The sequence below is a fragment of the Larus michahellis genome, chromosome 1 (assembly GCF_964199755.1).
Source record: "Larus michahellis chromosome 1, bLarMic1.1, whole genome shotgun sequence".
Classification (NCBI taxonomy): domain Eukaryota; kingdom Metazoa; phylum Chordata; class Aves; order Charadriiformes; family Laridae; genus Larus; species Larus michahellis.
In genome coordinates, this window is record NC_133896.1 from 213,623,607 (window position 1) to 214,172,152 (window position 548,546).

General features: G+C 61.2%; 21 protein-coding genes and 2 pseudogenes across 52 annotated transcripts in view; 12 read left to right on the forward strand and 11 right to left on the reverse strand.

Moving 5' to 3' along the window:
• Nucleotides 1–5,493: 5,493 nt before the first annotated feature.
• On the reverse strand, nt 5,494–9,356 carry LOC141737468 (uncharacterized). 4 transcript variants are annotated; one of them, XM_074572176.1, is made up of 4 exons: nt 8,254–9,356; nt 7,197–7,520; nt 6,846–7,078; nt 5,494–6,687 (listed from the first exon to the last, which is right to left on the reverse strand). In XM_074572176.1, the coding sequence occupies exon 4, from the start codon at nt 6,627–6,629 to the stop codon at nt 5,706–5,708; it is 924 nt and encodes a 307-aa protein (XP_074428277.1). In that variant the 5' UTR covers nt 6,630–6,687; nt 6,846–7,078; nt 7,197–7,520; nt 8,254–9,356; the 3' UTR covers nt 5,494–5,705. The 4 variants fall into 4 exon arrangements, with proteins under 4 accessions (XP_074428277.1, XP_074428276.1, XP_074428275.1 ...); XM_074572175.1 differs by having other exon boundaries at nt 7,197–7,517; nt 8,254–9,350; XM_074572174.1 differs by having other exon boundaries at nt 7,197–8,408.
• Nucleotides 9,357–14,670: 5,314 nt separating this feature from the next.
• On the reverse strand, nt 14,671–30,520 carry LOC141737644 (F-box only protein 39-like; annotated as a pseudogene).
• A 26,713-nt stretch (nt 30,521–57,233) lies between these two features.
• LOC141737469 (uncharacterized) lies at nt 57,234–60,415 on the forward strand. Its single transcript, XM_074572179.1, has 4 exons — nt 57,234–58,709; nt 58,838–58,903; nt 59,028–59,070; nt 59,229–60,415. The coding sequence occupies exon 4, from the start codon at nt 59,360–59,362 to the stop codon at nt 60,395–60,397; it is 1,038 nt and encodes a 345-aa protein (XP_074428280.1). The 5' UTR covers nt 57,234–58,709; nt 58,838–58,903; nt 59,028–59,070; nt 59,229–59,359; the 3' UTR covers nt 60,398–60,415.
• Nucleotides 60,416–81,969: 21,554 nt separating this feature from the next.
• LOC141737645 (F-box only protein 39-like) lies at nt 81,970–85,870 on the forward strand (annotated as a pseudogene).
• An 18,292-nt stretch (nt 85,871–104,162) lies between these two features.
• LOC141737470 (uncharacterized) lies at nt 104,163–107,857 on the reverse strand. 5 transcript variants are annotated; one of them, XM_074572184.1, is made up of 4 exons: nt 107,679–107,857; nt 105,866–106,186; nt 105,515–105,747; nt 104,163–105,356 (listed from the first exon to the last, which is right to left on the reverse strand). In XM_074572184.1, the coding sequence occupies exon 4, from the start codon at nt 105,296–105,298 to the stop codon at nt 104,375–104,377; it is 924 nt and encodes a 307-aa protein (XP_074428285.1). In that variant the 5' UTR covers nt 105,299–105,356; nt 105,515–105,747; nt 105,866–106,186; nt 107,679–107,857; the 3' UTR covers nt 104,163–104,374. The 5 variants fall into 5 exon arrangements, with proteins under 5 accessions (XP_074428285.1, XP_074428283.1, XP_074428281.1 ...); XM_074572182.1 differs by having other exon boundaries at nt 107,644–107,839; XM_074572180.1 differs by having other exon boundaries at nt 106,923–107,835.
• Nucleotides 107,858–112,644: 4,787 nt separating this feature from the next.
• Nucleotides 112,645–114,699, reverse strand: LOC141737646 (F-box only protein 39-like). Its single transcript, XM_074572586.1, is given in 3 exon segments — nt 112,645–112,890; nt 114,005–114,094; nt 114,097–114,699. Coding segments are annotated over 3 exon segments (939 nt in total).
• Nucleotides 114,700–122,804: 8,105 nt separating this feature from the next.
• On the forward strand, nt 122,805–125,637 carry ART1 (ADP-ribosyltransferase 1). Of its 2 annotated transcripts, XM_074572186.1 has the most exons (5): nt 122,837–122,914; nt 123,205–123,693; nt 123,850–124,072; nt 125,008–125,046; nt 125,139–125,637. In XM_074572186.1, exons 2-5 carry the CDS (start codon nt 123,286–123,288, stop codon nt 125,219–125,221), a joined length of 753 nt encoding a protein of 250 aa, XP_074428287.1. In that variant the 5' UTR covers nt 122,837–122,914; nt 123,205–123,285; the 3' UTR covers nt 125,222–125,637. The 2 variants fall into 2 exon arrangements, with proteins under 2 accessions (XP_074428286.1, XP_074428287.1); XM_074572185.1 differs by having other exon boundaries at nt 122,805–122,914; nt 123,205–124,072.
• A 674-nt stretch (nt 125,638–126,311) lies between these two features.
• IL18BP (interleukin 18 binding protein) lies at nt 126,312–128,294 on the reverse strand. Its single transcript, XM_074572187.1, has 5 exons — nt 128,262–128,294; nt 127,562–127,630; nt 127,286–127,351; nt 126,877–127,006; nt 126,312–126,768 (listed from the first exon to the last, which is right to left on the reverse strand). Exons 1-5 carry the CDS (start codon nt 128,281–128,283, stop codon nt 126,582–126,584), a joined length of 474 nt encoding a protein of 157 aa, XP_074428288.1. The 5' UTR covers nt 128,284–128,294; the 3' UTR covers nt 126,312–126,581.
• A 3,315-nt stretch (nt 128,295–131,609) lies between these two features.
• Nucleotides 131,610–149,731, reverse strand: RNF121 (ring finger protein 121). Of its 8 annotated transcripts, none has more exons than XM_074572194.1 (9): nt 149,419–149,731; nt 142,277–142,314; nt 140,072–140,213; nt 139,080–139,234; nt 138,538–138,645; nt 137,630–137,750; nt 135,112–135,245; nt 133,100–133,201; nt 131,610–131,985 (listed from the first exon to the last, which is right to left on the reverse strand). In XM_074572194.1, the coding sequence occupies exons 3-9, from the start codon at nt 140,195–140,197 to the stop codon at nt 131,865–131,867; spliced, it is 867 nt and encodes a 288-aa protein (XP_074428295.1). In that variant the 5' UTR covers nt 140,198–140,213; nt 142,277–142,314; nt 149,419–149,731; the 3' UTR covers nt 131,610–131,864. The 8 variants fall into 8 exon arrangements, with proteins under 8 accessions (XP_074428295.1, XP_074428293.1, XP_074428292.1 ...); XM_074572192.1 differs by lacking the exon at nt 149,419–149,731 and adding an exon at nt 149,320–149,415; XM_074572191.1 differs by lacking the exon at nt 149,419–149,731 and adding an exon at nt 149,287–149,389.
• Nucleotides 149,732–149,772: 41 nt separating this feature from the next.
• Nucleotides 149,773–155,121, forward strand: XNDC1N (XRCC1 N-terminal domain containing 1, N-terminal like). The gene is made up of 10 exons (XM_074573000.1): nt 149,773–149,884; nt 151,272–151,380; nt 151,676–151,814; nt 151,902–152,057; nt 152,380–152,543; nt 152,732–152,808; nt 152,939–153,141; nt 153,598–153,682; nt 153,891–154,021; nt 154,604–155,121. Exons 2-10 carry the CDS (start codon nt 151,336–151,338, stop codon nt 154,786–154,788), a joined length of 1,185 nt encoding a protein of 394 aa, XP_074429101.1. The 5' UTR covers nt 149,773–149,884; nt 151,272–151,335; the 3' UTR covers nt 154,789–155,121.
• A 258-nt stretch (nt 155,122–155,379) lies between these two features.
• Nucleotides 155,380–179,611, reverse strand: NUMA1 (nuclear mitotic apparatus protein 1). 2 transcript variants are annotated; one of them, XM_074572198.1, is made up of 26 exons: nt 179,250–179,611; nt 175,194–175,266; nt 174,512–174,600; nt 172,361–172,440; nt 171,569–171,651; nt 171,408–171,488; nt 171,032–171,116; nt 170,144–170,273; nt 169,369–169,526; nt 168,589–168,706; nt 166,805–166,922; nt 166,363–166,503; nt 166,114–166,236; nt 162,504–165,653; nt 161,845–161,886; nt 160,372–160,440; nt 160,117–160,227; nt 159,804–160,022; nt 159,551–159,708; nt 159,174–159,417; nt 157,671–157,950; nt 157,419–157,555; nt 157,065–157,268; nt 156,621–156,731; nt 156,360–156,527; nt 155,380–156,059 (listed from the first exon to the last, which is right to left on the reverse strand). In XM_074572198.1, the coding sequence occupies exons 2-26, from the start codon at nt 175,233–175,235 to the stop codon at nt 156,024–156,026; spliced, it is 6,177 nt and encodes a 2,058-aa protein (XP_074428299.1). In that variant the 5' UTR covers nt 175,236–175,266; nt 179,250–179,611; the 3' UTR covers nt 155,380–156,023. The 2 variants fall into 2 exon arrangements, with proteins under 2 accessions (XP_074428299.1, XP_074428298.1); XM_074572197.1 differs by lacking the exon at nt 179,250–179,611 and adding an exon at nt 178,207–178,364.
• Nucleotides 179,612–179,869: 258 nt separating this feature from the next.
• Nucleotides 179,870–183,181, forward strand: LRRC51 (leucine rich repeat containing 51). 4 transcript variants are annotated; one of them, XM_074572201.1, is made up of 6 exons: nt 179,883–179,915; nt 180,813–180,910; nt 181,666–181,850; nt 181,931–182,079; nt 182,161–182,312; nt 182,554–183,180. In XM_074572201.1, exons 1-5 carry the CDS (start codon nt 179,890–179,892, stop codon nt 182,273–182,275), a joined length of 573 nt encoding a protein of 190 aa, XP_074428302.1. In that variant the 5' UTR covers nt 179,883–179,889; the 3' UTR covers nt 182,276–182,312; nt 182,554–183,180. The 4 variants fall into 4 exon arrangements, with proteins under 4 accessions (XP_074428301.1, XP_074428302.1, XP_074428303.1 ...); XM_074572202.1 differs by having other exon boundaries at nt 183,062–183,168; XM_074572203.1 differs by having other exon boundaries at nt 182,536–182,656.
• On the reverse strand, nt 183,108–190,053 carry LAMTOR1 (late endosomal/lysosomal adaptor, MAPK and MTOR activator 1). The gene is made up of 5 exons (XM_074572199.1): nt 189,784–190,053; nt 187,043–187,188; nt 186,322–186,399; nt 184,530–184,656; nt 183,108–183,716 (listed from the first exon to the last, which is right to left on the reverse strand). Exons 1-5 carry the CDS (start codon nt 189,955–189,957, stop codon nt 183,624–183,626), a joined length of 618 nt encoding a protein of 205 aa, XP_074428300.1. The 5' UTR covers nt 189,958–190,053; the 3' UTR covers nt 183,108–183,623.
• Nucleotides 190,054–193,508: 3,455 nt separating this feature from the next.
• TOMT (transmembrane O-methyltransferase) lies at nt 193,509–196,439 on the forward strand. Its single transcript, XM_074573001.1, has 3 exons — nt 193,509–193,770; nt 194,820–195,016; nt 196,119–196,439. Exons 1-3 carry the CDS (start codon nt 193,509–193,511, stop codon nt 196,437–196,439), a joined length of 780 nt encoding a protein of 259 aa, XP_074429102.1.
• A 235-nt stretch (nt 196,440–196,674) lies between these two features.
• On the reverse strand, nt 196,675–198,719 carry ANAPC15 (anaphase promoting complex subunit 15). The gene is made up of 4 exons (XM_074573002.1): nt 198,494–198,719; nt 197,612–197,671; nt 197,182–197,319; nt 196,675–196,978 (listed from the first exon to the last, which is right to left on the reverse strand). The coding sequence occupies exons 1-4, from the start codon at nt 198,611–198,613 to the stop codon at nt 196,931–196,933; spliced, it is 366 nt and encodes a 121-aa protein (XP_074429103.1). The 5' UTR covers nt 198,614–198,719; the 3' UTR covers nt 196,675–196,930.
• Nucleotides 198,720–200,642: 1,923 nt separating this feature from the next.
• On the forward strand, nt 200,643–203,089 carry LOC141737983 (folate receptor gamma-like). Its single transcript, XM_074573003.1, has 5 exons — nt 200,643–200,847; nt 201,005–201,155; nt 201,292–201,480; nt 201,576–201,711; nt 202,666–203,089. Exons 1-5 carry the CDS (start codon nt 200,801–200,803, stop codon nt 202,944–202,946), a joined length of 804 nt encoding a protein of 267 aa, XP_074429104.1. The 5' UTR covers nt 200,643–200,800; the 3' UTR covers nt 202,947–203,089.
• A 1,755-nt stretch (nt 203,090–204,844) lies between these two features.
• On the forward strand, nt 204,845–234,588 carry INPPL1 (inositol polyphosphate phosphatase like 1). Its single transcript, XM_074572204.1, is given in 29 exon segments — nt 204,845–205,050; nt 212,313–212,376; nt 214,803–214,953; nt 215,044–215,155; nt 215,242–215,379; nt 215,476–215,566; nt 216,619–216,708; nt 217,362–217,460; nt 217,814–217,964; nt 219,511–219,617; nt 219,883–219,985; nt 221,300–221,496; nt 222,499–222,616; nt 223,980–224,076; nt 224,181–224,319; nt 224,410–224,509; nt 225,597–225,685; nt 225,794–225,875; nt 226,975–227,064; nt 227,200–227,225; nt 227,227–227,314; nt 228,370–228,458; nt 228,588–228,675; nt 228,812–228,967; nt 229,078–229,162; nt 230,294–230,443; nt 230,612–231,356; nt 231,937–232,064; nt 232,969–234,588. Coding segments are annotated over 29 exon segments (3,849 nt in total). The 5' UTR covers nt 204,845–204,865; the 3' UTR covers nt 233,060–234,588.
• A 3,297-nt stretch (nt 234,589–237,885) lies between these two features.
• On the reverse strand, nt 237,886–244,288 carry PHOX2A (paired like homeobox 2A). The gene is made up of 3 exons (XM_074573005.1): nt 244,069–244,288; nt 240,752–240,939; nt 237,886–238,329 (listed from the first exon to the last, which is right to left on the reverse strand). Exons 1-3 carry the CDS (start codon nt 244,286–244,288, stop codon nt 237,886–237,888), a joined length of 852 nt encoding a protein of 283 aa, XP_074429106.1.
• Nucleotides 244,289–253,444: 9,156 nt separating this feature from the next.
• CLPB (ClpB family mitochondrial disaggregase) lies at nt 253,445–359,330 on the reverse strand. 4 transcript variants are annotated; one of them, XM_074572209.1, is made up of 17 exons: nt 359,050–359,289; nt 358,340–358,768; nt 354,266–354,314; nt 339,315–339,401; nt 325,027–325,130; nt 318,569–318,697; nt 294,816–294,913; nt 287,595–287,709; nt 277,917–277,994; nt 274,691–274,746; nt 269,429–269,473; nt 265,350–265,511; nt 261,544–261,700; nt 256,961–257,034; nt 255,575–255,694; nt 255,024–255,128; nt 253,445–254,160 (listed from the first exon to the last, which is right to left on the reverse strand). In XM_074572209.1, the coding sequence occupies exons 2-17, from the start codon at nt 358,764–358,766 to the stop codon at nt 253,909–253,911; spliced, it is 2,058 nt and encodes a 685-aa protein (XP_074428310.1). In that variant the 5' UTR covers nt 358,767–358,768; nt 359,050–359,289; the 3' UTR covers nt 253,445–253,908. The 4 variants fall into 4 exon arrangements, with proteins under 4 accessions (XP_074428310.1, XP_074428309.1, XP_074428307.1 ...); XM_074572208.1 differs by having other exon boundaries at nt 354,266–354,317; XM_074572206.1 differs by having other exon boundaries at nt 354,266–354,317; nt 358,340–359,330.
• Nucleotides 359,331–365,671: 6,341 nt separating this feature from the next.
• Nucleotides 365,672–376,461, forward strand: STARD10 (StAR related lipid transfer domain containing 10). Its single transcript, XM_074572210.1, has 6 exons — nt 365,672–365,879; nt 372,351–372,498; nt 372,823–372,926; nt 373,024–373,141; nt 373,660–373,712; nt 375,959–376,461. The coding sequence occupies exons 1-6, from the start codon at nt 365,718–365,720 to the stop codon at nt 376,184–376,186; spliced, it is 813 nt and encodes a 270-aa protein (XP_074428311.1). The 5' UTR covers nt 365,672–365,717; the 3' UTR covers nt 376,187–376,461.
• Nucleotides 376,462–382,407: 5,946 nt separating this feature from the next.
• On the forward strand, nt 382,408–441,105 carry ARAP1 (ArfGAP with RhoGAP domain, ankyrin repeat and PH domain 1). Of its 9 annotated transcripts, none has more exons than XR_012585184.1 (35): nt 382,408–382,542; nt 391,590–392,345; nt 399,484–399,611; nt 402,331–402,395; nt 402,627–402,730; nt 406,088–406,228; nt 408,475–408,544; nt 410,408–410,528; nt 410,644–410,852; nt 411,215–411,321; nt 413,041–413,240; nt 413,351–413,436; nt 415,001–415,183; nt 416,610–416,784; nt 420,167–420,322; nt 420,618–420,753; nt 422,328–422,430; nt 422,519–422,714; nt 423,536–423,581; nt 423,808–423,971; nt 425,132–425,344; nt 426,769–426,874; nt 427,144–427,291; nt 427,600–427,683; nt 427,849–427,917; nt 428,091–428,208; nt 429,689–429,802; nt 430,905–431,061; nt 432,352–432,384; nt 433,218–433,300; nt 437,092–437,142; nt 437,411–437,474; nt 437,648–437,803; nt 439,369–439,407; nt 440,472–441,105. XR_012585184.1 is itself a non-coding variant. In XM_074572211.1 (35 exons), the coding sequence occupies exons 2-34, from the start codon at nt 391,675–391,677 to the stop codon at nt 439,384–439,386; spliced, it is 4,461 nt and encodes a 1,486-aa protein (XP_074428312.1). In that variant the 5' UTR covers nt 382,408–382,542; nt 391,590–391,674; the 3' UTR covers nt 439,387–439,407; nt 440,472–441,105. The 9 variants fall into 9 exon arrangements, 7 of the variants coding, with proteins under 7 accessions (XP_074428312.1, XP_074428318.1, XP_074428314.1 ...); XM_074572211.1 differs by having other exon boundaries at nt 430,919–431,061; XM_074572217.1 differs by having other exon boundaries at nt 430,919–431,061; nt 437,648–437,715.
• Nucleotides 441,106–461,771: 20,666 nt separating this feature from the next.
• Nucleotides 461,772–532,487, forward strand: PDE2A (phosphodiesterase 2A). 2 transcript variants are annotated; one of them, XM_074572219.1, is made up of 31 exons: nt 461,772–462,025; nt 494,894–494,954; nt 513,370–513,459; nt 516,217–516,305; nt 517,016–517,125; nt 518,871–518,926; nt 519,012–519,071; nt 519,161–519,320; nt 519,420–519,472; nt 520,026–520,100; nt 520,235–520,276; nt 520,376–520,444; nt 520,598–520,728; nt 520,956–521,067; nt 521,154–521,193; nt 524,178–524,241; nt 524,376–524,454; nt 524,584–524,761; nt 526,341–526,453; nt 527,099–527,176; nt 527,404–527,526; nt 527,728–527,798; nt 527,905–528,027; nt 528,132–528,219; nt 528,336–528,383; nt 528,522–528,596; nt 528,761–528,860; nt 529,044–529,156; nt 529,442–529,480; nt 530,233–530,339; nt 530,568–532,487. In XM_074572219.1, exons 1-31 carry the CDS (start codon nt 461,958–461,960, stop codon nt 530,788–530,790), a joined length of 2,838 nt encoding a protein of 945 aa, XP_074428320.1. In that variant the 5' UTR covers nt 461,772–461,957; the 3' UTR covers nt 530,791–532,487. The 2 variants fall into 2 exon arrangements, with proteins under 2 accessions (XP_074428320.1, XP_074428321.1); XM_074572220.1 differs by lacking the exons at nt 461,772–462,025; nt 494,894–494,954 and adding an exon at nt 495,995–496,103.
• An 8,097-nt stretch (nt 532,488–540,584) lies between these two features.
• Nucleotides 540,585–548,546, forward strand: part of ARRB1 (arrestin beta 1) — a 19,572-nt gene continuing 11,610 nt past the window's right edge. Inside the window, exon 1 of the mRNA XM_074572221.1 lies at nt 540,585–541,071. Within this exon, the coding sequence (XP_074428322.1) occupies nt 541,052–541,071 (20 nt within the window). The 5' untranslated portion in view covers nt 540,585–541,051. The remainder of the gene's footprint in view (nt 541,072–548,546) is intronic.

The window sequence follows — 548,546 nt, forward strand, 5'->3', positions numbered from 1 at the left end:
TAAGAAACGCCTAGATTTGGCACTTCAGGGCATGCTCTAGTGACAGAGATTGTAGGGGGTTTTTGTGTGTGTGTATGGTTGGACTCGATGATCTCAAAGGTCCCTTCCAACCATGAAGATTCTATGATTCTATGAGGTGCATATCAGAGCTCCCCATCCTTCTGCATCACCTGCCAAGTGCCCCCAGGGCCTTAGAGAACCATAGGTGGTGTTGGGTTGGAAGGGACCTTTAAATGCCATCTAGTCCCACCCCCCTGCAGTAAGCAGGGACATCTTCAACTAGATCAGGTTGCTCAGAGCCTCATGAAACCTGGTCTTGAATGTCTCCAGGGATGGGGCCTCCACCACCTCTCTGGGCAACCTGGGCCAGTGTCTCACCACCCTCGTTGTAAAGAACTTCTTCCCAATGCCTAATCTAAACCTGCCCTGCTCTAGTTCTCTCTTCCTTAAGTGAAAGCAATCCCACAGATGGGTTTGCCTTTGCCCGAGGCAGGACTAACCCAGACTGTCTTCCCTGACATACTCTTCATGTGCACTACGGGGACTTTATCCCCTTCTAGGGTACGTGGAAGTTCTGATTGGGCAGGACCAGCTCAATTATTAGATCCCCTGGTGTTAACTAGCCAGGTGGCCTTTGCTAACTGTGTATCCCATTGTTTTAAGGTCCCACCCCCCCATTGTTCTCAGGGTAGTTTTTTACAGCCCGTTGTATTGTTCGATCTTCCCAGAGGCGGGCGAATGGCAGGGGCCGTGATATACCCACTCAGTGCCACACTCTTTGGCCCAGGGACCTGAGAGTGTTTTGGAAATGAGTCCCATTGTCCGACTCGGTTCTCTCTGGGGTGCCATGTCACCACAGGACTTGCTTGTCAAGGCCCAGGACAGCGTTCCTTGGAGCGGCACGGGGCACAGGGTATGTTTCCAGTCATCCAGTGGTTGCTTCCACCACTGTGAGCACATGGTCCCCTCGGAGAGCGTCCCGCTCATTGGTGAGCCTTGATGGCACCCAGGACCATCCCATGGGACCAGGGCATCTGCACCGGGTGGTGGGCACCCCCCCATGACAGGGGGGGGTTTCGATGCGGGGAGGTGCGCACGGGTCTCTCCCCGCCCCGCTGCGGCATCACCACCCATTACCCACGCAGGGAAGTACTACATCGCCACCATGACCATGATCACGGCCTCCACCGCGCTGACCATCTTCATCATGAACATCCACCACTGCAGACCGGGGACCCGGCCCGTGCCCCCCTGGGCCAGGCGGCTCATCCTCCACCACATGGCCCGGCTCTGCTGTGTCTACGAGGTGGGCGAGAGCTGCAAGAGCCCCCGGTGGGTGCTGGGAAGGCGGGTGGGCAGGGAGGACACTGGGGGGCCAGGGGAGAGCCCCGTGGAGGGGGAGGTGGGTGCCGAGGCAGGGGGCTGTCCCCGGGACTGCTGCTTGTGCCACCACGATGACATGCTGAGGAATGTGGGGGTCACAGCCCCCCGAGCAGTTGTCCGGGTTGTGACGTATAGAAATATAGATGTAGAATCATAGAATCACAGAATGGTTTGGGTGGGAAGGGACCTTAAAGATCATCTCATTCCACCCCCCTGCCCTGGGCAGGGACACCTCCCACCAGCCCAGCTTGCTCCAAGCCCCGTCCAACCTGGCCTTGAACCCCTCCAGGGATGGGGCAGCCACAGCTTCTCTGGGCAACCTGGGCCAGGGGCTCACCGCCCTCACAGCCAAGAATTTCTGCCTGAGATCTCAGCTCAATCTCCCCTCTTGCAGTGGAAAACCCTTCCCCCTCGTCCCATGGCTCCCCTCCCTCATCCAGAGTCCCTCCCCAGCTTTCCTGGAGCCCCTTGAGGGACTGGAAGGAGCTCCAAGGTCTCCATGGAGCTTTCTCTTCTCCAGGCTGAACTTTTCATGGACTCACAGAATTTCAGATTTGGAAGGGACCTCTAGAGATCATCTATCCAACTCCCCTGCTAAAGCAGCATTGCCCCCAGCACATTACTCACGACTGCATCCAGGCACGTCTTGAAAGTCTCCAGAGAAGGAGACTCCACAACCTCCCTGGGCAGCCTGTTCCAGTGCTCTCTCACCCTCACCGTGAAGAAGTTTTTCCTCATGTTAGATCGGAACTTCCTATGTTCCAGCTTGTGCCCGTTACCCCTCGTCCTCTTACTGGCAACCACTGAAAAGAGTCTGGCTCCATCCTCCTTCAGCCCACCCTTTAGATACTTGTAAACATTAATAAGGTCTCCCCTCAGCCTTCTCTTCTCCGGGCTAAAGAGTCCCAGGTCTCTCAGCCTTTCCTCATAAGGGAGATGCTCCAATCCCTCAATCATCTTTGTTGCCCTACGCTGGACTCTCTCCAGAACTTCCCCGTCTCTCTTGATCCGGGGAGCCCAGAGCTGGACACAGTACTCCAGTTGTGGCCTCACCAGTGCAGAGCAGAGGGGGAGAATGACCTGCCTTGACCTGCTGGCCACGCTCTTCCCTGTGCAGCCCAGAATTCCGCTGGCCTTCTTGGCGACGAGGGCACATGGCTTGCTCATGGATAATTTACTGTCTACCAAGACCCCCAGATCCTTTTCTTCAGAGCTGCTTTCCAGCCGGTCCACCCCTAACCCATACTGCTGCCTGACACTCTTCCTCCCCAGCTGCAGGACCCTGCCCTTGTCCTTGTTGAACCTCATTAGGTTCTTCTCTGCCCAGCTCCCCAGCCTGTCTGGCTCACGCTGGATGGCAGCACGGCCCTCTGGGGTCTCAGCCACCCCCCCCAGTTTGGTATCATCAGCGACCTTGCTCAGCACACACTCTCTCCCCTCGTCCAGGCCGTTGATGAATACGTTAAACAATACTGGTCCAAGTATTGACCCCTGCGGGACACCACTGCTTAGAGGCCTCCAACTCGACCCTGCTCCATTAATGACGACCCTCTGAGTCCTGTCACGCAGCCAGCTCTCCATCCACCTCACTGTCCCCTCGTCTAGTCCACACTTCCTCAGTCTCCTAAGGACGATGTTCTGACAGACAGTGTCAAAAGCCTTGCTCAAGTCAAGGTAGACGACATCACAGAACTGCAGAATGGTTCGGGTTGGAAGGGACCTTAAAGATCATCCAGTTCCAACCCCCCTGCCCTGGGCAGGGACACCTCCCACTAGACCAGGCCGCCCAAAGCCTCATCCAGCCTGGCCTCGAACACCTCCAGGGATGGGCCACTGACAACTTCCCTGGGCAACCTGTGCCAGTGCCTCACCACCCTCACAGTCAAGAATTTCTTCCTGAGAGCCAATCTAAATCTACCCTCCTTCAGTTTGAGACTTTATCCCCTTCTACGGTACGTGGAAGTTCTGATTGGGCAGGACCAGCTCAATTATTAGATCCCCTGGTGTTAACTAGCCAGGTGCCCTTTGCTAACTGTGTATCCCATTGTTTTAAGGTCCCACAGCGGCACGGGGCACAGGGTACGTTTCCAGCCATCCAGTGCTTGCTTCCACCACTGTGAGCACATGGTCCTTACCTTGGTGGGTTTGTGGCAGTGTGGTATCGTCAATCTGCCAGGCCTCCCCATATTGATATTTCAGCCATCGGCCTCCATACCACAGGGGCTTTCACCACCTGACTCGCTTGATTGCAGGGTGTGGAATAAATACTAAATTGGCTAAAAATACAAAAGTACAGCATTGTTCACACATGAAGGAAAAGTAGAAAATCAAGAGGCTTCTGAGGTAGAAAATGGCCGCAGCTGGCATGAAGGATACAACACCTGTGGTTCCCTGATAAGCTACATGAGGTACGGGACGGGATGCAGTTATTCCGCGGCTTTACCTTAGGATGTATAGCGGATACGGGAATGGGATGATACCAGGAAACAGATAAGTTGCCAATTAGCTGCCCGCTCGATGCTCAGAGCCAACATTTTGTCAAATTTTGATGAAACGCTGTCCTTTGTGCGAACTTTGCTCATTAGAATGTCATTATAATACCAAACCACACCTCCACCCCGAAGGCTACCCGCCTCCAAGGTGCGACCGCTCCTTCTTGAGCCTGCGCCCTGAGCTTCTCGTAAACTACACCTTTAATTGTGAAGCGAGAAAAATTTACACCAATCATGATAAAAGTATGTACGACTAAAGTCACTCAAACTCCACCTCGAAGATAACAAATAGTAGAAAAACAGCCCGAGAGAGGGGGGATACCCAGGGAAGACACCATCGCAAAGAATTCCATCACTGGCTTCTGGGAGCAGGCGACGGGCTGAGCCTCTCTTCCCCCCATAGGGACGCCTTTGGGTAAGACTTAGATTATACCGAGGGCTTACTCGGGAAACTCAGAAATTTCTCTAGAGACTCTCTTTTCTACATGTATAGCCAGGCTGTATCGTTAGAACTTTGTCCCGCGTTTTGTAGATGTAACAATACTTTCATTTGCACGTGCTTTGCAGACAGTGTATTTATCACCGGCTGCCCTAAGAACCTATCTATCTGTTGTTTAAATAAAGTGCACTTTTTGAAGTAGCTCGTCCTTTTGGTTTCTCACCGAACGCGACCAAAGACTCGAGAGTGGCCGTGCTAGTTCACGAGCACGACTAGACGGAAGGTGCAGTCCACTATTACTGTGCCCAAATCGTAACACTTTAATACACATTAAACGCCATTGGGCTGATACTGCTGAATTGGGCATCCCTCAGGATTTAAACCCAGCCGCACCTGGCCTCCCACCTCGGTGAGGAGTGTTAGAACGCAAGGAGGTTCCTTTTCTGCCAAAACCGCTTTGCCCCTTTTCACGCGACACCCCCGACCCGCCCCCTGGGCCCCAGCCTGGCGGCCTCTGCAAGGGTCCCGAGGGCTGGGCTGCCTTTGGGGGGTTGCGCTGGTCTGGGGGGGCTGGGCAGGGTTGAGCTGGACGCCAGCGGTCCCAGCTCATTTTGGGGAGGGCTGTGCTGCTTTGGGGGGGGTTGGAGAGAGCTGAGCCGGTTTCCAGTGATCCCAGCTCATCTGGGGGAGGACTGGCTCATGTTAAGCTGGCCGGCCACCAGCACCCCCAGGTCCTTTTCTGCGGGGCAGCTTTCCAGCCACTCTTCCCCAAGCCCCTGGCGTTGCTTGGGGTTGTTGTGACCAAAATGCAGGACCCGGCCCTTGGCCTTATTAAACCTCATCCAATTGGCCTTGGCCCATCCCTCCAGCCTGTCCAGGGCCCTCTGTAGAGCCTTCCTTCCCTCAAGCAGATCGACACTCCCTCCTAGCTTGGTGTCATCTGCAAACTCACTGAGGGTGCATTATTGTTACACATAATAACAGATGATCTGATAAAGATAGTAAACGTAATTAACAGAAGTTGTCTATCTCTTCGGGTGGGGTGTAATGCGCAAGGGGCAAGGGCCCCCCCATCTCCACGGGACAGTTGGGATTACTGGAGCATATACTGTTGTCCTTACACAAAACTGATTCTCTGCCTCTGTCAAGGGACAAAACTGATCTGCTGACAGTCACAGGGATAGAGAAAATATTGACTTTTTTATTGGTTCAGAAGAGGGGCACCCCAGGGGGTTCCCGGCCCCACCCGTCCCACCCATTGCGGGAAATTGCTGAAGCAGACGCGGCGCGGCCGGCAGCAGCGTCTCCAGCAGTCCTTCAGGCGGTGCCAGAGCCGGGTGCAGCACTGACACAGGCACCGTCCTAGCGGGCACAGCCCTGGGGACGCCTGGTCACACTCCCTGTCCACGACCTCGCCGTGCTGCTGCCTCTCCTCCTCCAAGGTCTTGACAGTGTCCAAGAGCTCCAAGTAGAGCAACTTGTCGTCCGTGGCCTTGGCTGGGGGGCTGCTGGGCGGCGGAACCACATTCACGGGGCTCTGCGCCCTGTCCCTCCTCCCTTCCGCATCCGTGGGGGTGCTCCTGCCTGAGCCTGGGGGGCTGCTGGTGCTTGGCCCCATGGAGTTGTTCTCGCCCGGCCCCGTCTTGCTGTTTCTCTTCACTTCCACCAGGCTCCCCCTGCCGAGCTCCACAGGGCTGCTCCTTTCCTTCTCCTTCACACTTCTGTCTCGTCCTGTGTCCTTCTCCTTGTCCATGTCCCCAATCTTGAGACTTATCCATGTTTGCACCCACCCACGGCCGCTCCGCTTCCAGGTGCTGGGGCTTCACTGTGGCCCCCAGCTGCTGCTGCGCCTCCATCCTGCCCAGGGGATGGAAGGGCTCCCCGGGGAGGTTCCGATCACAGGCCCCCGCTGCCCCTTGCCAACGGGCCTGCAGCACCTTCAGCATCTCACAGCACTGCCTGGCCATCTCCTGGGTGCACTCGAAACAGCGGAGGAGCTCCATGACCAGCTCCCCTTGGTCCGAGGCCATGGCTGGGGGGCTGCAGGGTGAAGGCTGCGTGTCCACAGGGCTCTGCGCCCTGTCCCTGCTTTCCCTGGGGACCGGCTCTTGCTTGGTCCTTGTTGGCAGTTCCAGTGGGGGCTCCTGGCAGAGGGCTGGCCCTGGCTCCTCCACCCTCCCCTTGACAGCCCTGGGGGGATGGCGTGGTCCTGAGCGGTCGAGTGCTGCCAGCTCCGCCATCGCACCAGGCCGGGGCTCCGGGAAGGAGTAGAGGGAGCTGAAGGAAGAGGAGCCTCTGTCTGTCATGGAGTCCATGGTGGCCAGCGGGGCTGGTGGGGAGCGATGCTTCCTCTTTAAGGCCTCCACACTCGCCCTGCAGAGGAGGAGAAAGAGACCCCGCTGCAACCCGGAGCCCAGCGGGACCCGCGGGCAGCACCCCCCTTGGCTGGCGGTCAGGGCTGCCCAGCGCAGGCAGGGGCAGGGCACGGGGTGAGGGTCTGGGGCAGCATCTGGGGTCTCCCCCACACTCACCGCTTCTCCTGCTTGGGCCGGGATTTCTCCACTCCTCCATCCACTGCCCGAGAAGTTGTGGCGGGAGGAGACAGAGTGATCAGCTGGTAGCCCCCGGCACAGCCCTGGCTCAGGGCTGCCCTGGGGTGTCGGCCGTTTGCAGGGTGCTCGGTGCTGGGGCCACTTACAGCTCTGCCACCTCTGGCTGGGCTCTTGTTTTCTTGTCTGATGCTTCTTCTTCTTCTTCACCACTTCTGCAAGGTCCCCAGGAGCTGGGTGAGACGGGAGTACCTCCCAGTCCCACACCACTGCCCCCCACAGCACCCCTCGCCCCCCCATGCCGCAGCACAGTGTGGTGCAACACTCACCTACCTGAAGCCGCTTGCTCTGCAGCACAGCTGAGAATACGCTGAGTCCCATCACAATCAGGAGGAGAGGGCCCAGGGGAGACACGGCGTCAGAGCGCCCACGGCACCGACTCCGGTGTGGCTGCGGTGCTCCCAGTCACCAGCACAGAACCACGATGTAGCTCCCCAGTGTCCTCCTGGGACCCCAGTGACAGGACCCACAAGACTTCTGGGGCCGAGGTCTCCTTGCCGCGGTCTCGGAGCCCTGAGCCCTTCCCTTCCTCCCGAAGCCGCAGCGCTCGCACTGTCCCCCATTGGCTGTCCCCTGCTGGGAGTGCACGGCTTCCTGCTGATGGAAGGGGCTGGGTGTAGTCCTTGGGTATTTTATATCGTTATCGGGATTGACACTGCTTCTTTAGTGTTATTAATGTTAATTCTTTAGTTTTATCCTAGTAAATCTATTTTTATTGCAACCCTCCTGTTTCCTTGTTTTTGCCCAATTCCTCTTCCCGGGTGGGGAGGGGTCATCGGGCGAGAGAGTAGTTGTCTAAAGGACAAGAAATTGTGGTGGGTTTCTCAAACCATAATAAGAAGGGAGGGAGAAGGAGAAGGGCCCCACCCCTTCAGGGCATGGTTTGGGTGGGAAGGGACCTTAAAGGCCACCCAGTGCCACCAGTGCAGGGACACCTCCCACCAGCCCAGGTCACTCCAAGCCCCGGCCAACCTGGCCTTGAACCCCTCCAGGGATGGGGCAGCCACAGCTTCTCTGGGCAACCTGGGCCAGGGGCTCACCGCCCTCACAGACAAGAATTTCTGCCCGAGATCTCAGCTCAGTCTCCCCTCTTGCAGTGGAACACCCTTCCCCCTCGTCCCATGGCTCCCCTCCCTCATCCAGAGTCCCTCCCCAGCTTTCCTGGAGCCCCTTGAGGGACTGGAAGGGGCTCCAAGGTCTCCATGGAGCTTTCTCTTCCCCAGGCTGAACTTTTCATGGACTCGCAGAATTTCAGAGTTGGAAGGGACCTCTAGAGATCATCTATCCAACTCCCCTGCTAAAGCAGCATTGCCCCCAGCACATTACTCACGACTGCATCCAGGCACGTCTTCAAAGTCTCCAGACAAGGAGACTCCACAACCTCCCTGGGCAGCCTCTTCCAGTGCTCTCTCACCCTCACCGTGAAGAAGTTTTTCCTCATGTTAGATCGGAACTTCCTATGTTCCAGCTTGTGCCCGTTACCCCTCGTCCTCTTACTGGCAACCACTGAAAAGAGTCTGGCTCCATCCTCCTTCAGCCCACCCTTTAGATACTTGTAAACATTAATAAGGTCTCCCCTCAGCCTTCTCTTCTCCGGGCTAAAGAGTCCCAGCTCTCTCAGCCTTTCCTCAGAAGGACGATGCTCCAATCCCTCCAGCATCTTTGCTGCCCTACGCTGGACTCTCTCCAGAAGAACACCTCCAGGGATGGGCCACTGACAACTTCCCTGGGCAACCTGTGCCAGTGCCTCAGCACCCTCACAGTCAAGAATTTCTTCCTGAGAGCCAATCTAAATCTACCCTCCTTCAGTTTGAGGCCGTTACCCCGTGCCCTATCGTTACACTCCCTCAGCCACAGTCCCTCCCAATCCCTCCTGGAGGCCCCCTTGAGGGACTGCAAGGCCGCTACAAGGTCTCCCCGCAGCCTTCTCTTCTCCGGGCTGAACAACCCCAACTCTCTGCTGCTCTGCCCTCTCCCTGACGCTCCGCAGCCTTTCTGCTCCCTCTTTGACCTCTGCCGCCAGGCCGAGCGGATCAGCCGCCTGCTCGCACCTCACGCACCCGGCATCCCTTCTACCCTCCGCTACCCGGGAGAGGTGAAGGCGCTCCCTGCAGACACAGCCCGGGGGGGCTGCAGGCGTCCAGGGGGGCTCTGTCTGCGTGGCCGCGTCTCCTCTGGAAAGTGCGCAACACGCGGGAGGCTGCGCCTTTCGGGTACACGCCATGGCTGAGCTCCCCCGCCTCGCCCTGCCTCGGCGTCCCGCGCCAGCTGAAATCCCGCGCGAACTCCACTCTCGCGTGAACTCCCGCGCCCTGGCTGCTCGCCCCGCTCCTGCTCCTGCTCCTGCTCCTGCTCCTGCTCCTGCTCCTGCTCCTGCTCCTGCTCCTGCTCCTGCTCCTGCTCCTGCTCCTGCTCGCCGCCCTCCCCGGGGCCGCCTTTGACGGGGGTGGGGTCTGGCCGCGGCGGCTGCAGGCTCCGCCCCCGCCTCGCCCCCCGCCCTCGCGCCAGCTGCGGCCGAGCTGCGGGTGCCCGCGGGCGAGCTGCGCTTCCCCGCCGCTGCCCGGGCTTGTGCCGGCCTCAGCACAAGCCGCCTGGGTGATGCTGCCTCTAAGGGAGCCGGGAGAGAGCTGGGAGCCGCCCCCCCCGGCACTGCCTGGTGGCCCCCGCAGCCCCCGCCCTCTCTCCCCAGCTGTGGCTGAGCCCGTCCCCGCCGGACGGGGGCTGAGATGGGGCTGGGGACCCCCCTGCCGCTGCCGGGACCTGGCTGTGCCTGGGGGCCCTGCTGGGACCCCCCTGAGCAGAGTCGGCGCAGGGCTGGGGTCTCGGTGGGACCCCCGTCCGCGCTGCCCTGCGCTTGCCATGCTGCCTGGCCCCTTTGCCTTCCTCCTCGGCCGCTGGGGCTGCCCTGGCCGGGCTCCCTCCTCGCCCCGGGGCTCCCCGCGGGGACAGCGGCTCCTTCCCCTCGCCATGTCCCCCCAGCCGGGTCCCTGCACTCAGCCGGGGGCGGTGCTGCTGCCCCCCCGCGCTCCCCTCGCTACGGCCATCCCTGCTGCCAGCGTCTGTGCGCCATCCCAGCCAGCCCGAGGGCACTCCGTGTCCCCCGCACCCTGTTCCGGCTGCCCCAGCGCCTCCGGCTCTCATCCCCAGGTTCCCCCATCACCCACGGGTGTCCCCCCGGCTTTGGCCACTCTCCCCCTCCCCACCAGCTGATCGGTCCCCTCCACCGGTGACAAGGTGACAAGATGGCATGAGCCCCGAGGCCTCCGCCAGCCACTCTGTGGGCTGTGGGGCAGGGATGGGGACGAGGGGCCCAGCCCCCCCCGGCACAGGCTGTCGGGCAGGGTGAGCGCGGACCAGCCGCCGTCGCTGTCGCAGGAGAAGAGCCAGAGGTCACTCAGCCAGAGCTGATGGAGTCGTTATTTTATTGAGGACGGATCAGTAAATGCAGGGGGGTGAGATATTCCGTAAGCCCGGATGGATCGGCAGGAAATGCTCCGCTATTTACCGCACGCAGGGTTTGGGTGGGATACAAAGGTCCATGCTCTGTCACCGAAGGTGTCGAGGGCCAGACCCCTCCGTCCCTCCCGGGCACCATCCTGGCCCCAGCCAGCACCCGGAGGGGATGGGGTGGGGGCTGCCCTGCTCCCCTGGGACCCTCACCAGGGCTGCCGGACACTGGAGTGGCATCTCGGGGGGCTGCAGCAGACCCGAGCCCTGGCCAGGCAGGGTGGCAGTTACCGGTGGGGACACAGGAGGAGTGAAAGGTGTCTATGCGTATATCTATATGGTCCAGAGGAGGCCTCGGAGATGCTGGGAGGGCTGGAGGCCCTGTGCTGTGAGGACAGGCTGAGAGAGTTGGGGAGGTTCAGCCTGGAGAAGAGAAAGCTCCGCGGAGACCTTGGAGCCCCTTCCAGTCCCTCAAGGGGCTCCAGGAAAGCTGGGGAGGGACTCTGGATGAGGGAGGGGAGCCATGGGACGAGGGGGAAGGGTTTTGCGCTGCAAGAGGGGAGATTGGGCTGAGATCTCGGGCAGAAATTCTTGGCTGTGAGGGCGGTGAGCCCCTGGCCCAGGTTGCCCAGAGAAGCTGTGGCTGCCCCATCCCTGGAGGGGTTTAAGGCCAGGTTGGCCGGGGCTTGGAGTGACCTGGGCTGGTGGGAGGTGTCCCTGCCCAGGGCAGGGGGGTGGAATGAGATGATCTTTAAGGTCCTTTCCCACCCAAACCATTCTGTGATTCTGTGATTCTACATCTATATTTCTATACGCCACAACCCAGACAACTGCTCGGGGGGCCGTGACCCCTCAACCCTGCAGCTGGGGCAGCCCCGGCCGAGTCAGGGTCCCGCTGTCAGGCTCCTCTTCCCTGGCGCTGGTGGAGCTTCCACCCTGCAGGTCCATGAAGGGCCAAGGGGTGCTCAGGACGGGCCACCCTCATGGGGCACCCGTGGCCACCACTGTCCCTGGGGGCGCTGAGTCCACGGGGCCATCAGGCAGCATTGCGCAGGACCAGCACACTCATGAGGAAGACCGTGAGGAAGAAGACCCACATGAAGAAGCGGTCCATCACCTTGGCCATCTTCTTCCACTCAGCGGTCCCGTGCTGGGAGTCTCGGTGGCGCCGGAAGCAGCCGGCGATGTAGCCCACATTCCTCAGCATGTCATCGTGGCGGCACAAGCAGCAGTCCCGGGGACAGCCCCCTGCCTCAGCACCCACCTCCCCCTCCATGGGGCTCTCCCCTGGCCCCCCAGTGTCCTCCCTGCCCACCCGCCTGCCCGGCACCCACCGGGGGCTCTTGCAGCTCTCGCCCACCTCGTAGACACAGCAGAGCCGGGCCATGTGGTGGAGGATGAGCCACCTGGCCCAGGGGGGCACGGGCCGGGTCCCCGGTCTGCAGTGGTGGATGTTCATGATGAAGATGGTCAGCGCGGTGGAGGCCGTGATCATGGTCATGGTGGCGATGTAGTACTTCCCTGCGTGGGTAATGGGTGGTGATGCCGCAGCGGGGTGGGGAGAGACCCGTGCGCACCTCCCCGCATCGAAACCCCCCCTGTCATGGGGGGGTGCCCACCACCCCGGTGCAGATGCCCTGGTCCCATGGGATGGTCCTGGGTGCCATCAAGGCTCACCAATGAGCGGGACGCTCTCCGAGGGGACCATGTGCTCACAGTGGTGGAAGCAACCACTGGATGACTGGAAACATACCCTGTGCCCCGTGCCGCTCCAAGGAACGCTGTCCTGGGCCTTGACAAGCAAGTCCTGTGGTGACATGGCACCCCAGAGAGAACCGAGTCGGACAATGGGACTCATTTCCAAAACACTCTGAGGTCCCTGGGCCAAAGAGTGTGGCACTGAGTGGGTATATCACGGCCCCTGCCATTCGCCCGCCTCTGGGAAGATCGAACAATACAACGGGCTGTAAAAAACTACCCTGAGAACAATGGGGGGGTGGGACCTTAAAACAATGGGATACACAGTTAGCAAAGGCCACCTGGCTAGTTAACACCAGGGGATCTAATAATTGAGCTGGTCCTGCCCAATCAGAACTTCCACGTACCCTAGAAGGGGATAAAGTCCCCGTAGTGCACATGAAGAGTATGTCAGGGAAGACAGTCTGGGTTAGTCCTGCCTCGGGCAAAGGCAAGCCCATCTGTGGGATTGCTTTCACTTAAGGAAGAGAGAACTAGAGCAGGGCAGGTTTAGATTAGGCATTGGGAAGAAGTTCTTTACAACGAGGGTGGTGAGACACTGGCCCAGGTTGCCCAGAGAGGTGGTGGAGGCCCCATCCCTGGAGACATTCAAGGCCGGGCTTCATGAGGCTCGGAGCAACCTGATCTAGTTGAAGATGTCCCTGCTTACTGCAGGGGGGTGGGACTAGATGGCATTTAAAGGTCCCTTCCAACCCAACACCACCTATGGTTCTCTAAGGCCCTGGGGGCACGTGGCAGGTGATGCAGAAGGATGGGGAGCTCTGATATGCACCTCATAGAATCATAGAATCTTCTTGGTTGGAAGGGACCTTTGAGATCATCGAGTCCAACCATACACACACACAAAAACCCCCTACAATCTCTGTCACTAGACCATGCCCTGAAGTGCCAAATCTAGGCGTTTCTTAAACACCTCTAGGGATGATGACTCAACCACCTCCCTGGGCAGGCCGTTCCAGTGCCTGACCACTCTTTCAGTAAAGTAATTCTTCCTACTATCTAATCTAAACCTCCCCTGCTGCAGCTTCAGACCCTTTCCTCTGGTCCTGTCGTTATTCACCTGGGAGAAGAGGCCAACACCCACCTCTCTCCAACCTCCTTTCAGGGAGTTGTGGAGGGCAATGAGGTCTCCCCTCAGCCTTCTCTTCTCCAAGCTAAACATGCCCAGCACCCTCAGCCTCTCCTCATATGACCTGGTCTCCAGACCCCTCACCAGCCTGGTAGCTCTCCTCTGGACACGCTCCAGCACTTCAAGGTCCCTCTTGTACAGAGGGGCCCAGAACTGAACACAGTACTCCAGGTGAGGCCTCACCAGTGCCGAGTACAGAGGCACGATCACTTCCCTACTCCTGCTGGCCACGCTATTCCTCATACAAGCCAGAATGCTGTTGGCCTTCTTGGCCACCTGGGCACGCTGCTGGCTCATGTTAAGCTGGCCGGCCGCCAGCACCCCCAGGTCCTTTTCTGCGGGGCAGCTTTCCAGCCACTCTTCCCCAAGCCCCTGGCGTTGCTTGGGGTTGTTGTGACCGAAATGCAGGACCCGGCCCTTGGCCTTATTAAACCTCATCCAATTGGCCTTGGCCCATCCCTCCAGCCTGTCCAGGGACCTCTGTAATAGCCTTCCTTCCCTCAAGCAGATCAACACTCCCAGCTAGTTTGGTGTCATCTGCAGTCTTACTGAGGGTGCACTCACGCCCCTCATCCAGATCATTGATAAAGATATTAAACAAAACTGGCCCCAAAACTGAGCCCTGAGGGACACCACTGGTGACCGGCCGCCAAGAGGATTTCACCCCATTCATCACAACTCTCTGGGCACGGCCATCCAGCCGGTTTTTTACCCAGCAAAGAGTACACTTGTCTATGCCGCGATTCGCCAGCTTCTCCAGGAGAACACTCTGGGGGACGGTGTCAAAGGCCTTACTAAAGTCCAGAGAGACAACGTCCACAGCCTTCCCCACATCCAGAAGGCGGCTCACATGGTCATGGTGATCTGACCGTGGGTGAGACAAGCCAATGAATCCATTTGTGTGATGTTAATTGCTATATAGCCCTGCCACTCTGTGTCATCATTATTAGAATTGCTAGATGCCATACCAATGGGACTCCAGTAAGAATCACCCAAAACAATGTCAGATGGGCTTTGATGAACGTAGGGCAACCAAGATGATTATGGGACTGGAGCACCTCCCTTATGAGGAAAGGCTGAAAGAGCTGGGACTCTTTAGCCTGGAGAAGAGAAGGTTGAGGGGGAACCTGATTAATGTTTACAAGTATCTAAAGGGTGGGTTTAAGGAGGATGGAGCCAGGCTCTTTTCAATGGTTCCCAGCGACAGGACAAGGGGCAATGGGCACAAGCTAGAACATAGGAAGTTCCGTTCAAATACACGGAAAAACTTCTTTACAGTGAGGGTGACAGAGCACTGGAACAGGCTGCCCAGGGAGGTTGTGGAGTCCCCTTCTCTGGAGATTTTCAAGACCCGCCTGGATGCAGCCCTGAGGGATGTGCTTTAGGCAATCCTGCTCTAGCAGGGGAGTTGGACTAGATGATCTCTAGAGGTCCCTTCCAACTCTGAAGATTCCGTGATTCCGTGATTCCGTGAAGTCTTACCTTTAGAGTAGCCAAACTGCTTTTCCTTTCTGCCCGGTTTTGGAGCAGCCTCTCCACGGGGGTGACACTTAGAAAGGCCCACACTTCCAGAAAGAACAGCCTGTGGCATGACAAGGTGAGCTGTAGCAGCTCATCGTCCAGCAGCTCACGGTCATTGTTCCACTGAAGTGTTAATTCCTTCCAAAAAGAACAAAAGTTGTTAGTGCTACTCAACAGAACTGGTGAGCGCAGTAACTAGAATTCAATAAACAAGTTTCCCAATACTACCAACAGAAGGGACTGGCAGCAGATCAATTTTGTCCCTTGACAGGAGCAGAGAATCAGTTTTGGGAAACGACAACGGTAGATGCTACGGTAATCCCAACTCTCCCGTGGAGATGGGGGGCCTTGTGCATTGCACCCCACCCTAAGAGATAGACAACTTGTGTTACCGTTAGAAGATGCTGCACCCTCAGCTCATGCCATGATCTTATTTGACATATTGGAAATTATCCCAGGTACGAGAGTAGATCCAAAGACAATTTCTAGAAAGCTTTGCAGATCCCGGCTGTTCATTGGAAGCTCTGCAGCGCAACAGAACCTAAAGAGCGCTGTCAGCAACCATCAGGCCGTGTGCTTCCCTCAGGCGTGCAAAGACCTGATGCTCATTGACGCGGGTCAAGGCTGTCGCACACCTTTGGTGGCACATCCTGCGTGACACCAAAGGGCTGTGACATGGGCACCAGTTAATTTACATCTGCTGTAGACGTTTGTGTGTTGCCAAAAGGGAGCAGAACCACGAGGGCAGGCTGATGCAGGCTACAGCTCCGCAAGCAAACAGGGTGTACAGACTCTTCTCCTCATACGCAGATTTCCCTGCAAAAGGGTGGGGTTCAGAAACATCGGAAAGGACAAGCAAGTTACCAGTTACTAAACGTGAACATGTCTAACTAGAAGAAGCCTAAAGCGGTTTCACCAAACTGAGGTTTTCCTGCCTGAAAAACTCTTTTTGCTCACAGCTGACATCCCAGCACCAGTATTTTGGGTGTTTTAGCTTTTTATGAGGGCAACCTGACATCAGCCTGACAGTGAAGACTGGCATAACGGGCATCGCAACTGGACAAGGACAACGACCTCAACCAGGCTAGAGTGGAACACCGCAGTGGCTCGCTTATGAAAATGACCCTCTGGCCATAACACTGAAGTGGTCAGGAATTCCTCCTGCTGAGCGCTGCTATGCAGAAGGCCTGGAGGATTACTTTGCTTAGCTTTGTGATACCGCGGTGAGATGTCCCTCTGGGTTCCCGTACCTGCAGAACACGCCAGGAGGCTGGGAGGAGGTTGGTGAGGGTGCGTCTCATTCTCCAGCCTGGGTCTCTGAAACTGTAGCTCCGCAGACTCTTATGCTGCTGACTGGCATCTCCGCTAGCAGGATCCTGGCTAGGTGATCGTGCTTCGTGACTCTTTCAAAGAAGAAGTTCACGCGCAGTTTTGGGGCTCCCTTGGCCAAGTTGGCCCACGACGTTCCTCTGACCACTTGCCCATGAGGGTCGTGGATATGACATTGGATATTCAAGGTGCACAGGGAATGAGCGCTCTGCTCCTGCAGGGTGTTCAGCAGCTCGTCAGAGATGCAGTTGTAATTGAAAGTCAGGATGACCAGGCTGTGGAACTTGGCCATAGTTTGGTGGAACAAGGCGCTGCTGAAGACAGGAAGGTGGAGGCTGCAGAAATTCTCGACACCGATTTCAGACGGAGAGCTTTCATTTGTCAAGCAGCTGAGAGAATGCAGAAGCTCACAGCCTTCTTCCAAGGTTACTCTGGCTCCTTTCAAGTTGAGAGAATCAAGCCGTTTGCTCATTCTTTTCAGGAAGGTAGAGAAGTTCTTGAGAAACTGAGCCCTCGTCACATTTTCCCGGATCAAGGGGTCTAATCCCAGGTACCCGATGCTCAGGGACACTAGGCGACTGTTACACTCGCCCAGGCGTGAAAGAAGATCTCTCATAGTCCCGTGACATTTTGGGGTAAAGCCAGTATTGCAAGGATTCCATAACTTGATCTCAAGGCGCTCCAGCTACTTGCCAACTTTCCTGAGGCACTATAGCACACTCTGCAACTCCAGTGTGTCCTCCCTTCAGGGCTGGCCGTAGAAGGTGCTGGTTCTGCTTTTCCAGAGGGATCCCGAGTGCATGGCCCAATTCCATTTTTTACTGACCAAGGCAGCGTTAGATCTGTCCCTGTCGTCTGACCGATGGAAGACACGTCTCAGACAGACATCAGGTAGGTGAGCCCAGGGGCTCTGCTCAGCTTCGCTGTCGTGTTTCGCTGAGAAGACAGTTTTTCACTTCTCTTCTGGGTGTTGAGCCAAACCTAGATGAAGAAAGGTGTGGGTAGATTTCTTGCCATTCCCAACAGCATAGGCTTCCAAGCAAACGCATGAAAGTTTGCTTCTTCAATGGCCTGGGGGGCACAGGGAGTTGGGAGGGGACAGAGCCAGGACAGCTGACCCCGACTGAGCAAAGGGACATTCCGTGCCATTTGACGTCACGCTCAGTATATAAAGCCGGGGAAAGAAGAAGGAAGGGGTGATGTTCAGAGTGATGGCGTTTGTCTTCCCAAGTCACCATCACGCTTCCGGAGCCCGGCTTTCCTGGAGATGGCTGAACCCCCGCCTGCAATGGGAAGCAGCCAACGGGTTCCTTGTTTGGCTTTGCTTGTGCGCGCGGCTTTTGCTTTGCTCATTAAACTGCCTTTCTCTCACGCCACGACTTTCCTCCCTTTCCCACTTCCCATTGTAAGAAAGGCAGGTGTTGCTTTTGCAGAGGAGAAAAATCGTTTCCATCAGAGGTGACACGATAAGGGAATGACTGAGACAAAGGGGCTCCAGCAAAGGCTTGTAGAACATCTCTTATCACACAGACAAAAGGACAAACTGATTCCTACTGGATTAGTGTCTAGAAGGGTGGTCAAACATTTAACCAGGGCTAATGACATTTTTTTACCAAAAAGGAAAGAAATCAGCCAGTCAGATAATCCCTTTAGGTGTAGCATAAAGAGAAGTAAACAGCGGCAGGACATGCGGGAAGAATGTTAGGCGCCTCGCACAGACTGTGAACCCTGGAGTACCCAACCAATGGGAAACAGGGGAGGGAAAAATTCGGCCGGGATTAGGAAATAAAAAGGTGTGGTGTTTCAAGAACGGAAAGTGTGCCTACTTGCTAGGTCACCCGCTCTTGCAAGAGCATGAACAAAAATGTGCTTCCCAGAGGATTCTGCCTGAGCCTATTTCATTCGGACCGGAACTTATTTCTCCCACCATTCTGTGTGTCCAGAGAAGGGCAAGGGAGCTGCTGAGGGCTCTGGAGCACAGGCCACGGCGCCGGGCCCTCAGCCGCCCCACAGCCGGGCGCAGCCCCGCCGCAGGCCCCGGCCCCGGCACCGGCCCAGCCTGGCCCACAGCGGCGGCCGATGGCGGCGCTCGGGGGTTCCCTCACTGGACGCAGCTCTGTTCCCCCCGCTCCGATTATTAACCGCTCCTAATTTTTCAGACAGGCAGAGATGATCTGTTACCAAGAGTCCCAAGGGAGATCAAGAGAGACTTCTGGGCCTTGGGATGACTAGTTAAGGGCTCAGGAGCGCAAGTCGTGCTCTCCTCTGTCGTTGCAGGCACAGGGAAGGATGAGGAAAGCAACAGGAAGAGCCCGCAGATCAATACCTGGCTGCGAGCCTGGTGTCAGCGGCAGGACTTTGGGGTTTTTGATCACAGCATGGTTTACAGGACAGCAGGCCTGTTGGAGACAGATGGGATACACCTGCCTCAAAAGGGGAAAAGGATCCTTGCACAGGAGTTGGCAGGGCTCATCAAAGGGGCTTTCAAGTAGATTTGAAGGGGGAAAGGGATGAATGCAGCAGCAGAGACGCAAGGGTCGTTGGTGGGCTAGAAACTATGGCTGCTCCTGGGAACGGTCAGGTAGGAGTGAAGCCTTCTTCCAGCAAAATGTGTCAGGACCAGTAGGCCAGCTGAAGTGCTTCCACACTAATGCCTGCAGCATGGGCAAGAAAGAGGAGGAGCTGGAAGCCATTGTGCAGCAGGACAGCTATGATGTAGCCGCTGTCACGGAAAGGTGGTGGGCTGACTCGCACGACTGGAGTGCTGCATTAGATGGCTACAAACCCTTCAGAAGGGACAGGCAAGGAAGGAGAGGAGGTGGGGTGGCCCTGTATGTTGGGGAGTGTTGTGAACATCGAGAACTTAATGATGGTAAACACTGGGGTTGAGTGTTTCTGGGTAAGAATGAGGGGGAGGGCCAACAAGGCTGATATGACGGTCTGTTATAGACTGCCCAACCAGGACGGAGAGGCAGGTGAAATATTCTGTAAGCAGGTGGGAGAAATCTCACGATCACTGGCCCTTGCCCTGGTGGGAGACTTCAACCTACCAGATATCAGCTGGGAACACAATAGAGCTGAGAGGGAAGAGTCTTGGAGGTTTCTGGGGTGTGTGGGGATAAATTCCTGACACAGCTGGTGAGGGAACGCACTAGGGAAGGAGCCCTGCTGGACCTGCTGTGTGTGAACAGAGAAGGACTTGTGGGGGATGTGATGTTGGAGGCCGTCTTGGGCACAGTGACCATGAAATGACAGAGTTTTTGATTCTTAGGGAAGCAAGGAAGGGCGTCAGCAGAACTGCCACCATGGACTTCTGAAGGGCGGACTTTGGTCTTTTCGGGAGCCTGCTGGAGAGAGTCTTCCTCTAGGTTTGGCTCAACACCAGAAGAGAAGTGAAAAACTGTCTTCTCAATGGAAGACGACAACGAAGCTGAGCAGAATCGCTGGGCTCACCTACCTGATGTCTGTCTGAGACGTGTCTTCCATCGGTCAGACGACAGGGACAGATCTAACGCTGCCTTGGTCTGTAAAAAATGGAATTGGGCCCTGCACTCGGGATCCCTCCCTCCTTCATGAAAGATGAACTAGAATTTGGACTACTGGAGGAAACCCCGTCTTACCAAGAAAATACTCAATGGCTTTGGCTAGGCGGTTTTGTGATAAAACACATGGACGGGTGACAATTTTTAATCCGATTGAGAAAATGTGGACAGCCCCCGGAAGACATATGGCAGTAAAGGGGATTGTGAGTTCTTGGCCCACATGTTGGAAGTTTTCCGGTGCAAAACCCAAGCAGGAGGCTGGAGGTCAACCATGGTCATACTTCCCATTCCAAAGGCTGCAGATGGGTTATGCTGACGTGCCTCCTGTGGGAGGCGTTAAGCACCCGCTGGTAATCATGGATCAACCCTCAGGAGGAGTAGAAGCTTTTCCTACCAGGAAAGCTGATCCCCCAGGAATGGTCAAAGCACTTTTGTGGGAAATCATTCCCAGATACTGACTGAAATGAAACCAGAGGATCAGACAGGGGTTCTCATTTTTCAGCAGGAATACTAAATAATATCTATAAAAGTTCAGCCGGGAGAAGAGAAGGCTGCGGGGAGACCTTGGAGCCCCTTCCAGTCCCTCAAGGGTCTCCAGGAAAGCTGGGCAGGGACTCTGGATGAGGGAGGGGAGCCATGGGACGAGGGGGAAGGGGTTTCCACTGCAAGAGGGGAGATTGAGCTGAGATCTCGGGCAGAAATTCTTGGCTGTGAGGGCGGTGAGCCCCTGGCCCAGGTTGCCCAGAGAAGCTGTGGCTGCCCCATCCCTGGAGGGGTTCAAGGCCAGGTTGGCCGGGGCTTGGAGCAAGCTGGGCTGGTGGGAGGTGTCCCTGCCCAGGGCAGGGGGTGGCACTGAGTGGCCTTTAAGGTCCCTTCCCACCCAAACCATTCCCTGAAGGGGTGGGGCCTTCTCCTTCTCCCTCCCTTCTTGTTATGGTTTGAGAAACCCACCACAATTTCTTGTCCTTTAGACAACTACTCTCTCACCCGATGACCCCTCCTCACCGGGGAAGAGGAATTGGGGAAAAAGAAGGAAACATGAGGGTTGCAATAGAAATAAATTTACTAGCATAAAACTAAAGAATTAACATTAATAACACTAAAGAAGCAGTGTCAATCCCGATATCAATATAAAATACCCAAGGACTACACCCAGCCCCTTCCATCAGCAGGAAGCCGTGCACTCCCAGCAGGGGACAGCCAATGGGGGACAGTGCGAGCGCTGCGGCGTCGGGAGGAAGGGAAGGGCTCAGGGTTCCGGCACCGCAGCAAGGAGTTCTCTGCACCGCCGCCATCAAGGGAGAGTTGAACTACACAGCAAACTTTATAATTTGTACTGAATGTGATGTTCGTGCTATGAAATAGTCCTGTTGTCAGCCTGGGGCAAGTGCCCTCCTTGTCTTGCTCTTCCTCATCCCCTGCTGCATGTCACCAAGGGGGGCTCTGACTGCCTGTGATGTCACAAAGAAGGGCTCTGACTGCCCCATGATGTCACAAAGGGGGGACGTGCCCCCCTGCCGCACTATAAAAGGGGGACGCGGTCCCCGCTGGAGCCATCAGCGGATGCTGGGCACCGCAGTCTGGCATTGTCTGGGCAGACTGCAGCCTCGGCCTCTGACACCCCAGCAGTCTTGCGGGTCCCGTCACTGGGGACCCAGGAGGACACTGGGGAGCCGCATCGTGGTTCTGTGCTGGTGACTGGGAGCACCGCAGCCACACCGGAGTCGGTGCCATGGGGCGCTCTGACGCCGTGTCTCCCCTGGGCCCTCTCCTCCTGATTGTGATGGGACTCAGCGTATTCTCAGCTGTGCTGCAGAGCAAGCGGCTTCAGGTAGGTGACTGTTGCACCACACTGTGCTGCAGCATGGGGTGGCGAGGGATGGCATGGGGTGGTGTGGGGTGCTGTGGGGGGCTGTGGTGTGGGACTGGGAGGTGCTCCCGTCTCACCCAGCTCCTGGGGACCTTGCAGAAGTGGTGGAAGAAGAAGAGTAAGAAGCAGCGTCAGACAAGCAAGACAGGAGCCCGGCCAGAGAAGCAGAGCGGTGAGTGGCCCCAGCACCGAGCACCCTGCAAACGGCCGACACCCCATGGCAGCCCTGAGCCGGGGCTGTGCCGGGGGCTGCCGGCCGCTCAATCTGTCTCCTCCCACTGCAGCTTCTCGGGCAGTGTATGGAGAAGTGGAGAAATCCCATTCGAAGCAGGAGAAGCGGTGAGTGTGGGGGAGACCCCAGATGCTGCCCCAGACCCTCACCCCGTGCCCTGCCCCTGCCTGCGCTGGGCAGCCCTGACCGCCAGCCAAGGGGGGTGCTGCCCGCGGGTCCCGCTGGGGTCTGGGGTGCAGCGGGGTCTCTTTCTCCTCCTCTGCAGGGCGAGTGCGGAGGCCTTAAAGAGGAAGCATCGCTCCCCACGAGCCCCGCTGGCCACCATGGACTCTGTGACTGACAGAGGCTCCTCTTCCCTCAATTCCCTCTACTCCTTCCCGGAGCCCCGGCCTGGTGCGATGGCGGAGCTGGCAGCACTCGACCGCTCAGGACCCCGCCATCCCCCCAGGGCTGTCAAGGGGAGGGTGGAGGAGCCAGGGCCAGCCCTCTGCCAGGAGCCCCCACAGGAACTGCCTACAAGGACCAAGCAAGAGCCGGTCCCCAGGGAAAGCAGGGACAGGGCGCAGAGCCCTGTGGACACGCAGCCTTCACCCTGCAGCCCCCCAGCCATGGCCTCGGACCAAGGGGAGCTGGTCATGGAGCTCCTCCGCTGTTTCGAGTGCACCCAGGAGATGGCCAGGCAGTGCTGTGAGATGCTGAAGGTGCTGCAGGCCCGTTGGCAAGGGGCAGCGGGGGCCTGTGATCGGAACCTCCCCGGGGAGCCCTTCCATCCCCTGGGCAGGATGGAGGCGCAGCAGCAGCTGGGGGCCACAGTGAAGCCCCAGCACCTGGAAGCGGAGCGGCCGTGGGTGGATGCAAACACGGATAAGGCTGAGGATGGGATCATGGAGAAGGAGGAGGACACAGGACCAGACAGAAGTGTGAAGGAGAAGGAAAGGAGCAGCCCTGTGGAGCTCAGCAGGGGGAGCCTGGTGGAAGTGAAGAGAAACAGCAAGACGGGGCCGGGCGAGAACAACTCCATGGGGCCAAGCACCAGCAGCCCCCCAGGCTCAGGCAGGAGCACCCCCACGGATGCGGAAGGGAGGAGAGACAGGGCGCAGAGCCCCGTGAATGTGGTTCCGCCGCCCAGCAGCCCCCCAGCCAAGGCCACGGACGACAAGTTGCTCTACTTGGAGCTCTTGGACACTGTCAAGACCTTGGAGGAGGAGAGGCAGCAGCACGGCGAGGTCATGGACAGGGAGTGTGACCAGGCGTCCCCAGGGCTGTGCCCGCTAGGACGGTGCCTGTGTCAGTGCTGCACCCGGCTCTGGCACCGCCTGAAGGACTGCTGGAGACGCTGCTGCCGGCCGCGCCGCGTCTGCTTCAGCAATTTCCCGCAATGGGTGGGACGGGTGGGGCCGGGAACCCCCTGGGGTGCCCCTCTTCTGAACCAATAAAAAAGTCAATATTTTCTCTATCCCTGTGACTGTCAGCAGATCAGTTTTGTCCCTTGACAGAGGCAGAGAATCAGTTTTGTGTAAGGACAACAGTATATGCTCCAGTAATCCCAACTGTCCCGTGGAGATGGGGGGGCCCTTGCCCCTTGCGCATTACACCCCACCCGAAGAGATAGACAACTTCTGTTAATTACGTTTACTATCTTTATCAGATCATCTGTTATTATGTGTAACAATAATGCACCCTCAGTGAGTTTGCAGATGACACCAAGCTAGGAGGGAGTGTCGATCTGCTTGAGGGAAGGAAGGCTCTACAGAGGGCCCTGGACAGGCTGGAGGGATGGGCCAAGGCCAATTGGATGAGGTTTAATAAGGCCAAGGGCCGGGTCCTGCATTTTGGTCACAACAACCCCAAGCAACGCCAGGGGCTTGGGGAAGAGTGGCTGGAAAGCTGCCCCGCAGAAAAGGACCTGGGGGTGCTGGTGGCCGGCCAGCCTAACATGAGCCAGTCCTCCCCCAGATGAGCTGGGATCACTGGAAACCGGCTCAGCTCTCTCCAACCCCCCCGAAGCAGCACAGCCCTCCCCAAAATGAGCTGGGACCGCTGGCATCCAGCTCAACCCTGCCCAGCCCCCCCAGACCAGCGCAACCCCCCAAAGGCAGCCCAGCCCTCGGGACCCTTGCAGAGGCCGCCAGGCTGGGGCCCAGGGGGCGGGGCGGGGGTGTCGCGTGAAAAGGGGCAAAGCGGTTTTGGCAGAAAAGGAACCCCCTTGCGTTCTAACACTCCTCACCGAGGTGGGAGGCCAGGTGCGGCCGGGTTTAAATCCTGAGGGATGCCCAATTCAGCACTATCAGCCCAATGGCGTTTAATGTGTATTAAAGTGTTACGATTTGGGCACAGTAATAGTGGACTGCACCTTCCGTCTAGTCGTGCTCGTGAACTAGCACGGCCACTCTCGAGTCTTTGGTCGCGTTCGGTGAGAAACCAAAAGGACGAGCTACTTCAAAAAGTGCACTTTATTTAAACAACAGATAGATAGGTTCTTAGGGCAGCCGGTGATAAATACACTGTCTGCAAAGCACGTGCAAATGAAAGTATTGTTACATCTACAAAACGCGGGACAAAGTTCTAACGATACAGCCTGGCTATACATGTAGAAAAGAGAGTCTCTAGAGAAATTTCTGAGTTTCCCGAGGGAGCCCTCGGTATAATCTAAGTCTTACCCAAAGGCGTCCCTATGGGGGGGAAGAGAGGCTCAGCCCGTCGCCTGCTCCCAGAAGCCAGTGATGGAATTCTTTGCGATGGTGTCTTCCCTGGGTATCCCCCCTCTCTCGGGCTGTTTTTCTACTATTTGTTATCTTCGAGGTGGAGTTTGAGTGACTTTAGTCGTACATACTTTTATCATGATTGGTGTAAATTTTTCTCGCTTCACAATTAAAGGTGTAGTTTACGAGAAGCTCAGGGCGCAGGCTCAAGAAGGAGCGGTCGCACCTTGGAGGCGGGTAGCCTTCGGGGTGGAGGTGTGGTTTGGTATTATAATGACATTCTAATGAGCAAAGTTCGCACAAAGGACAGCGTTTCATCAAAATTTGACAAAATGTTGGCTCTGAGCATCGAGCGGGCAGCTAATTGGCAGCTTATCTGTTTCCTGGTATCATCCCATTCCCGTATCCGCTATACATCCTAAGGTAAAGCCGCGGAATAACTGCATCCCGTCCCGTACCTCATGTAGCTTATCAGGGAACCACAGGTGTTGTATCCTTCATGCCAGCTGCGGCTCTTTTCTACCTCAGAAGCCTCTTGATTTTCTACTTTTCCTTCATGTGTGAACAATGCTGTACTTTTGTATTTTTAGCCAATTTAGTATTTATTCCACACCCTGCAATCAAGCGAGTCAGGTGGTGAAAGCCTCTGTGGTATGGAGGCCGATGGCTGAAATATCAATATGGGGAGGCCTGGCAGATTGACGATACCACACTGCCACAAACCCACCAAGGTAAGGACCATGTGCTCACAGTGGTGGAAGCAAGCACTGGATGGCTGGAAACGTACCCTGTGCCCCGTGCCGCTGTGGGACCTTAAAACAATGGGATACACAGTTAGCAAAGGGCACCTGGCTAGTTAACACCAGGGGATCTAATAATTGAGCTGGTCCTGCCCAATCAGAACTTCCACGTACCGTAGAAGGGGATAAAGTCTCAAACTGAAGGAGGGTAGATTTAGATTGGCTCTCAGGAAGAAATTCTTGACTGTGAGGGTGGTGAGGCACTGGCACAGGTTGCCCAGGGAAGTTGTCAGTGGCCCATCCCCGGAGGTGTTCGAGGCCAGGCTGGATGAGGCTTTGGGCGGCCTGGTCTAGTGGGAGGTGTCCCTGCCCAGGGCAGGGGGGTTGGAACTGGATGATCTTTAAGGTCCCTTCCAACCCGAACCATTCTGCAGTTCTGTGATGTCGTCTACCTTGACTTGAGCAAGGCTTTTGACACTGTCTGTCAGAACATCGTCCTTAGGAGACTGAGGAAGTGTGGACTAGACGAGGGGACAGTGAGGTGGATGGAGAGCTGGCTGCGTGACAGGACTCAGAGGGTCGTCATTCATGGAGCAGGGTCGAGTTGGAGGCCTCTAACCAGTGGTGTCCCGCAGGGGTCAATACTTGGACCAGTATTGTTTAACGTATTCATCAACGGCCTGGACGAGGGGAGAGAGTGTGTGCTCAGCAAGGTCGCTGATGATACCAAACTGGGGGGGGTGGCTGAGACCCCAGAGGGCCGTGCTGCCATCCAGCGTGAGCCAGACAGGCTGGGGAGCTGGGCAGAGAAGAACCTAATGAGGTTCAACAAGGACAAGGGCAGGGTCCTGCAGCTGGGGAGGAAGAGTGTCAGGCAGCAGTATGGGTTAGGGGTGGACCGGCTGGAAAGCAGCTCTGAAGAAAAGGATCTGGGGGTCTTGGTAGACAGTAAATTATCCATGAGCAAGCCATGTGCCCTTGTCGCCAAGAAGGCCAGCGGAATTCTGGGCTGCACAGGGAAGAGCGTGGCCAGCACGTCAAGGCAGGTCATTCTCCCCCTCTGCTCTGCACTGGTGAGGCCACAACTGGAGTACTGTGTCCAGCTCTGGGCTCCCCGGATCAAGAGAGACGGGGAAGTTCTGGAGAGAGTCCAGCGTAGGGCAACAAAGATGATTGAGGGATTGGAGCATCTCTGTTATGAGGAAAGGCTGAGAGAGCTGGGACTCTTTAGCCCGGAGAAGAGAAGGCTGAGGGGAGACCTTATTAATGTTTACAAGTATCTGAAGGGTGGGCTGAAGGAGGATGGAGCCAGACTCTTTTCAGTGGTTGCCAGTAAGAGGACGAGGGGTAACGGGCACAAGCTGGAACATAGGAAGTTCCGATCTAACATGAGGAAAAACTTCTTCACGGTGAGGGTGAGAGAGCACTGGAACAGGCTGCCCAGGGAGGTTGTGGAGTCTCCTTCTCTGGAGACTTTCAAGACGTGCCTGGATGCAGTCGTGAGTAATGTGCTGGGGGCAATGCTGCTTTAGCAGGGGAGTTGGATAGATGATCTCTAGAGGTCCCTTCCAACTCTGAAATTCTGCGAGTCCATGAAAAGTTCAGCCTGGGGAAGAGAAAGCTCCGCGGAGACCTTGGAGCCCCTTCCAGTCCCTCAAGGGGCTCCAGCAAAGCTGGGGAGGGACTCTGGATGAGGGAGGGGAGCCATGGGACGAGGGGGAAGGGTTTTCCGCTGCAAGAGGCGAGATTGGGCTGAGATCTCGGGCAGAAATTCTTGGCTGTGAGGGCGGTGAGCCCCTGGCCCAGGTTGCCCAGAGAAGCTGTGGCTGCCCCATCCCTGGAGGGGTTCAAGGCCAGGTTGGCCGGGGCTTGGAGCAAGCTGGGCTGGTGGGAGGTGTCCCTGCCCAGGGCAGGGGGTGGCACTGGGTGGCCTTTAAGGTCCCTTCCCACCCAAACCATTCCCTGAAGGGGTGGGGCCCTTCTCCTTCTCCCTCCCTTCTTGTTATGGTTTGAGAAACCCACCACAATTTCTTGTCCTTTAGACAACTACTCTCTCACCCGATGACCCCTCCCCACCCGGGAAGAGGAATTGGGCAAAAACAAGGAAACAGGAGGGTTGCAATAAAAATAGATTTACTAGGATAAAACTAAAGAATTAACATTAATAACGCTAAAGAAGCAGTGTCAATCCCGATAACGATATAAAATACCCAAGGACTACACCCAGCCCCTTCCATCAGCAGGAAGCCGTGCACTCCCAGCAGGGGACAGCCAATGGGGGACAGTGCGAGCGCTGCGGCTTCGGGAGGAAGGGAAGGGCTCAGGGCTCCGAGACCGCGGCAAGGAGACCTCGGCCCCAGAAGTCTCGTGGGTCCTGTCACCGGGGACCCAGGAGGACACTGGGGAGCTACATCGCGGTTCTGTGCTGGTGACTGGGAGCACCGCAGCCACACCGGAGTTGGTGCCGTGGGCGCTCTGACGCCGTGTCTCCCCTGGGCCCTCTCCTCCTGACTGTGATGGGACTCAGCGTATTCTCAGCTGTGCTGCAGAGCAAGCGGCTTCAGGTAGGTGACTGTTGCACCACACTGTGCTGCACCGCACTGCGCCGCAGGATGGGGTGGCCAGGGATGGCATGGGGTGGCGAGGAATGGCGAGGGGTGCTGTGGGGGGCTGTGGGGGGCTGTGGTGTGGGACTGGGAGGTACTCCCGTCTCACCCAGCTCCTGGGGACCTTGCAGAAGTGGTGAAGAAGAAGCATCAGACAAGAAAACAAGAGCCCAGCCAGAGGTGGCAGAGCTGTAAGTGGCCCCAGCATGGAGCACCCTGCAAACGGCCAACAGCCCACGGCAGCCCTGAGCCAGGGCTGTGCCGGGGGCTACCAGCTGATCACTCTGTCTCCTCCCGCCACAACTTCTCGGGCAGAGGATGGAGGAGTGGAGAAATCCCGGCCCAAGCAGGAGAAGCGCTGAGTGTGGGGGAGACCCCAGATGCTGCCCCAGACCCTCACCCCGTGCCCTGCCCCTGCCTGCGCTGGGCAGCCCTGACCGCCAGCCAAGGGGGGTGCTGCCCGCGGGTCCCGCTGGGGTCTGGGGTGCAGCGGGGTCTCTTTCTCCTCCTCTGCAGGGCGAGTGCGGAGGCCTTGAGCACGAAGCCCCTCTCCCCACGGGCCTTGCTGGCCACCATGGACTACATGACAGACAGAGGCTACTCTTCCTCAGCTTCCTTTACCCTTCCCGGAGGCCTGTCCTGGTGGGATGGCGGAGCTGGCAGCACTCAACTGCTCAGGACCCCGCCATCCCCCCAGGGCTGTCAAGGGGAGGGTGCAGGAGCCAGGGCCAGCCCTGTGCCAGGAGCCCCCACTGGAACTGCCAACAAGGACCACGCAAGAGGTCTACTTGAGCTCTTGCGCATTTTCAAGTTGTGGGGGGAGAGGCAGCAGCGCGGCGAGCCCATGGCCAGACTGCCATGGCCAGACAGCCCATGGCCAGAGCCGGCTGCCGGCCGCGCTGCATCTGCTTCAGAAATTTCCCCTAATGGCTGGGAGGTGTGGGGCTGGGAACCCCCTGGGGTGCCCCACTTCTGAACCAATAAAAAGGTCAATATTTTCTCTATCCCTGTGACTGTCAGCAGATCAGTTTTGTCCCTTGACAGGAGCAGAGAATCAGTTTTGTGTAAGGACAACAGTATGTGCTACACTAATGCCGACTCTCTTGTGGAGATGGGGGGGCCCTTGCCCCTTGTGCATTACACCCCACCCGAAGAGAGAGGCAACGTCTATTATTGCGTTTACTATCTTTATCAGATCATCTATTATTATGTGTAAGAATAATGCACCCTCAGTGAGTTTGCAGATGACACCAAGCTAGGAGGGAGTGTCGATCTGCTTGAGGGAAGGAAGGCTCTACAGAGGGACTCCAGCTACTTGCCAAATTTCCTGAGGCACCACAGCACACTCTGCAACTCCAGTGTGTCCTCCCTTCAGGGCTGGCCGTAGAAGGTGCTGGTTCTGCTTTTCCAGAGGGATCCCGAGTGCAGGGCCCAATTCCATTTTTTACAGACCAAGGCAGCGTTAGATCTGTCCCTGTCCTCTGACCGATGGAAGACACGTCTCAGACAGACATCAGGTAGGTGAGCCCAGCGATTCTGCTCAGCTTCGCTGTCGTCTTCCATTGAGAAGACAGTTTTTCACTTCTCTTCTGGGTGTTGAGCAAACCTAGAGGAAGACTCTCTCCAGCAGGCTCCCGAAAAGACCAAAGTCCGCCCTCCGGACGTCCATGGTGGCAGTTCTGCTGACGCCCTTCCGTGCTTCCCTAAGAATCAAAAACTCTGTCATTTCATGGTCACTGTGCCCAAGACGGCCTCCAACATCACATCCCCCACAAGTCCTTCTCTGTTCACACACAGCACGTCCAGCAGGGCTCCTTCCCTAGTGCGTTCCCCCACCAGCTGTGGCAGGAATTTATCCCCACACACCCCAGAAACCTCCAAGACTCTTCCCTCTCAGCTCTATTGGGTTCCCCGTTACCCCGTGCCCTATCGTTACACTCCCTCAGCCACAGTCCCTCCCAATCCCTCCTGGAGGCCCCCTTGAGGGACTGCAAGGCCGCTACAAGGTCTCCCCGCAGCCTTCTCTTCTCCGGGCTGAACAACCCCAACTCTCTGCTGCTCTGCCCTCTCCCTGACGCTCCGCAGCCTTTCTGCTCCCTCTTTGACCTCTGCCGCCAGGCCGAGCGGATCAGCCGCCTGCTCGCACCTCACGCACCCGGCATCCCTTCTACCCTCCGCTACCCGGGAGAGGTGAAGGCGCTCCCTGCAGACACAGCCCGGGGGGGCTGCAGGCGTCCAGGGGGGCTCTGTCTGCGTGGCCGCGTCTCCTCTGGAAAGTGCGCAACACGCGGGAGGCTGCGCCTTTCGGGTACACGCCATGGCTGAGCTCCCCCGCCTCGCCCTGCCTCGGCGTCCCGCGCCAGCTGAAATCCCGCGCGAGCTGAAATCCCGCGCGAACTCCACTCTCGCGTGAACTCCCGCGCCCCGGCTGCTCGCCCCGCTCCTGCTCCTGCTCCTGCTCCTGCTCCTGCTCCTGCTCCTGCTCCTGCTCCTGCTCCTGCTCCTGCTCCTGCTCCTGCTCCTGCTCGCCGCCCTCCCCGGGGCCGCCTTTGACGGGGGTGGGGTCTGGCCGCGGCGGCGGCAGGCTCCGCCCCCGCCTCGCCCCCCGCCCTCGCGCCAGCTGCGGCCGAGCTGCGGGTGCCCGCGGGCGAGCTGCGCTTCCCCGCCGCTGCCCGGGCTTGTGCCGGCCTCAGCACAAGCCGCCTGGGTGATGCTGCCTCTAAGGGAGCCGGGAGAGAGCTGGGAGCCGCCCCCCCCCGGCACTGCCTGGTGGCCCCCGCAGCCCCCGCCCTCTCTCCCCAGCTGTGGCTGAGCCCGTCCCCGCCGGACGGGGGCTGAGATGGGGCTGGGGACCCCCCTGCCGCTGCCGGGACCTGGCTGTGCCTGGGGGCCCTGCTGGGACCCCCCTGAGCAGAGTCGGCGCAGGGCTGGGGTCTCGGTGGGACCCCCGTCCGCGCTGCCCTGCGCTTGCCATGCTGCCTGGCCCCTTTGCCTTCCTCCTCGGCCGCTGGGGCTGCCCTGGCCGGGCTCCCTCCTCGCCCCGGGGCTCCCCGCGGGGACAGCGGCTCCTTCCCCTCGCCATGTCCCCCCAGCCGGGTCCCTGCACTCAGCCGGGGCCGGTGCTGCTGCCCCCCCGCGCTCCCCTCGCTACGGCCATCCCTGCTGCCAGCGTCTGTGCGCCATCCCAGCCAGCCCGAGGGCACTCCGTGTCCCCCGCACCCTGTTCCGGCTGCCCCAGCGCCTCCGGCTCTCATCCCCAGGTTCCCCCATCACCCACGGGTGTCCCCCCGGCTTTGGCCACTCTCCCCCTCCCCACCAGCTGATCGGTCCCCTCCACCGGTGACAAGGTGACAAGATGGCATGAGCCCCGAGGCCTCCGCCAGCCACTCTGTGGGCTGTGGGGCAGGGATGGGGACGAGGGGCCCAGCCCCCCCCGGCACAGGCTGTCGGGCAGGGTGAGCGCGGACCAGCCGCCGTCGCTGTCGCAGGAGAAGAGCCAGAGGTCACTCAGCCAGAGCTGATGGAGTCGTTATTTTATTGAGGACGGATCAGTAAATGCAGGGGGGTGAGATATTCCGTAAGCCCGGATGGATCGGCAGGAAATGCTCCGCTATTTACCGCACGCAGGGTTTGGGTGGGATACAAAGGTCCATGCTCTGTCACCGAAGGTGTCGAGGGCCAGACCCCTGTGTCCCTCCCGGGCACCATCCTGGCCCCAGCCAGCACCCGGAGGGGACGGGGTGGGGGCTGCCCTGCTCCCCTGGGACCCTCACCAGGGCTGCCGGACACTGGAGTGGCGTCTCGGGGGGCTGCAGCAGACCCGAGCCCTGGCCAGGCAGGGTGGCAGTTACCGGTGGGGACACAGGAGGAGTGAAAGATGTCTATGCGTATATCTATATGGTCCAGAGGAGGCCCCAGAGATGCTGGGAGGGCTGGAGGCCCTCTGCTGGAAGGACAGGCTGAGAGAGTTGGGGAGGTTCAGCCTGGAGAAGAGAAAGCTCCACGGAGACCTTGGAGCCCCTTCCAGTCCCTCAAGGGGCTCCAGGAAAGCTGGGGAGGGACTCTGGATGAGGGAGGGGAGCCATGGGACGAGGGGGAAGGGGTTTCCACTGCAAGAGGGGAGACTGAGCTGAGATCTCGGGTAGAAATTCTTGGCTGTGAGGGCAGTGAGCCCCTGGCCCAGGTTGCTCAGAGAAGCTGTGGCTGCCCCATCCCTGGAGGGGTTCAAGGCCAGGTTGGCCGGGGCTTGGAGCAAGCTGGGCTGGTGGGAGGTGTCCCTGCCCAGGGCAGGGGGGTGGAATGAGATGATCTTTAAGGTCCCTTCCCACCCAAACCATTCTGTGATTCTATGATTCTACATCTATATTTCTATACGCCACAACCCAGACAACTGCTCGGGGGGCCTGGACCCCTCAACCCTGCAGCTGGGGCAGCGCCGGCCGAGTCAGGGTCCCGCTCTCAGGCTCCTCTTCCCTGGCGCTGGTGGAGCTTCCACCCTGCAGGTCCATGAAGTGCCAAGGGGTGCTCAGGACGAGCCACCCTCATGGGGCGCCCGTGGCCACCACTTTCCCTGGGGGCACTGAGTCCACGGGGCCATCAGGCAGCATTGCCCAGGACCAGCACACTCATGAGGAAGACCGTGAGGAAGAAGACCCACATGAAGAAGCGGTCCATCACCTTGGCCACCTTCTTCCACTCACCGGTCCGGCGCTAGGAGGCTCGATGACGCCGGAAGCAGCCGGCGATGTAGCCCACGTTCCTCAGCAGGTCATCGTGGTGGCACAAGCAACAGTCCCGGGGACAGCCCCCTGCCTCGGCACCCACCTCCCCCTCCATGGGGCTCTCCCCTGGCCCCCCAGTGTCCTCCCTGCCCACCCGCCTACCCGGCACCTGCCGGGGGCTCTTGCAGCTCTCGCCCACCTCGTAGATGCTGCAGAACCGGGCCATGTGGGCCAGAGTTAGCAAAGGGCACCTGGCTAGTTAACACCAGGGGATCTAATAATTGAGCTGGTCCTGCCCAATCAGAACTTCCACGTACCGTAGAAGGGGATAAAGTCCCCGTAGTGCACATGAAGAGTATGTCAGGGAAGACAGTCTGGGTTAGTCCTGCCTCGGGCAAAGGCAAGCCCATCTGTGGGATTGCTTTCACTTAAGGAAGAGAGAACTAGAGCAGGGCAGGTTTAGATTAGGCATTGGGAAGAAGTTCTTTACAACGAGGGTGGTGAGACACTGGCCCAGGTTGCCCAGAGAGGTGGTGGAGGCCCCATCCCTGGAGACATTCAAGGCCGGGCTTCATGAGGCTCGGAGCAACCTGATCTAGTTGAAGATGTCCCTGCTTACTGCAGGGGGGTGGGACTAGATGGCATTTAAAGGTCCCTTCCAACCCAACACCACCTATGGTTCTCTAAGGCCCTGGGGGCACTTGGCAGGTGATGCAGAAGGATGGGGAGCTCTGATATGCACCTCATAGAATCATAGAATCTTCATGGTTGGAAGGGACCTTTGAGATCATCGAGTCCAACCATACACACACACAAAAACCCCCTACAATCTCTGCCACTAGAGCATGCCCTGAAGTGCCAAATCTAGGCGTTTCTTAAACACCTCTAGGGATGGTGACTCAACCACCTCCCTGGGCAGGCCGTTCCAGTGCCTGACCACTCTTTCAGTAAAGTAATTCTTCCTAATATCTAATCTCAACCTCCCCTGCCGCAGCTTCAGACCCTTTCCTCTGGTCCTGTCGTTATTCACCTGGGAGAAGAGGCCAACAGCCACCTCTCTCCAACCTCCTTTCAGGGACTTGTGGAGGGCAATGAGGTCTCCCTCAGCCTCCTCTTCTCCAAGCTAAACATGCCCAGCTCCCTCAGCCTCTCCTCATATGACCTGGTCTCCAGACCCCTCCCCAGCCTGGTAGCTCTCCTCTGGACACGCTGCAGCACTTCAAGGTCCCTCTTGTACAGAGGGGCCCAGAACTGAACACAGTACTCCAGGTGAGGCCTCACCAGTGCCGAGTACAGAGGCACAATCCCTTCCCTACTCCTGCTGGCCACGCTATTCCTCATACAAGCCAGAATGCTGTTGGCCTTCTTGGCCACCTGGGCACGCTGCTGGCTCATGCAATTCTCATTGCAATTACTGAGACGTGGTGGCACAACTCGCATGACTGGAATGCTGTCATGGATGGCTATGTCCTTTTCAGGAAAGACAGACCAGCGAGGCGAGGTGGTGGAATTGCACTCTATGTGAGAGAGCATTTGGAATGCATCGAGCTCTCACTAGGGGCGGATGAAGAGCGGGTTGAGAGCTTATGGGTGAGGATTAAGGGACAGGCAAATATGAGGGACACTGTTGTGGGTGTTTATTACAGGCCACCTGATCAGGATGGGGAGACTGATGAGGCTTTCTACAGACAACTGAAGGTAGCCTCGCAAGCGCAGGCCCTGGTTCTCATGGGGGACTTCAATCACCCCGATATCTGCTGGGAAGACCACACAGCCAGGCATGCACAGTCCAGGAGGCTCCTCCAGTGCATTGATGACAACTTTTTGACACAGGTGGTACAGGAGCCAACAAGGAGAGGAGCACTTCTAGACCTGGTACTGACAAACACAGAGGGATTGGTGGAGGACATTAAGGTTGGGGGCACCCTAGGTTGTAGTGATCATGAAATGATTGAGTTCAGGATCATGGGTACTATCCACAAAACAACAACAAGAAGTAAAATTACAACCTTGGATTTCAGGAGGGCTAACTTTGACCTCTTCAAGAAACTGCTTGGAGAGATCCCATGGGCTAGGGCTCTGGAAGGCAAAGGGGCTCAAGAAAGCTGGTTGATATTCAAAGACCACTTCCTCCAAGCTCAGGATCGGTGCATCCCTAAGAGAAAGAAATCGGCCAAGGGACGCAGGAGACCTGCATGGTTGAGCAGGGAGCTTCAGAAAAAGCTCAAGTGGAAGAAGGAAGTTTATAATAAGTGGAAGAAGGGACTGACCCCTTGGGAGGATTACAAGAATGCCACCAGAGCGTGCAGGGATGAAACAAGGAAAGCCAAGGCCGCCTTGGAATTAGACCTGGCTGGGGACATCAAGCACAACAAAAAGAGCTTCTACAAGTATATTGGAAGCAAAAGGAGGACCAGAGAAGTTGTAGGCCCACTGCTGAATGAGGCAGGAGTCATGGTGATGGAGGATGTGGAGAAGGCAGAGTTACTGAATGCCTTCTTTGCTTCGGTCTTTTCTGCTCGGCCCAGCCCTCAGGAGTCCCAGGCATTGAATAAAGTAACAGGGAAAGAAGACGACTTCCCTTGGGTTGAGGAGGAGCGAGTGAGGGACCAATTAGATCATCTAGATATTCACAAGTCCATGGGCCCTGATGGGATGCAACCGAGAGTGCTGAGGGAGCTGGCAGAAGTCATTGCTGGGCCGCTCTCCATCATCTTTGAAAAGTCCTGGAGAACAGGCGAGGTGCCTGGGGACTGGAGGAAAGCCAATGTCACTCCAGTCTTCAAGAAAGGCAAGAAGGAGGAGCCGGGGAACTACAGGCCGGTCAGCCTCACCTCCATCCCTGGAAAGATGATGGAACAGCTCGTTCTGGGTGTCATCTCAAGGCACGTGGAGGAAAGGAAAGCTATCAGAAGTACTGAGCATGGATTCACCAAGGGGAAATCATGTCTGACTAACCTGATAGCCTTCTACGATGGCATGACTAGATGGATAGATGAGGGGAGGGCAGTAGATGTGGTCTACCTTGACTTAAGCAAGGCGTTTGACACGGTCTCCCACAGCATCCTCATAGGGAAGCTTAGGAAGTGTGGGTTAGATGAATGGACAGTGGGGTGGATAGAAAACTGGTTGAAAGATAGAGCTCAGAGGGTTGTGATTAGGGGCACAGAGTCTAGTTGGAGACCAGTGACGAGTGGTGTTCCCCAGGGGTCAGTACTGGGTCCAGTCCTGTTCAACATATTCATCAATGACCTGGATGAGGGGATAGAGTGCACCCTCAGCAAGTTTGCTGATGACACCAAGCTGGGTGGGGTGGCTGACACACCGGAAGGCTGCGCAGCCATACAGAGAGACCTGGACAGGTTGGAGATCTGGGCAGAGAGAAACCTTATGAAGTTCAACAAGGGCAAGTGTAGGGTGCTGCACCTGGGGAGGAACAACCCCATGCACCAGTCCAGGTTGGGTGCTGACCTGCTGGAGAGCAGCTCTGTGGAAAGAGACCTGGGAGTCCTGGTGGACAACAGGATGACCATGAGCCAGCAATGTGCCCTTGTGGCCAAGAAGGCCAATGGCATCCTGGGGTGCATCAAGAAGAGCGTGGCCAGCAGGTCAAGGGAGGTCATCCTCCCCCTCTACTCTGCCTTGGTGAGGCCGCACCTGGAGTACTGTGTCCAGTTCTGGGCTCCCCGGTTCAAGAGGGACGGGGAACTGCTGGAAAGGGTGCAGCGGAGGGCTACAAAGATGATTAGGGGACTGGAACACCTCTCTTATGAGGAAAGGCTGAGGGATTTGGGTCTCTTCAGTCTGGAAAAAAGACGTCTGAGGGGTGACCTTATCAACGCTTATAAATACTTAAAGGGTGGGTGTCAGGACGATGGGGCGAGGCTCTTTTCAGTGGTGCCTGGGGACAGGACAAGAGGCAATGGGCACAAACTGGAACATAGGAAGTTCCACCTAAACATGAGGAGGAACTTCTTTACCCTGAGGGTGGCAGAGCACTGGAACAGGCTGCCCAGAGAGGTGGTGGAGTCTCCAACTCTGGAGACATTCAAAACCCACCTGGACGTGTTCCTGTGTAACCTGCTCTAGGTGACCCTGCTCTGGCAGGGGGGTTGGACTAGATGATCTCCAGAGGTCCCTTCCAACCCTATGATTCTATGATTCTATGATTCTATGTTAAGCTGGCCGGCCACCAGCACCCCCACGTCCTTTTCTGCGGGGCAGCTTTCCAGCCACTCTTCCCCAAGCCCCTGGCGTTGCTTGGGGTTGTTGTGACCGAAATGCAGGACCCGGCCCTTGGCCTTATTAAACCTCATCCAATTGGCCTTGGCCCATCCCTCCAGCCTGTCCAGGGCCCTCTGTAGAGCCTTCCTTCCCTCAAGCAGATCAACACTCCCACCTAGTTTGGTGTCGTCTGTGAACTTAGTGAGGGTGCACTCAATCCCCTTGTCCAGATCATTGATAGAGATATTAAACATACCAATGGGACTCCAGTAAGAATCACCCAAAACAATGGCAGATGGACTTTGATGAACGTGAGTAAAGCGCAGCGGTGATGGGATCACACCTGACCTCAGCAACTTGCGCCCAGCAACTTCCTCAAGATTGACATCTTCAACCTGCAGAACCTGGGAAGGGTCCGCACCAGCTACACCAGCTGCGAGCTCTGGATACAGCATGCAGGAGTCCAGCACCACACACCATCTCCCCTGCCCTGAGAGACTGCTCTGACAGAGGGAGCCCAAAGCCATGGGTTAAATGAACTCAACCTCAACAGACATTGTCGAGGGATGGCCCAAAGACTAAGGGTCGGTCTCTTCTCTCAAGGAACAGGCGATGGGACAAGAGGAAATGGCCTCAAGTTGCACCAGGGGAGGTTTAGGATGGATATTAGGAAAAATGTTTTCACCAACAGGGTTGTCATTGGAAGAGGCTGCCCAGGGCAGTGGTGGAGTCACCGTCCCTGGAGGGATTTACAAGCCGAGCAGACGTGGTGCTGAGGGACGTGGGTTAGCGGTGGTTTTTGTCAGTGTTGGGTTGATGTGTGTATATATCAAAGACAGGGAAAAGCGGTGGTAATTCATTGGAAAGTGTAAGATCTGGGCATGACGTTGAAGGTATAGAACAAAGGGTGGATAAAACCCGGTTCTGCCAGCAATAGGGTCAGTTTTCCCAAGGAGCTGGCACGGGACAGAGGTACTTCCCGGGTCCGGTCGGTGAGCAGCGGTACATTCATGGTGTTTTGTACATTCCTCTAACAGCGTTATTGTTGTGGTTTTCCGCTTTCCTTCGCTGTTCTGTTCAACTGCCTTGATCTCAACCCACGAGTTTTGCCTTTTTCTTCCCATTCTACCCCTCTCCCGTGGTGGGGGGGAAGCGAGCGAGCAGCCGCCTGGTTCTTTGTTGCTGGCTGAAGTTAAACCAGGACATCACCCCACGTCTCGGTTTCCCTCTTTGTAAATTGGAAACAGCGCGCTGGGCTTCATTGGTAAGGTGTTTGAAGCTCTACAATGAGAGGTGCTGAAGAAAGAGGGGGCCTTATTTTCCCTAGAGATGCCCGTAAGGGTGGAAAAGGGCTCGCTGCTTCCTTTGGTTCCGGCGAGGAAAAACAAAGCAAGGGTAAGAAGAAATGATGCTGGAGATGTAGGAGGCCCGTTCCCAAGTCCAACATTTTAACGCGTGGAGCGCAACCTTGTCCCTTGCCTCTGTCTTGCTGTAAAGGTCTCTCTCGTTCAGAGGCACTGCTGTCGAGATTCAAATCCCTTCCTAGAGCCCTCCAAAGGATGCATTCATTGCTTGCAGATGGCACCGGGTGTTCTTCTCCCTTCCTCTGGCTTATGCCATTGGGTAGACGACAGCAAAATGATTAATCTCTGAGTCAATCAGGTATTTGAACCTCCTCTAACTAGCGTGCAAGAGCTGAGCAAGGCATTCGACACGGTCTCCCACAGCATCCTCATAGGGAAGCTTAGGAGGTGTGGGTTACATGAATGGACATAGATATGGTGGACAGATAACTGGTTAAAAGACAGAGCTCAGAAGGTCGTGATTAGGGGCAAAGAGTCTCGTTGGAGGTCAGTGACGAGTGGTGTTCCCCAGGGGTCAGTACTGGGTCCAGTCCTCTTCAATATATTCATCAACGACCTGGACGAAGGGATAGAGTGCACCCTCAGCAAGTTTGCTGATGACACAAAGCTGGGGGGGCGGGTGGCTGACACACCAGAAGGCTGTGCCGCCATACAGAGAGACCCGGACAGGTTGGAGAGTTGGGCAGAGAGGAACCTTATGAAATTCAATAAGGGCAAGCGTAGGGTGCAGCACCTGGGGAGGAATGACCCCCTGCACCAGTCCAGGTTGGGGGCTGACCTGCTGGAGAGCAGCTCAGCTGAAAGAGACCTGGGAGTCCTGGTGGGCAACAGGATGACCATGAGCCAGCAATGTGCCCTTGTGGCCAAGGAGGCCAATGGCCTCCTGGGGGGGCATCAAGAAGAGTGTGGCCAGCAGGTGGAGGGAGGTCATCCTCACCCTCTGCTCGGCCCTGGGGAGGCTGCGTCTGGAGTACTGGGTCCAGTTCTGGGCTCCCCAGTTCCAGAAGGACAGGGAACTGCTGGAGAGGGGACAGCAAAGGGCTACCAGGGTGATGAGGGCACTGGAACACCTCTCCGATGAAGAAAGGCTGAGGGACTTGTGTCTCTTTGGTCTGGAAAAAAGACGACTGAGGGGGGATCTTATCAATGCTTAGAAATACGGAAAGGGTGGGTGTCAGGAGGATGGGGCCAGGCTCTTTTCAGTGGTGCCCAGCAACAGGACAAGAGGTAACGGGCACAAACTTGAGCATAGGAAGTTCCAGCTAAACATGAGGAGGAACTTCTTTCCTGTGAGGGTGGCAGAGCCCTGGCACAGGCTGCCCAGAGAGGTGGTGGAGTCTCCGTCTCTGGAGACATTCCAAACCCACCTGGACGCGTTCCTGTGCCGCCTGCTCTGGGTGACCCTGCTCTGGCAGGGGGTTGGACTGGAGGGTCTCCAGAGGTCCCTTCCAACCCGACCATTCTGTGATTCTGTGGGCCTCTTCACTAGGCTCTTGTCGGGCTGTGTAAATCCCGACCTGTACGAATGAATGAGGGTCGTGTCTCTCAGATAAACGGAGCACGCTCAGCCCGTTAAATTTCATGACAACAAGAAGCCTCTGTGACTAATGAGGAACCCAGAGAAGCCAAATGCCTTGGCTTGGAGTAAAATCTTGAGGTGTTACTGTTTTCACTCCAAACTGACGGAAAACACCATCTCCTGCTGAAGAATCCCTGGGGAGAGCCAGGTTCGTTTTACCCCCAGAAGCGAGGCACCCCTGGGAGCTGCACACATCGGGGAGGATCCACTGAATTCAGCATCTGGCATGCAAAGCAGCATGACAGCATGGTGTACACCAGCCACAGTCGTGGTCTGGCCCAGTTCAACACAGCATCCCTAAAGAGTGAGATGTGCTTCCATCTTTTTGCAGTTTAGTGGGATTCAACCCCCCGGCCTCGACTTAAGCGTAGACGTAAGCGCCGGGGCTGGCAGGTGACTCAGAATCCCCAGCTTGAACTAGAGGAGACAGAGGGACCCCCAGCCTAGGAAGGACTCGTGGAACTGCTGGGGCTTGTTGTTCAGCCTCTGCAGCATTCTGTACCTGGCTGAGGAGGTCGGAAAGCCCCGTTTCTGCGAGTGGTTCTCAGGCTCGTTACAATGCTAAAACGTAACCTAGGGAAGGTAGTTATGTTAGCATTTCCGTAAGCGCCCTTTCTCTGGGCCTGGGGACCTCACCTTTCTCTGGCTATTGGAGAGAGGAAGGGAATGGGAGTTTTGAAGCACAAAGTCTTACCTTTAGAGTAGCCAAACTGCATTTCCTTTCTGCCCGGTTTTGGAGCAGCCTCTCCACAGGGGTGACACTTAGAAAGGCCCACACTTCCAGAAAGAACAGCCTGTGGCATGACAAGGTGAGCTGTAGCAGCTCATCGTCCAGCAGCTCACGGTCATTGTTCCACTGAAGTGTTAATTCCTTCCAAAAAGAACAAAAGTTGTTAGTGCTACTCAACAGAACTGGTGAGCGCAGTAACTAGAATTCAATAAACAAGTTTCCCAATACTACCAACAGAAGGGACTGGCTGCAGATCAATTTTGTCCCTTGACAGGAGCAGAGAATCAGTTTTGGGTAACGACAACGGTAGATCCTACGGTAATCCCAACTCTCCCGTGGAGATGGGGGGGCCCTTGTGCATTGCACCCCACCCTAAGAGATAGACAACTTGTGTTACCGTTAGAAGATGCTGCACCCTCAGCTCATGCCATGATCTTATTTGACATATTGGAAATTATCCCCGGTACGAGAGTAGATCCAAAGACAATTTCTAGAAAGCTTTGCAGATCCCGCCTGTTCCTTGGAAGCTCTGCAGCGCAACAGAACCTAAAGAGCGCTGTCAGCAACCATCAGGCCGTGTGCTTCCCTCAGGCGTGCAAAGACCTGATGCTCATTGACGCGGGTCAAGGCTGTCGCACACCTTTGGTGGCACATCCTGCGTGACACCAAAGGGCTGTGACATGGGCACCAGTTAATTTACATCTGCTGTAGACGTTTGTGTGTTGCCAAAAGGGAGCAGAACCACGAGGGCAGGCTGATGCAGGCTACAGCTCTGCAAGCAAACAGGGTGTACAGACTCTTCTCCTCATACGCAGATTTCCCTGCAAAAGGGTGGGGTTCAGAAACATCGGAAAGGATAAGCAAGTTACCAGTTACTAAACGTGAACATGTCTAACTAGAAGAAGCCTAAAGCGGTTTCACCAAACTGAGGTTTTCCTGCCTGAAAAACTCTTTTTGCTCACAGCTGACATCCCAGCACCAGTATTTTGGGTGTTTTAGCTTTTTATGAGGGCAACGTGACATCAGCCTGACAGTGAAGACTGGCATAACGGGCATCGCAACTGGACAAGGACAACGACCTCAACCAGGCTAGAGTGGAACACCGCAGTGGCTCGCTTATGAAAATGACCCTCTGGCCATAACACTGAAGTGGTCAGGAATTCCTCCTGCTGAGCGCTGCTATGCAGAAGGCCTGGAGGATTACTTTGCTTAGCTTTGTGATACCGCGGTGAGATGTCCCTCTGGGTTCCCGTACCTGCAGAACACGCCAGGGGGCTGGGAGGAGGTTGGTGAGGGTGCGTCTCATTCTCCAGCCTGGGTCTCTGAAACTGTAGCTCCGCAGACTCTTATGCTGCTGACTGGCATCTCCGCTAGCAGGATCCTGCCTAGGTGATCGTGCTTCGTGACTCTTTCAAAGAAGACGTTCACGCACAGTTTTGGGGCTCCCTTGGCCAAGTAGGCCCACGACGTTCCTCTGACCACTTGCCCATGAGGGTCGTGGATATGACATTGGATATTCAAGGTGCACAGGGAATGAGCGCTCTGCTCCCGCAGGGTGTTCAGCAGCTCGTCAGAGATGCAGTTGTAATTGAAAGTCAGGATGACCAGGCTGTGGAACTTGGCCATAGTTTGGTGGAACAAGGCGCTGCTGAAGACAGGAAGGTGGAGGCTGCAGAAATTCTCGACACCGATTTCAGACAGAGAGCTTTCATTTGTCAAGCAGCTGAGAGAATGCAGAAGCTCACAGCCTTCTTCCAAGGTTACTCTGGCTCCTTTCAAGTTGAGAGAATCAAGCCGTTTGCTCATTCTTTTCAGGAAGGTAGAGAAGTTCTTGAGAAACTGAGCCCTCGTCACATTTTCCCGGATCAAGGGGTCTAATCCCAGGTACCCGATGCTCAGGGACACTAGGCGACTGTTACACTCGCCCAGGCGTGAAAGAAGATCTCTCATAGTCCCGTGACATTTTGGGGTAAAGCCAGTATTGCAAGGATTCCATAACTTGATCTCAAGGCGCTCCAGCTACTTGCCAACTTTCCTGAGGCACTATAGCACACTCTGCAACTCCAGTGTGTCCTCCCTTCAGGGCTGGCCGTAGAAGGTGCTGGTTCTGCTTTTCCAGAGGGATCCCGAGTGCATGGCCCAATTCCATTTTTTACTGACCAAGGCAGCGTTAGATCTGTCCCTGTCGTCTGACCGATGGAAGACACGTCTCAGACAGACATCAGGTAGGTGAGTCCAGGGGCTCTGCTCAGCTTCGCTGTCGTGTTTCGCTGAGAAGACAGTTTTTCACTTCTCTTCTGGGTGTTGAGCCAAACCTAGATGAAGAAAGGTGTGGGTAGATTTCTTGCCATTCCCAACAGCATAGGCTTCCAAGCAAACGCATGAAAGTTTGCTTCTTCAATGGCCTGGGGGGCACAGGGAGTTGGGAGGGGACAGAGCCAGGACAGCTGACCCCGACTGAGCAAAGGGACATTCCGTGCCATTTGACATCACGCTCAGTATATAAAGCCGGGGAAAGAAGAAGGAAGGGGTGATGTTCAGAGTGATGGCGTTTGTCTTCCCAAGTCACCGTCACGCTTCCGGAGCCCGGCTTTCCTGGAGATGGCTGAACCCCCGCTTGCAATGGGAAGCAGCCAACGGGTTCCTTGTTTGGCTTTGCTTGTGCGCGCGGCTTTTGCTTTGCTCATTAAACTGCCTTTCTCTCACGCCCCAACTTTCCTCCCTTTCCCACTTCCCATTGTAAGAAAGGCAGGTCTTGCTTTTGCAGAGGAGAAAAGCCGTTTCCATCAGAGGTGACACGATAAGGGAATGACTGAGACAAAGGGGCTCCAGCAAAGGCTTGTAGAACATCTCTTATCACACAGACAAAAGGACAAACTGATTCCTACTGCATTAGTGTCTAGAAGGGTGGTCAAACATTTAACCAGGGCTAATGACATTGAGCAATTTTTTTACCAAAAAGGAAAGAAATCAGCCAGTCAGATAATCCCTTTAGGTGTAGCATAAAGAGAAGTAAACAGCGGCAGGACATGCGGGAAGAATGTTAGGCGCCTCGCACAGACTGTGAACCCTGGAGTACCCAACCAACGGGAAACAGGGGAGGGAAAAATTCGGCCGGGATTAGGAAATAAAAAGGTGTGGTGTTTCAAGAACGGAAAGTGTGCCTACTTGCTAGGTCACCCGCTCTTGCAAGAGCGTGAACAAAAATGTGCTTCCCAGAGGATTCTGCCTGAGCCTATTTCATTCGGACCAGAACTTATTTCTCCCACCATTCTGTGTGTCCAGAGAAGGGCAAGGGAGCTGGTGAGGGCTCTGGAGCACAGGCCACGGCGCCGGGCCCTCAGCCGCCCCACAGCCGGGCGCAGCCCCGCCAAAGGCCCCGGCCCCGGCACCGGCCCGGCCCGGCCCACAGCGGCGGCCGATGGCGGCGCTCGGGGGTTCCCTCACAGGACGCGGCGGTGTTCCCCCCGCTCCGATTATTAACCGCTCCTAATTTTTCAGACAGGCAGAGATGATCTGTTACCGAGCATCCCAAGGGAGATCAAGAGAGACTTCTGGGCCTTGGGATGACTAGTTAAGGGCTCAGGAGCGCAAGTCGTGCTCTCCTCTGTCGTTGCAGGCACAGGGAAGGATGAGGAAAGCAACAGGAAGAGCCCGCAGATCAATACCTGGCTGCGAGCCTGGTGTCAGCGGCAGGACTTTGGGGTTTTTGATCACAGCATGGTTTACAGGACAGCAGGCCTGTTGGAGACAGACGGGATACACCTGCCTCAAAAGGGGAAAAGGATCCTTGCACAGGAGTTGGCAGGGCTCATCAAAGGGGCTTTCAAGTAGATTTGAAGGGGGAAAGGGATGAATGCAGCAGCAGAGACGCAAGGGTCGTTGGTGGGCTAGAAACTATGGCTGCTCCTGGGAACGGTCAGGTAGGAGTGAAGCCTTCTTCCAGCAAAATGTGTCAGGACCAGTAGGCCAGCTGAAGTGCTTCCACACTAATGCCTGCAGCATGGGCAAGAAAGAGGAGGAGCTGGAAGCCATTGTGCAGCAGGACAGCTATGATGTAGCCGCTGTCACGGAAAGGTGGTGGGCTGACTCGCACGACTGGAGTGCTGCATTAGATGGCTACAAACCCTTCAGAAGGGACAGGCAAGGAAGGAGAGGAGGTGGGGTGGCCCTGTATGTTGGGGAGTGTTGTGAACATCGAGAACTTAATGATGGTAAACACTGGGGTTGAGTGTTTCTGGGTAAGAATGAGGGGGAGGGCCAACAAGGCTGATATGACGGTCTGTTATAGACTGCCCAACCAGGACGGAGAGGCAGGCGAAATATTCTGTAAGCAGGTGGGAGAAATCTCACGATCGCTGGCCCTTGTCCTGGTGGGAGACTTCAACCTACCAGATATCAGCTGGGAACACAATAGAGCTGAGAGGGAAGAGTCTTGGAGGTTTCTGGGGTGTGTGGGGATAAATTCCTGCCACAGCTGGTGGGGGAACGCACTAGGGAAGGAGCCCTGCTGGACCTGCTGTGTGTGAACAGAGAAGGACTTGTGGGGGATGTGATGTTGGAGGCCGTCTTGGGCACAGTGACCATGAAATGACAGAGTTTTTGATTCTTAGGGAAGCAAGGAAGGGCGTCAGCAGAACTGCCACCATGGACTTCTGAAGGGCGGACTTTGGTCTTTTCGGGAGCCTGCTGGAGAGAGTCTTCCTCTAGGTTTGCTCAACACCAGAAGAGAAGTGAAAAACTGTCTTCTCAATGGAAGACGACAGCGAAGCTGAGCAGAATCGCTGGGCTCACCTACCTGATGTCTGTCTGAGACGTGTCTTCCATCGGTCAGACGACAGGGACAGATCTAACGCTGCCTTGGTCTGTAAAAAATGGAATTGGGCCCTGCACTCGGGATCCCTCCCTCCTTCATGAAAGATGAACTAGAATTTGGACTACTGGAGGAAACCCCGTCTTACCAAGAAAATACTCAATGGCTTTGGCTAGGCGGTTTTGTGATAAAACACATGGACGGGTGACAATTTTTAATCCGATTGAGAAAATGTGGACAGCCCCCGGAAGACATATGGCAGTAAAGGGGATTGTGAGTTCTTGGCCCACATGTTGGAAGTTTTCCGGTGCAAAACCCAAGCAGGAGGCTGCAGGGCAACCATGGTCATACTTCCCATTCCAAAGGCTGCAGATGGGTTATGCTGACGTGCCTCCTGTGGGAGGCGTTAAGCACCCGCTGGTAATCATGGATCAACCCTCAGGAGGAGTAGAAGCTTTTCCTACCAGGAAAGCTGATCCCCCAGGAATGGTCACAGCACTTTTGTGGGAAATCATTCCCAGATACTGACTGAAATGAAACCAGATGGTCAGACAGGGGTCTCATTTTTCAGCAGGAATACTGAATAATATCTATAAAAGTTCAGCCTGGAGAAGGCTCCGCGGAGACCTTGGAGCCCCTTCCAGTCCCTCAGGGGGCTCCAGGAAAGCTGGGGAGGGACTCTGGATGAGGGAGGGGAGCCATGGGACGAGGGGGAAGGGTTTTCCGCTGCAAGAGGCGAGATTGAGCTGAGATCCCGGGCAGAAATTCTTGGCTGTGAGGGCAGTGAGCCCCTGGCCCAGGTTGCCCAGAGAAGCTGTGGCTGCCCCATCCCTGGAGGGGTTCAAGGCCAGGTTGGCCGGGGCTTGGAGCAAGCTGGGCTGGTGGGAGGTGTCCCTGCCCAGGGCAGGGGGTGGCACTGGGTGGCCTTTAAGGTGCCTTTCCACCCAAACCATTCCCTGTAGGGGTGGGGCCCTTCTCCTTTTCTCCTTCTCCTTCTCCCTCCCTTCTTGTTATGGTTTGAGAAACCCACCACAATTTCTTGTCCTTTAGACAACTACTCTCTCACCTGATGACCCCTCCCCACCCGGGAAGAGGAATTGGGCAAAAACAAGGAAACAGGAGGGTTGCAATAGAAATAAATTTACTAGCATAAAACTAAAGAATTAACGTTAATAATGATAAAGAAGCAGTGTCAATCCCGATATCAATATAAAATACCCAAGGACTACACCCAGCCCCTTCCATCAGCAGGAAGCCGTGCACTCCCAGCAGGGGACAGCCAATGGGGGACACCGTGAGCGCTGCGGCTTTGGGAGGAAGGGAAGGGCTCAGGGTTCCGGCACCGCAGCAAGGAGTTCTCTGCACCGCCGCCATCAAGGGAGAGTTGAACTACACAGCAGACTTTATAATTTGTACTGAATGTGATGTTCGTGCTATGAAATAGTCCTGTTGTCAGCCTGGGGCAAGTGCCCTCCTTGTCTTGCTCTTCCTCATCCCCTGCTGCATGTCACCAAGGGGGGCTCTGACTGCCTGTGATGTCACAAAGGGGGGCTCTGACTGCCCCATGATGTCACAAAGGGGGGATGTGCCCCCCTGCCACACTATAAAAGGGGGACGCGGTCCCCGCTGGAGCCATCAGCGGATGCTGGGCACCGCAGTCTGGCATTGTCTGGGCAGACTGCAGCCTCGGCCTCTGACCCCCCAGCAGTCTTGCGGGTCCCGTCACTGGGGACCCAGGAGGACACTGGGGAGCTACATCGCGGTTCTGTGCTGGTGACTGGGAGCACCGCAGCCACACCGGAGTCGGTGCCATGGGGCGCTCTGACGCCGTGTCTCCCCTGGGCCCTCTCCTCCTGATTGTGATGGGGCTCAGCGTATTCTCAGCTGTGCTGCAGAGCAAGCGGCTTCAGGTAGGTGACTGTTGCACCACTCTGTGCTGCAGCATGGGGTGGCGAGGGATGGCATGGGGTGGTGTGGGGTGGTGTGGGTGGCTGTGGTGTGGGACTGGGAGGTGCTCCCGTCTCACCCAGCTCCTGGGGACCTTGCAGAAGTGGTGGAAGAAGAAGAGTAAGGAGAAGCGTCAGACAAGCAAGACAGGAGCCCGGCCAGAGAAGCAGAGCGGTGAGTGGCCCCAGCATGGAGCACCCTGCAAACGGCCGACACCCCACGGCAGCCCTGAGCCGGGGCTGTGCCGGGGGCTGCCGGCCGCTCAATCTGTCTCCTCCCACTGCAGCTTCTCGGGCAGTGTATGGAGAAGTGGAGAAATCCCATTCGAAGCAGGAGAAGCGGTGAGTGTGGGGGAGACCCCAGATGCTGCCCCAGACCCTCACCCCGTGCCCTGCCCCTGCCTGCGCTGGGCAGCCCTGACCGCCAGCCAAGGGGGGTGCTGCCCGCGGGTCCCGCTGGGGTCTGGGGTGCAGCGGGGTCTCTTTCTCCTCCTCTGCAGGGCGAGTGCGGAGGCCTTAAAGAGGAAGCATCGCTCCCCACGAGCCCCGCTGGCCACCATGGACTCCATGACAGACAGAGGCTCCTCTTCCCTCAACTCCCTCTACTCCTTCCCGGAGCCCCGGCCTGGTGCGATGGCGGAGCTGGCAGCACTCGACCGCTCAGGACCCCGCCATCCCCCAAGGGCTGTCAAGGGGAGGGTGGAGGAGCCAGGGCCAGCCCTCTGCCAGGAGCCCCCACAGGAACTGCCTACAAGGACCAAGCAAGAGCCGGTCCCCAGGGAAAGCAGGGACAGGGCGCAGAGCCCTGTGCACACGCAGCCTTCACCCTGCAGCCCCCCAGCCATGGCCTCGGACCAAGGGGAGCTGGTCATGGAGCTCCTCCGCTGTTTCGAGTGCACCCAGGAGATGGCCAGGCAGTGCTGTGAGATGCTGAAGGTGCTGCAGGCCCGTTGGCAAGGGGCAGCGGGGGCCTGTGATCGGAACCTCCCCGGGGAGCCCTTCCATCCCCTGGGCAGGATGGAGGCGCAGCAGCAGCTGGGGGCCACAGTGAAGCCCCGGCACCTGGAAGCGGAGCAGCCGTGGGTGGATGCAAACACGGATAAGGCTGAGGATGGGATCATGGAGAAGGAGGAGGACACAGGACGAGACAGAAGTGTGAAGGAGAAGGAAAGGAGCAGCCCTGTGGAGCTCGGCAGGGGGAGCCTGGTGGAAGTGAAGAGAAACAGCAAGACGGGGCCGGGCGAGAACAACTCCATGGGGCCAAGCACCAGCAGCCCCCCAGGCTCAGGCAGGAGCACCCCCACGGATGCGGAAGGGAGGAGGGACAGGGCGCAGAGCCCCGTGAATGTGCTTCCGCCACCCAGCAGCCCCCCAGCCAAGGCCACGGACGACAAGTTGCTCTACTTGGAGCTCTTGGACACTGTCATGACCTTGGAGGAGGAGAGGCAGCAGCACGGCGAGGTCATGGACAGGGAGTGTGACCAGGCGTCCCCAGGGCTGTGCCCGCTAGGACGGTGCCTGTGTCAGTGCTGCACCCGGCTCTGGCACCGCCTGAAGGACTGCTGGAGACGCTGCTGCCGGCCGCGCCGCGTCTGCTTCAGCAATTTCCCGCAATGGGTGGGAAGTGTGGGGCCGGGAACCCCCTAGAGTGCCCCTCTTCTGAACCAATAAAAAAGTCAATATTTTCTCTATCCCTGTGACTGTCAGCAGATCAGTTTTGTCCCTTGACAGAGGCAGAGAATCAGTTTTTTGTAAGGACAACAGTATATGCTCCAGTAATCCCAACTCTCCCATGGAGATCATAGAATCATAGAATCTTCATGGTTGGAAACGACATTTGAGATCATCGAGTCCAACCATTGTGCAGCAGGACAGCTATGACGTAGTCGCCATCACGGAAACTTGGTGGGCTGACTCGCACTCCCTGCGGGAGCACAGCGCTCATTCCCTGTGCACCTTGAATATCCAATGTCATATCCACGACCCTCATGGGCAAGTGGTCAGAGGAACGTCGTGGGCCAACTTGGCCAAGGGAGCCCCAAAACTGCGCGTGAACTTCTTCTTTGAAAGAGTCACGAAGCACGATCACCTAGGCAGGATCCTGCTAGCGGAGATGCCAGTCAGCAGCATAAGAGTCTGCGGAGCTACAGTTTCAGAGACCCAGGCTGGAGAATGAGACGCACCCTCACCAACCTCCTCCCAGCCTCCTGGCGTGTTCTGCAGGTACGGGAACCCAGAGTGACATCTCACCGCGGTATCACAAAGCTAAGCAAAGTGATCCTCCAGGCCTTCTGCATAGCAGCGCTCAGCAGGAGGAATTCCTGACCACTTCAGTGTTATGGCCAGAGGGTCATTTTCATAAGCGAGCCACTGCGGTGTTCCACTCTAGCCTGGTTGAGGTCGTTGTCCTTGTCCAGTTGCGATGCCCGTTATGCCAGTCTTCACTGTCAGGCTGATGTCAGGTTGCCCTCATAAAAAGCTAAAACACCCAAAATACTGGTGCTGGGATGTCAGCTGTGAGCAAAAAGAGTTTTTCAGGCAGGAAAACCTCAGTTTGGTGAAACCGCTTTAGGCTTCTTCTAGTTAGACATGTTCACGTTTAGTAACTGGTAACTTGCTTATCCTTTCCGATGTTTCTGAACCCCACCCTTTTGCAGGGAAATCTGCGTATGAGGAGAAGAGTCTGTACACCCTGTTTGCTTGCGGAGCTGTAGCCTGCATCAGCCTGCCCTCGTGGTTCTGCTCCCTTTTGGCAACACACAAACGTCTACAGCAGATGTAAATTAACTGGTGCCCATGTCACAGGCCTTTGGTGTCACGCAGGATGTGCCACCAAAGGTGTGCGACAGCCTTGACCCGCGTCAATGAGCATCAGGTCTTTGCACGCCTGAGGGAAGCACACGGCCTGATGGTTGCTGACAGCGCTCTTTAGGTTCTGTTGCGCTGCAGAGCTTCCAAGGAACAGGCGGGATCTGCAAAGCTTTCTAGAAATTGTCTTTGGATCTACTCTCGTACCTGGGATAATTTCCAATATGTCAAATAAGATCATGGCATGAGCTGAGGGTGCAGCATCTTCTAACGGTAACACAAGTTGTCTATCTCTCAGGGTGGGGTGTAATGCACAAGGGCCCCCCCAGGCGCCTGTACAGAACAGATATGGGCCTCTGGAGATAGATGATGAGGGAACTAAGGATACTGACAAAGCCCCATCCAGGGAGTTGCCAAAGCAGCCAGCTCCACGCATTAAGACTGCTTCTGTGAAGAGCAGGAGAAGGGCAGTAGTCATAGGGGGATCCATTCTGAGGGGAACTGAGGGTCCCATATGCAGGCCGGACCCTTCCCACAGGGAGCTCTGCTGCCTCCCTGGGGCCCGTGTTAAGGATACAGCCAGGAAGCTTCCTGGCCTGATACGGCCCTCAGATTATGACCCTCTTTTGATCTTACAGGCAGACAGCGAGGACCTGGAGAGTAGAAGTCTGAGGGCAATGAAGAAAGATTTCAGGGCCTCGGGACGGCTTGTCAAGGGTTCGGGAGCACAAATTGTGTTCTCCTCTGCCCTTCCAGTTTTGGGGACTGACGAATGGGTGAACAAGAAAATCGGACAGATCAACACCTGGCCCCAAAACTGGTGCTACGAGCAGGGCTTTGGGTTCAGCGATCATAGTTTGATCTGCAGGACACCGGGCCTGCTCGCTAAGAATGGGAAAAGCCTATCCCAAAAGGGGAAAAGGGGACTAGGCGGAGAGTTAGCGAGGCTCATGGACAGGGCTTTAAACTAGAATCGAAGGGGGAAGGGGATAAAACCAGGCCCGCTAGTAATGAGCCTAGGGATAAAGGACCAAGGATGGGGACGCAATCGGTAGCCCAGCTCAAGTGCATCTACACGAGTGCACGTAGCATGGGCAACAAACGGGATGAGCTGGAAGCCGTTGTGCGGCAGGAAAGCTATGATGTAGCTGCCATCACGGAAACGTGGTGGGATGACTGTCACGACTGGAATGCTGCGATGGATGGCTATAAGCTCTTCAGAAGGGATAGGCAAGGAAGGAGAGGCGGGGGTGTGGCTCTGTACATCAGGGAGTGTTTTGATTGTATAGAGCTAGATTCCAGCGATGATAAAGTCGAGTGTTTATGGGTAAGGTTGAAGGGGAAGGGAAATAAGGGAGCTGTTGTGCTGGGAGTATGCTATAGACCACCCGACCAGGATGAGGACACAGATGAAGTATTCTATAAGCGGCTGGCTGAAGCCTCGCAATCGCCAGCCCTTGTTCCGGTTGGGGACTTCAACCTGCCGGGTATCTGCTGGAAATATAACACAGCAGAGAGCAGGCAGGCTAGGAGGTTCCTCGAGTGCATGGAAGATAAATTCCTGACACAACTGGTACGTGAGCCTACCAGGGGAAGTGTCTTGCTAGACCTACTGTTGATAAACAGAGAAGGACTAGTGGGAGATGTGGCGGTCGGAGGTCGTCTTGGGTTTAGTGATCATGAAATGGTCAAGTTTTCAATTCGTAGCGATGTAAGGAAGGGGCTTAGCAAAACCTCCACCTTGGACTTCTGGAGGGTGGACTTTGGCTTGTTCAGGACGCTGGTTGAGAGAGTCCCTTGGGAGACAGTCCTGAAGGGCAAAGGGGTCCAGGAAGGCTGGACACTCTTCAAGAAGGAGATCTTAAAGGCCCAGGAGCAGGCTGTCCCCAAGTGTCGCAAGTCTAAAGGGCAGGGAAAATGGCCAGTCTGGATGAATAAGGAACTTCTGGTGGGACTTAGGAATGAAAGGAGGGTTTACCACCTCTGGAAGAAGGGACAGGCAACTCAGGAGGAGTACAGAGATCTCGTTAGGTTCTACAGAGAGAAAATTAGGAAGGCAAAAGCCCAGCTGGAGCTCAACTTGGCCACTAACATTAAGGACAACAAAAAAAGCTTTTATAAATACATCAACAAAAAGAAAGCCAGGGAGAATCACCATCCCTTACTGGATGCAGGGGGGAAAGTTGCAACCAAGGACGAGGAGAAGGCTGAGATACTTAATGCCTTCTTTGCCTCCGCCTTCAATAGTCACACCAGCTATCCCCAGAGTGTTCGGCCTCCTGAGCTGGAAGGTAAGGATGGAGAGCAGAACAACCCACCCATAATCCAGGGGGAAGTAGTCGATGATCTGCTTCTGCACCGAGACGTACATAAGTCTACGGGGCCGGATGGGATTCACCCAAGAGTACTCAGGGAGCTGGCGGAAGAGCTCGCCAAGCCTCTCTCCATCATTTATCAACAATCCTGGTCAACAGGGCAGGTACCAGATGACTGGAGGGTGGCTAATGTGACACCCATCTACAAGAAGGGTCGGAAGGAGGATCCGGGGAACTAGAGGCCTGTGAGCCTGACCTCGGTACCAGTGAAGCTCGTGGAGAGGATCATCTTGAGTGAGCTCTCACAGCAAGTGCAGGGCAGCCACGGAATCAGGGCCAGCCAGCATGGCTTTAGGAAAGGGAGGTCCTGCTTAACCAACCTGATCTCTTTCTATGACCATGTGAGCCGCCTGCTGGATGCGGGGAAGGCTGTGGACGTTGTCTCTCTGGACTTTGGTAAGGCCTTTGACACCGTCCCCCACAGCATTCTCCTGGAGAAGCTGGCGAATCGTGGCATAGACAAGTGTACTCCTTGCTGGGTTAAAAACTGGCTGGATGGCCATGCCCAGAGAGTTGTGGTTAGTGGGGTGAAATCCTCTTGGCGGCCGGTCACCAGTGGTGTCCCTCAGGGCTCAGTTTTGGGGCCAGTTTTGTTTAAAACCTTTATCAATGGTCTGGATGAGGGGCGTGAGTGCACCCTCTGTAAGTTTGCAGATGACACCAAGCTAGGTGGGAGTGTTGATCTGCTTGAGGGAAGGAAGGCTCTACAGAGGGCCCTGGACAGGCTGGAGGGATGGGCCAAGGCCAATTGGATGAGGTTTAATAAGGCCAAGGGCCGGGTCCTGCATTTTGGTCACAACAACCCCAAGCAACGCCAGGGGCTTGGGGAAGAGTGGATGGAAAGCTGCCCAGCAGAAAAGGACGTGGGGGTGCTGGTGGCCGGCCAGCTTAACATGAGCCAGCAGCGTGCCCAGGTGGCCAAGAAGGCCAACAGCATTCTGGCTTGTATGAGGAATAGCGTGGCCAGCAGGAGTAGGGAAGTGATGGTGCCTCTGTACTCGGCACTGGTGAGGCCTCACCTGGAGTACTGTGTTCAGTTCTGGGCCCCTCTGTACAAGAGGGACCTTGAAGTGCTGCAGCGTGTCCAGAGGAGAGCTACCAGGCTGGTGAGGGGTCTGGAGACCAAGACATATGAGGAGAGGCTGAGGGAGCTGGGCATGCTTAGCTTGGAGAAGAGGAGGCTGAGGGGAGACCTCATTGCCCTCCACAAGTCCCTGAAAGGAGGTTGGAGAGAGGTGGCTGTTGGCCTCTTCTCCCAGGTGAATAATGACAGGACCAGAGGAAAGGGTCTGAAGCTGCGGCAGGGGAGGTTTAGATTAGATAGTAGGAAGAATTACTTTACTGAAAGAGTGGTCAGGCACTGGAACGGCCTGCCCAGGGAGGTGGTTGAGTCACCATCCCTAGAGGTGTTTAAGAAACGCCTAGATTTGGCACTTCAGGGCATGCTCTAGTGGCAGAGATTGTAGGGGGTTTTTGTGTGTGTGTATGGTTGGACTCGATGATCTCAAAGGTCCCTTCCAACCATGAAGATTCTATGATTCTATGAGGTGCATATCAGAGCTCCCCATCCTTCTGCATCACCTGCCAAGTGCCCCCAGGGCCTTAGAGAACCATAGAAGGTTGGAAGGGACCTTTAAATGCCATCTAGTCCCACCCCCCTGCAGTAAGCAGGGACATCTTCAACTAGATCAGGTTGCTCCGAGCCTCATGAAGCCCGGCCTTGAATGTCTCCAGGGATGGGGCCTCCACCACCTCTCTGGGCAACCTGGGCCAGTGTCTCACCACCCTCGTTGTAAAGAACTTCTTCCCAATGCCTAATCTAAACCTGTCCTGCTCTAGTTCTCTCTTCCTTAAGTGAAAGCAATCCCACAGATGGGTTTGCCTTTGCCCGAGGCAGGACTAACCCAGACTGTCTTCCCTGACATACTCTTAATCTGCACTACGGGGACTTTATCCCCTTCTACGGTACGTGGAAGTTCTGATTGGGCAGGACCAGCTCAATTATTAGATTCCCAGGTGTTAACTAGCCAGGTGCCCTTTGCTAACTCTGGCCCACATGGCCCGGTTCTGTAGTGTCTACGAGGTGGGCGAGAGCTGCAAGAGCCCCCGGCAGGTGCCGGGCAGGCGGGTGGGCTGGAGGAAATTGGGGGGCCAGGGGAGAGCCCCATGGAGGGGGAGGTGGGTGCCGAGGCAGGGGGCTGTCCCCGGGACTGCTGCTTGTGCCACCACGATGACCTGCTGAGGAACATGGGCTACATTGCCGGCTGCTTCCGGCGTCACCGAGCCTCCCAGCACTGGACCGGTGAGTGGAAGAAGGTGGCCAAGGTGATGGACCGCTTCTTCATGTGGGTCTTCTTCCTCACGGTCTTCCTCATGAGTGTGCTGCTCCTGGGCAATGCTGCCTGATGGCCCCGTGGACTCACTGCCCCTAGGGACAGTGGTGGCCATGGGTGCCCCATGAGGGTGGCTCGTCCTGAGCACCCCTTGGCCCTTCATGGACCTGCAGGCTGGAAGCTCCACCAGCGCCAGGGAAGAGGAGCCTGAGAGCGGGACCCTGACTCGGCCGGGGCTGCCCCAGCTGCAGGGTTGAGGGGTCACGGCCCCCCGAGCAGTTGTCTGGGTTGTGAGGTACTCCTTGCTGTGGTGCCGGAACCCTGAGCCCTTCCCTTCCTCCCAAAGCCGCAGCGCTCACAGTGTCCCCCATTGGCTGTCCCCTGCTGGGAGTGCACGGCTTCCTGCTGATGGAAGGGGCTGGGTGTAGTCCTTGGGTATTTTATATCGTTATCAGGATTGACACTGCTTCATTAGCGTTATTAATGTTAATTCTTTAGTTTTATCCTAGTAAATCTATTTTTATTGCAACCCTCCTGTTTCCTTGTTTTTGCCCAATTCCTCTTCCCGGGTGGGGAGGGGTCATCGGGTGAGAGAGTAGTTGTCTAACGGACAAGAAATTGTGGTGGGTTTCTCAAACCATAACAAGAAGGGAGGGAGAAGGAGAAGGGCCCCACCCCTTCAGGGAATGGTTTGGGTGGGAAGGGACCTTAAAGGCCACCCAGTGCCACCCCCTGCCCTGGGCAGGGACATCTCCCACCAGCCCAGGTCGCTCCAAGCCCCGGCCAACCTGGCCTTGAACCCCTCCAGGGATGGGGCAGCCACAGCTTCTCTGGGCAACCTGGGCCAGGGGCTCACCGCCCTCACAGCCAAGAATTTCTGCCCGAGATCTCAGCCCAATCTCCCCTCTTGCAGTGGAAAACCCTTCCCCCTCGTCCCATGGCTCCCCTCCCTCATCCAGAGTCCCTCCCCAGCTTTCCTGGAGCCCCTTGAGGGACTGGAAGGGCCTCCAAGGTCTCTGCGGAGCTTTCTCTTCTCCAGGCTGAACCTCCCCAACTCTCTCAGCCTGTCCTTCCAGCAGAGGGGCTCCAGCCCTCCCAGCATCTCCAGGGCGTCCTCTGGACCATATAGATATACGCATAGACACCTTTCACTCCTCCTGTGTCCCCACCGGTAACTGCCACCCTGCCTGGCCAGGGCTCGGGTCTGCTGCAGCCCCCCGAGACGCCACTCCAGTGCCCGGCAGCCCTGGTGAGGGTCCCAGGGGAGCAGGGCAGCCCCCACCCCGTCCCCTCCGGGTGCTGGCTGGGGCCAGGATGGTGCCCGGGAGGGACGGAGGGGTCTGGCCCTCGACACCTTCGGTGACAGAGCATGGACCTTTGTATCCCACCCAAACCCTGCGTGCGGTAAATAGCGGAGCATTTCCTGCCGATCCATCCGGGCTTACGGAATATCTCCCCCCCCTGCATTTACTGATCCGTCCTCAATAAAATAACGACTCCATCAGCTCTGGCTGAGTGACCTCTGGCTCTTCTCCTGCGACAGCGACGGCGGCTGGTCCGCGCTCACCCTGCCTGACAGCCTGTGCCGGGGGGGGCTGGGCCCCTCGTCCCCATCCCTGCCCCACAGCCCACAGAGTGGCTGGCGGAGGCCTCGGGGCTCATGCCATCTTGTCACCTTGTCACCGGTGGAGGGGACCGATCAGCTGGTGGGGAGGGGGAGAGTGGCCAAAGCCGGGGGGACACCCGTGGGTGATGGGGGAACCTGGGGATGAGAGCCGGAGGCGCTGGGGCAGCCGGAACAGGGTGCGGGGGACACGGAGTGCCCTCGGGCTGGCTGGGATGGCGCACAGACGCTGGCAGCAGGGATGGCCGTAGCGAGGGGAGCGCGGGGGGGCAGCAGCACCGCCCCCGGCTGAGTGCAGGGACCCGGCTGGGGGGACATGGCGAGGGGAAGGAGCCGCTGTCCCCGCGGGGAGCCCCGGGGCGAGGAGGGAGCCCGGCCAGGGCAGCCCCAGCGGCCGAGGAGGAAGGCAAAGGGGCCAGGCAGCATGGCAAGCGCAGGGCAGCGCGGACGGGGGTCCCACCGAGACCCCAGCCCTGCGCCGACTCCGCTCAGGGGGGTCCCAGCAGGGCCCCCAGGCACAGCCAGGTCCCGGCAGCGGCAGGGGGGTCCCCAGCCCCATCTCAGCCCCCGTCCGGCGGGGACGGGCTCAGCCACAGCTGGGGAGAGAGGGCGGGGGCTGCGGGGGCCACCAGGCAGTGCCGGGGGGGGGCGGCTCCCAGCTCTCTCCCGGCTCCCTTAGAGGCAGCATCACCCGGGCGGCTTGTGCTGAGGCCGGCACAAGCCCGGGCAGCGGCGGGGAAGCGCAGCTCGCCCGCGGGCACCCGCAGCTCGGCCGCAGCTGGCGCGAGGGCGGGGGGCGAGGCGGGGGCGGAGCCTGCCGCCGCCGCGGCCAGACCCCACCCCCGTCAAAGGCGGCCCCGGGGAGGGCGGCGAGCAGGAGCGGGAGCGGGAGCGGGAGCGGGGCGAGCAGCCGGGGCGCGGGAGTTCACGCGAGAGTGGAGTTCGCGCGGGATTTCAGCTGGCGCGGGACGCCGAGGCAGGGCGAGGCGGGGGAGCTCAGCCATGGCGTGTACCCGAAAGGCGCAGCCTCCCGCGTGTTGCGCACTTTCCAGAGGAGACGCGGCCACGCAGACAGAGCCCCCCTGGACGCCTGCAGCCCCCCCGGGCTGTGTCTGCAGGGAGCGCCTTCACCTCTCCCGGCTAGCGGAGGGTAGAAGGGATGCCGGGTGCGTGAGGTGCGAGCAGGCGGCTGATCCGCTCGGCCTGGCGGCAGAGGTCAAAGAGGGAGCAGAAAGGCTGCGGAGCGTCAGGGAGAGGGCAGAGCAGCAGAGAGTTGGGGTTGTTCAGCCCGGAGAAGAGAAGGCTGCGGGGAGACCTTGTAGCGGCCTTGCAGTCCCTCAAGGGGGCCTCCAGGAGGGATTGGGAGGGACTGTGGCTGAGGGAGTGTAACGATAGGGCACGGGGTAACGGCCTCAAACTGAAGGAGGGTAGATTTAGATTGGCTCTCAGGAAGAAATTCTTGACTGTGAGGGTGCTGAGGCACTGGCACAGGTTGCCCATGGAAGTTGTCAGTGGCCCATCCCTGGAGGTGTTCTTCTGGAGAGAGTCCAGCGTAGGGCAGCAAAGATGCTGGAGGGATTGGAGCATCGTCCTTCTGAGGAAAGGCTGAGAGAGCTGGGACTCTTTAGCCTGGAGAAGAGAAGGCTGAGGGGAGACCTTCTTAATGTTTACAAGTATCTAAAGGGTGGGCTGAAGGAGGATGGAGCCAGACTCTTTTCAGTGGTTGCCAGTAAGAGGACGAGGGGAAACGGGCACAAGCTGGAACATAGGAAGTTCCGATCAAACATGAGGAAAAACTTCTTCACGGTGAGGGTGAGAGAGCACTGGAAGAGGCTGCCCAGGGAGGTTGTGGAGTCTCCTTCTCTGGAGACTTTCAAGACGTGCCTGGATGCAGTCATGAGTAATGTGCTGTGGGCAATGCTGCTTTAGCAGGGGAGTTGGATAGATGCAATAAAAATAGATTTACTAGGATAAAACTAAAGAATTAACATTAATAACGCTAAAGAAGCAGTGTCAATCCCGATAACGATATAAAATACCCAAGGACTACACCCAGCCCCTTCCATCAGCAGGAAGCCGTGCACTCCCAGCAGGGGACAGCCAATGGGGGACAGTGCGAGCGCTGCGGCTTCGGGAGGAAGGGAAGGGCTCAGGGCTCCGAGACCGCGGCAAGGAGACCTCAGCCCCAGAAGTCTCGTGGGTCCTGTCACTGGGGACCCAGGAGGACACTGGGGAGCTACATCGTGGTTCTGTGCTGGTGACTGGGAGCACCGCAGCCACACTGGAGTCGGTGCCGTGGGTGCTCTGACGCCGTGTCTCCCCTGGGCCCTCTCATCCTGACTGTGATGGGACTCAGCGTATTCTCAGCTGTGCTGCAGAGCAAGCGGCTTCAGGTAGGTGACTGTTGCACCACACTGTGCTGCGGCATGGGGGGGCGAGGGGTGGTGTGGGGTGCTGTGGGGGGCAGTGGTGTGGGACTGGGAGGTACTCCCGTCTCACCCAGCTCCTGGGGACCTTGCAGAAGTGGTGAAGAAGAAGAAGAAGCATCAGACAAGAAAACAAGAGCCCAGCCAGAGGTGGCAGAGCTGTAAGTGGCCCCAGCACCGAGCACCCTGCAAACGGCCAACAGCCCACGGCAGCCCTGAGCCAGGGCTGTGCCGGGGGCTACCAGCTGATCACTCTGTCTCCTCCCGCCACAACTTCTCGGGCAGTGGATGGAGGAGTGGAGAAATCCCGGCCCAAGCAGGAGAAGCGGTGAGTGTGGGGGAGACCCCAGATGCTGCCCCAGACCCTCACCCCGTGCCCTGCCCCTGCCTGCGCTGGGCAGCCCTGACCGCCAGCCAAGGGGGGTGCTGCCCGCGGGTCCCGCTGGGCTCCGGGGTGCAGCGGGGTCTCTTTCTCCTCCTCTGCAGGGCGAGTGTGGAGGCCTTGAAGAGGAAGCCCCTCTCCCCACGGGCCTTGCTGGCCACCATGAACTCAATGAAAGGCAGAGGCTCCTCTTCCTCAACTCCCTCTACCCTTCCCAGAGGCCTGTCCTGGTGCGATGGCGGAGCTGGCAGCACTCGACCGCTCAGGACCCCGCCATCCCCCCAGGGCTGTCAAGGGGAGGGTGGAGGAGCCAGGGCCAGCCCTCTGCCAGGAGCCCCCACTGGAACTGCCAACAAGGACCAAGCAAGAGCCGGTCCCCAGGGAAAGCAGGGACAGGGCGCAGAGCCCTGTGGACACGCAGCCTTCACCCTGCAGCCCCCCAGCCATGGCCTCGGACCAAGGGGAGCTGGTCATGGAGCTCCTCCGCTGTTTCGAGTGCACCCAGGAGATGGCCAGGCAGTGCTGTGAGATGCTGAAGGTGCTGCAGGCCCGTTGGCAAGGGGCAGCGGGGGCCTGTGATCGGAACCTCCCCGGGGAGCCCTTCCATCCCCTGGGCAGGATGGAGGCGCAGCAGCAGCTGGGGGCCACAGTGAAGCCCCAGCACCTGGAAGCGGAGCGGCCGTGGGTGGATGCAAACACGGATAAGGCTGAGGATGGGGACATGGAGAAGGAGGAGGACACAGGACGAGACAGAAGTGTGAAGGAGAAGGAAAGGAGCAGCCCTGTGGAGCTCGGCAGGGGGAGCCTGGTGGAAGTGAAGAGAAACAGCAAGCCGGGGTCGGGCGAGAACAACTCCATGGGGCCAAGCACCAGCAGCCCCCCAGGCTCAGGCAGGAGCACCCCCACGGATGCGGAAGGGAGGAGGGACAGGGCGCAGAGCCCCGTGAATGTGCTTCCGCCACCCAGCAGCCCCCCAGCCAAGGCCACGGACGACAAGTTGCTCTACTTGGAGCTCTTGGACACTGTCAAGACCTTGGAGGAGGAGAGGCAGCAGCACGGCGAGGTCGTGGACAGGGAGTGTGACCAGGCGTCCCCAGGGCTGTGCCCGCTAGGACGGTGCCTGTGTCAGTGCTGCACCCGGCTCTGGCACCGCCTGAAGGACTGCTGGAGACGCTGCTGCCGGCCGCGCCGCGTCTGCTTCAGCAATTTCCCCCAGTGGGTGGGACGGGTGGGGCCGGGAACCCCCTGGGGTGCCCCTCTTCTGAACCAATAAAAAAGTCAATATTTTCTCTATCCCTGTGACTGTCAGCAGATCAGTTTTGTCCCTTGACAGAGGCAGAGAATCAGTTTTGTGTAAGGACAACAGTATATGCTCCAGTAATCCCAACTGTCCCGTGGAGATGGGGGGGGCCCTTGCCCCTTGCGCATTACACCCCACCCGAAGAGATAGACAACTTCTGTTAATTACGTTTACTATCTTTATCAGATCATCTGTTATTATGTGTAACAATAATGCACCCTCAGTGCGTTTGCAGATGACACCAAGCTCGGAGGGAGTGTCGATCTGCTTGAGGGAAGGAAGGCTCTACAGAGGGCCCTGGACAGGCTGGAGGGATGGGCCAAGGCCAATTGGATGAGGTTTAATAAGGCCAAGGGCCGGGTCCTGCATTTTGGTCACAACAACCCCAAGCAACGCCAGGGGCTTGGGGAAGAGTGGCTGGAAAGCTGCCCCGCAGAAAAGGACCTGGGGGTGCTGGTGGCCGGCCAGCTTAACATGAGCCAGTCCTCCCCCAGATGAGCTGGGATCACTGGAAACCGGCTCAGCTCTCTCCAACCCCCCGCAAAGCAGCACAGCCCTCCCCAAAATGAGCTGGGACCGCTGGCGTCCAGCTCAACCCTGCCCAGCCCCCCCAGACCAGCGCAACCCCCCAAAGGCAGCCCAGCCCTCGGGACCCTTGCAGAGGCCGCCAGGCTGGGGCCCAGGGGGCGGGTCGGGGGTGTCGCGTGAAAAGGGGCAAAGCGGTTTTGGCAGAAAAGGAACCCCCTTGCGTTCTAACACTCCTCACCGAGGTGGGAGGCCAGGTGCGGCCGGGTTTAAATCCTGAGGGATGCCCAATTCAGCACTATCAGCCCAATGGCGTTTAATAGGTATTAAAGTGTTACGATTTGGGCACAGTAATAGTGGACTGCACCTTCCGTCTAGTCGTGCTCGTGAACTAGCACGGCCACTCTCGAGTCTTTGGTCGCGTTCGGTGAGAAACCAAAAGGACGAGCTACTTCAAAAAGTGCACTTTATTTAAACAACAGATAGATAGGTTCTTAGGGCAGCCGGTGATAAATACACTGTCTGCAAAGCACGTGCAAATGAAAGTATTGTTACATCTACAAAACGCGGGACAAAGTTCTAACGATACAGCCTGGCTATACATGTAGAAAAGAGAGTCTCTAGAGAAATTTCGGAGTTTCCCGAGGAAGCCCTCGGTATAATCTAAGTCTTACCCAAAGGCGTCCCTATGGGGGGGAAGAGAGGCTCAGCCCGTCGCCTGCTCCCAGAAGCCAGTGATGGAATTCTTTGCGATGGTGTCTTCCCTGGGTATCCCCCCTCTCTCGGGCTGTTTTTCTACTATTTGTTATCTTCGAGGTGGAGTTTGAGTGACTTTAGTCGTACATACTTTTATCATGATTGGTGTAAATTTTTCTCGCTTCACAATTAAAGGTCTAGTTTACGAGAAGCTCAGGGCGCAGGCTCAAGAAGGAGCGGTCGCACCTTGGAGGCGGGTAGCCTTCGGGGTGGAGGTGTGGTTTGGTATTATAATGACATTCTAATGAGCAAAGTTCGCACAAAGGACAGCGTTTCATCAAAATTTGACAAAATGTTGGCTCTGAGCATCGAGCGGGCAGCTAATTGGCAGCTTATCTGTTTCCTGGTATCATCCCATTCCCGTATCCGCTATATATCCTAAGGTTAAAGCCGCGGAATAATTCCATCCCGTCCCGTACCTCATGTAGCTTATCAGGGAACCACAGGTGTTGTATCCTTCATGCCAGCTGCGGCTCTTTTCTACCTCAGAAGCCTCTTGATTTTCTACTTTTCCTTCATGTGTGAACAATGCTGTACTTTTGTATTTTTAGCCAATGTAGTATTTATTCCACACCCTGCAATCAAGCGAGTCAGGTGGTGAAAGCCTCTGTGGTATGGAGGCCGATGGCTGAAATATCAATATGGGGAGGCCTGGCAGACTGACGATACCACACTGCCACAAACCCACCAAGGTAAGGACCATGTGCTCACAGTGGTGGAAGCAAGCACTGGATGGCTGGAAACGTACCCTGTGCCCCGTGCCGCTGTGGGACCTTAAAACAATGGGATACACAGTTAGCAAAGGGCACCTGGCTAGTTAACACCAGGGGATCTAATAATTGAGCTGGTCCTGCCCAATCAGAACTTCCACGTACCGTAGAAGGGGATAAAGTCTCAAACTGAAGGAGGGTAGATTTAGATTGGCTCTCAGGAAGAAATTCTTGACTGTGAGGGTGGTGAGGCACTGGCACAGGTTGCTCGGGGAAGTTGTCAGTGGCCCATCCCTGGAGGTGTTCGAGGCCAGGCTGGATGAGGCTTTGGGCGGCCTGGTCTAGTGGGAGGTGTCCCTGCCCAGGGCAGGGGGGTTGGAACTGGATGATCTTTAAGGTCCCTTCCAACCCGAACCATTCTGCAGCTCTGTGATGTCGTCTACCTTGACTTGAGCAAGGCTTTTGACACTGTCTGTCAGAACATCGTCCTTAGGAGACTGAGGAAGTGTGGACTAGACGAGGGGACAGTGAGGTGGATGGAGAGCTGGCTGCGTGACAGGACTCAGAGGGTCGTCATTCATGGAGCAGGGTCGAGTTGGAGGCCTCTAACCAGTGGTGTCCCGCAGGGGTCAATACTTGGACCAGTATTGTTTAACGTATTCATCAACAGCCTGGACGAGGGGAGAGAGTGTATGCTCAGCAAGGTCGCTGATGATACCAAACTGGGGGGGGTGGCTGAGACCCCAGAGGGCCGTGCTGCCATCCAGCGTGAGCCAGACAGGCTGGGGAGCTGGGCAGAGAAGAACCTAATGAGGTTCAACAAGGACAAGGGCAGGGTCCTGCAGCTGGGGAGGAAGAGTGTCAGGCAGCAGTATGGGTTAGGGGTGGACTGGCTGGAAAGCAGCTCTGAAGAAAAGGATCTGGGGGTCTTGGTAGACAGTAAATTATCCATGAGCAAGCCATGTGCCCTTGTCGCCAAGAAGGCCAGCGGAATTCTGGGCTGCACAGGGAAGAGCGTGGCCAGCAGGACAAGGCAGGTCATTCTCCCCCTCTGCTCTGCACTGGTGAGGCTACAACTGGAGTACTGTGCCCAGCTCTGGGCTCCCCCAATCAAGAGAGACAGGGAAGTTCTGGAGAGAGTCGAGCGTAGGGCAACAAAGATGATTGAGGGATTGGAGCATCTCTGTTATGAGGAAAGGCTGAGAGAGCTGGGACTCTTTAGCCCGGAGAAGAGAAGGCTGAGGGGAGACCTTATTAATGTTTACAAGTATCTAAAGGGTGGGCTGAAGGAGGATGGAGCCAGACTCTTTTCAGTGGTTGCCAGTAAGAGGACGAGGGGAAACGGGCACAAGCTGGAACATAGGAAGTTCCGATCTAACATGAGGAAAAACTTCTTTACGGTGAGAGAGCACTGGAAGAGGCTGCCCAGGGAGGTTGTGGAGTCTCCTTCTCTGGAGACTTTTAAGACGTGCCTGGATGCAGTCGTGAGTAATGTGCTGGGGGCAATGCTGCTTTAGCAGGGGAGTTGGATAGATGATCTCTAGAGGTCCCTTCCAACTCTGAAATTCTGCGAGTCCATGAAAAGTTCAGCCTCGGGAAGAGAAAGCTCCGCGGAGACCTTGGAGCCCCTTCCAGTCCCTCAAGGGGCTCCAGGAAAGCTGTGGAGGGACCCTGGATGAGGGAGGGGAGCCATGGGACGAGGGGGAAGGGGTTTCCACTGCAAGAGGGGAGACTGAGCTGAGATCTCGGGCAGAAATTCTTGGCTGTGAGGGCGGTGAGCCCCTGGCCCAGGTTGCCCAGAGAAGCTGTGGCTGCCCCATCCCTGGAGGGGTTCAAGGCCAGGTTGGCCGGGGCTTGGAGCAAGCTGGGCTGGTGGGAGGTGTCCCTGCCCAGGGCAGGGGGTGGCACTGGGTGGCCTTTAAGGTCCCTTCCCACCCAAACCATTCCCTGAAGGGGTGGGGCCCTTCTCCTTCTCCCTCCCTTCTTGTTATGGTTTGAGAAACCCACCACAATTTGTTGTCCTTTAGACAACTACTCTCTCACCCGATGACCCCTCCCCACCCGGGAAGAGGAATTGGGGAAAAACAAGGAAACAGGAGGGTTGAAACAGAAATAGATTTACTAGGATAAAACTAAAGAATTAACATTAATAACGCTAAAGAAGCAGTGTCAATCCCGATAACGATATAAAATACCCAAGGACTACACCCAGCCCCTTCCATCAGCAGGAAGCCGTGCACTCCCAGCAGGGGACAGCCAATGGGGGACAGTGCGAGCGCTGCGGCTTCGGGAGGAAGGGAAGGGCTCAGGGCTCCAAGACCGCGGCAAGGAGACCTCGGCCCCAGAAGTCTCATGGGTCCTGTCACTGGGGACCCAGGAGGACACTGGGGAGCTACATCGCGGTTCTGTGCTGGTGACTGGGAGCACCGCAGCCACACTGGAGTCGGTGCCGTGGGCGCTCTGACGCCGTGTCTCCCCTAGGCCCTCTCCTCCTGACTGTGATGGGACTCAGCGTATTCTCAGCTGTGCTGCAGAGCAAGCGGCTTCAGGTAGGTGACTGTTGCACCACACTGTGCTGCGGCATGGGGGGGCGAGGGGTGCTGTGGGGGGCAGTGGTGTGGGACTGGGAGGTACTCCCGTCTCACCCAGCTCCTGGGGACCTTGCAGAAGTGAAGAAGAAGCATCAGACAAGAAAACAAGAGCCCAGCCAGAGGTGGCAGAGCTGTTAAGTGGCCCCAGCACCGAGCACCCTGCAAACGGCCAACAGCCCACGGCAGCCCTGAGCCGGGGCTGTGCCAGGGGCTACCAGCTGATCACTCTGTCTCCTCCCGCCACAACTTCTCGGGCAGTGGATGGAGGAGTGGAGAAATCCCGGCCCAAGCAGGAGAAGCGCTGAGTGTGGGGGAGACCCCAGATGCTGCCCCAGACCCTCACCCCGTGCCCTGCCCCTGCCTGCGCTGGGCAGCCCTGACCGCCAGCCAAGGGGGGTGCTGCCCGCGGGTTCTTCTGGGGTCTGGGCTGCAGCGGGGTCACTTTCTCCTCCTCTGCAGGGCGAATGCGGAGGCCTTGAGCAGGAAGCCCCTCTCCCCACGGGCCTTGCTGGCCACCATGGACTCCATGACAGACAGAGGCTACTCTTCCTCAGCTTCCTTTACCCTTCCCGGAGGCCTGTCCTGGTGGGATGGCGGAGCTGGCAGCACTCAACTGCTCAGGACCCCGCCATCCCCCCAGGGCTGTCAAGGGGAGGGTGCAGGAGCCAGGGCCAGCCCTGTGCCAGGAGCCCCCACTGGAACTGCCAACAAGGACCACGCAAGAGGTCTACTGGAGCTCTTGCGCATTTTCAAGTTGACGGGGGAGAGGCAGCAGCGCGGCGAGCCCATGGCCAGACTGCCATGGCCAGACAGCCCATGGCCAGAGCCGGCTGCCGGCCGCGCTGCATCTGCTTCAGAAATTTCCCCTAATGGCTGGGAGGTGTGGGGCCGGTAACCCCCTGGGGTGCCCCACTTCTGATCCAATAAAAAAGTCAATATTTTCTCTATCCCTGTGACTGTCAGCAGATCAGTTTTGTCCCTTGACAGGAGCAGAGAATCAGTTTTGTGTAAGGACAACAGTATGCGCTACAGTAATGCCGACTCTCTTGTGGAGATGGGGGGGCCCTTGCCCCTTGTGCATTACACCCCACCCGAAGAGAGAGACAACGTCTATTATTGCGTTTACTATCTTTATCAGATCATCTATTATTATGTGTAAGAATAATGCACCCTCAGTGAGTTTGCAGATGACACCAAGCTAGGAGGGAGTGTCGATCTGCTTGAGGGAAGGAAGGCTCTACAGAGGGACTCCAGCTACTTGCCAAATTTCCTGAGGCACCACAGCACACTCTGCAGCTCCAGTGTGTCCTCCCTTCAGGGCTGGCCGTAGAAGGTGCTGGTTCTGCTTTTCCAGAGGGATCCCGAGTGCAGGGCCCAATTCCATTTTTTACAGACCAAGGCAGCGTTAGATCTGTCCCAGTCCTCTGACCGATGGAAGACACGTCTCAGACAGACATCAGGTAGGTGAGCCCAGCGATTCTGCTCAGCTTCGCTGTCGTCTTCCATTGAGAAGACAGTTTTTCACTTCTCTTCTGGGTGTTGAGCAAACCTAGAGGAAGACTCTCTCCAGCAGGCTCCCGAAAAGACCAAAGTCCGCCCTCCACAAGTCCATGGTGGCAGTTCTGCTGACGCCCTTCCTTGCTTCCCTAAGAATCAAAAACTCTGTCATTTCATGGTCACTGTGCCCAAGACGGCCTCCAACATCACATCCCCCACAGTCCTTCTCTGTTCACACACAGCAGGTCCAGCAGGGCTCCTTCCCTAGTGCGTTCCCCCACCAGCTGTGGCAGGAATTTATCCCCACACACCCCAGAAACCTCCAAGACTCTTCCCTCTCAGCTCTATTGGGTTCCCCGTTACCCCGTGCCCTATCGTTACACTCCCTCAGCCACAGTCCCTCCCAATCCCTCCTGGAGGCCCCCTTGAGGGACTGCAAGGCCGCTACAAGGTCTCCCCGCAGCCTTCTCTTCTCCGGGCTGAACAACCCCAACTCTCTGCTGCTCTGCCCTCTCCCTGACGCTCCGCAGCCTTTCTGCTCCCTCTTTGACCTCTGCCGCCAGGCCGAGCGGATCAGCCGCCTGCTCGCACCTCACGCACCCGGCATCCCTTCTACCCTCCGCTACCCGGGAGAGGTGAAGGCGCTCCCTGCAGACACAGCCCGGGGGGGCTGCAGGCGTCCAGGGGGGCTCTGTCTGCGTGGCCGCGTCTCCTCTGGAAAGTGCGCAACACGCGGGAGGCTGCGCCTTTCGGGTACACGCCATGGCTGAGCTCCCCCGCCTCGCCCTGCCTCGGCGTCCCGCGCCAGCTGAAATCCCGCGCGAACTCCACTCTCGCGTGAACTCCCGCGCCCCGGCTGCTCGCCCCGCTCCCGCTCCTGCTCCCGCTCCTGCTCCCGCTCCCGCTCCCGCTCCTGCTCCCGCTCCCGCTCCCGCTCCCGCTCCTGCTCCTGCTCCTGCTCCTGCTCCTGCTCCTGCTCCTGCTCCTGCTCGCCGCCCTCCCCGGGGCCGCCTTTGACGGGGGTGGGGTCTGGCCGCGGCGGCGGCAGGCTCCGCCCCCGCCTCGCCCCCCGCCCTCGCGCCAGCTGCGGCCGAGCTGCGGGTGCCCGCGGGCGAGCTGCGCTTCCCCGCCGCTGCCCGGGCTTGTGCCGGCCTCAGCACAAGCCGCCTGGGTGATGCTGCCTCTAAGGGAGCCGGGAGAGAGCTGGGAGCCGCCCCCCCCCGGCACTGCCTGGTGGCCCCCGCAGCCCCCGCCCTCTCTCCCCAGCTGTGGCTGAGCCCGTCCCCGCCGGACGGGGGCTGAGATGGGGCTGGGGACCCCCCTGCCGCTGCCGGGACCTGGCTGTGCCTGGGGGCCCTGCTGGGACCCCCCTGAGCGGAGTCGGCGCAGGGCTGGGGTCTCGGTGGGACCCCCGTCCGCGCTGCCCTGCGCTTGCCATGCTGCCTGGCCCCTTTGCCTTCCTCCTCGGCCGCTGGGGCTGCCCTGGCCGGGCTCCCTCCTCGCCCCGGGGCTCCCCGCGGGGACAGCGGCTCCTTCCCCTCGCCATGTCCCCCCAGCCGGGTCCCTGCACTCAGCCGGGGGCGGTGCTGCTGCCCCCCCGCGCTCCCCTCGCTACGGCCATCCCTGCTGCCAGCGTCTGTGCGCCATCCCAGCCAGCCCGAGGGCACTCCGTGTCCCCCGCACCCTGTTCCGGCTGCCCCAGCGCCTCCGGCTCTCATCCCCAGGTTCCCCCATCACCCACGGGTGTCCCCCCGGCTTTGGCCACTCTCCCCCTCCCCACCAGCTGATCGGTCCCCTCCACCGGTGACAAGGTGACAAGATGGCATGAGCCCCGAGGCCTCCGCCAGCCACTCTGTGGGCTGTGGGGCAGGGATGGGGACGAGGGGCCCAGCCCCCCCCGGCACAGGCTGTCGGGCAGGGTGAGCGCGGACCAGCCGCCGTCGCTGTCGCAGGAGAAGAGCCAGAGGTCACTCAGCCAGAGCTGATGGAGTCGTTATTTTATTGAGGACGGATCAGTAAATGCAGGGGGGTGAGATATTCCGTAAGCCCGGATGGATCGGCAGGAAATGCTCCGCTATTTACCGCACACAGGGCTTGGGTGGGATACAAAGGTCCATGCTCTGTCACCGAAGGTGTCGAGGGCCAGACCCCTCCGTCCCTCCCGGGCACCATCCTGGCCCCAGCCAGCACTCGGAGGGGACGGGGTGGGGGCTGCCCTGCTCCCCTGGGACCCTCACCAGGGCTGCCGGACACTGGAGTGGCGTCTCGGGGGGCTGCAGCAGACCCGAGCCCTGGCCAGGCAGGGTGGCAGTTACCGGTGGGGACACAGGAGGAGTGAAAGGTGTCTATGCGTATATCTATATGGTCCAGAGGAGGCCCCGGAGATGCTGGGAGGGCTGGAGGCCCCGTGCTGTGAGGACAGGCTGAGAGAGTTGGGGAGATTCAGCCTGGAGAAGAGAAAGCTCCGCGGAGAACTTGGAGCCCCTTCCAGTCCCTCAAGGGGCTCCAGGAAAGCTGGGGAGGGACTCTGGATGAGGGAGGGGAGCCATGGGACGAGGGGGAAGGGTTTTCCGCTGCAAGAGGGGAGATTGGGCTGAGATCTCGGGCAGAAATTCTTGGCTGTGAGGGCGGTGAGCCCCTGGCCCAGGTTGCCCAGAGAAGCTGTGGCTGCCCCATCCCTGGAGGGGTTCAAGGCCAGGTTGGACGGGGCTTGGAGCGACCTGGGCTGGTGGGAGGTGTCCCTGCCCAGGGCAGGGGGGTGGAATGAGATGATCTTTAAGGTCCTTTCCCACCCAAACCATTCTGTGATTCTATGATTCTACATCTATATTTCTATACGCCACAACCCAGACAACTGCTCAGGGGGCCGTGACCCCTCAACCCTGCAGCTGGGGCAGCCCCGGCCGAGTCAGGGTCCCGCTGTCAAGCTCCTCTTCCCTGGCGCTGGTAGAGCTTCCAGCCTGCAGGTCCATGAAGGGCCAAGGGGTGCTCAGGACGAGCCACCCTCATGGGGCACCCGTGGCCACCACTGTCCCTGGGGGCACTGAGTCCACGGGGCCATCAGGCAGCATTGCGCAGGACCAGCACACTCATGAGGAAGACCGTGAGGAAGAAGACCCACATGAAGAAGCGGTCCATCACCTTGGCCACCTTCTTCCACTCAGCGGTCCGGTGCTGGGAGGCTCCGTGACGCCGGAAGCAGCCGGCGATGTAGCCCACATTCCTCAGCATGTCATCGTGGTGGCACAAGCAGCAGTCCCAGGGACAGCCCCCTGCCTCAGCACCCACCTCCCCCTCCATGGGGCTCTCCAGGGGAGAGACCCATGCGCACCTCCCCGCATCGAAACCCCCCTGTCATGGGGGGGTGCCCACCACCCCGGTGCAGATGCCCTGGTCCCATGGGATGGTCCTGGGTGCCATCAAGGCTGACCAATGAGCGGGACGCTCTCCGAGGGGACCATGTGCTCACAGTGGTGGAAGCAACCACTGGATGACTGGAAACATACCCTGTGCCCCGTGCCGCTCCAAGGAACGCTGTCCTGGGCCTTGACAAGCAAGTCCTGTGGTGACATGGCACCCCAGAGAGAACCGAGTCGGACAATGGGACTCATTTCCAAAACAGTCTCAGGTCCCTGGGCCAAAGAGTGTGGCACTGAGTGGGTATATCACGGCCCCTGCCATTCGCCCGCCTCTGGGAAGATCGAAGAATACAACGGGCTGTAAAAAACTACCCTGAGAGCAATGGGGGGGTGGGACCTTAAAACAATGGGATACACAGTTAGCAAAGGCCACCTGGCTAGTTAACACCAGGGGATCTAATAATTGAGCTGGTCCTGCCCAATCAGAACTTCCACGTACCGTAGAAGGGGATAAAGTCCCCGTAGTGCACATGAAGAGTATGTCAGGGAAGACAGTCTGGGTTAGTCCTGCCTCGGGCAAAGGCAAACCCATCTGTGGGATTGCTTTCACTTAAGGAAGAGAGAACTAGAGCAGGGCAGGTTTAGATTAGGCATTGGGAAGAAGTTCTTTACAACGAGGGTGGTGAGACACTGGCCCAGGTTGCCCAGAGAGGTGGTGGAGGCCCCATCCCTGGAGACATTCAAGGCCGGGCTTCATGAGGCTCGGAGCAACCTGATCTAGTTGAAGATGTCCCTGCTTACTGCAGGGGGGTGGGACTAGATGGCATTTAAAGGTCCCTTCCAACCCAACACCACCTATGGTTCTCTAAGGCCCTGGGGGCACTTGGCAGGTGATGCAGAAGGATGGGGAGCTCTGATATGCACCTCATAGAATCATAGAATCTTCATGGTTGGAAGGGACCTTTGAGATCATCGAGTCCAACCATACACACACACAAAAACCCCCTACAATCTCTGTCACTAGACCATGCCCTGAAGTGCCAAATCTAGGCGTTTCTTAAACACCTCTAGGGATGGTGACTCCACCACCTCCCTGGGCAGGCCGTTCCAGTGCCTGACCACTCTTTCAGTGAAGTAATTCTTCCTACTATCTAATCTAAACCTCCCCTGCTGCAGCTTCAGACCCTTTCCTCTGGTCCTGTCGTTATTCACCTGGGAGAAGAGGCCAACACCCACCTCTCTCCAACCTCCTTTCAGGGAGTTGTGGAGGGCAATGAGGTCTCCCCTCAGCCTCCTCTTCTCCAAGCTAAACATGCCCAGCTCCCTCAGCCTCTCCTCATATGACTTGGTCTCCAGACCCCTCACCAGCTTGGTAGCTCTCCTCTGGACACGCTCCAGCACGTCAAGGTCCCTCTTGTACAGAGGGGCCCAGAACTGAACACAGTACTCCAGGTGAGGCCTCACCAGTGCCGAGTACAGAGGCACGATCACTTCCCTGCTCCTGCTGGCCACGCTATTCCTCATACAAGCCAGAATGCTGTTGGCCTTCTTGGCCACCTGGGCACGCTGCTGGCTCATGTTAAGCTGGCCGGCCGCCAGCACCCCCAGGTCCTTTTCTGCGGGGCAGCTTTCCAGCCACTCTTCCCCAAGCCCCTGGCGTTGCTTGGGGTTGTTGTGACCAAAATGCAGGACCCGGCCCTTGGCCTTATTAAACCTCATCCAATTGGCCTTGGCCCATCCCTCCAGCCTGTCCAGGGCCCTCTGTAGAGCCTTCCTTCCCTCAAGCAGATCAACACTCCCACCTAGCTCGGTGTCGTCTGCAAACTTACAGAGGGTGCACTCAGTCCCCTCATCCAGACCATTGATAAAGGTTTTAAACAAAACTGGCCCCAAAACTGAGCCCTGAGGGACACCACTGGTGACCGGCCGCCAAGAGGATTTCACCCCACTAACCACAAATCTCTGGGCACGGCCATCCAGCCAGTTTTTAACCCAGCAAAGAGTACACTTGTCTATGCCACGATTCGCCAGCTTCTCCAGGAGAATGCTGTGGGGGACGGTGTCAAAGGCGTTACCAAAGTCCAGAGAGACAACGTCCACAGCCTTCCCCGCATCCAGCAGGCGGCTCACATGGTCATAGAAAGAGATCAGGTTGGTTAAGCAGGACCTCCCTTTCCTAAAGCCATGCTGGCTGGCCCTGATTCCGTGGCTGCCCTGCACTTGCCGTGAGAGCTCACTCAAGATGATCCTCTCCATGATCTTCACTGGTACCGAGGTCAGGCTCACAGGCCTCTAGTTCCCCGGATCCTCCTTCCGACCCTTCTTGTAGATGGGTGTCACATTAGCCACCCTCCAGTCATCTGGTACCTGCCCTGTTGACCAGGATTGTTGATAAATGATGGAGAGAGGCTTGGTGAGCTCTCCCGCCAGCTCCCTGAGTACTCTTGGGTGAATCCCATCCGGCCCCCTAGACTTATGTACGTCTCGGTGCAGAAGCAGATCATCGACTCCTTCCTCCTGGATTATGGGTGGGTTGTTCTGCTCTCCATCCTTACCTTCCAGCTCAGGAGGCCGAACACTCTGGGGATAGCTGGTGTGACTATTGAAGGCGGAGGCAAAGAAGGCATTAAGTATCTCAGCCTTCTCCTCGTCCTTGGTTGCAACTTTCCCCCCTGCATCCAGTAAGGGATGGTGATTCTCCCTGGCTTTCTTTTTGTTGATGTATTTATAAAAGCTTTTTTTGTTGTCCTTAATGTTAGTGGCCAAGTTGAGCTCCAGCTGGGCTTTTGCCTTCCTAATTTTCTCTCTGTAGAACCTAACGAGATCTCTGTACTCCTCCTGAGTTGCCTGTCCCTTCTTCCAGAGGTGGTAAACCCTCCTTTCATTCCTAAGTCCCACCAGAAGTTCCTTATTCATCCAGACTGGCCATTTTCCCTGCCCTTTAGACTTGCAACACTTGGGGACAGCCTGCTCCTGGGCCTTTAAGATCTCCTTCTTGAAGAGCGTCCAGCCTTCCTGGACCCCTTTGCCCTTCAGGACTGTCTCCCAAGGGACTCTCTCAACCAGCGTCCTGAACAAGCCAAAGTCCACCCTCCAGAAGTCCAAGGTGGAGGTTTTGCTAAGCCCCTTCCTTCATCGCTACGAATTGAAAACTTGACCATTTCATGATCACTAAACCCAAGACGACCTCCGACCACCACATCTCCCACTAGTCCTTCTCTGTTTATCAACAGTAGGTCTAGCAAGGCACTTCCCCTGGTAGGCTCACGTACCAGTTGTGTCAGGAAGTTATCTTCCACGCACTCGAGGAACCTCCTAGCCTGCCTGCTCTCTGCTGTGTTATATTTCCAGCAGATACCCGGCAGGTTGAAGTCCCCAACCGGAACAAGGGCTGGCGATTGCGAGGCTTCAGCCAGCCGCTTATAGAATACTTCATCTGTGTCCTCATCCTGGTCGGGTGGTCTATAGCATACTCCCAGCACAACATCTCCCTTATTTCCCTTCCCCTTCAACCTTACCTATAAACACTCGACTTTATCATCACTGGAATCTAGCTCTATACAATCAAAACACTCCCTGACGTACAGAGCCACACCCCCGCCTCTCCTTCCTTGCCTATCCCTTCTGAAGAGCTTATAGCCATCCATCGCAGCATTCCAGTTATGACAGTCATCCCACCACGTTTCCGTGATGGCAGCTACATCATAGCTTTCCTGCCGCACAACGGCTTCCAGCTCATCCCGTTTGTTGCCCATGCTACGTGCACTCGTGTAGATGCACTTGAGCTGGGCTACCGATTGCGTCCCCATCCTTGGTCCTTTATCCCTAGGCTCATTACTAGCGGGCCTGGTTTTATCCCCTTCCCCCTTCGATTCTAGTTTAAAGCCCTGTCCATAAGCCTTGCTAACTCTCGGCCTAGTCCCCTTTTCCCCTTTTGGGATAGGCTTTTCCCATTCTTAGCGAGTAGGCCCGGTGTCCTGCAGATCAAACTATGATCGCTGAACCCAAAGCCCTGCTCGTAGCACCAGTTTTGGGGCCAGGTGTTGATCTGTCCGATTTTCTTGTTCACCCATTCATCAGTCCCCAAAACTGGAAGGGCAGAGGAGAACACAATTTGTGCTCCCGAACCCTTGACAAGCCGTCCCGAGGCCCTGAAATCTTTCTTCATTGCCCTCAGACTTCTACTCTCCAGCTCCTCACTGTCTGCCTGTAAGATCAAAAGAGGGTCATAATCTGAGGGCCGTATCAGGCCAGGAAGCTTCCTGGCTGTATCCTTAACACGGGCCCCAGGGAGGCAGCAGAGCTCCCTGTGGGAAGGGTCCGGCCTGCACATGGGACCCTCAGTTCCCCTCAGAATGGACCCCCCTGTGACTATTGCCCTCCTCCTGCTCTTCACAGAAGCAGTCTTAATGCGTGGAGCTGGCTGCTTTGGCAACTCCCTGGATGGGGCTTTGTCAGTATCCTTAGTTCCCTCATCATCTATCTCCAGAGGCCCATATCTGTTCTGTACGGGCGCCTGGGGGGGCCCTTGTGCATTGCACCCCACCCTGAGAGATAGACAACTTCTGTTACCGTTAGAAGATGCTGCACCCTCAGCTCATGCCATGATCTTATTTGACATATTGGAAATTATCCCAGGTACGAGAGTAGATCCAAAGACAATTTCTAGAAAGCTTTGCAGATCCCGGCTGTTCCTTGGAAGCTCTGCAGCGCAACAGAACCTAAAGAGCGCTGTCAGCAACCATCAGGCCGTGTGCTTCCCTCAGGCGTGCAAAGACCTGATGCTCATTGACGCGGGTCAAGGCTGTCGCACACCTTTGGTGGCACATCCTGCGTGACACCACAGGGCTGTGACATGGGCACCAGTTAATTTACATCTGCTGTAGACGTTTGTGTATTGCCAAAAGGGAGCAGAACCACGAGGGCAGGCTGACGCAGGCTACAGCTCCGCAAGCAAACAGGGTGTACAGACTCTTCTCCTCATACGCAGATTTCCCTGCAAAAGGGTGGGGTTCAGAAACATCGGAAAGGATAAGCAAGTTACCAGTTACTAAACGTGAACATGTCTAACTAGAAGAAGCCTAAAGCGGTTTCACCAAACTGAGGTTTTCCTGCCTGAAAAACTCTTTTTGCTCACAGCTGACATCCCAGCACCAGTATTTTGGGTGTTTTAGCTTTTTATGAGGGCAACCTGACATCGGCCTGACAGTGAAGACTGGCATAACGGGCATCGCAACTGGACAAGGACAACGACCTCAACCAGGCTAGAGTGGAACACCGCAGTGGCTCGCTTATGAAAATGACCCTCTGGCCATAACACTGAAGTGGTCGGGAATTCCTCCTGCTGAGCGCTGCTATGCAGAAGGCCTGGAGGATCACTTTGCTTAGCTTTGTGATACCGCGGTGAGATGTCACTCTGGGTTCCCGTACCTGCAGAACACGCCAGGAGGCTGGGAGGAGGTTGGTGAGGGTGCGTCTCATTCTCCAGCCTGGGTCTCTGAAACTGTAGCTCCGCAGACTCTTATGCTGCTGACTGGCATCTCCGCTAGCAGGATCCTGCCTAGGTGATCGTGCTTCGTGACTCTTTCAAAGAAGAAGTTCACGCGCAGTTTTGGGGCTCCCTTGGCCAAGTTGGCCCACGACGTTCCTCTGACCACTTGCCCATGAGGGTCGTGGATATGACATTGGATATTCAAGGTGCACAGGGAATGAGTGCTGTGCTCCCGCAGGGAGTGCGAGTCAGCCCACCAAGTTTCCGTGATGGCGACTACGTCATAGCTGTCCTGCTGCACAATGGTTGGACTCGATGATCTCAAATGTCGTTTCCAACCATGAAGATTCTATGATTCTATGATCTCCATGGGAGAGTTGGGATTACTGGAGCATATACTGTTGTCCTTACACAAAACTGATTCTCTGCCTCTGTCAAGGGACAAAACTGATCTGCTGACAGTCACAGGGATAGAGAAAATATTGACTTTTTTATTGGTTCAGAAGAGGGGCACTCTAGGGGGTTCCCGGCCCCACACTTCCCACCCATTGCGGGAAATTGCTGAAGCAGACGCGGCGCGGCCGGCAGCAGCGTCTCCAGCAGTCCTTCAGGCGGTGCCAGAGCCGGGTGCAGCACTGACACAGGCACCGTCCTAGCAGGCACAGCCCTGGGGACGCCTGGTCACACTCCCTGTCCACGACCTCGCCGTGCTGCTGCCTCTCCTCCTCCAAGGTCATGACAGTGTCCAAGAGCTCCAAGTAGAGCAACTTGTCGTCCGTGGCCTTGGCTGGGGGGCTGCTGGGTGGCGGAAGCACAGTCATGGGGCTCTGCGCCCTGTCCCTCCTCCCTTCCGCATCCGTGGGGGTGCTCCTGCCTGAGCCTGGGGGGCTGCTGGTGCTTGGCCCCATGGAGTTGTTCTCGCCCGGCCCCGTCTTGCTGTTTCTCTTCACTTCCACCAGGCTCCCCCTGCCGAGCTCCACAGGGCTGCTCCTTTCCTTCTCCTTCACACTTCTGTCTCGTCCTGTGTCCTCCTCCTTCTCCATGATCCCATCCTCAGCCTTATCCGTGTTTGCATCCACCCACGGCCGCTCCGCTCCCAGGTGCTGGGGCTTCACTGTGGCCCCCAGCTGCTGCTGCGCCTCCATCCTGCCCAGGGGATGGAAGGGCTCCCCGGGGAGGTTCCGATCACAGGCCCCCGCTGCCCCTTGCCAACGGGCCTGCAGCACCTTCAGCATCTCACAGCACTGCCTGGCCATCTCCTGGGTGCACTCGAAACAGCGGAGGAGCTCCATGACCAGCTCCCCTTGGTCCGAGGCCATGGCTGGGGGGCTGCAGGGTGAAGGCTGCGTGTCCACAGGGCTCTGCGCCCTGTCCCTGCTTTCCCTGGGGACCGGCTCTTGCTTGGTCCTTGTTGGCAGTTCCTGTGGGGGCTCCTGGCAGAGGGCTGGCCCTGGCTCCTGCACCCTCCCCTTGACAGCCCTGGGGGGATGGCGGGGTCCTGAGCGGTCGAGTGCTGCCAGCTCCGCCATCGCACCAGGCCAGGGCTCCGGGAAGGAGTAGAGGGAGTTGAGGGAAGAGGAGCCTCTGTCAGTCACAGAGTCCATGGTGGCCAGCGGGGCTCGTGGGGAACGATGCTTCCTCTTTAAGGCCTCCGCACTCGCCCTGCAGAGGAGGAGAAAGAGACCCCGCTGCACCCCAGACCCCAGCGGGACCCGCGGGCAGCACCCCCCTTGGCTGGCGGTCAGGGCTGCCCAGCGCAGGCAGGGGCAGGGCACGGGGTGAGGGTCTGGGGCAGCATCTGGGGTCTCCCCCACACTCACCGCTTCTCCTGCTTCGAATGGGATTTCTCCACTTCTCCATACACTGCCCGAGAAGCTGCAGTGGGAGGAGACAGATTGAGCGGCCGGCAGCCCCCGGCACAGCCCCGGCTCAGGGCTGCCGTGGGGTGTCGGCCGTTTGCAGGGTGCTCCATGCTGGGGCCACTCACCGCTCTGCTTCTCTGGCCGGGCTCCTGTCTTGCTTGTCTGACGCTTCTCCTTACTCTTCTTCTTCCACCACTTCTGCAAGGTCCCCAGGAGCTGGGTGAGACGGGAGCACCTCCCAGTCCCACACCACAGCCCCCCACACCACCCCACACCACCCCATACCATCCCTCGCCACCCCATGCCGCAGCACAGTGTGGTGCAACAGTCACCTACCTGAAGCCGCTTGCTCTGCAGCACAGCTGAGAACACGCTGAGTCCCATCACAATCAGGAGGAGAGGGCCCAGGGGAGACACGGCGTCAGAGCGCCCCATGGCACCGACTCCGGTGTGGCTGCGGTGCTCCCAGTCACCAGCACAGAACCGCGATGTAGCTCCCCAGTGTCCTCCTGGGTCCCCAGTGACGGGACCCGCAAGACTGCTGGGGGGTCAGAGGCCGAGGCTGCAGTCTGCCCAGACAATGCCAGACTGCGGTGCCCAGCATCCGCTGATGGCTCCAGCGGGGACCGCGTCCCCCTTTTATAGTGTGGCAGGGGGGCACGTCCCCCCTTTGTGACATCACAGGCAGTCAGAGCCCCCCTTGGTGACATGCAGCAGGGGATGAGGAAGAGCAAGACAAGGAGGGCACTTGCCCCAGGCTGACAACAGGACTATTTCATAGCACGAACATCACATTCAGTACAAATTATAAAGTTTGCTGTGTAGTTCAACTCTCCCTTGATGGCGGCGGTGCAGAGAACTCCGTGCTGCGGTGCCGGAACCCTGAGCCCTTCCCTTCCTCCCAAAGCCGCAGCGCTCGCACTGTCCCCCATTGGCTGTCCCCTGCTGGGAGTGCACGGCTTCCTGCTGATGGAAGGGGCTGGGTGTAGTCCTTGGGTATTTTATATCGTTATCGGGATTGACACTGCTTCTTTAGCATTATTAGTGTAAATTCTTTAGATTTATGCTAGTAAATTTATTTCTATTGCAACCCTCATGTTTCCTTCTTTTTCCCCAATTCCTCTTCCCCGGTGAGGAGGGGTCATCGGGTGAGAGAGTAGTTGTCTAAAGGACAAGAAATTGTGGTGGGTTTCTCAAACCATAACAAGAAGGGAGGGAGAAGGAGAAGGAGAAAAGGAGAAGGGCCCCACCGCTACAGGGAATGGTTTGGGTGGGAAGGGACCTTAAAGGCCACCCAGTGCCACCCCCTGCCCTGGGCAGGGACACCTCCCACCAGCCCAGCTTGCTCCAAGCCCCGGCCAACCTGGCCTTGAACCCCTCCAGGGATGGGGCAGCCACAGCTTCTCTGGGCAACCTGGGCCAGGGGCTCACTGCCCTCACAGCCAAGAATTTCTGCCCGAGATCTCAGCTCAATCTCCCCTCTTGCAGTGGAAACCCCTTCCCCCTCGTCCCATGGCTTCCCTCCCTCATCCAGAGTCCCTCCCCAGCTTTCCTGGAGACCCTTGAGGGACTGGAAGGGGCTCCAAGGTCTCCCCGCAGCCTTCTCTTCTCCCGGCTGAACTTTTATAGATATTATTTAGTATTCCTGCTGAAAAATGAGAACCCCTGTCTGAACCTCTGGTTTCATTTCAGTCAGTATCTGGGAATGATTTCCCACAAAAGTGCTTTGACCATTCCTGGGGGATCAGCTTTCCTGGTAGGAAAAGCTTCTACTCCTCCTGAGGGTTGTTCCATGATTACCAGCGGGTGCTTAACGCCTCCCACAGGAGGCACGTCAGCATAACCCATCTGCAGCCTTTGGAATGGGAAGTATGACCATTGTTGACCTCCAGCCTCCTGCTTGGGTTTTGCACCGGAAAACTTCCAACATGTGGGCCAAGAACTCACAATCCCCTTTACTGCCATATGTCTTCCGGGGGCTGTCCACATTTTCTCAATCGGATTAAAAATTGTCACCCGTCCATGTGTTTTGTCACAAAACCGCCTAGCCAAAGCCATTGAGTATTTTCTTGGTAAGACGGGGTTTCCTCCAGTAGTCCAAATTCTAGTTCATCTTTCATGAAGGAGGGAGGGATCCCGAGTGCAGGGCCCAATTCCATTTTTTACAGACCAAGGCAGCGTTACATCTGTCCCTGTCCTCTGACCGATGGAAGACACGTCTCAGACAGACATCAGGTAGGTGAGCCCAGCGATTCTGCTCAGCTTCGTTGTCGTCTTCCATTGAGAAGACAGTTTTTCACTTCTCTTCTGGTGTTGAGCAAACCTAGAGGAAGACTCTCTCCAGCAGGCTCCCGAAAAGACCAAAGTCCGCCCTTCAGAAGTCCATGGTGGCAGTTCTGCTGACGCCCTTCCTTGCTTCCCTAAGAATCAAAAACTCTGTCATTTCATGGTCACTGTGCCCAAGACGGCCTCCAACATCACATCCCCCACAAGTCCTTCTCTGTTCACACACAGCACGTCCAGCAGGGCTCCTTCCCTAGTGCGTTCCCCCACCAGCTGTGGCAGGAATTTATCCCCACACACCCCAGAAACCTCCAAGACTCTTCCCTCTCAGCTCTATGGTGTTCCCAGCTGATATCTGGTAGGTTGAAGTCTCCCACCAGGACAAGGGCCAGCGATCGTGAGATTTCTCCCACCTGCTTACAGAATATTTCGCCTGCCCCTCCGTCCTGGTTGGGCAGTCTATAACAGACCGTCATATCAGCCTTGTTGGCCCTCCCCCTCATTCTTACCCAGAAACACTCAACCCCAGTGTTTACCATCATTAAGTTCTCGATGTTCACAACACTCCCCAACATACAGGGCCACCCCACCTCCTCTCCTTCCTTGCCTGTCCCTTCTGAAGGGTTTGTAGCCATCTAATGCAGCACTCCAGTCGTGCGAGTCAGCCCACCACCTTTCCGTGACAGCGGCTACATCATAGCTGTCCTGCTGCACAATGGCTTCCAGCTCCTCCTCTTTCTTGCCCATGCTGCAGGCATGAGTGTGGAAGCACTTCAGCTGGCCTACTGGTCCTGACACATTTTGCTGGAAGAAGGCTTCACTCCTACCTGACCGTTCCCAGGAGCAGCCATAGTTTCTAGCCCACCAACGACCCTTGCGTCTCTGCTGCTGCATTCATCCCTTTCCCCCTTCAAATCTACTTGAAAGCCCCTTTGATGAGCCCTGCCAACTCCTGTGCAAGGATCCTTTTCCCCTTTTGAGGCAGGTGTATCCCGTCTGTCTCCAACAGGCCTGCTGTCCTGTAAACCATGCTGTGATCAAAAACCCCAAAGTCCTGCCGCTGACACCAGGCTCGCAGCCAGGTATTGATCTGCGGGCTCTTCCTGTTGCTTTCCTCATCCTTCCCTGTGCCTGCAACGACAGAGGAGAGCACGACTTGCGCTCCTGAGCCCTTAACTAGTCATCCCAAGGCCCAGAAGTCTCTCTTGATCTCCCTTGGGATGCTCGGTAACAGATCATCTCTGCCTGTCTGAAAAATTAGGAGCGGTTAATAATCGGAGCGGGGGGAACACCGCCGCGTCCTGTGAGGGAACCCCCGAGCGCCGCCATCGGCCGCCGCTGTGGGCCGGGCCGGGCCGGTGCCGGGGCCGGGGCCTTTGGCGGGGCTGCGCCCGGCTGTGGGGCGGCTGAGGGCCCGGCGCCGTGGCCTGTGCTCCAGAGCCCTCAGCAGCTCCCTTGCCCTTCTCTGGACACACAGAATGGTGGGAGAAATAAGTTCCAGTCCGAATGAAATAGGCTCAGGCAGAATCCTCTGGGAAGCACATTTTTGTTCACGCTCTTGCAAGAGCGGGTGACCTAGCAAGTAGGCACACTTTCCGTTCTTGAAACACCACACCTTTTTATTTCCTAATCCCGGCCGAATTTTTCCCTCCCCTGTTTCCCATTGGTTGGGTACTCCAGGGTTCACGGTCTGTGCGAGGCGCCTAACATTCTTCCCGCATGTCCTGCCGCTGTTTACTTCTCTTTATGCTACACCTAAAGGGATTATCTGACTGGCTGATTTCTTTCCTTTTTGGTAAAAAAATGTCATTAGCCCTGGTTAAATGTTTGACCACCCTTCTAGACACTAATCCAGTAGGAATCAGTCTGTCCTTTTGTCTGTGTGATAAGAGATGTTCTACAAGCCTTTGCTGGAGCCCCTTTGTCTCAGTCATTCCCTTATCGTGTCACCTCTGATGGAAACGGCTTTTCTCCTCTGCAAAAGCAAGACCTGCCTTTCTTACAATGGGAAGTGGGAAAGGGAGGAAAGTCGGGGCGTGAGAGAAAGGCAGTTTAATGAGCAAAGCAAAAGCCGCGCGCACAAGCAAAGCCAAACAAGGAACCCGTTGGCTGCTTCCCATTGCAGGCGGGGGTTCAGCCATCTCCAGGAAAGCCGGGCTCCGGCAGCGTGAGGGTGACTTGGGAAGACAAACGCCATCACTCTGAACATCACCCCTTCCTTCTTCTTTCCCCAGCTTTATATACTGAGCGTGACGTCAAATGGCACGGAATGTCCCTTTGCTCAGTCGGGGTCAGCTGTCCTGGCTCTGTCCCCTCCCAACTCCCTGTGCCCCCCAGGCCATTGAAGAAGCAAACTTTCATGCGTTTGCTTGGAAGCCTATGCTGTTGGGAATGGCAAGAAATCTACCCACACCTTTCTTCATCTAGGTTTGGCTCAACACCCAGAAGAGAAGTGAAAAACTGTCTTCTCAATGGAAGACGACAGCGAAGCTGAGCAGAGCCCCTGGACTCACCTACCTGATGTCTGTCTGAGACGTGTCTTCCATCGGTCAGACGACAGGGACAGATCTAATGCTGCCTTGGTCAGTAAAAAATGGAATTGGGCCATGCACTCGGGATCCCTCTGGAAAAGCAGAACCAGCACCTTCTACGGCCAGCCCTGAAGGGAGGACACACTGGAGTTGCAGAGTGTGCTGTGGTGCCTCAGGAAAGTTGGCAAGTAGCTGGAGCGACTTGAGATCAAGTTATGGAATCCTTGCAATACTGGCTTTACCCCAAAATGTCACGGGACTATGAGAGATCTTCTTTCACGCCTGGGCGAGTGTAACAGTCGCCTAGTGTTCCTGAGCATTGGGTACCTGGGATTAGACCCCTTGATCCAGGAAAATGTGACGAGAGCTCAGTTTCTCAAGAACTTCTCTACCTTCCTGAAAAGAATGAGCAAACAGCTTGATTCTCTCAACTTGAAAGGAGCCAGAGTAACCTTGGAAGAAGGCTGTGAGCTTCTGCATTCTCTCAGCTGCTTGACAAATTAAAGCTCTCTGTCTGAAATCGGTGTCGAGAATTTCTGCAGCCTCCACCTTCCTGTCTTCAGCAGCGCCTTGTTCCACCAAACTATGGCCAAGTTCCACAGCCTGGTCATCCTGACTTTCAATTACAACTGCATCTCTGACGAGCTGCTGAACACCCTGCGGGAGCAGAGCGCTCATTCCCTGTGCACCTTGAATATCCAATGTCATATCCACGACCCTCATGGGCAAGTGGTCAGAGGAACGTCGTGGGCCAACTTGGCCAAGGGAGCCCCAAAACTGCGCGTGAACTTCTTCTTTGAAAGAGTCACGAAGCACGATCACCTAGGCAGGATCCTGCTAGCGGAGATGCCAGTCAGCAGCATAAGAGTCTGCGGAGCTACAGTTTCAGAGACCCAGGCTGGAGAATGAGACGCACCCTCACCAACCTCCTCCCAGCCTCCTGGCGTGTTCTGCAGGTACGGGAACCCAGAGTGACATCTCACCGCGGTATCACAAAGCTAAGCAAAGTGATCCTCCAGGCCTTCTGCATAGCAGCGCTCAGCAGGAGGAATTCCTGACCACTTCAGTGTTATGGCCAGAGGGTCATTTTCATAAGCGAGCCACTGCGGTGTTCCACTCTAGCCTGGTTGAGGTCGTTGTCCTTGTCCAGTTGCGATGCCCGTTATGCCAGTCTTCACTGTCAGGCCGATGTCAGGTTGCCCTCATAAAAAGCTAAAACACCCAAAATACTGGTGCTGGAATGTCAGCTGTGAGCAAAAAGAGTTTTTCAGGCAGGAAAACCTCAGTTTGGTGAAACCGCTTTAGGCTTCTTCTAGTTAGACATGTTCACGTTTAGTAACTGGTAACTTGCTTATCCTTTCCGATGTTTCTGAACCCCACCCTTTTGCAGGGAAATCTGCGTATGAGGAGAAGAGTCTGTACACCCTGTTTGCTTGCGGAGCTGTAGCCTGCATCAGCCTGCCCTCGTGGTTCTGCTCCCTTTTGGCAACACACAAACGTCTACAGCAGATGTAAATTAACTGGTGCCCATGTCACAGCCCTGTGGTGTCACGCAGGATGTGCCACCAAAGGTGTGCGACAGCCTTGACCCGCGTCAATGAGCATCAGGTCTTTGCACGCCTGAGGGAAGCACACGGCCTGATGGTTGCTGACAGCGCTCTTTAGGTTCTGTTGCGCTGCAGAGCTTCCAATGAACAGCCGGGATCTGCAAAGCTTTCTAGAAATTGTCTTTGGATCTACTCTCGTACCTGGGATAATTTCCAATATGTCAAATAAGATCATGGCATGAGCTGAGGGTGCAGCATCTTCTAACGGTAACACAAGTTGTCTATCTCTTAGGGTGGGGTGCAATGCACAAGGCCCCCCATCTCCACGGGAGAGTTGGGATTACCGTAGCATCTACCGTTGTCGTTTCCCAAAACTGATTCTCTGCTCCTGTCAAGGGACAAAATTGATCTGCTGCCAGTCCCTTCTGTTGGTAGTATTGGGAAACTTGTTTATTGAATTCTAGTTACTGCGCTCACCAGTTCTGTTGAGTAGCACTAACAACTTTTGTTCTTTTTGGAAGGAATTAACACTTCAGTGGAACAATGACCGTGAGCTGCTGGACGATGAGCTGCTACAGCTCACCTTGTCATGCCACAGGCTGTTCTTTCTGGAAGTGTGGGCCTTTCTAAGTGTCACCCCCGTGGAGAGGCTGCTCCAAAACCCTGCAGAAAGGAAATGCAGTTTGGCTACTCTAAAGGTAAGACTTTGTGCTTCAAAACTCCCATTCCCTTCCTCTCTCCAATAGCCAGAGAAAGGTGAGGTCCCCAGGCCCAGAGAAAGGGCGCTTACGGAAATGCTAACATAACTACCTTCCCTAGGTTACGTTTTAGCATTGTAACGAGCCTGAGAACCACTCGCAGAAACGGGGCTTTCCGACCTCCTCAGCCAGGTACAGAATGCTGCAGAGGCTGAACAACAAGCCCCAGCAGTTCCACGAGTCCTTCCTAGGCTGGGGGTCCCTCTGTCTCCTCTAGTCCAAGCTGGGGATTCTGAGTCACCTGCCAGCCCCGGCACTTACGTCTACGCTTAAGTCGAGGCCGGGGGGTTGAATCCCACTAAACTGCAAAAAGATGGAAGCACATCTCACTCTTTAGGGATGCTGTGTTGAACTGGGCCAGACCACGACTGTGGCTGGTGTACACCATGCTGTCATGCTGCTTTGCATGCCAGATGCTGAATTCAGTGGATCCTCCCCGATGTGTGCAGCTCCCAGGGGTGCCTCGCTTCTGGGGGTAAAAGGAACCTGGCTCTCCCCAGGGATTCTTCAGCAGGAGATGGTGTTTTCCGTCAGTTTGGAGTGAAAACAGTAACACCTCAAGATTTTACTCCAAGCCAAGGCATTTGGCTTCTCTGGGTTCCTCATTAGTCACAGAGGCTTCTTGTTGTCATGAAATTTAACGGGCTGAGCGTGCTCCGTGTATCTGAGAGACCAAAGAGACTCAAGTCCCTCAGCCTTTCTTCATCAGAGAGCTGTTCCAGTCCCCTCATCACCCTGGTAGCCCTTTGCTGTCCCCTCTCCAGCAGTTCCCTGTCCTTCTGGAACTGGGGAGCCCAGAACTGGACCCAGTGTTCCAGACGCAGCCTCCCCAGGGCCGAGCAGAGGGTGAGGATGACCTCCCTCCACCTGCTGGCCACACTCTTCTTGATGCCCCCCCAGGAGGCCATTGGCCTTCTTGGCCACAAGGGCACATTGCTGGCTCATGGTCATCCTGTTGCCCACCAGGACTCCCAGGTCTCTTTCCACAGAGTTGCTCTCCAGCAGGTCAGCCCCCAACCTGGACTGGTGCAGGGGGTTATTCCTCCCCAGGTGCCGCACCCTACGCTTGCCCTTATTGAATTTCATAAGGTTCCTCTCTGCCCAACTCTCCAACCTGTCCGGGTCTCTCTGTATGGCGGCACAGCCTTCTGGTGTGTCAGCCACCCGCCCCCCCAGCTTTGTGTCATCAGCAAACTTGCTGAGGGTGCACTCTATCCCTTCGTCCAGGTCGTTGATGAATATATTGAAGAGGACTGGACCCAGTACTGACCCCTGGGGAACACCACTCGTCACTGACCTCCAACGAGACTCTTTGCCCCTAATCACGACCCTCTGAGCTCTGTCTTTTAACCAGTTATCTGTCCACCATATCTATGTCCATTCATGTAACCCACACCTCCTAAGCTTCCCTGTGAGGATGCTGTGGGAGACCGTGTCGAACGCCTTGCTCAGCTCTTGCACGCTAGTTAGAGGAGGTTCAAATACCTGATTGACTCAGAGATTAATCATTTTGCTGTCGTCTACCCAATGGCATAAACCAGAGGAAGGGAGAAGAACACCCGGTGCCATCTGCACGCAATGAATGCATCCTTTGGAGGGCTCTAGGAAGGGATTTGAATCTCGACAGCAGTGCCTCTGAACGAGACAGACCTTTACAGCAAGACAGAGGCAAGGGACAAGGTTGCGCTCCACGCGTTAAAATGTTGGACTTGGGAACGGGCCTCCTACATCTCCAGCATCATTTCTTCTTGCCCTTGCTTTGTTTTTCCTCGCCAGAACCAAAGGAAGCAGCGAGCCCTTTTCCACCCTTACGGGCATCTCTAGGAAAAATAAGGCCCCCTCTTTCTTCAGCACCTCTCATTGTAGAGCTTCAAACACCTTACCAATGAAGCCCAGCGCGCTGTTTCCATTTTACAAAGAGGGAAACTGAGACGTGGGGTGATGTCCTGGTTTAACTTCAGCCAGCAACAAAGAACCAGGTGGCAGCTCGCTCGCTTCCCCCCCGCCACGGGAGAGGGGTAGAATGGGAAGAAAAAGGCAAAACTCGTGGGTTGAGATCAAGGCAGTTTAACAGAACAGCGAAGGAAAGCGGAAAACCACAACAATAACGCTGTTAGAGGAATGTACAAAACACCATGAATGTACCGCTGCTCACCGACCGGACCCGGGAAGTACCTCTGTCCCGTGACAGCTCCTTGGGAAAACTGACCCTATTGCTGGCAGAACCGGGTGTTATCCACCCTTTGTTCTATACCTTCAACGTCATGCCCAGATCTTACACTTTCCAATGAATTACCACCGCTTTTCCCTGTCTTTGATATATACACACATCAACCCAACACTGACAAAAACCACCGCTAACCCACGTCCCTCAGCACCACGTCTGCCCGGCTTGTAAATCCCTCCAGGGACGGTGACTCCACCACTGCCCTGGGCAGCCTCTTCCAATGACAACCCTGTTGGTGAAAACATTTTTCCTAATATCCATCCTAAACCTCCCCTGGGGCAACTTGAGGCCGTTTCCTCTTGTCCTGTCGCCTGTTCCTTGAGAGAAGAGACCGACCCTTAGTCTCTGGGCCATCCCTCGACAATGTCCGTTGAGGGTGAGTTCATTTAACCCATGGCTTTGGGCTCCCTCTGTCAGAGCAGTCTCCCAGGGCAGGGGAGATGGTGTGTGGTGCTGGACTCCTGCATGCTGTATCCAGAGCTCGCCGCTGGTGTAGCTGGTGCGGACCCTGCCCAGGTTCCGCAGGTTGAAGATGTCAATCTTGAGGAAGTTGCTGGGCGCCAGTTGCTGAGGTCAGGTGTGATCCCATCACCGCTGCGCTTTACTCACGTTCATCAAAGTCCATCTGCCATTGTTTTGGGTGATTCTTACTGGAGTCCCATTGGTATGGCATCTAGCAATTCTAATAATGATGACACAGAGTGGCAGGGCTATATAGCAATTAACATCACACAAATGGATTCATTGGCTTGTCTCACCCACAGTCAGATCACCATGACCATGTGAGCCGCCTTCTGGATGCGGGGAAGGCTGTGGACATTGTCTCTCTGGACTTTGGTAAGGCCTTTGACACCATTCCCCAGAGCGTTCTCCTGGAGAAGCTGGCGAATCGCGGCATAGACAAGTGTACTCTTTGCTGGGTAAAAAACGGGCTGGATGGCCGTGCCCAGAGAGTTGTGATGAACAGGGTGAAATCTTCTTGGCGGCTGGTCACCAGTGGTGTCCCTCAGGGCTCAGGTTTGGGGCCAGTTTTGTTTAAAACCTTTATCAATGGTCTGGATGAGGGGATTGAGTGCACCCTCTGTAAGTTTGCAGACGACACCAAGCTAGGTGGGAGTGTTGATCTGCTTGAGGGAAGGAAGGCTCTACAGAGGGCCCTGGACAGGCTGGAGGGATGGGCCAAGGCCAATTGGATGAGGTTTAATAAGGCCAAGGGCCGGGTCCTGCATTTTGGTCACAACAACCCCAAGCAACGCCAGGGGCTTGGGGAAGAGTGGTTGGAAAGCTGCCCCGCAGAAAAGGACGTGGGGGTGCTGGTGGCCGGCCAGCTTAACATGAGCCAGCAGCGTGCCCAGGTGGCCAAGAAGGCCAACAGCATTCTGGCTTGTATGAGGAATAGCGTGGCCAGCAGGAGTAGGGAAGTGATGGTACCTCTGTACTCGGCACTGTTGAGGCCTCGCCTGGAGTACTGTGTTCAGTTCTGGGCCCCTCTGTACAAGAGGGACCTTGAAGTGCTGGAGTGTGTCCAGAGGAGAGCTACCAGGCTGGTGAGGGGTCTGGAGACCAGGTCATATGAGGAGAGGCTGAGGGAGCTAGGCATGTTTAGCTTGGAGAAGAGAAGGCTGAGGGGAGACCTCATTGCCCTCCACAACTCCCTGAAAGGAGGTTGGAGAGAGGTGGCTGTTGGCCTCTTCTCCCAGGTGAATAACGACAGGACCAGAGGAAAGGGTCTGAAGCTGCGGCAGGGGAGGTTTAGATTAGATATTAGGAAGAATTACTTCACTGAAAGAGTGGTCAGGCACTGGAACGGCCTGCCCAGGGAGGTGGTTGAGTCACCATCCCTAGAGGTGTTTAAGAAACGCCTAGATTTGGCACTTCAGGGCATGCTCTAGTGGCAGAGATTGTAGGGGGTTTTTGTGTGTGTGTATGGTTGGACTCGATGATCTCAAAGGTCCCTTCCAACCATGAAGATTCTATGATTCTATGAGGTGCATATCAGAGCTCCCCATCCTTCTGCATCACCTGCCAAGTGCCCCCAGGGCCTTAGAGAATCATAGAAGGTTGGAAGGGACCTTTAAATGCCATCTAGTCCCACCCCCCTGCAGTAAGCAGGGACATCTTCAACTAGATCAGGTTGCTCCGAGCCTCATGAAGCCCGGCCTTGAATGTCTCCAGGGATGGGGCCTCCACCACCTCTCTGGGCAAACTGTGCCAGTGTCTCACCACCCTCGTTGTAAAGAACTTCTTCCTAATGCCTAATCTAAACCTGCCCTGCTCTAGTTCTCTCTTCCTTCTATCTATCTGAAGGGTGGGCTGAAGGAGGATGGAGCCAGACTCTTTTCAGTGGTTGCCAGTAAGAGGACGAGGGGAAACGGGCACAAGCTGGAACATAGGAAGTTCCGATCTAACATGAGGAAAAACTTCTTTACGGTGAGGGTGAGAGAGCACTGGAACAGGCTGCCCAGGGAGGTTGTGGAGTCTCCTTCTCTGGAGACTTTCAAGACGTGCCTGGATGCAGTCGTGAGTAATGTGCTGTGGGCAATGCTGCTTTAGCAGGGGAGTTGGATAGATGATCTCTAGAGGTCCCTTCCAACTCTGAAATTCTGCGAGTCCATGAAAAGTTCAGCCTGGGGAAGAGAAAGCTCCGAGGAGACCTTGGAGCCCCTTCCAGTACCTCAAGGGGCTCCAGGAAAGCTGTGGAGGGACTCTGGATGAGGGAGGGGAGCCATGGGACGAGGGGGAAGGGGTTTCCACTGCAAGAGGGGAGATTGAGCTGAGATCTCGGGCAGAAATTCTTGGCTGTGAGGGCGGTGAGCCCCTGGCCCAGGTTGCCCAGAGAAGCTGTGGCTGCCCCATCCCTGGAGGGGTTCAAGGCCAGGTTGGCCGGGGCTTGGAGCAAGCTGGGCTGGTGGGAGGTGTCCCTGCCCAGGGCAGGGGGTGGCACTGGGTGGCCTTTAAGGTCCCTTCCCACCCAAACCATGCCCTGAAGGGGTGGGGCCCTTCTCCTTCTCCCTCCCTTCTTGTTATGGTTTGAGAAACCCACCACAATTTCTTGTCCTTTAGACAACTACTCTCTCACCCGATGACCCCTCCCCACCCAGGAAGAGGAATTGGGCAAAAACAAGGAAACAGGAGGGTTGCAATAAAAATAGATTTACTAGGATAAAACTAAAGAATTAACATTAATAACGCTAAAGAAGCAGTGTCAATCCCGATAACGATATAAAATACCCAAGGACTACACCCAGCCCCTTCCATCAGCAGGAAGCCGTGCACTCCCAGCAGGGGACAGCCAATGGGGGACAGTGCGAGCGCTGCGGCTTTGGGAAGAAGGGAAGGGCTCAGGGTTCCGGCACTGCAGCAAGGAGTTCTCTGCACCGCCGCCATCAAGGGAGAGTTGAACTACACAGCAAACTTTATAATTTGTACTGAATGTGATGTTCGTGCTATGAAATAGTCCTGTTGTCAGCCTGGGGCAAGTGCCCTCCTTGTCTTGCTCTTCCTCATCCCCTGCTGCATGTCACCAAGGGGGGCTCTGACTGCCCGTGATGTCACAAAGGGGGGCTCTGACTGCCCCATGATTTCACAAAGGGCGGACGTGCCCCCCTGCCACACTATAAAAGGGGGACGCGGTCCCCGCTGGAGCCGTCAGCGGGTGCTGGGCACCGCAGTCTGGCATTGTCTGGGCAGACTGCAGCCTCGGCCTCTGACCCCCCAGCAGTCTTGCGGGTCCCGTCACTGGGGACCCAGGAGGACACTGGGGAGCTACATCGTGGTTCTGTGCTGGTGACTGGGAGCACCGCAGCCACACCGGAGTCGGTGCCATGGGGCGCTCTGACGCCGTGTCTCCCCTGGGCCCTCTCCTCCTGATTGTGATGGGGCTCAGCGTATTCTCAGCTGTGCTGCAGAGCAAGCGGCTTCAGGTAGGTGACTGTTGCACCACACTGTGCTGCAGCATGGGGGGGCGAGGGATGGCATGGGGTGGTGTGGGGTGCTGTGGGTGGCTGTGGTGTGGGACTGGGAGGTGCTCCCGTCTCACCCAGCTCCTGGGGACCTTGCAGAAGTGGTGGAAGAAGAAGAGTAAGGAGAAGCGTCAGACAAGCAAGACAGGAGCCCGGCCAGAGAAGCAGAGCGGTGAGTGGCCCCAGCACCGAGCACCCTGCAAACGGCCGACACCCCATGGCAGCCCTGAGCCGGGGCTGTGCCGGGGGCTGCCGGCCGCTCAATCTGTCTCCTCCCACTGCAGCTTCTCGGGCAGTGTATGGAGAAGTGGAGAAATCCCATTCGAAGCAGGAGAAGCGGTGAGTGTGGGGGAGACCCCAGATGCTGCCCCAGACCCTCACCCCGTGCCCTGCCCCTGCCTGCGCTGGGCAGCCCTGACCGCCAGCCAAGGGGGGTGCTGCCCGCGGGTCCCGCTGGGCTCCGGGGTGCAGCGGGGTCTCTTTCTCCTCCTCTGCAGGGCGAGTGCGGAGGCCTTAAAGAGGAAGCATCGCTCCCCACGGGCCCCGCTGGCCACCATGGACTCTGTGACTGACAGAGGCTCCTCTTCCCTCAACTCCCTCTACTCCTTCCCGGAGCCCCAGCCTGGTGCGATGGCGGAGCTGGCAGCACTCGACCGCTCAGGACCCCGCCATCCCCCCAGGGCTGTCAAGGGGAGGGTGGAGGAGCCAGGGCCAGCCCTCTGCCAGGAGCCCCCACAGGAACTGCCTACAAGGACCAAGCAAGAGCCGGTCCCCAGGGAAAGCAGGGACAGGGCGCAGAGCCCTGTGGACACGCAGCCTTCACCCTGCAGCCCCCCAACCATGGCCTCGGACCAAGGGGAGCTGGTCATGGAGCTCCTCCGCTGTTTCGAGTGCACCCAGGAGATGGCCAGGCAGTGCTGTGAGATGCTGAAGGTGCTGCAGGCCCGTTGGCAAGGGGCAGCGGGGGCCTGTGATCGGAACCTCCCCGGGGAGCCCTTCCATCCCCTGGGCAGGATGGAGGCGCAGCAGCAGCTGGGGGCCACAGTGAAGCCCCAGCACCTGGGAGCGGAGCGGCCGTGGGTGGATGCAAACACGGATAAGGCTGAGGATGGGATCATGGAGAAGGAGGAGGACACAGGACGAGACAGAAGTGTGAAGGAGAAGGAAAGGAGCAGCCCTGTGGAGCTCGGCAGGGGGAGCCTGGCGGAAGTGAAGAGAAACAGCAAGACGGGGCCGGGCGAGAACAACTCCATGGGGCCAAGCACCAGCAGCCCCCCAGGCTCAGGCAGGAGCACCCCCATGGATGCGGAAGGGAGGAGGGACAGGGCGCAGAGCCCCGTGAATGTGCTTCCGCCACCCAGCAGCCCCCCAGCCAAGGCCACGGACGACAAGTTGCTCTACTTGGAGCTCTTGGACACTGTCAAGACCTTGGAGGAGGAGAGGCAGCAGCACGGCGAGGTCGTGGACAGGGAGTGTGACCAGGCGTCCCCAGGGCTGTGCCCGCTAGGACGGTGCCTGTGTCAGTGCTGCACCCGGCTCTGGCACCGCCTGAAGGACTGCTGGAGACGCTGCTGCCGGCTGCGCCGCGTCTGCTTCAGCAATTTCCCGCAATGGGTGGGACGGGTGGGGCTGGGAACCCCCTGGGGTGCCCCTCTTCTGAACCAATAAAAAAGTCAATATTTTCTCTATCCCTGTGACTGTCAGCAGATCAGTTTTGTCCCTTGACAGAGGCAGAGAATCAGTTTTGTGTAAGGACAACAGTATATGCTACAGTAATCCCAACTCTCCCATGGAGATCATAGAATCATAGAATCTTCATGGTTGGAAACGACATTTGAGATCATCGAGTCCAACCATTGTGCAGCAGGACAGCTATGACGTAGTCGCCATCACGGAAACTTGGTGGGCTGACTCGCACTCCCTGCGGGAGCACAGCGCTCATTCCCTGTGCACCTTGAATATCCAATGTCATATCCACGACCCTCATGGGCAAGTGGTCAGAGGAACGTCGTGGGCCAACTTGGCCAAGGGAGCCCCAAAACTGCGCGTGAACTTCTTCTTTGAAAGAGTCACGAAGCACGATCACCTAGGCAGGATCCTGCTAGTGGAGATGCCAGTCAGCAGCATAAGAGTCTGCGGAGCTACAGTTTCAGAGACCCAGGCTGGAGAATGAGACGCACCCTCACCAACCTCCTCCCAGCCTCCTGGCGTGTTCTGCAGGTACGGGAACCCAGAGTGACATCTCACCGCGGTATCACAAAGCTAAGCAAAGTAATCCTCCAGGCCTTCTGCATAGCAGCGCTCAGCAGGAGGAATTCCTGACCACTTCAGTGTTATGGCCAGAGGGTCATTTTCATAAGCGAGCCACTGCGGTGTTCCACTCTAGCCTGGTTGAGGTCGTTGTCCTTGTCCAGTTGCGATGCCCGTTATGCCAGTCTTCACTGTCAGGCCGATGTCAGGTTGCCCTCATAAAAAGCTAAAACACCCAAAATACTGGTGCTGGAATGTCAGCTGTGAGCAAAAAGAGTTTTTCAGGCAGGAAAACCTCAGTTTGGTGAAACCGCTTTAGGCTTCTTCTAGTTAGACATGTTCACGTTTAGTAACTGGTAACTTGCTTATCCTTTCCGATGTTTCTGAACCCCACCCTTTTGCAGGGAAATCTGCGTATGAGGAGAAGAGTCTGTACACCCTGTTTGCTTGCGGAGCTGTAGCCTGCATCAGCCTGCCCTCGTGGTTCTGCTCCCTTTTGGCAACACACAAACGTCTACAGCAGATGTAAATTAACTGGTGCCCATGTCACAGCCCTGTGGTGTCACGCAGGATGTGCCACCAAAGGTGTGCGACAGCCTTGACCCGCGTCAATGAGCATCAGGTCTTTGCACGCCTGAGGGAAGCACACGGCCTGATGGTTGCTGACAGCGCTCTTTAGGTTCTGTTGCGCTGCAGAGCTTCCAAGGAACAGCCGGGATCTGCAAAGCTTTCTAGAAATTGTCTTTGGATCTACTCTCGTACCTGGGATAATTTCCAATATGTCAAATAAGATCATGGCATGAGCTGAGGGTGCAGCATCTTCTAACGGTAACAGAAGTTGTCTATCTCTTAGGGTGGGGTGCAATGCACAAGGGCCCCCCCATCTCCACGGGAGAGTTGGGATTACCGTAGCATCTACCGTTGTCGTTTCCCAAAACTGATTCTCTGCTCCTGTCAAGGGACAAAATTGATCTGCTGCCAGTCCCTTCTGTTGGTAGTATTGGGAAACTTGTTTATTGAATTCTAGTTACTGCGCTCACCAGTTCTGTTGAGTAGCACTAACAACTTTTGTTCTTTTCGGAAGGAATTTACACTTCAGTGGAACAATGACCGTGAGCTGCTGGACGATGAGCTGCTACAGCTCACCTTGTCATGCCACAGGCTGTTCTTTCTGGAAGTGTGGGCCTTTCTAAGTGTCACCCCTGTGGAGAGGCTGCTCCAAAACCGGGCAGAAAGGAAATGCAGTTTGGCTACTCTAAAGGTAAGACTTTGTGCTTCAAAACTCCCATTCCCTTCCTCTCTCCAATAGCCAGAGAAAGGTGAGGTCCCCAGGCCCAGAGAAAGGGCGCTTACGGAAATGCTAACATAACTACCTTCCCTAGGTTACGTTTTAGCATTGTAACGAGCCTGAGAACCACTCACAGAAACGGGGCTTTCCGACCTCCTCAGCCAGGTACAGAATGCTGCAGAGGCTGAACAACAAGCCCCAGCAGTTCCACGAGTCCTTCCTAGGCTGGGGGTCCCTCTGTCTCCTCTAGTCCAAGCTGGGGATTCTGAGTCACCTGCCAGCCCCGGCACTTACGTCTACGCTTAAGTCGAGGCCGGGGGGTTGAATCCCACTAAACTGCAAAAAGATGGAAGCACATCTCACTCTTTAGGGATGCTGTGTTGAACTGGGCCAGACCACGACTGTGGCTGGTGTACACCATGCTGTCATGCTGCTTTGCATGCCAGATGCTGAATTCAGTGGATCCTCCCCGATGTGTGCAGCTCCCAGGGGTGCCTCGCTTCTGGGGGTAAAAGGAACCTGGCTCTCCCCAGGGATTCTTCAGCAGGAGATGGTGTTTTCCGTCAGTTTGGAGTGAAAACAGTCACACCTCAAGATTTTACTCCAAGCCAAGGCATTTGGCTTCTCTGGGTTCCTCATTAGTCACAGAGGCTTCTTGTTGTCATGAAATTTAACGGGCTGAGCGTGCTCCGTGTATGTGAGAGACACGACCCTCATTCATTCGTACAGGTCGGGATTTACACAGCCCGACAAGAGCCTAGTGAAGAGGCCCACAGAATCACAGAATGGTCGGGTTGGAAGGGACCTCTGGAGACCCTCCAGTCCAGCCCCCTGCCAGAGCAGGGTCACCCGGAGCAGGTTGCACAGGAACGCGTCCAGGTGGGTTTGGAGTGTCTCCAGAGACAGAGACTCCACCACCTCTCTGGGCAGCCTGTGCCAGGGCTCTGCCACCCTCACAGGAAAGAAGTTCCTCCTCATGTTTAGCTGGAACTTCCTATGCTCAAGTTTGTGCCCGTTACCTCTTGTCCTGTTGCTGGGCACCACTGAAAAGAGCCTGGCCCCATCCTCCTGACACCCCCCCTTTCCGTATTTCGAAGCGTTAAGATCCCCCCTCAGTCGTCTTTTTTCCAGACCAAAGAGACACAAGTCCCTCAGCCTTTCTTCATCAGAGAGCTGTTCCAGTCCCCTCATCACCCTGGTAGCCCTTTGCTGTCCCCTCTCCAGCAGTTCCCTGTCCTTCTGGAACTGGGGAGCCCAGAACTGGACCCAGTGCTCCAGACGCAGCCTCCCCAGGGCCGAGCAGAGGGGGAGGGTGACCTCCCTCCACCTGCTGGCCACACTCTTCTTGATGCCCCCCAAGATGCCATTGGCCTCCTTGGCCACAAGGGCACATTGCTGGCTCATGGTCATCCTGTTGCCCACCAGGACTCCCAGGTCTCTTTCCACAGAGTTGCTCTCCAGCAGGTCAGCCCCCAACCTGGACTGGTGCAGGGGGTTATTCCTCCCCAGGTGCCGCACCCTACGCTTGCCCTTATTGAATTTCATAAGGTTCCTCTCTGCCCAACTCTCCAACCTGTCCGGGTCTCTCTGTATGGCGGCACAGCCTTCTGGTGTGTCAGCCACCCGCCCCCCCAGCTTTGTGTCATCAGCAAACTTGCTGAGGGTGCACTCTATCCCTTCGTCCAGGTCGTTGATGAATATATTGAAGAGGACTGGACCCAGTACTGACCCCTGGGGAACACCACTCGTCACTGACCTCCAACGAGACCCTTTGCCCCTAGTCATGACCCTCTGAGCTCTGTCTTTTAACCAGTTATCTGTCCACCATATCTATGTCCATTCATGTAACCCACGCCTCCTAAGCTTCCCTATGAGGATGCTGTGGGAGACCGTGTCGAACGCCTTGCTCAGCTCTTGCACGCTAGTTAGAGGAGGTTCAAATACCTGAGTGACTCAGAGATTAATTATTTTGCTGTCGTCTACCCAATGGTATAAACCAGAGGAAGGGAGAAGAACACCCGGTGCCATCTGCAAGCAATGAATGCATCCTTTGGAGGGCTCTAGGAAGGGATTTGAATCTCGACAGCAGTGCCTCTGAACGAGAGAGACCTTTACAGCAAGACAGAGGCAAGGGACAAGGTTGCGCTCCACGCGTTAAAATGTTGGACTTGGGAACGGGCCTCCTACATCTCCAGCATCATTTCTTCTTGCCCTTGCTTTGTTTTTCCTCACCAGAACCAAAGGAAGCAGCGAGCCTTTTTCCACCCTTACGGGCATCTCTAGGAAAAATAAGGCCCCCTCTTTCTTCAGCACCTCTCATTGTAGAGCTTCAAACACCTTACCAATGAAGCCCAGCGCGCTGTTTCCATTTTACAAAGAGGGAAACTGAGACGTGGGGTGATGTCCTGGTTTAAGTTCAGCCAGCAACAAAGAAACAGGCGGCCGCTCGCTCGCTTCCCCCCCGCCACGGGAGAGGGGTAGAATGGGAAGAAAAAGGCAAAACTCGTGGGTTGAGATCAAGGCAGTTTAACAGAACAGCGAAGGAAAGCGGAAAACCACAACAATAACGCTGTTAGAGGAATGTACAAAACACCATGAATGTACCGCTGCTCACCGACCGGACCCGGGAAGTACCTCTGTCCCGTGACAGCTCCTTGGGAAAACTGACCCTATTGCTGGCAGAACCGGGTGTTATCCACCCTTTGTTCTATACCTTCAACGTCATGCCCAGATCTTACACTTTCCAATGAATTACCACCGCTTTTCCCTGCCTTTGATATATACACACATCTATAGACATACAGCTATCATAGAACGGTCGAGGTTGGAAGGGACCTTTCAGATCATCAAGTCCAACCATCAACCCAACACTGACAAAAACCACCGCTAACCCACGTCCCTCAGCACCACGTCTGCCCGGCTTGTAAATCCCTCCAGGGACGGTGACTCCACCACTGCCCTGGGCAGCCTCTTCCAATGACAACCCTGTTGGTGAAAACATTTTTCCTAATATCCATCCTAAACCTCCCCTGGGGCAACTTGAGGCCGTTTCCTCTTGTCCTGTCGCCTGTTCCTTGAGAGAAGAGACCGACCCTTAGTCTCTGGGCCATCCCTCGACAATGTCCGTTGAGGGTGAGTTCATTTAACCCATGGCTTTGGGCTCCCTCTGTCAGAGCAGTCTCTCAGGGCAGGGGAGATGGTGTGTGGTGCTGGACTCCTGCATGCTGTATCCAGAGCTCGCCGCTGGTGTAGCTGGTGCGGACCCTGCCCAGGTTCCGCAGGTTGAAGATGTCAATCTTGAGGAAGTTGCTGGGCGCCAGTTGCTGAGGTCAGGTGTGATCCCATCACCGCTGCGCTTTACTCACGTTCATCAAAGTCCATCTGCCATTGTTTTGGGTGATTCTTACTGGAGTCCCATTGGTATGGCATCTAGCAATTCTAATAATGATGACACAGAGTGGCAGGGCTATATAGCAATTAACATCACACAAATGGATTCATTGGCTTGTCTCACCCACAGTCAGATCACCATGACCATGTGAGCCGCCTTCTGGATGCGGGGAAGGCTGTGGACATTGTCTCTCTGGACTTTGGTAAGGCCTTTGACACCATTCCCCAGAGCGTTCTCCTGGAGAAGCTGGCGAATCGCGGCATAGACAAGTGTACTCTTTGCTGGGTAAAAAACGGGCTGGATGGCCGTGCCCAGAGAGTTGTGATGAACAGGGTGAAATCTTCTTGGCGGCTGGTCACCAGTGGTGTCCCTCAGGGCTCAGGTTTGGGGCCAGTTTTGTTTAATATCTTTATCAATGATCTGGATGAGGGGACTGAGTGCACCTGCAGTAAGTTCGCAGACGACACCAAGCTAGGTGGGAGTGTTGATCTGCTTGAGGGAAGGAAGGCTCTACAGAGGGCCCTGGACAGGCTGGAGGGATGGGCCAAGGCCAATTGGATGAGGTTTAATAAGGCCAAGGGCCGGGTCCTGCATTTTGGTCACAACAACCCCAAGCACCACTAGGGACTTGGGGAAGAGTGGCTGGAAAGCTGCCCCGCAGAAAAGGACCTGGGGGTGCTGGCGGCCGGCCAGTTTAACATGAGCCAGCAGCGTGCCCAGGTGGCCAAGAAGGCCAACAGCATTCTGGCTTGTATGAGGAATAGCGTGGCCAGCAGGAGTAGGGAAGTGATGGTGCCTCTGTACTCGGCACTGGTGAGGCCTCGCCTGGAGTACTGTGTTCAGTTCTGGGCCCCTCTGTACAAGAGGGACCTTGAAGTGCTGCAGCATGTCCAGAGGAGAGCTACCAAGCTGGTGAGGGGTCTGGAGACCAGGTCATATGAGGAGAGGCTGAGGGAGCTGGGCATGTTTAGCTTGGAGAAGAGGAGGCTGAGGGGAGACCTCATTGCCCTCCACAACTCCCTGAAAGGAGGTTGGAGAGAGGTGGCTGTTGGCCTCTTCTCTCAGGTGAATAATGACAGGACCAGAGGAAATGGTCTGAAGCTGCGGCAGGGGAGGTTTAGATTAGATAGTAGGAAGAATTACTTCACTGAAAGAGTGGTCAGGCACTGGAACGACCTGCCCAGGGAGGTGGTTGAGTCACCATCCCTAGAGGTGTTTAAGAAACGCCTAGATTTGGCACTTCAGGGCATGCTCTAGTGACAGAGATTGTAGGGGGTTTTTGTGTGTGTGTATGGTTGGACTCGATGATCTCAAAGGTCCCTTCCAACCATGAAGATTCTATGATTCTATGAGGTGCATATCAGAGCTCCCCATCCTTCTGCATCACCTGCCAAGTGCCCCCAGGGCCTTAGAGAACCATAGGTGGTGTTGGGTTGGAAGGGACCTTTAAATGCCATCTAGTCCCACCCCCCTGCAGTAAGCAGGGACATCTTCAACTAGATCAGGTTGCTCAGAGCCTCATGAAACCTGGTCTTGAATGTCTCCAGGGATGGGGCCTCCACCACCTCTCTGGGCAACCTGGGCCAGTGTCTCACCACCCTCGTTGTAAAGAACTTCTTCCCAATGCCTAATCTAAACCTGCCCTGCTCTAGTTCTCTCTTCCTTAAGTGAAAGCAATCCCACAGATGGGTTTGCCTTTGCCCGAGGCAGGACTAACCCAGACTGTCTTCCCTGACATACTCTTCATGTGCACTACGGGGACTTTATCCCCTTCTAGGGTACGTGGAAGTTCTGATTGGGCAGGACCAGCTCAATTATTAGATCCCCTGGTGTTAACTAGCCAGGTGGCCTTTGCTAACTGTGTATCCCATTGTTTTAAGGTCCCACCCCCCCATTGTTCTCAGGGTAGTTTTTTACAGCCCGTTGTATTGTTCGATCTTCCCAGAGGCGGGCGAATGGCAGGGGCCGTGATATACCCACTCAGTGCCACACTCTTTGGCCCAGGGACCTGAGAGTGTTTTGGAAATGAGTCCCATTGTCCGACTCGGTTCTCTCTGGGGTGCCATGTCACCACAGGACTTGCTTGTCAAGGCCCAGGACAGCGTTCCTTGGAGCGGCACGGGGCACAGGGTATGTTTCCAGTCATCCAGTGGTTGCTTCCACCACTGTGAGCACATGGTCCCCTCGGAGAGCGTCCCGCTCATTGGTGAGCCTTGATGGCACCCAGGACCATCCCATGGGACCAGGGCATCTGCACCGGGTGGTGGGCACCCCCCCATGACAGGGGGGGGTTTCGATGCGGGGAGGTGCGCACGGGTCTCTCCCCGCCCCGCTGCGGCATCACCACCCATTACCCACGCAGGGAAGTACTACATCGCCACCATGACCATGATCACGGCCTCCACCGCGCTGACCATCTTCATCATGAACATCCACCACTGCAGACCGGGGACCCGGCCCGTGCCCCCCTGGGCCAGGCGGCTCATCCTCCACCACATGGCCCGGCTCTGCTGTGTCTACGAGGTGGGCGAGAGCTGCAAGAGCCCCCGGTGGGTGCTGGGAAGGCGGGTGGGCAGGGAGGACACTGGGGGGCCAGGGGAGAGCCCCGTGGAGGGGGAGGTGGGTGCCGAGGCAGGGGGCTGTCCCCGGGACTGCTGCTTGTGCCACCACGATGACATGCTGAGGAATGTGGGGGTCACAGCCCCCCGAGCAGTTGTCCGGGTTGTGACGTATAGAAATATAGATGTAGAATCATAGAATCACAGAATGGTTTGGGTGGGAAGGGACCTTAAAGATCATCTCATTCCACCCCCCTGCCCTGGGCAGGGACACCTCCCACCAGCCCAGGTCACTCCAAGCCCCGTCCAACCTGGCCTTGAACCCCTCCAGGGATGGGGCAGCCACAGCTTCTCTGGGCAACCTGGGCCAGGGGCTCACCGCCCTCACAGCCAAGAATTTCTGCCTGAGATCTCAGCTCAATCTCCCCTCTTGCAGTGGAAAACCCTTCCCCCTCGTCCCATGGCTCCCCTCCCTCATCCAGAGTCCCTCCCCAGCTTTCCTGGAGCCCCTTGAGGGACTGGAAGGAGCTCCAAGGTCTCCATGGAGCTTTCTCTTCTCCAGGCTGAACTTTTCATGGACTCACAGAATTTCAGATTTGGAAGGGACCTCTAGAGATCATCTATCCAACTCCCCTGCTAAAGCAGCATTGCCCCCAGCACATTACTCACGACTGCATCCAGGCACGTCTTGAAAGTCTCCAGAGAAGGAGACTCCACAACCTCCCTGGGCAGCCTGTTCCAGTGCTCTCTCACCCTCACCGTGAAGAAGTTTTTCCTCATGTTAGATCGGAACTTCCTATGTTCCAGCTTGTGCCCGTTACCCCTCGTCCTCTTACTGGCAACCACTGAAAAGAGTCTGGCTCCATCCTCCTTCAGCCCACCCTTTAGATACTTGTAAACATTAATAAGGTCTCCCCTCAGCCTTCTCTTCTCCGGGCTAAAGAGTCCCAGGTCTCTCAGCCTTTCCTCATAAGGGAGATGCTCCAATCCCTCAATCATCTTTGTTGCCCTACGCTGGACTCTCTCCAGAACTTCCCCGTCTCTCTTGATCCGGGGAGCCCAGAGCTGGACACAGTACTCCAGTTGTGGCCTCACCAGTGCAGAGCAGAGGGGGAGAATGACCTGCCTTGACGTGCTGGCCACGCTCTTCCCTGTGCAGCCCAGAATTCCGCTGGCCTTCTTGGCGACGAGGGCACATGGCTTGCTCATGGATAATTTACTGTCTACCAAGACCCCCAGATCCTTTTCTTCAGAGCTGCTTTCCAGCCGGTCCACCCCTAACCCATACTGCTGCCTGACACTCTTCCTCCCCAGCTGCAGGACCCTGCCCTTGTCCTTGTTGAACCTCATTAGGTTCTTCTCTGCCCAGCTCCCCAGCCTGTCTGGCTCACGCTGGATGGCAGCACGGCCCTCTGGGGTCTCAGCCACCCCCCCCAGTTTGGTATCATCAGCGACCTTGCTCAGCACACACTCTCTCCCCTCGTCCAGGCCGTTGATGAATACGTTAAACAATACTGGTCCAAGTATTGACCCCTGCGGGACACCACTGCTTAGAGGCCTCCAACTCGACCCTGCTCCATTAATGACGACCCTCTGAGTCCTGTCACGCAGCCAGCTCTCCATCCACCTCACTGTCCCCTCGTCTAGTCCACACTTCCTCAGTCTCCTAAGGACGATGTTCTGACAGACAGTGTCAAAAGCCTTGCTCAAGTCAAGGTAGACGACATCACAGAACTGCAGAATGGTTCGGGTTGGAAGGGACCTTAAAGATCATCCAGTTCCAACCCCCCTGCCCTGGGCAGGGACACCTCCCACTAGACCAGGCCGCCCAAAGCCTCATCCAGCCTGGCCTCGAACACCTCCAGGGATGGGCCACTGACAACTTCCCTGGGCAACCTGTGCCAGTGCCTCACCACCCTCACAGTCAAGAATTTCTTCCTGAGAGCCAATCTAAATCTACCCTCCTTCAGTTTGAGACTTTATCCCCTTCTACGGTACGTGGAAGTTCTGATTGGGCAGGACCAGCTCAATTATTAGATCCCCTGGTGTTAACTAGCCAGGTGCCCTTTGCTAACTGTGTATCCCATTGTTTTAAGGTCCCACAGCGGCACGGGGCACAGGGTACGTTTCCAGCCATCCAGTGCTTGCTTCCACCACTGTGAGCACATGGTCCTTACCTTGGTGGGTTTGTGGCAGTGTGGTATCGTCAATCTGCCAGGCCTCCCCATATTGATATTTCAGCCATCGGCCTCCATACCACAGGGGCTTTCACCACCTGACTCGCTTGATTGCAGGGTGTGGAATAAATACTAAATTGGCTAAAAATACAAAAGTACAGCATTGTTCACACATGAAGGAAAAGTAGAAAATCAAGAGGCTTCTGAGGTAGAAAATGGCCGCAGCTGGCATGAAGGATACAACACCTGTGGTTCCCTGATAAGCTACATGAGGTACGGGACGGGATGCAGTTATTCCGCGGCTTTACCTTAGGATGTATAGCGGATACGGGAATGGGATGATACCAGGAAACAGATAAGTTGCCAATTAGCTGCCCGCTCGATGCTCAGAGCCAACATTTTGTCAAATTTTGATGAAACGCTGTCCTTTGTGCGAACTTTGCTCATTAGAATGTCATTATAATACCAAACCACACCTCCACCCCGAAGGCTACCCGCCTCCAAGGTGCGACCGCTCCTTCTTGAGCCTGCGCCCTGAGCTTCTCGTAAACTACACCTTTAATTGTGAAGCGAGAAAAATTTACACCAATCATGATAAAAGTATGTACGACTAAAGTCACTCAAACTCCACCTCGAAGATAACAAATAGTAGAAAAACAGCCCGAGAGAGGGGGGATACCCAGGGAAGACACCATCGCAAAGAATTCCATCACTGGCTTCTGGGAGCAGGCGACGGGCTGAGCCTCTCTTCCCCCCATAGGGACGCCTTTGGGTAAGACTTAGATTATACCGAGGGCTTACTCGGGAAACTCAGAAATTTCTCTAGAGACTCTCTTTTCTACATGTATAGCCAGGCTGTATCGTTAGAACTTTGTCCCGCGTTTTGTAGATGTAACAATACTTTCATTTGCACGTGCTTTGCAGACAGTGTATTTATCACCGGCTGCCCTAAGAACCTATCTATCTGTTGTTTAAATAAAGTGCACTTTTTGAAGTAGCTCGTCCTTTTGGTTTCTCACCGAACGCGACCAAAGACTCGAGAGTGGCCGTGCTAGTTCACGAGCACGACTAGACGGAAGGTGCAGTCCACTATTACTGTGCCCAAATCGTAACACTTTAATACACATTAAACGCCATTGGGCTGATACTGCTGAATTGGGCATCCCTCAGGATTTAAACCCAGCCGCACCTGGCCTCCCACCTCGGTGAGGAGTGTTAGAACGCAAGGAGGTTCCTTTTCTGCCAAAACCGCTTTGCCCCTTTTCACGCGACACCCCCGACCCGCCCCCTGGGCCCCAGCCTGGCGGCCTCTGCAAGGGTCCCGAGGGCTGGGCTGCCTTTGGGGGGTTGCGCTGGTCTGGGGGGGCTGGGCAGGGTTGAGCTGGACGCCAGCGGTCCCAGCTCATTTTGGGGAGGGCTGTGCTGCTTTGGGGGGGGTTGGAGAGAGCTGAGCCGGTTTCCAGTGATCCCAGCTCATCTGGGGGAGGACTGGCTCATGTTAAGCTGGCCGGCCACCAGCACCCCCAGGTCCTTTTCTGCGGGGCAGCTTTCCAGCCACTCTTCCCCAAGCCCCTGGCGTTGCTTGGGGTTGTTGTGACCAAAATGCAGGACCCGGCCCTTGGCCTTATTAAACCTCATCCAATTGGCCTTGGCCCATCCCTCCAGCCTGTCCAGGGCCCTCTGTAGAGCCTTCCTTCCCTCAAGCAGATCGACACTCCCTCCTAGCTTGGTGTCATCTGCAAACTCACTGAGGGTGCATTATTGTTACACATAATAACAGATGATCTGATAAAGATAGTAAACGTAATTAACAGAAGTTGTCTATCTCTTCGGGTGGGGTGTAATGCGCAAGGGGCAAGGGCCCCCCCATCTCCACGGGACAGTTGGGATTACTGGAGCATATACTGTTGTCCTTACACAAAACTGATTCTCTGCCTCTGTCAAGGGACAAAACTGATCTGCTGACAGTCACAGGGATAGAGAAAATATTGACTTTTTTATTGGTTCAGAAGAGGGGCACCCCAGGGGGTTCCCGGCCCCACCCGTCCCACCCATTGCGGGAAATTGCTGAAGCAGACGCGGCGCGGCCGGCAGCAGCGTCTCCAGCAGTCCTTCAGGCGGTGCCAGAGCCGGGTGCAGCACTGACACAGGCACCGTCCTAGCGGGCACAGCCCTGGGGACGCCTGGTCACACTCCCTGTCCACGACCTCGCCGTGCTGCTGCCTCTCCTCCTCCAAGGTCTTGACAGTGTCCAAGAGCTCCAAGTAGAGCAACTTGTCGTCCGTGGCCTTGGCTGGGGGGCTGCTGGGCGGCGGAACCACATTCACGGGGCTCTGCGCCCTGTCCCTCCTCCCTTCCGCATCCGTGGGGGTGCTCCTGCCTGAGCCTGGGGGGCTGCTGGTGCTTGGCCCCATGGAGTTGTTCTCGCCCGGCCCCGTCTTGCTGTTTCTCTTCACTTCCACCAGGCTCCCCCTGCCGAGCTCCACAGGGCTGCTCCTTTCCTTCTCCTTCACACTTCTGTCTCGTCCTGTGTCCTTCTCCTTGTCCATGTCCCCAATCTTGAGACTTATCCATGTTTGCACCCACCCACGGCCGCTCCGCTTCCAGGTGCTGGGGCTTCACTGTGGCCCCCAGCTGCTGCTGCGCCTCCATCCTGCCCAGGGGATGGAAGGGCTCCCCGGGGAGGTTCCGATCACAGGCCCCCGCTGCCCCTTGCCAACGGGCCTGCAGCACCTTCAGCATCTCACAGCACTGCCTGGCCATCTCCTGGGTGCACTCGAAACAGCGGAGGAGCTCCATGACCAGCTCCCCTTGGTCCGAGGCCATGGCTGGGGGGCTGCAGGGTGAAGGCTGCGTGTCCACAGGGCTCTGCGCCCTGTCCCTGCTTTCCCTGGGGACCGGCTCTTGCTTGGTCCTTGTTGGCAGTTCCAGTGGGGGCTCCTGGCAGAGGGCTGGCCCTGGCTCCTCCACCCTCCCCTTGACAGCCCTGGGGGGATGGCGTGGTCCTGAGCGGTCGAGTGCTGCCAGCTCCGCCATCGCACCAGGCCGGGGCTCCGGGAAGGAGTAGAGGGAGCTGAAGGAAGAGGAGCCTCTGTCTGTCATGGAGTCCATGGTGGCCAGCGGGGCTGGTGGGGAGCGATGCTTCCTCTTTAAGGCCTCCACACTCGCCCTGCAGAGGAGGAGAAAGAGACCCCGCTGCAACCCGGAGCCCAGCGGGACCCGCGGGCAGCACCCCCCTTGGCTGGCGGTCAGGGCTGCCCAGCGCAGGCAGGGGCAGGGCACGGGGTGAGGGTCTGGGGCAGCATCTGGGGTCTCCCCCACACTCACCGCTTCTCCTGCTTGGGCCGGGATTTCTCCACTCCTCCATCCACTGCCCGAGAAGTTGTGGCGGGAGGAGACAGAGTGATCAGCTGGTAGCCCCCGGCACAGCCCTGGCTCAGGGCTGCCCTGGGGTGTCGGCCGTTTGCAGGGTGCTCGGTGCTGGGGCCACTTACAGCTCTGCCACCTCTGGCTGGGCTCTTGTTTTCTTGTCTGATGCTTCTTCTTCTTCTTCACCACTTCTGCAAGGTCCCCAGGAGCTGGGTGAGACGGGAGTACCTCCCAGTCCCACACCACTGCCCCCCACAGCACCCCTCGCCCCCCCATGCCGCAGCACAGTGTGGTGCAACACTCACCTACCTGAAGCCGCTTGCTCTGCAGCACAGCTGAGAATACGCTGAGTCCCATCACAATCAGGAGGAGAGGGCCCAGGGGAGACACGGCGTCAGAGCGCCCACGGCACCGACTCCGGTGTGGCTGCGGTGCTCCCAGTCACCAGCACAGAACCACGATGTAGCTCCCCAGTGTCCTCCTGGGACCCCAGTGACAGGACCCACAAGACTTCTGGGGCCGAGGTCTCCTTGCCGCGGTCTCGGAGCCCTGAGCCCTTCCCTTCCTCCCGAAGCCGCAGCGCTCGCACTGTCCCCCATTGGCTGTCCCCTGCTGGGAGTGCACGGCTTCCTGCTGATGGAAGGGGCTGGGTGTAGTCCTTGGGTATTTTATATCGTTATCGGGATTGACACTGCTTCTTTAGTGTTATTAATGTTAATTCTTTAGTTTTATCCTAGTAAATCTATTTTTATTGCAACCCTCCTGTTTCCTTGTTTTTGCCCAATTCCTCTTCCCGGGTGGGGAGGGGTCATCGGGCGAGAGAGTAGTTGTCTAAAGGACAAGAAATTGTGGTGGGTTTCTCAAACCATAATAAGAAGGGAGGGAGAAGGAGAAGGGCCCCACCCCTTCAGGGCATGGTTTGGGTGGGAAGGGACCTTAAAGGCCACCCAGTGCCACCAGTGCAGGGACACCTCCCACCAGCCCAGGTCACTCCAAGCCCCGGCCAACCTGGCCTTGAACCCCTCCAGGGATGGGGCAGCCACAGCTTCTCTGGGCAACCTGGGCCAGGGGCTCACCGCCCTCACAGACAAGAATTTCTGCCCGAGATCTCAGCTCAGTCTCCCCTCTTGCAGTGGAACACCCTTCCCCCTCGTCCCATGGCTCCCCTCCCTCATCCAGAGTCCCTCCCCAGCTTTCCTGGAGCCCCTTGAGGGACTGGAAGGGGCTCCAAGGTCTCCATGGAGCTTTCTCTTCCCCAGGCTGAACTTTTCATGGACTCGCAGAATTTCAGAGTTGGAAGGGACCTCTAGAGATCATCTATCCAACTCCCCTGCTAAAGCAGCATTGCCCCCAGCACATTACTCACGACTGCATCCAGGCACGTCTTCAAAGTCTCCAGACAAGGAGACTCCACAACCTCCCTGGGCAGCCTCTTCCAGTGCTCTCTCACCCTCACCGTGAAGAAGTTTTTCCTCATGTTAGATCGGAACTTCCTATGTTCCAGCTTGTGCCCGTTACCCCTCGTCCTCTTACTGGCAACCACTGAAAAGAGTCTGGCTCCATCCTCCTTCAGCCCACCCTTTAGATACTTGTAAACATTAAGAAGGTCTCCCCTCAGCCTTCTCTTCTCCGGGCTAAAGAGTCCCAGCTCTCTCAGCCTTTCCTCAGAAGGACGATGCTCCAATCCCTCCAGCATCTTTGCTGCCCTACGCTGGACTCTCTCCAGAAGAACACCTCCAGGGATGGGCCACTGACAACTTCCCTGGGCAACCTGTGCCAGTGCCTCACCACCCTCACAGTCAAGAATTTCTTCCTGAGAGCCAATCTAAATCTACCCTCCTTCAGTTTGAGGCCGTTACCCCGTGCCCTATCGTTACACTCCCTCAGCCACAGTCCCTCCCAATCCCTCCTGGAGGCCCCCTTGAGGGACTGCAAGGCCGCTACAAGGTCTCCCCGCAGCCTTCTCTTCTCCGGGCTGAACAACCCCAACTCTCTGCTGCTCTGCCCTCTCCCTGACGCTCCGCAGCCTTTCTGCTCCCTCTTTGACCTCTGCCGCCAGGCCGAGCGGATCAGCCGCCTGCTCGCACCTCACGCACCCGGCATCCCTTCTACCCTCCGCTACCCGGGAGAGGTGAAGGCGCTCCCTGCAGACACAGCCCGGGGGGGCTGCAGGCGTCCAGGGGGGCTCTGTCTGCGTGGCCGCGTCTCCTCTGGAAAGTGCGCAACACGCGGGAGGCTGCGCCTTTCGGGCACAGGCCATGGCTGAGCTCCCCCGCCTCGCCCTGCCTCGGCGTCCCGCGCGAGCTCAACTCCCGCGCGAAATCCCGCGCGAGCTCAACTCTCGCGTGACCTCCCGCGCCCTGGCTGCTCGCCCCGCTCCCGCTCCCGCTCGCCGCCCTCCCCGGGGCCGCCTTGGACGGGGGTGGGGTCTGGCCGCGGCGGCTGCAGGCCCCGCCCCCGCCTCGCCCCCCGCCCTCGCGCCAGCTGCGGCCGAGCTGCGGGTGCCCGCGGGCGAGCTGCGCTTCCCCGCCGCTGCCCGGGCTTGTGCCGGCCTCAGCACAAGCCGCCTGGGTGATGCTGCCTCTAAGGGAGCCGGGAGAGACCTGGGAGCCGCCCCCCCCCGGCACTGCCTGGTGGCCCCCGCAGCCCCCGCCCTCTCTCCCCAGCTGTGGCTGAGCCCGTCCCCGCCGGACGGGGGCTGAGATGGGGCTGGGGACCCCCCTGCCGCTGCCGGGACCTGGCTGTGCCTGGGGGCCCTGCTGGGACCCCCCTGAGCGGAGTCGGCGCAGGGCTGGGGTCTCGGTGGGACCCCCGTCCGCGCTGCCCTGCGCTTGCCATGCTGCCTGGCCCCTTTGCCTTCCTCCTCGGCCGCTGGGGCTGCCCTGGCCGGGCTCCCTCCTCGCCCCGGGGCTCCCCGCGGGGACAGCGGCTCCTTCCCCTCGCCATGTCCCCCCAGCCGGGTCCCTGCACTCAGCCGGGGGCGGTGCTGCTGCCCCCCCGCGCTCCCCTCGCTACGGCCATCCCTGCTGCCAGCGTCTGTGCGCCATCCCAGCCAGCCCGAGGGCACTCCGTGTCCCCCGCACCCTGTTCTGGCTGCCCCAGCGCCTCCGGCTCTCATCCCCAGGTTCCCCCATCACCCACGGGTGTCCCCCCGGCTTTGGCCACTCTCCCCCTCCCCACCAGCTGATCGGTCCCCTCCACCGGTGACAAGATGGCATGAGCCCCGAGGCCTCCGCCAGCCACTCTGTGGGCTGTGGGGCAGGGATGGGGACGAGGGGCCCAGCCCCCCCCGGCACAGGCTGTCGGGCAGGGTGAGCGCGGACCAGCCGCCGTCGCTGTCACAGGAGAAGAGCCAGAGGTCACTCAGCCAGAGCTGATGGAGTCGTTATTTTATTGAGGACGGATCAGTAAATGCAGGGGGGTGAGATATTCCGTAAGCCCAGATGTATCGGCAGGAAATGCTCCGCTATTTACCGCACGCGGGGTTTGGGTGGGATACAAAGGTCCATGCTCTGTCACCGAAGGTGTCGAGGGCCAGACCCCTTCGTCCCTCCCGGGCACCATCCTGGCCCCAGCCAGCACCCGGAGGGGACGGGGTGGGGGCTGCCCTGCTCCCCTGGGACCCTCACCAGGGCTGCCGGACACTGGAGTGGCGTCTCGGGGGGCTGCAGCAGACCCGAGCCCTGGCCAGGCAGGGTGGCAGTTACCGGTGGGGACACAGGAGGAGTGAAAGGTGTCTATGCGTATATCTATATGGTCCAGAGGAGGCCCCGGAGATGCTGGGAGGGCTGGAGCCCCTCTGCTGTGAGGCCAGGCTGAGAGAGTTGGGGAGGTTCAGCCTGGAGAAGAGAAAGCTCCGCGGAGACCTTGGAGCCCCTTCCAGTCCCTCCAGGGGCTCCAGGAAAGCTGGGGAGGGACTCTGGGTGAGGGAGGGGAGCCATGGGATGAGGGGGAAGGGGTTTCCACTGCAAGAGGGGAGATTGGGCTGAGATCTCGGGCAGAAATTCTTGTCTGTGAGGGCGGTGAGCCGCTGGCCCAGGTTGCCCAGAGAAGCTGTGGCTGCCCCATCCCTGGAGGGGTTCAAGGCCAGGTTGGCCGGGGCTTGGAGCGACCTGGGCTGGTGGGAGGTGTCCCTGCCCAGGGCAGGGGGGTGGAATGAGATGATCTTTAAGGTCCCTTCCCACCCAAACCATTCTGTGATTCTATGATTCTACATCTATATTTCTATACCTCACAACCCAGACAACTGCTCGGGAGGCCTGGACCCCTCAACCCTGCAGCTGGGGCAGCGCCGGCCGAGTTAGGGTCCCGCTCTCAGGCTCCTCTTCCCTGGCGCTGGTGGAGCTTCCACCCTGCAGGTCCATGAAGGGCCAAGGGGTGCTCAGGACGAGCCACCCTCATAGGGCACCCGTGGCCACCACTGTCCCTGGGGGCAGTGAGTCCACTGGGCCATCAGGCAGCATTGCCCAGGACCAGCACAATCATGAGGAAGACCGTGAGGAAGAAGACCCACATGAAGAAGCGGTCCATCACCTTGGCCACCTTCTTCCACTCACCGGTCCGGCGCTGGGAGGCTCGGTGACGCCGGAAGCAGCCGGCGATGTAGCCCACGTTCCTCAGCAGGTCATCGTGGTGGCACAAGCAACAGTCCCGGGGACAGCCCCCTGCCTCAGCACCCACCTCCCCCTCCATGGGGCTCTCCCCTGGCCCCCCAGTGTCCTCCCTGCCCGCCCGCCTGCCCGGCACCCACCGGGGGCTCTTGCAGCTCTCGCCCACCTCGTAGACACTACAGAAGCGGGCCATGTGGGCCAGAGTTAGCAAAGGGCACCTGGCTAGTTAACACCTGGGAATCTAATAATTGAGCTGGTCCTGCCCAATCAGAACTTCCACGTACCGTAGAAGGGGATAAAGTCCCCGCAGTGCACATGAAGAGTATGTCAGGGAAGACAGTCTGGGTTAGTCCTGCCTCGGGCAAAGGCAAACCCATCTGTGGGATTGCTTTCACTTAAGGAAGAGAGAACTAGAGCAGGGCAGGTTTAGATTAGGCATTGGGAAGAAGTTCTTTACAACGAGGGTGGTGAGACACTGGCACAGGTTGCCCAGAGAGGTGGTGGAGGCCCCATCCCTGGAGACATTCAAGGCCGGGCTTCATGAGGCTCGGAGCAACCTGATCTAGTTGAAGATGTCCCTGCTTACTGCAGGGGGGTGGGACTAGATGGCATTTAAAGGTCCCTTCCAACCCAACACCACCTATGGTTCTCTAAGGCCCTGGGGGCACTTGGCAGGTGATGCAGAAGGATGGGGAGCTCTGATATGCACCTCATAGAATCATAGAATCTTCATGGTTGGAAGGGACCTTTGAGATCATCGAGTCCAACCATACACACACACAAAACCCCCCTACAATCTCTGTCACTAGAGCATGCCCTGAAGTGCCAAATCTAGGCGTTTCTTAAACACCTCTAGGGATGGTGACTCCACCACCTCCCCGGGCAGGCCGTTCCAGTGCCTGACCACTCTTTCAGTGAAGTAATTCTTCCTACTATCTAATCTAAACCTCCCCTGCCACAGCTTCAGACCATTTCCTCTGGTCCTGTCATTATTCACCTGGGAGAAGAGGCCAACACCCACCTCTCTCCAACCTCCTTTCAGGGAGTTGTGGAGGGCAATGAGGTCTCCCCTCAGCCTCCTCTTCTCCAAGCTAAACATGCCCAGCTCCCTCAGCCTCTCCTCATATGACCTGGTCTCCAGACCCCTCACCAGCCTGGTAGCTCTCCTCTGGACACGCTCCAGCACTTCAAGGTCCCTCTTGTACAGAGGGACCCAGAACTGAACACAGCACTCGAGGTGAGGCCTCACCAGTGCCGAGTACAGAGGCACGATCCCTTCCCTACTCCTGCTGGCCACGCTATTCCTCATACAAGCCAGAATGCTGTTGGCCTTCTTGGCCACCTGGGCACACTGCTGGCTCATGTTAAGCTGGCCGGCCACCAGCACCCCCAGGTCCTTTTCTGCGGGGCAGCTTTCCAGCCACTCTTCCCCAAGCCCCTGGCGTTGCTTGGGGTTGTTGTGACCGAAATGCAGGACCCGGCCCTTGGCCTTATTAAACCTCATCCAATTGGCCTTGGCCCATCCCTCCAGCCTGTCCAGGGCCCTCTGTAGAGCCTTCCTTCCCTCAAGCAGATCAACACTCCCAGCTAGTTTGGTGTCATCTACAGTCTTACTGAGGGTGCACTCACGCCCCTCATCCAGATCATTGATAAAGGTTTTAAACAAAACTGGCCCCAAAACTGAGCCCTGAGGGACACCACTGGTGACCGGCCGCCAAGAGGATTTCACCCCACTAATCACAACTCTCTGGGCACGACCATCCAGCCAGTTTTTTACCCAGCATAGAGTACACTTGTCTATGCCGCGATTCGCCAGCTTCTCCAGGAGAACGCTCTGGGGGACGGTGTCAAAGGCCTTACCAAAGTCCAGAGAGACAACGTCCACAGCCTTCCCCGCATCCAGAAGGCGGCTCACATGGTCATGGTGATCTGACCGTGGGTGAGACAAGCCAATGAATCCATTTGTGTGATGTTAATTGCTATATAGCCCTGCCACTCTGTGTCATCATTATTAGAATTGCTAGATGCCATACCAATGGGACTCCAGTAAGAATCACCCAAAACAATGGCAGATGGACTTTGATGAACGTAGGGCAACCAAGATGATTATGGGACTGGAGCACCTCCCTTAGGAGGAAAGGCTGAAAGAGCTGGCACTCTTTAGCCTGGAGAAGAGAAGGTTGAGGGGGAACCTGATTAATGTTTACAAGTATCTAAAGGGTGGGTTTAAGGAGGACGGAGCCAGGCTCTTTTCAATGGTTCCCAGTGACAGGACAAGGGCCAATGGGCACAAGCTAGAACATAGGAAGTTCCGTTCAAATACACGGAAAAACTTCTTTACAGTGAGGGTGACAGAGCACTGGAACAGGCTGCCCAGGGAGGTTGTGGAGTCCCCTTCTCTGGCGATTTTCAAGACCCGCCTGGATGCAGCCCTGAGGGATGTGCTTTAGGCAATCCTGCTCTAGCAGGGGAGTTGGACTAGATGATCTCTAGAGGTCCCTTCCAACTCTGAAGATTCCGTGATTCCGTGATTCCGTGAAGTCTTACCTTTAGAGTAGCCAAACTGCATTTCCTTTCTGCCCGGTTTTGGAGCAGCCTCTCCACAGGGGTGACACTTAGAAAGGCCCACACTTCCAGAAAGAACAGCCTGTGGCATGACAAGGTGAGCTGTAGCAGCTCATCGTCCAGCAGCTCACGGTCATTGTTCCACTGAAGTGTTAATTCCTTCCAAAAAGAACAAAAGTTGTTAGTGCTACTCAACAGAACTGGTGAGCGCAGTAACTAGAATTCAATAAACAAGTTTCCCAATACTACCAACAGAAGGGACTGGCAGCAGATCAATTTTGTCCCTTGACAGGAGCAGAGAATCAGTTTTGGGTAACGACAACAGTAGATGCTACGGTAATCCCAACTCTCCCGTGGAGATGGGGGGGCCCTCGTGCATTGCACCCCACCCTAAGAGATAGACAACTTCTGTTACCGTTAGAAGATGCTGCACCCTCAGCTCATGCCATGATCTTATTTGACATATTGGAAATTATCCCCGGTACGAGAGTAGATCCAAAGACAATTTCTAGAAAGCTTTGCAGATCCCGGCTGTTCCTTGGAAGCTCTGCAGCGCAACAGAACCTAAAGAGCGCTGTCAGCAACCATCAGGCCGTGTGCTTCCCTCAGGCGTGCAAAGACCTGATGCTCATTGACGCGGGTCAAGGCTGTCGCACACCTTTGGTGGCACATCCTGCGTGACACCAAAGGGCTGTGACATGGGCACCAGTTAATTTACATCTGCTGTAGACGTTTGTGTGTTGCCAAAAGGAAGCAGAACCACGAGTGCAGGCTGATGCAGGCTACAGCTCCGCAAGCAAACAGGGTGTACAGACTCTTCTCCTCATACGCAGATTTCCCTGCAAAAGGGTGGGGTTCAGAAACATCGGAAAGGACAAGCAAGTTACCAGTTACTAAACGTGAACATGTCTAACTAGAAGAAGCCTAAAGCGGTTTCACCAAACTGAGGTTTTCCTGCCTGAAAAACTCTTTTTGCTCACAGCTGACATTCCAGCACCAGTATTTTGGGTGTTTTAGCTTTTTATGAGGGCAACGTGACATCGGCCTGACAGTGAAGACTGGCATAACGGGCATCGCAACTGGACAAGGACAACGACCTCAACCAGGCTAGAGTGGAACACTGCAGTGGCTCGCTTATGAAAATGACCCTCTGGCCATAACACTGAAGTGGTCAGGAATTCCTCCTGCTGAGCGCTGCTATGCAGAAGGCCTGGAGGATCACTTTGCTTAGCTTTGTGATACCGCGGTGAGATGTCCCTCTGGGTTCCCGTACCTGCAGAACACGCCAGGAGGCTGGGAGGAGGTTGGTGAGGGTGCGTCTCATTCTCCAGCCTGGGTCTCTGAAACTGTAGCTCCGCAGACTCTTATGCTGCTGACTGGCATCTCCGCTAGCAGGATCCTGGCTAGGTGATCGTGCTTCGTGACTCTTTCAAAGAAGAAGTTCACGCGCAGTTTTGGGGCTCTCTTGGCCAAGTTGGCCCACGACGTTCCCCTGACCACTTGCCCATGAGGGTCGTGGATATGACATTGGATATTCAAGGTGCACAGGGAATGAGCGCTGTGCTCCCGCAGGGTGTTCAGCAGCTCGTCAGAGATGCAGTTGTAATTGAAAGTCAGGATGAGCAGGCTGTGGAACTTGGCCATAGTTTGGTGGAACAAGGCGCTGCTGAAGACAGGACGGTGGAGGCTGAAGAAATTGTCGACACCGATTTCAGACAGAGAGCTTTCATTTGTCAAGCAGCTGAGAGAATGCAGAAGCTCACAGCCTTCTTCCAAGGTTACTCTGGCTCCTTTCAAGTTGAGAGAATCAAGCTGTTTGCTCATTCTTTTCAGGAAGGTAGAGAAGTTCTTGAGAAACTGAGCCCTCGTCACATTTTCCTGGATCAAGGGGTCTAATCCCAGGTACTCGATGCTCAGGAACACTAGGCGACTGTTACACTCGCCCAGGCGTGACAGACGATCTCTCATAGTCCCGTGACATTTTGGGGTAAAGCCAGTATTGCTGAAAGGTGTGGGTAGATTTCTTGCCATTCCCAACAGCATAGGCTTCCAAGCAAACGCATGAAAGTTTGCTTCTTCAATGGCCTGGGGGGCACAGGGAGTTGGGAGGGGACAGAGCCAGGACAGCTGACCCCGACTGAGCAAAGGGACATTCCGTGCCATTTGACGTCACGCTCAGTATATAAAGCCGGGGAAAGAAGAAGGAAGGGCTGATGTTCAGAGTGATGGCGTTTGTCTTCCCAAGTCCCCCTCACGCTGCCGGAGCCCGGCTTTCCTGGAGACGGCTGAACCCCCGCCTGCAATGGGAAGCAGCCAACGGGTTCCTTGTTTGGCTTTGCTTGTGCGCGCGGCTTTTGCTTTGCGTATTAAACTGCCTTTCTCTCACGCCACGACTTTCCTCCCTTTCCCACTTCCCATTGTAAGAAAGGCAGGTGTTGCTTTTGCAGAGGAGAAAAGCCGTTTCCATCAGAGGTGACACGATAAGGGAATGACTGAGACAAAGGGGCTCCAGCAAAGGCTTGTAGAACATCTCTTATCACACAGACAAAAGGACAAACTGATTCCTACTGGATTAGCATCTGGAAGGGTGGTCAAACATTTAACCAGGGCTAATGACATTAAGCAATTTTTTTACCAAAAAGGAAAGAAATCAGCCAGTCAGATAATCCCTTTAGGTGTAGCATAAAGAGAAGCAAACAGCGGCAGGACATGCGGGAAGAATTTTAGGCGCCTCGCACAGACTGTGAACCCTGGAGTACCCAACCAACGGGAAAGAGGGGAGGGAAAAATTGGGCCGGGATTAGGAAATAAAAAGGTGTGGTGTTTCAAGAACGGAAAGTGTGCCTACTTGCTAGGTCACCCGCTCTTGCAAGAGCGTGAATAAAAATGTGCTTCCCAGAGGATTCTGCCTGAGCCTATTTCATTCGGACCGGAACTTATTTCTCCCACCATTCTGTGTGTCCAGAGAAGGGCAAGGGAGCTGGTGAGGGCTCTGGAGCACAGGCCACGGCGCCGGGCCCTCAGCCGCCCCACAGCCGGGCGCAGCCCCGCCGCAGGCCCCGGCCCCGGCACCGGCCCCGGCCCGGCCCACAACAGCAGCCGATGGCGGCGCTCGGGGGTTCCCTCACAGGACGCCGCGGTGTTCCCCCCCTCCGATTATTAACCGCTCCTAATTTTTCAGACAGGCAGAGATGATCTGTTACCGAGCATCCCAAGGGAGATCAAGAGAGACTTCTGGGCCTTGGGATGACTAGGAAAGGGCTCAGGAGCGCAAGTCGTGCTCTCCTCTGTCGTTGCAGGCACAGGGAAGGATGAGGAAAGCAACAGGAAGAGCCCGCAGATCAATACCTGGCTGCGAGCCTGGTGTCAGCGGCAGGACTTTGGGGTTTTTGATCACAGCATGGTTTGACAGGACAGCAGGCCTGTTGGAGACAGATGGGATACACCTGCCTCAAAAGGGGAAAAGGATCCTTGCACAGGAGTTGGCAGGGCTCATCAAAGGGGCTTTCAAGTAGATTTGAAGGGGGAAAGGGATGAATGCAGCAGCAGAGACGCAAGGGTCGTTGATGGGTTGGAAGCTACGGCTGCGCCTGGGAATGGTCAGGTAGGAGTGAAGCCTTCTTCCAGCAAAAAGGTGTCAGGATCAGCAGGCCAGCTGAAGTGCTTCCACACTAATGCCTGCAGCATGGGCAAGAAAGAGGAGGAGCTGGAAGCCATTGTGCAGCAGGACAGCTATGATGTAGCCGCTGTCATGGAAAGGTGGTGGGCTGACTCGCACGACTGGAGTGCTGCATTAGATGGCTACAAACCCTTCAGAAGGGACAGGCAAGGAAGGAGAGGAGGTGGGGTGGCCCTGTATGTTGGGGAGTGTTGTGAACATCGAGACCTTAATGATGGTAAACACTGGGGTTGAGTGTTTCTGGGTAAGAATGAGGGGGAGGGCCAACAAGGCTGATAGGACGGTCTGTTATAGACTGCCCAACCAGGACGGAGAGGCAGGTGAAATATTCTGTAAGCAGGTGGGAGAAATCTCACGATCGCTGGCCCTTGCCCTGGTGGGAGACTTCAACCTACCAGATATCAGCTGGGAACACAATAGAGCTGAGAGGGAAGAGTCTTGGAGGTTTCTGGGGTGTGTGGGGATAAATTCCTGACACAGCTGGTGAGGGAATGCACTAGGGAAGGAGCCCTGCTGGACCTGCTGTGTGTGAACAGAGAAGGACTTGTGGGGGATGTGATGTTGGAGGCCGTCTTGGGCACAGTGACCATGAAATGACAGAGTTTTTGATTCTTAGGGAAGCAAGGAAGGGCGTCAGCAGAACTGCCACCATGGACTTCTGAAGGGCGGACTTTGGTCTTTTCAGGAGCCTGCTGGAGAGAGTCTTCCTCTAGGTTTGGCTCAACACCCAGAAGAGAAGTGAAAAACTGTCTTCTCAATGGAAGACGACAGCGAAGCTGAGCAGAATCGCTGGGCTCACCTACCTGATGTCTGTCTGAGACGTGTCTTCCATTGGTCAGACGACAGGGACAGATGTAACGCTGCCTTGGTCTGTAAAAAATGGAATTGGGCCCTGCACTCGGGATCCCTCCCTCCTTCATGAAAGATGAAACTAGAATTTGGACTACTGGAGGAAACCCCGTCTTACCAAGAAAATACTCAATGGCTTTGGCTAGGCGGTTTTGTGACAAAACACATGGACGGGTGACAATTTTTAATCCGATTGAGAAAATGTGGACAGCCCCCGGAAGACATATGGCAGTAAAGGGGATTGTGAGTTCTTGGCCCACATGTTGGAAGTTTTCCGGTGCAAAACCCAAGCAGGAGGCTGGAGGGCAACCATGGTCATACTTCCCATTCCAAAGGCTGCAGATGGGTTATGCTGACGTGCCTCCTGTGGGAGGCGTTAAGCACCCGCTGGTAATCATGGCTCAACCCTCAGGAGGAGTAGAAGCTTTTCCTACCAGGAAAGCTGATCCCCCAGGAATGGTCACAGCACTTTTGTGGGAAATCATTCCCAGATACTGACTGAAATGAAACCAGAGGATCAGACAGGGGTTCTCATTTTTCAGCAGGAATACTAAATAATATCTATAAAAGTTCAGCCGGGAGAAGAGAAGGCTGCAGGGAGACCTTGGAGCCCCTTCCAGTCCCTCAGGGGGCTCCAGGAAAGCTGGGGAGGGACTCTGGATGAGGGAGGGGAGCCATGGGACGAGGGGGAAGGGGTTTCCACTGCAAGAGGGGAGATTGAGCTGAGATCTCGGGCAGAAATTCTTGGCTGTGAGGGCAGTGAGCCCCTGGCCCAGGTTGCCCTGAGAAGCTGTGGCTGCCCCATCCCTGGAGGGGTTCAAGGCCAGGTTGGCCGGGGCTTGGAGCAAGCTGGGCTGGTGGGAGGTGTCCCTGCCCAGGGCAGGGGGTGGCACTGGGTGGCCTTTAAGGTGCCTTTCCACCCAAACCATTCCCTGTAGGGGTGGGGCCCTTCTCCTTTTCTCCTTCTCCTTCTCCCTCCCTTCTTGTTATGGTTTGAGAAACCCACCACAATTTCTTGTCCTTTAGACAACTACTCTCTCACCTGATGACCCCTCCCCACCCGGGAAGAGGAATTGGGGAAAAAGAAGGAAACATGAGGGTTGCAATAGAAATAGATTTACTAGCATAAAACTAAAGAATTAACGTTAATAATGCTAAAGAAGCAGTGTCAATCCCGATATCAATATAAAATACCCAAGGACTACACCCAGCCCCTTCCATCAGCAGGAAGCCGTGCACTCCCAGCAGGGGACAGCCAATGGGGGACACTGCGAGCGCTGCGGCTTTGGGAGGAAGGGAAGGGCTCAGGGCTCCGAGACCGCGGCAAGGAGTTCTCTGGACCACCGCCATCAAGGGAGAGTCGAACTACACAGCAGACTTTATAATTTATATTGAACGTGATGTTCGTGCTATGACATAGTCCTGTTGGCAGCCTGGGGCAAGTGCCCTCCTTCTCTTGCTCTTCCTCATGCCCTGCTGCATGTCACCAAGGGGGGCTCTGACTGCCCGTGATGTCACAAAGGGGGGCTCTGACTGCCCCACGATGTCACAAAGGGGGATGTGCCCCCCTGCCACACTATAAAAGGGGGACGCGGTCCCCGCTGGAGCCGTCAGCGGATGCTGGGCACCGCAGTCTGGCATTGTCTGGGCAGACTGCAGCCTCGGCCTCTGACACCCCAGCAGTCTTGCGGGTCCCGTCACTGGGGACCCAGGAGGACACTGGGGAGCCGCATCGCGGTTCTGTGCTGGTGACTGGGAGCACCGCAGCCACACCGGAGTCGGTGCCATGGGGCGCTCCGACGCTGTGTCTCCCCTGGGCCCTCTCATCCTGATTGTGGTGGGACTCAGCGTATTCTCATCCGTGCTGCAGAGCAAGCGGCTTCAGGTAGGTGACTGTTGCACCACACTGTGCTGCGGCGTGGGGTGGCGAGGGACGGCGTGGGGTGGTGTGGGGTGGTGTGGGTGGCTGTGGTGTGGGACTGGGAGGTGCTCCCGTCTCACCCAGCTCCTGGGGACCTTGCAGAAGTGGTGGAAGAAGAAGAGTAAGGAGAAGCGTCAGACAAGCAAGACAGGAGCCCGGCCAGAGAAGCAGAGCGGTGAGTGGCCCCAGCATGGAGCACCCTGCAAACGGCCGACACCCCACGGCAGCCCTGAGCCGGGGCTGTGCCGGGGGCTGCCGGCCGCTCAATCTGTCTCCTCCCACTGCAGCTTCTCGGGCAGTGTATGGAGAAGTGGAGAAATCCCATTCGAAGCAGGAGAAGCGGTGAGTGTGGGGGAGACCCCAGATGCTGCCCCAGACCCTCACCCCGTGCCCTGCCCCTGCCTGCGCTGGGCAGCCCTGACCGCCAGCCAAGGGGGGTGCTGCCCGCGGGTCCCGCTGGGCTCCGGGGTGCAGTGGGGGTCTCTTTCTCCTCCTCTGCAGGGCGAGTGCGGAGGCCTTGAAGAGGAAGCCCCTCTCCCCACGGGCCCCGCTGGCCACCATGGACTCCATGACAGATGGAGGTTCCTCTTCCTTCAGCTCCCTCTACTCCTTCCCGGAGCCCTGGCCTGGTGCGATGGCGGAGCTGGCAGCCCTCGACCGCTCAGGACCGTGCCATCCCCCCAGGGCTGTCAAGGGGAGGGTGGAGGAGCCAGGGCCAGCCCTCTGCCAGGAGCCCCCACAGGAACTGCCAACAAGGACCAAGCAAGAGCCGGTCCCCAGGGAAAGCAGGGACAGGGCGCAGAGCCCTGTGGACACGCAGCCTTCACCCTGCAGCCCCCCAGCCATGGCCACGGACCAAGGGGAGCTGGTCATGGAGCTCCTCCACTGTTTCGAGTGCACCCAGGAGATGGCCAGGCAGTGCTATGAGATGCTGAAGGTGCTGCAGGCCCGTTGGCAAGGGGCAGCGGGAGCCTGTGACCAGAACCTCCCCGGGGAGCCCTTCCATCCCCTGGGCAGGATGGAGGTGCAGCAGCAGCTGGGGGCCACAGTGAAGCCCCATCACCTGGGAGCGGACTGGCCATGGGTGGATGCAGACACGGATAAGGCTGAGGATGGGGACATGGAGAAGGAGGAGGACACGGGACCAGACACAAGTGTGAAGGAGAAGGAAAGGAGCAGCCCTGTGGAGCTCGGCAGGGGGAGCTTGGTGGAAGCGAAGAGAAACAGCAAGATGGGGCCGGGCGAGAACAACTCCATGGGGCCAAGCACCAGCAGCCCCCCAGGCTCAGGCAGGAGCACCCCCATGGATGCAGAAGGGAGGAGGGACAGGGCACAGAGCCCCGTGACTGTGCTTCCGCCACCCAGCAGCCCCCCAGCCAAGGCCACGGACGACAAGTTGCTCTACTTGGAGCTCTTGGACACTGTCAAGACCTTGGAGGAGGAGAGGCAGCAGCACGGCGAGGTCATGGACAGGGAGTGTGACCAGGCGTCCCCAGGGCTGTGCCCACGAGGATGGTGCCTGTGCCAGTGCTGCACCCGGCTCTGGCACCGCCTGAAGGACTGCTGGAGACGCTGCTGCCGGCCGCGCCGCGTCTGCTCCAGCATTTTCCCCTAATGGCTGGGAAGTGTGGGGCTGGGAACCCCCTTGGGTGCCCCTCTTCTGAACCAATAAAAAAGTCAGTATTTTCTCTATCCCTGGTGCTGTGGTTCATCCACCCTTCCCGCAGTTGGGGGTGTTACCCCCTCAGTGCCCAACCCCAGTGCGACAGGCTGGCACCCACGAAACTCGGGGGGAGGTGGTGGCTGATACACCCCAATGGGTGTGTTGGCGCCTGACCCCTGTCCCAGTTGAAGTGGCTGCAGGTCCCCCCGGACAGAGGGAGATGGCCAGGAGAAGGACCCAGAGGAAGACGGCCGGGACAGGGACCCCGGCACAGCTGGGGATGCTGAGGATCGGGCCCTGCTCCTGGCTTAAGGATGCGGAGGAGAAGTGATCACCCCGTCAGGTGCTGCCCGTGGGTCCTGCTGGGGTCCAGGGTGCAGAGGGGTCTCTTCTCTCTCCTCTGCAGGGCGAGTGCGGAGGCATTGAGCAGGGACAGGGTGCAGAACCCTGTGTACATGAAGCCTTCACCCCAGAGCGCCCCACCCCACCCCACCGCCCCCCAGCCATGGCCACGGACCAAGGGGAGCTGGTCATGGAGCTCCTCCGCTGTTTCGAGTCCACCCAGGAGATGGCCAGGCAGTGCTATGAGATGCTGAAGGTGCTGCAGGCCCGTTGGCAAGGGGCAGCGGGGGCCTGTGATCGGAACCTCCCCGGGGAGCCCTTCCATCCCCTGGCCAGGATGGAGGCGCAGCAGCTGGGGGCCACAGTGAAGCCCCAGCACCTGGGAGCGGAGCGGCCGTGGGTGGAGCTCCACAGACCCGATGGCTGCGGGTATTTAGAGCATCGAGGGGTTGAGTCGTAGTCGGGTTTTCTGCTGCGTTCAGGCTGTTTCAGCCACTTACCAGCCCGATCTCCAGCCGAAACAGGGCTGGGTTTTGGTTTTGGTGCTGAGCTCTCGCTGACGGCCTCACGCAAGAGCATTAACTTGGGTTTGGCTGAGCATCTGCCTGCACCCAAGTGCGGTTCGCTCACACAGCAGGGGTGCACCCCTCACTGTCCCCTACCCGCGCAGCAACCTGCACCCGCCGCTGAACGTGGCGGCTTCCCCTTGTGCAGCTCCAACGGCAGCTTCCCCTTCAAATTCCCCCACTCCAACCCGGCGAGAGCCCTGCAGCTGCTGCAGGACCCTGCCAGCCACCTGTGGGCCCCCAGCACTGGGGCATCGCCTGCCTCCAGCTGGGGGCTCTAGCCCCTCCAAGGCGGGGGTCACTTCTCCGCATCCTTCTGCCAGGAGCAGGGCCTGATCCTCAGCATCCCCAGCTGTGTCGGGGTCCGTGTCCCAGCCGTCTCCCTCTGCCCAGGGGGACCCCCAGCCGCTTCGACTGGGATGGAGCGGGCAGGGGTCCCCCAGGGATGCTGGTGGCTGAGTGTCCCGGGCAAGGGGCACTCGTCCAGGGGTGTCCCAGGGGTGGGCGATGATGACCCCAGCCCCTTCGCCTGCCTTCGAGACGAGAAGAACCAAGAATGCCGGAGCAGCCCAGTAGGAACCTCCTCACCCCCCGTGCTGTGGGAACAGGGTGCTGCCCCCCCACAACCCGCCCCATGTGTCTTCCAAGCAGTGGCTGGGGAGTAGGGAGGGATGGAAGCCCCCCGCCAGCACCATCGACTCCTCCATGGCACCCATGCCACAACCTGCCCCCGTCCTCGGCAGCATGATGGGGGAGGTGGGTCAGCACAAGCACCACGTCCCGGCTCAGCAGGGCCAGATCCGGCTTCAGATCCCCCAGGAAAAGGCGCAGCCCCCCGGCGGGACAGCACCCGTACCCAGGTTAAACAAAGGCAATTTATCCCATGGGGGTTTCCTGACCGTCCCCCGCAGCCATGCTGCCGGGCAGGGGGGGCACCCGCTGCTCTGGGCGCTCGGAGGTTGTTGGGGGGGGGGGACGGTCGGTAAAAATAACCGTGAGGACGGAGGCGGGGACTGGATCTGGGCCCGAGCGATCCCGGCCGGGGCTGCTATAAAAAGAAAGAGCGACCACTTCTCACCTCTCCGGGCAGCAGCGGGCGGGCGGCTGAGGGATTGGGTGCCGCGGGAGCAGCACCCCGACCCCGCGCTCGCCGCGGGGTGCAGGTAACGCTTCTCGGCTGGGCTCCTGGGAGGTTTGCTCCCAGACGGGGACCTCTGGGCTGCCGGGGCTGCACTGTTTAACGCAAGTAACGGGGTCGGGGTCTCGGCCCATGACGGGGTCGAGGTCTTAGCCGGCGCTGGGAGGTGTGCCGAGCGGGGTGTCCCTGGCCGAGGATGCAACCTTGGGGGGGGGTGATTTTCCCAAGCCTGCCCCCCTGCTTCTCTCCTCAGACCTTCCCAGGCCCCGCTGCCCTCTCTGAGCTGACCCAGCTCCTTCTCCTCCACTTCCCCAGCCGCTTGCAGAGGAACCGGCTGCTTCCCCGCACGTGGCACTGCAGCGTCTGGGGTCTTCCCCTGGGGAGGCTCTGCCCTCCATGGAGCATCTGGTGCTGGGTTTGGTGCTGCTGGCCAGGATCCTGGCCGCCGGCAACCCCCTGCACTGGCGAGACCGCGAGCCCGTGAAGGAGGTGGCACTGGATGTGGCCCCCACCTCCTTCGACGACCAGTACAGGGGCTGCGGCCGCATGATGGAGGAGGAGCTGGAGGAGCTGAACCGTACCGAGTTTGCCAACAACAGGATCTACGCCGAGGCCTGGACTCAGGCCGCTGCCGAATGGCGGAGCCGGCGGGGCCGCGACCCCCAGCCACCAGCGCTGCAGCCGGAGCAGATGGTGGCCGTCATGGCGTACACCCTGCAGGGACCCCTGCACCAGGCGTTCAACGCGGCCGTGCGCGAGGCCGGGCGCTCCCGCGAGGAATACCTGAGCACCTTCCACTTCAAGGTGCTGCATTTTCTCCTGAGCGAGGCCCTGCGCACCCTGCGGGACGCCCAGCCCCACCGCTGCTACCGCGTCTACCGTGGAGTCCAGGGCATCCGCTTCACCGCCCGGCACCAACAGAGCGTCCGCTTTGGCCACTTCACCTCCACCTCCCTCCAGAAAAATAGGACCCTGCCCTTCGGCCAGGACACCTTCTTCTCGGTGGACACCTGCTACGGCGTCCCCATCAGGAACTTCTCCTTCTTCCCCGAGGAGGAGGAGGTCCTCGTCCCGCCCTTCGAGAGCTTCGAGGTCACCAACGTCACCCACAGTGGGGACAGAGCCCTCATCCAGCTCCGCTCCCGGGCCGCGTTCAGCACCTACAACTGCGAATGGGTGAAAGGTGACATCTCCTGCGACCGTCCCTCCCCACCACAGGCTGCAGGGGATGGGGAGGGGGTGGGGGGTCTGCCGGCAAGGGGGACCTCGATCGGGGAAGGGGCGGGGGGGGAGGAGTTTGACTTCGGGTGTGCGTCTTCACACGTCTTCCAGCTGCTCTCCCCCGGGGTTTGCAATGGGGGTCCTTGGCGGCACGGCACGGCATGGCATGGCCCAGCACGGTACGTTAGGGTACAGCATGGCATGATGCGGCATAGGATGTGTTGGGTTGGAAGGCACCTTTAAAGGTTATCTAGTCCAAAGATGCCGTGGCATGGCATGGCCCAGGACAGCACGGCATGACGTGGCATAGTGCAGGACAGCACGGCACAGCATTGCACGGCATGGCACCGTGTGGCCTGCAATGCGGGGCATGGCACGGGTCAGCACGGCATGGCACGGCACGGCATGGCACGGCACGGCACAGCGTGGCATGGCACGATGTGGCATGGTACAGGGGAGCGTGGCATGGCATGACATCGTGCAGGACAGCATGGCACGGCACAGCATAGCATGGCATGGCATGGCGTGGTGCAGGACGGCATGACATGGCTCAGCACAGCATGGCACGGCATGGTGTGGTGCAGGACACAATGGCACGGCATGGCATGGCATGGCATGGCACAGGGGAGCATGGCATGGTGTGGCGTGGTGCAGGACAGCACAGCATGGCACGTTAGGGCACAGCATGGCATGGCATTGCATGGCATGGCACAGGACGGCATGGCACGGCACGGCACAGCACAGCATGGCATGGCGTGGCGTGGTGCAGGACAGCACAGCATGGCACGTTAGGGCACAGCATGGCGTGGCGTGGCGCGGTGCAGGACAGCAGGGCATGGCCGGGCTGGGGCAGGGAGCGTGCAGCGGCCGCGCAGACGGAGTTGCTTTCTTTGGCAGAGAAGCGATGCCAGAACCAGACGTGCGACTTCAGCGCAGGTGAGCCCGGGGTCCCCGCTGCAGACGGGGAGGGTGCCCCTGGCCGGGTCCCCCCCCCGGCTGCCCCTGACCCCCTCTCTGACCCCCCCCAGGCAGGAGCGTTGCCGGGGACCCCCGGCTCCTCTGGGGGCTCCTCCTGGCAGCCACGGCCCTGGCAGCCGCTGGGAGCCCCTGAGCCACGATGGCACCGCTGCCACGGCCCCACGGCGAGGGAGAGAGGCCGGGGATGGCAGCCACCAGCTTCACCCAGACGGTGGGACAGGACAGGGCAGCAGATGGGGCTGGGGGTGTGGGGACAGCCCCGCTGCACCCCCTGTGCCCAGCTCAGCCCTGCCATGGTGCCACTAGCCCCGGGACGCACTGGCAGCCCTGCGGACACCGTTGGAGCCCGGATGAGGCCTTTCACAGAGCCGCGGCCGGAGCTTTTGGATGCAGCTGAGCGTGGGATCCCCCGCCAAGGATGGGGGCTGGCGCTGCTGGGGACTGGGACGGGGACACAGCGAGGCTGGTTTTGGGGGTGTCCATGCCCAGCCACCTGCTCCGTCGCTCGCCTTCCCCTGGCTCCCAGAGGAATAAAGACTCGCTGCAGCAGCGGGGTGTCTCCGGGGGTTTCCTGTGGCTCACTGGGCTGGGGGCAGCTCCTGGGGGCTGGAGCCCACCCCCCCCACCATCCCCATTCCTCCCACATCCACAGCGTCCCGCAGAGCGACGCTTGCGCCCCGGGTCCTGCTTGAGAGGTCTGGGGCGGGGGTCTCCTGCCAGGGTCTGTTCCCCTACCTGCAGCTCCTGGGGGTTGCAGCCCCCCCCCAGCACCCAGGGGAGCAGGGAGGGAGCTGGGGGGGTGGCACCGGCCACCCCAGCCCCGGTTCCCAGGAGCAGGACTCCGCTAGGACAAGACAGTTGGGGGGCTGCCCCATAGAGCGGCATGTGGGGCTCAGCAGAGCCGTGCCGGGGGACAGCCCTCACCCGCCCCCCCCAACAAGTGCAGAGTGGGATGCGATGGGCCCAGCTCCCCAGGGGTCCCTGCGCCCCAGGGCTCCCCACCCTCCTCCTCCTCCTCCTCCTCCTCCAGGGCAGGGCGCAGCCGTGGGGCAGGACCAGGGCTGGCCGCAGCTCTCCAGCCCCTGGCCGGGCAGGGAGGGGGTCAGGGATAGATCCTGCCCTCGGCAGGCACCAGAGCCACCTCCTCTCCCACCCTCCTCACCCCACGGGTGCCCTCTGCACCCACGGGCAGCCCCGTTCCCACAGACACGGGTGACACTGGGCAGCCTTGATGTGCTTTAATAGACCCTGGGGTCCCACAGCCGGCTGTGGGCAGGTCCCGGGGCCGGCCCGGGCATCGGCCCCTGCTTGGTGAGGGGCACCGGGAGCCCCCCGCACAGCGGGGCCGGGAGACGAGGGGCCGTGCAGACCCCACGGCGGGGCACGGAGACTGGCCTCCACGGAGTTGTCACGTCCCCACGCAGTGGCGCGGGCCCATGGGAGCGGGGACCCGCACCACGGGGCGCTCACCCGTCACGAGTTGCTCCCCGCTCTCAGCCCAGTCCCCCGCTCTCAGCCAGGGCCGGGGCCGGTGCCGGGAGCGGCCACCGCAGCTGCCGGGTGTCGACGCCGAGGGGGCTGAGCACTACGCAGGTGAAGTTGGTGTGGAGGTGCCGGGGGTCGAAAGAGTCAAAGTGCAGGTCGCGGCGCAGCGTCACCCCCGAGCCCCGCGGCTCCTCTCTGCGGACCCAGAGGGGACACGTCAGCACCTGCCCCCGGCTCCGTGACACCCCCCGGGGCTGGGGGACCCGCCGGCAGCCCCACGGTCCCCCCTGACCCCGTACTCACAGCACCGTCCCCTCGTGCACGGCCCCGTCCGGGTGCAGCTTCTCCACGAAGGAGCCGTTCCCCAGCCAGTAGAGCAGCGTGAGTTCGGGGAGGACGCTCGTCGCCTCACATGAGACCGTCACTCTCTCGCCTGGAGCCGGAGGGGACACAGGGGTCAGAGGGGCTGCGAGGGTCCCCGGTGCCCCCTGTGCCAAGCTGCCACAGGCACAGCCCCCCCACCTACCCAAAGGTGAACGTCCCCCACCTCACCAGCACCCAAAAAATCTCGGCTGTGGGTGGAAGATGCATCTCGTGTGTTTGCTGGGGCTGGCGCGGGAGCTGACACCACCCCCCACCCCGTGCCTCCCCCGAGATGGGGGTCTCACTGCACTCCCCCCCCCCCATCCCCATGGCCCCGGGGGTAACTCACCTGGGCGGGGGGGCTCTGCCGGCATCCGCAGGTCGGTGATGCTGGGGGGCTGCAGGGCCATGGCAGCTGGGGGGGGAGCAGAGCAGGGTGAGGCGGGGGGGCAAGAGCTGCCCCCTGAGACCCCACAGCTCCGGGGTGGGCAGGAGGGCAGGGTCCCGCAGAGGGGATGGGGGCATGGCTCATCCCCAGCACTCCCCACAGGCCCCCTGGGGGGGACACAGAGCCAGGAGCTGGCCCTGCCCGCCCCCTCCCCCCCCCCGAGTAGCCCCCACTTACCCGTGCGGTGGGAGGCCAGGGCCCAGCAGAGCAGGGACAGCAGGAGCCAGGCGGGGGGGCCGGGGGTCCCTGCGGGCAGAGATGGGGCTCAGCACCAGGCACCCCGGGATGGATGCACCCCCCCCAAGCCCGGGATGGTTCCCTGCAGCATCTTCCCCCCCCAGCATCCCTTCAGCATTCCCCCCCCGCGGCCCCCAGCACGCACAGCCCCCCCAGCAACCCTTCCTCCCATCATCCCTCCCCCCCATCATCCCCCCAGCATCCCCCGAGCCCAGGACGGTTCCCCCCAGCATCCCCCCTCAGCATCCTCCCACACCACCATCCTCCCCCCCAGCATCCCCCCCCACAGGATCCCCCCACCAGCATCCCCCGAGGCCAGGACTGTCCCCCACCCCCAGCATTCCCCCACCATCCCCCCTCCAGCACACATACCCCCCAGCACCCCCTCCTCCTATCACCCACCCCCCCCATCAACCCCTGAGCCCAAGACAGTCCTCCCCAGCATCCCCCCCCCCAGCATCCCCCCACACCACCACCACCACCCCCCAGCGTGCTCCCCCACAGGATCCCCCCCCCCCAGCATCCCCCGAGCCCCGGAACGGCCCCCCCCGCCAAGGCATCACCCCGGGGTGCCCCAAGTCCCGGTGGGTGCCCCCCAGGGGTGCCCCGGCCGCCCCCCCCGCTCCCCCCGCGGCCGTACGGGCAGGGCGCAGCGCGGCCATGGTGCGGCGGCGCCCGGGGCGGCCCGGCTTTATGGGGCGGCCCGTGGGGGGGCGGGGAGCGGGGGGGGGGGAGCCCCGTGACTCACCGGGAGCCGCCCTCGGTCCCGGCCCCGCCACCGGCACCAGCCCCTACGTGCCTACGGGCCCCGTGTCCCCCAGCCCCCCCCGGGGGGGGCTTTTGCTGAGCCCCCCCCATCCCCTGGGATGTGCCCATTGTCCCCCCCGTGTCCCCTGTGCTGTTCCCTGAGCCCCTCATGACGTGCCCAGTGTCCCCTGTGTCCCCGTGTCCCCCAGCCCCCCGTGCCTTTCCCTGAGACCCGCCATGACCCTGGGATGTGCCCAGTGTCCCCCCCGTGTCCCCCAGCCCCCCGTGCCTTTCCCCAAGCCCCTCACGCCATGCCCAGTGTCCCCCCATGTCCCAGTGTCCCCCCATGTCCCCATGTCCCCCAGCCCCCCGTGCCTTTCCCCAAGCCCCTCACGCCATGCCCAGTGTCCCCCCATGTCCCAGTGTCCCCCCATGTCCCCGTGTCCCCCAGCCCCCTGTGCCTTTCCCCAAGCCCCCCATGACCCTGGGATGTGCCCAGTGTCCCCCCATTGTCCCCATGTCCCCCAGCCCCCTGTGCCTTTCCCCAAGCCCCCCATGACCCTGGGACGTGCCCAGTGTCCCCCCATTGTCCCCATGTCCCCCAGCCCCCCGTGCCTTTCCCTGAGACCTGCCATGACCCTGGGATGTGCCCAGTGTCCCCCCCGTGTCCCCCAGCCCCCCATGCCTTTCCCCGAGCCCCTCACGCCATGCCCAGTGTCCCCCCATGTCCCAGTGTCCCCCCATGTCCCCGTGTCCCCCAGCCCCCGTGCCTTTCCCCAAGCCCCTCACGCCATGCCCAGTGTCCCCCCATGTCCCCGTGTCCCCCATGCCTTGCCCTGAGCCCCCCACAACCCTGGGACATGCCCAGTGTCCCCTCATGTCCCCTGTGCCTTTCCCTGAAGCCCCCCTGCCATGCCCAGTGTCTCCCCGTGTCCCATGTCCCCTGGAACAGCACTCCATGTCTCCCTGAGCCCCCCCACGTCCCCCTGGACCCCTCAGCCCTCTGCACACCACGTCCCTCTGCCCTTTGCCCCACACACCCCTGTGCCCCATGTCCCACAGCCCCTCTGTCACCAGCCTCGCTGCATCCCATGTGTCACGCCCCCGCCCCACATCCCCCCGTGCCCGTGGGCGAGCAGCCGCGGGCAGGAGGGGGCCCAGCCGGCCACCCCGTGTCCATCGCGTGGTGTCACAGGGCTTGGGGACATCCCCAGGGCTGGTGGCAGCACTGGCGAGTCCGGGGCCTCGGGGCTGGCAGGGGGGATGCAGGGTCTGGGCAGAGGGAGGTGAGTGAAGCCCCCCCCCCGGGGACTTAGCAGCCACGCTGGGTGCTGGGGGGAGCCCTGGGGGCTTGGGGACCCCCAGCTCCAGGGTACGAAGGACGCAAACCCCCAGGGACTCAACCAGGGCTTCGTTCCAGCGCTCGACCATGGTGGAGCCGCCGCTGGGGACTGGCGAGGAGCGGGAACAGCGGGACCCCCCCCACCAGGATCCAGCCCCTCTGCCATGGCAGAACCCCCCCAGAGCCCCAGGGGGGGACCGGCAGGAGAGCAGCAGGCAGAGGGGTTTCTGTAACCCCCCGAGCCCCAGCGGCAAACCCGGGGGAAGCCCCTGGGCTCCTCCACTCTGGGCAGGGCCAAGGCAGCGAGCCAGCGCGGGCATGGCCACTGGCCACACGAGCCCTCGGGCGGGGGCAGCTCCCGCAGGGTGGGCACAGGACCAACGCGCCGCCCGGAAAAAAGCCCCTAAAACTCCGGGCAGTTTCCCAGCAGTTGTTATCACCAGTTCCCAGAAGGGCAGGACGGCAAACGGGAGAGGGGTTATCACTGGGACCTCTCCACGCCTGCCAAGGGCGGCATGTCCCCTCCTTCCTGCCGGGATGAGGCCAGCGGCCGCATCCTTCCCGCTGTGCCGGGATGTGACAGTGCCAGCCCTGGGGTCCTGCAGGCAGCGAGGGGCCGGAGGCGGCTACCAGGGGGGGACACACCAAGCACCCTCCGCTCCCCCACCACATCCTTGCTCCCCGCGAAAGCCCGACCCAGCCGAGCTCAGGGTGCCACCAGGTGAAACACACGGAGGGGGGGGGTGCTTTGTCCCCAGACACGTAGCACCCACCCCCCCGGAGGACACGAGGAACCCACAGCCTCGCCCCGGGGCAGGGAAGACGATCAAAAAAAAAAAAAAAACCCTGGGCCACCGTTTCTGTTTCCAGGACTCTATTTCTTGTGTTTGGCACAACATCGCGACGTGGTTTCGCCGGAAAGAAAACCAAAAGGACTCGGCGGGGCACGTGGCGTGGCCACGCCAGGTCCCCCCCAGGGCTGACGCAGCCCCCGCTGCACCCGCAGCTGAGCCGCCGCCGCTTCCCGAATCCCCCACATGACACGGCGCAGCCCCTCGCACCAGGAGCGGGGTGACATTGCCTCGTGTCCCCCCCTCCGCACCCCCCTGCCAGACCTCGGGGCACACGGCTCGAGCTTCCACACTGCTGGGAGAGCCACCCCCAACACGCCCCGGCCGCTCCCCGGTGCCGCGGACCTTGCCCCCGCGCACGCTGCTGTCACGAGCTGTACCCACTGGCTGCCAAAAACGTGAGTTCAACGCCCCTTACGGAGCCACGGCTGCGGCACCGAACGATGCTGGGGCAGGGAAACACCGGCGCCATCCCAGCCCTTCGCTCCATCCCTTTTCCGACAGCGCCAAGAAGAGCAGCCCCCAGCGAGGCGTCCCCCGGCGGCAGGGGCAACGCGCTCCCGGGCTGCTCTTGACGAACCGTCACCGTCACCGAAAGGGACGCAGGGGGAGAAATTGCACCGTGCCGTGCCCCGGCTGCCCCCCAACGCCGCCGGGGAAGGAACATAGAAAAGAGGGGAGCGTACAAAAGGGGCACCTGAGGCGCGGGGGAGCCGTTCGGTTCCTCCCCGCGCACCCACGGCACCAAACAGCCAAGAGTCCGGCCCACGGCGCTGGGTGCTGGGGCAGCCGAGCGTCCCCCCCCGGCCCTTGGCCAGGACGCTGAGCTCCAGCCCCACACAGGAAAGGGGCCCAAAAGTGACCCTGCTGCCCCACATCCCTTCCTGGCCGCCGGCAGGGCTGCTCCGGGGAGCCGGCGTCGCAGCGGCAAAGCCTCGGCCCCCTCCCCATCATAGCGGCAGGAGATGGAGATGGAGAACAGCCCCCCGGAGCTCGGCACAGCGGGGCGGTGGGGAAGGGGCTCGGGGAGGGAAACGGGACAAGCGTCTCTTCTTCTGCAATAGAAAGTTTTAAATACGCTCATTAAAATAATTGCTTTTAAAAAAAAAAAAAAAAACGACTCTCCCAGCCCTAGTGGGAGGGGCCCCAGGGCAGAGTCCTCCCTCGGCCCTCCACGCCGCGGTCCTCGGGGCGGCCGAGGTCCTGAGAGGTGACGGAGAAAAGCCAGCGTCCCCAGCCGGCGGCTGTCCCCTGCCCTGGGCGCGCATCCTCTCCTGGCTCCGCGGCTCCCCACCGCCTGCTCTTATTCCAGCCCCAGGATGTAGTTGATGCCCTGGACCAGTCCGATGATCACCGGCTGCCAGGCCACCAGGTAGCGCAGCCAGTCCAGCAGCTGCCCGTACATGACGTGGGGCCTCTCCCAGCTGGGCGAGGAACAGTTAAAGAAGAAGTTGAAGAAGGAATTAAAGGGCTGGAGCCCCTCTGCTGGGAGGACAGGCTGAGAAAGTTGGGGGGGTTCAGCCTGGAGAAGAGAAAGCTCCGCGGAGACCTTGGAGCCCCTTCCAGTCCCTCAAGGGGCTCCAGGAAAGCTGGGGAGGGACTCTGGATGAGGGAGGGGAGCCATGGGACGAGGGGGAAGGGGTATCCACTGCAAGAGGGGAGACTGAGCTGAGATCTCAGGCAGAAATTCTTGGCTGTGAGGGCGGTGAGCCCCTGGCCCAGGTTGCCCAGAGAAGCTGTGGCTGCCCCATCCCCGGAGGGGTTCAAGGCCAGGTTGGCCGGGGCTTGGAGCAAGCTGGCCTTTAAGGTCCCTTCCCTCCCAAACAATTCTGTGATCCTATAAAAGAGCCACAGGGAGAGGGGCTGAGAGGAGCACAGCGCAGCCAAAGCTGCCACAAAGGGACCGGGAGACGCCGCCCCAACGCTCTGCAGCAGCAGGTGCCCAGGGAGGGATGGCTCCGGCCAGGCTCTCCTCGGCTGCGCCCCAACAAGGAGGGTCTGGGGTGCAGGCAGGTGTCCCGTGGGATGCAGGAGGACCCGGCTTCACCATCCCATGGGACAGACACGACCTGCCGTCGCGGGTGGCAAACCCAGCGCCTGGCCCTGCAGGGACTCGCACTCCTCACAGCAATGGCCAGAGGTGGAAAAGCAAAATCTGGGGCTCAAGTCACCCCCTGCAGCGGTGCAGGGAGGGGGACGGGGGCAGCATGGGGGGCTGAGCCCTCCCGTTGGTGGGCAGGGTCCACGGGGGTTGACAGTGAAGGGCTTCATGACATTTTTGTCCTCAGACAAGGGAGCAGCAGCCTCGGTGGAGCCCGTGGCCTCCCAGTTCCCCCCGATGTGCCCGCTGCTCCGGCCCAGGCGACATGCCCAGCTTGGGGGACAGATTTTTGCAGCGTCTCTGTCACCGCTGGGTGCCGGCAGCGACCTGCCTGGGGTGCCAGGCAAGCCTGAGTGAGCAGCCAGCAGCTCCCAGGCACAGCCTCTACCCACTGTTGCCCCTCACAAAGCACTGGGTGCCACGAGGGGAAAGGATACGGGTTACTGAACATCCTCTTGAGATCCACCTTCTCTTTGCAGTAGGGACACGTCTGCTTCTTCCCGACGATGCACCAGCCCCGGATGCAGAACTCGTGAAACCTGGGAAGCAGCACGTTAAGGGGAACCGCCTGGGCTGGAGGAGGGGGGACAGGACCGAGCGTGGAGGAAACCCATCGAGGTTAAACAAAGTCACCCCCACGCCGCTGTGCGGGGGACACAAACCACCCATGCCGTGCATGGACGGCCACGTTGCACAACCACAGCCCTTTCCTAGAAGGCGCAAGCACCTTCCAGGCACAACGGAAGGGGCTCATGGGGCAGTGGGATGGGGAGGGATCACGAGGGCTGTGACCAACGCGCCGGGCACCGGTGAGACAACAAACCCTTCACCGACGGTGCCCGGCGCAGACGTAGCCCGGCACACGCTCGCACCGGGGCTGGGTTAGACCCGCACAGGCAGCGGCTGCAGCGAAACTCCTTGATACGAGGGCGAGAGCCGGCAGCAGAGGACAGGCAGGGACATGCCTGGCTGTGACATGCCGGGGCTTCGAGCACTTGGGAAGGTTTGTCCAGCCCAGGAGAGCTCTGCGAACCCGACCGCGTGCGTTACACACGGCTCTTGCAAAGGCTTCCCAGCCCATTAACAACATATTCAAGGAATTTCTCCCACGGTCTGATTTCCAGGCGCCGTCACGGCAGACGGTAACGAGGGTTTGCCCAACCTGAGCACGGCCCGGAGAAATCATGCAGAAACATGAGGTGGCGCAGCTCCGGGGTAAGGAGAGGCTGCTGGGCCTGCCGGGAAACTGCCACGCACCAGGGTGTCACCGAGCAAACGGAAACTCCCCCAGGGAAACGCCTCTGCTGCTCAAAAGTAATGCCGGAGAGCAGGAGCGGGACCTGCTCCCTCCTCAGCCCTGGAGCGGAGGGCTACCGAAGTGGTTCAGGGCTGCCAGCCAGCCCCGGGAATCACCACGAGCACTGACCCCTCCCGCAGCCACAACCCCGCCGAGCTGCCGCAGAGCCCGGGGTGACAGGCAGGCACAGACCCCGCCGCGGGGCCGGTTGCCGGGGCCAGGCCAGCGTAAACCTCGCCAAACAGTTTCCAGCACCTAAATTTAGGCAGCGAGTTTTGCCGGCCTGACCTTTGCTCAGGCCCAGTTTGGAAACCACCTCGCAGCCAGTAACGCAAGCGGTGCCAGAGGACATCCCATCGCCACAGCTGAGTCACCGCTGGAAAATTCCCCCCCCCCTCCGCCCCCCGCGATCCCTCCCAGCTGAGACACCACCAGGACTTCCACTTTCATAACTGACGGCGCATCCGTCAGCTGACGGGGAGGGCTGAGCAATTCCAAGGTGCCAGAAACCCCACGTGCAACCGGAGTCACCAGAGGAGTTCTGGGGAAGGAGGAAGCTGCCGGGCTGCGGCTGAAGCAGGCAGCGACCGGCAGCACGAGACCCGGGGGGGCTGTTTTCTGAGGGTTGCCATGTAGGACAGGCGGTGTTTTCCCCCTGACTCTTCCCTTCGGAAGCTCTCAGCCACAGCGCTGGCTCTCCGAGAAGGGGCCAGCGTGACAGCGACAGCCCAGCTCGGCTGGACCGGGGACACTTCGTGTCCCTATCTCACCCCACCAGAGCTGGCACAGGGGCAAGGTCCCAGCAGATTTGGTAAAGGCAGCTGGAAAGGGAAGCACAGCTCCACGGCGGCTCCGTCAGAGCCCGGAGCGGGGGCAGCTGGAGAGGGGAAGGAAGAGGAAACAACCACTTGTAACAACACACGAAGGCGGCGAGGAAGTGATTTCAGGGACTTCACCTCTTTCCATGCCAAGTCAGCTATGACACAGGCAAGGATCATGTGCAAAATCAGCAGAGCAGCCCAAGGCTGGTGGTTCTTCACCCCGGGTGGGGGAAGCCGTGGGGCAGGAGAAGCCGTGGGGCAGGAGCTCCCTGCTGCCAGCCCCGGCATGGAGCCGGCGAGGGAACGGGCTGGCTCCGGAGGAGAAGGATACACGTGGTTGCAGGAGAGGCGGTAGGTGTTCTCGATGATCCCCTCCTCGTTGACGTCCACGAAGATCTGCTGGCCGCAGACGGCGCAGACGCTGTCGGAGAGGTGCTTGGTGGGCATCCCCGAGGCGCTGTAGAACTGAGCGAGGGCAGAGCAGAGGGAGAGCGGTGACAGCGGGAGGACACGCGGCCCACGCCCGCCTCGGCACGGCTAAGCTTTAAGGAGGGCTGGGGTCTGCGCCCGAGGGAGTCCAGCCTCAGCCTTTTGGGCTTAAAAACCTTGTTACAGGTCCAGCTGCGGGAAACAACTACAACAGGACAGGGAGCTGCTCAGTGACACGGTGGCCCATCACACCCCAACCCCACGCACCCCACTCCACATACCGGGGACCACCCCCCTTTGCTCTCCAACAGCCGGGGGCAAGAGCAGGACAAGCTGGAGGTCACAGCTTTGACCCAAGATGACAGCCTTGGGCTGGTGGTCAAATACGGCCCGAGCCATCAAATACAGCCCGAGCCTCCAGCCCCGCGGGTTCCTGAAGCTCGGATGGCTGAAGAGCAAAGCCATTTCCAAGCCCCCTGGGCTCAGCACCGGCCCGATGCAGCACGCAGGAGGGTGCGGGCACACAACTGGGGCTCCCCATGCGCAGCTCTGGTCCCACACACTCCAGGGATGGCCAGGAGCCCCAGGTCACTCATGTTGTGTCCCGGCTCCCACAGCCGGGCTGGGAGACACAGAATCACAGAGTATCTCAAGTTGGAAAGGACCCATAAGGATCATCAAGTCCAACTCCTGCTCCTTTCAGGACTACATAAAACCAAACTACATGAACAAGAGTGTCGTCCAGATGCTCCCTGAACTCTGACAGGCTTGGTGTCATGACCACCTCCCTGGGGAGCCTGGTCCAGGGACCAAACGACCGCCCTCTCTCTCAGAGAAGAACCATTTCCTCAAGTCCAACCTGAACTTCCCCTGATGCAGCTTCATCCCATTTCTTTCTGGTCACCAGAGAGAGGAAATCAGCACTTCCCCCTCTGCCACCCCTTGAGGAAGGTGCAGACTGTGATGAGGTTCCCCCTCAGCCTTCTCTTCTCCAAGCTGAACAAGCCAAGTCACCTCAGCCGCTCTCTTAAGTCTTGCCCTGGAGACCTTTCACCATCTTGGTCATCCTCCTGTGGATACTCTAACAGTTTTATGTCCTTCTTATACCGAGGTGCCCAACTGCACACAGAACTTGAGATGGGGCTGCACCAGTGTGGTGTCAAATGGGACAATCACCCCCTCATCTGGCTCGCAATGCTGTGCTTGATCCACCCCAGGCCACAGTTGGCCCTTTGGGCTTCCAGGGTACACTGTTGGCTCATATTCAACTTGCCACCAAGCCAATCCCCCAGATCTCTTTCCGCGGGGCTGCTCTCCAACCCCTCATCCCCCAATTTGTACATATAACCAGGATCACTCTGTCCCAGGTGGAGAATCTGGACTTGCTCTTGTTAAATTTCACAGGCCTGGTGACCGCCCGGCTCTCTGGTCTACCCAAATCTCTCTGCCCTCGAACGAGTCCACAGCTCCTCCTAGAGGGCTACAGGAAAGGTGAGGACAGACTTTTCAGCAGGCCCTGTTGCGACAGGACCAGGTGTAATGGCTTTAACCTGAAAAGGGGAGATTCAGATTAGATCTCAGGAAGAAATTCTTGGCTGTGAGGGTGGTGAGCCCCTGGCCCAGGTTGCCCGGAGAAGCTGTGGTTGCCCCATCCTTGGAAACATTCCGGGACATGTTGGATGGGGCTTTGAGCAACCTGGTCTAGTTGAAGATGTCCCTGCCCAGGGCAGGGGGTGGGACTAGGTGGTCTTTAAAAGTCCCTTCCAACCCAAACGATCCTACTCTGTCCTAATTCAGTATCATCAGCAAAATGTGCCTCTGGCAGAGACTAGGCAGAGCTTCACTCCGAGCATCCGATGGAGCCCTCGGGCTGCAGCACCATCCTCCCGGCAGCCCTGCAGCCAGGCCAGACCCTTGGGGAGCGCCTGGGCTGCTGCAGGCCCGTCCCAGGTGCCCACCACCTACATGGGGGAAGAACCGAGCTCTACTGGGGCTCCCCAGTCCCGCCAGACAGCACCTCCAAGGAGCAGCAGCAGAAAGCTTGGAGAGGAGGAAGAGGAGGAAACACAAAGTCCCTAAAGAGCTGCTGCAAAGAGGCAACACAACCTACTCCACTCCTGTCCTAGGTCACATATTTTTTCGCGGAGTGGGGTTTTTTTTTGGTACCAGATGAGTGGGCTACAGATTTTAGGCCACCGCTGCAGGCACGCGGGAACACGTCCTGTGCCTGCAGGGACGGCACAAGCCGCGGTGGGTACAAGCAGCAGAAGGAAGCCCATGGAGTGAAGCCTGAAGGGCGGAGTTTGATGCACTTTCCCCTTTGGGGGGAGGCAAAAGTTACTGCTGTGACCGAGATGTTTCAGGCGCCCCCCATAAGGGGGCAGGAGCCTCGCCTGGGGGGCAGTGCAGCGTTAACTCACCCCAATGGTCGAGGCCATGTAATCCGCACACATCTCGGCAAAGTCCCGCTCCAGCACCCCGTAGTAAAGACCGTAGAAGAGGAGGGAGATGCCGAAGTCCATCGCATCTTCTGGTTTGATTCTACAACAGAGCAGCCCAAACGACATCAAGAGCTTTTCGGCGGGGGCGGGGCAGCTGTTGGGGTTCAAAGCCACTGTGTGTTGACACAGCCCACAGCACTAACTCCATCATGACAGCAGTCCACCAAGGCAGCGGACACACGTCACTGGGAAGCATCACCCACAGAGGTCTTTTACGCCCCTGCCCAGCACAACCCTGGTCCCTGCTTCAGGGACGCTTCACCTTGGCTGTCAACAAGCAGCATTTGAGTGGAGATGTGGGTGTTACACCCCGGCTGGCTAACACCTGGTGGCCATTGCCCTCCCCAGCCTCTGGAACGAGCAACGGTGGTCATCTCCCCAAGTCCCTCAGCCCGCAGTTAACGCTTCCACCTCTGCAGGCAGTTGCCAGGTCTGCTCATCATTCTAGAGAAGGATTCAACCTCTCTAAAACACGAAGACGGCTTGGGCTAAGGTCCGCTGCTACCACACCTGGGCTGGCTGCTTGTTACAGGCACCTGTTTATCAGGGTAGCAAAGAAAATCCCCCGTCTGGACACGCGCAGAGCTGGAGGAGCTGCCGCCACAGCTGAGCTGGAAGCAGGGCTCCCCAGCGACCCTGACCTGCTCAGGTACCAGCATCTTCACACCCGTGATCCTCCCAGCAGGGAGAAGACACCCCAGGAGTCTCTTTGGTCCCGACAATCAGATTGCTAAGAGAACTGTTTTTCCAGAGTCACAGGCAATGCCTCACTCCATGTGGTGTGTTACATCCCCCACCCCGCGAGTCCGACCAAAAGATTCACTCACCTGAATAATAAGTTAAGACCAAAGAGCGTAAACATCACAGCCATGTACCCTACGATTCCAGTGGCATAGCTGATCTTGTATATTAGTAGAAACCATTTATACACCAGCCTGTAAAGAATTAAAACAAGAATCGAATGGCTTCCTTTCTCCTGAATGAAGCCGCACCAACCACCTCAAGAGTTTTACTTTTAAAACCTGGATGGTGTTTGCAGACGCTTCACCCACCCATACGCGTGGGCGAGAGCTTTAAATTTCTAATTCAAGCTCCATGGGCCGCTTAAGGTTTTGACTCCCAAACCAGAAACGCTGGGATCTGCAAAGGCCGTAAACAAGAGTGCCTCATGCCAGGAATGCCCTCAGGGATCTGCCTCTGCACCGACTGGGGCACAGGACCAGCTGCCAGCCCTTAGAGCTTCACAGGGGGTTACACACCCGCGGGGTGCAAAGTTTAAGACAATAATCTGTGGCATCTTAACTGGAAAGAGTTTCTTGTAATGGCTGCCCTGGGGCTGAGGAGTTTTCCCAGAAACACCTGTACTAACCTGGGCGTTGTCTGTACCAGAGGTTTTCGAGTTGCCCTGAAGGTGACAAAAGCTGTGACTGCTGAGAAGAGCACCCAGATTACCAGGAACCGCCACCAGTACAGCTTGATCGTGAAATACAGAGGCACTACCCACATCTGGAAGAGGGTCACCATCTGCAGGACCAGAGGAGAGGCATTTTGAGCTGGTTCTCTGCTCATCACACATCAGAAACACCCTGCCAGCCCTGCTCCTGCCTGCATCGAAGGGCCCTGAACAGCACCAGGAAACGCGGGAGGTTTGGTCTGTGGCACCCAGCACCCAGAGAACAGGCTCGGAGAGCGACTGAGGGAGACGGAGGCGGCAGCCAGGCGATCTTTGGTAAAAAAAGGACTAGAGCTGGAGGAAGAACGCAGAGGAAACATCTCCAGAAGGAGGTACAGGAGATGATCCACCTATCTAGTTGCCGTAAAGCAGCTATATAAACCACAAACCACAGACACCTCAGGCATTTATTAAACAAGGAGATGAGCGCAGCAGAAGGTTTCAGACTTGCCTCTGCCCTACGGCCTATTGCCAAAAGGGATCTGCGTAAAACAGGTAAACAGGTTTGGTTTAAAGTTCATGGGGGATGACGGGTATTGAGTGGAAACATTAATTACCCTAAGGAAGTCAGAGTGAGGTTGGTTCAGGTGAAATAACAGTCCCTGACAAGCCAGTGGCATCAGCAGGTCTGCTCAGCAGACCAGAGATCTGCTCATCCCATCGCCTGGTATCAAAGCACTCTGTAAAACCGAGTTATTGGCATCACTTATAACGGAAACTTAATGCCTCCAGGCACATCCGTCCTCATCCCTAGCTAGAATTCCATACGCTGTTGGGAAGACGAGGGTATCTCAACACCAGAGAAGAGGAAAAAAAACAGGAACATACTTATCATCAGCTAAAGGATGGCATCCCTCAGCACTCACATCCAGCCTCGGAGGCCAAGCGGCTGCACGGGAGACACTTACGTTGTAGGAGCGAGGGTGCCTCTGTTTCCACTGAACCAGGAGGAGCTGTGCCACCACCAGTGTGGCGATAAGGATGAGGACCATTTCGGCATGCATAGCCTCGTGACCGCGGTGCTTGGCATGCATCCGTGCGTGCTCCACTCTGCAACGACAGGGAAAAGCCGGCTGAAGAGTACGCAGGCACAGACCGCATGCTCACAGCACAGGGTGGGCAACCAACTCCTCGGGACGGGGAAGACCAGAGTGAGAGACACCAAGAAGGAGCATCGTGGAGACGGGTGCTGTGGTGCAATCCAGAGGAGAACAGACAAAAGGCTTCTCTGTGACTAGCTCTTTTTTAAAGTGTGAAAGCCAAGGCCACCATCCAGCCCACCCTGGTGTGAACGAGGCAGAGGGAACTCACACTGATGCACCTGAACGAACGAACGCGGGGTGCACCTTTCACGTAACTCACCTGGCAGCATCATCCGAGCGGCTGTTTGACACCCCGAGCGCGCACCAACTCTCCACACCAAAACCCCAGCCCACTTTCAGAGCCACCAGCACCCTTCTCCCTCTCACCCGGCATGGGAAAGGCAGGGTGGGCAGCAGGGGCACGGTCTACAGCCGGCAAAAGCCCCAAGCCCCAGCAAATCGCTTCGCTCTGCCCTGAGCAGCCCCATTTGCATTCTGGAATGAGCCATTTCCAGACTCATGTTCTACAGACACCTGGGGTTTCTTTGCAGTTCGTGCCGTTTGACCAAAAACCAAGGCAGAATTAAGACCTGTAACATCCTTACATCTCGGTCTTGGGCTGATGAGACAGCTCAAGTTAGGGGGGGGGGAAAAAATCCAAACCCAAGAAATATGCCAAATTCTCTGATCTTAAGAAGCCCTCTCTAAATTAATATTGAGAGAAGACAGGTCTTACTGTGCTTTTCAACAAGTGGCTGGCTGAAATTGGTTTGGCTAAGGGGAATGGAGGAATATCTAGGAAGCAGTTTCAAAGAAAAAACATTAGTATTGCCTTTTAAGACAGTTCACAGCTCCCCCTAACAAATAACACTGCGCAGGGAAGGCTGACCCCATCCTCTCCCGCCGTCAACACAGGCTGTGCTGCTGGTAGCTCCGGTGAGGAGCAGGAGCACGTTGAATCATAGAATCTTCATGGTTGGAAAAGACCTTTGAGATCATCGAGTCCAACCATACACACACAAATAAAACAACCTACAATCTCGTGACTAGAGCATGCCCTGAAGTGCCAAATCTAGGCGTTTCTTAAACACCTCTAGGGATGGTGACTCCACCACCTCCCCGGGCAGGCCGTTCCAGTGCCTGACCACTCTTTCAGTAAAGTAATTCTTCCTAATATCTAATCTAAACCTCCCCTGCCGCAGCTTCAGACCATTTCCTCTGGTCCTGTCATTATTCACCTGGGAGAAGAGGCCAACAGCCACCTCTCTCCAACCTCCTTTCAGGGACTTGTGGAGGGCAATGAGGTCTCCCCTCAGCCTCCTCTTCTCCAAGCTAAACATGCCCAGCTCCCTCAGCCTCTCCTCATAGGACTTGGTCTCCAGACCCCTCACCAGCCTGGTAGCTCTCCTCTGGACACGCTCCAGCACTTCAAGGTCCCTCTTGTACAGAGGGGCCCAGAACTGAACACAGCACTCGAGGTGAGGCCTCACCAGTGCCGAGTACAGAGGCACCATCACTTCCCTACTCCTGCTGGCCACCCTATTCCTCATACAAGCCAGAATGCTGGTGGCCTTCTTGGCCACCTGGGCACGCTGCTGGCTCATGTTAAGCTGGCCGGCCACCAGCACCCCCACGTCCTTTTCTGCTGGGCAGCTTTCCAGCCACTCTTCCCCAAGCCCCTGGCGTTGCTTGGGGTTGTTGTGACCAAAATGCAGGACCCGGCCCTTGGCCTTATTAAACCTCATCCAATTGGCCTTGGCCCATCCCTCCAGCCTGTCCAGGGCCCTCTGTAGAGCCTTCCTTCCCTCAAGCAGATCAACACTCCCACCTAGCTCGGTGTCATCTGCAAACTTACAGAGGGTGCACTCAGTCCCCTCATCCAGACCATTGATAAAGGTTTTAAACAAAACTGGCCCCAAAACTGAGCCCTGAGGGACACCACTGGTGACTGGCCGCCAAGAGGATTTCACCCCACTAATCGCAACTCTCTGGGCACGCTGTAAGCGCTGGCTCAACTCCCAGCACACTCACCTCCATCTCTCCTCTGGGGATAAGTGCGAAAGATCAACCTAGGGAGAAAAAAAAAAAAAAACAAAACAAAGAAATCAGCCGCTGAAGTTTGGGAGCAACAGTACCAGCCTAGAATGGAAAACTTCTTTACTTTACCGCCCCAAACAGTGCAGTGGGGGGGGGGGGTTATGCCCTACACGAGCAAGGCTGTGTTGTGTCTACGCTGCTTGTTCACTGCACCCTGACACGGCTCCTTCATCTCCTGGCGAGACCCCACCAGTGCCAACAGCAGCGGAGTCCGGGAAAAGCCATCCCCTGAGACCCCCGGGATTGCTCTTTGAGAACTTTAAGGCAAACCCTGGCTTCAGAAGCTTCAAACAACAAACCCTTGACATGCCTATCGTGACACTACAGCCCAGCAATATCCTTCATCCCTCCAGATGGCACGGCGAGAGCTGCATGGTTCCCCTGCTCCTCCACCGCCTGCAGGTACCTTTCCCCTTACGATCCCATATTTTACCGCAGCCAAGGCTCTGCCTGCCATCCCATGCTACGCGTGACAGGAATCGGTCTCAGTCCCACGTTCACAACCCAGCCAGGGGGTCTCTGGGCACAGAGGAGCGACCCCAGCGCCTCTCAGAAACAGCACAGAGTCCAAAATGCCACCAGTCTGCAGGACAGGGGACTGTGTCTGCCCACCAGCAACAAACCATCACCAAAAAATAATTTCAGAAAGAATCACAGAAAAAAGAAAGATTTAGGACTTGCTTTGCTGACACAGCTGGAAGTTGCTCCCAAGCGTTACGGGCAGCAAAGTTTGTGCCCGACAGGAGCAACCGAGAGCGACAGGAGTTGCTGTTATTAGTGACGAGAGATGATGGGCTGGATTAATCCCCGCTTAACGCAAGCTGAAACTGCCAAGCTGGGCGCAGGGTGCCAAGGACACCCTCCCTGTGACACGTTTAGGGGACAGAAGGAACCGGACTAAGTGATTTAAAAGGCCTCCTCTGCAGAACTGCAACTCTGCAGCTCGCAAGCAAGCAGCACCCAAACCTCACCCGGAGGCCAAGTCTCGCAGAATCCCCTGTTCCCCCAGTGAGATTCAGTGTGAATACCATCACCAGGAGGCATTTGGACCGGGGAGGGGTGTGGGGACCTTCCACACTGCGTTTCAGCTTTCTCTTGGAGCTTTATATCTTCCCATGAGAGCCGAAGAGGCCTCCAGCACCAGTCATGTCCCTCCACGGGCAGCACTCACCCCAGCGCCTCCACAAACCCTGACGCACGGCGCCGGGGATGCAGCAAACGAGATCCCGCAGCTCTGGCTTCACGTCGCCTTTGCTTGGTGAGACACAGACCCAGATAGAGCCTACAGCGGCTCGCTTGGGGCTGGGCATATAAACACATGGTTTACAAAGCCCCATCTGGCTGGAGACCCTCCAGCACGGCCGAGGGGCTGGGACGGCACTCGCCCTGGTTGCCAGCTCTCTCCCCGGCACAGCCGCAGCTGAGCGCAGGGCTGGCCAGCCCCGAATGACCTGTACCCAACGTTTACCAGCAAACAGACATGGAGTTATAAGAAAAGAAACTGAAAACAAGTCACAGCAAGGACTTTGTTATCGTGCTTTCCTGCAATGTGTACGAAGGAACGACCTCCACCTCGCCCCAGCCTCTGATCACTGGGTTCGGAGCCGCCATCTCGGCTTCAACCTTTACCCCTGGGCTCTCCTGGGGACAGCACGGCAGCCAGACGTGCCACCACTGCCGGCGACACATGGCACGTCCCTCAGGGCTGTTCCCCAAAGAGGTGTCTTGCAGCCAGCACCTCCCATCGCACCCGGGCTCGGCCTCGCTTCCTCTGCGGCACCTAATTATACCCCGGGGTGATGAGGCAGGGAGACACAGGGCAGCAGCCATCCCTCTGCCTGCTGTTACGCGTCTGCTGTGCCGCACCCCAGAGCAACAGACGCGAGAAAGTCGGTCCCCGAGGCCTTCGAGAAGCTCTTTGGTACTCAGACAGATGCAAAATATAGACCTATGAAAATCCCCGTTCGAGCTCGCCGGCTTGCGTAGGAAACGGCGTGTAGGTGGTGACGATCTGACGCTGGCTCCGAGAAGCATGCTTGTATCGCCTGAATTCCCCCAGCTCTTCGGTTCCCAAAGTGTCCACGTCCAAATTCATCAGCGCAGTCGCTGCTTTCCCTTACAAAAAGTCAGCTGCGCAATTCATAGTTACAACTGCTCTGACAAACAGTCAAAAAAAAACCCAAAAACCAAACCCTTTAAAAATGTTCTCAACTCGCTGGAAGCAGGAGAAGCTGCGAAACCCCAAGTCTTGTCGGTCAGTTCCCCCAAGCTCTGGGAAGTCGCCTGGGGGCTCCCGCTCCCTGGAGACCCCAGTTCTTCCCAGCTCCAACCCAGTCCTCGCTGGACAAGGACATCTTACAAGCACAGGGAGTCCAGCACCTTCAAAATCATGGAATCACGGAAGGGTTTAGGTGGGAAGTGACCTTTAAAGGCCACCTAATCCAGCCTCCATGGGCAGGGACATCTTCAACACGATCAGGTTGCCCAGAGCCCTGTCTAACCTGGCCTTGGACATCAATTATACATCAATCCATCAATTTTTTTTTCCCTGTACACTGACTTCTGGTCACTCTTCCTCTGTGCCAGCAGCCGCTGCATCCACGTCGGTCTGTCCCACGCTTAGGGAACACCTCCCGGCCTCTTGCCTTCAGCATCTTCCCCAAATCTACAAATTCTTCCTGCAAATGAGCTAAAGCCTTCTCAGCCCCAAACCCTGAGGAAATCCTGCCGGCCTTTCACAGAGAAGAGGGATTCTTACCTACCCGTCCTCACAGGTGCAAGAATCCGCCGCCTTGGACACAAAGCTGAGCTTCACCACATTCCCCAGCGCCTAAAGCTCCTGAAATAACTTTATCAAGGGGAGGGCCAGGACATTCAAGCGGAGAAGAGCAATCTGATGACTGTCAGACGCGACTTGGCAGAGCAGCCACCCCACGCCGGACCTTCCAGTTAACCCCTTCTTGATCTGCACGCTCCCTTACCAAATAAATACGGTTTTGATTCTAAAAATGAACAGTGGCGGTAAATCTAAGTGCGAGAGACGGTGACAGGAAGCACCTGCTCTCGCCGCTATGCGTTCGCTCTGTTTCTAGTTTGGGTTTGTCTCATTTTAACACCTATTTTTTGGGTTCCTCTCTAGCCCCGTCAGCTAGGCTGAAGAGCCTCTGCTCTGAAATCTCCCAGAGATTTATCAGGCCAGAGAGGAGAGGGGCTGGGCAAAAACCAGGAGGATGACTGAAAATATGCTCTACCAAGCCTTGAGCACCAACCCATTCCCGCTGCAGCCTCCTCCGACTGGTGACACCAGCACAGGACCCGCTCTGTGTGACCAAACAGAGCTCTCAGAACAACTTTTTTTAAAAATAATACGGAATTGTGAATGACATATTCTGTCCTCTGTCTCCTCCGCAACTCATGAACAACTCAAAAACCCCAGTCCCCTCTGGGTGACGACTGGGAGAAACTGTCTATGACTAAAGTCTAATTCTCTCCTTAGACGTGGTATTGTGGCCTCTGGAAGAAACTTATGCCGCTCCCCAGTTTTCAGCAGGGGCTAACGCCCCAAAACCACCACAAACCTGCGATCCCCATTGCCGGGAAGGCCAAGAGAGTTACCTCCATCTAGGAAAACACAAGGGCTGTTGTTATCTACAATACAAACCCCATAATTGCCTCCTTCTCGTCATCCAGCAGCACGGAGACAGGAGGATCTCCAAGCACGCGTCCCAGCTACCCTGCTGCGAGCCGGCTGTAATCTCCTTACGCTCTAAATCTGGGAAGGAGGTAAGGAGAACGTCTCGAGGATGGAGAATAAGCAGCTGCTGATTCCAGTTCCAAGCTACAGACCAGCCCACAGCTCATGCTGTGTGGCTCCGTGGTATTTTGGATCATCAAAACCAACTGCATCCAGCATCTCCTACACACGGCACCGGACAGAAGCACAAGAGCTGAGGACGCGGAATGCCTGGGACCCGACCTCACCTTCCCCGCAGCCCCAACCTCAGCATTTGTTTCACATCACCCACTAGGAACAACCTGAAATAACTGGAAGACAAATCTCAAGAGCGCTGAGAGTCCGGCCGTTCACCCGAGGCAGATTTTGAAGAGGCAGAGTCTTTAGCGACAGCCTGAGGAAACTGTGGAATCTGAATTCCTCGTTTCTTCTGCTCATACAACAGTGCAGGGACAATCGGCGGAGAGTAGAAAGGAGTGAAAAAAGCTTCGGTAATTGTAAATGAAACCTTTGAGGACAGCCTGAGTTACAAGCAGAGCCAAAGCCACGCGACGCTCAGTGTTTATCCCACACGGGTGCACCAAGTGAAAGTTAAACCTGCTTTCCGATCTCCGCCGTGCGCCAGCCCCACCACTAATGGCTCATCAGCGACATGCTCGGCCCAAAGAGCTGCCAAGATCTCAGGACAACCCAAGCGTATGGATTTTGTCCCAAAAGGCGTGGGTTTTGTGGAATCACAGCACAGGGACAGGCACAGCCCTACAAGTACCTCCGTATCAGCTGCCTCCTTGCGACACCCTCTCTGCCCCTCTCAGCCAGCCCCAAAAGCGCTCTCCTGACGGACTGAAACACGGGAATTTCATTTTTGAGGGTCGGAGATTTCAGATCTTCCATGTGTTTACAGGGAAGAGGTTTCGCGTCTGCTGCTGGCACTGAACTAAGGTGCTCATGAGTGCAATAGTTTGCTGTTTGCTTACTAGCTTGCTTTAAGTCTCACTTATCAGGGCAGAAGAGACTGACGGGAGGACGCCAGGCTCGCTGGCTCAGAGAGGGCTTGAACAGCCTGGTTCCAGCGGGCACACGTACACCTTGGCGTTCTTCAAAGCCTGGCTGAAAAAAAAAAAGCTCTCCGGTATAACAAGCCACCTGTGAATAACTTAAAAATATAACAAGTAGCAACTCAAGAGCGACCGGTTTATGGTTTTAGACATCTGGGCACCGGATTTGAGGCTGAATCCTCCTGTCACCCCACCGTACCTGCTCATCGGTGGCAACACATGGCGCAGGGAGGACACACAAGCTCTCACCACGCCTCAGCCAGACGGTCCCACCTCTCTCACACAGCTCAGCCGTAGGCGAGGGAAGCTCCACAACTCATCCCTGACAACAAACTTCCCAAACACAACCTTCAGCACCTGAGAATTTTTAAGCCAAACTACCAAATCTCGAGGAAAAGGACTGAAACCCCGCCAACTGCACCAGCTGATCCATCTTGTCCCCCCTGTGCCGCCGCTCCCCCAGCACGGGCAGCGCTCCCAGCTCACACACACAGAACCACTCTACAAGCAGAGGGTGATGGCGAAGAGCCGCGGCAAAGCCCGGCACAGCGGCAGGGTTACGGTGGCACACACACCGCAGCAGACCCACACACTGCACTCCAGTTGTGCGGCAGCAGGCAAGTACCCGCTCCCAATTCCAGCTTTCCAAGCGGTTGGTTTTTTTCAGCTTTGTAATTTCTCATCTGCAGGAATGCTCGAACGCCAGCACGGAACAGTGGGAACTTCGACTAAAGCCCTCTGCTTCATACAGCTTCAATTCCCCCGAGAGCAACAAGGGCTACTAATTATCTCAGCATGGAAGTTCGAGCAGCACAGCACCAAGGTGACAGGCGGAATTCGCTGCCAGGAGGGAACGTTATCCACGCTGCCGGCGTTCGAGGGCACCCCAAGCAGCCCCACACACTCCCGTGTTCCCAGAAATGTGAATCCCACCCCGGGATTTTCCAGGAGTGAGTTTTAAACAGGGAATGAATTAACACCAGAGAAGCTTTGAGGGTGCCGAAGGGCCCAGCGGGGATTTCCGGGGCCCCTCTTCAGCTGCACCAGCTCTGGAGACCCCCAAAGTAGGCGCTTTGGCCAATCCAGGGACACGAAGTCCCACAGGGGGGTTTGTCCCTGAGCACCACAGCGTGCCATCACCTCCTCCGTCCCAAACCGCCGTTTCCTCACACAGCTCCCAGGCTGTTCCTGAGCCCCCCCTCCATCGCTGCCCTCCTCCCCCCTGCTCCCCACCAGGCAATTCCTCCCTCCACGTCCAGCCCCTCACCGCCGGCTCAGCCCCCCCACCCCAGTGACCCGCTCTCACCCTTCCCCAGCGCCTCCAAGACACACGGGGACCCCACAGCCCCCCAGGGGCCCTTCTCCCAGGGTCCTGCAGACCCACTGAAGCTCACCAGGAAGAGCCTGAAGTGCTCCTAAGCCAGGGCACCACAATGTCCCCCCGGCCCCACAGCCTCCCAAAGCCCCCCTAAGCCAGAGCCCCCCAACCCAGTGGAGCTTCAGAAGCTCCCTGGGCCCTCTTGCCCCGGTGACCCCCTGCCCCAGCGACCTTCAGAAGCTCCTGGTGCCCTCCTGCCCCACAGACCCTCAATGCCACCCTGCCCCAGAGCTCCCCAATGTCCCCCTAAGCCAGACGCCCCCCCATGTCCCCCTAACCCAGCAGAATTTCAGAAGCTTCCAGGGCCCTCTTCTTTCAGTGCCCCCCAATGTCCCCTAGCCCCAAGGGCCCCCAATCTCCCCCTGCCCCAGGGACCCCCCCCCAACATTCACCTGCTCCAGAGACCTTCAGAAGCATGCCCCTGCCACAGAGACCCTCAGTGTCGCCCTGCCCCAGGGACTCCCAATCTCCCCCTGCCCCAGGGAACCCCCCCGGCCCTAACGCTAACCCCCCCTAATCTGCCCAAAGCCCTGCAAGCTCCACCTGCCCCAGGGACCCCCAGCAGCCTCAGGCCCCTCAGCGCACACCCCTACCCCGGCCCAGGCCCCCCCAGGCCCCGAGCCTGCCGCTGCCTCCCGCTACCGAGCCCCCCACAGCCCCCCCAGCAGGGCCCAGCCCTCCCTCCGGCAACCCCCGCCCCACAGCCCCCCCGTCCCTGCCCTTCCCCGGGACTGACGGCCCGCGCCGCCCCCTGGAGCCCCCGGGGCCCCGCTACCTCCTCCACATCGCGCTCGACGGGGCCCCCAACCTCCACTTCCAGCACCGCCGCCATCTTGCCCCCCCCCCTCGTCCCCAGAGGCCAGCTCCTTCCGCCACCCTCCGCCAATCACCGGCCGCGCCACAGTACCTCCGTCCAATCGCTGGGCGCGGCGCTGATCCGACGGCCAGTCAGGAGAGAGAGAGGGTGGGACAGCCGCCAAGAGGCAGAAGGAAGGGGCAAGCTGTCATGGCCAGGGATTATCTGCCATTTCCAGTCCTGGAGCGGGACGCCCAGTCCCCGCCGGCGGGCCCGGTCATTCTGGCCGCTTCACGCCGCGGGGCTCCCGTGTCAACACTCCCGGGTGGCTGCCACCTCCCCTCTGCCCCTTCCCGCTGCCTCCATCCCGCTGGTTAGCAGGGAGCGCACATGGCAGACAGTCCCTTAGCGCCCTCTGAGTGGGGCGGTGACGCGGCGCTGCCGGAGGACTACGCGTCCCGTCATGCACCGCGGCAGGGCCCCGCGCCGGCCCGGGGGGCGAACCGGGGCCCGGGGGCCGAACCGGGGCCCGGGCCCGGGCCGGGAACGGGGCGGCTGGAGCGAGGAGGGAGCGGCGGTGAGCGGGCCGCGGGGTCAGGCGTCGGGGGTCAGGGGTCAGGGGTCACGCGGTTTGGGCGGGAGATTCAGGAGGCGGAGGCGGCGGCGGCGGGATCGGTGCGGGGGTTAATGGGGGGCACTGGGAGGGTGACTGGGGTGGGGGGGGCTGTGGGGCAGGTCTGGGGGGTGAATGGGGCAGGGATGGGGGGCACTGGGAGGCGAATGGGGTGGGGGGTGAGGGGCTGTGAGGTGAATGAGGGGCTGTGGGGCACTGGGGGGTGAATGGGATGGGAGGGCTGGGGGGAGAGGGACTGGGAGGGACTGGGAGGTGAATGGGGGGCTGCAGAGCAGGGTTGGGGGGCTCTAGGGGGTGAACGGGGTGGGGGAGCTGGGGGATAGGGCTACAGGGGAGCTGTGGGGCAGGGCTTTGGGGCCAGAATGGGCTGGGTGGCGGGTCGGGGGGATGAATGGCGTCGGGGGGTTGGGGGGCAGGGCTGGGGGGTGAATGGGAGGGGGTGGGGGGCCAGGACTGTGAAGCATTGGGGGGGGTGCATGGGGCAGGAGACTGTGGGGCAGGGCTGGGGGATGAATGGCGTGGCGGGGTGGTGGGGCAGGCCTATGGGGGGACACCGTGGGGGTGAGTGGGGTGGGGGCTATGGGGCGGGGGGCTCTGGGGGAGGGCTGAGGGGTAAATGGGGGGGCTAGGGGGGAGGGTTGGGGCGGCACTGTGGGAGAGAATGGGGGGGGGCTGTGGAGCAGGACTAGAAGGGTTAATGGGGCGGGGGTTTCTGGGGGAGGGGCGGAGGGCAGCGCTGTGGGGAGAGGGGCTTGGGGGCAGGACTGGGGAGTGGGGCGGGGGGAGGTTGTGGGGCAGGGCTGGAGGCTACTGGGATGGCAGAATGTATCTGAGGGGGTCATGTGTGGGTATGGGGACACCGGAGGGGTAGAACTGGAGGGGCTGAGGGGAGTTGTGGGGAAGGACTGGGGGGGCACTGGCGTGACAGAGTAGGGCTGGGGGAGGTTGTGGGCTGGATGTGGATGGCACTGGGGTGTTGGAATGGGGGTGGGGGGGCGTTGTGGGGCGAGTTAGGGGCTGAACAGGGATGGGGGGGTGGTGAGTCAGTTGTGGGGGGTTACTGCTACGGGAAAACAGGGCTGGGGGGCACTGGGGGGGCTCTGGGGTGACTGAGTGGGCCTGCTGAGCGGTTGTGGGATGTGGCTGGGGTGGGGGGTGTGGAGCAAGGTTGGGGTCAACAGGGACTAATGGAGTGGCTGCCCCACTGCCCCCCTCTTTGCACCATTTGAAGCCGGGGGGGGAGGGCAGAGGCTTGGCTGGGAGCGGGGCCGGCTCTTCCCTGCCAGGAGGTGCCCGATCCCGTTGCAGAGCTGCCCCCTCTCCCCGCCAGGAGCCAGGGGGGGAGTCCGGAAGGAAGCACAGTCCCGGCGGAGGGTTGTCTCCAGGGATCCCGGATGGCTCCGGTTAAAATCAGCCACGTCGTGTCCTTCTCCTCACAGGTCTCTGGGGCGGCTGCCGGGGGCGTTTAAAGCCCAGGTTTCCATTTGCGTTGCCAAGGTCTCGGGACAGGGCGCAGCACCACAGCTCTCCATGTTTGGCACCGGCTGGAGGGCGCTAATTAGTGCCACAAGGCACTAATTACACCCGATTCTTCCCCTCTCAAAAAGCAGAGCGCTATTTCTGGGGGTTGCTGGAGAGTCCCCCTCTGCTTTTCCCCTGCGCCCGGAGCGAGATGGAGGGGACGGGATGGGTCGGGAGCTGGGGTGTGACGCGGCGTCTCCCTGTGGTGTGCAGGACCCCAAGTACCCGGTGGAGAACTTGCTGCTCGAGGACGGCCACCGGCCCTGGCTCAGCTGCCCCCGGGACCGCAGCAGGCAGCTGAGAGTGGAGCTGCAGCTGGAGAGAGCCAGTGCCATCGGCTACGTGGACGTGGGTCCGTCCCCGCCTCCGGCACGGTGTCCCCCGAACGGGGGTGGGGGTGGCGGCGCTGAACCTCACGTCCCTCCCTGCTTTAACGCAGGCAACTGCGGCTGCGCCTTTCTGCAGGTCGAGGTGGGCCGTTCCTCGTGGCCCCTCGACCGGCCCTTCCTCACCCTGGTGCCCAGCGTGGCCCTCATGACGCCGGCCGACTCCAAGCTGGGCCAGAACCGCTGTGGCGTCCGGATGTTTAAGGAAGGTAAAGATCGCCTCATCCGAGGGGAAGGAGACCCAGAGAGCCCCTGGGGGGCTGGCTGGGGGGGCTGGGGGTGGGATGGGGCTGGCCCTGGGGTGGGTGGAAGGAGGCAGGGAGATCAAGGATCAGGGCTGTGCAGCCTCGGGAGGGTCGTACCAGCTCTGCTCCACTGCCCTGCCCTCTCCCATGCCCGTATTCCCCCCGTTGTCACCGTCTCCTGGTCCTGGAGGGGGGACAGTGGCGCAGGGTGACAAGCAGAGGTGGGAGCGGCACTGGGACGGGTCCCTGCTCTGCCCCCCCAACTGCTGCCCCTTCCCTCCTGCAGCGGATTTCCTGGCGCTGGCGGTGGGGCAGAAGTGGGACCGCCTGCGGCTGACCTGCAGCCAGCCCTTCAACAAGCAGGGCCAGTTCGGGCTCTCCTTCATCCGCCTGCGCACACCGCAGGACGCCGAGCACCCCGAGCACCCGCTCCCCTCCCGGCAAGGCCTGGTACGTCCCTCTCCCCTGCTCCTCACCCTGGGAACCCACCCGGAGGTTGTGGTGATGGGGTTTTTCCTCCGTTCGTGCCCACGACGAGTGCGTGAGGGTGCTCGCCCGGCTGACGCGGGGGCTGCACCCGGCCTGGGGGGCCACACAGTGCCGATCTCCCCTCCCCAAGGCATCCCCTTGTCCCACAGGAGGATGTCGAGCCCACAGACAGCCCCTGGCGCTCCAGTCCGGCCTTTTGCCGGACTTTCTTTCCCGAACCACGCTCGTAAGTAGCCTGGTCTGGTCCGGCTCCATCCTCTCCCTGCGCGGCCAGGCCTGGAGCCACCTCGGGGTGTTGTCCCCTGGCACCCGGAGCCCTGTCTCCTCCCCGTGGGGCTGACGATCTCTGTCTGCAGGAGCTCGAGGGAGGAGGAGCAGCTGAAGAGCCGCCTGCAGCAGCTGGAGCCAGGTGCCAGCAGCACAGCCCGCCTCAGCCGCCCGGCCCAGATGGTGCTGTCAGCAGCGCGGAGCCGGGCATCAAGGCCCAGAACGGGCACGGGTGACCCAGGGGGTGACACAGAGCTCCCGGGTGAGGACATAGGAGGCCCTGCGGCGCTAGGTGAGCCAGAGCTGCCCGCGTAGGGCTTGTTGGCAGGGCAGAGAGCCTTTATGTATTTGGTACGCGCCCCCCAAAACCCTCCCAAGGGATCTTGTCCTGTTGAGGGGGGCTGGGGTGAACCTGCAGCCCCTGGGGCGCTCCCCGTGCCCGGAGCGGTCCCGTCCCCCCTGCCCTGCTGGCAGCAGGCCGTGCCCTGGCCAGGATGACCTTCCTCGGGGCAAGTCACCCTCCTTGCTGGCGTTGCAGAAGCGTGGTGGTAAATCCCACAGCTCACCCAGGAGCCTCCTGTGATCCGTTTACTGGCCGCAGTGGGGCAGCTGATCACTATTTTGTGTCATGCGGGTGTTTTCCTATCCATGAAATGCCACTGGTTTTGTTCTCACCCGGCCCCTTCCACCGGGAGATCTGGTGCCGCTGGCTGGAAGGGGGGATCATTGCTTGTCCTCTGTTCCCCAGGGCCGGCACAGGACGTCCCAGCAGCCCCCACCAGAGCCCGTAGGCAGCTGTCCCGCAGGCAGCGAGCACCCAGCCCTGCCAGCAGGTAACTCCTCACCTCGCCGTGTTTCTCCTGCCCTCGCCCGGTGATCGCTCTGCTCTCAGCCTTTCCCAGCCAGCTCCTTGCCCGCAGCCACTGCGCAGCCACCATCCTCCTTCAGTGTGTTGCCAGATCCTGGCTGGGGCTGGTCCTTTGCTCCCTGGGGTGGGCAGGACATGGCGGAGCGAGCCCTAAGCTCCCAACTGCTCTGCAGGGCTCTGCCAGCCACATTCCGGTCAGGAGGAAGAGCCAGAGCCCGCAGCCACCGAGAGAGACGGGCCAGAAGGGGTGACAGTGGAGGGGACAGCAGTCAGGAGGAGACAGGCATCTGCCCCATCTGCTCAGGTGGGTGCTTGGCCTGAAACTAATTAACACAGAGCCCGCAGGGGATCGGGACACGCTCCTGGGGCAGGGCACGGTGTGTCTGTCCCTCTGTCCATCCACCCATCGTCTGAGTCCCCTTTAGCTCAGCAGCGCTCCCCGTCCTGACTGGGGGGTGGTGGGAGGGACGGGGTGGGGGGACAGCCCGGGGCTCTGGGGCAGGTCCTGGCCCCGATGCCCCGGGCGGCAGCAGGGTGGCGCTGGGGTGAGCTGCCCCATGCCGCGGGAAGCCCCGGGAAGCAGCTGCGGAGCTGCCACAGCATCCAGGGGGGCTCAGATGGGAGGCGGTTGGGGTTGGAGGGCTGTGAGGGGCAAGGGGACAGCGGCAGGTGGGGACAGCAGTGTCTGCCGATGGCTCCGCTGTCCCCGCTTGAGAGCGGAACCCCAGCTTTTCAGGGAGAAGCAGCGGCAGCTCCATAGCCAGGACACTTCACTCCCGGAAGGATGTCACAGCATGTCACGGGGTGCCGTGCTGCCATGAGAGTCTTTGGGAGTGAGACCAAACCCCACGCTCACCCACAACCCTGTCACCTCCCCTTCCCACAGGCCGCTTCAGCCTGGATCTCCTCCCCGTGCACGCCTCCCGCTGTGGGGAGGAAGACCCTGCCGCAGCCTGGCCTTCCTCCCCGCTGGTGTCCCCCGACGCCTGGGTGTCCTGCCCCATCTGCGAGCTGCCCTTCGACGCCGCGGAGGTGGAGCGACACGCCAGCACCTGCGGCGAGCAAGGGTAGGGCTGCGAGGACGGCGGAACCAGGGAGGGGACAAACCTTGTGTCATGGCACCCGGGGGCTGAAACCCCGTCGCTGCAGCCACTGGAGACACTGGACCAGTGCCCTGGAGCCGATTGTGCCATGGCAAGACGATGCATGGGCAGGGGCCGAGCCTGCGCAGAAGCCACCGGCCACGCTGGCAGAGGCCCCGGTGAACTTGTGGGGAGGGAGAGGCGGCTCCCATGGCCATGGCCAGGCTGGGGAGGGGGGCACGGGGCGCAGCCACAGCTGTGACGAGGGGAGTTGCTGCTGGAGGAGAATAAATTAAAGGACAGAAAGAGGAAAAAGAGAGAAAATTCCCCTGTGGCTGCACAGTGTTGCCCAAGTGAGCATCCAGCCCTGGGGGACCCGGGGACAGCCAGGGTGACGAGGAGATAGTCACGCTTTTCCTCCCCTCGGGGTCCCTGGCCCCACAACTGGCGTGGGAGCCGTGGGCTCCCACAGCGCGCGGAGATGAAGCCGTGGCTGCGGTGTGTCCCCAGCAAAGGCAGCGCACGCGTCCCCACGGGCACAGAAGGGGCTCAGTGGGAGGAAGAAGCCAGGACACCCACAGCAGGAGAAAAATACAATTTATTTACAAGTAGAAACACTTTAAAAATGCCACCTTCCCCCCCCCCCCCGCCCCCGACACACACCCCCTGGCAGCGGCAGGTGGGGGGGAGCTGGGGTCCTGCTGGCTGCTGCGACTGGCACTGCCCAGCCTGGCTGTCCCCGTCCCCAGGGGCTCCCAACCCCAAGGAGGATGCTGGGGACACTCCAGCCCCGCTCTCTCTGGGTCCCTGGGGCTGCAGGAGCCCCCCCCAGGGAGGGCTCAGCCCCAGCCTGGCATAACCCCCGCAGCACAAACACCCCCCTGCACCACCCCCCCGGCACTGCCCTGCACCCAGGGGTGTTTCCAGCTCACAGACAGCCCCGGGGCAGGGGGGAAATAACCCTCTCCTGCCCCCTCTCTACGTGCATCCCCCCCCACCCCGGGCTGGGGGCAGGAGGAAGGATGCTGGGGCCCTGCCCTGTTCAGGGGTGACGGTGGGAGGTGCAGGGTAGTGTCACATGGGGAAGGTGGCCCCATCTATTCCGCCCCCCGCCCGGTGCTGCTGGACCCTTGGGGATGTGCCTACAGCACCCCAGGGGGGGGGCAGGGAGAGGCGAGGGGGCGCAGGCTAGGGCCAGGGCACAGCCGGCAGCAGGGGGGACCCTCAGAATTTTGTGTCCTTGAGCGATCGGCGGCCGGTCTGGAAGGGACAGAGCAGAGAGCAGATGTCAGTGAGGGGGGGCAAACCACAGCCCCGGGGCGGGGGGGTGCTGGGCCCACGCTCAGACCCACCTCCCTCCATGGCACTGTAGGGCCAGGGACATGCCACCCCCTGACAGCAGGGACTGGTCCCCACATTGTCCCCATGAGCCCAGAGCAGGGGTTTAGGGGTACTGGGGTGAGCGCGTGCTTCCCCTCTTGTCCCCCCCACACTGCGGGGGGCTCAGGAGCCTGCCATGGGGGGCTCAGTCAGGTGCCGTGGGGGGGTGGCGGTGCCTACCTTGCCCTTGGGGGACTTGGCGGTGGCGATGCGGGGCGAGCGGCGGGCGCTGCCGTGGGGGGAGTTCTTGGGGGTGGTTTTGCGGCCGGCCGCCCGGCGCAGCAGGCTGTTCCCCAGCTTCTTGGGGGTGTTGAGGATGCTGAAGGCCATCGACTGGCGCCTCTCGGCCTGCGGAGGAGGGGAGGCAGGACCGTGAGCTCCGGGTAGAACGGAGTACGGGGGTCCCGACCCCTCTCTTTCTCTCCGGAGCTCGCTGCTCACCTGCTTGCTGGGGGGCTGCTGCTCACTCCTCCGGCTGAGCTGGGAGCTGCGCCGCTCGCTGCGGTCCCGGGGGGTCTGGGGGCGCGGGAAGCAGCTGGTTGGCTTCTTGGACTGGAAAAGGGACAAGCCAGGACTGTCATCTGGGGAACAAGAGCCCCGGGGCCACCCTCCCTTGGGAGCTGGTGGCAAAGGAGGGGCTGCGGGGGGGGGAGGGGGCAATGGGGCAGCAGGGCCTGGGGAGCCGCGGGGCCTTCAGCCCTTCCCCGCCTGAACCAACCCTGAGGGTTGGCCCCAGGAGGGGCCATTCCCGTAGCCCCCAGCAGCCCCTCAACATCTGGAGAACATCTGCAGCTGCCCACCAGCCCTCTTGTCCCCTCGTCCCCTATCTGGGCTCCTGGAGAAGCTGGGGACTAGGCGGGGGGGCTTGCAGCAGGCTCAGCTCACCTCGGGGGTGTCGGGGCCCTGGTGGGACTCGTCCGACCGGCGTTTGCGTAGCTGCCGGGTGGCGATGGTGCCGGCCAGAGTGCTGCGCCGGGTGGCCATGCCGGCGGCGATCTGCGAGGGCTGCATGCTGGCACGCCGCAGCGTCTCCTTCGGGTCGCCCGTCTTCATCTCCTCGTCCGTGATGGTCCCCAGGGAGTTGGAGGGCTGGGGAGGAGGCAGAGACAGTGCCAAGGGGTGGCCAGCAAGGCTCCCTGGCTCTGTGGCCCCCGGGGCTGCCCACCAGCCGCTCCCCAGTCCCCGTGCCCCCTCCCCAGTGCTGGAAGGGGCAAGCCTTTTGTCGTCCCCCCCACTTACCCTGCTCTCCAGAGGGTAGCAGGTCTTCAGGTGGGGCGGGCAGGCCCGATTCCGCTGCTGCAGCTCCGCAATGCGATTCCAGTCATCCAACTGCTCCGGCTCATCCTGGCACGTACCCAGGTAGATGCTGCTCCGGCCTAAACCCAAAGCAAAGAGGGCTGAGGGGGGTGGTCCCAGCTGAGGAGCTGCCCCCCCGGCAAGCCAAGGCAGGGCCTTCCCGGCTTGTAGCCCACCCCCCCTGCCCACACACACCGAGGCTGGAGCTGCTGCCGCCCTGCCCGCGCCGCAGGGAGCTGCGAGTGACCGGCCGGTAGCCGGGGAGGCCCAGCAGCGCCGAATTGCCAGGGGTCTCCTGTGGGGAGGAGGTTTCCAGCTTGACGAGGGACTCCTGGGAGGAGAAGCTGGCAAGGGAGCGGGTGGAGGCAGCCGAGCGCAGCCGGGCCTTGCCAGGAGCGGCTTTGGGGGGCTGAGCTGCCGGGATGCTGCAGAAGGAGACATCGGCGCTATCTGGTTCCTCGGTCTTGGCCTGTTTCTGGGAGGGGAAATACAGAGATCATAGAATCATGGGATGGTTTGGGTGGGAAGGGACCTTAAAGATCATCTCATTCCACCCCCCTGCCCTGGGCAGGGACACCTCCCACCAGCCCAGCTTGCTCCAAGCCCCGGCCAACCTGGCCTTGAACCCCTCCAGGGATGGGGCAGCCACAGCTTCTCTGGGCAACCTGGGCCAGGGGCTCACCGCCCTCACAGCCAAGAATTTCTGCCCGAGATCTCAGCCCAATCTCCCCTCTTGCAGTGGAAACCCCTTCCCCCTCGTCCCATGGCTCCCCTCCCTCATCCAGAGTCCCTCCCCAGCTTTCCTGGAGACCCCTGAGGGACTGGAAGGGGCTCCGAGGTCTCCGCGGAGCTTTCTCTTCTCCAGGCTGAACCCCCCCAACTCTCTCAGCCCGTCCTCCCAGCAGAGGGGCTCCAGCCCTCCCAGCATCTCCGGGGCCTCCTCTGGCCCCGCTCCAGCAGCTCCGTGTCTCTCCTGTGCTGAGGCCCCAGAGCTGGAGGCAGCACTGCAGGGGGGTCTCCCCCGAGCGGAGCAGAGGGGCAGAATCCCCCCCCTCGCCCTGCTGCCCACGCTGCTGGGGATGCAGCCCAGGCTGTGGGGGGGTTTCTGGGCTGCCAGCGCATGTTGCCAGCTCATGGCCAGCTTTCCCCCCCACCCCCAGCACTCCCAAGCCCTTCTCTCAGGGCTGCTCTCCATCCCTCCATCCCCAGCCTGGGCTGGCACCAGGGGCTGCCTTCACCCAGGTATCAAACCCCCCAGCCCATCCCAGGGTCCCTTGGCAGGCGCTGGAGCACCCTGTGGGGTGCTCTGCCCTGTGGCTGCTGTCCCAGGGGGCGAAGAGGAGGGGAGGAAGCAGATAAAAAGCTGCACCTCCCAGGCCCCTCATCCTCCTCCGCTGCTCACTCCGCCCTCATGCCACGGCCTGTGAAGGACAGAGGGTCCTCAGGACAAGGCATCACAGGGGTGCAGAGTTTGGGAGCACAAAGAGCCCCACAGCAGCTCCGGCTTCTCGAGACGGTGGCAGCCCCAGCCACCCATGGGAGCAAGGGAAGGCAGCTCCCCCGAGCCATCCCTGGCTTTGCCTCCATTCCCCAGCGAGCCCCGGGGCTGCAGGGCACAGAAAACCACTCATCCCCGTCCTCAGCACAGAGTTCCTGCCCCACGGATCCCTCCCTGCCCTGCACCCGGGGGCCGCTCACTTTCGTCATGGTGATGTTGATGGTGGTGCGGCGCCGGGCTGAGCGGGTCTTGCAGCCAGAGTCGAGCGAGAGGTCGCCCAAGGATCCGGCGCTGGTCTCCAGCCGGGATCGCGTGCGGCTGGGGATGGGGGTGAAGTAGAGACTCTCCAGGGACTCCACCTTGCGGGGCAGCCGCTGGGACGCCAGCGACTCTTCGCTGCCCGGTGGCAATGCCGAGGCCTCCGACTGCAAGCGGCCAACCTTCCTGCAGAGACGGGACACGAGGGCAGCACTGACAGCCTTACCGGGACATCAGGGAATAGTGAGGATGGGGGGACACCGGGTTTTGGTGACACTGGTGGCAGTACGGGCTCTGCCGAGCCGTGCCATGCTGGTACCTGGTGGAGTTGAGCGGCTGCGCTTCATCGAGGCTGAGGTCAAGGCTGTCGGTGCTGAGATCGGCCGGGTTCTGGCGGAAAGGCTCCCGGCCCTTCAGCGTGTCCGTGGTCACCTGGAACTTGCCAAGCTCCCGGAGCTGCTGATTGGCAAACTCCACCTGGATGGGAAGCAGGGAGGGATGGATCCTCCGAGCGAGCCAGCAACGGAGGCGAGGAGAAGGAGGAGGGTGAAGACCTGCCATGCCGTGCCCACCTGAGCCTCCAGGCTGCGGACCTGGCTGGTGAGGTTCCTGCAGCTCAGCTCCGACTCCTTGGCCTGCAGGACACTCTGCTGCAGCTCCTTGGCCAACCTCTCCGACTCGGTCCGGAGCTCCGCGTTCTCCTTCTGCAGCTGCTCCATGGCCTTCAGCTTCTCCGCCAGGTCCTGGTTCTGCTGCTTCTTTGCGTCGTAATGAGTTTTTGCCTTCTCCATCTAGGAAAGAAGGAGAGAAAACCCATCAAGCTTCCCCGCAGGGCGCTGTCCCGGCGGGACGGGGATGGCGGGGCAGTGCCAGCCCCCGGGATACCTGGCCTTTGTAGTGCTCGGCCGCCTGCTCCTTCTGGGCGAGCTGCGCCTGCAGCTCTGCCACTTTCTCCTGCTGGCGGGTGGCCTCTGCCTGCAGCTCCCCTTCCAGCACCTGCGGGCAGGGAAAAGACTGGGTCAGAGGCACCCTGCACCCCCTCCTTGCCCAGCCGAGCCCCCCACATCCCTCAGGGGGTGGCCACCAACAGCCTCAGGGCTGGGCCCAGCTCCGGTCCCCGGGTTTTTGGTCCCCATTTACCTTAACCCTCTGCTGCTGGGAGCGGGTGGCCTTCTCATGCTGGGTCAGCTTTTTGTTCAGCTCCTCCACCTGGAAGAGCAGAGCTTGGTTAGACCGGCTCCGGGCACAAGACTCCCGAGCACATCCCTCCCCTCCAGCCAGGGCCAAGAGGAGAATTCCTGCCCCGGGGGGGTGCTCAGCAGCGCCCAAGGCCACGGAAGCTCCGGGTACAGCCGGCACTTTGGTTAGCCCGCTCGATTCAGGCAGTCACAGCAACCCCCCATTAAGTCTTCACAGGGACGGGGTTGGTGCTACCCCAGCGTCAGGAGCAGCCGCGCACTGGAAGCGAAGCCGAGACCCCGTTAGGCGGGAGGGCGAGGGAAGCCGCTGCGGTTATGCAGTGCCCCGGTCCCAGAGCCGCATCTCGCTGCCAGCTGTTCACTGTCAGGGGAAGAGCAGGAGCCCAGCCCACCCCGGGCATCCTCCATGCCAAATCTCAAGCCACAGAGCTCAAGGGGGGCCCGTGCTGGCTCGGAGAGGGAGGCAACCCATGCCAAAGGGGTGCTCCTGCGGTTCAGGATTGGAGAGGTGACACCATGGAAGGGCCAAGGAACCCCCCCAAGGCCTGTGGCTGCACTATGAAGTCCTTTGGCAGCGCAGCAGCGAGCACGTTCACCACCCGGGTACCCACAAGCTGCGGACCCATGGATGGTACATCACTCATAGCAAGGGGAGACACCACCAGACCCTGGCTGCTGCGAGCTCCTGCCCGGCCCAGCTGGGCTCTCCTGGCTCCAGGGGAAGCTCGGGGAGCCCCCATCCCTCACGGCCACAGCCACGAGGCCTCTGCGGGGTCCCTGGGCAGCTCAGGCTGTGACCATGGGGGCAAACTAAGCCGCGTAGGGAAACAGGGCTTTTCCGGCGTCATTTCCCAAGTGCTAACCCACACCATCCCACCCCTGGCCACATCTGGACTGCGCTTTCTGGGAGCACAGCCCCCTCCTCCCGGCACCTGCCATTCCTGCCAGCTGGGCAAGGGGCTGAACCTCAGCTAAAGAGGGGGGTAAAAGGGATGGACAGCAGGAATGGGAGATCCCAGCCCTGTCCCCCCCCTCCCCCCGCAAATCCGCTCTCTCTGAGGGCAAGGTATCACAGGAGCAACGGTCCTGTGTCAAGAAGTCCCGGATGCCCTTGGCAGCCAGTCACTGTCATCATGCTGCCTGCAGCATGCCCCACAGCCATGCCGGGAAGGCAAAGCAAGAAGCCGTGCCGAGCCCCGGGCACCACCGTGAGCGGGCAGGCCGCAGGTCTGGGCCCCAGTTCCTATTCCCCAGGGATGAAGGGACGAGCCCAGAGACCTGGAGCCAAGCGCCCCACGGCTGGGTCCCCGCGGCAAACAGTTCCCGAGAGGAGAGGGTGGCTCCGGTGGGAAGCGGCAGCAGCTAGGGCCATGCACCGTCACCGTTTAAGCAGCTGGCACTTCGCATGCGTTACCTGCTTAGCTTGTTCCTTCCGAAACACCTCTAGCTGCTCCACCTGCGAGCACAAAAGGCAGAAGTGAATACGCAGCCAGCGTGGAACGGGCTGCCCTTCTCAGGAGCACCCATCCCCTTCACACCCAAGTATTGCTCAGGGAGCGTGTCCCAGATCCCCAGCTCCTGTGCTGAGCAGGAGGCTGAGGATTCTGGGAGGACTTGGGGCAGTTCAGCCTGGAGAAGAGAAGGCTCCGCGGAGACCTTGGAGCCCCTTCCAGTCCCTCAAGGGGCTCCAGGAAAGCTGGGGAGGGACTCTGGATGAGGGAGGGGAGCCATGGGACGAGGGGGAAGGGGTATCCACTGCAAGAGGGGATATGGAGCTGAGATCTCGGGCAGAAATTCTTGGCTGTGAGGGTGGTGAGCCCCTGGCTCAGGTTGCCCAGAGAAGCTGTGGCTGCCCCATCCCTGGAGGGGTTCAAGGCCAGGTTGGCCGGGGCTTGGAGCAAGCTGGGCTGGTGGGAGGTGTCCCTGCCCAGGGCAGGGGGTGGCACTGGGTGGCCTTTAAGGTCCCTTCCCACCCAAACCATTCTACAACTCAGGGGTGTGCAGGAGACCAAATGGACCCCTTTTCCCGGGGGTATCCCCCCCACCCAGCAGGGAGGTGGCAGGAGCCCCTACCTGAGCCGTCAGCCTCTGCCTCTCCTCCAGCAGCTTCCTCTTCTCCTCCCGCGCCGCCGCCTTGCTGCTCTCATACTCCTTGCTCACCGCCTCCAGCTTCCGCGCCGCCTCCTCGGCCTCCTGCTGGCTGCTGGCCACCAGCTCCTCCGACGCCGACCGCAGTCGCTCCAGCTCCCGCGCGTGCCGCTCCCTGGCCTGCCCCAGCTCTGCCTCCAGCCGCTGCTGCCCGCGGCTCCGGCTCTCGCCGAGTCCCCTGTTCTCCTCGGCCAGCCGAGCGTTGGCCTGCTGCAGCCCCGCCAGCCGTGCCGCCGCCTCCGCCGCCTCCGCCTGCAGCCGCTGGACGGCCCGGTCCTGCTCCGCCGACCGCTCCCGCAGGGATGACACCTCGGATGCCTCCAGCTTGGCCCGTGCCAGCTCCGCTTGCAGAGCGGCCAAAGCTTTCGCCCTCTGCTCCACGTCCTGGCGGTGCTGGCTCTCCAGGGAGGAGCGCTCAGCCTGCAGCTGCTGGCAAAGGTGCTTCAGCGCCGGCAGCTCCCCGGCGAGCGCCTGGGCGCTGCCGAGCTCCTGCTGCAGGGCGGCGAGGAGCTGCTCCTTCTGGAGGCATTTGTCCTGGCAGACCTTCACCTCCTGGCGCAGCTCGTCCTCCCGCTCACTCTGGCAGTGGCGGTCCCTCTTCAGGGCCTCGATGGCCAAGCGCTGCTTCTCCATCTCCTCCTGGCACCGCTGCACCTCCACCTTCATGAGCGAGCACCTCTCGGCCGCCCGGGAGGCGGCGGTGGCCATCTCCGTCTGCAGCACCCGCAGCCTCTCCTCCAGCTTCTTGCTCTTCTCCGACTCGGCGACGATCAGGCGCTTCAGCTCCTTGCTCTCCCCCTCCTTCTCCGTCACTTGCCGATGGAGGATGGAGACCTCGTGCTCCAGGCTGTCGATCAGGCTGTTCTTCCTCTCCATCTCCTGAACGCACTGGGACACTTGGTCTTTCCAGCCCTCCTCCGACCGGCCCTTCTCCTGCACGGCGGAGCGGAGGGACGCCAGCTCCTTCTCGGCGGCGGCGACGGCGGTTTTGCTCTGCGTCAGCTCCCTGCCCTTCTCCTGCAGCTCCTTCCGCAGGGCCTCCACGGTGCCATCATGCAGAGCCTGCACCGACCTCGAGGCCTCCAGCATCTTCTGCAGCTCTGACGCCTTCTCCTTCTGCTGGGCCGCTTCCCTCCTTGAGGCCTCCAGTTCCGCTTGTTCCGCTGTGGCCGCCTCGGCCGCCGCTCGCTCCAGGGTGGCCATAGTCTCCTGCTGCTCCCTGCACTTCTGCTCCAGCTCCTCCACTTGCAAATGAAGCGCCTGGATCTCCTTCAGCTTCTCCTGGTAAAGGTCTTGGCTCGAGCCGGCCTCCTGCTCCCTGTGACGGGTCTTTTCCTCCAAGCTTTTGAGGGACATCTCCTTTGAGCAGGTGGCCTTGACGCTGTGTCCCTCCACGTCCCTGCTCCGGGTGGCCTCCGAGAAGCCCTGCAGCTCGTTGTCCACCTTGGGTAGCTGCTCCTTGGCTGCTTCTGCCGAGGCGAGCTCTCCTTTCAGCTTGCTGACCGTCTTCTGCAGGTCCCTCAGCTCCTCGCCCTGTGAGAGGTTTTTCTGACGGAGCTCCTCCAGCTGCCCTTCCCTCTCCTCCATCAGCTCCCGGGCCCGGGCCAGCTCCTCCCGGTGCACCGACCTCTCCACCCTCTGCTCGTTGAGGGAGTTTTGCAGCTGGGCCTCCAGCTCTGCCTTGCGGGCTCGCTCGGCGGCGCAATCTGCTTTGCCCCGTTCCACCTCCTGTCGCAAGCGTTCGGCTTCCTCCTCCCGGCACGCCAGGTCCCGCCGGTGCTCCCGCAGCATCTCCTCCAGCCTGCTGCCCAGCAGGGTCACCTCCCCAGACAGCTTCTTCACCTCCCCATCCAGCTCCAGCTCCCGCTGCCTGCTGGCGGTGGCCGCCTGGGCCAGCTCAGCCTCCGCACTCCGCAGCCGCTCTACGGCAGCTTCCAGCTCCTTGGATTTGGCCTTTTCCTGGGAGAGCTGCTGGGAGACCCCCTCCAGTGCCTCGGTGGCTCTGCAGGCATCTGCCTCAAGCCCGGCCGTGCGCTGGGCTGCGGTTTGCTCCGTGATGGCCATCTTCTCCCGCAGGGAGGAGACCTCGGCCCTCAGCTTCTGCTCTTCGCCCTCTTTCTCCTTTGCCCGTGCCTGGGCGCTGGACAGATCGGCCTGGAGGGCAGCCAGCCTCTCCTGGTGCTCGGTAGCCAGGTGCTCTGCCCGGGCCTCCAACGCGGCCGCCTTCTCCTGCTCGGCCTGTAGCTGCTGGCAGACCCGGCCGTGCTCCCGGCTCAGCGCCTGCATCTCCTCCTCCAGCTGCCTGCGCTCTCCATCCTGCGGAGCCAGCTCCTGGCCCTGCACCAGCTGCTGCCTCTCCGCCTCCAGCTCGGCAATCCTGGCCAGGCTGCCCTCCAGGCTCTCGGCCGCCCGCCTCTTCTCGTCCTCCAGGATGCCCTCGGTGTTCCGCAGGGATTCCTCCAGGAAGAGCAGCCGCTCCTGCAGGCGGGTGTTCTCCCGGGCCAGCCTCTCCCTCTCGGCCAGCCGCTGCTGGCTCTCCTTCAGCCTGCCCTCCAGCTCCCGCAGCTGGGCTTTCAGCCCCTCCGCCGCTCCCTGCTGCCGCTGGGCGCCGAGCTCCAGGATCCTGGCTTCCAACTCACCAACCTTGCGGCTCAGCTCAGCCTTCTCCGCCGCCGAGGCAGCCTGGCTGGCATCCTGGGCCTGCGCCATGGCCTGCAGCTGGCTGCTGAGGGACGCGTTGGCCTCCTGCAGGTGCTGGAGCTGCTGCAGGGCAGAGTCTCTCTCCCGCAGGGTCTTCTCGTGCTGGGCGTCGAGGGCAGCCAACCGCCCGGCCTCGGCCTCCCGGCCTTGCAGGTCCTGCTCCAGCACCTCCCTGGCCCGGTGGCTCTCGGAGAGGGAGCTCTGGAGGCTGGCGACGAGGCCGCCCAGCTGCTGCTTCTCCTCCTCGAAGCGGCCACGTTCGGACTGCAGGGCTGCCTCCCGCTGCTGCTTCTCCTCCTCCAGCCGCAGGACGGTGGCCTGGAGCTCGGCCCCTTTAGCGGCGAGGCTGGACACCTCTTGCTTCAGCTCTTCCAGCTGGCAGAGAGAAGAAGAGGGGAGGGGAAACAACACACGCACCCCCAGGCATTACTCGAGCTGCATCGAGCACTCTCACCGGAGACTCACGTGCTGCGTCCCAGCGCCTGCCTTCCCTCCCGGCCCCCCCCCAGCGCACCCTGCTTTCCCCTTAGCCTTGCGCCGCTCTGCTCTCTCAGACCAAATGCCTTTTCTCACCATGCAGGAGCCGCTCCCTCCACAAGCGGCCCATGCTACGGGAGGCTGCGGGAGCCAGCAGCTACCTGGGAGCAGCATTCCCAAATCCAGCACAGAGTGCTCAGCCCCATAACTCCCATCTAGGAGTGGAGAGCAGCCGGCTCTGCCCCACACAGATTTGTGGTGCACCCCTCAGCACCCACCCTTCTCCCCAGCTAGAGGGGTTTCCCACCCGAGCGCTGCCTGCCCTCACTGTGGGAGCTCTCTGGGGACCCAGCCGTACCTTCAGGACATCCCCCAGGACCTCTCCCTTCTGCTGGGCACCGCAGTCCCCCAGCTTGGCCAGCTGGTCCTCCAGCAGGGAAATCTTCCCCTGCAGAATCTCAATCTTCTCTTCCGAGCATTTCTGGGGACAGAGACGTGAAATTGAGTGCCGCGCGAGGCGAGGGAACGAAGCAATGGGAGGTGAAGTCACCCAGCTTTATTCCACACCGGCACCCACCACCCCGGCGGCACCCCGGGGTCCCCTCACCTTCTCCTGCAGGGCAGCACGCAGCTCGCTCTCCAGCTGCCCCTGCTTCTCCTGCGACTGCGCCAGGGCCGCATTGTGCTCTTCCGAGAGTTCGTTCAGGGCTTCCTGCAGCTGGACCAAGTGGCTGGCGATCTCCCGCAGCTGTGAAGGGGCAAATCCCCCATCAGAGAGCGCCCACGCTGCCCAGGGTTCTGCTCAGCTCCCTTCTCCCGAGCACTGAGCACTGCAACTCCACACAGCCCCTATTTCCCGCCTCCACGGTTCCCCTTTGGATGAGGATCTGGAGCCCAAAGCAGACTTGGTCACTGGGACAACGCCACAGGAGGCCAGCAGCAGAGCCAAAAGCAGGCCAGAGTCCGGCACTGCTATCAAACCCTCCCCCCTGGTTCCCACCACAAACGCCTGGGCTGTGGGGATGCAGAGAGGACACAGCGCCCCGTACCTTGAAGGAAAGATCCCCATTCTCCTCGGAGAGCTGGTTGATTTTTCGGTCCATCTGGCCTTTTTCAGTCTTCAGGTCCTGGCACTGCCTGAGGGCCTCGTGCAAGCGCACCAGCAGGCTGCGGGAGAGGATGTCATTAAAGCGGGGGGTGCAAACCTAAGGCAGGTGAGGACTTCGCTGGGGACCGATGCTGCTGAGGAAACTAAGGTACCGAGATATCTCTGCGCCATGGTGAGAAACTACTGTAAATTCAGCTCTAAACTGATACGTCACAAAGCGGAGCAGAGATAAGCCATGTTTGTGCTTTGCAGGAGCGTGACCACTCCGAACCGAGGGCAGAGGCAGCTGACAGACGCCAGCCACCCCTCTGCAAAGTGAAATAAGTGAGGAAAGGACAGAAAAAGGCATCACGGCACCTGCCAGCGGAGGCTGGGCGTCCTTCCCAAGTAAACACGGCGCTGCACAGGGACAGGGCAAAGACCAGGACACAACGCGGCAGGCAACAGAATTCCAGTGTGCCACACAGCCCAGTTCAGATCCGATCAAATTGGATCAAACTGGAGGGCTAACAGCTGGGCAAGGGGCTGGGGTCGGGAGCTCCAATATCACCCAAAAGCTTTCAGCGATGCAGAGCCCATCTCAGAGCTGGGAAGGCCAAGCAGGCTCTTCTGGAGGTGGGCGAGACCCACGCAGGCCTTCTCCCACAAGAGGGATGGCTCTTCCCGTGACACGTTTAGGTTAAGGAGCGGGCACTCACAACACACTGTGTGGTTTGGGACTGGCTCCCTGCCCACTGTGATAAAAAAAAGGGCTACGGGCCGTAATCCCAGAGATGCTCCAAGCCGTTACAACAACATCGGAGCTGGCTTGGCTCCCATCAGGAAGGCTTTCTGCTCCACGCTTTAGTCCAGATTAACGGGCAAGAATCCCCTTGGCCCACCACGGAGGGAGGCACAGCTACGCCCAGCCACGAGGAGCAGCGGCACGGCTGGCACAACCGCAGCCTGGGCTGCATCCCCAGCAGCGTGGGCAGCAGGGCGAGGGGGGCGATTCTCCCCCTCTGCTCCGCTCGGGGGAGACCCCCCTGCAGTGCTGCCTCCAGCGCTGGGGCCTCAGCACAGGAGAGACACGGAGCTGTTGGAGCAGGGCCAGAGGAGGCCCCGGAGATGCTGGGAGGGCTGGAGCCCCTCTGCTGGGAGGACGGGCTGAGAGAGTTGGGGGGGTTCAGCCTGGAGAAGAGAAGGCTCCGCGGAGACCTTGGAGCCCCTTCCAGTCCGTCAGGGGGCTCCAGGAAAGCTGGGGAGGGACTCTGGATGAGGGAGGGGAGCCATGGGACAAGGGGGAAGGGGTTTCCACTGCAAGAGGGGAGATTGGGCTGAGATCTCGGGCAGAAATTCTTGGCTGTGAGGGCGGTGAGCCCCTGGCCCAGGTTGCCCAGAGAAGCTGTGGCTGCCCCATCCCTGGAGGGGTTCAAGGCCAGGTTGGCCGGGGCTTGGAGCAAGCTGGGCTGGTGGGAGGCGTCCCTGCTCATGGCACGGGGGGTGGCACTGGGTGGCCTTTAAAGGTCCCTTCCCACCCAAACCATTCCCTGCTCCTGTGACTGCCGAAGCCATCTCCTCCCTGGGGTGCAGCTGCAGAGGAGGTGGTAAAGAACAACAGGAAGGTTTTCCCCTCACCCCTGTTTTGTGCATTGCTGGGGAAGAGACAGAGAACACAGAGCCCGGGGACGTGGGAGGGACAAGGACCAGCCTAGCAGGAGGGTGCACATGTCCCCGGAGGATTACCTCTCGTTCTTCTCCCTCAGCTCCTCCATTTCCTTGGGCTCCTGCTGGTCTGCAGCTTGCTTCTCGTTGAGCAGGGCCAAGCGGTCAATCCGCTGCTGCATCATGGTGATCTGAGCCTCTGGGTGGGGGGAAGAGACAGCAAGAAAGGGCCCATTACCATCTTTTTATGTCACCTGAAACCCCCCAAACACAGCATGGTGGAGGATGTCTGTCCTTCTCCCAGGCGGGTGAGGAGCCGCTGCACAGACACCACCTGAAGCAGGACACAGAAGAGCCAGGCACTGCTGCTCCACACGGTTGTTGCTTCAATCACGGCTTTTGTTGCCCAGGATATACAGGGGAATACGAGAGGGAAGAAGGAACCTGCAGCCTCCACACACGTCTGGGGAAATCCCCAGTGCAGAGAGAGTTTTAGATGTGGATGGCGAGACTCCTACGCCTGCCAGCCTGCTCCAAATCTTTTGGCAGAGGGACCAGCAGCCATCTCCCAGAGATGCTCCAAGCTGTTACAACAGCATCGGAGCTGGCTTGGATCCCATCAGGAAGGCTTTCTACACCACGCTTTGGTCCAGATTAACGGGCAAGAGTCCCCTTGGCCCACCACGGAGGGAGGCACAGCAAACCACGAGCTGCCCCATCTGCTCTGGAAAGCCAAAGAGCTCCAAAGCCGTGAGCTGTGCTCACGTGGGGTCAAAACCATAACGAAGTCACAGGAACCAGACGAGGTCTCAGCCCTGCAGAGCCCTCCCCATGCCCCAGGCCATCCCGCTACCCACTGACCCTTCTCTGTGATGAGCTTGCGATTCTCTGCCAGCTCCACCTCCAGCTCATCCCGGTTCTCTCTCTCAACAGCCAGCTGCTTCTTCAGCCGTCGCAGCTGAAACTGGGGGGTCTGCATGACGTCCCCCATGGGCGAGGACGGAGGGCCGGGCAGCATGCTGCAGAGAGGCACACCATGTAACTCGGTTAGCTGGAGCCAACGGGAGGGCACCATCCCTCCCCATGCAGCCAGACCCACTCCGGTTCCCCCATCCCAGGGGCAGGTTCCAAGTAATCCCTTTGATGCCTCATCACCCTGGCAGAAGGGATGCTCTCCTCATCTTGAGGAGCCTCTAAGTGTCCAGCACGAACCTTCAAAACCAGTTCCAGGGCAAAGCCTCCATCTCCCTTCCCACCACAGCCAGAGCCCCACTGCAGAGCACTCGGCTTGCAAGAGAGAAACTCCTTCAGCACATCCAGCAGCAACACAAGCCTGGTCCTCCCAAACCCACCCAGGGCAGGAGAGGAGCCACAAGCTGCTCTGGGAGGTTTCTGTGTTCGTTAGGCTGAAATGAGCTGGGCTAATAGGAGCTAATTACAGCCTGACCTTAGCCCACCACCACACATCCCCATGTCAAGCCTGAGGAGTTTACAACAGGCCAGCACCACGGCAGAAAGGGGGTCTCTGTCGAGTCAGCGTGCACCCTAGTGACATCTCCGGGTCCCAGAAGCCACCCTGTCTGTCCCCCTCCTCCCCTCGGTCCCCCTGCCGGCAGCCAAGAGGCTGGGGACGTACTTGTTGGCGCCGGAGGAGGAGGCAATCTTCTTCAGCTCCAGGAAACGCACCTCTCGCTTGTGCGGGAGGGAGAGCAGCGGGGAGTGCTCCTCGGAGCTGCTGCTGGACGTGCTGGACGAGGGCAGCGGTGCTGGAAATCAAAAAAAAAAAAAAGCAAGAAGCAAGTTGTGATCTTCACCTTCCTGCCAGAAGGGAGGGTTTAGCAGCTGAAATCCCTGATGCGCAGGGACTGCAAATTCCAGTGGGGACAGATCAGCCCAGCCGAGAAAGCCATAAACCCACTTTACATCCCCGTTCTGCCAGCTCCACGGACCTGCCCCGGCACTCCGCTCCCACCACGGAGCTGTGGGCTTCCCACCCGCCTCGCTCCTCCGGGGAAAGGACATTTCAGCTCGGGATGCTGCCAGTGTATATATATCTATATACCTTATATCAGCAGGTATAAGGCAGCCCAACTCTCAAAGAAGAGCTTACAGGGGACAATTTCGTAGTGCTCAGTCCCGGGGTGAGGGGATCTGGATGGTGGTGCTGCTTTTATGGCTCAGCAGCTATAGCAGCACAAACAGGAAAAACCCCAATGTTTTTACATTCCAGAAAAGGGTCGTCCATGCCAGTTGGGTGCTGCCAGCATTGGGGCCGTAAAGGAAGATGCCAGCAGCGCTCAGCGCTCGTGCTATCCCACCCTGCTGCTCTCCGCAAGGTGATGGTCTGTTTCTGTCCCACTTCCAGCTGGCACTCGGACACCACTCGGGCAAACACGTTACTCTGGGTGCTGCTTTGGTACCAACTAGGAGAAAAACATGCCCAGTGCCTGCTCTGCCTGCACAAGGCTTGGCCCGTTACTCCGGGCTGGTGCCACAGCAGAAGCAGGCAGGGCCCAGCGCTCACCTTTCCTCTGCAGAAACGTCTCCAGATTCTCGTTCAGGCTCTCCTCATTGTCCAGCACAAATGTGAGGATCGATGCCAGCTCAACCTGTGGCGGAGGAGCCGCAGGGTCAGCGGCTCTGCTGCAGTTCGCAGGCAGAGCAGCGCCGGCCGGGCAGCAACCACAGCGGGCAGCTCCCTGCCTGCCCGTGCCTGCACCCGCAGGTGCCCGCACTCGCAGTCACGAGCCTTTGATTGCCCAGATGCGCCGGCAAGAACCACAGCACCCACCCAGCACCATCCTTCAAGGGGACCCAAATATGAGGGCAGGTCCCAGAGCACCCCCCAAAAGGCATCTCCGCTTCCCCCCGCGCCAGAGGGGGAACCCAGAAGAGATTACCTGGGTCTTGTAGTCAAACTCATTCCAGTCCCTGGGGCTCTTGCAGCTCATGGAGGTGTGATACAGGAGCAGCACGGCCACCTGAAATAAGGCAGGTAAGTGTCACCGACCCCAGGTTGGTCAACGGTGTCGTCTAGGAATAAAGCATGCCCCGCGGTTACCTTGGCCAACGCCAGCTCCTCTCCCCCCAGGAGTTCCTGTGCCGACACCAGGTTCTCCGCGGCCGATTTGTGCTTGCAGTGCTCTGCAATGGAAAGCAGGATTCCCGGTCACGCAGCAGCCCCCGCCGCCAGGCACTCTGCCCGCCAGCCCTGGCACGCAACCATCCCCCGGGGTGACAGGCTGGGGGGCACCGTGATGGATCCCCGAGAAGGGAGACATGGGGCAGGCTGGGCTCAGGGGCTGAGCCCCTCGTGCTCCATTAACGCTGATGGGTTATTTTTCCTCCCTGGCAAGTTCCCCCTCGGTCCCAGCCTCCCCACCTCCCCCTCGGCATCTCTCTGCACCTTCTGCTCCTCCACCCCCAGCACAAACTGAACCCCATCTATGGAGGGTGGGATACAGTGTCTCCTCTTCCAGGAGAGGCCGAGCAAAAGCGATTTCCCATTTCCCCTTCCAGGATTCCTGCTCAGGTAAAGGTTTTCCAGTGGGATTTGAACAGCTTGAGGCCAGGCCCCGGGTGAGGAATGCTGCCCAAAGCAGCATCACTGGAGCAGCCACCGGCACCCTGCCCTTCACCCCCTGGACTTCCTTTGCACGAAGCCCAGGCTCCAGCATGGATTTCCATGAGGAATCTTTCCTTCCCGGGTCAGGGCAGCCCCGCCTGCACCTCCTGAAACTGCTGATGCAGCAGGGGGTGGTCACTTTGAGGCGGGGGGAATAAAGACACAAAACCAGACCCCCGCAGGGGTGGCAGGCACCGAGTGGCCACTTCCCCTGGCGCCGGCTCTTACTCTGCAGGAAGCCACGGATGAAGGAGATCCTCTCCGGCAGCGGCTGCTCCAGCACAGACTCCCCCTCCTCACTCCTGTGGCTAGAAGAGGACACGGGTTGCGTTAACGCTTTGCCGAGGGATTAAACAAACAGTGGTTTGTTGTTTGTTGGGCGGTTTGTTTGGGTTTTTTTTAGTTTGGTTTGGGGTTTTTTTGGGGGTTTTTTGTTTTGTTTTGTTTTTGGGGTTTTTTTTTTGGTTTTTTGTTTTGTTTTTTTTTTGCAACAGAGCTTGCTGAGCAAGGGGCTGGCTCTTGAGCAACGCAGCACCCATCTGCCATATGGCTCCGTGCCAGGTCGGGTGGCGAAGCAAAAGCCAAGCCCGCCGTGGTACCCAGGAGCAGGCGCAGACGCTTCCCGCAGCCCCGACAAACATGGCTGCGTTTGGTGAGCAGCCAGAGCCAGGCAGACAGGTCCCCCCGCCTCCAGCGCGTGTGCCGGAGCGCTGCCGGCCTCTGCCGTTTCCTCCTCCGCCTGCCAGCCCCGGCATCCGCCGCGGCAGAGGGAGCCAAGGGTTTTCTTGCTATTGCAAAGTGTCACCATTTGTGGGAAATGGCGTTTGGGAGACGTGCAGACCCCGCTCCCCTCCGGGTCGCTGCTCTAAAACCCACGCTGGATTTAGGGGGTGGGGCCGAAGCTGCCTCTTGCCGCTCTTGTTTGAGACCACGCTCTTCCTCGCCAGCTCAAACTGAGACAGTGGGCCTAAAACCCGTGCCAGCCGTGCTCAACCAGCGCTGCTGTGGTTCCTTCGGTTGCTCCCAAGGCACCGAAAGCAGGGACTTTGCCCGGGAAAGGGGCCGGAACAAGGATTTTCTCATCCTTATGGGTTTCCCAGACCGCCCCCCCATGCTATGGGGAGCTCCCCAGCTCAGCCGGCTGCCGCGGTGTCCGCCCCTGTTATCAAGCTACAGTCAGGCCTGTTTAGTGAGCACACGCCGCCGGAGATCCCGGCTAATCTGAGCTGGAGCACAGACCCAGGAGATTAACCAGGTCTGACTAAATATATCCCCTCTGCAGGCGGCTCCTTCCTCCCCACCCACAGCAGGCAGATCCCTGCTCCGAGCAGGCTCTCGTTACAGCGCGCGGGAGGTAATTATAGCAGACAGGCTCCCACAGAGCCTCTCGCCGGAAGGGTTTGAAAGCAATGCCGCGCTCGGAGCTGGGCGGCAGCCTCGAAGCCTCCCAATTTGCCTCGCCAGCTCATTAAAGACGCGCAGCCGGAGCGGAGTGTGCTCAGTCCTAGCTCCAGTGCCCATTACGGCTTGCAAGTTTTAATTGCTCTGGCTCACAGGCAAGGAACGCAGCTCCTGACGGAGGCAATCCTCCCAGCCCTGTCCAGCCGCCTCGGGTTCCGGACGGAGCAAACAGGCTCTGTCCTGCCCGTATTGTACTCAGAAGTCGTATCTCTGACGTCCCCAGAGAACAGGAGCACTTCGTGGGGCGGGAGCTGTCATTATTAAAGCTGCTTTACAGACCCAAGGCTTCCTCTCAGGATCCCAAGGCTCAGGAAAACTTGCTGTTTTCTCACCCGAGCAGCATTTATGAAAATAAAGCTTCTCCCGTGCAGCTCCAGGAGTCCCCACGCCGCTGGCATCAGTGCTCAGCTCTTTGCTTCAACACCAGGAGCGAGCCCAGACGTCAATGCCAGACACGATATTGAGCCTCCAAAAACAGAAACTCTGGCCAAAATCCCACCCAGGCGGCTCCATGGGGTCCGACAGCTCTGCCTGGGGCTCCGCGGGCAGACCCCAGCCGCGCAGGGCTGTGGGGCAGACTGGGGAACAGACCTTCTCCCAGCTACCTCAAAAGCAGGTTTCTCTGGAGGCTGAGCTGCCAGCAGAGCCCCGGCACATCATCTACATACGGAGGCTTCCAAGTGGGGCGGCCCAAAAGCCTCACCGTCCCACGCACGGTGGGTTTACGTGCGGAGGAGCCACGGCGCGAGGGCAGGAGCCTCCTGTTGCGTTGCTGCAGGCTTCAGAGCACGCCCGGCAGCAAGCGCTGCTTCCACAGGTGCTGCGCTCCGCCAGAGCCTTGCATGGAGGAGCCGGAGATCCAGCAGCAGGGCTGGCAGAGGATGAATTCCCCAGGGGCCCTTGGCTCCCCGTACTCACATTTTGTTGATGATCCTGATGAAGACGTTACAGTCCTGGAGCTGTGACAGATCATTGAGGGGATCAGTAGAAACTTTTGTGCTGTTCACCTAGAAATGGGGGGAGACGGTCAGAGGGCAGAAGCCAAAGTCGCACCACACCACCCGCCACCTCCCAGTCCTTGTAGGGGACAGCCAGACCCAGCTGGGTGCGAAAGCAAAGCCAGCCCTTCCGACCACCCCTGCCCTGGCAGAGGCTGAACGCAATCCCCACGGCTCCACAGCCAGACAGGCCGGCACAGGTCTTGTTTAACACGCTGCGACACTTTGCTCAGACACTGCACCGCTTTGCGAGGCAGATCCAACAGCCCCTTCGTGGTCCAGCTGCCGCTCACTTCCCAAGCCTGCTGCCTGCTCCGGGCTCGGTGCCGGCTCCCGAGCAGTTTCCATGACTGGACCAAGCCGTTCCAGCATTTCTAGTTATTCAACAGGAGCAAAGCCTCTCCTGCAAACACCCACCTGCCCGGGAACAGCAGGGACTTGGCTGTCCCGGGGCCTGCCCCAGCCACAATTTCCCCCTTAACCGGCCACAGCATCGTGTCCCCAGGGAGCCACCAGTGCCAGCGCCGGTGCCAGCTGGGACCCAGCCGGGCAGCGCGTCCCACCTACGGAGCAAGAGACGGCAGAAGAGAGGGAGGCTTTACCCAAGCGAGGAGAGCCGCGGCTCTCGCACCGTGAAGAGGCATCTTGGCGAGGCTGCCAGGTCACCGCCCGGACCTAGGAACACCAACAAAGGGGGAAAAAAAAAAACACAAAAGCAATTAGGGCCAAACATAGTAATTACATTAACATACAGCTTGCACACCGCGCCAGGCATTCATGTCCGTCCAGGGAGGATCTACCCTCCGTGCCTGGCCGGCTGTGGTAAGCAGCCAGGTCCTCTCCCGCAGACCCCCGCAGGATTTACCCCTGGAGATCGGGATTCCCCACGGGCAAGGCTCAAGGGAAAGCCGCTGCTCAGGCTCCTCATCCCCAGCACCCCCTGCCATGCCTCCTTCCCTCCTCAGCACCTCCAAGCTCCTCTTAAATTTCTTTTAAGAGGAATTTAAAGGCCTGGCACTCTGGGAGCTAACTGAGACTCCGTGCCCAGGCAGGTCCCCCTCGCCACCGGTTTCAGCCCTGGGGAGAAGGGCAGTGTCCCATTGGGCCTGTCTTTCAGGTCACACTGCGGTGACACAAAACAACTGGTCACGGCTCTGGCCAGCTGGCACCGGCACCTGCCGTCACCCCGAGGGATCCTGCCCCCCTGCCTCGCCGTGGGGCACCGGGGGTGGCCGAGGGCTTCCCCATGGCTGTGCCAAACCACGGTGCTCCGCTGCCCACGACAGGCTGGAGGCAAGGAGCCCAACCTGGGCACCCCGCAGGCTCCTGGCGCAGGGGCCGGCAGCTCGTCGGCACTTGCTGCCCACCCGGGGACAGTGTTGTCCCTGCCACCGGTCACAGCTGAGCACCGGCATCGCTGCCAGGACTGCTGGCATCCCAGGAAAATTCACCTCCCTCTAGAAAACACGGGCAGCAACTTTGGAGAGAGACAGCATCGTTCAAATCCCAAAAAGTCTGGCATGTGTAGGGATGCCATGCAAAGAGCTGCGGTGGTCCTGCGGGATGAGCGAGAGCAGGAAGAAATCCCCCAGCGCTGTGCGAAGGGGCAGCTGGCCCCAGCGGGACCAAGTGGCCACAGATGGTGGCCTGGCCCCTGAGGAGCAGAGGGGCACTGGGGACCAGTAGCAAACAAGCACCCAAACTGGGCAGGACAACCGGCTGCAGCCAGGAGCGTGGTGGGAGCTGTGGAGAGCCCGGGCTGACAGGCCTCGGCAGGGGGAGGGATCTCCGCACAGTGGAAGGAAATTTAAAGAGAGAAAGAAGGAGGGAACCCAGGCTGCTGGGGGTGCAGAGCTGGCCTTGCCTGGGAAGGGCTGAGGTCCCACCGTGGTACTGCCCGCAGCAGCTCCGGCTTCCTTCCAGCTGTGTGGCCACCAAAACGCTGGTGGAGCAGGAGCTGGGGCTCCCTAGTCCCCCAAAGCCCCAGGTGCCACCACCCTCAGGGGGCAGGCAGGCTGCCCACGCTGGCCCTGCCTGGGTCACTGTCGTGGGGGCTGGAAGGAGCCTGCAAAGGTCATCTGGCCCCAAACAAGCCCAGCGAGGTGGTGGTCAAGCCGTCGGAGTGCTGCCAGCTCCCCTTCCCACTGCTGCTGAGGAGAACCACCTCCTGGGGCGGGGGGAGACCCCCAGGCATCGCCACACAGGGTGGGAGCGGGGATGAGCCAACCCACTGCCCCCACGATGTGGGATCACTGCCAGGTCCCCTCTGCGGCGACCTTTGCCTCCGTACCGGCTGTCCCTGTGCCATCCTGGTAATCCTCCCAGCCAGGGAGCTGCTGGGAGCAGACCTGAGCAGAGATGGGGGCCGAACAGAGCCCCCCCTACCAAAAATCACCCAGGTGGGGAGGGTGCTCCTCAGCTCCTTGCCCCATATCACACCCTGACCCCCTCACTGCGACGGGCCGGGATCTGCAGCCGTTCCTGGGAGTGCCCGGCACACCACGGCCACCTGGGTTTTGGGGTGCACGGAGCACCCACCGCCTCCATGAGCTCAGCTGGGACGCACAGGATCTTCGGCGGGATAGGTCCTCCCTCCCATTTGGCTAAAAACCAGCTCCTCTGCCCCACGGCTGCGGCACACAGCCTCTCGGCACCCACCACCCCCTCAGACGGGCGTGCAGCAGGACCAAACCAGGACCTCTCCCCAAAAATCCAGCCAAAACCTCTGGGCAAAACGCGCACGCCAGCCCCGAATGCAGACTTCCGCCAAGCACACCCAGCCTGGGCTGGGGTTTACCAGAGCCAGGCTGCAGAAGTGCTGGTGCCCTGCAAGAGGCCAGGACAAGCACGGCTGTGCTCCTGCCCCGGTCACAGCCTGGCTCAGCACCGGCGACATCGGCTTCCCCGAGCCGTGCTCGCCAAGTGCCGGAGACAACAACATGACCCTCTGTGGGGAGATGCCGCTTGCACTACGCCTGGATCCATGCGAGGGCAGAGTGGACACAGTTGGGGAGCCCGGTATGTGGGCACAAAGCACGGCACCGACCGCTTTCCAGCCACGTCCCTGCTGGGGAAGGGTCTGGCGGGAGAGGGAGCGACGAGCGGTGGGGGCGGCATTGTCCTTTGCTGCTTTCCCTGAGCGCCCGCTCCGGTCAAAACACAGCGTTACGCAAGCCCGCGCCTCCGGAGCTCCCGACGACGCGCCGACCTGCTGGAGGGATGCACCCGCAGACCCCCCCGGCTGTCGTGGGGCAGGGGGGTCCTGCTGCTGGAGGCACCCAGCAGCTTGCCCAGGCAGGGTGGGCGACCCACGGCAGCTTTCCCCCCGGGGACAGGCCCACAGTTGGCGTGGGGAGGAGGCGGCGGGGGGGCCCGAGCTCCCGGATGTTGGCGAAGCCAACACGGCCGCCCGCGTCCCAACAACAGTCGGGGATTCGCACCTCGGGGGCTTGCGGGGCACTGGGGTGGGAGCCGCACGCTGTGGTGAGGCACTGGGGCTGGAAACCGGCGGGCTTCACCTCCCCCGCCTCCCTCCTCCTCCTCCTCCTCCTCCCCCGCCCCAGCTCTGTTGGAAACAAACACGGAAGAGGGATAAAGTCTTTGTTGGGGCCTTACCGGGGGCGTGTGGGGTTTAATCCGCCATGAGCGCCAGCAGCCGGGGAGGGCCGGGGAGCCAGCGGCCACGCACAAAAGAAAAGTTGTTGGGCTTCTCTTCGGCGGGGCTGGCAGGCGACGGTTCCCCTTCCTGGCCCTGGGCCACCCCACGTCACTGCGCCGAGGCTGCGCTCGTTAAAGGCGCACGGCACAGAAAGCCGCCACCGCTGCTGGAGCGGCCACGGGGAAGGGGCAACGTCCCACCCCCACCATGGACACACTCGCTGCCATAGAATCACAGAATCGTCAAGGTTGGAACGGACCTTTCAGATCATGGAGTCCAACCATCAACCCAACACTGACAAACCCACCACTACCCCATGTCCCTCAGCACCACGTCTGCCCGGCTTTTAAATCCCTCCAGGGATGGCGACTCCACCACTGCCCTGAGCAGCCTGGTCCAGTGCTCGACAACCCTTTTGGTGAAGAAATTTTTCTTAATATTCAATCTAACCTAATATTCATCACCCTGCCAGTGCCCTGGGTGACAGGCTGGTGGGGCCGGCACGGACCCGCACCCAGCCCCAGCACGGTGGCTCGCAGGGACCCAGGGCCTTGGTCAGGAAGGGTGCTGGGCTCCCCACTGCGATCCCCCATCACCCTCTGGAGCCACATCCCAGATGGTTCCTGAAAAATTCCCCCCCGACACACCCCCACAACAGCCACGGATTCAGTGGGGACCAGAGTAGTGCCGTGACCCGCTGCCAGCAGAGATGGCACCGAAGGCAGCTGGCCAAGGGGCTGCAGGACCCCCCTGGGACCCCTGACTCCTCCCAAAGCCCTGCCTGCACCCACAGCCCCCGGCTGCCTCCTGGGGCTGGCAGGGTGAGGAAGGGAGGCTCGTCCCTCACCACTCATCCAGGGACCCTCGGGAGCCATCCCCACGGGGTTTGGGCTGCTGAGGAGAAACTGGGGACTGCCCCGAGCGTGGCCCTCACCGCACCAGCCGGGAAGGGGCCAAGGTGCACGGACCGACTGGACCCGGCTGAAGAAGCTTCTCCTACCTGATGGGGAGGCGAGGACGAGCTGGGCCCAAGGCGTCGTGTGGACGAGGCGCAGCCCTTGGCAGGTGGCAGCCGTCAGGCCTTTCTCCGGCAGCGCACTAATCCGGCTCCCGCTGTGGGGCCGTCAAATGGCGGCAGCTCCTCTATCGAGCCCCACGGCCAGCGGAGGGAAGCTCAGCCCCACTGACCCACACAGCTAGGCCCCAGCAAGCACCGGCCCCGGTCACCCCGGGATGGCAACACCGGGAACGGGCCCGGGCCCCACTCCAGGCCCGGGCCCCCACTGAGGCCTCGGCTGGGCCGCAGGAACTACCGGGCCCACTGAGGTCGGACCCCCTGCCGTCAGTGACCCCGGCGCCTCCCCCTCCCGGTTGGCGCCTCCCCCTCCCGGTTGGCGCCTCCCCCTCCCGGTTGGCGCCTCCCCCTCCCGGTTGGCCCCCCGCCCCCACCCCGCCGCACCGCAGCAGGGCCGCCACCGCCCCGATTCAAACAGCAGCGCCCGCCCCCGCCGCCTCCCCATTGGCCGCCGCCGGGGCGTGGCGGGAGGGACTACCAATCCCGGCGGCCCCCGGGGCGCGGCGCGGGTCTCGCGAGAGCCGCGGAGGACGCCGGGAGCGGGTTGCCGTGGCGACGGCGGCGTATGGGGGAGGGGGGAGGGCGTGGAAGGTAGGGGGCTGCAGGGACGGGGCCTGGGGTCACAGGGACATGTGTGGGGCCGCGGAGAGGGGGCCCGGGGATATGTGTGGGGTCGCGGAGAGTGGGCACGGGGTGACGGGGACACGTCTGGGGCCGCGGGGAGCGGGTCTGTGGAGACCGGGGGCATGTGCGGGACCAAGGGGAGGGGGCACGGGGAGACGGGGACATGAGTGAGGCCGCGGAGAGGGTGTCCGGGGGCCACGGGGACACGTGTGGGGCTGTGGTGAGGGGGTCCGAGGGGCCTGGGTACATGTGTGGGGCTGCGGGGAGGGGGCCCAGGGGGCATGGGGACACGCGTGGGACCAAGGGGAGGGGGCCCAGGGACATGTGTGGCTCCAAGGGTGGGGGGTCCGGTGGGGCACGGGGACATGTGTGGGGCCGCGTGGCGCAGGATCCCGGAGTGGGGGGACGGGGACACACGTGGGGGTCCAGGGGAGGAGAGTGGGCTCCCGTGGGGGGATACAGGGACACACATCGGAATGTGGGGAGGGGGCTCTGGGGCAGCATGGGGACATGTGTGGGGCCATGGGATGCCAGAGGGGGGGATAGGGACACACGTGGGGACCCAGGAGAGGGGGACCCTGGCATGGAGGGGGGGCACTGGGCTACATGGTGCTGTGGGGAGGGGGCTCTTGGGGGCAACAGGGACATGTATGGGGCAAAGGGAGGGTGCTCCTGTGGGGGGTACAGCGATATGTGTGGGGCCGTGATGCTGCCATGGGGGGCAATGAGGACACACATGGGGCCATGGGGGTGGTTGGGGGGTGCAAGCCCCAGAGCCCTACTTGGGGTGGGGGACACCTGAGGGACCCTTGGGGGGTGGCGGCGGGGGCAGCAAGGGCAGCAAGGGCCCACTCTGCCCCACAGGGCTCCTGCCCCACGGCAGGGGATGCTGTCCTGGGGGGAGCGCCCCGAGCTTGCCTCTCCCCTCGACTTCTCCTTCTGCTGCATCAGCTCCATCGAGGGTGAGTATGGCCACACAGGAGCTCCCAGCCCCACAGCAAGACCCTCACCCTCTCAGAGAGTCACAGACCGCTTTGTGCAGGAAGGGACCTTAAAGGCCACCCAGTGCCACCCCCTGCCCTGGGCAGGGACACCTCCCACCAGCCCAGCTTGCTCCAAGCCCCGGCCAACCTGGCCTTGAACCCCTCCAGGGATGGGGCAGCCACAGCTTCTCTGGGCAACCTGGGCCAGGGGCTCACCGCCCTCACAGCCAAGAATTTCTGCCCGAGATCTCAGCCCAGTCTCCCCTCTTGCAGTGGAAACCCCTTCCCCCTCGTCCCATGGCTCCCCTCCCTGATCCAGAGTCCCTCCCCAGCTTTCCTGGAGCCCCTTGAGGGACTGGAAGGGGCTCCAAGGTCTCCGTGGAGCCTCCTCTTCTCCCAGCCTAGGCTGGGACCAGGGGTTGCCCCTCCCCAGGTGCAGGACCCTGCACTTGACCTGGTTGAACCCCATGAGGTTCACGTGGTCCCACCTCTCCAGGTCCCTCTGGATGGCATCCCAGCCCTCAGGCGTGTCACCGCACCGCTTGGTGTCACCCACAACCTTGCTGAGGGTGCCCCTGCTCCCACAGTCCCTGTCATTGATGGAGATATTGAACAGTGCTCGTCCCAGTATGAATCCCTGAGGGACACCACTGGTGACCCATCTCCATCGGGACATGGAGCCATTGGCCACCACCCTCTAGAAGTGACCCTCCAGCCAACTCCTCTCCCCACAGAGCTGCTGAGGGTGCAGCCCCGCGCTGGCCCCTTGCCCCCACAGCCCACCCATGCTCTGCGCCTCAACAACAACAGCCTGGAGGCCTTGGGGGGGCTGCCCCCCACCCTGGAGCAGCTGCTGGTGACCCCTGCACAGCTCCGCTGGCTCGACCTCTCCTTCAACTGTCTGACTGCCATCGACCCGGTATGCAGGGGAACTGTGCCTCAGTTTCCCTGGGGTGCAGGGGGGGGGTGTCCCGGGCTGATGGCAGGGGAGGTCCACAGGTCCTGACCACTTTCCGTGCCCTGCGGAGCCTCCAGCTGCACGGGAACAGCATCAGCAGCCTGGCCGAAGTGGACAAGCTGGGTGTCCTGCCCCAGCTGCGTCGCCTCACCCTGCATGGGAACCCCATGGAGGAACAGAGGGGCTACAGGTACCCTCGGTGGGGGGCACTCTTACCCCGCAGGGAGCAAGGGGAGAGCCCCCATGCCCCACTGAAGCCCTGTTCCCCCAGGAGCTATGTGCTGTCCCTGCTGCCCCACCTCACCTCCTTGGACTTCAGCGGCGTGACCAAGCAGGACCGTGAGGATGCTGCCAATGCCAGGCTCCAGCATGGCAAGAAGAAATAGGGGGGGCCAGGACACTGAGCCCCCGCTTCAGAGTGAAGTAGGTGGTGGTGGGGGACACGGGGAGGCAGGGTGGCACCCTGGGGAGAGGGACCTGAAAGCCCCTGGGTGCCACCAGCCCCCCAAGCCTGCCCTGACCCACCCACAAGTGGGATGTTGCCCTGCTTGGGGGTGGGGAGAGAGGGGGAACAGGACCTGGGCAGTCCCGGGGGGTGTCTGGGGCTTGTCCCTAGGCCCACAGCCCCATGTCACCCCCTGCCCAGGGGCGTCCTCTCAACCAGGGGACCCCGATGGAAGACAAGGCTCAACATCTGCCTTGAAACCTGCGGAGCGGCACCCAGAGACCCCCCCACAGGCTCACCCAGGCCTTGGCTGCCTCCTGGGGTGACACTGGGGGTGGGGGTCCTGGCGGGGGGGGAAGGGGGCAGCTGCCTCCTCTGGACCCCCCCATCGCCACCCCCCTGTGACTCCCTGCCCCTCCTAATCAATGCAGGCCTCAGCTAGGGGGGTGGCAGTTGTGGCTGAAGGCAGAAGGTGGCTCATGGGGTTGTTTTCTATAAAAATGGGCCAAATCGGGACCGTGGGGTGGGTGCAGGGATCAGCCCCACACAGCAACAGGAGTGCAGGTCCAGTGGGTCCCAGTAAGCAGCTGGGAGAGTAGAGTGGGGCTCCATGGACTTTGTCCGGAGCACAGAGCAAATCCCGTAACCAAAACAAAGGGAAGAGCTGTCCCTAAACAAGGGACATCTCTCCCAAAATCCCTGTCCCCTTGCCCCTCCCCGGGAGCAGGTACGTGTCCCCAACCATGTCCATGCCATGACAGAGGAGACGGGCGCTGGATGAACATGGTTTTTATCTACTGCGGCCAAAAATAATAATTAAAAAAAAAAATAAAGGTCCAAACATGTAAAAATAAGTGGGGAGGGTGTCAGAAGCCACCGGGTCCCGTGCAGAGCGTCACATCCGCGGCAGCCTGACTCCGGCCCAGCCTGCCCTGACCCGGCACAGCGGTGGTGCCGACCCACGCCGGGCCTTTTCCCCCAGCGCCAGCGTTCCCTTTGTGGTTATCCCTGTGCAAGGCGGCATCCGGTGAAACACAGCCCCCTCCCCACGCACACCCACCCACCCGGGAGGAGGAGAAAGCCTCCGAGCAGGGCCGGCAGGGTCGGTGCGCCGGTGACAGCGTCTTCGCGATTAGTAGGAAACCAGGTGTCTGTACAAGTTCTGTCGCAGTGCCGTGGGGAGGGAGGGGGAAGAAAGACAAGAAAAAAAAAAAAAGGGAAAAAAAAAAAAGAAACAAACAACCAAAACCAACCCAAAACCGGTGAAGCTGTGGTGCTGCGGGGAGGGCTCAGGGGATGCCAAACTGTACAACCAGTTCTTCTTTGGCGTCGACGCGGATCTGTGAGAGCGCGCTGAAGGCGTAGGCAGCTATCCGGGACACCTGCGGGCACGAGCACAGCAGCCGGCATCAGCGGTGGCTCCGACAAGGCAGTTATCCCAAAGAAAACACCACAGGGAGCAGCGTGGCAGCCCCAGCACATCCTGCAGCAGCAGGGTGCCCACTCCAGGCATTTGGCATCACTCGGAAACTGGACAGCAGGAAAGGACCCGTGGCACCTTGGCCATCCATCAGGAAAGCTGCAGGCAGGCGAGCTCAGCACAGTGGGCAAACCAGTTGCGGCTGAGAGCAAACCTGAGCCTTTTCAGTGCGCTTAACTGGCAAGGCAATGGCTCCTGCCTGGGAGGAAGAAGGTTTCCCCAGCAGCTCCTTTCCCAAAGCAGCAGCAGGACACCCTGGGAGCAAAGCTGCCTGCGCTACAAGACACCCTGCTGCCGCCATGACCCTCTGAAGGGACCGGGAGGAGTATAAAGCTGCTGCCTGCACGCAGTTACTGCGCTAGAAATGTGTGACTGGGCTTTGCCTTCAGTGCTAACGAGCCCCTACGGGACTGCCTGAAACTCGGGGTGTTTCTGCATCACCCACGGGCACCGTGACTCCCACCTCCACGCTCATGGGATCCCGTGGTGTCCACACCCCTCTGACAAGGCTAAAGATGACAAGAGCAGCCGCCGGGACCTGCTTGGGGCCCTCCAGCACAGCCGGGCTGCCACAGACAAGCTGGAGCGGTCACTGCCACTGCTGCTCCCCCCAGGACAAGGACACTTCGTTCGGCTCCTGCATTTCAGCAGAGCATCGAGCGGGGCCCACAGATCGGCTGTGGGGCAGAGCTTCCCCCTCCCCCCAGCCCCTCACCTGCTGCAGGTCTGCGAAGGGGACGGGGTCACTGGCGAGCACTTGGTGCGGTTGGTTGGTGAGAGACGGCAGCAGCGGCAGCTTCTTCCAGTGCGTCAGGTTGTTGCTCAGCATGGCCAGGCGCGTGCTGCGGAGGGGAGAGCAGCGAGGGTCAGCGCTGGCACTGGGGAGGAGGGTGTCAGCCCACCCCGGGGAGCAACGGGACTCCGGCAGACCCCAGGCTCGGCAGAAGACGGGTGCTGCACCTCCAAACACCGAGGGGGAGCTGGGGAGAGCTGCGTTGCACCGCTCCCAGCACTCAACCCCCTACAAGCCCCGAGGCGGGAGGACGAAGGAGCCTCCAGCTCTCCAACACAGGCGCCTTTCACGCGGGAGCGATCGCATCCAGCCACCCGCCGGCTGCCCCGAGTGCCAGGGGGAAACACAGGAGCCCTTTGTGTGCGGCCGCCCTCAGCGAGACCGTAGCTGGGATGAGGGCTCTGCCGCTGGCTTCACCCAGCAGTGCCAGGAGAGGAAGAGGCTGAGCACCAGCCCTGCTCCACACCGTTATTCTCCCAAGGCCCAATGCCTTCCCGGGGATATGGCCATCATCTATGTGGATTTCTCCAAGGCTTTAGACACAGTTCCCCACAGCCTCCTCCTAGAGATACTGGTGCATTACGGTCCAAACAAGTGGTCTGTGCAGTTTGGGGGAACTGGCTGACTGACCACATCCAGAGCTGGGTGGTCAATAGCTCCTCCTCAAACCAACAACCTGGCCCAAGTGGGGTCCCCCAGGGATCGATACTGGGCCCAACACTGTTTAATAGCTTCATAAGCGAGCCGGGTGATGGGATCAAGTGTACCCTGATGGAAGTCTGCTGATGACACCAAACGGGGTGGGGAAACAGACATTTGGGAAGGGAGAGCCACCCTGCAGGACACCCTGGATCAGCTGGAAGAGTGGGCTGACAAGAACCTTATGAAGTTCAATGAGGACGAGTGTAAGGTCTCGCAGCTGGGAACACACAATCCCAGAGTGCAGCACAGGCTGGGATCTGCCCAGCTCGGGGGCAGCGCTGTGGGGAGGGCCCTGGGGGTCCTGGTGACACCAAGCTCAAGGTAAGCGAGCAGGGGGCTGCTGCGGCAGAGAAACCCAGCGGGACGTTGGGCTGCATCGCCAAGGGCATCGCCAGCAGAGACAAAGAATCCTTGTCCCGCTCTGCTCAGCGCTCGCCAGGCCACACCTGGAACACGGGGCTCAGTTTCGGTCCCCGCTATGCAAAACAGCTGGGGCCAGGCTGGAGAAGGGCCAGGGAAGGGCCACCAAGACGATTCGGGGACATGGAAGCTGCCCCATGAGGGAAGGCCGAGGGAGCCGGGTGTGTTCAGCCATGAGAAAAGGCGGCTCAGGGGAGACCTGATCCCCACGTTCCGGCATTCAGAGGGTGGCTCCAGAGAAGACGGAGACTCCCTTTTTACAAGGGATCACACGGAAAAGACGAGGGGAAAAGATGAGGGGTGACGGGTACAAGTTACTGCCAGGGAGATTCCAATTAGACACAAGAGGGCAATTTGTCACAGTGAGAACAATCAGCCACTGGAATAATCTCCCCAGGGAAGCGGTGGATTCCCCAGCATCGGACACTTAAGATCCAGCTGGACAGGGCGCTGGGCCGTCTCGTCTAGACCGTGCTTGTGCCAAGGGAGGTTGGACCAGCTGATCCCTGAGGTCCCTTCCAACCCGGGATTCTGGGATTCTATGACTCTCTGAGGGGCTGGAAGCGCCCCGAGGGAGCGGGGCAGGTCCCACCTGTACTGCCTGGCTCTGTCCATGTACTCGTGCTGCTCCATGCCCTGCGAATCCGCTGCCGACACGTCAATGATGTTGCTGCGGAGACACAAAACAGCAGGTCCCACTGCAGGTCCGTCGCTCCCCTCGAGGACAATCCCCGTCTCGGGCAGACCCAGCACCCTCTGAGGAGGGCAACCAGGACTTCAGCCCCCTCCAGCACCCCAAAATGAACAGTTCAGGGCTGTTACGAGGCCAAATTTGCAGCGTGGCTGCAGCCAGCTGGACAGGAGCGTACCAGGCTGGAGCGGCTGCTTGTTGGGAGGGGAAACACCAAGGAGCATTTGCCTGAAACTGCCCCGGGGCAGATGGGGTCAGAGGCTTTGGTATGCAGCCTCCTGCAGCGCAGGGTGGCCCGTACCCTGAGGACCTCGGCACGCAGCTGCTTGGGGAAGGACGCTGCACCATGCTGCAGGGGCTGCGAGGATTAAGCACTTGGCAGGCATCCCGAGAGCCCCGGTGCCGGGCCCCAGGCTCAGAGAAGAACTGGGCACTCACCCAGGTCCATGCCGTGGCCTGGCCCCGTGCCCCCTGCCACCTCCCCCAGGCAGTGTGGTGCTGTGACACCGTGTGTGGGACGCACACCAGTTTCCACCAGCCCTTCCATGCCAGTAGGGCCCACGAGCAACGCAAAGAACCCCCCAATGGGGCTGGCCTGCGGTGGTTACAGCAGGAGGCTTACATGGCCGTTTTGGCGAGGATGGAGGACAGCATGGCCTGCTCATCTGTGCGCGCCGACGGGAGGTTGTGGTAGCTCTGCTCTGCTCCATTCAGCACCTTGTTGGGAGGGCTGGCCGCCGGCTCCAGCAGCCGCTTTGTCTCTTCTTCCTGGGGAAAGGGAAGAAGAGAATCAGCCCTGGCTCCACCACGCCACCAGCTTTCACCCCACGGGATAGTGCAAGTCTTGCCCTCCGCCTGCCAGAAAAGGCTCCCCGCGCTTCCCAGTGTAACCCCAGCACAGCCCCGGCTCCACCGAGGTGACGGTCAAGCTCCTCTTCCCTAATTCCTTCGCTTTTTCACACCTGGAGCCCCCACTGCCACAAAGCGAGCAAGCGCGGCTGAAATCAGGCAGCGTGCAGCAGCACGTCTCGGGCAGCTAACCCGACGCGGCCGGCACCTCATGTCCCTAAGGAGGATCCCAACTGCCAGTGCCAACCTGCCCGAAAACTCACAGCTAACAAGGACGCACCCATCGCATCCCAAACCTGCCCATGCAGCACCTACCACAGCCTCACCCCACACCCAGGGTCTGCAGAGACCACCACCAGCCTTTCCTCGCAGCCACAGAGCGTGGCTTGCCTGGGTTATGGTGTGGCCAGCGCCAGGTGAACCCCACCAGCTACAGCCCCACGGGGCAGGGGGTGCCTGGAGGAGGCTCTGGGAGGGAGTGAAGCCCCAGGGCACATCCCCTCCTCAGCTCAGGGGGTGCAGAGCCCCCCACCGTGACTCAGGCCTTAATCCTCCAGCTCGGCCAAGCAGCGACACAGGGGTGGGGGGGGGAAGAGCCTGGCAGGGAGCTGATGGGTGCAAGCACCTAGGAGAGCAAGATGCTGGGGAGCCAGAGCACTGCCACTCCTCCGCACACCCTGCTGGTGCCATCTTCAGCTCCTCCCTGGCCAGCAGCTCCCTCTCCCCTTCCTCCTGCTGGGAAACATGGCTGGCATCCCTGAGCCCAGACCCCTCACCTTCCCCACAGCATGGCAGGAGCACCCCAGCTCAGCATCCCCTGGGGATGAGCTGTCACAGCTGAGCTCCCTGACAGTGACAGGCTGCCCACACCACAGCCACAGATTAAGTTTCCACAGGACAGATGACAGCTCAGATTTGCACCAGGCCCCCAAGCTGCTCAGTGTCAGCGGGGACGGTTGCTTTGTCCCAGGAAGGAAAACCTGTCACCACTCCCACCAGCGCCACAAGCGCCTGTCACCCTGGGCTCACACCGGCAGCGGGACAGCGTCTGCAGGGTGCGAGGCTTGTCTTGCCCCATCCACCAAGCCCCCTCCTCCTCCCACTCAGCACCTGGGAGACTGGTGGGCACTGGCACAAGTTTGGTAATCGGAGAAACACAAGGGAAAAGTGACTTTAGGAAGCTCAAGGGAAGAAGCAGCTCTGGGAGGCTGTTCTAGGAGAGCAGTCAGCCCCGGGTCTGTGCGGCCAGAGAAAGGCTGGGCCCTGCTGGGGGGCTGACAGTGTCCAGGGGGAAAAGGGGCAACAGGGAAACATCAGCCACCCTGGATGTGCCAATGCACAGGGACAGCACCTTAGAACCACAGACGGGTTTGGGTGGGAAGGGACCTTAAAGATCATCTCATTCCACCCCCCTGCCCTGGGCAGGGACACCTCCCACCAGCCCAGCTTGCTCCAAGCCCCGGCCAACCTGGCCTTCAACCCCTCCAGGGATGGGGCAGCCACAGCTTCTCTGGGCAACCTGGGCCAGGGGCTCACCGCCCTCACAGCCAAGAATTTCTGCCTCAGATCTCAGCTCAGTCTCCCCTCTTGCAGTGGAAAACCCTTTCCCCTCGTCCCATGGCTCCCCTCCCTCATCCAGAGTCCCTCCCCAGCTTTCCTGGAGCCCCTTGAGGGACTGGAAGGGGCTCCAAGGTCTCCGCGGAGCCTTCTCTTCTCCAGGCTGAACCTCCCCAACTCTCTCAGCCCGTCCTCCCAGCAGAGGGGCTCCAGCCCTCCCAGCATCTCCGGGGCCTCCTCTGGCCCCGCTCCAACAGCTCCGTGTCTCTCCTGTGCTGAGGCCCCAGAGCTGGAGGCAGCACTGCAGGGGGGTCTCCCCCGAGCGGAGCAGAGGGGCAGAATCCCCCCCCTCGCCCTGCTGCCCACGCTGCTGGGGATGCAGCCCAGGCTGCAGGGTGTTTCTGGGCTGCAAGCGCACGTTGCCGGGTCATGGACAGCTTTTCCCCCCCACCAGCCCCAAGCCCTTCTCTCAGGGCTGCTCTCCATCCCCAGCCTGGGCTGGGACCGGGGGCTGTCCCCACCCGGTGCAGGACCCTGCACTCGGCCTGGTTGAACCCCATGAGATCGCAGACCCACCCCTCCGGCCGGTCCCAGGGCTCCGCAGAGGGAGACAAGGCGGACCCGGGGACCTGCGGGACGCAGCCGGAGACAGCGAGGCAGCACCGGCGGGGCCAGACCCCTCCCAAGCACAGCGGGATGGACGAACCGGAGGAGCCGCGGCGGGACTCCCGAACCCACCGCCGGGCCCCGGGAAGGGGACGAGGGCTCCGAGCACGGTCAGCCAGGCCTCCCCCGGTGCCGGGCAGGCAGCTCCCCGCGGTGTCCCCCCCCGTGGTGTGGCGGGGCCGGGCCGCCCGCCGCAGGCCCCGGGCCTACTCTCGCCGCAGCGGGCCGCCCCCGCCGGAGCCGGGCCTACCCTCGCCGGTCCCGGGCCACCTCCCCCGGCCCCGGGCGCACCTGGTCGGAGGCCTCGGCCTCGCTGCTGTAGCAGCAGCCCATGGCGAGGCGCAGCAGGGCCGGGCCGGGCGCGGCGCCGCTGCGGTGTCCGGCGGGGGCCCCGCCGCCCCGGTCACGTGAGAGGGGAGAGGGCGGCACCGCCTGCCTCCCCCTGCCGGCCTCGTGACCCGCCATGGCGTCACGTGGGGGGGGAAGGAACCAATGAGAAAGGAGAAGACAGGCCCCGCATAAAAACGCCGCCGTCACGTGAAGGGCAGCCAATCAGAGGGCGGGTAAGAGGGAGGGACGGAGCCCCTCCCTCCGCGGGCCCCGTCACGTGAGCGGCGCCTCGCGCCGCGCTCGCGCGTGGGGGCGGTGTCACAGGATGGCGCGGGTGGGGAGGTGGGGGGGGAGAGGGGAGGGGGGCGGAGCTCGCGCGTAGAGGCGTCACGCGGCCCGGGGCGGCGGGCGCGTGCGAGAGCGGTCACGTGCCCGGCTGCACGCGCCGCCCAGGGCTGCCAGCACAACCCAGTTCCCGGTCCCCCCCCGTGTTCCCAGGGCTCCCAGTGCCCCCAGTGCTCCCAGTGCCTTCAGTTCCCCGCCGTGCCCCCGGTGCTCAAAGTGCCCCCCGGTGTTCCCCGGTCCCCCAGAGCTCCCGGTGCCCCCCACTGCCCGTCAATGCCTCCCAGTGCCCCCCAGTGCTCCCAGTACCCTCCCGGTATCCCCAGGGCCTCCCAGTGCTCCCAGCGCCCCACTCCCCGCGGTGTTCCCCACTCCCCCAGAGCTCCCAGTGCTCCCCAGTGTCGCCCAGTGCCCCCCAGTGCTCCCAGTGCCTCCCGGTGCCCCCCCCCCCCCCAGTGTTCCCCAGTCCCCTAGAGCTCCCAGTGCTCCCCAGTGTCCCCCAGTGCCCGTCAATGCCTCCCAGTGTCCCAGTGCCCCCCAGTGCTCAAAGTGTCCCCCAGTTTTCCCCAGTCCCCCAGTGTTCCCCCAGTGCTCCCCAGTGTCCACCAGTTCCCACCAGTATACTCCCAGGGCTCTCCCTGTGCCCCCCTGTGCTGCCCAGTGCTCCCAGTACCCTCGCAGTGCCCCAGTGTCCCCCAAGTGTTCCCCAGTCCACCAGTGCTCCCAGTGCCCCCCGCAGTGTTCCCCAGTGTTCCCAGAGCTCCCAGTGCCCCCAGGGCTCCCAGCACCCCCAGTGCTCCCAGTGCCCCCAGGGCTCCCAGCGTTCCCAGTGCCCTCCCAGTGCCCCCCAGTACCCTCTCAGTGCTCCCAGTACTCCCGGGAGGGCTGGTACCCGGCGGGTGGGGAAACTGAGGCACGGCCCCCCCCCCCCGAGTCTCCCAACTCCCCTGAGCCCCCCAAATCCCACTGAGCCCCCTGAAGCCCCCGAGCCCCCCAAGTCCTGAGCCCCCTGAGCCCCCCACATCCCCCTGAGCCTCCCCGGGCCCCCCAAGACCTGAGCCCCCCCAAAGACCCCTGCGCCCCCCAAACGCCCTGAGCCCCCCAAACCACCTGAACCCCCTGAACCCCCCAAATATCCAAGCCCTGAGCCCCCCAAATCCTGAGTCCCCTGAGCATTAAGCCCCAAACCCCCTGAGCCCCCCCAAACTATCTGAGCCCCCCGAGTCCCGAGCCCCCCAAGCCCCCGGACTTCCCTTTGACCCCCTGCAGCCCCCCAGCAGGTTTGGGCACCCCCACGCCAGGGGGGGTCCAAGCTGAGCCCCCCCGCTCTGCCTGCAGCTCCCCGCTGCCTGTGCTGCCACCCCGCCCCCCAGCACCCCGTCACCCCCTGCCCAGTGCCGCCCCCCCTCCCCGCCATGGGACCCATCGCTGTGGCGAGCGCGTCGGTGCTCAGCCCGGCAGGACATCGCGCACGGCCCCGGCTGCGCGGGAAGCGGCAGGGAGAGGGGCCCAGTATCAGGACCTCAGCCCCAGTATGGGGACCCCAGTGCCAGTGACAGGACCTCGGGCCCAGTATCAGGACCCTAACCCCAGTGACAGGACCCCAGCCCCGGTACGGGGACCCCAGAGCCAGTATAAATACTCCAGCCCCAGTATTGGGACCCCAGTCCCAGTATCAGGACCCAACCCCAGTGACAGGACCCCAGCTCCAGTATTGGGACCCCTGTCCCAGTGTCAGGACCCCAACTCCAGTATTGGGACCCCAGCTCCAGTGACAGGACCCCAGCCCCAGTATCAGGACCCCAGCTCCAGTATTGGGACCCCTGTCCCAGTGTCAGGACCCCAGCTCCAGTATCAGGACCCCAGCTCCAGTGACGGGGCCCCAGTTCCAGTGACAGGACCCCAGCTCCAGTATGGGGACCCCAGTCCCAGTATCAGGACCCAACCCCAGTGACAGGACCCCAAGTCCAGTATTGGGACCCCAGCTCCAGTGACAGGACCTCAGCCCCAGAATCAGGACCCCAACACCAGTATCAGGACCCCAGTCCCAGTATGGGGACCCCAGCCCCAGTGTCAGGACCCCAGCTCCAGTGACGGGGCCCCAGCTCCAGTGACAGGACCCCAGCCCCAGTATCAAGACTCCAGCCCCAGTATTGGGACCCCAGTCCCAGTATCAGGACCCAGCCCCAGTGTCAGGACCCCAACTCCAGTGACGGGGCCCCAGTTCCAGTGACAGGACCCCAGCTCCAGTATGGGGACCCCAGCCCCCATGTCAGGACCCAACCCCAGTGACAGGACCCCAACTCCAGTATTGGGACCCCAGCCCCAGTGTCAGGACCCCAGCTCCAGTGACAGGACCCCAGTCCCAGTATCAAGACTCCAGCCCCAGTATTGGGACCCCAGTCCCAGTATCAGGACCCAGCCCCAGTGTCAGGACCCCAACTCCAGTGACGGCGCCCCAGTTCCAGTGTCAGGACCCCAGCTCCAGTATGGGGACCCCAGCCCCCATGTCAGGACCCCAACTCCAGTATCAGGACCCCAGCCCCAGTATTGGGACCCCAGCCCCAGTGTCAGGACCCCAACCCCAGTATGTGGACCCCAGCCCCAATATGGGGAACCCAGCCCCAGCATCAAGACTCCAGCCCTGTTATGGGGATCCCAGCCCCAAGACCCCTCCGGCAGCCCCAGGGCCATCCCCCAGCCCCATCCTGTCCCCGTCCCTGTCCCCAGCCCCTCTCAGCCCAGTAACCGGTAACCGGAGCTGGTGCCGGCTGTGGCTGAGGCGACGCCATCAATAATTGAGTGGGCAGCGGGGCTCGGCACCGCTCGGGGACATGCAGCCCTGCCTGCTGCCTGCCCCCTGCCTCCTCCTGCCCGCCTGGAGCGTGGGGACAGGTAGGTGCCACCCCCACAGCCCCGTCCCCTTGCTCTGGTTGGGGACCCCCAACAGCCCAGGGCGGTGGGGAGGGGATGTGGGGTGCCGTGTGGGGTGTGGGGTGCAGGATACGGGGTGCGGAGGCAGCAAAGCTGGGCCAAGGTGGGGGCGAGGGGGTGTGCCAGGCAGTTCCCCCCCCACGCCCAGCAGCCCCACAGCCCAACCCCCCAGGACAGCAGCCCTGCAGATGGGTCCCCGTCCCCCCCCTCAGCCCCGGCGCAGGGACCCCCACAGCACCCCGGGGTGCCCCGGCCCCGGCAAAGCGGGGGGGTGTGTGTGCAGAGCACTGCCAGCTCATGGCACAAGTGGGAGCTGCTGGCTGGCACCCTGGGAGGAACCTCCCCCCCCCGCAGCATCACTTGGTCGGGGGGGGGGGCCCTTTTCCACAGCCTGACCCCCGGCCCCCGGGATGGTGTCGCCGGCGATCGCCCTGGCCTTCCTCCCCTTCCTCGTCACCCTGCTGATCCGCTACCGGCACTACCTGGTGCTGCTGTACCGGGCGGTGCTGGTGGGCTGGCTGCGGGACCGGCTCACCGGCGTCCCCCGGGAGCAGCGCGCCTTCCAGTACCTGCTGGCCCACGCCATCCCCGGCGACCCCCGCCACGTCCTCCAGACCTTCGACCAGTGGTGCTACCACTGTGAGCACCTCAGCTGCGTGGGGCCCGTCAAAGGTGAGCGCCACCCTCGCCCGCCTGCGCCGGGGGAGGCCCGGCACAGCCATGGCACCGTTAGCACGGCCACGGCACCAATGGCATGGCCGTGGCACCATTGACACCGCTGTGGTACCAGCGGTAACGCCTTGGCGCTGTTGGCATGACCATGGCACTGTTGGTATGGCCACGGGACCAATGACATGGCTGTGGCACCATTGACACCACCGTGGCGCTGTTGGTATGGGCACGGCATTGTTGGCATGGCCACGGCACCTTTGAAAACAGCCATGGCACTGTTGGAATGGACACGTCGTTGTTGGCACGGCAGTGGCACCATTGACATGGCCATGGCACTGTTGGTACGGCCACAGTACCAATGGCATGGCTGTGGCACCATTGACATGGCCATGGCACTGTTGGTGCGGCCACGGCACCAATGGCATGGCCGGGGCACCATTGACACTGCCATGGCACCGCTGGTGTGGCCATGGGACCATTAGAAAGGCCATGGCACCACTGGCACAGCACTGTTGGCACGGCCGTGGCACCATTGACGTGGCTGTGGCACCATCAGCATGGACATGGCATCATTGGCATGGCCATGGCACCGTCGGTGGCCATGGCACCATTGGCATAGCTGTGGCACCATCGGTGTGGCCATGGCACCATCAGTATGGTCATGGTATCATTGGCATGGCCGTGGCACCCTCAACACGGCCACGGTATCATTGGCATGACCATGGCATGGCCGTGGCACCATCGCTGTGGCCATGGCATCATTGGCACAGCCGTGGCACTGCCACTACAGTCACGGCACCATTGCCAGCGCTCTGCACCCCCAGCAGGGCCATGGCCCCGCCACAGGTAGGGCCACGGGGAGCGTTGGCGCGGCCATCCACCTCCCTCCTGCCATGCCGTGCCACGTCCCCCATCCTTCTGGGCGCTGGGGAACCAGCCACCACCTTCCCCCCATCCCAGCAGCCCCGGGGACCCGACGCTGCGCCGGGAAGCAGGGGGAGGGATGGGTGCAGCCCCCCCGGGGTGCTGACGGTGCCGGGCCGCGGCAGGGCGGATCGTGGAGCGGCTGCTGGAGGAGCGGGCACCGCTGCGGGTGCTGGAGCTGGGCACCTACTGCGGCTACGGCACCGTGCTGCTGGCGCGGGGGCTTCCGCCAGGCGCCCGCCTCTACACCGTGGAGGGGGACCCCTGCCACGCCGCCGTGGCCGAGAAGGTCATCCGCCTGGCCGGCTTCGACGAGCAGACGGTGAGCAGCGTGCCCAGGGGAGGGAAACACGGCTCTGCCCGCCGCTGCCGGGGAGGAGAGGGGTGGGGGGGTCCTGCCCTGGTAGGGGTGGTGGGTTGGCACCCTGGGGCTGAGGGGCGTCATGGAATGGTTCAGGTGGGAAGGGACCTTAAAGATCATCTCATTCCACCCCCCCGCCCTGGGCAGGGACACCTCCCACCAGCCCAGGTCGCTCCAAGCCCCGGCCAACCTGGCCTTGAACCCCTCCAGGGATGGGGCAGCCACAGCTTCTCTGGGCAACCTGGGCCAGGGGCTCACCGCCCTCACAGCCAAGAATTTCTGCCCGAGATCTCAGCTCAATCTCCCCTCTTGCAGCGGAAAACCCTTCCCCCTCGTCCCATGGCTCCCCTCCCTCATCCAGAGTCCCTCCCCAGCTTTCCTGGAGCCCCTTGAGGGACTGGAAGGGGCTCCAAGGTCTCTGCGGAGCTTTCTCTTCTCCAGGCTGAACCCCCACAACTCTCTCAGCCCGTCCTCCCAGCAGAGGGGCTCCAGCCCTCCCAGCATCTCCGGGGCCTCCTCTGGCCCCGCTCCAGCAGCTCCGTGTCTCTCCTGTGCTGAGGCCCCAGAGCTGGAGGCAGCACTGCAGGGGGGTCTCCCCCGAGCGGAGCAGAGGGGCAGAATCCCCCCCCTCGCCCTGCTGCCCACGCTGCTGGGGATGCAGCCCAGGCTGCGGGGGGGTTTCTGGGCTGCCAGCGCATGGTGCCGGCTCACGGCCAGCTTTTCCCCCCCTCCCTCTCCCAACCCCCCCAAACCCTTCCCTCAGGGCTGCTCTCCATCCATTCTCTGCCCAGCCTGGATTTGTGCTTGGGGTCACCCCCACCCGGGTGCAGGACCCTGCGCTTGACCTGGTTGAACCCCATGAAGTTCATGTGGTCCCACCTCTCCAGCCTGTCCAGGTCCCTCTGGATGGCATCCCATCCCTCATTGTGTGACCGCACGGCTCAGCTTGGTGTCACTCGCTGAGGTTGCCCTCGACCCCACCATCCATGTCACCAGTGATGTCACACAGCTCTGGTCCCAGTATGGACCCAGCACCATTAAACATCTGCGCTGCTCGGTGCAGGTGGAGCTGATCGTGGGCCCCTCGGAGGAGGTGATCCCCCGCCTGAGGGAGCGGCACGGCCTGACGAAGGTCGACTTCGTCTTCATGGACCACTGGAAGCGCTGCTACCTGCGGGACCTGCAGCTGCTGGAGAGCCACCAGCTGCTGGCCGAGGGGGCCACCGTCCTGGCCGACAACGTCCTCTTCCCCGGGGCGCCCCATTTCCTGCAGTACGCCAAAACCTGCGGCAAATACCGCTGCAGGGTGCACCGCGCCAGCCTGGAGTATTTCCGCACTATTCCCGACGGCATCGCCGAGCTCTGCTACACCGGGAACCGCTGAGCCGGGCGCGGAGCTCCGCCAGGGCTGCGCTCAGCTGGAAACACGGGCTGCGGAGAAAAGGTGGTGGCTGCTGTGGTTTGTGGTGGGACACGGAGGTGGGAGCGGCACCCAGGGGTGGAAGAGGGCGTCTTGCCGGAGCCGAGGAAGGTCCGGGGCGAGACCCCGGGGAAGCCCGGCGCTCCCCAGCAGCACCCGGAATCCCCCCCCCCCGCGGTGTTCCTCGGACACCAGATTTGGGGCCCGATTTCTTAAAAAATGAATTTATTAGAAAAGACACAGCGCCAGGCAGAGCCCCACGCTCCCCCCAGCATCTCTCCGGCCCCCCCCAGGCAACTTCACCCCGACACCCCCCGCCCCACGCAGCCCCCGGTGCGGCCACGGCAGAAGGAGCTTCACTCAAATGGCCCCCCAGCCCCAAACCGCCATGGGGGAGGGCTCACCCCCCCCCAGCCTCCTCCCGTCCTCAGGCTCCAGTTCGGCTCTGGGTGGGATCAGATCATCCACTGGTCCTGATCCTGCTCTGCTCCCTCCATGTCCACCTGGGGAGGGGAAAGGTGTGAGACACACACACACACCCCCCCCCGCAAGCAGAGTGGGGCCCAGCAGCCAGCCCTTCCCAAAGGCAGGGAGGCCTGGGACCCCCCTGGGGTTCATCCTCGGCCTCCCCTGCATCAGACACCCCCCATTTAGGGGCTCAGTGGGGCAGGGACACGAGCCAGCGCTGCCCCCCCCCACCCTTTACCTCGTTAATCTCCCCGTCATCGGGAGACTCGTTATAATCGTTCATCTCATCCATGTCCTGCATGTCCTCGTCGTCCTCCGAGTCCTCTTCGCTGTCTTCATCGTCCTCGTCGTCCTCCTCCTCCTCCTCGTCGTAATGCTGCGGGTACGACAGCTTCAGTGCCCTGCCGCCCCCCCCCCCCCCTCCCCAACCTCACATGGGGATGGGGGGCCCCCGGTGCCCCCCATGAGCCCTCCCCCCACCTTGCAAGTGTCTGGGAGACCCCCTGTGCCCCCCATGAGCCCTCCCCCTGCCTCGCAAGGGGGTAGGGGACACCCTGTCATCCCCTCCCCCGGCCTCACAAGGGGCTGGAGGACCCCCCTGTCCCCCCCATGAGACTCCCCCACATCCAGCAAGGGGGTGGGGGACCCCCCATGTCCCCCACATGCACCTCGGACGCCGGCTTTCCGATGGGCACCAGGTTGTTGTCCTTCTCGGCGATGCTCTGGAGCTGGGGAGGGAAGTTGGGGAAGGGGGGGGGAGGTGAGCACCCCAACAGCTCCGTGACACCCCCAGTGCGGCTCCCCACTGGCAAACCGGCCCCTCCAGCACTCGCCCCGTTGCCTGATGTGGCCCCCCCTTCCCCCTGCCCGCGGTGTCCCCAGGGTGGGGGACAGGCAGGGAAGGGGAGGGTCGCTGGCACCAGAGCACCGGGGGTGGGGTGTCCCAGAGACACCTTCCCCCCCCCCCCCCACCCCGCTGCCTCGAGTGAGCTCAAACACAAAGATTTTTTCCGTTATTTTATAAAAGCGAGAACCCCGTTCCAAGGCGTCGGTTCAGGCAGATGAGCCGCAGCTAATTAAAGCTCAATTAAAATACTCCTGCACCCCCCCCCCCCCGCAGAGGGCCCCGGAGCCTCCCCCCGGCGCCGGGGGTTTAATTATTGATTGAAATTATTTTATTCCATTACAGTAATTTAATCACCGAGATTCCTTTTCTCACGTTTTAATCCAGCAGAGGTGTTTTTCCCCCATACTCCAGGGCTGGTGTAAGACCGTGACACCAGCTCACGCTCCCGGTGCCGGTGGATTCCCGGGATCAGAAATCTCCCCCCCCTCACCCCCCGGGAGAAGGTTAATTAATTAATTAGGAGTCTCGGTTCAGCACCAGGTCTTTAATTAACACACACACACCCCGACACACACCCCCCCAAATAACGGGGAGCTCCGGGAGCGGAGGGAAGGGTCCACAGAGGGCCGCGGGGACCCATCCCCGGCCTCGGGGCCCAGAACCCCCGCTCCCCCCGGCCCCGGTTCCCGTCCTCGGGGCCCACCCAGGCCTGGTGCTGCTGCTCCTGCTGCTGCAGCTCGGTCTCGTCCACGCAGGGCCGGTCGAGGTTGAACCACAGGGACTCGGTGACGCGGGGCAGCAGCGAGGGGAACAGCGTGGACATGGCGGGGGGGGGGACACCAGGAGCGGCACCCACCGCCACCGGCCGCCCACCCGGAAGTACAACCCCACCGGAAGCACTTGGCAGTGCACCCTCTCCCGGCCCCCCCCCGCACGGAGCATGCGCAGAGGGAACGGGTGCGCTGGGGCGAAGGGGCGTGGCTTTGTGCAATGGGGCGGGGCCTAGTTTTGATTGACAGCCGCGATCCCCCCGCCCCCAGCGCGTCCGACCCCGTGGGGGGGCATCTGGGAACTATGGGGGGAATGTGCCCCCCCCGGGGTGTATCTCTGACCCCCATGGGCTATCTGTGACCCCCACGGGGGGATATCTGCCCCCCCCAGGGCATCTGTGCCCTCCCCGGGAGGTATCTGTGACCCCCATGGGGTATCTCTGACCCACATGAGGGGATATTTGTCCCCCCCGGGGCATCTGTGACCCCCCCGGGAGGTATCTCTGACCCCCATGGGGTATCTCTGACCCACATGAGGGGATATTTGCTCCCCCCGGGGCATCTGTGACCCCCCCGGGAGGTATCTGTGACCCCCATGGGGTATCTCTGACCCTAATGAGGGGGGTACCTGCCCCTCTCGGGGCTTCTGTGACCCCCCCAGGGCATCTGTGACCCCTCCCCGGGGGATATCTGTGACCCTAATGGGGTGATATCTGCCCCCTGAGGCATCTGTGACCCCCCCCGGGGTATCTGTGACCCCAGTGGGGGGGTGCCTGCCCACCGGGGCATCTGTAAACTCCACCAGGGCATCTGTGACCCTCCTTGGAGGGTATCTGTCCCCCCCGCAGGGCAAGTGTCACCCCCTCGGAGAGTATCTGCCTCCCACCAGGGCATTTGTGACCCCCTGGGGGGTACCTGTGACCCATCGGGGGGGTACCAGTGACTCCCATGGGGATCTGTGACCCCCTCGGGGGGTATCTGCCCCCAACCAGGGTATCTGTGACCCCTCTGATGTGTACTTGTGACCCCAATAGGGGGGTTAATCTGTGACCCACATGGGGTATCTTCCCCCCCGGGGGCATCTGTGACCCCCACGGAGGGTATTTGCTCCCCCCCCGGGGCATTTGTGACCCCCAGGGGCATGTCTGCCCCCCCGTCATGTGTCACCCCAGAGGTATCTGCCCCTCCCTGGGGTACCTGCCCACCCCCAGTCTCTACCCCAGGGCTGTCTGCCCCCCGCCCCGGGGTATCTGTGACCCTGCCAGGGGGGTTTCTGCGACCCTAATGTGGCAGTGCGGGCCCCCGCAGGGCATCTGTGACCCCCCCCGGGGAATATCTGTGACCCCAAGTAGGGTATCTGCCCCTCCCAGGGCATCTGTCACCCCTCTGGAGCATCTGTGGCCCCCCAGCAGGGTATCTGTGACACCAATGGGGGGGTATCAGCCCCCACAAGGCATCTGTAATCCCCCCCCCGGGGCATCTGTGACCCTCCTTGGGGCATCTGTGAAACCCCTGGGGCATCTGAGCCCCGCCCTGGGGCTATCTGTGACACCAATGGACACCAATGGGGTGGTACCTGACCCCCCAGGGGTATCTGTGACTCGGGGGGGGGTATCCGTGACCCCCATGGAGGGTATTTGCCCCCCCCGGACTTCTGTAACCCCCCTGGGGCTATCTGTGACCCCCATGGGGGAGTACCTGCCCCCCCCCCCCCATCCTGGGGGGGCATCTCTTACTTAGTAGGTATCCCCACCCCCACCTCAGAGCATCCGTACCAAAGGGGGGGAACTTGCCCCTGGCCCCTCGGGGGGGGGGGGGGGGCATCTCCTACCCCAAAATGGGGGAACCTGCCCCCCCCCCCCCCCGGGGGTCATCCCTTACCCACTGGGGTAAGAGCATCACTGGGGTAAGAGCATCGGTGCTGGGAGGGGGGGGGTGGATCCTGCCTCGGGTGCCAGTGTCTGGGCGCGTGGCCACCCCCCCGCCGTGCCCCCCCCTCCCTCCACGGGCGGGAAGGACAAACACCCACCAGTGGATTTTGGCCGGCTCTGGCCCCCGCCCGGCGCCGGGCGGAGGGTCCCTGGCTCCGCGCGTGGCCGAGGACACACACACACACACACAGAGCTCACGGGGTGCCCCCCCCTCCCCGGGGTGCCCCGCGAGCTCTGCCCGTCCCGCCGTGCCCCAGCCACGTCCCGTGATCGGCGGCCAAGGGTTGCGCCGCCGCCGCGACCTTTGAGATGAGCCGCGCTCGCCACCCGCCACCCTCCACCCACCACCCACCCAGGTAAGCCCCGACCCCCCCCCCAACCCCCGCCATCACCCCCCACTCCGGTCACCCCGCCGGCGGTGCCGCCGTGCCAGCGGGGGATCCCACGGTGTGTGTGTGTGTGGGGGGGGGGGGGCATTTCGTGTCCCCAATGACCCTCCGTCGCCACCGGCAGGGCCATGGCTGCCATGTGGGTGCCGCTGGTGGTGCTGGCGGCATGGCTGGCCACCGTCACCGGCGCGGCGCGAGACTCGCTGCTCAACATCTGCATGGACGCCAAGCACCACAAGAAGCAGCCGGGACCCGAGGGGAAGCTCTACGGGCAGGTGCGTCCTCACCCCAGCGGTGCCACCCGCCGTGGGGTGCCACCCGCCGCCGTGTCACCAAAGTCCCGGTGGGGGTCTCCGTCAGCCGGAGCTCTGCCGGTGGGTGACGGCTGAACCCTGCTTTCGCCTGGCGCAGTGTGTCCTCTGGAAGGATAACGCCTGTTGCACCGCCAACACCAGTATGGAAGCCCACCAAGACCAGTCCTACCTTTACAACTTCAACTGGGACCACTGCGGGGCCATGCCGGAGAAGTGCAAGCGTCACTTCATCCAGGACACGTGTCTCTACGAGTGTTCCCCCAACCTGGGGCCATGGATCGACCAGGTGGGTGGACACACACCACCCCCCCCCCGCCCCGTCACCCGCTGGGGTTGGGGGTGAACTGGGGTGAACTGGGGTGAACTGGGGTGGCGGGGCAGGCGGACAACAGCTGGCGGAAGGAGCGGATCCTGCACGTGCCGCTGTGCCGGGAGGACTGCGAGCAGTGGTGGGAGGACTGCCAGGACGCTGTCACCTGCAAGGTCAACTGGCACAAGGGCTGGAACTGGACCACAGGTCAGTGATGGGGGGGGGGGGGGGGGGCGCGAAATGGGGACACCCCACCCACCCACCCACCCATGGTTGGACCCCCCTGTGGGTCCCCAGTCACACACCCCACCCCCGTCTGGCCACAGGGGATGTGGCTTTGTCACCCCCTCCCTGGTGAGGGGGCTGGGGGGGGTGAGGGTCCCCATGGAGGGGGGGGGTTGCCCACGGGGGGGGTGTGAGTGTTGCCATGGGGGGAGCAAGGGACCATATTGGAGGGGTGAGGATTGCCAGGGAGGCGGGTTTGAGGGTCCCCATCGTGGGGTGTGAGGGTCACCACGGGGGGGGGGGTTGGTGGTCCCCATGGAGGGAGGGTGGGGGTCCCCATGGAAGTGTGAGGGTCCCCATGGCGGGGTGTGAGGGTCACCATGGGGGGGGGGGTTGGTGGTCCCCATGGAAGGGTGAGGGTCCCCATGGCGGGGTGTGAGGGTCACCATGGGGGGGAGGTTGGTGGTCCCCATGGAAGTGTGAGGGTCCCCATGGCGGGGTGTGAGGGTCACCATGGGGGGGGGGGGGGGGGGTTGGTGGTCACCATGGAGGGAGGGTGGGGGTCCCCATGGAAGTGTGAGGGTCCCCATGGTGGGGTGTGAGGGTCACCATGGAGGGGGGGGTTGGTGGTCCCCATGGAAGGGTGCGGGTCCCCATGAGAGTGGGTTGAGGGTCCCCATGGGGGAGGGTGAGGATCCTCATTGTGGGGGGTGAGGGCCCCCATGGGTGGGGTTTGAGGGTCCCCCTGGGGGGTGCGAGTCCCCATGGGGGGGTGCTGTCCCTCGGTGTGTCACACCCTCCCCACCCCCGCCCGGCAAAGCCACCAGCAGGACCCACCAGAACCCTCAACTGCAGCGGGTCAACAACCCCCCCCGCCCCATCCCCAATCCCTTTACCCCACCTCACCCCCTATTCCCCCCACCCCCCGCCCCCCAGGCACCAACCAGTGTCCCCAAGGCGCCATGTGCCAGAAGTTCAAGTTCGTCTTCCCCACGCCGGCGGCCCTCTGTGAGCAGATCTGGTCCCACTCCTACCGCTACACCTCCCACCGCCGCGGCAGCGCCCGCTGCATCCAGATGTGGTTCGACCCCGTCCTGGGGAACCCCAACGTCGAAGTCGCCCGCTATTACGCCAACGCTGCCCCCCCGGCCTCCCCCGCCCCCCCGCTCCCCCTCCTGCTGGCCCTGCTGCCCCCCGTCCTGCTGGCATTGCTCTGAGCTGGAGGGGCTGCGGGGCAGGAGTGGGCAGGGGGGGTGTTCAGGATACCCTGGACCCCCCCATGGGGTGTCCCCAAGCTCCCCAAGCCGCTGTGTCCGTCCCTTCCCCCCCCCCAGCATGTGGCTGGTGAATAAATGCTCGTGCCCCACTCAGTGTCGGGCGGCTGTGGGGAGGTGGGATGGGGGGGGGGGCAGTGGGATAGGAGAGGGGACCTGTCTTTGGGGGATGACCCCCCCTTTATCCATACTGACCTCCCCTTTATCCTTACTGACCCGGGGGGACCCCCCCTTTATCCATACCAACCCCCCCTTTACCCACACCAACCCAACCAGGCTGCGTGGCATCACCCCCCCCGAACCTCCACAGCCAGCAAAGTGGGGGGCACGGGCCTCCCTGACACTGGGGCCCCCCAAGGCTGTCCCAAGTGGGGGGGGCTGTGGGGAGGAGTGGGCAATGGGGGTGTCTAGGCTGCCCTGGCCCCCCCGCCATGGGGTGTCCCCAAGCTCCCCAAGCCGCTCTGTCCTCCCCCCCCCCCCGGCATGTGGCTGGTGAATAAATGCTCCTGCCCCACTCGGTGTCGGGGGGCCGTGGGGGGGGTGGATGGGTTGAGTGGGGCAGCAGGATGGGAGGGGGGACCCATCGCCGGGGGTTCCCACCTTTACCCGTACTGGCCCACTGGGCTGCGTGACATCCCCCCCCCGCCATAGTGAGGGGCATGGGGCTCCCCGCCGCTGGGACCCCCCCGAGCTGGGGCCCAGGCTGTCCCGGGGCGGGGGGGGGGGGTGTTCTGCCGGGCCGGAGCCCTCCCGGCTGCCCCACATCCCATCTTGGGGGGCTCAGCTCAGCCCCCACGTCCCCATCTGTGCCCCACGGGGGGGGCCCCTGCCCCGGCATGGCGGGGCGTGGGGTGCCCTGCTCCAGGCAAGCAGCCCCCGGGCCATGGCGGGGGGGGGGGGTCGCCGGTTCTGGGACCCCTCGCAGCCCCCCCCGCCCGGTGCCCACCGGTCCCGGTGCCGACTCTTGCCCTCGGCCCGCCTCGCTCTCCCCGGGCCCCCCCCGGTACCTCTCGTTCCGACCCCAGAGCCCCTCCCGGTGCTTCCCTGGACCCCCCCTCTCCCCGTGCCTCTGGATCGCCCCCGCAGCCTCCCTCGTGTTCCTCCCAGTGTGGCCCCCCCCCCCGGCCCGGTACCTCTCGTTACCCCCCCGGTGCTCCCCCCCGATGTCCCCCTTGGTGCTCCCCCCGGTTTCCCCCGCCGTGCTCCCCCGGATGCTCCTCCCAATGTCCCCCCCGGCGCTCCCCCACTCCCCCGCCGGTACCCGCCGATGCTCTCCCCCCCCAGACCCCCCCGGTGGCCCCTCACTGCTCCCCCCGGACCCCCCGCGGTGCTCTCCCGGACCTCTCCGGGTGCCCGTCCCGGTGCCCCCCCCGGAGGGCCTCGGTGCCCATCCCGGTGCCCCCCCGCCCGATGTCCCCTCCGGTGCTCCCCCCGGTGCTCTCCCGGACCCCACCGTTGCCCCCTCGGTGCCCGCCCCCCGCTGCTCCTCCCGGAACCATCCGGGTGCTCATCCCGGTGCCCCCCGGTGCTCTCCCTGGTGCTCTCCCGGACCCCCCCGTTGCCCACCCCGGTGCTCCCCCCGCCGGTGCTCTGCTGGACGCCCCCGGTGCCCCCCCGGTACCCCCTTGTTGCTCCCCCGGAGTCCCCCGGTGCTCCCCCCGATGTCCCCCCGCTGCTCCCGCAAACCCCCTCCGGTCCCCCCGCGTTGCTCTCCCGGCCCCCCCCCGGGTGCCCCCCCCGGTCTCCCCCCCTTGTGTGCCCCCTCCCCTCCCGTTTCCCCCCGCCCCCCGGTGTTCCCGCCCCCCCGGTGTCCCCGCCCACCGCGGCGGGAGCGCGGCCCCGCGGCGCGGCCCCGGCGGAGCATGGCGGGCGCGGGGGGCGCGGGGGGCGCGGGGGGGGCGCCGCCGCCGCCGCCTCCCCCTCCCTGGTACCACCGGGACCTGAGCCGGGCCGCCGCCGAGGAGCTGCTGGCGCGGGCCGGGCGGGACGGCAGCTTCCTGGTGCGGGACAGCGAGAGCGTGGCGGGGGCCTACGCGCTCTGCCTGCTGTGAGTGCGGGGGGGCGGGGGGGGGGACGCGGGGAAGCCGGGGGGGGACACCGGAGGGGGCGGCGGAGGCGTCCCGGGAAGCATCGGGCAGTGGGAAAGGGGACACCGGGGGGCACTGGGGGTGTACCGGGGGAGCACCGACGACGTACTGGGGGGGACACCGGTGGGGGGACAGCGGGGGGGGACACGGGGAATCGGAGGGGACACCGGAGGGGGTGGCGGAGGCGTCCCGGGGAGCGTCGCGGGGGGGGGGAAAGGGGACACCGGGGGGCACCGGGGGTGTACCGGGGGGGCATTCGGGGGAGCACCGACGACGTACGGGGGGGGACACCGAGGGAACCGGGGGGAACACGGGAGGGGGTGGCGGGGAAGTCCCGGGGAGCATCGGGTGGGGGGAAAGGGGACACCGGGGGGCACTGGGGGTGTATCTGGGGGGGATCCGGGGGAGCACCGACGACGTACCGGGGAGGACATCCGGGGGGGACACCGGGGGAACCGGGGGGAACACGGGAGGGGGCGGCGGGGGCGTCCCGGGGAGCATCGGGCAGGGGGAAAGGCGACAGCGGGGGGCACTGGGGGCGTATGGGGAGAGCACCGACGACGTACTGGGGGGGACATCGGAGGGGGACACTGGAGGGGGCAGCGGGGGGGACACCGGGGAGCATCGGGTGGGGGGGAAAGGACACACCGCAGGGGGAAAGGGGACACCGGGTGGCACTGGGGATGTACTGGGGGGGATCCGGGGGAGCACCGACGATGTACCGGGGGGAAAACCGGGGGGACACACCGGGGGGGACACCATAGGGGGTGGCGGGGAAGTCCCGGGGAGCATCGGGTGGGGGGAAAGGGGACACCGGGGGGCACTGGGGGTGTACCGGGGAGGGATCCGGGGGAGCACTGATGACGTACCGGGGGGGACATCGGAGGGGGACACTGAAGGGGGCAGTGGGGGGGACACCGGGGAGCATTGGATGGGGGGAAAGGGGACACTGGGGGGGCACTGGAGGGGAGCACTGTGGGGGGGGATCCGGGGGAGCACCGATGACGTACCGGGGGGGACACTGGGGGCAACCAGGGGAAGGTCCTGGGGAGCATCGGGCTGGGGGAAAGGGGACACTGGGGAGGTACTGGAGGGGAGCACCCGGGGGGGGAGATCTGGGGGAGCACCGATGAGGTACCGGGGGGTCACCGGCAGAGGTCCAGGGAAGCACTGGGGGTGGGGGTCTGGGGGTCCATGGGAGAGGGGGGATCCTGGGGAGCCGCGGGGGGGGGCGTTTGGGGACACCAAGAGGGGGGGAGTGCTTGGGGGGGATCCAGGGAAGCATCGATGAGGTACCAGGGGACACCCAGAGAGGTCCAGGGGAGCACCGGGGGGGGGTCTGGGGAAGCACTGTCGGCACCGGGGGGGGCACTGGAGGGGAGCGGGTGGGGGGATCCGGGGAAGCACCGAGAAGGTATGGAGGGGGGTCACTGGGGGGGGCACCCAGAGAGGTCTGAGAGTCTGGGGGAGATCTGGGGGGCATGGGGGTGTCCAGGGGGGCACTGTTGGCACTGGAGGGGGAGGGCACCTGGAGAAGTCTGGGGAGCACTGGGGGGGGTCTGAGGAGAGCACTGGAGGACATGAGTGGGGTGTCCCGGGGGGGGCAGAGCGGGGGACACTGTCACCCAGAGGGCAGCAGGCAGAGGGGGGTTGTGTCTTGGGGGGGACACACTGGCCATGGGGGTCACCGGCACTAAGGTGGGGACCGGGCATGGGGGGGCAACGGGAAGGGGGGGCTGAGGCAGTGCTGGGAGTGGGGGTCTGGGGGGGCACAGGGAGACCTGGGGGGCACTGACGCTACTGGAGGGCTGGCACCCGCTCTGGGCTGGGTGGGGGTTCCAGGGGGCTGGGGCACCCACAGACGGGGGGGGTCCCAGGGGGGGGGTCCCAGCCCCTGCCCTCATGTCTGGCCGGGGGTCCTAATCCTGGGGGGGGGCTGGCTCTTTGTCTGTGGGTCACACTGGGGGGACTCGGTGGCTCCTGCGGCAACACCGGCTGGTGCCGGGACCACGGGTGGGTGCCAACAGCCCTGGGGGTCCCTGTGGTGGCCGTCCTGTGCGCGGTGACACCGGGATGGCGGCCGGGCCGTCCCCGTGGAGTAGAGCCCGTCCCCCCGGCCGTCCCCGGGGCCTCACCATCCCCTCGGTGCAGTGGCGGGGTGCCGGGGTGCTCCCGGGGTGCTCCCTGGCACCTTGATGTGGTTGGGGCGCGGTGAGGGCACCCTGAAATGAGCCTTTTCCGCTCCGTGCCAGCCCGCAGGCGCCGGTGGCCGCTGGCTTCCTACGGCAAAGGAGGGAGAAGCGGGAGCCGACCTGCCCTGGCCCTGGGCTGTGCCGCGTGCCGCGCCGGCGCAGGGCGTGCAGCCTCCGCGGTGGCACCGTCCTCCTTCCCCGGGGCCGGTGGCTCGTGCGGATTTGGTTTGCTGGCCACGCAGGCACAGGGTGGCTGTGGCCACTGGCTGCCTGCCGTCAAGCCGGGGTGGTGGGCGGCCCCGACGGCACGGCACGGGCAGAGCATGCCTCGCCCCTGTGGGTACCGGCACCCAACGGTGCCGGGGGGCACAGGGGGGCACACAGGTGGGTGCCGGGGGGTCTTGGTGCCATGGTAAGGGGGATGTGGCACTGGCGTCTCCCCCCTCCTGGCCCAGTGCCGGTGGTGGGAAAGTGGCATCCCCGCCGCGGGGCTGGCTCAGTGGCTGGTGTCCCCCCTGTGCCGCTGGCCCGGTGGGCTTGCTGGCTCGGTGCCGCCGGCCCGGTTGTGGGTGCTGCGTGGCTGTGGCGAGGGCCGGCACCCCGCCGCAAGCCGAAGCCCAGCACGGCGATGCCATGGTGGGCAGCTGCGCCAGACCCCACGGTGGCGAGGGGCGGTGGGGGTCCCTGGCCGGGCTGGGGGCAGGAGCGTGCCGCGGTGCCACCGAAGCCCCCTCGCCGGCGCTGGGGCGGCCGCTAGAAGCGGCGGCGGCCACCTAAAAATAGCTGTGGGGGCAGGAGGAGGAGGAGGAAAGGGAACTGCGCCGGGATCCCGGCAGCGCCGTCTTCCTTTAACCCTCCCGCCCACGCGCCGCGGCTGCTGCCGGCACCGGCACGGCGCACTGGGGCTTTGTTGGGGACAGTTGTGGCACACTGGGGCTTTGCCAGGGCTGGCCGTGGCACTCTGAGGCTTCACCGGGGACAGTCACGGCACACCGGGGTTTCACCAGGGCTTTGTTGGGGCTAGTTGTGGCCCACCGGGACTTAGCTGGGAACAGTCATGGCACACCGGGGCTTTGCCAGGGCTGACTGTGGCATACTGGGGCTTCACTGGGGACAGTTGTGGCATGCCAAGGTTTTGCTGGGGACAATTGTGGCACACCGGGGCTTTGCCGGGGACAGACGTGGCACACCAGAGCTTTGCCAGGGCTGGCCGTGGCACACCAGGGCTTTGTTGGGGACAGTTGTGGCACATGGGGGCTTTTGTCGGGGACAGTTGTGGCACGCCAGGGCTTTGCTGGGGACAGTGGTGGCACACCGGGACTTTGCCAGGGCTGATCGTGCCACATGGGGGCTTTGCCAGGGACATTCACGGTACACCGGGGCTTCGCTGGGGACAGTTGTGGCACGCCAAGGTTTTGCTGAGGACAGCTGTGGCACACGGCGGCTTTTGTCGGGGACAGTCACGGCACCCCGGGGCTTTGCTGGGGACAGTGGTGGCATGCAAAAGCTTTGCTGGGGACAGTCGTGGCACCCCGAGGCTTCACCAGGGCTGGCCCTGGCAAGCGGGGCTTTGTTGGGGACAGTCGTGGTACACCGGAGCTTTGCCAGAGCTGGCGGTGGCACGCTGGGGCTTCTCTGGGGACAGTCATGGCACCCTGGGGCTTGGCCAGGGCTGGTGGTGGCAGTCGGGGGATCACCGGGAGGGTCGTGGCACCCCGGGGGCTTTGCCAGGGTGGGCCACGGCACCTGGCGGTGGCGAGCGCTGGCGTCACTGGCTGGCCGTGGGGACGGTCCCCGCGTGGTGTCCCCCGGGAGGGTGGGGGGCCAGAGGCCCCGTCCCACTCTGCACCAGTTCATGGCGATGGCGGTGCTGGGGGGGTGCTGATGGAGAAGGCGGGGTGGGTGCCCCCCTCTCCGGGGTGGGTGCACAGGGGGGTCAAAACACCAGCTGGGGGGGGGCAGCCCCTCGGGGTGGTGCCTGGGAGGGGGGGCGGGCAGCCCCCTGGGGTGGTGGCTGTGGGGCTCCCTCCCCCCCCAGGCTGGGGTCACCTGCACTGACCCCTCTGCTGGGGGTCCCCATAGAGCCCCTCCCTGGGTTACCCATAGAGACCCCCCCCTGTGCTTCCCCTCCAGCTGGGGTCCCTCCTGTGCCCCCCCCCCCCACAGTTTGGGTTCCCCAAACCCTGTGCTGGGGTTCCCATCACCCCCCTGTCACCCCCCCATATGGGGTTCCTGCTCCAGAGACCCTGACTGTGCTCTAGGGCTCCCCACAGAGACCCCCTGTGCCCCCCCCAAGCTGGAGGGCTGTGCATCCCCCCCTGCCCCGTCCAATCCCCTGACCCCAGTTGGGGGGCTCCTATGGTGACCCCCCCAGAATCCTTTGAGTTGGTGACCCCCCAGATCCCTCAGTAGGGGTCTCCCATGGACCCCCTTGTCGTCGTCCCCCCCCTAACCCGGAGGTTTCCCATTCAGCTCCTCCCAGTTTGGGGGGTTCCCCATGGCCCCCCTCCCCCCCCATCCCCTGGCTGGGCATTGGGACCCCCCAGCGCAGCCCCGGTGCTGGGGGAGCGGGTGCTGTGCCCCCCGGGGTGCGATGCCAGCCATGGCGGGGGTGGGGGGGGGGGTCATGTCCACAGGTCGGGGGGGGCAGAAATGGGGGACCACCTTTTCGGAGCCCATGGGAGGGTGCTTGTGCTGTGCCCCCCCCGGCCCCCCGCCTCGCTGTGGGGCCAGGGGCTGGAGGGGCAGAAGTGATTGGGGTGGGGGACGGGGAGTGGGGGGGGCACTGGGGGATGTGGCACTAGGGGGTGGCACCAGGGCACTGTGGGGAGTGGGGGGACACTAGGGGACACGGCACTGTGGGGAGCGGGGTGGCACTGGGGGAGCCGTCACTATGGTAAGTGGGGTGGCACCAGGGAGCTGGCATTGCAGAGAGCAGGGTGACACCAGGGGACCTGCTGGCACCGGGGGACTTGACACTGTGAGGTGACACTGGGGGACCTGGTGATGTGGGGAGTGGGGTGGCACTGGGGGACCTGGCATCGCAGGGAGCAGGGTGACACCAGGGGACCTGGTGCTGTGGGGAGTGAGGTGGCACCAGGGGACATGGCACTGTGGGGTGGCACCAGGGGACTTGGCACTATGGGGTGGCACCAGGGGACCTGGCACCGCAGGGAGTGGCGTGGCACCAGGGGACATGGCACTGTCGGGAGTGGGGTGGCACCAGGGGACACAGCACTGTAAGGTGGCACTGGCGGACACATCACAAGTAGGGTGGCACCAGGGGACATGGCACTGTGGGGTGGCACCAGGGGACGTGGCACCACAGGGAGCAGGGTGGCATCAGAGGACCTGGCACTACGGAGAGCAGGGTGGCACTAGGGGACGTGGCACTGTGGGGTGGCACCGGGGGACACAGCACTGTGGGGAGTGGAGTGGCACCAGGGGACTTGGCACTGTGGGGTGACACCAGGGGACCTGGCACCACAGGGAGCGGGGTGGCATCAGGGAACCTGGCACCATGGGGAGTGGGGTGGCACCAGGGGACACGGCACTGTGGGGTGGCACTGGGGGACACGGCACTGTGGGGAGTGGAGTGGTACTGGGGGACACGGCACTGTGGGGTGGCACCAGGGGATCCAGCAGTTTGGGGAGCAAGATAGCACTGGGGGACCTGGCGCCGTGGGGTGACACTGGGGGACCTGGTGCTGTGGGGAGCGAGGTGGCACTGGTGGACCTGGCACTGTGGGGTGACACAGTGACACCAGGGGACCTGGCACTGCCAGGCAGGGCACCCCCTCCGGTGGCACAGGCAGAGTGGCAGGGGGACACTGCTCCCCCAGCCCCACGGGGGAATGCCACCGGCACAGGGGACGCCGCGGTGGGGCTGACAGGTGGCCCTGGCGCGGTGACAGCCACCTCTGTCTTCATGGTGACCTCCGGGAGCGCCGTGGCCGGGGGCCAGGCCGGGAGCCGCCGTCCCTGCTGCCATCCCTGCCGCTGTCACCCGGGGTGGGAGGTCTGGGGGCGCCGGGGGGTCCCTGTGCGATGGTGGGGACGGGCAGGGGACAGGCGTGGGGTCCTTGTCGCGCTCCCCACTCCCGCTGGCATCGGTGCCCCGTCTCTCAGCGCCGCCCGTCACCCCCAGCCCCGGGGTCGTGTCCCCGCTTCCGCTCGGCTGCCGTTGAAAAAGGAATTGTTTCCTGGCCTCCTGCCTGCCAGCTCCTGCCTCCTCCTGCCTGCCCCTGCCTCCTCCTGCCTGCCCCTGCCTGCTCCTGCCTCCTCCCGCCAGCTCCTGCCTGCTCTGCCTCCTCCTGCCTCCTCCTGCCTCCCCCTGCCTGCTCTGCCTCCTCCTGTCTCCTGCCTATCTCTGCCTGCCCCTGCCTCCTCCTGCCAGCTCCTGCCTGTCCCTGCCTACCCCTGCCTTCTCTGCCTGTCCCTGCCTCCTCCTGCCAGCTCCTGCCTGTCCCTGCCTGCTGTGCCTCCACCTGCCTCCCCATGCCTGCTCTGCCTCCTCCTGTCTCCTGCCTGTCTCTGCCTGCCCCTGCCTCCTCCTGCCTGCTCTGCCTCCTCCTGCCTGTCCCTGCCTCCTCCTGCCTGCTCCTGCCTGCTCCTGCCTACCATGCAGGCAGGGGATGGGCAGCAGGGACAGGATCCACGGCATGGCATGGGGCAGGCTGGAGGATGGCCCGGGGACAGGGGGGTGTTGATCGGGGGGTCCCTCTCGGAGCAAGCCGGGGGTCGCTCTGGGACCCCCAGCACCCCCGCCCTCCCCGGACCCCCAGCACCCTTCCCACAGGCATTTTCCCGTAGGAGCCGGGCTGAGACCCGGCAGCTCGTTACATGCCATGGGTGATGGTAGTACCAGAGCCGCGGGTGCTCGTGCCGGGCTGGTGACAGAGGGGTCCCACGGGAGGGGTGCCTGGTGTCCCCCTGGGGCTGGCGGGGGCTGTGCGGGGAGGTGAGGGGATGTGTGTCCCCCCCGGCACCCCCTGCCTGACCCCCCCCCCCGCCCCCCCCACTGCCCGCAGGTTCCAGAAGCACGTCCACACCTACCGCATCCTGCCCGACGAGGAGGAGTTCCTGGCCGTGCAGGTGGGCACTGTGTCCTGTCCCCCCCCCACAACCCACCGCCACACCAGCCACCCCCCAGCATCGCCACCGTGCCGTGAGTGTGCCCAGCTCCTGGCACAGCGTGGAAGGGCTCGGCATGGCCGCCGTGCCATGAGCGTGCCCAGCTCCTGGCATGGCTGGATGGTTTGGCATCGGCACTGTGCCGTGAGTGTGCCTGGCTCCCTGGCACGGTGTGGCAGGGCTTGGCATGGCCACCACGCCATGAGTGTGCCCGGCTCCTGGCATGGCTCGGCAGGGCTCGGATTCGGCACTGTGCCGTGAGTGTGCCCGGCTCCCCAGCTCTCGGTATGGCTAGAGGCTCAGATTCGGCACCGTGCCATGAGTGTGCCCGGCTATCTGGCACACCTGGAGGCTTGGCACGGCTCGGATTCGGCACTGTGCCGTGAGTGTTCCCGGCTCCCTGGCACGGCCAGAGGCTCAGCAGGGCTCAGATTCGGCACCGTGCCATGAGTGTGCCCGGCTATCTGGCACAACCTGATGGCTCGGCATGACCGCTGTGCCATGAGCGTGCCCGGCTCCCAGCATGGCATGGCAGAGCTCGGCGTGGCCACCGTGCCATGAGCGTGCCCGGCTCCCCAGCTCTCGGTATGGCCGGAGGCTCAGATTCGGCACCGTGCCATGAGTGTGCCTGGCTATCTGGCACACCTGGAGCCTTGGCACGGCTCGGATTCGGCACTGTGCTGTGAGTGTGCCCGGCTCCCACCATGGCATGGCAGGGCTCGGCATGGCCACCGTGCCATGAGCATACCCGGCTCCCCAGCTCTCGGCATGGCCAGAGGCTCAGATTCGGCACCGTGCCATGAGTGTACCCGGCTCCCGGTACAGCCTGATGGCTCGGCATGGCCACTGTGCCGTGAACGTGCCTGGCTCCTGGTACAGCCCGATGGCTTGGCATGGCCACCATGCCATGAGTGTACCCGGCTCCCGGTACTGCCTGATGGCTCGGCGTGGCCACCGTGCCGTGAACGTGCCCGGCTCCTGGTACAGCCCGATGGCTCGGCGTGGCCACCGTGCCGTGAGCGTGCCCGGCTCTCCAGCACGGCCGGGTGGCTCAGCCGGACTCAGCCTCGGCACCGGGCCATACGCGTGCCCGTCTCTCTGGCGCGGCTCGGATTGGGCTCTGTGCCACGCGCGTGCCCGGCTCCCGGCGTGGCCGGCGGCTCGGCAGCCCCATCTCGGCAGCCCCATCTGGGCCGTCCGGCGGCGCCGGGTATTTTTAGAGCAACAGAAGCCCCTTTGTGCCGGCCCGGCCGGCAGGAAAAAGCCGCCCCCGGGAGGGAGGAGGCCGAGGGATGGCGGCGGCTGCTGCCTGCGGCTGCCTGCGGCTGCCTGCACCCTGCCTGCACTCTGCCAGCCCTGCCGGCAGCCATGGCACCGCAGTGGGGTGCCACGTGCACCGAGCCCCACTCCCCACGGGACTCAGCCCCCCATCGTGCGTGGGGGGGTCCCTGCATGGGGGTCCCTGCGTGTGGGGGGATCCCTCCATGGGGGGGGATCCCTCCATATGAGGGGGGTCCCTGCATATGGGGGGCCCATGCACATGGGGGTCCATGCACGGGGCGGGGGGGAGGGGGATCCCTGCATGGGGTGATCCCTGTGTTGCGGGGGGGGTCCCCACATAGGGGGTCCCTGCACAGGGCGATCCCTGCATATGGGGGTGTCCCTGGATGGGGGAGTCTGTGCAAAGGGGGGATCCCTGCATGGGGTGGTACCTGTCTATGGGGGGGCCCATGCACATGGCGGGTCCGTGCATGGGGGGGGATCCCTGCATATGGGGGATCCCTGCATAGGGGGGAGTCCCTGCTTGGGGGGGGTCTCTGCATGGGGTGATCCCTGCGTTGGGGGGGTCCCTACATAGGGGGTCCCTGCAGGAGATGATGCTGGCTTATGGGGGGGGTGTCCCTGGATGGGGGGATCCGTGCAAAGGGGGGATCCCTGCAAAGGGGGGATCCCTGCGTGGGGTGGTACTTGCATGTGGGGGGCCCATGCGCATGGGGGTCTGTGCACAGGGCGGGGGGGCATCGGGGGCCCGTGCACATGGGGGTCTGTGCACAGGGCGGGGGGGCATCCCTGCATGAGTGATCCCTGCATGGGGGGGTCCATGCAAAGGGGGGGATCCCTGCACATGGGGAGTCCCTGCTTGGGGGGTCCCTGCATGGGGTGATCCCTGCGTTGGGGGGGGTCACTGCAGGGTGGGGATCCCTTGGCAGGGAGCGATCCCTGCACAGGGGTATCCCTGTACGGGCTGATCCCTGCACGGGGTGACCCCTGCATGGGGGGTGTGTGTGTGTGTGTGTGTCCCTGGGGAAGGGGGGGTCCCTGAGGAAGGAAGGGGAAGGTGTGGGTGCCCCCGTCGGCGGGCGCTGAGGCTGCCCGTGTCCCCGCAGACCTCGCAGGGGGTGCAGGTGAGACGGTTCCAGACGCTGAGCGAGCTCATCGCCCTGTACCTGCAGCCCAACCAGGGGCTGGTCTGCACCCTCCTCTTCCCAGTGGAGAGGGAGAAGGAGAAGGAGCCCGCCGAGGACAGGGACTATTCGGGTAGGGCAGGGTGACCCGGGGTGGGCTCCCCGGGACCCCCAGACCCTGCTGTCACCGACATCCCCCCCACCCCACCGCACGCCGTTGCAGATGGAGAGGACGACAAGCCACCTTTGCCGCCGCGTTCCGGCTCCACCAGCTTCTCCGGCACCTCTGTGGGGCTCAGCCCCACCGGCCTGGGGATGGAGGGGTCTGCGGAGAGGTGAGGGGTCCTGCCCTGTCCCCCCCTGCCCCGTCCCTGTCCCCGCCAGCTCCTCACACCCACCCCACCGGGCTCCCTCCCCACAGCACCAACGGGCTGAGCAGCATCTCCCACGAGTACCTGAGGGGCAGCTACACGCTGGACCTGGAGGCGGTGAAAGGGGGGGCCAGCAGCCTCCCCCACCTCAACAGGACCCTCGTCACCTCCTGCAAACGGCTGCACAGGTTGGTGCGAGGGGGGGTCGGGGGGCAGGGGGAGGGAGGGATGGAGGGAGGGACGGCGGCACCGGCCGCTGAGCCCGCTGCGTTCCGTGTCCCCAGTGAGGTGGACAAGGTGCTGGCGGGGCTGGAGATCCTCTCCAAGGTCTTCGACCAGCAGAGCTCCCCCATGGTCTCCAAAATCCTGCAGCAGGTGAGGGGGGGGTGCGGGACGACACATGGGGACGTGGTGATGACACCCCTTCCACCCCCACCCCCCCACCCTGGGGATTGTGCCCACGGACCCGCCACGGGGACATGGGGGTGGTGGGGAAGGCAATGGAGGGACACCCACGTGGGATCCAGGGGTCCCATCCCGTCCCATCCCACAGTGTTGGGGGGGGTCCTGCCCCTCTGGGGGCTGGGGTGGATCCAGGGGTCCCATCCTGCCCCATCCCACGGTGCTGGGGGGGTCCTGCCCCTCTAGGGTGCTCGGGGGGGATCTGGGGGTCCCATCCTGCCCTGTCCCACGGTGCTGGGATGGGGGGTCCTGCCCTTTCTGGGGGCTGGGATGGGTTCAGGGGTCCCATCCTGCTGTGTCTCGACCTGTGCCCGGGTGCTGGGGGGGTCCTGCCCCTGTGAGAATCAAGGATGGATCCAGGGGTCCCATCCTGCTCCGTCCCACGGTGCTGGGGGGGTCCTGCCCCTCTGGGGGCTGGGATGGATCCCAGGGTCCCATCCTGCCCCATCACACGGTGCTGGGGGCTGGAAGGGACCTGGGGGTCCCATCTCTTGGTGCTGGGGGGGTTGATCCTGCCCCTCCGGGTATCAGGGATGGATCTGGGGGTCCTGTCCTGCCCCGACCCAGGGTGCTGTGGGTGGTGGTCCTGTCCTGCTCCTTGGCGCGCTGTGGGTGGGGGTCCCGTCCTCCCCCTTGGGGGGGGGGCTGGGTGGGTCTAGGGGTCCCGTCCTACCTCTTGGGGTGCTGGGTGGGCTGGGGGTCCCATCCTGCCCCTCGGGGGTGCTGGGTGGGCTGGGGGTCCGGTCCTGTCCTCGGGGTGCTGCGGGGGGGTGGGGGTCCCATCACGCCCCTCGGGGTGCCGTGGGGGTGTCGGTGGCAGTGGGTGACGGTGGGTGACATGCCGGGCGCAGGTGGCAGGGCAGAGTGTGGTGCTGGGGGGGTGGGTGTCCCGTTGCGCCCCTCGGGGTGCCGTGGGGGGGTCGGTGGGTGACGGTGGGTGACGGTGGGTGACACGCTGGGTGCAGGCGGCGGGGCAGAGCGGGGAGCAGGAGCTGGAGAACCTCGTGCTGAAGCTCTCGGTGCTGAAGGATTTTCTTGCCAGCATTGAGAAGAAGGTGGGGGGGGGGGACACACCTGGGGGGGGGGACACACACCTAGGGTGGGGGGGCTGGGGGCAGGGGGGGTCCTGCTGGGGGGGCTCTGCACAATCTGGGTGGTGCTGGAGCTAAAATGAGCTGCCTGGGGGGCACAGAGGGGATGCCATGGGCTGGGGGGGCTGAATGGAGCTGGGGGGGCTGTTGGGGCTGGGGGGGCTTTGGGGCTGGGGGGGCTGATGGAGCTGGGGGGCTGTTGGGCTGGGGGGGCTGTTTGGGCTGATGGAGCTGGGGGGGCTGTTGAGACTGGGGGGGCTGTTGGGGCTGGGGGGGCTGACGGGGCTCGATGGAGCTTGGGGGGGCTTTTAGGGCTGATGGAGCTTGCGGGGGCTGTTGGGGCTGGGAGGCCTTTGGGGCTGGGGGGGCTGATGGAGCTGGGGGGCTGATGGAGCTTGGGGGGGCTCTTGTGGGTGGGGGAGCTGATGGAGTTGAGGGGGCTGTTGGAGCTGGGGGGGCTGTTGGAGCTGGGGGGGGCTGTTGGGACTGGGGGGCTGTTGGAGCTGATGGAGCTGGGGGGACTGATGAAGCTGGGGGGGTCCGTTGTGGCTGGGGGGGCTGTTGTGGCTGGGGGGTGGCGGTGCCCGGCGTGGGGCTGACCCCCCCGGCTGTGCCAGGCGCTGAAGGCCCTGCAGGAGATGAGCTCGGCTGCCCCCCCGGCCCCCCCCCAGCCCCTCTCCCGCAAGGCCAAGTGCATCCCGGTGCAGACCTTCGAGGTGAGTTGTCCCCCCGCCCCGCTCCCCCCGCCCCTGCCCCGGTGCAGACCTTCAAGGTGAGCCCCCCCCTACTGCGGGACCATCGCTAGGATGGGGGGCGGCTTCGTCACCCACCGAGGCCTGTGTAGGTCTGTTGGGGGGGGCTGGGGGCGTCCTGTGTCCCCCCACAACCCTGCAGCCCGCGGTGCCCCCCCCCCCCACTGCGGGACCATCCCCAGGACGGGGGGGATTCCGCACCCACCAAGGCCGGTGTAGGTCCTTGGGGGGCTGGGGGTGTCCCGTGTCCCCCCCCTCCCCGTCTGTCCCCGCCCCGTCCCCGCAGCCCCTGGTGTGTCCCCCCCCGCCCCCGGCAGGTGAAGCTGGACGTCACCCTGGGGGACCTGACGAAGATCGGGAAGTCGCAGAAGCAGACGCTGAGCGTGGACGTGGAGGGGGGGAGGCTGGTGGTGCTGAAGAAGCAGAAGGACTCGCAGGAGGACTGGAACACCTTCACCCACGACAAGAGTGAGCCGGGGGGGGGGGGGGACGGACACACATACACATGGCGGCGGGGGGGGGGTGTCTGTCACATCCCACTCTCAGGAAAGGCCGGGGGGGTAGGCAGCTTCAGATGCGTAAAGCCCCAACGGCACGGACTAAGGTGAGATAAATCTCCAGGTCCGTATGGAAACGTCTATTAGCTGCCCAAAATGGTTAGTGTAGGTCTTAACGAGGCCCCGATAATTGGTCAGGGACAGTCTTCTTTCTTGGGAAGAATCTTCCCAGGTACAGTCTTTCTTGGGAAGAATCTTCCCAGTCATGGTCTTCTTTCTTGGGAAGCATCTTCCCAGGCCCGGTCTTCTTTCTTGGGAAGAATCTTCCCAGGTACGGTCTATCTTGGGACGAATCTTCCCAGGCACGGTCTTGTTTCTTGGGAAGAGTGTTCCCAGGTACAGTCTTCTTTCTTGGGAAGAATGTTCCCAGGTATGGTCGTCTTGGGAAGTATCTTCCCAGGCGTGGTTGTCTTTCTTGGGAAGCATCTTCCCAGTCATGGTCTTCTTTCTTGGGAAGAGTCTTCCCAGGCCCGGTCTTCTTTCTTGGGAAGCATCTTCCCAGGCGTGGTTGTCTTTCTTAGGAAGCATCTTCCCAGTCATGGTCTTCTTTCTTGGGAAGAGTCTTCCCAGGCCCGGTCTTGTTTCTTGGGAAGAGTCTTCCCAGGTACAGTCTTCTTTCTTGGGAAGAATGTTCCCAGGTATGGTCGTCTTGGGAAGTATCTTCCCAGGCGTGGTTGTCTTTCTCGGGAAGCATCTTCCCAGTCATGGTCTTCTTTCTTGGGAAGAGTCTTCCCAGGCCCGGTCTTCTTTCTTGGGAAGCATCTTCCCAGGCCCGGTCTTCTTTCTTGGGAAGCATCTTCCCAGGTACGGTCTATCTTGGGAAGAATCTTCTTAGTCATGATCTTTCTTGGGAAGAATCTTCCCAGGTACGGTCTTTCTTGGGAAGAATCTTCCTAGGTATTGTCTTCTTTCTTGGGAAGAATTTTCCCAGGTATCATCTTTCTTGGGAAGAATTTTCCCAGGTATCGTCTTTCTTGGGAAGAACCTTCCCAGGTACGGTCTTCTTTCTTGGGAAGAACCTAGAACTGAGAACTAGCGAGCTCGCCACACGCGTGGCAGAGCTACCCTGCCTTCACAAGGCCGTTCTCCCGTCCTTTCAGCCGCCAGAAGTGTGAGCCTTGTCGGTTCTTTGAAGGCCGGGCCTGCCTTATTTATTTCCTTGCGAGTGTTTGAGGCGTTCCGCGGAAGGTTGGGAGGGCCTCCTGCCCCCCCCACCACCCCGGTCCCCAGGGAATTTACGGACCATCTCTTACAGGGTCCCAGCACCCCAAACTGGGGCTGGGCTCCCTATGGGGTGGCAGCGGTTGGGTGTCCCCATCCTGGGAGTCCCTGTGTCCTCCCCGCCCCCGGAGCCCAGGCTGGGGTGGAGGGGTGGGGGTGGGGGGGATTTGGTACCCAAATGGGACACCCCCCCCCCCCCCCCCCCCCCCAAAAAAAAACCCCAACCCCTCCCCCAGTCCGGCAGCTGATCAAGTCCCAGCGGGTGCAGAACAAACTGGGCATCGTTTTTGAGAAGGAAAAGGACAAAACGCAGCGGAAAGACTTCGTCTTCGTCAGCGCCCGGGTGGGTCACGCTCCGCCGGGATTTTTTGGGGGGGGGGCCGGGGCGGGGGGGGATGTCCCTCGTAGGGATGGAGGTAGGGGGAGGTGGGGGAGAGGGGGGGGCAGGATTTAACCCTTGGGCCCCCATGGGGAGTCAGGGATGCCGGGGCAGGGGGGTGTCCCCGGGGTGGTCCCCTGTGCTGGGGGGGTGCTGAGCCGAGCTGGGGGGTCTGTGGGGAACCCCTCTGCCCGCCCCCCCCGCCTTTCATTTATTCCCCCCCCCGTAGAAGCGGGAGGCTTTCTGCCAGCTGCTGCAGCTGATGAAGAACAAGCATTCCCAGCAGGATGAGCCCGACATGATCTCCATCTTCATCGGCACCTGGAACATGGGTGAGGGGGCCGGGGGGGGTCCCAATGGGACGTGAGGGGCAGGACGCTGTGTACCTCCCCAGGACACCGTGTGTCCCCCCCCCAGTGACACTGTTTCCCCCCCCGGTGACACCGTGTTCCTCCCCAGGACACTGTGTACCTCCCAGGACACCCTATCGCCCCCTGGACACTGTGTGTCGTCCCCCCCCCCCGGACACTGTGTACCCCCCAGGACACCATGTCCGTCCCCCCCAGGAGGACACTGTGTACTCCCCAGGACACTGTCCCCCCGCTCAGTGACATCGTCTCCTCCCCCCCAGGACACCGTGTACCCTCCCCAGGACACCGTGTGTCCCCCCAGTGACACAGTGTCCCCCCCCCAGTGACACCGTGTACCCCCCAGAACACCATGTCCCCTCCCCTGGACACCATGTCCCCCCGCAATGACACTGTGTGTCTCCCCCCCCCGCAAGTGACACCATGTACCTGCCAGGACACCGTGTACCCTCCCCTGGACACCGTGTCCCCCCCCAGTGACACAGTGTCCCCCCCCAGTGACACTGTGTACCCCCCAGGACACCGTGTGTCCCCCCCAGTGACACTGTCTCCCCCTCAATGACACTGTGTCCTTGCACAATGACACCATGCGTCCCCCCAGGACACCGTGTTCCCCCCCCAGGACACCATGTCCCCCTGGTGACACGGTGTCCCACCCCAGGACACTGTGTCCCCCCCCCAGGACACTGTGTACCCCCCCCAGCACACCATATCCCCCCCCAGTGACACTGTGTACCCCCCAGGACACTGTCCCCCCCTCACTGACATCGTCTCCTCACCCCCAGGACACCGTGTCCCCCCCCAATGACACAGTGTCCCCCCCCCAGTGACACTGTGTACCCCCCAGGACACCGTGTGTCCCCCCCAGTGACACTGTCTCCCCCTCAATGACACCGTGTCCTTGCACAGTGACACCATGCGTCCCCCCCAGGACACCGTGTCCCCCCCCGCAGGACACCATGTCCCCCTAGTGACACAGTGTCCCACCCCAGGACACTGTGTCCCCCCCCCAGGACACTGTGTCCCCCCCCCAGCACACCATGTCCCCCCCCAGTGGCACTGTGTACCCCCCAGGACACCATGTGTGTCCCCCCAGCATACCGTGTCCTGTCCCCAGTGACACCGTGTCCCCTCCCAGTGACACTGTGTACCCCCCAGGACACCGTCTGTCCCCCCCCCCCGGACACCGTGTACCCCTCAGGACACTGTGTCCCTCCCCCCACCCCGGACACCGTGTCCCCCCTCCTGACCGTGCTGCTGGTGCCCGCCCCCCCGCAGGCAGCGTGCCCCCCCCCAAGAGCATCACCTCCTGGTTCACCTGCAAGGGGCTGGGGAAGACGCTGGACGAGGTGCCGGTGGCCATCCCCCAGGACATCTACGTCTTCGGCAGCCAGGAGAATTCCCTGGGGGACAAGGAGTGGGTGGATTTTCTCCGCGCCGTCCTCAAGGACTTTACGGAAGTCGAGTACCGCCCGGTAGGAACCGTGGCGGGGGGCAGGGCGGGGGGCGTGCCGGGGGTGCTGGGGGGTTGGTGGAGCTGGGTGATGCTCCATGTCCCTGGGGTGGAGATGGGGGTCCCGTCCTGCCCCGTTCCAGGGTGCTGGGGGAGGGGGGTCCTGTCCCTCTGGGATGGATACGGGAGTCACATCCTGCCCCATCCCAGGGTGCTGGGAGGGGTGATCTTGTTCCGCTGGAGGTGCTGGGATGGATCCGGGGGTCCCATCCTGCCCCATCCCTTGATGTTGGGGGCTGTTTTCCCTCCAGGGAGTGGGGCTGGATCCGGGGGTCCCATCCTGCCCCATCCCATGGTGGTGGGGGGGTCCTGTCGCTCTGGAGTGCTGGGGTGGATTCAGGGGTCCCAGGATGCTGGGGGATTGGTCTTGCTCCTCTGGGGAGCAGGGATGGATCCAGGGGTCCCATCCTGTCCCATCCCACGGTGCTGGGGGGATGGATCTGGGGGTCCCATCCTGCCCCATCCCACAGTGCTGGGGGGTTCCTGCCCCTGGGGGGGGGCTGGGATGCATCCAGGGGTCCCATCCTGTCCTGTCCCATGGTGCTGGGGGGGTCCTGCCCCTTGGTGGGTGCTGGGGTGGATCCAGGGGTCGCAGGGTGCTGGGGGGTGGTCTTGCTCCTCTGGGGGGGCTGGGATGGATCTGGGGGATCCCGTCCTGCCCCATCCCATGATGCCGGGGGGTCCTACCCTTCCAGGAAGGTCTGGGATGCATCCAGGGGTCCCATCCTGCCCCGTCCCAGGGTGGTGGGATGGGGGGTCCTGGGAGTGGGGGGTTCTGTCCCTCTGGGGGGCTGGGATGGATCCGGGGGTCCCCTCCTGCCCCATCCCTCCATCTCCTGAGCGGGTGCTCGGGGGCTGCGGTAGCTGCTGGGGCGGGGGTGGGGTGGGTGCTGGGACACCCCGCTGTGTCCCGGCGGGGGGGGGGGCAGGGGGTGGGGGCTGTCAGGGTGGCCGTGCCCCGCAGGTGGCCGTGCAGTCCCTGTGGAACATCAAACTGGTGGTGCTGGTGAAGCCGGAGCACGAGAACCGCATCAGCCACGTCGGCACCTCCAGCGTCAAAACCGGCATCGCCAACACCCTGGGTAGGGGGCACGGGGAGGGGGGGGGCACGGGGACGGGGACGGGGGGTTGTTGCGCGGTCCTGGTGTTGCACGAGGGGGGGTCCTGGGGGGCGTGTGTTGCAGTAGGAAGCGTCCCGGGGGGTGCGTGTGTTGCACAGGGGTGGTCCTGGTGTTGCACGAGGGGGGTCCTGGTGTGTGTGTGTGTTGCACAAGGAGGGGGCGTGTGTGTGTGTTGGACAAGGGGGGGGGCGGGTGTTGCACAAGGAGGGGTCCTGGAGTGTGTTTGTGTTGCACGAGGTGGGGTCCGGGGGGTGTGCGTGTGTTGCGCGAGGAGGGTCCTGGTGTGTTTGTGTTGCACGGGGTGGGTGCTGGGATGTGCGTGCGTTGCACGAGGCGGGTCCTGGGTTGTGTGTGTTGCACGAGGAGGGGTCTGGGTGTGTTTGTGTTGCGCAAGGGGGGTCCGGGGGGGTGTGGTGTGTTGCACGAGGAGGGTCCTGGTGTGTTATGTGTTGCACGAGGAGGGGTATGTGCGTGTGCATTGCAAAAGGAGGGGTCTGGGGGGGTGTGCGTTGCACGAGGGGGGTCCTGCTGTGTGTTTGTGTTGCACAAGGGGGGGTCCTGGGGGGGGTGTGTTGCACGAGGAGGGTCCTGGTGTGTGTGTGTTGCACGAGGAGGTGTCTTGGGGCGGGGTGTTGCACTAGGAAGGGCCTTGGGAGGGGGGGTGTTGCACGAGGAGGGTCCTGGTGTGTGTGTGTCGCACAGGGTGGGTGCTGGGATGTGCGTGCGTTGCACAAGGGGGGTCCTGGGGTGCGTGTGTTGCACAAGGAGGGGTCCAGGGACGTGTGTGTCGCATGGGGACGGGTCCCAGAGCACGTGTGTTGCACGAGGAAGGATGTGGGGGGGGGTGTGCATTGCACGAGGAGGGGTCCTGGAGCACATGTGTTGCACGAGGAGGGGTCTGGGGGTGCGTGCGTTGCACGAGGAGGGTCCTGGCGCGCGTGTGTTGCACACGGGGGGGGGTCTCTGTGTGCATGCATTGCACGAGGAGGGGTCTGTGGGGGTGTGTGTGCATTGCACGAGGAGAGTCCTGGTGTGGTTGTGTTGCACAAGGCGGGGGGGGGGGGTCCTGGGAGGGGGGGTGTTACACTTAGAAGGGTCTTGGAGGCGGGGGGGGTGTATTGCACGAGGGGGGTCCTGCTGTGTGTGTGTTGCACAAGGGGGGTCCTGGCGTGCGTGCGTTGCACGAGGAGGGGCCACTGCCCCATCATCGGGCCTTGGAGACGGCGGGGTTGGGGGCGGGGGGCAGGGGGGAGCTGGCAGCCTGTGTGTCCCGGGGTGGGGGTGGCCGCCCGCCCTGGCCTGATGCGTCCCCGCGTCCCCGCAGGGAACAAGGGCGCCGTGGGCGTCTCCTTCATGTTCAACGGCACCTCCTTCGGCTTCGTCAACTGCCACCTCACCTCCGGCAACGAGAAGACGGCACGGTGAGGTCCCATCCCCCCCCCCCCGGGGACGTGCCACCCCCTGTCCCCGTCCCCGTGCCACCCCAGTTTTGTGTGTCATGTGTCCCGTCCCCATCCCCGGGCAGGAGGAACCAGAACTACCTGGACATCCTGCGCCTGCTCTCGCTGGGGGACAAGCAGCTGAGCTCCTTCGACATCTCCCTCCGCTTCACCCACCTCTTCTGGTTCGGGGACCTCAATTACCGCCTGGACATGGACATCCAGGTGAGGGGGCGGGGGGGAGGTGAAGGTGGGGAGGGGTGTCTCGGTGTGTCTGTGTCCCCCCCACCCCGTCCCAGCCCTTCTGTCCCCCAGGAGATCCTCAACTACATCGGCCGCAAGGAGCTGGAGCCGCTGCTCAAGGTGGATCAGCTCAACCTGGAGAAGGAGAAGCACAAAGTCTTCCTGCGCTTCGGTGAGACCCGCGGCGTTTTCCCTCCAAGGGGGGGCGGGGGGGGGTGTGTGTGTGTCCTGTCCCTCTTGGTGGGGCTGGGATGCATCTGGGGGTCCCGTCCTGACCCGTCCCGCGGCGCTGGGGGGAGTTTCTGCCCCTCCTGGGGGGCTGGGATGGAGCTGGGGGTCCCATCCTGCCCCATCCCATGGAGCTGGGGGGGGTCCTGACCCTTGGGGGGGCTGGGGTGGATCTGGGGGTCCCATCCTGCCCCATCCCATGGAGTTGGGGGGGTCCTGCCTTTCCAGGAGTGTCTGGGATGTATCCGGGGGTCCCATCCTGCCCCGTCCTATGGTGCTGGGGGGGGTCCCTGCCCCTCGGGGGGGCTGGGCTTGATCTTGGGGTTGCACAGTGCTGGGGGGCTCCAGCCCCTCAGGGGGCTGGGCTGGATCTGGGGGTCCCATCCTGCCCCATCACATGGTGCTGGGGTGGGGTCCTGTCGCTCTGGGGGGCTGGGATGGATCCAGGGGTTGCAGGTTGCTGGGGGGGGGGGGGGTGGTCTTGCTCCTCCTGGGGGGCTGGGATGGATGTGGGGGTCCCATCCTGCCCCATCCCATGGTGCTGGGGGGGCTCCTGTCCCTCTAGGGGTGCTGGGATGCATCCGGGGGTCACATCCTGCTCTGTCCCATGGTGCTGGGGGGTCCTGCACCTTGAGGGGGCTGGAATAGATCCGGGGGTCCCATCCTGCCCCATCCCAGGGTGCTCGGGGTGGGGGGGGGGTGCGGTCCTGCCCCTTGGGGGTGCTGGGCTGGATGCGGGGATCCCATCCTGCCCCATCCCTCCATCTCCTGAATGGGTGCTGGGGGGCTGCGGCTGATGCTGGGGGGGGGGGGGCGGCTGTGGGTGCTGGGGACCCGCTGTGTCCCGGCAGAGGTGGGGGGGGGGTCAGGGTGGCCGTGCCCTGCAGGTGGCCGTGCAGTCCCTGGGGGGGGAACATCAAACTGATTTGTGGGAGGTGGTTCGGGGCGGGGGGGGGGGGAGGGCAACCCCCCACTTTTGGGGCTGTCCTGACCCCCCCCCTCCGGCTCCCCCCCCCCGGCTGTGGGTGCAGGCGAGGAGGAGATCACCTTCCCCCCCACCTACCGCTACGAGCGGGGCTCCCGCGACACCTACGTCTGGCACAAGCAGAAGCCCACAGGGGTAGGTGCTGGGGTGGGGGGGGGGGGGGTGGGGGGGGTCGGGGTGGGGGGAGTAGACACCCCAGATTAATGTGTCCCCCGCCCCCCCCGCCGTCCCCGTCCCCTCCAGGTGCGCACCAACGTGCCGTCCTGGTGCGACCGCATCCTCTGGAAGTCCTACCCCGAGACCCACGTCAACTGCAACGCCTACGGTGAGCTGGCCATGTCCCCCCCGCCCGCCCCCCCGGGACACCGTGTGTGTCCCCCCCCTCCCAGGACACACCATGTCCCCCCCGCTCAGGGCACTGTGTCCCCCTTTCCCCCAGGGCACTGTGTACCCCTGAGGACACTGTGTGTCCCCCCTCAGGATGTGTCCCACCCCCCCCAAGATGCTATGTACCCCCCCCAGGACACCATGTGTCCCTCCCCCCAGGACAGCATGTGTCCCCCCCCGGGGACACTGTGTTCCCCCCCACTCAGGACACCACATCCCCCTGGCTCAGGACACTGTGTCCCCCTTCCCCCAGGACACTGTGTACCCCTGAGGACACTGTGCCCCCCCCTCAGGACAACGTGTCGTTCCCCCCCCAAGACACTGTGTACCCCCCCAGGACACCGTGTGTCCCCCCACCCAGGACACTGTGTACCCCCCAGGACACCCGGTCCCCCCCAGAACACTGCATCCCCCCCCAAGACACTGTGTACCCCCAGGACACCATGTGTCATCCCCCCCCGGACACTGTGTGCCCCCCCAGGACACCATGTCCCCCCGCTCAGGACATCTTGTCCCCCTTCCCCCCAGGACACTGTGTACCCCCCCAGGACACTGTGTGCCCCCCCAGGACACCGTGTCGTCCCCCCCCCAGGACACCATGTACCCCCCAGGACACCCTATCCCCCCAGAACACTGTGTCCCCCCCAAGACACTGTGTGCCCCCAGGACACCATGTCCATCCCCCCCCAGGCCACTGTGTCCCCCCCCCAGGACACCATGTTCCCCGCTCAGGACACCGTGTCCCCCTTCCCCCAGGACACTGTGTGCCCCCCCAGGACAACGTGTGTCCTCCCCCAAAACACTGTGTACCCCCCAAGATACTGTGTACCCCCCAGGACACCCGGTCCCCCCCCAAGACACTGTGTGCCCCCCAGGACACCATGTGTCCCCCCCCCCCCAGGACACTGTGTCATCCCCGCCAGGACACTGTGTGTCCCCCCCAGGACACTGGGTCGTCCCCCAGGACACCGTCTGTGTCCCCTGGGGACACAGATCCTGACACACTTCCCCCCCCCCCGCCCCCCGCGATCCCGCAGGGTGCACAGACGACATCGTCACCAGCGACCACTCGCCCGTCTTCGGCTCCTTCGAGGTGGGGGTGACGTCCCAGTTCGTCTCCAAAAAAGGTGCCTGTCCCCAAGCAGACACCCCGCTTCCCACCTCCCCCCCCCCAACCCCTGCCATGTGTGGGTCCCACCTCTCCCTCCAGGGGAGCGGGGGGGGGGGGGGGGGATGTCCCTGAGCCTGGCCTGTCCCTGGAGGGCTCTCCAAGTCCTCCGAGCAGGCGGTACATCGAGTTCGAGAGCATCGAGGCCATCGTCAAGACGGCCAGCCGCACCAAGTTCTTCATCGAGTTCTACTCCCCCTGCCTGGAAGGTGAGGGATGGGGTGGGGGTACCCAACGCGGGGGGGCATCAAGGGGAAGGAGACCTGGGGGGCCACCAAGGTGAAAGGGACCTGGGGGGCCACCAAGGGGAAAGAGGCTTGGGGGCCCACCAAGGGGAGAGAGGCCTGTGGGGCCACCAAGGGGAAAGGGACCTGGGGGGCCACCAAGGGGAGAGACATGGGGGGCTACCAAGAGGAAGGAGACCTGTGGCGCCACCAAGGCAAAAGGGACCTGGGGGCCCACCAAGGGGAAAGGGACCTGGGGGGCCACCAAGGGGAGAGAGACATGGGGGGCTACCAAGAGGAAGGAGACCTGGGGGGCCACCAAGGGGAAAGAGGCCTGGGGGGCCACCAAGGGAAAAGGGACCTGGGGGCCCACCAAGGGGAGAGAGACATGGGGGGCTACCAAGAGGAAGGAGACCTGTGGGGCCACCAAGGGGAAAGAGGCCTGGGGGGCCACCAAGGGAAAAGGGGCCTGGGGGGCCACCAAGGGGAGAGAGACCTGTGGGGCCACCAAGGAGAAAGGGACCTGGGGGGCCACCAAGGGGAAGGGGACCTGGGGTGCCACCAAGGGGAGAGAGACATGGGAGGCCACCAAGAGGAAGGAGACCTGGGGGGCCACCAAGGGGAAAGGGACCTGGGGGGCCACCAAGGGGAAAGAGGCCTGGGGGCCCACCAAGGGGAGAGAGACATGGGGGGCTACCAAGAGGAAGGAGACCTGGGGGGCCACCAAGGGGAAAGAGGCCTGTGGGGCCACCAAGGGAAAAGGGGCCTGGGGGGCCACCAAAGGGAGAGAGACCTGTGGGGCCACCAAGGAGAAAGGGACCTGGGGGGCCACCAAGGGGAAGGGGACCTGGGGTGCCACCAAGGGGAGAGAGACCTGGGAGGCCACCAAGAGGAAGGAGACCTGGGGGGCCACCAAGAGGAAGGAGACCTGTGGCGCCACCAAGGGGAAAGGGACCTGGGGGGCCACCAAGGGGAGAGAGACATGGGGGGCTGATGGTGGCCTTGCCATGTGTGTGTCGTTCCCCCCCCCCCGCCGGCAGAATTCAAGAAGAGCTTTGAAAACGACAGCCAGAGCAGCGACAACATCAACTTCCTCAAGGTGCAGTGGTCGTCCCGGCAGCTGCCCACGGTGAGGAGGGCAGGGATGGCGGCGGCAGTGCCGGGGGGGGGGGGGGGGGGGGGGTGGGGGTGGTGCGGAATGCAGGCAGGGAGACTCCCCCCTCCTGCATCCCAGTGACCGTCCCCCTCTGTCCCCCAGCTGAAGCCCATCCTCTCCGAGATCGAGTACCTGCAGGACCAGCACCTCCTGCTCACCGTCAAATCCCTCGACGGCTACGAGTCCTACGGTGAGCACCCAGCGCCGGGCCGGGGGGGGGGGGAAGGTTATGGGGAGGGGAGGTTGGGGGCGAGGCGGTCCCAAGGGGGATGGTGGACCCTCGGACACCCCCCCCCCACCCCCCCCTTTATTTTGCTCACCCCCAGGGGAGTGCGTCATCGCCCTCAAGTCCATGATCGGCAGCACGGCGCAGCAGTTCCTCACCTACCTCTCCCACCGGGGCGAGGAGACCGGCAACATCCGCGGCTCCATGAAGGTGCGGGTGCCCGCCGAGCGCCTGGGCACCCGCGAGAGGCTCTACGGTGAGCTGGGGGGGGGGGGGGGGACACGCACGCACGCACACACAGGGGGGATGGGATCCCCCCCCCCCCCGCCCTGAGCTGAGCGCTCCCCCCCACCCCGTGCCTCGCAGAGTGGATCAGCATCGATAAGGACGAGACGGCGGCCGGCAAAGGGAAGGTGCCGCTGGGTGCCAGGGCCAACCAGGACTATGCCAAGTACGGGGGACAGGGCGGTGGGGGGAGTGTGTGTGTGTGTGCACCGGTGACCCCCACCTGGGGGTCCGGGGGGGGGAGATGGGGGTCCCGGGGGGTGGGGCTGAGGGGGCTGGAGCATCTCCCGGTGAGGTCTGAGACCTGTCCCGGGGGTCTGACCCCATCCCAGGGGGCTGAGCCCCATCCCCTGGGGATGAGCTGCATCCTGGGGGGAGGCCAAGCCCCATCCTGGGGGGCTGAGCCCCATCCTGGGAGGTCTGAGCCCTGTCCTGGGGTTCTGACCCCATCCCAGGGGGCTGAACCCTGTCCTGGGGGGCTGAGCCGTGTCCTGGGGGGCTGGGCCCCATCCTGGGCGGGGTCTGAGCCCTGTCCTGGGGGGGCTGAGCTGTGTCCTGGGGGGCTGACCCCATCCAGTGGGGCTGAGCTGTGTCCTGGGGGTCTGAGCCCTGTCCTGGGGGGCTGACCCCATCCAATGGGGCTGAGCTGTGTCCTGGGGGGCTGAGCGCCATCCCATGGGGGGCCAAGCTCTGTCCCTTGGGTCTGAGCCCTGTCTTGGGGGGCTGAGCCCCATCCTCTGGGGCTGAGCCCCATCCTAGGGGGGGATCTGAGCCCTGTCCTGGGGGGCTGACCCCACCCTATGGGGCTGAGCCATGTCCTGAGGGGCTAAGCCCCATCCTGGGGGGGGTTGAGCCCTGTCCTGGGGGGCTGAGCCCCATCCCGGGGGCTAAGCCCCATCCCAGTGGGCTGAGCCCCATCCTGGGGGGGGCTGAACCCCATCCTGGGGTTCTGAACCCCGTCCTTGGGGGGCTGAGCCCTGTCGTGAGGGTCTGGAGCCCTGTCCTAGCGGTCTGAGCCCCTTTCTGGGGGGCTGAGCCCCATCCTATGGGTCTGCCCCCCATCCTGGTGGTCTGAGCCCTGTCCTGTGGGGCTGAGCCCTGTCCGGGGGGGGCTGAGCCCCATCCCATGGGTCTGACCCCATCCTGGTGTTCTGAGCCCCATCCTTGGGGGGCTGAGCCCCATCTTGGGGGGGGTTGAGCCCTGTCGCATGGGTCTGAACCCCATCTCGAGGGGGCCGAGCCCCACCCGGGGGGATTCCGAGCCCCACGGGGCACCCCACCACCTCTCGTTGCCCAGGTCGGTGGGACGGAAGCCCCCCGGTGCCGAGCCACCCGCCGCCCCCCCAGCGAAGCTGCCGGAGGAGCTGGAGAAGGGCAACACCGCGCCGGCCCCCCGGCCCCCCGCCCCACACCGCGGCCCCCCCAGGGAAGAGCCTGCCCCGAGCCGGTGAGTGGGGATGGGCAGGGTTTTAAGTGGCGGGGGGGGGGGGGGGGGGGGACGACGATGACACAGGGACACCCACCGCCTCCCCCCGCACCCATGGGTTGTACCCCATCCTGAGGGTCTGGCTCACCCCTGTGTGTCATGTCCCCCTTCCCCCCCCCCAAAAAAAAGGTGCACGGCGGAGGCGACGGGGGGGCCGCTGAAGAACAGCTTCAACAACCCGGCGTACTACGTGCTGGAGGGGGTGCCCCATCAGCTGCTGGCCCCCGGGGACCCCGGCAAACCCCCCCCCGCCAAGGGCAAGGTGCAGCCGGGGGTCCCCGAGCGGCGCCGGCGCCCCTCCTGCCGGGGGGGGGAGGAGAGCTCCTCGGACGAGGACACCGGCACCCTCAACCTGCCCCCCCCCGATTTCCCCCCGCCGCCGCTGCCGCGCGAGCTGGAGGTGCCCCCCCCCAACCCCTTCTTCGGCACCCTCAAGGAGGACCCCAAAACCCGGCCGGCTTTGGGTGACCCCCCCCCACCCAAGCTGCACCCCCGGCCCTTGGGATTCGGGATGGAGGCGCCTGGGGGGACCCCTTTAACCGGGGGGGTTCCAGCCCCTGGGGGCATTCCACCCCCCGCGGGGGTTCCGGCTGCCCCTGGGGGGGTCGCAGCCCCCGGGGGGGTGCCGTCGGTGGCGGGGGGGCTGCTGGACGACCGCTCCTGCTCGGTGCTGCAGATGGCCAAGACGCTGAGCGAGGTGGACTATGGCGGGGGGAAGGGGAGGGCAGCCCCCCTTCCCCCTCCCCAACCGCTGCTGGGCAAGGGGGGGCGCTTGGAGCTGCCCCCCCGCTGCCTGCCCCCCGACTACGGCCGCCCCCTCGCCTTCCCCCCCCACTCCATCCGGGAGAGCATCCAGGAGGACCTGGCTGAGGAGGTGGGTGCTCTGGGCGGGGAGGGAGGGGGAGGTTTGGGGGGGGGGGGGGGGGGTGTTGGGGTGCTCCCCTCCCTTTGAGGGGGGCCCTGGGGTGCGCTGAGGTGGGGGGGGGAAAGGGGGTGGCGTGAGGGATGTGGTGGTGGTTTGGGGTGGGGGGACTGTGGGGCGGAGCTGGGGGGGGAGAGGGTGGGAGGGGCAGAGGGTGGGCACCCCCCCCCGCCTGCACCCCCCCCCGCCTGCATCCACGGGAGCATGGGGGGGTCCCATGCCGGGGGGCGGGGTGGGGGGTGGTGATCCCTGGGGGTGCGTGGGGGGCTGAGGGTGGGTGCTGTCCCCCAGGCGCTGTGCCCCCCTCCCCGGGCAGCGCCCCTTCATGGCACGGGGTGGGGGGGTCCCATGCTGAGGGTGGGGGTCCCCTGGGGTTGTGGGGGGGGCTGAGGGTAGGGGGCTGCCCCCCAGGTACTGTGCCCCCCTTCCCGGGTAGGGCCCCTCCATGGCACAGGGGGGTCCCCAGGGGAATGTGGGGGGGGGCCGTGGGAGTGCTGAGGGTGGGTGCTGCCCCCCCCCACCCCCACCCCAGGCGCTGTGCCAGGGGGGCCGTGGCGGGGGGGCCGTACCCGGCGTGGGCGAGTGGCTGCGGGCGCTGGGGCTGGAGCGGTACGAGGAGGGGCTGCTGCGCAACGGCTGGGACGACCTGGAGTTCCTCAGGTGAGGGGCACCCCCGGGGCGGGGGGGGGGAGGCACCCCCAAACCCCCCCCACCCCACCCCCCCCCCCCCCCCCCCGCCTTGCCAGCCGCGGTGGGTCCACGTCCTCCCCTCGCCAGGGGGGTCACGGCCGTGCCTGGGTGGGGGCACCCTGCCGTGGGGAGACCCCTGGGGGGTGCTGCCCTGGGGGGTCCCCGCTGCATTGGGGCGTCCTTGCTGTTCCTTGGGGGTGGAGGGGGCCCCCACTGCCCCTGGGGGGTCCCCGCTGCCCCCCTGGGGGTCCCCGCTTCACTGGGGGGGGTCCCAGCTGCACTGGGGGTTCCTCGCTGCCCCTGGGGGTCCCTGCTTCATCGGGGGGGGGGGGGGGGGGTGTTCCTGCTGCCCCCCTGGGGGTCCCCACTGTCCCTGGGGGGTCCCCACTGCTGCTGGGGGGGTCCCTGCTGCATTGGGGGGTCCTTGCTGCATTGGGGGGGTCCCCACTGCCCCTGTGGGTCCCTGCTGCACTGGGGGGGGGGGGTCCCTGCTGCCCCACTGGGGGTCCCCACTGCATTGGGGGGGGTCCCTGCTGCATTGGGGGGGTCCCTGCTGCTCCCTGGGGGTCCCCGCTGCATTGGGGGGTCCCTGCTGCCCCTGGAGGGGGGGTGTCTCTGCTGCATTTGGGGGTCCCCGCTGCTCCTCAGGGGTCCCTACTGCCCCTTGGGGGTTCCTGCTGCACTGGGGGGGGTCCCACTGCCCCCCAGGGCCACGTAGCCCCATGGTAGGGATGGGGAGGAGACCGGGTGGGCACCCAGCAGCCCAAGCGGGTGCCCCTGCGCCCACCGAGGGGGTCCCCCCATGGCCTTGGGGTCCCCGCCCAGGGGATGGTGAGACCCATGCCTGTGCCCGCCCCCCGCCCCCCCCCCCCAGCGACATCACGGAGGAGGACCTGGAGGAGGCCGGTGTGCTGGACCCCGGCCACAAGCGCGTCCTCCTGGAGAGCCTCCAGCTCCACAAATAGCCACAGCTGGGAATCCTGCATCCCGCATCCCATGTCTGCGCATCCTGTGGCCCAGCATCCCGCATCCCGCGGCCGAGCATCCCGCATCCCGCGGTTGGGCGTCCCATGGATGCACGTCCCGCATCCTGCAACCGAACATCCCGCATCCCGTGGCCGAGCATCCCAAATCCCATGGTTGAACGTCCCACGGATGCACATCCCGCATCCTACGACCGAACATCCTGTATCCTGCGGCTGCACATCCCGAGTCCTGCGGCCGAGCATCCCGCATCCTGCGGTTGATCGCCCCACGGATGCACATCCTGCATCCCGTGGCCGAGCATCCCGCATCCCGCGGCTGAGCGTCCCTCATCCCGCAGTTGAGCGTCCCATGGATGCACAGCCCACATCCCACAGTTGATCACCCCACGGATGCACATCCTGCATCCTGTGTCCGAGCATCCCGCATCCTGCGGCCGAGCATCCCGCATCCCGAGGCCGAGCATCCCATGGATGCACATTCTGCATCCCGCGGCCGAGCATCCCGCACCCCGTGGTTGATCGCCCCATGGGTGCACATCCCACGTCCCAGGGATGCACATCCCGCATCCCGCAGCCGAGCATCCCCTGTCCCGCATCCGTGCATCCCGCCATCACCAGCAGTAGCCGTCACCAGCAGCTGGCGGGAGCACCGGGACCCCCCCCACCCCTGGGTGTTGGGTAACGGCAGGTTGGCAGGGGGGGTGGGGGTGTCTGGGGGTGGGGGGCAAGGGGGGGGTGGGTCCTGGTCAGACAATTTCAGTGGGGGGGTCCCGCCCATGGGGCCTCCCCTCGTTTTAAGTTATTTCTTATTTATTGAGAGAAGGGACGAGCCTTCGTCTTGCGGGGGGGGGGAACACCTGCGGGTGGGGGTTCCAACGTGGCCCCTCGCAGCCGTGGGGGGGAGGAAGAGGAGGAGGCTCTGAGTGAAGTCATGTCGCAACCCAAGTGCCTTCGTGATGCTGGGGATGGGATGGGGGGGCCCTGCCACCCCCCATGGACGGCACTGGGCAAAACTTGGGGGTCCCGTCCCTGCCCTGGAGGTCCCATCCCCACCCTCGGGGTCCCAACCCCACCTATGGGGTTCCATCCCCACCCGTGGGGGGTCTGGTCCCCCCCAGGGGATCCCAATCCCACCCAAGGGGTTGCATCCCTGCCTTGGGGGTCCCAATCCCCACCCAAGGGGTCCCAATCCCACCCTGGGGGTCCCGTCCCCCCCCAGGGGGTGCCAACCCTTGCCTGGGGGTCCCGTTCCCACCCAGGGGGTGCGAACCCCACCCTGGGAGTCCCATCCCCGCCTTGGGGGTCCCATCCCCACCGTGGGGGGTCCCGTCCCCACCCAGGGGGTGCCAACCCTTGCCTGGGGGTCCCATCCCCACCTTGGGGGGTCCCAACCATTCCCTGGGGGTCCCTTCCCCCCCAGGGGCTCCCAATCCCACCCTGGGGGTCCCATCCCCCCCCAGGGGGTCCCGCTGCAGCAGAGCCGGACCAGTGCCTTCACCCACTTCCCCCCCACCACCACCACCAGTGCCTCCGGGGTGCCCCCCCCCCAGTTTGCCCATTAGGTACTTGCTGGATCCGTCCCCTCCCGGGGGCTGCGCCAGCCTCGGGGGGTGGCAGCGGGGCTGGCACCCGAGTGTCTCCCCCCCCGGGGGTGCTCAGCCAGGTCTAACCCCCCCCCCCTCCCGGGGGTGCTCACCTGGGTGTGTGTCCCCCCAACGGGTGCTGATCCAGGTTCCCCCCCCGCGGGTGCTCAGCCCCCAGCCTCACCAAGTGCCCTTCCAGGGGGGGTCCCCAGGGTGGGGGGAGGGTGTCTCCCAGTCGTGCCTTTCCCCCCCCTCCCCACGGGCTGCACCCAGGGGTGATGGGGGGCGATGCCCCCCCCCGGCCCAGCTCCTCGGACCCCAAACCCACACCTCCCCCCCGGCCCCGCTGCCACCACTCCGGCTGAGATGAAGGATGGGCCGGACACCCCCCGCCCCACACCTTTGGCAGCCCCCCCCCTAATCCCCCCCCCACCCCCCCCCTCGTTAGCTAACGAGGTGTTTGGTGTGAAATTAATCCTACTAAAAATACCCCCCCACCACCCCTTGTCCTGCCCCGTCTTTGGGTGGTTTTTGTTCAATCGCGAGTTGGGGCGGGGCGGGGGGGGTGTTAATGTTTAATCAACGTCGTTGTAATTAATCAATGGGCATTGGAATTAATGGGCTCCTACTGCGCCGGGGGCGGGGGGGGCATTCCTATGGGAATCGCGGGATGAGGAACAGGGTCCCAGCACGGTCCGGGACCCTCCGGGCTGGCCATACTGGTCCCAGCATGGTCCAGATGCCCCCATCCCCGACACCCCCTGTAGACCCTGACCCAGCACCCAACGAAGCATCCGGGGCGGGGGGGGGGGGGCTTTGCACTGAGCAACCCCTGCCTGCACCCCCTGCCCGCACCCCTGTCTGCATCCCCTGCGTGCATCCCTGCCTGTATCCTGCCTGCACCGCTGCCTGCACCGCTGCCTGCATCCCCTGCGTGCATCCCTGCCTGTATCCTGCCTGCACCGCTGCCTGCATCCCTTGCCTGCATCCCTTGCCTGCACCCCGTGCCTGCATCCCCTGCCTGCATCCCTTGCCTGCATCCCTTGCCTGCACCCCGTGCCTGCATCCCCTGCCTGCATCCCTTGCCTGCACCCTCCCTGCACTCTGCCTGCACCCCTGCCTGCACCCCGTGCACCCCCTGCCTGCGCCCCCTGCCCCCTCCCTGCCTCATCCCAGGGGCATTGCAGCCCCCAGCCCCCCCCGTACCCCAGCCCCCCCGTTCCCCCCCCCCCCCCCCCCACTCACGGCACCCCAGGGTGATCCTCGCTGCCACCCCAGGTCCCCGCTCGGGGTCTTTTTTGGGAGGGGGGGGACGGGACACGACACCCCCAAACATCCCTAAGGGGCCGGGGCCTGCGCACCCCCGGCATCGCCTAGGGGTCCACAAGGGGGGCTGGGGGGGGGCCCCGGGGGGGTGGTGGGGGTGGCCGTGACCTTCAGCCCCGGGGGGGGGTGTCGCAGCGAGGTGGGGGTGGGGGGGCCGGTGGTGTCTGCAATAAATTAAGTTTTATTTGGATTAGTGTCGTTTGCAAACGGGGCCAATAAATTACAGAACGGTTAAAAACCAAAAAAAAAAAAAACCAAAAAAAACCCCACCTCAAAAAAAAAAAACAACCCCAAAAAAGAAAAAAAAGGCGAAAACCAAACCCACCTTAGCCTGGGGGAGGGGGATACGGGGGGGGGGGGCGGAGACCCTCGATGGGGTGGGGGGAGAGGGATGGGGGTCCCACCGCTGCTCACCGCGCTGCGAAGCCCCCCCCGCGGGGGTCAGAGCTGCACCCTGACCCCCCCCCCCCCCAGCCCCGGGACCCTCCCCAGGGTGGCGGCCCGGCTAGAGACGGGGCCCGGCGGCGGGGCGGGGGGGGGCTCCCCATCCATCTCCCGGGGTCCCGGGTCCTCCAAGGGGTCCCGCAATCTGCTCCGGGGGGGGGGGGGGGCTCAGTGGGACGGTGACGGCAGCGAGCGCACAGCCCCAGTCCTGCGTTTGGCCCCCCCCCCCCCAAATCCCATCGCGGGGGGGGGTGTGTGGGGTGTCTCCCCTCCAATCCCACCGGTGTGCTGCTGTGGGGGGGGGGGGAGCACATCCGTGTCCGCAGGCAGGATTTGGGGGGGGCATCACCCCCTCCCCGCACCGGGGGGGCTTTTTCTACCCCTGGCACCGCTCACCCCGCGGCCCCCCCGGGACCCCTAAAGTGCTTCCTCGCCCCCATCCCATGGTGGGGGGGGGGGGTGGCCCGGGGAGGGGGGGGGGCGCACCACAATACCGGAGCACCCCACAGCTGCCCCCACCCCTGGGGTGCACCCCCCCAAAGCGTGTTGGGTGGGGCTGGGGGGCTCCTGACCCCCCCCTTTGCCCCCCCCGTGGTCCCACAGCACCCATGGGTTGGGGGAGAGACATCGATGGGGGCTTCCCCCAGCTCTGCGTCCATCCCATCGGCACAGGGTCCGGGAGAGGGTGGGGGTCCCGTGGTCCCCCCGGCTAACAGCCTTGGGTGGGGGGGTCCCCGATCCATCTCCCCCCCCCCCCCCCGCCGGTGGCCGTTTGCCGGAGCATCATCGCTGGGTGCGCGTTGGGTGGGAGCGTCGTCACGGCGGGTGGGGGGCCCTGTGGCCCCCCCCCATGGCCCCACAGCATCCGTGGGTGGGGGGGAGGCGTTGGCAGGGGGTCCCATGCCCCCCCTCTGTGGTCCCACAGCACCCGTGGGTGGGGGGGAGGCGTCAGTGGGGGCTTCCCCCAGCTCTGGGTCCGTCCTGTTGGTGCAGTGTCCAGGAGAGGGTGGGGGTCCCGTGGCCCCCCCGTAGTCACACAGCACCCATGGATGGGGGGGAGGCGTTGGCAGAGGGTCCTGTGGCTCCCCCCCCCCCCCATAGCCCCACAGCACCCATGGGTGGGGGGAGACGTCGGTGGGGGCTTCCCCCAGCTCTGCGTCCATCCCATCGGCACAGGGTCTGGGAGAGGGTGGGGGTCCTGTGGCCCCCCCCGGGGAACGGCCTTGGCTGGGGGGTCCCCGATCCATCTCCCCCCCCTGCCTCCCCACCAGCGGCCGTTTGCCGGAGCATCATCGCTGGGTGCGCGTTGGGTGGGAGCGTCGTCACGGCGGGTGGGGGGCGCGGGGCGGCGGTTGGGGGGATCCGGGGGGGATGGTGGGGGTGGGTGGAGGGGGTGGGTGTGAATTTGGGGGGGGGGAGGGTGGGGGGGGGAGCCCAGCCGTCTCCGGCGCATCAGAAGAGGTTTGTCTTGAGCGCGTTGGGTTTCCGATGGAAGGAGGAGAGGACGCCGGAGAAAGGTCCCGGCACGGCTTCGGCGGGCTGCCAGGCCTTCAGCAGGTCGGCGGCGTTGGCGGCTCCGCTGCTGGTGCTCACGCCGGCCCAGATGGGTGCCTTGAGGCCTTGGGGGGGGGGATGGCCGGGTCCCATGGGTGCCCCCGCCCCGGGACTGGGACTCAGGCTAGCGCCGGGGCTGCCCAGGTTGCCGGCGGCGGGCAGGGAGGCCGTGCTGTCGGGCGTGGGGCTGCAGTTGGATTCCTTGGATTCGTCGTCTTCCGAAGAAGAACGCGGGGGCTCCGACTTCTTGCCGTTGGCCCCCCCCGGGTTGCCACCGGCCCCCTTGGCGTTGGCCGCCCGCTCTTGCTTGCGGAATTTGGCTCGGCGGTTCTGGAACCAGACCTGGAGTTGGGAGGGGGGTGGGGGGGGAGAGGGGCGGGGAGGGAAAAGGGACGGGATGACAGAGGGGACGGGAGGACCCCCCCACGTCACCATCCTTTGAGGTGGGGGGGGGGGGGTTGGGGGTGCCGAGGTTCTCACCCCCTGGGTGCCCATTTCCCACTGGGGTGGGGGGGCAATATATCGAAAAGCAGATACAGGGGTTTATAGCGCAGTGGGGGGGGACCTGACACCACCACGTTGCTGTGATACCGGGGGGGGGGACACTGCTGGGACGACGTTGCCCCCTTGACTGCAGCTCCTGGGGACAAGAGTCCCCCGTGCCCCCCCCCAGGCAGCCTGTGTTCCCCCCCGTCTCCCCAGCACCTTCCCTGTGGCATCAGCACTGTGCATGGCCCCCCCTGGGAGGGAGGGGACCCCAAAGGTGGGACACCCCCCCCCCCCCCCAGACATGTGGGTCCCCCATCCTTTGGGCCAGGACCCACAACCCTGTGGGTCCCCCCCTCCTTGGGGCCAGGACCCCCCACCCTGTGGGTCCCCCCATCCTTGAGGCCAGGACCCCCCAAGCCTTGAAGGTCCCCCCACCCTGGGGTACCAGGACCCCCCAGCCCCATGGATCCTCCATCCCTGGGGACAGGGACCCCACAGCTCCATTTGTCCCCTCATCCTTAGGGCTAGGACCCCCCCCAGCCCTGTGGGTCCCCCATCTTTGGGGACAAGGACCCTACACCTCCATCTTTAGGGCTAGGACCCCCCCAGCCCCATGGGTCCCCCCATCCTCGGGGCCAGGACCATCAGCCCCATGGATCCCCCATCCTTGGGGACAAGGACCCCACATCTCCATGTGTCCCCTCATCCTTAGGGCTAGGACCCCCCCAGCCCCGTGGGTTCCCCAACCCTGGGGTACCAGGACCCCCCACACAAAAACAGGGGAGCTGGGACCCCCCCACGACGTGGGGGGAGGTCTGCACCCACGTGGGAGGGGTCTGCACCAACAAACGGGGGGTCTGCACTAGTGGGGGGGGTCTGCACCCATGTGGGGGAGTCTGCACTGACAAATGGGTTTCTGCACCGATGTGGGGGGGTCTGCACTGACACGGGGGGGTCTGCACCAACAAATGGAGGCATCTGCACGGATGTGGGGGGGTCTGCACCCACATGGGGGGGTCTGCACTGACATGGGGGGGTCTGCACCCACGTCAGGGGGTCTGCACCAACAAATGGAGGGTTTGCACTGATGTGGGGGGGTCTGCACCCATGTGAGGGGGGTCTGCACTGAAAAATGGGGGGTCTGCGTCGACATGGGGTGGGGTCTGCACCCACATGAGTGGGTCTGCACTGACATGGGGGGGTCTGCACCCATGGGGGGGTGTCTGCACTGACAAACGAGGGGGTCTGTACTCACATGGGGGGGTCTGCACCGGCAATGGGAGGGTCTGCACCCACATGGGGGGGGGTATGCACCCACATCAGGGGGTCTGCACCAACAAACGGGGAGTCTGCACCCACATGGGGGGGTCTGCACTGAAAAACGAGGGGTCTGCACCGATGCGGGGGGCTCGGCACCCACATGAAGGGGTCTGCACCGATAAATGCGGGGGTCTGCACCCACATGGGGGGGTCTGCACCCAGATGAGGGGGGTCTGCACCGAAAAATGGGGGGTTTGCACTGATGTGGGGGCATCTGCACCCCCATGAGGGGGGGTCTGCACCGACATGGGGGGGTCTGCACCGATGTGTGGGGGTCTGCACCCACGTGAGAGGGTCTGCACTGACATGGTGGGGGTCTGCACCCACATGAGGGGGGGCCTGCCCTAAAAAATGGAGGGTCTGCACCGACAATGGGGGGGTCTGCACCGACATGGGGGGGTCTGCACCGACAAAGGGGCCGGTCTCCGTCCCCCCCCCCAGCCTCTCCCCAACGCCACCGTCCCCGATGCCTTTGGGACCGTGACGAATCCCCGCCGGCGGGTGCCAGCGCGACGGCGACGCGGCACGAACCGACCCCCCCCCCGCCATCTCTGCCGGGAGTGGGGCTGGGGCTGGGCGGGGGGGGGGCCCTTCCGAGCCCCCCCGTCAGACCAGGGCATCCTGTCCCCTCCTCCACCGCTCTGCGGTGACAAAACCGAGTCCCCCCTCCCTCCCTGTCCCCCATCCCATCCCGTCCCCAGCAACCTACCGGCAGGGGGAAAACCCACGGAAGCGCCCCATTCCCACCCCACCCCCCCCAACACCCCCCACCCCGCGGCGGGGTCCCCACGGCTTCCCCGCCACCGTCCCGCGGCGGGGAGCGCAGCAGCGGGGGCCCGAGGTTGGGACCCCAGCCCCACCCCCGCCACCTCCGTCCCCAGGGGGGGTGGGGGGGTGTGTGTCCCCCCATCCCCCCATCCCCCCCCCACCCCCCCTCCCACCCCCCGCTGCCCACCTGCACCCGGGCCTCGGTGAGGTCGATCTTGAGGGCCAGCTCCTCCCGGGTGTAGATGTCGGGGTAGTGGGTCTCGGCGAAGACCCGCTCCAGCTCCTTCAGCTGGGAGCTGGTGAACGTCGTCCGGATCCGCCGCTGCTTCCGCTTCTCGTTGATCCCCGACGGGTCCGAGAAGAATTTGTAGGGCACTGGGGAGAAAGAGAGAGAGAGAGAGAGAGAGAAACTGGGGGTGAGCGTGGGTGGGTGGGGGGAAACGGCAAGGTGGGAAGGGATACCGGGATTCACCGGGAAGGGGGAGCGGGAGACAACAGGGGCAGGAGGCAGGGACGGATCGGGCAGGGATAGACCGGGCAGGGATGATCCAGGCAGGGATGGACCGGGCAGGGATGATCCAGGCAGGACACACCAGGCAGGGTTGATGCGGGCAGGATGCAGGGAGCAGGGATGGATCGGATTGGGATGAACTGGGCAGGACACACCAGGCAGGGATGATCCGGGCAGGATGCAGGGAACAGGGATGGATCAGGCAGGGATGAACTGGGCAGGACACACCAGGTAGGGATGATCCGGGCAGGATGCAGGGAACAGGGATGGATCGGGTTGGGATGATCCAGGCAGGACACACCAGGCAAGGATGATGCGGGCAGGATGCAAGGAGCAGGGATGGATCAGGCAGGGATGAACTGGGCAGGACACACCAGGCAGGGATGATCCGGGCAGGATGCAGGGAACAGGGATGGATCGGGATGGGATGATCTGGGCAGGGATGAACCGGGCAGTGACGCACCGGGCATGGATGATCCTGGCAGGGACACACCAGGCAGGGATGATGCGGGCAGAATGCAGGGAGCAGGGATGGATCAGGCAGGGATGAACCGGGCAGGACACACCGCGCAGGGATAATCTGGGAAGGGAGCACCGGGCAGGGATGCACTGGGAAGGGATGAGCCGGGAAGGAATGATCCGGGCAGGATGCAGGAAGCAGGGGTGGACCGGGCAGGGATGAACTGGGCAGGGATGCAGCGGGCAGGGATAAACCGGGCAAGAATGCACCGGGCATGGATGATCCAGGCAGGACACACCAGGCAGGGACACACCGGGCGGGGATGATCCGGGCAGGGATGAACGGAGAAGGACACACCGGTCAGGAATGATCTGGGAAGGGAGGCACCGGGCAGGGATGCACCGGGCGGGGATGATCCAGGCAGGACACACCGGGCAGGGAGGCACCGGGCTGGAATGGATCGGGCAGGGATGAACCGGACAAGGATGGACCGGGCAGGGATAGATTGGATACGGATGGACTGGGCAGGGATGAACTGTGCGGGGATAAACCTGGAAGGGATGACCTGGGCAGGGATGGACCGGGCAGGGATGAACCGGACAGGGATGATCCAGGCAGGGAGGCACCGGGCAGGAATGCACCGGGCAGAGATAGACCGGGCAGGGATGCACCGGGCAGGGATGATGCGGGCAGGGAGGCACCGGCAGGGACGAACGGGGCAGGGACGAACTGGACAGGGATGCACCGGGCAGGGATGGACCGGACTGGGATGGACCGGACTGGGATGAACCGGGCAGGATGCAGGGAGCAGGAATGGATCGAACTGGGATGGACCGGGCAGGGTCGCACGGAGCACGGCGAGGGGACACCGCCGGCAGGGCGGGCAGGGCGGCCGCGGAGCTCGGTCTCTGCCTCCCCGCGCCCCCCGGGCCCCTTCGTTCGATGTCGCCGCTGTCCCCTCGGCGGGAGCGGGCCGGGGCCGGGGCCAGTGCGGGGAGGGGCGGCCGGTACCGTTCGGCGGCTCCTTCGTTATCGGCGCATCCGCGGGCAGCGCGTCCGCGGAGGCAACGAAAGCGGAGCGGGGAGGGGGGACCCGACGGCGCCGACCCCCCAGCCCCGCTCGGGGCCGCCGCCGCCCCGGGGACCTCGGGTAACCCGGTACCGCGCTGCCGGGACTGCCCAGGAGCGGGGGGCTGCGTGGGCGGCGGGTACCGGCGGTAGCGGGCATCGACGGCATCGGGAACCGATTGCACCGAGCATCGGCGGTACCGAGCACCGGTGATACGGGGAACCGATTGCACCGAGCACCGGCGGTACCGGGAACCGTAGGTACCGGGAACAGATTGCACCGAGCACCGGCGGCAAATGGTACCGCCTGTACTGGGAACGGACGGCCCTGAGCACCGGCGGTAACGAACATCGACGGTACCGAGCACCGAGAGCGGCGGTTACCGCTGGCACCGAGTCCTGACAGTACCGAGCATCAGCGGCACCGGGCACCGACGGCACCGGGAACCGATGGTACCGGACACCAGTGGCAGCGTGCACCGATTGTGCCGAGCACCGACCGTACCGGGCTCCGGCGGCATCGAAAACTGACGGTATTGGGCACCGGCGACATCGAGCACTGGCGGTCCCGGGCACCGACGGCACCGGGAACAGACAGTCCCGGGCACTGGCGGTCAGCGGAACCGATGGCACCGAGCCCGGACAGTACCGAGCACGGGCGGCATCGAGCACTGACGGTACCGGGCACCGATGGCATCGAAAATTGACGGTACCGAGCACCGACGGCATCGAAAATTGACGGTACCGAGCACCGACGGCAGCGAGAACCGAGGGTATCAGGCACCGTCGATAGGAGGAACGGATGGCACCGAGTCCGGAGAGTGCCGAGCACCGGCGGCATCGAAAATTGACGTTCCCGGGTACCGTCGGCATGGAAAATTCACGGTCCCGGGCACCGACAGCACCGGGAACAGAGGGTCACGGGCACCGGTGGTACAAGGAACCGATGGCACCGAGCCCGGACGGTACCGAGCACCGGCGGCATCTAAAATTGACGGTACGGGCCACCGATGGCATCGAGCACTGACGGTCCCGGGAACCGACGGCATGAAATATTGACCGTCCCGGGCACCGACGGCACCGGGAACCGAGGGTATCGGGCACCAGCGATACAAGGAACCGATGGCACCGAACCCGGACAGTACAGGGCACCAGCGGCATCGAAAATTGACGGTCCCGGGCACCGTCGGCACCGGGAACGGAGGGTCCCGGGCACCGGTGGTACAAGGAACCGATGGCATCGAGCCCGGAGAGTACCGAGCGTGGTCGGCATCGAAAACTGACTGTACCGGGCACCGATAGCATCGAAAATTGACGGTCCCGGGCACGGGCGGCACCGGGAACGGAGGGTCCCGGGAGCACGGCGGCAGCGGGAACGGAGAGTCCCGGGCAGCGACGGCGGCAGCGGGAACGGAGGGTCCCGGGAGCACGGCGGGGGGGGGATGCGGGGGCGGCGGTCCGTTACCTGCCGAGTAGGGCGAGGGCTGGTGGTCGCGCAGCGCGCCCAGGGCGCAGTTGGCGGAGGCGAGGGGGGGGCAGGCGGGCCCGGTGCCGAACCCCCCCCGCATGGGGCTGTACTGGAAGGAGCCGGCCTGGCTGCAGGGGCTGAACTCGTAGGCGGACGCCTCCATGGCGGCCACGCAGGAGTCGTAGGAGTTGAGGTAGGAGTAGTCCATGGCGAACATGGAGCGCCGGTGCCGGCTGCCGCCCGCCCGCCCGCCCGTTACCGCCGCCGCCGTCGCCGCCTGCCCGCCGGCCCCCGGCCCGCCCCCGCCATCCGCCGCCCCGGCCCGCCCCGGGCCGCCGTAATATACCGGCGGGGGGAGCGGCGGACAAAGGCTGCGCTCGCCGGGGGCTTTTGCATGACAATATCTCCCGGGGACGGCGGGTGCAGCAGGAGCGGGCGGAGCCGCCAACGCCCCCCCCCCCCCCCATCCCCGGGTATACACATCACCCCCCCCGCGCACACCACACACCCCCCCCCCGCGGTGTACACACACACACACACACACTCCCACACACACACCCCGCCTCAGCGCCCCCCGCACTTAACCCCCGGAGGGAGCCCGCCCCCCACCCCCGCAGCCCCGCACGTCGGGGCGGGCGGTGGGAGCGACCCCTCCGGCCATCCCCGAGGGGACACACCGGCCACCGGCCCCGGCCCCGACACCTCCCCCGCCCCGTTCCCGTCCCCCGCCATGTCCCCATCCCTCACACCGTTCCTGTCCCCAGCCCTCGCCTTGTTCCCGGCTCCAACCCATCCCATCCCCATCACATCCCCATTCCCATACACATCCCCAGCCCATCCTGTTCCCATCCCACACATCCATCCCATCCCAGTTCCATCCTCATCCCACATTCCATCCCATTCCGATTCCATAGCCTTCCCGTCCCCCACCCCAATTCCATCCCTATCACATCCCCATTCCCATACACATCCCCAGCCCATCCTGTTCCCATCCCACACATCCATCCCATCCCAGTTCCATCCTCATCCCACATTCCATCCCATTCCGATTCCATAGCCTTCCCGTCCCCCACCCCAATTCCATCCCTATCTCATTCCCATCTCCATCCCTATCCCCATCCCCATCTCCATCCCCATCCCAGTCCCCATCCCCACCTCCATCCCCATCCCACCTCCATCCCCATCCCCATCTCCATCCCCATCCCAGTCCCCATCCCCATCCCCATCCCATCCCTCCTACATCCCCATCCCCATCCCTATCCCCATCCCAGTCCCCATCCCCACATCAGTCCCCATCCCCATCCCACCTCCATCCCCATCCCCATCCCACCTCCATCCCCATCCCATCCCTCCTACATCCCCATCCCCATCTCCATCCCCATCCCAGTCCCCATCCCCACATCAGTCCCCATCCCCATCCCACCTCCATCCCCATCCCCATCCCCATCCCATCCCCATCCCCATCCCCATCCCGTCCCACCCCCTCCCCCCCAGTTTGCAGCCCGCCTGAATTTCAAAGCGCCACATCCCCCCACCCCCCCCACCCCCGCTGGGCCCCCCCCCTCAGCCCTTGGCCCCTCTGAGCGGGGGCGGGGGGCGCGGGGGGATTTGGGGCGGATTTGGGCCGGATTGGGGCCATTTTCACACAAACACTTTCACTAAAGGGGATTTAAAAGTCTAATTACACCCGGGCCCGGCTTTGTGCCCCCGCCCGCGGTGGGGGGGAAAGGCCGGATCCTGCCCGGGTCCTGCGGTATCAGCCCCCCGTGGGGCTCGGTGGGGCTGGGGGGGCTGCACAGGACCTGTCCTGCCCCGCTTCCCGCCCCACATCCCACTCCTTATCTGCCTTATCTCCTGCCTCATGTCCTGCCCCATCTCCTGCCCTCTGTCCTGCCCCACACCCTTCCCCATGTCCTGCCCCACATCCCACTTCACGTCCTGCCCCATCTCCTGCCCCAAACCCTGCCCCATGTCCTGCCCTCTGTCTTGCCCCACGTCCTACCTCATTTGCCCCATGGCCTGCTCTGTCTCCTGCCCCATCTCCTGCCCTCTGTCCTGCCCCACGTCCTGCCCCATCTCCTGCCCCACCTCCTGTCCTGTGTCTTGCCCCACGTCCTGCCTTACCTCCTGCCCCATCTCCTGCTCCACATCCGTCCCCGTGTCCTCCCCCGTCTTCTGCGCCAAAATTCTGCCCCACATCCTGCTCTGCATCCTGTGCTGTCTCCTGCCCCATGTCCTGTCCTGTGTCCTGCCCCATGTCCTGCCCCACATCCTGCCCTCTGTCCTGCCCCATCTTGTCCTATGTGCTAAACCATCTCTTGCCCCATCTTCTGCCCCATGTCCTGCCCCATCTCCTGCCCCATCTCCTGCCCCACTTCTTGCCCCATCTTCTGCCTTCTGGGCTAATCCATCTCCTGCACCACGTCCTGCCCCATCTTCTCCCCATGTCTTGCCCCATCTCCTGCTCCATTTCCTGCCCCATGTCCTGCCCCACATCCTGGACCATCTTCTGCCCTGTGTGCTAACCCATCTCCTGCCCCATCATGTGCCCTCTGTCTTGCCCCATCTCCTGCCCCATCTCCTGCCCTGCATCCTACCCTACATCCCACCCCAAATCCCACTGATGCCCCCGCTCCCGGCTGCGTTCCCCCACTGGCCGAGCACCCCCTTTTCCCCCACCCAGGTTGGGCCAGGTCCTGGCTTGGTCCCTCTCCCGGGACCCCGGGGACCCTCGTGGGCAGGGGCTGGGGGGTGCCCCCCCCCTCCCGCCGGCCCCCCCCTCCCTCCCAGCCCAGCTGCGGCAGCCGAGCGGGCAGGTTGCTAAACAAGTTAATTAGATCCCGGGGCTGGGGGTGGGGGGGGGGCTGGCGGCTGCGCCGGGGCCCCTCTTGTCAGCCTGCTGGAGTTGTGAAAAACTTAATTCAATTAAGTTTTCCCTCTAAACTAATTAGGCCGCAATCTGCCACGCAAGGAGCTGCCGCTATGGCTGCCCGGAGCCAGGGGGGCAGGACGGGGCCGGGGGCGGGGGGGGGGAACTGAGGAGGAGGAGGAGGGGGAGATGAAGGGGGAGAGGGGAGGCAGGAGGGGACGTGGGGGGGGCGAGCTGGGGTGTCCTGTCCCGGGGACAACCCCCCCCCCCGGCCCCCCCTTCCCCCGGATCCCGGGGTGCGGGATTTGGGTGATTCCTCCCGGTTTCGGTGGGTGGAGGACGGCGGGTGCTGGCAGAGGGGCACCCACTTGTCCCCAGCGTGGCCCGATGGGGCGGGGGGGGGGGGGCGCAGGCTGACGCCCCCAAATTGGGTGGCAATGGCAGTGGGGAGGGCTGGGCATGGCGGAGGAGCTGGGACAGGGACACCCCCCCACCCCCCCCCCGCCCTCCTCCAACCCCAAAGGGACAGGGACCGGGACACCCCCGAGGTGACAGGGATTCCCCCCGTCCCTCCATCCTCGAAGGGACAGGGATCCCCCCAGAGGTGACAAGGACCCCCCCCATCCCTCCATCCTTGAGGGGACAGGGACAGGCACCCCCCCACCCCCCCCCAAGGGGGACAGGGACACCTCCAGAGGGGACAGGGACCCCCATATCCCCCCATCCTCGAAGGGACAGGGACAGGGACACCCCCCCCCCGCCAGGGGGGACAGAGACCCGCAGTCCCTCCATCCTCGAAGGGACAGGGACCCCCCCCCAGAGGGGACAGGGAACCCCCGTCCCTCCATCCCACGGGCTGCAGGGACCCCCCCCCAGAGGGGACAGGGACCCCCCCCGTCCTTCCATCCCGCGGGCTGCAGGGACCCCTCCCGTGACCCGCGGGCCGTGTCCGGGTGGGTCAGCACCGCCCCCCCCCACCCCACCCCCCGGGAGGTGCCAGGACCCCCCCGGCTCTGCCGGGCCCCACTTTGGGCCGTGTCCCCCCCCCACAGCTCCAGCTCCAGCTTTGTCTCTGGGTGGGGGGGGGTGTGTGTGTGTGTTGACCAGGGACCCCACGGCCCATCGCCCGGCCTGTGGCACCCTCAGCGGGCACCCCCAAGATTTTGCATGGCGGGGGAGGGGGGTGTCCCGGTGGGTCCCGTCCCCCGTCCCCCCCCCCGCCACCGGAGGCCTCCGGCCACCGCTTTGTTCCCGGTGACAAAGCCCCGAGCCCGGCGCTGGCTGCAGCTCGCCCGCCCCTAATCGAATTAGGAGCCCGGCACGGGGCTGGAGCTGCCGCTAATTGAATTTCCCCCGTCACAGCCTGATGTTTCCCCCCCCCCCACCTCCGGATCCTGGCCCCCCCCCCCCCCCCCCAACTCCCCCCCCCCGCCCCCCGCGTCATTGTCCCCGGCCACGGTGGCGCATTGATGGCTCGGGCAGAGCAGCCCCTTCCCCGCCGCCGGGGCTCGGCCCCGCGCCCCCCCTCCCCGCCCCCCCAAAGGCAAATAAACCCAGTGGCGAGGGGGCCTGTGCCCCTCCCCCCCACCCCCGACCAGCGTCCCCCCCCCCGGCTGGGAACCCCCTGCCCACGGAGGGGGGATTGGCTGCGATGCCCGGGGGGCTGGCACAGCATGGGATGGGATGGCACGGGATGGGATGGGATGGCACGGGATGGGATGGAATGGGGATGGGGATGGGGATGGCATGGGATGGGATGGCACGGGATGGAATGGGGATGGGGATGGCATGGGATGGCACGGCATGACATGGCACGGCATGGGATGGCACAGCATGGGATGGGATGGCATGGGATGGCATTAGATGGCATGGCATGGCATTGGATGGGATAGCACAGGGTGGCACGGGGTGGCATGGGGTGACAAGGCATGGGATGGCATGGCACAGCATGGGATGGTCTGGCAGGGCATGGGATGGGACGGTACGGCATGACATGGCATAACATGGCATGGCACAGGATGGCACGACATGGCATGGCATGGGATGGCACAGCATGGGATGGGATGGCATTGAATGGCATGCCATGGCACAGCATAGGATGGCATGGCATGGTATGGCACAGGGTGGCATGGGGTGGCATGGGGTGTCAAGGCATGGGATGGTACAGCATGGCATGGCATGGGATGGTAAGGCACAGCATGGTATGGCATGGCACGGGATGGCATGGGACAGTATGGCATGCTATGGTGTGGTATGGCATAATATGGCATGCTATGGCACTGCACGGCACAGGATGGCATGACATGGCACAGCATGGCATGGGATGGCATGGGATGGGATGGCATGGGGTGGGATGCAATGGCATGGTATGGCACAGCATGGCACAGCACAGGATGGCATGGGATGGTATTGCGTGGCATGGCAGGGATGGCACAGCATGGCATGGCATGGAATGGCATGGTATGGCATAGTATGGCATGCTATGGCATGGCACGATGCTGGATGGCATGACATGGCACGGCATGGCACAGCATGATATGGCATGCCATGACATGGATTGGCATCGGATGGCATGGCACAGCATGGCATGGCATGGCATAGTGTGGCACAGCATAGCATGGCATGGCATGGTATCGTACGGCACAGTACGGTATGGCATGGGCAAGGCATAGCATGGCATGGCACGGCACAGCCTGACGGGCACGGCACAGCGTGGCATGGTGCGGTGTGACATAGTGTGATGGCACAGCATGGCAGGGCACGACACGGTGTGACCTGGCACAGCATGGTGCATCACGGCACAGCAGGGCACAGCACAGGACGGTGTGGCAGGTTGTGACCCGGCACACCATGGCACGGCACAGTATGGTATCTCAGAGCCTGGCATGGCACGGGATGGCCCAGCATGGCATGGCACGGCACACCACGGCATGGCGCACTGTGGCATGGCGTGGCACAGCATGGTGTGGCATGGCACGGGATGGCATGGCACAGGACAGCGTGACAGGGTGTGACCCAGCACGGCACAGAATGGCACAGCATGGCACGGCACAGCATGGCATGCCTGGCCGTGGGGTCCCCGCTGTCCCCGTGTCCCATCCAGCAGCTCCAAGGAGGGGGCCAGTCGCAGAGCACCCGCCAGAGCCCCGGCACTGGGTGCCCTGGCCTGGAGGTGCCAGTGTTGGGGGCGGGGGGGGGGGGCGGGGGGCCGTGTAGGGAGTGGGGGGGCTAGTGCCGTGGCACATGGGGCACGGATGGAGCCGGTCCCCGGGTCTGGGTGGGGGGAACCTGCCCTCAGCCCTGGGGTCAGCCCCAGCGTCACGCAGCACCGTCCTGCACACGCTGGTGCGCACCCCTGCCCCGCCACGCACACGCTAGTGCGCTCCCATGGACACACACACACACACACACACACACACACAGCGCCGAGCATCCCTGGGCACAGCCCTGCACAGCCGGGCACATACGTGCACACACTAGTGCACACACATGCACCTGTGCGCACACCTATGTACGCACCAATGCACTCCTGTGCACACACATGCACAGCCGTGCACACCTTAGTGCACACCCGTGCACAACCACGCACACCCCTGCACACACCAGTGCGCTCCTGTGCACCTGTGTGCACACTCATGCACAGCCATGCACGCTTGCGAGCACACGAGTGCACACCTATGCGTATGTGCGCACGCCTGCGTGCAGCCACGCACATCTGCCCACGCACTGGTGCACACCTGCGCACACGCTAGTGCACTCCCATGCACAGCCGTGCACAGCCACACATGCCCGGGCACACCCGTGAACATACGTGCACACCTTAGTGCACACCTGCGCACACACTGGTGCACTCCCATGCACAGCCGTGCACAGCCATGAACATACGTGCACACCTTAGTGTGTACCTGTGCACACCCGTGCACACACTAGCGCACTCCTATGCACCTGTATGCACATCTGTACACAGCCACGCACCCCTGCGCACACACTAGTGCACACCTATGCACACACGTGCACAGCCGTGCACACCCACCCACACTCTGGTGCACCCCTATGCGCACCCTTACACTCCCGGGCACACCCCCACACACACCTTAGAGCACACCCGTGCACACCTGCACACACACATGCACAGCCGTGCGCGCCCACACCCACTCTAGTGCACTCCTATGCACACCCTTACACCCCCAGGCACACCGTAGAGCACACCCGTGCACACACACGCACACCTGTGGACGCCCCAGTGCACACCTACGCGCTCCTGTGCACAGCTGCGCACACACTGGTGCACTCCCACGCACACACACAAAAGAGCTGCGCATTCCTGGGCACACCCGTGCACAGCCATGCACACCCGTGCACACACGCGTGCACTCCTATGCACCTGTATGCACACCCGTGCGCACCCGTGCACACACGCGTGCACTCCTATGCACCTGTATGCACACCCGTGCACAGCCATGCACACCCATGCACACACACGTGCACTCCTATGCACCTGTATGCACACCCGTGCGCACCTGTGCACACACGCGTGCACTCCTATGCACCTGTATGCACACCCGTGCACAGCCATGCACACCCGTGCACACATGCGTGCACTCCTATGCACCTGTATGCACACCTGTGCACACCCATGCACACCCGTGCACACACGCGTGCACTCCTATGCACCTGTATGCACACCCGTGCGCACCCGTGCACACACGTGTGCACTCCTATGCACCTGTATGCACACCTGTGCACAGCCATGCACACCCGTGCACACATGCGTGCACTCCTATGCACCTGTATGAACACCCGTGCACAGCCATGCACACCCGTGCACACACGCGTGCACTCCTATGCATATCTATGCACATATGCATGCACATCTGCACACACGCTAGTGCACCCCTGCGCGCACACGAGTGCGCTCCCGTGCACACGCGTGCACAGCCGTGCACACCCACGCCCACTCTAGTGTACTCCTATGCGCACCCTTGCACCCCCGGGCACGCCATAGAGCACACCCGTGCGCACGCCTGCACGCCTGCGTGCACACTAGCGCGCTCCCGTGCGCAGCCGTGCACGGACGCGCGCGCCTCAGTGCGTACCTGTGCACGCCTGCGCGCACACTAGCGCGCTCCCATGCACCTGCATGCACATCTGTACACGGCCATGCACGCCTGCGCGCACACTAGCGCGCTCCCACGCACACTCGTGCACAGCCGTGCGCTCCCACGCGCACCAGTGCAGCCACGTGCACACCTTGTCGCACGCACACGCGCACACTCCTATGCGCACACATGCCCACCTTACTGCACACCCGTACGCACACCCCGGCACAGCACGCTCCTCCTGCCCCGCTCCCCATCACCCCCCCGTCGCCAGACCCCCATTTCTGCCCCATTTCTCCCCCTCCGGCCCAGGCCGTGGGGCCCGGCTGCCCCCCCGGGGTGTCTCCGGGGGGGGGGGGGGGGGGTCCCAGCGTTGTCCCGTCCCGCACCTGGGCCATGGCGGTGGGACAAGGCTCCTCCTGTGCCGTCACCCACCCATGGTCACCCCCCGGGGCGGGGGGTGTGTGACCGGAGCAGGGCACCCACGGACCCCCAGCCCGGGTCGGGGCAGCTCCGTTTTGGCACTTCCCCCCCCCTTCCCAACCTCCCCGACAGCGCTTGAGACCCCAGCAGCGTCCCCAAATCCAGCCCCACGGCGGGACGAGGCGATGGGGAGGGGCAGGATGAAGGCAGCCCCCCCACATCTTTACGTATCCCCCTGAAAAACGAGGGCCAGCGCCAAAACTAACCCGCCGGTGGGGACGCCGGGGAGGGAGGACCCCCCCATAGTGGCTTCGCCGTGTAGGATGGGGACCCTGGCAGCTGCTGCGACCTCCCCGGTGGTGGCTTCATCTCCCGGCTCCTGGGGGGGGTGACGGGGGGGAGCGGTGACCCACCATCTCGGAGCTGGGTGCTCGGGGCAAGTTGAGGAAATGGGAGGATTTTTCCCCCAAACGCCCCCCCCCCATCAGCCCTGCAGGGATGTGACGGGTGGCGCGGGAACCCTCCACCCCAGGGCTGCCCCCTCCTAGAAAGCCGCTGGCAGGGGAGACCCTCACCCCTGGGTGCCTCCATCCCCATCCGGACCATGGCGGGGCCAGCGTCAGCCCCTGGCCACCAGCCGGCCCTGGGGACCTGCAGGATTGGGTGGGGGGAGATCTACAATCCAGGGAGGGTGAAACCTCCCACCTACAAACACGCCGGAAAAAATCCAATTCTGCCCGGCAAAATCCACCTCGGTTTCTCTGGGCTGGGGACCTTCGCTCCAGGGACGACCCGGGCAGAGATATTAAAGATTTCCCCGAGATATTAACTATTTCCCCAAGATATTCACTATTTCTCCGAGATATTAACTATTTCCCGGAGGCGGGTGAGACGAAGGGTCGCGGGGAGGATTCGGCGAGGGGTCGGCACCATCCCGGTGGCGTTCCCGACGCCCAGCGAGGAGCCCTGGGGCCGTGGCGCAGAAGGTCGCAGGTGCACGCCGCGTTTATTGCAATAAATAAAAAGAGTAAAGGGGCAAAATACAGCGAGTGAAGGCGCCTGGTGGCTTTTAAAACCAAGCTGTCACACGCTCGGTCCCTGTCCCACCCCCCCGCAGTGGGGGAGGACGGATCCCACCCCAGCCGACGCCCCGGACGGACTGAAATCCGCTTTTTCCCGTCCCCAAAAAAGCTCCGTCACCTTCTCTCGCACACCCCGGGACCCTCCACCTGGATGTCCCCAAAGGGAACGCGTCACCTCCAGCCCACCCCGGAGGAAGCGACGTGGGGCAGATGGGGCAGCTCCCGCCTGTCCCCCGCCCGGCTGCGGGGCCGCGGAGGTGGCCGGAGCACGGCTCTGTCCCTGCCGGTCCTCACCGAGGTGGCCACATCCCACAACTCCCAGTCTCAGGCCATTTTATTGTCAACCCGCACTGCTTCTCGCCGCCTACAAGAAGTAAGCCATGTTTTCCGGGTTGAGAGGGGCCTGGATCTCCAGTTTTCGGGATTTGCTGTCTTTCTCCACTATCTCCAGCCTCAAGGTGGGCGCCTTGGCTTTCTCGGCGCCCGGGGAAGGGCCGTCCTGGGTTTTCAGCAGCTGCTTGTCCGAGTCTTCCACCGTGATCCTCAAGGTGCAGCCCCTGGGCAGCAGCTCCTGCTCGTAGGCGGCCGCCAGCTGGTTCACCACGCGCCGCTCCACCTGCGGGGGGAAAACCACCTCCCATCAGAACCCCCCGCCGGCAGCCTCCCCGAAATCACACAATCCTGGGATGATTTGGGTGGGAAGGGACCTTAAAGATCATCTCATTCCACCCCCCTGCCCTGGGCAGGGACACCTCCCACCAGCCCAGCTTGCTCCAAGCCCCGGCCAACCTGGCCTTGAACCCCTCCAGGGATGGGGCAGCCACAGCTTCTCTGGGCAACCTGGGCCAGGGGCTCACCGCCCTCACAGCCAAGAATTTCTGCCCGAGATCTCAGCCCAATCTCGCCTCTTGCAGTGGAAACCCCTTCCCCCTCGTCCCATGGCTCCCCTCCCTCATCCAGAGTCCCTCCCCAGCTTTCCTGGAGCCCCTTGAGGGACTGGAAGGGGCTCCGAGGTCTCTGCGGAGCCTTCTCTTCTCCAGGCTGAACCCCCCCAACTCTCTCAGCCCGTCCTCCCAGCAGAGGGGCTCCAGCCCTCCCAGCATCTCCCCTCGGGAGCCATAATCCCCTCCTGGCTCTCCCCACTCCAGGCAAAGCTCCACCGCGCTCCGTCCTGGCCTTTAGAATCAGAGAATCGTAGAATGTGTTGGGTTGGAAGGGACCTCTAAAGGCCATCCAGTCCCACCCCCCTGCAGTCAGCAGGGACATCTTCAACTAGACCAGGTTGCTCAGAGCCTCATCAAGCCTGGCCTTGAATGTCTCCAGGGGTGGGGCCTCCACCACCTCTCTGGGCAACCTGGGCCAGTATCTCACCAGCCTCAGTGTAAAGAACTTCTTCCTAATGTCTGATCTAAACCTGCCCTGCTCTAGTTTAAAGCCATTGCCCCTCGTCCTGTCGCTCCATGCCCTCGCAAACTTTACCTCGTGTTTGATGGAGCGGGCCCCGTAGTGCAAGTTGTAGCCGTCAGCCAACACGTCCATGACCTCCCTGTCCCACAGCAGGGTGATGTTGTGCCTCGCCTTGGCCTGCCGGGTGAGGAAGAGGAGGAAGAGTTACCCCTGCCTTGGAGGAGCCCCGGCACCCCGTTCCTCGAGCGGCAGGGACACCGCGGTGTTCATGTCCCTGGGCCGAGGAGGAAAGGACACAGCTCCACCAGGCCAGACCCACCACAGCAAGCGTTCCCTCAACTCCTATTTCGAGGAAGCTCAGATGAGCAAAGACCAATTAGACAAATAACGGCCCCGAACGTGGCCCGAAGCCCATCCCTGCCCCAATGCAGGAGGAACCATCCCCCACCCTCTCAAAGGTCCCTCCATCCCGCGCAGGGTCCCCTCCTGGTGGTGGAAGACCACGGTGAAGGTGTGCATTCGCTCTGTGCCCACGTCGGGAGGATGAAGGATCGGGCAGGAACTTCCCCCTGCTCCTGCATCCCTCCACAAGTTACCGCTAAAGCCGGGGATGGTTTTTTTACCTTCTTGGCCCAAAAATTCAGCTCCTTGTTGACGAGCTGGATGAGCTCCGAGTGGCAAAAAGGGAGAAAATAGACAATCTCATTGATCCTCCCCAGGAATTCGTCTCGTCGGAAGTGAGCCTGCAGGGAGAAGGGATGGAGGTCAGCGGGGACACGGCTGGTGGCCCCGGCAGGGACGGCAGTGACAGGGACACGGCGGGAAGAGCTCCCCAGGGATCACCTCCACCTCCGACACCCACTAGCGAGGCCCCGGTAGCCATCGCTGTCACGTTCCTGTCCCACCCGCTCTGGGTGACCCTGCTCTGGCAGTGGGTTGGACTGGGTGGTCTCCAGACCATTCCCGTCCCTACAATTCCATGATTCTGTGATCCCGCGCCGTGCAGCTGGATATCCGTGATGCTGGATCTAGGGTCACTGGCAGCGCCTCTCGGCACGGCCCAGGGGAGGAATTAAGTCTTCCGGAGGTGGGGAGAGGGACTGGAAAGGAATTATGCTGAGGGGACTGGAACAGCTCTCTGATGAAGAAAGGCTGAGGGATTTGGGTCTCTTTGGTCTGGAAAAAAGACGACTGAGGGGGGATCTTATCAACGCTTAGAAATACTGAAAGGGTGGGTGTCAGGAGGATGGGGCCAGGCTCTTCTCAGTGGTGCCCAGCAACAGGACAAGAGGTAACGGGCACAAACTTGAACATAGGAAGTTCCACCTAAACACGAGGAGGAACTTCTTTCCTGTGAGGGTGGCAGAGCCCTGGCACAGGCTGCCCAGAGAGGTGGGGGAGTCTCTGTCTCTGGAGACATTCCAAACCCACCTGGACGCGTTCCTGTGCCACCTGCTCTGGGTGACCCTGCTCTGGCAGGGGGATGGACTGGAGGGTCTCCAGAGGTCCCTTCCAACCCCTGCCAGTCTGTGATTCTGTGAATCATGGAATTGTAGGGTAATTTCGGTGGGAAGGGACATTTAAAGCCCACCCAGTGCCACCCCCTGCCCTGGGCAGGGACACCTCCCACCAGCCCAGCTTGCTCCAAGCCCCGGCCAACCTGGCCTTGAACCCCTCCAGGGATGGGGCAGCCACAGCTTCTCTGGGCAACCTGGGCCAGGGGCTCACCGCCCTCACAGCCAAGAATTTCTGCCCGAGATCTCAGCCCAATCTCCCCTCTTGCAGTGGAAAACCCTTCCCCCCCGTCCTATCGCTACCTGCCCTTGTAAAAAGAAGCTGTTATTTACTTCTGCTGGGCTCTGACCCTACTTCTTAGTGGTTGAAAATGAAAAAAAATGCCTCCATGTCGCTTCTCTCACAGCTGGGGGAGGAACACGGCGGATATCGCATGGAATGACCAAAGCTCATGATGCCTGAAATATAAGCCATGAAAAAAACCCCACCCGTACCTTCAAGATGGGGCGAATGACCTTCTCCTTGAACTGCTTGGAGATGGTTATCTTGTCACTCGCCTGGACATCCTCTGAAAGACAGGAGGGCAGGGGGGCTGGTGAGTAAGGGGGGGACCTGCCCTTCCCATCTGCCCAGATGGGGATGGAGGAGCAAAGCAGCGTGACCAGGAGCCAGAGGCTGGGCAGGGGGGTGGGGACCCTGAGGGGACTTGAGAACCTCCACACGTGCCACCAACCATGCTTAGAATCACGGAATAATAGAATTGCCCGGGTTGGAAGGGACTTTTCAGATCATCGAGTCCAACCATCAACCCAACACTGACAAACCCACCACTAACCCATGTCCCTCAGCACCACGTCTGCCCGGCTTTTAAATCCCTCCAGGGATGGTGACTCCACCACTGCCCTGGGCAGCCTCTTCCAATGCTTGACAACCCTTTCAGGGAAGAAGTTTCTCCTAATATCCATCCTAAACCTCCCCTGGTGCAATTTGAGGCCGTTTCCTCTTGTCCCATGGCCTGTTCCTTGGGAGAAGAGACCGACACCCCCTTGGTGACATCCTCCTTTCAGGGAGCTGCAGAGAGCGAGAAGGTCTCCCCTCAGCCTCCTTTTCTCCAGGCTGAACACCCCCAGCTCCCTCAGCCGCTCCTCACCAGACTTGTGCTCCAGACCCCTCACCAGCTCCGGTGCCCTTCTCTGGACACGCTCCAGCACCTCCACGTCTTCGTTCACACCTCAGCGCTTGGTTTGGTGCTGGGATGTCCCTACACTTGATGCTCCGGCCGGCGGGTCCGGGTCCCCCGTGGGTGCCCGAAGGGAGCACCCCACACTGCCCACCCCACTGCCCTGCGCCCCCGAGGGGCTTTGGAAAGCAGGAATCCTCACTCGGATGGTGTCTGGTGTCCATTGTGTGACACGGCGAGGACATTGTCACCCGGGGCTGCTCTCCCGGGCACAGGACGGGTCCTCGGTCCCTTCAGCAAAGAGCAAAGCCTGTGTTTGCTCCAGCCCTGACCGGAGTCTACTTCCCTTGGCCGACTGCAGATGGAGCCAGGGGCTGGCTGGCTCCCTGCTCCCAGCCCTGAGCACGGCTCCGCGGCGGATTTACCTGTCGGCCGCCCAAATTCCCTCTTCTCTTTGTCTTCACTGCCTCGGTCCTTCCTACATCTCCCCGCCTTCAACTCCAGCGGGTGTTTTAATGCAAGGATGCTCGGAGGGAGATCCCTTGCATCCGAGATGCTCCGGGTCGGATCCTGACACGCAGGGCGGTGGAGAACGACCACGCTGGGTGCTGGGAGCTGGAAGCTTCGCAGCCGTGGGGAGGACATTTGCACCCCCAGCAGCGGCAGAAGGGGCCGTCGGGCTCCAGCGGACCAACACCGGTGACGGCACGCAACGAAACGCCCCAAAATCACCTCTTCTTGCCCCATGGCTGAGGCGAGGAGGCTGGTGCCGGATCGGGGACAGGGACAGCACAGCCTGGCCGAAGGTGTAAAAGGAGCGAGGGGGGCGGGGGGGTCTGTGGGTATAATATTTGGCCCGTTTCACGTTTCTGTTTTCTGCTACAAGGCACCAAGGGGTTTTTCACCGTCCTGGGCACTGGGGGAGCAGTGGAGAAGGCAGAAGGGACAGAGCTGCCCCCCCTGTTTTCGGCTTTGCTGGCTGACCCACTTGCGGTTCCCCCGGCAGAGGCAGAGATGCTGCGGAAGCGGCTCCTTCCCTCTATCATTCCATTTATCTGCCCGGCCCGGCGTCTGGATGACCTCCTGGCCCTGCCTCCGGGAGCTTCTCCCAGCCAAGAGCTGGGGAAATGGCGAGGAGCTCCAGGAAACTCAATTGAGGGCAGGTTTGCCGAGCCCAAGCGCATTTTCCGGCTGCGCTTCCCTGCAGCCGTCGGCTCTACAGTCCCAGAAATTAAAATTCAATGCTTTCCTCATTTAGCAGAAAAGCATTTGGCATTTAAAAATGTTATTCTTGAAAGTTCAGTCGCCGGCGTGCTTTGTCCTTTACCTGGTTTGATTGAAGCTTAAAGGTTCTGAATTAAGGCAGCTTTGGCGCCCGCTCCTCACAATAAAAAGGAAGCGACAGCGGAAAGAAGCTGGAAAATACATTTGACGCCAAACCCCAGCATTTTTTCCTGCTCCCCTGGAGGCGACGCTGTGGCTCCCGGGCGCAGACACAGTTCACAACACACACCACAGCTGCCAGGTAGATGACAGAAGATGCACGTCCAGGTATTTAAGACCATAAAAAAGTCTTTAAAAAGCCCAATGGGTGAGTTTTTTAGAAGTAATGGGGAAACAAGGGATGCAGCCATCATTCGGGGCTGCCTGGAGACCCACAGCACGTGGTCAAGGTGCTCACAAACTGCTGTGTGTTTTAGAGGAGAAGGGATGGTCCCTCCTGCAGGCATTGCTGTCCAGCCATCCACCCATCCATCCACCCATCCTTCCATCCATCCATCCACCCATCTGTCCATCCACCCATCTGTCCATCCATCCATCCGCCCATCCTTCCATCCATCCATCCGTCCATCCACCCATCTGTCCATCCATCCATCTGTCCATCCATCCACCCATCTGTCCATCCATCAACCCATCTGTCCATCCATCCATCTGTCCATCCATCCATCCTTCCATCCGCCCATCCATCTGCTCATTCATCCGTCCATCCTTCCATCCATCCATCCATCCATCCATCCATCCATCCATCCATCCATCCATCCACCCATCCGTCCATCCATCCACCCACCCATCCTTCCATCCATCCGTCCTTCCATCCATCCGCCCATCCATCTGCTCATTCATCCGTCCATCCTTCCATCCATCCTTCCATCCATCCACCCATCCATCAACCTATCCGTCCATCCATCCATCTGCCCATCCATCCACCCATCCATCCGTCCATCTGTCCGTCCATCCTGGGCACAGCAGAGACCTACCAGCCACTGGGGCCTCCTGGTGCCACCAGAGGTGGCACCAACTGGCTGGGAAAAGCACACAAACTGGGACTCTGCTGCCTTCAGCTGGGTTGTTGAGTTCAGGTCTCAGAGGCTGCCCTGACCCTGCTCAATTCACCTTTTATGACCTAATTCACACTTTCGGGAAACTTTCTACAGGACTCTGATATGTGGGTCCAGGGCTCCCGTTCCAAGGTGAAGTAAAATTCACAGAATCAGGGAATACTTTGGGTGGGAAGGGACCTTAAAGCCCACCCAGTGCCACCCCCCTGCCCTGGGCAGGGACACCTCCCACCAGCCCAGCTTGCTCCAAGCCCCGTCCAACCTGGCCTTGAACCCCTCCAGGGATGGGGCAGCCACAGCTTCTCTGGGCAACCTGGGCCAGGGGCTCACCGCCCTCACAGCCAAGAATTTCTGCCCGAGATCTCAGCTCAATCTCCCCTCTTGCAGTGGAAACCCCTTCCCCCTCGTCCCATGGCTCCCCTCCCTCATCCAGAGTCCCTCCCCAGCTTTCCTGGAGCCCCTTGAGGGACTGGAAGGGGCTCCAAGGTCTCCGCGGAGCCTTCTCTTCTCCAGGCTGAACCTCCCCAACTCTCTCAGCCTGTCCTCACAGCAGAGGGGCTCCAGCCCTCCCAGCATCTCCGGGGCCTCCTCCGGCCGCACTCCAACAGTTCCATGGGCTGCCCCAGGCATCTCCCAGGGCTTCCATGGAGCGTGTCCTGGAGGGGCAGGCTGGGATCACACATGGGGCAAGTTACTCTGAGCTCTGGGAGAGGTGGGGGCTTCTTCAGCCTCAGCAGCCCAGCCCTGCCATCCCTTCCGAAATAAATCTCCTCGGGGGAAAAATGGGACCCACGTCCTTTTGCCTCGTGTTTGGGCGAGCCCGAAGCAGAAGTATCACAGGAGGGAGATCAGTGGAGATTGAGGGGTGGGACTTCCCAGCAATGGGTCATCCCATTCCTAGACACAAAGAGCGGCAGTTGCCTTCCCTTCTGGCAGAGGAGCATCCCCGAGGCTCCCTCACAGCGCCGGGACCCGGAGGGACGAGCACTGAGAGGCACAGAAGGGTCTGGGTGTTCCCCCCTGGCAAAGGGCTACCAGGATGCTGAGGGGACTGGAACACCTCTCTGATGAAGAAAGGCTGAGGGATTTGGGTCTCTTCGGTCTGGAAAAAAGACGGCTGAGGGGGGATCTTATCAACGCTTAGAAATACTGAAAGGGTGGGTGTCAGGAGGATGGGGCCAGGCTCTTTTCAGTGGTGCCCAGCAACAGGACAAGAGGTAACGGGCACAAACTTGAGCATAGGAAGTTCCACCTAAACATGAGGAGGAACTTCTTTCCTGTGAGGGTGGCAGAGCCCTGGCACAGGCTGCCCAGAGAGGTGGTGGAGTCTCCATCTCTGGAGACATTCCAAACCCACCTGGACGCGTTCCTGTGCCACCTGCTCTGGGTGACCCTGCTCTGGCAGGGGGTTGGACTGGAGGGTCTCCAGAGGTCCCTTCCAACCCCACCATTCTGTGATTCTCTGAGGGATGGCTGGGCTGGTGTCAAATGAAACAAGAGGGGCTGGAAGGAGGCAGACGCTTTAGGGATTTGGGACATGACATCAAAAAACCAGTACCTAAGTTTTCGGCGATCCTGTTCTTGCTCATCTCCAGGGCTTCTTGCCGCAGCTGCAGCGCGTGCTGGGCGATCTCCTCGCTTGCCACGTTGGAGGTCATGATGAAGATGGCATCCTTGCAGTCAATGGTCTTCCCCTTCCCATCTGTCAGTCTGCCCTGCAACAACCCCGAGACAACACCAGCGGCGTGGGTGGGGGCCACAGGATGTCGCCCAAACACAAGGCAAAAGGACATGGGTCCCATTTTTCCCCCAAGAAGACTTATTTCGTAAGGGATGGCAGGGCTGGGCTGCTGAGGCTGAAGAAGCCCCCACCTCTCCCAGAGCTCACAGTAACTTGCCCCATGCGTGGTCCCAGCCTGCCCCGTCCAGGACATGCTCCATGGAAGCCCCAGAAGATGCCTGGGGCAGCCCATAGAGCTGCTGGAGTGCGGCGGGAGGAGGGCCTGGAGATGCTGGGAGGGCTGGAGCCCCTCTGCTGTGAGGACGGGCTGAGAGAGTTGGGGAGGTTCAGCCTGGAGAAGAGAAGGCTCCGCGGAGACCTTGGAGCCCCTTCCAGTCCCTCAAGGGGCTCCAGGAAAGCTGGGGAGGGACTCTGGATGAGGGAGGGGAGCCATGGGACGAGGGGGAAGGGGTTTCCACTGCAAGAGGGGAGATTGAGCTGAGATCTCGGGCAGAAATTCTTGGCTGTGAGGGCGGTGAGCCCCTGGCCCAGGTTGCCCAGAGAAGCTGTGGCTGCCCCATCCCTGGAGGGGTTCAAGGCCAGGTTGGATGGGGCTTGGAGCAAGCTGGGCTGGTGGGAGGTGTCCCTGCCCAGGGCAGGGGGTGGCACTGGGTGGGCTTTAAGATCCCTTCCCACCCAAACCATTCCATGAGTCTATGTTTCTGTAGGGCTGCCCATATGTAACTCAATCACCTCTGACCCTCTGCCAACCTCCCTGTCATGGTTTTGTGTCTGACACACAGGTGCTGGAGAGCCCCAAAAGTGCAGGTGAAGTTGTTGTCACCTCGTGCCTCTGTCCCACCCCTCTATCCCAGGCCGTCGCCCCTTGGGCAGGCTCCAAGGCCTCTCAGACAGTCCAGGCTCTGGGCTCAGTGGTTCAGACTGGGATGCTGGGCTTGGTGCTGGAGTGTCTGGGACGTGGGATGTTCCATGTGGGCTCTTTCTGGGGACAGAGAGGGCACCTGCAAGCGTCGGTGCCTCGAACGGCTCCAGCACCATTGCCCAGATGTTCACCAAAGCTTTCCAGACCAGTTGGGTCAATGCTCCCCATGGCACCGCCACCATCCGGGAGGGCAGAGGGGGCTTTGTGGTGGCCAGAATCATAGAATCATAGAATTGGGTTGGAAAGGACCTTTAAAGGTCATCTAGTCCAACCCCCAAGGGTTGCGCCATGAAAGGACCATGGGCAAGGACAGGCCAGGCTGCTCGTAGCCTGACCGAAAACACGCAAAGCCGAAATCACTTTGCAGAAATAAGCGGGTTACGGCTATGACAGAACGAACTACGCAACAGAGAGGCTGGGACAGCAAGAGGCAACAGGGAGCATCCCTCATGCCCGCGGTGGCATCAACCCTCCTCCTGCCAAACCAATGCAGGGACCCTTCGGAAGTGCCAGGTCTCTTGATTAATAGAAGAAAAGGGAGAGAAAAATAAGGAAAAAAAGCAGCAGTTCCCCAGGCAGTTTCTTTCCTCGATCCGTCTCCAGCAGCAGATATCCAGCACAATGACACAAATCCTTGTTGGGTGCTTGAGATTAACATTTGGGTTATTGCCCTGTCAAGTGCGTGGTACAGGAATTGATTTCACATTTAGCTGCTGCTGCCATGATCTATGCAAGAAAAAATTGTGTTATTAATCCTTAAAAGAAAAACAAACCAAAAAAAAAAAAACCCCAAACCCCAGAACCTCTCAGCGCGTTGCTCTGGAGTTTGGTTGCCTCTGAGGACAGACCGGGACCTTAAAAATAAGCCGAAAAGCTTGAATGCAGCGGGCTGAGGGCTGGGCAGAAGATGCAGAGCCTGGAGACACATGGTCATCCCCGGCTCCCACCGGCTCGTGCAAGGGACCCACAGCTGCCCGAGCCAGGGTGTACGCCAAGCGTCCCCCAGAGACCAGCAGACAGCTAAGGACTCCGAAGTCATGGACTTTGTGCTCCCTTCCCTGGGCAGCACCATGTGTGGAGATGCCTGGGAGGAGTCTCATGGAGCTAATGGGCACGGACGTGCCTCCAACATCATTAGAACTCCTTGAGTACCTCCCTTGGAGGCGTCTAGGGCTTCTGTCTGTGGCTTTAGCTGTCTCCAGAGGAGGCCAAAACGCTCCTGGAGATGCCAGGGAGGAGTCTTGTGGAGCTAATGGGCATGGATGTGCCTCCAGCATTGACAAAACTCCTTGGGTACCTCCCTTGGAGGAGTCCAGTGCTTCTATCTGGGACTTCAGCGGTCTCCAGAGGAGACCAACGCACTCCTGGAGATGCCAGGGAGGAGTCTTGTGGAGTTAACGGGCATGAACCTGCCTCCGACATCAATGGAACTCCTTGGGTACCTCCCTTGGAGGAGTCCAGGGCTTCCATCTGGGACTTCAGCGGTCTCCAGAGGAGGCCAACATGCTCCTGGAGATGCCTGAGAGTTTTACTGAAGAGCAACCAGGCATGGTCCTTCCCCCAGCATACACAATGCTTTCGGGAGCCCCAGACCCCTCCAAGGTAGCTACTCAAGGAGTTTTGTGTATGTTAAGGCAGGTCCATGCTGGTAGCTCTTCAGGACTTCTCCCAGGCATCTCCAGGAGTGTTTTGGCTTCTTCAGGAGACAGCTCAAGTCCTGGGTAGCTGCAGCAGACTCCTCCTAGGTCGTTAGTTGAAGAGATTTGTTAATGACAGAGGCGGGTCCATGGCTGGTAGCTCTCCAGGCCTTCTCCCAGGCATCTCCAAGAGTGTTCTGGCTTCCTCTGGAGAGAGCTGAAGTCCTGGGAAGCAGCCCCAGCCTGCTCCTAGGCAGTTAGCGAAGGGTTTTGTCCACGGCAGGGGGGTTGGAACTAGATGATCTTTAAAGTCCCTCCCAACCCAAACCCTTCTGTGATTCTGTGTTTGGGGGAGGAAGGTGTGAGACAAATCACATGCCACCTGAGAAGTCATAAATCAACCAACCTGAACTCGAAACCAGCAATTAACACTCGCTCAGGATACTGACGGACTACGAAGTCCCCAGATTACCTGCTTTTCAGAGGAAGGGGCAACACCCTGACCTGCTTCTGGCACCTAGGAGCCCGTTTTCTCCATTCCACGGAGGTGTAGATGGGAGGTGGGCACAGGGCACCCGCGGGATCAGGGCCACCACCCTCCTGCCTCCTCTCCTTCCTCCTGCTCTCTGCCGGGGACCAGCAGCCCACCTACTCCCGCACCGAGCTGTCACTGGGGTGGTTCTTCCCTAACAGTGTCCTCATGACACTGTCTTCACCATCACACCTTCCTGGTGACACGGGACAATCCGATTCCCAGACTTCTTCATCAAGTTTCCAACCCTCCCATCACGGGCTTTTTCTTTGCCTAAATATGTCCTTTATTCCACCAGGAGACCATCCTGGTGGAATTCCACCAGGAGACCTCAGCATCATCCTGTTTCCTGGTGTTAAAATGGAGAAGGGGTTGACTGGTTGGGTTAGGTCATGGTTTTTTGGAAGGGACTGTTGATCTGGAGCATTTCATCTCTGCTCCAGGACATCTCCTGCAGCCAATGTCCCTTGCACCTACTGTCACCTTCCAAACGGTCCCCGGGCAAGCTCTGCCCCCGAAAATGCGGACTTACCTCATCGAACAACTGCAGCATGATGGTGAGGACGTCTGGGTGGGCTTTGTCAACCTCGTCGAAGAGCACCACAGCGTTTGGGCACTGCCTCAGCTTTTTGGTGAGCTGCCCGCCCTCTTCGTGGCCCACGTAGCCAGGCGGGGAGCCGATAAACTTGGCAACCTAAGAGGAGACAACAGGAGACGTGGAAGTTGACCGTGGGGTCAATGAAGCCCCTTTGATCCTGAGCAGCTCAGCCGGCAGCTGCTATTCTTTGCTGCTGAAAAATCAAGCTCTATAATCTTCGTGACACCTATCGCGCCCCGGATGTCCCCAAATCAGCTTAATCAGCGACAATTCGGCAAAATGCCCGTTTTGGCTGCTCAGGAATGACCTTTCCCAGAGGTTTGACCAGCAGAGTCTGCAGGAGCAGCCGTGGGCTGGCACCACCCCTGCTTTTCTAAACACTGTCCGAGAGACCCATCCCAGCTCTCCAAGACCTATTTTTATCTCCTTTAGCCTTTTGAAGAGCAAGAATTCAAAGAATTACGAGTGGCAGGTGGCTCCGGTGGGGAAGCAAAGCTCAGGGAGAGGCCACAAGGAAAATATTTTTCCTGTGTCAAGACTTGCTACTTGACATCAAGACTTTTTAAATGAGGTTTAAAAATTTAGAAGATTATTTAGAAAAATATTTTTGACGCTAGAAATGTTTTGGCAAAAATGACATGTAATTTTTGATGTCCAGCTTGGGGCGTTTTCAAGCGACTGGGGTCTGTGGGTGCATCTTTAGGTGTACAAAAGCCGAAAAGAATAAAATTATGAGCCAGTTTGTCAATTCTCTGTGGTTCTCTGGGATGCTGGACATGCAGAGTCAGCGGCCGGCTGGTTCTATGGGAAGCTGAAGGAATTAATGGAGAAAAATCCTGAATCTTCATAAACCAAAGAAATTTACTCTACTTAATCGAGGACAAGGAACCAGTGAATGACGAAAGCCACGTGTGCTGACAAGCACCCAACTTCTCCAGCCCAGGAGAGACACGGAGCTGTTGGAGCGGGGCCAGAGGAGGCCCCGGAGATGATCCAAGGGCTGGAGCCCCTCTGCTGGGAGGACGGGCTGAGAGAGCTGGGGGGGTTCAGCCTGGAGAAGAGAAAGCTCCGCAGAGACCTTGGAGCCCCTTCCAGTACCTCAAGGGGCTCCAGCAAAGCTGGGGAGGGACTCTGGATGAGGGAGGGGAGCCATGGGACGAGGGGGAAGGGGTTTCCGCTGCGAGAGGCGAGATTGGGCTGAGATCTCGGGCAGAAATTCTTGGCTGTGAGGGCGGTGAGCCCCTGGCCCAGGTTGCCCAGAGAAGCTGTGGCTGCCCCATCCCTGGAGGGGTTCAAGGCCAGGTTGGCCGGGGCTTGGAGCAAGCTGGGCTGGTGGGAGGTGTCCCTGCCCAGGGCAGGGGGTGGCACTGGGTGGCCTTTAAGGTCCCTTCTCACCCAAACCCTTCCATGATTCCATGATTCTCCCATCCAAGCAGCTCCTTTGTGCCGATCGATACAACCCAATTGCCCGGGCAGAGCTGTGATCCCCTTTCCCCGATCTCCACCGCTCCCACGGCTGCGATACGGAGCTGAGGGGATTCCCCCTGACTTGGGGACAGGAGAGCAGCAATTAGCCGAGGGCAGTTAATTCCCTGCCTTGGTTTCGCAGAGCCTGGGGCTACGCGAGGCTCCCCAGGCTCCTCCAAAGGCCGCCGTCTCCGGGGCTGACCTCCTGATCCTTGTTTGCTTGAAAAATTTATATTGCTCTCGCCGCAATTCTCTGCTTTATTCCTTCCCTTCGCTCTGCCTCTTGTCTTTGTCAGGGTGCGGTATTTTATATCTTACATTGATACTGCGCCTCCAAACTCCTCTCTCTTTGTCCTGAATCATCAACATGGCTTTATTTTTATCTATTTTTCACTCCTGCAGCGGAGGACCCCATCGTAACTGATCTATCAGGCCAGCTCCAAGCACGTCTTTTATTTTCTCTTCCCACACCCTTTCAGTTCACTGTTTTGGGTAAAACAACACATTTTCGGGAGCTTTTCTAGCGCCGGCCATTCCCTGCTGGCTGCAGCCCTCAGCAGCAAGAAATGCAAAAAAAAAAAAGTACTCCCATCTTGGACCCGTCCTTCGGAGCTCCTCCCCAGCTCGTTCCGCTTCAAGACACCGTCTTCCCAGGTCCCAGCCGGTAAGTCCTTCTCCTCTTCTTCCCCATCTCCATAAAGCAATGCAGCAGCTCCAACGTTTATGGGGAAGATCCTCAGATCCCTCATAGGACATAGAGTCACGGAATGGTTTGGGTGGGAAGGGACCGTAAAGATCATCTCATTCCACCCCCCTGCCCTGGGCAGGGACACCTCCCACCAGCCCAGGTCGCTCCAAGCCCCGGCCAACCTGGCCTTGAACCCCTCCAGGGATGGGGCAGCCACAGCTTCTCTGGGCAACCTGGGCCAGGGGCTCACCGCCCTCACAGACAAGAATTTCTGCCCGAGATCTCAGCTCAATCTCCCCTCTTGCAGTGGAAACCCCTTCCCCCTCGTCCCATGGCTCCCCTCCCTCATCCAGAGTTCCTCCCCAGCTTTCCTGGAGCCCCTTGAGGGACTGGAAGGGGCTCCAAGGTCTCCGCGGAGCCTTCTCTTCTCCAGGCTGAACCTCCCCAGCTCTCTCAGCCTGTCCTCCCAGCATCTCCGGGGCCTCCTCCGGCCCCACTCCAACAGCTCCGTGTCTTTCCTGGGCTGAGGACTCCAGAGCTGGACACATCCCAATGGTTTCTGCGTTTGGGTGCACCTCAGCCATGGCACCAATAAAAACCACTATGTCCCTACGCAGCCATCAAAAGAAAAATATTATGAACCGCTCTCAGCTCGGACCTTGCAGCTTTTTGGGGAGATGGAGCCCTTCAAAGGGATTTGGGGCCCCTCAGCTCCAGGGGTGACCCTGGTGGGATGTCCCCCATCTCCTGCAGCACCAGAATGGGGCAGAAGGTGCGACGGGGGGGTGGGCTCCACACCACCATCCTGGCTCCTGGTGTTTTCCCCCCTCTTTACCCCATGGGAGGCATGTGGAGGAGGTGATCCCGCACAGGAAACAGCAATATTCCAGGGGGAAGGAGGAGAAGGGGGCTGTGAGCCATCTCCAGCCCGTGGCTCGTGGCCAGGCCGCAGGTTGCCCCGCGCAGCGCCATCTCCTCCCAGCCCTCTTCCCCCCGAGGGAAGACACTGCCTACAGAAGCCGCGGCATCAGCCGCAAATTACTGCAGCTTTTCTCGCTCCTTGCTCTCTCTTCCTCATTTTTTTTTCGGAGTTAAACTTGCCTTTTTTTTTTTTTAGCTGGCATCTCCCATATCGCAATTTACTGCACAGCCCGCAGCGACTGCTCTGGGACAGACCAAACCCCCCCCATTTTCTGGGGAAGGTGGAAGGAATTCCCGAAGGTCCTGGCTGCCGCTGCCAGGGTGAGAAACGAGACGCTCTTTTCTCAGGGCGGGTGGTTCCATGTCCCATTGTCCCCAGCGGTGTCCCCACCTCCCCCATGTCCCCCGATGGAGGAGCCGTGATGGTGGGTGGCTCCATGTCCCGGTGTCCCCACGGTGTCCCCTCGATGTCCCCAGATGAAGGAGCCGCGACGGCAAGTGGCTTTGTGTCCTGTTGTCCCCATGGTGGCTCCATGTCCCCAGCGGTGTCCCCCCGTCCCCAGATGGCGGAGCCGTGTTGGCAGGTGGCTTTGTGTCCCCATATCCCCTCAACGTCCCCAGACGGAGGAGCCACGTTGGTGGGTGGCGCCACGTTGGTGGGTGGCTCCGTGTCCCATTGTCCCCAGCAGTGTCCCTGTGTCCCCTCACTGTTGCGTGTCCCCGGATGGAGTTGCCGTGTTGGAGCATGACTTTGTGTCCCGCTGTCCCCACCGCAGCAGGTGGCTCCATGTCCCACGGAGCCTTCAGCGGCAGCGAGGAGACGCTCAAGCACCGCCCAGGATGGGGACCAAACGCGGGGGAACGAGGGCATTGACAGGATTTGTTGAAATTGCCCGTTAAACTGGAAGCTGCACCCCTCGGAAACCCATTTACTCACCTCGTGCCTCTCCTGGAACTCCGACATGTCCAGTCTGATGAAACCCTGCAAGAGAAAGAAACTCTTAACATGATATTTGATGAATCTGCTCAAAGCTTCACGACATTGAGAAGGTTCCTCCAGATCCAGGCGTGTGGCTGGTGGAACACAGGGCTTTGTGGTTCCCAAGGGCTGCCGGCACCGGAGCGGCCAGATCCACCACAAAACGCTGAGGGTTATTCTGAGGAAGAGGAAGATGATGGTGGTTTCTCAAGGAGAGCCAGGACCAGTTCCCACTGCCGGCTCACAGCCTGCGGCTTGTCGCCAGAGCTGGAGGCTGGACTGGAACAGCCGGGAACAGTCCCTCAGACGGGACTGGAACAGCCGCTCGCGATTTCCTAAATGAAATGGGTATTACCGCAGTCCAGCTTTTTAGAAATAGATCACCAGAAGGTGGCCATGCCTCTCCGTAAAAATGAAATAAAAAGCAAAATCATAAAGCGGAGGGAAACCAGCTTCCTGGGTGATCATCGCCAAGCAGTAACATTGTTAGAGAATTTACAGCTGCCCCCCCGGCTCCCTCCGCATTTGAGAAACTCATGGTTCACTGCAGACATGGAACTTCCTGGGCTTGCAGCTGTAATCTAGCTCCCGGAGGTACCAGAAGAGAGTAGAACAGAACAGAACGGAATAGAACGGAATAGAGTGGAGTAGAGCAGAGTAGAGTAGAGTGGAATGGAATGGAGTGGAGTAGAACAGGAATGGAACAGAACAGAACAGAATAGAATAGAACGGAACAGAACCGATTGTAATAGAGTGGAGTGGAGTGGAGTGGAGTAGAGTAGAGGGGAATGGAATGGATTGGAATGGAATGAAACGGAATGGATTGGAGTAGATTAGACTAGATAGGAAAAGGAATAGAATAGAATAGAATAGAATAGAATAGAATAGAATAGAATCACGGAATCACGGAATCTTCAGAGTTGGAAGGGACCTCTAGAGATCATCTAGTCCAACTCCCCTGCTAGAGCAGGATTGCCTAAAGCACATCCCTCAGGGCTGCATCCAGGCGGGTCTTGAAAATCTCCAGAGAAGGAGACTCCACAACCTCCCTGGGCAGCCTGTTCCAGTGCTCTCTCACCCTCACCGTAAAGAAGTTTTTCCGCGTATTTGATCGGAACTTCCTATGTTCTAGCTTGTGCCCATTGCCCCTTGTGCTGTCACTGGGAACCATTGAAAAGAGCCTGGCTCCGTCCTCCTTAAACCCACCCTTTAGATACTTGTAAACATTAATAAGGTCTCCCCTCAGCCTTCGCTTCTCCAGGCTAAAGAGTCCCAGCTCTCTCAGCCTTTCCTCATAAGGAAAGGCTGAATAGAATAGAATAGAATAGAATAGAATAGAATAGAATAGAATAGAATAGAATAGAATAGAATAGAATAGAATGGAATAGAACAGAACAGAACAGAACAGAACAGAATGGAATGTAATAGAGCGGAGAGGAATGGAACGGAGTAGACCAGAGTAGAGCATAATAGGAATACAAATAGAAGAGAATATAGAATAGAATAGAATAGAATAGAATAGAATAGAATAGAATAGAATAGAACAGAACGGAACAGAATGGAATGGAAAGGAATATAGTAGAGTAGAGTAGAACAGGAACAGGAATGAATGGAATGGAATGGAATGGAGTGGAGTGGAGTGGAGTGGAGCAGATAGAATAGGAATAGGAAGAGAAAGAGGAGAGGAGAGGAGAGGAGAGGAGAGGAGAGGAGAGGAGAGGAGAGGAGAGGAGAGGAGAGGAGAGGAGAGGAGAGGAGAGGAGAGGAGAGGAGAGGAGAGGAGAGGAGGGATGGGAAAGAAGGGAAGGGAAGGGAAGGGAAGGGAAGGGAAGGGAAGGGAAGGGAAGGGAAGGGAAGGGAAGAGAAGAGAAGAGAAGAGAAGAGAAGAGAAGAGAAGAGAAGAGAAGAGAAGAGAAGAGAAGAGAAGAGAAGAGAAGAGAAGAGAAGAGAAGAGAATATTTCAGTTGGAAAGGATCTACAATCACCACCTAGTCCAACTGCCCAAGAAGACGAGCCTGAACCCTCCCAGGACCAGCCAGACATGACGTCTCTCCATTGGCACCTCCCACCAGAGCCTGCATCGCCGTGCAGGACTCTTCCAGCTGGGATTGGGCAGAGATTCCGCCTGGCCAAAGCCCCTCAGAGGCTGGTGGCAAATGTGCCAACATAGATATTGTCCTCCAACTACGGCCAGAGACGCTTGGGAAAGAGATATTTACTGGGAAGAGCAAATGGAGGTGGGAGGATGCGCAGACTGGGAACGAGAACAGCTATTGTGCAGGAGGACGTACGTGTCTGCGTACACATCTCAGCCGGACACGTGTGCAGAGCACACGGACACACACAGGGACCACAGACTCATGGAATAGTTTGGGTGGGAAGGGACATTTAAAGATCATCCAGACCAACCCCCCGCCCCGGGCAGGGACATCTCCCACCAGCCCAGCTTGCTCCAAGCCCTGTCCCACCTGGCCTTGAACCCCTCCAGGGATGGGGCATCTCCCACCTCTCTGGGCAACCTGGGCCAGATTCATGGAATCATGGACTCACGGAATGGTCTGGCTTGGAAGGGACCTTTAAAGACCATCTAGTCCAACCTCTTGCCATGAGCAGGGACATCTCCAACTAGACCAGGTTGCCCCGTCCAACCTGGCCACGAATATTCAGGTTCAGAGCTAACGGGAGGGACATTCGGCAGCGCATAGGGAGCCCGGAGCTTCTCTGGTCCTGGGTGATGCCGAGGGGCACCAAACCAAGACGGTGCTGCCATGAACTCCCCAGGGATGGAGGAAAGCGGGAGGATCTCCTGGGTGAAACACCGCTATTTGGGGTGATGGGGATAAGAGTTCAGGCCAGTTTAGGCCAGATCTCAAGTAAAAACAGCCACATTTCCCTGCAAAATATTAAAATATGGCCCGGGGCAGAGCGAGGCGTACAAAACCGGGGTCTGACCCCGGTGGGCGCTCACCGAGGAGTGTCCCACCAGCATCACAGCAAACACCCTTCCAGGACCTGCTCTGCTTTGGTCTGACCCTGCTCCTAGTCCTCCTCCATCCCTGTTCCCCCCACGCAGGCTGGGGAAGGTTCGTTAGACGGGTCGTTACCTGGTGGCCTCTCTGGAGATGGGACGGTGACGGGTTTTCCTTTCTTAATCCGCCAGTTCCTGCGAATTGCTGCACCCCCGTAACCGGCCCTGGGGGTTGTGACCCCCCTCACGCCACTCGTTGCAGCACTGACGGCCGGTTCATTAGCAATCAAGCCCCGATCTGCGCGCGCGACTGAATTAACACAACATGCGGCCTTTAACTGGTTCCCCCACTGGCTGCCCGGCCGGGCACTGAGCGGTTCCAGGCGCAGGGGTCGGGGATGGAGTTGCTCAAGACGCAGGAGCTGGGATTTATTGCTTCTGAGAGGCAATTACAGAAGGACGAGGAAAAGAAAACCAGAACAGTCGTTTTTTATGGCGTCGTTTTACTTTTGATCTTCTTTCGACGTGTGGCTGGAGATGGTCTGGGGCAAGTGGCCCCGAGGTGGCCCTGCTGGAGTAGGGGGGTGGGAGGAGATGACCTTCAGAGGTCCCTGCCAATTCCACCTCGCTGTGAGTCTCTGTGTCATTTTACCCGCGTCTGTTCCCCGCTGGGGGGTGTTGCGGGGAGGAATGAATCCCGTGTGGGTGCAGGGGGCAGCTCTGTTGGTGTTCCCTCCTTCTCCCGGCTCCCACCCCACGCTGTCCTCCATGGGACAGCGCTGGGAACATCCCAAAGGCTTAAATGGGAATCAGGGAGCCCAGCTTTAAACCCTGGGTGTTTTAAAATCTTAGCTATCTGATGGCACAAAGCCGGGAGGGGTGGGTGACACCCCAGAAGGCCGTGCCACCATCCAGCCAGACCTGGGCAGGTGGAGAGTTGGGTGGAGAGGAACCCGATGGAGTTCAACACGGGCAAGTGTAGGGTCCTGCCCCTGGGGAGGAACAACCCCCCGCATCAGGACAGGTTGGGGCTGACCTGCTGGAGAGCAGCTCTGCAGAGAGGGACCTGGGAGTCCTGGTGGGCAACAAGCTGCCCACGAGCCAGCCATGTGCCCTGGTGGCCAAGAAGGCCAATGGTCTCCTGGGGGGCATCGAGAAGACCGTGGCCAGCAGGTAGAGGGAGGTCATCCTCTCCCTCTGCTCTGCCCTGGGGAGGCCACAGCTGGAGCACTGGGTCCAGTTCTGGGCTCCCCAGTTCCAGAAGGACAGGGAACTGCTGGAGAGAGTCCAGCGGAGGCTGCGGAGATGCGGAGGGGCTGGAGCATCTCTGTGCTGAGGAAAGGCTGAGAGCCCTGGGGCTGTTCAGCCTGGAGAAGAGCAGACCGAGAGGGGATCTCATCAGTGCTCAGCAAGAGCTAAAGGGCCGGGGGCAAGAGGATGGGGCCAGACTCTTCTCAGTGGTGCCCGGGGACAGGACAAGGGGCAACGGGCACAAACCGGAATGAAGAAAATAAGGAGAAGTTCATTTTGAGGGTGGCAGAGCCCTGGCACAGGCTGCCCAGAGAGGTGTGGAGTCTCCTGCTCTGGAGATATCCCAAACCCGTCTCCAACATGCCCTGGGTGACCCTGCTCTGGCAGGGGGTGGGACTGGATGGTCCCTTCCTACCCCTACAATTCTGTGATCCCTGAACCACCCCCCACCGCCCAGAAATAACTCTAACCCATCTTCGCTAAATGCTGTCAGGTGGAAAACAAACTCAGCCACGCCAACAGCCTCTGCCCTTTGGATCCCAAACATTTCAGCCAGGCACGAAACCGAAGCCGCCATCTGCCCCGTCCGCACTGGCACAATGTGCGAAGTGGGACACGGACACCCAATTTTCAGAGTTTTATCCTTCTAAGAATTTACAGTGCTATTAATAACGGAGGCAAAAAAAAAAAAAATTATGTTCCCCACACAGGATGTCCAAACGAGAGCAGCATCCGGCGGGGAACGCAGGATGCGGTCAAACCCCTTTGCATTTTTACAATTCAAATATTCCGGTGACACAGACGGGGACCTTCACGGGTTCATTTTAAGGCAGCAGAAGCCCCTTCCTGGTCCCGCACACGCTCAGACCCCACGTTTCTCTCCCATGGATGAATTGAACGTGCCGCAGCAATGCCGGACCACGACCCCCACCAAGAACCTACCCTCCCTCCCGTTACCGACAGCACCCCGAGGGCAAAACGCTGCGGGGAAGCGGCGTTACCTTTTTGACGTCCTTATGGATGTACTTGGCCGTCTGCTTGGCCAGCTCGGTTTTACCTGTGCCGGAGACGAGAAGAAAAGACTCGTGTTAAACCCGGCTGGTCCACCCCCGTAACCAAAACGTGCATTTTTTTTCCTGCAAAATCCCTGCTCGGGAAGAGGGATGCCCAGGATAACACCCTGCCAGGGTGCCGGGACGGGCAGCAGCAGGGGTTGGGCAGCGTGCTTCAGTTTTAATAGCTGATGGCTGTTAAATATTTAATAGCGGATTAAATACATGATGGGCAGCGAAATTTGCCATTTTTGCTATTGCTATTTTTGCTATTATTGCTATTTTTGCTATTTTTGCTATTCAATTGCCATTTAATAGCTGACGGAATACATGATGGGCAGAGAAATTGCTATGTTTTTCCCCCTAGAAAAGGTGGGGTTAGATCATTGTTTTTTTTGCCACATTCTCTCCCCATATTCCCAGTTCCGTGCGCAATGTCTTTTCCTCTCTAGATAGAGAATTTCAGGGAAGTGGGATATCCTTTCCTTCTTTTTATATATATATATATATATATATATATATATATATATATATATATATATTTATATACGGCAACTGTCATAAAATGCTTGGATTAGGACCCCGCAGTAACGGGGCAGATCCACGCTGACACGGGGAAACAGACACTCCAGCTCACGGAAAGCTGGATCCTGTCCTTCATCCCAGGGAAAAACCATCATTAAACAGGCAGGGCCAGGGAAAATCCCCGTCTCCGGCAAAGCTGGGGCTTCCCCGTTGGGTTTAGTGGGTTTATCGGGTGCAGAATGTGGCTGGTTTGGGCTCCCCAGTTTTCTCAGGGATGCTCCGTGGGTGAACACCCATCCGAAGCCCATCAGCTACCCAGATATCCACGTTATATTCAACCACGCTCGGGAAAATAAACCCTCCGGCATGCCGGGACAGGGAGTGGGCAGATGGACTTGCCAGAAATAAAAAAACCCCGTGTCTTAAAAACCAAACGAGCTAAAAAAACCCAAAAGGACAGCCTTACTGGAGTACTCCACATGCCCCAGCCCCACGTCGGGGGTCGGATCCGCAGGATCCTGTAATTCGATCACCGGCAAAACGGGAATTCAGGACTCTGCTGGGAAGCCTGCACCAGCGGATTAAAATCCCTGCCAAAATTCAGCATTTTGCTTCAGTTGGAGCTTTGGTGACTTGGGACGTAAGATACAGGTATATGCGTGTGCACTTACACGTATCGTACGTACACACCGATATAGAAATGGGGCTTTAAAGTGTGGAACTGCCCTGGGAACCTACTGAAATCTACTGAAGATGTTTTATTTTGCACATATTTGGGCTTTCAGATTGCTGTCACCTCGAGACCCTCTACAAAACACCCATCTGCCACAATAAAAGCTCTCCGCCGCTTTGCTGTCTCATTTCAATAGTCATTTTTCGCAAAAGAAATCCAAAAAAACACCTCCCCCCCCCCCCCCACCCCTGTCAGAAACACCCGGCGTTGGAGAGCGGAGGGTTTCCACCCCCCGGCCTTCAGACCTGCTGGAAGCAGCGCGGAGGAGTCTCAAAACCCCTTTCTTACTGGTTTTACACAGCTTTATAGCAACTGGTTTAGAGGAATCCTGGAGTGCGTCCCGGTGCCTTAACCCCTCCGGCATGGCCACCTTCCTCGGGATTCCCGGGAGAAGCACGACAAGCACCGAGGTTGTTTCAAATGTCACGGCTCAGTTGCTTTAAAGCTGTTTTGTGTTTTGTTTTTTTTTTTTTTGGTGGTTTTTTTTTTTGTTTTTTTTTTTTTTTTTCCCCTGAGTAAAAGTCACTTTGCTCATTTCGTGATCAGCTGTCGTGTTGCATTTGATTGTGCTGGAGGACAAATATTATCGGTGTCAATAAAATGCCGTCGTGACAAAGCAGCCCTGGCCTGCAGGAGCAGGACGAGCGGAGATATCTACTGTCCCCCCAGCCCGGGGAGGTAGGCCTGCTCTCAAAATCCCACTTTTATGGCGAAAACTGCCCCTTTTTGGTGCTGGGAGGGCGGACGGTGCCTGGGATGATTCAGGGGATGTGGGCGGTGAGTGCACTGAGGGACCAGGGACTGGGTGCCCGGCTGGAAGGATGACGGCAGCACCCTTCACCCGTGTTTCAGGTTCCTCGGGGGTCAGTACTGGGACCAGTGCTGTTTAACGTCTTTGTCGGTGACATGGGCAGTGAGATCGAGTGCACCCTCAGCGAGTTTGCCGACCACACCGAGCTGTGCGGTGCGGTCGACTCGCTGGAGGGACGGGATGCCATCCAGAGGGACCTGGAAAAGCTGGAGAGGTGGGTCCCTGCCAACCTCATGAAGTCCAACCAGGCCAAGTGCAAGGGCCTGCACCTGGGTCACAGCAATCCCAGGCACAGATCCAGGCTGGGCGGAGAATGGCTGGAGAGCAGCCCTGAGGAGAAGGACTTGGGGGTGCTGGTGGATGAGAAGCTCAACATGAGCCAGCACCGTGCGCTGGCATCCCAGAAACCCCCCCGCAGCCTGGGCTGCATCCCCAGCAGCGTGGGCAGCAGGGCGAGGGGGGGGATTCTGCCCCTCTGCTCCGCTCGGGGGAGACCCCCCTGCAGTGCTGCCTCCAGCTCTGGGGCCTCAGCACAGGAGAGACACGGAGCTGTTGGAGCGGGGCCAGAGGAGGCCCCGGAGATGCTGGGAGGGCTGGAGCCCCTCTGCTGGGAGGACGGGCTGAGAGAGTTGGGGGGGTTCAGCCTGGAGAAGAGAAGGCTCCAGGGAGACCTTGGAGCCCCTTCCAGTCCCTCAAGGGGCTCCAGGAAAGCTGGGGAGGGACTTTGGATGAGGGAGGGGAGCCATGGGACGAGGGGGAAGGGGTTTCCACTGCAAGAGGGGAGATTGGGCTGAGATCTTGGGAAGAAATTCTTGGCTGTGAGGGCGGTGAGCCCCTGGCCCAGGTTGCCCAGAGAAGCTGTGGCTGCCCCATCCCTGGAGGGGTTCAAGGCCAGGTTGGACGGGGCTTGGAGCAAGCTGGGCTGGTGGGAGGTGTCCCTGCCCAGGGCAGGGGGTGGCACTGGGTGGGCTTTCAGGTCCCTTCCCACCCAAACCATTCTGTGATTCTGTGAAGTGCTGTGGGCAGGGCGGGGGGTGGGGTGCACGGTGAGCTGCCCCCACTCCATCCCACCTCTCCATCCCTCTCACCACAAACCCCGGCTGTACCTATTCCAGACGAGCCCAAGAAAAGGAAGACCAGCGGGTGCTCCTCGTCGTACCAGCCATTTTCCTTCCTCCGGATAGCTGCAGTGAAAGACAGGGAAAACAAAAAAGGAGGGGGGGGCAAGGGGGGGGAAGGCATATAAATCAATGACACAAAAGCAAGTATAATTATCACTAAGTACACACTGTGTTTTACTGCTTTCTGCCCACTCAAAGTCCTCGCTGCCATTAGTGCTCTCTAATTTGATTAGCCAGGCAAGGCCCCAGAGACACCTAATCAGGTTAGCATGGATTTGGAGAGATGCCCGGAGCAGATTTCGGATAAAGTTTTCCAGGATGTGCACTCAGCGTTGCCAGGGAGACGGCGGGGAGGGGGGGACAGGGATGGAGGGATGGAGGGGTGGAGGGAGGGATGGATGGACGGAGGGATGGAGGGATGGATGGAGGGATGGATGGATGGGTGGAGGCATGGAGGCATGGAGGGAGGGACAGAGGGTTTGAGGGATGGATGGAGGGATGGAGGGATGGATGGAGGGAAGGATGGATGGATGGATGGATGGATGGATGGATGGAGGGGTGGATGGATGGATGGAGGGGTGGAGGGAGGGATGGAGGGATGGAAAGAGGGATGGAGGGATGGAAAGAGGGATGGAAGGAGGGATGGAGTGAGGAAGGGATGGAGGGATGGATGGAGGGAGGGGTGGATGAAGGAGGGATGGATGGAGGAACAGAGGGAGGGATGGAGGGATTGAGGGATGGACAGAGGGCTGGAGAGATGGAGGGAGGGATGGAGGGGTTGAGGGATGGAGGGGTTGAGGGATGGATGGAAGGACAGAGAGAGGGACAGAGGGATGGAGGGAGGGATAGAGGGAGGAAGGGATGAGGGATGGGGGATTGCAAGGGGAGGATGCGAGAGTCACACCGCCTTGCCAGCTCGTGGGTGCAACCTTTCTGCCAAAAAGCAGGTTTTAGGAGTTTTATGCGTTATTTCTCACATGTGAATGGAAAGTGGGAGGCGACTGAAGGCCACAAAAGCTCTGAAGTGGTGCAAGTCTAGCTCTGTACTGGTGAGGGGTCTGGAGCACAAGTCTGGTGAGGAGCGGCTGAGGGAGCTGGGGGTGTTCAGCCTGGAGAAAAGGAGGCTGAGGGGAGACCTTCTCGCTCTCTGCAACTCCCTGAAAGGAGGGGGTAGCCAGGGGGGGTCGGGCTCTTCTCCCAAGGAACAGGCCATGGGACAAGAGGAAACAGCCTCAAGTTGTGCCAGGGGAGGTTTAGGATGGATATTAGGAAAAATTTCTTCCCCGAAAGGGTTGTCACGCATTGGACCAGGCTGCCCAGGGCAGTGGTGGAGTCGCCATCCCTGGAGGGATTTAAAAGCCGGGCAGACGTGGTGCTGAGGGACATGGGCGCAACTTGAGGCTCTTTCCTCTTGTCCCATCGCCTGTCCCTGGAGGTGTCCAAGGCCAGGTTGGACGGGGCTTGGAGCAACCTGGGCTGGTGGGAGGTGTCTCTGGGTGGCACTGGGTGGTCTTTAAGGTCCCTTCCAACCCCAATCATTTCTCCACAGCAAAGTGAGGTGGTGCAAGGCTGCAGAGAGCTCCCCACATCTCCGTTCCTGCCTTCACCACCGCCATACACGGAATTTCCAGCTCCTTGTTCAGAGATGCTCACACTTCAGTCTTCCTGATTTATCTGCAGTATTTAAACACGGCCTGCGTTACAGCTCTTAAAAAGTGTTATTCTTCCCATATGGATTGGTGCGCGTGGTAAAGGGTTTTGCCGTGTTTTGTAAGAATGGACAGGAACTGAAACCGCGCGGTGCTGGAGATGAAGGGGAGGCTCCAGCGAACCAGGGACCTGCCAACGTCCTCTTCTGAGGGTGTGGGGCAGCTGCCAGACATCAGCGAGACCGAAGATGTGGTGCATTACGTTCGAAAGAGGGCAGAAAATGGGCAAGATGCCCAAGAACGCTAACCTACGCTATTTTTACGGTAGAAGAAGGGACCTGGACGAGCTGGAGAGGTGGGCCCGAGCAAACCTTATGGAGTTCAACAAGGCCAAGTGCAAGGTCCTGCACTTGGGTCAGGACAACCCCCGTTATCAATACAGGCTGGGGGATGAGGTGACAGAGAGCAGCCCTGCGGAAAGGGACTTGGGGGTCCTGGTGGGTGAAAAGCTGGACGTGAATGAACAATGTGTGCTCACAGCCCAGAAAGCCAACAGCATCCTGGGCTGCATCAAAAAAAGCGTGGCCAGCAGATCCAGAGAGGTGACTCTGCCCCTCTGCTCTGCTCTCGTGAGACCCCCCTGCAGTGCTGCCTCCAGCTCTGGGGCCTCAGCACAGGAGAGACACGGAGCTGCTGGAGCGGGGCCAGAGGAGGCCCCGGAGATGCTGGGAGGGCTGGAGCCCCTCTGCTGGGAGGACGGGCTGAGAGAGTTGGGGGGGTTCAGCCTGGAGAAGAGAAGGCTCCGCGGAGACCTTGGAGCCCCTTCCAGTCCCTCAAGGGGCTCCAGGAAAGCTGGGGAGGGACTCTGGATGAGGGAGGGGAGCCATGGCATGAGGGGGAAGGGTTTTAAAGTAAAGCAGGACAGGTTTAGATCAGACGTTAGGAAGAAGTTCTTCACCATGAGGGTGGTGGGACACTGGCCCAGGTTGCCCAGAGAGGTGGTGGAGGCCCCATCCCTGGAGACATTCAAGGCCAGGCTTGATGAGGCTCTGAGCAACCTGGTCTAGTTGAAGATGTCCCTGCTCACTGCAGGGTGGGACTAGGTGGCCTTTAGAGGTCCCTTCCAACCCAACACATTCTACGATTCTCTGATTCTAAGAACCAAATCGCAGCATCGGAGGCAGCACGAAGAACGGAGGGGAATCACTCAGAGACCCGCAGCTCACCTGCGCTTCTCAAATAAAGCTCTTTACGCGCCGCTGCGCGAGTAGAACCACAAAGCTCCGCGTTCGCTGCTTTTCAGTGGCGTCCACAGCAAAGACAGGAATAAAACGGCGTCTCCTCTCTTTTTTCTGCCTCCCATCCCCAAAAGGCAGCCTGGGACCGAGCCTCTGTCCCCATCCCTCAGCTCGCAGATGCCCCTGTCTCCAACCGGGGAGACTGCGGATTTGTTTTCTCCCTGGAGCTGGCAGGAGAGAGTAAGAGTAACCGGTAGAATTGGGGAATTCTGAAATTCAACCTCAAAAAGAAAGCCAGTCCACAAAACCCCTCCGCTTGGTGGGGAAAATAAAAAGACCCCTAAGAAAAGGCACCCTAACTGGGCCACGTGAAGAGGTCTTCCCGCAGGAAGAGCAAACCGATATGGGAAATACTTAATAAATATTTCCATTTTGCGTGTAAAAAGAAGCTGGACACCGTAGGCTACAGACTGGGGGGGAAACACTGCCCCTGCCCGCGGGAGATGCGGTGGGAAGATGTTGAGACGTCCCCGCAGCCGGATGGTGCAGAGCCCCACCGAGGAGTTGAGGTAAAAGAGTCATTTTCAGTAACGTTGAAGAATTTTGCTTTTTAGCTCGGCTTCTTTGCACGGGAATTGGCCACGAAGCTCTGGGAGCTGCTCCTGTTGGAGAAGACCTGCAGGCGGCCGGTGGCTGTACTGGGGAGACTGGGACGGGGTGGAATCTGGCGAGGATGAGGAAAACAAGTGCAAAAACTCAAGGCAGCCTGAAAACCGCAAGAGGAAAATCAATCTGCCAAGGAGATTAACGAGGTTAACGAGGAGAGGTTTGAGGGTCGGCTTGACCACAGTCATTGAGCATCTCAAGAACGCACACAACTTGCTCATCCAGCGGACGAAACGAACATGCTCCGGATGAATTCAAGCTAGAAATAAGGCAGAATGTTTTTTAATAATGAGGGCGATTAACCGTTGCAGCCGCTAACGAAGAGGAGCGTGATTGAATCCCTAGGCCCTGCAGTGAAAGACCGGGGTCTTCCTCAAAGGTGGTGGTGGCTCAGACAGGGGATGAAGGCTTGCGTCGCTGCGCTACGCAGGGGGTCAGCCCAAACAGCCAAAAAAGCCCAATTTAACCTTAAAATCCAGAGGCGTTTTACTCAATGAAAGAGGACGGTGAAGTTAGCGGGGACTCGAGCCCCAGCGCCGCAAGGATGCACCAGTTTCTACCTGGACACCATGGAGATGCATTACCCAGTGCCGTAGCCACGCTAATAAGTCCTGATTCTCGTCAAGGCTTAATTAGCCAGGGCGTAGAGCCAGACTGCGGGCCTGGCCCTGTCTCGCCCTGCCCGCTGTCTCCGCTCGGGCTCCGGGCAGATGTCCCAGCCCATCTCTGAGGGCATCCCGTCCCCGATGCTGCCCTTTTACCGCAGCAAAACCTGAAGGTCAAACAGCCGGGCTGGTTATATTTTATAAAAACGGATGGGGAATAACCCGACCGCCGACAATTTCTGCAGCTCTCTGGGCTAAGATAATAAAGGTAATCAGCTTTTGCTTCGGGGCGCGGAGTGACCACTCACAGGGGTCAGCGTGTTCGATGGTCCGGAGGCTGCAAGGTTAAGTGCGATCTTTTTTCACTCCCCTCTGCAGGGAGATACCCGACTTTATGGGTAACCGCTCGTCTCACTCATAGCCGACGCCAGGGATATAAACCACCCCGTAAAAACTACCGTAAAGTGACGGAGTGGGAGATCCCAGCTGGAAGGTGTTGATGGTCGTTAGTTAGGTCGGCGGAGTGATGAAGGGCAAAACCTTTTCTACAAGCAGCCTTAAAATAATGCGATATTCTAGCACGCAGCCTGGCCTCGGCGCTCCTGAAGGTTTGGAAAACCTAAAAAATTCTGGTTGTCACCAGAGAGGGGCCACCAAAACCCCAGGTCTTGTGGCCACCGCCACAGAAAGCTCTTCTAGGTTGGCCATGGCACAGTTTGGCTTCATCAAGAGGAACACAGATGCCATCCTGGGACAGGGCAGGACATCAGGGCCGGTCCAAAGGATGGAAAACTCAACCAGGAGCACACCAACGTTGGGGTTTGCATCCACTTCTTAGTTGCCGGCCACACTGACCGCTCTCCATCCATAAGCCACGCAAGAAATGGGTGCTCGTGCCTCTTGGAGAGCTCTTCCCCTTCCTCCCATAGCTGCGGGGATGGCAGAAGTAAAGAAATAAAAGGAGGTAGGTCACGCCGCTTTGCTGAAATTTCATTAAGACGTTGAGAGCCAGCGTCCAAGCGAAGAGGCCGGTGATGACGCCTGGGCCTTCTTCTTCGGAGCCATTTCCCGCGTCGCTGCAGTTGCTCTCACTTTATTTTGTCCATCTGTAACGGCGTAACGGTGGCGCGGTGTCTCCGAGAGGCCCTTCAGCTCGCTATTGAACTGATAAATTCACTGTATTACTTTACACAAATCAATACCCGAGCAGTTATCAGGGGTTGATGTGACCGAAATTGGTTTCAGCCAATTTGTGAGCGTAATAAATGTCCATTTATCAAATCAATTCATTCGGCGGCGCTCCTCAGACCGCCCGGGCTCAGGGTACCATGGGGTGACGTCCCCAGGTCCGTGGCATCGCTCTCCCCCATCCCAGCTCCTCCGCACCCCAAAGAACTCCTCATCCACCCCACTGCCGGGGATGAGGAAGAGGATGAACCTCAAACTAGGCTAAAGTTCTTCCCTTGCGAAGCCTGACCCGACACGCCAAAATACGCAACTTGGAAAGGATCCTAAATTGCCCAAAATAAACCCGATTCCCTTCGGACCCGGGCAGGATGACATTCCTGCTCAGCCATCTTCCTTCAGCTTTGGAATGCCAACTGATTTCAACATTATAACTGCTCAGCGTGCCCAAAATTCGTAACTTTATGATTAAAAAGTAGATCTTCTGCACTACCCTTTACTCCAAGTCTCTGCACTAAAAAATAAACAAGGAAGGAGGACGGATTTTCGTTCCTCCCTCCTTACTCGACTTCAGGAAGAGCCGTAACAGGTTACTCCGCTCCAAAAGGTTTGGAAAACCAGCAGTGGGAAGTGGAGTTTGTGACTCCCCCACCTCTCCGTGACCACTGTCCGGCAAACGCTGTGTCTCTACACAGAAGTATTCTTTCTCCGGCACAATATCTAGGGTATGAGATCATAAGCCAAAAAAAAAAAAAATATATATTTTCAAAAAAGGCCCTCCTTTGGTTTATAACCCGAGATGGGAGAAGGTTTCCGTCGATCCCCACGATGGATGCCCTGCTTCTCCTGGTGCCTCCGCATCCTCCGGTGAAAAGGCAGATGAGACCGAACCAAACTGGGCGCAGGATGGTTTCCGAGAGTTCTCTGCAAACACCATCCCGAGCCTTTTACCTTCCCCTTCTCATCAACCGGCCGCAGCATCCCGGCTGCCATCGGAGCGACGACCTGCCTGTTTCTTCCCGACATGCTACGAGACGGAATATTTCATTGGGATTTTGTTAAAACGAAGCCAACACCCGCAGAGGGGGAACGTCGCCGCCTCCCAGCATCGCCGCCCCAGCGCCGGGAGCAATCCCGCACCCTCGGAGATGCCCTGGTTAATTGGTTAATTACCACCAACCTTTTACCAGCCCTGCCACCACCCGTCCTGCTCCGGGTGGCAGGACGGAGAGGAGCTGGGCTCCGATTTAAAGGGCAGAGGGAGGGTTTCTTCCCTCTGCTGCAGAGATGTCAGGCTGCGGCAAGCTCCATGCGAGCATCCCGGTCCCTCCCCACCACCCCACAGCGAACCCCAGCGCCCACGTTCCCTTCGCATCCCGGGCTGAGCCCCTCTGGAGACCGTTTGGATCAGGCACCGAGTGACGGGTGAAATCGGATTATTCAATTAAGGCAGCGGTTATAAATTAACCGTATCGGGCGGGCTCGGTAAATCTCGGGACGCGGCGGGCGGCAAAGTCTCCGAGCCAACACACCGCACCAGGGAGCGCGGGACGGGAGGCCCCGGGGAGGAGGCGATGCGGCAGGCAAAACCAGCCGGGAATATAATAAACAACAAAACAATAGATGGGGAAGTGCTTGAAAAGAACAAGTCCCGTCTCTAAACCCCCCTTTCCTGAAAGAAAACAAGCGAAATGGGGCAGAAGGGGTGGGGTGGGGAGGGGGGGGAGGAGGGCACGGAGACTCTCCTCCTCCTCGTGGCCTGATATCCCGAGGCTGCGGGGGGATCAAGCACATTCCCTATAATTCAATAAGAGGAGCCTCCATAAAGGCAGCCGCTTTAATGTGCAGAAACACCACCTGTGTCAGAACCAGGCACTGCCCATTAATCACAGCTTCCCAATTAGCCGCTGCCCCCAGGCAGAGCCGCTCTGGGAAGGCAGAGGGTGGCTGCGCCGGGCAGAGCCGGCTCCTTCCAAGGCTCCCACTTCTCCCCTTTGTTACCCGCACCGACGTGGGGGTGTATTTACGGGCTTTCTCGCAGACCTCAGCCCCGTCTTACCTCTCTATCCCATTTCCAGGCATTAACTGGGACGCACGGAAGGGTTCGAGGAGTTATTAACAGCATCCGGAGGCTTTTGGGCTTTGGGTTGGCAAATCGAACCCAGCCCGGCTTCGCCACTTCCTTACAGCACAAAATAAAGCGAATTTTGGGAGGCCGCCCACCCAGGAAAACCACCCGGCACAAATAACTTCTCTTTTCCCTGCAAAGCTCCGTCGCCCAGGACGGAGGGAGCTGGGCTGCAGGGGCAGGGGGGGCAGCGGGTGGCTTGGAGCCGGGGGTGGGGGGGACACGCGGGTACCGGCTCTTTGCCGGGCTCTGCGGGGATGCTGCTGCCCAAACCCTGGTGGTAGGAGCAAAACAAGGTTTGCGGGGAGAGATAACAGCAGTTCCCAGGGCATCCGACAGCCAGGCATCACCCCCCTCCGCTCCCCAGATGCCCAACGCCTTTTCCTCCTAATTGCTGAACCTAACGAAGTTACGCCGGGGAGCAACCGCCTGGGCTCATCCGACACCCGGCCTTGCTGGTTTTGGCCCCCCGCGTCTAAAAGCCGGTCTGGTTTTTTCCCCCCAGCTCCATCCCCGGCTCTGATGAAAACCAGTCCCTTTTCCTCCACTTGTACGCTTCCACCGCAGCCACCAGAGGCCAGGCTCCTCATTTATTCCCCGGGCTTATTTAATTTATTTTTTTTTTAATTTTTAAACAGCGAAAGAAAGAAAAAAGCCGCCTCCAGAAAAAGGCAGCAGAACCCTCCTTTGAGCAAGACCCAGACGAGGAAACGCCAGCTAACGAACTACCCCGGGGCTCGCGCTAATTGCAACGGGCTCCCAGACACAAGCCACCACGGGTTTTACCAAATCTGTAGCGCTAACGCGGCTTTTCAACCCAAAACCAAGGGAAGCAGCGAAGGCAGCGTGCTTTAAAGCGCAGGCTCTTACGGCGGTGCCTCCCGCCCCATTCCCCGCTGGCAGCGGATCCAGCAGATCCCGGTGTCCGTAAGGGCTCACGGATACAGCAGGGAACGTCACGGGGATGCGCCGCTGCTTTAACGTTATGGGGGGTATTTAGCGGCAACACCTCCAGAAAGGTGGGGATGGAAAGAGCTCGGGAGGCAAACAGCCCTTCCGTTAGCCATCATCCATCCCACCTTCCCTAAAGCCTGGCTTTCTTACCACCAAACGCACCCCGAGAACTCGGGATCGCAGATTTCAGATGAATAAAAGGGTGTCTTTCTTCAACGAGCTGCGCAACTCCCTGCCAAAGGACGCCGCAGAGAACAGACTTTACAGCAGGTCCAAGGGAAACTCCGACAAATTCATGGAAGAAGAATCTCCTGAAGGCGGCGGCACACAAAAGACGGCCCTTCTGGTTGAGGGTTCTCCTGGTTTGCAGACTGTTGGGACTTTAGGAGAGCGGAGCAGGGAAATCTCACTCTGTATTTGTCCTGCTAAAGCTCCCGGTGCCGGTGACAGGACGGTGGCCTGTCGCCTGCTGTGGCACACGTGGCCAGGAAAGCGGGGCTGAAGCACGGGCCTGGGTTTCATGGGGAATAAAGCCCTAAATCCATAAGGGATACGGAAAAATTCCCCAAAGCAGCCCGTGTGTGAGGGCCTTCTGTAGGTCAAGCTGTACAAAACGGCTCGTGAGTTGTTAACGAGCGACGTTCTTAAGACAAATTGCCGTGGAAATAGATAGCTCCGTGTTTAAGCGTCACTGCGGTCAGCCCCGGTGTTCAGCTGGGAACTGCGTGTGTGCTCCGAGGCGTGCGGTGGGCAACGGGCACAAAGTGGAACATGGGAAATTCCACCTCAACAGGAGGAAAAACTCTTTTATTTTGAGGGTGGCAGAGCCCTGGCACAGGCTGCCCAGAGAGGTGTGGAGTCTCCTGCTCTGGTGATATTAAAAATCCATCTCCAACCTGCTCTGGGTGACCCCGCTCTGAGAGGGGGGTGGACTGGATGGTCTCCAGAGGTCCCTGCCAACCCTTACCAGCCTGGGATTTTGGGATTCTGGGATCTCAGTGACCAGCTTAGACCTTGGAGCCACCAGGTTTGGCCCAGGGTGAAACCATCCCCAACGGAAGGGCTCGCAGGGACCTTGCACCTACGATGAAAGCACCTGACGGTGCTGCTGTGCCGGGAACGGGCCCCCCTGGGTGATGAGTGTCCTCTCTCAGAGCCGAGAAAGACCTGCCAGATCCCACCGCGAGCCCCCCCCCAACCTCGGTGACCTGCTCGGAGCCAGGATCGGGGGGTCCTACCTGCTCCCACTGTGGCTATGGCGCTCTCCTGACCGATGATGTGCTCCTTTAGCCGCTGCTCCAGGGGAAACCTCCGGCGTTCCTCCACTTCCCTCTGGCGCTGCTCCTCCTGGAACTGTGGGAGGGAAGCAAACGGTGGGATCAGAGGCTTTTTGGGGTGACAACAGCAGTAATGGGGATGCAGTTTCCCCCCTCCAAGAACTGCAAAGCCCTGCATGGGTATCCGTCTGCTCCCTGGCACTGGGAAGGACGTGGGTCCCATTTTTCCCCCGAGGAGATTTATTTCGGAAGGGATGGCAGGGCTGGGCTGCTGAGGCTGAAGAAGCCCCCATCTCTCCCAGGGCTCACAGTAACTTGCCCCACGTGTGGTCCCAGCCTGCCCCGTCCTGACACACTCCATGGAAGCCCCGGGAGATGCCTGGGGTAGCCCATGGAGCTGCTGGAGCGGGGCCAGAGGAGGCCCCGGAGATGATCCAAGAGCTGGAGCCCCTCTGCTGGGAGGACGGGTTGAGAGAGTTGGGGGGGTTCAGCCTGGAGAAGAGAAGGCTCCGCGGAGACCTTGGAGCCCCTTCCAGTCCCTCAAGGGGCTCCAGGAAAGCTGGGGAGGGACTAAAATATCCATCCTAAACCTCCCCTGGTGCAACTTGAGGCTGTTTCCTCGTGTCCCATGGCCTGTTCCTTGGGAGAAGAGACCGACCCCCCCTGGCTACCCACTCCTTTCAGAGAGTTGTAGAGAGTGAGAAGGTCTCCCCTCAGCCTCCTTTTCTCCAGGCTGAACGGGGGCCGGATTTGTCCTCTTTCCAGATGAGCAGGGGCTGGATTTGTCCTCTTTCCTCTGGAAGGTCACTGCACCATAAGACCCGCTCCCATTCTGCCTGTATCCCGTCCCCGAGCATCTCGGGATGTGCGTGTGTCGGGTGTCTGTGAACGGCTCTGTGCGCTCTCAGCCTTCAGCTCCAGAAAATGGTCTGGGTGGAAGCAGCGTGTGAGTCTCTGGCTCTCAAAGGTCCTGCCTCCTCCTGAGCTGGAGGTGGAAGAAAGCAAATATCCTGAGAAAAGAGCTTTTTCCAGCGCGGTCCTGCGCGCTGCCGTGGGTCTGCCTGCAGAGCGACGGGGTCTGTCTGCCCCAGAGTGCACAGCAGGAGGCGGTGATGCTCCCCCGTTCCCGCGGGATGTTGGTGGAGTCTTTGAATTGGAGATGTGTGAAGAGTGGGAAAACAAATCTAGGTAGAATAGGCAAGGCCTTATTTTTCAAAATCACAGAATCACAGGATGGTTTGGGTGGGAAGGGACCTTAAAGCCCACCCAGTGCCACCCCCTGCCCTGGGCAGGGACACCTCCCACCAGCCCAGCTTGCTCCAAGCCCCGGCCAACCTGGCCTTGAACCCCTCCAGGGATGGGGCAGCCACAGCTTCTCTGGGCAACCTGGGCCAGGGGCTCACCGCCCTCACAGCCAAGAATTTCTGCCCGAGATCTCAGCTCAATCTCCCCTCTTGCAGTGGAAACCCCTTCCCCCTCGTCCCATGGCTCCCCTCCCTCATCCAGAGTCCCTCCCCAGCTTTCCTGGAGCCCCTTGAGGGACTGGAAGGGGCTCCAAGGTCTCAGTGGAGCTTTCTCTTCTTCAGGCTGAACCCCCCCAACTCTCTCAGCCTGTCCCCCCAGCAGAGGGGCTCCAAGGAGGTTCGGTTTGACTATCTGCAGATGATAAGGTGTCCACGGCCTTGGCTAAGGACAGCACATAAAGCAAAGAGAGTTTGCAGAGTGAGCAATTTAACGCACGTAACAGGTCCCCATTATTTAAACCACCTTCCTGAAGGGGAAACTCCTTTAACAAAACGAGAAGCTGCAGCAGGATCCTGCTGCCGGAGTTGGATCTGATAAACCCCCCGTCCAGGCTGGTGGTGTTCCCTGGGCTAGCACTGACTCCGACAGAAGTTAAAAATAAATAAATAGCAAAAAATCCAATTTTGGCTGGTGCCATCAGGCTCGCATGTAACGGAGAGATGCCACCAGCTCTGACGCCTCACATGGCGCAATAACTTCTCGGCGGATCCCAGGGGGATAGAGCCTGGTGTGTCCACAGGGATCGCCCCCAGGCTGCGCGTACAGCCCCAAGCTGAACGTGTCGCTCCTGCCATAGATCTGTGTCTTCCTCTATATCTCAAGGAATTCGTCCTCCCTCCCGCCTCGTCTGCCTTTCTCCGGGCGCAGAGAAGGCGATGGGTGCTGTCGGGATACCCAACAATTGGTGTGGGGCTACGGGGTGGTGGGGAGACAGAATCACGGAATCATGGAATTGTCCAGGTTGGAAGGGACCTTTCAGACCATCGAGTCCAACCATCAACCCAACACTGACAAACCCACCCACTAAACCACGTCTCTAAGCACTAAATGATGAGATGAAGAGCAGAAGGGGACACCCCTCTTCTGTAGCACCTTCTCCCTCCCTTCAAACCCCAACATTGTAAAAGTCCCTGGGTAGGAGGAAAGTCCCTTTCATGGGGAAAAAGCACCAGTATGGGGAAAAAGCACCAGTTACAGTACTTTTTCCGAGCTGCCCCACTATGGCTTTCTGCTCGGAATGTTCTGGACAGACCTGCCCTCCCAGGTGCCATCTCCTTGCACGGAGCTCTGGGGCCACCAGGGACCTTGCAGCCGCGTCATGCTGGAGCATCCTGAGCAGCCAAAACAACCCACACTGAGCAAAAAACATCAAAAAAAGAAAAACCCACTGAGAAAAATGTATTGTAGATCAATCTGGGATGAAACCTGCAACAGAAAGCCTCGTTAATCTTGGATTTCACATGAGACACAAACTTCCACTCCTTTCTCTTCCACGTACCCCCAGCAGCGTGGGCAGCAGGGCGAGGGGGGGGATTCTGCCCCTCTGCTCCGCTCGGGGGAGACCCCCCTGCAGTGCTGCCTCCAGCTCTGGGGCCTCAGCACTGGAGAGACACGGAGCTGTTGGTGCGGGGCCAGAGGAGGCCCCGGAGATGCTGGGAGGGCTGGAGCCCCTCTGCTGGGAGGACAGGCTGAGAGAGTTGGGGGGGTTCAGCCTGGAGAAGAGAAGGCTCCACGGAGACCTTGGAGCCCCTTCCAGTCCCTCAAGGGGCTCCAGGAAAGCTGGGGAGGGACTCTGGATGAGGGAGGGGAGCCATGGGACGAGGGGGAAGGGGTTTCCACTGCAAGAGGGGAGATTGAGCTGAGATCTCGGGCAGAAATTCTTGGCTGTGAGGGCGGTGAGCCCCTGGCCCAGGTTGCCCAGAGAAGCTGTGGCTGCCCCATCCCTGGAGGGGTTCAAGGCCAGGTTGGATGGGGCTTGGAGCAAGCTGGGCTGGTGGGAGGTGTCCCTGCCCAGGGCAGGGGGTGGCACTGGGTGGCCTTTAAGGTCCCTTCCCACCCAAACCATTCCATGATTCCATTATTCCCCCTCCACACGCATCCAGCTTCTCCCACCTCCTCCCTGCTATCCCAATTTCAGGCCCAGATGGAGCAGCACATCTGATCCGGGTTTCGCTCCTGCCAGATATTTCTGCAGGACATTTCGGCCCCGTTTGCGTTTGACCATCACTGGCATTGAGGAATCCAGCAGCCGGAGGGAGCAACACTCCGCTCTTGCGTTGGTGACCCAACTCCTGCGCTCACCTGGGCTAAGAGGGACTCGGACGCGATGCGAAAAGCAGGAGAGATGCTTGATTTTTGATAAGAGATAACTGCAGAACATGCCCAGGACGTACCTAAGCTACAACAGACAGCCTTTGGAGACCTGGAGAGGGGCTTTTCCGTGGGAAGGGCAGACACTGTGGGTTTACAGAATGCATAAAACCAGCTTTCACCGCAGGGCGGTTCTGCCCGGACTCTACGTACAGGGTTGCGTGAGGCTTCACGAGCAGACGCTTCGCAAACAACCAAAAGAGACATTTTTCTCCTAAAATATGCTTAAACCAACAACCTGAGGATGGGCTGGATGGAAAAAGCAGAGCAGGCCTGAGCCACAGCTGGAGGTTTGTTTTCTTTAGAGGGTCCATCAACGGCGATTCAATATGACGAAGGGGCCGCGGGCTCCGGTTCAGGAGGTCCCTGCACCGCTGCTTGCTGGAAGGGAGCCTGGGGAAAGGGTAACCGTGTCCTCATCCTGGCTGAAACACTCCTTAAAAACCCTTTGGCAGCCACTGAGGGAGCCAGGAGAGACCAGTGGATGGATCTGACTGGTCCCAGTACACTGGGGAAGAGGAGATGAATGGCAAAGACCAACGGGGCGGCGCTGAGACCAGTCCCGGGGCTGCTCTCCTCCCAGTTACACACCAAAGACACTGGTTTCGAGGGCTGCTCCCCTCCTTTTAGCCCCAGATACACCACGGCGTATCTGCATTTCATCGGAATGTTCAGCAACGGGAACCAGCTCAAGAGTCCTGAACACCAGGCGAGCGCGGTTCAGCAGAGGGAAAGCACGCACAGAATTATTATTTTTTTTTTTTTTCAAAAGAAGAAAGGAAATCAAAATAAATTAAAAATACATATGAAAACTCCTTGTTATTCTGTCACAAGGATATGTAAATAAAATCTATGGGATGTGCCCACCCAGTAATAGCTCCGCCAATTCATTCTCCGGCAGTGATTAAAATGAGCAATAAATTCTCAAAGACTCTCGGTGGGATGCGGATACTGGGGTGGATGCAACCCCGGGAGCACCGGATCCCCCCCGGCGCAATATTCATCACGAGCTGGCTCGACTGCCTTACGTTTTATATACAAGTACAATCATTTTCATCAGGAACATCTCTACAGATATATATTCCCCTTCTCTCCTCCATCCATTAGTTAAGCGTAAAAACCAAGGCAGCTCTTCGTAGGGGCAGGCTTCCTTGCCAATGTTGGGCTCCAGGGACCATTTACCTCCTTCTCCTAAAGGTTTCAAGTATTTTATTCTCAACTTTTCTTCCTTAAAACTTCCTTGCAGAGCTGTCCGAGCGACCAAGCAGCGTTTCTGGCTAACAGGAGAAGCCACGGGCGATAACAAGAGAAGCCACGGGCGATAATAAGAGAAGCCACGGGCGATGCAGAGTGTCACACTCTGGTTTTCTGTTGCCGTGATGGAGCCCGGAGAGCCCAGGAGGAAAGATGGCTGTCCGCCTGCTTAGGACAGAGGTTTGGCACTGGGGAATGTGGTCCTGGAAACCCTGCTCCAGCATGGATTTCCCTGGGTGAGCGCAGCTGGTACAGCAGCTTGAGTAGAGACTCAACGAGAGAGTTGGGCGGAGAGGAACCCGATGGAGTTCAACACGGGCAAGTGTAGGGTCCTGCCCCTGGGGAGGAACAACCCCCCGCACCAGGACAGGTTGGGGCTGACCTGCTGGAGACCAGCTCTGCAGAGAGGGACCTGGGAGTCCTGGTGGGCAACAAGCTGCCCACGAGCCAGCCATGTGCCCTGGTGGCCAAGAAGGCCAATGGTCTCCTGGGGGGCATTAAGAAGAGCGTGGCCAGTAGGTGGAGGGAGGTCATCCTCTCCCTCTGCTCTGCCCTGCCCTGGGGAGGCCACAGCTGGAGCACTGGGTCCAGTTCTGGGCTCCCCGGTTCCAGAAGGACAGGGAACTGCTGGAGAGGGGACAACAAAGGGTCACGGAGATGCTGAGGGGCTGGAACATCTCTGTGCTGAGGAAAGGCTGAGAGTCCTGGGGCTGTTCAGCCTGGAGAAGAGCAGACCGAGAGGGGTCTCATCAATGCTCAGCAGGAGCTAAAGGGTGGGGGGCAAGAGGATGGGGCCAGACTCTTCTCAGTGGTGCCCGGGGACAGGACAAGGGGCAACGGGCACAAACCGGAATGAAGAAAATAAGGAGAAGTTCATTTTGAGGGTGGCAGAGCCCTGGCACAGGCTGCCCAGAGAGGTGTGGAGTCTCCTGCTCTGGAGATATCCCAAACCCATCTCCGACCTGCTCTGGGTGACCCTGCTGTGGCAGGGGGTGGGACTGGATGGTCTCCAGAGGTCCCTTCCCTTTGCCCTCTACAACTCCCTGAAAGGAGGTTGGAGAGAGGTGGCTGTTGGCCTCTTCTCCCAGGTGAATAATGACAGGACCAGAGGAAATGGTCTGAAGCTGCGGCAGGGGAGGTTTAGATTAGATAGCAGGAAGAATTACTTCACTTGAAAGAGTGGTCAGGCACTGGAATGACCTGCCCAGGGAGGTGGTGGAGTCACCATCCCTAGAGGTGTTTAAGAAACGCCTAGATGTGGCACTTCAGGGCATGCTCTAGTGGCAGAGAGTATAGGGGGTTTGGTTGGACTCGATGATCTTAGGGGTCCTTTCCAACCATGAAGATTCTGTGATTCTGTGATTCTGTGATTCCCACCCCTGCCAGTCTGTGACTGCCTGGCCGGTTTAATTCACATCTACTAAGTGCAGTAATCGACACCGTTTTAATTACCTTCATCCTCGACTCGTGAGCAAGTCCTTAACCTCAAGTTTCCAGCGTCTAAGTTCAAATTCCAAAGACCAAACTCCGAGGCGCCCAATGCCAGAGGGCAAGTCTGCAACCAAGAGCAAACCTGGCCTCCCCGTGCCTCAGTTTCTCCTTTCGCAGTCTTCTTACCGACCGATAATTCGTTGCTCCTACTCAAATAAGGCCTCGTATCCAGGGGTTTAAAACCCTCGACAACGGGCTGCAGATCCCTCGCTGTCCAATAACCTGCTACTCCTGGGTTTTTTCTTGGAATCGCTAGGGCAAATATGTTTTTTTTCCCCCTTTAAAATACCTTACAACAGCGACCGACGAAGGGGACAGCGAGGCTGAAGGGACGCGACGGGCTATTTCACAACCAGGCAGCGGAAATCCCTGTCTTTTGCCTCAGAGTGGCGTGGGATCCGCGTGAACGCCCGGATCCCAGGCCCGCAACAGGCCTCTGGATTCCCAGACCTGGTTCTTTTACCAGGATTTTTGGAAAATACAGTAAAAACAGCAATCCTGGGGTTAAAGTATTTTTGCCAAGGGGTTACAGCCCAGTATTGCTGGTGCTGAGCAGCCGTGGAAGTTAACATGGAGGAGGAGGAGGGCACGCAGCCACGGACACAGCTAAAAAGTGGGGTTTTTTCCCCTTTTTGCATTATGCCATTGATTTATAGGGACCTTTGAAGAAGCGCGGAGGTGGAGGTGCGCTGCGGGGCTCCTCCAGGCCTTTTTTCAAACTGCCCTTGCTTTGGGGAAGGAACCAGAAAGTCCCAGGCTCACCTTGGTCTCCGCCGCTCGCAGAAGGCTCAGGACCTCTCCTTCTCGGGCATAATCCAGGGGCGTGTGGCCCATCTCATTCTTCTGCAGGGGGTTGGCACCTGGTGGCGGGGAGAAACAACGAAGATCAGGGGATGGGAGTTTGAATCTTGGGGCAGAAGGAGCAGGACGCACATCTCGTGCCTCCCGTCCTAGCCGGCGTTCCCCTCCTAACCTTTGCTCCAAGGAGGACCTGGAGGAGAAAGGGACAATGTACGACCAGCAGGGACAGGCATGGGGGCGGCCGGGGAGGAAGAAAAGAAATTGTCACCGCTAAGGATCGGCTTGATGGGGAAGAGCTGCTGGGGGTGGGGAAGGGATGGGAGCACACGGTCGCCAGAAGAAAACGCAGCTTCACAAAAGCACCCGCTCCCCGTCCCGCGGCAGCCACACGGGACCGTTTCGGCTTCGATTGGACGCGCCACCCGTCCCCTCCGTCACCCCGAGCCGGAGCCGGATCTGCCTGTCACCTGCTAAACAGCTGCCACCCGCAGCCACAGCTGGGGGAAAACCACGCTCTTCTTTAGAATTTCATTTATATCTAAAAAAAAAAGGCACCAAACCCCGAAGACTGAACTGGAGAGAGTCAGATGGGCACCCCCACAGAAACGAGGTGGCGTGGAGAGATGTCCCCATCCTCTGTCCCTGTCCCAGACACCGGATTGTGGAAGAACATGCACAGCCAGACTGGTCCCAGTTGCAGTGATGGGATGGTTATAGAGGGAATCTCGGATGGGGCAGTCCGGGATCAGGAGAAGGGCACAGGGAACAGCCTGTGATGCAGGCGGGGACCCTCGGGATTCACCTCTGGCTCTTGGCGTCGCAGGAGGTACCTCTGGAGGGACTGGGCACTGATGCTGGTGCGTGCTGGGACTCCACTACAGCCAACCGGACACCAACCGGACACCAAGGGTTGTGAGAACGAGCCTTCAAGTCGCCCCCAACCCCAGCAAGGTGGTGCTCGAGCTGGCCATCTGTCCTGGGTGGAGCAACCCGGCACTCATTTCTCTTCTAATGCTTGGGAAAACTGCGCTTTTAGAAGACTCTAGTTTCTGAATTCGTGAAAATATTTCCTTTATAGCCAGCTATGGGATGTGGGATTCAAGGTCTCGGTGTTTTCAAGCTCACCAGGTGCGGGGACGAGGAGAAGCGAGACCCGGTCTCTTGACCCAAGCTGCCTAAAGGGTTATTTCATGCTACGAATGGCACATTCCATAGAAATTCGAAAGATTGCTCGGGAGTTTCTCCTATTCCATGATGTCTGGGACCCCGAGAACTCCTTGCCCTGATGCCGGAGCCCTGAGCCCTTCCCTTCCTCCCGAAGCCACAGCGCTCGCGGTGTCCCACATTGGCTGCCCCCTGCAAACGGTCTGGGTATAATCTTGGTGTATTTTATATTGGTATCGGGATCAATACTGGCTCTCTAGGGTTATTAATGTTAATTATTCAGTCTTATCTTATTAAATCTATTTATATTTCAACCCTCGGGTTTCCTTGGTTTTCCCCGATTCCCCTTCCCGGCTGGGGAGGGGTCATCAGGTGAGAGAATAATTGTCTGAAGGACAAGAAATTGTGGTGGGTTTCTCAAACCATAACACCATCCCACTGGGCTCGAAGGGGGTTCCCGAGCCCCGTGAGCAGCCTGGCGAGGGGGAGGCCCGGGCAGTGTGAGAGCATCCCTAGGGCTCGGCGAACATCCCGCATCCTGCTGGGAGCGAGCTGGGAGACGCAAACCAGGCTGCAGCTCCTGCTTCCAGAGCGCAAAGCACATGCAGCGCTCAATAAATTGGATATTAGGAAAAATTTTTACACTTGAAAGGGTTGTTGAGTGTTGGGACAGGCTACCCAAGGCAGTGGTGGAGTCGCCACCCCTGGAGGGATTTAAAAGCCGGGCAGACGTGGTGCTGAGGGACATGGGGTAGTGGTGGCTTTGTCAGTGTTGGGTTGATGGTTGGACTCGACGATCTGAAAGGTCCCTTCCAACCTGGACCATTCTATGAATAGTCTGGAGAAGCGGCTGAGCTTTCTGCCCTAAAACCCTAAAAAAAAAACCACTCAAGGTGTTTCCGAAATCCTTAAAATTTCCTTTCTATTTTTTACATGGAAAGGTCGTCAAGCATTGGAAGAGGTGGCCCAGGGCAGTGGTGGAGTCGCCATCCCTGAAGGGATTTAAGAAATGGGTAGACATAGTGCTCAGAGATATGGTTTAGTGATGGTTTTTGTCAGCGTTGGGTTGATGGTTGGACTCGATGATCTGAAAGGTCCCTTCCAACCTGGATGATTCTATGATTTTAGGAATAGTCTGGGGAAGCGGCCGAGCTTTCTGCCCTAAAACCCTAAAAAAAAAACCCCAAGGTTTTTCCAAAACCCCTTAAAATTTCCTTTCTATTTTTACACCGAAAGGGTTATTAAGCCTTGGATGAGGCTGCCCAGGGCAGTGGTGGAGTCGCCATCCCTGGAGGGATTTACAAGCCGGGCAGACGTGGTGCTGAGGGACATGGGTTAGCGGTGGGTTTGTCAGTGTTGGGTTGATGGTTGGACTCGATGACCTGAAAGGTCACTTCTGACCTGGGCAACGCTATGATTCTCTGATTCTATAAAATCGAGCAGCGACCATCAGAGCTGAAAGACACGTGGGGCCGCCCGGCGAGTGGGAGCCGGAGAGATGAGCCGCTTCTGAGCGTTGGCATCAGGGATCTATATTTGCTTACAGAATGAAAAATGCGCTCCATAAACATTCGACACCGAGTAATTTCTATCGCGAGCCTTGTCATTGCGAATAAAGAAGATGATGGAGACAGGTGAGATTATATACTGCCGGTGGCTGGCCACTCAATATCTTTTAAATAAGAGCCGGTTCTCCCACGGCCCGCCCCCCTTCCCCCACCAAAACCCACCCCGGGTGGGCGCACGGGGACGGGGGTGACTTCTCTGCCCCCCCCCCCCCACCTCCCAAAATGATGAGCTCCTCGAGGCTCTTATTCCACATGAAGGCTGACGGTTTGTTCGGCTGCTCCCGGATCTATCAATAATGGCTCTCCAATATTGGCCTAATCCCCCTGTTAATGGCTTTGACGACTTGACTAATTGCCGCAATAATTGATAGAACCCGACTCCTCCAACTGGTCGATTCCGACCTGGCGTAGCGGCGGCAATAAAATATTACGCCGCCATAAATAACGGCGTCGCTTCGCTGGCTAATAGAAGGTAAAAGTGGCCAGGGGTTCGACAAACGCCCCGGCCTGACCCCCCCCCCCAGCCCAGTCCCCGTCCCCACCTCCTCCCTGCCCTCTCCCACCCCGGCAGCTGGCGGCGGAGGGGACGCCAACCTTCCGAGGCTTAATAGAAGGCCATTTGTCACCTCCCACAAGCTGTCTGATGCCGGAGATGGACACCTGGGCAACACCTCGGGCTGTGCGAGCCCGCCGCCTCCTCCCGCACCTCCCTGCTCGTATTAGGAGGCCCCGGCTTATAATATTTGATAAATAGCGCGTCGGTTCACTGCCAGCGCCCGCGCAGCCACGCGGCGCAGGAGCAGCTGCAGAAGGTCACTCATTGGGGAAATATGTTTCTGTCAGCCGTATCGAAAAAAGTTTAGGAGAGTGACAGGCCTCAATTTTTCAAATTTTATTAACTCCCTCCTCTTAACAATTTGTCTTGAATTCCTTCAGATTCTGGATAACTGTCAATAGAGCTCCCGACACGGCAGGTGCTGGTACCCGGGTCCTCCGCTGCCATCGGGGAGGAGATGGGGATGGCAGGAGGAGATGGGGATGGCAGGAGATGGAGACGGCAGGAGGAGATGGAGATGGCAGGAGGAGATGGAGATGGCAGGAGGAGATGGCAGGAGGAGATGGCAGGAGATGGAGATGTCTGGAGGAGATGGGGATGAGAGGAGGAGGAGATGGCAGGAGGAGACAAGGATGGCAGGAGAAGATGGAGATGGCAGGAGGAGATGGGGATGGCAGGAGGAGATGGGGATGGCAGGAGATGGGGATGGCAGGAGATGGAGAAAGCAGGAGGAGATGGCAGGAGGAGATGGGGATGGCAGAAGGAGGAGGAGATGGGGATGACAGGAGACGGGGATGGCAGGAGGAGACGGGGATGCCTGGAGGAGGAGGGGATGGCAGGAGGAGATGGGGATGGCAGGAGATGGAGAAAGCAGGAGGAGATGGCAGGAGGAGATGGGGATGGCAGAAGGAGGAGGAGATGGGGATGACAGGAGGAGACGGGGATGACAGGAGGAGACAGGGATGGCAGGAGGAGACGGGGATGCCTGGAGGAGGAGGGGATGGCAGGAGGAGATGGGGATGGCAGGAGGAGATGGGGATGGCAGAAGGAGTAGGACATGGCAGGAGGAGTAGGACATGGCAGGAGGAGTAGGACATGGCAGGAGGAGATGGGGATGGCAGGAGGAGATGGGGATGGCTGGAGGAGATGGGGATGGCAGGAAGAGATAGGGATGGCAGGAGGAGATGGGGATGGCAGGAGGAGATGGGGATGGCAGAAGGAGGAGGAGATGGGGATGAGAGGAGGAGGAGATGGCAGGAGGAGATGGGGATGGCTGGAGGAGGAGGAGATGGCAGGAGGAGATGGGGATGGCAGGAGGACCTGGGACCCTGCCGCAGCTTGGTCCTTGCTCCCCGTCCTCCCCTATAGCCTGTCCTGGCAGGGCAGAGGAGCGGAGACCTGGCTCGGGCCATGTAGCCAAATACGTGCCTGCTGAAGGAAGAACAAGTCTCCCACCTCGGACAGACAGAATGGGGCTCACAGTGACATCACTGACCCCGAGAGCTACGTTTCTCCAAAGACTGGACACGGAGAGGCTTGGGAGAGCCCTAGGCACTGAGACCAGGAAAGGAGGACGTGTGAGGACCTCATTTCATGGTGCAACGAGATGCTGTGAAAGCTCCTGCATGGACTGCTGCTCCCGGGCATCCTCAGAGGTAACCTCCAGCTGAGCATTTGGGTCCAAGCCTCTCGCCGGCAGACCACTCAACAGGAGCTGCTCTGGGGACAAAGGACACGACTCCTCCAAACTAGCACGAGATGGTCTATGTCCTGGTGCCACCCCAAAGGTCCTGTCTGCAAAAGAGCCGGACAGAAGTGGTGACCTGTGTGGTGGACAAGACACCAAAATGTTCAACATCTCATTATCTTCCTTTGCTTGAGTCCTGAAGATTCGATATGGTGAAGGTGGCAACCAAGCGCTTGGGCGAGTCTCCGGTGCAGAAGACAGCACAGCTTCAGTCAAGAAGGCCATTGAAAGCCGTTCCCCCCAGTATAAAGCCATCTCCAGTCTCCCAGAAGCAGAGCTGCTAACTTCATACACCAAGTTGTCGACCAGATCTTGCAAGCATCCCTTCAGAGCAGCTGTCTGACCATCACAACGTCATTTCAGCGAGGGCTCCTCCAGGGCCCTCCACTCATTCAGGTCCTCATCAGACCCTTCCCAGTGAGGAGAGCGCCCAGGTCAACCCTTACCCATGGCACTGACACGTCAGCACGGACCGAACCCTCCATGGGACCAATGCAGCTCCCTGGCCACCAGACAAATCCAGGCTGAGCCCCGGCTCTGAGCCTCTCCCAGCTGGAAGGGAGAGGTCCTGGATATACCACGGGGAAGGGACAATACCATGGACCTCCAGGACACTCATCCCTGCTCTTCACGGCACCGTGCAGGCGTCATCGCCCTGCCCTGCCCCGAGGAGCACCCCGAGCTCTTTCAGCAGGCTGAGTGAGCACCTCTCCTGCCAAAGCCACCGCCTTGGACCCGTCGCCGCTCTGCTTGACAAGCCCCATGCTCCAGCACGCAGGGGGGAACTGGGAGAGCACCCCTGTCCCTGTAGCAGACTCTGCAGGACCCAAACCACAGTATCCCCTGGGTAGGGGGGAAAAAAACGAACTAATTTTTCTGGTGAAGGAAACTAAATCCCAGAAAGAAGAGCCTGGAAATCCCTAAATCCCAGAAAGAAGAGCCTGTAAATGCCCAAAGCCACAGTGGGTGTGGTGGTGAGGATGCTGGGGATGGGCACTGAGCATCTGTCCCCCCGAACCAGACAGGAGCTGGGACGAGTGACACAACTCCGGCGGGCTAAATGCGCTTCGTCCCCGCAGTTACACCTCTCCGCATCCCTGTTCAAGCATAGCCTGGGATTCTCCAGGAGGAAGCAGGCCACAGGACCTGCCGGGGATAACACAATGTCATCAGCCGTCAGCTTTGACGAGGAATGGCATTATTATTGCTCCGCGTGGCTAGTTAAAGTAATATAAAAAGACTTGTGTCCTCCTGAGTCTTCCATGATTGAATTAGCATGATCACCCCTTTTTTCCAGTAAGGTAAACCTGCTTTTAAATCAATAAGACGCACATTCCACAAGCAGTTTTTAACACACAACATTAACAGGAAAGTGGCCACCCCGGCCTGTGGTCCCACCACCCTTTTCCTGCCTGACATCTCAATAAACACAGGAGACACGTTACGGGGCGCTGCTCCACGCGCGGGACAATGACCTTTTCTTGAAGGACCTGCTACCACATGGAATGAATCTTCCCAAGCGCCGCTTGAATTTCAACGTGCACGTATGCTCCCCTGGGAATATCCTCAAATCTCATCAAGGGAAGACCCGGAGCAAGACTTTCAAAGGTACCGGGTAGAAGCAGAAGTTGCGGGGATGCTTGAGGATAATGCTCCGGGTGATCCAGCATCCAGCCCCACCTTCTTGGTGGCATTTGCTAATTGTCCTGGACAGGAGAGGATCAAACCATCTCAATGTATGGACAGGCTGAGGCCAATTTTCCCTTTGGTCCTTCCAGTGAAAACATGAGTCTCCAAAGGGTACTTAATGGCCGTGCCCATGGCAGGGGGTTGGAACTAGATGATCTTTAAGGTCCGTTCCAACCCAAACCACTCCATGATTCTACGACCACGGTGAGTAGTTGCAAGCTCCCAAGCTTCTCCAAACATCTACCCACAGCTCCAGGCATGGACAAACACACGTACATCCAGAGTACTCCCACCCAGTTGAAGAAATCATGTAAAAAAGTAATGGGGAGGGAAAAAGGAGATAGAAAAGAGTGAATGAAACCTCTCAAAGAAGAGCAGCTCCCCCAGACCCCATCAGATTGCCCCAGGGAAGGAGCGTGGCTGTGGTTAAGGACCCATTTTCTTCTGAGGACAGCGGTGGTCCTTTCTGTGGCAATATCACAACCACGGGGAGCAGGGCAGAAATCAACGGCGCTCAGAAATCATCGAATCACAGAATCACAGAATGGTTTGGGTGGGAAGGGACCTTAAAGCTCATCCAGTTCCATCCCCCCTGCCCTGGGCAGGGACACCTCCCACCAGCCCAGCTTGCTCCAAGCCCCGGCCAACCTGGCCTTGAACCCCTCCAGGGATGGGGCAGCCACAGCTTCTCTGGGCAACCTCTTGATGAGGAGGTGCAGAGCAAAAGTGATGCTAAGGTATCAACAACCCCCCCGGATGGCTGCCAAGCCGGAACGTAAGGAACAAAACCCTTCTAGAGATGCACAGAGGGTGGTAAACGACAGACGTCACCAGCAGGAGCAAAATCCACACTGGCGGAGGCTGCATGAAAAGCAGGACTTGCCAAACAAGCTTTAATTCCCTCTTTGAGGGACTACACAGAAACACAGAATGACAGGGGTTGGAAGGGACCTCTGGAGACCCTCCAGCCCAACCTCCTGCTAGAGCAGGGTCACCCAGAGCAGGTTGCACAGGAACGCGTCCAGGTGGGGTTTGAATGTCTCCAGAGACGGAGACTCCACCACCTACAAATGTAGCTGAGAAGGTAACTGCAGATACAGTGCACTGATCAATGAGAACCACTCATTAGCCATTCATAATGCCCTCATTAAAGATGTTAGTGCTGTAGAACGCAACGATACCGCAAACACCGACCACAAGTTGCAAAAAAGATTTAGAAAATGATTCCCAAGCACGCAGCTGTGCCTGGAGGTGGTGATACCACACAGTCCGGCGGGGTTCTCAACATTTACTGCTAAACGGTCCCTTCTGGGGAACAGGATCTGTGCTCCCCTCCTCCACCCAAAGCCTTTCCAGCATGAGTTTGTCCAGCGTCATGTAGTTATAGGACAAGGGGGAAGGGTTTTCCACTGCAAGAGGGGAGATTGAGCTGAGATCTCGGGCAGAAATTCTTGGCTGTGAGGGTGGTGAGCCCCTGGCCCAGGTTGCCCAGAGAAGCTGTGGCTGCCCCATCCCTGGAGGGGTTCAAGGCCAGGTTGGCCGGGGCTTGGAGCAAGCTGGGCTGGTGGGAGGTGTCCCTGCCCAGGGCAGGGGGTGGCACTGGGTGGTATTTAAGGTCCCTTCCCACCCAAACCATTCCGTGATTCGATGATTCAATGAACTAGAAGCCTCTGGAGTAGAGAGAGTCTATGAAAAGGAGAGATCTTCTAAACCAGCACCATCCAGAGGTCCCGAGACGAAGGTCCGATGCTGAGGAGGGCAGGTAGGACACAGCAGAGAGAGGGACGGCTTGAGCAAAGCTCACAAACCCCATGAACCAGGCTGGGGACAAATCTGTGTGTGCTTCTGGTGAGGGCCAAAAGCGGGATGTGCCAACTGGAACGGTGGCAGAGGAGACTGGTGACAGCAGGAGGGAGGACAACAGCAGGATGCCTTAAAGCATAAACTGCTGCAGTGAAGGAATAAGTCCCACCGGACATGTTGGGTATAAAAGACTGGAGAAAAAAAAGAAGTAAGTTGATTGTAGGAGCCAGTAACACCGAATTTGTACAGAATGACGAAGAATCCATGGCCGAGGAGCTCTGTTCCTCAGGAGGAGGAGAGGGATCTTGCCAGAAATAAAGCAGCAGCAGAAAACTTTCAGAATCAGGGATGTTGAAGGCTAAAGAAACCCGTGCTATATATTAAAAAAGTTTTATAGTGAGGAAAGTTAGGATCTTAAGAATAAACCACCTCCACGTCCTTCGAAGCCTGGAAACTGCGTCCAGATGAGGAAAACACAACGGAGCGCTTGCTCTGGTTAAACGGAAAAAATACAGGTCAAAATGGATTTAAAAGAAGCCCTCGCTTCGGGAATGAAAACCAGAAGCTCTTTTTGGCCATCCCAGGAGCCGGGAGGAGGAGGAGGAGGAGGTGAGTTTCGGTGGGTGACTGAGGAGAAGCAGGAGGCTCGAGGGGACGCCTCCAGTCCCCAGGGAAAGGCTCCTGCAGGGACGTGCCGCAGGGACACACCGCGGGGAACGGCCTCAAGCTACAGAGTGAGCAGAAATGGTTTAAAAGCACTCCCGAGCATTAACAAATTGCCAGAATGGGAGAGTTTTCACCGAGGAGCTCAGAAGGAGCTCAAACACCAAATTATCCACCAGCGCTAAAGAAAAAAGCTCCTCGTGGATAAATGATGAGTTAAAGACTGAAAACGAAGGATTTAAAGGAGAGCGAATGGTCAGCGTCCTCCGGGGAAGAAACCTGTCCCAGGGCATCCAGGGGTTTCTGCTGACGCCCCTGCGCTCAGCCCACCTGCGAGCGCTGGGAGACTGATACGACAAAGGTGACCACCAATGCTAATTATTCGGAGCCATCTGAGCAACAGCCATGAGTGGCAAGTGAAACTCCACCCAGATAAGAGATGTAACCCAATGCAGGGGTGGAAGAATCAATCTGAGTTACGTACGAGCAGTGCCCAGCACCGAGCCGTCCTTGGCCGGGAAATGGAGCACGAGGGGCTGGAGCGGCCACCAACAGTTCTGTGATTCTATGAAACCACTGCTGAATAGAAGCGGGAATTAGCTCAGAAAGAAGAATCGTAGAATTTTCCAGGTTGGAAGGGACCTTTCAGATCATCCAGTCTAACACTGACAAACCCACCACTACCCCATGTCCCTCAGCACCACGTCTGCTCGGCTTGTAAATCCCTCCAGGGATGGCGACTCCACCACTGCCCTGGGCAGCCTCTTCCAATGCTTGACAATCCTTTCCGTGAAGGCATTTTTCCTGATATCCATCTTAAACCTGCCCTGGTGCAACTTGAGGCCGTTTCCTCTGAACCTGGGCCAGGGGCTCACCACCCTCACAGCCAAGAATTTCTGCCTGAGATCTCATCTAAATCTCCCCTCTTCCAGTTTGAAGCCATCAACCTTCATCCTATCACTACATGCCCTTGTAAAAAGTCCCTCCCCAGCTTTCCTGAAGCCCCTTTAGGGACTGGAAGGTCCCCTGTACCCGACCCACAGCACTGTAGGCGCAACTCAGACGCAGACCTGATGATGAGGATGAAGAAGGGAAGACAACGTTGTACGTTCTTGCGCTCCGTGCCCAAGACTTGACACATCAGAGGAAATGAAGGCTTCCCTTAAGACGTCACCAATATTCACCAAGTCTTATCTCAAACTGCTTCCAACTTGCCCGAACACTTGAATTCACGCTGCCTTCAACCCAAACTTCTCCATGGGGAGGACCAGAGCGTGTAAAGCCTCACAGAATCATAGAATTGTTAGGGTTGGAAGGGACCTTAAAGATCATCTAGTTCCAACCCCCCTGCCATGGGCAGGAACACCTCCCACTAGATCAGGTTGCTCAGAGCCCCGTCCAGCCTGGCCTTAAAAACTTCCAGGGATGGGGCTTCCACCACCTCTCTGGGCAACCTGTGCCAGTGTCTCACCACCCTCATGGTGAAGAACCTCTTCCTAACGTCCAGTCTGAATCAACCTATCTCTAGTTTTAATCCATTCCCTCTAGTCCTACCATTCCCCGACATCCTAACAAGTCCCTCCCCAGCTTTCTTGTAGGCCCCCTTAAGATACTGGTAGGCCACTAGAAGGTCTCCTTGGAGCCTTCTTTTCTCCAGACTGAACAACCCCAACTCTCTCAGTCTGTCCTCATGGGAGAGGTGCTCCAGCCCTCTGATCATCCCTGTGGCCCTTCTCTGGACACGTTCCAGCGCGTCCGTATCTCTCTTATAGTAGGGGCTCCAGAATTGGACACGGTACTACAGGTGGGGTCTCACGAAAGTGGAATTGCCTCGGGCAATTTGGACTCTAGTTTGGGCTCTGAAAACCCTTTATTCTTTGCGATGCCTTTTAAAATAAGTTGACCCACCTGCTCCTTTCAGTCCTGCTTTATTATAACGTTTTATTATAAGTTGCTTTTTCCCTACTCGATACCTGGGCGTGAAAACAAACCTTAGTCTCGTTTGTAAGGTTAAGGGCACGGGAAGGGAAACGAAAGAATCATCGCCTCTCTCTCCCTACACGTGCGCAGAGCCATTAAACTCATGACAAACATTATGTCACTGTAGGGTTTTGTACCCAGAAACACTCCGAGAGGGATCTGTTTGCTCCCCGGCCCCGTGGGGCAACTATTCTTAAGCGCTCCGGTACGGACATAAACGCGCTTGCACTTATAGGCTTATTGCTCTCGCCACGGAGGGATGCGAGACGCTGGGATGCTGCGATGTGATTGGTTTCTAAATCCCAGTCTCACAGGATTTTAATTACTGGTCTGGCGCGGCTGGGAGTGGAACTTGCTGCCGTTGGATGGAGGGGGTCGATACACCGGCCCAGAACATATTGAGCCGCGGCGCTCGCAGACTCTATTGCGCTATTTAATCATCTTTTGCAAAATTTACAGTGCAACAGAAGGAATCGATACTGAATTTATCGCATTCCCTTGTAAATATGAGCACGGAGAGGGAGGGAGGGTTTCACTCTCGCTGGCCGGGGATGGACGCGTGGCAGCAGACCCAGGGCAAACCTCCAGGTAGAGAACGTGGGGGCAGCACCCATGTGTCTGACCCCAAAAACACCCGCCCTGAAGGGCTCGGTGCCCCCCGAGGCTCCCTCGCTTTCTCACTCAGTTTCCCCAGTTTTGGTCTTGTTTATGCTGGCGACTCCACTGATCCCCGTGAAACAACGATGTCACCTTCTCGGGATGTGATCCCCGCCGCTCCGTCCCCACGCGCTGGCTGCTGGGGACCTGGGAGGCCACAACTCCCCCGTGATGTCCTTCCCGCCCTCCTCTCTCCGTAAGAAGGGAGCCCTTTCCAGCCGGGATGCAACTGAAAAGGCTCTACGGTACTTAGACTAAGAATTACGCAGAATTCAAACACAAGATACGGTTAGCGATAGGGTTTAGTGGTGGTTTTTGGCAGTGTTGGGTCGATGGTTGGACTCGATGATCTGAAAGGTCCCTTCCAACCCGGACAATTCTATGATTCTGTGATTCTAAGAAAGCCATAATTACAGCCATAATTACAACCTGATTTTTTCTCGAGAATACCACAAGCACTTTCACTTTCTGATGTCAGAAGCCCATCCCCCCGTAACGCTGGCTCTGTAATTCACTTACCCATCGCTCACCCTGTTCACGGTACCTGCAATTAGAGCGAACCAAGAGGGGAGCGTGCAGCGTTACCAACGAACGCGCTGTGCTCAATTTCCCGGCAGATCGAGTTCAGAACTCCGGGATAATGCAGCTTCAGCTAAAATGTTTCACAAATGCATGTTCTTTCCTTCCTCTCTAATTAGAGATGTGCTCGGAGCTGACTCGATGGCTCGTGTTTTGCAGGAGAGGCTCGAGCAGGAGCCCCAGGCATGTGTGCCGGGGGTTCCCAAGGCGGTGGGGCCGGTGAGGATGCTCGGAGTCGAGCCCCCAGCTCTGTGCCTCGGCTACTCAGCCTCTCTGCACCTCCGAGACCATCAACCCCAGTCCAAGAGCTGGTACGGGGAGAGGAACCAGTGCTGGAGTCACACACCGAGGGTCTCACACAGGAAGAAGGAGGCAAAGGGCGTTTTGGAGGAGGCATTCCGTGATTCCCTGTGCAGGAGCAGCCGGGCCAGCCTGCACGCTGGAGGATCTGGAACCAAAGGGGCTTTCTGAAGGTGGGAAGTAGAAAGAACAGTGGTCAACCATAGAATCATCATAGAATGATAGAACTGTCCAGGTCGGAAGGGACCTTTCAGATCATCGAGTCCAACCATCAACCCAACACTGACAAACCCACCACTACCCCATGTCCCTCAGCACCACGTCTGCCCAGCTTTTAAATCCCTCCAGGGATGGCGACTCCACCACTGCCCTGGGCAGCCTCTTCCGATGCTTGACAACCCTTTTGGGGAAGACATTTTTCCTGATATCCATCCTAAACCTCCCCTGGTGCAACTTGAGGCCGTTTCCTCTTGTCCCATGGCCTGTTCCTTGGGAGAAGAGACCGACCCCCCCTGGCTACCCCCTCCTTTCAGGGAGTTGCAGAGAGCGAGAAGGTCTCCCCTCAGCCTCCTTTTCTCCAGGCTGAACACCCCCAGCTCCCTCAGCCGCTCCTCACAAGACTTGTGCTCCAGACCCCTCACCAGCTCCAGTGCCCTTCTCTGGACACGCTCCAGCACCTCAATGGCTTTTTTTGTGGTGAGGGGCCCAAAACTGGACACAGCACTCGAGGTGGGGCCTCACCAGTGCCCAGTACAGAGGGACCATCACTGCCCCAGTCCTGCTGGCCGCACTGTTCCTGCCACAGGCCAAGATGCTGTTGGCCTTCTCAGCCACCTGGGCACACTGCTGGCTCATATTCAGCTGGCTCTTGACCAACACCCCCAGGTCCTTTTCTGCCGGGCAGCTCTCCAGCCACTCTGCCCCCAGCCTGTAGTGTTCATGGGGTTGGGGTGACCCAAGTGCAGGACGCGGCACTTGGCCTCGTTGCACCGATGATCAGGAGAGCGCTGGGGACACACAGTGAGGCTGCTCAGGTGTGACAGGAGGAGATGTGTCTGTCCCCATGACAGGGACGGAGAGGGGATGTCCCGACACCGGGCAAGGGATCCGTCTCTGAAGGAGGGAACTGCTCTACTTCTGAGCAAAGATCTGGATTGTAAGACACCACCTTCTCCTTCCATCAGCAAGGCGGTGCGTTTTCACACAACAGCAGCTGCCAGGTCACTACACCGACACACACACACAAAGCACACCTCGGAAAAGCAATTCAATACCCAAGACCAACAGCAGCCGAGCTCTGCAGTGCCAGGGAACCCTTCCTTCTACACTTCCTTCTGGGCCCAAGCTTCTCAGGTGTGTACGGGGGGAAGTGCTCACAATATTCCGATTTTGTCTTTCATAAGTTCTAGCCCAAGAACAAGATGAGTCTCTGTGGCATTTTCCTCTCTGCTTTGTTTACTGTCACTTTAATTTATTACAAGAGCACCACAGCCACAAGGATTCATCCCAGCACAAGGCTGTGTCCATGCTGGGAGGTCCACTGCAGGGGAAACCCCTCAGCAGTGGTGTTGCCCCTTGGTTTGAAGCCCACGGGGTTCCCCCAGGCTGTCCCCCCCTTTCCACTCAGCCTTGCTGGAGCCTCATCCAGAGCCAGGAGAGGACCTAGGGTCTCCCCTGCCCATGGGACTGCCCCACTGCAGGGGCGTGGGCTCCAGCGGGAACGTCTGGAGCAAGAAAGATGGACCCTTGGTGGAGGAGGATCAGGTGAGGAAACATTTAAACAAGTGCTGAGGGACCTGAGCAACATCATTGTGAGGCCACTCTTGATGACAGTTAGAAGGTCATGGTGATGGGGGGAGGCCCCTGGGGACAGGAGGAAAGCAAATGTCAGGGCTGTCTTCAAGAAGGACAAGAAGGAAGATCCTGAGAAGCACAGACCAGTCAGCCTCACCTCCATTCCTGGAAGAGTGATGGAGCAACTCAGCCTGGAAACACTTCCTGGTGGACATGATGGACAAGAAGGTGATGGGGAGTAGTCAGCGTGGATGTATTAAGGGGAAAGCAGTAGATGTTCATCTAGACTTTAAGTCAGGCTCTCGACACCATCTCCTCTAACATCCTCCTAGAAGATAAAGTGCAGGCTGGAGAAATGAAGTGGGGTTGAAAACTTCAAGCTCAAAGGTCATGACGAGCAGCAGACAGCCCAGAGGAGGCCTGCGGGGTACCGCAGGGGACTGATACTGATACTGAAGGTGTCAACAGGTTCATTAATGACCCTGATGATGAGCAAAGTGCATCCTCAGCCAGTCTGTAGGAGTTAGGAAACTGGGAGGAGTGGCTGATAGGCCAGAGGGTCATGCTGCCATCCAGAGGGGCCTTGGTAGGCTGGAGAAATGGGTTGGTAGGAACCTCCGGAAGTTCAACAAGTGCCAAGTCCTGCCCCTGGGGAGGAACAAGCCCCGGCACTAGCACTGGCTGGGGCCACCCGGCTGGAAAGCAGATGGGCAGAGAAGGTGCTGGTGGACACCAAGCTGAGCGTGAGCCAACAACGTGCCCTTGCCACAACAAAGGCCAAGGGTGTCCTGGGCTGCACGAGGAGGAGCGTTGGCAGCAGGTCGAGGGAGGGGATCCCAGTACTCAGCACTGGGGAGACACATCTGGCGTCCAGTTCTGCACTCCCCAGGTCATGAGAGACGTGGGCTTACTGGAGTGAGCCCAGCAAAGGGCCAAGAAGGTGATGAATGGACTGGTGCATCTCTCACACATGAGCTGGGACTGTCAAGCCTGGGGAAGAGAAAGCTCGGGGGGATCTTATCAATGTGTTGATATACTTATGGGAGAGGAAGAAGATGGAGCCAGGCTCATTCCAGTGGTGGCCAGTGACAGGACAAGAGTGGGCACAAACTGAAACAGTCAAAACTTAAGAAAAACCTTCACTGTAACAGATACTGAGCACTGGAGGAGGCTGCCTGGAGAGGCTGTGGAGTCTCCATCCTTGGAGATATTCAAACTCCAACCACAGTCCTGGCAACCTGCTCCAGGTGATCCTGGTTTGAGCAAGGAGTTGGACTAGACGGTCCTCAGCCAACCTGAGGGATTTCGTGGATCTATGATTCTACAATACCACAGCACCTTGATGGGGAAACACAACTCTCCCCTCATTCCTCATGACTGTTACGGAGTATTTCTGGACCTAGACGCTTTAGTCAGGGGCAAAGATACCATTCTTCAAGGAGTGTGACGTACAAGACAGCAGCTGGATGCGGCCAGAGGAACGCACGCCAGCAATGAAATGCTGTTGAGCATCAGACGAGGCATCGGCAAAATACTCCCAATGTCTCCTGCTGCCAGCCGAGCACTGGGGAGAGCCCCGGGGAGGAGAAAACAACAGCTCTGCAGCATCCAGGAGGGCTCCTTCCAAGCGAACGTGGTTGAATCTACCCACAAGGCCAGCGGTGGCCGACGTCCTGGCTGCCACCAGCATGGCAGGGTGACACCCAGGGCTGGGACAGGCTGTGAAGGGCTTCGCAGCGAAGGCAAGCGGGTTGTGCCTGGGTTAATAAAGGGGGGACACGCTCAGAGATGCGCAGAGACAATTTCTGGTGAACCCTTCCAGCCTCTTCCGGTTTCCAAGCTTCTTCAAGCTTCCTCCTGCTCCGTTCCCCTGCTCAGGGTCCGTCCTTCTTCACAGCCCGGCTTCTGAGCCCCACGCCAGGTCCGAGATCGTTAGAGTAGTTCACACCTGAACTCTTCTCCCCGCATTGGCCCAATAAAGTAATATCGGGTACTCGCCGCTCAAACCTAAAGCTTGCAGGGATTCTTTGGACCTAAAACCCTGCTGTGTATTTGTCAAAACGGAGTAAAAAACAAAAAAAAAAGCCAACACCAAAACCCCTGAGAACCCAAGCGTGTCCTGAGAAATTAAACAAAACGGATCGCATAGCTCGTTCCACTGCCAAACACCCCAAACCCCTCGTCCGCAGTAGCACTGACAGTGTGAGAACAGACAGGCCTGCAGGCACGGAAACACAAGTGCTGCAGGTTGTGTTTTGCTGCCTTTATCATGGTCCTGAACCACCCGCGGCGGGGCTTGAGGCTGCAGCACCTGCAGGGCTCCAAGGGCTGGGCTTGGAATTCGAGCTTGGAATTCAAACCTGCTCCTGAGTCTCCTGCTGAGAATTCATAGAATCAGGGCATGGTTTGGGTGGGAAGGGACCTTAAAGCCCACCCAGTGCCACCCCCTGCCCTGGGCAGGGACACCTCCCACCAGCCCAGCTTGCTCCAAGCCCCGGCCAACCTGGCCTTGAACCCCTCCAGGGATGGGGCAGCCACAGCTTCTCTGGGCAACCTGGGCCAGGGGCTCACCGCCCTCACAGACAAGAATTTCTGCCCGAGATCTCAGCTCAGTCTCCCCTCTTGCAGTGGAAAACCCTTCCCCCTCGTCCCATGGCTCCCCTCCCTCATCCAGAGTCCCTCCCCAGCTTTCCTGGAGCCCCTTGAGGGACTGGAAAGGGCTCCGAGGTCTCCCTGGAGCCTTCTCTTCTCCAGGCTGAACCCCCCCAACTCTCTCAGCCCGTCCTCCCAGCAGAGGGGCTTCAGGGAGGTTCGGTTTGACTATCTGCAGACGTCCGGAGCTTGGAGGAGGATGGAGGGCAGGAATACACCCGCTGCGCTCCACACCCTGACCTGGGGGGCGCAGGAGTGCCGGTTCCCCAGGGATCGGTGCCTGCCTGGGCTCTGGTTACCTGCATTTCAGCGGCAGTTCTGGAGCAGGATCAGCCTCAGAAGGCGTCTGAGCTCTATGGCAAAGCTCCCCTGTCGCCTGCAGAAAGCGGAACCTTTCAATGCCGCCTATTTCACGCAGCAAATTTAAATACTGACATAATAAAAGGTCCCTGTAAAAGGAAGAGACTCCCATCACCACCGAGCTGGCGACCCTGCCTTCCTTCCTCCAAGCCCAACACAAAGCCCCCAGAATCGATCGTGCCGCCAGTAGCAACTGGTGCAGGCTGTGGATGCAAGCTCCCACCCGCTCCTTCCCCAAAAAAAACCCCGGTATTTATGGTGTCAGCTCAGGTCAGGAGGCTGTGAAATGTCACCGGCAACTGCCCGAAAGGACAACAGAGCAGCGACTTCGTCTCGCGGTCTGCTGGGCACACACACGCTGACCACAAGGCGAGAAGGTCCTGGAGGGGTCAAGCGAGTCACTGAATGGGCCACAAAAGGCCAGGGACGTGGGGTGAGGGGCAAACAGACGGGGGGCTTCCCTTAAAAAAACCCTTGCTGCACAAGGGGGTGGGTGGCTGAGCAGAGAGGGGCCTTGGCGGTTAATGGCTTTGGCCCCGAGGGCAGGGCGCCGGGCGAAGGAAGTGTTGGGGAGAGTAAATGGGGAGTTAGTAAAAAGGCAGGTGATGTAAAAAGGGAGCGAGGGGAGGCTGTTCCATGTCAGCAAACAGGAGACATCCTACGCGGACGTCAATGGCAGAGCCCACGGGGAAATTACCCTCACAAAGGGCCCCGGGGGCAGGCAACGCTCCGAGAGGTGTTCGATCTCCACTTCTGAGACCTTCGGCCGCGTATTCATCGCGGATTAGACTGACAAGGACGCGGGGACCCCCGCTTTGTTATCGGGCAGGACCAGGAGGAGGGGGACACCCCCGGTCATTGCCGTGAAACCCTCGTGTCAGGCGCCGAAGGGATCTCCAGCCCGATGGATGGACGCAGAGGCCAGGGAAGGATCTGCCATGACACTGCCCACGCGGGATGATCCACCTGATAAAGAGTGGGGACGCATTCGATTTAGCAAGTAAATCCTTGAAGGCCAACAGTGTCCTGGCCTGTGTCAGGAACAGTGTGGCCAGCAGGACCGGGGCAGTGACGGTCCCCCTGTACTGGGCACTGGTGAGGCCCCACCTCGAGTGCTGTGTCCAGTTTTGGGCCCCTCACCACAAAAAAGACCTTCAGGTCTTTTTGAAGGGCACCGGAGGTGGTGAGGGGTCTGGAGCACAAGTCTGGTGAGGAGCGGCTGAGGGAGCTGGGGGTGTTCAGCCTGGAGAAAAGGAGGCTGAGGGGAGACCTTCTCGCTCCCTGCAGCTCCCTGAAAGGAGGGGGTGGCCAGGGGGGGTCAGGCTCTTCTCCCAAGGAACAGGCCATGGGACAAGAGGAAACGGCCTCAAGTTGCACCAGGGGAGGTTTAGGATGGATATCAGGAAAAATTTCTTCCCCGAAAGGGTTATCAAGCATTGGACCAGGCTGCCCAGGGCAGTGGTGGAGTCACCATCCCTGGAGGTATTTACAAGCCGGGCAGACGTGGTGCTGAGGGACACGGGTTAGCGGTGGGTTTGTCAGTGTTGGGTTGATGGTTGGACTCGATGATCTGAAAGGTCCCTTCCAACCAAACCAATTCTATGATTCTATGATAAATTCTCATCAGAACGATGACCACAAAAGGTTGGTGGATGCTGCGGATGGGCTGGGGAATATGGATGAATCGGAAGAACACTGCAAACCCCGGGGTCCTACAGGGGCTTTCGCACCATGCCCCACGTGGAGGTTCGTGCTGGTGGAGGGCTGGTCCTGGGGTCCAAGCGCCGGGACACGCTCCTGTCTCTGCGCGATGATGATTTTCACTTGGAAATGCATTAGAATTGCCTAGGTTGGAAGGGACCTTTCAGTCCCTTCTTAGCGTGGACTCTCTCGAGTCTGTATCCAGAAGGATTTCCATGGGGCCGGGTGAAGAAGAGAATGGCGCTGAGCGACGGTCACATTTCAGTGCTATGGCCGGCTGAATTCAGAATTTTCACTTGGATTTGGTACACAATCCCTTCGGTTGTACTCACACACAGTGCTACAGGCCGTTATACGTTTGGGTTTTTTTCTGAGATCCGAGTGAGTTCTTCTGAGCTGGGACACTCTGCCAGGAACAGCGAGCCCTCTGTGAACGCCAGGCAGAGAAATGGTCGTCCGCGAGGACGGCAGCGGCTCCAGCGCAGACACAGAAACGCCTTTTGAACGAGAAACAGAGTCTTCTCTATGAAGAGAGGCCTGGATGGTAACAGCACTCAGACAGCTGAGCAGGGGCCAGATGCAGAAACGAGCCGGACTTGCCACTTGCAGTTATTTATTCAGCACGGCGAGATTATTTAGTGCCAACTTCCCTTATTTGCACCCATATTTTACCTGTGCTGAGGATCCCAGGCAGCTCCCTCGGTGCTTTCTACCAGCTAATAACACACGTGTCTTGCAGGGGGACTTCCAAAGGTAGAAAGAAGCAGCGGTTTTCTTTGGAAAAAATGTTATTCCAGCTTTTCCCCAGGCAAAATACAACAGACTGAAGAAGACCTCTCAGCCTCCCGCTGGCTCTGCCATCGCCTTCTCTCCCTGCCGGCCACAACGCCCCTCCGTCCCGGCTGCCGCTGTGCCTGTGCCCCCGCAGCACCTTCCCAGCGGGCTGTCCCTCTGCCCTCACGGCTGGGCCGTTTTAGGCGTTTTTAGAGAGAAAACACTGCTGTTGAGATTCATCCCGTCTTGCAGCCCCAAGAGCCACAGCCTCACCCTGCTGTGACGGGGATTTTTCCGTGCCAGCACTTGGACCACACTGCCTCTCCCTGTCCCACCATGGAGCCTCTCCTGCCCGTTGCACCCACCATCGGAGCCCGTCCTGCTCCGTGCGTCCATAAATCATGGCTCAGGGAGGAAAAGCTCACTTCCTCTCCTCCCACAGGCATCCCTGCCTGTGACTGCGGGCTCTCGGAGGGGCGGCTGGAGTGGTTTCTCCTGACCACCAGCACCCTTCACAGAATGGCAGGGGTAGGAAGGGACCTCTGGAGACCATCCAGTCCAACCCCCTGCCAGAGCAGGGTCACCCAGGGCATGTTGGAGACGGGTTTGGGATATCTCCAGAGCAGGAGACTCCACACCTCTCTGGGCAGCCTGTGCCAGGGCTCTGCCACCCTCAAAATGAACTTCTCCTTATTTTCTTCATTCCGGTTTGTGCCCGTTGCCCCTTGTCCTGTCCCTGGGCACCACTGAGAAGAGTCTGGCCCCATCCTCTTGCCCCCCGCCCTTTAGCTCTTGCTGAGCATTGATGAGATCCCCTCCCGGTCTGCTCTTCTCCAGGCTGAACAGCCCCAGGGCTCTCAGCCTTTGCTCAGCACAGAGATGCTCCAGCCCCTCCGCATCTCCGCAGCCCTTGGCCAAGCAGAAGCTGAGGACCTGCAGCTGGAGCCCGCAGCCGACGTGCGGCGTGTCAGGCGCACGGGAGAACATGCCGGGTTCAACGCGATTGCAGTACCGACGCACGCTGCAAAAAAACCACGGAGCAGATCTGCCCCGTCAAACAAACGCTCCGGACCGCACATGGGGCAGTATTTTCATCTGAGGATTTCCGAGTCCCACGCTCCCACAGCCACCCAGCAGCTTCTCGCTTTTTCAGCTCCCTTCTCCGCCAGCATCCCTGGCTAAATCCATTCGCAATAGGTCTTCTCTCACTGCCTCCTTTTTGGGGGTTAATTTATGGCCAGGAGACAGGGCTCTGCTCTCTGGCAGGCTCCCGGAGAGAAGTCCTGACCCGGAGTTAACAGCGGAATTCAGTGGTATTGAATCTCAACCTCGCACTCTTGTTTCTCTCTTTGTGAAAGATAACGAGCATATGGTATAGATGACTATCAGGGTTCAGCGTTTTGAACCTACGATTATTTTTCTCCATCTCTTCTGGGGATGTTTAGCCTTCATGGATGCTACTCTCCATTATCTTTTTAGCTGCTTTCTTAAGGAATGAGCCTTATGTGACCCCATCATACAATTAGCTGCCTGCCTGCTTCCCTCGGATTAACTCCTGAGCTCCCGAGACGCCCACACCGGGAAGATGAAGACATTCCTAAAATTTTTGCAAAAATCAACAGCTGGCTGGGGAGAGGCCAGAGAGTCCCTGTGCCGCAGGGACAGGCTGCCAGCGTTCAGCGCTTGGCAGCAGGCTGCTGGCGAGCACACAGATGAAAGCAAGCACAGCATCGCTGCTTTTTGCTCGTTCTGAGATGCTGTGGGTGCTGCTGCAGGGAGGAGAGGAGCTGGAATGGTCATAGGAGGAGTTCCAGGGACAAAGGGAGGGACTTTGGATCAGGGAGAGGAGCCATGGGACGAGGGGGAAGGGGTTTCCACTGCAAGAGGGGAGATTGAGCTGAGATCTCGGGCAGAAATTCTTGGCTGTGAGGGCGGTGAGCCCCTGGCCCAGGTTGCCCAGAGAAGCTGTGGCTGCCCCATCCCTGGAGGGGTTCAAGGCCAGGTTGGACGGGGCTTGGAGCAAGCTGGGCTGGTGGGAGGTGTCCCTGCCCAGGGCAGGGGGTGGCACTGGGTGGCCTTTAAGGTCCCTTCCCAAGCCATTCTGTCATTCTATGATTCTATAAAGACACCAACCCCTACCTCTCTAGAACCTGAAAGGAGGGGGTAGCCAGGGGGGGTTGGCTCTTCTCCCAAGGAACAGGCCATAGGACAAGAGGAAACGGCCTCAAGCTGTGCCAGGGGAGGTTTAGGATGGATATTAGGAAAAATGTCTTCACCAAAAGGGTTGTCAAGCATTGGACCAGGCTGCCCAGGGCAGTGGTGGAGTCGCCATCCCTGGAGGGATTTAAAAGTCGGGCAGACGTGGTGCTGAGGGACATGGGGTAGTGGTGGGTTTCATAGAATCATAAAATCAGAGGATGTGTTGGGTTGGAAGGGACCTTTAAAGCTCATCTAGTCCAATCCCCCTGCAGTAAGCAGGTTTGTCAGTGTTGCGTTGATGGTTGGACCAAAGGTCCCTTCCAACCCAGGCAATTCTATGATTCTATGATCCTGTGATTCTATGAAATCTGGAGGGAAGCAGGACTAGCTCTGCATTCTGTGGAACAACTTGCACCGCGGGCAGACGCGGCTAATTTTGCAGCACAAAGCACACCTAGGCAGATGTTCCACAGTCTCCTGTTCTGGGTAACAGCGTAACAGAGACCCAAATGTCATCCTGGTAAGGGGCAGCAGGAGGGTAAACCTAAAAAACTGTTGTCATGGTAGCACATCTCCATTCTGTCGGCTAAATGCATCTTCTTTACCTCCACTAGTGCTGATGAGGTTTTTCCCCACGAAGACAGTCAAGCATCGCAACAGGTTGCCCAGAGAGACTGGGCAGTGTCCATCCTTGGTGTTTTTTGCTGGCCAAAGCCCAGCTTGAGTTGGCAACTGAAGCCCTGGGTTACCTGGTTTGGCCTCACAACTGACCCTGCTCTGAACAGGAGGCTGGACTAGAGACCGCCCAATGTTTCTTCCAACCCAAATGGTGCTATAAGCCTACGACTGTTCATCTCTTCAGTATCATACAATCACTTAGGTTGGAAAAGATCCTTAAGATCATGGAGTCTAACCGTAAGGTTCTTTATGGATCCGTAATCTAGAGCCAGGAGTACACAGGAGATGCCAGTACAGCAGGACCATGAGAAGAAGGGCTCTGTGATCTAACCGGGAGGAGCAATAACCGCACAAGCTCATTTCCACCAATTCCCACAAGAGCTGCAATGCCAAGGAACCAACAGCCCCTGAGCCCCAACCATTTAACGTGGGTACCGGCACCTACCCAGTGCCTTGTCTACTGAGCAGATCCATCCCCAATTAAGCGGAGTCTCTTCGATTCCACGTACACAAGGGATATGAGAGATACACAGAGCGCAAACTGCGAAAGGGAAGTGTTCAAAATACTGACCAGAGAGACCAGGGGATAAATCCCTGCTGAACTGCAGGAAGAAAGGGAAGACTCAGTGGTGAAGATGAGAACAGCCACCAGCAGTATGCGAGAAAAACCACTGGAGAAGAACGCGAACACAGAAACTAAACAATAAAGAAATTAAAGCAAACAGGAAATCACATCTAACCCTGAGAATGAAAGAGCGTGGTCCTTGTCTGAGCCTGACCGTTCCGTGGGTCAGGCCTGCTCAGAAGACGTGCTCCTGGCCCAAGAGACGGTTGGAACTATAAAACTCACCTCCATCCAGCAGCAGTTTGACCGTCAGGTAGTCATCAGCCAGTACCGCGTAGTGTAGAGCCGTGCAGCCCTTGAAATTGGCTCGGATGTTCAAGCGGTTGTTGAAGTCGTCCTCCCGGGTCACAAGGACTGCAGGGGGAGAAGAATGAAAGCTCAGCGTATTGGGACAAAGCAAAGAACTGTCTGAACGTGCACCAGCAGCACGAACCATCGCTACCGGTTTGGAAGCTTCTTAAGGGTCTGGTGGCCTTTTCCAGGAGACCACCAGGACCTCCGTGGGGGTTTCTGGTGGCTGTTGTCCCCATTCCACTGAGCAGCAGCGGAGATGAAGACAACACGGTTTCCACAAACCCCGGACACTGCCTTCAATGGATCCAGGTGAGGGAGGAGGTGGTTGGAGAAATCCGAGAGAAGACCTCTCAGCCTTATTCCAACCACAGCGCCTGGGCACCTTCAAAGTGAAATCAGGATCCAACACAAGCGAGCAATACAGAGACTTTGTTGCCCAGAGAAGCTGTGGCTGCCCCATCCCTGGACGGGTTCAAGGCCAGGTTGGATGGGGCTTGGAGCAACCTGGGCTGGTGGGAGGTGTCCCTGCCCATGGGTTGGAACTAGATGATCACAGAATTATAGAACTCTTGAGGTTGGAAGGGACCTTTCAGATCATCTAGTCCAACCATCAAACCAACACTGACAAAAACCATCACTAATCTAAACTATACCTCTAAGCACCACATCTACCTGTCTTTTAAATCCCTCCAGGGATGGTGACTCCACCACTGCCCTGGGCAGCCTCTTCCAATGCTTGACAACCCTTTCAGTGTAAAAATTTTTCCTACTATCCATCCTAAACATCCCCTGGCACAACTTGAGGCCATTTCCTCTTGTCTGATCGCCTGTTCCTTGGCAGAAGAGACCGGGAATGATCTTTAAGGTCCCTTCCAACCCAAACCATTCTTCTGCCTTTTTTTCCCCTTTTCCTGTCCAGAAGGGCCAGAGAACAACCATTCAATGCCGCCTCCACACCACCTTCCTCCCCCAGCCAAAACATGACCCCAGCAGCCTGCACCAAAACCTACAAGCTACAACCAAGAGAGAAGAGCTGGAGAGGCTGAGGGACGCCAGCGCGGTGGGTCCTGGGGACATCGGCCAGCTGGGAATGCCTGTAGATCTCCTGGGAGTCACACTAAACTTCCCTTATCTCACTGCTCCCATTGTGCCCATCTCCTCCAGGAGCTGCCTCCTCCACTTCCCAGAAAACTCAAGAAGTAGCCATTTAAAGCAGGAACTCTTCTAAAAATACTTCCTTCGTTCACTGGAAAGTTACATGGGTTAACGGGCTGTAGAGCACGCTACTCGTCTCCGTTCTGCTCCTGTCCATATCTACCTCCTTGCCATCCTTGGTTTCACGTCGAACCCAGGTGTTCTTTGGGATTTTGAGTTTTTATTCTGTGTTTGCTTGGCCACTGGTACAGCGTGCTCCAGGAGGGGTATTCCTCAACGCTACCCGGATGGGAATAATTCATAATAACACATTTTACCACTCACTAGAAAGCCTGGAATCCCTTGAGCAAATGCAATTACACCGAGCCCTGGCAGGTTTTGTGAAATCAGACCTAGAAATTGCGATGTTTCTTTCAACAGAAACCGACGTTTCCTAAAGCTGATTAATTATAATTTTTTTCCTCCCTTGAGCTCTGGTACTGAATGCCGACACGCAGGGATACTCCGCGAAAGGGCAAAGCCAACGACTTGTACCTGCGGGGCAGAGGAATGCTGGGCCAAGGCACTCCCAGGAGGACAGGAGAAGGACGGTGTGGGGAGAGACACACTGAAACACTCAGTCTTCCCGATCAGGTGCAAAATCAGAGTTTGGAAAGCAAAAAAATGGAATATCGGGGAATGCATTAAATCAAACTGATGTACAGAGGCAAAGGAGGGAACGCAGCTCTGCAGAGAGGGACCTGGGAGTCCTGGTGGACAACAGGATGACCACGAGCCAGCCATGTGCCCTGGTGGCCAAGAAGGTCAATGGTCTCCTGGGGGACATCAAGAAGAGCGTGGCCAGCAGGTGGAGGGAGGTCATCCTCCCCCTCTGCTCTGCCCTGGGGAGGCCACAGCTGGAGCACTGGGTCCAGTTCTGGGCTCCCCAGTTCCAGAAGGACAGGGAACTGCTGGAGAGAGTCCAGCGGAGGCTGCGGAGATGCGGAGGGGCTGGAGCATCTCTGTGCTGAGGAAAGGCTGAGAGTCCTGGGGCTGTTCAGCCTGGAGAAGAGCAGACCGAGAGGGGATCTCATCAATGCTCAGCAAGAGCTAAAGGGCGGGGGGCAAGAGGATGGGGCCAGACTCTTCTCAGTGGTGCCTGGGGACGGGACAAGGGGCAACGGGCACAAACTGGAGTGAAGAAAATAAAGAAAAGTTCATTTTGAGGGTGGCAGAGCCCTGGCACAGGCTGCCCAGAGAGGTGGTGGAGTCTCCATCTCTGGAGACATTCCAAACCCGCCTGGATGCGTTCCTGTGCAACCTGCTCTGGGTGACCCTGCTCTGGCAGGGGGTTGGACTGGAGGGTCTCCAGAGGTCCCTTCCCATCACTGCCAGTCTGGGGTTCTGTAATGTTCTCCCAAGCCAGGAGAAACCCTCTCCCAGTACTCAGAGTGATTACTCGAGGCAGAGGTGACTCCGACAGACAGAAGGGACACTGTGACAGGCGAGGACACTGCTCCACCATTGCTTGGTTTTCCAGCAAATTCCCAATTCTGGAGTCTCCAGCGGACCAGACCGTGTGTCTGGGCAGGACTCCAGCACCAGGGGCCCAGCGCCCTGTGGGAAGGGTCTGCAGCACCCCCTGGCCCAGGTTGCCCAGAGAAGCTGTGGCTGCCCCATCCCTGGAGGGGTTCAAGGCCAGGTTGGCCGGGGCTTGGAGCAAGCTGGGCTGGTGGGAGGTGTCCCTGTCCAGGGCAGGGGGTGGCACTGGGTGACCTTTAAGGTCCCTTCCAGTCCAAACCATTCTAGGATTCTACGATTCTATCGCTCAGGGCTGCGGGTTTTGACAGGCACTGCACCTTGTATCTGATTTTTGAGGGAAGGGAGGCCGTCGCAGCCATTCCAGAGCTAATGGAGAGTAACCCAGCTTTCACTTAGCTGGGCACTGGGGCCAGGTCTGGCCATGGCCCTTCTCCCCAGCCCAGGGGGACGAGGAATCCCCCCAAGCACACAGCCCCACCACGCAGCCTGAGCAATGGGGGATTGGAACGTCCCATCTCCCGTTGCATGAATGCCGCCCAACCGTTGGGGTAAATCCTGCTCCTGGAATCATAGAATCATATAATCGTCGAGGTTGGAAGGGACCTTTCAGACCATCGAGTCCAACCATCAACCCAACACTGACAAACCCACCACTAACCCATGTCCCTCAGCACCACGTCTGCCCAGCTTTTAAATCCCCCCAGGGATGGCGACTCCACCACTGGCCTGGGCAGCCTCTTCCAAAGCTTGACAACACTTTCGGTGTAAAAATTTTTCCTCATATCCATCCTAAACCTCCCCTGGCGCAACTTGAGGCCATTTCATCTTGTCCTGAGGTGAGCATAGCCCTGTGGTGAATGAGGGTATAACCAAATCTCAGCGTGCCCACCTTCAGGGACTTGGCCATCGAGGACTCAAAAGGACTCAGAGCACCCAGTGCCTCGTCCCAGCAAAGCCGCAGAGAGGTTGGATCCCCCGAGTGTGGTCTCCTCGTTCCCTCCTAAGAGCTACCGACAGATTTCCCGACGATTTGAAAAGTTCCGAAGAGCCAAACCCTATAATGAATACCTGCTGCCGCCCCAGCCCAGCATCTCCGCTAATGAACCGCAGTACCTCCAGGAAGATCAATTAATGCCCTGGCTCCTTTCCTTTCCTGGGTCTTTTCTCCAAGCGTACGGGGTGAGTATGTATATTTATTTATTTGTCGTCATTTCCTACCCAGGGAGGAGCAGGATAATGAACTGCGTGCGTCAGGGAAGATGAATCTGAGATACTAGGGAGCAGTGCAGTAAAGAGATTAAAGTGTTATTATTGTTGGGTTTTTTCCCCCATGGTCCGTTGTGACAGCTCGGCCGTCATCTGTAAAAAATGTCTCAGAGAGAGATAATCATCGGAAACTCAATAAAGCGTCAGGGGAAGCCTCGTCTACCATCAATCACTGGGTGCCTGGAAATTTTCAGCCCTCTGTCTCCCTTCCTGCCATCCATATAAATGTCTGTAATATATTTTGCGCGGTGTTTGTGGAGCGTACCCTCTCGATTTGGCTGTTTTTATGAAAAAATATTTATACACGAAATATGTAAATGGGTAAAAAAAAGAGTAAAAAACAAAGGCAGTTTCTCTCTCTCTCCCTCTCTTTTTAAAAACGCAACTGAATTTATTCTTTTTAATAAAACATGTCAACCAAAGAATTAATGCAACTTCGTACTGAGGGGCCTTATCTTTTCTTCACCCCAAAAATATATAACGTTATGGAGGGATGAATGCAGACAAAAACAATTAACTTTATTGGTTGATATACTTTGTCTTAAATAAAGTCTACCTACATGCATTATGTATTGGCATTCCATTGTTCATTTTTTTAATGTTGTTTCATCCATTTTGCGTTCGGCGCTACGGCGCTCTGATAGATGGGTGTTCTCCCTCCCATGGAGGAGCAGGTCCATGGCACCGGGTGGGTTACGGAGAGGGACGAGAGAGCTTTTAAAAAGAAAATAACGCCCTGTCAAAACTGGCCCCGCGCTGATTCATCTTCCTAACTCAACCTGTGTTTTATGAGAGGTTCAAATATTACACCTTCTTTAGGCTTCGTACAGTTTTCGGCTCGTGGCGGTGAGGCAGAAAGCACCGCCAGACCGAGGGATAATGTCACCGTGGGGTTTAGGCTCTGCAGGGGACAACCGGGGTGGCTTCCCCTGGTTTTCTCCTTACAGCAGCCAGGAGAAGGTCTAATTTCAGCTGGCCTGTGTCAGCAATAGTGTGGCCAAGGAGGCCAACAGCATCCAGGCCTGTGTCAGGAACAGTGTGGCCAGCAGGACTGGGGCAGTGATGGTCCACCTGTCCTCAGCACTGGTGAGGCCCCACCTCGAGTGTTGTGTCCAGTTTTGGGCCCCTCACCACAAAAAAGACCTTGGAGGTGCTGGAGCGTGTCCAGAGAAGGGCACCGGAGCTGGTGAGGGGTCTGGAGCACAAGTCTTGTGAGGAGCGGCTGAGGGAGCTGGGGGTGTTCAGCCTGGAGAAAAGGAGGCTGAGGGGAGACCTTCTCGCTCTCTGCAACTCCCTGAAAGGAGGGGGTAGCCAGGGGGGGTCGGGCTCTTCTCCCAAGGAACAGGCCATGGGACAAGAGGAAACGGCCTCAAGTTGCACCAGGGGAGGTTTAGGATGGATATCAGGAAAAACGTCTTCCCAGAAAAGGTTGTTAAGCATTGGAAGAGGCTGCCCAGGGCAGTGGTGGAGTCGCCATCCCTGGAGGGATTTAAAAGCCGGGCAGACGTGGTGCTGAGGGACATGGGTTAGTGGTGGGTTTGTCAGTGTTGGGTTGATGGTTGGACTCGATGATCTGAAAGGTCCCTTCCAACCAAAACAATTCTACAATTCTATGATTCAACGTAGAAGGTCAGGGCACACCAATGCAGTCACCGGACACTGCAGTTCCCAGGAACGTGGGTCCCAGCAGCTGGCTGAGCTCCAGCAGGGTGATGGGGACAGCTGCGACAAGGTCGATGGTCTGTCATGGGGCTCAGAGCCGGAGCCGGTGGGTCAGTGTGGCGCTTGGATGGGGAAGAGGCCTCTGGAATGTGGAAATCAACAGCCGGGGACATTTTAGCGGGGTCAGGTCTGCCTCAACACCCCAGCGATGGGGGTAACGCTAGGGTGAGACTGGAACTTGAGAAGTCAGCCAAGAATAATCGAAAGACGATGAAATAAACTGCACAAAATTTCCTCATTTGCACGTAAAGGCTTCAAGGGTTGAAAGCCAGCATTAACGCCTGCCCCAAAACCAGCAGCAGTAATCACAACCAGTTATGTCATTCCATTTTATTTCAATTGGCCAAGTCTTTCCTCGTTTCATATCTACTTATGAGTTCTAAAGTAAGGCTACTGGTGGAATACGCTGCCTTGAACCCTTCTCCTCCCTCCCATTGTGGGTCAACGGGATGACGCGCCCGTCTACAACTTTGTGTTACGTTCTGCCTATATAAAACCAACGTCTCTAAGACGTTGAAGGATCGCTGCTCATCAACACCTATACGATGTTTTCTCTCATCTTCAGACACACACTCACGCACAGACCACCGGTTCCTCGGCATTTCAATGAAAGCTGAAGCTACCTCTAAAACACCAATCGAGGTGAAATTTCCGTTTCAAAGCCAGGAAACAAAATTTTGGGATCTGAAAAGCAAATGCAGGTGCCTGCACACAAAGAACCTTACCTTCCAAAGAATGGAGGCCTTTCTCCTTGGCGGTCTCGTACACGCTGCTGAAATCATCTCCAAGGTTTGGATCCGCATTAGCTGCGAGCAGGATCTTCACCACACTGTTAGAAATGAGAACAAAAATAAGGCAGAGGTAGAACATGAGTAATCCAAGTGCTGCAGGGACTGAGAAGGGACTCAGAAAACCCTCCTCAAACGTTCCCAGCTAGCGAAGGGAAGTTAAACCAACAACCATAACTGAACATTTCGACAAATACAACCACACGGGCACATTCTGAAACCAACTGTGGGAGGCGCAGTAAAATCAAACGTGAAAAATTGTTTTCAAATCGTGAAAGCAAATGTGGGAGGCACTTGAGGCAGGGGTGACACTGCAGGGACACGTAGACCCCCCAAGAAGAACTGCAGAGAACACCCTCGGAGCATGTGGAGCGATAGGACAAGGGGGAATGGCTTCACACTGCAAGAGGGCAGATTGAGCTGAGATCTCGGGCAGAAATTCTTGGCTGTGAGGGCGGTGAGCCCCTGGCCCAGGTTGCCCAGAGAAGCTGTGGCTGCCCCATCCCTGGAGGGGTTCAAGGCCAGGTTGGACAGGGCTTGGAGCAAGCTGGGCTGGTGGGAGGTGTCCCTGCCCAGGGGAGGAGGTGGTACTGGGTGGCCTTTAAGGTCCCTTCCCACCCAAACCATTCTGTGATTCTATGATTACGTCCCCATAACATTATAAGTCTGATAAGTGGTGGAAACTGTCCCCAGCCACAATAAATGCACAGTTGGAGCCAGATCTTGGCTCCAAGGCCACCCCTGCTGCTGCAAAAAGGAAGATTCTTGTAACATGATTCAGGTTAAGGGAACCAAAATTAAGTTGCGTGGTTGCTTCTGCTTTGGGATGCCATCACTACAGCACCTAAGCCTCCTTCCGTAAAGGTGCCATCCTACCATGACAAGCCATGCGCAGCATTCCGGAATCCAGCAGGGGCAGGGGCTGGAAGAGCCCTGTTCACTCTGAGGTTTCTGCCCCAAAAGTTATAGCATTGACTCCAGCGGCCCCTCTGCATTGATGCAGCTGATGGAAACCACCCTGAAAAAGGCATCTCTTGCATCCACATCGGCTATGAGAGACAGGTTGTCTCTCTTTGCCTCTTCTGCCCTCACCAGACGAAGCACCGACCCCAGCATTTCATGGAGTCATAGAATCATAGAACTGTCCAGGTCGGAAGGGACCTTTCAGATCATCGAGTCCAACCATCAACCCAACACTGACAAACCCACCGCTAACCCATGTCCCTCAGCACCATGTCTGCCCGGCTTTTAAATACCTCCAGGGATGGCGACTCCACCCCTGCCCTGGGCAGCCTGGTCCAGTGCCTGACAACCCTTTCGGGGAAGAAATTTCTCCTAATATCCATCCTAAACCTCCCCTGGGGCAACTTGAGGCCGTTTCCTCTTGTCCCATGGCCTGTTCCTTGGGAGAAGAGCCTGACCCCCCCTGGCCACCCCCTCCTTTCAGGGAGTTGCAGAGAGCGAGAAGGTCTCCCCTCAGCCTCCTTTTCTCCAGGCTGAACACCCCCAGCTCCCTCAGCCGCTCCTCACAAGACTTGTGCTCCAGACCCGTCACCAGCTCCGGTGCCCTTCATTTCAAAAACAAATTCCAACGGCATTAGTTATATGGGATTCTGGAAGGAAAGCATTTGACTGCTGCATGAATTTCAGTCAAATCCCCGTTTCTGAGAACCAGACGATTCATATGAGATCACCACCGAAGGCAGCCTGATCATCTACGAAGTCTGAAGGCTCCAGAGATGCGGAGGGGCTGGAGCATCTCTGTGCTGAGGAAAGGCTGAGAGCCCTGGGGCTGTTCAGCTGGAGAAGAGCAGACCGAGAGGGGATCTCATCAATGCTCAGCAAGATCTAAAGGGCCGGGGGCAAGAGGATGGGGCCAGACTCTTCTCAGTGGTGCCCGGGGACAGGACAAGGGGCAACGGGCACAAACCGGAATGAAGAAAATAAGGAGAAGTTCATTTTGAGGGTGGTAGAGCCCTGGCACAGGCTGCCCAGAGAGGTGTGGAGTCTCCTGCTCTGGAGATATCCCAAACCCATCTCCAACCTGCTCTGGGTGACCCTGCTCTGGCAGGGGATCAGACTGGATGGTCTCCAGAGCTCCCTTCCAACCCCTGCCAGTCTGGGATTCTGGGATTCTGTGATCAGCAACCAGCCCAGCAGTGCCCAGGCTTTGGGAAGATTTAACCTCTGAATTTGTAGAGAGTTTCCCCATTATTTTATACTGCAGGTGCCGGGCCCACCGGAGAGGCAGGTCCTCCTGACCACAGGCAGGACATCCCGTAGCACAGCTCTCCTCCGCGCTGGCACCCAGGCTCCACAGACCGGTGAAGTTCTCAACTCCTGCGACAGGCCAGCTCAGCGCCAGGCACGCAGGCCAGGCAGGTTCTGGCTGCGTGGAAATCCTCCATCTCTGCTTCCAAACCCAAAACGATCATCAGGCAAGAATTAGATTTCTCACCACTCCTGAAAGCAGCTTGAAGCCACTTAATTCTTAATTATTTTTTTTTTTCCCAGGGTTCAAGCTTTCTGTGACAAGTCGACAGTAACTCGTTCGTTAGCGTTCATCACTGGTGACAGGGCTCAAGGGCTGACAGCGACGGGCACTCAGCCTGACTGACACGTATCCGCAGGCTCCGTCTTGTCAAGTCACATCTAGAATTTCACTGAAGCTCCTCTCCCATTTACCCCCCCTAAATGCATTAGGGGAATAAAAGGTGGATATTTTTTTCTTTGAATACAGCGGAAGAGGCCAGCTCCTCACCGGCACCGGTTCGCTCTTCACCACGTACAGAGTCACTTCTAGTGAGCAAAGCACCAGGTTGGAAGCCAGGAGACCCTCTGCCATCTCCCGTGTCAGCATACAGAGTTCATTAATATCTGCCTTTTAATAATTAGTTCTAAAATATTTAGGTTGAGATGAAATCTTTTACGCTGACGGCGGTGAGCCCCTGGCCCAGGTTGCCCAGAGAAGCTGTGGCTGCCCCATCCCTGGAGGGGTTCAAGGCCAGGTTGGACGGGGCTTGGAGCAAGCTGGGCTGGTGGGAGGTGTCCCTGCCCAGGGCAGGGGGTGGCACTGGGTGGCCTTTAAGGTCCCTTCCCACCCAAACTATTCTGTGATTCCACAATTCTATGCGCTGGATCTTACTCATCAAACAGCAGCTACCAACTATGATTCTTCACAATTTCAACACAGTCAGAAACACGTGACACTGAAGATTTTCTCGAATAGTTTGAGTTGCACAGCCATGACCGAGTTAGATATCTGATGGCTTAGGACTGGCGCTAAGGAGTGGGGATCATCTCTCCTATGTTCAGACATCAGCAACGGGGGACGTGATGGCCTAAGAAGCCTCCCACCATAGATGTGCTCACTCTCCACCACCCTGATCCCTCCAGCTAGGGAGGTTGGTTGATGGTTGGACTCGATGATCTGAAAGGTCCCTTCCAACTCAGACAATTCTATGGTTCTATAATTCTAATTTTCTTTCAGTTCGTTCAGCAGTTTTGGCCTTGGCGCACGGGTCAGCGTGTGAGATCCTCTGCGGTCTTCATCACAGCTCCAGCGGGACAGAACCTTCCTGTCTCACCCTCAGTCCTCTCAGGACAGACAATTTGCTGCCAGGGAAAAGACACTGGTACAAATCTCCCTCTCTGTGTTCAGAAAAGCCATGTCTATGCTGCCCTGCTGCATTGCTCCCAAAGGCCACATCAGTGAAGACATCTTAGTAGAGGTGCCACCTCCCCAGCCACACGACAAGCCTGTAGGTCCTTCTGGACCACCTTAGGACCATCAGTAAGGCACGGGGCACAAAACCTACCCTAAAAGTCCTTCAGCACCTCTAGCAAGGGCTTTTCGGCACACCCAGCTCTAGACTCACCTCCACAACTCCAACGTGTTGCCTCACACAAAGGGACATGGCCAGACCTTTACCACTGACATCTACGGCTGCAGCGAAATGGAAAGCAAGAGACAGGTCTGGCCACAAGTAAAGCAATGCAAGCCCAGGTGCGTAGCCATGGCTGTCCAGAACAGGTACGGTCAAAGCCCACCAGCCCAGGCTCTTCTGCCTCTGGTCATTAGACAGGTCATTAGGTAGGAGGCCCATCAATCCTACTTTTGGTGCCTGGTTGGCAGTGTTGGCAGGGAGGTGTGCCATCTCCCCAGGGCTGCAAAACAGGAGGAGTAAAGGTGCCACAGTCAGGCTTTCTATCTGGGAAAGCTCTAGCACAGGTCATTGATCTGTGCCAAGTTCTTCTGGAAGATCCAGTGCTGGATTCCTCTGGAGATATCCCGCATCTCCAGTCCTTGGTGCTACTGTGGTCAGCCCAGGCAGCGAGAGAACTGCATCAGAGATGTTGGAGAGGCAGTGCCTGTGAAAAGCAGGAGGTGCAGGATGGAGTGTGGTGGGGCAGGCACTGCTCTATTGCCCTATGGGGTCTGTGTTGATGTCCTCCACGCTCCTAGAGATGGACATCTACTGAACAGAAGCCATCACTAGTGCCTCAATTAAGCTTTTGATTACCCTGCCCCAGCAGCTGACTTACTGTGATTCTTTACCTCAGGGTTTCCAGTGCCTACACCAAAAAGCCGGGCCCTTCTGATCATTCAAGTCCTTGGAAGAAGGTCAACCCACCCTTCTTGGACCCTGTCCTCGTGGCTGTCAACACCACAGAGATCCCTCTACTCCCGTTTTAGCTGACAGACTATGATATATTTTAAGGTCCGTGCGTCTTCCTCATCTTAAGAGAAACGATCCCAAGCCCTGGTGTAGGACTTCAATCCTCAGCCTTGCAGCCCAGGGGCGAGCTATGAGTATCGAACGCGTCATATGATAACACACAATGACTTGTAATTTCCTTGGTAACTCCATCCATCTTCCTTCCCTCTTCTTAGTGACTACGTTGGAATGAACGTTCTTCCCAGGCACTTCATCAGATGTCACCTTCCTGAGCTCCCAGCGACTCCCAGGAAGCCCCGTCCTCTCCATTCACCGCACACACCCTCATTGTTTCTCTCTGGGCAAAGAGAAGTTTAGCAACGGGGCAATGACCTTCCACAAAAAGTTCACCAGAGGACGACCAACGCTAGACACAAGGTGGTCTAGGATTGAAAGCGGGAGGTGGCGATGTTCAGATCTGCTCCGCTCTACGAACAACCCTTTACAGCATTTCCCCCCAGTGATAAGAAACATTTCCTTAGCTCTTATGATGGCTGGGAGGCTCCAGTTTAATAAGCACGGATATCATCTCTTACTGGCAAAATCTAGTGTTCCCAAAGCCCATTTTGGGCTGCGATCCAGCTCTGTACACAGGAAGGACCCGCCGGTCGAATAACAACACTCTGCACATTCAGCCTCCCTTTTCCAACCATCTTGCAACCTCACCTCCCGCTTTTGGGACGTGCCGTCCCCTCCGGGCACTTCTGCACCAGCCAGACGTTCCTGGAATCACAAATATTGATCGCACCTATCCAATTTGCAGGTAATGGGACATTGAAGCAAATTAGCCTTTAGGAAAGGTAACGGCGCCATCAAAATAGAGAGTAGCTGCGTTCATCAGTGTAAAGCATGTGAACGTCATTGGAATAAGCAAGGGACTTGGAAAATCAGATGGCAGTCACAAAGCAGGGTCTAGAATCTGGGTAAAAATCTCCGGTTTCCCAGGGAGAAGAGGTGAAAATACTTCCCAGTTCATGAGGTGGTTGTAGGGGTCACAGAATCACAGAATCACAGAATGGTAGGGTTGGAAGGGACCTCTGGAGACCATCCAGTCCAACCCCCTGCCAGAGCAGGGTCACCCACAGCAGGTGGCACAGGAACACGTCCAGGTGGGTTTGGAATGTCTCCAGAGATGGAGACTCCACCACCTCTCTGGGCAGCCTGTGCCAGGGCTCTGCCACCCTCACAGGAAAGAAGTTCCTCCTCATGTTTAGGTGGAACTTCCTATGCTCAAGTTTGTGCCCGTTACCTCTTGTCCTGTTGCTGGGCACCACTGAAAAGAGCCTGGCCCCATCCTCCTGACACCCCCCCTTTCAGTATTTCTAAGCGTTGATAAGATCCCCCCTCAGACGTCTTTTTTGCAGACTAAAAAACCCAAGTCCCTCAGCCTTTCTTCATCAGAGAGGTGTTCCAGTCCCCTCAGCATCTTGGCAGCCCTTTACTGCACCCTCTCCAGCAGTTCCCTGTCCTTCTGGAACTGGGGAGCCCAGAACTGGACCCAGTGCTCCAGCTGTGGCCTCCCCAGGGCCGAGCAGAGCATGAGGATGACCTCCCTCCACCTGCTGGCCACAGGAGGTCAATGGAGGACGCTCTGGTGAAGGTTCTAGAGAAGGCAGAAGGCATCTTTCTCTTTGGCATCAGCTCAGCTATGAGTTATTAAATGAGGTGGGGGTTAAATGGAGGGTCTCTGGCCCATATACCTCCTGTTTTCCTCCTCTTGCTGGCAGGTGTTGGGGCAAAACACCCCACACCAGGTTACCTGGAGGGAGAGGGACGCCAAGGACAGGCTGAGCTGGTCCAGGAAGGCAGAGCTTCCCTCCATAACTCACCTGCGCTCAGCAGCCTCAACAAGCCCAGTTTTAATTTGCTGATCAAGTTTTCATTAGATTAGAGGCAGAGCCTATTCATCAGCGCGAATATAAATCTAAATTGACCCTGGTGATGACTCAGAGGGCAACGCTTAACTGAAGTTCGCCGGGCAGTTCAATCGATCGGAGAAAACGCTTTCTGCTTTTAATGGCCGGGCCAACATATTGTTAAATAAATAAATACATACATACAACACAGGGGGTGGGGAAATCAATGGCGAGGTGGCTGGACGTGACTGGGGCCGCATCGGGAGAGACGCTGTGCCTGGACCCATGCGCCGGCAGCTGGAGTTGGTGAACCAAGAAGTCCAGTGATCGCCATGACCGTGAGTTATCAGCACAATGCGAAAGCCTCGACGCCTTTTGATATGCGGCTGCCCCGAGCTCTGGACACAAAGAAGATCCCTTGTGTGGTTATATCTTAACTCTGTGAAAGGCAGTGGGGGCAGGAGGGCCGCGGGGGAGCTGCTATTTACACTCCAGCTCCTGTTCTCTCCTTATTTTTCTCGGATGAGGTCTAAAGGTGGATGCATGCCTTCCCAGGAATAGTTTTACGCCTACCTGTGGCACAGAAAGTGGGGCAGCCTCAGCATTCCCCGCTCCGCAGCGGTTTTTTATTAGAATCATAGAATGGTCGAGGTTGGAAAAGACCTCTAAGATCATGGAGTCCAACCATCAACCCAACACTGACAAACCCACCACTACCCCATGTCCCTCAGCACCACGTCTGCCCGGCTTTTAAATCCCTCCAGGGATGGCAACTCCACCACTGCCCTGGGCAGCCTGTCCCAGGTGAAAATGACCCTCCTCCCAAAAAAAAGGGATAAAAGGAGAGATTACAGAATCCAAAAAGAAAAAAAAATCTTGAAGGGTGATAATTGTTACATTGTTCGCAGCGGTTTTCTCTTGAGAGTGTGACCCACATGAATCGTGCTCCAGAGACGTGGTGAAGGTACAGCACCGCTGCCGCGTGTCCCTGGCCATCGGCGTTAAAGAGTTAAAGAGTTAAAAGAACTCTTGCTACTTGTGTTTGGTGGTAAGAAGATGTGCCCAGAGGTGGTTTCTGTGGCTTGGAGAGGTACAGTGACCTCCTGGAGTCTCCTTTTCTGGAGATATTCCAAACCCCACCTGGACGCGTTCCTGTGCAACCTGCTCCGGGTGACCCTGCTCTGGCAGGGGGTTGGACTGGAGGGTCTCCAGAGGTCCCTGCCAACCCCGGCCAGTCTGGATTCTAGGATTCTGTGACCTGCTCAGCTGGAAATATCTCACTGCACCTGACCCACAGGCCATCGGGTGCTGGGCGTCCCTGCAAAGAGAGGACCTCGATCACAGAGGTCTCCGATGGGGACACTGCCGAGGCAGCGAGGAGCAGCCTGGGGAACAGTCACCGCTGGCCCACCCTCAGGTGGGCAAGTACAATGCAGGAACTGGCAAGTGGACACTGTCCCTCACAGACACCCAGAAGGGGAGCAGTTAAAAGACAACGCCCCAGTTTTTAGGACCGAGCCCTCAAAAAAAGGTGCCGAAAACCCTGTTCGACTCCTCAGCTCTTTGACAAGCAGCACTATGGGCCATATGTGCTTCCAAAAGCATCCAGATATTTCTCCAGCTCCGCTGCAGACAGCTCTGAATGAGTTGCCTGAAGTGAAAGGCGTGAAAAAACATCACAGGGACCAGATGTATGTACCTAATATAGGTAACAAGACTGCGCCAGTTAATCATGTCATTGCCCATAGACAGAAACCAGCTCCAGATCGGTCACCCTTCACTGTAAGCCTCAGAACCTCCCCACTAGAATATTTCTATGCGTGATGTACTTTTATTACCGAGATAAAACATCTATACAGCACCTTCAATGCACAAACTGTACGTATGCGGGGAAGAGGCACAAGTCCTCTCCTTACGGAGGGACGGGCGGACGGAGGAGGGCAGGCTGCGGGAGGAGGAGGAGGGCAAGGGAAGGGACCGGACCACGCTGGGACAAGCACCGCCAGTTCTGGTTCTACGTGAGAGCCTCCAACCCGCCGCTCTTCCCATCTACACAGACAGGCAGAGAGGGAAAAGGAGAGCCGAGGCACAGGAAGGAGTCACTTGTCATCAGGCATTCCCTGCAGGAAGGTGTTGAGGAGCAAAGGTGAGGGAAGGCAAAGAGATCCAGAGCTGAAGATGGAGGGAGAAGGAGAAAGGGTGTGCAAGAAGGCAAAGATGCAAAATGAAAATGGAGGAGAGGAGATGCTGTTGGGAACAGCTGAATCAAAGAATCGTTTAAGTTAGAAAAGATCTTTAAGAACAAGCTGCCTAGAGAGGTGGTGGAGGCCCCATCCCTGGAGACATTCAAGGCCAGGCTTCATGAGGCTCTGAGCAACCTGATCTAGTTGAAGATGTCCCTGTTCACTGCAGGGAGGTGGGACTAGATGGCCTTTAAAGGGCCCTTCCAACCCAACACATTCTATGATTCTATTCTATGATCATCAAGTCCAACTGTCAAACTAGCACTGCCACGTCCACCACGACCCTCAGCATCCAGCCCATGGCATAAGCATCTCCCAGCCATAGGCATTCTTGTTTCATCAGGGGCTTTAGCCTCTTGACGGGACAAGAGGAAACGGCCTCAAGTTGCACCACGGGAGGTTTAAGATGGATATTAGGAAAAATGTCTTCACCAAAAGGGTTGTCAAGCATTGGAAGAGGCTGCCCAGGGCAATGGTGGAGTCACCGTTCCTGGAGGGATTTACAAGCTGGACAGACGCGGTGCTGAGGGACATGGGGTAGTGGTGGGTTTGTCAGTGTTGGGTTGATGGTTGGACTCGATGATCTGAAAGGTCCCTTCCAACCTGGACAATTCTGTGATTCCCCTTCCGCACAACCAGCTCTGCGCGTCATAAGGGGCGAAGAGGATGATCCAATATTTCTCTGCTGCTTTATTTCTGCCGAAACAATGAAAACCAGAGTAGCAGAAAAGATCACTCCGCTACAAATGCATGAGACGCTTACACTACGGTCCTCACTGCTTTGGGTTTTGATTTATGATTGTTTTGTTGCTTATTTTAACAAAGGCACAAAAGCCACAAAGCTCCCAGTAAGCATTTAATTAAAGCTTAATTGCTATAAATATGTTAAATGTGCAAAGCTAGCAGGTGCAGCCAAGAGAAAGCAGCCCCTAGCAGTGTTTTTTGCATAGACTATAAATCCTCCCTTTTAAAAGTGATGTCTTTCCAGGAGAATTAAGAAACCACTTCAAAATAGGTCTGGAAATCCAGAAGAGCGACGGGGTTTTACAAAGGCTGAAAATAAAACTAAGCGGGAGTCACTCCGGCTGAGAAACGTAAATGGAAAGGAAGGTGGAGGGGGGGGGTGTACGTGCAGGATACATAAAGCCAGAGTTATACCTTGTTATGCTCAAACTAAAACCGGGATCACCGCCCTATCGGCGATGTTAAACCTATGGTAAATCCCCCCAGCAGTGGGAATTACAGCACAAACGCTTCCTTTGCTGGTGCAAACGCGGTCACAGCTGATCTGTCTTCAGCCCACAACCCTGTTACAACCTGTTTTATCCCAGGGATTTGTAGCTGGGCTCCTTTTTGCATGAAAAAAAGAACCATAAATGAAACTATCCACACTTCAGGAAGGGTCTGAAACAATAAGCTAATTAAAAGAATGAAGAGAAGGAACACAATTCTTTCAACAATATTTGTATATCATCTAAATTGCCTTAATGAAGTGTTTATAAAATACAAACACCAAAATTAGACTCCAGACCGAAGTGTTTGGCCACTTCCCTTTACTTTTAGAGCTGTCACCTCAGCAGTGTTTGGGGCTGGACGTGCCGGGGCCCCGGGGGTGTGTAGTGCAAGAGAGAGCGCAGACGGACACAGAGCGTAAGGGACACCAGAAAAACAGAAATAACCCCTCCAAGGTGCTGGGCAGAGACCAGAGAGGATCCTGGGTGTCCCAGTAGCCCAGACCCTCTCCAATAGATCCCAAACTACTCTGGGCTGAGAGGGAGTTCAGACCTCATGGGGTTCAACCAGGCCGAGTGTAGGGTCCTGCACCCGGGTGGGAACAACCTCCGGTGCCAGCACATTGGGGGATGGAGGGATGGAGAGCAGCCCTGAGAGAAGGGCTTGGGGATGCTGGGGGTGGGGGGGAAAGCCGGCCATGAGCCAGCACCGTGCGCTGGCAGCCCAGAAACACCCCCGTAGCCTGGGCTGCATCCCCAGCAGCGTGGGCAGCAGGGCGAGGGGGGGATTCTGCCCCTCTGCTCCGCTCGGGGGAGACCCCCCTGCAGTGCTGCCTCCAGCTCTGGGGCCTCAGCACAGGAGAGACACGGAGCTGTTGCAGCGGGGCCAGAGGAGGCCCCGGAGATGCTGGGAGGGCTGGAGCCCCAATGCTGGGGGGACGGGCTGAGAGAGTTGTCGGGGTTCAGCCTGGAGAAGAGAAGGCTCCACGGAGACCTTGGAGCCCCTTCCAGTCCCTCAAGGGGCTCCAGGAAAGCTGGGGAGGGACTCTGGATGAGGGAGGGGAGCCATGGGACGAGGGGGAAGGGGTTTCCACTGCAAGAGGGGAGACTGAGCTGAGATCTCGGGCAGAAATTCTTGGCTGTGAGGGCGGTGAGCCCCTGGCCCAGGTTGCCCAGAGAAGCTGTGGCTGCCCCATCCCTGGAGGGGTTCGAGGCCAGGTTGGCCGGGGCTTGGAGCAAGCTGGGCTGGTGGGAGGTGTCCCTGCCCAGGGCAAGGGGATTGGATTTGATGATCTTTAAGGTCCCTTCCCACCCAAACCATTCCATGATTCTTTGAGGTGCCAAACCTAAGCTGCAACCACGCTGCACCTTGTGCATCTGCATGTGAGAGCGGGATGCTCTGCAGGGGGAGATTCCAGCTGGGAGCAGAAGCACTCCGGGCTTGCAGGAGAGGCATCCCTTGGAGCAGGGGCGATGGGAGACAAACCCCTGCCTGGTCCTGGAGCTGCTGGAAGCGCCAGTGCCTCTCCCAGCTCACAGGGTGCTGTGAGGCTGAATCCACCGGGATTAGGAGCTTTTGGGAGCCCCCGGGAAAGGCTCTGCTGCAGCGTGACCACGCACCCCTCTCCCCTGTGAAACCCCTTAGCAGGAATGTACCAGAACAATCCTTAATGCCTGGCCACGTTTTGGATAAGGGACATTTTCAAGAGGAAGAGGATGATCACTATTTTGTCGTAAAAAGGAAAAACAGACCCCAAGCTTCCCTGCCGGCACATGGGATTTTATCTTGTAGCTGATGGCAACTGACAAACATCATTAACGCAGTGCCTCCGAAATTCAATTAAACATATGGACTGTGGCTGTCTAATTGGAAGAGTGAGGGCTGTGAAAATTGGGAGACATTACAAGGCTAAAGGACAGGTCACCGAAACCTCCACCAGTGCAGCTGAGACTTGAGCGGGGAGGGGGGGGGGAAATAAAACAGTTCAACTCTGAAAAACGACTTTGGAAAGACGGCAATTTACTTTTTCTCAGCGGTTTTAGGCTGAAAACTCCCATTGCGGCTACCAGCGTCACAGCCCCCTAAAGCCGGGGAACTTGTGTGGGTATCAACGACCTTCAGAGCAGAAGCGGTGACCGAGGCGGCAGGTTAAAGAGCACGGAACGACCCCGTTCCCGTTGCAAGGTAACGGCCGGTGCAGAGCCCGAGCTGCATCCCTGAGCCACCGCCGCTTGACTGATGGGCTCCGAACCCAAGTCATAACAACTTATAATCCACCGAATCAGCCGCTGTGCCTGGATAAACCCGTTTTAAATCATCGCTCTTTACAGAGGGAGCACACCGTTAAAAAAAAAAAAAAAAACATATATATATACATAATCCTGCATCCTGCTGCAAAGAGCAAGTCGTTATTTGGTTCCTCCCTAATGTACGTAAAAGGATTGCAAGATACAGAAAACCAGCAAGCATTTGGGGAGGGAAAAGCTAATAAACATTTAAAATTCTGCAGGCAAAACCCTGCAGGCTCTGCCGCTTCCACCGCACGCACAAGGCAGCTCTGCCGGGTTTGGGTTAAAAAGCTCGCCCTGCGGGCCACGTCCACAAGCAAACGATTTGTAGGGAATTTCATACGTTCCACGTCTTGTCTTCCAGCTCAATACACCTCCCCGGGCGCGACAAAGCCAAAAATGGGGGGCCAAACCCACGCCAGGCACAACCCCAGCGCTGCCAACAGAGCTGTTACACCACTCGGGTGTAAGGATTAAGTCCGTGTTGCATTTCTCTTTGCCTCCATGAGGTATGCAATTACTCTTCCACTAAATCATCGAATGTGTTGGGTTGGAAAGGACCTCTAAAGGTCATCTTATCGCTGGAGACACGTCCTACCAAGCTGCAGGTATTCAAGGACTTCTGAATTTTCAGTTAAAAGCCAGGATCCATCCCAAATGTGGGAAAAATAAACACAATTGGCCCAACGCAGCCAAAAAAAGCGTTTGGTTTTGCCAAATAAGACACGCCGTCGTTAGCGCTCTGCCAGCCTCTAACGAGGGGGCAGCCTGGGTGCTGAACGCCTTCACCCACCAAGATGTTTTCATTAGCATTTCTACCTGATTTCAGGCCTGATTTTAGGCAATTATTGTACCATGAACAGCCTTTCTCCCCGTCTCCTCTTAGCCCTTTGCAACTCTGGAAGCCCTGTTCTGCTCCACCAGTCACTTGGAATGGTCAACAGTCGTCACACTCCATTGCTGGCCATTGTCCGTCGGCAAAGGTGGGAGGCTCCGGAGCCCGTCCCTCCGTGGCCGGGCAAACAACGGGGCCCGTTGCTGCTCGGACATCAAAGTTAAACAAACAGACCCAAACCCTCGCCTCTGTGCCCATCTGAAGGAGCTCCCCGAGGAGGTCAGGGCTTCCAGCTTGTCATAGCACACATCAAAGTTTGCACCACACACGAACTCGGCACACGGATTCGCATCGTGTCGCCCGAGAGCGGATATTCAGCCTTTGTGCGCCGCTTTAATCCTGTGTTTTCCCAAGTAATTAGGCTTTTTTGCTTATGAACTTGTGACTAAGTAAAGCAGCCCTGAGAGGTTGTAACATCAAAGCTCATTCTCCCGTCTGTCCCCCGCTTTCCAAAATTGGATTTCTTTTCCTCTTTTTTTTTTTTTTCCTTAAATAATAAAAAAAAAACCTAATTGAATTTAGTTGTAGACTGAATATATTTAAAGAGTGTCTTTAAAAGGTTACAAGAAGCCACGGCGACCAGCATGGGAACTAAAGAGGGAGGGCACAGCATTCAGCCTTTTTGCTTCATAAAGGCCTTGCATGAAAGACCCAGCAACGGCCCCACAAGCCAGGAGGGACACGGCAGCTCTGGCGGCAGCTATTTCTGACGGTGGGGTGTTATATCGCCTAACCCCAAGGACATCCCAAGGTTACGGACTCACCAGAGACCAAAATCCACTCACCTCTTCGGGATTGCAGAGCACCCACCTCCACCTCTCGCACGCGGGCAAAGGAAGAGTGAAAATATCCCTTTGGGTTTAGCTCAACAACGCAACCCAAACCAGCCCAAATTTTCCGGAAACCCTGCGGCGGGGAGCTCAGTAGGACTCTGCCAAAAGGTGGGAAGGGACTTACCCACCATGCGACGGCGAACGCCCAGACAAACCTACCTGGAGTTTCTGCTGATGGCGGCCACCATGAGAGCGGTCCAGCCCAGCTTGTGCCTGGCGTTGACGTCTGCACCTTCCAGCAACAACCTGGGCAGGAGAGAGACACGTTGAGGAAGAAAACGCAGAGGAATCATCCCGAGCAGAGAGGAACTCATGACGGAAAGGGGAATATTTCGCTTCACGGGCAGCCTAGGAGACCCAGTGTGAAAAGCTGATTCAACCCCGTTCCTCCATGGCTAGCAAACTGAAAGGAACTGGTAGGTTCAGGAACTGGTAGGACACGCACAGTCCTTTCAAATGGTGCAAGGCCAACCAGTTTCATTTCTGTATTTTTTTATTTCTTTCTTCTATTGCAGTCTAACACCCGAAGAACCAGCATGATGGAGAGCGAAGCTGATGGACCTCCAGCCTGATGGCAGGTTCGGATCTTCAGGCTGCAACGGAGCCATCAGGCTTTCAGAAAAAGCCCAGCAGATCTCCAAAGCCCACGTCAACAGATGTTTTGCAGTTTTCTTGCACGACACGAGAACAAACGAGACAAACCCAAAAAATACGAGGCGTCAAACTGCCCTTGGTGGTTTTTCTGCAAGATTTTCTCAGCCTTTGCGCTGTTTCCCTCATCCCTCCGTGACATCTCTTTGCAACTTTGCTCCCGCGTGGCTTCTGCTGGCTTTTATATTCCTCAGACTGTAAAGCACCAGGAGGCTTCTCTACCCTTTCTGCATCCTCTGGTCCTGCAGCAGCCACACGATTACTCTGAGCACCAGATTCCAAGCAGCGCCTTAGAACACTGATACTTGATAGGGACAAACTTGCCCAACCCTTCTCTCTTTCATGGCCAACCATGGGATCATGGAATCACAGAATGGTTTGGGTTGGATCTGAAAGGTCCCTTCCGACCTGGACAATTCTACAATTCTAAATATACAATCCTAAAGTTATTTCCAACCGGCAGTACCAAATGCCTAAGCATTGGCTCACGTCTTGAACACAGCTGAACCCAGTTCTCCCCACTGATCTGAGAAACCACCCAAGTAATTGTCATAGAATTGCCGAATGGTTTCGGTTTTGGAAGGGACCTTAAAGATCATCTAGTTCCAACCCCCTGCCCTGGGCAGGGACACCTCCCACTAGACCAGGTTGCTCAAAGCCCCATCATCTGAATTAGATGCCTAAAATGATCCATATCCCCCTCCCGCTGAAGGTCTCGCCCTGTTAGGCTGTGGGGCGCGAGGGACAGCAGGCAGATGACTTCAGGCAAGCTCCAGACAGAAGCACGTGGGATATCTCTTCTGTTTCAGGAGGAGGAGCCCTCAGCATAAGAAGGACATGGACCTGTTGGAGCAGGGCCAGAGGAGGCCCCGGAGATGATCCAAGGGCTGGAGCCCCTCTGCTGTGAGGACAGGCTGAGAGAGTTGGGGGTGTTCAGCCTGGAGAAGACAAGGCTCCGCGGAGACCTTATAGTGGCCTTCCAGTCCCTGAAGGGGGCCTACAGGAAGGATGGGGAGGGGCTGTTTGCAAGGGCATGGAGCGACAGGACGAGGGGCAATGGCTTTAAACTAGAGCAGGGCAGGTTTAGATCAGACATTAGGAAGAAGTTCTTTACACTGAGGGTGGTGAGACACTGGCCCAGGTTGCCCAGAGAGGTGGTGGAGGCCCCATCCCTGGAGACATTCAAGGCCGGGCTTCATGAGGCTCTGAGCAACCTGATCTAGTTGAAGATGTCCCTGCTCACTGCAGGGGAGTGGGACTAGATGGCATTTAAAGGTCCCTTCCAACCCAACACATTCTATGATTCTATGAGGTGTGAGATGGGGGGAGCGGGTATGGGTGGGCAAGTGGACCACCCCCAGCTGACAGGATGGGTAGCCAGTGCCGGAACCCTGCTACCGGCTGCTCCGAACTGCTCATCAGGTGCTGGGACTGAGATCCAACAGGTAAAAAAATGAAAGAATAACTGCCTGCCTTTATTCACAGCTCCCAGCTGCGGTTCAGGAGGCCACGACCTCTGTAAATGATCCACAGCACCAACAGAAGATTTATATTCTCTTTACCAGCATTACAAGTTTAACAATAATAATGAGCTATTTGGCTGGTAAACAATAAGACCTTGCTCCAAAAAAGTTTGATACGTGATACTACACGGTAGCAGAGGAACAAATTTTCATGCAGAATCCTTGCCAGATCCATGCACACAGATCTGCACATCCCTAACTCCGGGCAGGTGGCAGCTCCTGCAGCACCAAATGGTCCAGCAAAGCACAGTCTGCCGTGCTGCACAGCACCAGCCCTGGCTCCCCCCAGGAGAGTCAAGGAATCACAGAACGGTTTGGGTGGGAAGGGACCTTAAAGGCCACCCAGTGCCACCCCCTGCCCTGGGCAGAGACACCTCCCACCAGCCCAGCTTGCTCCAAGCCCCGGCCAACCTGGCCTTGAACCCCTCCAGGGATGGGGCAGCCACAGCTTCTCTGGGCAACCTGGGCCAGGGGCTCACCGCCCTCACAGCCAAGAATTTCTGCCCAAGATCTCAGCTCAGTCTCCCCTCTTGCAGTGGAAACCCCTTCCCCCGCGTCCCATGGCTCCCCTCCCTCATCCAGAGTCCCTCCCCAGCTTTCCTGGAGCCCCTTGAGGGACTGGAAGGGGCTCCAAGGTCTCCGCGGAGCCTTCTCTTCTTCAGGCTGGAAACCCCCAACTCTCCCAGCGTAAATCCTTACGCTTTCTCCCTCTTCCAGCACCAAACCACCGAACGCAAACGATCCGAGCGTGCTGTCAGCTCTGCAGCATGAAGAGCACTCCCGCCCAGCATATTGTTAAAGGGGAAATATCCATGAGCAGCCACAGAGCTCGCTTGTCCCCGTAACGCAGGACGAGCCCGGATGGAGAGGTGACAGATTGCTATCTGCAGGGATCAGCTCCCGCGGCAGCGACGCGCAGGGAGGGGGTTTGCACTCCCAGCAGAGATCAGCACGTCTGACGCAGATCCAGGGCCACCACTGGTCACAGCGCTTGCCTGCGCTGGCCTGGAGGGATGCTGCCGGCAGGAGAAATCCACACCGCGGCTCCATCTGTGCCACCATGTGCGTCACAGCCTGCCCGGGCACGGAAAATGCTCCTCCAGGTGAAACACACACCCCCCCGCCTCGCTTCACGTACTGCCACCGCAGGGACCAGCTCCAGCCCAGCTCCCTCAGAGACGGCACAAACCTACCCTGAGACCTTCCCGTCCCCCCGGCCCCGACCCACCCCCGGCGCTTGGAAAAACGCTTCCTCGGCCGTCGCGACGCCCCGTCACCGTCCACGCTTCGCTTCCAGTGGCGTGGGGAGATGCCTACGAGTTATTTCTGAATTTCACCTTATTTACACGGCCATTCGAAAGTGCTTTGAAGGCAGTCACTGCACCTCCGCCCTGTTCTACAGCGTGTCAATGTGACAGGCTAAAAGCCACCTAAAATCCAGCAAATTAAAGGAAAATTTTGCTGCAGCGGGGAGGGAGGCTGGCAGGGAAGCCCGGAGAGGCAGGGGAAGCCTCCAAAGAAGCCAAAGCATTGGCTAAGCAGGGAATAAGCAGCCGAACCCCTTCATTCCCGATGGCTAAAACCTCACAGCCCAACACCTACATCTTTAACAGGGGGTAATTAATGTCATTCACAAAGTATCAGTCGCGTTTGCACTTGATTTAACGGGAGAAGTGCGAACAGAGCGTCCTGGTCGCCTTCCACCCACCTCTCCTGCAAAAGCTTGGACTTAATTCCATGTGTCGTGAATTTTAACATTTGTTTTCTCACGAATGGGAACCGCAGCTCGACACTCAAGCACCTCCTCGTCCGAGACAGGACGGGACGGCAACCTTCACTTAAAGCACTTTGGAGCCAATAAAAACGACACTTTAACTCACCGGAAGGCTTTTTTTCTCCGTAGACGTACTGGAAGATGTACATTGTTCAACCACGTACGTTGAACAATGAATTATCTTCATTCTTAGATTAAAAAAATAATGAAATCGGACCCCAGCCCGGCAGCCAAACCTGTTATAACATAGTGCATCCAGCAGGAAGGAGGCCGGAGCCTCTGCTGCGGGATTCGATTACAGGCTCGGAGCTCGGATATTAGAATTCATCAAGTAGTTTTCCATTCAGGAATCCAGATAATCGCAAGCATCTGGAAGGCCACATGCCCCAGCCCGGTGAGAGAATTACTAGCATCGCATCATCTACCATAATACGCATTGACATTTCATTTAGGAGCTGGGGTTTTGTTGGGTTTTTTGTCTTTTTTTTTTTTTTTTTTTTTTTTTTTAAATCATTGCAAGATGCTCAGCAACTTAACAGATTTTCTAGACAACTGAACTTTATGTTCAGGGTCTTCCAGCCCATCATTAATTTTTTCCCTGCCTGATTTAATGATACGCCAATCGATAAAGCGACGACCACTGCTCGGATCCCAGACAGCCAAATGTATTTACCAGCAGGGAGTACTTTTTTTTTGTTGTTTTTAATTAAATAAAATCCTCTGATCAATGTTTAGGATGTTTATCCACGTTTTAACCAAAGAAGATCCAGGACACGCGCTCCTACCTCCCAAGGAGTTTCTCGTGCATCTATAGCTCTATTAGCACCAGTTTCAGTGTTTCTCGAGAGATGAACTGGTGCTGGGCTGCAGCGGTGCCACCCAGACCCAGTCAGGAGAGCCCTGAGGAAGAGCGGGGGCTTCTTCTGTTTGGGGGTGTGGGTGTGTTTTCACAGAATCACAGAATTGTTGAGGTTGGAAGGGACCTTTCAGATCATCGAGTCCAACCATCAACCCAACACTGACAAAGCCACCACTACCCCATGTCCCTCAGCACCACGTCTGCCCGGCTTTTAAATCCCTCCAGGGATGGCGACTCCACCACTGCCCTGGGCAGCCTCTTCCAATGCTTGACAACCCTTTCTGTGTAAAAAACATAAATAAAGTTTTAAGGATTTCGGAAACACTTTGGGTTCGTTTGGTTTTTTTAGGGTTTTAGGGCAGAAGGCTCAGCCGCTTCCCCACATTATTTTGTGTGAACAGATTTTCTAACAGAGCCCGCGAGCGAGTGGCGATGGGTCCCACCCTTCTCCCCGCAGACCCCCCGGCTCCGAGGGCAGCGTTCCCTGTGCAGAACTGAAGAACTCCTCTGGGAAGGAGCCATGGCTCCGGAGCACTCAGGGCTCGGCCAGCAGAACATCCCCGCTTGCGCTGGAATCTACCGGAGGAGCCCGGCTTTGTGCGTCCGTCCTATTTCACCTCCAGATGACAGCTCCCAAAGCTTCAGCGCTTGGGAGAAAAAGAGAGAAAAAGAGCCCAAAGCGGACTGCGGCGAGGAGTTGCTTCTCCCCCCGCCGCCCCCGGACAGATGTGCCTCCTATTCACCCCTCCGGTGGGGTTCTGGGTGACTGCCTCGGTGACACCGCGCTCCCAGCCGAGCCCAGAGGGCATGTTTGAGTTTGTGCTCAGCGCCGGCAGCGTGCCCAGCGCTCCTCCCGACAGCTGGAGGAAGAGGAAGCTGGAAACTTGAACTTTTGCGACAACAATAGCTTCTGTTTCTCTCGGCCACTTCAACATCTCCCCCACCCCAGCCCCAATATGTCACTGTTTAACCGCCGGGGCGGGGGACACCCTCGGCCGTGCCCTCCACTTTGCAGAAGAGGGAGGGAAGAAAAACATCCAAACCCAACAATATCTCCCAACATGAAAGCACAATCCCCGTTAGAGGCCAGGGAAGGGATCTGCCCGCTCGGGAGAACGCGGCGAGCTGCTGAAAAGCCTTTGATCTTACAATCATAGAAGGGTTTGGGTGGGAAGGGACCTTAAAGACCATCCAGTGCCACCCCCTGCCATGAGCCGGGACATCTTCAACTAGACCAGGTTGCTCAGAGCCCCGTCCAACCTGGCCTTGGACACCTCCAGGGATGGGGCATCTCCCACCTCTCTGGGCAACCTGCTCAGCGTCTCCCTCACGCAGAAGCTGTCCCGCACTCGCGATAAACACCTCTGTTAATCGGAATTAACTCCGTGATGGTTACCAGATGTATTGCGTGCGCACAGAACTACCATGCGCATCCAGCCGCGCCAGAAGAGTCGGCGTCTGCTTCCAGAGCGAGGGGTTCGGGCAGAGCCAAGGGTTTAAAGCTGTTTTGGAAAGAGGCATGGGATGTTCTGTCTCCTGCGGCCGGCCGGCCGCCGACGGCAGAGAGTTTTGTCTTATGACTCAGTGTGCAAACACCAGCAGGAGGACAAAACACAAGAAGCAGCACGAAAGAAGGTCACCACGGAGGAAGCGTTAAAGCAAAACGCTGCTGCGAAACCAGTGAGAAATGGAGCAGCGACAGAAATCACTGCTTTATTCCCCGTCTTTTTCTCCCCATGCCCTGCCGCCCCGTTTGGGGAACCTGCTCCGCTCTGCCGGCGCTGCCTGGAAAAGGGTGTCCCCTCCTGTTTCTGAGCTATAAAGCACAGCCCGCACAAACCTCCTCTGACATCTCAGAACCGACATGAAGGAACCTGGGTTGCCGTATCCGCTCCGAGCCCCCGAGGCCACGTGCCAAATCAAACTCAATAACCAGTCAAAAACTTCCACTGCAACCAAGTACCATATACCTCGCTCCGCGCGCCAGGAAAAAAGATTAAAGGGGACGTTTAAAGGAAAAACATCTGTTTATCCTAAAAAACCCAGGTGCCCATTAACTCAGATACCTACTAACAAACACAGGCCCGGTGAGGGCGAACAGACAGCATAATAAAAGGCACGTAGCAACGGAAATAAATGTAATTATAAATAATCTCCCAATCCTGTCGCCAGCCCTCGCTCGCTGCCGCAGCTGAAGAGGTTTCACTGCTGTTTAGGACAGAAGATAAGGTGCAGGTCTGGCTGGTGGCTAGAGGTGGTCACGCTTCGATAGCCGCTGACATGAGCCCTACATTTACCCTACCCTTGAGCGTAAGGCCCCATCCCCGACGTTCCCAGAGCTGATAATTGCGAGAGAGGAAGATGCCCCGGTGGGTAGCAGCTCCTGGAACGGCTCACACCCTCCGCATGGTTCCTCCCCATCGTCCGACGGTTTCCCAGCCTGGTTTCTGCCCAGGGCTCAGGTCAGCGGTGTGGGCAGCACAAGGACACGGGAACTGCCCGTTTGTTCCCCAGGGGGGCACAAATGGGGCTGCTGGGTCCGGAGAGCACAGAGCCACCATGGGGGCTGAGCTCCAGGAGGCTCCCAAGTACGTTCAGCTCCAATCTGGGCTTGTTTCAGACACAGCACTTTCAAAAATCCATCCCTGGACTGAGGAGGGTGCTGTTCCAAGCTGGTAAACGACGCCTGAGTCACTACAGAAGGATTTTTTTTTGGCCTAGTTTGTGATTTCCCATGGAGTTTCTGAATTCTTTAATGAACCCTTGAGAGGGGAAGGTGCTGCTGCCACCCAAGCAAAGCCCCTGCACTGGAGAGGACCAAGAGGGAGACAAATGCTGCGTCCAAGAGGAGCACAAACGGTTTTACCAAGACACAGACTCATCTCCACGTATCTGCTGTGGCCCTGGCAGCTTAACTCTGCTCCTCCTAACCATTTGAACATAAAAAGATATAAAAGTTGTGAAAGACAAGGACAAATACTGCCCTGGTCTAGCTGGGAGGACTGGCCAGGTCCTGACACTTCACACGTGCCCCAGAGCAGAAAGGGCTCGCACTCTTTCAGAAGAGCAGCTTTGGTTTCCAGCACATCCACCCTTCTAGAAGAGCAGCCTTGTCTTATCATGGAATCACAGAATGGTTTGGGTGGGAAGGGACCTGAAAGCCCACCCAGTGCCACCCCCTGCCCTGGGCAGGGACACCTCCCACCAGCCCAGCTTGCTCCAAGCCCCGGCCAACCTGGCCTTGAACCCCTCCAGGGATGGGGCAGCCACAGCTTCTCTGGGAACCTGGGCCAGGGGCTCACCGCCCTCACAGCCAAGAATTTCTGCCCGAGATCTCAGCTCAATCTCCCCTCTTGCAGTGGAAACCCCTTCCCCCTCGTCCCATGGCTCCCCTCCCTCATCCAGAGTCCCTCCCCAGCTTTCCTGGAGCCCCTTGAGGGACTGGAAGGGGCTCCAAGGTCTCCGCGGAGCCTTCTCCAGGCTGAACAACCCCAACTCTCTCAGCCTGTCCTCCCAGCAGAGGGGCTCCAGCCCTTGGATCATCTCCGGGGCCTCCTCTGGCCCCACTCCAACAGCTCCGTGTGTCTCCTGTGCTGAGGCCCCAGAGCCCCTTCAGGGACAGGAAGGCTGGTAATGGGTCGGGACCACCTTTCCCAGACTGGGCAGAGCAGGATGTTCCTGCCATCAGGATCAGGACCATTTATTAGGTGTAACCAGCCCAGGCTGAGACCTTAGAGCCCCTTCCAGTCCCTAAAGGTGAGATCTCGGGCAGAAATTCTTGGCTGTGAGGGCGGTGAGCCCCTGGCCCAGGTTGCCCAGAGAAGCTGTGGCTGCCCCATCCCTGGAGGGGTTCAAGGCCAGGTTGGCCGGGGCTTGGAGCAAGCTGGGCTGGTGGGAGGTGTCCCTGCCCAGGGCAGGGGGTGGTACTGGGTGAGCTTTAAGGTCCCTTCCCACCCAAACCATCCTGTGATTCTATGAAATCCCACCTTGCTGCAGAAGGGAATTCTTGCTCTTGCTCACAGAACAAGGGAGAAGAGACAGACACAGCCTGGGAGGAGGCAGCGCAGCGATGAGTCAGAGACGACAAGAGGAGCAATGCTCGGCTGCTTGACCAAAAAGGAAAGATCACCGTTTGGGGCGATCGAGCTTGATTTAGCTCTTTCTGCAACCCCTCCACCTAAAAAATCAGCCTGGAGAGGGCAGAGCCAGCTGCGGGAGCCGGCACGGAGCTCCTTGCCCCACCACCACGTCTGGCTGGATCCCTCGCAGAGCAGGAGAGTGCCTGCTCATCTCCAGCTCTCATTAACACGCAGATTTGGGCTGCTGCCCGCTGTTATGAATGAGCCTGAGAACAGCCGTCCGACATCCGCGCCGTGTTTCCATGAGTCACAGTCGCACAGCGCCGCCGAGAACGCTGCTCCATCATATTTATCTGGTGAGGAAACTCTGCCGTAAGCCTGCACTTCTGTGGGCGGCTTATTAAGAAACAAAGCTGGAACACAGAGAATCAATATTAATACTGAATATAAACACAAGGGGGACGGAGGCGGTAATTCTTTATGGCTCTGCTTCTTGCTTTCCCTCCACATGTGCGGAACAACCGAGGCTGAGGGAAATTAAACTATCCACATTAATTAGGTGTTATCTTCTGTACTGGCTAACAGCGTGAAGGGCTTGAAGGGAATTGCTGCCTGGCCACGCGCTCCAAAGGGAATGGGTCCCAGAAGTGAATGAGTTCCTTGATCTCGATGAATTCGCCTGGTTTCTTGCATTTAACGAGTGGGTGAAGATGAGAAAACCCGTGTGGGGGCTGAGAGGAGACCGAGGGACGGTGAGGGCCTGTGGCTCTGGGGCTGGATCCAGCCTTCGGATGTGCGGCAACACTAACTGTGTGTTATCTGGGGCTGCCGGGTCTGTCTGAAAGGCCTCTTCATCCTTAACCAAGGAAAACATTGCTGCTTGGAATAATGCAAAATTCCCCTGAACATAAGCCTCCCGTTCATTTCCAGTATTCATAACCTTAGTCTTTCCAAGCCGGACTGAGAAACATCTAGTTACGGGCTGCGCTAACACTCATTATGTCTCATCACTCGCCCTGTTCAGCAGTTCAACAGCAAAGAGGGACCCAGAGAGAGCCTTTCAGAGCAACGTGCTCCCTACAGGGGCTGTGAGTGGAGCTCGGCTGGCTTACAACCACAGCATTGTCCGGGTTGGAAGGGACCTTTCAGATCATCGAGTCCAACCATCAACCCAACACTGACAAAGCCACCACTACCCCATGTCCCTCAGCACCACGTCTGCCCGGCTTTGAAATACCTCCAGGGATGGCGACTCCACCACTGCCCTGGGCAGCCTGGTCCAGTGCCTGACAACCCTTTCGGGGAAGAAATTTTTCCTAATACCTAATCTAAACCTCCCCTGGTGCAACTTGAGGCCATTTCCTCTTGTCCCATGGCCTGTTCCTTGGGAGAAGAGACCGACCCCCCCTGGCCACCCCCTCCTTTCAGGGAGTTGCAGGGAGCGAGAAGGTCTCCCCTCAGCCTCCTTTTCTCCAGGCTGAACACCCCCAGCTCCCTCAGCCGCTCCTCACCAGACTTGTGCTCCAGACCCCTCACCAGCTCCGGTGCCCTTCTCTGGACACGCTCCAGCACCTCAATGGCTTTCTTGTACATGAAAGTGTCCCAGCCCAAACTCAGAGTGATGCCAGTGTTGGCCCAGCTTTGGGACAACTGTGACCAGCCGAGGCACAGCCAGACCTTGCCCAAGGATCCCCAACACAAACCCTCCTTTCGGTCCCTTCAGCCCGATTTTCCCCTGTGCCTGTGGTTCTTTGGGTTCCCAGATGGAAGATCTGGACAGGCGGAGGACAGCTTGGTTTCCAAAATCGAAACGCTTTTAATTTTTCATAACTCTATCACTTATCTTCCACCTCCATTCACGTCCTGACGGCTGGAACAAAGCAGCGCGTTTGCCTGCAGCCTTGTGAAAGGTGAGCTCTTTAGAACAGCGTAATCCGAGGAGCCTCGTCCACTTCCTCACACGCATGGAAGCAGAATTACAGAATTCACAGAATTCTACCTGTACTCACAGCAGCACCCTGCTGCCTGTCGCTTCTCCGTGCAGCGTCCAGGAGCTCTGCAGCTGCTTGATGTCGTGCTCCTCTAACCATCACCACCACCCCATTTGCTGACCTTCCTACTCAACTGATGGGATTGACCTGAAACTAATTTGAGGAATATGAGGATGAGACGTAAATACCCGGAAAGAGGCAGCGAGAAGACTCACACTGGAAGATTTACAGTCCAAGATGGGGAGGCTGAGATCTTCCAGAAGGGCAACCTGCTGTGACAAACCAGCCTCCAAAAAGCCACCATCTTCTCCGGCTGGTGATCCTGGTGCTGCTCCTGCTCCTCCACCTCCCACATCACGTACCCTGTGTATTTCCGAGGTGCCCACGTACAACCTCTCCTTACTTTAATTCCTACGGGAAAAATTGCTTCAATCTTCATTGCACCAGGTCCCCATCATCCCTCAACAGGCAGGAGATTATGGCCACACATGCCCGGAGCCTCTACACCTCCCGTTCTTTGACTATCATTCATTTTAGGAACCAGCCAGCGGTTATCCCTGCTGACATTCAAATCCTCTGCGGGGGCTCTCATTCTCCCTAGCTTTCCACGAGGAAAGCCCTGACCCCATCATCCCACAGGTGGCCGTTAGGGTGATGAAGGGAGTCACTCTCTTCCAGGAGAGCACGCAGGACTGTTGGGATAAGGACGCAGAATTATCCTAAAAACTCTTCAGTTTCATTGTGCAGCCGCTGCTCCAAACTGCCTCCTGTTTTCCCTCTGCAGTTAAACACATCTATGATTTAACTCACAGTTTAACTTCTTTGTACCTCACACATCCATTTTCTACGCTTCAGACCGAAAGACTGCATTTCCCAGTCGGTGCAGGGACGATGTTTTCCTGCGTAAAGCCGTTCGCTGAACAAGGCACTTGAAAAAGGCCAGTCCCCGCAGCAAGGCAGAACAAGTCCCCAGCAGCAGATGAAAAGAACGCGTAGCAGAGAAGATGGTCAGGAGAATTACAAACATCTGGCTGCTGCTTCTAACAGTCTTTGAGCCAAAAGGCTGGAGAAATGAAGGACATCAGCAACTGCTCCACAACAGGAGCGACGCCACATCTCTGCTCGGCTTTCCTGGCACGGCCCCGTGAGCCAGGCTGCGGAGCAGCGGAGAACACGTGTCTTGAATGGCTCTGCGAAGCCTGAGAGAAACAGTGCGCAGGAGTTCAGCCCTTTGAGGCTTTTCACTGCCTTTAAATTGTTAGACCAAGACATTAGGCCGTGGGAGAGAGTACAAATGAGTCTAAAGCTGTATTAGAAAAGTCATAGAATCACAGAATGGTTTGGGTGGGAAGGAACCTTAAAGCCCACCCAGTGCCACCCCCTGCCCTGGGCAGGGACACCTCCCACCAGCCCAGCTTGCTCCAAGCCCCGGCCAACCTGGCCTTGAACCCCTCCAGGGATGGGGCAGCCACAGCTTCTCTGGGCAACCTGGGCCAGGGGCTCACCGCCCTCACAGCCAAGAATTTCTGCCCAAGATCTCAGCCCAATCTCCCCTCTTGCAGTGGAAACCCCTTCCCCCTCGTCCCATGGCTCCCCTCCCTCATCCAGAGTCCCTCCCCAGCTTTCCTGGAGCCCCTTGAGGGACTGGAAGGGGCTCCAAGGTCTCCGTGGAGCTTTCTCTTCTCCAGGCTGAACCCCCTCAACTCTCTCAGCCCGTCCTCCCAGCAGAGGGCTCCAGCCGTCACAGCATCCCCGCAGCCCTCTATCACACCAGCCTCCCCTCTCCTAACCAGTGAGCTGTGTGGAGCAGGGGGGAGAACAGGCAGGGGACAACACTGTCCGGGGAGGGGGACAAGTGACAAACAGGTGGACGGCGCTGCCCTCTCCTGGGTGCAGCCCACCATGCTCAGCTGAATATCATGCTCCTGCCCTGCTAAGGCTGAAATTTGGGCTTTACCCCTTGCAGCTAGCAAGAGCAAGAGCCCTTAATGCAACCCCGTCCGTGCCTCCTCCATCAGCTCTGCAGCCCCTGTGGAGTTCCCGGACTGGACGTAAAGCAGAGACTGAAGCCACCTGCAGCAGGGAGAGAGTCAGAGAAAGGTTTGGGCTGGAAAGGACTTTAAAAATCATCTAGTTCCACTCCCCTGCCACTGGCAGGGACCCTTTCCACTGGACTTTCCGACCTATCAGTAGTTTTCACCATCCCATGCCTGGCAGCGAAGGCACAAGTCGGCAGGGAGCTCTGGCAGCTCCCCAGGGAGAAGGACCGTAAGGAAAGAGACACGGAAACAAAAGGAGAGGCCGCAGACGTGCAAGGGATAAAGCTCTTCCCCAATCAGGGGGGGCACAGAGCATCCCTCTGCCTGACCAGGCTCACAAATCACCCAGACATCCCTAAGCAGCAGCTTCCTGCAATTACAAGCAGCAGAACACATGTGCCAATTAGCCGCACACCAATATCCTCTTCGGCTCTTGATCGAGGCCAGATCTCAGCCCCGGGGTGCAGCAGGGCCAGGCTGCTTCCTTCAAGATCCCGGGATGGGAAGGAGCATCCCCGGGCCAGGAGGGCTCCCCTCCCCTGCCGCAGGGACGGCAGCTCCCTGGATGCCTGCAATGGGGGGAGATCTCTGCCAGGGAGAAACCCAGGAGAGCAGCAATGGCTGCTCCCATCCTGTGCGAGCTGCCAGGCTACCCAAAAAAAAATAAAAATATCTTAATTCCGTACTGGTTGAAGGCAGCGCTTGGGAGACCTCACCACCAGTGGGTTACTGGGAGAGACCGGGCAGGACAGCCGAGCTTTGCTGGGTCCTCATATGCTTCTCTTCACCCTGCGTTCTCAGGAGGCTTGTTTCCCCCACACAGCTCCAGTTAAGTCCCTGGCACCAGCTGCAGATGAGGTCAGAGCTGGCCTGCCCGCAGACCTATTTCGTTAACGCAGCACCGCATTAACCGCTCGAGCCAATCCAAGTCCCTCCCCAGAGAGACAGCCGCAGCAGGACCGGGTGGGCAGAGAGCAAACGCACCTCTCAGGGACCGCTCACAGGCTGGGCCCGAGAAACACGCTTGTTTTTAACACCCCAGGGAATTTAACGTCGCTATACAGCTCCCGAACGATGGCACGGCACAACCCTGACAGAGGAAAGCATGGCCAATAGCAACAAGAGCGCTGAAGACCCTGGGACAGGAGCACAGGGACAGCTCTGGAGATGATCCGGTCCCCAACGGGCACGTGCTTGGTCACCCCAATGGGTCAAGCAGACCTGAGCTCACTCCTGTGCTCCTGGTGGGACACAAACGAGTCTCTGCGGCTTCTGGCCTGGAGGTGTTCATCCGCACCACACTGCACTGCCTGGCCTCATGCTTTCATAGAATCCCAGACCGGCAGGGGTGGGAAGGGACCTCTGGACACCCTCCAGTCCAACCCCCTGCCAGAGCAGGGTCACCCACAGTAGGTCGCACAGGAATATGTCCAGGCGGGTTTGGAATGTCTCCAGAGATGGAGACTCCACCACCTCTCTGGGCAGCCTGCGCCAGGGCTCTGCCACCCTCACAGGAAAGAAGTTCCTCCTCATGCTGAGATGGAATTTCCCATGTTCCAGTTTGTGCCCGTTGCCCCTTGTCCCGTCCCCAGGCACCACTGAGAAGAGTCTGGCCCCATCCTCTTGCCCCCCGCCCTTTAGCTCTTGCTGAGCATTGATGAGATCCCCTCTCGGTCTGCTCTTCTCCAGCTGAACAGCCCCAGGGCTCTCAGCCTGTCCTCAGCACAGAGATGCTCCAGCCCCTCCACATCTCCGCAGCCTCCGCTGGACTCTCTCCAGCAGTTCCCTGTCCTTCTGGAACTGGGGAGCCCAGAACTGGACCCAGTGCTCCAGCTGTGGCCTCCCCAGGGCAGAGCAGAGGGAGAGGATGACCTTCCTCCACCTGCTGGCCACGCTCTTTGTCCTCTCCCAGTACAGGGATCTGCCACCCGCCTTCCAACTCACAGGTAACTGCACTCATTGTCCCTTCCGACCCACTCTGGATCCGAGACGGCAACGTGAGCACCCCAGGGGGTGTGGGAGCAGCCAGGCCTTGCTGCTCCATCCCAGGAGCTGCGCCCTGGGATGCGAACCCAAACATGAACACGTGTGGATAACGGGGACGAGCCCACCCTTCCCCAAGCGCTGACAGAGCTTTCCTGCCTTCCCCCGCCTCGGCAGCACTGTCCTCTCACACCTCTCTCGAGCTGCTCACCTGTTGACTTCCGAAATGTTGTTGATCCTTGCAGCTTCCAGCAGAGCATCTTCTGAAAACAGAGAAAGAAGAGAAAGCGAGTTAGCAGCCAAACGCAACACGCACATAACATCCCGGAGGTGGCACAGGCCACCACAGCAGAGAAGGCAGGGCCTGTGCCTACGGCTCTTCTCAAACACCACAGGTTAGGAAGGACCTACTTCTGCGAGCAGGTTTCTCCAAAATCCCTTCGTTGCTGACTTACCACAGCCCCCCTGTAAGGGTTCTGGGGAAGGCAGGACCGACGGCAGCTCTCAAAGCACGGGCACAGGCAGAGAAATGGGGGTTCAGTGCAAGCTGGGTCCCCAGCCCGGCTGCACAAGTCCCTTCCTCGCCTCTCCCGGCCCAAAGGCAGGCGTTTGGGCAGCTGAGACGGCGGCTCCCCGCGTGTCGCAGCCCTGGGCAGTACCTCCACGGACGCAGCCAGGGTTGGGAACTGCTCCTCCCTGGGAAACCAGTCTCTCCCAGCCCACCAGAGATCATGCACCTCTGCAGGAAACTACCTTTGCTTACAAGTGACAGTCTCTGGCTCACAAGGTGCCACCGGCAAAAGGCTGGAGAGGAGGGGACAGGTCCTGCTGGGGCACCCGGGGCTGGGGATGAGTTGGCAGTGGCGCCAGCAAGGAACCAACTGTGTCAACAACTGGGGAAACAACGACTTCTCCTGTGTTTGCAAGGCAAACCTGGCAAATGGCGAGGTCTGGGGTGCAGGAGGCATGACAGGCAGCTGGCACTGTCACCCCAGACGGTGACAGCCTCGGCCAGAGGTTTCCAGACGCCACCACAAGGCCAGTGAGCTCCTACCACAGGCTCAGAATGACATCTCCTGGCTAGAGAGGGGAAGGACAGCACCCCAGCTCTGCTGGGGCAGGAGGTTTTCAAAACCAGTGCAGCCAGCAAGGCTCTACCGGGGTGTCTGGGGACAACTTGGGCATGTGGGGACAATTCTTCCTAATTCTTACCAGCCTTCAAACGCTTCCTGCTCTCTCCCCAACATTTTGTGCCTCCTTTCTCCGAGCCATTTGTGCCCGTGGCTCGGCCTTCTGCTTCACGCCTTTAACCTGGCTTCCCGGAGAGCATCCCCAGCAGCCAGGGCTGTGTCCTGTGTCCCTGTCCCTTACTCCAGGGTCCCTCTCTCAGGGCACTGACACGCAGCCACAAGCGGCAGCGATCACGGCTCACCCCAGCAGCCAGCTTTCTGCAAAGGTTCAAATTGCACCACAAACCTCAGCGTTTCCTGCGCTGCCCCGAAAGGAAGGGTAGCCAGCGTGCTGCAGGGAGATATTTTGGCTGACGGACATTTGCTGCGTCCAAACGAAGAGCTTTGCAGCACAAATCGCTTGTGGTCTTACTAGGAAAGCTGAGATCCGTGGGCACTGTGCTGTCTCAAGGACAATTCACCAGGCAGAGCGTGGCAGAAAGGAGCAGCAGATCGTTTTTGTGTCCCCCCCCGAGGGGATGATGGCTGCTCGCAGGCCCCAGAACAGCAGCAGAACACTGGCAGCATGGGCCACGCTGCCCGAGACAGGGGGTGAACCCGAGGCAGCTGGGGCCAAATGACCGCTGGTGTCGGAGTTAGTGAGCGTTCAGCCACCGCAGCCTGGACTCAGGGCCAGCACAGCATCCTCCTCCCAGTCACCGAATGGTTTGGGTGGGAAGGGACCTTAAAGCCCACCCAGTGCCACCCCCTGCCCTGGGCAGGGACACCTCCCACCAGCCCAGCTTGCTCCAAGCCCCATCCAACCTGGCCTTGAACCCCTCCAGGGATGGGGCAGCCACAGCTTCTCTGGGCAACCTGGGCCAGGGGCTCACCGCCCTCACAGCCAAGAATTTCTGCCCGAGATCTCAGCTCAATCTCCCCTCTTGCAGTGGAAACCCCTTCCCCCTCGTCCCATGGCTCCCCTCCCTCATCCAGAGTCCCTCCCCAGCTTTCCTGGAGCCCCTTGAGGGACTGGAAGGGGCTCCAAGGTCTATAATTACACATGACTCGCCCTAACGATGATGAAACCTCCTGGTAACTGCCCCAGCAGCCCAGCACAGCAGGTTGTGCGTCACTCACAAGGAAACCGAGCTCTGACGTGTGCCTGTAACCACCGAGTGAGTGTCCTGCTCTGAAGCCACAGCCCCCCTGCCCCAGGCCTGTGTCACACCAGCTCTCGGCCAACAAGCCCGAACGCGTGAGCAGTGAGGGCTGGTTCATGGCGAAGGCACAGCAGTGAGCAGGGAAGGTCCGCTCCAGCACGCACCATCTCCTTTTCCACAGCTTGGACCGAGCCTGGATCCCGACCTCGTCCAGCTGAAGGGTTGAAGGTTGATACCCCGCGTGCCTGGCACACAGCAGAGCAGCAAACACATCTCCACTCCAACACCACCCTGTCCAGTAACACCAACGTGGCCACTCCGTCTCCTGTCCTGCGGCAGGAAAGCGGGGTGACAACAACCCAAGCGTAGGTCTGCACCCCGGGAACCCCCAAACACAACACCCTGCTGAGAACGGGACCTGCTGTGGCGCAAACCTGCAGTTGCACATCAACCAAAAAGCACGCGACTTGCCCCAACAGATCACGGGGACTGTCCCAGTCAGCTCAGACACACACATGTCAGCGTTTCTAACGCTGTGGCAACAAGGGCTTGCGGCCACCCAACTGCTTCCTTCCCACGGTGAGGGGGACGTACACCATTCCGTGAGAAATCTTGGGCTGATAAGGGGAGTCGCTTGATCCCTTTCCAACTCCCAGACCTCTCTGCTTGCCCCAGATATCCTACAGTCGAAGCGGGGAGAGCCAGCCCTGGGGAGAATGACACAACCACAGAATTGTAGGGATTGGAAGGGACCTTTGGAGGTCATCTTGTCCAACCCCACTGATAAAGCAGGGTCACCCACAGCAGGTTGGAGATGGGTTTGGAATGTCTCCAGAGCAGGAGACTCCACACCTCTCTGGGCAGCCTGTGCCAGGGCTCTGCCACCCTGAAAATGAACTTCTCTTTATTTTCTTCATTCCAATTTGTGCCCGTTGCCCCTTGTCCTGTCCCTGGGCACCACTGAGAAGAGTCTGGCCCCATCCTCTTGCCCCCCGCCCTTTAGCTCTTGCTGAGCATTGATGAGATCCCCTCTCAGTCTGCTCTTCTCCAGGTCTGCTCTCTCCAGCGGAGGCTGCTCTTCTCGCAGCCTCCGCTGGACTCTCTCCAGCAGTTCCCTGTCCTTCTGGAACTGGGGAGCCCAGAACTGGACCCAGTACTCCAGACACAGCCTCCCCAGGGCAGAGCAGAGGGGGAGGATGACCTCCCTCCACCTGCTGGCCACGCTCTTCTTGATGCCCCCCAGGAGACCATTGGCCTTCTTGGCCACAAGGGCACACTGGGCCCGTCCCAACTCCCAAACCTCTCTGCTTGCCCAAAATATCCTACGGTCAAAGTGGGGAGAGCTGGCCCTGGGGAGAACATCACCCTGAGGGCTCCATCCTCCTCAGCCGGACTCACAGAATCACAGAATGGCAGGGGTGGGAAGGGACCTCTGGACACCCTCCAGTCCATCCCCCTGCCAGAGCAGGGTCACCCAGAGCAGGTGGCACAGGAACACGTCCAGGTGGGTTTGGAATGTCTCCAGAGACGGAGACTCCACCACCTCTCTGGGCAGCCTGTGCCAGGGCTCTGCCACCCTCACAGGAAAAAAGTTCCTCCTCATGATGAGATGGAACTTCCTATGGTCAAGTTTGTGAATACAAACTCCTCACCCACCAGGAGCTTCTCTCCCAGCACAAACCCTCCCCAGAGGAACTGGGGTGCCGCTGACAATTTTATCTTAGCAGCAAACGCCAGGATCCTTATCTTCACTCTACAGAAGAGTTTGGGTGTCCACCATGGACCAGCACACCACTTGGTGAGGGTAAAAGTATAACCCTTTCCCCAAATGGCTTCCCAGGCCAGTTCCCGAGCAGGGATCCCCGCACCCCCCTCCCCAGGGGGCACACACTCCCCTGCTCCCCACCGAGCCCCACCCCCACGCCCCAGGGCTGGCCGAGCAGCGATAGTCACCCTTGGAGAGGTGGTCCCTGATGTAGCAGTAGGCCACGGCGGCGAGGAGGGCAGGCACCGCTGCTCCCGGGGGGCAGCTCCCGGCTCCGCTCTGACGCCTGCCGGGGTCTCCTCCGCGACGACAGCCCCGCTCGGCACCCATGGGTGATGGCTCTCCATGGGACGGCCCCAGCACGGGGTGGCTTGTGCTAGCCAGGCCAGTGGTGGGTGGCTGGGAGGGCCGCAGTGGGGACAGGCCTGGGACCTGCAGCCTGGAACCATCTGCCAGGGGGGTCCCCTTTGGGCCTGGCCCCATATCTATGGGGGAACCCCCGAGGGCCGGCCCCATTGCTAGAGGGGGGCCTTGGGGGTCTAGCCCCACAGCTAGGGGGGAGCCCCTGTGGTACGGCCCCATTGCTAGGGGGGAGCCCTCCCGGGCCAGCCCCATTGCTAGGCGGGGGTCGTGGGGGTTTGGACCCACTGCTAGGGGCGAACGCCCCGTTGCTAGTGGGGGACTCCCGGGGCCCGGCTCCACTGGCAGAGGGGGAGCCCTGGGGCCTAGCCCCATATCTATGAGGAAGCCCCCCCGGGCCAGCCCCATCGCTAGCGCGGAGCCTCGGGGGTCCAGCCCCATCGCTAGGGGGAAGCCTCGGGGGTCCGGGCCCACTGCTAGGGGGGATCCCCCCGGCCCCGTTACCGGGGTCCCCCCCCTCGCCCCCCGCCCTGTCAGCCTCGCGGTCGGCGCGGGCTCGCGGCGCCCCCTGGCGGCCGAAGCCGGCAGCAGCCGCGGCCCGGCGGTCCGGAGCCCCTCAGCCGCCACCGGAGCCCCGTAGGCCGCCCGCGACGGCGACAGCCACGGCCGAGTGCGGAGGAGCCGCGCCAGCCCCGGCGGCGGCGGGCGGGAGGCCAGGGAGACCAGCATCGTCCCCTCGCTCGCCGGGCTCCGCCGCCAGCACCTCCTTCCCCCCCACACACACGCCGCTGACACCGGCGAACCAAGATGGCCGCCGCCGGCCGCGGCGCAAGGCACGATGGGAGTTGTAGTCCCCGCCGCGCCCACCCTTGCGCCACCGGGGCCGCCACGGACTACAGCCCCCAGGGAGCGCCGCGGTCCGCCCGGGGCATGCCGGGAAGAGGCGCCGGCTCCCGTCCCGGCAAGGGGTTCTGGCGGGGGGGGGGGGGAGTGTAGTAAGGCGGAGCACGGGTTCGAGACCCGGCGCGGGCTAAAAGCCAGGGCACAGGCGTGTGCACATACGTGCGTGCACACACACACACGTGCAGGCACACGCGCACCCGCGTGCACGCGGGCACGCACACGCGCACACAGACGTGCACTTGCGCACATGCGATCCCACGCGTGTGTACGTGCGTCGGCGTGTGCCCGCGTGCGAGCGCACCTCCGCGCGCGTGTGCGCCTCCCTGTGCGTGTGCGTGCCTGCGTGTGCGCGTGCACGTCGGCGTGCACGCGTGTGTGTGCGCGAGCCCGCGTGTGCGTGTGCATACAGGAAAATCACACGTGAGCACGCGTGTGTGTGGCTCTGAGTGTGCGTGCGTGAGTGGGTGTGCGCGCGCGCGTCGGCGTGTGTGCGCGTGCATGGGCACGTGTGTGTGCACGCAGGTGTGCGTGAGTGCGCGTGTGCGCACGCATGCGAGTCGTGTGTGCGCACGCGTGTGCGTGCCTGTGTGCATGAGTACACGTGTGTGCGTGCGTGTCTGTGGCTCCGAGTGTGCGTGCAGGCCTGTGTGTGTGCACGCATGTGTGTGTGCGTGCGCCTGTGGCCACACACGTGTGTGTCAGTCAGGGGTGCGTGCATGCACGTGCCTGTGAGTCTGCGTGCCTGTGTGTATGAGTGCACGTGCGCACACACGTGTGTGCATGCATGTATGTGGCTCCGCGTGTGTGTGTGACTGCAGGCGTGTGCATGCGCACGTCTGTGCGCAGGCGTGTGTGTGTGCGCGTGCCCCTGGGCGTGCAGGCGCGTGTGTGAACCACGTGTGTGCACGCACATACGTGCCCGTGAGTGCGTGTGCCCGCCCATGTGTGTGAGTGCCTGCGTGTGCATGCGTGTACGTGGCTCCGAGTGTGTGTGCATGCCCGTGTGCGTGAGCGCGTGTGTGTGCATGTGCCTGTGCCCACGCACGTGTGTGTGAGTGCCCGCGTGCGTGCCTGCACGTGGGTGAATCGCGTGTGCGCCTGCATGTGTGTGGCTCTGAGTCCTTGTGCGTGCCTGTGTGCATGAGTGCACGCGCGCGCATGTGCATACACGTGTGTGTATGACTACACGTGTGTGCATGACTACACGCGTGTGCACGCATGCATGTGCCTGTGAGTGTGTGTGCACGCCCGTGTGTGTGAATGCCTCTGTGTGTGCATGTGCCTGTGGCCACGCATGTGTGCGTGCGTGCGAATCGCGTGCGTGCGAAGCACGTGTGTGCATGCACGTATGCGGCTCTGAGTGTGCGTGCAGGTGCCTGTGGCCACGCGTGTGTGTGTGTGAGTGAACACGTGTGTGCATGCAGGCGTGTGAATCGTGCGTGTGCATGCATGCGCACGCCTGTGAGTGTGTGTGCGTGCCTGCGTGTATGAGCACATGCGTGTGCGTGTGTGTATGTGGCTCCGAGTGGGCGTGCGTGCCCCTGTATGGACGCACGTGTGTGCGTGTGCACATCTGTCTGCCTGCATGTGTGTGTGAGTGCCCCTGTGTGTGTGCACGCGCGTGTGCGAACCGCACGTGTGCGTGCGCGTACATGCCCGTGAGTGCGTGTGCATGCCTGCGTGTGCGGGTACACGTGTGTGCGTGTGTGTATGTGGCTCTGAGTGCGCGTGCGTGCCTGTGTGTACAAATGCGTGTGCGTACGTGCACGTGTGTGTGTGAGTGCACGTGTGTGTGTGCGCGTCTGTGTCAATCATGCGCATGCATGTACGTGGCGCTGGGCACGTGCGCGTGCCCGTGCGTGTGAACGCGTGCGTGCGTTTGCATGCGCCTGTGGCCACGCATGTGCGTGTGAGTGCCCACGTGCACGCATACACGCGTGAATCCTGCGTGTGCCTGCATGGACGCGCCTGTTGGATGAGCGCGTGTGTGTGCGTGTGCACGCGTGCGTGCGTGCACGTCCATCACGTGTGTGCATGCAAATACCTGCCTGTGAGTGTGCGTGCATGCCAGCGTGCATGAGGACATGTGTGTGCACGCGTGTACGTGGCTCCGAGTGCGTGTGCACGCCCGTGTGTGTGTGTGTGCCTGTCGCCATGCACGTGTGCATGTGTGCGAGTGCACATACGTGCCCGTGAGTACGTGTGCGTGCCTGTGTGTATGAGTACACGTGTGTGCATGTGTGTACGTGGCTCTGGGCGTGTGCGCATGCCCGTGTGTGTGAGTGCGTGTGTGTGTGCACGCGTGTGCCTGTGGCCACGCACGTGTGTGTGAGTGCATGCGCGCGTATCTGTGTGCATGCACATGCGAAGGTGCCTGTGTGTACGTTCACGTGTGAATCGCGTGTGCGCACGCACGGCTGTGGCGGCGTGCGTGCCTGCGTGTGTGACTGCAGGCGTGCGCATGTGCGCGGGCACGTATGCGGGAGTGCCCCTGCGTGTGCACGCGTGTGGATCACGTGGGTGCATGCACATACGTGCCCGCGAGTGCGTGTGCATGCCCCAGTGCGTGTGTGTGCGTGTTGCCTGTGTGCCTGCAGGTGTGTGAGCGCATGTGCCGGGGATGGGGCGGGGGGGGGATGCTCGGTGCCGGTTTGTGAATGGCGTTTTAGCACGGAAAATAGGAGCTGATTTAAAAAAAAAAAAAAAAGGGGGGGGGGGCGTTCATTGAGAAGAAGGGGCTGTTTTATGTAGCGGTTCGTTGACCCGGGGCCGGGGGGGGGGGCTGTTCCCTCCGTGCTCAAACACCCGGCTCCTGCCCCCCAGCCGCTGGGGAAGGAGAAGGGAATGGGGGGCTACGGCTGGGCGCTGCTGGCACCATGGGGAAGCACCGACCCGTGCCGAGCTGTGCCAAGCTGTGCCAAGCCATGTTGAGACATATCGTGCTCTGGCGAGCCATGTCGAGCCACGCTGACCCATACCGAGCCATGCTGAGCTATGCCATGCCATGCCATGCCAAGGATGCCAAGCTGTGCCAATCCGTGCCAGGCTGTGCTGAGCCATGCCAAGCTATGCCGAGCTGTGTCATGCCGAGCTGTGCCAAGCCAAGCCCAGCCACGCCAAGCCATGATGAGCCATGCCAAGCTGTGCCATGCCATGCCAAGCTGAGCTGTGCCAAGCAATGCCAAGCCATGCCAAGCCGTGCCAAGCCATGCCAAGCTATGCTGAGCCGTGCCAAGCCATGCTAGGCCATGCTGAGCTGTGCTGAGCCGTGCCAAGCTGTGCCATACCAAGCCACGCCAAGCCAAGTTGAGCTATGCCAAACCATGCCAAGCCATGCCATGCTGAGCCATGCCAAGCCATGCCATGCTGAGCTGTGCCGAGCTGAGCCATGCCAAGCTGTGCCATACCAAGCCAAGCCCAGCCATGCCAAGCCATGCCAAGCAGTGCCAAGCCATGCCAAGCTGTGCCGTGCCGAGCCATGATGAGCCATGCCAAGCCATGCTGTGCCAAGCCATGCTAAGCCGTACTGAGCATGCTGAGCCGTGTCATGCCATGCCAAGCTGAGCTATGCCAAGCCATGCCATGCTGAGCCGTGCCAATCCATGCCAAGCTGTGCCAAGCGATGCCAAGCCAAGCAAATCCATGCCGAGCCGTGCCATGCCGCGCTGAGCTGTGCCATGCCAAGCCATGCCATGCTGAGCTGTGCCAATCCATGCCAAGGCATGCCGAGTCATGCCATGCTGAGCCATGCCAAGCCATGCCATGCCGTGCTGAGCCGTGCCATGCTGAGCCATGCCAAGCCGTGCTGTGCCATGCTGAGCCATGCCATGCTGAGCCGTGCCAATCCATGCCGAGCCGTGGAGATGGTGGGAGGCGGATGGTGAGCGCAGCCTGCGCAGGAACCCCATTGCTCAGTGCTTCTCTACCCCACCCATCACATACACACAGATAAATATAGACAGCTCTGCTCCCCACCCCCCCCCGCCACACAACACCCCCCCCCCCCCCCGCGGCCTGGCAGCAGGGGCACATTTGCACGGGTAATTATGCTTTGCGCTCTGCTAATTAGCGCCCGTGGGGAGCTGCGGGAGGGAGGGGCAGGGGTAAGGCTGGCGGGGCCCGAGTGGGGTATCGGGGGGGGGACAGAGATGAGGTGTCCCTGGAGACACACACACACACACACACACACACTGGGCCCCACCGCCCGGCACTGGGAGAGCCAGAAATCGGCATTTCTGCCCCCAGTGCCCAGTTTCAGCTGGTTTGTGAGTCAGGTCGTGGGAGCTGCAGTGGTGCAGGCAGCCCGGTTCCCCCAGTTCCCCAGCCCGGCTCCCCCAGTTTGCCAGTCCAGCTCCCCCAGTTCCCCAGCCTCCATGACTCCCTCAACCCATCTCCCCCAGCCCAGTTCCTCCAGCCTCCACAGTCCAGCTTCCCCAGCCCAGCTCCCCAGTGCCCCCAGCTCCGCAGGTCAGTTTGCCCAGCCCCTCGGTGCCCCCAGCCCCCACAGCCCAGCTTCCCCAGTTCCCCCACCTCCCCCAGCCCAGCTCCCCTGTCCCCCCAGCTCCCCAGTTCCCCCAGTTCACAAGCCTCCCAGCCCAGCTTCCCCAGCTCCCCAGTCCCCTAGCCCCCCCCAAGCCCAGTTCCCCCCGTTCCCCCAGCCCAGTTCTCCCAGTTTCCAAGCCCCCCAGACCAGTTTCCCCAGCTCCTCATTTCCCCCAGCCCCCCCATCTCCCCCGTTCCCCCCCTCGCAGGGTTTCTGGCCCCGCAGATGACGCGGGGCCTATTTTGGGCCCGGGCTCTGCCCAGCGTGGGAGCAGGAGCACGGGGTGGGGGGGGGCCCTGCCTGGGCACGGCGCGGGGGGGGGGGGGGGGGGGGCTGCTCCCCACAGCTGGAATTGCCCGGGGGGGCGCGGATAAGCTGGGCTGGGAAAGGCTGCGGGATGCTGGTAGCGGGATGCTGGTACCCGGGATGCTGGTACCCGGGATGCTCGCACTAGGGATGCTGGTACCCGGTGCTCCCAGGCTCCTCCCCAGGTTCCCCCCCGCCCCGGTATTCCTGGGCTCTCCCGCCTCCAGTTGCCGCCCCCGGGCTCGCCTCCCCCCCCGGGTGCTCCGGTTTCTCTCCCCCCGGTTCTCCCCCCGCCCACTGCTCCTCCCTCCCCCCCCCCGCCCCCGCTATTCCCGGGCTCTCCCCCATGATGCTCCCAGTCCTGTCCCCCCCCGGTGCTTCCGGTTCCCCCCCCCCCCCGGCGTTCCCGGTCCCCTCCCCCGAGATTCCCCCCCGGCCCCGGTGCTCCCGGGCTTTCTCCTCCCCCGCCCCCAGTCACCCCCCCGGGCTCCCCCCCCAGGTCTCTCCCCCCTCCCGGTGCCGCCCCCGGGTTACCCCCCCCGGGGTTCCCCCCCGCAATGCTCCCGGTCCCGTCCTTCGTGTTTCCCTCCTCCTCCCCGGTGCTCCCGGGCTCTTTCCTCCCCCCTCCAGTGCCGCCCCCGGGCTGCATCCCCCTCCCGGTGCTCCCGGTGTCCCCCCACCCTCGGTTGCCCCTCCCAGGTCTCTCCCCACCTCCCGGTTTCCCCTCCGGGCTTCCCCCCCCGGGCTCCCCCCCGCCAACCCGCTTTCCCCGGGTCTCTCCCCGCCCCCCCGGTCCCCACCCCCGGTCCCCCCAACCCCAGGTCTCTCCCCACCTCCCGGTCCCCCCCCGTCGGGCTCCCCCCTCCTCGGTCTCTCCCCGCCTCCACGGTCGTCCCCCCCCCGCGCTCCTCCCCCCCAGGTCTCTCCCCGACTCCCGGTGCTCCCCCCGGTTCCCCCTCCCAGGTCTCTCCGCACCTCCCGGTTTCCCCCCCCGGGTTTCCCCCCGCCAAGGCTCCCCCCCTCTGGTCTCTCCCCACCTCCCGGTCCCGTCCCCCCTCCCCTCCCAAGGTCTCTCCCCGCCTCCCGGTTCCCCCCCCGTCTCCCCCCCCGCCAGGCCTCTCCCCGCCCCCAGGCTCCCCCCTCGGTCTCTCCCGGCCTCCCGGTCCCCCCCACCTCCCGGTTTCCCTCCCCGGGTTTCCCCCATTCCCGGCGCTCCCGGGCTCTCTTCTGCCCCCCCACCCCCGTTCCGCCCCCGGGCTGCCGGCCCCGCCCCCGCCCCGGCCCCGCCCCGGCCCCGCCCCGGCCCCGCCCCGGCCCATCGCGCCCCGCGCCCCGGCGATGCCGCCGCCGCCGTAGGGGCCGCCGCGACCCGCGGCACCGGCACCGGAGCGCCTAGGGCTGGCCGGGGGGGGGAAAAAAAAGGCGGGGGGGAGGGGGGCGCCTGTGTCGGGGCCATGTCGGGTCGCGACAGCGTGCAGATCCCCGACGACAGGGACTTCGGGGCGTTCCGGGCGGAGTGCGAGTCGGAGCGCGGCTGGAGCCTCACCTACAGCAAGGCGGGGGTGGCCGTCTGGGTGCAGCTGCTGGAGCCCGAGCGCTCCCTGCACAAGATCAAGGTGAGACACCGCACGCACACGCACACCCCCGCACCCCCCCGCACCCCGCATCTCCCATCCCGCATCCTCTACCGGCGGCACCCCGGCCGGGGATGGGGGGGGACCCTGGGACGGGAGGGGCTGGGGGGGAAGGGGATCCCCGGGGGGGACCTGGAGGCAAAGTGGGGACCCTCGGGCGATGCAACACCCCGGGGTGAGCGGGGACCCCGCAGTGAGTGGGGCTTGGGGGGTGAACCAGCACCCTGGGGTGAGTGTAGACCCCAGGGGTGAGCGGGGACCCCACCCCTGGGGTGATGCAGCACCCTGGGGTGAGCGGGGACCCCGCAGTGAGTGGGGCTTGGGGGGTGAACCAGCACCCCGGGGTGAGTGGGGACCCCATAGCAAGAGGGGGCCAGGGGCGTGAACCAGCACCCTGGGGTGATGCAGCACCCCGGGATGAGTGGGGACCCCACAGTGAGTGAGGCTTGCGGGGTGAACCAGCACCCTGGGGCGATGCGGCACCCTGGGGGGAGTGGGGACCCCACAGGAATTGGGGGCCGGGGGGTGAACCAGCACCCTGGGGTGAGCGGGGACCCCATAGCAAATGGGGACCCTGGGGTGATGCAGCACCCTGCGGTGAGTGGGGACCCCAGGGGTGAGCAGAGGGAACCCAGAGGTTAGTGGGCACCCTGTGGCAAGTGGGGACCCAGGGGTGATGCAGCACCCTGGGGTGAATGGGGACCCCCCAGCAAGTGGGGGTCTGGGGGGTGAACCAGCACCCTGGGGCGATGCAGCACCCTGGGGTGAGTGGGGACCTCAGGGGTTAGCGGGGACCCTGGGAGTGAGTGGGGACCCCAGGACAAGCAAGACCCCGGGGGTGCGCAGGGATAAGGGGGGACCCCTGGGGACGCGGTGGGGGGGTGCAGAGGGGTGACTGGGGACTCACGCAGGGACAAACAGGGATACCCGGGGGGTGTGGGACCATGGGGTCTGGGTGCTGCCTGTCCCCCCCTCCCATGCCCCTGGGGACCCCGTGGGGTTGGGGGGCTCCTGGGGACCTGCTGGGCACTGGGGCTGTCCCCATCCGAGCTGTCCCCACTGGGGCTGTCCCTCGCCACCCTGCAACCCCTTCTCCCCCAACAGAGCCCAGGGGGTCCCTCTGCGTCCTCTGGCAGGTCCCTTCCGTCCCCGGTGCCACCGTGCCGGGCTGGCACCCACCGGTGCGTGCTCATCCCTCCAGCAGAGCGGGGACAAGGGATCAAAGGGGAAAAACTTGGGACACGAGCGGCACCAGGCTGGGGCTGCCGGTGGCCGCGGGCCACCGTGCCATGCTGGAGCCATTGCCCGGCTCTCTGCGGGGCTGGCCGGTGTCCCCGTCCCTGCCGGGGGGACCTGGGCGAAGCTGTCCCCGTCCGGTGCCACGGGTTGTGTCGCCGTGCCGAGGCCTGGTGGCGGTGGTGGCGGCGGTGGCAGCGCGGCCTGCTCCCACGCTGCGCTGCAGCAGCCGCACAAACAAGCGGCGCCGGGGAAACCTGTCCCTGGGGTGGCGGCGGTGACGGTGACAGCGGTGACGGTGGCACCGGCTGTGCCAGATCCCCCCCCACCCCCCCCCGCCACCGGAGGGTTGGCTCACCGGCATGGCAGAGCCCCCCGCGGCTGCATGTTTGGGCTGCAGTGACACGGTGACAGGTCCCCGCCATGCCCAGGTGGCAGCGAGCCCCGTGGCGGGGGGTGGGGGGACACGGTCCCGGGGGTGTGGGGCAGAGGAGTGAGCCCTGCCCCACACCGCGACCCATCGCCGTGGGTCTGGCCATCACCCCAGCACAGCTCTGTGGGGCATTGCGGCCCCCCGTGCCGAGCCCCCCGGTGTCCCCAGCATGGCTCTGGTGGGATCGGGGTGCCGGGGGGCAAGCAGGGAGGGTGGCGGGGGGTGTGTGGGGGGGGAATGTCCCCTGCCCGTCCTCTGCCTGTCCCCTGCCCGTCCCGGCAATCCGGCTGTGCCACGTCTGCCTGGCAGGGGACCAGCCCCGCACCAGGATGTCCTGGCAGGGCTTGGCACGGCGTGTCCCCGAAGCCACACCGCGGGGTCCCCGAGCCTTCCCTCCCCATGCCGGGGGGAGGGGGGGGGGGTGGGTTCGGGGGTGGGGGGGGGGGCGCTGCTGGGTGAAACCCCACCCAGGAGCCTCTTCGTCCCCGAAAGGCCAAGGTCCGTGTTTACTCTGGGGGTGGCCGCCTTCCCCCCGGCCACCTTTGTCCCTCTCCCTCCCTGGCACCCCACCCCCGCCTCCAGCTCTCCGAGCCCCTCGCCGGCACCCAGCCCCGCATCCCCCCCCCCCCCCCCCAAATCCTGCCCCTCCCCCCCCCAGCACCCTCCCGGCCGGATCCTGCTTGGAAGGATCCCGCTGGGAGTTTGTACGTCCATGCCCTGCCCGTGATGAGCAGGTGTCGGGGACCGTGGTTGAGGGGGGGGACGGACGGACAGACACACCCTGTGCCACCCCCCCAGGTCCCCAGCGTCACCCAGACCCCGCACCCCACACTCGGGACGGGATGTTCCCGTTGGATTCGGTGCCGCGATACCACCCGTGACGTCGGCGAAGTGGCACGGGGCGGGGGGGGGTGGGGGGGGTGTTGGCGGCTTCATGGGGCAGGGGTGGTGTCTGGAGGTGTCGTGTCCCCCCCATTCTGTACCCCCTCCATCCTGCCGCCCCCCCCCCTCCCCGCCCCCAGCCTCCCCAGGGCTGTTTTCCTCCCTCTTCTCTGCTCTGTAATTAAATGGAAGTGGAAGGCCTGGCCCCGCCGCCCCCCCCCTCCCCCCCCCCCCCCCCCCCCCCCAATTAGGGATGCAGCTCTCGTCTAACCTGTTTTCTGGAGACTGGAAACCAGTTTGTGCCACCGGGACCTGACACAACCCCGGGGGCTGATTCATCCACGGGGACCTGGGGCTGCCCGTTCCCCCCGCCCCCCCCCCCCCATGCCCAAGAGATGGGGGGAACTCTGGCCGGGATCCGCCCCCCCCACCCCCCCGGCCCCTTGCCCACCCTGGTGGGGCAGCCGGCCTGGGGGACCAGAGTCCCCTCCCGCCCCAGGAGGGACGCTGGGGACTGGCTGGTCCCAAAGGGTGGCCGGGAGCCATCCCCTGGGAAGCATTGGGATGGGGATGGAGCTGGCGGGGGGGCTCTGGGGTGTCCCCTGCCTGGACCCCCGCTCCCCCTCCTCGCTTAATCATCATGTCACCTTCATTAGCCGCGGAGGCTAACGATGCTGCCGAGCATCCGGCCCATCTTCTCTTTAATTAATGACCCGCGTGGCCCTGGTGGCCACCTGGGCAAGAGAGGACCGAGCCGGGGCTTCGTGGCCCCCTGAGGATGTGGGGCAGGGGGTTGCGCTGACCCCCAGGGTGGTGGGGGTTTCTCCATGCTGGGGGTCCCCAACCACCTGGGTGGCCTCTCTGAGGGTGGCCCCAAGGTGGCCACGGGGCCACCAGGCACGGGGGGGTGTGTCTCCCCGTTGGGTTTGCTCCTGTCCCATGGCTGTCCCCTCGTGTCCAACACAGCCCTGGGGACTTGGCACGGAGTGTGTGTCCCCCCCCCAAGCCCCTTCCCTGCAAAATCCGTGGGGCAGGGGAGGCCCCTTGCACCCTTTGCCCTCTTCCTCTTCCTTCTCCTCCTTCTCTTCCTCCTTCTCCTCCTCCTCCTTCTCTTCCTCCTTCTCCTCCTCCTCCTTCTCTTCCTCCTCCTCCTCCTCCTCAGAGTCAATATTGACCCAGGGCTGGGGCGCCCGATTCCCTGATCCCTCCCCGGTGGCACTGTCCCCTCTCCTGGCCAGACCTCCCCCCATCCCCGGTCCTTACCCCGGGGCTGTGCTCCCCAGAACCACTGTCCAGTCTGTCCCCTGCCAGGCTTTTGGGACAAACGGAGGGGTTGCAGTGGAAGGCGCAGGGGGACAGGCTCCGTGGGGCTGGGGACAGGCTTAGGGACGGGCTCTGTGGGGCTGGGGACAGGCTCTGTGGGGTTGGGGACGGGCTCTGTGGGTTGGGGACAGGCTTGGGGACAGGCTCGGTGGAGCAGGGATGGGCTCCATGGGGCTGGGGACAGGCTCTGTGGGGTTGGGGACAGGCTCCATGGGGCAGGGATGGGCCCTGTGGGGTTGAGGATGGGCTCTGTGGGGTTGGGGGCATGCTCCATGGGGCAGGGACGAGCTCCATGGCATTGGGGACAGGCTCTGTGGGGTTGGGGACACGCTCCGTGGGGAAGGAATGGGCTCCGTGGGCCAGGGCCAGGCTCCATGGGGTTGGGGACAGGCTCCGTGGAGCAGGGATGGGCTCTGTGGGGCTGGTGACAGGTCCCATGGGGCAGGGACAGGCTCTGTCGGGCTGGGGACGGGCTCCGTGGTGTTGAGGACAGGCTTGGTGGGACAGGGACAAGCCCCATGGTGTCGGGGACAGGCTCTGTGGGGCAGGAACAGGCTCCGTGGGGCTGGGGACAGGCTCCATGGGGCTGGGGAATGGGCTCCATGGGGTTGGAGGTGGGCTCCATGGGGCAGGGATGGGCTCTGTGGGGTTGGGGACAGGCTCCATGGGGCAGGGATGTGCTCCGTGGGGTTGAGGACGGGTTCTGTGGGCTTGGGAACAGGTTCCGTGGGGTTGGGGATGGGCTCCATGGGGCAGAGACAGGCTCTGTGGGGCAGGGATAGGCTCCATGGCATCGGGGACAGGCTCTGTGGGGTTGGGCAAGGCCCTGTGGGGCTGGAGATAGTTTCCATGGGGCAGGTATGGGCTCCGTGGGGTTGGGCCTAGCTTCTCCCCCGCTGGCTGCTGGGGGTCTGGGGGGGCAGAGGAGGGTCTGGAGCTGTCCCTGGGGACAACCAACCCGGGGGGGGTGCAGGACTCCCCCCTCTGCCCCACGGCGCGGGGCTTGGCCCCATGCCCCAGCCCCCCCCATGCTGGGATGCTACTCTGGGGGGCGTGACGGGCAATGGGGGGAGAAGCGAGGGGGCAGGGTCTGTCCCCCCCACCCCAAGAAGGTCCCCCTGGCAGCCGGGGCTCAGCCCCGCATGCCCAGGCTGCGACATGGCTCTGGGTGGCCAACTGGGCTGGACTGGGACAGACTGGGCTGAGCTGCTGGTCAGGATCCGGCTCCTCAGGGAGGGGGGCTGCCGGGGGTTTTGGGGAGTCTGAGAGGTGACCCCCACCCGGGGGTCCCCATGGCCATCCTCCCTCCCAGGGGTCCCCATGGCTGTCCTCCCGCCTAGGATCCCCATGGCCACCTTCCCACTCAGGTGTCCCCATGGCCACCCCACCACCCAGGGGTCACCACGGTCACCTACCCTCCCTTGGGTGTGCCCACGGCCACCCTCCCGCCCAGGGTCCCCATGGTCTCCCTCCATCCTGGGGCATCCCCATGGCCACCCTCCCTCAGGGGTCCCCATGGCTGCCCTCCCACCTCTTGGGGATCCCCATGACCATCCTTCTGGATGTCCCCATGGCCACCTTCCTGCCCAGGGTCCCTATGGCCACCCTCCTGCCCAGGGTCCCCACAGTCACCCTCCCTCAGGGGTCCCTATGGCAGTCCTCCCACCCAGGGTCCCCATGGTCATCCTCTTGGGGGTCCCCATGTCCATCCTCTTGGGGATCCCCATGGCTGTCCTCCCACCTAGGGTCCCCATGGCCACCTTCCTGGGGTTCTCCATGGGCTCCCACGATCCGAGGGGTCCCCATGGCCTCCCTCCATCCTGGGGTTCCTCACAGCCTCCATCCCTCGGGGGTCCCCATGGCCACCTTCCTACCCAGGATCCCCATGGCCACCCTCCTGGGGGTCCCCATGGCCGTCCTCCCACCCACGGTCCCCACAGCGCCCTCCCACCCAGGGTTCCCCATGGTCTTCCTGCATCCCAGGGGTCGCCATGGCCACCCTCCCATCCAGAGTCCCCACAGCCACCCTCACGCCCGGTGTCCTCATGGCCTCCCTCCATGCTGGGGGGTCGCCATGGCCACCCTCCCACCTGGAGTGTTCCTCATGACCATCCTCCCACCCAGTGTCCCCATGGCTGCCCTCCCGCCCAGGGTTTCCATGGCCACCCTCCCTCGGGGGTCCCCACGGCTGTCCTCCCACCTGGGGGGTTCCCCATGTCCTACCTCCATCCTGGGGGGTCCCCATGGCCACCCTCCTACCTACGGTCCCCATGACTGCCCTGCCACCCGAGGTTCCCCATGGTTGCCCTCCATCCCAGGGGTCCCCATGGCTGTCCTCCCACGGGGGTCACCATGGCCACCCTCCTGGTGATCCCCATGGCCACCCTCCCACCCGCTGTCCCCAAGGCCACCTTCCCACCCAGAGTCCCCATGGCCACCTGCCTGGGGGTCTCCATGGCCATCCTCTTGGTGGTCCCCATGGCCACCTTCCCACCCAAGGTCCCCATGGCCACCCTCCTGGGGGGTCCCCATGGCCGCCCCCCCAGCCAGGGCAGTTTCTCAGCTGCCCCCCCCTGCAGTGCAGGATGGAGTGCAAGGACGTGCCGGCGGAGACGCTCTACGACGTGCTGCATGACATCGAGTACCGGAAAAAATGGGACACCAACGTCATCGAGACCTTCGACATCGGGAAGCTGACCGTCAACTCCGACGTGGGCTACTACGCCTGTGAGGAGGGGGCTGGGGGGGCGGGCGGCTGGGGGGTGTCCCAGGGCTGGGGTTAGGGGGGGCTGACCCCTGGTGTCGCATGCCTGGGTGCTGCATCCCTGGGAGCCGCATCCCTGGGTACCGCATCTTTGGGAGCCGCATCCCTGGGTACCACATCCCTGGGTTGGGAGGTGCCTGGGCATCCCTGGGATGAGCCTGGGTACCAGGTTTGGGGGTATTTGAGGGGATCCCCCAGAGGAGATGCCCATGCTGGAAGGAGGGAGGTGGGGGTGTGGGGTGTCTCACGCCGGTGTCTGTCCCCGTCCCCCCCGCTGTCTCCCCCAGGGAAGTGTCCCAAGCCCCTGAAGAACCGGGACGTCATCACGCTCCGCTCCTGGCTGCCCATGGGCAGTGACTACATCATCATGAACTACTCCGTCAAGCACCCCGTGAGTCCTGGGAGAGGGGGTTGGAGGGTGCGGGGGGGGTGTCAGGGTGTACCCCATCCTGCCACTGACCTGCGTCGCGTCCCCCCCCCTCCTGCAGAAGTACCCCCCCCGCAAGGACATGGTGCGAGCGGTCTCCATCCAGACGGGCTACCTGATCGAGGGGACGGGAGCCAAGAGCTGCACCATCACCTACCTGGCCCAGGTGGACCCCAAAGGTAAATTTGGGGGGGGGGAGGGGGGAAATGTCCCTTGTGCCCCCCCACCCCCCACCCCGGGGAGGCTGAGCCCACCCCCGTCTTGCCCTCCTGTCCCCCAGGGATTGTCACCCTCCGCTGTGGGGGGGCTGTGCTAACGAGGTTAATTAATGGGGTGGGGGGGGATTTGGGAGCTGGGAGTCGGGGGTGGGGGGATTTCGGCGGGGGCAGGGATGCAGGCAGGGTGGGAACGTTTTGGGCCGGTTCTCTTGAAATAATCCCTGTTTTGGGGTAGAAGCAGCGGCGAAAATAGCATTTTTTTTTGGGAAAGAAGGTGGGAGCGGTTTGGGTGGAACCCCCATTTCCCTGGAATGTCCTGTGTCTGTCTGTCCTGTCCCCCACCCCCCCCCCACCTCTCTGGAGGGGTGTCCCCAAGCCCTCCTGTCCCCAAGGAGGGTGACTTGGGGGGGGGGGGGGGGAAGGCGGCACTGGGGGTCCCAGCCTGTCTCCTCCCACCCCCCCGCACCTTCTCTCTCCAGGTTCCCTGCCGAAATGGGTGGTGAACAAATCCTCCCAGTTCCTGGCCCCCAAGGTGAGTCGGGAGGGAGGACACGGGGGGCGGGGGGGTGGGGGTGGCGAGGGGTGTCCCCGTGTGTGTCGCCCCCCCGTCCCCACCTCGGCTCCATCCCACTCTCAGGAAAGCCAGAGCCGGGGGGGGGTGGGGGGTGGGGGGGTGTTTAAGTGACTTCCGATCCATAAATCCCCACCGGCGCGGACCAAGGGGAGAGAAACCTCCGGGTCCGGATACGAACATTTCGTAGTTTCCCCAAAATAATTAGTGCGGCTCTTAACGAGCCCGCGGGAATGGGTCAGGCCTGGCACTAATTAGGGCAAGCTTAAGGTCGTTACTTAATGACTCCAACCGGTACTTAATGGCTCTGAGAGAGAGGAGAAACGGAGGGATGGAGGATGGAAAAGAGAGAGAAAAAGACGGAGATGAAGAGATCGCTGGGCCCAGCTCCAGCATCTTTTACAGGGAATCTTCCCAGGCACAAACTTCTTCTTTCTTGGGAAAAATCTTCTCAGGTACCACCTGCTTGGGAAAAATCTTCCCAGCTACGGTCTCTCTTGGGAAAAATCTTCCCAGGTACCATCTTCTTAGGAAAAATCTTCCCAGCTGTGATCTTCTTGGGAAAAAATCTTCCCAGGTATGTTCTTTCTTGGGAAAAAGTCTTCCCAGGTACCATCTTCTTGGGGAAAGTCTTCCCAGGTATGGTCTTTGTTCGGAAAAACCTTCCCAGGTACCATCTTCTCAGGAAAAACTTTCCCAGGTATGGTCTTCTTTCATGGAAAAAATCTTCCCAGCTATGATCTTCTTGGGAAAAATCTTCCCAGGTATGTTCTTTCTTGGGAAAAAATCTTCCCAGATATGATTTTCTTGGGAAAAATCTTCCCAGGTACCATCTTCTTGGGGAAAAGTCTTCACAGTTATGGTCTTCTTGGGAAAGATGTTCCCAGGAATGGTCTTTGTTGGGAAAAACCTTCCCAGGTACCATCTTCTTGGGGAAAAATCTCCCCAGGTATTGTGTTTCTTGGGAAAAATCTTCCCCTCTCTTACTGAGCCACTGAATTGGAAGGGACCTTCAGAGACCACCCGGTCCCACCAGAGCAGGGTCACCCAGAGCAGGTTGGAGATGGGTTTGGAATGTCTCCAGAGATGGAGACTCCACCACCTCTCTGGGCAGCCTGTGCCAGGGCTCTGCCACCCTCAAAATGAACTTCTCCTTATTTTCTTCATTCCGGTTTGTGCCCGTTTCCCCTTGTCCCACCTGCTGGCCACGCTCTTCTGGATGCCCCCCAGGAGACCACTGGCCTTCTTGGCCACCAGGGCACATGGCTGGCTCGTGGGCAACCTGTTGCCCACCAGGACTCCCAGGTCCCTCTCTGCAGAGCTGCTCTCCAGCGGGTCAGCCCCAACCTGTCCTGGTGCGGGGGGTTGTTCCTCCCCAGGGGCAGGACCCTACACTTGCCCGTGTTGAACTCCATCGGGTTCCTCTCCACCCAACTCTCCACCTGCCCAGGTCTGGCTGGATGGTGGCACGGCCTTCTGGGGTGTCACCCACCCCTCCCAGCTTGGTGTCACCAGCAAACACTGTCCCCTCACCCAGCTCGTTGATGACTATATTGAACAGGAAATAACGAAGCAAAGGTCACTTATTGGACACAATGGCCTTGAGAACTAGCAAGCTCGCCACATGAGTGGTGGAACCATCTCGTCTTCATCTCCCACGGCTTTTCAAAGGTCACTTATGGGGCGTGATGGCCTTGAGAACTAGCAAGCTCGCCACACGAGTGGTGGAACCATCTCGTCTTCATCTCCCACGGCTTTTCAAAGGTCACTTATGGGGCGCGATGGCCTTGAGAACTAGCAAGCTCGCCACATGAATGGCGGAACCAACTTGTCTTCATCTCCCATGGCTTTTCAAAGGTCACTTATGGGGCGCGATGGCCTTGAGAACTAGCAAGCTCGCCACATGAATGGCGGAACCAACTTGTCTTCATCTCCCACGGCTTTTCAAAGGTCGCTTATGGGGCGCGATGGCCTTGAGAACTAGCAAGCTCATCCCACGAGTGGTGGGACCATCTTGTCTTCATCTCCCACGGCCTTTTGGGCGCCCGTGAGCCTTTTCCGTTCCTCCAACGCTCCATTGATCTCCTTGCAAGCGTTTGGGGCGCTCCAGGGAAGGCTGGGAGAGCTTGGAGGACCTTCCTCCCCCGTAATGGCGGGGGGGACACACGACACTGACGGACCGTTCCCCGCCCCCCCCCCTCCCCTAGGCCATGAAGAAGATGTACAAGGCCTGCCTGAAGTACCCCGCCTGGAAGGAGAGGCACGATCCCCACTTCAAGCCCTGGCTCTTCCCGGAGCAGAGCCGGCTCCCGGCGCTGCCGCTCTCCGAGCTCTCCCTCCAACACGCCGACTCCCTGGAGAACATCGACGAGAGCGCCCTGCCGGAGGCCAAGGATGACCGCGCCGAGGCCAGCGACGAGGACAGTGTCAATTGAGACACCCCCCCCTCACACACACACCCCCCCCGGGTCATTTTGTTCCCGTTCCCCCCTCAAATTCCCCCCAAATTCCCCCCATTCCAATGTCTTCTCTGCCCCTCGCGCACACGCCATGGCTCCAGGGGGGACGCTCCCATGATTTTGGTTCTGGGGGGACCCCCCCTGCTGCCACCCCTTCTGTTTGGGGAGGGGGGGGCCATGCTGGGCTCCCCACCCCCCCACCCCGGGTCATTTTGTCCCCGTTCCCCCCCAAATTCCTCCCAGATTCCCCCCATTCCAATGTCTTTTCTGTCCCTCGCACGCACTCGATGGCTCGGGGGGAGTGGATGCCCCCGTGATTTTGGCTCCCCCGCTGCCACCCCCCCTGTTTGGGGGGGCGGGGGGGTCGTGCTGGGCTTCTCCCACCCCCCCACCCCCCGCATCCTGGGGGCTGCCACCACCCCGGTCCCTTCGTGGCCGCCGCGGGACACCCACCTTGTCCCCATCAAACCCAAAGTGCCCTTCATTTCTCCCCGCCCCCCCCCGGGGGAGGGGGGCAGAGGAAAGGGGGGGCCCTAGCCCTGCTGAACCCCCCCCCACACCCCTTCCCCACCCTCCCCCTCTGCTCCCTGGCACCCCCTCCCCTCTAACAGAGCTGCCTTCCTCCCCCCGGACCCCCAACCCTATTGCCCCCCAAGTCTTGGGGGGGGGGGCGGGAGGGCTTGGGGGTCTGCCTGTGCCTCTGGGTGTTCGAGGGGGGGGAGCTTGGGGGGCTCCTGACACCCCCAGGTGTGCAAGGGTGTGTGTCTCAGCACTACCAGGCATTCTGGGGGGCGTTTGGAGGGCTCGTGGTACCCCCCAGGTGTGTGGGGTGGGGGTGGGGGGGCGCATATCAGCACCCCCAGCCATCTTGGGGGGGTTGGGGGGGCCCCCGGCACCTCCAGATGTGCTGGGGGGGGGTCCTGATACCTCCAGACATGTTGGGGGGGGTGGCCTGGGGGGCTCCTGGCACTTCCAGGTGTGATGGGGGGGCCTGGGGAGGGGGGGTGTCCTGATACCTCCAAACATGTTGAGGGGGCTCCTGGCACCTCCAGATGTGCTGGGGGTGCTTGGGGGGGTCCCCACATGTCCAGGCATGATGGGGGGGGGGAATCTGGGGGGGGCTCCCAGCACCTCCAGGTGTTCTGGGGGGTCTCTGGGGGCTCCTGGCACCTCCAGGAGTGGCTTGGATGGGGGGGGCCCAGCGTCTTCACGCATGTTGGGGGGATCTCGGGGACTCTCGGCACTTCCAGATGTTTGGGGGGGCTCTGGGGGCTCCCATCATCTCCAGGAATGGGGGGGGGGGGTGGGACGGACAGGACTTGGGGGTCTGCTGGCACCTCCAGATGTGCTGGGGAGGCTGGGGGGCTACTGCCCCCCCCTTTCCCAGTGTCTTCAGGCATGTTGGGGGGATCTGGGGGGGCTCCTGGCACCTCCAGGTGTTCTGGGGGGGGTCCCTGGGTGCTCCCAGCATCTCCAGGAATGTTGAAGGGGGGGGGGATTGGGGCGTCTGCTGGTACCTCCAGATGTGCTGGGGGGGGGGCTGGGGGGCTCTTGACCCCCCCCCCCTCAATTTCCAGGCGAGGGGCCCCGGGGTGGGGGTCCGAGCACTTTCTTATGCCTTGAATCGGGATTTCGGAGCTGATCCCTGTCCCTGTCCCCCCCGCTCCGGGGGCGGCGAGGGGTGGGGTGGGGGGGGGGAAGATTTTGTACCTTGTACCGGAGATGATTATTTAGGAATAAAACAAATAAATCTGGCACGGCGGGGGGGTGAGGCGGCCTTTCTGTCCTGTCCTTGGTCCCCTGGGAGCCCCCCCCCCCGGCTCCTGCCTTGTCCCCAGCTCCGTGGTGGGCTCGGTGTGTGTGGGGGTGTCCCTGGGGGTCCCCCGTTGTGGTGGGTGCTGCTGGGTGCCTTGGGGTCCCCCACACTGATCCATTGTGGGGTTTGGCCCGGGGGGGGGGGGGGCGGGGGAAGGGGGCCTCTCGGTGGGGGCGACACCGAGAGACACCCCCCCCCCAAACCCAATTAGCGTTGGGGCACTAATTAGGGACAAGGCTGCTCCCCCCCTGCAGCGGTACCAGTAACACCAGTACCGCCTGTCGAATGCCCCAACTGGGGCACGACCCCCCCAAAAACACCTCTGGGAGAGGCGTCGTCCCCGGGCGCTGGGATGGGGAGGGGGAGGAGCATTTTGGGGGGGTTCATCCATGGGTTCTCCGGCGTTTCTCCGTCACTACGAGGAGCCTTTGGTCACAGGAGTGTCCTGGGGGGCAAAGGGACCTCGGGGACCATCTGGTCCCACTTTCCGTGGCACCAGCCCGGTCTGGGCAAGATGGTCCATCTTAAAAGTGGCCGATGATGGAGAACCCAAGGGGGTGGCACTGGGTGGCCTTTAAGGTCCCTTCCATCCCAAACCATTCCATGATTCCATGTCCCGTAACCCCCCCCGGAGCTGGGGCTGGGATCCCAGCAGCTCTTCCCAAGAGGACCGGGAAGGTGACCAGGGACAATTGCTGCTTGGGACGTGGCCATCAATGACACCCTGCTGTCCACAGCCGTGGGTGTCATGGGAGGGGGGGGCGATTCCTGGTGTCCGACGGGCCCCCCACCCCCCCCCCACCCCGGCTGCTGCAGGTGGGAAGATGGAGCTCAGGAAGGTGCGATGTCCCCGAGGCTGGCACCCCCCGAGGGACCGGGGGTCTGGGAGGTGTTGGGGTGCCCAGAGCACTAGGGGGGGTCAGGGGGATGCTGCGTCCTGGGGGACAGGCTGGCACCCCCCGGGGGATGGGGGCTCTATTGGGGTGGTGGGAGCGCTTGGCGGGGCGGGGGGGGGCTCAGAGGGATGCTCCATCCTGGGGGACAGCATGGAACCCCCCCAGGGACCAGGGTTTTGCAAGGTGTTGGGGTGCCAAGAGCACCGGGGCGGGGGGGGGGGCGGGGGGTCAGGGGGATGCTCCATCCTGGGGGACAGGCTGGAACCCCCCCAGGGACCAGGGGTCTGCGCGGTGCTGGGACACGGGGGGGGGGGGGGGATATTGGGGGGGATGCAGGAGGGGGGATACAGGAGGGGGGGGACACAGGAGTTGGGGGGGTGAAGGAGGGGGATGCAGGAGGGGGACAGAGGAGGGGGGATACAGGAGGGGGGTGCAGGATGGGGGGATGCAGGAGTTGGGGGGATGCGGGGGGGGATGTTGGGGGGATGCAGGAGGGGGGACGCAGGGGGGGGTACAGGAGGGGGATACAGGAGGGGGGTGCAGGATGGGGGGATGCAGGAGTTGGGGGGATGCGGGGGGGGATGTTGGGGGGGTGCAGAAGGGGGATGTGGGGGGGATGCAGGAGTTGGGGGGATGCGGGGGGGGATGTTGGGGGGATGCAGGAGGGGGGACGCGGGGGGGGGATGCAGGAGTTGGGGGGATGCAGGAAGGGGGACGCAGGGGGGGGGACGCAGGAGGTGGGGGGATGCAGGAGTTGGGGGGATGCAGGATGGGGGGATGCGGGGGGGGGGGGAATGGAGGAATGGGGAGGGGGATGCAGGAGGGGGGATGCGGGGGGGGGACACGGGGCCCACCCGGTTGCGTGGCCCAGCGGGTGCTGCCATGCCCGCCCCCTCCCCCACTCGCCGGGGGCCCGGCGTAGGCGGGGGCCCGAGGCGGGGGGGGGGGGGGACTGTCCCGTCGTCCCCCCCCGGAGCAGGCAGCCGGTGTGTCCCCGTCCCCGCGCCATGAAAGAAGCATTGTCCGGCCGCGGGACCCCATTCCGGGGCGGGGGGGGGGGGGGGGGAACAGCCACGCGGGGGGGCGACGGGGGGGGGGGGTCCTCACATCCCGACACCCCACCCGCCCCCCCCCCCGGCCCCCAACCTCCCCCCCCTTTGATGTTTCCCCGGACCGAGCCCTCGGGAACTGGGTGGGGAGGGGAAAAGAACCAAAAAAAAGAGCCCCCCCCGCCCCCGCTTTGGGAAATTCCCGGTGGTTTTCCCCCGGGATCCCCGTTCCATCGGGCGGGAATACGGCGGGGCCCGGTAGCGCGGGGGGGGGGCTCTGCATGTTTCCCCCCCCCCCCCGGAACACATCGCCCCCCCCCAGTATAACCCAGCTCTCCGCCAGCACACACCAGCCCAATCCCAGTATATCCCAGCTCCCCCCGAGCACCCCACAGCTCATCTCCAGCACACCCCAGCTCCATCCCAGTATAACCCAGCTCAATCCCAGCACACCCCAACTCAATCCCAGTAGAACCCAGATCAATCCCAGTATAACCTAGCTCAATCCCAGTATAATCCAGCTCTCCCCAATACTCCCCAGCTCAATCCCAGTATAACCCAGCTCAATCCCAGCACAGCCCAACTCAATCCCAGTATAACCCAGCTCAACCCCAGTATAACCCAGCTCCCTCCCAGTACACCCCAGCTCCCCCCGAGCACCCCACAGCTCATCTCCAGTACTCCCCAGCTCAATCCCAGTATAACCCAGCTCTCCGCCAGCACACACCATCTCAATCCCAGTATATCCCAGCTCCCTCCCAGTACACCCCAGCTCAATCCCAGTATAACCCAGCTCCATCTCTGTATAACCCAGCTCAATCCCAGCACACCCCAACTCAATCCCAGTATAACCCAGATCAATCCCAGTATAACCTAGCTCGATCCCCATATAACCCAGCTCTCCTCAGTACTCCCCAGCTCCATCCCAGTATAACCCAGCTCAATTCCAGCACACCTCAACTCAATCCCAGTATAACCCAGATCAATCCCAGTATAACCCATCTCCCACCCAGTACTCCCCAGCTCAATCCCAGTATAACCAAGCTCTCCCACAGCACACCCCAGCTCAATCCCAGCATAACCCAGATCAATCCCAGTATAACCTACCTCAATCCCAGTATAATCCAGCTCTCCCCAATACTCCCGAGCTCAATCCCAGTATAACCCAGCTCAATCCCAGCACACCCTAACTCAATACCAGTATAACCCAGGTCAATCCCAGTATAACCTAGCTCAATCCCAGTATAACCCAGCTCAACCCCAGTATAACCCAGCTCCCTCCCAGTACACCCCAGCTCCCCCCGAGCAGCCCCCAGCTCATCTCCAGTACTCCCCAGCTCAATCCCAGTATAACCCAGCTCTCCCCCAGCACACCCCAGCTCCATCCCAGTATAACCCAGATCAATCCCAGCATAACCTACCTCGATCCCCATATAACCCAGCTCTCCCCAGTACTCCCCAGCTCAATCCCAGTATAACCAAGCTCTCCCACAGCACACCCCAGCTCAATCCCACTATAACCCAGCTCAATCCCAGCACACCCCAGCTCAATCCCAGTATAACCCAGATCAATCCCAGTATAACCTAGCTCAATCCCAGCATAACCCAGCTCCCCCCAGCACAACCCAACTCAATCCCAGTATAACCCAGCTCAACCCCAGTATAAGCCAGCTCCCTCCCAGTACACCCCAGCTCCCCCCGAGCACCCCACAGCTCATCTCCAGTACTCCCCAGCTCAATCCCAGTATAACACAGCTCTCCCCCAGCACACCCCAGCTCCATCCCAGTATAACCCAGCTCAATCCCAGCACACCCCAACTCAATCCCAGTAGAACCCAGATCAATCCCAGTATAACCTAGCTCAATCCCAGTATAACCCAGCTCAATCCCAGCACACCCCAACTCAATCCCAGTACTCCCCAGCTCAATCCCAGTATAACCCAGCTCAATCCCAGTATAACCCAGCTCTCCCCCAGCACACCCCAGCTCCATCCCAGTATAACCCAGATCAATCCCAGTATAACCCAGCTCTCCCCCAGCACACCCCAGCTCACCTCCAGTACTCCCCAGCTCAATCCCAGTCTCCTGGCCCCCCCCACTCTGCTGACAGCCCCCGTCCCGCCCCGGGGGGAGAGGAGGTGCAGCGATACCCCCCGCGCTCACCGGAGCTCCGGTCCCCTGCCGGGCTGAGGGACGTGCCCGGGGACAGCGGTGCCGGTGGCGGTGCCGGCGGGGTGAAAGCCGGGAGCGCGGGATCCCGCGGGTTTGGCTGGAGCTTCCGTTCCCGTGGGAGAACCGGCTCGGCGCGTCCCGGTTGACGGTCCGACACCGCCGGGGCTGCCAGGATCCCACCGGAGATCCCACCAGGATCCCACCGGAGATCCCACCAGGATCCCGGCCAACGCCACCCAAACTCCGGGCGATGCCTGCCGGCGGCTTTCCCTGGCCTTCCTCTTCCTCCTCCTCCTCCTCCTCCTCTTCCTCGCCGCGTCCCGGTACCTCTGCCAAGGCCTGGAGGATCGCTCCGGCACCTCGCGGCTGCCAGCGGGACGGTGGCTTCTTCCTCCTCCGGTAATGGCGAGCTGGCTTCTCGCCCCGGGACCATGCTCTGGGGGGGGGTGGGGGGTGGGGGGAGGGTGGCGACTGGGGGGTCCCCTCCATCCAGGGTTTGGGGGGGGGGGAAAGAGGGGGGTCTGCAGGGCTCTGGAACCGCTGGAATTCCCATGTACACCCCTAAAAATCAGCTTTTGGAGGGACGGGCTGGCTCCGGGTGGGTGCCGGGATGAAAAGCCACCCCCCCCCCCCCCCAACCCCCCCTTCAAGAGCCACCGGGGGTTTGCTAGGGGTGCCCCCCCTCCCCCCCCCCGCCACGGCTACCGGGGCCGAGCTGTTACGGGAAGCAGCCAGGATGGGGCTATTTATAGAAATATGGGAATTTTGCACCCCTCCGTGCCCCACTTCACCCCCCCCCGCCTCAAAGTAGGTCCAAGAAAGAAAGCCCCCCCCGGGGTAATTTGGGGGTGTCGGGGGGGGATGGTCACAGTGCGTGCTGTGGATTTTTAGCCCCCCTCCCGGTGCCACACATCTGCCCCCCCCCCCCCCAAAACCATCAGTGGTGGCTCCGGGGGGGGGTCCGGCGGTGGGACCCCCGCGGCCGTCGGGGTGTTGGTGCCCCGGGGTGGGGGGTGTTTGCGGATGGACGGGACCCCGTGAAACCACTGAAATGCAGAGATGGGGGGGGGGTGTCCTCTCCTGCCCACCCCCCCCACCCCACGGCGCCAGCGTCACGCTTGAGGAGAAAAAAAATAAAAATAATCTAAAAATAATTCGGGGTTTCCCGTCCAGGCGGGGCAGGTTAAAGAGCATCGCTGTGCCCCCCCCTCCCCCGCCACCCCCCCCCCCCCCCCCCGGCATGGCCTTCCTCCTTCTCCTCATCCTCCCCCCATCCCGGCTGGTGATGCTGCCCCCGGGGAGGGGGACATCCCAAATCTGCAGGTGATGCCCCCCCCCCCCCCCGCCCCGTCCCCACCGGCGGCGTCCTGCGCTTCCCCTGGCCAAAGGGGGGGGTGTGACAGAGTGGCCCTGGCACAGTGTCACCCGGCTACTGGGGGGGGGTCCTGGGTGTGAGGTGGGTGCCTGAGGCCCCCCCCGGGGAGCTGGAAGTGCTGGGTGCCATGGGGGGGGGACACCCACGGAGGAAGGGGGGCCTTTTCCTGTTGGATTGGCCCCTTTTCTGGGAGCTTTGACCCTTTTCCAGGAGTTTTGCCCCTTTCCTGCAAGTTTTGCCCCTTTTTTCCCAGGAGCTTTGCCCCTTTCCCAGGAGCTTTGCCCCTTTTCCAGGAGTTTTGCCCCTTTTCCGGGAGTTTTGACACTTTTCTGGATTCCTTTGCCCCTTTTCCCAGGAGTTTTCCCCCTTTTCTGGAAGTTTTGCCCCTTTTTTTCTCCCAGGAGCTTTGCCCCCTTTCCAGAGTTTTGACACTTTTCCAGGAGTTTTGCCCCTTTTCTGGAAGTTTTGCCCCTTTTTTTCTCCCAGGAGCTTTGCCCCCTTTCCAGAGTTTTGACACTTTTCCAGGAGTTTTCCCCCTTTTTCTGAAGTTTTGCCCCTTTTTTGGGAGTTTTGCCCCTTTTCCAGGAATTTTTGATCCTTTTCCTGGAGTTTTGCTCCTTTTCTTGGAGTTTTGGGCCCTTTATGGCTTCCTTTGCTCCTTTTCTGGGAATGTTGCCCCTTTCCTGGGAGTTTTGCCCCTTTTCTGGCTTCCTTTGCCCCTTTTCTGGAAGTTTTGCCCCTTTTCCAGGGTCTTTGCCCGTTTCCTGGGAGTTTTGGGCCTTTTTTAAGTGTTTTGCCCCTTTTCTGGGAGCTTTGCCCCCTTCCTGGGAGTTTTGCTTCTTTCCCAGGAGTTTTGGGCCTTTTTTGGCTTCCTTTGCCCCTTTTCTGGGAATTTTGCCCCTTTTCTCACAGGAGTTTTGCTCCTTTCCCTGGAGTTTTGCCCCTTTCTGGGGGCCGTGGGGGGTGCCGGGGGTGTCCCTGGCTCTGGGGGTGTCCCTGCTGGTGCCGCAGCCCAGGACACGCGTCACTGGGGAGAAGGGGAACGAGCGGGACCTCGGGAATGAGGAACGCCCCGGCTCCCTGCCCCCGGGATCCTGAGGCCTTCCTCCTCACCCTCCTCCTCCTCACCTTCCTCGTCACCCTTCTCCCCCTCTTCCTCCTCCTCCTCACCTTCCTTGTCACCCTCCTCCTCTTCCTCATCCTCCTCACGTTCCTTGTCCTCCTCCTCCCCCTCCTCCTCCTCCTCCTTCTTCTCATCTTCCTCCTCACCTTCCTTGTAATCCTCCTCCTCCTCACCCTCCTCCTTCTCCTCATCACCTTCCTTGTCACCCTCATCACCATCCTCATCACCCTCCTCATTCTCCTCCTCCTCACCTTCCTCCTCCCCCTCCACCTCCTCCTCCTCCTCCTCCTCCTCCTCACCTTCCTCCACCTCCTCCTCCTCACCCTCCTTTCTCCTCCTCCTCGACTTTCTCACCCTCCTCCTCATCACCCTCCTCATTATAGCTGTCCTCCTCCTTCTCCTCACCCTCCTCACCTTCTTCCTCTTCCTCACTCTCCTCACCCTCCTCCTCACCCTCCTCATTATCGCCTTCCTCCTCACCCTCATCACCTTCCTCCTCACTCTCCTCATCCTCCTCCTCCTCCTCCTCCTCCTCCTCCTCCTCACCTTCCTCATGCTCCTCCTCATCACCCTCCTCATTTTTGCCCTCCTCATCACCTTCCCCATCCTCCTCCTCCTCCTCACCCTCCCCATTATCACCCTCCTCCTCGCCTTCCTCCTCTTCCTCCTCACTACCCTCCTCCCCCTCCTCCTCATCCTCCCCCTCCTAATCACCCTCCTGGCCACCCCTCCCCCCCCCCGCCCCCCATGCTCGGGGCGGTGAATCGGCAGCAGAAGGAGCCCCCGGAGCCCCCGCAGCCCCTTTCCCAGCGCCGGCCTTTGCTGCCCGCACACGCCCGAACTGCCCCCGCCCCCACTCCCCACCCCCCCGCGCTGCCCCGGGCCCCCCCGCCCTGTGATATTATTGACTTGCCGTATTTACCCCCCACCGCGCCCCGCCGAGAGCTCCGGGAAACCAAAGAGCTTCACCGTCCCCCCCCCCCCCCCGCCCCCCGCCCCCCACGGCCCTCGGGGGGACGGGACCCCGCGGGGTGGGGGTGGGGGGTGGCTCGGGGTGCTGGGGGGGGGCCATCCCGACACCCCGCTTCTGCTTTCGGCCGGGTTCCTGCTGGCCGAGGATCCCCCTTCGGCGAGTTTCGGTGCGGGGGAAGCGGCGCTTTCGATTCCCGGCCCCGGGGTGACGGTGGCCACGGCTCCTCTGCTGGGCTGGGTCCCTCCCTTGGGACACCGGGGACATCGGGGACATCGTCCCAGTCCCAGATGGCCACTGTCCCAGATGGCCACGGTCCCACCTGAGGATCCTTTCATAACTTAGCCAGAAAGGGGTAAAAACCCCCTTGGAGCCAGGCTGGTTGCCCCGTGTGACCGGTTGCCCCGTGTGACCAGCAGTGTGGTGGCTTGGTGGCCACCATGTCCACCAATGGCCATCCCTGCTCCCACCAGTCCCCCCCCCCCCCAATCTCCGCGTCCCCCGGGACCCCTGTGGGTGAGGGCTTGGGGTCCGTGGGGGTCCCGGGGTGATGGGGACGTGGTGGCTACCCGGCCACTCTTCCCACCCTCACTGGTGGCCATGAGTTGACAAGTCCTGGTGGCCCCAGCGCACTCCGTCCTCGGTGGCCCCGGTGCCGAGGGGGGGCCGTGCCGCTTTCCGGGGACCACCCTCCCCACTTTCTTCCTTCCTCTCTCGCCGAAGGCCCTGCCCCATCCCCGCCATCACCCGGGGCTCGTCCGGCCACCGGCCTCCGGCTTCCTCCTCCTGCTCGCCCATGGCGGCGGCCGGCGGCCCCGGGCTGCTGCGCTGATGCCGCAGGTTTTGCCAGGGAGCTTTTGCCGTTATTATTGCGACACGTTCCCCTCCCCCCGGCCCCCCTCCACCGTGTGACGGGGAACACTCCCCCCCCCCCAGGCTCGGCGTTTCGGCAAGTTCCCGATCGCCAAAGCGGCGTTTGAGGAAGTCCTCGGCTTGGCAGAGCCGCCGCACTGGCCATGGGCCACCAGCCCCATCCTCCTCCCAGGTACCGTTGCTTTGCCCCCTCCTTTAATTAGCTCTCTTTGATTAACGAGCCCAAGGGCAAGGCCCGGCTGTGGGCAGGCGTTGCCGGCGTTGCCGGTTGGGTTGCCGGCGCCGGAGGAAGGATGGGGCTGGGATTTGGGGTGGAAAAACGGGTGCTGCTCGCCCGACGGGCTCTTCTGCCTCTTCAGTGTCTCGCCCGGCCGCCGTGATGGTGCCACCACAAGCCTGGCAGCCACCGGCCCCCCCTCGGAGCGGCTCTGCCACCGCCGCCCCCACCGGCACCTCGTTAGGGGCAACCGGGATAGAGCCGGGGGCCACGGGGGCCGTGGCTCTGCCGGAGCCGGTGAAAGCAGCGCGATGGCCCACCACCCCCCAACCACAGCCCACCGCCCGTCCCATCCCATCCCCAGCTCGTTAACCTAATGAGCCCGGCCCTCGTTACCGCTGGTGCCGCTCGCTCGGTGCTTTTTGGTGCTGTTTGCTGCTTTTTTGGTGCTCCTCGGTGCTTTTTGGTGCTGTTTGGTGCTTTTTGGTGCTGTTTCATGCTTTTTTGGTGGTGTCCTGTGCCGCTCGGTGCTTCTCAGTGCCGTTCACGGCTCCTCGGTGCTTTTCGGTGCTCCTCGGTGCTTTTCGCTGTTGTTTGGTGGGTTTTGGTGCTGTTTCGGGCTTTTTTGGTGGTGTTTGGTGCTTCTTGGTGCTGCTTGGGGCTTCTCAGTGCCGTTCGGTGCTCCTCGGTGCTTTTTGGCGGTGTTTGCTGCTTTTTTTGGTGTTGTTCGGTGCTTCTCAGTGCCATTTGGTGTTTCTCGGTGCTCCTTGGTGCCTTTTGGTGCTGTTTGGTGTTTTTTGGTGTTGTTCGGTGCTCCTTGGTGCCATTCGGTGCTCCTCGGTGCTTTTCGGTGCTCCGCGGGGCCCTTTGGTGCTGTTTGGTGCCTTTTGGCATTGTTTGGTGCTCCTCGGTGCTTTTCGGTGCTCCTTGGTGCTTTTTTGGTGTTGTTTGGCACTTCTTGGTGCTGCTCAGTGCTCCTTGGTTCCGTTCGGTGCTCCTCGGTGCTTTTCGGTGCCCCTCAGTGCTTTTTGGTGTTGTCTGGTGCTTTTTGGTGTTGTCTGGTGCTCCTCTGGGCTTCTCGGTGTCACTCGGTGCTCCTTGGTCCTGCTCGGTGCCACTCGGTCCTTCTCGGTGCTTTACGGTGCCACTCGGTGCTTCTTGGTGCCGCTCGGTACTTCTTTTCGGTATGGTGCTTTCGGGTGCCGCTCGGTGCTTTTCGGTGATTCTCGGTGCTTCTTGGTGCTTTTTGGTGCCTCTCGGTGCTTTTTTGGTGCTCCTCAATGATTCTCGGTGCCTCTCGGTGCCGCTCGGTACTTTTTGGTGCTTTTTGGTGCTCCTCGGTGCCGCTCGGTGCTTCTCGCGTGTCACTCGGTGCTCCCTGGTGCCGTTTGGTGCCCCTTGGTGCCGTTTGGTGAATCTCGGTGCTTTTTGGTTCTTTTCGGTGCTCCTTGGTGCTTCTCGGTTCTACTCGGTGCTTTTTGGTGCCTCTCGGTGCCTCTCGGTGCTGCTCAGTGGCCGATGCCCTGCCGGGAAGCAAAGCCAGGGCCCATCTCTGGGGCCGGGGGGGGCGCTGCGAAGGGGGGGGCACAGCCATTCCTTGGCTTAACGCTGCTTTGGAAAGGCCCCCGGGGCTGGGGGCGCCGGCACAGGGACGGGGAGAGGGTCCCTGGTGCCTCGTCTCTCCTGGAGCTCAAAAAGAGCCTCCAAACCCCCCCTTTTTTGAGCTGGGGGGGTCCCGGCGGGGACCAGGGCAGCTGTGTGACCCCCCCCCCGCCCCCCCCCCGACAAAGCCACCAGCCGCCCGGTTTGAGAGCAGAGGGATGGGTGACCCTTCAGTACGGGTGACGGGGACCGTCCCTGGTCACCCCCGGGATGGAGAGGGGGGGGACACACTGAGGCCAGTGTGGGCTTGGGATGGGGGTGGCGGGGTCCGTCCCCGGCTGATGGCAGCCCCAGCGGGTTTTCGGCCCCCCCCTGCCCCTTGTCACGCAGCTTTTAAGTCTCTTACAAAACGGCGTCACCTAATCCCAGGGAGGAATGCGGTGGGTAAGCACGGCCCGGATCGGGGAGCCCCAAGGGAGGAGGGGGGGGACAGGGATGGGGTGACCCCCCCCGCCCCCGAAGGGTCCCCATCAGCCTTGTGAAGGGGTTACGGCGGGTTGGTTTTCCTTCTGGAATGCACTGGTGTGGGCTGGGACGGGGTTCAAGGGTTAAAGGTCGGAGCAGGGAGCCCGGCGAGGCCCCGGTGAATGATTGACCCACTGGGGGATAAGGGACGGGAGCCACGGGGTGACATCGGTGCCACGCGGCCCTCGGCACAGCCTTGTCCCCTGTCCCCAGTCCCTGTCCCCGCTCCCCATCCCCGCTCCCGGTCCCCAATCCCCATCCCTGGTCCCCATCCTCGCTCCCCATCCCCAGTCCCCGTCCCCAGTCCTCATCCGCGGTCCCCACTCCCAGTCCCCATCCCTGCTCCCTGTCCCCACTCTCTGCTCCCCGTCCCCAGTCCTCATCCCCAGTCCCCATCCCTGGTCCCCGTCTCAGCTCCCCATCCCTGGTCCCCATCCCCACTCCCTGTCCCCAGTCCCCATCCCTGGTCTGTGTCCCCGCTCCCCATTCCTGGTCCCTGTCCCCAGTCCTCATTCCTGATCCCCATCCCTGCTCCCTGGCCCTGCTTCCCGCCCCATGTCCCCATCCCTGTCCCCAGTCCCCACCCCTGGTCCCTGTCCTGGCTCACCATCCCCGGTCCTTATCCCCGCTCCCCACTCCCCGTCCCCATTCCCAGTCCCCATCCCCGCTCCCTCTCCCCACTCTCCGTCCCCGGTCCCCATCCCCGGTCCTCATCCTTGGTCCACATCCCCACTCTCCGTCCTTGCTCCCTGTCCCCAGTACCCGTCCCTGGTCCCCGCCCCCGCTCCTTATCCCCATCACCGTCCCTGGTCCTCATACCTGGTCCCCATCCCTACTCCCTGTTCCTGATCCCCATCCCTGCTCCTTATCCCTGGATCCCGGTCCCCATCCCTGTCCCCATCCCTGCTCCCCATCCCTGCTCCCCGTCCCCACTCCCCATCCTCACTCCCTGTCCCCAGTCTTCATCCCGGTCTCCATCCCCGCTCCCTATCCCCATCGCCGTCCCTGGTCCTCATACCTTGTCCCCAGTCCCTGTTCCTAGTCCCCATCCCTGATTCCCATCCCTGCTCCCCATCCCTGGACCCTGTTCCCCATCCCCAGTACCCGTCCCTGCTCCCCGTCCCTGGTCCCCATCCCCGCTCCCCGTCCCCAGTACCCGTCCCTAGTCCCCATCCCTGCTCCCTGTCCCCAATCCCCATCCTCATGCCTCATCCCTGGTCCCCATCCCCGCTCCCCATCCCTGCTCCCCGTCACGGCTCCCCATCCTCACCCCCTGTCCCCAGTACCCGTCCCTGCTCCCCGTCCCTGCTCCCCGTCCTCGGTCCCCATCCCTGCTCCCTGTCCCCAGTTCCCATCTTCACTCCTCGTCCCTGCTCCCTGCCCCAGCTCCCCATCCCTGTCCCCTGTCCTCATCCCTGGCCCTGCTCCCCGTCCCCATCCCCGATGAACAGGAGCAATGGCCACCCCAGGGTCTGCCCGACGCCACCTCGATGGCCCCAGCACCTGTGCTGCCATCACCAGTGGCACTGGGTGACGCTTGCGGTGACTCCGGGAAGGGGACACGTGTGGGGCCCCCCCCCGCCGGTGTCACCAAGTCCCCAGGACGCGGGCCGCGGAGCACCCATAGCCCCGTGACAGCGGTGTCACCCAGCGCCGTCACTTGGCTATTTTTATAGGAAATGGGTTGTTTTTTATAGCTGCGGGGGTGGGCGAGGGATGGGGCCAGTCTGTGCATGGTGGGTCCCCCCCCCCGGGTTTTTATGCGGATTCAGGGATTTTGGTGCTGCTGGTTGGCTTTACTGGGACCAGCGGGAAGCTCCTGGGGGCTGGAACCGTCCCCCGCTGCTGCGAGCGCCGTCGGGTGGGGCCTGACTCAGAGCCAGCGTGACTGTCCTTGGGCCCGTTTTGACCCATTTCGGCCCATTTCCAGCCCCAGGAAACCCTCCTCCTCCTCCTCCTCCTCTTCCTCCTCCTCCGTGGGGCTAAAAAAGCCGCCACCAAACCCCAAAATAACAACGTGCGCCGGGGTCACCGGCGGCGCTGTGGGGAGGGTGGCCCGTGTCTGTCCCCCCGCTCCTCCGGCTGCCCACCCAGGATCGGGCCCGTCCCCCGTTGCCCACCCAGCCCTGGGGGGGGTGACAGTCATGGGGGGTGGCAGCTCGGGGGGGGTGACAGCTGTAGGGGGGGGGACAGCCCTGGGGGGGTGGCAGCCCTGGGGGGGCCAGCCTTGGGGCGGAACATCACTGGGGGGTGACAGTCATGGCGGGGGGGGGAAAGCAACCCGGGGGGGTGACAGGCCTGGGGGGGGGGCAGCCAGCAGCTCCCCCCCCCTCCTCCCTGTCCCAAAATCAGGCCCCGTCCCCCCCGTCCCCGCCAGGTGCCTGGGACATCCCGCTGTCCCTCGGCACTGTCACTGCTGTATCCTGCTGGGGGGGGGTCCGGCTGCAGGGGGGAGGGGGGAGGTTCAGGCCCCCCCCTACCCTGTCCACCCCCCCGGCCTGAGAACCGTGGCACCGTGCCTCGGGGCGGGGGGGTGGCACCTACACCTTGTCATCTCCAGCGGGACCCTCCGGCGTCCCCAGGGTGCGGGGGACACGGAGGGAGGGGGACACACCGAGGTGTGTGTGTGTGTGTGGGGGGGGGGGGGTCGGGGACGAGGCGTTTAAAAACTCCATTTCAGTGGGAAATAGAAATTTTGGGGCCGCTCCTGACCCCGCGCTCACCCTGACTTCTTCCTTCCCCCCCCCCCCCCTCCCTCCAGGTGCTGAGACCGGCCTGAGATGCACTGAGCGGCGTCGGGTCTCAGCCACACACCTCGCACCGTCACCCCCCACCCCCCCCCCGCCATGGAGGAAGAGGAGGAGGATGCGGGGGGGTCCCTGCCGGTGGCCGCCTGGCTGGGAGCCCTCCACCTCGCCCAGTACGTGGAGCCCTTCCAGCGGGGCGAGCTGCGGTCCGTGCAGGATTGCCGGGGGCTAACGGACGAAGGACTCACTCGCCTGGGGGTGCTGCTACCCGGCCACCGTCGCCGCATCCTCCTGGGCTTGCAAAAAGCTTTCGCCGACCCCCCCGGCCCCCCCCAGCCCCCCCTCAGGAAACCCCTGCCCATGAAACGCCACATTTTCCGCCAAAGCGCCGCGGCGGGGCAGGAAAAACCGCAGGAATCCCCGTGTCCCCCCGTCTCCGGCAGGATGGTGGAGTCGGGGGGGGCCACCCAGCTGCCCCCCCCCATCCCACCCAGGGTGGGCTGTCACCCCCCCCTCAAATTCTCCCCGTCCTCGCCACCGGCTGATGGCCCCGAGCCCTCCCCCGCCCCCCGCAGCTGCCCCCCGGCCCCGGAGGTGGCCGAGCCCCCCCACTTCGCCGAGAAACGCCCCCCCGAAAGCGTTGTGACCCCCCCCCGGCCACCGCTGCCGGCCAAGCGGCATCAGCTGGAGGGCAAGTGCCAGTCCCTGAAGACCCCCCCGCCCCCCAGCCGTCCCCCGGTGCTGCCCCCCAGGGCCGTGTCCCAGAGGAGGTAAGGGGGCTTCGGGGGGGGGACAACATGAGCCTGGGGGGGCCCCCGAGGTGGCGGGTTCCCCAGAGGGGGGTGTTGGCATGTGGGTGGGACCCTCGGGTGGGTGATGGTGTGGGTTGTCTGGGGATACACGCTCCCCCCCCCCGCCCCAGCACATCCCCTGGGGGTATCCAACCCCCCCAGACCTCAGCATATCTCTTGGGGTACCCCCCCCTCCCCAAACACCCCCCCCACCCAGCACATCCCCTAGGGTACCCAACCCCCCCATCCCGAGCATCCCCCTGGGGGTACCCCCCCTCCCCCCCCAGGACCCCAGCACACCCCCTGGGGTCCCCTCCCCACACCACATCCCCCTGGGGGGCCCCAGCAGACTCGGGGCGGGGGGATCAGGAGAGGGGCTGGGGGGGGAGGAGGGGGGATCAGGAGGGGGGATGTGGGGGGGGGGGTCCGGACGGGGACTGTGGCTGCTCTTGTCGCGACAGCGGTGCCCCCTACTGTCACACTGTCGCGGTGCGTGTGTGTGGGGGGGTCATCACCTCCGGGAACACCCCAGCTTTGTCCCCATCCCCTTTTGGGAGGGGGGGGCGGGGGGGGCAAATCCCGCCGGTGGGCTCGGCGGGCGGGGGGGCTGCGGCTCTTCCCCCTCCCGACCTCCATGCACCTTTCGGGGGCGGGGGCGGAGGGGGGGGGGGGGGGGATAGATTTATTTTGTCCTTGGCTGGATGAGACCACCCTGGGCACCCTGGGGCTGGGTTTCTGTGTCGTGTTCCCCCCCCCCCCCGGCAGCTTGGGGGGGTGGGGGGGGGGCAGAGCCCGGTGCCGGCAGCGCTGAGACCCGATGAACTCGTCACACCCGAAACCGCAGCTCCGCGTCGCGGGGTTCGGGGGGGCGGGGGGGGGGACGACGCCGGGCTGGTGCGGCCGGATGACGCCAAACGGGGTTTGGTGACAGCAGCGCCCGCAGCCCCCCTTCCCCCCCTCGCTGTCCTGTGCCCCCCCCCCCCCCCGCCTCCCCCGGCTCGTCACACACCCCCCACCCCCCCGAGCCGCAGCACCTCCCTGCCGGCATCCTGCCGGGGGGGGGGAGCATGTGGGGGACGCAGACGGGATGCTGAGCAGCACCCCCCCTCCCAGGCCCCCCCCCAGGTCCCCCCCAGGACCCCCCCAGCGCCCCAAGGGACGTGCTGCTGGAGCCGAGGGGGGGGGTCCAGCAGGTCCCCGAGGGGACACAGATTGCTGTTCTGGCGGGGGGGGGGGGGAGGGGGGAATGTGGGGGCCACAGGTGGGATGCTCAGCATCATCCCCCCCCCCCCCGAACCCCCCCAGGACCCCCCAGCACCCCAAGGGACGTGCTGCTGGAGCCGGGGGGGGGCATCCAGCAGGTCCCCAAGGGGACACCGAGCCCTGTTCTGGCGGGGGGGGGGGGAATGTGGGGGCCACAGACGGAATGCTGAGTATCATCCCCAACCCCCCCTCGCCCCGAACCCCCCCAGGACCCCCCCCAGCACCCCAAGGGACGTGCTGCTGGAGCCGGGGGGGGCATCCAGCAGGTCCCCAAGGGGACACAGAGCCCGGTTCGGGGGCGGGGGGGGGGTTGCCCCATCTCTGTGTGACGGTGCTGGGTGAGACGCCCCCCCGCCCCCCCGAGGATGGAAATGGGGGGGCTGCTGGCTGTACCCCCCCCCCGACCGTGCTCCATTGGGATTTGGGGGGGCAGGACCCCTGCCCTCGCCTGGGTAGAGGTGGGTGCAGGTCACCCCCCCCCCCCCAAAATGCTTCCTCCCCCCCCCCCGCAAATGCTTTGCCCGCCTCCCCCCGGAGGGGGGTCTGAGAGCCACAAAGGGCAGGCGATGGGTGGGCTAGCACCCCATGGGGTGGGCAACCACCCGCGGCTCGGCATGGCGGGGGGGGGGGGTCTCCACCTCCCCATCTGCACCGAGGTGGTCCCCAAACCCCCCCCCACCCCGCCAACAAAGTAGCCTTGCGGGAGGGGGGGGGAGGGTGGGGGGGGGCGCTTCTTCAACCCTGCCCCTCTCCGGGAGGTGGCCAGTGAGCGGCCAAGGCCGGTGGCCAGCGGTTTGGTGGCGGCTTTGCCGGCTCAGGAAGTTTGGCTCGTGGGCGAGAGCGCGGCGCAGGAAGTGCCGGGGGGGGGTGACGAGCTCCGCTTCCCCCCCACCCCGCGACAACAACCCCCCAACAACCCCCTCCCCCCCCCCTCCCCCCCGCCCCCAACAACAGCCCCGCCATCGCCGCACCGACCGGGCCCCGCTCGCCCACCACGGGTAGGGATGGCCAGCGCGGCCACCGCGGGGAAGGGGGTGAGGGGAAACGGGCGCTGCCGGAGCCACCATGGCCGCCCCTTGGGCTCAGGCGGCTGCTTCCTGCTCCGGCCGCGCCGGGGGACGGCGGGCAACTAACTGGCCCGCTGGGCAACTGGCCCCCGGGGGGCAGCGGCTGCCCCTCGGTTGGGGCAGGGATGGGGGCAACGGGTTGCCGGGGGGAGGGCGGGACGTTGGCGCCGGGGATCGCCAACTGCTGTGGGTCACCGGCCGCCATCGGTCACCGGCTGCTGCTGGGGGGGGGCACTGGTCGCCGTGGGTCGGCTGCTGCTGGGGGGCGCTGGCCACTGTGGGTCACCGGCTGCTGGGGGGCACTGGGTGCCGTGCGTCACCGGCTGCTGGGGGGCACTGGCCACCGTGGGTCACTGGGTGCCGTGGGGCACTGGCCACTGGGGGGCACTGGGTGCCGTGGGTCACCGGCTGCTGGGGGGCTCTGGCCACTGTGGGTCACCAAGCGCCGTGGGTCACTGGCTGCCGTGGGTCTCCACCTGCTGTGGGTTGCAGTGGGTCACCGGCTGCTGGGGGGCACTGGCCACTGTGGGTCACCGGGTGCCATGGGTCGCCGTCTGCTGGGGGGCACTGGCCGCCGTGGGTGACTGGGTGCCGTGGGTCACTGGCCACTGTGGGTCACTGGCTGCTGGGGGGTACTGGCTGCAGTGGGTCACCAGATGCCATGGGTCACCAGCCACGGTGGGTCACTGCCTGCAGTAGGTCACCGGCTGCTGGGGGGCACTGACCACTGTGGGTCACTGGGTGCCGTGGGTCACTGGCCACTGTGGGTCACTGGCTGCTGGGGGGTACTGGCTGCAGTGGGTCACCAGATGCCATGGGTCACCAGCCACGGTGGGTCACTGCCTGCAGTAGGTCACCGGCTGCTGGGGGGCACTGACCACTGTGGGTCACTGGGTGCCGTGGGTCACTGTCCACTGGGGGGCACTGGCCACTGTGGGTCACTGGCTGTGGTGGGTCACTGGGTGCTGTGGGTCGCCAGCTGCTGGGGGGCACTGGCCACCGTGGGTCACCCAGTGCCGTGGGTCACCGGCTGCAGTGGGTCACTGGCTGCTGTGGGTCACTGGGTGCCAGGGGCTACAGGGTGCTGTGGGTCGCTTGCTGCTGTGGGCCGCTGGCTGTGGTGGGTCACTGGCCACCGTGGGTCAGCCGGTGCTGTCGGTCACTGACTGCTGCGGGTCACTGGGTTCCGTGGGTCACTGGGTGCCGTGGGACACTTGCTGCTGTGGCTGTGACTTGGCCCGGCTGGAGCTAGTGGCCACGTGTCCCCACCAGGGCTGGGGACAGGGACGTGCCCTCTCTGGGTGGCACAGGGCTGGCTGCGCCAGTGGCTTGAAGGGGGGGCAGCTCGGGCTGTGGGGGTCGCCATGGGTGTGACACTGGCCCGGCTCATGGCAGGAGCTCCTGGGCCACGAGCGTGGTGGCTACCTGGGCTACCACAGGGGTAACAGGGGGATATGCCTCGGTGATGGGCACTGGGGGTCCCTGCCTGAGACCGGGTCTGGGGAGACACTGGCCCACCTCAGGGTGATGCTGGCCCACCTCTGGGGTGATGCTTGCCCATGTCTGGCTGATGCTTGCCCATGTCGAGGTGATGCTGGCCCATGTCAGGGTGGTGCTTGCCATGTCATGGTGATGCTTGCCCATGGTGGGGGTGATACTTGCCCATCTGGGGGTGGGACTCGCCCATGGTGGGGATGATGCCGGCCCATGTCAGGGTGACACTTGCCCATGTCTGGGTGATGCTTGCCTGTGTTGAGGGTGATGCTTGCCCATGTCTGGACGATGCTTGCCCATGTCAGGGTGATGCTGGCCCATGTCCGGGTGGTGCTTGCCATGTCATAGTGATGCTTGCCCATGCCTGCGGTGATGCTGGCCCACGTCTGGGTGATGCTGGCCCATGGTGGGAGTGATGCTCGCCAACGTCTGGAGTGATACTTGCCCACATCAGGTTAATGCTTGCCCATGTCAGAGTGATGCTTGCCCATGGCGGGCATGATGCTTGCCCATGTCTGGGTAGTGCTTGCCCACATGGGGGATGATGCCGGCCCAAGTCAGGGTGACGTTTGCCCACACCTGGATGATGCTTGCCCATGTTGGGGCTGATGCTTGCCCCTGTCAGGGTGATGCTTGCCCATGTCTGGGTGATACTTGCCCACATCGGGGATGGTGCCCCTGTCAGGGTGATGCTGGTCCGTGTCTGGGTAGTGTTTGCCCATGTTGGGGATGATGCTGGCCCATGTCAGGGTGATGCTTGCCCACGTCTGGAGTGATACTTGCCCATATCAGGGTAATGCTTGCCCATGTCTGGATAGTGCTTGCCCATTTTGGGGATGATGCTGGCCCATGTCGGGGTGATGCTGGCCCATGTCAGGGTGATACTTGCCCACATCTCTGTGAGGCTCACCCATGGTGGGGGTGATGCTTGCCCGTGTCAGGGTGATGCTTGCCCGTGTCAGGGTGATGCTGGCCCATGGAGAGTGTGATGCTGGCCCACGTCTGCATAGTGCTTGCCCATGTTGAGGATGATGCTGGCCCGTGTCAGGGTGATGCTTGCCCATGACTGGATGATGCTGGCCCATGGTGGGGATGGTGCTTGCCCATGTCAGGGTGTTGCTTGCCCATCTCTGGATGATGCTTGCCCATGTCTGGATGATGCTGGCCCATCTCTGGATGATGCTTGCCCATGTCAGGGTGATGCTGGCCCATGTCCCGGTGGTGCTTGCCGTGTTGGGGGTGATGCTTGCCCATGGTGGGGTGATGCTTGCCCATGTTGGGCATGATGCTGGCCCATGTCAGGGTGGTGCTGGCCCATGTGGGGGTGACGCTGGCCCACGTGGGGATGATGCTTGCCCGTGTTGGGGGTGACAGTTGCTGCATCCCAGCTGTCTCTGCCCTCCCTGCCTGCACCCCCTGCCTGCACCCCCCGCCTGCACTCCCTCCTGCATTCCCCTGCCTGCCCTCCCTGCCTGCACCCCCTGCCTGCATTCCCTCCTGCATTCCCTGCCTGCATTCCCTGGCCTCCCTGCCTGCATTCCCCTGCCTGCATTCCCCTGCCTGCATTCCCTGCCTGCCCTCCCTGCCTGCACTCCTGTGCCCTCCCTGCCTGCCCTCCCTGCCTGCATTCCCGACCTGCACTCCTGCCTTCCCTGCCTGCACCCCCTGCCTGCCCTCCCTGCGTGCACTCCCTGCCCGCACTCCCTGCCCTCCCTGCCTGCATTCCCTGCCTGCATTCCCTGCATTCCCTGCCTGCACCCTCTGCCTGCCCTCCCTGCCTGCATTCCCTGCCTTCCCTGCCTGCCCTCCCTGCCTGCCCTCCCTGCCTGCACTCCCCTGCCTGCATTCCCTGCCCTCCCTGCCTGCATTCCCTGCCCTCCCTGCCTGCACTCCCTGCCTGTGGCCGGTTCCCATGGCAATGGCCGCGGGAAGTGAGGCCGGGCGGCCCCGGGCGGAGGAGAATCCCAGGGACCAGTTCCCCCGCTCCCCAGCTGGCCATCTGGGGATGGCTGGTGGCCATCCCCAGGGACCCCAGGGTGCCGGTGGCCACCCAGAGTCCCTGCGGGGTGGCCGTGGGGCGATGCTGGGCTTTGGGGCTCGCTGTGATGGGTCCTGCTTGGGGAAGCAGCGGGGGCCGGGATGGGGACGGTGACTTCGGTGCCGGCATGAGGGTCCCCCGGGGTCTGCGAGGATCCCCCGGTGTCTATGAGGGTCCCTCAGAGTGTATGAGGGTCCCCTGGTGTCCGTGAGGGTCCTCCAGGGTCTATGAGGGTCCCCTGGGGTCTACGAGGGTCCCCTAAGGTCTACGAGAGTCCCCTGGTGTCTACGAGGGTCCCCTGGGGTCCATGAGGGACCTCCAGGGTCTACGAGGGTCCCCCGGGGTCTGTGAAGGTCCCCTGGGGTCTACGAGGGTCCCCCGGTGTCCATGAGGGTCCTCCAGGGTCTATGAGGGTCCCCTGGGGTCTATGAAGGTCCCCCGGGGGTCTACGAGGGTTCCCCGGTGTCCATGAGGGTCCTCCAGGGTCTACGAGGGTCCCCTGGGGTCTGCGAGGGTCCTCCGGGTCTGTGAGGGTCCCCTAAGGTCTACAAGAGTCTCCCGGGGTCTACGAGGGTCCCCTGGGGTCCATGAGGGTCCCCAGGGTCTGTGAGGGTCCCGCAGGGTCTATGAAGGTCCCCTGGGGGTCTACGAGGGTTCCTTGGGGTCTGTGAGGGTCCCCCAGGGTCCATGAGGGTCCCCTGGGGTTTATGAGGGTCCCCAGGGTCTGCGAGGGTCCACCAGGGTTCTATGAAGGTCCCCCAGGGTCTACGAGGGTCCCCTGGGGTCTGTGAGAGTCCTGCCCTGGGGACCCCCCCTGGGGCCCTCAAACCCGCCCTGGGGACACCTCCCCCCCTCCCCAGGACCCCCCCTCCACGACCCCCCCATCCCGCCTTGGGGACCGCCCCCCCTTCCCCCTCCGGGACCCCCTATCCCACCCCGGAGACACCCCACCCTCGGGACCCCCCAACCCACCCTGGGAGGCAGAGAAGGGCCGTGGCCCGCGGTGGCAGCCGCCGGGACGTGACTTTGGAGGCTGGGAAATATTTTCCGGCTGGAAAAACACCAGTATCACCCCAGGGGGGGGGGGCGGGGGGGTGGGCAGGGTTGGGGTGGGTGATGCCTTTTGGGCGAGGTGAAGCTGGCTGGGCTGGGGGTCCTCTGGCACCCCCGGGGTGGCTGGGGGTGCGGGGTGGGGGGGGTGGGGGTTGAAAGGAAAGGGGGGGGCGGGTTGGTGTAAGGCTCGTCTCTCCCGCAGTGTCCCTGCCCCAGAGGGGGTCCCCGTTCCCCCCGCCGGACCCCCCGCCGTCCCCCCGGCTCTCCTTCCGCGCGCGAAGCCCCCGAAGCTGCTCCCCAAGGCCACCTTCCCCTTCGTGCCTGAGTTCGGTGAGTACAAACTGGTGTGTCGTGTCCCCCCCTCCCCCCCCCCAAAAAAAAATTCCCCCTTGTCTCAAATTGTCCCTTGAGGCGTTTTCCTGCCCATGCCACGGGCGCTGGGCCTTCCTCCTCCTTCTCCTCCTCCTCCCTTTTGCCGTGTCCCTCCCTACTCCATCCCCTCCTTCGCTATCTGGGCTGGGCGGGGGGGGCTGTCTCAGGGGCTGCAAGACCCCGGTTTGGGGGGGCATTTTGGGGGCCCTGGAAAGGGGGGAGCGAAGGGTTTGCGTGGGCTCTGAGGGCAACCGCTCCGATTAACGCAGGAAAAATAAATCCAGCGGAGATGATAAATATATTATGCCTTCGGATGGCCCCCAGATGCGGCCGGTGGGGGCTGAAGGAGGGGGGGGGGGTCCCCTCCTTGGTGGGGGGGTCACCGGGCCCTGACCGGCTGCAGGGTGGGATGCGGAATCGGGGGAGGGGCACAGCCCTGGTTTGGGGGCTGCTGCACTGGTTGAACTGGGAGCTGGGGTGTGTTGCAAAAGGCAGGAGAAGGTGCGGACGGAGGGGTTACCCTTCTGCTGCTGGGGGGGCGATGGGGGGAGGAAAGCGGCTCCTGCCCCGTGTCCCGGCTGCTCCTCTGCACTTAAAGGCAGCGAGCGCCGGGTGGGTGTGTGGAGGGAGGGACACGTGCCCAGGGAGAGCATCTACTCGCCCCCGCGCAGCCGGGGTAGGGGGGCCATCCTGGCCTGAAAACAGCTCCCTGGCCTGAAAAAAGCAACCTCTGGGCCATAAAAGCATCCTCTGGGCAACGACAGCATCCTTGGGATGTTAATGACATCCTCAGGCCCGTAACAGCATCCTCTGGACCACAACAGCATCCTTGGGATATTACAGCGTCCTCTGGCCCATAACAGCGTCCTCTGGCCCGCAACAGCATCCTCTGGACCACAACAGCATCCCTGGGATGTTACAGTATCCTTGGCCCCATAATAGCATCCTCGGGATGTTACAGCATCCTCAGGCCCATAACAGTGTCCTTGGGATGTTAGAGCATCCTCTGGACCACAACAGCATCCTCTGGACCACAACAGCATCCTCTGGGCCATAACAGCATCCTTGGGATATTACAGCATCCTCTGGACCACAACAGCATCCCTGGGATATTACAGCATCCTCTGGACCACAACAGTGTCCTCTGGGCCATAACAGCATCCTCGGGATGTTACAGCATCCCCTGGACAACAACAGCATCCTCAGGCCCATAACAGCATCCTCGGGATGTTACAGCATCCTCTGGACCATAAGAGCATCCTCTGGACCATAACAGCATCCTCGTGCCCATAAGAGCATCCTCTGGGCCATAACAGCATCCTCTGGACCGTAACAGCATCCTTGGGATGTTACAGCATCCCCGGGACAACAACAGCATCCTTGGGATGTTACAGCATCCTCTGGACCACAACAGCATCCTCAGGCCCATAAGAGCATCCCCCGGACCATAACAGCATCCCTGGGATGTTACAGTATCCTTGGCCCCATAACAGCATCCTCGGGCTGTTACAGCATCCTCTGGGCCATAACAGCATCCTCTGGACCACAACAGCATCCTCAGGCCCATAACAGCATCCCTTGGACCACAACAGCATCCCCTGGACCACAACAGCATCCTCTGGACCACAACAGCATCCTCAGGCCCATAACAGCATCCCTTGGACCACAACAGCATCCTCTGGACCATATCAGCATCCTCAGGCCCATAACAGCATCCTCTGGATCATAACAGCATCCTCAGGCCCATAACAGCATCCCTTGGACCACAACAGCATCCTCTGGACCATAACAGCATCCTCAGGATGTTAACGGCATCCTCGGGACAGTAACAGCATCCTCTGGGCCATATCAGGATCCTTGGGCCCGTAACAGGATCCTCTGGGCCATAACAGCATCCTCGCGCCCATAAGAGATGCTTGGACCCATAAGAGCATCCCCTGGACCACAACAGCATCCCCTGGACCACAACAGCATCCTCTGGGCCATAACAGCATCCTCAGGCCCATAACAGCATTCTTGGGACCATAACAGCATCCTCGGGATGTTACAGCATCCTCTGGACCGTAACAGCATCCTCAGGACCACAACAGCATCCTCGGGCCCATAAAAGCATCCTCAGGACCATAACAGCGTCCTCGGGATTAGGATTTGGGAAGAAACCTGGTTGTGGTCATCACCAGGGCTGGCAGATGGCACCTGCGAGGGCCAGGCTGTCGGGGGCCACTTGTCCCCCGCGGGACGGGCGCTGGCCGGCCGGGGTGTCTGCTGCTGAGGGTGCTGGATGAGGAGGAACCGGGACTGGGGGAGGGAAATCCCCCCTGGAAATCAAGCTGGAGGGACACCCCCCCGCCCCCCCAGCAACAGGAGCTCCGGGGTGAAGCCGTGGTGGCACCCAAGTCCCCTCCCGGCGGTGACAGGAGGGTTGTGACACCGCCGGGAGTTGTCACTGGCGGGACTTTGCCCTTCCCTGCTCTTTTCCAAACTCCTGGATAACCACCCCGCCCCCCACCCCGCCTCCAGAGGGGTTGTTTGCCAAGGGCAGAGGGAGGGGGAAACCCGTCCTCCCCCTCCCCGGGCTCTGGCGCTGGTGGGGACAGGCAGGGGGGGTGACAGGGGGTGGCAGAGGGTGACAGGACTCTAGCTGACCCCCAGCATCTTCCCCCCCTGGCTTTTGCAGATGACTCGGACTACGAGGACTGCGGCTGGGAGGAGGAATTAGCCCTGGGGGACATGGGCGACAAGGTGGGTCCCACCGTGGGGGTGCTGAGTGGCGCTGGGTGACTGTCCCCAAGGGAGAGGGGGTGGCACTGGGCTGCTCTGGGGACACCAGGCAGGGCTGGGGGGGCAGCTCTGCTGCGGTGGTGGGCGGGGGGACGGAGCTGAGCCTTCACTGGGGCTGGATTGGGCGCGGGACGGGGTGGGGGGCACAAGGGGACAGCTGTGGGTCCTTGTCACCCTCCTCTGTCCCTGCAGGAGGGTGCGGAGCCCGGGACGGGGCGGCCGCGGTCCCTGCGCCTCGACAGCCTCTGCAGCGAGGACGAGCTCCTGGAGGAGGGCGGCGAGGCTGGGCCCCACAAGTAGGAGAGCGCGTGTGGCACACGTGTGCGTGTGTGCGCACAGGGAGGGGACACGTGTGTGCACAGGGAGGGGACACACGTGTGTGTGTGTGCACAGGGAGGGGACACGTGTGTGCACAGGGAGGGGACACGTATGTGCACAGGGAGGGGACACACGTGTGTGTGTGTGCACAGGGAGGGGACACACGTGTGTGTGTGCGCACAGGGAGGGGACACGTGTGTGCAAAGGGAGGGGACACACGTGTGTGTGTGTGCACAGGGAGGGGACACGTGTGTGCGTGTGCGCACAACGATGGGACATGCGTGTGTGTGTGCGCACACAGGGAAGGGACACGTGCATGTGTGTGCACAGGGAGGGGACATGTGTGTGTGTGCACAGGGAGGGGACACGTGTGTGTGTGTGTGCACAGGGAGGGGACACGCGTGTGTGTGTGTGCAAAGGGAGGGGACATGCGTGTGCAAAGGGAGGGGACACGCGTGTGCATGTGCACAGGGAGGGGACACGTGTGCGTGCGTGTGCAGAGGGAGGGGACGTGTGTGTGTGTGTGCACAGGGAGGGGACACACGTGTGTGTGTGTGCAAAGGGAGGGGACATGCGTGTGCAAAGGGAGGGGACACGCGTGTGCATGTGCACAGGGAGGGGACACGTGTGTGTGTGTGTGCACAGGGAGGGGACACGTGTGTGTGTGCACAGGGAGGGGACATGTGTGTGCAAAGGGAGGGGACACGTGTGTGTGTGTGCACAGGGAAGGGACACGTGTGCGTGTGCACAGGGAGGGGACACACGTGTGTGTGTGTGCACAGGGAGGGGACACACGCGTGTGTGTGCGCACAGGGAGGGGGACATGTGTGTGCACAGGGAGGGGACACACGTGCGTGTGTGCACACAGGGAGGGGACACACGTGTGCACACGTGGGCAGGAGCGAGGTGGGCAAGGTTGTGTGTGGGAACCGGTGCAGCCGCATGTGGGCAGGGGGTACCTGTGTGCACACGCGTGTGTGCAGGGCTGGGGGTGCGTGTGCACGTGTGTGTGCACACGTGTGCATGGCTGGGGACGCGTGTGCAGGGGCATGTGTGTGCATGGCTGGGGACGCGTGTGCAAGGGTGTGTGTGTGCACGCATGTGCGCAGACGGGGATGCGCGGGCACGTGTGTGTGCATGGCTGGGGATGCGTGTGCAAGGATGCGCACATGTGTGTGGCTGGGAGTGCGTGTGCATGCGTGTGGGCGCACGTGTGCATAGATGGGGACGTGTGTGCAGGGTGTGCGTGCACGGATGGGGTTGCGTGTGCAGGGTGCGTGTGCATGCATGCGCGCATGGTTGGGGATGCACGTTGAGGGGTGTGTGCACACGTGTGCGTGGCTGGGGATGCGTGTGCAGGGGCGTGTGTGCACGCACGTGTGCATGGCTGTGGAGACATGTGCAGGGGTGTGTGTGCACACGTGTGTGCCGCTGGGGATGCGTGTGCCGCGGTGTGTGCATGCACACGTGTGCATGGATGGGGATGCATGTGTGTGGCTGGGGATGTGTGTGCAGGGTGTGTGTGCACACGCGTGTGCACGGCTGGGGATGCGTGTGCATGCGTGTTTGCACCTGTGTGCATGGCTGGGGATGCGTGTGCAGGGGGTGTGTGCACACGCGTGTGCGCGGCTGGGGATGCGTGTGCATGCGTGTTTGCACCTGTGTGCATGACTGGGGATGCGTGTGCAGGGTGTGCGTGCACCGCTGGGGTTGCGTGTGCAGGGTGCGTGTGCATGCATGGGCGCACAGTTGGGGATGCGTGTGCATGTGTGTGTGAACACGTGTGCGTGGCTGTGGAGACATGTGCAGGGGTGTGTGTGCACACGTGTGCACGGCTGGGGATGCGTGTGCCGCGGTGTGTGCATGCACACATGTGCATGGATAGGGATGCATGTGCGTGGCTGGGGATGCATGTGCAGGGTGTGCGTGCACACGTGTGTGCACGGCTGGGGATGCGTGTGCAGGGTGTGTGTGCGCAGCTGGGGATGCGTGTGCAGGGTGTGCATGCATGTGTGTGCACGGCTGGGGATGCATGTGCAGGGTGTGCATGCACACGTGTGTGCACGGCTGGGGATGTGTGTGCCAGAGTTTGTTCACATGTGTGTGCACGGCTGGGGATGCGTGTGCAGGGGCGTGTGTGCACATGTGTGCAGAGCAAGGGAAGCATGTGCAGGGCGTGTGTGCACACGCACGTGCGCAGCTGGGGTTGCGTGTGCAGGGGTGTGTTGAGGTGTGTGTGCACAGCTGGGGAGGCAGGGGTGTGTGCGCACACGCGTGTGCGTGGCTGGGGATGCGTGTGCATGCGTGTTTGCACCTGTGTGCATGGCTGGGGATGCGTGTGCAGGGTGTGTGTGCACGGCTGGGGTTGCGTGTGCAGGGTGCGTGTGCATGCATGGGCGCACAGTTGGGGATGCGTGTGCATGTGTGTGTGCACACGTGTGCGTGGCTGTGGAGACATGTGCAGGGGTGTGTGTGCACACGTGTGCACGGCTGGGGATGCGTGTGCTGTGGTGTGTGCATGCACACATGTGCATGGATGGGGATACATGTGCACGGCTGGGGATGCATGTGCAGGGTGTGCGTGCACACGCGTGTGCACGGCTGGGGATGCGTGTGCAGGGGCGTGTGTGCACATGTGTGCAGAGCAAGGGAAGCGTGTGCAGGGCGTGTGTTCACAAACATGTGCGTGGCTGGGGATGCGTGTGCAGGGGTGTGTTGACGTGTGTGCACAGCTGGGGGGGCAGGGGTGTGTGTGCACACGCGTGTGCGCGGCTGGGGATGCGTGTGCATGCGTGTTTGCACCTGTGTGCATGGCTGGGGATGCGTGTGCAGGGGGTGTGTGCACACGCGTGTGCTTTGGTGGGGATGCGTGTGCAGGGGTGTGTGTGCACACGCGTGTGCGCGGCGGGGGATGCGTGTGCACTGGTGTGTGTCACGCGTGCGTGCCCGTACTCACGTGTGATGCGTGTGCGTGACCCCGCACGCCCCGAGAGCTGCTCTGCCCCTCGCTGGTTCCGTGTGTGTGTGTGTGTGTGTGTGTGTGTGTGTGTCCCCGGGAGGGTCCCTGTCCCCCTTCCCAGCGCTGCCACTGGGTCCCTGCCGTCCCCTGCGCCGGGGGACAGACCGGGACCCCCCCACGGGGACTGTCACCGTTGTTGTCCCCTCTCGCTGGCGGTGCCCGCGCCCGGGGGAAGGACACGGGGAGGCTGCAGCGGGCTGGGGGGGGGCAGGGAGGGGAGGGGCGGGGGGGGGGAGCTGTGCCCGCCCGGCCACCAGCTCCCCCGCCTTGGGGACCGCCAGCTCTTACCCCTCCTCCCCCGGCTCTGTGTCCCCAGCGGTGGCAGCGGCTGGAGTGACAGGGACCCCAGCCCGCATCCCCCCGCGCCCCCCGGCTCCGGCAGCATGGAGGGCCCCGCCGCCGCCCCCCCCTCGCCCCCCATCAAAGAGGGGTGGCTGGACAAGAACCCGCCGCAGGGGTGAGTGAGGGGACGGGGCAGTGGGGTGGGGGGGACACGGGGACACGGACGCCCACCGCTGCCTCGCGCGTGTCCCCGGAGCTGGGGGGGGGGGGACACGACGCTCCCCGCTTCTCCCCCCAAGGGTTCCTGCCCACGGGGGGGGTCGTTTGCCTGCGAAAAGGGGATGGCTTTGAGTAACGCCTAATTTGGGTTAAACCCCCCCATTTTTGGTGAAAAAGCCTTTTTCGGAGCGGGTGCTGCCGGGGGTGAAAGGGGATGACTTTGGGTAACGCCTAATTTGGGTTAAAACCCCCCATTTTTGGTGAAAATGCTTTCCTCAGGCTATGGGGGCTACTGGGTGCGTGTCCCTGTGCTGGAGGGCGAGCGAGCCCTGGTAGCCCGCGGAACCCAGGTAGCCCACATAGCCCAGGGAGCCCAACTAGCCCAGGTAGCCCAGGGGGCCCAGCTAGCCAAATGAGCCCAACAAGCCTAACGAGCTCAGGTAGCCCAAAGAGCCCAGGGAGGTCAGTGAGCCCAGTGTGCACAGGGAGCCCAGGTAGCCCAATGAGCCTAGAGAGCCCAGCTAGCCAAGCAAGCCCAACAAGCCCAGAGAGGTCAGGTAGCCCAGTGAGCCCAGGTAGCCCAATGAGCCCAGTGAACCCAGGGAGCCCAGCTAGTCAAGTGAGCCCAGTGAGCTCAGGTAGCCCAGCGATCCCGTGGAGGCCAGTGATCCCAGTGTGCACAGGTAGCCCAACGAGCCCAGCAAGCCCAGGTAGCCCAGCGAGCTCAGGGAACCCAGGGAGCTCAGTGAGTCCAGGGAGCCCAGCTAGCCAAGTGAGCCCAACAAGCCCAGAGAGCTCAGGTAGCCCAGCTAGCCAAGCGAGCCCAGGGAACCTGGGGAGCTCAGGTAGCCCAATGAGCCCAGCAAGACCAAGGAGCCCAGCTAGCCAAGTGAGCCCAACAAGCCCAGCAAGCTCAGGTAGCCCAGTGATCCCAGGTAGTCCAATGAGCCCAGGGAACCTAGGGAGCTCAAGGTAGCCCAATGAGCCCAGGGAGACCAATGAGTCTAGGAAGCCCAACTAGCCCAGGGAGGCCAGTGAGACCAGTGTGCACAGGGAGCCCAGGTAGCCCAGTGACCTCGCTTGCCCCCATCCTGGCACAGAACCTGCTCAAAGAGCCCTTTTGCCAGCTGGGAGGCAAAAATCAAGCCGGAGCCTTGGAGGGATGTTTGGGGCAAGCTGCAGCTGGGCTGTGGGCAAGCTGCAGCCCGGCGAGGAGGAGGAAGAGGAGGAGGAGGAGAAGGAGGAGGAGGAAGCTCCGGCTGCAGCTCCGGAGCCTGAGGAAGGCGATGGCAGGAAAACCCCTGAGCCCTCAGCAGCTAAAAGCAGCCGGGGCAGGGCTGGGGGCCTGGGGGGGTGGGGGTCTGTGCCCCCCAGGGGACAGGGACAGGAGTGGGACATCCCCCCCCGCCCCCCAAACCGCGACAGAGCCGAGCGCTTTTCGTCCCGGCTGCGGTCGCCGGTTCCGCAGAGGCCGAGCGTGACGTGCGGCGAGGGATGGCGAAACCCTTCCTGGGCAAACCAACCCTTGAGCAACGCGGAGCTGTGGGGCCGGGGGGAGCACCGGGGGGGCCGGGGAGGGAGGGGGGGTCAGGGGCTGCATCCCAGGGCTTGCCCCAGCTTGGCTTCCCCTGCAGCCCCGACGCCGGGGTGGATGGGCTGCGGAGTTTGATGCTCGGTGGGGTGAAGGGGTCCCCCCGTGGGCTCTGCTCCAGCCTTGGGACCCCCCCACATCCCCCCCCCACCCCATCCCCATGCCATCGCTCCCGCCTCTGTCACACAGGAGCCCGGGGTGCCACCAGCCCCCACCTCCCTGGCACGGGTCCCCCTGCGTTCAACCCTCGTCAGGTCCTGAGCAATAATTGCAAATCGGGATTCTGGGGGGGGGGTGTGTGTGTGCGTGTGTGGGGGGGTTTTAGGGGCAGCCCCCCCGCTCCCTTTTCCCAACTCCACGTTTTTAATTGGAGGGAAGCACAAAGTCCCCATCGCCGTCCCCCCGGGATCGATGGCGAGGTGGCCCCCGGGCTTTTGGCAACTGGGGCATGAAGGCAGGAGCCGCGTCCCCGTGTCTCACCCCTCCACCGAGTTCAAGGGCGCACGTGCCGTGGGGCGAGCGGGGCGGGGGCTGCCCCAGCCCCGGGGGGGGGGTTTGGGGGTCCCACCGGCTCCCGTCCCCTCCACCGGGTCCCTGCGGTCCCTTCCCAGGTCCTACATCTACCAGAGGCGCTGGGTGAAGCTGGACGCCGACTACCTCCGCTATTTTGACAGCGAAAAGGTGAGTCTGGAGGGGGGACGTGGGGGCTCAGGGTGAGAAACGTCCCCCCCCCCCGGCCCCCACAAAGGGGCCAGGTCCCTCTGGGCATCCCGGCTGTGCCAAGGGGCAGCATCCCTGGTGGGTGCTGGGGTGATGCTGGCACCGGGATGGGATGCTTGGAGCCTCCTGGACACCGATGCTCTCCGCATCACCATCCCGAGGCAGTACCGTCCCGTCTTGGATTATTCTGGACACAGATGCTCTCGGCATCATGATCCTGGGGTGGTACCCATCCCGTCTTGGATTATTCTGGACACAGATGCTCTCGGCATTGTGATCCCGGGGTGGTACCATCCCGTCTTGGAGCCTCCCAGACATAGATGCTCTTGGCATCGTGATCCCGGGGTGGTACCCACCCTGTCTTGGAGATTCTGGACACGGATGCTCTTGGCATCACGATCCTGGGGCAGTACCCCTCCTGTCTTGGAGATTCCGGACACGGATGCTCTTGGCATCACGATCCCAGGGTGGTACCATCCCATCTCAGAGCCTCCCAGACATGGATGCTCTTGGCATCACCATCCCGGGGTGGTACCAATCCCATCTCAGATTATTCTGGGCACAGATGCTGTCGGCATCGTGATCGTGGGGCAGTACCATCCCGTCTCAGAGCCTTTAGGACACGGATGCTCTTGGCATTGCGATCCCAGGATGGTATCCAACCTGTCTTGGAGCCTTTGGGACACAGGTGCCCTTGGCATTGTGATCCTGGGATGGTACCCACCCTGTCTTGAAGCCTTTGGGACACGGATGCTCTGGGCATTGCCATCCTGGGGCGGTACCATCCCATCTCAGAGCCTGTGGGACACAGATTCTCTTGGCATCATGATCCCAGGGTGGTACCTATCCTGTCTCGGGACTTCCTGGACACGGATGTTCTCAGCATCGCGATCCCGGGGCAGTACTGTCCTGTCTCTCTGGAGTATTCTGGACATGGATGTTCTGGGCATTGCGATCCCGGGGTGGTACCATCCTGCTTTGGAGCCTTCAGGACGTGGATGTTCTTGGCATCGTGATCCCAGGGCGGTACCCACCCTGTCTTGGAGATTCTGGACACGGATGCTCTCGGCATCACGATCCCAGGGTGGTACCATCCCATCTCGGGGCTTCCTGGGCACGGATGCCCTCAGCATTGCAATCCCAGAGTGGTACCCATCCTGTCTCGGGGCTTCCCGGACATGGATGCTCTGGGCATTGTGATCCCCGGGCGGTACCATCCCGTCTCGGAGCGTTTGGGACATGGATGCTCTCAGCATTGTGATCCCAGGGTGGTACCCATCCCATCTTGGAGCTTCCTGGACACAGATGCTTTTGGCATTGTGATCTTGGGGTGGTACCGTCCCATCTTGGAGCTTCCTGGATATGGATGCTCTTGGCATCGTGATCCCGGGATGGTACCATCCCATCTCAGAGCCTCACAGACACGGATGCTCTTGGCATCGCAATCCCAGAGTGGTACGCATCCTGTCTCGGAGTGTTTGGCACATGGATGCTCTCAGCATTGTGATCCCAGGGTGGTACCCATCCCATCTTGGAGCTTCCTGGACACGGATGCTCTTGGCATTGTGATCCTGGGGCGGTACCATCCCATCTCGGAGCTTCCTGGATATGGATGCTCTTAGCATCGTGATCCTGGGATGGTACCCGTCCTGTCTCAGAGCCTTTGGGTACCCATCCTGTCTCGGAGCATTTGGGATACGGATGCTCTGGGCATCGCCATCCCAGCGTGATACCCATCCCGTCTTGGAGATTCCAGACATGGATGCTCTCGCGATCCCGGGGCGAGCGCTGTGTCTCAGTCCATCTTCCCCTCCCCCCGCCCAGGACGCCTACTCCAAGCGGTTCATCCCCGTCTCCTCCATCTCCCGTGTGGCCAGCGTCGGGGACCAGAAATTTGAGGTCGTCACCAACAACCGCAACTTCGTGTTCCGGGCCGAGAGCGACGGTGAGACGGGGTGGGGGGGGATCCCCTCTCCGAGGTGTCCCCAGCTGCTCCGCATCCCCCCCTTCCTCTGCCCAGGGGCTGATCCTGACCTGTGTGTGTGTCCCTGTCCCCGCAGGGGACCGTAACGAGTGGATGCGGACCCTGCAGCAGATGGCGGAGGAGCGGAAGGGCAGAGCTCCGGAAGGGACGTCCTTGTCCCCAACCGCCACCGAGGGCGCCCCCGACCCGGCCGACAAGAGCGGCTTCCTGGAGCTGCGGGGCTTCAAGCACAAGCTCTTTGTGGCGGTGGCCGGGGACAAAGTGTTCCTCTACAAGAACGCGGAGGTGGGTGGCTGTGGGGGGGGGTGGGAAATGTGGCACCCGGCGGGGAACCCGGTGACATTTGGAGGGGGATCCCCTTCCCTTCGCATCCGCTGCCGGAGCGGAGCAGAGCGGCGAGACGGGACACCCCAGGGGCTGCCACCCCCCCGAAATGGGGACAGCTGGGATGCCACGGGGGTGACCCCCAGGCTGCAGCCCCCCCTCCCCGTCACCTCCACGCCTTGGGGTGCCCCGGGAGTGTTGCACCCACTGCAGTCCCCCCTGGGGCTGGGAGCTGGGGGGACCTGTGGCACTGGTGTGGTGTGTGTCAGCGGTGTTGGCAGTGCCACCACGTGTCCCGTGTCCGTCCCCCGCCCCCGGCCCAGGACTATCGGCTGGGGATCGGCATCACCTACATCGAGATGAATGTGGGCAACGTCAAGGAGGTGGATCGCCGGGGCTTCGACCTCACCACGCCGTACAGGACCTTCAGGTGAGCCGGCGGGGGGGAATGGCCCCACACACCCGTACGGGCTGGGGCTGACCTGCTGGCAAGTCCTGGTGGGCAACAAATTGCCCATGAGCCAGCCGTGTGCCCTGGTGGCCAAGAAGGCCAATGGTCTTCTGGGGGGCATCAAGAAGACCGTGGCCAGCAGGTGGAGGGAGGTCATCCTCCCCCTCTGCTCTGCCCTGCCCTGGGGAGGCCACAGCTGGAGCACTGGGTCCAGTTCTGGGCTCCCCAGTTCCAGAAGGACAGGGAACTGCTGGAGAGAGTCCAGCGGAGGCTGCGGAGATGCTGAGGGGCTGGAGCATCTCTGTGCTGAGGAAAGGCTGAGAGCCCTGGGGCTGTTCAGCCTGGAGAAGAGCAGACCGAGAGGGGATCTCATCAATGCTCAGCAAGAGCTAAAGGGCGGGGGGCAAGAGGATGGGGCCAGACTCTTCTCAGTGGTGCCCGGGGACAGGACAAGGGGCAACGGGCACAAACTGGAATGAAGAAAATAAGGAGAAGTTCATTTTGAGGGTGGCAGAGCCCTGGCACAGGCTGCCCAGAGAGGTGTGGAGTCTCCTGCTCTGGAGATATCCCAAACGCATCTCCAACCTGCTCTGGGTGACCCTGCTCTGGTGGGACTGGGTCTGAAGGTCCCTTCCAACTCGGTAGCTCCATGAGGGAGGGGAAGAGCCGCCATTCCATCCCATCCCATCCCATCCCATCCCATCCCATCCCATCCCATCCCATCCCATCCCATCCCATCCCATCCCACCCCACCCCACCCCATCATCCCCATCCCACCCCATCCCATCCCTCACCATCCCTCCCCCGCCAGCAGCTTCTTGGCCGACTCGGAGCAGGAGAAGGAGTGGGTGGAAGCCTACTCCCATCCCATTCCATCCCCATCCCATCATCCCCATCCCACCTCACCCCATCCCATCCCTATCCCTATCCCACCCCATCCCCATCCCATCCCATTGCATCTCATCTCATGCCATGCCATGCCATCCCCATGCCATCCCCATCCCCATCCCCATCCCATTCCATCCCATCCCATCCCCATCCCATCTCCATCCCATCTCCATCTCCATCTCCATCCCATCCCCACACCCTTCCCCATTTCCATCCCCATCCCTGTCCCATCCCCATTCCACCCTATCTCCATCCCATCCCATCCCACCCCACCCCATCCCATCGCATCATCCCCATCGCCATCCCATCCCATCCCATCCCATCATCCCCATCGCCATCCCATCCCCATCCTCATCCCTATCCCATCCCCATCCCACCCCATCCCATCCCTCACCGTCCCTCTCCCGCCAGCAGCTTCTCAGCCGACTTGGAGCAGGAGAAGGAGGAGTGGGTGGAAGCCCACTCCCATCCCATTCCATCCCCATCCCACCCCATCCCCATGCCATGCCATCCCATCTCATGCCATGCCATGCCATGCCATCCTCTTCCCATCCCCATCCCCAACCCCATCCCATCCCATCCCATCCCCATCCTCATCCCCATCCCATCCCCATCGCATTCCATCATCCCCATCCCCATCCCCATCCCATCCAATCCACATCCCCATCTCCATCCCATCCCCATCTCTATCCCCATCCCCATCCCCTCCCATTGCACCCCGTCCCCATCTCCATCTCCATCCCCATCTCCATGTCCATGTCCATCGCCGTCCCATCCCACCCCTCAACCCCGTCCATTCCCTACCGGCAGCTTCTTGGCCGACTCGGAGCCGGAGAAGGCGGAGTGGGTGGAGGCCATGCAACAGGCCATCGCCGCCGCTCTCTCCAACTGGGAGGTGGCCGAGCGCATCTGGGCGGTGGAGCCCAACCGCTTCTGCGCCGACTGCGGCTCCCCCCAGCCCGACTGGGCCTCCATCAACCTCTGCCTCGTCATCTGCAAGCGATGCGCAGGTACCCGCGTCCCGGGGGAGACGGATTCGGGATGCGGGATGGGGCCGTGCGTCCCCTGTCCTTGGCCTTGGGGACCCTGGCGGGTCCCTAAGGGCTCGTCTCGCCATCAGGGGAGCACCGAGGCTTGGGCCCCGGCATCACCAAGGTCCGGAGCCTGAAGATGGACAGGAAGGTGTGGACGGAGGAGCTCATCGAGGTATCGGCACAGAACAGCCCCAAAAGCCTTGGTTTTTTTTTGGGGGGGGAGGGGGGGGAGGTGACACCCCCGTCCCCTCCCCATGGCGGATCTCCCCATGGTGGACCCACCGGCTGTGGGACAGGGACCGCAGGAGCACGGCGGGGTGTTGCCAGCCTTGGGGTGACGCTGGGGGGTCACTTGGTGTGGGAGGGGACCCCCGGCAGCCCCCTGTCCCCGTGGTCTGTGGATGGCTGGCACCCACCTGGGCACGACGGCGAGGGCAAGTGGCACTTGTGTGACCGCCCCACAGACTGATGGCGTCTGCCTGTCCGTGGGGTGATGGCTGCAGAGCTGTGGGGCTGCAGAGCCGTGGGGCTGCAGAGCCATGGGGCTGGTGTGGGGCGATGGCTGCAGAGCCAGGGGGCCAGTGTGGGGCTGCAGAGCCGTGGGGCTGGCGTGGGGTGATGGCTGCAGAGCCAGGGGGGTGATGTGGGGCTGCAGAGCCGTGGAGCTGGTGTGGGGAGATGGCTGCAGAGCTATGGGGCTGGCGTGGGGCGATGGCTGTAGAGCTGTGGGGCTGGTGTGGGGCTGCAGAGCTGTGGGGCTGGCGTGGGGCGATGGCTGTAGAGCTGTGGGGCTGGTGTGGGGCTGCAGAACTGTGGGGCTGGTGTGGGGCGATGGCTGCAGAGCCATGGGGCTGCAGAGACATGGAGCTGGCATGTGGGGGGATGGCTGCAGAGCTATGGGGCCGGTGTGGGGCTGCAGGGCTGTGGGGCCGGTGTGGGGCTGCGGAGCTATGGGGCTGGCGTGGGGAGATGAGGCAGAGCTGTGGGACTGCTGTGGGGTTGCAGAGCCATGGGGCTGCTGTGGGGCGATGGCTGCAGAGCCGTGGGGCTGGCGTGGTGCCGCAGGCCCTTCCTGCCCCCCCCCACGCCTTTTCCCCGCCGCCCCCCTGAGACCCCCCATTCCTGCCCTGCCTCCCCCCCCCACTTCTCCCCCCTCCCCACCTCCAGCAGCGCCCGCTCCCTGGAGCCCTCAAACGCTTCCAGCTGCTGCTCCCGACCATTCCCACCCCCGCACCCCCACCCCAGCCCCACTGCGCCCCTCCCACCCCAAAGAATCCGGGGGTCCTGCCAGAGCCCCACCCATGGGCTCACTTGGCAGGGGGGGGGGACGGGACGTGGGGGCTCCCTGAGAGGGGGCTGAGCATCGCAGCAGGATGGCGAGGGGCCACGGACACACCCCCCCCCCCCCCTCCCCCCAGCCGCCGCCCCGGCTCCGCGCCTGCAGCTGGCTGCTGCTTTCCAGATGTGCTTGATATTTTTCCAGATGTGTTTTTTTTTTTTCCGTGGGGCTGGGCGGGGAGCAGCCCTGCGTGCACCCCACCCCGGGCAACAACACCCCCACCCCGCTGCAGCCCTGGGCCACCAGCGGTGGCTTTGGGCTGTGAACGTCCCCTTGCCCTGCTCACCCTCCCCCCGCTAAAAAAAACCTAGAACCCCCCCATTCCCATCCCCCCCCCCCCCCCCAAGCACCCCCCACACCGGTCTCTCATTGTCTCCACACCCCCTCCCCCCCCCAGCTCTTTTGCCAGTTGGGCAACGCCGTGGGCAACCGGTTCTGGGCGGCCAACGTGCCCCCCAGCGAGGCCATCGGCCCCAGCAGCAGCAGCGGCGACCGGCGGCGCTTCCTCCTGGCCAAGTACCGGGAGGGCAAGTACCGGCGCTACCACCCGCTCTTCGGCAACCAGCAGGAGCTGGACAGGGTCAGTGGCACCCCCTTCCCTGCCTGCACCCCCTGCCTGCACCCCTGCCTGCACCCATGCGTCCCTGCCTGCACCTCTGCATCCCTGCCTGCACCCCTGGATCCCTGCCTGCACCCCTGCCTGCACCCATGCGTCCCTGCTTGCACCCCTGCCTGCATCCCTGCATCCCTGCCTGCATCCCTGCCTGCATTTCTGCCTGCACCATGTATCCCCACCTGCACCTCTGCCTGCATCCCTGCCTGCACCCCTGCATCCCTGCCTGCATCCCTGCATCCCTGCCTGCATCCCTGCCTGCACCCCTGCATCCCTGCCTGCGCCTCTGCATCCCTGCCTGCACCCCTGGATCCCTGCCTGCACCCCTGCCTGCACCCATGCATCCCTGCCTGCACCCCTGGATCCCTGCCTGCACCCCTGCCTGCACCCATACATCCCTGCCTGCACCCCTGGATCCCTGCCTGCACCCCTGCCTGCACCCATGCGTCCCTGCTTGCACCCCTGCCTGCACCCATGCATCCCTGCCTGCATCCCTGCCTGCATCCCTGCCTGCACCATGTATCCCCACCTGCACCTCTGCCTGCATCCCTGCCTGCACCCCTGCATCCCTGCCTGCACCCATGCATCCCTGCCTGCACCTCTGCATCCCTGCCTGCACCCCTGGATCCCTGCGTGCACCCCTGCCTGCACCCATACATCCCTGCCTGCACCCCTGCCTGCACCCATGCACCCCTGCCTGCATCCCTGCCTGCATCATGTATCCCTGCCCGCACCCTGCTGGTGACATCCCTGGGATGGGACACAAGTGGCTTCGTTCCCAGGCTGGAGACCCCAATCCCAGGCAGGACCCCCCTTCCCACATCCAACCCCCCCCCCCTCCCCCCCCATGACAATGGGGTGTCGGGGGGGGACGGGACGGGGAGCACCCCAGGGTGGCCAGCACCCATTCCCGATGCTGGCCGCGGGCAGGCGGGAATGCCAGCGTTCGGCATTCCCAACTCCCCCATGGCTCCGGTGGCCACCCGGACCACCCCTCCCTCCCCGGCTCCCCACGGCGTGCCCCCCCCGAAGGCGGCCGCCTTCGGGGGGGGCACGCCGTGGGGAGCCGGGGAGGGGGGGGTGGTCCGGGTGGCCAGTGGAATTCGCATGTGGGCTTGTTTGTTTTCCTGCTCCGAAGCCGGCCCGCCCCGGATGACTTCACCCCGGGCGCTCCTTCAGGAACGGGAATTCGCCGCCCAGTTCCCAACTTTTTTTTTTTTTTATTTTTTATTTTTATTTATTTTTTTTTTTCTGTCTGGCTTCTCCCCATATTCCAAGTTTTTTCTTTCGGCCGGCGGAAGGGTGGCGGGGCGGGGAGTGGGGGGGGAAAGGATTTGATCCTCGGGAGCCTTCGGCCTCGCTCATCGCCGCCGCCGTCGTCGTCTTCCTTCAGGCTCTGTGCGTGGCCGTCACCACCGGTGACCTGGCGGAGACCCAAGCCCTGCTTTTCTGTGGGGCGGGGGCGTCCTGCCCCACCGGCGACCCCCAGTGCCCCACGCCGCTGGCCCTGGCCCGCAGGAGCGGGCAGAGGCTGCAGATGGAATTCCTGCTCCAAAACAAAACCTCAGGTAAGGGCTGACACCCCCCCCCCCCCGAACCCTCCCCCCCCCCTCGAAGGGCTCAAACCCCCCCCCCCCAGCATCTCCCGGGGGTCCCGAGGCGGGGGGGGGGGGGGGGGGGCACAGGGATGTTTGGAGCCGGTCCCAGTTCCGTATCGTGCTCCACCAGCTTCTTGGTAGGGGGGGTCCCTGGTTGCCGGGCTCAGTGCCCCCCCACCCCTCCCCCCACCCCAGGAGAAGGGTTTTGGGTGCCCCCTCCCAGGAGCAGGGTTTTGGGGACCCCCCCTCAAGAGTTCAAACCCCCCCACCGGCATCTCCTGGGGGGGGGACGGACAGGGGTGTTTGGAGCTGGTCCCAGTTCCACGTCGTGCCCCACCGGCTTCTTGGCAGGGGGGTCCCTGGTTGCTGGGCTCTGCGCCCCCCCCCAGGAGAAGGGTTTTGGGGACCCCCCCCGAGGGCTCAAACACCCCCCCCCCCCCCCCAGCATTTCCTGGGGGTCCTGGTGGGGGGGACACAGGGGTGTTTGGAGCTGGTCCCAGCAGCTTCTTGGCAGGGGGGTCCCTGGTTGCCAGGCTCATACCCCCCCCCCAGGAGCAGGGTTTTGGGGACCCCCCCTGGAGGGCTCAGAGCCCCCACCAGCACCTCTTGGGGGTCCCGGGGGGGGGGCACAGGGATGTTTGGAGCTGGTCCCAGTTCCACATCGTGCCCCACCGGCTTCTTGGCAGGGGGGTCCCTGGTTGCTGGACTCTGTGCCCCCCCCCTCCCAGGAGAAGGGTTTTGGGGACCCCCCCCCCCCCCACGTCCAGGGGGTCCCCAGGCGGACAGGGGTCCAGCCTCCCCCCCCCGGGGATGCAGGCGGGTGCTCGCGGGGAGGGATGGAACCGCCTCTCCCGCCCCCCCCAAAGCCCCTCTCGGGGTGGGCTCCCAGGGAACCGATCCCATCCGTGCCCCCGCCCCGGGAAGCCGCCCCCTCCCTCCCCCCCCCCCCCCGCCTCCCCCCCGGCGGGAGCTGGATTTGGCCCCAAATCGGGGCCGGCGCGGCCGTTCCAGACGCGGCAGCAGAAAAAAAGGGGAGGGGGTCTGCGGGGGGGGGCGGCGGGGGAGAGGCCCCGGTGAACCTGTGGCGACCTAACCCTGAGCCCGCCCCCCCGCCGGGGGCGGCGCCGGGGGGGACCGGGATGGCGGGGGCGGAGCGGGCCGGAGCCGGGGGGGGCTTTAGGGGGGTCCCCGCGCCCCGACTCTGCTGGGACCCGGAGGGAAGGGCGGGATGCGGGGAGGGGGGGCACGGCCGTGGGATGCGGGGTGCGGGAAGAGGGATGGGGGATGTGGGATATGGGATGCGGGATGGGGGCTGAGTGATGCGGGATGGGGGATGTGGGATGGGGGATGTGGGAAGTGGGATGCAGGATGGGGCATGCGGGATGCGGGATATGGGATATGGGATGCAGGTCGCGAGATGTGGGATGTGGGATGAGGGATGCAGGATTTGGTGTGTAGGATGCAGGATGCGGGATGCGGGATATGGGATATGGGATGCAGGACGCGAGATGTGGGATGTGGGATGAGGGATGCAGGATTTGGTGTGTAGGATGCAGGATGCGGGATGTGGGATATGGGATGCAAGATGGATGTGGGATGTGGGATGAAGGATGCGGGATGGAGGATTCGGGATTCGTGATGCAGGACACGGGATGCGGGATGCGGGGTGTAGGATGGGAGATGGGGGATGAGTGATGCGGGATGGGGGATGAGGGATGCACAATGCGGGATGAGGGATGTGGGATGCGCAATGCAGAATGTGGGATGCGGGATTCGTGATGCAGGACACGGGATGCGGGATGCGGGATGCAGGATGTGAGATGTGTGATGCGGGATGCAGGATTCGGGATGGAGCATACAGGATGCAGGATGGGGGATGTGGGATGTGGGATGAAGGATGAAGGATGCGGGATTCGTGATGCAGGACACGGGATGCAGGATGCAGGATGCGGGATGTAGGATGGGAGATGGGGAATGAGTGATGCGGGATGGGGGATGAGGGATGCACAATGCGGGATGTGGGATGCGGGATGCACAATGCAGGATGCACAATGCAGAATGTGGGATGCGGGATTCAGGATGCAGGACACGGGATGTGGGAGGCAGGATGCAGGATGTGAGATGTGTGATGTGGGATGCAGGATTCGGGATGGAGCATACAGGATGCAGGATATGGGATGCGCAATGTGGGAGGCGGGATGTAGGATGCAGAATGCAGGATTCAGAATGTGGGATGCAAGATGCAAGACGCGTAATGTGGCATGCAGGATGAGGGATGCGGGATGCGGGATGCAGGATGAGGGATGTGGGATGCGGGATGGGGGATGGGGGATAGCGGATGAGGGATGCGGGATGCAGGATGCACAATGCGGGATGCAGGATGCGGGATGTGCAATGCAGGATGTGGGATGCGCAATGTGGGATGCGAGTTGTAGGACGGGGGGATGTAGGATGCAAGATGCAGGATTCGGGATGCGGGATGCAGGATGCGGGACACGCAATGTGGCACGTGGGATGCAGGATGCAGGATGCAGGGTGTGTGATGCAGAACATGCGATGAAGGATGTGGGATGTGCAATGCAGCATGCGGGATGTGCGATGCAAGACATGCGATGCACGATGTGGGATGTACGATGTGGGATGCAGGATGCAGGATTCGGGATGCAGGATGAAGGGTGCAGGATGAAGGATGCAGGATGCAGGATACAGGTTGTGGGATGTGGTATGCGGGATGTGGAACATGCGATGAAGGATGTGGGGTGTGCAATGAGGGATGTGGGATGCAGGATGCAGGATTCAGGATGCAGGATATAGGATGTGGGATGCAGAATTTGGGATGTGGGATGCACAATGCAGCACGTGGGATGCAGGATGTATGATGTGGGATTTGGGATGCAGGGTTTGGGATGCAGGATACAGGGTGCAGGACGCGGGATGCGGGATGCCGTCCTGGTGGATAAGCCTGACCCCACTGACCCCCCGTCAGCCCCGGGTCTGGGTGCCCCCCGGCCGTGCCATGGTGGGGGCTCACGGTGCTTTTGGGCTCCTCCTCCTTGTGCTGAGCCGGGGGACACCCAGCCGTTTTGGTGGGGGGGGGGAGGGGGGGTGCAAAGTGGCCGGTGCCACCACTACAGCCCCCGTCCAGCTCATCCCTTCATGTCACACCAGCAAAGAACCCGGGGGGGGCGACGTGGACTGCTGTCACCCCCCCCCCCCCCATCCCTGACCCCGCTGCACCCCACTGCAGGCCATGGCCGCTGGGCCCCCCCAGCCGTGCAGAGGGGGTTTTTTCTTGGCGGGGGGGGGGGAGGCTGTACAGGAGGGTTTCAGCCCCCACCCCCCGCCATGACAGGTTGTCCCCCCCCGTTTGCAGAGGCGCCGCGGCTGGAGGTGGGGGGCAGCGAGGAGAAGCCCTACTGGGTGCCCCCGCCCTCCGTCACCCACAACGGCTTCCTCTACAAAACCCCCTCCATGGCCAAGCCCGTGGGCGAGCGGAAGGGCCAGGAAGGTTTGTGGGGCTGGCAAAGAGGGGGTGCGAGGGGTCGGTCGAGGCCGGGGGGGGGGTTGGGGGGGTGGGTCGGGGGGCTGATGGTGGGTCGGTGGGCGATGAGGAGGTTGGGGGGTGGGTGGACGCGGGGGGGGTGGGTTACACCGTCCCCAGCTCCCCAGGGTGACGCAAAGGCATCGGGGAGGTGCATCTGGCTGGGTTTGAGGGGGAGGGGAGCGGGTGGGCACCCGGTGGGTGGTGGGGGGGCGGGGGGGGGGGGGGGGGGGCTGGCCAGCAGCGTCCCTGTGCCGCGCAGAGTTCAGCCGGCGGTGGTGCGCGCTGCAGGACGGCGTCCTCAGCTACTACGAGAGCGACCGCAACGCCGTGCCCAACGGCGAGATCAAGGTGGAGGAGATGGTCTGCCTGGTGAACAACCCCCCCCACGCCCACGGGTGAGCCCCCCCCCAACAAAGGCGCCCCCCACCCCCCACGGGGACGGGCATGCCGGGGTCTCGCTTGTGGGAAGGGTGGCATGGCGCTGGGGGGGGAGCGGGGGGCTGCTGGCCGCAGGCCGCCGCTGGCCCCTGTGGCGTGGGTGGCGGCACGGAGGATGCTGACTTTGCAGGGAGTCTGTGTAACCCCTGTGTAACCCCTGTGTAACCCCTTTGTATCTGCTTTGTAACCCCTTTGCAGCCCCTTTATCACCCCTTTCTATCCCCTTTGTATCCCCTTTGTAACGCCTTTATAACCGATTTGTATCCCTTTTGTAACCCCCCCTTTTGCAGCCCCTTTCTAACTCCTTTCTATCCCCTTTGTATCCCCTTTGTAACCCCTTTGTAGCCCCTTTGTAACCCCCTTGTAGCCGCTTTGTAAGTCCTTTGCAGCCAATTTATAACCGCTTTGTATCCTCCTTGTAACCCCTTTGTAACCCTTTTGCAGCCGCTTTACAACCCCATTCTGTCCCCTTTGTATCTCCTGTGTAACCCCTTTGTAGACCCTCTGTAACGCCTTCATAACCAATTTGTATCCCCGTTGTAACCCCCCCTTTTGCAGCCCCTTTGTAACCCCTCTGTTGCCCCTTCACACCCCCCTTGTATTCCCTTCGTATCTGCTTTATAACCCCTTTGTAGCCCCTGTGTAACCCCTTTATAACCCCTTTGTAACCCCTTTGCAGCCCCTTTATCACCCCTTTCTATCCCCTTTGTATCACCTTTGTATCCTCTTTGTAACACATTTGTATCCCCCCCAATTTGTATCCCTTTTGTAACCCCCCTTTTGCAGCCCCTTTGTAGCCCCTTTCTATCCCCTTTGTATCCCCTTTGTAACCCCTTTGTAGCCCCTTTGCAGCCAATTTATAACCCCTTTGTATCCCCCTTGGAACCCCTTTGTAACCCCAGTGTAACCCCTTTGTAGCCCCTTTATAACCCCTTTGTAGACCCTTTGTAGCCCCTGTGTAGCCCCTTTGTAGCCCCTTCGTAGCCCCTTTGTAGCCCCTGTGTAGCCCCTTTGTAGCCCCTTTATAACCCCTTTGTAGCCCCTTTGTAGCCCCTTTATAACCCCTTTGTACCTCTTGTGTAACCCCTTTGTAACCCCTTTGTAGACCCTCTGTAACGCCTTTATAACCAATTTGTATCCCCTTTGTAACTCCCCCTTTTGCAGCCCCTTTGTAGCCCCAGTGTAGCCCCTTTATAACCCCTTTGTAGCCCCTTTATAACCCCTTTGTAGCCCCTGTGTAGCCCCTTTGTAGCCCCTTTGTAGCCCCTTTATAACCCCTTTGTAGACCCTTTGTAGCCCCTTTATAACCCCTTTGTAGCCCCTTTATAACCCCTTTGTAGCCCCTTTGTAGCCCCTGGCCATCCCCTGTTTGCCGGCACTGGGGGGATGTTCTGGGGCCGGGGGCCGCGGCGGTGGGATCCCAAACCTCCCCAACCTTTGGCGGATGCTCCGTGGGGGGGGGGGCGGGCTGCTCCGTCCCTGTGCCCCGCACCGTTCAGCCTCCCCTTTTCCCCCCTTCCTTTTCCCGCAGGTTCGAGAGCACCTTCGAGGTGTACACGGAGTCGGAGCGGCTCTACCTCTTCGGGTCGGAGAGCCCCGACTCCGCTCGGGAATGGCTCAAGTCCATCGCCAAGGTGGCCTTGGGGGGAGCTGGGGGTGGGCTGGGGAGGGGGAAGCCGAGTGCCCGCGGCGCTGACCCGTCCCTTCTCCTCCCCGCCTCAGTCCTTCGTCCACCCCCGCGCCGAGGAGCTGCTGGCCCTGGACTTCGAGCGCTTGGGCCGGCTGCACTACAAGGGTGGCCTGAACCTGGAGCGAGCCAAGGAAGGCTGGTTCGCCCTGGCCGGCTCCGCGCTCCACCTCTCCTGCCCCGACGGCGAGCGGCAGGAGCCCCTCCAGCTGCGCAAGCTGCAGGAGCTCTGTGCGTGCCCTCAACCCCAACCAGCACCTTGGGGTCCCCCACGTCCTGCAGCACCCAACGTTGGGTGGGGAGGGGGTGGGGGTGGATGCTGCTTCCGTGGAGCATGGGATGGGATGGAGGTAGAGATGATGGAGATGGAGACGGAGGCGGGGATGGAGGTGGAGATGGGGATGGAAGGAGCTGGAGATGGACATAGGGATGGAGATGGGATGGAGATGGAGATGGGGACGGGGATGGAGATGGGGACGGGGATGGAGATGGAGATGGGGATGGGGATGGAGATGGAGACGGAGGCGGGGATGGAGGTGGAGATGGGGATGGAAGGAGCTGGAGATGGACATAGGGATGGAGATGGGATGGAGATGGACATAGGGATGGAGATGGGATGGAGATGGAGATGGGGACGGGGATGGAGATGGAGATGGGGATGGGGATGGAGATGGGGATGGAGATGGAGATGGGATGGAGCTGGAGATGGGGTCGGGGATGGAGCTGGAGATGGACATAGGGATGGAGGTGGAGATGGGATGGAGCTGGAGATGGACATAGGGATGGAGATGGAGATGGGGATGGGGATGGAGATGGGGATGGGGATGGAGATGGAGATGGGGATGGGGATGGGGATGGGGATGAGGATAGAGATGGGGATGGAGATAGAGGTGCTGCTGCTCTTCCTCCTCTCCATCCTCTTCTCCATCCCTGGAAGGGCACTGCTGGTCCCCTTTGGGCTGGAGCTGGAACTGTTGGGGCTGTGTGGGGCTGAGGGTGGCTGGGGGACCCCACATGCCTGTGGGTGACGGCCTCTCTGCCTTCCCTTCCAGCCATCCAGGGGGACAACGAGGTGCTGGTGCTGGTGGAGAGGCGGAGGTGAGAGCAGAGGTGGTGTGTGGGGGGTGTGAGACACCCCCCCAGCAAAATATCACACTCAGCCCAATTCCCCCCCCGTCCTGGTGCGCGATCACCCTCCCCACCGTGACTGGGGACCCCCAAAAGAGAGCCGGGACCACCCTCAGGCCCTTCCCGGGGATCCATGGTGGGGTTTTGAGGCCGGGGGGGGGGGCTGTCCCCCCGCTGAGGCCGGCGTTGCCGGCAGGACGCTGTACATCCAGGGGGAGAGGAAGCTGGATTTCCTGGGCTGGGTCCACGCCATCCAGAAGGCCGCGGGCAGCGCCGGGGACACCTTGTCGGAGCAGCAGCTGACGGAGGCCGACGTCCCGCTGCTGGTGGACCGCTGCATCGACTACATCACCCAGTGCGGTAGGTGCCGTCGCCCATCGCTGGGGGGGTCGGGTCAAGCCCATCAGCGGCTGGGGGTGGGGTGGGGGTGGCCGGCTGAGACCCGACGCACTCGTGACACCGGTTGCCCTCCCTCCTTGAGGTTCCACGCCAGCTCCGTGGGAGGAATTTGGCCGGAGCAGGCCTTTGGCTCCAGCCCGCAGCTCCGCGGCGGTCGCGGCAACACCTGCAGGGTGGGAAGGAGCCGCGGCGCTGGCTCCCTGCCAGTGGCATCTGGCCATGGAATCATGGAATGGTTTGGGTGGGAAGGGACCGTTAAAAGCCACCTATTCCAACCCCCTGCCCTGGGCAGGGATGTGTTCCGCTAGATCAGGTTGCTCCAAGCCCCGTCCAACCTGGCCTTGGACACCTCCAGGGATGGGGCAGCCACAGCTTCTCCGGGCAACCTGGGCCAGGGGCTCACCACCCTCAAAGTGAAAAATTTCTTCCTAATATCTCATCTAAATCTGTCTTCTTTCAGTTTAAAACTGTTCCCCCTCGTCCTATCGCTACAGGCCCTGCTAAAAAGTCTGTCCCCATCTGCTGGGAGGACGGGCTGAGAGACTTGGGGGGGTTCAGCCTGGAGAAGAGAAGGCTCCACGGAGACCTCGGAGCCCCTTCCAGTCCCTCAAGGGGCTCCAGGAAAGCTGGGGAGGGACTCTGGATGAGGGAGGGGAGCCATGGGACGAGGGGGAAGGGTTTTCCGCTGCAAGAGGCGAGATTGGGCTGAGATCTCGGGCAGAAATTCTTGGCTGTGAGGGCGGTGAGCCCCTGGCCCAGGTTGCCCAGAGAAGCTGTGGCTGCCCCATCCCTGGAGGGGTTCAAGGCCAGGTTGGCCGGGGCTTGGAGCAAGCTGGGCTGGTGGGAGGTGTCCCTGCCCAGGGCAGGGGGGTGGAATGAGATGATCTCTAAGGTCCCTTCCCACCCAAACCATTCCATGATTCTGTGATTCCACGATTCTACCTTTCTTATAAGCCGCCTTTAGGAACTGGAAAGGGCTGTAAGGTCTCCCTGAAGCTTTCTCCTCTCCATGCCGAGAAGGCTCCAGGGATGGAGATGGGGAGCCAGTGGGTGGGAAAGGGGGCCGGGATGGGTGGCCGTCCCCCGCGGAGAGGGTCTCACCCGCACGGGCTGTGCCGCAGGGCTGACCTCCGAGGGCATCTACCGCAAAAGCGGGCAGAACTCCAAGACCACCAGCCTGCTGGAGGTGCTGCGCCGGGACGCCCGCAGCGTGCGCCTGAAGGAGGGCGAGCACCAGGTGGACGACGTCGCCAACACCCTCAAACGCTTCTTTCGCGACCTCGGCGATGGGCTCTTCACCGGGCGGTGGGGCCAGGACTGGCTGCGGGCGACGGGTGAGCCCTGGGGGGGGGCTGCTGGGGGGGCTGGTGGGACCGAGGGACCCACGCTGACCCTGGGGTAGCCCCGTGCTCCGGCACGGCTGGGGCTGGGGCAGGGCAGAGAGCCAGACCCCCCTCACTCTGTGCTTCTGGATCGGGCCCCTGAAAATCTGGGATGGGGGCACCCCATGGGAAAACAGCTGGGAGCTGCGGTGTGCAGATCTGGGATGCTCCGGCCCCCCGGAGCTGGGATGCTCTGACTCCATGACGCTGGGATGCTCCGGCCCCCTGGAGCTGGGATGCTCTGACTCCATGACACTGGGATGCTCCAGCCCCACAGAGCTGGGATGCTCTGACTCCATGATGCTGGGATGCTCCGGCCCCCCGGAGCTGGGATGCTCTGACCCCGTGGTGCTGGGATGCTCCGACCCCATGACGCTGGGATGCTCCAGCCCCACAGAGCTGGGATGCTCCAACCCCATGACACTGGGATGCTCCAGCCCCACAGAGCTGGGATGCTCTGAGCCCATGATGCTGGGATGCTCCAGCCCCACAGAGCTGGGATGCTCTGAGCCCATGACACTGGGATGCTCCAGCCCCACAGAGCTGGGATGCTCCGACCCCATGGTGCTGGGATGCTCCAGCCCCACAGAGCTGGGATGCTCCGACCCCATGGTGCTGGGATGCTCAGGGCCCTGTTTAGCTGGGATGCTCCATCCCCACAGAGCTGGGATGCGCCACTCTTGTGGAGCTGGGATGGTCTTGTCCTAGGATGCTCCATCTTCGTGGAGCTGAGATGCTCCGGCTGTGGGATGCTCCGGTCCCACAGAGCTGGGATGCTCCAGTCTTGTGGAACTGGGATGCTCCAGCCCCGTGGAGCTGAGATGCTCTGGTCCCTTGGAAATGGGATGCTCTTTCCCTGGCATGCTTCCGCCCTGTGGAGCTGGGATGCTCCAGCCCTGGGATGCTTCAGCCCCATGGAGCTGGGATGCTCCGACCCCATGGTGCTGGGATGCTCCAGCCCCCCGGAGCTGGGACACTCTGTCCCCTTGGAACTGGGATGCTCCAACCCCATGGTGCTGGGATGCTCCAGCCCCCCGGAGCTGGGACACTCTGTCCCCTTGGAACTGGGATGCTCCAACCCCATGGTGCCGGGATGCTCCAGCCCCCTGGAGCTGGGACACTCTGTCCCCTTGGAACTGGGATGCTCTGGCTCTGGGGTGGTCCAGCCCCATGGAGCTGGGAAGCACTGGCCCTATGGAGCTGAGATGCTCCAGCCCTGGGATGCTCCAGCCCCCTGGAGCTGGGGTGCTCCAGCCCCAATGGTGGGACAGAAGGGTCCGAGGTGGGGTCTGGAGAAGGGATGGTGGGGCCGTGGGTCTTAACCTCACCTCCCCGCCCACTCCGCGCTCATCCTCTCCCTCGTGCCCCTCTCGCAGCGCTGGAGGATGAGGAAGAGAAGATCGGCGAGTACCGGCGGCTCCTGGACACCCTCCCCACGGTGAACCGGGCCACGCTGAAGGCGCTCATCAACCACCTCTTTCGGTACGACGTGGACGGCCAATCCCATGGCATGGCCGAGCCTGGGGTCCTCAAGCCCCCGTGGGGCATCTCCCCAACTGCTGTGGGGTCCTGGGATGGAGGAGAGCCCTCATCCCTTGGCACACATCCCAAGCAAGGAGCGGGATTTGGGGTCAAGCTGTGCCCAAAGCCGAGCATCACGTCCCAATGTGGGGCACATTCCCCCTGGCAAGGCTGAAGAGGGGGGTCCCGGGGGGGCTGCGGGGCAGGAATCGTAACGGGGTTCCCCGCAGGGTCCAGCTCTTCTCCGGGGAGAACCAGATGAACACGCACAACCTGGCCATCGTCTTCGGGCCCACGCTCTTCCAGACGGACGGGAAGGACTACAAGGCAGGCCGCGTGGTGGAGGACCTCATCAGCCACTACGTGAAGATCTTTAACGTAGGTTCACCCCCCTCCCACCTCTGGCACTGCTCTGGATCAGGCCGATGTGTGGACATTCCCAGGGGATGGGGAGGTGGAAGGAAGAAGAAGCTGGATCTAATCTATCTGCGGACATCTCCTTGCTTTGGAGAAGAAGGGATGGGGGTCCATGTCCTTGCAAACCTTGGGGACCCCCAAGCATGGAGGTGCTGGCACCACTGGGCAGGGGAGCAGATTCCCCTGGGGACACGCGTCTGCTGCTGCGGTGAAACTTAAGGGTGATGTGGTCAACCCTGATGGCTCCATGGGCTCCTCTTCCTTGGCAGGTCAATGACCAAGAGATGAAGAAGCAGCAGGATGAGATCATGGCCATCATGAAGATGCGGGAGGCAGCGTCCAGCGGGAAGCAGGTGGGTCCTGGACATGGGAGACCTTCCTGGGGCACCAGCTTTGCATGGGGACCTCACTCCAGCATCTCCTGGAGATGCCCCAGGCAGGGGGTGTCCATGCTGCGTGGGGGCATTTAGCCCCACGTGGGAAGCTGCAGGTTGAAGTGCTTTCCCGTTGCCCTCCAGCAAGCTGGGGACTTCATCTGCACTGTCTACCTGGAGGAGAAGAAGACAGAGGCAGAGCAGCACGTCAAGGTGAGTCGTTGGGAGGAGGACACAGAGGGGACAGTGACCCCCCCTGTTGCATGCCCAAACCTCTGTGGTGGCACGGGGTGGCTCTGAGCTGGCCCCTCTGCAGCACGAGGGTGGCACAGACCCAGGCACTGGCTGATGGAGACCTGTCCCTTCCCTCTGTCCCTTCTGTCCAGATCCCGGCCACCATGACAGCCGAGGAGCTCACCTTCGAGATCCTGGACAGGAGGAAAATTGTCATGAAGGAGAAGGACTATTGGAGCTGCTTCGAAGTCAACGAGAGGGAGGAGGCAGGTTGGTGTGGGGGAGCGAGGGCGGTGGGGATGGGGACGGGGACGGGGACAGGGACGGAGACGGGGATGGGGATGGATTTAGAGATATAGAGATGGAGAGGGAGATCGTGATGAAGATCGAGATGGGGATGGAGATAGATGGGGATGGGGATGGGCATGGGGATGGAGTTGGGGATGGGCATGGCGGTAGGGATGGAGTTGGGCATGGGGATGGAGGTGGAGATGGAGTTGGGGATGCAGATGGAGTTGGAGATGGGGATGGAGATAGGTATGGGAATGGAGGTGGGGATGGGAATGGGGATGGAGCTGGGCATGGAGATGGAGGTGGAGATGGAGTTGGGGATGGGGATGGTGGAGATGGCGGTGGGGGTGGGAATGGAGATGGAGATGGGGATGGAGGTGGAGATAGGGATGGAGATGGAGATGGGCATGGGGATCCAGGTGGAGATGGAGTTGGGGATGAGGATGCAGATGGAATTGGGGATGAGCGTGGGGATGGATATGGGGATGGAGATGGAGATGGGGCTGGGGATACGGATGGAGATGGAGTTGGGGATGGAGATGGAGATGGCGGTGGGGATGGAGATGGAATTGGGGATGGGGATGGCGATGGAGACGGAGTTGGGGACGGGGATGGAGGTGGAGATGCAGATGGAGATGGAGATGCGGAGGGGGATGAGAAGGCTCCCATGGGGACTGCCCCAGGGAGAAATGCTGGGATGAACTCCAGGCGCTTGGGAGAGGATGGCTGTGATGCCGCAACTTTGCTCGCCGTGGCCAAGCGCCGCAGGTGGGCTGGTGGTTTGGGCCAGGACCCAAACCTTAGGGCTTCAAACGCCTCTGAAGCTTGGCGGGGGTGTCTGGGCTCTCCGGCCACCAAAGGGAACAGCCCCGGGGTGCCCGTGGACATCCCTGAAAGCCTCCGCTGAGCAGTTTTGGTCCTCGCCGACTCCACGCCGTCAGTCCCACCTCCCCTTTTCCCCCCCCGCCCGGAACCCCGAGCTCAGCCCAGCAACCCCCAACCCCTTACGAAAACAGGAGGATCCTCAGGCTGCGCGGGGGCTAAAATTCGCCTCGAATGGAATATTCACCTCCGAACTCGCACGGAACGCGTGACTCGCCCTCCCCGCATATTTTTGCCGGCACGCGTGCGGGGGTCACAGGGGCTGCCCGCGGTGGCCGGCGTGTTGTGGAACACCCCCCCCACCCCCCCCGCCCCGTGTGTCGCAATGGCGGGCGCTGGCGGGCGCTGGCTCCTCAGCCACCTTGCAGTCCCCGCGGGTCACCCAGCGCGGGCCGAAAGTCCCCTCCCCAGGGGACAATTAGCGAGGGGGAACAAGCGCCATTAAAAGGCGGCGGTGGCGGCGGGGACAGGCAGGACCGTCCCTTGGCAGGCTCTGGGGACCCGTGTGTCACCCCCTCCTTGGTGGGTGGCAGCCCCCGGTGGGCTGCCTGACCCCGACTCTCCCCCTTCCCGACAGAACGGCCCCTGCACTACTCGGAAAAAGTGCTGCCCATTTTGCACTGCCTGGGGACGGAGAGTTACCTGGTGGTGAAGAAGCAGATGTCCATGGAGAACATGCTCATCTACCTCGGTGAGGGGCTGGGGGGGGCCGGGAGCTGGCAGGGAGGGGAGGGAGGGGGCGGGATGGGATGGGGATGGGATGGGGATGGGATGGGGTGGGGATAGGGATGAGACGGGTTGGGATGGGGATGGAGACGGGATGGAGTGGGGTGGGATGGAGTGGGTTGGGGATGGGATGGAATAGATGGGGATGGAGCGGGATGGGGACGGGATGGGATGGGGATGGGGATGGGGATGGAGATGGGATGGGACAGGGATGGGATGGGGATGGGATGGAGTGGAAGTAGGATGGGGATGGGATGGGCATGGAGATGGGAATAGGATGGGATGGGGATGGGGATGGGATGGGGACAGGGATGGGTTGGAAAAGGGATGGGATAGGATGGGCATGGGGTGGGAATAAGATGGGTTGGGGTGGGGACGGGATGGGATGGGGATGGGAATGGGATGGGGATGGGAATAGGATGGGATGGGGATGGGGATGGGATGGATAGGGATAGGATAGGATGAGGATGGCATTGGATAGATGGGGATGGGATGGGGATGGGGTGGAATGGGGATGGGATGGGGATGGAGATGGGATGGAGTGGGATGGGGATGGGATGGGACAGGTATGGGATGGGGATGGTATGTGATAGGATGGGATGGGATGGGGATGGGATGGGGATGAGCTGGAGTGGGATGGGGATGGGATGGGATGAGATAGGGATGGAATGGGGATAAGGTGGGATGGGATGGGGACAGGATGGGATGGAGATGGGGATGGGATGGGGATGGGGATGGATCCAGCGTCGCCTCCCTGCCAGCACGGGGTGGGCAGGATGCTCCCTGTCCTGCCGACCCTGCAGAGAAACCCCCCCGGGATCAGCCATCCCCTGGCTGCCTCCCGCTGGTGGTGTTCCCAGCACCGGCCCAGTTAGCGCGTGGCTGGGACCCCCCATATGGGGTCATGGCTGGGCGCAGGGGGGGCACATGGTCCTGCCTGCCCTGCCTGGGCTGGGAGCAGGCAGCAGCCCGCCATGGTGGTGAGGGTGGGGGGTGTTCCCTTGCTATCGCCCCACGGGACCCTTCCTGGGGGGGCCTGACCCCCCTGGGGGGCCGGAGCCGCTCAGGCGTGTGCCCCCAGCCAGCAGAGTGGGCGACTGCAAGCACGGCATGATGAAGTTTCGGGAGGAGAGGAACCTGCTGGGGCTGGGCCTGAGCACCGGCTTCCACGACCGCTACTTCATCCTCAACCACACCTGCCTGCGCCTCTACAAGGAAGTGCGGGTGAGCCTTCCCTTCCCTTCCCTTCCCTTCCCTTCCCTTCCCTTCCCTTCCCTTCCCTTCCCTTCCCTTCCCTTCCCTTCCCTTCCCTTCCCTTCCCTTCCCTTCCCTTCCCTTCCCTTCCCTTCCCTTCCCTTCCGGCAGCCATGGGGCTGGCACTGCAGGCAGTGATGGGGCTGGCATGGCACAGGCCCTGCAGGCAGCCATGGGGCTGGCAGCAATGGGGCTGGCATCACAGAGGCAATGCAGGCAGCCGTGGGGCTGGCATGGCACAAGCAGTGCAGGCAGCCATGGGGCTGGCACTGCAGGCGGTGGTGGGGCTGGCATTTCAAGCAGCCATGGGGCTGGCATCACACAGGATTGCTGGCAGCCGTGGGGCTGGCATCACTGGCAGTGATGGGCTGGCACTGCAGACTGCCATGGGGCTGGCATCACACAAGCATTGCAGGCAGCCGTGGGGCTGGCATGGCACAGGACTGCAGGCAGCTATGGGGCTGACCCCAGCGGTGCAGGCAGCCATGGGGCTGGCACTGCAGGCAGTGATGGAGCTGGCATGGCACAGGCACTGCAGGCAGCCATGGGGCGGGCAGCAGTGGGGCTGGCATCATAGAGGCAGTGCAGGCAGCCATGGGGCTGGCATGGCACAGGATTGCAGGCAGCCATGGGGCTGACCCCAGCAGTGCAGGCAGCCATGGGGCTGGCATCACACAGGCATCACAGGCAGCCATGGGGCTGGCATCACACGGGATGGCAGGCAGCTGTGGGGCTGGCACTGCAGGTGGCCATGGGGCTGGCATGGCACAGGATTGCAGGCAGCTGTGGGGCTGGCATGGCACAGGCCCTGCAGGCAGCTGTGGGGCTGGTACTGCAGGCAGCCATGGGGCTGGCATGGCACAGGATTGCAGGCAGCCGTGGGGCTGGCATGGCACAGGCCCTGCAGGGAGCTGTGGGGCTGGTACTGCAGGCGGCCATGGGGCTGGCATGGCACAGGCAGTGCAGGCAGCCGTGGGGCTGGCAGGGCAGGCAGCCGTGGGGCTGCCCCCCACAGCGCGGTCACCCCCAGACGGGGATGGTGCCCAGATCAGCCCCGCAGCCGGCTTTGAGGCCGTGCGGGGGCGCAAGGGGGGGGACACCAGCGTCCCACCTGGGGACATCTTCTCCCCGCCCCCCCTGCTGTCACACCGTTGCCACCCCCCATCCCCTGCCCACGGCCAGCAGCGTGGGGTCCGTGGGGGGGTGCCCCCCTCTCCCCCCCCACCCCGGCCGCTTTAACCCCCCTCCTCTGTGTCACAGAGCCTGCGGCAGCGCGGCCCCCCCGCGGAGACGGTGAGTAGAGGAGCCAGGGGGCTCAGCGGGGCGCGGGGGGGCTCAGTGGGGCGCAGGGGGGCCCCGCGCCCTCTGCCCTTACAAGGCTGCCCGGGGGCTATCCCAAATCCAATCCCGTAGCCCATCGCCGCAGCCTCAGGCCGTGGGGTGCTGCGGGGCCTGAAACAGCCCCCCCCCGCCCCCCCCCCCGCTGCCGCCAGCCCCCCCCCAGAGTGCCCCGATGTGGGGGTGCCACGGCCGGGGAAGGGGATGGGGCCCCCCCATCCCGCGGGCATTGGATCGGGCTCTTGTAAGTCGCGCCGCTTGCACGCCAACGCAGGCTGGGGGGGGACGGGGACATACCAGGAGGGGTCCCCATGGTGTCACCCGCTGCCGGAGCATGGCTCATGCGGCATGGCGAGGCGGGGGGGGCGGGCCTGGGTGAGAGGGGGGCTTTGCCCCTTCCAAACGTCTGCTGGTGGCGGGTGACGCCGGGGGCAGCCGCCTTCAGCCGTGCCGTGCCGGCGGGGTGACATTTGGGGACACGGTCTGGGGCCACCGGCGCCCCGTCCGTGATGCTGAGGACGGGTATGACATGGGTGTCCCCGTGGGGGACGTCCGGTGCCAGGCTCTCGAGACCCCGTCACAACGTGCCAGCGCTGGTCCCCGCTCCGACGGCGGCTGGCACCGCGTCGGGGGGACGCCGCCGCAGGGACACGTCCCGCATCCCTCTGCCACGGGTGGTGGCTCTGCCCCGTCCCCGTCACCGCAGCCCTACGGCTTCTCCTCCCTGCCGGGGAGGGGGTCCCGGTGGCAAAGGGTCCCCAACGCGGTGTGGGTCCCTCTGTCCCCAGAGTCACAAGCCGGAGAAGGAGTGGCCCGTCAGGAACCTGAAGGTCTACCTGGGCATCAAGAAGAAGCTCCGGCCCCCGACGTGGTGAGAGGCGACGCGGGGACGTGGGGACAGGGATGGGGACAGGGACAGGGATGGGATGGGGACGGGGACAGGGCTGGGGACGGGGACAGGGATGGGACAGGGATGAGATGGGGACGGGGCTGGGGCTGGGGCCAGGGATGGGATGGGGACAGGGATGGGATGGGATGGGATGGGATGGGGACAGGGATGAGGACAGGGACAGGGATGGGATGGGGATGACAATGGAGGTGAAAATGGAGATCTAGGGACAGGGATGGAGACAGGGACGGAGACAGGGACAAGGATAGGGACAGGAATGAGGATGGGGATAGGGAGGGAGACATGGACAGGGATGAGGATGAGGATGGCGACAGGGATGAGGATGAGGATGGGGACAGGGATGGGACAGGGGCAGGGACAGGGCTGGGGACGGGGATGGGATGGGGACGAGGCTGGGGATGAAGATGGAGAGAGGGACAGGGATGAGGACAGGGACAGGGATGGAGATGGGGACAGGGATGGAGATAGACATGGGGACAGGGATGGAATTGGGGATGGAGACAGGGATAAGGACGGGGATGGGGATAGGGATGGGGATAGGGATCGGGATGGGGATGAGGACAGGGACAGGGATGGGGATGGGGACAGGGATGAGGAAGGGGACAGGGATAGGGCTGGGGACAGGGCCAGGGCCAGGGCCGGAGATGGGGGTGGGGACAGGGATGAGGACGGACATAGGGATGGGGATGGGGACAGGGACAGGGATGGAGATGAGGTCGGGGATAGGGATAGAGACGGAGATGGGGACAGGTATGGAGACGGGGATGGGGACAGGGACAGCGATGGGAACGGGACCGGAACAGGGATGAGGATGGGGTTAAGGGATAAGGGACGGGGCCAGGGACACGGATGGAGATGGGGATGGGGACGGGGACAGCTGCGGCTGCGGGGACACGTCTCCTGCTGCCCGCGCCTGCTGCCGCCAGGTGTCAGAGCAGCCTCGCAGGACGCTGCTGCCGCCCGCTGCCAGCTGCGGGGCTGGCGACAGCCCTGTCCCCTCCCCTGCCCGCGGCCAGCGGCTGGGACACGAGTGTGAGTGTGAGTGTGAGTGTGAGTGTGCGCACGCGTGGGAGGGCGCGTACGTGGGAGTGTGTGGACACGCGCCTGCCTAAGCGCGCGCGTGCGTGTCGGCGTCCGTGTGCACGCGGGTCAGTGCGCGCGTGTGGGAGTGCAAGGGCACACGTGTGCGCGTCAGCAGGTTGTGCACGTGTGCGTGTGCGTGTGTGTGCGTGCACGCACGTCAGTGTGTGCGTGTGTGGGTGCATGCATGTCAGCGCACGGGCATGTGTGTATGCGCATGTGTGTGCATGTGCATGTCGGTGAGTTGCGCACGTGTGTGCGTGTGCATGTGTATACGTGTGCGTGCGCGCATGCCAGTGTCTGTGCGTGTGCGTGCGTGTCAGCAGGCCGTGTGTGCACGCGTGTGCACACGAGCGCATGGGCACGTGTGTGTGTGTCAGTGTGCGTGTGCATGCCTGTGCATATTAGTCCATGGGCATGTGCGTGTGCATGTCAACGTGTTGTGCACGTGTGTGCACGTGCATGTGTAGATGCGTGCGTGCACGCACGTCAGTGTGTGCGTGTGTGGGTGCATGCATGTCAGCACATGGGCGTGTGTGTATGCGTGTGTGTGTGTGTGTGCGTGCATGTCAGCGAGTCGTGCCCGTGTGCGTGCGTGTCGGTGTCTGTGCGTGTGCACGCACGTCGGTATTGTGTGCGCATGCGTGTGCACAGGAGTGCATGGGGGTGTGTGTGTATATGTGGGTGTGTGCCTGCATTCAGCAAGTTGTGCACGCGTGTGTGCGTGTGTAGCTGTGTGTGTGCATGTGTATATGCATGTGTGTGTGTGCGCATGCATGTCGGTATGCGTGTGCATGCGTGTTCACATGAGTGCACGGGCTTGTGTGTGTGTGGGTGTGTGCGTCGACAAGTTGTGCATGTGTAGATGTGTATGTGCACGCGTGTCCACAGCCGTGTGCGCGCATGCGTGTCAGTATGTGCGTGCATGCGTCTGTAGATGAGTGCGCGGGCGTGTGTGTGCGCACGCGGGTGTGTGTGAGGAAGTTTTGCACACGTGTGTATGCGTGTGCATGTGTGTGCGTGCACGACAGCGAGTTGCGTCCCTGTGCGTGCATGTGCAGACACTTATGTGCATGTGTGCGCGCGTGTGCGTGCGTGCATGCCGGGGAGCTGTGTACGTGTGTGCGTGTTTGTGCATCTCTATATGTGTGTGCACGCGTGTGTGTGCGTGTCAGCGTGCTTTGTACACGCGCGTAGGCGTGTGCATACGTGTACGTGCGTGTGCGAGTGTACGCGTGCGGGTGTGCGCATGCAATGCGCGCGGGTGCGTGCACCTCAGCGTGCGTGTGTGTGTCAGCGTGCGCCTGTGAGCGTGCGATGAGCCGCGCAGCCCTGCTGGGGGGCTCCAAATCCCCTGCGGGGGCAGGAAACGCGTCCCCCCCCGGGGGTTGGGTGGGCACCCCTGGGGCCGGGCAGCGCGGCCGCAGGTCTCGGGGGCGCAGGGTGGGAGGGGGTTCAGGGCTGGGGGGGGGGTTGCAGTATTGGGGTGGGGGTTGCAGAGCTGGGGGGTTGCAGGGCTGGGGGGGTTACAGTGTTGGCGGGGGGGGATTGCACAGCTGAGGGGGTTGCAGGGCTGGGGGGTTTGCAGGGCTGGGGGGGTTACAGTGTTGGGGGGGTCGCAGGGCTGGGGGGGTTGCAATATTGGGGGGGGAGCTGCAGGACTGGGGGGGTTGCAGGGCTGGGGGGTTGCAGGGCTGGGGGGGTTACAGTGTTGGGGGGGTCGCAGGGCTGGGGGGGTTGCAGTATTGGGGTGGGGGTTGCAGAGCTGAGGGGGTTGCGGGGCTGGGGGGTTTCCAGGGCTGGGGGGGTTACATTATTGGGGGGGTTGCAGAGTGGGGGGGATTGCAGGGCTGGGGGTTTACAGTGTTGGGGGGGTCGCAGGGCTGGGGGGGGTTTGCAGTATTGGGGTGGGGGTTGCAGGGCTGGGGATTTGCAGGGCTGGGGGGGGGTTTGCGGGGCTGGGGGGCTTGCAGGCCTTGGGGGGGGTTAGAGGGCTGGAGGGGGTTACAATATTAGGGGGGGTTGCAGAGCTGGAGGGGGTTACAGTGTTAGGGGGGGATTGTAGGGCGGGGGGGGGTTGCCTGGCTGGGGGGGTTGCAGAGCTGGAGGGGTCGAAGGGCCGGGGGGGGTTACAGTGTGGGGGGCGTTGCAGAGCTGGGGGGTTGCAGGGTTGTGGGGTTGCAGGGCTGGGGGGGTCTGCAGTATTGGGAGGGGTTGCAGGACTGAGGGGGGGTTACAGTGTTGGGGGGGTTTTGCAGAGCTGGGGGTTTTGCAGGGCTGGGGGGGTTACAGTGTGGGGGGTGTTGCAGAGCTGGGGTGTTGCGGGGCTGGGGGGGGGTTTGCAGGGCTGGGGGGGTTTCAGGGCTGGGGGGGGATTGTGGGGCTGGGGGAGGTCTCAGTCTTGGGGGGGTTGCCAGGCGGGGGGGGGGAATGTCTCAGGGCTGGGGGGGGGACCGCAAGGGTGGCTCGCATGGAGGTGACTTGCAAGGAGGAGGACGGCGAGTGGGGATGCGGGTGGTTGGAGGAGTGGGGGGGGTTCGCAGGAACTAGTGGGGGGGTGGGTCGCAGGGATGGGGGGGGTTGTTTTGTTCCCCCCCCGGAGCACTGGCGCAATGGCAGGGCAGTGTGTGCCATCAGCCCCCCGTCGCGTTTTTCCCTTCTCCCCCCTCCAGCTGGGGCTTCACCGTCTTCTACGAGAACGAGAAGCACGAGAAGCAGCAATGGTGAGGGCAGGGCTGGGGACACGGGGACACACTGGGGACAGAGGGACCCGCTGCCGGGGCTGGGGAGTTCTATGGGCACCCACGGACCCGCTCAAGATGCCACCGGGCTGCCTGACTTGTCCCCTTCGGTCCCCTGGGCTCTGCGAGACCTCAGCGTCTCGGGGCCCGGCGTCGTCCCCAGCGGTGGCTGGAGCAGCCGGGTGTCCCCGTGTCCCCTCCCCACTGCACCCCGCCGTCCCCACCGGCCGCTGACACCGTGTCCCCACAGGTACCTGTGCTGTGACACCCAGGCCGACCTGCGGGAGTGGTTTGCCACCTTCCTCCACGTTCAGGTAGGGAAGGGACACCCTGTTCCAGGTCTACCCAGAGGGATGCTTGGCTAGCAGGAACCCGTTAGGGGTAGCCAAGCATCCCGAAATACCCGCATCCCGGCGGGAGTCGGGGGGGGGGAGGAAGGAGATGTCCCCCGGGGGTGGCCGAGGACCCAAAACCCTCTCGTCCCCAGAACGGCGGGGCCCTGTGGCCTTCGGAGCGGTGCAAGACGCGGGCGTCGCGGTCGCCGCAGGACGCCAGGTTGGGTACCGTCTCCCTCATCCCGCTGCGGGGCAGCGAGAGCGAGATGAGGAACAGTGTGGCCGCTTGCGCTACTGACCCCCTAACCGTGAGTGACACGGCGTGGCGGGGGCGGGGGGACACAACGTCGCGGCTTGCGGGGGTGTCCCGCATCTGGCCTGCATCACACGCCGGGGTGGGACATCCCGGTCCCCAAACCTGGGGAAAGGGGTGGGGGGACACAAACACACGCATCCCTCCTCCCCTTCCTTATGTACCAGCATCAGCCTCCGGCCACCCCGGAGAGAGCTGGGGGGGGGTGTGTGGATGATCCTTTGTGGGGGTGGATGATTTTTTGGGGGGGTGTGGATGACCCCCTTTGGGTGCCCTGTCCGGCCTGGGGCGGAGGAGGGGGGGGTGTCTCCCGGCTGTGGGGGTGTCCCAAACCGTGTGATGCAAGAAGAGAGGATGCTGCCCGGCTCCCGAATTCCCCCATTAACAAGGGTGATTTCTCCGAAACACCCCCCACCCCCCCCCCCGGTGACAAATCGCCCCCCCCGCCTTGTCCTGCTGTCTGTCTGTCTGTCTGTCTGTGCGACAGCTGTCCCTCCCGGGGGGCTGTCACATGCCGGGCACCCCCCCCACCCCCCCGTCACGCCGGTGCTGGCCCTGGGTGTCGCAGCCTTGCTGTTATAAACCTGAGGAGGTGGTTGTGCGGGGGGGGGGCGGGGGGTCCCACCGGTGGCACTGTCATTGCCGGGGGGGTGTCCCACAGTGGTACCGTCACTGCCCCGGTGCCCCCAGGGCTGTGTATGCCCCAGGACCCCCTCCCAGGCTCAGGTTTATAATGGGGGGGGGGGGGGGGGGCAGCAGGGAGGCTCCTCCGGGGCTTTGCTGGGGGCTGCGCTTGGCGGGGGCTGTGTGGGGACAGCAGGGACATTGTGTGTGTGTGTGTGGGGACAGCAGGGACGGTGTGTGGGGGACACAGCAGGGATGTTTTGTGGGAGGGGGACAGCAGGGACAGTGTGGGAACAGCAGGGACATTTTGTGGGGACAGCAGGGACGATTTTTGGGGGGGGGACAGCAGGGACGGGGTGTGGGGACAGCAGGGATGGGGTGTGTGGGGAGCCAGCAGGGACGGTGTGGGGGGCCAGCAGGGATGTTTTGTGGGGGGGGACAGCAGGGACGTTGGCTACCATGACTTCAGCAGGGCTGGTGGCACTGCTGTGGCACCCTCATGGGTAAGTGTCGTGGGCAGAGAGAAGCAGTGCTACGTTTATTGATAGCGATATGTTTATTGATAGCCATATATTTATTGATTTAACGAAGTTTGGTAGTAAAGCTGGGAGGGGTGGGTGACACCCCAGAAGGCCGTGCCACCATCCAGCCAGACCTGGGCAGGTGGAGAGTTGGGTGGAGAGGAACCTGATGGAGTTCAACACGGGCAAGTGTAGGGTCCTGCCCCTGGGGAGGAACAACCCCCCGCACCAGGACAGGTTGGGGCTGACCTGCTGGAGAGCAGCTCTGCAGAGAGGGACCTGGGAGTCCTGGTGGGCAACAGGTTGCCCACGAGTCAGCAATGTGCCCTGGTGGCCAAGGAGGCCATCCCCCTTTGATGCCCCAACGCAGGGGATGCCGGGGACTCACGGGGACCTTTCTGCTCTCTGTCCCCAGCTCCTGCGAAACGTCTGAGCAGGAGGCCTGACACGCCAGGTGAGTGTTGCCACCCTCCCTGCCTTCACCCCCTGCCTCATCCCCGTCATCATCACCATCATCCCTGCCTGCACCCCCATCCCCATCATCATCATCATCATCATCATCATCACCCCTGACTGCACCCCCATCCCCATCCCTATCACCATCATCATAATCATTGTCGTCATCATCATCATCCCCGCGTGCACCCCCATCCCCATTCCCATCATCATCATCATCCCTGCCTGCGCCCCCATCCCAGCCCCTCCCTGCTTGCCACCCCCATCCCCATCATCATCATCATCATCATCATCATCATCATCCCTGCCTGCACCCCCATCCCAGCCCCTCCCTGCCTGCCACCCCCATCCCCGTCATCATCATCATCATCATCATCATCATCCCTGCCTGCACCCCATCCCAGCCCCTCCCTGCCTGCACCCCCATCCCTGTCATCGTCGTCGTCATCATCATCATCCCTGCCTGCACCCCCCATCCCAATCCCCATCCCCATCATCATCACCATCATCCCTGCCTGCACCCCCATCCCCATTCCCATCATCATCATCACCATCATCATCATCATCCCTGCCTGCACCCCTATCACAGCCCCCTCCCTGCCTGCACCCCCATCTCAGCCCCCTCCCTGCCTGCACCCCTGCCCCATCCCCATCCCCATCATCATAATCATCATAATCCCTGCCTGCACCCCCATCCTAATCCCCATCCCCATCCCAATCATCATCATCCCTGACTGCACCCCCATCCCCATCATCATCATCATCCCTGACTGCACCCCCTGCCCCATCCCCATCATCCCCATCATCATCATCATCATCATCATCATCATCATCATCATCATCATCATCGTACCTGCCGGCACCCCCATCCCCATCATCATCATCCCCATCCCTGCCTGCACCCCCATCCCAGCACGCTCCGAGGTGGCTGTCCCATTGCCACCCCGCCTTGGGGACACAGGCACACGCATGCACGCACGGTTGTGTCCCCCCACCGTGTCCCCCTGCGGGGGGGGCGGGGGGTCCCCTTGGCCGACCCTTTGCTCTCCCCTTGTGCCGCAGGTTCGTCCGCCAGCGGGGCAGCCCTGGGGGACCCGCGCCAGCTCCGCACCCCGCCACCCGCCGGGGGTCCCGCCGGCTCCGCGGCCTCCGCCGGACCCTCTCGTCTCCCCCCATGGTGACCCACGGGCGACCAGGAAGGGGGGGAAATGGTAGCCAGGCCACCCACTCGACGGCGGAACGGGTCCCGGGAGCCACGGCCGGGCAGCCCACGGGGACCAGGCAGTGCCAGCCCACCCGAGCCCGCACCCTGCCTGCTTTTGGGCCGGGGGCTCTTCCTCCTCCTCCTCCTCCTCCTCCTCCCTCTATTTTTAAATCTCTTTCCTTTAAACCCACAAAGGCAGGCGGCAGCAGCCCTTCCCGTGGGATGCTCGGAACCGGCATCAGGATGCTCCCGTCCCTCCCGGGGAGGGGGTGCCCTATCCCCAGGGTCCCCATGGCAGGGTGACAAGAGCCTCTGCGTCCCTCCGCATCGGGGAGAGGGGGTGAATCCGGCCTCTGCCCGCCCCCCCCCCCCATCCCCGGCTCCAGCCTGTGCTGGAGTTGGGGGGGGGGGACACAGGGTGAGGGGTGGCAGGAGCTGCCCCCGCTCCCTGCTGCCGCCTCTCGGTGATATTAAAGGTTTTTGGGGTAACGGCGTGGAGGTGTCCAGGTCTCTGCTGGCCGCGGGGAGGGGAGGGGGTGGCGGGGCACAAGCGGGGGCTGGCGAGCCCATGGGTGATGCCACGGAGCGGGCAGCGAGCTGCCAAGCCGCTTTCCGGGGACGGAGCGGTGACACCCTGGTCTGACGGTCCCCCTCCTCTGCTGAGCCGGGATGCTGTGCCAGCACCGGATGATGGAAGGTGGCTCCGGGGGGCAAGAGTTTGCAGTCCCCCCCTCCCTAGCCTGCTCCCACCTTCCCGTGGCATCGCGGGGCTGGCGCAGGGCGCTGGATGCCACCCAGGGGAGTCCCCGGTGTCCGCCACCTTGGCCCGTGCCATGAAAACCCGTCCTGGCAGCCATCCCTGCTGGGAATGTCCTTGGAGCTCAGCCTGGGCCTGCAGGAGGTGGCCTGGTCCCTCTGCCCGGTACCCAGGGATGCAGGGATGCAGCGATGTGCGGATGCAGGCTTGCGGGGATGTGGGGGTGCAGGGATGCGGGGGTGCAGGGATGCAGGGATACAGGGACGCAGGGGTGTAGGGATGCAGAGATGCAGGAATGCGGAGATGTGAGAATGCAGGGATGTGGGGATGCAGAGGTGTGGGGATGCAGGAATGCGGGGATGCAGGAATGCGGAGATGTGGGAATGCAGGGATGCAAGAATGCAGGGATGCGGGGATGCAGGGATGCGGAGATGTGAGAATGCAGGGATGTGGGGATGCGGGGATGCAGAGATGTGGGGATGTGGAGAAGTGGGGATGCAGAGATGCAGGGGTGCAGGAATGCGGGGATGCAGGAATGTGGGGATGCGGAGGTGCGGGAATGCAGGGATGCGGGAATGCAGGGATGCAAGAATGCAGGGATGCAGAGATGTGGGGATGCAGAGATGCAGGGATGTGGAGATGTGAGAATGAAGGGATGCGGGGATGCAGGGATGCGGGAATGCAGGGATGCGGAGATGCAAGGATGCGGGGATGCAGGGGTGGGGGGATGCGGGGATGCGGAGACGTGTGGGCAGCGGTAGGCAAGGGGGTGCGACCGCAGCGCTGGGAGCATCGCTCGCCCACTGAGCTGCCTGCGGTGGCCCTGGGTGGGTGTCCCACCGCCCCCTCCTGCTGCTGAGCCCCCCGGGGGGGCCGGGCGGTGAGTCATGCGTGGGAGAGGGCTGTCAATCACCCGCAGGCACTGCCGGGGTTGCGGGTTTGCGGCGGCGGCGGCGGCGCTGGCGGCACCACCAGCAAAGCGTGGTGGAACCGCCGAGATGGAGATGGAGTGGAGACCCCCCCATGTCCCCGCCGCCTCTCAACACCAGCCCCACACAAGCCCTGGCCTCATCTGTGTGGGGCTTGGGCCCCTCGTTGCTGTGCCTGGGCGAGGACCCGGGTGTCGGGGAAGAGAGGAAAAGCTCCTGCCACCCCTGGCTCCATGGCCCCTGTCCCTTTCTGCTGCATCAGGGTGTCCCATGGGGCTGCTGGTGGCCAGGGCTCTGCAGGCAGAGCACCCTGCAGGCAGGGGAGCGGGGACCTGACACCAAACCACAGCCATGAGCCATGAAATGCCATCAGCGCTCGACTTCGTCCAGATACTCATCAACCCCCATCCATCCATCCCCATCCATCCATCCATCCATCCATCCATCCATCCATCTCCCCATCCATCCCCCTATCCATTCCACAACCCATCCATCCCTCCCTCCATCCATCCACTCACCTGTTCCTCCATCCATCCATCCATCCATCCATCCATCCATCCATCCATCCTCCCATCCATCCATCCATCCATCCATCCATCCATCCATCCCTCCCTCCATCCATCCATCTCCCCATCCATCCCCCCATCCATTCCACAACCCATCCATCCCTCCCTCCATCCATCCACTCACCTGTTCATCCATCCATCCATCCATCCATCCATCCATCCATCCATCCTCCCATCCATCCATCCATCCATCCATCCATCCATCCATCCATCCATCCATTCATCTCCCCATCCATCCACCCATCCATCTACCCACTCACTTATTCTTCCATCCCTCCCTCCACCTATCCCTCCCTCCCTCCTTCCATCCATCCCCTCATCCATCCATCAATCCATCCATCCTCTGTCCATCCATCTCCCCATACACCCCCGTATCCATTCCCTCATTCATCCTACAACCCATCCATCCCTCCCTCATCCATCCATTCATCCATCCATCCATCCATCCATCCATCCATCCATTCATCCGTCCATCCATTGTCCCCTCATCTGTACCTTCCTCTCTCCCTCCCTCCCTCCCTCCATTCATCCCTTCCTCCATCCATCCCTCCCTCCCTCCCACCACCCACCCATCCATCCATCCATCCATCCATCCATCCATCCATCCATCCCACCACCCTTCCACCCATCCCTCCCTCTATCCCTCCACCCATCCCACCACCCATCTCTCCATCCCTCCCTCCGCCCATCCATCCACCCGCCCACCCACCCCTCAGCAGCCTCCCTGTCCCTCCACTCATGCCTTTGTCCATCTGTCCTCCCCATCCTTTCCTCCCCCAGGACCCCCCCCAACCCTCTCCCTGCCCCATTCCATGACCCAGGCAAGTTCTCCTCAGCCCCCCCACCAGCCAAGCTTCCCTTAATGGCCGTTTCTGCCAGCTGGGCTTGGGTGTCCTGTAGGGCACCCATGGCTGAGCCCTTCAGCTGGGTCTGGGTCCCACCTCTTGGGGACACCCTTTGGGCAGCGAGAACCTGCAGGATTCCTCGGAGACACGTTGGTGGCGGAGATGGTGGTAGCAGAGGAGGTGACAGGGTGTCCCTGCGGAAGCCTGGCCCTGAGTGGGTGCGTGTCACACCGTGTTTGCCCCAGCATTTGGTGTCTGCGCCTGGGCTTGAGGGCCAGGACGCGTGATCAGTGCGGGCAATGTGTGCTCGGTGCATGTAATGCGCTCAGTGCACGCAACACGTGCTCAGTGCATGCAACATGTGATCAGTGCATGCAGCACATGATCAGTGCATGCAACATGTGCTCAGTGCATGCAACACATGCTCAGTGCATGTAACAAGTGATCAGTGCATGCAACACGTGCTCAGTGCACGCAACACGTGCTCAGTGCATGCAGTGTGATCAGTGCATGTAACACGTGCTCAGTGCATGCAACATGTGATCAGTGCATGGAGCACATGCTCAGTGCATGCAACACATGCTCTGTGCATGCAACACTCTCAGTGCATGTAACAGGTGATCAGTGCATGCAACACGTGCTCAGTGCATGTAATGTGCTCAGTGTATGCAACACGTGATCAGTGCATGCAGCACATGCTCAGTGCATGTAATATGTGATCAGTGCATGCAACACGTGCTCAATGCACGCAACACGTGCTCAGTGCATGCAGTGTGATCAGTGCATGTAATACGTGCTCAGTGCATGCAACATGTGATCAGTGCATGGAGCACATGCTCACTGCATTTAACATGTGCTCAGTGTATGCAATGTGATCAGTGCACGTAATACGTGCTCAGTGCATGCAACACGTGCTCAGTGCATGCAATGTGATCAGTGCATGTAATACGTGCTCAGTGCACGCAACACGTGCTCAGTGCATGCAACATGGGATTGCTGCATGTAACATGCTCAGTGCATGCAACACATGCTCAGTCCATGCATGTGATCAGTGCATGCAGCACATGCTCAGTGCATACAACATGTGATCAGTGCATGTAATGCGCTCAGTGCATGCAACATGCTCAGTGCATGCAACACATGATCAGTGCATGTAACACGTGCTCAGTGCATGCAACACATGCTCCGTGCGTGCAACATGCTCGGTGCATTTAACACGTGCTCAGTGCATGCAACATGATCAGTGCATGTAATATGTGCTCAGTGCGTGTAACGTGATCAGTGCATGCAGCACATGCTCAGTGCGTGTAACGTGCTCAGTGCATGCAACGCGTGCTCAGTGTCTGTAACACATGTTCAGTGTGTGCAACACACGCTCTGTGCACGTATCACGTGCTCAGCATCTGCATCTTTGCCCCTGCCCTGAGTGTCTGCACCAGGTGCTGGTGCTGCACGTGTTTTCCGCCTGTGACGTGCCGGCTGCCTGCACATGCTTGTGCCCCCTGAGTGTGCGCGCACACACGTGTCCTTGTCCTTTGCGTGTGCGTTTAGCGCTGGCTGACCCAGGCCGGGTGCCTGCGGCGGTGCCCTCGGCGCCGGGGCTGCGTGCGGCAGGGGAGGCAGCGGCGCAGCCCCCCGGGGAAGGGGAGCAGCCCCCATCCCCGCAGCCCCTCGGGGTTGGTCCCGTCCCTCCCAGGGCAATTCAGGCTCCGGGGCAGCGCCGCAGAAAACGCTCCCATCCCTGAGCCACCTCCATGTCCCGCGCTGGGGACGCTGCCACTGTGGGTGCCTGCGGTTCCCACGGCGTCCTGCATCCCCCGGGCATGAGATTCAGGGTTCCCTTCGCCTCCATCCTTCTCCCTTGGGGATGGGATGGATGGGGAGCTCCCGATGGACCATCCGAGGGCAGCTGGGGACCTAAAGTCCCCCAGCCCACGGAGGGAGCGGGGCGCTTTGCAGCAGCTGCCCCACAGCTGCGCCGAGCTGGTGCGTGCTCAGCTGCAGCCCGGCGATGGGAGGAAGGCCAGCCAAGAGCCTGTCTCTCCGGAGCGGGATGGATGGAGCCTACCTACACCTCCCCTCTATATATAGCCCTGCGGAGGCGAACGCCATGTGATACCTCGCCCAGCCGAGTGATTAATTGCGGAGTCATTTACAAACAGCTTCATAAATTCCCCGCCATCGCCGGTGGTTTGGCACGTGAGGGTGATTTCTAGCCCCTCCGCAGCCGCCGGCTGGTACCCAGCTGCCTCTTCCCAGGGTGCGGGAGGCCTCGGTACGTGGCAGAGCCGGCAGCATCCCTGCCCGTGGTCCGGCGGTGGCAGGAGCATCCCTGAGCTCGCGTGCCGAACAGATGGATTAGGGAAACGCCAGGGAAGAGTCGCCGCTGAGGTGGCACGAAGCAGCCGCCGGGAGCTTGTGTGCCACCAAGGGCCATGCTCAGGGGGCTCGGAGCCACCCCCCGGCTTTCCCGTGCCTCAGTTTCCCTCTCTGCCCTTTCCTCATCCCTTTGCAGAGGGAGAGACTGAGGCAGGGGGCAGCCCCGTGGTTTGCAGAGCGTGTAAAAGGCACCGCTGCGGGGCTGTTTTAACCCAGCGTTTGCTTTGCGGAGCCATGTCCCCCGCTCCCCGCGGCTCCCCGGGGTTCGGCGCCCCGGGCCAGCCCGGTCCCTCCTCAAACAGCCCCAGCCGCCTCCCCCGGGCCCCGGGCTGGACGGTGGGTGGGATGCAGGGCTGCACCCGAGTGTGTTACAGGCACACGCTGCCTGACATGGGCGCTGCCTGCTCGGGGTGCCGCCATTCCTGAGGTGACACCAATGCTGGGGTGCTACCCGCCAGGGGTGCTGCCATTCCTGGGTGCTGCCATCCCTGGGGTGATGCCCATCCAGGGGTGCTGCCTGCTCTGGGTGCTGCCCTTCCTGGGGTGCCATGATTCCTGAGGTGCTGCCTGCCCATGATGCTGCTTGTCTGGGGTTGCTGCCTATCCTGGGTGCTGCCATTCCTGGGGTGCTGCCATTCCTGGGGTGCTGCCTGCCCTGGGTGCTACCTCGTCTGAGTCCTGTCTGCCAGGGATGCTGCCATTCCTGGGTGCTGCTATTCTTGGGGTGCCATAAATCCTGGGGTGCTGCCCGTCCAGGGGTGCTGCCTACCCTGGGTGCTGCCATTCCTGGGGTGCTGCCATTCCTGGGGTGCTGCCTACCCGCCATGCTGCCTGCCCGGGATGTTGTCTGCTTGGGGTGCTGCCATTCCTGGGTGCTGCCTGCCAGAAGTGCTGCCTGTCCAGGGGTGCTGCCATTCCTGTGTGTTGCTATTCCTGGGGTGCCATAATTCCTGGGGTGCTGCCTGCCTGCAATGCTGCCTGGTCCGGGTGCTGCCATTCCCGGGGCGCTGCCATTCCTGGGGTTCTGTCTGTCCATGGGTGCTGCCATTCCTGGGTGCCACCATTCCTGGGGTGCTGCCTGTCTATGGGTGCTGCCATTCCTGGGGTGCTGCTGGTCCAGGGGTGCTGCCTGCCCACGATGTTGCCTGTCTGGGGGTGCTGCCTACCCTGGGTGCTGACATTCCTGGGGTGCTGCCTGTCCAGGGGTGCCGCCTACCCACCATGCTGCCTGCCCTGCATGTTGGCTGCTCTGGGTGCCACCATTCCTGGGGTGCTGCCTGCCAGAGGTGCTGCCATTCCTGGGGTGCTGCCATCCCTGGGGTGATACTCGCCCAGGGGTGCCACCACTCCTGGGGTGCTGCCTGCCCGGGGGTACTGCCTACCCTGGGTGCTGCCATTCCTGAGGCGCTGCCATTCCTGGGGTGCCATAATTCCTGTTCTGGGTGCTGCCTGCCCGGGTTGCTGCCATTCCTGGGGTGCCGTAATTCCTGGGATGCTGCCATTCCTGGGATGCTGCCATTCCTGGGGTGCTGCCGTTCCAGGGGTGCTGCCTGTCCGTGGATGCTGCCTGCTCTGGGTGCCGCCATTCCTGGGGTACCACAATTCCTGGAGTGTCACCATTCCTGGTGTGCTGCCTGCTCTAGGTGCCGCCATTCCTGGGGTGCCGCCATTCCTGGGGTGCCACCATTCCTGGGGTGCTGCCTGCGGCGGCTCCTGCCTCCCCAGTCCCTCCTGGGAAATCCCTGCGACCCCCCCCCCAACCCCCCCCACGTCGAGAAACCGCTTGGTGCACCCAGAAAAGAGCCATTGCCTCTTGGGGGGGGGTGTGTGTGTGTCACCCCCCCCCGTTCACCCTCCCCATCTCAGGTCCCCAAAGGGGAATGGGGCCATGCTGGCAGCCCGGCGTGATGCTGTGACCGCCCCATGGCACGGGGTGTCCCCGTGGTCCCCCCCAAGCCGTGCCCCCCTACCCCGCGTCCCGCCGAGCGGCTGCTCTTGACCCCCCCGCGCTCCCCCCCCCCCCCATGGTAATGAACTCAGCAGATTATCAGCTCCCAGATTTAATAGAGGCGCAGCCACACTCCAGCAGACTTTAAAACAGTCATTATTTCATCAGCAGCCCCATTAAACTGTCACTGGCTTTTTTTCAGGCTCTCTCGCATTTCCCCCCCCCCCCCTTTTCTTTCCCTCCCCCTTTTTTCCTTTTCCCCATGCCTGTATTTTTATTTTTTTTTTTTTAATGGGAGCGTGGGGCTGCCTCCCCCCTCGGCATGAGGTGACCAGGGATGGAGGGTGACAACCTCCCTCCCTCCGCTCTCAGTTTACCCATCCATAAAATGGGCTCAAGATGGGGAAGGATTTGGTGAAACTTGCTGAAAATACAACCACTCTCGACCCGGCAGGGGGGAGCGGTCCAGGGCCCACCCGGCACCTCTGCTCGCTTCCAGCCCGGCCAGAGAGTTAGGAAGGGGGTCTCTATGGTGGGGAAGGGGTCTCGATGGTGGGGAAGGGGGTCTGAATGGTGGGGAAAGGGGCCTCGATGGTGGGGAATGGGGGCCTCGATGGTGGGAAATGGGGTTTTCATGGTGGGAAAGGGGCCTCAATGGTGGGGAAGGGGGTCTCGATTATGTGGGAGGGGGCTCGATGGTGAGGAAGGGGGTCTGGATGGTGGGGAAGGGGGCTCGATGGTGGGGAATGGGGTCTTGATGGTGGGGAAGGTGGTCTCAGTGGTGGGGAAGGAGGTCTTGATGGTGGGGAAGGGGGTCTCGATGGTGGGGAATGGGGTCTTGATGGTGGGGAAGGTGGTCTCAATGGTGGGGAAGGAGGTCTTGATGGTGGGGAAAGGGGTCTCGATGGTGGGGAATGGGGTCTTGATGGTGGGGAAGGAGGTCTTGATGGTGGGGAAGGGGGTCTTGATGGTGAGGAAGGGGGTCTTGATGGTGGGGAAGGGGGCTCGATGGTGAGGAAGGGGGTCTTGATGGTGGGGAAGGGGGTCTTGATGGTGGGGAGGGGGGCCTCGATGGTGGGGAATGGGGTCTTGATGGTGGGGAAGGAGGTCTTGATGGTGGGGAAGGGGGTCTTGATGGTGGGGAGGGGGGCCTCGATGGTGGGGAAGGAGGTCTTGATGGTGGGGAAGGGGTTCCCAATAAAGGGAAAGGGGGTCTGGATGGTGGGGAAGGGGAAAAAGAGCCGCCTGGAGGGTGTTAAGAGTATAAATCGATGGGGCAGGGGAAGGACCCCGCTGCTTGAAGGCTTTTATCCATCCCCGTACTCCCCCCCCAGCTCCCCTCCTCCCTCCCCAGCAGCCGCCCACTCGCCGCTCCCGGCTTAATAGGAAAAATAAAGGAAATTTAAATAACTAAATAAACGTCGTGCAGATGTGGGGGAGAAGGGGGCGGAGAGGCGGGTTGTGCCTGGGGGTGCCGGGGTCCAGCAGGATTGGGGCCGGGGGGGGGATCCACCTCTCCCGACTCCTGTGGGATGCTGGTGGTGCCGGGGGGGCTCGGTGGCGGGTGCGGGTGATGGGTGTCGGGGTGCGGGCACCCTGGGGTGGTGGAGAAGGGGGTATTAGGGTTGGGGGGCGGGAGGGTGCCCTTGGCTTGGCATGGCCAGAACTGGGACCCCGGCTCCTCATCCCACCCTGGGACCGGTTTTGGTGGCGCTGGCAGCGAGGAGGAGCTGGGCTTGTCCTTCTCCATTAAGCCCACGTCAATTTGGATTTATTTAAAAATAACGGAGTTTTCCATCTCTCTGCGAACATTGCCTCCCTCCCCGCCATCATGTGCCAGGCTCGTCAGCCCGGAGACATCCCTGCTCCATCCCGCTCTGGGCTGGGGCAGGGAGCTGGGACCAGCGGTGAGGGAGCAGGATGGGATGCCCAGGGACAGGGGTGCAGTGTGGGATGTACGGATATAGGGCTACCAAGATGCTGAGGGGACTGGAACAGCTCTCTGATGAAGAAAGGCTGAGGGACTTGGGTCTCTTTGGTCTGGAAAAAAGACGGCTGAGGGGGGATCTTATCAACGCTTAGAAATACTGAAAGGGGGGGTGTCAGGAGGATGGGGCCAGGCTCTTTTCGGTGGTGCCCAGCAACAGGACAAGAGGTAACGGGCACAAACTTGAGCATAGGAAGTTCCACCTAAACATGAGGAGGAACTTCTTTCCTGTGAGGGTGGCAGAGCCCTGGCACAGGCTGCCCAGAGAGGTGGTGGAGTCTCCGTCTCTGGAGACATTCCAAACCCGCCTGGACGCGTTCCTGTGCAACCTGCTCTGGGTGACCCTGCTCTGGCAGGGGGTTGGACTGGAGGGTCTCCAGAGGTCCCTTCCAACCCGACCATTCTGTGATTCTGTGAATCATGGAATTGTAGGATAATTTCGGTGGGAAGGGACATTTAAAGCCCACCCAGTGCCACCCCCTGCCCTGGGCAGGGACACCTCCCACCAGCCCAGCTTGCTCCAAGCCCCGGCCAACCTGGCCTTGAACCCCTCCAGGGATGGGGCAGCCACAGCTTCTCTGGGCAACCTGGGCCAGGGGCTCACCGCCCTCACAGCCAAGAATTTCTGCCCGAGATCTCAGCTCAATCTCCCCTCTTGCAGTGGAAACCCCTTCCCCCTCGTCCCATGGCTCCCCTCCCTCATCCAGAGTCCCTCCCCAGCTTTGCTGGAGCCCCTTGAGGGACTGGAAGGGGCTCCAAGGTCTCCGCGGAGCCTTCTCTTCTCCAGGCTGAACCCCCCCAACTCTCTCAGCCCGTCCTCCCAGCAGAGGGGCTCCAGCCCTCCCAGCATCTCCGGGGCCTCCTGTGGCCCCGCTCCAACAGCTCCATGTCTTTCCACAACTCTGGAGCTGGAGGCAGCACTGCAGCGGGGGGAGGTTGTCACCTGGAGCCCTGGGATGTGACAACCACAAAGCCCGGCCCTTCTCCTAGGGCTTGGAGCAGGGATGTGGAATGCATCCTTTGGGCTGGACATGCACCCCCAGCTCCACCTCTGCCCCCAGGGTTTATTGCCATGGGGTTTCACATCCCCCAGCAAGCGGTGGCTCGGGGACAGGCTGTGCCACCATGGCTGCGAAGCCACGCGGCGTCGTTCCCTCCCCAGAGGGACAGGGATGTCGGTCAGGTCCCTTGGGATGCCCAGCAGCATCTCCCCAGCCAGGTACCAACCCCTGGGGTCTGGGCATTGGGGTTGGCACCCCATGCCAGGACGGAGGGCGACGGATTTTGCTGAGCACCGCGGCAACAGGTACCGGAGCGGTGAAGGCTTGTCACCGGCGGGATCGTGGGGACACACAACGTGGCACATGGGGCTGGCAAGCTGCCGCCCCAGCAGTCGGCTGCCAGGTAGCCATGACAACCTCCCGGCGGGATGCTGCGCCGATAAATAGCCAATTTAAAGTGATTCTCTTCAAAGAGCTGCTTTTTTTCTTTTTTTTTTTTTTTTTTTTTTTTTATATATGTGTGCGTGTGAGCAAGTCCCACCGGCTTTTAAGGTTTTCCTGCGTTTTGTATTTTTTTTTCGTCCTTTTTTTTTTTTTTTCTTCTATGCTGCATCCGAGGTCTGGCCGCTGCCGTGTGACGGAGGCTCGCCACAATTCTTCGTGTTAAATGCCACAAAGCGGATTTATCCGGGTGGCAGCAAGTATGGAATGAGCTTGGCAGGGGGGTGTGTGTGTGGGGGGGTTGTGTCTGCAGAGCTGCTCTCCAGCAGGTCAGCCCCAACCTGTCCTGGTGCGGGGGGTTGTTCCTCCCCAGGGGCAGGACCCTACACTTGCCCGTGTTGAACTCCATCGGGTTCCTCTCCACCCAACTCTCCACCTGCCCAGGTCTGGCTGGATGGTGGCACGGCCTTCTGGGGTGTCACACCCACATCATCTCAGCTCTGTTGGGGTGCAGGTCACCAGGACACCCCTTCCCAGGAGCGCAGAGCCCCGTCCTGCTCCTCCTGTGTCCCCACTTCTCCTGTGTCCCCACTCCCTGCCCTGTCCCCTGTCCCCACCCTCACCTGCACCCCACCCTGGGGATGGGGAGGTGTTGGGTAGAGATGAAAAGCCCCTCCCCCCCCCCATCACCCCCAAACCGGGGGAGGGACCCCTCCCTCTGGGTGATGGGTGGGTGGACAGCGAGGATTTGGGACCTCTGGGCTCCGCTCGCACCCCGGTGCCACCCCAGAACTGGATACCCCCCACGACAGGCATCGATATGAGAGCTGGGAGGGGGCTGGGGGTGCCAAGAAGGATCTCCAAAACCTCGACAGCTTCAGGGTGGGGAACGGGGGGAGGGGGACAGAGCTGGGGCCCGGGGGATGGTGGGGGGCTACGGGGATGGTGCCTGGCAGAGCCCCGGGAGGGGCCTGGGGGCACCCTGAGATCACCCTGAGGATTCCTGAGGATTCCCACAGCCAGGATGGGTCTCTCCAGGCCTGATCCTGCTCCAATGCTTGTTTCCCACTGCCTGTGTGACGGGTGTCAGCCCCCCCGGCACAAACCGGGGACGGATGCTGCCACCTGGGATGGATGCTGTCACCTGGGACAGATGCTGCGACCCGGGATGGATGCTGTCATCTGGGATGGATGCTGTCACCCGGGATGGATGCTGTCACCTGGGACAGATGCTGCGACCCGGGATGGATGCTGTCATCTGGGATGGATGCTGTCACCCGGGATGGATGCTGCCACCTGGGACAGATGCTGTCATCTGGGATGGATGCTGCCACCTGGGTTGGAAGCAGTCACCTGGGAAGGATGTTGCCACCCCAGATGGATGCTGCCACCCGGGATGGATGCTGCCACCTGGGATGGATGCTGTCAACCTGGATGGATGCTGTCACCTGGGTCATCGCCACCACGGGGATTTTGCTCCAGACGTTGCTCCTGGGGACACGTCAGAGCATGAGAGGTGGGACGCGTTTGCTGGGAGATGCAAATAGAGGTTGGAAAGGGGGGGGCAGAGGGTCCCCACGGCCCCTCGCCGGCCACGAGCGCCTTGTCGCCGCAGGTCAGTGCTGGGCAAGGGCACCCGTGTGACGTCCTCGGCGCGATGGCGCTGGCGGGTGCCCGTCCCCTCGCCTCACCCCAGCTGACGGATGCGACCTGGCAGGGGAAGCCGGCGGTGGCTTGGGGGCAGGTTCCATGACAAGGGCTGGATGTGGCCCCGGGCCCCGGGACCAGCCGCCCTCCTGCTGCCCCTGTCACCCATGGGGAGCTGCGGGGGGGGGCTGCTGGCACCCGTCCGCAGCCTGCAACGGGGTGAAGCCATCCTGGAGAAGGCGGATGACCTGGAACCATCCTTCTCCTTCTCCTTCTCCTTCTCCTCCTCCTCCTCCTCCTCCTCCTCCTCCTCCTCCTCCTTCCCCTTCCCTTTCCCATTCCCCTTCCCCTTCCCCTTCTTTTTTCCCCTTCCCGTTTTTTTTCCCCCTTTCCCTTCCCCTTCCCCTTCCTTCCCCTTTCTTTCCCCTTTCCCTTTCCCTTTCCCTTTCCCTTCCATCTCTCCCCTTCCCCTTCTTTCCCCTTCTTTCCCCTTTCTTTCCTTTTCTTTCCCTTTCTTTCCCCTTCCCCTTCCCCTTCCCCTTCCCCTTCCCCTTCCCCTTCCCCTTCCCCTTCCATCTCTCACCTTCCCCTTCTTTCCCCTTCTTTCCCTTTTCTTTCCTTTTCTTTCCCTTTCTTTCCCCTTTCTTTCCCCTTTCCCTTTCCCTTTCCCTTTCCCTTTCCCTTTCCCTTTCCCTTTCCCATCTCTCCCCTTCCCCTTCTTTCCCCTTCTTTCCCCTTCTTTCCCCTTCTTTCCCTTCCCCTTCCCCTTCCCCTTCCCCTTCCCCTTCCCCTTCCCCTTCCCCTTCCCCTTCCCCTTCCATCTCTCCCCTTCCCCTTCTTTCCCCTTCTTTCTCTTTTCTTTCCTTTTCTTTCCCTTTCTTTCCCCTTTCTTTCCCCTTTCCCTTTCCCTTTCCCTTTCCCTTTCCCTTTTCCATCTCTCCCCTTCCCCTTCTTTCCCCTTCTTTCCCTTCCCCTTCCCCTTCCCCTTCCCTCTCCAATCCCCTTCCCCACACCCAGGGAAGCTCCATGTCCCCTTGAGGCCACCCAAGCCCCTTCCTGGGGCGTTTGGGTCCCCTCATCCCCGGCTGGACCCTGTCCCCGCGGCTGGGGGCAGCCCCCAGGCCACAACCCAGCCCCACAGCCCCATCCCGGCCAGCGGCAACAACCGGGAGCTGGCCCGGGGCAGGCGGTGGCCACCGCCACGGCAGTCCTGGGTGGTCAAGGGAGCGCGGCCATCTGCTCCCATTTCTCCTCTGGGGAACGGAACGCCAGCAAAAATTGGGCAAAACCATATAAAATAAAGGTGGGGGGTTTGCCAGGGGGTGTTGGGAGGGGAACGGGCTGCTGGCCGTGACCGGGACACCCATCGGAACCCCCCCACCATTCCAGGCCAGGTTGGAGGGGGCTTGGAGCAAGCTGGGCTGGTGGGAGGTGTCCCTGGCCAGGGCAGCGGTGGGGGGGGACTGGGTGGCCTTTGAAGGTCCCTTCAACCCAAACCATTCCATGACTCCACGATTCTGTGATCCTCCCACCATCCCCGACGTCTCCCTCCCTACCCCACCTTTCATTTCCTTCCCCTAATCTGCTCGGAGCATCTTCTCATCAGCCGCTCCCCCCATCCCACCCCCCAGCCTCCAGCTGCCCCCTGCCGATGGGGCAGGGGGTGCCGAGACCCCCCCAAGCACACCCCCACCCCCCCTTCCTCTTTGCTCCAACTTGTTTTTGGGGAAAGCAACCGGCTCCGGCATGGGATGGGGCGGGAGAACATCCCACCGCGGGGACCGGGGTGCTGCACCCCCCCCAGCCCCCAAAACAACCTCCAAACAGCTCCCCAGGACCCCCATCTCTACCCAAAAATACCGGGGGGGTGGGGGGGGGTGGATTTTCCCTGCTCTGCCCACGCCACGGCAGAGCTGTTGTACCTGTGGATGCGGGAAATCATTTTCCCGATCATTCAGGATTTTTTTTCTTTTTTTTTTTTCCTTTTTTTTTTTTTCTTTTTTTTTTTTCCCCGAGAACAGCTTGTACCGACCTTGCGATAAAAAAACCAAGGCTCCGGGTTCCTCTGGGTGTTGTTTTCTGTTCTTTTGCTGTTCCCAGGATAAACGTCAATGAAAATGGAAAAGCTTTTCGCCATTTCGCCGTTTTTCTTGCCTCCCTGAAAGACTCCTCGGGTTTTCGAGACCGTGCCGGGGAAAACGGTGGAAAAAATCAGAGCGGGGGTGTGGGGGGGGGAGAACCCAAAACCCTCGACTGGTTGAAATTGAAATTTCTTGCAGAGGTTTCTACAGGTGCGACAGGACCGGTGCTTCTTTTGGTGGGAATACTGGGAAGACTGGGCACGTCCCGTAGGGCTGGGCCACGCCGGGCTTGAAAAAAGCCCTGGGGCTTCCCCAAATTCCTCCTGCTCGCCCGGGCTGGGGCTCAGGGCATGGAAAAGAGGATGTTGGGGGATGCGCTGGGGGCTGGGGGGGTTTGTCCCCAGGCTCACCGGAGCGCGCTGGAAGCTTGCAGGGAGGATGGATTTCGGCGCAGGGGCAAATGCCAGGGATGCAAAATGAGCCGGTGCCAAGCCCTGTGCGCTGGTGTCCTGCCCGCGGGGACTGTCCCTTGTCCCCAGCACCCCCCGCACCCACAGCAGATGCCCTGACACCATCAGGGTGTCAATGACAGGGACAGTGGGAGCGAGGGCGCCCTCAGCGAGGTTGTGGGTGACACCAAGCCGAGCGGTGTGGTGACACGCCTGAGGGCTGGGATGCCATCCAGAGGGACCTGGAGGGGTGGAACCACATGAACCTCATGGGGTTCAACCAGCCCAAGTGCAGGGTCCTGCACCCGGGTGAGGGCACCCCCCAGTCCCAGCCACAGGCTGGGAGAAGAGAAGGCTCCATGGAGACCTTGGAGCCCCTTCCAGTCCCTCAAGGGGCTCCAGGAAAGCTGGGGAGGGACTCTGGATGAGGGAGGGGAGCCATGGGACGAGGGGGAAGGGGTTTCCACTGCAAGAGGGGAGACTGAGCTGAGATCTGAGGCAGAAATTCTTGGCTGTGAGGGCGATGAGCCCCTGGCCCAGGTTGCCCAGAGAAGCTGTGGCTGCCCCATCCCTGGAGGGGTTCAAGGCCAGGTTGGCCGGGGCTTGGAGCAAGCTGGGCTGGTGGGAGGTGTCCCTGCCCAGGGCAGGGGGTGGCACTGGGTGGCCTTTAAGGTCCCTTCCCACCCAAACCATGCCCTGATTCTATTCTGGATGCATGCAGTGGGATGCTTGAGAGTCATCCATAAGGAAATCCCGGAATCAGGAAAGCGAAGCGTGGCTCGGTCGCTGGGATTATCCCCGGCTGCTGGGTTGAGCTGCTGGGGTATCTCTGGAGGAAGCAACTCTTGCTTGCACAGCAAGGGAGCAAATTGCTCCCTGGAAGCCCGCAGCTCCGAGCGCGGGGCGGCAGCGACGCCGAGCCCTTTTGTTGGGAAAGTATCTGCCGAGCAAATTGCTTTGTATCAGCAAATACATCTACATTAGCGGTGGAATTGGTATCCTGCACAATGAGCGCTCGAGGACAATGCGCGGCTATTCAGAGCTCACAAAATATTCAATCCTGTAGCTAAGGAGGCTCCGCGGAAGTCAAAAGCAAGGCTTGTTTCGTATTCACGCCGCCAATATTGGTATGAGGGCACGTAACCGGAACGATGCCTTTGAAACGCCGGCAGCGCTTCGTCTTCCTGACAATAAATAAAGATACTCGGCTCCTGTCAGCACCGAGAGCGGGGATCACCATGAATGCTTGTCAAAAGGGTGTTTGCTGCATCTAACGCAGAATCGTGCGGAGAAACAGGAGGGATTTGTAGGAAAGGCCGTGCCGGACCCTCCCGGGACCCTCTTCCTCCTCAGGGTGAGGTGCACCCTTTGCTTGCACCTGGAGAAGGTTTCTTGGTGGATCTTGCTGGCCATCACCAGGGCCTTGCTCCTCCACCAGGTCTAACATCTGGGTCTACCCTTGGGGTGCCCACCCCATGGGGCTCCGTCAGCCAGGCTCAGCACCAGCTCCATGGGGGTCTGAGCCCCACGGGACCTGGGTGGGCGCAGGGCAGCATGTGAAGGAGTTGGAGGTGGCCTCGGCACTGGAGGAGGTTGTTGGAGGGCTTGGAGGGCTCCTCAGGTTTTGGAGGGCTTGGAGGGTGCTGTGTTCCAAATGACGGGGTCCTAACGTGGGCTGTGAGCAACCCACAGAGCAGCTCAGGTGGGTGTCCACAGCCAGCACAGTTGTTCACACCGGTGTACAGAGGAACCTTTCCGTGCTTGAGCAGTGGAAGAGGTGGCCCAAAGAGGTCATGTGGCCTCCATCCTTGGAGCTGGATCAGATGAAGCCCTGGCCTGACCCACCTTTGAGCAGAAGGTTGGACCAGAGATCTGAAATCCCTGCCCTGCAGCAACACCACTGTACCAGGGGCATCATGGGCATGGGAGGGGACAGGCCACCACAGCCAGTCCCCGCACCACATCTCACAGGCACAGCCCTCCTGCTCGCCGCGTGTTTGAGGGGTCACCCAGCGATGTCCACCCAGGGAAGTCCATCCAGCGATGCCCACCAGTGATGTCTACCCAGTGATACCAACCCAGTGATGTTCACCAGCGATGTCCATGCATCAATGCTCACCAGAGGTGCCCACCAGCGATGTCCACCAGCAATCCTCACCCAACCATGCCTAGCCAGTGATGCCCACCAGTGATGTCCACCCAGCGAAGTGCCCTCCAGGGACACCCACCCAGCAATGTCCACCCAGTGATGTCCTCCAGTGATGCCCACCAAGGACGCCCACCTAGCAATGTCCACCCAGTGATGTCCTCCAGTGATGCTCACCAGCGATGCCCACCAGCGATGTCCACCCAATGATGCTCACCCAGTGTTGTCCACCAGTAATCTCCACCCAGCGATGCTCACCCAGTGTTGTCCACCAGTAATCTCCACCCAGCGATGCCCACCAGCAATGCCCACCCAGCGCCTGGACTCCTTATGCCTGTGGCACTTCGTGTTTCCTCTAGGAGGGCAGGAACCCAGGGATGCCCGCGCACACCAAGGGGGTTGTTGTAGAAACCCTTGCCTTCCTCAAACGGCAGGTTCTTGGGGCAGCGCGGGTTGGTGGGTGGTGGACCAGCACAATCTGAAGGGAGCAGGTAGAGACCAGCTGCTTTGGTGGAGAAGTGGCTGCCCACAAAGTGCAGCACTAGGAGGAAGAGAAGCTTTGATGGGCGCAGAGGTGGTGCCGGAGACGGCTGGGTGTCTCCATCATGATGATGGGGAGCTGCAGCAGAGGGAGAGATCTCTTTGCCTGAGGCTGGTGGAGCAACCTGCTGAGGAACCTCCTCAAGATACAGCATGAAAGCCAAAGCTTGGTGCTTCAGGTTCCTCTGCCTTTGGCATCTCCAAACCAGCTGTTCATTTTCATGGCATCCACCCAGAGGTGACAACCACTTGACATCTCTGCGATGTCCCTCACCCTGGGTGGGATCCTGTAGGCGTTGGTTGCTCATGAAACCAAGTCAGAAATCCCCCGAGTCCTCAAGGCGCCACTCCAGCCCTCCTGGGTGCTGCCAAGGAAGAGCAAGCAGGGATTTATCTGGGAAAAAAACAAAACAAAACCAAACCCAACACAAAACTGAGCACTTTTAATGAAATGCATCAAAATAATTCAGAAGCAGCGGAAGCGTTCCATCAGGCTGTTTAAATTTCTCAGCATTTGTGAAACTCCCGGGGCTGCGCACGCTGAAAGGAGGAACCGCATCTGCCAGTGACAGCCCGAGCGCCCGCGCTGCCATTGGCAGAAGGACTCTCAGAAGCTGCTTGGATACGGGGCTGGGTTTTCTCTTGAGGAGAAAATAGTACAGATGGATGTGGAACAGAGAAAAAACCACCTCTTTTGAACATTTGGATAGGGGAGAGAGCCAGGCATGACAGAAGGACCCACAGGGGGTTGAGAGCAGGCTGGATGCTGGGAATATGCAGATGTGGTGGCCCTTGCCTCGCATCTGGGGATGGATGGTTCCTTCTGGTGGGTCTTGGACCTGGGTCACAGAATCCCAGGTGGGAAGGGACCTCAAGGATCACCTGGTCCAACCTTTCTCAGCACGAGCACGGTCTAGACAAGACGGCCCAGCGCTCTGTCCAGCCAGATCTTAAAAGCGGCCAATGTTGGGGAGTCCACTGCTTCCCTGTGGAGATGATTCCAAGATCTGCTCTGATCTTCTCAGCTGCTTCATGCTGGGGACCGCTGCCAGGCAAAAATGCCTTTTGGGAATATGAGAGGCTGGGAAAAACAATCACAGGAACCAGTGTTTTCTGGGAAAGAGGGGACTCCCCGTAGATGTCTTCATGCCGCGATGATGTGGAAAGGTGGTTCCATCACACGGGGGTTCACGTGGCTCATACGCAGCACCCGCCTTGCTCCCCACGCACATCACAGCCGCTGCAGGGCGTAGGGACCGGTTCAGCCCCATGGCACCCCTGTGGGTCCCCGGGCACATCCCCTGCACCGTGGACTCGAGGTCAGCCTGGGGTCTTGGGCTCTAGAAAGTCTGCAAGAAGCAACAGCAGAAAGCAAGGTAGCGCCGGTCCTCCTGTGCCATCCACACCTCCGCCGGAGCCCAGAGACTGGGAAAGGTGGAAAGTCTGGACGCATTTGAGTCCTGTGTCCAGCTCAGGAGTCCTCAGCACAGGAGAGACATGGAGATGTTGGAGCGGGGCCAGAGGAGGCCACGGAGATGCTGGGTGGGCTGTAGCCCCTCTACTGGAAGGAAATCCCAGTGGGGAAAGCCCCCCTGGATCCTGGGGGAAAAGGGCAGGTTGAGCACGTTGTCACCATATGGTTGCACTTAGCGTTGGTATCAATCATAGAATCCCTGAATCACAGAACGGTTTGGGTGGGAAGGGACCTTGAAATCCCACCCAGTGCCACCCCCTGCCCTGGGCAGGGACACCTCCCACCAGCCCAGCTTGCTCCAAGCCCCGGCCAACCTGGCCTTGAACCCCTCCAGGGATGGGGCAGCCACAGCTTCTCTGGGCAACCTGGGCCAGGGGCTCACCGCCCTCACAGCCAAGAATTTCTGCCCGAGATCTCAGCTCAATCTCCCCTCCTGCAGTGGAAACCCCTTCCCCCTCGTCCCATGGCTCCCCTCCCTCATCCAGAGTCCCTCCCCAGCTTTCCTGGAGCCCCTTGAGGGACTGGAAGGGGCTCCAAGGTCTCCGCGGAGCCTTCTCTTCTCCAGGCTGAACCCCCCAATTCTCTCAGCCCGTCCTCCCAGCAGAGGGGCTCCAGCCCTCCCAGCATCTCCAGGGCCTCCTCTGGCCCCGCTCCGGCAGCTCCGTGTCTCTCCTGTGCTGAGGACTCCAGAGCTGGACGCAGTACTCCAGGCAGTGTCATTGTGTACATGAAAACGCTGACCTTAAGCCATGTGAACTTGCGGCATCCACCACATCCTGGGGCAAAAAGTTCTGCTCCTCACCTTCACCTGCGGGATGACCTCCTCCCGCTCTTTGTTCAGGACCTGGTTCCTGTTAGCTTCGTCTGATGTCTCTGGTGCTTGTGTTGGAAGGACCTGAAGTGCTTACATATCTTTAAAAGTCCAGGCTGCTCTCGCTCCTGCTTTGCACCCTCCTCTCGTGCCAAGAGATAGGGGGTTTCCTGGCTGGCAGAGCCTTCTCTGACCCTGATTCAGCACAGGATGGCCGTCCTTCCCCAGGGTCCCTCCTGGGAGAGCAGCTCCAGGGCCCTGGGTCTTCTGCTGTAACTGGAGACTAACCCCAGGGCTGGCACTGCAGCAACTTGTGCCCTTCTCTGGCCACTCTCTGCCACCATCCCACCCTGGTGACAGCTCACCCTGACACCCCCCAGCCCAGGGAGGCCCAGGGCAGGAGATCCCAGTGTGGCTTTAGGGGGACAAACCCACCTGATGTCCTGCAAGCCCGAAGGGATAGTGCAGCAGCTCCTCCACCCCAGCCAAGACAAGCGCCAGCGGTGCTCGGTGCTGCACACACGCAAAGGGCTGGGTGCTTGGGAAGAGGGAAGCTGTGCTAATTTGGGAGGTGACAGCATGCTGCATGATATTGCTTGATGCTGCCTAGTGTCCCTGGGGAAGGAACCTGCTTGTGGGGCAGGGACCTGTGGGACCAGTGCTGCCCAGCATCCCTGGGGTAAGGACTTTCCTGTGGGCCAGTGCTGCTTTATATCGCTCGATACCACCTGGTGTCCCTGGTGAAGGAACCTGCTTGTGGGTCTGATGCTGCCCAGTATCCCAGGGGCAGGGACCTTTGGGCCACTGCTGCCCAGCATCCCTGGGGCAGGGACTTGCCTGTGGGCCAGTGCTGCTCTATATCGCTCGATGCTGCCCGGCGCCCCGGGGGAAGGAAGGCGCTTGTGGGAGCGCGGGGTGGGCCGGGCCAGCCTGAGCATCACTAGACAAAGGCGGCGGCCCCTCGGCGCGGCGCGGCGCGGCGGGCGAGACCGGGCGCGGCCCGCGGCGGGCGGCGGCGGGCGGCAGGTGCGGACCCCTTCAGCGCCTCCGCGGGAGCGGCTCGGCCCCCGCCCAGCCCCGTGGAGCCGCAGCGGCGCCGTCAATCAGCGTGTCCCCCCCCGCTCCCTCCTCCGCCCTCCCCTCCCGCACGCCTCGGCGCTCTGCATCGGGCTCGGTGACAGCAGCGGGCTGGAGACACCCTCGCCGAGCGCGGCGGGAGGCTCCGCTTCCAGCCAGCACCGAGAAGCGGGGGCAGCGGCGGCTCCTGGCTGCCCGCAACCCGCCGGCAGCCCTCGCCGACCCCCCGGCGCCCGCCTGGCAGGGCTGCCGAAGCATGCGGAGCCATGGGCCAGGGCTGCGGACACTCCATCCTCTGCCGGAGCCAGCCGTACCAGGCGGCCGCGTCTGACCTGTGAGTCCCCTCCCGCCGGCACCGGGGATGGGGGGACCGCGCCGAGAGGGTGGGATGCTCGGGGGGTGATGCTGGGTGAAGGGGTCAGGGAGATATTGGGGCGAGGGGAGGCAGGAAAAAGTTCCTCCTACCTGACAGCTGGCAGGGAGGAGGTGGCGGGGGAATGACAAGCGGCTACAACCCCCCCACCACCTCTGTTTCCCCACTCGCCACCTGTGTTAGCCCAGAGCAGGTCATCACTGGCGGCCGACCAAAAGGCTCTGTGCCGGAGGGCTGGTGTGAAGAGCATCTCTCCATTTCCCGAGCCACCCTTGCCCCGTGGCAGCTTCCTGCGGGGGCGGAAGGCTCCTGGCCCAGCGGTTTGCCGGGGGGAGGCACGGGTGACTTTGTGAAATGCAGGTCAGGCCTCCAAATCGTGGTTTCGGTGGCTCCATGCAGGTCAAGAGAAGCCACCCCCCCGCACACCCACCCCCGCAACAGGTCTGGGGGTCCCGGCATCGCTGCGCCATTTGCCGGAAGCGAGGTGGGGAAGGGGCTCCGGGGGTCATGGGGATCTGATTCTGCGGCGCAGGCACAAGGGGCTTTGCGTGTGAGGGAGGGGTGACCTTGCTGAGGGATGACAGTGCCTCCCTGGAAGCGGTGAAGGGTGATGCTCCAGAGAGCCCACGTGGGAAGAGGGGGCTGAGCTGGCTCCCGGGAAACATGCGGTGCCTGAATTCCCATCGCCCACGGGCTCGGCTGGGGATGGCGGAGACCCCCGACTCTGCGCGCGCGTGTGTGTAGCACTCACGAGGCTCCGCAGCTGCTGTGCACAGGCTGTGTGTGGCACAGGCGATTTGCCGTACGTGGGTGCTCCGCCGCCCGGGTATCGGGAGATCTTGGGTGCTCCCAGCCCCTTCCCCACCCTGGGCAATTGCTGGGATGGGACCCCACATTGCCAGAGGCGTGAGCTGATCCGGCGGGGAAGGGATTGCGGGTGTCGGGGGATGAGGAGGAAGGCAGCTCGGTGCTTGGATTCCTTTGTCTGGCAGTGCCAGCTCCACGTGCTCAGGCACCGGCCGAACCGCCTGGCTCGGCAGCCTGTGCCGTGACCACCGGTCCCAGGGGCCACCTCGCCGCATGGGGATGCGCCCGGGAGCAGCCTCGGGTGGCCTGGAGCGGGTGCTTTAGGTGATGACAAGGCTACCGAGGCGCGAAGGAAGGTATCGCCCGCTCTTGCCCCGGCCCCACATGTTTCCCTCCGGCATCGCCAGGTTCTCGCACCCTCGCGAGGTGACCTCCGGAGGAGAAGTTTGCCTCCTTCTTAGAGAAAATAGCCGCCAGCGTCTCTCCAGCCTACCTGCGATGTGGGGCTTAGACCCACCTTCCAGAGGCACCGAGAGCTCCCGATCCCCCCCCGCGCTGCCGTGGGTGCTGGGTCCGATCCCCTCTGCGGGCAGCATCCTTCCCCCCCCACCCCGCCAGCTCTCCTGGCTCCCTCCCTGGCGCTGTGCAGGCTTTGTTCCCTGCGGAGATCCTTTCATGCTGCCGCCGGAACACGTGCCCGTGTCCTTTTTCTTTAAGCAAAACACACAAAGGTCTTGAAATGCCATGCTATCCCCATGTTTCCTCCGGCTGGAATGCCTCTGCTGACTTGCAGCTGCTCTTTAATGGCTTTTTAAGGAAGGTGGATGCTATAGAAACTTAGCGCAGCTGCACCGGCTGCGCCCCCCGAGCCGCCCAGGGCAGGAGAAGCAGGAATGGGGAGCCGAGATGCTTCCTCCTTTTTACCCAGGATATAACCTTCTGTCCTTCCTAGATGTTTATCCCTGTTCCCGGGGGGATATAACGAGGTGGAAAAGCTTCCCGAGAGCTGCACGGGGCCGAGACCCATTGGTGGGCCGGGTCTCCCACCTGCGCAGTCAATTTATCACCAGGGAGTGTTGGGTGGCAGCCAGTCAAGTGCCATTTGGCGTTATCCAGGTCACGTTTTAACCCATTTTCCTCCTTTTTTCCCCCCGGTGGGAAGCGTATTCCCAGGCGGGCGGCTGCTGACCCGGTTAGCGGCGAGTGGGATGCCAGGGATGCCCGGAGCTGCCGCTCTCACAGCATCCCAGGCAGAGGGAGAAGCGGCTGAGCTCTTTGGGTGGAAAACGCGGAGGAGGAGAGGATGCTTTGAGCATCCCCGCGGGGAAGGAGCCGGCTGAGCGGAGGCTGGGGAGAGGTCAGGGCTTGTTTCGGGGAGCAGCAGCTCACCCGGCTCTCCCCGCTCGGCTCCTGGCAGCCGCCAGGCAGGAGCAGACGTGTGAAGTGGCCCAGTGTCACCGCGCTTGGCGCTGGGGCGATGACGGGGTCGGTGCCAGGCGTACGATGGAGGACGGACCGCGGTCACAGCTGGGGCGAGAGGCTCCGTCCTCCTGTGCCGCGGGCACCGGCGGGGGGAAGGAGCCGGTGTCCCACCAGGGGACAAAGACGGTTCTTGTGCATCTTTGCAGGAGCGCGTTAGTCTCTGCTGGTTGTGCCAGGTCAGTGCCAGGACCTGGACCATGTGTCCCCAGGCCAGTGCCAGGACCTGGATGATGTGTCCCAAAGTCCGTGTCAGGACCTGGATGATGTGTCCCAGGTCAATGGCAGGACTTGGATGGTGCGTCCCCAAGTCAATGCCAGGACTCAGATGGTGTGTCCCCAGGTCAATGCCAGGACCCAGATCATGTGTCCCCAGGTCAATGCCAGGACCCGGATTGTGTGTCCCCAGGTCAGTGCCAGGACCTGGACTGTGTGTCCCAGGTCAATGCCATGGCTTGGATGGTGTGTCCCCATGTCAATGCCAGAACCTGGACTGTGTGTCCCCACCTAAATGCCACGACCCGGATGGTGAGTCCCCAGGTCAATGCCAGGACTCAGATGATGTGTCCCCAGGTCAATGCCAGGATCTGGACTGTGTCCCAGGTCAATGCCGTGACCTTGATGATGCGTCCCCAGATCAATGCCATGACCTGATTGGTGTGTCCCCAGCAAAATGCCAGGACCTGGATGATGTGTCCCCAGGTCAATGGCAGGACCTGGACTGTGTCCCCAGGTCAATGCCAGGACCCAGGCGAAGTGTCCCCATCAAGGCTCATGCAAGGGTGACGCGTGATGCCCCATCCCCGTGTTACCTCCCTGATGCACTCACCTGGGAGCCGCTTCCTCCGGGGTCCCGGCCCGGGGGGTGCCCAGGGGAGCAGCTGCAGAGGCTGATGGCACGAGGTGACATTCGTGATGTCCCTACCTGCTGCTCTCTGTGTGGCCTGGGCACGCACCAGAGGGAAACCCCAGTCCCTTCCCACCTCGCTGTTCCTCCCTGCTTCTCTCCTGGAGCAGAGACGTGGCATCCATGGGATTTGGGACCAGATGACCTTTAAGGTCCCTCCCAACCCGAACCATTTGAGGATTCTGTGGCTTGCTCCGGTGGCATTAGCCCTGCAGGTACCTGGGGAGTGACGCCGGCTGGGACGTGGAGGGCACAAGCTGCCTGGCGAAGCGTTTCGGCTGCTTTCTGGAGGTCTCCGAGCACCCGCAAAGCCGAGGGCAGGCTGCCCCGACCCTCTGCCCCGTGGTTATTGCCAGTCCCTGGGTTGTACGTTTAAATTTCCATGGAAAATGCTGACTCCAGCACTGCTGGGCACCCACTTCCCAGGTCCAGTGGGGTGAGGGCAGCCTGGTCTCCCATTGCTGTGGATCTTGGGATCTGCGAGTGGCTGCCTGGGATGTTCTCCAGGCTTTTCCGAAGCCTCAGGCTGTTTGTGGCCTTGCTTTTCTGTCAGCCCGGTGCCACCATGTCAGCTGGGAGGTGTCTGGGGCACTTCAGCATCACCCACCCCCATGGGCACCAAGCCCTGGAGCTCGGAAGCGGCTTGCGGAGAGGATGGAGGGGAAGCTCCTGCCTGCGAGAAGCTGTGGATGCTCCAGCCCTGGAGGTCTTCAAGGCCAGACAGGGCTTGGAGCAACCTGGTCTGGTGGGAGGTGTCCCTGCCCAGGATACGGGGTTGCACTGGATGAGGTTTAAGGTCCCTTCTAAGCCAAACCATTCCGTGATTCCATGATTCCTGGCACCCTGCACCTCTCCGCGCTTGGGGAGCTCCCTTAGGTTGGGGGGGGGACACCAGCCAGGAGCTTCCCCTCCATTCCCCCACCCCGGGGCACCCCGCTGAGCACCCTCAGCTTGGGAGCAAGCCAGAGGTTTTCAAGTGTCGGGGAATGAACCTCCGGTGCTTGCCGGCTGCCGGCCAGCTGCTGGCGCGGATGCAGGCGATGGGGCCGGCCGGGCAATGCTGGCACACCGCGGGGCTGGCCGCGGCCCAGGCTGGCACCACCGACGGCTCTGCCAGCGAGGGGCTGCCCTGAGCGAGCCCCGCTCCAGCCGAGCTCCCCGGGGGGGCGGGGGGGGGGGGAGACGCACACGCTGCTCCATGGGCTCCGGGAGGATGAGCATCCATCCGAGTTCTCCGACAGCTCCTCCATGGGGGATACAGGATTCCCAGGGGGGGAACGGTGATGGATCTGGGAATCCCTCCTGCCTCCCCTTCTCCTCCGATCCCCGATCCCCGCTTTCTCTTTTGTCTTTTTCCCGGTTCCCACGTGGTTTCGCCGAGAGCCACGCTGGGCTGGAGCCAGAAACACGCAGGCAAGGGCCCGGAGCTGCCTGGGACTTTCTGCTTGTCCAGCTTTTTTTTTTTTTTTTTTTTTTTTCCTGCAAAGGGCTGAGCTGTTCTCCTTAATGGATGGGCCTGGCTGGAAGCAAGGAGGGTGTGGGGGGGGAAGCACCGGAGGGGGGGGAGGATGGAGATGCTTTGTCTGCTGCCGTGGCTCCATCCCCACGGCAGAGAGAGCCAGGGGCGGGGGGGGGTTTGTTGATGGAGAGCAGGCAGAGCGCAGGCAACGGGCAGCCTGGCAGCTCACCCACCCCCTTGCTTCACAGAAATGGGTGAAAACCCTAAGATTTGATGATTGGGGGGGAGGGGTTTAGGCTGGGTTGGGGGGGGTCTCTGGTTGGTCCTGGGTCTGTCGTTCCCGGTGGATGGTGGTCCACGATGTCGTGGCATCCCCAAACCTTGTCACCCGCGTGACATCCCGGAGGGAGGGACTCGCTCAGAAATGGGCTCCGGGGCAGGGAGGGGGCTGGTTATTTGGCACCCGCAGCCCCACATCCTGCTCCCAGCCCCAAATCCTCCTCCTGTCCCCAAATCCTGCGCCTGCCCCCGCAAAACCCATCCCACAACGCCAGCTGGGGGGGGGGGGGGGGGGGCAGGGGGGAAAAGGTGACTCGAGAGCTCGCGGGGAGCATTTCGGGTGGGTTCAAGCCTCCCAGGTCTTTGTCGCTTTGCCTTTTGTATAGTAAATCACAGAGGAAAAAAAAGAGAAATGATTCGGGATGGGTGTATTTTACCCAGGAAAATATTAAAATCGAATTTTTGTTGGCCGGGGGGGGGGGGGGGGGAGGGGGGAGCTGGGTTCAGGGCTTGGCCTCCTCGCGGCGTGTTTCAGCATCCCCCCAAATCTCTCTCCTCGCCGGATGCCAGTGGGGGTGGGGGGGGAATCATCGCACCCCAGGAGGGGAAAAAGCCAACGGCCACCCCGTGGCAGAAGGGATGACTCCGCCAGAAAGAGCCTTCCCGGCCTTGGAATCGCTTCCCAACCCCTTCCCGCTTCCTTCTGAGCTTGCACGTTTCAGCTGGGTGACTCAGAAGACACCCAGGAGCTATTTATAAAGAGCATTTGAAAGGATAAGGCTGGTGGAGGGCTTTTATTCCACCCCCTGCCCCGCTTCCCTCTTCCCCTGAGCTGCTGCTGGCGGCGGGCAGAGGTGGCTCGTCTGGAGGGGGACCCGTCCCCGTCCCCCCACGGTTCGAGGTTTCTATGGGGTGAAGATGCCGCAAACCCCTCCAGGGCTGACCCCAAACCTCCCCCCGTTGTGGCAAAGCCCTGCCTGCGGCGAGGCAAGGGACAGTCAGGGCTGCCGGAACCCGCTCCGACATGGGAATACAGGGAGATGGAGCCGGGGACGCGAGCCCTCGCTGGCACCCAGCTTGGCTTCGGTGGCACGGGCGATGGGATCGATCGGCCTGGCGAGGATGGCACGGTGATGGGGATGGTGTCTGGGGATGAAGGCAGCGGCTGCCCATGCACCATCCCCATCCGGAGCTTCTGCTCCCCTCCGTGGGGACCTGGCACCTCCGTAGGGCTGGGCAGGAGGTGGCAGCCTGGGATTTATCCTCCACGCTGGGATAACTGCTCCCTATCCTTCATCCCGCAGCCAGGATGGGTCCACAGCCCCGTCCTTGAGCCCGTACTCAGCTGGAGCCCGGCTGGAAGGACGCAAGCCGTGGGTCCTGATGTATTTTTCCTCGCTCTACAAAAAAAAAATGGGGCCTTTTCCCATATTTTTTTGTACTAGTGCGAGCACAGCCAGGCCGGTGGCCGCATCCTTCCCACCTGGGAAAAGCGGGTGGAAGCCACAGAGCCTTTCAATAAGAAATCAAGGCGGCTCCAGCAACGGGGAGAGGTGTCGGGACCAGCGAAGGCGTTAATCTCCCGGCTCGAGCCGGGGGATGCTACATCCCCTAATTGTTTTATTATCAGCTCCTCGAGGCAAAGAAATCCCCCAGCTCCCCCTGCCCGTGGGTGCCGGATGCCGGCGATGCGACCCACAGCTCAGGAGGGGCTGGGAGGTTCTTTGGTCCCCGGGCGCGATGGTCTGGGGGAGCTGCGGGACACGGGGACACCCTCCCCCCCCCCCCCCCAACCCTCGCCAGGTCCTTCTGCAGCCCCCCAGGGTTCTGGTCAGGGGGGAAAATGGGGTGCGGGGCTGCAGGGCTGGTGCAGGCGAGGTGGGTTTGGGGCTGGGGTCAGGGTCAGGGTTAGGGTCAGGGTCAGGGTCAGGGTTAGGATTAGGGTCAGGGTTTGGGTTTAGGGATAATTTAGGGTTAGGGCTTTGGTTAAGGTTTAGGGTTAGGGCTAAAGTTCGGGCTAAGGTTAGGGCTGGGTTTAAGGTTTGGGGTTGGGGTTGGGGGTTAGGGCTAAGGTTAACATTTAGGGTTAGGATTATTACTAAAGTTAAGGTTTAGGGTTAGGATTAGGGTTAGGTTTGTTGCCAAGGTTAAGGTTTAGGGTTAGTGTTAGGGCTGAGGTTAAGGTTTAGGGTTAGGGTTAGGATTAGTGCTAAAGTTAAGGTTTAGGATTAGGATTAGGGTTAGGATTAGGGCTACGGTTAAGATTTCGGGTTAGTGTTAGGGCTAGGGTTAGGACTAAGGTTAACATTTAGCATTAGGATTAGGGCTAAGGTTAAGATTTAGGGTTAGATTTAAGGCTAAATTTAAGGGTTAGAGTTAGGGTTAGGGATTAGGGATAATTTAGGGTTAGGGCTTTGGTTAAGGTTTGGGGTTAAGGCTAAGGTCAGGGTTAAGGTTAGGGCTGGGTTTAAGGTTTGGGGTTGGGATTATTGCTAAGGTTAAGGGTTAGGGTTAGGGCTAAGGTTAACATTTAGGGTTAGGATTATTGCTAAGGTTAAGGGTTAGGGTTAGGGTTAGGGCTAAGGTTAGGGTTAGGGTTATTACTAAAGTTAATGTTTAGGGTTAGGATTAAGGTTAGGTTTGTTGCTAAGGTTAAGGTTAGGGTTAGGGTTAGGGCTATGGCTAGGTGTAAAACTAGGTTTAGGGTTAGGGTTAGGGCTAATTCTAGGGCTAGTGTTGGCGTTGAGCTTCCCAGAATGGGGGACCTCTTTTTTAGAGCAGCCCTGAGGAGAAGGACTTGGGGGTGTTGGTGGACGAGGAGCTCAACATGAGCCATCAACGTGCGTGGGCAGCCCAGAAACCCCCCCGCAGCCTGGGCTGCATCCCCAGCAGCGTGGGCAGCAGGGCGAGGGGGGGGATTCTGCCCCTCTGCTCCGCTCGGGGGAGACCCCCCTGCAGTGCTGCCTCCAGCTCTGGGGCCTCAGCACAGGAGAGACACGGAGCTGTTGGAGCGGGGCCAGAGGAGGCCCCGGAGATGCTGGGAGGGCTGGAGCCCCTCTGCTGGGAGAACGGGCTGAGAGTTGGGGGGCAGCCCAAGGGTCGGCTGTGGGATGTCTTGGTGTCAGATGCCGGGGTGACGGGCACCGGGGCACACGCTGCATTTACTCCCAAAGCCTCCTGCTTGCTCTAGCCCCATGGCTGCTGCGTGCAGCATCTCCTCTCCCCATCACCTCCCGCATCTACTGGGCATCCCGGGGGGTCCCTCAGTAGGGAGAGAGTCTGGGCAGGCTCAGCGGCGCGAGCCAGGAGCATCGTGACCTTTGTTAATTAAATTTTTACTCTTTTATTTCCCCTGGTTCCCTCCAGTGCTCTGTACCCTCGGAGGCGTGGGCTCCTCCAGCAGAAAGCTGAAATATGTTATATTTTGGGTTTTTTTTCTCAGCCCGGTACCTCCTGCCGTGGCCCCGGGATGGCGGGTTTGGATCTGGCCGTGGAGACGGACTTCTCGGCACGGTCACCCATCGCAAGGGAGCCCTGAGATGCTGCGGGCGATTTCACAAGGGGGGATTCTGGGGGTCGGCGAGGCTCCTGCCCCAAAGGAACCCCCAGCCCAGCTGCTGAGGGTCAGGCATCCCCCGCAACAAGGACTAAGGTGCCCTTTGGGTGCTGGTGTCCCTTGGCCAAAGCCGGGGTGCGGGTGGAGGCGGATGCAAAGCCCGTTCCGGAGGATTCTGCGGGAAAAGGGCATGCTCATGGTGGGACTTAGGCTTGGGGGCAGGTTGAGGGGGGCTAGTGTTGGGGCTTGCTGTCCCCAAGTAAATGACACCCCCGGGAATGGCTGTGGCTTTCTGCAGGCCACCCAGCTCCCATCCTGCTCCCGCCAGATGGCTGGGATACCCCTGGGGTGCCCAGGGAGAGCCGGGGCAGGGTGCGTGCCATGTCACGGGCACCCAGCGGCGTCAGGGCAATGCCAGGGGCTCATCTTTGGGCCCCCCCCCCCGGGTCCAGCTGTGATTGTCACCCTTTCTTCCCAGAGCCGGAGCGGGCTGTCCTGCCTCCCATGGGATGCAGGGATGGCAAGGAGGTCTCTTCCCCACTGGGAATAGCGTGGGAGCTGGCTCCCGGGGTGCCTGTTTTGGTGAGGACGGAGGGGTTTTGCGGAGGTGGGGGCTCATCAGGGGCCCCGCGGCGCTTGCTGGGGACCCTCCCCGCCTCTTCCCGCCGCCGCGCTGGCAGGGAGATGGGCCAGCAGGTCCGTGGGCTGGCGAGCCCACGGCGCGGCGAGAAGCGCGAAGTCAGGCGCACTCGTGCATCGCTCGTGCCCGGGAGCCGGGAGCGTGCTGGGGAGCGAGCCCCCGGGCACGCGGGGTGTCCCAGCTGGCCACCAGCATGGGCCGGGGCGGGGGACACACCGCAGCTGTTCCCCCCCACTCCCATCCCTCCCGAATCTGCAGCACAGCACAGCACAGCAGAGGCACGGTGGTACCCAGAGGACCAAGGGGACCCCGTTTTTCCCCCCCCCGGCTCCATCCTCCCCCCGTGCAGCTCGCTGGCAGCCCGGCACCACTGCGACCCACACCTTGTGACGGGGACCCCGCCGAAGGGAAGGGGACGGGGCATGGGGACACTGGCTGGGTGGCAGCCGGCTGCCAGCCCTCCCGCAAGCCCCCCCCAGGCTGGGCACGGCGGGGCGGAGGGAGCTGAAAAGCCATTAATTCATAGAAAGCGCGATCCGGCATGAAACAGCCTGATCCGCAGCAGGATCCGGCCGCCCGGCAGAAGGTGGTTGCGGTTCGTCGCTGGAGAGCCGGTGCCAAGGGTGCCGGGGTCGGGGTCGGGGGGGGGGGTTTGGACCATCGCCGAAGGACGTGGCATCTCCGTGCCCATCCCGGGGCCGAGCTGCCCACCTTCCCGGCCTTCCCATCGGTGTCGACGTCCCTTCAAGGGACATCGGCGGGGCTGGGGACGGCTGCCCGTGCCCCACGGAAGGAGGTGTCTCTCCCTTACCACTGCCGCCCATGTCGCCCCCCCTTCCCCCCCCCCCAAGAGAGAGAGATGAGGGGAAGCATCAGCTCCTTGCGCAGGAGTCAGACCTAAAAAATGCTTCATCTCTTGATTAAGCAACGAGACGCGCTGCCATCCCCCCGGGCCATCGTGGCGGATGGTGGTACAACCCCGATGCCGGGGGTGGGGAGGGGGGGGGACATGACTAACGTGTCCCCGCGTCTCTCTGCCGGCCCCATCCTTCCGCCGAAGCCCGTGCCAGCCCTGGCACCCGCATCCCTGGTGCTCGGAGCATCTTTCAGCCGCATCCCTTTCCCTTCTGTCCCTTCCCTCATGGTCCGGGTCCCCCCGGGGCTCACCCCAAAATATTAATATTGGGTGTTGGCGCCGCATTGGTTTCCTCCGCATGGAGATTCGGCTCATTTTGGAGCGGGTGCCCGGCGGCACGGGGAGGATTTGGTGAGAAATCAGCCCAGGAGAGGATCCCTGCTTCGGGGGCCGGGGGGGGCAGCTGCGGTTCTCAGGGGTGGATGGGGCACGGGCGGTAGAGCAGAGATGCTGAGAGTCCTGCTCTATTCCCACGGGATTTTGCCGATGGCAGTCAGTAGAGGGGACCCCAGACCCCCAATGTGGGGCTGAGCCCGGCTTGGGGCCTGGGTAGGGATGAGCAGTGGAGCTTGTCGTGCATTGGGACAGGCAGGATGGAGAAGGGAAAAAAAGCCAGGAAGAGGAAAAAAGGCCAGGAAAAGGGCAAAAAAAAAAAAAAAAAAAAAGCCAGGAAAAGGAGAAAACCAGCGGCCAGCGCTGGGAAGAAAACGCACATGGGCTGAAACGCCACCTCCGGCTGCTTTGCCCCCCCCGCCCCGCTCTGGTTATCGACTAAACCTACTAATTGAAAGATGAGTTGGCAGAGTCTGTAACGCTGCATTTATCCAAGGACAATTCCCCGGAGATTCGGGGTAACCGTGTGTTTCTTCCCCCCGCCTCCCCAATCCCTGCTCCTGATTGGATTGGTGCCGGGGCTGCGGCGTGGCCCCCTCGGGATGCCGCTGGCCTCGCTTGGAGGTCCCCGAGGTGGTGGCATTCCCGCTTTCCTCTCCTCCCTGCTCCGGTGCTGCCATGCAAAGCTCCTCGTGTCACTCGGCGTTCCCAGTGTTGCTGCTTGGGGACAGCTTGCCGGGGGGCTCAGGGATACGCTCCTGCTTCCAGGGAGCTGGGGCATGGAATCTTGGGGTGCCAGGGAATGGGGATGGGGGTTTGCAGGGATGCCATGCAGTGGGAATGTGCAGGATTCAGGAAAGCCATGCCATAGGGATGTGCAGGGTTGCAGGAAGGCCATGCGTTAGGGATGTGCAGGATTCAGGGATGCCATGCATTAGGGATGTGCAGGCTGCTAGGGATGCCACGCCGTGGGGATGTGCAGGATTCAGGGATGCCATGCCGTAGGGATGTGCAGGATTCAGGAATGCCATGTCATAGGGATGTACAGGATTCAGGGATGCCATGCCATAGGGATGTGCAGGCTGCTAGGGATGCCACGCCGTGGGGATGTGCAGGATTCAGGGATGCCATGCCATAGGGATGTGCAGGATTCAGGGATGCCATGCCATAGGGATGTGCAGGGTTGAAGGGATGCCATGCCATAGGGATATGCAGGATTCAGGGATGCCATGCCATGGGGATGTGCAGGATTCATGGATGCCATGCAATAAGGATTTTTTGCAGGGATGCCATGCCATAGGGATGTGCCGGATTCAGGGATGCCATGCAATAAGGATTTTTTGCAGGGATGCTGTGCATTAGGGATGTGCAGGATTCAGGAATGCCATGCAGCGAGGATGTGCAGGATTCAGGGATGCCATGCCACAGGGATGTGCAGGATTCAGGGATGCCATGCAATAAGGATTTTTTGCAGGGATGCTGTGCATTAGGGATGTGCAGGATTCAGGAATGCCATGCAGCGAGGATGTGCAGGATTCAGGGATGCCATGCCACAGGGATGTGCAGGATTCAGGGATGCCATGCAATAAGGATTTTTTGCAGGGATGCTGTGCATTAGGGATGTGCAGGATTCAGGAATGCCATGCAGTGGAGGTGTGCAGGATTCAGGGATGCCATGCAATAAGGATTTTTTGCAGGGATGCCATGCATTAGGGATGTGCAGGATTCAGGGATGCCATGCAGTGGAGGTGTGCAGGATTCAGGGATGCCATGCGGTGGGGATGTGCAGGATTCATGGATGCCATGCAATAAGGATTTTTTGCAGGGATGCTGTGCATTAGGGATGTGCAGGATTCAGGAATGCCATGCAGCGAGGATGTGCAGGATTCAGGGATGCCATGCAGTGGAGGTGTGCAGGATTCAGGGATGCCATGCCATGGGGATGTGCAGGATTCAGGGATGCCATGCATTAGGGATATGCAGGATTCAGGGATGCCATGCATTAGGGATACGCAGGATTCAGGGATGCCATGCAATAAGGATGTTTTGCAGGTATGCCGTGCATTAAGGACGTGCAGGATTCAGGGATGCCGGGCTTTCCATCCCCACCGGATGGGGCTGGGCGACATTCCTGTGGCTCCTGGAAGCCCTGGGGAAGCTGCTCTTCATCCTGGCAGCGCAGGCAGCTGCCTGCGTGGGACCCAGCGCTTGAGGGCCAGGCAGCAGGCGGGGAAGCGCGTTTGCCGTGCAAACAGAGCTCAGCCCTCCCGCCGCCTCAGCCCAGGCACTCAGGGCTCCGTGCGTTTGGTAAAGCAAATAAATCGCACCCGGCCAAGCTGGGGGTGACACCGTTCCCCTTCCCTCCCGCTCTCCTGCCAGCTGGCGTGTCACCGCCCGCGCTCCCGCAGCACCTGCCCATTAATATGCAGGCCTGTAATTACCCGGAGCTGATGACTGCTCCAAATTAAACACGGAGAGAGAGCTCAGCGGCCCGTCCTGCCCTCGCACGCCGCGGCGATGTTTAACGGCGGGGCCCCCCCCGCCCCGTGCCCCCGCCGCCATCCGTCCCTCGGACGCGCGGGGTGAAATCCTTCGCCTCGGGGCTCGGCCCTTGGGGTAAACCGGGCGATTTTTCCGGTCGCTGCTTGAGGCTGGGGAAGATGGAATGGGAGTCGGCAGGTGCCGGCGTGGGAGGTTGGCTGCCTCCGGCTGCTTTTCGCCGCTGGAGGATGGAGGAGGGGTGTCCCGGGGGTGCGGGGACCCCGCAGCTCCCCGGCGCTGTCTCTTGCTCCACCAGCACCCCCAGTTTGCTGCTCCCCTTGTTCCCCCCGGGCATCTCCCCTCTGCCCCATCCCGTCCCCACGCTGTGGTCCTCATTCTCCCCCCCCCCATCACACGCTGCCCACAGTGAGGGCTTTATTGAGGTGGGGGCGATCCGCCCCCCCCCCCACTTTCTTTGCCTGGAGAGGGAATATCTGAGCCCAGCCAGCCCGTGAGTCCGTCTCGCTGATGCTCCGGCTGCCGTGTCCCTCTGCATCCCATTGATTTTTCCCTTCCAGACACGCTCTTGACCCTCAGCCGCCAGCAGAGCCGGGGGTCCCATCCTGCTCCCCCCTTTCACCCCTTTCCCCGGACACTGGGGTGATGCCCACCCTGCCCTGTGCCCCCCCCCGACGCTGTCTGGGGACCCTCTTGCAGTCAGGGGCGGGGGGGGGATGGGGGTGGGCTTTGTCCCCTGCTCTGTCCCTGGGGCGCTGGTGGCATCGTCTGGCGTTGGCCATGGCAGCGGGCACAGGTGGGGGTGCTGGGATGCGGCCGTGGGTACCACTCTGTCCTGTCCCCCCCCCCCCACCCTCCGAGCATCCTCTGGTACCATCCCCACCTCGCTCCCACCCTCCCCCCCCAGCCCGAGGCCGCAGCAGCCAGCTCTGCAGCCACCCGTGTCACCCTTGTCACCTCCCCCGGGGACACCGGCTGTCGCCCTGCCGAAGACCTCACTGGCTGCGGGGCCGAGCCGCCCTCCAGGTTTCCAGCTCCCTCCGAAGTCACCGGCGTCGCTTGTGCACTTAGTGCTGTAATTACAGATGTGCTTTAATTAGCATAATTGCATTTCTACACAAATAAAACATTTGGCGCCGTTAATTCCTACTCTGCAGCTCCCAACCCGGGACTTTCCGCCCCCTCTTCCCATCCCCCGCCTTGGTGGCAGGGAGCGGGCAGCTGCCGGCAGCGACGCTGGCAGGGGTGGGACAGCGGGGTCCCCGTGTCCCAGCCAGGAAATCCCCCCCCCCACCTCCCAGTCCCAGGGGGACCTGAGCCAGACCCCCCCCCAGTCACCCCCCCGGTGCTGAGGGTGGCTGATTCCCCTTCCCTGTGGCTTGCCTTTGACTTGGCAGGACACGGCACTGGATTTGCTGGGACACGGCACTGGGCTTGCTGGGACATAGGATTGGGTTTGCTGGACATGGCACTGGGTTTTCCGGGGCACCGTACTGGGCTTGCTGGGATGTAGCACTGGGATTGCTGGGATACAGCACTGGTCTTGTCAAAACATGGCAGTCGTCTTGCTGGGGCATCGTACCGGTCTCAGTGGGACACAGCACTGGGATTTCTGGGATACGGCACTGGACTTGCTGGGGATCGGTATTGGGCTTGCTGGGAGGCAGCACTGGGACTACTGGGACATAGGATTGAGTTTGCTGGGACGTGACACTGGGTTTTCTGGGGCACCCTACTGGGCTTGCTGGGATGTAGCGCTGGGCTTGCTGGGATGTAGCACTGGGATTGCTGGGATACGGCAGTGGACTTGTTAGGATGCGGCACTGGGCTTGCTGGGGCACCGTACTGGTCTTGGTGGGAGAAAGCACTGGGATTTCTGGGACATGGTACTGGGTTTGCTGGAACATGGTACTAGGTTTGCTGGGCATCAGTATTGGGCTTGCTGGGAGGCAGCACTGGGATTGCTGGGACAAAGCATTGGGTTTTCTGGGGCACGACACTGGGTTTGCTGGGACATGGCACTGGGTCTGCTGGGAAATGGCATGGAAATTGCTGGGGCACCATACTGGGTTTGCTGGGACACGGCACTGGGATTGCTGGGACATGGCAGTGGGTTTGCTGTGACGTGGCACTGGGATTTCTGGGATGTGGCACTGGGTTTGCTGGGACGCGGCACTGGGTTTGCTGGGACGTGGCACTGGGATTTCTGGGACATGGCTCTGGGCGTGCTGGGAGACGGCACTGGGATTTGTGGGAAGCGGCACTGGGTTTGCTGGGCCACAGCTGGTGCCCATCCTTGGCCCTCGGGGCCGTGCTGGCAAGCGCTTGCCCCAGCCGGGCGAGACGTGCCCGGGCTGGGCCCTGCGGATCCGTCCCCTCGAGCCACCGGTGCCACCGTCCCCCCACCCAGACACCCCCCCTGCCCCCAGAGCCCCCCCCTTTGGCATCACCCCGGGCTCCCCTTCCCTGGAGGCAAACGCGAGGCAGGGTGGGGACGATGGGGCCGACGATGCTGGCAGGGATCGCTAAACGCCCTTTTGCATTAAAAAAAAAAGGGGGGGGGGAAAAAAAAAAGGGAAAAAAAATAAAATAAAATTCCATTTTTCTCGCGCTGAAAATGAAAGTGATTATGTAACGAGCAATAAATTACTGAAAAGGGAATGACTCATTAGAGCAAATACAGAAAAAGTCACCGCGTATTTTTAGCTCGAACGCCCCGTGCTCTACCCGGTGTTAACCCTTGCGGGGCGCAGCCTGGACCCCCCCCCCCCCACCTTTTTTCCCCCACCGTGGACCCCCCCCCCCCCGCCGGAGGTGTTCCCTAAGGATTTCGTCCCCGTGTTCCCATGTTTTGTCCCATATTCCCGAGGGAACGTGGAAGGGCTGAGCGATGGGTCCCCCATCCTGCAGCCCCCCCCGCCTCGCTGGGATGCTCAGGGTGGTCCGGGGGATGCCACTCGCCCCGGCTCCGGGTCCCCATCCCCGGCTGAACCCCGGATCCACGTCCCCCCCCGGCTCATTCCCAGTGGGATAATTAACCCTGATCCCTTCCCGAGCAGCGCAGATACCGGGCGCTGCCGCTTTCTCCCTGCCAAAGCGCCTGACGAATTAATTTGGAAATAGAAGCGACGAAGGAATTAATTGGGGAACAAGCGAGGGAGCGAGCGAGCCGGTTTTAATCCTGGTTAAATTGGCGAGTGAATGGATCGTTAACAAAGGAGAGACAAGGAAGGGGAATTGGAGCAGGCAGGTGCCAGGCGAGGGGGTGGCAGCGGAGCGCGGGGTGCCAAGGGACGCCCAGGAGAGTCGTCCGGAGGGGGGGGACAATCCTGGGGACACCTGCAAGAGGGAGAGCCGGGTGTCATCCCCCCCCCCCCACATCAAGGGGGGACGGTTCTGCCAGGCTCCTGCTGGCGCTGCCCGCGTCCCCCTTCGTCCCTGTGGAGCATCCTCGTGGCCAGATTTACCTCCGAGGAGAAAATTTCCACCAGGAGGAGGATGGGAAGCACCCGAAGGTGTTACGGAAGGGCTGGGGTCACCTTTTGTCCCCCTTCCATCAGGGGCTTCTCATGGAGTCGAGAAGGGGAAACTGAGGCACGGCACGTTTCACAGCATCATCACAGCAGGAATACAGGGCCGAGACATTCCGAGGTGCCCTCGGGGACAGAGCTGTCCTTCCCCAGGCATCCGCGGTGGCCCTGGGGACACAGCTGTCCCACCCCAGGCACATGAGGGCGTCCTCACAGTGAGAACACACGTCGGGGAAACAGAGGCCGGGGGGTGTGTGCTTGGAGGAAGAGGAGCGGGGGGGAGCGGGTACCCTTTTGAAGAAGGCATCTGTACTTCAACCGAAGCAGGTTTGGGGGGGGGCAAGTGCGTGGAGAGCTGTGGTAGCCACACACACCCAGGCTGGGATGGCTTCAGTGCGGAGCTGAGAATCCCCGGGATCGGGGCTCAGAGCATCCCTGGGATCGGGGCTCAGAGTATCCCTGGGGTCAGCGCTTGGAGCATCCCTGGGATCAGGGCCCAGAGCATCCCTGGGATTGGGGCTCAGAGCATCCCCGGGATCGGGGCTCAGAGCATCCCTGTGTCAGGGCTCAGAGCATCCCTGGGGTTGGGGGTCAGAGCATCCCTGGGGTCAGGGCTCAGAGCACTCCTGGGATCAGGGCTCGGAGCATCCCTGGGATTGCGGCTCAGAGCATCCCTGTGTTGGGGCTCAGAGCATCCCTGTGTCGGGGCTCAGAGCATCCCTGGGATCAGGGCTCAGAGCATCCCTGGAATCGGGGCTCAGAGTATCCCTGGGATCAGGGCTCAGAGCATCCCCGGGATCAGGGCTCAGAGCATCCCTGGAATCGGGGCTCAGAGTATCCCTGGGGTCAGGGCTCAGAGCATCCCTGGGATTGGGGCTCAGAGCATCCCTGTGTCGGGGCTCAGAGCATCCCCGGGATCAGGGCTCAGAGCATCCCTGTGTCAGGGCTCAGAGCATCCCTGGGATTGGGGCTCAGAGCATCCCTGGGATTGGGGGTCAGAGCATCCCTGGGATCGGGGGTCAGAGCACCCCTGGGGTCAGACGAGGGATTAGGTTTTCCATCTGTGGCACCTTATTCCTGCTCCCAGGACCAGGCATCCCTTCTCCTCTCCTCTCTGGGAGAACTCCCCTGCCCTCCCCTTCTCCCTGGAGCCCGGGGGTCACTCCTGGACCATTTGCAGCGTGTGCTGAGCCATGCTCCTTCCCAGTTGCCTTCATCCAAACTTTTCCCCCCCCACCTTGATGTCCGCATTCCCTGCTGACATTCCCTCTAGCCGGGCTCCTTGTGCCGCTGGGATTTGCCTTAGCACCCTGTTGCGAGGCAGAAGCATCATCTGGGTGCTGCCCAGCAGCATCCCCGCGTCCCGCAGCCTCCGCCAGCTCCAGCCTGGGGACGGGGACCCTGCTCCTTGGGTCTCAAAAGTCTCGAAAACTGACGGAAACCAGCCCCTGCTTCCCCGTCCCCGAGCCCAGCCCGGCTGCTGGCGGTGGCACCTCAATCTGTTGTCACCTGGCAGCAAACCCACCGCAAAACGAGGGGCCGGGGACGGCCGGGAGCGGGTGGCAGCAGTCCCAGTGTCCTGCGGCTGGAGCGGGGCCAGCGGCAGAGCGCCCCAGCCCCCATCGCTGGCGGATGCGGCCTCTTCTTCTTTTATTTAATCCGGCAATAAATTCCCGTCCTCCGTCTGCTTGGGCCTGGCCGGGATCTTCCTTATTGCCGCTCGGGCCACCTGGAATAGGCGGCGTGGCACAGTCATTAACGCGCTAACGATTTGCCTAAGTACTTCTGGAAGAACATTGCCCGCCCGGCTCCGATGCTTCATTTATTTTTCACCTGGGATATATTATGGCGATAAAACTGGCGGGGGGGGGGAAACCAGAAGAAGCTGCTAAATGAGGCTCTGGTCACACTGGGATGGGTCAATCCCCCCCCCATCCCGGCTGCTGGGGGCAGATCTGGGGGGGGGGGTGTTCAGGGCTGGTTTCTCTGGGGGAAACTGAGGCACGGGGGGGTGGGGGTGGTGGCTGGAGGCAGGTCAGGCTTTAAGCGTCGCTGGCCGCGATCCCGGCCTGTTGTTGGGGGGCGAATAACTCGCAGCGGGGGCGGGCGGGGAGGGGGGGGGTGACCCTGCACCCTGCTGCACGCAGCGCGCCGGGGGGGCTGCGTGTCCCCGGTGGGCTGTCCCCTGGGCGCTTGCTGTCCCCTGAATGCGTGTTGTCCCCTCTGATGCATGCTGTCTCCCAGTGCACTCTGTCCCTTGAATGCATGTTGTCCCCCCCGGTGCATATTGTCCCCCCAGTGCCATGCTGTCCCCCAATGTATGCTGTCCCCTGAATGCATATTGTCCCCCTGATCCATGCTGTCCCCCAATGTATGCTGTCCCCTGAATGCATATTGTCCCCCTGATCCATGCTGTCCCCCAGTGCACGCTGTCCCCTGAACGCATATTGTCCCCTCAAGGCATGCTGTCCCTCCTGTTGCATGCTGTCCCTCCTGTTGCATGCTGTCCCCCAATGCATGCTGTCCTCCCAGCACATTGTCCCCCTGATGCATGCTGTCCCCCCGATCCATGCTGTCCCCCAGTGCACCCTGTCCTCTGGATGCATGCTGTCCCCTCAACGCGTGTTGTCCCCCCTGATGCATATTGTCCCCCCAGTCCGTGCTGTCCCCCTGTGCATGCTGTCCCCTGAATGCATGCGGTCCCCTGAATGCATATTGTCCCCCCAGTCCGTGCTGTCCCCCGGTGCACACTGTCCCCTGGATGCATGCTGTCCCCCCGGATGCATGCTGTCCCCCCGTGCATGCTGTCCCCTGAATGCATTGTCCCCTGATGCACACTGTCCCCCCCAGTGCGTGCTGTCCCCCCAATGCATGTTGTCCCCCCAGTGCACGCTGTCCCTTGAATGCATGTTGTCCCCCCGATGCATACTGTCCCCACAGTGCATACTGTCCCCTGAAGGCATGTTGTCCCCCCCTGATGCGCACTGTCCCTTGAATGCACGTTGTCCCCCGCCAGTGCACGCTGTCCCCTGGATGCACACCGTCCCCTGAATGCATGTTGTCCCCCTGATCCATGCTGTCCCCCCAGTGCATGCTGTCCCCTGAGTGCATGCTGTCCCTCCTGTTGCATGCTGTCCCCCCAGTGCATGCTGTCCCCCTGATGCATGCTGTCCCCCAGGCACCTGCTGTCCCTCCTCCTACTGCATGCTCTCTCTCTCTCTCTCTCTCCGGGCACGTGCTGTCCCCAAAATGCATGCTGTCCCTCCGGACACACGCTGCCCCTTCAGACACACGCTGTCCCTTCAGACACACGCGGTCCCTTCAGGCAACTCCTGTCCCCCAAGACACGTGCTGTCCCTTGAGACACAGGCTGTCCCTCTGGGCACGTGCTGTCCCTCCAGACACACGCTGTCCTTTCAGGCACCTACTGTCCCTCGAGAACACGTGCCGTCCCTTAAGACACGCACTGTCCCCCAGGTGTGTGGTGTCCTGCCGGATACATGGTGTCCTTCCGCATACATGCTGTCCCCCAGGTGGGTGTCCCTCTGGACGCAGGCTGTCCCCCTGGACACACGCTGTCCCCCAGATGCATGCTCCCTCCAGACCCATGTTGTTCCTCCAGATGCAGGCTCTCCCTCTGGACACACGCTGTCCCCCTGGATGCGTGTTGTCCCCCTTGATGCATGTTGTCCCCCTTGATGCATGCCGTCCCCCCAGATGCACGCTGTCCCTCTGGATGTACACTGCCCCCCTGGATGCACCCTGTCCCCCCAGATGCAGGCTGTCCCCCTGGACACCCACTATCCCCTTTGATGCATGCTGTCCCGCTGGGTGCACGCTGTCCCCCTGGATGCATGCTGTCCCTCTGGATGTACACTGCCCCCCTGGATGCATGCTGTCCCTCTGGACACATGTTGTCCCCCCCCAGATGCGTGCTGTCCCCCTCAATGCACACTGTCCCCCTGGATGCACGCTGTCCCTCTGGACACGTGTTGTCCCCCTGGGTGCACGCTGTCCCCCTTGATGCATGCTGTCCCCCTGGACACATGTTGTCCCCCCAGATGCACGCTGTCCCCCTCGATGCATGCCATCCCCCTGGGCACACGCTGTCCCCCTGGATGCATGCTGTCCATCTGGATGCATGTTGTCCCCCCCCATCTGCATACTGTCCCCTGGATGCATGCTGTCCCCCTGGACACACGCTGTCCCCCCAGACACACAGTGTCCCCCCCGATGCACGCTGTCCCCCCGAACACACGCCGTCCCCATGGATGTCCTCTGTCCCTCGTCCCCCCGAGCAGCGCAGCGGGTGCGTGCTCTGACCCGGGGCACGCCGGACGCTCGCAGGGGACAGGCCGTGTGTGACAGCGGGGCTGAGCCACCCAGGGTGCCAAAGCCCTTGCAAGCCAAGCTGGAGGTGCCCGTGGCCACTGTGTCTGGGGCTCGCTCATACCCAGGGACCCACTGAGGTGGCTCCTCTCGGGGAAAACAGTGGAGGAAGGGGAGGAAGCTGCTGCTGGAGCGAGAGGGATGGAAAGGGAGCCATTTAAACCCCTACCAGCCTGCCCACGGGGCTCAGCCACCTTCTTGGGGAGGGAAATCAGCCGCCGGGGAGCGGAGAGGGCTCTGCCATCGCGCTCGGCCCCTAATTAGCCCTGGCTCCTGGGCTCTGGGATGCGGGGGCTGCCAGCGGCCCCCCGGCACCCGGCGTGCTCTGAGCTGTCTCCATAGAGACCCTCCGAGGGCTCCATCACTTATTCATCACCGGCATCGCTTGCTTGGCCGGGCCCCTTCGTTATCCAGCTCAAAATCCGGCGATAGTAATGACAGGAGGAGCAGCAACAACAGCAAAACCCTTCCCTGCCCACGCCGGGGACGTGCTGCCACCGGGTCCCCATCGCTGGCATCTCCCGGGGACAGGGATGTCCTTGTGCTAGGACACCTACATCCTTGCCTGGCATCGGGTTCATGCCGTGGCTCGGTTCCTTCATCCTTTTGCCTGGGTGCTACGGGACTCCCAGTGCTGGGGGTGACAGGGGGGCTGTCGGATCTGGGGGTGGCAGCGATGGCAGGAGCTGGGATGGTGGCCGGGATGGGGATGGGAAGAGCAGGTCATTCCTTCACGTGGCTCGGGGTAAGGGATGGAAAGGGAAGGGGTGTCCCTGGGCAGGGCAGAGCCCGTGCCCCACTGCAGGCAGGTCTGGGGCAGAAGGATGGGGCTGGGATGCCATGGGGCTGCGTGGGGGTGCAGACACTGGGGTGCAAATGTGGGGCTACGGCGGCAGGGGGGGGGAAATGGGGGGCTTCGCGAGGTGCAAACAATGGGCTTGACAGGATAAAAATCACTGAGGTGGGGGCTCCGAGCATCCCTGGGGTCAGGGCTCAGAGCATCCCTGGGATTGGGGCTCGGAGCACCCCTGTGTCAGGGCTCAGGGCATCCCTGGGATTGTGGCTCGGAGCATCCCTGGGGTCAGGGCTCAGAGCACCCCTGGGATTGGGGGTCGGAGCATCCTGGGATCAGGGCTCAGAGCATCCCTGGGATTGGGGCTCGGAGCATCCCTGGGGTCAGGGCTCAGAGCATCCCTGGGATCGGGGCTCAGAGCATCCCTGGGGTCAGGGCTCAGAGCATCCCTGGGATCGGGGCTTGGAGCATCCCTGGGATTGGGGCTCGGAGCATCCCTGGGGTTAGGGCTCAGAGCATCCCTGGGATTGCGGCTCAGAGCATCCTTGGGATCAGGACTCAGAGCATTCCTGGGATTGGGGGTCAGACCATCCCTGGAATCAGGGCTCAGAGCATCCCTGGGATCGGGGCTCGGAGCATCCCTGGGGTCAGGGCTCGGAGCATCCCTGGGATCGGGGCTCAGAGCATCCCTGGGATTGGGGCTTGGAGCATCCCTGGAATTGGGGCTCAGAGCATCCCTGTGGGGCTGTGGGGGGGAGTGGGGGATAAAGATGGGGCAGCATGGGATGCACAGACGGCACGTACGAGACTGCAAGGGCGGGTAAATCCTGGGTTGCTGCCCCCTCAGCTGCTCCTCCTGGGTCGCAGCATCCCCCTGTGCAGCGTGGGGGGTACCAGGCTGAGAGACTCCCCCCGCCGTGGGGTGACTGTGACCCCTGTTCCCATGGCAGGGGGGTGGAACTAGATGAGCTTTAAGGTTCCTTCCCACCCTAAACCCTCCTCCCCAGCAGCAATACCCTCCTGCCCCGCTCTTCCTCCCTGCCCCGCCGCTGCAGGTCTTCCTCGCTCCCGCCCCTGCCCAGCTCCTGCCTGCTGCTGCCCAGGAGCAGAGATTTCATTTTTAATGGGAGAGGAAGGAGCCGGCGGCTTCTTCCTGCGGTTCCGGAGCGGTTTGGCTGCGGCAGCCGCCGCTATCGACCGTCTGGGCTCACGGAGCCACCGGACGCCCCGAGCCTTGTCCCCAGGGTTGGGCGGTGGCTGTCCCCAAGCATCCCCCCCCCCACCCCCCCTCCCCGCTCTCCGGGGAAGGGATGCAGCAGCATCCCCCCGTTCCAACCGGGACACGCAACAACCCTCCCGCGTTCCAGCCCCGTTTGCAGCCCTCGCCAGCCCAGGCCCATGGCGCTGGGCAGGATTTATCGGTGGAGAAACCGTCTGCCAGCAGCAGATGAGGTATCGATCCGCAGCCGGGTGACATCCCCGCTGGGTGACATCCCCGCTGTGGCGGCCAGCCCCGGCCGGGGGGATTAGCGGCCGAGCGGCAGAACAGATGGATTTATTTCCGCCTGAATTTCGAGCTGGCAGCCGAACTCCAGATTAGCAGCTCCGGAGAAATAACACCTCAATTTATCTGGAAAAACAGCAGCTTGAGGAGCGGCCGCGGCCCCGGGGCTGAGCCCGCGTGGCCTCTGCGGCAAGGAGCGGTCCATGGGCTGCCTCAGTTTCCCCACTTGCCACCCCCCACCCCCCCCAGCTATGGAATGTGGGATGCAGGGTGGCATTTTCAGCTCCGGGGGCTTTGCTGCAGCCCCTGGCATCTCACACCCCGCTTCCCCGTCCCCCGTGTCCCTGCGCCTGGCCACGTCGCGTATGTGTGTGTGTTCCCCCCCCTCCTCCTTCCTCTTGGGGGTCGGGGATGCCGCAGGGACGGTCGGGGAGGTGTCACGGCCAGGATCGGGCCCTGCGATCCATCCCAGCTCCTCTGCCGCCGCGGCTTAATGAAGCTTCACTGATGTGACATGATTTCCAGCAGTGCTGGCACAGCTGGTCACCACCGAGCCACGCATCCCCTGCCCCCCAACCCCCGGCTCCCCATGCAAGGCGGCACCCGGCATCCCAGTGCTCCCAGTATACCCAGTATACCCACAGCTGCTGCTCTGGGGGCAGCTTTCTGCAGCTTCCCCTCCTAAATACCGCCTGCAAAGGGGGCTGGGGGCAGGGAGAAAGGTGCTGCCGGTCTTTTGGGGGCTCCGTGGGCTTCGAAGGCTTCCAAAAGCCCCCCCCCCAAAAACCCTCGGTTTTGGTGTTTTGGTGCCGTTTGGGGCCAGCGCCTCCTGCTCTCCCCCAGGGAGAAAACCGAGTCTGGTGGGTCTGAAACACCAAAAGGGGTTTCTTTTGTGTGAAATAAGGGTTAATATTTACTCGCCGGCGTGGACTTCGCTCCCTCCCCACCCGGCAGCCTCCCAGCTGGAGCAGGGCTGGCAGAGACACCCCCATCCATCCACCCCGGGGGCGGCAACCGGGGGGGGAAAAAAAACCCAAACGAGCGGAATGAAAATGTGGAAAACCGGGCTGGGAAACGCGCCCCCGCGCCCCCTCCCCAGCACCCGCCTTCGTTCCCCGCCGGCCAGGCCGAGGGGCCGGTTGCCGCATGTCCCCATCCGACTGTGACATTCCCCTCCAGGGCCGTGGGTCCCGGGGGGGCCGCACGCGCCCGCTGAGCCGGAGCAGCTCATAATTACACCGGCTCGTTAATGAGCTGACGGGGAGATGCGGGCGTGCTGGCTGAGGAGCAGCGCCTGCATGCCACCGCCGTGCTGCAGCCCCATGTCCCTGCCACCCCTGCGTCGTGTCCCTGCACCCCCGTGTCCCACTGTCCCATCCCCAGGCACCCCGTGTCCCTGCATCCCTGCGTCCCACTGTCCCATCCCTAGGCACCCTGTGCCCCTGCAGCCCTGTGTCCCTGCATCCCTGTGTCCCTGCATCCCTGTGTCCCACTGTCCCATCCCCAGGCACCCTGTGTCCCTGCATCCCTGTGTCCCTGCATCCCTGTGTCCCACTGTCCCATCCCTAGGCACCCTGTGTCCCTGCATCCCTGTGTCCCACTGTCCCATCCCCAGGCACCCTGTTCCCTGCATCCCTGTGTCCCTGCATCCCTGTGTCCCTGCAGCCCCGTGTCCCTGACACCCTTGTGTCATGTCCCTGCACCCCCGTGTCCCACTGCCCTGTGTCCCTGCATCCCTGCGTCCCTGCAGCCTCGTGTCCCTGCTTCCCTGTGTCCCACTGTCCCATCCCCAGGCACCCCGTGCCCCTGCATCCCTGTGTCCCTGCATCCCTGTGTCCCACTGTCCCATCCGCAGGCACCCTGTGTCCCCTGGCACCCCTGTGTCCCTGCATCCCTGTGTCCCTGCAGCCCTGTGTCCCACTGCCCTGTCCCCCGGCACCCCTGTGTCCCTGCATCCCTGTGTCCCACTGTCCCATCCCCAGGCACCCCTGTCCCCAGGCACCCCTGTGTCCCTGCAGCCCTGTGTCCTTGCACCTCTGTGTCACATTCTCCTGTCCCCAGCCATCCTGTGTCCTTGCATCCCTGTGTCCCACTGTCCCATCCCCAGGCACCCCATGTCCCTGCAACTCTGTGCCCCTGTACTCCCGTGTCCCTGCATCCCTGTGTCCCACTGCCCTGTCCCCAGGGACCCTTGTCCCCTGGCACCCCTGTGTCCTGCAGCAATGTGTCCCACTATCCTGTGTCCCTGCCTCCCTGTGTCCCTGCAGCCCCGTGTCCCTGCAGCCCCGTGTCCCACTCTCCTTGTCCCCAGGCACCCCTATGTCCCTGCATCCCTGTGTCCCACTGCCCTGTCCCCAGCCACCCCCTGTCCCTGCCCCCCTGTCCCTGCAGCCCTGTGTCCCTGCATCCCTGTGTCCCACTGCCCTGTCCCCAGCCACCCCCTGTCCCTGCCCCCCTGTCCCTGCAGCCCTGTGTCCCTGCAGCCCTGTGTCCCACTGCCCTGTCCCCAAGCATCCCTGTGTCCCTGCAGCCCTGTGTCCCACTGTCACATCCCCAGGCACCCCTGTCCCCAGGCACTGCTGTGTCCCTGCACCCCTGTGTCCCTGCAGCCCCGTGTCCCACTCCCCTGTCCCCAGTCACCCCCTGTCCCTGTACCCGTGTCCCTGCACCCCTGTGTCCCACTGTCCCATCCTCAGTCACCCTTGTCCCCGGGCACCCCTATGTCCCTGCAGCCCCATGTCCCACTGTCCCATCCTCAGGCACCCTTGTCCCCGGGCACCCCTATGTCCCTGCAGCCCCATGTCCCACTGTCCCATCCCCGGGCATCCCCGTGTCCCTGCAGCCCTGTGTCCCTGCCCCCCTGTCCCCAGGCTCCCGTGGGCGAGCAGTTGGGGACAGGGAGGTGCGGGGACAGCCCCACACTGTGCCCTTGTGCGGGCTCAGCAATGGCCCTCTGTCCCCCGGGCAGCTGTGCCAGGCCCGTCACCCGCTCCCGCGGTGGCTCCGGTGACAATGACGTGCCAGGCTCGGCACAGACCCTGCGAGCTCCTCGGGGGGGTGGCTGGCTGCCAGCCCCACAGGGAATCTGCTAGCCCTATGGGAAATCTGCCAGCCCCACGGTGAATCTGTCAGCCCTATGGAAATCTGCTAGTCCCACAGGCAATCTGCTAGCCCTATGGGAAATCTGCCAACCTCGTGGGAAACCTGCCAGCCCCATGGGGAATCTGCTAGCCCTACGGAGAATCTGCTAGCCTCATGGGAAAACTGCTAGCGCTATGGGAAATCTGCCAGCCCCGTCGTGAATCTGCTAGCCCTATGGGAAATCTGCTAGCCCCACAAGGAATCTGCTAGCCCCACGGGAAACCTGCTAGCCTCGTGGGAAATCTGCTAGCCCCACGGGGAATCTGCTAGCCCTATGGAAATCTGCTAGCCCTACGAGGAATCCACTTCATGCACAGAGCTCAGGACCCACATCCGAGCTGGCAGGATCCCTCGGAGCCGCGCAGATGCTCAGGTCCCTGCAGCGGGGTGTCCCCAGAGCTGGGGACCCCCCAGGGTTTGATCCTGTGGGTCCGGTGGGTCCCATGGTGGCCCGGTCAGGGCGACGGGCACGGTCAGACCCTGCCCCATGGGAGCTGGTACTGGCTCTGCCCTCATCCCAACCTCTCCCTGAAGCCCCCCCACCCACCATGGGGTGCCGAGCCATGCCCCCCCCAGGCTGTGCTGGTGCCCTGCTGCTGCCTGCCTCATTAAGGCCGGCAGCTGACGAAGCTCCCAACACCTCCTCTTGCTGCCATCTCTAATTATAGCCCAGCTGGAGGGTGACTCACCAGGAGCAGCCCCCGGCAGGGTCCTTTCCCCCCCCCAGCAACCCCCAGTGGGGTCCTTCCCCGCCTTCCCCCCCCCCAGCCCTTGGGGTGCCGGTGCTGCCCCGGCAGCTCAGCATCCCACTGCCCCGATGAAGGGGTGTCTCTGCTTTCGGGGTGGTTTTCCACCCCGGGTGTGTGGACCCACACGGTTCAGGGCCGGAGCAGCTCCTCGTGATGGGAATTGCCGTTTTCCAGCCCCAAATGGCCGTGGTCACATCCTGGCTGCTGGGGGGATCGGGGACCGGAGCAGAGGGCTGTGCCCGTCGACCTTGCTCCTGCCACCACGGGGTGCAAAAAGCTGCGGTGACAGGAGCACCGAGTACCGAGTAGCTCTGTTCGACGGTTGGGAACAGGCTCTGTGGGGTTGGGAACAGGCTCTGTGGGGTTGGGGACAGGCTCTGTGGGGTTGGGGATGGGCTTCATGGCATTGGGGATGGGCTTTGTGGGGTTGGGGATGGGCTCCATGAGGTTGGAGATGGGCTCTGTGGAGTTGAGGAAGGGCTCCGTGGGGTTGGGGACAGGCTCCGTGGGGTTGGGGACAGGCTCTGTAGGGTTGGGGACAGGTTCTGTGGGGTTGAGGAAGGGCTCCGTGGGGTTGGGGACAGGCTCCGTGAGGTTGGAGATGGGCTCTGTGGAGTTGAGGAAGGGCTCCGTGGGGTTGGGGACAGGCTCTGTGGGGTTGGGGACAGGCTCTGTGAGGTTGGGGATGGGCTCCGTGGGGTTGGGGACAGGCTTGGTGGGTTTGGGAATGGGCTCCATGGGGTTCTGGATGGGCTCCGTGGGCTTAGGGACAGGCTTGGTGGGGTTGGGGATGGACTCTGTGGGGTTGTGGACGGGCTTGGTGGTGTTGAGGACAAGCTCTGTGGGGTTGGGGACAGGCTTTGTGTGGTTGGGGATGGGCTCCCTGGGTTTCTGGACAGGCTCTGTGGGGTTGGGGACAGGCTTGATGGGATAGGGGACAGGTTCTGTCGGGCTCGGGACAGGTTCCATGGGGTAGAGGATAGGCTCTGTGGGGTTGGGGACAGGCTTTGTGGGGTTGAGGACAGGCTCCATGGGGTTCTGGACGGGCTCTGTGGGGTTGGGGACCGGGTGCATGGGATGGAGATGGGTTCCATGGGTGGAGCGCACCGCTGGTCCCAGCACCCGTAGCCATCCCAGGGGACCCTTGCACGGCCGCGGGAGCTGTGCCCTCGTGGGCATGATGGGGTGATGCACCAGCACCCACTGGTGCCCCTCGCCCACCTCAATCCCCCCATGGGGACCCTCTTGGGGACAGGGTGGGGACGGTGGGGTCCTTCCCCACCCAGCGCAGGGGGGCTGCTCCCCAAACCCCAGGGCGGTTGGCAGCCGCGGCTCCGAAGCTGTTGGCAGCATCTGCTGCCATCCCGGCGGCGCTTATCCCTGTTGCCATGGAAATGAATCCTGCCAGCGCCCGGATCCGGCCGACTCCTGCTGGCCAATGTGGGAAACTGAGGCAGGGCTTGACCTTGGCGGTTGCCAGGGCTAGTGGGTGTCCTCACTAGGAGGAGAAGGACCGGAGCCAAAGCGGCCGCTGTTGGGGACGGAGAGCAAAGCAACTCGCCTGGGGTGAGGTCCATGTGGCTTCGTGCCATCACCCGGAGTGAGGTGCCCATCTCTGTGTGCCATTGCCAGGGGTGAGGTGCCCATCACCATGTGCCACCACCCACGGTGAGGTGCCCATTGCCATGTGCCATCGTTCAGGGCAGGGTGCCCATCAACACGTACCATCACCCAGGGTGAGATGTTCAGCACCATGTGCCATCATCCAGGGTGAGGTGCCCGTTGCCATGTGCCATGGCCCAGGGTGAGGAACATATGGCTTCATGCCATCACCCAGGGTGAGGTCCCCATCACCATGTGCCATCACTCAGGGCAAGGTGCCCATCACTGTGTGCCATCGCTCAGGGCAAGGTGCCCATCACCGTGTGCCATCGCCCAGGATGAGGTACATGTGGCTCCATCCCTCATGCCATCACCCAGGGTGAGGTGCCATCACCATGTGCCATCACCCAGGGCAAGGTGCCCATCGCTCTCTGCCATCGCCCAGGATGAGGTACATGTGGCTTCATGCCATCACCTGGGGTGAGGTGCCCATCACCATGTGCCATCGTCCAGGGCAGGGTGCCCATCAACAAGTGCCATCACCCAGGATGAGATGTCCATCACCATGTGCCATCATTCAGGGTGAGATGTCCATCACCACGTGCCATCACCCAGGGTGAGGTGCCCATCGCTTGGTGCCATCACCCAGAATGAGGTGCCCATGACCTGTATCATCGACTGCAGTGAGGTGCACATCACCGTGTGCCATCACCCAGGCTGAGGTGCCCGCTGCCATGTGCCGTTGCCCAGGGTGAGGTACATGTGGCTTCATGCCTCATGCCATCACCCAGGGTGAGGTGCCCATCACCCTGTGCCACCATGATGTGCCGTTGCCCAGGATGAGGTACATGTGGCTTCATGCCATCACCTGGGGTGAGGTGCCCATCACCATGTGCCATCGTTCAGGGCAGGGTGCCCATCAACAAGCGCCATCACCCAGGATGAGATGTCCATCACCGTGTGCCATCATTCAGGGTGAGATGTCCATCACCATGTGCCACCACCTGGGGTGACATGCCCATCGCTCTGTGCTGTCACCCAGGGTGGGGTGCCCATGACTCGTGCCATTGCCTGCAGTGAGGTGCCCATCACCCTGTGCCACCACCTGGGGTGACATGCCCATAGCCTTGTGCCATCACCCAGGTGAGGTGCCCATCACCCTGTGCCACCACCCAGGACGAGGTGCCCCTCTCCCTGCACCCGTGCCCACGTCACCCTTCGGTCCCAGCCCCATGCCAGCGCAGCGCTGTGGGCCGGGGACCCTCCAGCCGCCGTGGGGACAGTGTCCCAGCCTGGGGGTGCTCCCCCCACTCCGGGGCAGTACCCGGGGAGGGGGGGGGAGGGCTGCGTCTAGGTGCCCCTGGGCACGGCGGGGGGTGGCCGGGATGAGCCCCCCCCCGCCGTGTGGCCGGGGTGGCCCCGGTGGCTCCGGCCACTAGATGGCCCTGCGGCTCCGCCGGCCACCCTGACCCTCCCCCCCTTCCCCCCCCCCCCGCCCAGACCCCCTGACCCCCCCCGTCCCCGCCGTGCTGCGGGGCGCCGCCAGAGGGGTTGCGCCCCTACGAGCCACCCGCGCATCCCCACAGCACCCCGTCCCCGGGGAGCAGCAGCAGCAGCACCCTTGGGTGACAAATCCCGTCCCCCCCCCCCGGTCTCACCTTCCCCCGCTGCCCCTGTGTATTCTCTGATGGCTGATAGCGCGGCTGTGCACCTTAGCGTCTCGGAGGCTTTTTGGGGTGTTTTGCAGAGATTTAGGGGGGGTTTATTTGATTTTTTTTTTTCCCCCCAGTGGGGCTGTGCCACAGGGTGTGTGGGGGGGACGCACAGCGCGGGGATACACACGCCGTGGGGGGACACAGCGCGGTTGGGGGCTGTCTCCTCGCGTTCGCCGCAGCCTGGCGGCGGAGGGGAAAGGGAATTTGGGGGGACGTTGGGGCTCCGGGATGCGCTGCCGAAGCCTCCCCGGATGGCAGGGATGGGGCACGGCCCCGGGCACCCGGCAAAGGTGGAGAATCCCCTGCAATCCCTGGATTTCCCACCCCCTCCAGCTTCTCCTGGCAAGTGGGGTCCCTCGGGGGGTCCGTACTGGGACCAGCACTGCTCAACATCTCCATCAGTGACAGGGCCAGTGGGAGCGAGGGCACCCCGCAGCGAGGTTGTGGGTGACACCAAGCCGAGCGCTGCGGTGACGGGATGCCATCCAGAGGGACCTGGACAGGCTGGAGAGGTGGGACCACACGAACCTCATGGGGTTGAACCAGCCCAAGTGCAGGGTCCTGCACCTGGGGAGGGGGGGCAGCCCCCAGTCCCAGCCACAGGCTGGGAGAAGAGAAGGCTCCGGGGAGACCTTGGAGCCCCTTCCAGTCCCTCAAGGGGCTCCAGCAAAGCTGGGGAGGGACTCTGGATGAGGGAGGGGAGCCATGGGACGAGGGGGAAGGGGTTTCCACTGCAAGAGGGGAGATGGAGCTGAGATCTGAGGCAGAAATTCTTGGCTGTGAGGGCGGTGAGCCCCTGGCCCAGGTTGCCCAGAGAAGCTGTGGCTGCCCCATCCCTGGAGGGGTTCAAGGCCAGGTTGGCCGGGGCTTGGAGCGACCTGGGCTGGTGGGAGGTGTCCCCCCCCGCAACTAAAGATGGCAGGGGGTTGGAACTAGGTGGCCTTTAAGATCCCTTCCCACCCAGACCCTTCCATGATTCCATGATTTTCTGGTTAAGTGACGGTCGCTGGTGGCTCAGGCCAGTTTAGCTCCCATTTCCCGGAAGCATGGGGGCAGCCGAGGGGTTCACGGGGTTTGGAGGAAGAGCGGGAGACCTTCCTTCCCCCGGTCCCAACCTCCCTCCCTCTGCGTGGGGAAAGGGGGGGCGGGATGCCAGGCGCAATATCTGCTTCCATGGCCCCCCCTCTCCTGCCTCCCTCATTCCTCAACCGATATTCCAGATATATCTTTTAATTTCGGGGGGAGCAGCATGCCCAAATCCTCAGTGCTTGTCCCTGGGAGAGGAGGGGACACTCGGTGGGGGGGTCCGAAGGCGATGGGGTGGGATCTATAGGGTGGGAGTGAAGCCCCTGCATCCTTACGGGGGTGGGTCCCCCAAGTGGGGTCTTCTCCAGCGTGTAAGGTGGGGGTACCCCCCCCATCCTCGAATGAGGAGGGGGTGCGCTTCCAATGTGGGGCTTGTCTGGGGGGTGGGACACCCCCGATGCCCCCCAGGGAATTGGGGGGGGTGGGCTGTCTCTCCTTACCAAGCCCTGCCCCAAAATGTGGTGAAGCTCCCAGTGCCCGAGCTGGGAGGATGGGGGGGGGGGAACCCCAAGCCTGGGGCACAGCTCTTAAAGGGGGGGGGCGTCACTTTAGCTGGAGACTGCCCGGGGCAGTGGGGAGAATTGGGGGGTGACCCCCGCCCATAAAGGGGGGATGTGCAGGGGAGGCACCCCCCAACCCAAACCCTCTGCCCCACACCCCACAAGGGGGGGGGGGTTTCACATGGCGGGGGGGGGCTGTCCCCCAGATGCCAGACCCGTGGGGGCACAGCCGGTACCTGCCCCATAGGAGAGCACTGCCCGCCCCCACCCCACACTGGGAGCACCCCCGCCCCACAACGGGGAGGGATACCCCGACCCCCGCCCCACACTGAGACCCTCATCCCGACCCCCGACCCCCACCGGGGGGGGGGATACTCCGACCCCCGCCCCGCAACGGGGACCCCCACCCCCCGTCGGGGAGGGATACCCCGACCCCCGCCCCACATCGGGACCCTCACCCCGGCCTCCACCCCACACCGGGGAGGGGTACCCTCACCCTCTCCCCACCCCGGGGACCCCCCCACCCCGACCCGCACGGGGGAGGGATACCCCGCCCCCGCCCCCCTCCCCACACCGGGGACCCTCAATCCGACCCCCGCCCCACCCCGGGGACCGATACCCCGACACCCACCCCACACCGGGACCCTCACCCCGACCCCCACCCCCCACCTCCGGGGGAATACCCCGACCCTTTCTCCCACCCCCACCCCCCCCCCGCCGCCGCCGATGCTGCCCCGCGGAGCCGGCGCGCAGCAGGTGCGGAGCGGAGCGGGGCGGAGCGGGGCGGGGAGCGGCGGGGCCCGCAGCCCCTGCCCGGGGGCGGGGGGGAGAGAGGGGGCCGGGCCGGGCCGGGCCGGGCCGTGAGGAGCCGGGGAGCGGCGGGCCGGCAGCCGGCATGGTGCTGGGGCTGCAGCATCTCCTCACCGCCCTCCTCCGGTTTTTCAGACGGGGCCAGCAGGTTTTCCTGAAGGTGGAGGACGCCGTACCCGGCTCTGAGGCGCTACAGGTAGGGACGGAGGGACCCCCACCCTCCTCACACCCCCAGGGGTGTCCCCTCGGGTCCCCCCGCGCTCCCTACCCACGCGGGACCCCCATCCCAACCGCCTCCTATCCCTCCCGGGACCCCTAGCCATCCTTCCCTCCCAGTCGGGACCCCCGACCCGCCTCCCTTCCCACCCGACACCCCCCAATCCACCTTCCCCCCCGACTCGGGACCCCCATCCCAACCTCCTCCCCTCCACCCGACACCCCCGACCTACCTCTTTTCCTACCCGAGACCCCCCTAACCCACCTTTCCCCCCACCCAAGACCCCCGACCCACCTCCCCCCCACCGGGGACCCCCATCCCAACCTCATCCCCTCCCACCCGGGACCCGGGGAAGCGGGGGCTGGGGCAGAGCCCACTCCCCACCCGCTCCCGGGGGTGCTGGGGGGCTCCCGGTTTATGCTGGGGGCGGGGAGCACGACACCGGGAGCGCTGGCGGGGGGGGGGGACACGGAGGAGCCTGGGCTGCCGACCCGCCGTGCTCGGCACTGCACGGGATCGGGGTGCGGCGGGACAGGGGCGTGCGGGACCCCTCCACCCCACACCGGGTTGGCGGGGGGGGCTTTCTCCATCCCGCTTAGCCCCCCTCCTCCTTGGCGGCGGGGCTCGGGAGAGCCGGGGACAGGCTCCTGCCGGGAGGGGAAACTGAGGCACGGAGCTGCGTGAGCGGCCCCGGGGCAGGGGGGGGCTGGCCGGGATGGGGAGCACCGGGGAGAGCGGGCAAAGGGCTGTCGTGCCCCCCCGCCCCGTTACCTCCCACACCCCCTCCTGCAGCTGTGGGGGGGCGCTCACCGAGTGCATGGAGCCGTCCGGGGCGGGGGTTCCCGGGGTTGGGGGGCTGGCGGGTGTCCCCGGCACGGGGTGGGGGGGGGGTGTCCCCGGGCCTTGGGGACGCGCTGGGCTCGGTGTCCCCCCCGCAGCCACGCAGGAAGGAGGCGGTGGCGGGCGGGGGGGAGGCGGGTGTGCGGATCCCGGAGGAAATGGGCTGGACCGGGCGGCCCCGATCCCGATCCCGGCCCCGATCCCGGCTCCGATCCCGGCGGCCCCGCAGCGCCCTCCCGCAGCCGAGCCGGCAGCCGGGGCCGCGCCATGGGCACCCTCCAGGACAATGTGAGCGACCCCCGGGGTGGGTGGTGGTGGCTGGGGGGCTTTAGGGGGGGGTGCCATGCGTCCGGGGGTCCCTCGTGTGGTGAGGGTTTTGGGGGTGCCATGCTTTTGGGAGTGCCAGGGAATGCGGGTCCCCTCTCTCTGTCGGGGTCCCCGCTCCCCCGTGTCCCCCTGCCCTGCTCCGCTCGCCCCAAAAGCTCCTCAGCGTGCCCCCTCCGTGGGGCAAAGTCCTCGGGGGGGGGGGGGTGTCATGCTGGGAAGGGGAGGACCCCAATAGCTCCCTGCCCCAAGTCCTCCCCACCCTCTTTGCGCAAGTTGTCCATTTTGGGGGGGGGGGGGGAAGGGGGAAAGGCTGCACCCCAGTATAGGGATGGGAAAATGGTTGGTCCATTGTGCTCCTGCGCCGTCAACGCATCCAAATTTGGGGAAGGGGGGTGGGGGGGGTGGTCCCGAAGGGATTCGCCCCAGCCCGGAGCGCTCCCACCCCATCTCGCCATCCAGCTGTGTCAGATCCCTGACCCCAGTGCCAGGCAGCACCCATGGTTTTGGGTGCGAGAGTCGTGGCCGTGGTGTTCCTCCCCGCCCCCCCCCACCTCCCCCGGCATGGCCAGGGTCTGCCTGGGGGGCACAGCCCCTCTGCCCTGCTCCGGTGGGCTCTGGGTGGCTCCGGGTTCAAGGCCGGAGCGAGGCAGGGACTGGGAAATGAAGGGAAGGAAACGCTCTCCGGGAAACAGCCAAAAGCTGCTGACGGAGGGAAAGGAGCTCAGCCATGGAGGGGCGGGGGGGGTGGGGGGGGGGCATGGGGTGCATTGAGCCCCCCCCCGGAGCGGCAGGGTGAAGCCTGGGGACATCAGAGCTGTCACCCGGCACAGGGACAGGACGTGTGGCTCCGTACTGGTCAGGGCAAGCGGCCCTTTCTGTGGTGTGGGGGTCCCCGCGGGTGCCAGACCCGCCAGCACCCAACTAACCCTGTCTGGGGAGGGTGCTTACAGCTGGGTGGGCTGCAGTCCCGTCCGTCCCCCCCCCCCGGGGGGACCCAGAGGTGTGGGGGGACCTGGAAGGGAGCCACAGAGTCACAACCCCCCGTCCTGGTGGGGCAAAAGCCACTCAGATGCAGGATGGGGCTGGCTTTAACCTGGACTGGTCTGGGGGCTGCTGGGGTGGCACCGAGGTGGGGGGGGGAGGAGGGGGGCACGTGTGATGGGGCAAAGCTGCCCCCCCCCCCCAGCCATACCCATCGTGCAATGCCACAGTGGCATGGAGCAAAGGGACACGACCAGGGACGGGTGACATGTGAGGGATGGGTGGCGGGGGACAACACCTGTGGGGGTGGGCGAGAAACAGCTCCCCCCACCCCCTACCCCCCCCCCCCCAAAATGGTCCAGGACCCCCTATCGTGGGCGGTGCCCTGGGTGCTGGCCACGTTCAGGACCCCCATCCCCAAACCCGGGGTGGGGGGGGGTGTATAGGGGATATATATATAGGACTTGGGGCTTTATTCCCCCCCCTCCGCTGGACTCCCCCCGACCGCCCCGCTGTGGGGTGAGGCTGAAGATGGCTGTGCCTCCTCTCCCTCCCTCCCAGCCGCCGGCCCCAATGCAATTACCCGCTGCCTGGCCCATGAATCAAACCCTAATTGAGACGCTTTCGCAGCCTGGCTGAGCAGGAAGGAGCTGGGAGGGGGCAGGGGGGGGGGCACACAGTGCCCAGGGCCTGGGAGGGGGCCCCACGCTGCACCCAGAGGCTGTGGGGGCCACGCTCGGGTGCTGCCCCCCCCACCCCCTCCTCCTATTGCTCCCCATTCTATGCTGGGGGTGCGGGGCTGCTCCTGCCTCAGTTTCCCCACGCGGGGGAACGCGTTGGGGGGGGGGGGGGGTGGCGGCGTGGGGACAACGCGCCCGTGGGCGTTTGTCCCAGCGTTTCCTCCGACGGACACAAACACATCAGCAGGGCAATAAAGCGGAGGAAAGGGCCGGGGCGCTTCTTTCCATGACGCGGGGCAGGGCCGGCTTCCTTCCCCCACCCCGCAGGGGCCCGGGGGGCAGAGCGGGACCCCCAGGCCAGAGCGGGGGGTGGGGGCACCCCAGTGGTCCCCAGCCCTAAGGATCCCCGCTGGCAAAAGCTCTTCCTGTCCGGCCGCTCCGAGGAGCGGGTGCTCGCGGGTGCAGGATGAGCCCCTGTCGGCATTGCGTGTGCCCGGGCACTTTGGGGCTGTGGGTCCCGGCCCCCTCGTGCCCCACGGCGTATCGCACCGGGCTCGTGGCCACCTCTAGGGATGTGGAAACGGGGCTGGGGTGCAGAAATGGCCTGGTTGCGGTGACACAGCTCTGCACCGGCCAGGGGGGGCTGCACGGAGAGCCCAGACACTGGGGTGTGGGTGCTCCTGGGGAACCCCAGGGATGGAGGAGCCGGGCGTGGGTGCTCCCGGTGCACCCCGGTGATGGAGGAGCAGGATGTGGGTGCTCCTGGTGCATCCCAAGGATGGAGGAGCCAGGGTGGGGATGCTCCTGGTGTACCCCAGAGGCAGAGGAGCTGGAGTGGGGGTGCTCCTGCTGCACCCTAGAGTTGGAGGAGCAGGATGTGGGTGCTCCTGGTGCACCCCCGGTGATGGAGGAGCAAGGTGTGGGTGCTCCCGGTGCATGCCAGGGATGGAGTAGCTGTGGTGTGGGTGCTCCTGGTGCATCCCAGAGGTGGAAGGGCCGGGGTGTGGGTGTTCCCGGTGCATCCCAAGGATGGAGAAGCTCGGGTGTGGGTGCTCCTGCTGCATCCTAGAGTTGAATGAGCAGGATGTGGGTGCTCCTGGTGCATCCCAAGGATGGATGAGCAGGATGTGGGTGCTCCTGGTGCCCCCCAGGGACAGAGGAGCCAGGTGTGGGTGCTCCCGGTGCATCCCAAGGATGGAGGAGCTGGGGTGTGGGTGCTCCTGGTGCCCCCCAGGGACAGAGGAGCCAGGTGTGGGTGCTCCCGGTGCATCCCAAGGATGGAGGAGCAGGATGTGGGTGCTGCTGGTGCATCCCAGTGATAGAGGAGCCAAGTGTGGGTGCTCCCGGTGCATCCCAAGGATGGAGGAGCTGGGGTGTGGGTGCTCCTGGTGCCCCCCAGGGACAGAGGAGCCAAGTGTGGGTGCTCCCGGTGCATCCCAAAGATGGAGGAGCTGGGGTGTGGTTGCTCCTGGTGCACCCCAAGGATGGAGGAGCAGGATGCGGGTGCTCCCGGTGCAAACTGGGCAGGGGGGCTGCATGCAGGCACCGGTGCTGGGAGATGCAGCGTCGGGTGGGGGGCAGCCAGCGCTGGGCCAGGGGCGGGGGGTTTGGTTTGACCTTCGGTGTTTGCTGGAGGGGAGGAATTTCTCGCGCTGGGTCCGGCATCGCAGCGTCGTCCTCCCAGCCACGATGGGCACCGCCGCCGCTGCCACCCTTGGTTTTTTGGAGCCGAGCTGAGACATTTTGCGGGGAGGTGATGGCAGAGACCGCCCCCCCCTCGGCCTGCGGCAGGGGGTGGCTCGGGCACTCGGTGTCTTGTTGTGGGGACAATGGCATCGCTGGCAGTGCAGGGCGGGGAGAGGGGTGAATTCAGCGGGGTCTTCTCACTCATCCCATACTGGTGTGACGGTCGGGGGGTTACTGGGGAGGGCTGAACCCAGGTCTCACCTGAGCCCCCCCCGCGGAGCATCCACAGCCGTGGGGAGGCTCGTCCCCAAAACTCCAGGGCTGAGGAGCCAAACCAGCTCCGAGGCGACCCTCTCGGAGGTGAGTCCATGGATTTAGGGACTGGGCTGGGATCTGGAGCTGCTGGATCTTTGCAGCCGGATCCGGTCGCATCCCTATCCCATGGGAAGGGAAGAGCTGCCCTGAAGAGGGTGTGTGGGGAGGGAGATGGATGCTGGGGGGGAGGGGGGAGCAGATGGGGCGCAAGGCTGGTTCCTGAGACTCCCTGTTCTTGGCGCAGGAGAGGGGATCGCTGCTCCCAGCCCGGCTCCGTAGGGATGCTGCCAAACCCGGGAGCAAATCCTCCCCGGCAGCTGCGTGTCAGCCAGAGCGGGGATTTTCTCCCTGTTTTTTTGGCTCAGGCAGGTCCTCGCAAGGTGCATCCCTCTGCCACCCACGTCTCTGGCGGGCGCATGGAGCCCGGCACCTTTGGGTGCCCTGGGCATGGCTTTGGGACGGGCCATAGACAAGGGGGTTGGAGATGGGACCCCCGGCTGGGTGCTGCTGCTGCCCGGATGGGTGCCGATCCATTAAACACCAGTTCTCTAAACCTTCCCGCGTTGGGAACCATTTAACGGGTGGCTTTGGGCCTCCCCTGGCTGTGCCTCAGTTTCCCCATCTGAGTAATGAGACACCCCCCCGCCCCCCCCCCCCCCCCCCCCATTCCCAGACTCCTCCCCGACGGCTGGGAGCTGGATCCCGTCACCAAACCCTCTTATATATGGAAAATAAAAGAGGTCCAGATGCCTACGGAGCGACCCCCACCCCCCACTCTGAGGGAGGCGGCTCTGCCAGCCCCCCGGCCTCCCGGGGCCCTGCTCCGAAGCTCTGCCCCAGATTGAATTCCTCCTCAGCTGCAGATGGCCGGGAATTCAATTTTCCCAGATCCCATCAGAGGCTGATAAACGATCCCCCTAATCACCCTGCAGATCCCATTAGCGCCGGCCGTGCCGGGAGAGGATGCAGGAACGCTGCGTCTCCCCTTCCCATCCCACCGCTCCGAGTCCCCCTTCCCATGGGACACGGCTTTTCCCTGTGTTCCCAAGCCCCTCTCCATCTGCATCCCTGGAACGCCACAATGCTCCCGAGCCGAGCCAGGCCAGCGGAGCCTGGGCACAGCCAATCCACCAGAAAACATCTAGGAATACCCTAAAAACCCAGCCAGGAGGTGCTGGTGGCCAGCGGGGACAGGAAGGGGACCATGTGCCAGGGAAAGCCTTCCAGGAATGCCGTGTCCTGGGGACGTGCGTGGTGCCAGCTCCCCTCCAGCACTGCCTGAAACGTCGCTCGGCCCCATGCCCGGCTCTGTCGCAGCTGCCAGCACCAAAGGGATGGCACCGGCCACCCATCACAGCTGGGTGCCAGCACGGCGGCGGCTATAAATGTCCCTGTCCCTCGGGGTGACAACTGTCGGGTACCAGGGATGCTCCTAATGATGGAGCAGTTTCCCTGCGGCCGCCTGGGGAGGATGGAGAGGGCTCGGGGTCTGGGGCGCGGGGAGGGCGTGGGGTGCCCGTGGGATGAGAGGAGGGTTTTAGGGATGTGGGTTTTCGGGTGCCTTCGTCCTCTGTGTGCCCAGGTGGCCCCCGAGCCCTGGCAGGAGCTGGCATCGCCTGCCAGGATGCGGCCAGTGGTCCGAGCAGATGCTCGGCCGTTTTCTACCCTGAGTTTGCAGGATGGAAACCCCCAGCCCATCCATGGGATTGTCCTCCCCGGGTCTGGGCACCCCCCTGGCCTCGTGTACCCCACAGCTGGGCCTGTCCCCCCCACTGTCCCCGCCTGTCCCCATCCTCCGGCACGTTATTTATGGGCACCGCAGCCTTGCAGGGTGGCAGCTCCCTGCTGGGAACAGAAGGGCAGCGGGGTCAAGTCCCTTCCCAGGGATGCCAGGGTGTCACCGCAGTACCACTGCAGCCCTGAAATGGGCTGGGGCAGGTGACACGGGGCTGAGAGGGGTCCTTGTCCCTCTCCCTGCCATGGGACATGGGGCTGAGAGGGGTCTATGTCCCCTCCCTGCCATGGGACATGGGTTGGGACAAGTGACATGAGGCTGAGAGGTGTTGATGTCCCCTTCGCTGCCAGGGTACATGGATTAGGGACAAGTGACATGGGGCTGAGCAGGGTCCTTGTCCCCTCCCTGCCATGGGTTGGGACAAGTGACATGGGGCTGAGAGGGGTCATTGTCCCCGTCCCCACCATGGGACATGGGTTAGGGGCAGGTGACATGGGGCTGAGAGGGGTTGATGTCCCCTTCACTGCCAGGGTACATGGATTAGGGACAAGTGACATGGGGCTGAGCAGGGTCCTTGTCCCTGTCCCCACCACGGGACATGGGTTAGGGACAAGTGACACGGGGTTGAGTGGGGTCCATGTCCCCAATGTGCAGGCAGCGTTGCAGGCAGCAGCCCCCCTGCCCTGGCTACGAGGTGCACGGGGGATCCCAGGGGACACGGATGGGGGTCTGGAGGGGCCACGGACAGGGGACCTGGGGGTCCCCATGGTGCAGGGGACCAGCCACTTTCCTGCTCCTTGCCATTTGTTTCCCACCGAAATAACAAGGTCCTTCCCTTCCCGGCGGGAGAGACCCCGGCCTTTTCCAGCTCCGCTCTTATCAACAACTAATTAGCGGCAAATCGTTTAGCCAGCCCGGCCGGGGACTGCCGTTCCAAGAAGGCCGCGATGTTCTTGGGGACGGGAAATCCTTGAGGAGGACGGCCGCGGTCCCGGCCGTTTGTCCTGCCCGACAAAGGCACATCAACAGGAAGCGACCTTGACTCCGGCCCCGTTCCATCAGCGAGGCTGGGATGGGTGGGGGGGGACGGGGACGGGGACAGACCCGGGGAGCATCCCCCAAGGTCTCGGAGGATGAGGCAGGTTGGAAAATTTTGCTTGGAATATTTGACATCCCCCGCTGGGAGAGTGCGGTGTCCCCAGGGAGCGTCGGTCCAGCTGGCCCAGGACTGGGTGGATGGTTGGCACTAGCTGTGCAATGGCCCCGTGCACAGCACTCCGTGCAAATCACGGAATCACGGGATGGTTTGGGTGGGAAGGGACCTTAAAGGCCACCCAGTGCCACCCCCTGCCCTGGGCAGGGACACCTCCCACCAGCCCAGCTTGCTCCAAGCCCCGGCCAACCTGGCCTTGAACCCCTCCAGGGATGGGGCAGCCACAGCTTCTCTGGGCAACCTGGGCCAGGGGCTCACCGCCCTCACAGCCAAGAATTTCTGCCTCAGATCTCAGCTCAATCTCCCCTCTTGCAGTGGAAACCCCTTCCCCCTCGTCCCATGGCTCCCCTCCCTCATCCAGAGTCCCTCCCCAGCTTTCCTGGAGCCCCTTGAGGGACTGGAAGGGGCTCCAAGGTCTCCCCGCAGCCTTCTCTTCTCCAGGCTGAACCCCCCCAACTCTCTCAGCCCGTCCTCCCAGCAGAGGGGCTCCAGCCCTCCCAGCATCTCCGGGGCCTCCCCTGGCCCCGCTCCGCCAGATGGTCCTGTGCAGCCCCCCGCCGGGTGTAGCCCCCCCAGCACCGACTCCTGTCCCCAGCCAGGCGATGCCTTGCTGGCCGCTGCGATTCCATTGCACCCTCCTGGGCTGGAACTCGCCGGTGGAGCACCAGCACCTGAAATGACTCGGAAAACTGCGATATTTTTTTTTTTGGTGGTTTTGGTTTTTTTTTTGCTTGGGTTTTTTTTTGGTGTGTGTATGGTTGGACTCGATGATCTCAAAGGTCCTTTCCAACCATGAAGATTCTCTGATTCTATGATTTAAGGAGAAGCGAAGAGCTCACGCTGGGGCTCTTTGTGCCTGCTAGGCGCTGGTTACGGCTGTGGTTACGGCTGTGGTTAAGCGCGGGCAGTGCGGGGGCGAGGAGGACGCGGTGGAGGGATGCGCTGAGCTCCGGGCTCGGCGCTGGGGGGCTCAGCACAGCCCCTTCCCAACCCCAGTGCCTCTCCGAGCCGGTCCTGCACGCCTGCCACCCTGCACACCCAGGGAAACTGAGGCAGGAGCGGGCATGGAGGGGTCCCAATGTGGGTTTTTTTGGGGGTGGCTGGCGCTGGAGGCTGGCATCCCCCCACCCATGGGCGTCCTTATCCCAGCGTTGCTGCATGCCAGGGTGACTCTGTGCCAGCCCCTGCTCCTCATCCATCTGCTGCAACAGGAGCCCGGGCAAATGACCGTGGGGAGGCAAGAGATATCCCAGAAGTGTTTCCTTCCCGTTTACGCTCATTATCCCCCTATAAAAGATGAGGTAATTAAGGAGCTACCTCGGGTTACAGGTTGTTGCTGCCTGATTAGATTAAAGCAATGTAATTTGGGAGCGAAAGCAGTGCTCTAATCCGGGATGGGCAGGCTGGGAGGTGATGGATGGCTTCCCGGCCGGGGCTGGGCAGAGCTGCTCTCTGTCTGTCCATCCCTCCGTCCTCTGATGCCGTGGACCTTGTCCCAGGGATGCTGCTGGGAGGGTATCAGGGATGCTGTTGCGGGGGGGAGAATCAGGGATGCTGCCCTGGGGGTGTCAGGGATGCTGCTGGAGGGTATCGGGGACGCTGTGGAGGGGTGTCAGGGATGTTGCCGGGGTGTATCGGGGATGCTGCTGGGGGATGTCAGGGATGCTGTTGGGGGGGAGAATCAGGAATGTTTCTGGGGGGTATCAGGGATGCTGCCCCAGCAGGTATCAGGGATGCTGCTGGGCGCATATTTGGGATGATGCTGGGAGGTGTCAGGGATGCTGCTGGGGGGTGTCAGGGATGCAGCTGGGGGGGTATCAGGGATGTTGCCGGGGGGGGAGAATCAGGGATGTTGCTGGGGGGTATCAGGGATGCTGCCCTGGGGGTGTCAGGGATGCAGCTGGGGGGGTATCAGGGATGTTGCCGGGGGGGAGAATCAGGGATGTTGCTGGGGGGTATCAGGGATGCTGCCCTGGGGGTGTCAGGGATGCAGCTGGGGGGGTATCAGGGATGTTGCTGGGGGGTATCAGGGATGCTGCCCTGGGGGTGTCAGGGATGCAGCTGGGGGGGTATCAGGGATTTTGCTGGGGGGGGAGAATCCGGGATGTTGCTGGGGGGTATCAGGGATGCTGCCCTGGGGGTATCAGGGATGTGGCTGGGGGTGTCAGGGTTGTGGCTGGGGGTGTCAGGAATGCAGCTGGGGGGTATCGGGGAGGCTGCTGGGGGCATGGGGGATGCTGCCTCCATATCCCCACCCCGACGGAGGGCGTTCCCTGGGGAATGGTGGCCGTGGGGCTGGGGATCCTGGGGCAGTGCAGGGACGAAGACAGGGTGACAGGGACCTCAGCGGTGTCACTCAGAGCTGGCTGGAGGGGACAGCAAAGCGGTGGGGACCTGCTGCCTTCAGGAGAGTCGCTTCCCAACTCCCTGCCTCAGTTTCCCCACTTGCGATGTTTCAGCCGGGCCGTGCTCTCTGCCTGCGCAGGGCTCCTGCCCGGCCCTGCCTGCGTGTTGTCAGCTCGGCGTTGCTAACACACAGCCAGAGCTTGGCTATATTTAACCACCGCGGCCGGAGCACGGGGCCGTGCAGCCGGAGCAGGGGTGTGTGTGTGTGTGTGTGTGTGTGACAGGAGAGCAGCCCCCCCAGGGATGGGAGCAGGACTGGGGGGCTCGGTATTGCCGGAGGCGAGGGGGAGGCGGGAGAGGAGGATGAATCACAGCTCGGGGATATTTTTATACCCGGCCAGATTGCTCGGCAAATGCTTGGGCAGGGCGGCGCGGGCACCGGGGAGGGGGGTTTGCTTCCAGCCGCCGGCTGCTGGGGCTCAGCTTGGGGGTCCTGTTGGGGGTGGGGGGGATACGGGGCTCGGCTGCTCCCCCGGGAGCTGGGGGTGCCCATCCTGGGGTGCAGGCGTGGTGTTGGCACCCTGACGTTACACCCTGGAGGGGGTGGCAAGAGCAGGGATGTCTGTCCCCATGTCCTGGGGGGCACCTTGGGGGCAATCGGTGGGGGCAGAAAGGGGGTCCTGGACCAGCATCTTCCTGTGCAGAGAGGAGAAAGTGCCCTGGAGAGGGGAAAGTGATGGGGAAAGCCAAAGCTGTGGCTTGGGGAGGGGGAACTGAGTGTCCCTGCCTGCAGGTTTAGGGCCAGGCAGGGAGCCCCTGGGGCTGCCCTGGCCAAGGGAAGGTGACCCGAGCGGCCGGGTGTCCCCATGCTGGGGACACGGGAACGGGCACAGGGAGACCGGCTGCCTCCCAGATGGCAGCGAGCAGGCGGCAGGAATACAAATGCGATTTGCTTTTTGCCTGTCAGACGGGGGATCGGAACAAGATCCAGAGGCTGGCGGCTGCGGCCGAGCCAGCGCCGGCTAAAAATACATCCCATGGGACAAACCCAAGGTGGGAGGGTGCCGGGTCCCCAATCCTGGCTCTGTGGGACCGCCGTGGGGTGACAACCCCAGCCGGGCACTGGGAGGTGCTCCTGGGAGAGGCAGTGGGGGTGGTGTGAGAGGGGCTGGGGGGTGGCGGGGGGGTCCTGGCTGCCCTGGGGGTCTGCCGGTTTCAGGGCTGACATCTCTCACCCCATCTGCTGCCGGAGAGGTGATAAATGGGGTGATGGGGGGGCTTTTCCCTGCCCTAGACCCTCCCTGCCTCGCTGTACGCCGGGCTCTCAAGCATCCCCATCCCTTTGCATCCCAATCCAGCAGCTTGGCAAAGGCATGGGGCAGGGACGGGGACGGTACCCGCGGGAGGTGGCTACTGGGGGGGTGGGGTGGGGGTTGGTGGGGGGGAAGTGATGCCCGTGGGCACGGAGTTCTGCGTACTCAGCATCTGGGATACTCTGATTTGATTTGGGTGCCCCAGCTCAGGGCGGGGGATGAACTCCTTCCAGACGGAGCGATGTCCGGCTTCATCCCCAAGGCGATCGCTCACACCAGGGCTGGGGAGGGGGGGGGTTGGCATTAACGCACTAATCCACTTACAGAATTAATTGGGATCATTTCCCTCGCGGTTCCCAGGTGGATAAAATCCCGCGGGAGGGGCAGGAGCCGGGCTGGGAGGGTTTGCGGGGAGCCGGACGCCTCCGAGCTCCAAGGGTGGCGGGCGGTCAAATAATTTCCTTGGAGTTTTTAGGGCGAAGGCGGGCTGGGAGATGATTCATTTCCTCGAGGTTCCTCGGCCCCGCAGCGGGCAGGGGCTGTTGCCGAAGCCTGGGCTGATGCCAGCATTCCCCCCCCGCCCCGCCCCCAGCCCAGCCCCTCCTCAGGGCCAGCACCCATGGGTGCCCCCGCAGCCGTGGCAGGGTGCAGCCAGGCTGTGGGTCTGGTTTCCCTCAGCCCAGCACCCCTGTCCTCAGGTTGGGAGCTGGGCAGGACGCCCAGCCCTTGTTGTCCCCCCCCTTTTACAAGGCAGGGTGGGGCACCCTGCACCCCAGCTCCGCATCCCTCCGGCAGCAGGATGCTCCCAGGCGCCGCGTACCGCTGCCTCCCTTCCCGTGCCTCGGTTTCCCCCGGGTTAGAGCCGAGCCTGGTGGGCGGCAGGTCCTGGATTTGAGCTCTTTGGGCGCTAACTCCACTTGCCAAGCGCCTGAGTGCCCCCCCCCCACCGCCCCCCGAGAGGAACCCCATCTTCCAGGGGGCTGAGCATCCCAGCAGGACCCTCGCTGCCTTGGATCCGGCCTCTGCCTGCTCCGGAAGCGGGGGGGATACCCCTCACGCTGGGGGGGCTCTGGATGGGGCAGCATCACCCCTGAGCTCCCCCATGGGGGAAAAACCGTCTCTATCCTCAAGCCGTGAGGTGCGAGACCCAGCGAGCGCGGGTGCCGGGGGGGGGCGGGGAAGCGGGACCCCCGTCCCCAACCTGTCCCCCCTCCCTCCCCACAGCAAGCGTGAGAGGAGCCTTTCCGGAGAGGAAGCTGGCCAGGATGGGATTTCTCTATTCCATAAACATCCAGACAGGCTGCCGGGGTGTGTGGGGGGGTTGTTTGGGGCTGGGGGGGGAGGTGGGGGGGACAGCCCCAGCTGCCGCGGCTGGCGGGGCTGAGCATGGGGACGGATCTGTCCCAGAAACCCCCTCCCTCCCTGGAAAAAAAAAACCCCAAACCCACCTCACTTTTGCTGCAGGTGAATTCCCTCCACTGGAAAAGATGGTTTTCCATCCCAGCGGGATCTGTCGGAGCCTGGCGTGGGGGGGATGCTGCCGCTGCTCTCTGGAAGGAAAAAAGTGGGGAAAAAAATGGGGGGGGGGAATAAAAAGGTGCAATTTTCCACGGGGAAGAGGGCAGGGCTGCCGTGAGGTTTGGCTTTCCGAAGGTTTTTGTGCTTTCCGAAGGTTTTTGGGTTTTCCGAAGGTTTTTGTGCCGTGCGGGGCCTCGCTGTGCCCTGGCTCGTGGAGGGGAGGGGGCCGAAGACAAATTGCTTACTCTAATGAGCTGATTCATTAATCACCCCCGCGGCTCCGGTGGGAAATATTTGAGGCAGATAACGGCTCCGGCATGTGCCAGCCCTGGTCCCATGGGGACAGTGTGGCATGTGTCACCCAGTCCCGACGCAGAGGCCGGTGTCCCCATCCTCCCAGGGGACACTTGGTCCCAGGGTGACTGTCCCATGGGGCCACGGATGCTGTCTGAGCACGAGGACCAGCACAGGGACAGAGAGAGGGACAGGGATGACAGGGAGGGGGACAGGGAGAGGGAGAGGGAGGGGGACAGGGACAGGGAGGGGGACAGGGAGAGGGAGAGCAAAAGGGACAGGGAGAGGGACAGGGAGGGGGACAGGGAGAGGGACAGGGAGGGGGACAGGGACAGGGAGGGGGACAGGGAGAGGGAGAGGGACAAGGACAGGGAGAGGGACAGGGAGGGGGACAGGGACAGGGACAGGGACAGGGACATGGCACTGCTCCCCTCCTCTATCCTGCTCTTCAGGAGCAGCGCCCTCAGCTCCCGGCGTTGTCAGTGACACCCAGCGCCGTGTCCTATGTCCCCCCGCATCCCGATGGGTACCGGGAGGTGCCACCCGCACCCTGCCACCCGCTGCGGATGGGTGACATCCCCGGGGACAGGGACGGGGTGGCTGGTGGCCCCGTCTCATCATCGGGTGCCAGAGCATCCTGCTGCGGATGGGGCAGGAAGGGGGCTTCTGGGGGGGGTTCCGTGCCCCCCCCCAACCCCTTTGCACAGTGGCCCCAGGATGCTCGTCACCCCCCCGGCGAACGCGGGGACCCGGCACATCACCCACATCCCTCTTCCCCAACAGGAATTAGGGGAGCCCCCCCCCCAACCCCGTGGCTCCTGGCTCTCCCAGTGTCCCAGGCGCCGCTCCAGCTCCCGAGGGGGGGTCATTAAATAAAAGCCATAAACAGAGCTGACAGCGGGGCCCCAGCGGGGCCTCGGGAAAGGCTATTTATGGCTAAAACCGGGAGGGGGGCGGGTGGCCCGTGGGCTCCGTGCCCAGGGCTCCCAGCCCAGCGTCCCATGGGATGCGCACGGGAGGGTACAGAGCGCGGCCGTGGCTATGGCATCCCGGGATAAGCAACCGGGAATACTGCCAGCATGGCAGAGGGAAGTTGGTATGGGAGCGGGATGGGCACAATGAGTGGGTTGAGTGGGATGAGGGGGATAGAGGGATGAGGGGGATGAGTGGGATGAATGAGTCGAGTGGGATGAGCAGGATGAAGGGGATGAGCGAGATGAGTGGGACAAGGGGGACGAGCAGGATGAGTGGGATAGTGGGATAGAGGTCTGACTGGGATGATTGGGATGAGTGAGTTGAGCAGGATGAGTGGGATAGAGGGATGAGTGGGATGAATGGGTCGAGTGGGATGAGTGGGATGAAGGGGATGAGCGAGATGAGTGGGACAAGTGGGATGAGCAGGATGAGTGGGATAGTGAGATAAGTGGGATGAACGGGATGAGTGGGATAGAGGGATGAGGGGGATGAGCAGGTTGAGCAAGATGAGTGGGATAAGTGGGATAAGTGGATCAAGGGGGATGGGTGGGATGAGCGGGATGAATGGATCAAGTGGGATGAGTGGCATGAGAGGGACGAGTGGGATGAGCGGGACAAATGAGTGGAGTGGGATGAGTGGGATGAATGGGATGAGTGGGTTGAGTGGGATGAGAGGGATGATTGGGATGAGTGGGATGAGGGAGATGAGTGGGACAAGCAGGATGAGTGGGACAAGCATGACGAGTGGGATCAGCAGGTTGAGTGGGATAATGGGATGAGTGGAATGAATGGGCTGAGTGGGATACAGGGATGATTGGGATTAGTGGGATGAGGGGGATGAGGGGGACAAGTGGGATGAGCAGGATGAGTGGGATAGCGAGATGAGTGGAATGAACAGGATGAGTGGGATAGAGGGAGGAGTGGGTTGAGTGGGATGAGCAGGATGAGTGGGATGAATGGATCAAGTGGGATGAGTGACATGAGAGGGATGAGTGGGATGAGCGGGACAAATGAGTGGAGTGGGATGAGTGGGATGAGTGGGATGAATGGGATGAGTGGGACAGGGCGATGAGGGGGATGAGTTGAACAACTGGGATGAGCGGGATGAGTGGGATTAGTGGGATGAGTGGGATGAGTGGGACAAGCGGGATGAGTGGGACAAGCGGGATGAGTGGGATGAGTGGGACAAGCAGGATGGGTGGGATGAGCGGGATGAGCGGGATGCCCTCCCCAGCAGCCGCCCCCCGCCGCCTGCCTCCGCCGCTCTCTCCTCAGCGTGGGGATGGGTTTTTTTTAGCTCCTGCAGCTTTTTCCACCCGCTCCGGGGACGGACCCGAATTCCCAGCCCCATTACACCCATCACCCGCCTCCAGCTGCCACCTGTCCGTCCCCGCGCCCAGCGTGCCGCCGCCATTCGATGCTCCCAACAGCCCCGGGGTGGGGGGGTGGGCGTCCCGCTCGGGCTCTGCCCCGTCTCCCCCTCAGCACACGGCGGGGATGCCGAGCCCCCGCGGAGGGACCGGAGGGACAGAGGGACGGCAGGACGGTCACCCGGCCGAGGCCTGGCTGTATTCTACAGTGCATGTGTCTCCAGTGTGAGTAAGCGACTGGAGATGCGGCCCTGTTGGAATAAAACCAGTGCCCATGTCTTCAGCTGGAAGCGCCCTCGCCGCCGGCCCCGGCCGAGGGGCTGCCACCGGCTTGGGGACGGTCCCCGCAGGGTCCCCGCCGTGGCACCGGGGATGGTCGTCGGCAGCGAGCCGACGTCGGGCGCCCGCGAGCTTTCTCCCGGGGGATTTATGGCGGCGCTGGCAGGGGAACGGCAGGAATCCTCCTGCCCGCGGGGCTCCCTGGGCGGGGGGGGCGGCTGGCGGGAGCCACGGCGGTGGCCACGGCTCGCCTGGCACCCTGCGGCAGACCCAGGGTGCGCCCCCCCCCCGGCCCCTGCACCCTCTGGGTGCCCAGGGGGGGCGTGGGGTGGGGAGCGGGGACAGGTCCGGGGTGGCCCCCGTGTATTAATGCAAAGGAACCGGCACCGACTCGAATATTTAAGGGGAGGGGAGCCAGGTTTGCTGCCCTGCCTGCGCTGCCTGCCCTGCCTGCCCTGCCTGCCGTGCCAGACCTGCCTGCCCTGCCTGCCCTGCCTGCACTGGGCCCTGCCTGCATGGAGCCCTGCCTGCCCTGCCTAGGCTGCCTGCCCTGCCTGCCCTGCCTGTGCTGGGTCCTGCCTGCCCTGCCTGCGCTGCCTGCCCTGCCTGCCCTGCCTGCACTGGGCCCTGCCTGTGCTGCCTGCCCTGCCTGCCCTGCCTGCACTGGACCCTGCCTGCGCTGCCTGCCCTGCCTGCCCTGCCTGCACTGGACCCTGCCTGCATGGAGCCCTGCCTGCCCTGCCTAGGTTGCCTGCCCTGCCCACCCTGCCTGCGCTGGGTCCTGCCTGCCCTGCCTGCCCTGCCTGTGCTGCCTGCCCTGCCTGCCCTGCCTGCCCTAGGCCCTGCCTGCCCTGCCTGTGCTGCCTGCCTTACCCACCCTGCCTGCCCTGCCTGCCTTTCACTGCCTGCCCTGCTCACCCTGCCTGCCCTGCCTGCACTGAGCCCTGCCTTCCTTCCCTGCCCTGCCTGCCCTGCCTGTCCCAAGCCCTGCCTGCCCCGTCGGAGACGAGGTGTCGGCGTGGCTAGTACAGGCAATGGCGTGGCTAGCACTGGGAGTGGCGTAGCTAGTGCAGGCATTGACGTGGCTAGCACAGGTATTGATGTAGCTAGTGCAAGTACTGGCATGGCTAGTGCAGGCATTGACATGGCTAGTACAGACATAGGCATGGCTAGTGCAGGTATTGGTGTGGCTAGCGCTGGAGATGGCATGGCTAGAGCAGGCACTGACATGGTTAGTTGCAGGCGTTGGTGTGGCTAGCGCTAGAGGTGGCATGGCTAGTGTGGTGGTTGTGGCTAGCACAGACATAGGCATGGCTAGTGCAGGTATTGACATGGCTAGTGCAGGCATTCACACGGCTAGTACACATGTTGATGTGGCTTTTGCGGGTGCTGGCGTGGCTAGTGCAGGCATTGACATGGCTAGTGCAGGCATTGGTGTGACTAGCGCAGGCGTTGGCATGGTTAGTCCTGAGGGTGGCAGGCTAGCGCAGTCATTGCCGTGGCTAGCACTGGAGGTAGCATGCCTAGTGCAAGCATTGACATGGCTAGCGCCTGTGTTTGTGTGGCTTTTGCAGGTGCTGGCATGGCTAGCGCAGGTATTGGCATGGCTAGTGCAGGTATTGGCATGACTATCACTGGGGCTGGAATGGCTAGTGCAGGTATATGGCATGGATAGCATTGGGGGTGGTGTGGCTAATGCAGGCACTGGCATGGCTAGTGCTGGCAGTGGCTTGGCTAGTGCAGGCATTGGTGTGGCTAGCACTGGGGGTGGTGTGGCTAGCTGTCCTGACCATGACACTAGCATAGGTGTCGGTCTGGCTAGCACTGGGGGTGGCATGGCCTGTGCAGATGCTGGCACGGCTAAGACAGGTATTAGCGTGGCTAGTGCAGGTACTGGTGGAGCTAGTGCTGGAGGTGCTGTGGCTGGTACAGGCATTGACATGGCTAGCACAGGTGCTGGTGTGGCTAGTGCAGATGCTGGCATGGCTAATGCAGGTATTAGCATGGCTAGTGCAAGTATTGGTGGAACTAGAGCCGGGGGTGGCTTTGCTAGTGCAGGCATTGGTGTGGCTTAGCACTGGCAGTGGCTTGGCTAGTGCAGGCATTGGCGTGGCTAGCGCTGTTGGTATCTGGGCTAGTGCAGTTGCTGGCATGGTGTTTGGCTGCCTGGTGCAGGCACTGGCGTGGCTTACGCGGATGTTGCCGTGGCTTACACGGATGTTGGCGTGGCTAGCGCAGCCATTGGTGTGGCTAGCGCAGGATTGTGCATCCCCACGTGTGGCTTCGGGGCCATGTCCCTGCAAGCCCAGGTGTCCTTGGGGACGCCACCCCGCTGGTGCCGGCTCTCCATCCCAGTGCTCCCAGTATGCCCAGCGCCCCCCCCCCCACTCCCCGACAGCCATTGACCAAAAAGGGACATTCTGAGCCCAGACGGGCTGTGGGCGCGGTGCTGCGGGGGGGTGGCTGGGTGACCGGGGGAGGTGACGCGGGATGGTCCCCTGACCCCTTTGCTCTCTCCCCAGGATGCCCTGCTGAGCCTAGGGGCCGCCATCGATGCTGCCGGGCTACGGGATGCCCTCCGCCATGGCCTGCTGGCCCTGCTGCCCGCTGCGGTAGGTGGGGACCGTACGGGGGACTCGCTGGTGGCTTGTACCAAGGTTGAGCTCAGGGCGGGGGGGAGGGGGAATGTCCCCTCCTCCCCCCCACCCAGCCCACCTCCATGTCCTCCCACATATGGGCCACGTGTCACCGGCCACCAACGCCACGTGTGACATCGCTCTTGGGTTGAGTGTCACTGGCCGCCTCCTTGCCAGGAGCTGTGGAACCCTTAATGTCCTCGTGGCCCCGGGGTGCTGGTGACCTTGGTACCAGTGGTGGCCCCGGAGCGCCAGTGGTGGCCCTGGTGCCAGTGGTGGCCCTGGGGTGCTGGTGGTCTAGGTGCTGCTGGTGACCTTGGTACTAGCGGTGACCCTGGGGTGCTGGTGACCCTGGCACCAGTTGTGGCCCTGGTGCCTGTGGTGGCCCTGGTGTCCTGGTGACCCTGGTGTGCTGGTGAACCTGGTACCAGTGGTGGCCCTGGTGCTGGTGGTGGCCCCAGGATGCTGGTGGCCCTGGTGTGCTGGTGGCTCTGGTACCAGTGGTGACCCTGGTACCAGTGGTGGCCCTGGGGTGCTGGTGATCCTGGTGCTGGTGGTGACTGTGCTACCAGTGGTGGCCTTGGTGCTGGTGGTGGCCCTGGGGTGCTGGTGGTGGCCCTGGGGTGCTAGTGACCCTGGTACCAGTGGTGGCCCTGGGGTGCTGGTCATCCTGGTGCTGCTGGTGACTGTGCTGCCAGTGGTGGCCTTGGTGCTGGTGGTGGCCCTGGGGTGCTGGTGGCCCCAGGGTGCTGGTGGTGGCCCTGGTGTGCTAATGACCCTGGTGCTGGTGGTGGCCCTGGGCTGCTGGTGACCTTGATGCCAGTGGTGGCCCTGCAGCGCCGGTGACCCTGGTGCTGGTGGTGGCCCTGGGGTGCTGGTGGCCCCAGGGTGCTGGTGATGGCCCTGGTGTGCTAATGACCCTGGTGCTGGTGGTGGCCCTGGGCTGCTGGTGACCTTGATGCCAGTGGTGGCCCTGCAGCGCCGGTGACCATGGTGCTGGTGGTGGCCCCAGGGTGCTGGTGATGCTGGTGCCGGTGGTGGCCCTGGGGTGCTGGTGACCCCGGAGCGTGTGCGTGAGGGTCAGTGTTCGTGTCTGTGTCCGCGTACGTACAGGTGCGCGTTCGTGTGCGGGATTGTGTACACGTGTGGGTGTGCACGTGTGTTTACGCACATGTGTGGGTGCGTACGGGTGTTGTTTACGTACATGTGTGGGTGTGTATGTGTGTTTATGTGTGAGTGTGTACATGTGGTTACATACATGTGTGGGGGTGTACATGTGTTTATGCACATGTGTGGGTGTGTATGTGTGTTTACATACATGTGTGGGCGTGTACATGTGTTTACATACATGTGTGAGTGTGTACATGTGTTTATGCACATGTGTGGGTGCGTATGTGTGTTTATGTGTGGGTGTGTACATGTGTTTACATACATGTGTGGGTGTGTATGTGTGTTTATGTACATGTGTGGGGGTGTACATGTGTTTTACATACATGTGTGGGTGTGTACATGTGTTTATGTGTGTGTACATGTGTTTACATACATGTGTGGGTGTGTACATGTGCTTTTGTACATGTGAGGGGGTGGCCATATGTTTACGTACATGTGTGGGTGTGTATGTGTGTTTATGCACACAAGTGACTGTACATGTGTTTACGTACATATGTGTGTGTACATGTGTTTATGTGTGGGTGTGTACATGTGTTTACATACATGTGTGGGTGCGTATGTGTGTTTATGTGTGGGTGTGTACATGTGTTTACATACATGCGTGGGTGTGTACATGTGTTTATGTGGGGGTGTGTACATGTGGTTACATACATGTGTGGGGGTGCGCCAGTGTTTAGGTACATGTGTGTGCCTATGTGCTTGTGTGCGCATGTGTTCATGCACACGTGTGCCTGTGTGCGCCTGTTCACGTACCTGGGTGGGTGTGCGCATGTGTTTATGTGCGTGTGTGGTATGTGCATGTGTGGATGCACAGGCGCGAGTGTGTACGTGTGTTTATACACGGGGGTGTGCATGTGTTTACATACATGTGTGGCTGTGTGTGTGTTTTTATGTACATGTGGGGTGGTGCGTCTGTGTCTTTATGTGTGGGTATGTACCTATGTTTACATACGTGTGTGGGTGCGTCCGTGTGTTTATGCACATGTGACTGCGTACGTCTGTTTAGGTACATGTGTGGGTGTGTACGTGTGTTTACATGGGTTACATACATGCGTGGGTGTGTACGTGTGTTTATGCATGTGTGGGTGTGTACGTGTGTTTATATGTGGGTATTTACATGTGTTTACATACATGTGTGGGTGTGTACGTGTGGTTTTGTACATGGGTGGGTGTGCATTTGTGTTTACACACACGTGTGGGTGTGTACGTGTGTTTATGTGTGGGTGTGTACATGTGTTTACACACACGTGTGGGTGTGTACGTGTGTTTTTGTACATGGGTGGGTGTGCATGTGTGTTTACGTGTGGGTGCGTATGCGTGTGGTTGCGTGGGGGTGTACCTGTGCGTACATACCCATGTGCCTGTGCGCATGTCTTCGTGCGTGGGGTGCCGCGTCTCTTGCCCAGCAAAGCCCCCCCGCACCTGGGGAAACTGAGGCACGCAGCACCTCCCCGCTCCCTGCAGAGCCGGTGGGGGGGGCGGGGGGGAATCCAGGGGAGTCGGGGGGGGGTCTGGGGGGTCCCGGCGTGTCGCCATCCCTCAGCGCTGCCCGTCCCCCTCCAGGAGCACGTCTACATCTACCTGCTGGACGGGGACACCCGGCTGATCTGCGACGACCCCCCCCACGAGCTGCCGTCCGAGGGGAAGCTCAGGTGAGCCTGCCCCCCCCCCCCCCCGCCCCGCCGTGTGTGCACACGCCTGTGGCCTGGCGTGGATGCACGCACACGCGTGTGCGCGGCGGGCGTGAGGTTTCCCAGGGGACATGGCTGGTGGCTCCACTCTCATCCCCATCCTCATCCTCTTCCATCCTCGTCCCCATCCCTGTCCCCATCCTCATCCTCTTCTCCTTCCCCATCCTCATCTCCATCCTCAGCCTGCTCCTCCTCCTCCTCATCCTGTCTCCATCCTCATTCTGTCCCTATCCCCATCCCTTTTCCCTTCCTCATGTCCATCCTCATCCCCATCCCCATCCCCTCCCCTGTCCCTTCCCCATCGCCATCTCCATCCTCATCCTCATCCCATCCCCATCCTTTTTCTCTTCCCCATCCCCACCTCCATCCTCATCCTCATCTCCATTCCCATCCCTGTCCCCCATCCCATCCTCATTCCATTCCCATCCCTGTCCCCATCCTCATCCCCTTTCCCTTTCCTGTATCCATCTCCATCTCCATCATCTCCATCATCTCCATCTCCATCCTCATCCTCATCCTTTCCCACATGTGCTGCGCAGTCCTGGTGGCCTGTCCCTCCCCGAGCATGCAGGTCCCCTTCCCCGGGGGGATTCCCCTGCCCGGGGGGCTGTTGGTGTACCCCCCCGGGGTGGTGGCTCAGGGTGTCCCTGTCCCCATCCCTGTCCCCGCAGGGATGCGGTGCGGAGGCAGAAGCGGCTGGAATGCGGGGGGCTGCCCCCCGCTGAGCTCCCTGGTCGGCAGCTGGGGCCCCTGGCAGCACCCCTGGCCCCCGGCACGCAAGGTGGGGCTGGGGGAGGAATAATGGGGTGGGGGGAGGCAATATGGGTGGGTGGGTGCGTGGGTGGGTGCGTGGGAGATTTGGTGGGCATAGGCGTGGATGGGTGGGTGGGTGAGTGGGTGGGTGGGTGAAGGAGTGGGTAGATGGGGGGGTGGATGGTGGGTAAGTGGGTGAATGGGTGGGTGGGTGAGTGGGTTGGTGGGTGTGTGTATGGATGGGTGGGTAGATGGATGGGTGGGTGGATGGATGGATGGATGGACAGACGGATGGGTAAGTGGATGGATGGATGGGTGGATGGGTGGGTGGATGGATGGATGGATGGATGGACGGATGGATGGACGGACGGACGGATGGGTAAGTGGATGGATGGATGGATGGGTTGGTGGGTGGGTGGATGTGTGGGTGAGTGTGTAGGTGGGTGGGTGTGTGGATGGATGGATGGATGGATGGATGGATGGATGGATGGATGGATGGATGGATGGGTTGGGAGGTGGGTGGCTGGGTGGCTGGCTGGGTGGGCAGATGGATGGGTTGGTGGATGGGTTGGTGGGTGGGTGAGTGGATGGATGGATGGATGGATGGGTGGATGGATGGGTGGGTGGGTGGGCGGGTGGATGGATGGATGGATAGTTGGATGGATGGATGGATGGATGGATGGATGGATGGATGGATGGATGGATGGATGGGTTGGGAGGTGGGTGGCTGGGTGGCTGGCTGGGTGGGTGAGTGTGTAGGTGGATGGATGGATGGATGGATGGATGGATGGATGGATGGATGGATGGATAGATGGGTTGGGAGGTGGGTGGCTGGATGAGTGGATGGATGGGTTGGTGGGTGGATGAGTGGGTAGATGGACGGGTGGGTAGATGGATGGGTGCATAGATGGATGGGTTGGTGGGTGGGTTGGTGGATGGATGGGTCAGTGGATGGATGGATGGATGGATGGGTGGACGGACGGACGGGTGGGTGGCTGGGTGGATGGATGGGCGAGTAGGTGGATGGGTTGGTGGGTGGGTGGATGTTTGGGCGGGTAGATGGATGGCTTGGTGGGTGGGTGATCGGCTGATGGGTGAGTTGGTTGATGGGTGTGAGAGTTGGTAGGTGGGTGGGTGAGTGAATGGATGGATTGGAGAGTTGGTGGTGGGTGGATATATGTATGGATAGATGTGAGTCTTGGTGGATGGGTGGGTGGGTAGATGGGCAGGAGAGTCAGTATGTGGGTGGGTGGGCGGACTGGTGGGTGGGTGGATGGGACAAGATGGCATGCAGGTGGGTGGATGGGTGCACATACAGCTGGATGGAAGCAGGATGGAGAGGTGAGGGACGGGGGGGTATTGGGACTGAGGGGTCCCTGGGAGACAAGTAGGCATGGAGATGGATGGATGGATGGATGGATGGATGGATGGATGGATGGGTGGATGGGTGAGTGGATGGATGTCCAGGTTGCCCAGAGAGGTGGGAGATGCCCCATCCCTGGAAACACTCCAGGCTGGGTTGGACGGGGCTCTGAGCAACCTGATCTAGTTGAAGATGTCCCTGCCCAGGGCAGAAGTTGGACTAGGTGACTTTAAAGGTCCCTTCCCACCCAAATCCTTCTGTGATTCTATGGATAGGAGGATGGATGGATGGCCAGGTGGGTGGGTGGGTGACACATGGGGACATGGTGGGGACATGGACCCCAAGGGCTCAGTGTCACAGCCCGGCGTTTCCCCGGTGCCCACTCGGGATCAACCCTCTCTGGCTTGCAGTGCTCATCATCCCGCTGGTGGACAAGGACAGCGGGGCCGTGGTGTGCGTCATCCTGGTGAGTGTGGGGACATGTGCCAGGCTCTGGGGGACGGGGACAGGGCCTGGACACTGGGGTCCTCATGCCACAGCCCCCCCCCCAGGTACACTGCGGCCAGCTGAGTGACTCGGACGAGCAGAACCTGCGTGCACTGGAGAGACACGTGAGTGACCCTGGGTCAGCCGTGGGACCTGCCACCTGGGGGACCTGCCACCCCCGTCCCCCATCCCTCCTATCCCTTGTCCCTCGCAGACCCTGGTGGCGTACCGGCGCCTGCAAGCCCTGCAGAAGCTGCAGCCCTGGCCCCAGGTCAGCCTCTCCACCAGCTCCTCCCAGAACTCCCTGGCCAAGCCCGAGAAGGCGCCTGACAGCGGCTACAGCGACCTGGACTGCAAGATCCTGCAGCTCTGCGGTGAGGCTGGCAGGGGGGGACACACACACCGGGGGGGGCACACGGGCAGGGTGAAGCCGGGGGGCTGAGCCCCTCACGCCGCTCTCGCCCCTCGCGCAGGTGAGCTGTACGACCTGGATGCGGCCTCGCTCCAGCTCAAGGTCGTCAACTATGTGAGTAGTCGCCACCCCGCCCCGTCACCCCCCCTCACCCCCAGCTCCAGGACACACCAGGGAACCCCGTTTTATTTCCCAAAAAAAGAAGACAATCCCCCAAAGTAAAGAAAAGCCTCAAGCATCAGCTGCGCAGCCATCAGTGGTGACCAGGGTGAACACCCTTGTCCTAACCATCAGTAGTCGCCAGAGTTAACAGTGCCACCGTAGCCACACAAACGCTGAGAGGGAACCTATGGGTCCCCCTCCTGTTCCCTAGCGTCCTGTACACAACCCTCAGTAGTCTCCAGAGTGAACAGCCTTGCCCTTGCCATCAGTAGTGTCCAGAGTGAACAGCTTTGCTCTCGCCATCAGTAGTGTCCAGAGGGAACAGCCTTGCCCTTGCCCTCGCCATCAGTAGTCTCCAGAGTGAACCCGATCAGCCCCAGGGAAGAAGTTTAGGGGGCCACCTGGTGCACATGTGGGGGTGCCCTGGGCAGGGGGACGCGGAGGAGGGGTCCCTGGCGGGGGTCGGGGCAGGCTGAGGTGCTGACGCCCATCCTCACCCCCCCAGCTGAAGCAGGAGACCCAGTCGCTCTGCTGCTGCCTCCTGCTCGTCTCCGAGGACAACCACCAGCTCTTCTGCCAGGTGGGTGCCACTGGGCTGACCCCCCCCACCCCGACCCCCCCGCCACGTTGGGGCCAGTGGGTCCCGTTGCACGCCCCCCAGGGGGCTCGGCCGCCATCCCATGGCAGCTCACCCCCCCCTTCCATCTCTTCCAGGTGGTGGGGGACCGCGTCCTCGAGGAGGAGATCAGCTTTTCGGTGAGCGCGGGGTGGGGGCGTGCCTGGGGAGGGGGGACACACTGGATGGGGGGGTGGGCAGCAGGTGCCCACGGGCTCACCTGTCCCCTCCACCCGCAGCTCACCTTCGGGCGCCTGGGACAGGTGGTGGAGGACAAGAAGTCCATCACCTTGAAGGACATCAGCGAGGTGGGTACCAGCCTTGGATGGGGACCGTCCCCTCCTCCCTGCACCCGGGGACATGCTGTCCCCCCTCCTCGGTGTCCCACGGGGCCTCCCGGTGGGGGGGGGGATGTTGTTGGAGGTAAAATCCTGCCCCATCTCGCCCCCCCGCCCCCGCAGGAGGAGCACAAGCAGCTGAGCAGCATGTTGGGCTGCGAGGTCACCTCCATGCTCTGCGTCCCCGTCATCAGCCGGGCCACCTCCCAGGTGGTGGCACTGGCCTGCGCCTTCAACAAGCTGAGCGGGGACAGGTGAGGAGTGGCTTTGCTTCGGGGCGGGGGACAGACACACAGGATCTGTCCCCCACCCCCTTCCCCTCTGCCCCACGTTGGGGCTGCCTTTGGGGGTGATGGAGCATCTCCATCGCGGTGAAAGCGGGGGGCAGGCGTGGCGTGGGGACCAGCGGGGACGGGGGACTGAGAGGTGTCATGTCCCCCCCTGCCGTGGGGTCATGTCGTCGTGTCCCCCCCCGCCCCAGCTACACGGAGGCGGACGAGCACAAGATCCAGCACTGCTTCTGCTACACCTCCACGGTGCTCACCAGCACCTTGGCCTTCCAGAAGGAGCAGAAGCTGAAGTGCGAGTGCCAGGTGAGCGCCCGCGTCACGCCGGGGCACGCACGTGCGCGTGGTCCCCCCCCCCCGTTACTGACGGCATCCCCCTCTGTCCCCCCCAGGCCCTGCTGCAGGTGGCGAAGAACCTCTTCACGCACTTGGGTAGGTGGCCGCTGCAGGCAGCGCCCATGGCCTGGGTGGGGGACGGACCCCGCCATGCGCAGCCCCGGGAAACGGTGGCAGGGGGGTCCCCAGCCCGTGGGGACCTTGTCCCCTGTGCTGCCGTGCGCGTAACGCTGTGGGCGCACATGCTTTTGCTGTGTACACGCTGCTGCACGCATGTACTCCCTGCTGCATGCAGGTACCGCTGCAGGCACACATCCACTGCTGCACGCACGCACCCATTCCTGCATGCACGCACGCACTGCTGCATGCACGTACTGCTGCATGCACACGCGCTGCTGCAGGCACGGACACACTGCTACATGCATGTACCCATTCCTGCCTGCATGTACTCACGGCTGCATGCCTGCGCTGCTGCAGGCACACACACTGCTGCACGTGTGCATGCACTGCTGCATGCGTGCACTGCTGCACGCATGCACTCATTGCTGCACCTACGTACTGCTGCAGGCGTGCACACACTGCTGCGCACATGTACACACTGCGGCAGGCACGCACTGCTGCAGGCATGCACATACTGCTGCATGGATGCACACACCGCTGCACACATGTACCCGTTCCTGCATGCATGCACTCATGGCTGCATGCATGCACTGCTGCAGGCACACACACTGCTGCACATGTGCATGCACTGCTGCATGCATGCACTGCTGCGTGCACACACGCTGCTGCAGGCATGTGCGCACTGCTGCATACATGCACGGCTGCATGCACACATGCACGGCTGCATGCATGTATGCACTGCTGCAGGCATGCAGTGCTGCACACACATTGCTGCACACGGGTACGCGCTGCTGCGTGCACGCACACACACAGCTGCACGCACACGCAGCTGCGCACACACACGCAGTGCTGCACACATTCTGCTACATGCACACTCAGTGCTGCGGGCAGGCCTGCGTTGCTGCGCACGCGCATGCACCCCTGCAGACACACACACACACGTGCACCCCTGCACAGCCGAGCACACACGCACGCTGCTGCAGGAGCACACGCACTGCTGCACACACCCCCGCCCCGCAGCTGCCGTGCACCACACACAAGCACCCTGCTGCGCCGCGTGTGCTGTGGCCCTGCTTACACAAGCGGCGTCACTGCTCCATGTGCACGCATGCACATATGCACACACGCACATGCATGCACACGCACATGCAGACACCCCCCCCCCCCCCGAAACGCATGCACATGCGCAGATGCACACATGCAGGCACACGCACACACATGCATACACACACACACACGTGCGCATGAACACGCACATGCACAGGCACACACATGCACCCACACACGCGCGAGCACACACACATGCACACATGTGCAGGCGCACGTGCACACATTTGTATGCACACACGCCTGCACACATGTGCACATGTGCATACGCACACCTGCATGCCTGCACATGCATGCACGTGTGCATACACACACACGCCTGCACACTTGCACACGCACGCACACACGTGTATGCACATGCACACCTGCAAACACATGTACATGTGTATACACACACACCTGCACACACATGCACGGCTGCACACGCATGCACATGTGCATGCACACACAGGCACACACGTGCATGCACACACACACCTGCACACATATGCACATGTGTATATGCACACGTGCATGGCTGCACATACATGTATGTGTGCATACATACACACGCCTGCATGTCTGCACACGCATGCACACACGTGTATGCACACGCATGCCTGCACATACATGCACAAGTGTATACACACATGCATGCATACTTGCACACACATGCACACATGTGCACGCCTGCACATGCATGCACACACGTGTATGCACATGCAGGCCTGTGCATGCATGCACACGTGCATACACACATGCCTGCACATGCATGCACAAGTGCATACACACGCCTGCACGCCTGCACATGAATGCACATGTGCATACACGTGCCTGCATGCCTGCAGATGCATGCACACACGTGTATGCACACGCACGCCTGCACACACATGCACACACGTGCACGCCTGCACACACATGCACATGTGCATACACACATGCCTGCATGCCTGCACATGCATGCACAAGTGCATACACACGCCTGCACGCCTGCACATGCATGTACATATGCATACACATGTCTGCATGCCTGCACATGCATGCACACACGTGTATGCACACGCACACATGCACATGTGTATATACACACGCATGCATGCCTGTACACACATGCACACACATGCACGTCTGAACACGCATGCACATGTGCATACACACACATGCACGCCTGCACACACGTGCACATGTGCATACACATGCCTGCACACCTGCACATGCATGCACACAATTGTATGCACACGCACACCTGCACACACATGCACGTGCATTTATGCACATGCACGCCTGCACACACATGCACATGTGCATACACACATGCCTGCACGCCTGGACACGCATGCACATGTGCATACACACATGCACGCCTGCACACGCATGCACGTGTGCATACACACATGCCTGCATGCCTGCACATGCATGCACAAGTACATACACATGCCTGCACATGTGCATACAATCCTGCATGCCTGCACATGCATGCACACACGACGCACACCTGCACACACATGTGCATACACACACGCCTGCACGCCTGCACATATATGCACATGTGAATACACACATGCCCGCACACGCATGTACATGTGCATACACACACATGCACGCCTGCACACACATGCACATGTGCATACATATGCCTGCACACGCATGCACACATGTGGATGCACACGTGCGTACGCACACGCCTGCACACGCGTGCCCACGCTCCGTGCAGCCCGCCCCCCCTGCGCTCCCCAGCCCGTTGTGCCCACCCCCCCGCCCCCGCCTTGCCCTGCGGTGCCGGCTGAGCCCCCCCTGCTTTCATCGCACGAGTGGGGCAGCCCAGGCGGGCGGTCGCGGGGGGGGGTCCCTCACCCTCTCCCCCCCCTCCCCAGACGACGTCTCGGTCCTGCTGCAGGAGATCATCACCGAGGCCCGAAACCTCAGCAACGCCGAGATGTGAGTGGGTGACCCCGGCGTGGGCGGGTGGGTGGGGGACACGACGACACATAAGTGTGCACCGGGGGTGGGGGGGTGCTGAGGGGGTGGTGGGACCCCCGTGGGTGCGAGCGGGGTGGTGGCATCTCTTGCAGCTGCTCCGTCTTCCTGCTGGACCGCCTCAGCCACGAGCTGGTGGCCAAGGTCTTCGACGGCGGCGTGGTGGACGACGAGGTGAGCGCGGGCAGGGGGGGCGAGAGGAAGGAGTTTTGGGGGAGAATCCTAAGTGGGGGGGGGGGGGGATGACACACATGGGGGTGACACCTCCCCCCCCCCCCCCCCGCCATCCTTTCTTGCCCCCAGAGCTACGAGATCCGCATCCCCGCGGACCAAGGCATCGCCGGGCATGTGGCCACCACGGGCAAGATCCTGAACATCAAGGACGCCTACTCCCACCCGCTCTTCTACCGCGGGGTGGACGACAGCACCGGCTTCCGCACCCGCAACATCCTCTGCTTCCCCATCAAGAACGAGAGCCAGGGTGAGGGGACGCGGGGTTGTCACCCAACGGGCCACGCCGTCCCCCAGCGCGTGGAGGTGGCACCGGGTCCCAAAACTTGGTGTCCTTCCGACGGGAAGCCTGTTCCTGGTACTCGGGCACCATCCTGACCCCAACACGTGGGCACCATCCTGTCCCCAGCACAGGGGCACAGCGCTGTCCCTGGGCACTTGGGCACGATCCTGTCCCCCCACAGACAGACCCAGCACTGTCCCCAGCACATGGGCACGATCCTGTCCCCAGCATCTGGGCACCATCCTGTCCCCAGCACAGGGGCACAGCGCTGTCCCTGGGTGTGATCCTGTCCCACTGCAGGCAGACACAGCGATGTCCCCAGTACATGGGCACAATCCTGTCCCCGTCCCATGGGCACGATCCTGTCCCTGTTATGTGGGCACGACCCTGTCCCCAGCACACGGGCACAATCCTGTCCCCAGCATCTGGGCACCATCCTGTCCCCAGCACACAGGCACAGCATTGTCCCTGGGCACTTGGGCACGATCCTGTCCCCCCACAGACAGACCCAGCACTGTCCCCAGCATGTGGGCACGATCCTGTCCCCAGCATGTGGGCACGATCCTATCCCCAGCACAGGGGCACAGCGCTGTCCCTGGGCACCTGGGCCCGATCCTGTCCCCCCACAGACAGACACAGCACTGTCCCCAGCACGTGGGCACGATCCTGTCCCCAGAACATGGGCATGATACTGTCCCCAGCATCTGGGCACCATCCTGTCCCCAGCACACAAGCACAGCATTGTCCCTGGGCACTTGGGCCCGATCCTGTCCCCCCACAGACAGACACAGCACTGTCCCCAGCACGTGGGCACCATCCTGTCCCCAGCACATGGGCACAATACTGTCCCTGTTATGTGGGCACAACCCTGTCCCCAGCACATGGGCACGATCCGGTTCCCAGCACACGGGCACAATCCTGTCCCCAGCATCTGGGCACCATCCTATCCCCAGCACACAGGCACAGCATTGTCCCTGGGCACCTGGGCCCGATCCTGTCCCCCCACAGACAGACACAGCACTGTCCCCAGCACATGGGCACCATCCTGTCCCCAGAACATGGGCATGATACTGTCCCCAGCATCTGGGCACCATCCTGTCCCCAGCACAGGGGCACAGCACTGTCCCTGGGTGTGATCCTGTCCCACTGCAGACAGACACAGCGATGTCCCCAGTACATGGGCACAATCCTGTCCCCATCCCATGGGCACGATGCTGTCCCTGTTGTGTGGGCACGACCCTGTCCCCAGAATCACAGCTTCCAAGATCAGATGAGATGGGGCGTTCTCAGGGTGGTATCGCCGTAGAACATGGGCACAATCCTGTCCCCAGCATCTGGGCACCATCCTGTCCCCAGCACACAGGCACACTGCTGTCCCCAGCACATGGGCACAATCCTGTCCCCAACACACAGGCACAGCACTGTCCCTGGGCATGCTCCTGTCCCACCATGGACAGACACAGCACTGTCCCCAGCACATAGGCACGATCCTGTCCCCAGCACAGGGGCCTGATCCTGTCCCCTATCCCCCCAACTCTGCTCCCAGAGGTCATCGGGGTGGCGGAGCTGGTCAACAAGATCAACGGCCCCTGGTTCAGCAAGTTCGACGAGGACTTGGCCACCGCCTTCTCCATCTACTGCGGCATCAGCATCGCCCACGTATGCACCCGGGGGGCCCAACCCGGGGTGGGGGGGCGAGGGGGACTCCACCGCTCTGCCCCACAGCTGGCCACAGCACAGAGGGACGGAGGGACGTGTGTGCGGTCCCCGTTCCTTGGGGACAAGCGGTGGTGGCAATGGGATGGGGAATAGGGATGGGATGGGATGCAATGGGGTAGGGATGGGATGGGGATGGGATAGGATACAATGGGATGGGGATGGGATAGGATGAGGATGAGGGTGGGGATTGGGATGGGGGTGGGATGGGGATGGGAATGAGGAAGGGATGGGATGGGGATGGAGATGGGGACGGGATGGAGATGGGATGAGATGGGGATGGAGAAGGGGATGGGATGGAGATGGGATAGGATGGGGATGGGGATGGGATGGGGATGGAGTGGGATGGGATTGGGGTTGAGATGGGGACGGGGATGGGGTGGGATGGGATAGAGATGGAGATGGAGATGGAGATGGAGATGGAGATGGAGATGGAGATGGGATGGGATCGGGATGAGGTGGGATGGCATGGAATGGGGATGGGATGGGATGGGATGGGGAGGGCACACACGGGGAGCAGGGATGTTTCAGGGTTTGGGAGGGGTCTGCCTACCCCCGGCACTCCCATACCCCCATCCTGCCCCGCAGTCGCTGCTCTACAAGAAGGTGAACGAGGCGCAGTACCGCAGCCACCTGGCCAACGAGATGATGATGTACCACATGAAGGTGAGGTGGCACGGAGACGGTGACAGGGACAGGGACAGGGACATGAGCTGGCACCCCCACTGCCAGCATGGTGCCCCCACACCCCACCCCGTGGTGGTGGAGCGGTGGGGTGGCGGTGACACCCCGGGGCTCTCTGCTCTCCATGGAGCTGATGTGGCCCAGGGGACAGCTTGGGGACACACTGGGAACCTGGTCACAGCGTGGGCCACTGGCAATGGCTCCCGCAGGTGTCGGACGACGAGTACACCAAGCTGCTGAGCGAGGGCATCCAGCCCGTGTCAACCATCGACCCCAACTTCGCCAGCTTCACCTACACCCCGCGCTCGCTGCCCGAGGACGACACCTCCATGGTGAGGATGATGGGGACGGTCCCCAACTGCGACTGTCCCCTACCTGCCCTCGGTCAGGTTGTCTACCCCAACCCCAGGATGGTGGGGGGCTAGGATGGGGGGATGTGGCTGCACCCCGAGCATCACCCAGGCAGGGGTGGCACAGGGAGGACCCTGCTGGGCATTGTCACCCCCCTGCCACCCACCCTGTCCCCTCCGCAGGCCATCCTGAGCATGCTGCAGGACATGAACTTCATCAACAACTACAAGATGGACCGCCAGACGCTCACCAGGTGGGTCCCCATCCCTGTCCCCATGGTCACCTATGGAACCCCTGGGTAAGTGGGGGTCCCCGGAGGGGCAAAACCCCCCTACTCATGTCCCCGTCACCCCCGCCAGGTTCTGCCTGATGGTGAAGAAGGGCTACCGCGACCCCCCCTACCACAACTGGATGCATGCCTTCTCCGTCTCCCACTTCTGCTACTTGCTCTACAAGAACCTGGAGCTGGTCAACTACCTGGAGTAAGGCCAGGCACCATCCCTGTCCCTGTCCCCATCCCCCCGGCCCCACCGGGGTGCTCCCTGCCCTCCTGCCTGCCTCAGTTTCCCTCCGTTCCCCCCGCCAGGGACATCGAGATCTTTGCCCTCTTCATCTCCTGCATGTGCCACGACCTGGACCACAGAGGCACTAATAACTCTTTCCAGGTGGCCTCGGTGAGCCAAGCCCAGCGCTGGGACGTGTATGGGTGGGGGGGACGGGCACTGGGATGGCGCCGGGGGGAGGGTCTTCACCACCATAACTCCGTGACTCCGGCCGCTCTGCCTTGCAGAAATCAGTCCTGGCCGCGCTGTACAGCTCGGAGGGTTCCGTCATGGAGGTAAGATCCCCACCCTTCCAAAACCTCCCCCTGTCCATCTCGCCGGTCCTCGGGCTGGGGGGCAGCACCCCTGCCTGCCCCCTGCCTGCCCCCTGCCTGCACCCTGCCTGCATCCACGGTCCCCGGCATCTCCCGCAGAGGCACCACTTCGCTCAAGCCATCGCCATCCTCAACAGCCAGGGCTGCAACATCTTTGACCACTTCTCCCGCAAGGTGAGCCCCCAGCCTTGGTACCTCTCCCATGCCACCCCCTCCATGCCGGGGCTGAGCCCCTTCATCCCCTCTTGGACCCCCAACTCCCCATCCCTGGTTCCGGCCCTTGGGATGCAGGGCTTGGCAGGGGCACGGAGCTGATGACACCCCCCCCGCCCCTGCAGGACTACCAGCGCATGCTGGACCTCATGAGGGACATCATCTTGGCCACCGACCTGGCCCACCACTTGCGCATCTTCAAGGACCTCCAGAAGATGGCAGAAGGTGAAGCTCCTGCCCTTGGGGGTGGGGGTGGTGGGCTGGTGGGAACTCATCCTGCCAAAGCTGGGAGGTGGCATGGCAGGTCCTGGATGTCCTCAAAGTCCTCGTGTTGGGGGGTGATGGGGGTTGTGGGGCTCCTTCCCGTGCCCCCCCACCCCAACCCCTGCCCCCCTCCCTGCCCGGCAGTGGGCTACGACCCCAAGAACAAGCAGCACCGCAGCCTTTTGCTCTGCCTGCTCATGACGTCCTGCGACCTCTCCGACCAGACCAAGGGCTGGAAGACCACCAGGAAGATCGCGGTGAGTGCCACGCCGTGGGGCTAACCCCCCCGAATGCCACCCCACCACCCACCGCCCCCCCTGGGACACCCCTGTGTCCTCAGGTGCCGGGGACCAGCATCCTGCAGTGGCATTGTGCCCCATGGAGGCGGTCCCTCCATGCAGGGACCCCCCAGACCACCCAGCAGCTCCCCATGCAGAGCCATTCTCCTGCAGCCGTTGAGAGGGGCCTGGAGGGCAGGTGGGGCATGGGGGGGATCACCCCAGGCATGCACCCCCACCTCACTGACAGCCTGTCCCTTGCAGGAGCTGATCTACAAGGAGTTCTTCTCCCAGGGTGACCTGGTAGGTAGCCCCAGGGCTTGGTGCAAGGTTGGGCTTGGCCAACGCTCTTGGGAGGGCTTGGATGAGGTTGGTGGGGAGGGGGACATAGGCAGGGAGGTTTGGCCTGGGAATGGGGATGAGATGGAGGTGGGATGGGATGGGGATGAGGAAGGGATGGGGATGGGATGGGGATGGGATAGAGATGGGAGTGGGATGGGGATGGGATAGATATGGGATGGGATGGGATGGGGATGAGGAAGGGATGAAGACTGGGATGGGATGGAGATGGGGATGGGGATGTGGATGGAGATTGGATGGGATGGAGATGGGATGAGAATGGGGTGGGATGGGGATGGGATGGGGATGGGATGGGGATGGAGCAGGATGGGGATGGGATGGGGATGAGGAAGGGATGAAGATCAGGATGGGATAGAGATGGGGATGGGGATGTGGATGGAGATGGGATGGGATGAGGATGGGATGGGATGGAGATGGGGATGGGAATGGGGTGGGGTGGGGATGGGATGGGGAAGAGGAAGGGTAGGATGGGGATGGGATGGAGATGGGGATGGGATGGAGATGGGGATGGAGATGGGGATAGGATGGGGATGGGATGGAGATGGGGATGGGCAAGGGGATGGGGATGGGGAAGAGGAAGGGATAGGGTGGAGATGGGATGGGGATGGGATGGGATGGGGATGGGATGGGGATGGAGATGGGGTGGGATGGGAATGGCCACCAGCATTGACCCCCCCCACTTGCCACTGCCACAGGAGAAGGCCATGGGCAACCGCCCGCTGGAGATGATGGACCGGGAGAAAGCCTACATCCCCGAGCTGCAGATCAGCTTCATGGAGCACATCGCCATGCCCATCTACAAGTGAGCCCCCAGGGCTGGCATCGGTGGGGGGGGGCTCTCCCATCACCCCCCCACCCCCCCACACTTTACCATGCCAGGGTGGGATGGGGGGGTGCAGGGCTGGGGGGTCTTGTAGATGGTGGTGGTGGTGGTGGTGGTGGTGGGTTTCCAAGCAGCGGGGAGGTGGGGAGCAGGATTGCACCCAACTAAGGGGGTGCTGATGGGGTCTCCCCCCCCCGCCCCCGCCAGGTTGCTGCAGGACCTCTTCCCCAAAGCGGCGGAGCTCTACGAGAGGGTGGCCAGTAACCGGGAGCAGTGGACCAAGGTCTCCCACAAATTCACCATCCGGGGTTTGCCCAGTAACAACTCCCTGGACTTTCTGGATGAAGAATACGACCCGCAGGCCCCCGACCCCCAGCTCAACGGCTGCCTGGAGCCCGAGGGGGGGCAGCCCGAGGCGGGGGCTGAGTGATGGGGGCCATGGGGTGGGGAGGCGGGGGGGGGGACCAGGAGCATCCCCAACCCTTGTCCCCCCCAGCCCCTCGGGAGGAGGTTTGGGGGGACATCAGTGACTCTGGACCACCGCGGTGAGGTCTGCGCCCTGCCAGCACCCGCTGTCGGTCCTTCCCCCACCGGTGGGTGACTGTCCCCTCCTTCCAGGGCAGGGATTCGGGTGTCCCCTCCACCCGGTGGCCCCCAGACCCCTCTTTGCTGGGACTCTTGCCTTGGTGGCCAGGGTCACCAGGGAGTGGGGAGGGCCACCACGGGGCTGGGGGGATGGATGTGCTTTAAATTGCCTTAAGGCTGCAGGTCCTGTCCCCACGGGGTGACAACGGGGATGGTGTCCTTGGTGGAAGCACCCCCAGAGGGGTCGTCCCCCTGAACTGGGTCTGGTGGGGTCAGCAGCACAGAGCGGGATGGCGTGGGGCAGGACGGCGAGGGGCAGCGGGAGTGCTGGTGGGGGTGGGCTGCAGGGGGTGCGTGGGGACCTCAGAGGGGGACATGGGGCTGTGGGAGAGGAGGCTGAGGACAGAGGGGTCAGGATCAGGCCCACGGAAGGAGGCCCCGGCTGGAGAAGGGAAGAGGCACCCGGAGCGGGATGGCCACGGGGATGCTCTGCTGGATCCCACCAGACCGGACCCCACCCACGCTGGAGAACCAGCTCCCGCCCAGCATCCCTTGGTTAAATATCCCCCTCCGGGACCCCCAGACATGAAGGACTCGTGTCCCTCGTCCCAGCCCTGTCCCACGAGGCCACGTCCCCTGCAAGGGCTACAAGCGTGCCAGGGCCGGGGGGGTGTCCTGCTCCTGGCTTGCACGTACCGGGGGGGGCTGCGCTCCCACAGGGACACTGCAGCGAGTCCGGTCCCCACCGTGTCCCCACCTTGTCCCCAGCACATGGGTGTTTCTCTGGCTTGGTACTGTGGTGTCCACCCAGGAGCCTCCTCTCTGCCAGCGGCTGCACTGGTGACCAACTTGTCCATGAGCATCCCCAGCTCGCAGTGGCTTCACGATGTCTGCCATACTGACCAACCTGCGTGGACCCTGATGGTCTCCTGTGGTCCCTCTGGTCCTACAGACCACCATGCATGGACCCTGATGGTCTCCTGTGGTCCCTCCAATCCTGTTGACTGCCATGCATTGACCCTACCAGTGTCCCATGGCCCCTCTGATCCTGCAGGCCACCATGCATAGACCTTGATGGTCTCCTGTGGTCCCTCTGGTCCTCCAGTGCACCATGCATGAACCCTGATGATCTCTTGTGGTCCTTCTGGTCCCATCAACTGCCATGCATGGATCCTGCCATCCTCCTGTGGTCCCTCTTGTCCTGCTGACTGCCATGCATGGATCTCACCATCCTCCCATGGACCTCCTGTGATGGCCTCCTGTGGTTCCTCTGGTCCTACAGACCACCATGCATGGACAGTGATGGCCTCCTGCAGTCCCTCCGGTCCTACTGAGCACCATGCATGGATCCCACTGGCCTCTCTGCAGTCCCTCTGTCCATGCATGGACCCTGCTGGTTTCCCACCATCCTTCCTGCCCTGCTGACTGCCACGCATGGACCCTGCCATCCTCCTATGGTCCCTCTGGTCCTACAGACCACCATGCATGGCTGGTGATGGCCACCTGTGGTCTATCCTGTTTTACCAACCACCGTGCATAGACCCTGACATCCTCCTGTGGTCCTTCTGATCCTACTGACCACCATGCATGGATGGTGATGGCCGCCTGTGGTCCCTCTTGTCCTACCGACCATGGTTCATGGACCCTGCCATCCTCCCATGGTCCCTCTGGTCATACAGACCACCATGCACGGACTATGCCGGACTCCCCATGGTCCCTCCAGTCTCACAACCCAACATGTGTGGACGCCCTCAGCCCCGGGGGCTCTGCTCAATGAGCATGGTCCTTCCAGCTGTGCATGACCCAGGTCTTTGTCACCCCAACCAAAGCCACCCGAAACACCCATAAGCAGGGGGACCAGGGCAGGGTGAGCCCTGGTGAGCAGCTCGCCTTGCCGGGGTTGAGCCGAAGGGAGTGGTTCGGGGATGAGGGTGGGTGCTGAGCCCCCCCTGGCTGCATCACCCGGCTCATGGGAGCTGGTGGGTTCACCATCACGGCAGGGGAAGGTGATGGAAGTGGCACGGTGAAATCCTGGTGCTGCCAAGGTTGGTCCCGCTGGGGTTCGATCCCACCAGGGTTGGTCCCACCAGGGTCGGTCCCACCAGGGTCGGTCCCATTGGGGTTGGTCCCACCAGGGTTGGTTCTGTTGGGGTTGGTCCCACCAAGGTCAGCCCCACCAGTGTCAGGCCTACCAGCATCGGTCCCACCGGGGTCAGTCCCATTGGGGTTGGTCCCACCAGAGTTGGTCCCACCAGGGTCAAGGGCAGCCCAGGTGCAGCCATGGGGCCATTTGCCACCCCATCCCCGCTCCACCACAGCATCCCACGGCACCATCCCTGCGCCGAGCCCCGGCGATGCCGCATCGGGTCCCCACAGCATGGCGCGATGGCTCCCTCCCGGATCTGGGCTACAGGGCAGCCGCTCCTCTCGTCGTCTCGTCTGGAAGCGACACTTCTCGGGGTACGCGGAGCACGTGTGTCTGCGGGAGCAACGGGGACACCCCAAAGCCAAGCTGCTCCCCAGGACGAAGTGAACTGAATTCCTTTTGCCTTACCTACTCGGAGATGCCTTTAGCGAGACGCTTTGCCCAAACCCCGGTAGGATGCGCCCGGTGACCGTGTCTGGCTGCTGGCCCATGGCTTCGCCTATGAGACACCCCCCCCCCCCGGCCTTCAAACCCTTCTCCCCCCTCCCCATGCCACGAGGTGGGGCAGGGACGGTCCCAGAAGGCAGCAAACCCCCAAGCTGCGAGAGGAGGATCTGCATCACTCCATCAGGGGAGAAACTGCATCACTCCATCCCCGGCGTGATGCTGGCCGTGCCACCACCGTGCCAATGGGCTCCATCCCCGGCGTGATGCTGGCCGTGCCACCAACGTGCCAATGGGCTCCACCACTCCCAACTGGTACCTGTAGCCTGGTGCCAAGCTGGGGGGGGGGCCTGGCCATGTGGGGGTCTCGCTGGTGCCGATGAATGCGGGTTGGGTCCTGCACTGGGGTGCCGCGTACAGGGTACCACGCAGGGATGCCCGTTTCCCAGCTGTATCCCACTTTTCCAGCCCCCGCCGCTGGTGTGAGTAGGTGGTTGATGCTTTCCCGGCTCCCGCCCCTGTACATACCCCCATGGATACTGGGGAGCGCGGCCGGCACCCAGCCCCGCTCGCCCACGCGGGTGCCCGGGCGTGCGCGGCCGTGCAAAACCTCCTCCGGCTTCTCTGTCTCCCCCTCTCGCCGCGCTGGTTGTTCTGGGCTCCGTCAGAGCCCAAGGAGGAGACAACTCTTCTCCTTCTTCTTCTTCTTCTTCTTCCTCTTCTTCTTCTTCTTCTTTTTCTTCTTCTTCTTCTTTTTCTTCTTCTTCTTCTTCCTCCTCCTCCTCCTCTTCTGCTTCTCCTTCTTCTCCCTTTTCTTCTCCTTCTTCTTCCTCTTCTTCTTCTCCTTCTCCTCCTCCTTCTTCTTCTCCTTCTCCTCCTCCTTCTTCTCCTCCTCCTCCTTCTTCTTCTCCTTCTTCTCCTTTCTTCTTCACCTTTTTCCCTCCTCCTTCTCCTGCTTCTCCTCCCCCTCCTCCTTCTTCTCCTTTTTCTTCTTCCTCTTCTTCTTTCTTCATCTTCTCCTCCTCCTTCTTCTCCTCCTCCTTCTTCTTCTCCTCCTCCTTCTTCTCCTTTTTTCTTCTCCTTCTTCCTCTTCTTCTTCTCCTCCTTCTCCTCCTTCTTCTTCTTCTCCTTTCTCTTCTCCTTCTTTTTCTTCTCCTTCTCCCTCTTCTTCTCCTCCTCCTTCTCCTCCTTCTTCTTCTTCTTGTTCTCCTCCTCCTCGTCCTCCTCCTCCGTCTTCTTCTTCTACTCCTCCTTCTTCTCCTTCTTTATTATTTTTTTTTCTGGTGGGTTTGGTTTTCCTAAATAAATTTCATACGTCGATCTCCCCGCGGAGGGTCAGTGGGTGCCTCGTGTCGGGTCTCCTGGAGGATGCTCCAAAGCAGGAGGGGGGTCCCCAAGGATGCGCAGTGGCACCAGGGAGGGACAACTTGTGTTTGGGGAGGACCCTGCCCGTGCGTGAGCTGTGCGAGGTGGGCGCAGCTGGCACGGCCGGCATGGGGACAGCATGGTTTGGGGGTGCGGGGAAGGGGGGGGTGTTCCTGCCCCCCCAACCCCCTTCATGGCTCCGCTGGGGACTGGGTGGCTCCAGCTGAGACCTACACACCCCAGAACTGCCCTCCGGGGGGGGACTCCGGGTCAGGCCAGGAGGCTCTGACCCCCCTAGGATGTTCCAGCCCCCCAGGATGCTCCAGACCCCCCCAACCCCCCCAAATGCTCTGATCCCCCACTAAGCTTCAGTCCCCTGGGATGCTCCAGTGCCCTGGAATGCTCCAGCCCCCCGGGATGCTCCAGTCCCCCCCCGAGATGCTCCGACCCCAACTCTGCTTCAGTCCCCTGGGATGCTCCAGCCCCCCAGGATGCTCCAGTCCCCCCCTCCCGAGATGCTCCGACCCCAACTCTGCTTCAGTCCCCTGGGATGCTCCAGCCCCCCAGGATGCTCCGGTTCTCCCCAGTGCCTTGTTCTCTCCCGGAATGTTCCAGACTCCAGTCCCCTGGGATGCTCCAGACCCCTGGGATGCCCCAGTCACCCAGTGATGCTGAAGGAGGGGGAGGATATCCCAGAATGCTCTGATCCCCTGGGGTGCTCCGGACCTCCCCAGATGCACCAATCCCTGGTCGGATACTCCAACCTCTGGAATTCTCCAGCCCCCCAGGGATGCTTTGCCCCATCCCGGGATGCTCCAGCCCCTAGGAATGCTCCAACCCCCCCCCCGCCCCCGGGCCCAGCCCCAAGTCCCATGTGTCAGGGGGGGCCCCCCATGTGCCCAGGAAGGGGCTGCATTGGGAAACCCCCCGCCCCATCCAGCTGGAGCTGGGCCAGGGCAGGATCCATCCTAGACTGGGACAGCAGCGGGATCCTGGGCTGGGATGCAGGATAAGGCCCGTGCCGGGATCCCTCCACACCTGGGCTGGGCTGGGGGCAGGATCTGGCCCATAATAAAACCGTCCCCTCCACATCTGGACTGGGATTAGAGCAGGATCTGGCCCCGGACAAGACCTCCCCCCAGCTGTGCTGGGACTGGGGGGCAGGACTGGCTGGGACCCCCCCCGCCATGACTGATACTGGGTCAGGATCCGGCCCCAGTTGGGATCCCTCCGTACCCATCCCGGGATGCAATGGACCCCACTAGGACACGATTCCCAGCCCTCCCACCACCCAGGATCCCACCGGTACTGGGATCCCTCAGCCTGGGGGGTGGGGGCAGGATCCAGCCAGACCAGGACCCCCCCCCCCACCCCCCCGCCATAGCCGTGGGTCACGCCGTGATGCTCCAAGTCACCCAGGGGTGCAGGATCCGAGCAGCTTGGCTCTGCCCATCCCCTTGGCATCAGGGCTGGGGCTTCACTCCAGCTCCCGGCCTAACGAGCCCCCGCCGCTAACGAGCAATTTATTACCCGGGATCAATGCAACGCTTTCATCCCGGCCGGAGCTGAGGGCTTCATCCCAGCCAGCGGCCTTTGATGCCGGAGGGAAAATCCTCGGGGACCTGGCCGCTGGCAAACGCCGACCCTGGGCGAGCTGCCGAAAAATGGGGGGAAAAACTGCAAAAACTGCCAAGTGCCTCCCCCCCCGCAAGCTGCCACCATCCCACCCCATCCCGCGCTGCTCCCGGCCACGGGGAGGAATCCCGGGATTAAATCCCAGCAAGTCTCCAGAGCTCAGGGGACACCTACACCCCCACCCAGGGGACACCAGCAGCATTTGGGGGCCCCCAGCCCCACCGATGGCTCCCGTGCCCTTGGTGACGTCCCTTTGCCATGCTGGGGGGGACACGTGGGGTGCCACGGCTACGTGCCACCTGTCTTGCCCCTCACCCCGGCCTCGGGCCTGTCCCTCTGTGTGTCTCAGCCAGCGCGTTCTGTCTGTCCCTCTGTCCCCATCTGTCCCTCCAGCTGTCACCACCCTGTCCCCGCTGCCTGGGTGGCCTCAGGAGGGTGTTGGGGTGGGTGCCCGTGCCCCACGCAGCATTGTCCCCATGGGGTGCAGGTGTCCCCTGGGATGGGTGCAGGTGTCCCCATGGGGCGTAGGTGTCCCCATGGGGTGCAGGTGTCCCCTGGGATAGGTGCAGGTGCCCCTTGTGTGGGGTGCAGGTGTCCCCATGGGGTGCAGGTGTCCCCTGGGATAGGTGTAGGTGTCCTTTGTGTGGGGTGCAGGTGTCCCCATGCGGTGCAGGTGTCCTCTGGGCTGGGTGCGAGTGTCCCTTGGGCACCCCACTTGAGTGTCCCCCAAGTAAGGGTCCAGCGCGTCCCCCACCTTCAGGTCAGCCCCCCCCCCCGGAGCCAGCGTGGGTTTTGGGACCCGTCCCTGTCCCCGTCCCCGTCCCTGTCCCACTGCCCCGTGCCAGTCCGGTCCCCTGTGGTGTCCCCAGCCCCAGCCCTGGGTCCCCGGGCGGGTGGGGGGGTCCCTGCCTACAGCGGGCAGCTTTGGGTGGCCACCGGCACTAGATGGCACCTGCTGCCTGTACAGTGGCCACGCTGGGGGCAAAACCAGTGCCCCCAGTGCCCCCAGTGCCTCTAGTGCTGGACTCCCCACAGGAGTTTGGGTGCGTTTGGGTGGGTGGGGGGTTTGGGGGGGGGGGCTGGCCGCTGGGTGCCCCCCGACCGGGCAGCCTCAGCATCCCCCTCACCAAACAGCACCCATGGGGTTTGCCCCACGGATTGGGGTCACCCCATCAAAGCAGCCTGGCAGTGAGGTGCTGGGCACCCATGGGGGCAGCAGGGGGTCCCCGGGGTCCTCGTTTGACCCGGGGCTCTGCCTGGCACTGGGCAGGCAGTGGGGCGGGCAGTGGGGCGGGCAGTGGGGCAGGCAGCACTGGAGCCTGCCCACGCGCAGGTGCAGTGTCCCGGGGCTGCTGCGCCCTGGCCCTGTGCCGAGCTGTGCGACTCAGGTCCAGTTCCAGCAACTGGCTCCGCACTGCACCGCACCGCACAGCACCACGGCGCACCGCACTGCACCGCGCTGCGCTGCACAACAGTGCACAGCACCACGTCCCGCTGCACAGCACTGCGCTGCACAGCACCGCATCGCACCACACAGCACCGCATCGCACCGCACTGCACCGCACCGCGCAGTACCGCATTGCACAGCACCACGTCACACTGCACACCACTGCACTGCACGCTACCACATTGCACTGCACCGCACCGCACCGCACTGCACAGCACTGCACAGTACCGCAGTGCACAGTACCGCATTGCGCTGCACTACACCGCAGTGCACAGTACCGCAGTGCACTGCACCACGCTGCACAGCACCACAACGCACTGCGCTGCACTGCACAGTACCACATCGCACTGCGCTGCACTGCACCGCACCGCACCGCACCGCAGCACACTGCACTGCACAGCACTGCATGGCACCACATCACACTGCACCGCACCGCACCGCACTGCACAGTACCACATTGCACAGCACCACACCGCACTGCACAGCACCACAGCGCACCGCACTGCACCGCACCGCGCTGCACCGCACCGTGTCACACTGCACTGCACTGCACTGCACAGTACCGCATCGCACCGCACCGCACCACATTGCACTGCACCGCGCTGCACCGCACCGTATCACACTGCACTGCACTGCACCGCAGCGTATCACACCGCACAGCACCGCACCACACTGCGCAGCACCGCAGCAAACCACGCTGCACAGCGCAGCCATGCACTGCACAGCGCCGCGCCTCACTGCCCGGCGCCCCGCAGCACCACAGATGACAGCGCTGCACCGCACTGCGCCCCACTGAACGGTGCGGCACCACACTGCACCGCACGGCACTGCGCAGCGCCGCACTGCACCAAACCACGCCACGCCACAGCCCCCCACTGCACCGCACTGCACTGCGCAGGGCCGCACCGCACCGCACCGCACCGCACGGCACTGCACAGCACTGCACCGCGTCCCAGCGCGCAGCATCAGTGCACCACACTGCACCTGCACAGCGCCGCACTGCACCGCCCCACACCGCGCCCCACCGCGCAGCACTGCCCCGCAGCTCACTGCCAGCCCCCCGCGGCCCCGCTGGCCCCACGGTCCCACTCTCCTGCCCGCTCCTGCCCGCTCCTGCCCGCAGGGGACCTCGGGGTTGCGAAGCTGCAGGTGGGAAATGTCACACCCCCACCGTGGGGCCCTGCCTGCTCCTGCCTGTCCCTGCCTCCTCCTGCCTGTCCCATGTCGGGGTGTCCCCAGTCCCTGCCCAGCACTGGGGGGGGGGGGGGGGGGGGGGGTCCCAGGTCCCCATAGCGGGACGCCAGGGGGAGGTTGGGACCCCACCCCAGAGCCAGCGGCCAGCGGTGCAGGGGTGGGGGGCAGCCAGGGCTCGGGGGGGGGGGAGGGGGGGGAGTGCACATGGGAGGGTGTGCACACGAGTGTTCGTGTGCACGTGGGGTGTGTGCACATGGGGGGGGGGGTGCGTGCACGTGTGCACGTGGGGTGTGTGCACGTGGAGGGGGGGTGCACACGGCGGGGGGGGGTGTGTGCGCGCATCAGGTGTGTGCCATGGGGGGTGTGTGTGTGTGCATATGGGGGGGGGTTGTGCATGTGCGTGTGCACAGGGGGGTGCGCACATGGGCGGGTGTACGTGTGTGTGTGCACATGGGGGGGTGTACGTGTGTGTGCGCACATGGATGCAGGTGTGCACACAAGGGGGTTGTGTGTGCACAGGGGGGGTGTTTACACATGGGGGTGTGTGCACATGGATGTGAGCGTGCAGATGGGGGGGTGTGTTTACACACGGGGGTGTGTGTACACATGGGGGTGTTTACACACGGGGGGGGCGTGTACACATGGGGGGGGGTGTTCGCACGTAGGATGCACGCGCAGCGGGGGCGTGTTTGCACGTGTGTGTTCACGTGTGAGTGCTCGTGTGTGTGCGTGTGTGTGTGCGCGCACATGTGTGTTCATGTGTGTGCGCGTGTATTCACGCGTGTGTGCGCACGTGCGCGCATGTGTGTTTGTGGGTCTTTGTGTGTTCACAGGTGCGTGTTCACACGTGTGTGTTTGTGTGTTCACATGTGCTAGTGTTCCCGTGTGTGCACGTGTGTGTGTTCGCGTGTGTGTTCATATGTGTGTGTGCACCTGTGTGTCTTTCTGTGTTCACACGTGTGTGTTCACGCGTGTTTCTTCACGCGTGTGTTCACGCGCGCGTGTCTTCGTGTGTGTTCACATGTTTGTGTGTGCTCGTGTGTTCACGTGTGTGCGCGCACGTGCGTGTTCACGTGCGTGTGTTCACACGCGTGTGCACACGGGACACACACACACGCACACACACACACGACCCCTCCCTCCCCTCGTGCAACTGCGCGTGCATGCGCGGGGGGGCGCACCTCCCCCTCCCGCGGCCCCGCGCGCGCGCAGGGCGGTGCACACACACACACACACACACACACACACCCGCCCCCCCCCCCCCCCCCCCCCATCACCACCCCCCCGGTTCCCCGGTCCGCCCCCCCCCCTCCCCCCTGCCGGTCCCCCCCCCCCCCCCGCCCCTTCCCCTCCGCCGCGTGTGGCCCCGCTGGTGCCACCGCCCCCCGCCCCGGGGCCGCTCGGGGGCGGGCGGAGGCGGCGGCGGCGGCGGCAGCGGCGGCGCCGCGGGGCTGCGCTCGGCAGCGCCCGCAACGGAGCCCAGACGGGCCGGGACGAGCCCTACCGGGACATACCGAGCCCTACCGGACCGGACCGCGCCGTACGGAGCTGTATCGGGCTGCACCGACCCGGTTCGTGCATTACCGAGCCGTATCGTACCGAGCCTTACGGAGCCTTACCGGGCCATACCGAGCCCTACCGGGCTTTACCGGGCGGTACCGAGCCACATTGAGCCCTACCGGATCGCACCGGGCCGTACCGACCCGTACCGGGCGGGTCTATAGGGAGCCGCAGGGAGCCTTACCGGGCCGTACCGGGCCGTACCGAGCCCAGAGCCCGCCCCGCCGCCGCCTTTCCCCTCCGCCATCCAGCCAGTAATTTTCCAAGCCCGCCCGGCGCTTCCCGGTTGAGCCGCCCCGGAGGATCGGCGGGGCCATGGGAGACAAAGGCACCCGGTGAGTTTGGAGACCGCGGGGAGGGGGGACACGGGGACATCCCAGGGGTGGCAGCCCCGGGGATGGCGGAGGGGGTGGGGGTGGGGGATCCCGGAACGCCTCCACTGCCCGTCTCGGCGCTGCCGGTACCGAGCCCTCCGGGGCTGCCCACCCCCCCCGGGAGAAGTTGGGGGGTGGTGGTGGTGGTGGGGGGGATGTACAACATCTCGCCACCGCTGCCCGGGGCTGGCGGGGGGGGGTCCCCTGGGTCGCCACCCGGGTCCCCTCGGTGTTGGGGGCGGGTCTGCAGCCGGGCCCGGGGCTTGAGGCCGGTGGGGTCCAGGGGGACGTGGGGGGGGCCTTGGGGAGCAGGTCTTGACCCCCCTGCCTGCACCCTGCCTGCTCCTTGCCTCACCCTGCCTGCCCCCCTGCCCTCACCCCTGCCTGCACCCTGCCCTCACCCTGCCTACACCCCGCCTGCCCCCCTGCCCACACCTCTTCTGCCCTCGTCTGCCCCCCTGCCTGCACCCCTGCCCACAGCCCTGCCTGCAGCTTGTCTACCCCCCTGCCCTCACCCTGCCTGCACCCTGCCTGCAGCCCCTTGCCCACAGCCATGTCTTGCACCCTGCTCGCACCCCTGCCTGCTCCCTGCCTGCACACCCTGCCCTCACCCCTGCCTGCTCCCTGCCCTCATCCTGCCTGCACACCCTGCCTGCCGCCCTGCCCACAGCCCTGCTTGCACCCTGTCTGCCCCCTTACCTTCACCCCTGCCTGCATCCTGTCTGCCCCCCTGCCTGCACTCCTGCCTGCTCCCTGCCCTCATCCTACTTGCACACCCTGCCTGCACCCCGGCCCACAGCCCTGCCTGCACCCTGTCTGACCCCCTGCCTGCTCCCGGCCTTCACCCTGCCTGCTCCCTGCCCACACCTGTTTCTGCCCCCTGCCTGCACCCCCCTGCCTGCCCCCATGTTTGCACCCTGCCTGCTCCCTGCCCTCACCGCTGCCTGCATCCTGCCCACGCCCCTCTGCATCCTGCCCACACCCTGCCTGCCCCCTGCCCTCACTGCTGCCCACACCCTGCCTGCCCCCTGCCCTCACTGCTGCCCACACCCTGCCCTCACCCCAGGCTGTGCCCTGCCCTCACCGCTGCCCACAGCCTGCCTGCCCCCTGCCTGCCCCACAGCCCCGCTGTGGGTCCGAGTGCGGTGCTGGCAGCGTTACATCTCTCTTCCCACCCCGTCCGGAGCCTGGATGGTTTTTGGGGGGGGGGCGTGGGGGGGGGGTGGGAGGGTCACCCCGGCTCTTCCCGCTGGTGACAGGGGTGGGAGCCTGGAGCAACCGCGGGGGCCCAGGCCCTGGCCCCCGCCTCGTGGCCTTTGGGGGGTGGCAGGGCGCATGTGGGGACGATGACGGCGCACGACGTCCTGCTCCCGTGGCTGTCACCCCTCCGGGGACCCCAGTGCCGTGGGGACGGGGGACTCCCCCCACCTGGCGTTTCCCAGGGGCGAATCCATGGACCCGCCGCTGTGCCCACCTCGGGAAAGCCACCCCTCGCCCTCCCCGCCAGCCCATGCATGGGGGTGTCTGGGGGTGTCTCCCGTGACACCCCCTCCTGTGACACCCCCTGGCTGTCACCGCAGGGTGGCCAAGGGGTTAACGCTCCCCGTCATTCATTAATTAGGCCCAAGTAATGAGGGGCGCTCCCACTCGCCCCCCAAAACCGGCGGGCAGGTGGGGGGGTGGCGTTACCCTCCCCTTGGTCCCCCCCAGCATGGGTTTTGGGGCTGGGTGTCCCCAGTGCGGGCGATGCCACCGCCGTGCCCCACAGCAGGAGAGGGGGAACTGGGGGTCCGGCCCCGCTTTGGGCAGAACCTTCCAGAAACCCCGTGGCGTTTTGGGGTGGCAGGATGGGATTTGGGGGCTCCCGCTGACCCCCCCCCCAGCACTGGGGTGGGGTGTTGGTGTCGGGGGGACCGCCATGGCCACCAGCACCCGCATCCCCCCGGCTCAGCATCCCAAATTCTCGCCAACCGTCGCCTGGCACCCCCAGAGCAGGCGAGGAGCCCCCCAGAATCGAGGGGTTGGGGAGGGAGGAAACCCCCCACTTTTGGACTGTGGGGCTGGAGCACCCATTGGGTGTCCCCCCCCACACCTCGGGGGGGGATTTTTGGGTGCGCGGGGAGGGGCGCGGGCGAGCCCATGGGCTGGCAGCCACCGCGGGAGGCAGGAGCTGATCGTCTCCCTGCCCACGCAGCGCGTACGGAGGGAGCCGGGGGGGGGGTGTGCGGCGGGAGTTAGGCTTTCAAGTCCCCCCCCCCCATCTCCCTTTTAGCCCCAAATCCTCTTGGATTCATCCTGGATCCACCAGAGAGGGACTGGGGGGGGGGGTGTTCGGCTGTGGACCGTTGGGTACCCCAAAAGCATCATTTGTGCCGATTCCGCCAGTGCCCGCGTGGGGCCACCCCACTTTTTTTTTTTTTGGGGGGGGGGGGGGAGGTGTCACTGCCCCACGTCCGACCATCCTGGGTGTGGTGACGTTTGGGGTCACCCTGCTCCTGGCGGGGCCCTGGGTGCTCCCCCCCCGCAGGGTTTGGTGCTGGGGTGGGGGGGTGTCTCGGTCCTCCCCAGCCCAACACATGCCCTAATTATTTGCAGCTTCTCCAAAAAAAAATCCATCACCCCCCCCAGCTCCCCCATCCCCCCCCCGCCAGCACCCAGGCAGGGTGGCTTCTGGGTGGCCTCCGTGGGCCAGTGGGATGCTTGGCAGGTGGCCCGCGGTTTGAGACACAGCAGGGAGGGGGGGTTTTCCCAGTGATCAACTGGAGCGACTGGGGAAGCGCCGTGGTGGTCCCAGTATGGCAGAGCCCACCCCTTCCCCCGGCCCCACGGGCCCATCCTGCCCCTCTCGCAGCATCCTCCCGGCATCCCCCGCATCCCTCCGGATGAAGCCGGAGGCTCCGGGAGCGGGGCAGGGATCTCCGCTGGGAAGAGCCTTGGAAGGTGGCCCGGGAGGGGAGACTCCCGTTTCCTGCATGGGGTTTGGAGAACAAACTCTGGCAGGATCCAGCCACATCCCGCGTCCCACTGCCAAGGCCTTTCCTTGCCAAGGGAACCGGCGAAGCTCCCACCCGGCCGGGGGATGCTGCTGTCGAGCCTGGCAGGGGATGCCGGGATGCAGCTGGGATGCAACTGAGATGTGGGATGCAGTAGGGATGAGAGATGCAGGGATGCAGTGGGGATGCAAGGATGCAGCGATGCAGCCAGGATGCGGGGATGCAGCAGGGATGTGGGGATGCAGGCATGCAATGGGAATGCGGGATGCAGTGAGGATACAGGGATCCAGTGGGGATGTGGGATGCGGGGATGCAGCGGGGATGTGGAATGCAGGGATGCAATAGAGATGCAGGGTGCAGTGGGGATGGGGGATGCGGGATGCAGTGGGGATATGGGATGCAAGATGCAGCGGAGATGCAGGGATGCAGTGGGGATGTGGGATGCAGGGATACAGCAGGGATGCAGGGATGATGCAGGGATGCAATGGGAATGCGGGATGCGAGGATGCAGTAGGGATGCGGGATACAGGCATGCTGCAGGGATATAATGGGGATGTGGGATGCAGGAATACAGCTGGGATGCGAGATGCAGGGATGCAGTGGGTATGCAAGGATGCAGCGGGGATGGGGAGATGCGGAGATGCAGTGGGGATGCGGGATGCAGGGATGCAGTGGGGATGCAGGATGCAGGGATACCATGGGAGCGCAGGATGCATGGGGATGGGGGGATGTGGGATGCAGGGATGCATGAGGATGCAAGGATGCATGAGGATGCAAGGATGCAGCGGGGATGTGATGCAGGGATGCAGCGGGGATGCGGGATGCAGGGATACCATAGGAATGCAGGATGCATGGGGATGGGGGGATGTGGGATGCAAGGATGCAGCGGGGATGTGATGCAGGGATGCAGCGGGGATGCGGGATGCAGCGTTCGGCCCGTGGGCTGCTCCAGCTTTAGGGATCGGCCAGCCGGCTGCTGCGGGCTCATCCCGGCGGGGCTGGCCGGGAGCCACCAGCCGCCGCCGCAGGGGGTTCCCGCTGGAGTGGGTGATGTGGTTGCCAGCGGCTCCGTTATCCCGGCGGCTCCGTCATCCCCGCAGCTCCCTTCTAACGCGCCGCTGGCTAATTCCAGCTGCCTGCCGGCCTCGTTAGCGGGGAGAAACCCGTCAAAACCCCGGAACCCCAGATCCAAAGGCCATCCATGGCTGGCGGTGGCCGTCACCCCCCGCTCCCGTGTCCCCGGGGTGTGGGGGGGGACGACGACGACACATAAATCAAATCCTCATAAATCTGCCCCCCGGGGAGATCGAAAGGGACCCTACTCAATTATCAGCCAGCAAATAAAGCTCATTAACCCCCCGACGTGTGGCTAACGAGCTCATTAAGGTACTGGATGGAGAGTACCAAGGCAAAGAGCATGTTGGGGGGGGGCTCGTGGGTGAGGGGGGGGCAGTGGGGCTGCAGACCCATGGCGTGGGGGTTGGCAATGACCCATGGGCAGCAGCGGTGGTGGTTTCCTGCCTTTCGCCACCAGGAAGGGCTGGAGGGGGAGGGAAGGCTCCGCGCTTCCTCCTTCCCTCCCTCCGGATCCGGCAGTGGCAAGGGGTGAGGGACGAGGGTCCCGTGTGTCCCCCCCGCCCCCCGGCAACCCCGCCGGCATCCAGGGGCCACCGTGTCCCCGCCTGTCCCTGCCCTGCTCCCGTGGGGGCTTTGGAATGGGGCTGGATGGAGGGATGGGCGTCCGTGGAGGTGTTTAGGGGGCAGCCCGGGCTCCTGCACCCGTGCTGTGGGGCTCTATAGGGCTCCTGCACCCATAGCGTGGGAGTGTGTGGGGCTTCTGCACCCATGGCATGGGGGTGTGGGGCTCCTACACCCGTGCTGTGGGGCTCTACAGGGCTCCTGCACCCATAGCATGGAGCCATGTGGGTCTTTGGCTGTGTGGGACTCTAATGGGGCTCCTGCACCCATAGTGTGGGGCTCTATGGGGCTTCTGCACCCACAGCGTGGGGGTGTGCAGGGCTCTATGGGGCTCCTGCACCCATAGCACGGGGCCATGTGGGTTTTGGGCTGTGTGGGGCTGTTATGGGGCTCCTGCACCCATGGTGTGGGGTTCTATGGGGCTCCTGCACCCATAGCATGGGGTGTGTAGGGCTCCTGCACTCATGGTGTGGGGCGAAGTGGCTCTCGGGCTCTGTGGGGCTCCTGTCCCCATGGCGTGGGGGTCACCCCAGGCTTCTGCCCCCCCGCTGTGGGGCTGTGTGGGGCTCCTTCACCCATACTGTGGGGCACCCCAGGCTTCTGCACCCATAGCACAGGGTTCTGTGGGGCTCCTGCGGGCTCTCGGGGCGGGGGGGTGGGTGGCATCACTCCCCCCCCCATCCCCGACTGGATGCCTCGCTCACCCCTTGGCCTTAAAAACCGATTAATTAATTAATTGTGGGGAAGGGGAAATGCTGAATAATGGTGCCATGCCCTTCCCTGATTAACCCTTTATTCCCCCCCCCCCCCCCAATTAATTAAGCCGCAGCAGCGTTCTCGTTAACGCCGGCTCTGACCCCGGGGACCGCGGTGGCAGCAAACCCTGGGGCTCATCTAGGGGCAGGGGAATAAGTGTGGTGGCACAGGCTGGGTCCCCTCCAGGTCCCCCGCCCCCGGGTCCCCCCTTGGCAGCCGCCCCATGGCCGGACCCGATCCTGCTGCGGTCCCTGGCCAGAGCTCGGGCAGGCCAGGCTGGGCCCCGTGGGTCTGAGGGGTGGGATACAGGGACACAGGGATGCAAAGATGCAGGGATGCAGGAACACAGGGATGCAATGACACAGGGATGCAGAGATGTGGGGATACAGGGAGGCAGGGATGCAAGGATGTAGGGACATAACGATGTAGAGACATAAGGATGTAGAGATGCAGGGACACAGGGATGTAGGGATGCGGGGACACAGGGATGCGGGGACAAGGGTGCAGAGACGTGGGGACGCAGGGATGCAGGGACACAGATGTGGGGATGCGGAGACACAGGGATGCAAAGACATGGGGATGTGGGGACACAGGGATGTAGAGATGCGGGGATGCAGGGACACAGGGATGCAAAGATGCAGGGACACAGGGATGCAAAGATGCAGGGATGTGGGGACACAGGGAGGCAGGGATACAGGGACACAGGGATGCAGGGACAAGGGTGCAGAGACGTGGGGATGCAGGGACACAGGGATGCAGAGATGTGGGGATGCAGGGGCGCAGCGATACGGGGATACAGGGATGCAGCGATGCTGGGACACAGGGACGCAGGGCCGTTGGGACATGGGGATGTGGGGACATTTGTGCTGCGCCCCCCCCCCCCCGCCACGGGCCCTGCCGGGGCCTGGGGGGACCCGATGTCCTCTGCTCACTGGTTTTCGACGCCGGGGTGTCCATGCGCTCTCCCTGTGCCCTCTCCAGGTGTAACTCCCACCTTTTTTTCCGCAGCAGGGGACGTGGGGAAACTGAGGCACAGCAAGGCGAGCGGGCTGAGGAGCATCTTCCTGCTTCTGGGGTGGGTGATGCCGGGGGTTTGGCGGAGCAGCTCAGCACCCTGCCTTCCTCCAGCCCTGCTCAGCACCCTGCCCTCCTCCTCCTCCTCCTCCTCCCACCCATGGGAGCTGGGCTGGAAGCAGATGAAGGAAGGGCCCTTTCCTGACAGAACCGGGTGTTTTCACTCGCAGGAAACGCTGGATTTTAGCAACCCCCTTTTTCCCCACGCCTTTTCCCCATGGGGGTGCTCGGGTCCCCAGGGAGCTGGCGGTGATGGCTGCTGAGTGACACGGCACAGTGGGAGCAGGGGGTTGGATGTCCCTCCATAGCCCAGGGCTGTGCCATGGCAAGCGCTGGCACTGGGCTGGGCCAGTGAGGCCGGTGCTGGGGCTTGGTGGCACTGGGGAGCGCTCCCGGCACTGCTGTCCCTCCTGCCAGGGCTACATGTGGGTGAGGGTCACCCTGGCACATGGGCACAGGGGTGAGGGTCACCCAGGCATGGGGACATGGGGGTGAGGGACATTGTGGCACGTGGGCACGCGGCTGAGGGTCACCCTGGTCTGTGGGCACAGGTTGAGGGTCACCAGGCATGTGGGCATGGGGACGAGGGTCACCCTGGCACATGGGCACAGGGGTGAGGGCCACCATGGCATGCAAGGATGGGGGTGATGCCCACCCTGGTGCGTGGGCACGGGGCTGAGGGTCACCCTGGTACGGGGCTGAGGGTCACCATGGCACGTGGGCATGGGGTTGAGAGTCACCCTGGCACGTGAGCGCAGGGGTGGGGATCACCCTAGCACCCAGGCTCAGAGGTGACAGTCACCCTGGCTTGTGGACATGGGATGGAGGGTCACCCCAACGCGTGGGCACAGGGGTGAAGGTCATCCTGGCACATGGGCACGGGGGTGAGGGTCACCCCAGCATGGCTGTGTGGGT

What these genes read in the sequence shown, in the direction of transcription:
- LOC141737468 (XM_074572176.1), bottom strand. Translation starts at nt 6,629, where the DNA reads ATGGACTCCATGACAGACAGAGGCTCCTCTTCCTTCAGCTCCCTCTAC.
- LOC141737469 (XM_074572179.1), top strand. Translation starts at nt 59,360, where the DNA reads ATGGCGGAGCTGGCAGCACTCGACCGCTCAGGACCCCGCCATCCCCCC.
- LOC141737470 (XM_074572184.1), bottom strand. Translation starts at nt 105,298, where the DNA reads ATGGACTCCATGACAGACAGAGGCTCCTCTTCCTTCAGCTCCCTCTAC.
- ART1 (XM_074572185.1), top strand. Translation starts at nt 123,286, where the DNA reads ATGGAGCATCTGGTGCTGGGTTTGGTGCTGCTGGCCAGGATCCTGGCC. An exon ending in CAACTGCGAATGGGTGAAAG is followed by an intron (nt 124,073 to 125,007) that starts GTGACATCTCCT and finishes TTTCTTTGGCAG; the next exon opens with AGAAGCGATGCCAGAACCAG. An exon ending in GACGTGCGACTTCAGCGCAG is followed by an intron (nt 125,047 to 125,138) that starts GTGAGCCCGGGG and finishes GACCCCCCCCAG; the next exon opens with GCAGGAGCGTTGCCGGGGAC.
- IL18BP (XM_074572187.1), bottom strand. Translation starts at nt 128,283, where the DNA reads ATGGCCGCGCTGCGCCCTGCCC. An exon ending in GGCCGCGCTGCGCCCTGCCC is followed by an intron (nt 127,631 to 128,261) that starts GTACGGCCGCGG and finishes CTCTGCCCGCAG; the next exon opens with GGACCCCCGGCCCCCCCGCC. An exon ending in CCTGGCCTCCCACCGCACGG is followed by an intron (nt 127,352 to 127,561) that starts GTAAGTGGGGGC and finishes CTCCCCCCCCAG; the next exon opens with CTGCCATGGCCCTGCAGCCC.
- RNF121 (XM_074572188.1), bottom strand. Translation starts at nt 149,343, where the DNA reads ATGGCGGCGGTGCTGGAAGTGGAGGTTGGGGGCCCCGTCGAGCGCGAT. An exon ending in TCGAGCGCGATGTGGAGGAG is followed by an intron (nt 142,315 to 149,286) that starts GTAGCGGGGCCC and finishes TTTTCTCCCTAG; the next exon opens with GTTGATCTTTCGCACTTATC. An exon ending in TCCCCAGAGGAGAGATGGAG is followed by an intron (nt 140,214 to 142,276) that starts GTGAGTGTGCTG and finishes CTGTCGTTGCAG; the next exon opens with AGTGGAGCACGCACGGATGC.
- XNDC1N (XM_074573000.1), top strand. Translation starts at nt 151,336, where the DNA reads ATGGCTCCGGTTAAAATCAGCCACGTCGTGTCCTTCTCCTCACAG. An exon ending in CATCGGCTACGTGGACGTGG is followed by an intron (nt 151,815 to 151,901) that starts GTCCGTCCCCGC and finishes GCTTTAACGCAG; the next exon opens with GCAACTGCGGCTGCGCCTTT. An exon ending in CGTCCGGATGTTTAAGGAAG is followed by an intron (nt 152,058 to 152,379) that starts GTAAAGATCGCC and finishes TCCCTCCTGCAG; the next exon opens with CGGATTTCCTGGCGCTGGCG.
- NUMA1 (XM_074572198.1), bottom strand. Translation starts at nt 175,235, where the DNA reads ATGCCTCTTCACGGTGCGAGAGCCGCGGCTCTCCTCGCTTGG. An exon ending in CATCCGTGGCTTCCTGCAGA is followed by an intron (nt 171,652 to 172,360) that starts GTAAGAGCCGGC and finishes TTTCCATTGCAG; the next exon opens with AGCACTGCAAGCACAAATCG. An exon ending in TCCTCCTCCGGCGCCAACAA is followed by an intron (nt 169,527 to 170,143) that starts GTACGTCCCCAG and finishes GCCTCTCTGCAG; the next exon opens with CATGCTGCCCGGCCCTCCGT.
- LRRC51 (XM_074572200.1), top strand. Translation starts at nt 179,890, where the DNA reads ATGGGGGAGGGGGGAGGGCGTGGAAG. An exon ending in CTGCATCAGCTCCATCGAGG is followed by an intron (nt 180,911 to 181,665) that starts GTGAGTATGGCC and finishes CTCTCCCCACAG; the next exon opens with AGCTGCTGAGGGTGCAGCCC. An exon ending in GAGGAACAGAGGGGCTACAG is followed by an intron (nt 182,080 to 182,160) that starts GTACCCTCGGTG and finishes CTGTTCCCCCAG; the next exon opens with GAGCTATGTGCTGTCCCTGC.
- LAMTOR1 (XM_074572199.1), bottom strand. Translation starts at nt 189,957, where the DNA reads ATGGCGGGTCACGAGGCCGGCAGGGGGAGGCAGGCGGTGCCGCCCTCT. An exon ending in ATCCTCGCCAAAACGGCCAT is followed by an intron (nt 186,400 to 187,042) that starts GTAAGCCTCCTG and finishes GTGTCTCCGCAG; the next exon opens with CAACATCATTGACGTGTCGG. An exon ending in CCTTCGCAGACCTGCAGCAG is followed by an intron (nt 183,717 to 184,529) that starts GTGAGGGGCTGG and finishes TCGTGCCCGCAG; the next exon opens with GTGTCCCGGATAGCTGCCTA.
- TOMT (XM_074573001.1), top strand. Translation starts at nt 193,509, where the DNA reads ATGGTGTCGCCGGCGATCGCCCTGGCCTTCCTCCCCTTCCTCGTCACC. An exon ending in CTGCGTGGGGCCCGTCAAAG is followed by an intron (nt 193,771 to 194,819) that starts GTGAGCGCCACC and finishes GGGCCGCGGCAG; the next exon opens with GGCGGATCGTGGAGCGGCTG. An exon ending in CCGGCTTCGACGAGCAGACG is followed by an intron (nt 195,017 to 196,118) that starts GTGAGCAGCGTG and finishes TGCTCGGTGCAG; the next exon opens with GTGGAGCTGATCGTGGGCCC.
- ANAPC15 (XM_074573002.1), bottom strand. Translation starts at nt 198,613, where the DNA reads ATGTCCACGCTGTTCCCCTCGCTGCTGCCCCGCGTCACCGAGTCCCTG. An exon ending in AGCAGCAGCACCAGGCCTGG is followed by an intron (nt 197,672 to 198,493) that starts GTGGGCCCCGAG and finishes TTCCCTCCCCAG; the next exon opens with CTCCAGAGCATCGCCGAGAA. An exon ending in ATGACGGGGAGATTAACGAG is followed by an intron (nt 196,979 to 197,181) that starts GTAAAGGGTGGG and finishes TCCCCTCCCCAG; the next exon opens with GTGGACATGGAGGGAGCAGA.
- LOC141737983 (XM_074573003.1), top strand. Translation starts at nt 200,801, where the DNA reads ATGAGCCGCGCTCGCCACCCGCCACCCTCCACCCACCACCCACCCAG. An exon ending in AGGGGAAGCTCTACGGGCAG is followed by an intron (nt 201,156 to 201,291) that starts GTGCGTCCTCAC and finishes CGCCTGGCGCAG; the next exon opens with TGTGTCCTCTGGAAGGATAA. An exon ending in GGGCTGGAACTGGACCACAG is followed by an intron (nt 201,712 to 202,665) that starts GTCAGTGATGGG and finishes CCCGCCCCCCAG; the next exon opens with GCACCAACCAGTGTCCCCAA.
- PHOX2A (XM_074573005.1), bottom strand. Translation starts at nt 244,288, where the DNA reads ATGTTCGCCATGGACTACTCCTACCTCAACTCCTACGACTCCTGCGTG. An exon ending in GCCCTCGCCCTACTCGGCAG is followed by an intron (nt 240,940 to 244,068) that starts GTAACGGACCGC and finishes CTTTCTCCCCAG; the next exon opens with TGCCCTACAAATTCTTCTCG. An exon ending in TCACCGAGGCCCGGGTGCAG is followed by an intron (nt 238,330 to 240,751) that starts GTGGGCAGCGGG and finishes TCCCAACTCCAG; the next exon opens with GTCTGGTTCCAGAACCGCCG.
- CLPB (XM_074572206.1), bottom strand. Translation starts at nt 359,240, where the DNA reads ATGCTGGTCTCCCTGGCCTCCCGCCCGCCGCCGCCGGGGCTGGCGCGG. An exon ending in TGCGAGCGGCGGAGACCAAG is followed by an intron (nt 287,710 to 294,815) that starts GTGAGCCTGGGA and finishes TCCCTCCCACAG; the next exon opens with TTCCAGGAGGAGCAGCGCCA. An exon ending in TCCATAAGGACGTCAAAAAG is followed by an intron (nt 269,474 to 274,690) that starts GTAACGCCGCTT and finishes TTTCTCTTGCAG; the next exon opens with GGTTTCATCAGACTGGACAT.
- STARD10 (XM_074572210.1), top strand. Translation starts at nt 365,718, where the DNA reads ATGTCGGGTCGCGACAGCGTGCAGATCCCCGACGACAGGGACTTCGGG. An exon ending in CGACGTGGGCTACTACGCCT is followed by an intron (nt 372,499 to 372,822) that starts GTGAGGAGGGGG and finishes TGTCTCCCCCAG; the next exon opens with GGAAGTGTCCCAAGCCCCTG. An exon ending in CCCAGTTCCTGGCCCCCAAG is followed by an intron (nt 373,713 to 375,958) that starts GTGAGTCGGGAG and finishes CCCCTCCCCTAG; the next exon opens with GCCATGAAGAAGATGTACAA.
- ARAP1 (XM_074572211.1), top strand. Translation starts at nt 391,675, where the DNA reads ATGGAGGAAGAGGAGGAGGATGCGGGGGGGTCCCTGCCGGTGGCCGCC. An exon ending in TCCTCTACAAGAACGCGGAG is followed by an intron (nt 410,853 to 411,214) that starts GTGGGTGGCTGT and finishes CCCCCGGCCCAG; the next exon opens with GACTATCGGCTGGGGATCGG. An exon ending in CAACGAGAGGGAGGAGGCAG is followed by an intron (nt 428,209 to 429,688) that starts GTTGGTGTGGGG and finishes CCTTCCCGACAG; the next exon opens with AACGGCCCCTGCACTACTCG.
- PDE2A (XM_074572219.1), top strand. Translation starts at nt 461,958, where the DNA reads ATGGGCCAGGGCTGCGGACACTCCATCCTCTGCCGGAGCCAGCCGTAC. An exon ending in CCGTGGTGTGCGTCATCCTG is followed by an intron (nt 518,927 to 519,011) that starts GTGAGTGTGGGG and finishes CCCCCCCCCCAG; the next exon opens with GTACACTGCGGCCAGCTGAG. An exon ending in AACAAGCTGAGCGGGGACAG is followed by an intron (nt 520,729 to 520,955) that starts GTGAGGAGTGGC and finishes CCCCCGCCCCAG; the next exon opens with CTACACGGAGGCGGACGAGC.